Source organism: Delphinapterus leucas, chromosome 1 (assembly GCF_059928025.1).
Source record: "Delphinapterus leucas isolate spDelLeu-1000000601 "Yukka" chromosome 1, BTC_Dleu_Yukka2, whole genome shotgun sequence".
NCBI classification, from domain to species: Eukaryota; Metazoa; Chordata; class Mammalia; order Artiodactyla; family Monodontidae; genus Delphinapterus; species Delphinapterus leucas.
In genome coordinates, this window is record NC_143129.1 from 157,407,325 (window position 1) to 157,942,745 (window position 535,421).

General features: G+C 45.6%; 11 protein-coding genes, 1 long non-coding RNA gene, 1 other non-coding gene and 3 pseudogenes across 38 annotated transcripts; 5 read left to right on the forward strand and 11 right to left on the reverse strand.

Annotated features, from left to right (window-relative positions):
* The first annotated feature begins 75,753 nt into the window (after window positions 1–75,753).
* Window positions 75,754–77,688, forward strand: CITED4 (Cbp/p300 interacting transactivator with ED-rich tail 4). The gene has a single exon (XM_022574964.3). It carries the CDS (start codon window positions 76,568–76,570, stop codon window positions 77,123–77,125), a length of 558 nt encoding a protein of 185 aa, XP_022430672.1. The 5' UTR covers window positions 75,754–76,567; the 3' UTR covers window positions 77,126–77,688.
* Window positions 77,689–94,311: 16,623 nt separating this feature from the next.
* KCNQ4 (potassium voltage-gated channel subfamily Q member 4) lies at window positions 94,312–152,818 on the reverse strand. The gene is made up of 14 exons (XM_022575402.3): window positions 152,170–152,818; window positions 120,466–120,556; window positions 119,682–119,808; window positions 119,298–119,473; window positions 118,530–118,655; window positions 118,018–118,128; window positions 117,731–117,826; window positions 114,678–114,766; window positions 112,778–112,939; window positions 105,785–106,005; window positions 103,966–104,065; window positions 101,652–101,783; window positions 99,034–99,163; window positions 94,312–98,459 (listed from the first exon to the last, which is right to left on the reverse strand). Exons 1-14 carry the CDS (start codon window positions 152,481–152,483, stop codon window positions 98,247–98,249), a joined length of 2,088 nt encoding a protein of 695 aa, XP_022431110.2. The 5' UTR covers window positions 152,484–152,818; the 3' UTR covers window positions 94,312–98,246.
* Window positions 100,432–123,030, forward strand: LOC111175663 (uncharacterized). Its single transcript, XR_004022178.2, has 3 exons — window positions 100,432–101,122; window positions 115,578–115,721; window positions 118,543–123,030. It is a non-coding gene; the product is annotated as an uncharacterized LOC111175663 (long non-coding RNA).
* Window positions 152,819–165,103: 12,285 nt separating the features above from the next.
* Window positions 165,104–227,980, reverse strand: NFYC (nuclear transcription factor Y subunit gamma). 5 transcript variants are annotated; one of them, XM_022575388.3, is made up of 10 exons: window positions 227,756–227,980; window positions 194,865–194,977; window positions 187,080–187,151; window positions 185,551–185,664; window positions 181,944–182,039; window positions 176,920–177,093; window positions 173,006–173,164; window positions 169,310–169,417; window positions 166,784–166,843; window positions 165,104–165,826 (listed from the first exon to the last, which is right to left on the reverse strand). In XM_022575388.3, exons 2-10 carry the CDS (start codon window positions 194,967–194,969, stop codon window positions 165,395–165,397), a joined length of 1,320 nt encoding a protein of 439 aa, XP_022431096.1. In that variant the 5' UTR covers window positions 194,970–194,977; window positions 227,756–227,980; the 3' UTR covers window positions 165,104–165,394. The 5 variants fall into 5 exon arrangements, with proteins under 5 accessions (XP_022431096.1, XP_022431095.1, XP_022431098.1 ...); XM_022575387.3 differs by having other exon boundaries at window positions 227,795–227,979; XM_022575390.3 differs by having other exon boundaries at window positions 165,104–165,514; window positions 227,795–227,976.
* An 18,143-nt stretch (window positions 227,981–246,123) lies between these two features.
* On the forward strand, window positions 246,124–288,774 carry RIMS3 (regulating synaptic membrane exocytosis 3). Of its 3 annotated transcripts, none has more exons than XM_089895335.1 (8): window positions 246,124–246,437; window positions 260,965–266,593; window positions 266,960–267,207; window positions 272,474–272,615; window positions 275,835–275,947; window positions 278,521–278,622; window positions 278,960–279,099; window positions 279,816–288,774. In XM_089895335.1, the coding sequence occupies exons 3-8, from the start codon at window positions 266,991–266,993 to the stop codon at window positions 280,026–280,028; spliced, it is 927 nt and encodes a 308-aa protein (XP_089751461.1). In that variant the 5' UTR covers window positions 246,124–246,437; window positions 260,965–266,593; window positions 266,960–266,990; the 3' UTR covers window positions 280,029–288,774. The 3 variants fall into 3 exon arrangements, with proteins under 3 accessions (XP_089751461.1, XP_022431104.1, XP_089751472.1); XM_022575396.3 differs by having other exon boundaries at window positions 260,965–261,137; XM_089895346.1 differs by having other exon boundaries at window positions 260,965–261,137; window positions 278,960–279,906.
* Window positions 278,277–340,572, reverse strand: LOC111175659 (zinc finger protein 8-like). 10 transcript variants are annotated; one of them, XR_016387674.1, is made up of 8 exons: window positions 340,466–340,572; window positions 339,394–339,449; window positions 323,650–323,892; window positions 316,501–321,837; window positions 308,781–308,870; window positions 305,007–305,185; window positions 304,019–304,116; window positions 278,284–285,821 (listed from the first exon to the last, which is right to left on the reverse strand). XR_016387674.1 is itself a non-coding variant. In XM_089895367.1 (4 exons), exons 2-4 carry the CDS (start codon window positions 339,406–339,408, stop codon window positions 329,139–329,141), a joined length of 357 nt encoding a protein of 118 aa, XP_089751493.1. In that variant the 5' UTR covers window positions 339,409–339,449; window positions 340,466–340,572; the 3' UTR covers window positions 326,844–329,138. The 10 variants fall into 10 exon arrangements, 3 of the variants coding, with proteins under 3 accessions (XP_089751493.1, XP_089751495.1, XP_089751483.1); XR_016387682.1 differs by lacking the exon at window positions 308,781–308,870 and having other exon boundaries at window positions 278,277–285,821; window positions 316,501–316,537; window positions 323,781–323,892; window positions 340,466–340,571; XR_016387681.1 differs by lacking the exon at window positions 308,781–308,870 and having other exon boundaries at window positions 278,277–285,821; window positions 316,501–316,537; window positions 340,466–340,571.
* LOC115801825 (general transcription factor IIF subunit 2 pseudogene) lies at window positions 306,979–309,336 on the forward strand (annotated as a pseudogene).
* Window positions 340,573–349,359: 8,787 nt separating the features above from the next.
* LOC149750775 (uncharacterized) lies at window positions 349,360–358,801 on the reverse strand. Its single transcript, XM_022575391.3, has 3 exons — window positions 358,657–358,801; window positions 357,875–357,970; window positions 349,360–353,688 (listed from the first exon to the last, which is right to left on the reverse strand). The coding sequence occupies exons 1-3, from the start codon at window positions 358,799–358,801 to the stop codon at window positions 352,763–352,765; spliced, it is 1,167 nt and encodes a 388-aa protein (XP_022431099.3). The 3' UTR covers window positions 349,360–352,762.
* A 10,259-nt stretch (window positions 358,802–369,060) lies between these two features.
* LOC111175656 (uncharacterized) lies at window positions 369,061–386,131 on the reverse strand. Of its 3 annotated transcripts, XM_022575392.3 has the most exons (5): window positions 384,141–386,127; window positions 382,712–382,749; window positions 377,092–377,218; window positions 376,672–376,767; window positions 369,061–372,514 (listed from the first exon to the last, which is right to left on the reverse strand). In XM_022575392.3, exons 2-5 carry the CDS (start codon window positions 382,724–382,726, stop codon window positions 371,610–371,612), a joined length of 1,143 nt encoding a protein of 380 aa, XP_022431100.2. In that variant the 5' UTR covers window positions 382,727–382,749; window positions 384,141–386,127; the 3' UTR covers window positions 369,061–371,609. The 3 variants fall into 3 exon arrangements, with proteins under 3 accessions (XP_022431100.2, XP_089751432.1, XP_022431102.2); XM_089895306.1 differs by lacking the exon at window positions 377,092–377,218 and having other exon boundaries at window positions 384,141–386,131; XM_022575394.3 differs by lacking the exon at window positions 382,712–382,749 and having other exon boundaries at window positions 384,141–386,128.
* Window positions 386,132–390,631: 4,500 nt separating this feature from the next.
* EXO5 (exonuclease 5) lies at window positions 390,632–398,163 on the reverse strand. 3 transcript variants are annotated; one of them, XM_022575384.2, is made up of 4 exons: window positions 397,472–398,162; window positions 396,753–396,922; window positions 396,592–396,648; window positions 390,632–392,131 (listed from the first exon to the last, which is right to left on the reverse strand). In XM_022575384.2, the coding sequence occupies exon 4, from the start codon at window positions 392,120–392,122 to the stop codon at window positions 391,010–391,012; it is 1,113 nt and encodes a 370-aa protein (XP_022431092.2). In that variant the 5' UTR covers window positions 392,123–392,131; window positions 396,592–396,648; window positions 396,753–396,922; window positions 397,472–398,162; the 3' UTR covers window positions 390,632–391,009. The 3 variants fall into 3 exon arrangements, with proteins under 3 accessions (XP_022431092.2, XP_022431094.2, XP_022431093.2); XM_022575386.2 differs by lacking the exon at window positions 396,753–396,922 and having other exon boundaries at window positions 397,472–398,163; XM_022575385.2 differs by having other exon boundaries at window positions 396,592–396,922.
* A 3,224-nt stretch (window positions 398,164–401,387) lies between these two features.
* On the reverse strand, window positions 401,388–415,972 carry ZFP69 (ZFP69 zinc finger protein). 5 transcript variants are annotated; one of them, XM_089895254.1, is made up of 7 exons: window positions 415,337–415,972; window positions 413,710–414,203; window positions 412,263–412,348; window positions 408,128–408,254; window positions 407,712–407,810; window positions 405,688–405,795; window positions 401,388–404,340 (listed from the first exon to the last, which is right to left on the reverse strand). In XM_089895254.1, exons 2-7 carry the CDS (start codon window positions 413,834–413,836, stop codon window positions 403,205–403,207), a joined length of 1,683 nt encoding a protein of 560 aa, XP_089751380.1. In that variant the 5' UTR covers window positions 413,837–414,203; window positions 415,337–415,972; the 3' UTR covers window positions 401,388–403,204. The 5 variants fall into 5 exon arrangements, with proteins under 5 accessions (XP_089751380.1, XP_089751388.1, XP_030615822.1 ...); XM_089895262.1 differs by having other exon boundaries at window positions 407,712–407,807; window positions 415,337–415,971; XM_030759962.2 differs by lacking the exon at window positions 405,688–405,795 and having other exon boundaries at window positions 407,712–407,807; window positions 415,337–415,971.
* Window positions 409,085–412,251, reverse strand: LOC149750776 (cytochrome c oxidase subunit 6C pseudogene; annotated as a pseudogene).
* An 8,510-nt stretch (window positions 415,973–424,482) lies between the features above and the next one.
* Window positions 424,483–438,255, reverse strand: ZFP69B (ZFP69 zinc finger protein B). Its single transcript, XM_030759988.2, has 5 exons — window positions 435,704–438,255; window positions 433,042–433,127; window positions 430,942–431,068; window positions 430,582–430,677; window positions 424,483–426,992 (listed from the first exon to the last, which is right to left on the reverse strand). Exons 1-5 carry the CDS (start codon window positions 435,828–435,830, stop codon window positions 425,824–425,826), a joined length of 1,605 nt encoding a protein of 534 aa, XP_030615848.2. The 5' UTR covers window positions 435,831–438,255; the 3' UTR covers window positions 424,483–425,823.
* LOC115801864 (small nucleolar RNA SNORA12) lies at window positions 431,304–431,399 on the reverse strand. Its single transcript, XR_004022227.1, has one exon. It is a non-coding gene; the product is annotated as a small nucleolar RNA SNORA12 (small nucleolar RNA).
* A 15,683-nt stretch (window positions 438,256–453,938) lies between the features above and the next one.
* On the reverse strand, window positions 453,939–501,450 carry SMAP2 (small ArfGAP2). Of its 3 annotated transcripts, none has more exons than XM_022575381.3 (10): window positions 500,969–501,450; window positions 471,435–471,568; window positions 470,101–470,186; window positions 469,036–469,114; window positions 462,591–462,677; window positions 461,458–461,539; window positions 460,303–460,412; window positions 459,106–459,271; window positions 458,334–458,650; window positions 453,939–455,287 (listed from the first exon to the last, which is right to left on the reverse strand). In XM_022575381.3, the coding sequence occupies exons 1-10, from the start codon at window positions 501,069–501,071 to the stop codon at window positions 455,162–455,164; spliced, it is 1,290 nt and encodes a 429-aa protein (XP_022431089.1). In that variant the 5' UTR covers window positions 501,072–501,450; the 3' UTR covers window positions 453,939–455,161. The 3 variants fall into 3 exon arrangements, with proteins under 3 accessions (XP_022431089.1, XP_022431090.1, XP_022431091.1); XM_022575382.2 differs by lacking the exon at window positions 500,969–501,450 and adding an exon at window positions 491,449–491,612; XM_022575383.2 differs by lacking the exon at window positions 500,969–501,450 and adding an exon at window positions 480,274–480,395.
* LOC111175649 (polypeptide N-acetylgalactosaminyltransferase 1 pseudogene) lies at window positions 462,752–466,439 on the forward strand (annotated as a pseudogene).
* Window positions 501,451–535,421: the final 33,971 nt, after the last annotated feature.

A 535,421-nucleotide genomic window follows, 5' to 3' on the forward strand; every position in this document is an offset into this window, starting at 1 on the left:
CCCTCTGAACCAAGGGATGCCGACAGTGTCACTCTCCGCCTCTATTACAGGGAAGGCCAAGACGGCGGCTGGGCGCTGGCTCCTTCCTCATCTGATGGGAGTAAGAATGAGAGAAGCAGAAAGAAAAGCCGGTGTGAAAGCCTCAGTCGCCCAGCCGAGTTGGAGGCCAGTGTCGCTGCATTGGAGAGAGCCAAAAGAAGAGAAATCAATACGGCGTGGCCACACTGCGCAGAGCATTATAGACCAAGGCTTTTCTTTCCCCCTAAGGGCAGTGGAAAGCCATAGAAAGTTTTTTGAGGAGGCGGCTTGGTTTTGCTTTGAATAGTGAATATATGTTTTTTTCTCCAAACACTATACAAGTGTATACTTAAAAAGTAAGTCTCTGCATGCCAGTGTTCTGTTTTCTTCCTTAGAAGCAGTTTGTCACAAGTTCTTGTATACCATCATTGAGGGATGTAAAGGAAAGGTGTGACATGATCAGACTTGTGTTTCAGGAAAATGACTCAACCAAATGGATTCCAAGAAACCAGTTAGGAGATTTCTGCAATGGCCCCAAAGAGAGGCTTCTGGCTTCTTCTGTCTGAATCACCACTTCTCCTGCTCTGCAAGCTGCACTCAGCTCCAGACCTAAAACATGCTTCGGGTGTTTTACAGCCACACTTCTTTCAAGAAACATTTGGTGTTTATCAAAGTGCCTGGGACATGATAAACACTGAGAACATACTTGTCGAAGTAACGAAGGAGCTGTAGAAGATATAAAATTAGCCCCTCACTTAGCCACTCTACTGGGTGACCACTTTACCCTTTCCTCTCCTTCTGTAAACCTCTACTCTCAGCAGATGGTCTCGCTTCCTATTTCATTGAGAAAATAGAAGCCATCAAGAGAACTTCCTTGAGCTCCCACCACCCTATCCATCAACCTACTTTTGTCTGTGCATACAAGCTCTGCCTTGTCTTCTGTGCTGTGGACAAACTGTCCATGAGCCTCTTCTCTTTGCTTCAAGTGCCATATCCTCTCATCAATTCAAGAATGTCCCGCTAGTAGTTCTCCCCTCCTGCATCATCGATTTTCCCTCTCTCCTAGATCACTTCCACTAACATGATGCAGTTTCTCCCATCTTAAAACAAAACCCCTCCCTTGACTGTACGTAATTCTCTGGCTATCCCTCCATTTCTCTGTGCCCCTTTTCAACACAACTCCTAGAAAATGTTATTTATGCTTGCTGTCTCCAATTTCTTCCCTCTCTCTTGAACTCATTCTGTCAGGCTGTTGCTCAGGTAATTCCACTGAAACTGCTCTTGTCAAAAATTAACTTCTACCTTCCCCCACCTCGTCTCTATACCAGCCTAGACTCACAAGCCCCAGATAAAGACACCAGTGTGGCTGCGTATGCATGATGTGAGTGTGTGTGTGTGTATTTGCATATTTGGGCAGCTCCTCTCACCCACCTTGAGCTCACAGACTCCCTGTGGACTTCTGGGTGCAACCATCCTGTCCCCACATCCTGCCCCAAACTTACTACTTCGCTAACAGTATTTGTCACAGCTTGGTCACTCCTTCCTTAAAATGTGTTCTTTACTTGGTTTCTAGGAAACCACTTTCTCAGTTTTTCTCCTATTTCATAGGCCTCTCCTTCTGCATCTACTTTCCTAGATCCTTTCCGCCTCCTGACCTCTAAACATCGGTATGCCTCAAGGCTCAGAAGATCCCTTCTCCACCTATAATCATTCTCTGGATGATCTCATTCAGGCTTTAAATACCAGACTTTAAATACTAGGCTTTAAATACCATCTGTATCCTGACAACTCACAAATTTGTATTTCCAGCCTAGACCTCTCTACTTATCTCCAGTTTTGGGGCCCTTCTAAGCACGAGGTCCCAAAGTCTGCCAAATGTACAAAAGTCCACTCACCTTGTCTTCAGCTGCGACGATTCTTTGATGCTGTTCGTGCTCCAGAGCTCCCCCTGGGATCAGGCTGAGGCTAGACTCAGCTAAACCAGGGATTGCAACCTTTCTGTAAAGGGCCAGAGATAGTCAATATTTTAGACTTCGTGAGCTATACCGTCTCGGTCACAACTCCTCAACTCCATCTTCATAGCCCAAAAGCCACCATAAGTGATACGTAAACAAAGTAAGTGTGACTGTGTTCCAGTACAACTCTTTACAGAAATACAGATTTGGTCTGAAGACCAGTTTGCAAACCCCTAAGCTAAACACACCTCTTGTCCAGCTTCTTCCTGCCCTATCCTGCCTCCCTCATTCCCTTACAGGGTGCACTTGAGAGCATTCCTCAATTATTACCCGGGAACCCCATCTCAGACTTGGTTCCTAGGGAGCCCAACCTAAGGCAGCACGCCTCCTGCAGGTCCCTCCCGTAGTGCTCTCGCTTACCTTGAGACACTTCTCACAGGGTGCTCACATTGCCTACTACTTACTTGTCTGTCTCCTCCACACCAGATTGTAATCTCCCTGAGGTTACCTGACCTTTCTGTGTCTCAGTTCCTTTATCAGGTACAGTCTTGTTGGCCTTTTAATAACCAGGATCCAACATATTTAATTCCCACTACTGCCCTGTGATATACATGCCACCATTATTGCTGTATTTCATACGATGAAGCCAAGACTGAAAAGCATAAATGCCCTCCCAAGAGCACATGTAAAGTTTCACTTTGAATCCTCTTTCCATTTTGCACCCCTCATTCTACCCCTCACCAGATCTTGCTTATTGTTTTCTAGCCAAGGCTACTTTGAGTTACTTTTTTCACTTTCACATTAATATCCTAGCCTGGCATTCTGGTAGATTATCTGCTGGAGAAATGGGGCAGGAGAGAGCCTACAACTATTGACTTAAATTTGTTGTTTTTTGTTTTTTGGGTTGTTTTTTTTTTACCAGATTGGAGCTATTTATTCTAAAATTACATTTTACTTAGTTTTTAATAACTGTGTAAACAGTACAAAATTCAAAAGGTAAAAAGGACTACACAGTGAAAGCCTTCCCCCCCATACCTACGCCCAGCCACCTAGTTTTCCTCCTCGAGACAACCACTAATACCAGTTTCTTGTTTATCTTTCAAGAGACACTCTGTGCACATGTTTGTATCCTTTCTTACTGGCTATATATTGTTTTAGCATGAATGTGTTATGTTGGATTTTCCTCCCTTGAGCGCTAAGCTTTCTTTAATGATGTTATTTGGCGAATTAGATGGTTATACCCTCACTTTGTTCATGAACGGATTCAAGGCCATTTGTGTGTGTGTGTGTAAAATATGAGAGAAAAATGAAGCTAAGGAAAAATAAGGGTAGGAACTTTTTCTCTTCAGTGATACTCCATTGCCTTCAGGATAAAGTCAAAACTGCACTTTGATGTATGAGGCTGTGCAAAAACTGGCCTCAGTTTACCCCTCTAGCCACATGACCCACCCTATGCTCCAGCCACACTGGACTTTTCCAGTACCCTGAACATGCCATTTGTTCTCTTTCTCACATCTGGATCTTCACACAGACCGCCGATGGAATATCCCCTTTGTCTTACTAAAGTCACATTTCAGCCTGGCCTTCACGTCCCCGAAGTAACTCATCTGGACAGCCTCCTTCCCTTGAGTTGGGGTTCATCTTTCTCCCCCATGTTTCTGTTGTTGCCTGGATTTCCCCAAGCATAGCACCTACAGATTGTGGGGGGGGGGTTCTTTTTGTTTTAATTTATTGATTTATTTTTGGCTGCATTGTGTCTTCGTTGCTGCGCACCGGCTTCTCTCTAGTTGCGGCAAGTGGGGGCTGCTCTTCGTTGCGGTGCGCGGGCTTCCCATTGCAGTGGCTTCTCTTGTTGCAGAGCATGGGCTCTAGGTGCACGGGCTTCAGTAGTTGTGGCTTGCGGGCTCTAGAGCGCAGGCTCAGTAGTTGTGGCGCACGGGCTTAGCTGCTCTGCGGCATGTGGGATCTTCCCGGACCAGGGCTCGAACCCGTGTTCTCTGCATTGACAGGTGGATTCTTAACCGCTGTGCCACCGGGGAGTACCAAGAAATGATTTTTTAAAATACATAAATCCATGTAAAGGCGGGGAGAACAGGAGAGATGACAGGAGTAAACATTTTGTTTGTTTGTTTGTTTTTGCGGTACGTGGGCTTCTCACTGTCGTGGCCTCTCCCGTTGCGGAACACAGGCTCCGGACGCGCAGGCTCAGCGGCCATGGCTCATGGGCCCAGCTGTTCCACAGCATGTGGGATCCTCCCGGACTGGGTCACGAACCCGTGTCCCCTGCATCGGCAGGCGGACTCCCAACCACTACGCCACCAGGGAAGCTCCCAGGAGTAAACATTTTGGAAGCAAGAAATTAGATGAATGAATGAAAACTGAGCAAACTTAACAGAGACAAAACCCCAGCCAGCAGTGGGGAAACTGAGAACCAAGTTGGTTTACACTGAGGGCAGGAGGGATTATTACAGGAATGAGACCTTGCACAACGGTAGGGGGAGATGAGGAAGTGAAGGTCCAGAGTGGGGAGAAGGGGGATCAGAGAAGTCAGTAACAAATCCTCCTAGAAAATGATCAAAAGTGGACAACGTGGAGCTTACTGGGAAACAGAGAAGCAGGGCATGTCCGGCCGCTGGGAAGGGGGGCTTGTGCAGAGGCCTGTGGGGAGCTGGGGCCTCAGGTAGCTACACGTCAGTGGGCCCAAGCCTCTGTTGGTGTGCCCAGGGCCACTGTGGGCATTTGGGGAGAGGAACTGAGTGTGGCTAAGAGGACAAGTTGGACCCCACCGAGCATGTCTGCATCTGTCACCATGTCCCCCCTTCAGAAAATAATGGTGCCGCTGTGCTTCCACCCCCCAATCCTCATAGCAGTCCCTCCGTTGGACCCTCTCTCACACGGAACTCTATAGGGAAAGGGCTTCCAGGAAATATGGTTCCACTTCAACCAAGTTGAGAGTAAAAGTTGGAACACCTCGAGTGCAGGGGACAAGAATTTGGAAGGAGGCTGGACGCCGGCTCCAGGGGTACCACAGCAGGCCCGGCTTGCTCGTGCCTGGAATATGGGCTGAGAGAAGGAAATTCCATCTAGGCTGATGCTCCTGTAGCTTTGGGGCTCTCCTTCCACTGAATGCATATCCCAACTAAAACACCCTCTACTTTTCCACTTGGAACTGTCACTTTCAATTTTGAATGCCTCCAAGTCATGGCTCTGCTCTTTGCCTTTCATCCCCTGTCAGACCCTGGCTTCCCATTCTGGTTGGCAGCTCCCGTACCCATAGCCACTCAGAGTCCAAGCTAAGTCTTGTCACTGCTTGGCGGAGTGGGAGGGGGGCACGGGGTGGGGGGGCAGAGCTGCAGTGAATCCTCCCCACAGCCCTCCTAGGCCTTTCCTCCAGGCAGAAGGGAAATGCTGCTTTCATTCGTGAAGGTCCTCTTTCTTCTCCAGCGAGCCCAGCCTGCCTTTCTTACCTTCTCCAGAAAGCGCTGGCCTCAGGTCTGCATTTTGCCTCACAGCCTCCCTCTCCGGCATAACTCACTTCTCCAGTGTGAACACCTGCGTTCTTTAGAGGCCTCCTCCACAGCCAGTGTGTGAAGGGTTCTGAATGCTCACTCCACTCCCACAGGCCCAGGGTGTGCTCTCTTGCCTTAATCAAAGGCCACCTTGCCCCGGCCGACAGGAAGCTAAGCCTCCGTGACAGACACCCTAATAGCTTAGCTAAGACAAATATTTCTCTCTCACTTACATAACAGCATTCGGGTGAGTGGCCCTGGCTGACAGGCTGGTCATCCAGGGACCCAGGTTCCTTCCATCTTTTTACTCTGCCTTCCCAAGGGTGTCATCCTCGTCTGCGTGGTCAAGGCCGGGTTCCTGCCGTGTCTGTATTCATATTCCTGCAGCAGTGGGGAAAGAAAGGAAGTGAAGGGAAAACGATTTCCTTTTAAGCAAATAATGGAGAAGTTGCCCACACCTTTTCTGTCACATCCCACTGGTCAGAACAGAATCAGAGGACCACGTCTCAGCCGTAGGGGAGGCTGGGAAATGTTATCCCTAGCAGGGTGACCATCTGCCCAGGTAAACTCTTACGACTACGGAAAAAGTGGAGAATAGATTTGGGGGGAAAACAGAAGTCCACCACAGCCTGGCTTCCACCTAAGGCCTAGGGATAGTCACTGTCTTCTGCAGGCACTGCTCACTTCTGGTAATACCCCTCCCCTCCCCCTCCCCCTCCCAGACAAGATTTACAGTCTACGCAGACCTACGTTCTCTCGAAAAACATAAAAATGGCATCATCCGGTGTAGCAGATGCTGTCGTCACCCTGCCCACATCCTTAGCCCTCCAGGGCACATTACCCTGCCTTCCAGCTCTTTGTTCCTGAAAATCTTCACCTAGGACTTTCTGTGGCTGCCAGAGCCAGCTACACACACAGGGCAGGCCTGATGCACTGGAGAATTAACGTCCTTCCCCCGAGTCTAATTCAATTCAGCTCACCTCAACCAATGCTGATGCAAGCCCACCTGTTCCGGGCTCCATGCTGGGTACCAAGGATGCAGAGAAGCCCAGAGCTCCATCAGCACATGCTAGATGCCAGACGCAGTCCTGACTGCTTTACCTGCATCCCTCATTTACTTCTCAAGGCAGCCCTTTAGGGTTGATGCTCTTCTTCACTCTATTTTACAGATGAGGAGACTGGGGCTTAGGAAGCATTAACACCTGCCCAAATCCCCAGCTTGTAATCAGCAGAGATGTTTGTCTGACTCCAAGACTACTGAATCTGATGAGAGATGCTCCCTGGCCCGAAAGCAGGGCGGGTAAGGGAAGAACTAACAATCTATGTTGAACCCAACAAAGAAACATGTGAAACTAGACAGAGGATAGCTTCTTTCACCTTCTTGCTGGAGAGAATGTGTGCAGGTGAAGAGCTAAGGAACCACCACACCATCCCCGGGATGGCTTACATGTGGATTGTTACCTGGGGGCAAATACAATTCTATATTTTTAAGCCACCATTATTTTGAATTTCTTAATAACAAACTCTTTTAACTCAGTGCTTCCCAATGCCTTTCACATTGTGGAACATGTAGAAAATGACAGTATTTATATGACACATCAGGGTGTACTCAAGATTTGGGAATGTGCATATAGGACGGGGTGAAAATACTAATTACATTTTCTGGATAGTACATAATTATGAAAAGAAATAAAATACAAAGTATTTAGGAAAATAGTAACCACTGAATTAGGAGAAAACTTCCAAATAACATCTTTTCAAATTTTTGGTAAGAAATCAGCTTGCTTCCATGAACATTTTATAATAGATTCTGTATTTGAAATGGCCACAAAATTCCCGATTATGTTCTTGCAGTTATGGTCTCTTCGAGTTCATGAATATCACCATTGACAAGAAATGTTCACAAGCAGAATGGCAGTGAGATCTACCATTTTTCCCCCCACTTGTCAGAAACTCCTTTCTTGTTCTTAATAGAATTAGGATCCTTTGAATTTTACTTTAATGATGCAATCGTTCTCTAAATCTAGTGGTTCGGCTTTTTCTTTCACTGAAAAATGTAATGTTGAAATTTCTCTTAATAATATAAAGGTCTTTAGAATACAATAGTACTTTGTTCAAGTTAAGTACTTTAAAATTATGATGAAAATTTCTTCCAACTTACACGGACAATGCTCTATTAGTCTGAATCATTTTTCTTTAGGATTCAAACAATAACTCCAACTTAGTTCCCCAGTCATTTCATTTCTCCAAAAGTAAAATTTTTCTTTGATTCCATAAATGTTGTTAGCACATATCAATATTGTGTGGAAGGACCCGAGACCACCCTCAGGCTCAATGATTTGCTAGAAGGACTCACAGAACTCAGAAAAGGTGGTATATTCATGGTTATGGTTTATGACAGTGAAAGGGTCATCTTCCAGGAGCTAGCTGGTCAAGGGCTAGTCCCAAAGACCTTGGCAATGTGCAATATTGGGCCACCCATGCCTGCTGCGTTAACTCATGACTACACAAAGATACTTTCCTAGGATTCTTATAATTTTTGATCAAGTTCATTTCGACTCAAAAATGTCAATTAAGGGCTTCCCTGGTGGCACAGTGGTTGAGAGTCTGCCTGCCGATGCAGGGGACACGGGTTCGTGCCCTGGTCCAGGAAGATCCCACATACCGCAAAGCGGCTGGGCCTGTGAGCCATGGCCGCTGAGCCTGCGCGTCCAGAGCCTGTGCTCCGCAACGGGAGAGGCCACAACAGTGAGAGTCCCGTGTACCGCAAAAAAAAAAAAAAAAAAAAAAAAAAAAAGTCAATTAAGTAAGTCATATTTTGAAGCCAATTACTATCCTTCAAAAAAAAAATTGTAAAGTGAGACTGGTTCACAATTTTTACATTTCCTTTTTATTATTTTTTTAAGCTCATAAAATCTTGATAAAACTCTCTTTGGAGAGCCAACCCATTTCTGTATGAATCAGCAGAAAGTACTTTTATTGTCCTATTTCTTCCCATAAGGCTGAAAATATACATGGCTGAGAGCCTTGGGTTTTAATTCACCATTTTGATGATATCATTGATTGTGGAATTCAGGAAATCTTTACAGACGTTAACTTTCTATGAATGAAAGAATGTGCTCCTGAAATCTCAGGATTTGGGGAATGAACTTGTGAAGTAAAAACTTGACATTGTGTTGTTGCAGCCACCCCAGGAGACCACATACTCACCTGGTGTTGTCCATTCAAGGTGCTCATTTACCTCTGACTACTTCCTCCTCACTGGGTTCTGAGAATTCTGCTGCTGCTTCTAACTGACTGTGGTTACTGATGCCTGTAGATTCGTCACTCTGAAATGCAAAATTTTTGGAGCTTCTAGATTAGCTTTGGTTCTATGTCTGAGATGTTTTCAATGCATCCATAAGATTGTTTGGAAATGGCAACTTGTCTATTTGCTTCTTCAGCCCCAAACTTAGTGCTGCTGATTTTCATGTAGGCTGGTGAATTGAGTGATTCTGCAAATGGGTGAGATGTTTGACTTGGGCTATTAAGTGCAGGCTATTAACTTGCAACCGGTTTCCTGTGCTCTGCCTGAAAGTGTTGTAACAGAGCTTATAAAAGGACTTTGTTTCTTGCTTTGCAATGACAGACACTTACCGAAGAGCAAGTCTTTTCCTGCAGTTTGCAGTTAGGTATAGGCAGAGGTGTTGTCTTTCTGCTCCTCCATCCTTAGCATGAAGCTTTTATTCTCACATTTGCCTCTGTGTGTCCTCATGATCACAAGGTGGCTGCTTTAGCTCCAGCCTCAGGTTCACATTCCAGGCAGGAAGAATGGTGCAGCAAGGAGGAAGTGGCACCTCCATCAGGAAATCAATGCTTTCTCAGAAGCCTTCAGCACACCTCTACTTACTTCTCAGTGTCTAGAACTGGCCACCCTAGATGCAGATGGGAAATGTAGTTTTTTAGCTTGGTACGTTGCCTCCTTGGGCAAAATCAGATATTGGTTTCCCTAATCTGGCCTCAACTGACTCTCAGATTTCATCTCATAACTCTTCCCCTTGACTTCTGTTCTTCAACCTTATTGATTATGACAGACAATGTTATTGCTCCATCAAGAGCTCTTCAGATCCCCTTTTCCTACTGTGTGTGTGGCCCCCAGCTTTGATATGCTTTTGTTTCCAATACCCAGTACCCATAGCTCTTTTGGGTGGCAGGGCAGCCTTTAGTCTGCTGAAGCCCACTTTGCCCACATAAAGTGTCTGAGCATTTACATCTCCTTGGAGTGACCCTAAATCAGGGGTTGATAGGAATATGAAAGTCTCAGTTGCCTTCGATTGGGACAAACTCTAAGACGTAACTCATGAGCCAGAGCTCCCTTTGGGATCAGGCTGAGCCCACCCTCTGCAGGATTCTGCCTGAATTCAATCTTTTCTTGGCTTCCTTTTCTAGCCCTGCTTCCCCCGTGCCCTTCCTGGTTACTCCCCACCCCCATCCCTAAGGGAGCACTTAATAAATCACCTGCACACAAATTCTCATCTTAGCATCTGCTTCTGGATTCCTTGACTTAAAACACTGGCCTTCTCACTGTTCCTAGTATATGCTAAACCTGCTCCGACCACAGGGCCTTTGTACACCATCAGGGAAGCGTATCTCTCAGAAACATGTGCAGTCCAGAGCTTCACTTTGCTCAGGTCTTTGCTCAAGTATCACCTCATCCGTGAGAATTTCCTTAACCACACTGCGTAAAAGAGTCCCCCTCCATTAATTTCTTTTTTTCTTTTTCTTTTTTTAAAAAATAAATGTATTTATTTATTTTTGGCTGTGTTGGGCCTTTGTTGCTGTGCTCGGGCTTTCTCTAGTTGTGGTGAGCGGGGGCTACTCTTCGTTGCGGTGCGCAGGCTTCTCACTGTGGTGGCTTCTCTTGTTGCAGAGCACGGGCTCTAGGCACACGGGCTTCAGTAGTTGCGGCACACAGGCTCAGTAGTTGTGGCTCACGGGCTCTAGAGCACAGGCTCAGCAGTTGTGGCCCACGGGCTTAGTTGCTCCGCGGCATGTGGGATCTTCCCAGACCAGGGCTCAAACCCGTGGCCCCTGCATTGTCAGGTGGATTCTTAACCACTGTGCCACCAGGGAAGCCCCCCTCCATTAATTTCTATCCCTGCTTAATTTTCTTTAAATTTCATTTATCGCTGCTTTAACGAGATATAATATATTTTATTTTTGAGGTAAGAAAACAGCTCTTTAGATCCCATTAGCATTTAATGAGGCACTGAAACCGAGCAGGACCCTGTGGGGTTCCTGGGCATGGAAGACTTTCGAACAGTTGCTAGTCAGGGAAAGGAGGGGATGCAGAGACAAAGGAGGAACAGTCAAGAAACAATAGTGCAGCTTTGGGTCAGGGTCCTGGTTCCACCTCAAGGGATACACATAACAATATCTTTGAGCTCTTTTACAGAACTAAAACCCCTAACAAATGGAAGATGTTAGCATTCTTCATTCCAGGGAAGGTCACAGTTTGATAACCTCAAGAAGCTCATCAGGAGACCACCTGAGGCCACATTAAAGGAGTGCAGGCCCTGCACACACCCTGATCCTTATCAGCAACCCTGCCCTTGAACCATTGCTATAAAATTCCTCACCAAATCCTCCTATGTTGGGCCACACAGTTTTTCACATCACGAGCCTGCTGTGTTCCCCTTTGCCTGGCAAAGCAATAAAGCTTTTCTTTTCTACTTCACCAAAAAACTCTGTTTCCGAGATTCAATTCGGCACCAGTGCACAGAGGCTGAGTTTTCCACATCAACACCAAAGCCGAGTCAGGAGCCCCAAAATCGCTCATGGTCTCAAGGAGGATCCAGACTCCACAAACTTGTACTTACGTGCACTGCGAGGTCTCTGTATTGGTCTATGCACAGGGTGATACAGGCAATCACTTCTGCCTGGGAAAATCCAGGAAGGAATCCAGGAAGAGGCCATATTTGACATTAAAGAAAGAGTACGTTTCTCAGGGAGAGAAGGTAGTTTGCAGCCCTATTGGGTGGAATAGCACATGAGAAGGCATAAAATCATGGCCTGTATGTGTGTATAAAACAGAGGGCTCCCCAGAGAGGGGCAGTTTACTAAGGAGAAGGCGGGCAATGACTTTGAGTGTTTAGCTTTGTCCAGAGGGCAGTGGAGAGCCATGGGTGGGGTTTAACCTGGTGGAGGGTCAGAGCTGGGTTTTAGCACATTTCCTCTGGTGGTGACATGAACAAAGTCCAGAGGGGAAAACAGGTCCCTTCTGCCAACCGTCCACTCACAGCTCCAGGTGCAGAGCTGAGCTGTTGGCACCAGAGGGCGCCATGACCTAGGACAAGGGCCTCTAGTCTTCCCTGCCACGTTTGTGGTCACCGCGCTTCCAGCCCTCAGAGACCCGTCACACTTCCAGCTGGGTCACCGTTGCTGTCTGGTTGTCAGCACGCAAAGCCTTGGGAAGTCTTTTGTATTGCATCTTGTTATTTGATTTCTCTTTCCATGCGATAATGACTTGAGACTGAGGTGCTGCAGGCGGTGCAATGGGGAATAAACTTCATGTCTTAGAGCGCACGCTCTAAACCAGAGGTGCTCCAAGTGGGACTCCTGGGGCCAGCAACAACAGCAACTGCTGTGAACATGTAAGAAATGCAGGTTCTCAGGGCCCACTCCAGACGTACTGAATCAGACACTCTGGCCCAGCAATCTCTGTTTTCACCAGCCCTTAGTTTGATTCTGATGCAGAATCAACGTTGAGAATCATTGGTCTAAGATAGTACTGCAAATACTTTCCATACAAATGTATGGACGCCAAGGGGGAAAGTGGCGGAGGTGGGGGGTGGGGGGGGGATGAACTGGGAGATTGAGACTGACATGTATACACTGATGTGTGTGGAGTGGGTAGCTAATGAGAGCTTGCTGTATGGAAGAATGCATGAAATTCTAAAATTCGAAAAAAAAAAAGGAAGTACTGCACAGTGTAGTGGTGCCCTCGAAGGAGTGAGTCCAGTGTGATGCCGAAAGGCCCCCACTCAGATGAGCAAGAGCCATGGGAGGCTTCCTGGAGGAGGTGTCATAGGAGTCGGCAGCAAGGCAGGGGAGGGAAGAGAAAGGCATTCCAAGCAGAGAGAACAATTGTGCCAAGCCCCATAAGAGGGAGAGCTTAGTCTTTTAGTAGACCCCAGCTGGAAGGGGACTCACCCAGAGGGGCTCAATCTTTGTCCCCCCCGTGGACACTCCTGACTTTTCTTCAAGGGGTCTCATGTTTTGAAAGGTATTGTTTTACCAAAAGCTGCTCTAAATAGTTAATAATTCATCCATTTCCTGCTACTTATTAAACTGTAGCTCCAGTCAGAGTTTCTGGTTAGCATGAGATGTTCATATTCACTACCCTGAATTAATAATAATAGCAACAACCGTTTGCCGAGGCCTGGCGAGCGCTTTATGTGTGCTCGCTCATTTAATCGCGACCCTACCCCTCTGAGTGGTGGTACTGTTATCACTGAAGAGGAAACTAGCACAAGAGAGGCTGGTCACTTGGCCAAAGGCCCAACTGGATATGCTCTACCTTGGGTCAGCCCTCCTGCAGAGTGGGCTCTATCAAATAGCCTCCCTGTTTCTTGGGAGTGATGGAGTTCCAGCCCCAAAGAAAGATACCTGGCCTGTCAGCACATATACCCTTATCCTGAGCAAATGCACAGTCCCTGTTACGCATTTAGAAGTACTAAAATAGCTCATGGTACCTATTTCTATCTTGAGAGTTCCCTAGGGTTCTGGGACTCCAGGTCAGAATCACTGAACTAGTCCAACATTCTCTCTCTTCCAACTCCCACTACGTAGATAAGAATATGAAAGCCCAAGGAGGGGCAGTGAGGTGGAGGCAGCTTTCCAGGACCCCCTCAAAGCATTCCCTGATAGCCTGAAACTAAAAAAGAGCTTGCTGGTCCTTGGGTCATTATCTCTCCCCATCTGCTCCCTTCCCCTTTCTCGGCTACCCTCCCTAGCTTCCTTCCTTCTCAAGCATCTACTGACTCCCTGCTCTGTGCCAGGCCCTCGCACCAGGGATACAAACACAAATAAGTCCTACGAGCCAGCCTTCCAATTTCCTGTGGGCTGTAGTGAGTGGCTGCTACATGCTTTTATTAATTTATCTCCATCACAAAAGCCATTTCCCTGCAGTTGTCAGCAGCAGCAACACCAACTCTATCCTCACCCACTGGCTTTGTAGGATAGAATATAGTATAGCCTGTCCCACCTCCCACTCCGTCCCCCCACCTCTCCGCCTTCTGTTCCTGAGATGGGCAAGCTCCATGCCCCATTAGCCCTAACTGAGGTGTATAGGAGGTGCTGCCTTCTCCCTTTCTCGAAAGGGACCATTTGGTAAACTGACTTGCTGTATCTGCCTTCCTCCCTCCTGCCCTCCTGCCATAGATGGCCCACTGCTCATCCCTTTTCTCCCTTCCTCAGGTCAGTTTTACAGCCAGGCTTCACCATCTGCCTAGTGGGTGAGTTCTCTTGGTCTATGTTTGTGTTAATAAATAAGGTCAGGAAACATTTTCTGTGCTGGCTCCTGGGAATACAGACAGAAGTTGGATCTAGTGTCTGCCCTGGGGGAGCTCAAAATCTGGGGCGGGAAGGGAAAGTTTCTATGACCACGTTGTGAAAGGGCAACTGAACAAGGGAGCTTAATTGCTAAGGGTTCACCTGGACTGCGCTTGGCTGTATATCTTACGCCCCAGTGAGTACTGTGCAAACACAAGTGGCCTCTCTGGCTCCCTCAGGAAAGAGGGCAATCCTTGCAAACTCCACCTGCAAAGGGAAGCCAGGATACTTTGCGAGAAATCTCTGATAGCCAGGAGAGGGAAACGTGATCCAGCAAAAAAAAACCCTGTTTGTTAGCAGGCTGGGGGTCTGTCCTCAGAGACGGACTTTCAGTAACCAATTCAGTAACCAAAAATCATAAAAATGATTTTTAACATTGCTACAAAAGTGGCATGTGCTCAGAGAAAAAATGTTAAGTGATAGAGAAATAAATGTGAATTTCAACCTTTGCCTTTGGTGTGTAAATTTCCAGATACATCTAATCACATCTAATCATATATATATATATACACGTATGTGTGTTTATATACAAATATATATGGAGAGAGTGAGAGATCATTTTAAAAACATAAATAAAAATATAATGACATTTAAATATATATAAATTGTCTGTATAGTAGTATTATATAGAGAGACAATATATATATTATTCAACTCTCTCTTTTTTTCAAAATAGAGCACTAAGTTGTGGGCATCTTCCCACGTTGGCATATATAGATAGCTCTCTCTCATTCTTTATCAGCTGTGTAGTATGAACATACCATGAATTCCTCAATCCTCTGCTGATACCCATGTATTTCCAGTCTTTTGTTATTACCAACAATACTGCAAAGAACTTCCTGTATATTTATCTTTGCTCAATCTTGCCAGCGTTTCTATGAAATAAATTCTTAAAGGCGGAATTGACTGGATCAAAGGACCCATAAATATAAAGTCTTGATAGGAATTGATGAATTCCTCTCCAAAAATAACGGACCAAATGTGAGAGAGCCTGGGGAGACTCCTCCCCAACACTGGGTTCCTTTAAGTTTTTGCCTACCCGATAGATGAAAAATATTATCACATTGTTTTCACTTGGATTGGTTTTTCTGTGTCGTCAAGCATCTCTTCGTGTGTTCATTGGCTGTTTGAATGTCAGCTTCTGTAAAATGTATTTTCCCATGTTATTCACCTATTTTTCTTATTCATCTTTTTCTGTTTTACTTTTCTTTCTTTATACGTTTTTTAAAAGTTGATTTGTAAGAGCTCTTTGCATATCAGGTTCTTAGCCTTCATCTATCATATGGAAAGGAAATCGATATATTCTTCAGAGTACTGTTTGTCACTTGCTTTGTGTATTTTTTTCCCTATAGAAGTTTAAAAATATTTATGTAGTCAGATCTATCCATTTTTCCTTGATAATTTCTGGGATTTGTGTCATGTTTTAGAAAGATTTTTTTCCTACTCCATGATTAGGAAAACATTCTCTAATATTTTCTTCTAGAATTTTTATGGTTTTGTTTGTTATCTATACATAGTTACTCCGTGGGGAGTTTATTTTAGTGTATGCAATGAGTTACGGACACAGCTAGATTTTTTTCCAGGTGGCCCATCAATTGTCCTAACGTGTATTTTCCATTCACATATGTGAAATGCCACCCTTATCATATACCAAATTTCCTTTTCTCTTTTCCTAACCTTTCTGTAAGACTTTACCAGATCTTCTGGTGAGTTACCCACCTTCCCCCTGGCAGTGTAGGTCAAATTGTCTCCTCAAGGTGACTCTTCACCTCTCTGACAGCGTTTATGTATTCATTCAACAAATATTTCTGAGCACCTGCTCCATGCCAGGGACCATGGCAGGATTAGGGGGGACAGAGGGAATAACACACACATGGGCTCTGCTTCAAGGATGATTTTAGCAATTAACCCTCCAGGCCACTAGGATTTCTACGATTCTCAAGTTCCAGGGGCTCTTCACTGTCAGCCCAGGGACTCTCCTGGAAGCCACATGCAGATCTGGTTGCTTTCAGATGCCCCAAGCCATAGCTCAGCCAAGGCCAGTGGTAATGGGGCCAAAAAAAGTTCGATTTTAAATAAACCTGGCTTCCTCTCCACCATTGTTAGACAGACCCTTATCCAGTTCACTCTGTTCCCATCAGATAAGAAAAAGCCAAAGCAGACAGGGTCATTGGGAACTATGGTGTGCTGTGAGTTTTCGGAAATTTTTCTTTTTTTTTTTTTTGAAGGGAGAGGAAGAAAACAGGAGAAAGGAACTGAGAAGACTAACTTATCTAGAAATTATCTTTGAATTCTGGCAGTGGAGAAGGTAGCACAGGGTCCATCTAGCCCTGTGACCTTGAGTGTGTCATTTAACTTCTCTGGGCTCCATCTCACACTCAGGGTCAACAGACAGGCGCTGTGGCAGGATCTCTTCTCACAAGATTTCGTCTGATCCTCAGGACATCTTTGCTGGTCATCACCCCAGGTTTATACACCGACACCCAAGATTCAAAAGGGAAATTGACATACCTGAAGCCGCTCATTTAGGAAAAGCAGAGCTAGGATTCAATCTGAATTTGGTTCTGAATCCCTCACCCTTTCTACTTTACCACAGATGTCTCATTTTTATGTAAGAGATTGTCCCACTCCCTCCAGCCCCAGGTCAGGGTGCCCTGTTGCGCTACAGGACACTTCTGAGAAGGGCAGGAAGAAGGGACTTGCCCACCAGGAATCAGGACTCACTATAAAATGTGCATCCAGGGGACTTCCCTGGTTGTCCAGTGGTTAAGACTCTGCACTCCCAATGCAGGGGGCATGGGTTCGATCCCTGGTCAGGGAACTAAGATCTGGCATGCTTGAATTTGTAAACACTTCTAAATAAAATATTTTCAAAGTTTTTACTTAGAGATTTGAGCTGAATCCTATGAACATAGATTTTTAGATAAGATTTTATGGCTACACAAAATTTCTGACCAAAAATTTCAAATAATTACCTCTACAAATGACCATCACCACTTTTTTGCAATCATTTTTGCGCTTACAGTAATTGAAATTTTATTTGAAGAATCTAACAGCACTTCCTTTTCTGTCGTTGATGAAAGAAATTGCTTGAAAGAGTGTTAGAGGACTTTGAACTTTGCACAAGTATTTGTGCAACTTTGAACAAGTATTTCAAAGGACTAATAAAGCTCTTATTTGCAGAATGTTCATTGTTAGAGCAGCCACCCTGCAGCTGCCCTGGGCACCAACAAAAGAACACAGCTGCCAGGGATTGATCTAGGTTCTGTGGAAGCCTGAGGTTTATACAATTTGGGGGGAGGAGCTCTTTAAGAAAAAGATTACAAAATTACAAATGTACAAGTAGGTCTGACAGGAGATTGCATTATTGGGCCCAATTCTTCACCCTTCCTTATGTCTATTTCTTTGCTGGATGACTTTGCAATTCTGGCTCCTAAAGCAGCAGAGTATATTTCCACGGTTCTTGACTCTTTGGCCACATGACTTGCATGGCCAGTGAAGTGGGATGGCAGTGACAGCATGCCATTGCTGAAGCTGGAACTTGCCTCCTTGGACCTTTCCATCACCATGAGAAGGACATTCCCTGGTTAACAGCCAGGTCCCAGGAAAAAGATGTGATCCATGGAGCAGAGCCAACCCCCTGAGCCCAGCCCAGATCACCCGACTCCCAGCTGCAGGGCCCCAACTGATCTGCATCTATGCAGAATTGTGGTTGTAAGCCACTGAATTTTGGGCTGGGATGTTACACAGCAGAATTGTAGCAATAGCTAACAAATGCAGTTATAAAAGTGAAGGTTTGTTCATAATAAGAGAATAAATTGCAACAGATTCTTAAATTTTAGCAGCTGACAGCACAAAAGTCACAAAATCTGGAAAAGTACATAACATTTTTATGAATTTTCTGTCTGACATAGCTTTATAAACTCCGTCATTTGGGGGCTGCATTTTCTTTGGTTGCCTCTTCACACAGGACAATAATTTTGTGATTTTGTGTCTCCATAGACAGAAGAGAGAGATGATTCAGTCTTCCCTCTAGCATGGTTTATTTTCCAGCATGGAAAACAACTTTTTATTGATAATTTAGAAAAGTTTCTTCCAGTTTTACCACTTGCTAGTGGTCATGTTGTATAAATTTTTAGGATTATTATCAAACTGGGGAAAACCTTTGGCAGATTTCTCTCAGGACATTTTAGGTTTTCTTGTGGAATGACTAATCCTAATTATAAACCCTCTCAATTGATGAAACTCATCATCCAGTTTGTCGTCACTGTCCGTTTGTAGCAGCTCGTTACGCGTTTTATGTTCTCGTAGTTCAGTGATTTGTGTCAAGTGCAAAAAAAAGTACGTATTTTTTCCCAGTGTGTCCATGTGATCCAATCTTATCAAAGGATTATCAAAGATTCCAGGAGCCTCTTCATAACCTGCTTTTCAAATTTATCTCTTCGTCTTAATGAGTTACTACTTTTGGAATGACCTGAAATTTTTTTTGTTACCATTCTCTTCCATTGATTTTGTATTGGTTTCATTGTTCACTTTTATGGCTTTTATTTCAAACTCTATTAAGTTTTAAACAGTCGTGCCAATTATTTAATAATATACATTTAAAGATGACAAAATTTGAAGGTACCCTTATCTGTATTTCCAAATCAGAAATCTGTAATTTTGCAATTGTTTTATTGAAACTCAAAGGCCTCTCCTTCAGAGATGCCTTGACCACTGGACTCATGGAGCTTTCCCATCTCTTTCCAATCTTCTGTCTTCTTTCTCCTTTCTAGCAGTTGATCTGATGTTAAACTAGTACTGACGTGTTTGTTGTCTGTCTCCTCCAGGAGAAGCTAAGGAATGTTTAGATCAGTTATGTCCCCGAGCCCTAGAACATGGATAGATAGATAGATGGATAAGTAGGTAAATAAATGTTTGTTGAGTGACTGACTGAGTGAGTCTCCTAATCGGCACCAGAGCAAGGCTGCGCTGTGATTCCTGTCAAGCTGCTCCGCCCACTTCCAGGGCTGGTGAAAGCCAGGGTCTGCTGTGAGCCTGCTATGGCCTCAACCCCACCAAACTGCCCACCCACATCGCCTCTCTACTAATACCATCTCTATTTGTAAACTCTTTTTCATAAAAAAAGGAACAGACCCTCCCTTTTTTGATATAATACCCACGTTCTCTCTCAACCCAAAGTCTCTGTTCAACCTATTAATTCCTTCGCCTACTTTTGTATTCTTAATATAGTACGATCTGGCTTAAAGTGTTATTTTCATGCCCCTTAAACCGCTAATCACGTTGCAGTCTCAGGCACAGTGTGCCCAAACTGAACTCAGCTGGTCCCTGCATGGGAACAGATCGCCCTGCAGTTTCTCAGTTGCTCAGACCGTGAATCTAGAAACATCCTCACCACCTCTTTCCTTCCATCACCTCCTGTCATTTCTTTGATCTCCTCACCATTCTCTAACCTCTCTCTTTCCCCACAGCCAGCACCCTAAACTAAGCACCTGGACCAGTCTCCTGCTGGGTCCTCTGCCAGTCTCTGCAATGGTCTGTTAACACTTGCATATGATCACTGCCCTGCTCTAGACCTTTGAAGGCTCCCCAGATCTCCTGATCTCCTGGGATGACACCCCAAGGCTCTGCGCGGCCTGCCACCTGCCTCTGCGAACTCACCTTCTACCGCTGCCCCCCTGTTCTCTGCGCTTCCATCCCTCTGGCCTTCTCTGCATCCCTCCAAAATGCCAACTCCGGTCCTGACTCTGTCTCTGCACGTGCTATCCCCTCTGCATGGAACGGCCTTCAACTCGTCTGGTAACTCCTGCTCATCCTCGGTCTTAGCTTAAATGTCACCTCCTCTGAGAAGGCTTCCTTGACCCTCTAGACAAACCCAAGCCATCCATTTTATGCTTCTCTTGTGCACTGTTCTTTTCCTTCTTGAGACTTCTCAAAACAGGTAAGTAGTTATCTGTATAATTAGTTACTCAATGTCTGTCTTCCCTATTAGACATCTAGCCCTATGAGGCACAAAAAGCATTTATTATAATAATGATGGCCTACATGTGTGCAACACTTACCACGTGCTGGGTGCTGTTCTAAGCACTCTACATTTATCATCTCATTTAATCCTCATATTTGCCCCTTTAAGATAGATACTGTATCTTTCCCTGTCTTAGGAATGAGGCAACTGAGACACAGAGAGGTCAAGTCACTTGCCCAGGGATGCACAGCTAGTAAATGGTGGAATCAGGATTTGAACCTGAGCTGAACTGACTGTTCCAGGGTCCTTGCTTTTTCCTACTGCCCTTTCTGCCTTCCACGTCTGTCTGGTTTCCCATCGTATCCCCAGCACTCAGCATAGAACACATAATAGGTGTTCCATAAATATTGGTCGATGTATGAATAAACATGCATTCACTGAGTACCTATACTAAGTGTAAAACACTGGAGAAGTAAAAAATATGGATCCTTCCTTCACCAAGCTTTTGTCCTAACTCTAAAAGCCTGAGAAAAAGAGATCTTTCTTGATAGGGGTACATAGAAAGGTTCTTAGAGGAGGTGCTTTTGGATTGTCCTGCAAGAACAGAGCACAGATAGGACTTATACAGGCTCGTGGGCAGGGGCAGCAGGGAGGCAGATGCCGGGGAGGGGAGGGTGGGAGCTGGCAGCCTGCAGAGGCACCACGGGGCTGGGTGGAAGAGTGAGCCTAGGGGCCGTACACAGAGCTGAGGGAGCCCAGAGGACAGGCTCACTTGACCAGACCGAGGGGAGCTCTCTGATCTGGGCCCCCAGGGATGAGTGAACATGTGCTGAGAGGAAGGGCTTTGTGGGAAGCCAGACCAACCTACGCAGAGCTTGCAGGCAGGAAACTTGCAAAGGGTGTTCAGGAAACAGAAGCATGTTCTGTGGGATATTTATAGGGTTCCACCGTCAAACTTATTTGGAAAATTCTGGTTTGAACAAAGTTAAATAGACTTCTTTCCTGCAGGCTTTCTCAGAACCCTTAATACGTTAAAGTTCACTGAATCGGCAAGACTGGGATATGTGTGCAACATTTCCGAAAATGGTTATAGACCCGTTTATTAACTTGACAACACATCACTTATAAAGAAGTGGCAGAAAAGCTGGCAGGTAGAACAGCGTGGGGTGTCCCAGATGCCAAGCTAAGGAATTTTGTCCTTGTCTTAGAGGCCATTGGAAGAGTCAATGATTCTTAAACAGGGTGAGGGTTAGGAGGCTGCCTCCGATGCCAGTGTAGGGAATGGATGTGAGGAAGGAAGGGAACTAACATTTATGGTCCACTTGCCATGTTCCAGCCACTGTATTGGCGCTTCATGTACACACGTGCACTTAATCTTTACAACTCTGCGAAGCTCCGAGCTATTTTCCCTACTTTAAAGTTGAGGAATCTGAGGCTCAGAGATGTGGTTGAACCAGCAGCCCACACCTAGCAAAGGGCAGAACGGTTCTCGAATCCAGTTCAGCCAGGGAGCAAAGGGGTGGGCCCGAGCTGGGACGGGATGCGGTGCGCATGCGTGCTGAGACCTTCTGAGCAGCGTGGCCTTCTCCCGGCATGGACACCCTGCAGCTGTCTGCCACCAATCTGCTGGGTGACCAGGCCAGGTCAGGCCCCACTCTGGGCCTCTGTTCCCTCATGTGTCAACAGGACAATTGCCCCTGTTTCTCCCAGCTCTGAGGCCCTCTTCAGAACTCCTATCCATACTGCCCTGCGGTGCAGAATCCCAGATCTAGTCTTTGTTATGGAATCTGGGGAATTATCACGTATCTGTGAGATGAGCCTCACCTCACAGCCCTCACAACAACTCCACAAGCGTTCAGCCCGTGAGTATCTACTGTCCTGAAAGCCGCCGTCTCTGGTACGTGAGGCAGAAACTACTGTAGTCCCCACTTTTCCAATATGGACCTTTGCCCCAGGTCTCGCCCAGGTTGAGATTTGAATCAGATCTATCTAAACAACAGCCCACCTCCTGCCCACTCTGGTCTGCTGCCAGCTGTGGAAGCCCACGGCTCCGGGCTAGATCCCATGCTTCCCGAGCGGGAATGGCGAGAGGGGAAGTGGGGTGACGGTACCAAATGACTCATCAGACCTGGGTGTGATTCTTGGTCCTGCCACTTACCGACTGTGCTACACGGCACAGATCAGCTCACCACCCGGAAGCTCAGCTCTCTCATCTATGAAATAGCCCTAGTACTTATCCCAGAGTTGTTGGGAGGATGAAGGTTCCCCAAAACACCCCACCTCTTCTCATGCCCACTTCCAAAGACCTGCGATGAATGATCCTGAAACAAATGAATAAATAAATCAAGTGATTTCCTACATCCTTTGAACTCTGGTGGCAGGGGAGTGCTGTTTTGTGTGTCTTTACATGGCCTGCATGAAAATGATAAAGCCTAGCATTTACTGAGCATATAATAGGATCTAGGAACTTTTCTGAGTGTTTTACAGACTGCAGCTGTTATGGACCAGAGCCAGGATTTGAAACCAGGCCACCTGGCTCCGTGGCCCATGCTGTTAACCCTCCACTGTTTCATTCAGGAGGCTCAGTATAAACCACTGTGTATTACACTGTGAGATCCCAGGGATCGTGAACGATGTCTTCTACAGGATCCAGGAGCCAGCTCAGGCCTAGGCCTGAGTGAGTTTCAGTGAATTCATTCATTCATTCACTCACTCACTCATTTATTCAATTAGAATCTACTGAGCACCTGTGACATGTCAGGCACTGTTCTAGGAGCTGGGGATACAGCAGTGAAAAAGGCAGAGAAGACCCCTGTTTCCATGGCAACTATATTCTAGTGGGGATCCAGGTACTAATTAGGGAAACAAATGCACAAGCAAGAAAAGTATCAGCCAGTGATTCATGCAGAGTTAAAATAGGATTATATGGCAAACAGTGACTGGGTGGCTGCTTTTGATGGGTGGTCAGTGTTAGGCATTTTAGCTGAGCCCTGAATGATATGAGGGAACCAGTCATCTGAAAACTAGGGAGAAAAGCATTCAGACAGAGGGAACAGCACATGAAAAGGCCCCAAGACGGGAACAAACTGGGTGGGTTTGGGGCACAGAGAGAAGCCCAGGACAGTCAGTGAAGGGGAACAGTGACACAGGGGCCACATCCTGAAAGTTTCATGATCCAGAGAAAGGAGTTTTATTATCTTTTGTCATTTATTATTTTTTTTCAAGGTGTAATGGAAGCAGTTAGAGGGTTTTGAACAGGGAAATGACATGATCTGATTTTTTTTTCATTAATTGACTTTATTTTTAAGAGTTTCAGGTTTACAGAAAAACTGAGTTGAAAGTATAGATAATTCCCATATATCCTCTCACCCCCTAACTCACATGGGTGTGCACACACACACACACACACTTTCCCGTATTATTAGCATATTGCATTAGTGTGATACATTTGTTACAATTAATGAGCCAATGTTGATACATTATTTTTAACTGAAGCCCATCCTTTACATTCGGGTTGACTCTTTGTATTGCACAGGGGTTTTGGCAAATGTGTAATGAATGACGTGTATTCACTGTCACAGTGTCACACAGAATAGTTGCACGGCACAAAAAGTCCCCTGTGCTCTACCTATTCATCCCTCCCCCCCTGCAAAAGCCCAGCAACCACTGATCTCTTTACTGAGTTTTGCCTTCTCTGGAATGTCATGTAGTTGAAATCATACTGTATGTAGCCTTTTCAGACTGGCTTCTTTCACTTGATTTGATTTTTTTAAAAGATCATGTTGGCTGGTTTGCAGAGAACAGATTGGAAGGGAACAAAAATAACAGTAAGCAGGCCAGTCAGGAGGCGAAGCAGGGGGCGGTCCAGGGGCTCAGACAAGCGCGCGGCCAAGCTGGCGTGCAGAAGTGCATGGACTCGGATACCTGTGGAGGCTGGGCTCTTGGGAGCTGCTGATAGACTGACTGCAGAGGGAGGGTCAGGGAACAAGAGACTGAGGATTATGCCACGAGGGTTAAACCAGGTCATAGTGGTGCAGAGTTTTCATAGATATGGCTGTGGATTATTTAAATAGTCTTGATTTTCTCTTAGGACGGAAGAAACTGGTCCAGGGAGATTTCCTGGGGTGCCAATGATCACACAGCAAAGCGGAAACCAGATCTGCCTTGGATGGCGGACCTCCAGCCTCTTCACCTCAAGTTCCACCATCAGCTACCAGCTCCCTGGTCCCTCTAGTGACTTAAATATTTTCTCTGCTCAGTGGTCATTTTGTTGCATAATCAATAAACCACTAACAGACATAAATGGCTTCCAGATTTTTACACTGCTGACCCCCTGACTGGAAAACCATCCCCTTTGTCCTCCCTAAGACCCTCCTGGAGTCTCATGGCACCTGGGGGAAAATCCACCTGGAATCCACCTGAATTCAATTGAATCTCGGCAAAACTCATCCTGACCTTGAATCAGTTCAGCTTATTTTGGTGTCAAGTAGCTACCTTAAGCGCCCCCCCCCAAAAAAAGGTGGAATGGGGTTTGGTGGATTTCTTGGGAGGCTATGGAGGCACCTCACAGATGGGAAAGGACAAGGAGTTGAATAAACGATCAATAGGAAGGGTGGGTCCAGGATGCAGTGGAAGTCTGCTGCCCTCAGGGGACAGGCTGCCGTGACTCCAGATCCGGTGTCTCCACTCCATTCACGCGCCCAGAAGGTACTGGGTGCTCCCGGCTTGAGTCAGGAGTGCTGACTCACCCTTGCTCAGATCAATCAGACCTTGGCACAGGGGGACACCGTGCCATGTGGAGCAAACGGGGCAAAATCCTCATGGAAGAAGGAGCTGCTAACATCCTGCCAGGCAGTGCTGGCCATCCTGTCCCCAGTAATCCCATCACTCAATCACAGAGCTGCTCACAGTGTGTTGCCATCATTTCTTGACATGTGTTTCTCTCTCACTGACAGCGGGCTCTTCAATGACCGTGGCCTTGACTTACTTATCTTGACATCCTGCAGCAGAGGTCCCCCGGTTGCTGTCCTCCCTTCTTCTACATTAGCTAGAAGTTTTGGCTAGGCTCATGGCGTCCCAAAGTAATGACATGTCCCATCTCCCTGGCAGCTAGGGGTGACCAAGTGACAAAGTTCTGACCGATGCATAAGAATGGGGTGGTGTGAGCAACTTCCAGGCACACCTTTCCTGGGAAGGGGCATGCCCTCCCCTCCCCATCCTGGTCCTGCTGGCTGGAATGTGGACACGGTGGTGTGCCCTACTGGACCATGTGGAAAAGGGTAACTTCCTTGGAATGGCAGAGTTACCAGATAGAAAGATACAGGGTCCCTGACACCCTGAAACTGCCACATCATCTTTGAACTGCTTACCCTCAGAATATTCTGAAAGACGATAAAACCTCTTTTCTCTTTAAGCCTTCCTGCAGCCTAATGTAACCCACACTAATAACCACACTTAACATGGTGACTGACACTTAGTAAGTGCTCAGTAAATTATGGTTGAATTATTAATTCAGTTGCAAAAAGAGAAACCCTGAACTCCAGCATTTAACACATCGACTGTTTGCATATTTCCTCCCTGCTCTTCTCTACATGCAGTTGATTTTTTTTTTTTTTTTTTTTTTTTTGCGGTACGCGGGCCTCTCACTGTTGTGGCATCTCCCGTTGCGGAGCACAGGCTCCGGACGCGCAGGCTCAGCGGCCATGGCTCACGGGCCCAGCCACTCTGCAGCATGTGGGATCTTCCCAGACGGGGGCACGAACCCGTGTCCCCTGCATCGGCAGGCGGACTCTCAACCACTGCACCACCAGGGAAGCCCAATATTTTTAATAGAGGTATAATTAGAGCAGAAATAGAATTTTATATCCAGCCTTTTCCCTTTAATAGTAATTGCATAAATATTTTCCATGTTAAGTCATGTTATCATCATTTTAAATGGGTGTGTAATTTTCTACCAAAGATCAAACATAATTTACTTAACCACTCCCTGTTTGATGTATACATTTTCTACATTTCTTGTAATTACAGAGAATGTTGCAAGGAAGTTGCTTATGACTCTAATTTTTGCCCCTTAGTTTTGACAGTTCCCTTGAGAATGGGATTGTTGCCTTTTCAATATCTTTGAACACCCTCTACCTTCACTAGCCACTCTCAAGCTTTATAATTTCCAATTCAGTTCTGAACAACGATCATAATGAGAATAATGATCACAGTAGCAACAGGTGCCCATTTCCGAGTGCAGACGACATAGCTCTGCCATACTGGGCACCTGTCATAAGTACGTATCTGCACATCTATATGCACTTTATCCAGTGCTCGCTACGTGCCAGACAAGGGGAATGGTGGTGAAAAGAGCAAATTCTAGAATCAGACTGGATTCAGCAAGACTTCTTCCTAACTGTGAGATCTTGGGTGATTTACTTCACCTCTCTGTGCCTCCATTTCCTCATCTATAAAATAGGGAGAATAACACTTTCCTCATGGGGTTGCTGTGAGGATTAAATGAGATAATAGTAACAGCTGGCATTTCTCCAGTGCTTACTAGGTGCCAAGCACTGTGCTAAAGGTTTTGCATTAGTGACCCCATGTGTTCTTCGCCAGAGAGTAGGACGGAAGTGCTTCTGGCCCCATTTTGCAGACAAGGCACCTGAAGCACAGACACACTGCACGGAGCAGAGCCATTCTCACACGAGTCAGTCTTTAACCTCAAAGCCCACGTTCCTTCTGAAAGGGTTTTTCTCTTTACTGTGCTCGTCAAGCCAGAGCCAGAGCCTCAAAATCCCAACTTCTTCAGCATAACCACCCCGTTTGGGACCCCCATACCCACCCTACCCCACGCAGCCTTCTTCTCAGACCTGCTGAGCAGGTCACAGTCACGGTCACCATTGCAGCACGGAGTACCCCGCAAGCTGAGTCAGGGACCATAACCGCTTATTGTCTTCCTCTGGGCCAGGCCCTGTGCGTGGTGCTTTATGTCATTATTTCATTTAGTTGCAGTCCTCAAAACAGTCCTACGACATAAGCACCATTACCCCTGCATTCCAGGTGGGAATCCCAGGCCCAGAAGGGTAAAGTGAAATGCCCAGGATCATGAGGCTGTTGGATTCAAGAGCTGAGAGTCGCAGCTGGGAAAGGCAAGCCTAGCGTCTTGCTGTCCTCATTCACCATCTTCACCTGGGATGGTGGTTTCCAGGGGGTGGGGAGAATTGTGCTGTGATGGGCCCAGGTTGCAGCTGCCTGGCCCAGGGGGTGCCAGCACCAGGCCCACCAGAGCCACCTGGCCTCTCAAGGCCCAAGGCACAAAGGCAGAGCCAGGAGCCAAGATGAAGCTGTTGGGTGAACTTTCTGCACTACCCCTGAAATAGCCCAGCTCCCCAGCTCCCCAGCTCCTGCTCTGGGAGGCGGCAGGCAGATCCTGGAATAGTTCTTTCCCACTGCAAGGTGACCTAGTTAGCAGGTTCCTCTTGTCATGTGAGGTTGGCTGAGCAAGACATTCACCTGCCTCTGTCTGCTCAGAGAAAGCCTGATCCAGCTCTTTCCTCTCCCCGCTCCCTGGTGCTGCTCCTCATTCTCCCGCTGTCCACTCATCCTAGATGGCTGGGGAATGGGTAACTATACCCTGAGTGTGGTGCTTCACAGCCTCCAAACATGTTCACAGACCTCACACTTCCTTCTCACAGCACGTGGGGAGGACTTATTATCATCCCATTTCACAGCTGAGGAAATGAAGGCACAGAGAGGGTAAGCAATGTAAGCAAGGACACACAGCTGGGGGGAGGCAGAGCCAGGAGCTGCCTGACACCAAGACCAGTGTCTTTGCAGTGCCCTGAGCGTCCCTGGTTGCAGTGCTCCTCTCTAGGAGCCCCAGTAACTACGCCTTCCTCACCTGTCCAGTGCCTGGGATGGGGCTCCCAAAACCCGGAGTCAGACTTGGGTTGCAGAGGCTGAGATCAAGGACTTTGAGATCCACCAGACCAGGGTTGGGGCTGGGGTTTGAATTGCAGCATTTATCAGTTCTGCGACCTCAGGTGAGTTTCTTCACCTGTCTGAGACTCAGTTTCTGAGTCTGTAAAATGGGAATAGTAATCACATCTGCATCCTAGGGTTGTTACAAGGAATCAGTGAGATAATGTACACAAAATGCCGAGCAGCTTCCTCTCACTTTGCACGTCCTTGATAAAGTAGCTATTATTGTTGTTTACTATTATCACTGACATCCCAAATTTAAACAAAAAGGAAAAGTTTAAGGCTGGTTGGTGCCAGTGAAGAGTTACTGTAACAAAGGCCTTTATGGCTTTTCCCACACCATCATGCCACATGCCTGGGAGAAACAGTTGTATTTACAATAATACGACCCTAGGATGTGGCAACTTTTCCAAAGCCCTGGGCCCTGGTTCTGCTATACGACTGAGTGGTACTGGGGTGAGGGTGTTGGTTAGAGCGAGGTCTTTGCCTGACTCTCATGGCAGGAAACCATCATAGGAGGGGAGAGAGGTGTAGGGGGCAGTGCCCACCCTTCGATGCCCCTGTCCCAGGCTGTCACCTGTGGGGTGCTCATTACTCTGTGAGTGGCAAGGAATGCAGAGAAGGGCAGGGTGCCCACCCCGATGGTCCCTGGGAGGAGATGGTCTCTGGGGAAGAGAAGATGGGGAAGGAGATCAGGGGCAGGCATGGACACCCCTGATTACCATCACGAAGCACCTCAAAGGAGAAGTGGCTCTGGGCCAGTAAGAATGGATTTGGACTCAGGGAGTCAGAAGCTATCCATTCAAACCCTGCCCCCCCCCACTCCTTCAAAGTCAGGCCACAGATAAGTTGCTGAACCTCTCTGAGACTCAGTCTACCTATCTGTAAAACATGAGCATGATATGAACCTCACGGGGAGTTGGTGAGGGTTGGATGAATCATCCACATGCAGTACCTGCATGGAGCCAGGCACAGAGCCAGTGCTGAGTAGTTGTTTGAGAATCTGAACTTGAACAGTCTAGACGATTAAGCCTCAAGCCCAGAGGTACCGTCTTAGGAATTTGGAAGAAGAGATGATTGCGGGCTGGAGGAAACAAAGAAGACTTCAGAATGATGACGAGATTAGCACTGGGTCCTGAAATCCAAGTGTGACAGATAGCTGGAGAGGCTCTGGGAGGGCATGTCAGGCACAAGACCCATGGGACAAAGCCTGGGGTCAGGAATGAGCATGACACAGTAGCTTCCCATAACACTCTGCAGATGTCAGCTCTTCACTATGGCCTTTCCTCTGTGACCTCAAGTCCCACAGATTCCGTCACCGGCCCCATTTCACCTCGGTGGCAGCCCCCCTGTTACACACACACATCCCCTTAACTTGTGAGATTTTCTTCAGAGCTCTTATCACACTCTTTGATACTACATAATTTAGTCACCTAGCTCTCGTTATTGGCTGTCTACCCTAAAGAGACTGTAAGATCCCTGAGGGAGAGAACTCTGTCTGCCTCATTTCCTGGAGCATCCCCAGTTGCTAGAGCAATGGCAGCACATAGTATATGCTCAGTAAACAGGGTTAAAGCAGGAGGATGAATAAACAGCAGAGAGTCCGGGCCAGGAGAAGGAGGGGCCATGCAGGAGGCGGCTGGGTAGGTTGACTCCACACAGAGGAGGGCTGTGAAGCCCAGGCTAAGGAGTTTGGGTGACTTTTTAAGAAGAATCAACAGAACTTGTGACCAACCAGGTATTGGGTTGGTCAGGTTTCAGGCCGGGTGACTGAGACTCTGAGTTGTCTCTTCTGGACCAAGTTCTAGGTGAGGCACAGGGGTACAGATATTGACAAGCCACATTTCTTTCTCTTGACAAGCTCCCGTTCTAAGGGGGATTCACAGAGTAGCTGGTAGTCAAGCAGGGCCTGGAAAGGTGGGGAGGATTTTAACACTGAGAGATCTGGAACTGGACCTCCCCTGAGTAAGGGCAGGGTGACCAGGGTGACCAGGGTGATGGGAGAGTGTGCAGAGAGCCTGTGAAATGACAGAGAGGAGAGAGGGCAGGATGTGGAGGCCTCCCCCGGGGGCTGGGGTGGGATTCTGTCCCTTGCTTCCCTCTAGGGTCCCTGGGGTAGGAGCTGTGGCCAGGCTGCTTCCTACCTGAATGCCTCTCCTGTGGGCAAGGACACAGAGAAGAGAGGGGCACGTGCCCAACAAAGGGTCATTCTTCTAGCCATGACCCAGAATTAGTAGAGGCTTGTTTGCCTGCTGTCTGGGGAGGGGACCTGGCCAGTGGGGCGGGAACGTGGAGTCCTGAGCTTAGCCAGCCAGGAGCATTGTCCTGGCCCTGGGAGAGCCACACCCAGCATCTTAAAAAAATGGGGGAGGGGGCTTCCCTGGTGGCGCAGTGGTTGAGAGTCCGCCTGCTGACGCAGGGGACGCGGGTTCGTGCCCCGGTCCGGGAGGATCCCCCGTGCCGCAGAGCGGCTGGGCCCGTGAGCCATGGCCGCTGAGCCTGCCCGTCCGGAGCCTGTGCTCCACAACGGGAGAGGCCACAACAGTGAGAGGCCCGCGTACCACCAAAAAAAAAAAAAAAAAAAAAAAAAATGGGGGAGGGAGGTGCTCCAGAGAACATCCAGGACCATCTTCACCTGCAGGTGGGGCTCAGAGAGCAACACTTGTCCACACTCAGTGCATTTGCTGAAGGGTCTAGTTTATCCAAAGCAGCATCAGCAGCTTGGCTTCGGGAAGAGCATCGATTGGATCAGGAGCAGAAGACCTGAGCTAAGTCCCGGCTCTGTGGTCTCTCCCAGCCTCAATTTCCTTATCAGAAAGACGGGACAAATAATACCCCCCAGCACAGGAAGGAATGGTTGGGTGGATCCAAGGAGACTCTGTGTAAAAGCACTTTGGAAACTGCAGAGTGTCTGCACAGGTTAGGATGCTGGGAAGATGGTGGCCACTGGAGGACTCTGCAGAGAGGCTGAGCTTCTCAGCCAAGCAGCAGAACGGGGTCCGCACAGACCTGACCCATGCTGAGAGCCCGCTGCTTAGGGGAGAGGCAGCAAGAAGACAGCCCACCTCTCTAGTCCCATCTTCTCTCCTTGCTCCACCAGCACACATCCCATCTCTGATCAACGTTCCTTCTTTCCTACACTGGCCATTTATTTCAGACTGAAATTTCATAGGGTTGGGAAGAAACAGCCACCGCTATGACAGTGCGCCATGCCAAGCACTTGGGGAGTGTGAGCCCCCTGAATCCCTGCAGCAGCCCATGTGCTAAGCCCTGTCGCTGTCGCCATCTTACAGATGAGGAAACTGAGGTTCAGAGTCGTGAACGAACTTGACAGATGTCCAGGGAGAGTGTCTGAGCCTGGAACGAAACACACATCTTCAGACTCCAAGGTCAGCTAACGCAGCTCCTCCCCATTCCAAAATTTGTCCCTCCCTGCTCACCCCCTCGGGGCTTCCTCCCAAGGCAGCCTGTTTCACTGTCAGGGACCCAAAATCCACCCCTGGAGATGACACTTGGCTCAGACTGAGGGTGTGACACAGGATAGGGGAGGGGCAGGAGGAGGGAGAGGGTCTGCAGCCCAGGCCAGCAGGGCCCACTGAGGGTGCTGAGGGAGGCCAAGGTGATTTTACCTGGGCATCCACCTGCTGTAGGTGCACCTGCACGGGGGGCTTCCTCTTCTGCCTCCCCAGAGGATGGGGCCCTTCTGGAAAAGCCAAAAAGGAGACAGAAGGACGTGAGGCTGGACTCACCCACGCTGACCCGTCTCACTTTCATTCATGTTCGCTCACCCCAGGTGTGTCCTGGTGTGCCTGGCAATGCCTCCATGTGTCCCTAGATCAGCCACTCACCCAGCTGACTACTTCCTACTTCTACTCAAACCTCAGTCTCCTCGCCTAGTTCACTGTGAACACAAAAGCTAACAGAAGAGCCTGACCACACCAGCATATCACCCCCGCCTGCATCTCTGCTCGTAATCTTAGCCTTCCCTCCTTCTGGGATGAAACTGAGCTCCCACAAAGTCAAGCCACTCCCTGTGTTCACTTCAGACCCCACCTTCTCACCAACACAGGGTCATCCCTCAGTAATCCCCCTCTCTCTCCAGAGCATCTAATTTCCCCCCTTGACTGGGACATTCTCATAAGCATACAAACAAGCTATTGTTTCTCTCATCTTCAACAAGGCAACCAACCATTCTTTTTTTTTTTTTATTTGCGGTACGTCGGCCTCTCACTGTTGTGGGCTCTCCCGTTGCGGAGCACAGGCTCCGGACGCGCAGGCTCAGCGGCCATGGCTCACAGGCCCAGCCGCTCCGCGGCATGTGGGATCTTCCTGGACCGGGGCATGAACCCACGTCCCCTGTATCGGCAGGCAGACTCTCAACCACTGCGCCACCAGGGAAGGCCCGACCAACCATTCTTCATCCCACTTCTTTATGGAGTCCCCTTTTTGGGGCCGATCTGCCCTTTAGGTCCACAGAGTGATCTACACTGGCTATCTCTAGTTCCTCCCCTCCTGCTCTCTCGAGCCCCCTCCCAGCAGGCTTCTGCATCCATCCACTGAAATACCCTTGTCTGGCTGTCAGTGACCGCCACATGGGCAAGGCCAGTGGTCAGTTCTCAGTCCTCACCCCCTCCTGGACACACCTGCTCCCCTCAGCCTCCTGACTGGTTCTCCTGGCCAGGTTGTGGGGAAATGGCCACCAGCCGCTGGGAGACTGCCCCTCACCCTGGTGCCCACCACTGAAGAGGGACCACTCCCTTCTTTGTGAAGGACCCTGCATGGTCCACCCTGGGTCAGGGGCCCACCGCTGCACCAATCATTTATTCCGGGGACAGGAACACATGAGACGACGTGGCAAACGAAGTCATGCTGTCAGCTGTGCTGCCCAATACGGGGCAACAGCAGCCAGGAAGGCACCCTATCTGGTGTCTACTACACCACCACAGTGGACCCGTGACAGCACAGCTGGTCTCTGGACCAGAGCTTGGGTGGTGGGTGGGAAAGGGGAGGAGGAGGTGGGTTCCAGAGATATTTAGGAAGTAGACATTACATGATTCAATGAGGATTAGAAGAGGGGAATGAGGTTCAGAAAGGACCCCCGCCACTTCCGACCACATGCCTGACCAGACCGGGACAGCTGAGGTGAAGTGGGGACCCAGGAGGAGTCATCCAACAGCTCTGGGCCCATGATCAGCAATGCAAAATACAGGTACTACACTGGCCTGGGGGCAGCACCCCGGGGTCAATCATGCGGGGGTGGGAGGTTGTAAAGGAGGGGGGCCTGAGACCAATCACTCAGCTTCTGGAGGCCTCAACTTTGTCCCCCAGTACTAGGCACTGTATCACCTGCCCTCCCAGGTTTTAGGGAAGGATGGCTGGGATAAAAAATAGCGGCGGCAATTTTAACAATAGCGGCGATTGTCATTCTTCTTGACAGAGTGATGGCTTTCTCTGATGCCCAAAGGAGACCTGCCCTGGGAAGCCTGGGGCCTCTGCCTTGGCAGGAGTTCAGTGGGATCCCCTGCCCACTCCAACACACCTCCGCTATCTCCTCCTAAAGTCCCCAACTCTAGTAATCAGTGTTCTTCTATGTTCCATGAGCACAGCCCCTGAATCAGAATCACCTGTATTGCTCATATGAAAGGCAGATTTCTAGGCCTTGCAGACCCAGAATCGCAGGGCCTGGTCCTGGAATCTGCCATCTGGTGCCCACTGGAGCATGAGGACCAACTGCCATAAAGCCTCTCGCATCACACTCAGAGACCAGGGTTAAAGCCCACAGGCTCCTCAGTGGATGAATGTGCGTTGAGATTCACATTCAGGTGTAAACGGCTGACAGCTGATCCTTTACCCAGAGAGGATCTGGATAAAGGGGGAGAGGAGGGCAGATGGAAAGGAGGAGAACCTGAGCGAGGTAAAGGAAAACGACTCAGTAAGAGGAGGAGGGGAAAGTGGTAACCTCCAAAGGCTATTTACCCTCCCCACAATTTTTTTTTTTTTTTTTGCGGTACACGGGCTTCTCACCGCTGTGGCCTCTCGCATTGCAGAGCACAGGCTCCGGATGCACAGGCTCAGCGGCCATGGCTCACGGGCCCAGCCGCTCCGTGGCATGTGGGATCTTCCCGGGCCGGGGCACGAACCCGAGTCCCCTGCATCGGCAGGCGTACTCTCAACCACAGCGCCACCAGGGAAGCCCATTCCCCACAATTTTGCCAAGGCTAGTGGTATCAAGAGCTCAGGTAAGGATTTGATTTCTTTACACTTCCTTGGTGCCTTCACGTCCATTAACTTATCTGACCCTCACCACAACCTTGAGAAGTAGACAGGAAAGGGATTATTGCCCCCTTTTACACATGAGGAAACTGAGGCAGAGAAGCGGGGTGGTGTGCCCAAGAGCATTCGTCCAGCAAATAGGAGCCGGTCCTGGGACACAGCTGAATGAGGCTGAGCCTAGGTCACCAGACGGAAGCCAGGAGCCAGGCCCACCTAAGAATCCTGCTGCATGCTGGTGGAGGTCCTGTGCATGCCTGCCAGGTCCCACTAGGCAAGAGGTTCTCAATTAATTCTCCAACCTTGCCTCTTTTGCCATTTTCTTCTGCCTTCAAATTCTAGACTCTGAGTTCATGTGTGATGCTTTGGGGGGAGGAGTGACATTTGTGTTTATAATGTCTAAAAAAGGGAATAGGAAAAATCTCCTTGAAAGGGAAAAATTCTTTCTTTACATCTGCCGCAGCCCAAACCAAGAGAGCAGACTCCAAGGCTCCTAAAGAGGGTCGTCTGTTTGGAGGGAGGGGTGATGCTCATGAAGTGGGACGAGCCAGGTGGTCTCCACTTTGCTCTGCCCACAGGAGGGAGGCCAGTGGGAAGACATGGATGAGAGTGTGTTGAGTGCAGCCCGGGGCGAGGGGGCAAGAGGAGATGGGGGCCAGCAGTCAGCAAGGAAATTCTGGGGCAGGAGGAGAGGACAGAGGAATCTACTCAGCATTTTCACCGCGATTTGCTCTGTGGTGTCAGTGCAACCCTGTCTTCCACCTTCAACGAAATCTTCAGTGAAATTGACTTTACTCACTGAGGCTTTGTGATGTACTTGGATCGGCTTTTGGGGTCTTGGCTAAAGTGCGAGGCTCTCCTCAAGAGTGGATGCAAGTTGCCAATAGAGGCTGTTCTCTCAAAACAGGTTTCCATCTCCAGGTAATTTAAAAATGGCTCAGCATGAACCTGAACAGAATGATCTTTTGTCTTGAAACACAATGAATAATGAAAGTCCCATTGTGTCCCAGGAGTGATCGTCCAGTGTGATACTGCTCTTCCACAAGACTGGAGCTTTTTGGTGGCAGGTTATTTTTCCTCCTAGACCTTCTATTTTTCCTGGCTCCAGCCTCATCAGTAGAGTTACCTCTCTCTGCTAACTCTGAGGACAGTGCCAGCCCAGGCCCTTCCAACTGCCTGGGCTCCGGCTCACCACACACAAAGGGGCTTTGTGGGTTCCCGGTGAATTAAGCCCAATGGGTGATGGGGACAAGAAAAACTTGGTGACCAGGAGTGCTGAGTCTTGCCAAGTCCCCACGTGGCAGGAGGCCATTGTGATCCTTCTGTAACTGGGAAAGAACTTGTGGGGTGTTTTAAAATTTTTTATCCAAATTGAATTAAATTGTCTTGAGTATCCCCTGGCTAGATTAGCAGAGTCTAAGATCACCCTTTGTGGACAGTGCTTCCCCTCTCCCACCACCCTGACCTCTTTGAATCATTCAAAAACAGCTAGGGCTTCTAAGATCCAAGAGAAGACCTGCTTGACTTTCACTCCCAAGATGGGGACGAGAGTCTTTTTTTTTTTTTTTTTTTTTTTTTGCGGTACACGGGCCTCTCCCTTTGCGGAGCACAGGCTCCGGACGCGCAGGCTCAGCGGCCACGGCTCACGGGCCTAGCCGCTCCGCGGCATGTGGGATCTTCCCGGATCGGGGCACGAACCCGTGTCCCCTGCATCGGCAGGCGGACTCTCAACCACTGCGCCACCAGGGAAGCCCGGGACGAGAGTCTTAAAGTACAAAGGCAGTCGTGTGATGCCAGCATATTCCTGCCAGGCAGCACTGCTCCTGGATACGGTACTCACATTGCACTCCCTCTCCGTTAGTGGCTCCCAGTCCTGCTCCAAGCACTGAGAGTCTGTGGGCATCACTCCCCCTGCATCAGGCCAGCCCCATCACCTCTCCGGCTGTGCCTCTTAGTGTCCCTGGTCATCCACTGTCTGAATCAACCACTTTCATTCTCGATCCCAGACCCCAAAGATTCAGAAAACTCCTTTTGAACAATAGATCTTGAATTGCCCCAAAGCAGGGCCAGAACTTAGAACCTGAAAGCAGTTCACCTGTGGGAGTAGAGTAAGGGTGGGTCGTGGAGGAAATACCTCACATCCCACCTCACCCTTCGGAAGAGAAACAAGAAAGAATTTTTGGCACCTTTTATGCTAAAGCAGAAAAAAAAATGTTCTCAGCAGGTCACTCCTAGTTTTATTTTTTATTCAAGAGACGCCTGGTTTTTACTTTGTGCCCTTGGTTCGTTACCTTCAGACTTTTAGAAAGTTTTGTGAAATCTGAGAAAGTGGCTGACTGGGCCGTAAATCTCGAGTGGGCACCCTGAGGTTGTATTTTGGGAAGAAGCGCTGTCCGTGACTGTTTCTGAACTGTTGCACTCTACCTGCCAAGTATCATAAGACATTCAGTGTTTGTTTCTGGGTAACTGCGTGAATCTCTGTATCATTTTATCTGTCTTCCTCTTGCTATAAAGTTATCAAAATAAGTACCAAAGCCTGCTGATGTCAGAAGTGTTTCGTAAGAAGCCAGAGGTCTCTCTCTGGTCTATAGCAAGAGCTCCCTCCCTGTGGGCTGTAGATTTCTGGAAGGCTTCAGAGTTATCACAAGGGCTTAGTGGGCACCTGTGTCCCGCATGTTTATCACAGAGGTGTTGATGTCAGGCTGCCTGTGTTTGAGTCTCAGCTCCACCAACATTCTATCTGTGTGAACTTAAAATGTGTTACTTGAATTCTCTGAGCTTCAATTTCATCATCTATAAAGTGGGGATGATACTAAAGGCACCTAACTCACTGTTATTGTAGGGATTAAAATTAATTCACGTGAAGTGTTGAGTTCTGTGCCTGACATAGTAACTGGTCAATAAATGTTTATCATTATTATCAATAGTATTACCATTTATCAAATACCTATTATTTTCTAGGCACTGGACTAAAAACTTCCCCTCCATTATCTCAAATCCTTATAACACCCCTACTTTATATAAAGTGAGGTTCGGTGACTTGCCTGATGCTAGACTGTTCCAGAATTTGTATTCAATATTGGTTTTCAAAACCAGCTCTTTTGGGGTTTTGAAAGCTCTCAAGCCTGCTTTCTCTGAACTGAATTAACTATACCTGAACCAAACTGTAGACTGATTATTTAATATGTCCTGTGTATATACACAAAACTTGGGTGCTAGTCAAAGTATTTAACAACCAGCTCAGCACAGGGCTGACCTTCAGAATGCAAGCTGTCTAGCCCCAAGCAGGGAGAGAAAGGGGAGGAGAGCTGCAGTCCTGTGCCCAATATTAACACTTCAGTTGCTGGATAGTGTCAAATAAGCAAAATTGCCCCCAAACCCATTTCCAAAGCCCATGCTCCCACCTTACAGACAACCAGACAATATTCTCTTTTTCTTGCCAATCTAACAATAATTATTCCAGTCATTCTCTTTTCCCATAAAATGTCCCTTCCAGGAGTGAATCTTTGAATTGGCCTGCTAAAGACTTTTTCCCTTGCAACAAGATTATAACAAAATTTTGAATGTACTCATAACCGAAATGTCTGGAGAGTTTTGTGTTTTTTTTGTTCTTTTTTTAAAGAGACATGAGGAGACATGAGGAGAGGTTTCCAAAGACTTGAGAAGGGGTGGGACTTGGAGCAGGGTGGAGGCAATAACTATTTACCAATGAGGGCAAAAGGATTTTAAAAATTCAGAGCCAAGGTGACTGCAGTGGTGGGTCCCAGCTCTGAATCAGCCCTGAATACAATAAGGTTTAAATCCATCTAGACAATGGAGATTTTACTGTGGTTTATACAATACAAAACCTGATTTCACAATAGCTTACTGACATTATGGATTTTCTAAACAATGGACACCATGGTATTCTTTATGCTAAGAACTGTTCTTCTATAGCACACTAATACTTGTTGCGGGCAGGACCCACTGATGAATGCTAAAAGAGTGGGTAAAATTTTAAGGAGAAATAGAATATTTCCCTAGCCTCAAAGTACCTTCTTCAAAATACTAATTACCATGGTCGTTTTAACAGACGTCCACAAATTCTTTGATATTCCTCCCTCCGGGAAGCGGAGCTTAATTCTCTTCCCCTCGGACTGGACTTAGTGACTCGCTTCTAAAGGACGGAAAGTGGAGAAAGAGTCATTTTACAGTGGAGAAACCTGGCAGACGTTACCTTAACCATGTGATTAACAGCAAGGAAGGCATGTTGGTATCACATGTCTCCAGATATGGTGTGAGGAGAAGGCCATCTCACCTCTGGCGTATTCTTCCCCCAAATCCATAATCCCAGTCTAATCATGAGAAACACATGACAAAGCCTCAGGGACATTCTACACAATACCTGACAAGTGCCCTTCAAAAGTCAAGGTCATGAAAAAACAAGGAAAGACTGAGAAACTGTCACAGAATGGCGGAGACTAAAGAAACATAACTACACGTGATGCAGGATCCTATGTGGGATCCTGGAACGGAAGACGGACGTGAGTGGAAAAACTGGTGAAATCCAAATAAAGTCAGTAATTAATAGTGTTGTGCCAGTGTCAGTTTCTTAGTTTTGATGAATGTGCCCTGGTTATGAAACTGAAACTTTGTGTAACATTAAGGGAAGTGGGTGAACTCTCTGTACCACTTACAACTCTCCTGTAAATCTAAAATACTTTCCAAATAATACTATAAAAAAATAACAAGGAGAGCTTCCCTGGTGGCACAGTGGTTGAGAGTCCGCCTGCCAATGCAGGGGACGTGGGTTCGTGCCCTGGTCTGGGAAGATCCCACGTGCCGCGGAGCGGCTGGGCCCGTGAGCCATGGCCGCTGAGCCTGCGCGTCCGGAGCCTGTGCTCCGCAACGGGAGAGGCCACAACAGCGAGAGGCCCGCGTACCGCAAAAAATAATAATAATAATAACAAGGAGAAGGCTAAAATCACAAAGCCTTCAGAACTTCTCAAACAAGCAAAAGTGTTCATGCAAGGATTGGGAACTGCAGCTTACATAACACTCAAATAGCTGAAGGAAAGAAAACCACAATACTAGCTAAAAGCTATAGGCTGTGTAGATGGTTCCAACCATCCCGATGGATGCACACTGAGTGCAGTGGTGGTCCTCTTGTGGGCTGGCATTATTCACGCTCAGAGCTGTGACCTGGGGGGGGGGGTCCAGCATGTACAAGACAGAAACTGTGAGTTTTCCCAGTGGGGCTGGGTGGGAGGAGGCAGAATATCCTAGCATGAATGGATGGAGATTGTGGAAACTAAAATAATTAACACAAGTAAAGTGCTTAACCATGTGCTTGCCCGAGTAACTGGCCAATAAACATTTATTATTATCATTATTATTATTAATAGCATTACCATTGATCAAATATCTATTATTGTCCAGGTACTGTGCCAGAAACTTCCCATCCCTTATCTCAAATCCTTACAGCATCCCTACGTTATGTAAAGTAGGCTCAGGGACCTGCCCAGTGCTAGACTGTTCCAGAACTTGTATTCATTACTAGTTTGCCTCGCCCCGACTTAGCCCTCAGTTTTCCAAAAGGTGAAAGGATAGAACTGGCCCCAGAAAACGATGTAGCACAGTGGGGAAAAGCTCAGGCTTTGAAGTCACAGAGACCTTTGCACTTTGTTCACAGGGCTGTTGAGAGGACAAATGTGATGACGGCCGCTGAACTTAGCATGGCGCCAAGCACATAGTCAGTACTCAGTTCATGTTATTGGAGCAGGATAATATTTGGGGTTTCTAAACTGAGAAATGTTTCTTGCTGTTTAATGGCCTCATTGTTGAGGGGACGGTGGAGAACAGCCTCGGAGAAAGAAGTCATTGTTCAGCACTGAATATCAAACTGGACTCTTAAAAGAGTCCAAAGCAAAATTGTTTTGAAGGGCCAGGCATTCAATTGCAAGAGTCAACATGTACAAGAGAGAAAATTTTTTTTCCAGAATTCTAAAACCTTCTCTTTGAACAAACTTTAGCATAAAACTTTAAATAAAACTTGGGCAACCCAGCGAATAAAAGTTTTACTGAAGTCATAGAGCAGGCAGTGTCTCATATCAGATGAGGAACTCTTCCTAGCTGGATGGAGAAACTGAGAGAAATAAGAACAAGAGCAGGGAATTCAAGTCTTGGAACTGCCCCCTGAACCTTCTGCCCAGAGTGCACATCCAGCAGAAACAGATAACAGCGGTCCCCAACGGTTTTGGGACCAGGGACCAGTTTTGGGGAAGACAATTTTTCCACGGACTGGGGGGGTAGGGGGATGGTTCATGTAGTAATGTGAGTGATGGTTCAGGCGGTAATGCCAGTAATGGGGAGCGATGGGGAGTGGTAGATGAAGCTTCTCTCCTTAGCCTGCCGCTTGCCTCCTGCTGTGCATCCTGGTTCCTTGTTCCTGCTGTGCAGCCCGGTGTCGGTCCGCGGCCCAGGGGTTGGGGACCCCTGAGACAGACGACCCCAGAGCAAAGGGGCTGTGCCTCTCTTCCTCACAGTAGTAGAGAAGACCCCTCCTCACAGAGGGCCCTGTGGGGGAAGCCGTAATGGAGATGCAATGGCTGTGGGCTTATTTAGGGAGAGAGAATCTCACATTCCCTCTGCCCAGCTCCAGCCCACATCCCACTCCTCTCCCAGGGCCAGTCATTAAGCCCCAAACGCACCCTTCTATATTGTCTTGGGATGCTGGGGCTGGCACTGTGCCAGCTGTTTCCATGGCTCTGTCCATACGGGGCACTAGAGAGTGCAAGACTGGACCAGGAAGAAAGGACTTCATGCTTTCTGCTTGCTGTTCCTTCCTGGCAGCATCACCTCACAATAGCCATTCACTCTGGCAGAAGCAATTGGTCCCAGTAACAACTGGTTCCAATTTCCAAGTTTTTTCCACATTCCCAGAACCAGCCTCATCATGGCCCCTCAGGTATATCAGCACCAACCCCAGGCGTGCCCTCCTCAGGGCTCTGGGTCCCCATTTCCAGGTTCTAATAACCTCCAATTATTCCCTTGTCCTCCCATCCCTAAGGGTGGTATCTGTTTCCTGCAGTTACTACCTCTGATATCTCACTGTCTGCTTTACTACTTGTCAAATACGACCTAACCAATTCCTTATATTAAATTCTCTCCCTTAAAACAACCCGTGTGGGCTTCCCTGGTGGCGCAGTGGTTGAGAATCCACCTGCCGATGCAGTGGACACGGGTTCGTGCCCCGGTCCGGGAGGATCCCACGTGCCGCGGGAGCGGCTGGGCCCGTGAGCCATGGCCACTGAGCCTGCGCGCCCGGCTCCGCAACGGGAGAGGCCACAACAGTGAGAGGCCCATGTACCACACACACACACAAAAAAACCAACCCGTATGATTTCTGTCTTCCTGATGGGACAGAGTCACGCAACAACCTGATTCCCCCAAGGCCTTTGTGGGTCATGGTAAGCGTCAAAATTTTCCAGTGGAGGCAGATCCAAGCACTGATAAGGCCTGATGGTGAGAGGTTTGGGGTCAGGATGAGGAGGGCTGGAGGGCATAGGCTTGACACCCGAGGCCGTGACTGCAGAGTCATGCTCAGGCCCAAAGCCAGGCTAAACCAGTTACACCAGCAGAGAAGTGATGCAGAGGGAAGCTGATGCCAAAGACCCAAGAAGACAAGGCAGCCAGCAGGGCCATCGAGCCCAGAAGCCTAGGCCCAAGGCCATGGATGTCATGGAAGGCTCCTCTGCCACCAGATGTCATCCTGAGGGGTGGGAGGCGGGCACCACCACGAGACGGAGAAATCCTAATAGAGAATTTGGATCCTGATTTGATTATTTTTCCAAAGGAGAGTAAATTTTTTACTTTTTTTTTTTTTGGCTGCACCGTGCAACTTGAAGGATCTGAGTTCCCTGACCAGAGACTGAACCCTTTGACAACAATGCTTTGACAACATTTCAGATTTACAGAAAAGTTACAAGAATAGTGCAAAGAATTCCAAGATACCTTTCATCCAAATTCTCCAAATGTTAACATTTTACCACATTTGTTTTATTCTTCTGTGCGTTTTTTTTTTCTGAAATGCATGTGTATTTTTTCTGAAATATTTAAAAGTTGCAGACATGATGCCTCTTTACCCCTGAATACCTCAATGTGTATTTCCTAAAAACAAGGACATTCTCCTACATAACCACAGTAAAATTATTAAAATTGGGGAATTAACATCATATGGTACTATTATCTAAGCTATACACTTACTTCAGGTTTTACCAATTGCCCCCAAATGTCCTATATAACAGAAGAAAACGCAGGATCAGGCATTGCATTCAGTTGTGAAGAGAATAACTTTTCACCCAGAAATAAAAGGAGGGGGGAAAGGGAGCTGTGATCAGTTGGGTTTAGTTGCAGAAGAAATAAGTTTTATTTCTGCACATCTGAGCCATACAGTATAAATGCTGAACATGTTATGTTAACAATTAATAGTAGTGTTAATGATATCAGTAATAGAGTTCATGGCCCTCTCCATCCTGGGTCTTTCTGTCTTTGAGACATATCTGTAGTCATTCCGTATCAGCCAGTTACTCCATGAAAATGGTTTTCCTTGAGACAGTGTAGCTTAGTGGAAAAGGCAGGAGTTCTGGAGTTGTACAGCCCTGAGTTAAAAACTAGCTTTGCAAGAGTCAACTACCACAATGTTTACTGAAGCTCTATTTACAATAGCTAGGACATGGAAGCAACCTAAATGTCCATTGACAGATGAAGGGATAAAGAAGATGTGGCACATATATACAATGGAATATTACTCAGCCATAAAAAGGAATGAAATTGAGTTATTTGTAGTGAGGTGGATGGACCTAGAGTCTGTCATACAGAGTGAAGTAAGGCAGAAAGAGAAAAACAAATACCGTATGCTAACACATATATATGGAATCTAAAAAAAAAACAAAATGGTTATGAAGAACCTAGGGGCAGGACAGGAATAAAGATGAAGATGTAGAGAATGGACTTGAGGACATGGGGAGGGAGAAGGGTAAGCTGGGACAAAGTGAGAGAGTGGCATGGACATATATACACTACCAAATGTAAAATAGCTAGCTAGTGGGAAGCAGCTGCATAGCACAGGGAGATCAGCTCGGTGCTTTGTGACCACCTAGAGGGGTGGGATAGGGAGGGTGGGAGGGAGACGCAAGAGGGAGGGGATATGGGGCTATATGTATACGTATAGCTGATTCACTTTGTTATACAGCAGAAACTAACACAACATTGTAAAGCAATTATACTCCAATGAAGATGTTTTAAAAAAAAAAATCTAGCTTTGCCACTTGCTGTTGGTGTGACCTTGGGTCCAGCTTGAACCTTCCTGAGTCTCAGCTTCCTTGCCTTTACCACGGAGGGGAGGTCAGCATAACGGGACCTGGAGCCAGCCAGATCCAGGCTCACATCTCAGCTCAGTGCTACTAGTTTGGGGACCCCAGGCTAGCGCCTTCACCAGTGTGGATTTTGTCTACTTATCTGCGAAGTGGGGAAACACCAACAAGGCATTTTGCTGGGCTATTGAAAGGAGGGATCATTCTTGTATGGCATGGGCCTGGCTCGTAGCAGGTTCTCAATGAAAGCTTAATTCCTTTCCATCAGCCCTTCTGGATTTGGGCATGTGATTCTTCCTCTCGGGGCCTCAGTTTCTCCATCTGTAAAATAGAGCCAGGGGTACCATCTCTGGCTGGTGAAGAGTGAGAACTGCAGGTGGAAAGGTTTAAGGCTCTGGAAAGCCCAGTGCCCTGTGGCCTTGGCAGAGCAAGCGACTGGCTGACAAAAACAGAAAGTGCTTTGGAATCCTGGGTCCTGCCAAGAATGCGGGCAAACCTGTTCTTCCACTGCCACCCTGGGGCTCCAGACCTTCCCATCCTCTCACCCCAGCTAGGTTCCCTCCTCCCTCCCCTGGTGCATCTGATACAGGGCTTGTCCTGCCTGCCTTCTTCTAGGAAGCCAGTCTGTCCTACCTCTAAGAAGGGAGGAAGGACATCGCCCTGTCCTGGGCAAGTTGTTGGGCAAGAAAGGGCAGCTCCAGCGCTGACCCACTGCTGGGAAGAGAAGAAGGAAACTGCAGCCCTGGCAGGTTTTCCCCAGAGGAGTCCCACTGGCTCCAGCCCTGCCAGTCTCCCCCCTGCAAATACTGAGTTCAAGGTCGGATCAGGAGAGCAGAGAGGCGTGGTGGAAAGGGCTCTAGACTGGGAGGGGGGATGTTCACCCACCATAGCATTTGTAGGAACAAGAAAGGGTTGGGACAAGACCTCATGGGGCAGGAGGTCCTCAGCCAGGGAGCCCACGTCACACCAGCCAAGGGAGGTGGGAGGGAGAGGTGGGTGTGTCCCTGGTGGGGAGCTGTCCAGCTCCTCCACCTGCTGCCTGGATGGTGGGACCAAACTACGTGCCAGGCCTTGTGCCAGGCTCTTGACATTATCCTTATACTAGTTATGGAACCCTCATAAGTCCTGGGGAGCTTGGGGTTACCATCATTTTTAGATAAAGAAGAAAACCGAGGCCCAGACATTGAAGCCACCTGCTCTAGTTGCTCAGGGATCCAGTGGATCTGCTTGATTCCAGAGCCCATGTTCACTGGGTTTGCTGTGGGTCGGAGGAAGGATCTGGAGCTGGGCCCAGGGCTGCCCTTACCTTTAAGAGCCAACACCTTTCCAGTGCAGCCCTGTGCACCCACATTCCTTTCCCTGGACCGACACACTCTGGGGATTCCAGATCTGGCAGGGGCTGGCCACGTCACCAGCACTGAGCAGACGTGGCTGTCATCATGTCATAGGTGCCTTCTCCCCCACCCACTCCACAGAATGTGGGTTATTTCAGACCCTGAGTCCAATTCCTCTATCTGCCCACATGCCAAGCAAATGCCAGGAAGGTAGTAGGGGTTCAGTAGGTGTTTATTGGATGCCCAAGGTCACTTAGGCCTGTTCGACTTCCATCCAGGGTGGAGTCCCCTCTATTACTCAGTCCACAGTTTTGCCAACTGCATTTGAGGTTCAGAAGTTAAGAACCCTTCTGGTCCCTCAAGACCCTCCCCTCAGTAACGTCAGGGACAAAGCCCCAGCGGAGCTGGGCAACTGGACCCTAAGACACTCACCTTAAAAGGTAGATTCAGTTGCCCTGAGGCTAGAGTTTACTGACCTGGAAAATGAGAACAACAGTGTGGTAAATAGTTTCTCTTCCACCTAGTGACAGGCATAGTGCCCACGGAGGCTGGGCCTCTGATGATTCTCTGATTTGAAAGGCAAGGTCTGGGAAGTAATTCCAAGTCTATAAGGGAATGAAACCGAAAGATTCCACTGTTGCCCACTATCTATTCATTTATTCATTGGTCCGTTCACTCACTCACTCGCTCATCTGTCAGTACTGTGTTTCCTAAACTTCACTCATTCCCAGACTGCTTTCATCGCTTTGCCTTATCCACTACAACCTATAAGCCTGTTTACTCCATGCTTGTCTGTATTTGACTATATTACTTCAGTAGATTTAGCTTCGGCCTAAGCAATACTATAGCTCATTTAAATACAGCTACAATAACCACACGTTTGACCACGTGACCTAAAATCCTCTCCCGCGCACCCTTGGGTATCTCTCCTCTCTGCATAACAGTTTCTGCATCCAAGAGGTAGAGGGCATTGAGACGCAATGACTTTCCAGTCCTGACATTCTGGGAATCTATGATTCAAAGAGTCCCACCCAGGGAAGGAAAACACTGAGACCAGATGGGATCAGCGGGAGGGGGAGCTGGTCAAAAGCATCATGTTTATCTGTCATGTTTCCAAGGCTGAGCAGTGATTCAGGAGGCAGGACAGGAAATTCCTTGGGATTGGTCTGTAAACCACTGTTTAGGGACTAAGAAAAACAAGTAGGCAAGTCCCCAGGAACCTTAATCAGCCCCCAAAACATGAGCTCCACACTCTTCACTAGACTCTTCCAGAATTTTCTGGAATTTCCAGGGGCACTGGGATCCCAGATAGAGGAACATTACCCCTGAAGAAGTTTGACACTGAGAAATGATTGGCAGAAAAAATGACCCAGCTGGCCTCCTCTTAGTCTCCAGGGCAGGCAAGAGGAAAGTAGGTTCTTTTTTGGGGATCTTCTCAGTCAACAAACCCCTTTTTGACCCCGACCCAGGGGGTTCTTGGGTCCATCTTTGTTCTCTGCAGCCCAGCCCCTCCTTGACCAGCTGATTGGCCAAAAGTGGGCACCTGGCCAGATGGGGCCAGTCAGAGGCCTGAACCTTGGAATTAGGATGAGAAGAGCCTGGTCAGTTAAGCATGGGTCAGGCAAGATAACAGACTTGCTGAGGAGACCCGCCTGGGACCCAGGTCTGAGAGAGAGAAAGGAAACCAGGGTTCTGAGAGAAGCATGGAGGCGGGATGGGAGAAGCTGGGCACTCCCAGAGGGCCTTCCGTCCTGATGCCTCGCCAGTCCCAGGAGTGACGTCTTTGGGTCACTCGCCTGTCCTTGAGATCTGGAGATAGCCCTGACTCCTTATACTGAATTACACTTTTTGCTTAAACTAGTTGGAATGGGCTTTTGTTTCACGTAACCAAATCAATCACTATTATGGTGACGCTGGTTCTTCAGTCTCCTGAATTAGACTTTGCAAGCCAAGGTAACAATAATGATAGGAACGGCTCCCTGCACACTGCATTGGTGCTTTATGACTTTAAAAGTCCCTAACTTGTGGGTCATCACTTACAGCCTGAGGGGACTTGCCCCAGACTTACTCACGCCCAAGATTCCTCTCCCAAGAACATTGGGGGAATAGCCCAGGTTTGGAGCCAGGCAGACCTGGGTCCTGAGCCCTACTTATCCATCGCTTACAACCTGTATGACCCTGGGCAAGTTATTTAACCTCTCTGAGTCTTTTTTTTTTTTTTTTTTTTCTTGCGGTACGCGGGCCTCTCACTGTCGTGGCCTCTCCCGTTGCGGAGCACAGGCTCCGGACGCGCAGGCTCAGCGGCCATGGCTCATGGGCCCAGCCGCTCCGCGGCATGTGGGATCCTCCCGGACCGGGGCACGAACCCGTGTCCCCTGCATCGGCAGGCGGACTCTCAACCACTGCGCCACCAGGGAAGCCCGACCTCTCTGAGTCTTGCTTCCTCATTTCTACAAACTGGAAAGCAGGACAGTGTGGGCACTGGAATCAACTCCTCCTGGTTTTGCCACCTGCCGGCTGATGACCCTGGGAAAGGGACGTCACTTCTAAAAGCCTCAATATCTTCAACAGAAAGTGGGGCCAGGAAAGTCTATTTTAAGTGGTTGTTGTTAAGCTTGAATGAAGCACGCCAAATGTTTAGTTCGTGAGGCCTCACCAAACTGTGCCTGAAATCTTACAATCCCCAGACATTTGAGTTCCATGAGCCAATAAATTCCCGTAGCATAAAAAAAAGTTGATCACAATATCTGGTACTTAGTACAAGTGCTCAGTGTATGGTAGCCGTAACAGTAATTTATTATGCAAAGTACCTAGCATGAGGCTTGACACACAATTATTAACCAAAACTTATGTACTGTAAAGTGCACACCGGTCAGTACAGAGGGTTTGACTGGACCTGGCTTAGCAGGATCACTTGCAAAACAAAGGAGTTTCAGTTGTTAGCAAGCTTTATGCACCACAAAGCTAATGTAATCTTGGGCCATATTAAGAAAAGTATTGTCTCTAGAAGATGGGAGGTGTTTGTCTTATCTAGAAACGGGAAGAGGGTGGAACCTCAGAAGGGGGCATGTAACCTCTCACTTTCCAAGGATAATAAAAGATCTTCCTTGGCAAGAGTGCTTATTTAAAAATCTCTCTCTCTCTCTCTCTCTCTCTCTCCCCCCTTATCAGTCAGTTATGCTTTTGTCTTGGAGTACTTACAGTATGTTACAATATTCAAGGCAGTGATACTGGTATAAAAACAGACAAATACATCAATAGAACAGAATTGAGAGTCCAGAAATACACACATATGTACAACTGATTTAGACAAAGACGCAAAGGCACATCCGTAGAGAAAAAAGTCTTTTCAACAAATGGTGCTGGAACAATTGTTCATCTATATGTTAAAACACACACACACACACACACACACACACAAAATCTTCAATCTACTTGTATCATATATAAAAAGTAACTCAGAACAGATTCATAGACCTAAATGTAAAACCTAAACCTATAAAACTTCTAGAAGAAACATAAGAGAAAATTTCTGTGGTCGTGGGTTAAAGATTTCTTAAATATACCATGAAAAGCATGATAAATAAAAGTAAAAAATAAAAGATAAATTGGACTTCATAAAAATTTAAAATGTCTGCTCTTCGAAAGACATTGTTAAGAGAATAAAAAGACTACCTATAGACTAGGAGAAAATGTTTGCAAATGATATATCTGATAAAGGACTTGTATTCAGAATATATAAAGAACTCTCAAAACTCAATAATTAGGAAACAAGTAACTCTGGGAGTTCCCTGGCGGTCCAGTGGTTAGGACTAGATGCTTTCACCGTTCAATACCTGGTCGGCAAAATATTTGGACAGACGCTTCACTGAAGAAGATAAATGGATGGCCAATAAGCACATTAAAAGGTGCTCAACCTGATTAGTCATTAGGGAAATGCAAATTAAAGCTACAATGAGATGCTACTACATGTCTATGACGGTGGTTAAAGTCAAAAAGATTAAGCATACCAAGTGTTGGTGAGGAGGTAGAGGAACTGCAACTCTCAGATGTCGCTGGTGGGAATGGAAACTGGTACAACCCCCTTGGAAATCAGTTGGGCAATTTCTTAAAAACTTAAACATACACCTACCATATGATTTGATTGTTCCAATTCTAGGAATATACCTAAGAAGAATGAAGGCATATGTCCGTAGAATGACTTGTACATGAATGTTCACGGCAGCTTTGTTTGTAATAGCCAAAAGCTGGGAAACCAACTGTCCATCAACAGAGCAGTGGGTAAATTGCAGTATATTCATGCAAAGGATTCTATTCAGCAATAAAAACAGAAAGACACCAGTAGATGCAACAAGATGGATAAATCTCAATATAATTATGCTGAGTGAAAGAACCCAGACATAAAGAACACTTATTTATTGCATGATTCAATTTATATAAAAGTGTCAGAAATGGAAAGCAGATTGGTGGTTGCCTGGGGACAGGGAAACAGAGCTGGAGGCAGGGATTATAGAAGGAAGAGAGAAGTCTTTTGGTGGTAATGAATATGTTTGTTTATTATCTTGATTATGGTGATGGTTTCACAGGTATATACATTATCAAACATAAAATTTTGCACCTTAAAAACATGCAGTTTATTATATGTGGATGTAACACCTCAATAAAGCTGTTTTTTTAAAAAACAACACAACAACCAAGGGCTTGCCCTGTGCTGCTTCTATCCAGGGCTTGCCACAGTTTCCATACTACATCCTAATCTACCCATCTCATTGAGTGCCATTGTGTGCGCTGGGTCAAAAGCCCCACATGGCCGAGTTGCCTGAACTGCAGCCTGCTGCATCTGGAAGCTTCTCTTCCTCTGGACCCCACTCCAAGCAGAAGCCTTGTGGATAACTTAGTCAATGGGTAGAAATAACACACCCAAATATGGAACACCATGTCTCTAAATTCCATAGGCCCACCAGTGCCATGCTCCATTTTTAGTGGTAGGGATTATGGTGCAGCAACTTGCCTTTCACTTTGGAGGAGAGGCTCCAGCGTGCATGTAACTTACCAGGGAATTTAGGGTGACTGCTACTTCCTGCTCAGCAAGTCTTATCGCATGGTATCATTAAGGTGGTGGACCAGCATGGTGCCCTGTGGGGTGGTGAGAAGATCAGGCTCTCTCACACTGACTTGTGGACCAAAGTGGCACCATGTCTCCAGGGACTAGTGTTAACATCAGGGTTAAGCTATCCCAAAGATCTGGATTTTTCCCTTTCTCCCCAGGACATTCACCCTAGTTAATTGTCCCAGTTCCCTCTGGGATGGCTAGAAAGAAGATGTAGAGCAGGAGCTCGTGTTGTTGCTTCAGGGTCCCAGCTCAAGGTCACTAGGCCTCCCTTGAATTCAAGGAACTTTCAGTCTGTGACTGATCTGATTCTAGAAATTGAGTGACGGGCTTTGATTCTTATCAAGGTGACTCAGAATTACACAGCACTTGATAAACAGAATAGGCCAGAATCTGCTTAACAACCAACACCTACCTGGCACCCACCATGTTCTAAGCCCTTTAGACCCATGACAGTTCATTTGGGCCTCATGTACCTCTATGTAGGTACACTTATAATCCTTATGTTATCCTACACATGAAGAAACTGAATGAACTAGAACAGAGAGGCATAGGATGGACCAGAACAGAAGGAATTAGCAGAGGAGAAGTAGCTTGAACCACTGCACAAGTCAAGGTGCTTCAACGTCAGCCCAGGTACAGGCCTGGCCAGGCCACTGTTAGTGAGGATTACCTTGACCAGGAGTGACACAGGCAGTGTGCAGGCATCCAGCCAGTGGTAGGGAAGCTCACCACCTGCAGAGAGCCCTGGGAATGCTCAGCAAATGACCCCCACCAAACTCCCACTGGCAGGAACTACCATCTACCAAACTGGGAAAGATGGGAGAAGGGGACAAGGTAGTGGGATGAGGAAGGAGAGAGAGGAGCTGAGGTAGGGGTGGGAGAAAGGAGGCAAGAATTGCTCCCCACATTTTACCTCTGAGGGATCTGAGGGTCAGGGAGGACCCAAGACCTGCCTGGGTACCACAGCCTGGGAGAGTCAAGGTTTCCTAAATTAAAGCCCTGAGAATCCCTCCAGAATTTGGAGTCTGGGATCCAGGCTTCAGAAAAGCTGCAGTTTCCAGAGGTGAACTGTAGTGGGTGGCTGTCCCTGGAGTGCCAGGGCTGGGCACCATTGGAAACCTACCAGGAAAGCCCCCATCCACTGGAGGAATTTCCCCATAGAATATGTCCCCTGTCTTGGGTTTGCCAAGTCACTGAGCCCTTGAAAAGATTTTGTAAATTAAATCTGGTGAATTGGACTTGGGTCCTGTGTCCAGCGGGAGCCAGAGATCCAGGACAGCAAGAAGAAGATGCAAGGCTGCTCCTGACCTTGCCTCAGAAGTCATGCAGCCTCACTTCCATCACACACTGCTGGCATCAGGGAATCACACTGAAGCACATTTCCTTTTTCTGAACTGACATTTTTGAGCACTCACTAAGCGCCAGGCCCTCCAACCAGGCTCTCCAGGACTTATTAACTCTTCCAAATGGTCCTGCGATGCCCAGGAAGCAGTAAAATTTTCAGGACCGTGATGTGAAACTCAGAAGCCGCTCCATCAGGGTGGACACCCGTTTCCTTCTCTCCCTACCCTGGGACCCTTCCTTTCCTGGATCAAGGGACTTGGGAAGGGAAATCTGAGAGTTCCTTGATGATAATGGGCAATGGAATGACAGCAAAGGGAAGGATCATCTTGAGGGAAATGTCCCCCACTCTGCCTCCTTCAATTCTTGCGACAACCCATATATCAAGTAAATATCTTTAGTTACATTTTACAGGTAAGGAAAACTGAGGCTCAGAGAGGTTAAGTAACTAGCCCAAGGACACATAGTTTGTTAAACTTCACAGAGTCTGGAATCCAACTTAGTCTGATTCCAAAGTCCACCATGCTCTCCTGCCTTCCATTATAAACTGATGCTCATTGGAATTACATTTCTGAAACTTGACTAAGGGAGAAATTCTATAATTTTTACTCTTTCCTTCCCAAATGTTATTATTCGTTAAAAATCTTTTGATTTGTTACCAGCTTTAACAAAGCCAGCTAAATAAACACTCCCTCCTGTCCTACAAGAAGCCGTCTCTGATTCCCCAGCACCCTGGGCTCACCCAACACAGCACCAGCCCACAGTCTTTAATCTCCTGTTGACCTGTCTGCTCCCCTTTGTAGAACAAAATCTATGTCAGGGGCATAGTAGGTGCCAGTGAACGTTTGAGGAAGGAGGAAGAGAGAAGGGAAAATTCTAGGGAAAGAATGTTTAAAACCCATAATAAGAATGAATACCATCTATTGAATGTGTACTCTGTGTCAGACACTGGTGTTCTACCACAGGCACAATCTCCGGTAAAGCATTCTCGGAGCTTCACCTTCAATTTGCATTAGAGCAGAATAGGGTTTAGAGAGGGTGTCTCCTGCCCAGGGCTGCATAGCAAGTAAATGACTCTACAGTCTGGGTTCTTAATCACCACTTTGCAACCATGGGGTCACTTCCCTGTGCTCTCATAGGAGCAGAGGAATTAATCAACAACGTTCGGCAAGAAATTCTAGATTGTGCCATTCCAGGTCCACTTGGCTCCTTTGGGGTAAAATACTCAGACTTTCGGGATTTTTCACTCCCCTCCCTCCCTTCTCTAGGAAGAGGCAGGGTAGAGGGGAGGGCTTGGATAGCCTCACGGTGGGGGAGGGTACTTCTGGTTCCAGTGTTGCCTCTGGCCTCTACAGCTGTGGTTGATGTTTACTCCTCACCTGTCCTCTGGGCTGGTCCCCTGGCATCCACTGCCCATGACTGCTCCTGGCCATAGCTTCCACACCTTCTCCTCTGACCCCGGCTCTTCTAGCCCGCGGTCTTCCTGGACATTTCTACAATACGTCCCCATCTCCTGGAGTCCCAGAAACTCTTGGTTGCCTTCCCTTCTCCATACCTCCATCCTGGAGGAGGCGGGCTCTGTGAGGCTGCCCTGCATGGCTAGAGAAACATCTTTTCCATCAGGGCTATTCAAAGTGTGGTCACCATCACCTGGGAACTTGTTAGAAATGCAGCATCTCAGGCCCCACCCAGGAGCTACTGAATCACAAACTCTGGGGCTGGGGCCCACACAATGTGGGTCTATCTATAGTGGAACAAGCCCTCCAGGTGATTCTAATGCATAGTCAAATTCGAGAATCACTGCCCTACCTCATACCTTCCCTCCCCCGGGAACTCATAGTGAAAAGTCCATGCTCTAACTTGGCCAGATTCCAGGTCTTGACATGTAAAAGGAAGCTGGGGGCAAGGGGGCGGTTCAGAAAAACTCTTTATTGCTCCCAAGTGTGTAGGTCTTTAAACTGAAACTGTGGATTCTGAAACTGTTATGTTTGTTCTACTCTTTCAAAATAGCCATTTAGAAAGTCAAAGCTGAGGACTGTCAGCTGCTGAATCTCTCTCCCCTAGAAGCGATAGATGCCTCAGTGTCAAGCGGGAGGAAGGGCAGGTAAATTGCTGGGAATTAAAAATTCATGGAATAGCTTTTCAAAAATCTTTCTTTTACTACATATACAATGTTTTTTCTTTTTCCTTTTTAAAGAATCAGTTATTTATTTATTTATTTAGGCTGCGTTGGGTCTTCATTGCTGCGCACGGGCTTTCTCCAGTTGCGGAGAGCTGGGGCTACTCTTCGTTGCAGTGCGCTGGCTTCTCATTGCGGTGGTTTCTCTTGTTGCGGAGCACGGGCTCTAGGCACGCGGGCTTCAGTAGTTGTAGCGCGTGGGCTCAGTAGTTGTGGCTCTCTGGCTCTAGAGTGCAGGCTCAGTAGTTGTGGCGCACGGACTTAGTGGCTCCGCGGCATGTGGGATCTTCCCGGACCAGGGCTCGAACCCATGTCCCCTGCATTGGCAGGCAGATTCTTAACCGCTGCACCACCAGGGAAGTCCCTACGATGTATTTTCAATTCCAGACTGATTTAACCTTCATGTCAACCCTGAGAGGTCCCACAATATCCAGTTTACCCCCTGGTGCAGCCGTCAGCCCACGGACTCTGGAGCCAGTCACCTGAGCCCATCGGGAGGGTCCTCGTTTTCATCCATCCCTCTTCTCCATCTTCGCTGCGGTCATTGCCCATATTCTGGCCTCATCAGCCCAGACTAATCACTTACTAGGGTGCAGTCTTGGGCAAGTTACTTAACCTTTTTGTGCCTCAGTTTCCTCATCTGTAAAATGAGGATTGCACATTCGATTTCAAAAACAATTTAGTGAGCACCTACAATATTCCAGGCACTGGAGATATGACAGTGAGGCAAACAAAAATCCCTGTCCTCATGGAGCTGACATTTTAGTGTGGGGATAAGAGTGTCTGGGCAGGGGAGGAAGGAGGGTTTTTAGTTTAAATAGGATGGCTAAAGAAGGTCCCACTAACAAGGTGACATTTGAGCAGAAATTTGAAGGAGAAAACTCCCTGGATAGCTGGGGAGTCGGCATTCAGCTGGCAGGAAGGGCAAGTACCAGAATGCTGAGGCAAATGGGGATTTGGAGAGTTGGAGATTTGACAAAGAAGTCAGTGTGGCCAGAATAGAGTGAGGGAGGAGAGCATGGAAGAAGTCTGATAAGGAGCTGGGAGAGAGGGATGAGGTCATGGAGGGATATAGCTGCTCTTGTCAGGACGAGGTCATAGAGGGATATAGCTGCTCTTGTCAGGACCTTGACTTTGATGCTAGGGAACTGGGGGCAGATTTTAGCAGAGGAGGGAACTGACGTGACTTTATAAGCTAAGGTCACACTGGCTGCTGTGTGAAGAATAGACTGAAGGGACTGGAGCAAGGCCAGAGGCAGGGAGACCAGTCAGAAATGGGGCCACTGCCATAACCCAGGCAAGAAAGAGTGGGACCCAGCCCAGCAGGCAGCAGAGGGGAGGTGAGAAGCCATCAGACTGAGGAAATGTGCTGAAGTCGGAATCGACAAGATTGGCAGCTAGATTGGATGTGAGAAGTGAGAGGAAGGGTGCCGGGGTGAGAGTCGGGTTGAGGGCAGAGGTAGACGAGGATGACTCCAAAGTTTTTAGCCTGAGCAATTGCAAGGATGAAATTGTCGTTGTTTATTGAGATGCGGAAAATGCAGAGAGGAGCAGGTTTGGGAAGATCCTTTTTTGACACGTGGAGGTTAAGATTCCTATTAGACATCCGTAGAGCAGGTAATGCGCTGTTGGACATATAGGTCCAAGAGAGGGGAGGTGCGGGCCAGAGATAGACCTATGAAAGACTTTCACGTATAGGTTGTATTTCTAGAAGGTCATGAGAGCACCTGCTTTGTATGGGTGCTGTGGGGATTAAGTGAGTTAAAACTAAAGGTCAACATTGGGAACAGCACCTGGCACGTAGCAGGCACTCAGTAAAGCTTGGCTGATCGCCAGCATCATTTGGTGTCACTTGTACTCCCCAGCTAGCTTCCCAACGTGGCCTCCCTGCTTCCCACCGGGGCTACCTCCATGCCATCCTCCACACTGCTGGTCAGAGCGATCTTCCTAAAGCCCGGATCTTACCACCCCTCCCTGCCCAAGCCTGCCATGGCTCCCTATTGCCTACAAGGAAAAGTGCAACAGCCAAAGGCCCCTCCAGGCCTTTCCTTACCCAGGCACTGCCACCCTCACCAGCCCCAATTTCTGCCACCACCCCCCACCTCCCACTTTGTCTTCCATCCATAATAGGGAGCCCTTTGTTCACAGCTTGATGTCTTTGAACAAGCAGCTGCCTCTGCCATGACTTGTCCAGCAGCAGACTCCAACTGATTCTCACATCCTCTACTACGAAGCCTCCCTCCCCACCCAGGGGGATGCCTCCCTTCCTTGTGGCCCTGCCTCCTACCCTCACTGGTGTTCCTTGCCCTCAAGAAAGATTGTGTTCCTTACACACACACACACACACACACACACACACACACACGCACCTGCCCTGTTCCTTCCATCCCCATTCCTGCAGCGTTGAACTACAAGCCTGAGCTACAGAAAAGGGGCTCGAAGGAGGACAATTTTCCATGATGGGTTTTATTATTGTTACTATGTTTTAGATCAGCAAACAGAGGCCCAAAGAGGTGAAGTCACTTGTGCAGGTCACTCAGGTGGAAAACACTGTGGCCAGGAATGGCCTCCAGGCTTGTCTGATTCAAAGTCCTAGGCTCAAAAGCGTATGCACACATGTCACAGGCAACACTGAATTAACAGTCTCAGGGCACCTAGGGGGTGAGGGGGTGGGGTAGGTTCAGGGTCCCTTGGTCTGTCAACTGTTCCCTACTTGGGAAGGGATTTAGGGCTAGGGAGAGGGTTAAAGATTTAGGCTCAGAATAGGCCTTCACTTGTTTATTCAATAAATTCATTCACTCATTCATTCTCTCACTCATTCATTTACTCCCTCATTGTCTCATTCATTCATTCACTCACTCATTCATAATCAATTAATTGGTTCCACTTTCAATTTCTACTCCCAGTAGGCTCTGATCCTACCCTCTAAGAGCTCAGAGTCTGTGGAGAGCCTGGCCAGGGGACAAGATGGCACCTAAAGGGCTTGCAGTGAACCTTAAAAGGTAAGAGAAGTTTACCAGGTGGTCCTGGGAAAAGGACAACCCAGCCTGAGGCTGCAGCATGTGCAAAGGTCCAGAGGCTTGAAGTAGGTGCTGGAGAACTTCAGCAGACCTTCCAGATGTAGGGTACCTGGGGGAGGGGATTGGAGGGTTGATGGGGGTTCATTGGGAGAGAAGGTTGAAGGCATGGGCAAGGGCCAAGGTCAAGATTAATCTGGGAGTTAAGTGTAGAGGAGGGTTAAAGTATGGGTTGGGAGGAGGGCTGGGTTTAAGATTAGAGTGAGCTTGAAATTGGATTATTTCTTTTTATCTGCCTTTCCAGAATGATTCCCTGTAATTTGTATCAGTGGTAAGGATGGTTATGATTAGGGCTGCCAAGAACCTAAAAATCAAGGATGGGCTTTAGGGTTGAGACTCCAGGTGCAGTAAAATCAAAGTACTGGAGGAAGCAAAGCCAACATTTGCTGGGCATGGAGTCTTCATTTTCCTGCTCCCTGAAGCACGGATGCACTGGCTGTGTAATATTGGACACAGTCAATTAAGCCCTCTGGGCCTTCCAGTGCCCACCTATTAAACCGCTGGGCGGATTAGGGTACTATGCTACGTTCTGAGCGCCTTCTCTGGGCCAAGCACCCCCGGGGTCCAGATGTTCTCACCTGCTCCTGACAGTAGCCGGCGCTGCGCAGGAACGGAACCTCCTAGCCAACCACAGGCATCCAGTAGGTGCTCATCAAGGCTAGTCCTCTTCCCTTCCCTCCTTTCCCCAAAGAGCCGACTCCGGGAGCCCCTTCTTGGCCCGGGCGGCCCAGGAGTGCTGACAACTCTTCTGGAGGAATGAGCCTCGCCAGGGGCTGGGGCGCCCCCGGCCTCTGCCCCTCCCCGCGGCCTGGGGTTCCGAGCAGCCGCGGGTGTGGAGCCGCGCAATTACTCTAATTACAGCCCTGCCTCCGCGGCGGTGGCGAGCGCGGCTAAGCGGTCCCGAGCACGCCCCCAACCCGGACCCGAGCGTGGGAACCTCCATGCCCTTAGCCTGGGCGGCGGCGGCGGCGGCGGCGTGGGGAGCCCGCCAGCCCGGGAGGCCGCGATGGCCGATAAGCCCGCGCGCAGCTCTCCCGCCGCTAATTAATGCGCGGAGCTGGGCGAGCTCGCGGCTCCTTTCAAGTGCGATCTCCGAGGGCCCGGCACCCCGTAATGCACATCCCCACACCTGAGCGGGGAGCGGCGGCGGGACCCCGTGCCGCGATTGGCTGGGAAAGCCGAGGAGCCAAGCTCTTGGGCGGGTTCCCACGCGCCATTCATTCATTCACGCGCCCACTCCCTCCCCACTCCTTCGTTCACTTAGTCACCAAACAGACGTTAGCGGAGTACCTTCTGCTATGGCTGCCTTTTCAGTAAAACGGGAATAATAATGTGTCTCACAGGAAGGTTCTGAGGGTTAGGTTGTGCGTGGAGAAGAAAGGGACGGCTCGTTTATTAAGAATCTATTCTTCACCATCGCAAATACACACCAGCTCACTTAGTCCTCACAAACACCCAGAATGGGGTAAAACTCCGTTTTACAGACACACAGACGGAGGCACAGAGAGGCGGTGGGATTTGCGGAGGTCACACAGTAACAGGAGTGTTAGACGTCTGTCCTTCAAGGCATCTCCTAGGGCTCCACCACACAGTGGTAGTGCACAACCAGTGCCCGCGGTGCCAAATAAGAAAAATTACAGCAGCTGACGTTTCTGGAGCACTTCTCTGTGCCAGGCCCTGTGCTAAGTGCTTTCTGTTCATTATCTCATTTAATCTTCGCAACAGCCTCAGACACTGGGCATTCATATTTCATTCCCATGTTACAGATGAGGAAACTGAAGCTGAGAGAGTAAGTCACTTGCTCAAGGCCACGCAGCTGAAGTGGCTGAAGTGAGGTTTGAACCCACCAAACCCAGCAGGGACACCAAAGCTCTCCATTGTGGAGCTGAAATAGAGCAGCCCATCTTCTCCCTTGTCCTTTCTAACCTCAAGTTTAGGATGGGCAAAATCCACTGAATGCCTTCTCTGTGCCCAGCTGCCTCTCACCCCAGGGACCAGCTCAAAATACTCAGGGGACAGTTTAGAGGAGATCTGATGCTGAGGAAAAGGCATGAGATATATACAAGCAACCTGAAAGTTTACACTCTCTGGGCCTCAGTTCCTCATCTATAAAATGGGCACAGCAGTCCCCATTCTGCCCCCCTCCCAGCACTGCTGCTCATTTGTTGTTCTTGAGTCCATTGATTGTGTTCATTCACTTAGGATACTTCTTGAGTGCCAACTACTGACTTCGTGCCAGGGCTAGAGTGATCAACGGTGCTGTTTGCCCAGGACTGAGGGGTTCCCCGGGCTTCAGGACTTGGAATGCTAAACTGAGATAGTTCTGGGCAAACCAGGACAGTTGGTCACCCTGCCTGTGCTGGGTGCTGGGGATTTGAGCCACATCAGAGCCTGGTCTGGTCCCTCTGAGAACTGGTAAGGCTCCTGCCCGTGGGGAGGGATGCCCCATGAGCTGTTGGCACTGGAACAGGGTGAGGGTGAGGTGCCTTGGTGATGCGCCGTGCTCACCTTTTTCCCAGTCCCCTGGCGCCAGGTGCAGGCAGATACACCAAAGCCATCCTACCCATTGCCTGGCTGGGAAAGCCAAGGCTGAGAGCCTAGCGGTGGCTTTCCCACAGCAGCTGCCATGAGTCAGCGCCCAGGGGCAGGGGTGTCAATCTCACCTCTCTCTACCCACCCCTTCACTGTATGACCTTGGACAAGCCACTCTACCTCTCCGAGCTGCTTCCCATCCTCACCTTGGGGTGGGGCGTGGGAGTGACGGGGGTGGTGACTCTTACAGGAGACTCTTCTAAGTACCCTCTACTTCACCAGGAACTCCCAGTGAAGCAGGCCTCCTCACAGGCGGGGGTGCCTGCCAAGAACTTGGTCACTGCTGGGTTCTTGGCAGTAGCCAGGTGAGGATGTCCCAGAAAGAACCTAGAAAGACTGGCCTTTGAAACAGACAGAATGGACCTTAACCCCAGCAGGTCACTGGGCTTCTCTGAGATTCATTTTCCTCACCTAAAGGGGCAGAAATATCGCCTACCTCCCGCCATTGGTGTTGTGAATGAGATTCTGACGATGAGGTGCTCAGGACACACCAGTTCCCTTCCTGCCCCCTTTACTGGTCCCTGTACTCCCTGGCCCAAATGGTCTGGACTCAAACTAATGTCCTCTTTTATTTATTTATTTATTTATTTATTTATTTATTTATTTTGGTTGCTCCAGGTCTTAGTTGAGGCAGGCGGGCTCCTTAGTTGTGGCAGGTGAAATCTTAGTTGCGGCATGCATGTGGGATATAGTTCCCTGACCAGGGATCGAACCCAGGGCCCCCCGCGTTGGGAGTGCAGAGTCTTAACCACTGTGCCACCAGGGAAGTCCCCCTAATGTCCCCTTCTTCTGCTTCCCTCCTTCCCCTCCATCCACTGGGTACGCACCATATGCTGGTCTTCTTAGGACCTCAGGTGGGGCAGACATATAAAAAATGGAGTCTCCCTTCTTTCATGGGAAGTCATGGCAACTCCTAGGACCCCAGGTGGCGGGAGGAGAAAGAATAACAGCAGCTATTGCCCCTGGGAAAACAGGAGACCAGCTCCCTCACACCTCCCCTCTTTCCGACGTCACCCTCTGCCTGAAAGCTCTTTCCCTTCACGCCCTGCCCCCATCATCCCCACCCCCCACCGAGTTCCACTGCTCCTCTGCCCCAGGTAGAGTTAACTGCTCTTTTCCCCAGGAAGTCTGACCTTTGTTTTTGTTTAATTTATTGTATTGAAGTATAGTTGATTTACAATGTTGGATTAATTTCTGCTGTACAGCAAAGTGATTCAGTTATACATACATATATCAATATATATCCTTTTTCATATTTTTTTCCATTATGGTTTATTACAGGATATTGAATATAGTTCCCTGTGCTATACAGTGGGACCTTGTTGTTTATCCACTCTACATATAATAGTTTGCATCTGCTAACCCCAGACCATGCTTCCTCCCCCACCCCACTCCCCCTTGGCAACCACAAGCCTGTTCTCTATGTCTATGAATCTGTTTCTGTTTTGTTGATAAGTTCATTTGTGTCATATTTTAGATTCCATATATAAGTGATAACATATGGTGTTTGTCTTTCTCTTTCTGACTTACTTCACTTAGTATGATAATCTGTAAGTCCATCCTTGTTGCTGCAAGTGGCATTATTTTATTCTTTTTTATGGCTAAGTAGTATTCCATTTTGTGTGTGTACATGCACACATACACACACACACACACACACATATATATATACACATATACATACATAACGTATCGTCTTTATCATTCATCTGTCAATGGACATTTAGGTTGTTTCCATGTCTTGGCTATTGTGAATAGTACTGCTATGAACAGAGGGGTGCATGTATCTTTTTGAATTATAATTCTGTCTGGATATATGCCCAGGAGTGAGATTCCTGGATCATATGGCAACTCTATTTTTAGTTTTGTGAGGGACCTCCACACTGTTTTCCGTAGTGGTTGCACCAATTTACATTCCCATGACCTATCTTTTATCTGCAACCAAGCACAGGGTCTAACTTGTTGAAGGCAGCAATATGTGTGAAAAGAAAAGAGAAGAATCAGAAGGGAGGACGTGGGCCTGAGTTTATGTTCAGGTTTGAGGGGTCATGAAAGGAATTCCTGCCCACTCTGTGCCCAGACGTTCCCTCCAGAACGGGAGAAGGTGGCAGAGGAGAGGATGTTTTCCTCCTTCCAGGGTCTTCCCGCCTCACCTCTTGCCCCTCTTTTACACCTTGATGGAGCCTGTCAGCAAAGCATCTCCACTGGCAGGGGGCTGATGGGATAGGGGAGTTATCTGACCCTGGGACACAGACACCCAGATGTGGACTTCAGCTTTGCTAGGGGCCGTAGGTCACCTTGAGGAAAGTCATTTCCTTATTTGTGACAGGTGTGACTGGATGACCTTGAAATCCTTCCAGAGGCAATCTTAGGATACAAAAATTCTGAGACTTCCAGGTCTTCGCATCCAGAATCCATGGTGTAAAACTGCTCTGTCTGATGTGGTAGCCACTGGCCACACGAGGCTACTGAGCATTTGATGTGTGGCTCATCCAAATTGTGCTGTAAGCATAAAATACATCAGATTTCAAATATTTCATATGAAAAGTGTGAAATACCTCACTAATTTTTATACTGGTGACATGTTAACAATGTGATTTTGGATGTATTGGGTTAAATGAAATTTGCTATTAAAATTCATTTCACTTGTTTCTGTTTCCTTTTTTAAAAAAGGTGGCTACTAGAACATTTACAATTTCACACATGACTCACACTGTATTTCTATGACACAACTCTGGATAAACAGCTGGTGGTCACAGCTAAGCCAAGATTTCCTCCCTGGGCACCAATCAGCTGTGAAGTTGCTGGGGTATATTCCCAGGAGGGAAGAATCAGACCCGGCTACCTTATGAGACAGTGCTGTTTCCTCCCCAAATGGAAGGTACCTCAAGTCTCCTGTTCTCCCTTGAACAGCTGTTTTCTGGGAAAGTGAAGAGCCCAGCCCATCTTCCAATGGTGTGCTCGCTCCACAAGGAAGACAGAATTAAGACATCAGTGGGAGGGCTTCCCTGGTGGCGCAGTGGTTAAGAATCCGCCTGCCGATGCAGGGGACACGGGTTCAAGCCCTGGTTCCGGAAGATCCCACATGCCGCGGAACAACTGAGTCCGCGAGCCACAACTACTGAGCCCACGTGCACTTAGAGCCCGTGCTCCGCAACAAGAGAAGCCACTACAATGAGAAGTCCACACGCGGCAACAAAGAGTAGCCCTGCTTGCCACAACTAGAGGAAGCCTGCGCACAGCAACGAAGACCAAGCGCAGCCAAAAATAAATTAAAAAAAAAAAAGACATGACTGGGAAATTCCTTTTCAGGCTGGCTTCCAGCCCAGCAAAAGCCAGGCCGACCCACCCTGAGGAAACCCCAGCTGCCTCTTCCTGCCTGGCCCAGCTTTTTCCCCTAACTCGGAGCCAGGCTCCGGGGGGGGGGGGCGCCCTATCCCATAGTCTCCAGACAGGCTAGGGATTCAAGGGGACACATGACTCTCCCCCAGGGAATTTACACACCAGCCAAGGAGGCGGGTCACACCCACAGGGTAACTGGAGATGATCACAGCAGCCTCCATCTGCTGGAAAACAGCAGATCTTTACTGAGATATGGGCAGATATAGGCCCTGTTTCTCCAGCCCCACTCCCACCAATATTCCGCTCCACATTTTGAGAAGGAAATTTAGAACAGGACACAGTGGTTAAGAATGAAACCTTAGCACTCCTTCAGGGATAAAGCCCAATTTGGCCAGGTGCTTGCTGTGTGACTTTCAGCAACCTCCCTGGACCTCAGTTTCCTCATCTATGTAATGGGAACACTCCTAGTACATACCTTGCAGGGTTGTTGTAAGAACTGAATGAACTAATGCATGTGTGGGGCCTGACAGAGAAAAGGCTCATAAAACATTGGCTACTGTTACTATTATTAATAAAAACAGAATCCTTCCTCATTCATGGACTTCTTTTCATAAAATCAGCCAAATCAAGGCTGCCATAGGGGCTTCTCAGGGACTCTAAGAACCAGTTGTTGGAACGACACAGTTTTGACTGGAAAGGGGTTTTGCAGGGTGTCTGGTCCAGTCCTTCTTAAAGACCAGGCACACGAATCTGAGACAGTTTGAACATCCCCTCTGCTGAGCGTTGGCCGGCCAAGTCCTCAAGCAGCATAGACTGGGGTGGCAGCAGGGCGAGAAGGACCCTGGCCCTCAGGCAACCCCTTCCTGTGCTCCCCCTACCCCTACCCCCAGACAGCAGGGTCCGGCGGGGTGGAGTGACGCTGAAGGGAAAAGGGGCTGAAGAAACCCAGAAGCTATTTTTTCCTTAATTCCTCTCAGTTCACCTGCAAGATGAAATCACTGGAAGCGTATTGCTTCCATTTCCCTCAATATTCCCACTTAAAACAAGATTTTCAACAATAAGTGGAACATTTTAAGTCCCCAAACGAGTCTTTGTCTTGGCAATTCCAGATCCTCAAACAGAAAAACTCGTAACAAGAAAACAATCATATTAGCACATAATCATGTTGGACAAAGTGTTAGGCCCTAATTTTTCTGCCTACAGATTGGTTTTTAATAAGTCCTTTGTTGGTCATGTTTATGCAAATGTGTCAACTGCTCATCCTTGAAGGAAAACAATAGTTTATTCTGAGATTACGTCTGTTTGGATTTTTTGGTGTTGAAATGGCTTCCCTCTTATGAAGTGGTGAAGTAGGGGGCTGGTAGTTGCTATTGGTTTGTTTGGCTGGCTAGTTGGGCTGTTTTATGTCCTGACTTGGCGAAATAAAAAATTAGCAGCCTTTCAGCAGTTTCTGTAATTTGGAAGGGGATGGTTTACTGATCCAAAGATCTGGGAACCACTGAGCGAGTCCAGCTTCCCACCCCCAAGCGCCTTCCTCTTGTCCTGCCCAGGCTGTACCCTCCGGGGTACAGGGAAGAGAGAGGGACGGCGGGAATCCTCGAAACCATTCCCCTGACAATGGGGCTCCTCCAACTCCTGGCAACGAGGCACTCACATTTCCAGAAGCTACCGTACTACCCTCAGACACCTCTGACTCTAAAGAATTTCCTTCCACTAAACTGAAACCCACTTCCCAGTAGTCCTAGGTTCATTTTCAGAGGTCACGCAGAATGTTCCACTCTCACTACCTAGAAAACAGCCATTTCGAGACCTGAAGACAGTGTGATTAAGGCCTCCTGGAGGCTTCCCTTCTTTGGGCCAAGCCTTCCAGTTCCTTCCTTGGAGGGCCTCCACCTTGCCCACCCTTCAATCCTTTGGATCTCCTCAGGAGCTCAATCTGAGAGGCGAGCAGTGTGGTTGATAGGGGTGTGGGCTCCGGAGTCAGACAGTCTTGGTATGAATCCTGGCTACACCTCCTTCTGGCTTTGTGACCTTGGACAAGTTACTCCAGCTCTCTGTGCCTCAGTTTTCAGCTCCCTCTCCTCAAAACAGAGATATAACAGCTCAGATAGGATTGTCCTGCCCTAGAATAGTGCTTGGCCCCGCCCTGTGCTCAGTATGTGTCATCTAGGATGTGCTTTGTGATCTGGCCCTCCCCATTCCATCACTGGGCGGGGGCGGGGCTTGACCCAAGCTGAGCCAACTGGTCTTTTCCCAGGGACTTGCAGACTCAGGGAAAGGAGTCAGTTTTTCTCCATGAGCTAAAGACACAAGGTATAAAACTCAGCTATATTTTCTACACCATGAAGAAAATCACTGTGCTGTGAAAGAGAAAAAAGGTAACGTTTAGAAAAAACCAAAGACAGGAGGCAGAGAGAGAGAGGGCTGGTTCCAGTTGCTCCTAAGACCAGCTCCATCCCAGCCCTTCCTACAACTTCAGTGTCTGTCTCAGTAACTTAGTAACTTACCTAGTAATTTAACAACTACCTCAAAACTTAGGGCTTAAAACAGCAACCATTTATTAGCTCTTGATTCTATATGCTGGGCTGGGCTCTGCTGGCATCTCCTGGGCCCATTCATGCCATTGCTGTCAGCTGGTAGCTTGACCTGCTTGGTCCAGGATGGCCTGAAGGTGAGCTAGCATTTACTAAATGTCTGCCATATACCAGGCACTGTGAGAAATACCAGAGTGGAGAAAATCAATATTCACTGAGCTCCTACCTTGTGTTAGGCCCGTGATAGAATTTTAGATATATTAGCCCACTAAATCCTCCTGACCGCATGGTCACATAGTTATTATTACCACCTCCATTTCACAGATGAGGAAACTGAGGCTCGGAGAGGAGGAATAACTTGCCTAAGATTTCAATACCCAGAGGGGCAGAGATGGAATTCAAACCAAATACTCCTGACTCTGCAGAGCCCACGCTCTTGCACTGCACCATGCTGGCCCTTCCCCCATCACAGAGTAAAACTGGGCCCTACCCTCATGCTGCCTTAAGTGTCATCAAGGGCATCGAGTGGGCACAATGTCCAACAGTGTAAGATTCAATGCCATTAATACAGCAAAAGTGCCCCCATACCTTTTTTGTGCTAGGCACCATGTTAGGTACAGGGATGTGGAAATGACTCAGACACAGGATGCAGTGGCAGCAGTGTGGAGAAGGAAGTGATTAATCACACCTGCTTTGGGTTCAGCAGTGGCTCTTTATCAGCCTGATTCTTAAGGGATGGGCGATGCTGGTAAGGAAGTGACACTCAGGCCAAACTCCCCTTCCCACAGATGTGCAGGGTCTCAGGGTCCCACTTACACAGCAATCACAGGTCAAGGTCATCCTCAGGGGGAGGGTCCAGGGCTCTGTGGCCATCCTTTGATCCTGGCTACAAAGCTTGGTACAGGCCACGTGTTCACAGGATATCTGTGGATGCCAGGTCAGAAGTAACAGGTTCCAGGGTTAGGGGACACCCTTGCCACCTTCGAAGCTGCTTGGGAACTCCTGAGCCCAAGGAAGCAATTTCTGCCAGCCCAGAATTGGGATGCTCAAAGATGCAGCATCCACGTGCCCAGAGCCCTGTGCCCAGTGGGCAGGCATGAGCAGTGGAAGGAACCTGACCTAGGAATGAGCCAGACCCCGCGATGAATTCTAGCTGTGCCAGTTTCCGGCTGTGTTCTGGAAATAATAAGCTGGCGATTATAATAATAATATAAATAAATAATAATTATTATATTATAATAAATAATAATAATATAAATTAATAATAAGCTGGCGACTACCCTTCCTGAGTATGCTTCTCATTATCTGTAAAATGGGGACAAAACTCCCCATCTGACCCAACACTTTTTATGTTTCTCGAGCTAGCTTAAGCAAAATCAGGACTGTCTCAGGAGACCAGGGCACCTCCTGAAACCCCAAGGCAGAAGGGCACGTGAGCCTGACAGTCCCCCTGTAAAGCCACCAGAAATTCAGGCAAGACTCCCTCCCCATCTCGCCTCTCATTTCTCTACCCTCTGTGCTTGCTTCATTTTTCTCCCTCTGCAGATGGGTTTCCTCCATTTATCTGGTGCCTGTAGCCAAAGCTGGCTGCCCGCAGAGCTCACTCAGAGGTTTATGTGTGACGGTGCCAACCTCATTCAGTCTGGCTGCTGTCTTCAAGTCCCAATTCCAAACTACTGGGAGAAAGAATCTGGTCCAGCTGGGCCTAAGCTCCACCGCTCTGGTCTATGGCATAGGGGGCTCTGTCCAGCAAAGGTGGGTCATATAGCATAACGGGGACCCCCATGGGTAAAATGAGGAAGGGGGCACTTCTCAGAGGAGTGTCCCCCCAATGGTTATTGTGAGGATTAAATAGGACAATGGACCTCAGCCCCCAGCACCTAATAGGCATGCACTTCAAGGGAGGGTCTTAGGTCAGATCCCCTAGAAGCTGAGCTCTCAGGAGAAGAGGAGTGAGGAAAAGAAAGGGGGGTTCACAGAAAGTTGGAGTTCCAACCTGACTCACGGGGAGCGCTGGGGCCATTGCCCTACAGAGTCAGTGTCACATTGAGGCAAGGAGACTTGTCTATTGTACCCTCATCAGTCAGTCCCTAGGACTGGTGGGGGCTGGAGTGAGGGAAGAGGAGGCTTCCGTTTGACTGAGGGCAACTCTCAAGAGAAGCAGGCCGCTGTGCTTATTAGCAGCAACATCCCGGCAGCTGGCAGGCAGGTGCGCTAGCCAGGAAAGGGGATCCACGCGGGGTGCATCCATTACAGGGAGTCTCACGCAAATATACATGGGCACTAGATGACTCTTGCCGTTACTTCTCCCTTTTGTGTGTTTAAGAGTAATAGTAAATTATATTTTGAATATGTGTTTTTTCCAAAATGTATGATTATTCACACACTGTATGTTACTACATATAGTACATACAAATATACCTATTATTATAAAGATTGAACATGCAAAAATGTACATGTAATAAGTTCCACAGGGGATCCTTAAGGACTACACGTGATTTTTGCCTTACATGTTGATTTTAGAACTTAATGGCCCCGCCCCTATTAAATTTGACTCCGCTGTAAGTGGTTGAGCTCCCCCTGCTACCAATCCGCCTCTTCCACAGGGTCACAGGACTCTGGTCCTGTTGGGGCACCTCCTGGCTCCAGTAACTTCCCATCCCACTTGAAACACACCCAAGCCCTTGACTCAGCTCCTCAGCTGACCTGACCCTCGCCTACCTCTCTGATCGCTGACGCTTGGCTCACCAGCGTCCAGCCTCAGGGCCTTTGTTCAGTTCCTCAAATGCACCAGCTCTTTCCCACCTGAGCCTTTGCATGTGCTGCTTCTTTGCCCAGAACATCTTTCCTCTGTTCTTTGCAGAGTTGGCTCCTCCTCTTTATCAGGTTCAACCTAATGTCCCCCGTCCAAGAGGCAGGACCTGATCCCTCTTCCTAAAGTAGAATCACCCTGCTTGTCCTCTCCTAGTCCTTGACAGTCTGTAATCATTTTGTTTTATCACTTGGTTCTTGTCTCTCTTGTCACTAAATTGTAAGCTCTATGAGGCCAGGAAGTACCTGGCACACAGTAGGAGCTCAGTATTTGTTGAATGAAGGAATGAATGAGTGTGTTGCCGTGCCCCAGCAGTTTACCTCAAATCCATCCTGTCCATTTCCACTGGCAAGAGAGAAAGTACCAACAGGAGGATCACCGTTCCCCTGCTCAGAGCCCTTCTATGGCCCTTCCCTGCACACAGAGTTGCTGACAATCCCTTGCTTAAGCAGGCAAACACAGGACAGAAGTTAAAAGACCCAGGTTCAAGTCTCACCCTTGGCACTTGCTAGCTATGCAACAGTAGCCAAACTGATTCCCTTCTCTCTGTCTCAGTTCCTTTCTATGTGAAACACCTCCTGCCTTTTCTCTTTCTTGGGTTGTTGTGAGAAGATATAGAAACCTCTGCACAGATGACTTTCAGTATTATGAGTGCTGACTTTCAAGGTCCTTCATCATTCAGGTCTGATCTCTCCCTGTCCAGATACAAATGACCATTATTCTGGCCCCTCCCAGCCACCTGGTACTTCCTGAACTTCACTGTGTACATTCACGCTTTGGTGTTTCCATTCAAAAGCTGTGCTCTTTGTCAAGAAAGCCCGTTTCCCTGCCTTCTCCATCTGTCCAGATCCAGCCCATACGAGAAGGCTCACTCCTCCATGACATCTTCCCCCACCTCACAGGTCACTGCATCTTTGATGTTTGCTTTACAGCTGGGACCGTCTCCCTCCTGCACTCCAAGTTCCTTTCCCTGGTCCAAACTGCTAATCCCCAAATCACACTGCACTATTTTGTACAGACCAGACCCTGTACTGGGCAATGGGGCTTCAAAGTGGAGGGAGACCCCATCTCTACTGTAGAGGAGTACCACCAAGTGGGATCAGAAGGACCAAACAGCCCTTGATAACTGATTTGCAGGCTAAGAGAGCATAGACGTTAGGTTCACTTGCACTAAAGTCAGATACACCTGACTCTGAATCTCAGGATGCCTGGAACAGAACCCTAACTACAATGGCTTAACTAAATAGCGCCTTTTTTTTTCAAATAGCAAGAAGACCAAAGTAGGGCTTTCAGGACTGCTACAGAGACTCCATAGTACATGGAGGGCCCAGGCTCCTCCTAGACTCCACTCTGCCATCCTTAGCATATGCCATCATGTTTCTTCTTTGTACCAGTCTTCTCATCTGTAAAATGGGAATAACTACCTTCTGTATAGGGTTGTTGTAAAAATTAAGTGAGCTGATATACATAAAGAGCTTAGAACAGAATCTGGCACACGTTAAGTGCTCTATAAATGTTAGTTGTTGTGGTGGTTGTCATTGTTGTTATATCCTCATGCTGAAAAAATGGCTGCTGCCCCTCTAGGCATCACATCCTCATTCCTGGCAGGAAAGGAGGAAAGGCAAAGCACAAAAAGTGAGCGCTGGCTGAATCCATCTGTTTTTTCTTTTCCAATGGAGATAAAATTCATATCACACAAAATTAACCATTTAAAAGCGAACAGTTCAGTGGCATTTAATATACTCACCATGTAGTACACCACCAACTACCTAGTTCCAAGGAACCCTTGTACCCATTGAGCAGTTGCTTCCTAGCCTCTGGCGACCACCAATCTTCGTTTTGTCTCTGTGGCTTTACCTCGTCTGCATAATTCCATCTTTTTTTTTTTTTTTTTTTTGCGGTACGCGGGCCTCTCACCGCTGTGGCCTCTCCCACTGAGGAGCACAGGCTCCGGACGCGCAGGCTCAGCGGCCATGGCTCACGGGTCCAGCCGCTCCACGGCATGTGGGACCCTCCCGGACCGAGGCACGAACCCGTGTCCCCTGCATCGGCAGGCAGACTCCCAACCACTGTGCCACCAGGGAAGCCCTCCATCTATTTTTAAAGAGCTTTCCAGGAGGCCCCACCCAGCCTCTTCTGCTTATAACTCATTGGCCAGGAATGTGTCTGATTTTTGACTGGGCACATTGCTGCTCTCATCAAAATCAGCGCTCTGTCATTTCACATTCTAATACTCACTGAGCGCCTACAATCATATTTTATTGATCCTCAGACCAATGAATTCTTTTTACACCTTAATTTTTCCAAAATAAGAATCGTCTTATAATGATAATACAGTCGGCCTTCTATATCCGCTAGTTCCACATCTGCGGGTTCTGCATGTTTGGATTCAACGAACAACAGACTGAAAATAATTTTTTTTAATTAATTAATTACTTTTTATTGATTGATTGATTTTGGCTGTGTTGGGTCTTCGTTTCTGTGCGAGGGCTTTCTCTAGTTGCCGCGAGCGGGGGCCACTCTTCATCGCGGTGCGCGGGCCTCTCACTGTCGCGGCCTCTCTTGTTGCCGAGCACAGGCTCCAGACGCGCAGGCTCAGTAGTTGTGGCGCACGGGCCTAGTTGCTCCGCAGCATGTGGGATCCTCCCAGACCAAGGCTGCCTGTGTAGAGCTGACATGCTAGTGGTGAGGGGATAAACAATTAAATGTAATAAATAAGAGTATTATTTAATGTGTTAGAAGATGATAACTGCTTAGAAAAAATTAAAACTAGAGCAAAATCAGGCCCATTTGGTAGATGGACAAGGAACTGGTTGAGGTAATAATGTATTAGTTATCTATTGCCATGTAACAAATTACCCCAGAGTTTAGGAGCTTAAAGCCACAGACATGCATTACCTCAGTTTTTGTGGGTCAGGAATCCACAACTGGCTTATCTAGGTTGCAAACAAGATGTCAGCTGAGGCTGTGGACATCCAAAAGCTGACTGGGGCTGGGGGGGGTCCACTTCTGAGATAAATCACACATATGGCTGTTGGCAAAAGGCCTTAGTTCCTCACTAGCTGTTGGCAGGAAACCTCAGTTCCTTGCCATGTGGGCCTCTCCACTAGGGCTGCTTGAGTGTCTTCATGGCTTGTCAGCTAACTTTCCCAGAACAAATGATTCAAGAGTGAGAGCAAGGAGAAGCCCACAATATCTTCTATGACCTAGTCTTGAAAATGACACTGTCCCTTCTGCTATATATTCTATTTGTCAGAAGTGAGTCACTATGTCCATCCCACATTTAAGGAGAGGGGAATTTGAGGCGGTCTCTTAAATAATTTGTGGAAATTTTTGGAAACCACTACAATTAAATGGAGTAGTCAAGAGAAAGGTAATATTTGAGCAAAGACTCAAAGGAGGTGAGGGAATTAGGCATGCAGATACGGGGTGAGGGAGCAGATTGTTCTGCCAGAGGGGAGACCTGGAGCTGTTGCGGCAGGAGCTTACCTGGCATGCTGGTAAAGAAGAAAGAGAGAGTGACACTAGGAGGAAGCTAGCGGCACTGCCACACTTCTTTCCTCCATTACTAGCTGTGTGACCTTGGGCAAGTCGCTTCTCTGTGAAATGGGAATGATAGTAACTACTCACAGGTTGATTATGAGGCTTAAATAAAATGCTACATGTAGGGACTTCCCTGGCAGTGCAGTGGATAAGACTCCGCACTCCCAATACAGGGCGCCTGGCTTCCATCCCTGGTTTGGGAACTAGATCCTGCACGCATGACGCAACTAAGAAGCCCTGGAGCCGCAACAAAGGAGCCCATCTGCCACAACTAAGACCCGGCACAACCAAATAAATAAATAAATATATTTTTAAAAATACTACACGTAAGGCATCCAGCTCATGCCTGGTACATAGTAAACACTCAGTAAATATTAGCTAATACTATTCTTGTTATGACCTGGTGCAGTAGCCTCATTCTCATCACCTGAGCACCTAGTACAGTGGTGCAAGCCACCCTCTAGGGGCTCTTGGAGGACGTGGCCCTTAGGGTATCTGTAGAAATATCTCCCCTGTTCTACAGTCTTGAGGAAAAGCTGCAGAAGAGATGAACTTTGCCTGCCAGTCAAAGCCTGGAGCTCAGGTCTCAGAGCAGCCTCCGGGGTTAAATGCCAAGTCTGCCAAGCTGCTCGGCGGGGTTGAGGACCCTGCTCAGCCAGGGACTGGGGAGCCAGCTCAGAGGTTCTAGAGCGAGGTCTTCCCTAGGTACCACTCCTGAGCGCTCCAGTCTCGGGCAATCTTTGCCTCGGGTGCTGGAAATGGGGCTGTCCGCAAGAGTAAAACCCAAAAGTTCTTGCCAACCAGAACCTGGGGTCTTTGAAACAAGTTGAAGCCACTTGGGGTGGATCTTTCTATAACTCCTCAAGAAGAAGGACTGGACACAAGGAAGAAGAGGAAAGAATTGCATTCTCACTTGGTGACACAAGATGGTCCCTAGGAGCTACTAGTTCCTTCTACTGGTGACCAGTGACCAGTGCCCAAGTGGGTCAAGGATTAATGTGGCCCTGTCAACTCATGCCAGGTAGACTCAAGGGCTTTTCCCCCTGCTCCACACCATGGGCTCATGAAGACATGGCTTGGGGTGAAAGCAGCTTGGATCAGTGGGGACTGCCCTGCTCCAGGACTATAAATGTCCCTTCCAGCCCCTGTTCCACCACACACACCTTGTGACCTTGGCCAACTTCCTGAGTTATTTTCTGTGCTTCAGTTTTCTTCTTTGTCAAAAAAGATAATAATTTTCACTCTGCCTAATCTATTGATTCAATGAATTATTAAGTCCCTCCTATGTGCCAAGCACCATTTTAATGCCTTAGAAATACGGTGCAGAAAAAGAGATGCAAGGCCTCTGCTCTCAGGGAGAGGGAGAGAGTCTTTGAAATAATGCCAAGTGGTGGTAGGTGCTGAAAAGAAAAGCAGAACAGGCTGAGGAAATAGAGTGGGATAGAGGCGGTCAGGGAAGGTCCCTCTGAGGGGGGCATTTAGAAGGAGATCAGAACCAAGGGAAGGAGTGAATCATGTGGATGTCTGAGGGAACAGCATCCCAGGCAGAGGGAACAGCATGAGACCCGAGAGATGAATGTGCCTGGGCGGTCCAAGCAGAGCAAGGAAGCAATTCATGGAAATGCTAGGAAGAAACCAGGTTCAACCAGTGCAGCGCTTTCACAGCATAAATTAGATCACGTCACTCCCCTGCCAAAGTCCTTACAGGGCCTAACGGGGCCCTTTCAAGGCCTCACGTGGTCTTCTTCCCTCGGCCCTCTTTGACATCCCCCACCCCAAGCTTCCTCTGCTCCAGCCACCCTCCCTCCTGACTGTGGCTCACACCTGCCTCCAGGATTTACCCTAACTCACGGGTTCAGAATCACCTGCAGGGCAGATTAAAATGCAGGTGACTGGGCCCCAGCCATTTCTGATTCAGGTCTGGGGTGGGGCCCCAGATGTGCATTTCTAACAAGGTCCCTGGTGATGCTGATGCCTCAGTCCCTGGTACTACAGCTTTAGCCGTACACTCCAGTTGTCCCCTCTGCTGGGACCAGTTTGCCCCAGACACCGCGTGGCTACTGCCCTCTCCTCCTCCAAGTCTTTGCTCAAACCTTGTGGTCTCAGTGAGGCCCACCCTGACCATTCTGTGCAGTACTGCACACTGCCCCCCTGTACCCCCAATCTCCTCCCTAATCTGTTTTTCCTTTTTTCCATAGTGTCTACCACTTTCTAACATGTGAATAACTATTTTACTTAGTTTGATGTTAACTATATGTCCCCAAGTACCCAAGAGTGGTTCTAACCCAGACCCCATGAACCCCTAAGGACCCCCTGGATCCTCCAGGGATCAGCTAACTGCCAAATTTCTATGCAATAGTTTGTGACCACGATGTCTGTAGTGCTAACCTAAAACAATAAAACAGCCAGTCATTTTACCAGCAAAACAGGTTTATTCAGGAGCAGCAAAGAATTGTAACTTGGGACGTACAACTATGGTGAACCACACACAAGTCCAGGTAAAGCAATGGAGAGGAAACTCTTATAGAGGAGGAGGAAAGTTGGAAGTGTTGTTATAAACAAAAAATCCATTGGAGGAAACTAGGAGTTTGAAGTATAGCGACTTTTCATTGGCTGACTTGTGACAGTCTCTCATTGGCTGAGCTGTTACCAGGCGAGGAGAAAAATCTTTCTTCCTCTACTGGAAAGTAGCGTCACTTCCTGCTGGAGATGCAAGGTAGGTCTCTTCCTGTTAAGATCTGTATTGATGCCCCAGTGGCACCTTTGTGAGAGCTCCCCCTTCTGGGCTCCCAACTCCATTTCAGTGAGGTTTCCCTCTATTAATTTTCAGTCAGTAGCTTTCATTAGATTCTCAAAGACTTACTTGATCCCCAAAGCTTGAAAACCTCTTGTAGATCAATATCTGGCATAGAATACGTGCTCAGTAATACTTGTTGACTAAATTAAAGACCTTTTAAAACATTATTCACACACACACACACACACACACACACACACCACATTTTTTTGAAAAAGGGAAACTGTTCAGTGGCACATTGGCTCCCAAATGTTGGTGTCCTTAGACAACTATGTCAGAATGACAGGGTTGCTTTGTAAAAATACAAATTTATGATTCAAAATACTCTCAGAGAGTCTGAGTCAGGGGTTTGGGTGGGGCCAGAAATTCAGTATTTTTCAAAGCCTCCTGCTTCCCTCCCACCTCCACCCCTCCAGATGAGTCTGAGGTGCAGCCAGGTTTAGGAATTTCTGTGTGAAATCTTTACTGGAGAGGGACTCAGGAGACTCAGTTCCCATGTGCAGCTTTTACACTTTGCAAAAAATGTCATCACACCCATGGTCACTTGTGACCTTCTCACAAGCTCTCAGGTGACCCAGCAGGGGCTACAATCTCCCTTTCACTGAGTAGAAAGCTGAGGCCCTGGGGAACCAAGTGACATCCCCTCGTGACACCCAACGGTCATACTGCCTGTGGGTGGTAGAGATACAATTAGAACTTGGGCCCCTGGACTCTCACTCTAGGGTTCTCCCCTCTGCACAAACTGGATAAACCCAGGTTCCAGGAAATCCCAAGGACACTACCAGGGGAGGAGAGCCAGAGAAGGGAGGGGCAGAGTGGCAAACACGTGGAGGGTACAGTTCAGGAAGTTGTCTCTTGGCCACCAGGAAAGACTCCAGCTGCTCTAAGGACACAGGCATTCCCATGCTAACTCTGCTTGTGTATGACCCCAAGACACTCACTTTCCCCTTTATGTGCCTCAGTCTCCTTATCTGCAAAATGGGGCTGATACTCCATGCCCTGCCTCCAGGAAGATGCTTGTAGAATATATAGCACTCTAACACCCAAGTTATAACTATTCTTATCAAGGGAAGGTGCAACATCCCCCACTCGGAAGATCTCTAGGGACAGAAGTAAACCCAGCCTTTCATTCATTTGAGGTACATTTTTGAGCACCTACCATGCACCAGGCATTGTGCTGGACACTGTGCACGCATCACCTCATTTAACCCTCACCACAAGCCAGTGGGATTGGTGCTGTCGTTGTCCCGTTTTGCAGATGAAAAAACTGAAGCTCAGGGGAATGAGTTGCAATTCATTCCATCATCTGTTCATTCATCCAACTTTTACTGAAAACCTGCTCTGGGCCAGGCTCTGGGCTACGTGCTGAGGACATGAAGATGAACAAGTCCTTCAGGAAACAAGCCCATAAATTACTTTAATAACAACTCAGTACATGCTTCCACAGACAAGGGAGTGGGAGCCGGAGGAGGAGCAACTGGCTCTCCTGGGATTATGGGGACGGGCAGCTGATCTTCCGCGGACCCTGCACCACCAAGGTGCCTGTGCCCTGTGTAGAGGTAACAATCAAAAGGCCTGGGTTCGAGTCTCGCTTCTGTCAAGGCTTTACTGTGTATTCCCAGGAAACCCCTTCTGCCGCTGAGCCTTGCCAGTTTTCTTAATCTGGAAAATTAAGAGGTTGGGCTTGTGATCCTGCAGTTCTGGGGGCCTAAACCTCTGGCCCCCCTACTCCACCTTCTGGTCCGTGCAGGCTTGGCCCCAGTCAGCCCCAAGACTAAGCGTAGGGCAGCCAAGACCAGACCATTTGAAAAGCGCCAAACACCCCGCTCCCAGACAGAACTCAAAGCCGGAGGCGCGGCCTGAGGCCCAAAGGGCGGAGCTCTGACAGGGGCGGGGTTGAGGCCTCCTGGAGGTGCGGCGCGGCCCTCCCAGGAGCGTCTCATCCAGCCAATGAGCGCCCGGGACCGGGGCAGCCCCGCCTCTGAATATAAGAGGGCGCCGAGTCCGGGGGCACGACGCGGAGGTCTAGCAGCCCGACTGTGTAGGTGTGCAGGGTCATTTCAGCCCTGAGCTGGGGTGCACAAGAGCCCTGAGTTCGGTGTGTCCTGGGCTGCGCAGGAGCACGGGTCGGGTTCGGTTTTCCTTTGCCCGGCTGAAGTGCGGAGAAGGCAAGGGGCTCGGATCCCTCGCTGCAGAGGAACGGCTGGCCGGGACCCGGGGACGCCCGCCCTGACCATCGGCCCGCCGCCGCCGCTGCCGGCAGTCGGCCCGCCGTCATGGCCGACCACCTGATGCTCGCCGAGGGCTACAGCCTGGTGCCGAGGCCGCCGCCTGCCGCGCCCGCCCATGGCCCTCACGCGCTTCGGACGCTGCAGCCCTACTCGGGCCCGGGCCTGGACAGTGGGTTGCGGCCGCGGGGGGCTCCGCTTGGCCCGCCGCCGCCTCCACCGGGGGCCCTGGCGTACGGGGCCTTCGGGCCGCCGCCTGCCTTCCAGCCCTTTCCGGCCGTGCCACCGCCGGCCGCTGGCAGCGCGCACCTGCAGCCCGTGGCGACGCTGTACCCGGGCCGCGCCACCGCGCCCCCCGGCGCCTCGGGAGGACCTCCGGGCCCGCAGCCGGTGCCAGGCGCCCCGGCCCCGCCACTGCCGCCGCCCGCGCACGCCCTGGGAGGCATGGACGCCGAACTCATCGACGAGGAGGCGCTGACGTCGCTGGAGCTGGAGCTCGGGCTGCACCGCGTGCGCGATCTGCCCGAGCTCTTCCTGGGCCAGAGCGAGTTCGACTGCTTCTCGGACTTGGGGTCGGCGCAGCCCGCCGGCTCGGTGAGCTGCTGAGCGAGGCCGGGCGCCTGCCTGCGTGCCCGAGAGAAGGAGGCGGGCCTGCCCGCCGGACTCCGCACCCAGCGCCTGGACCCCGCACGCACCCTCCGTGAGGGTGGAGGCAAAAGTTAGTGCACCAGAGCCGACGCCGGGCTGGGACGCCTGGCCTCACTCCAGGCCCTGCCTCCTGCAGAATGACAGTTTGGGTTCATCTCTGCCCCGGAGCCTCAGCGGTAAAGTGAAGGGGACTGGACGCCCCCTTCCGGACTCCCAGTTCTTAGATTCTGTGTCCTCTCCTCTCGGACCCTCCCCCGCCCCAACCCCCAATCTGAGCCATCCCAGGCCCCTGCCTGATTCCCCCTTTCCTTGTGCAAACCACTGTGGTAACTGGGTGCCTGGAGCCGCCCACCTGCCAGGCCCCCACCCCGCTGCCTGGGCCCTGAGGTCGCTGGGCCTCCCGCCCTGGGGAGGGGCAGAATGTACAGCCCTCACCCCTGCGGAGTGGAGCAATACCCCATCTGACCTCCAGCACCACAATAAAACTGGGTCACTTTCCAGTCTGGTGTTTTCATTTCCTTATAACTCCAGCTATATTTGGCTTCTAGAGTCCTGAGGCTGTTGGAGGCCCTGGGTGGGATGGAGGACACAGCCCCTGGCAGTGGTCAGGAGAGGAAACTGACAGTTTCTTTCGAAAATATCTGTGAGTTGTGCAATTGTTATGTCATAATCTGGAAGGCAGAGGCTGCCGCCACTGCGTGGCAAGGTAACCCAAAGGCACCAAGGACGGACTTCCCGGCTCCTGGGAGGGGTGGGGGAGCTTGGGGGTGCTGCCCTCACTGCTCAGCATGGAGGCTGGAGGGGAGCGGGGTGTACTTGAGGGTTCGGGTTCTGGCTTTGAACCAGAACTCTCTCTCTTGTTCAAGACACCATCCATTGAGATTTCTGAAGCCATTTCCTCAGAGACAGATGGGCCCGGTCTTAGGTGGTTGTGAGGATCACATGCAGTGTGAGGCCTTTAGCACAGTGCAAGACACCCAGGCAGCCCTCCGTAAACGGCAACGATGATTACAATAATAATCATGCCCTCAAGGAGTCACAGTCCAAGTGGGAGTAGGGGGGACAGGCCTGGAAATCAACTCATCTTGGTACAAGAGCGGGATGAGGACTAAAAAATAGGTAGCATGACCCAGTGGGAAACCCAGAGGAGGAAGTGGTTTCAGCTGGTGCAGGGGTCAGGTCAGTTCAGGTTTCAGGGAGCCAGTGGTATTTGGTGTGGTGGGAAGAGACTTGAATGATGGGTACGTCTTTAGGACTTGGAGAAGATGGCATGCAATTGGAGAGCCCACGCAAAGGCAGGGAGGCACACAAGTTCAGGGCCTGTACGGGAAGGCATGGGGTCTCTAGAAAGGTCTATTGGCTTTACGGGGACTTTGGGAGGTAGGCACAGTCCCTGTTCTACAGACGAAGGATGTGGTGCTGGCCCAGACCTGGTAGCATGAGCTCTTGGCCACCCTCTGCTATTGCCTCTCTCTGGAAAGATCCCTAGGTGCTTCAGGGGTGTGGAAGAAAGGCAGGAAGAGAGGAATGGAAAGCATGGAGGAGAGGCTGAGGACCAGGGCAAAACCAGGCAGTGGGGCTGGAGAGGAGAGAATGAATTCCAGAGACTCTGTGGAGAGGAACATGGAGCTGTGACCTTCTGTGCCCCATGGTTGGCCTCACCCTCATGCCGAGCTTGTTGGCATGCCTTTCCTCCAAGCCTGTGAGCTCACCCAGAGCACGCTGTCAGCACCAGCTCCCGAGCCACCAGGACAGGCATGGAGTGGGCAACAGAGGTGTTTGGCCAATGAATGAAGGTCTCCCCTAGGATACTGGAGATATCCTCAAACAGGTTGGGGAGGAAGGGCAGAGAGGCTTCTGAGCAAGAACTGACCTGAGCTCTGGGCTTAGAACAGCCAGTGTTTGTTCCACTTTGCCCAAGATCCCAGGCCAGAGATAAAAACCAAAAGGTTGGATTGGGATGGGAGGGTCTAGCCCTGGTCTGGCCTCAGCTTCTCCACCAGTAAAATAGGGCTAATAACCCTGCCCTACTATCTCACAAGACAATAAGCCTCATAGTAAGTGGGGAGCAGATTCAGGGGTGGGATGATAAGCAGTAGGCAAGCTCTGAAGTGCTCTCCATATGGAAGGGGTTACAATGGAAACCCAACACCCGCCTCTTCCTAGAATTAAGAAGACTAGAAGAGTGAGTCCAGCTCCTGAGCTATTTCCCACCCACCATCCCTCCCAGAGGGGCTGCTGACTAGCTGGACAGCAAACAGATGGACAGAGGAAAAGGCAAGTCCGGGGCAGCCCACCACCTGGATCCCCAAATCCCTGACACTTTGCAGGATTCTGACCCTCCCAGCTGGAGAGGAGGGTGGAGTGTCCATTCTGCCAGGAGGCTTGTGGTCTGATAGCCTCGGGGCCCATTTCCAGAAGCAGCCCCTACTAGCTGCCTGACCTCAAGTAAGTCACTTACCTTTTGAGTCTTGTTCTCCGACCAGCTTCCTGTGGTTCCAATAGGTACTTTTTACCTCTTACTGAGGTTACCTCTTAAAATAACCCATTGATCTCCCCATCACCCCATCCTGTGGATTTTTTTTTTTTTTCCATCCTGTGGATTTCGTTCTCCTACCTGGGCTGGGTCTTTGGGGTTGGGCGTCAGGCTCCCCTCAGGGTTGGGAACTGAGTCATGGGACTGGCAAGACATTATTTCATCTTTTTTTTCGTTTTGTTTTTTCCTTTTCATATCAAAGCTGCAGTGGAGATTAAATTAGTTAATTCCCATAAAGTATTTAGAACAGTGTAGCTTGTAGTTTATCATCTCTGAGCCCTGGCTTTCTGGGGATACTTTATATTCGAGTCTTTCGAAAGGCTGTGTTGTAACCAGCTAGGAAGAGGGGTTACTCCAACAGTAACACTGTTGCTGGTTGCCTGTAGCCAACTCTGAGATGATGTTTAGCCTGCAAGAATTTTATTAGGGAAGGAAGGATCCAGAGCAGAAGCTAGCAAAGGAAGCTACGTGGCAGATCCAACAAGAGCCTTGGCCAACCCCACAGGGAGGTCTGGAGTTGGAAGGGCCTTTCAGAGTCCTCCCGACCGTTATACTCCTTTTTATTCCTGCCATCGGCAGTCATCAGATATGGCTGCCCAGGGAAGTGGGGTGACGGTGGGCAGGGCGGCTCTCCCCTGCCGGAGCCATCCCTGGGGGAGTTGTGGGCGGGTGAGGAGGGGAAGACCGTCTGCTGGCAGCACTCCCAGCAGCCCAGGGAACAATTTAAGGGAAGCAGGGACTGGACAGCACATCACAGTGTCCACCACAAGCACTGGAGTGGGAACTAGGATGAGGCGAGTGTCATAAGAGTGCCTCTTTAACTTTGTCTCTAGCAGCTTCGTTTGCCTCTTCCTAGTCCCAGACCTGACTAGCACCGTCCCTATTAGAAGCAAAAAAAAAAAAAAATCTTTTTAAGGAATATCGACCTTATAGGGTTGATGTGCCGAGAGTCCATATAATTACCTGGTACATAGTCGATTCTCAGTAGAGAGCTGCCATCATCTCATCATCACCGTCACCATCGTCATAGCCGTCATTCCAGCTCGGCTCCGTGTCCAACAGTCATCTGCTGAGTAAATTAAATGAACAGTCTGAGCCTGGTCTTTCCCCAGGAAGCTTAGATTGTTTAGCTGACTACTGTAATCCTCTTGAATTCCTTAATCCTTCCTGGCCTAACTCTTTACACCACCCCGCTGCTACAAGTGCTGGGTCAGGATTACGGCTGACTGTGGGACTAAGTCAGACTTACTGAGTGCCTACTGTGTGCAGGCATGATGGGATCTAGCAGCACACAGTAGGTGCTCTTTCTCTTCTAGCCCCTCCTTTAACTATCACCCAAGCCTGTGTATAGCACCACTAGGTGGTTTTATTCCCATTCCAGAGGTCAGAAAATGGGCTCAGACTCCTCTAAGTCACACCCCAGTAAGGGATGGGGTGAGCATGCCCACTCCCATCTATCCAGGGCTCTTTCCCTCCCCGGGCTGGGGCTGGCCAAGGACCTGAGCCTGAATGAAATAAGAGCAGAGTCCCAGACCTGGTGCTGCTACTTTGTGTCCATGCGATGCAGAAGTCACACTGAGCCTCTTTCAGCCTCAGCTTCTTGTTCTGTACAAGGGGGAGAATACGCCCACCCTCCGAGGTACGTGTGCAAGGATTCAAATGAGACTGGGTTTCTGAGAGCACATTGCAAACAGTGAAGCACTGCTTGGCTGGGGTGAGCTGGGGGTGAATAGCCATGACCTCTACCCTGCAGCTGGTGTGGAGACAGGAGACCTGCACACACTTTGGGACTTGAGATCTGGGCCAGCCTGGAGTGTGCAATGCAGAGACACATGCCGGGGCTTCTGGGTAAGTGCTGCCGAGCAACTCGGGATCTGGGAAGCCCTGAGAACTGGTGGTGATGAAAGGGTAAGGTGTGGGGCACCTTGTGGGGGTGACATCCAGGTAAAGACCCAGGCCCCACGTGTGCCCTGGCAGATGGAGGAAATAAAGGAAGCTACTCTCAGCTCAGTCTTCTCATCTGTCAGCTGGAGACACCACAGGCTCCCTGTGAGAAAGAATGAAGGTGATGTGAAGTGCCTGTCCCCATGAGTGGCTCAGATGGGAGCTGTTGCTGGGAAACATGACCACAGGGACGAGGACGAGAGAGCCTTGTCCCAGCCAGCCTCCAGCTACCTCCCCACCCTCCACTCCAGCCACCCAGGTTCTTGATACCCGATGCTCCTTATGCCTCCATACCTCGACCTATGCTGCTTCCTCAGCCAGAAATGCCCTCCCCAGGGCCTTTTCTGCCTGTGAAAGACCTATTTCATCACATAGAAGGATTGGTGGGGAGTCTTTCTCCCTAGACTGTAAGGGTCTGAGGAATCAGAACCTGATTCCCCTTCATCTCCACCTCCACCCCATGTGTGGCTCAGAGTGGGTATTAGGAAGCGCTGGAGTGAAGCCCTGAGCTGGGAGCTGGGCTGAAAGATGGCCCAGGGTTGGCATCTGAGTTAGCATTGTGAGTTCTGAGCTCTAGTCCCAGCTTAACCACGAACTTGTGACCTTGGGCATGTCATTTGAGCTCTCCAAGCTCTGTATGAAGAGGATTACATTCCTCTGCCCTCTTGCCTCGCAGGTGCTGGGAGGCGGTGAGGCTGGCCTGAGGGAGGAGGGCAAGGAAGTGCGATGCTTCCCTAGCATCGTGGTGGGGCAGCGGGCTTGAGGGGCACTCTCTCCTGCAGTCCTCACAACTCCGGGAGGTGGGTGTAGTTATTGGCTTCATTTTATTCTGCTGGGCTCATTCTAGGCAGCCGAGACTCAGAGAGGTTAAGCAACCTACTTAACAACACACAGGCAGTGCAATGGATGGACAGACACATGGTAAACCAGGCAGGGCTCTTGAGAAGACCCTCTTTTTTGTAGGATGGGAGGAGGTTGGATACCAATAAGCATGCAGTCCAGGTACCCCTCAGGGAGGAGGAATGTGGCCAGGATGGGGCAGGGAGTCCTACACAGCGGATTAGAGGGTGGTCTCCAGAGGGACTCACTCCTTCGCCTCTTCCTGGTGAGCAGCTCTGGCTTGGGGGCTCTGCCATAAAATTGGCACATCCGGCAGCAAGGCTCCCCCTGGGCACCCCAGCTTACACTGGCTGCGGAATCTCAGATTCTGAGCCAATCATTGTTTGTTTGTTTTTAAAACAAACACCTTGTCTTTATTCAACAATATGCTGGAGGCAAAATACTTTTAAACAATTTTGAAAATGTAAAGCGAAAAGTCAAAGACCTCCCCCAAGTTTCCCCCCCCCAACACACATCTAATGAGAACATTGTGTTACGTGTTACATACATAATATACATCTCTCTTTCACACGAATGGAATTATACTATTTTCTATCATTGGATATTTTTCACTTAATGTATTTTGGAAATCTTCCATGTCAGTAAATTCCTTTTAATGACTGCACCGTGCATAATCTATTTACCCAGTCCCCAACTGATGGAGATTTCCCTTGTTCCCAAATTTTCACTGTTACAGATCAGGCTACAAGGAGCATCCTTGTATATTGACCCTGGAACACTTATGGGAACATCTCTGTAGAGTGGATTCCTCGAAGGGAGATTACTGGATCAGAAGAGATGAGCAAATAAAATTGTGACAGCCGCTGCCAAGTAGTTGCCGAAGTGGCTGACCCATTCGCCTTCCTGCCAGCTCTGTGACTGTGCCTATTGGCTCATGCCCTTGACCACACTGGACATTAGCAGTGTCTTAGTTTTTACCTTTCTAAAAGCAAAAAAAAAAAAAAAAAAAGGGTATTTCATTTCTAGTTCCATGATTATCAAAGTTTGGACAAGTTTGCCTGTTCCCCCCTATATGTGATTCAAAATAAAAGAATACCAAGCTGTAAAGTTAGTGTAAGGAATTCCCAAAAGTTCTTCAGTTTTCCATAACTATTTTGAAACAGCAAAGCTTCATCTCCTCCTCCTCCTTTCCTCCTTCAAGTCAAATTCTTTCAGACTTGCAGCTAGTGCCCCTAACCGCATAAGCTGTCTGCTTGTTATGTAATCCAGTACCGCCTCATAATATCTCACCTAACTCTCTCAGGGATCTGACTTAATCTATTACTCCAGGTCACGTAGAAATGAGGAAGCCGAGGCTCACAGAGGTGAAATGACTTGCTTACACCACACAGCTAGTCATTTCTTGAGTTAAAGTATTTAACGTACTTAGGATGGTACACATAGTAAGAGATATTTAAGTGTTAGCTCAGCTTCTGTAACAAAGGGGAATTTTTTTAAGTGGCTTAAAAAGCAGAAAATATTTCATTCTAGTTCCACCCAGTCATTTAGACCCAGATTGCCTCCTTCTTGTTGCCCTGCCTTACATGACCCCAACCTCAAGAACCAAGATGGCAGCTCAAATCCAAGTTTGCTTTCATTTTTTTGTTTCTCATTTTTGGTCTTTGTCTGTGGAGTGGAAGCTGGGTCATATCCAGCTCTCAGGAGAAAGAGAGTGAGGAGATGAGTGCAACCAATATTTTAAGACCCAGATGCACACATTACTTCCACTCAGATTCTCTTGATGAGAATTTATTCACATGACCACACTTAGCTACAAGGGATGCCGGGCAATATGGCTTCTAGGTGGCAACCATGTGTTCGTCAACAACTCAGTTACTATGGAAGATGGGAAGGATGGCTTTTGGTGGGCAACCAACAGTCTCTACCATAGTGAGTGGCTCAGTTGAGATTAGAACTCAAGTCTCCTCTGCCCCAGAGCACTTGGTGGAGTGGGGAAGATGTCAGAGGCCTATGTCATATATAAAGAGAACTGACTTGGTATCAGGTCAGTCATCACTTGTGAATGTGCATCTTTGGTAACTCACTTCCCTTCTTTGAGTCTCAGTTTCCCTATCTGTAAAATGGAGATAATAATGGGACTTACCCTCAGTTTGCTGCTGAGAAAGCACTTACCAAAATTTTTAACATACTAGGTGCTCATGTGGTAGAATGGTTGGGGTAGAATTTGGATACGAGCACATGAAAGAAAGAAATTCCAGGGGAGGTGACAATGTGTGCAATGGCCAAGTGGCATGAATGAATAGGACTTGATTGGAAAAGGCAACAAGGAAATGTTAGCATGTATGGTAGATATTCAGAGAGGCAAGGGATATACCTGAAGTTGGTAAGGGTCAAAGAAGGATAATCCTTGAGTGGCAGGCTGAGGAGCTTGGACTTGATCTTTTTGGTAATGCGGAGCCCTGGATTTTATGAGCAGGATGGAAAAAGAGTAAGATTTGTGTTTTGGAAATATTCGTTTCCAATTTGTGCTGCGAGTAGAGTGGATTTTGAGAGAGGCACATTGGAAAAATGGAGAATGCTGAGAAGGCTATCATACCAATTCGGGTAGAGATAAGGGCCCTAGGACAAGTGGTGGCAAGGTGGGGTAGAAGGGAGAGATGGTAAAGACAGAAGTCATAAGCCTTAAGGGAGATTTGGTGTGAAAAAGCATGGAACACAAAATCTGGTATAAGAAGACACTCTTGCTGAAGGATCTCTATACCTGGCTTATTTAGGATTAGGTGTGTGCCTTTGAGTGACAGAATAACAGCAGTTCAAATGAAATGAACCAGGTAGGTGGTCCAGGACTGGTGTGGTTATCATATGTAAATATCCACACTTCTCTACCTTATTACTTTGTCACTCATGAGTCAGACCTCATGGTCCAAAAAGGCTGCCCTAGCCACTGTATCAACATTCCAGCCAGAAAGAAGAAGAAAAGAGAAGGAGAAGGGCACATTCTGGAAGGTGCCCACCCCCAACCATAAGAGAGCATCAGAAATGTGGTCTTTATTTTGGGTGACCCATGTGTCTAAGTAGAATTTGGAGGTTCTCCCACTAAGGAAGAAGGTGGGGATGGATATCAGGGACCACTTGCAGTCCTAATAATGGCCTGTTGAAGTGGAGGCTACAGGAAAGAGAGGAGCCAGAAATGATTCCCAGGAATGTGGGTGGAGGACAGGACAGGTCTTCCCTGAGGCGGGACCCAGGAGAAGGAACAGATTGGGGAGAGTGGGATAAGGTCAGAATGGACATATGGGGTCATCCTGGGTTGATGTTCAGGTAGAGGCAGGCCAGGTAAATGCACCAAGCGCTCAGTAGTGAGGTCTGGACTGAGAATAAACACTTTTTGTGTTATTAGCATATCCGTGCTTGCCACAGGGATGATGATGGCAAGTGATAGAAGCAAGTGGCCAAGGAGAGAACACCGACATTTAAGAGAAGGGAGGGATGGAACCTGAGAAAAAGCGGCTGGGGAGGCAGGAGGAGAATGAGCAGAGAGGTCCTGAAAGCTGAGGTCGACGTTTCCCAAAGGAGGTGTGGTTGGCAGTGTCTAACGCTGCTAAAAATTCAAGTGAAATGAAGGCTGAAAAGAGGCTGTTCAATTTATCAACCAGGAAGTGAAAACTGAGTTTGCCAGAGCAGCTTCAGGGGAGCGGAGGGCCAGAGTCAGGCCGCAGGGGGTCAGCAGGAGGTGGGAAAGAGGAAGAAGAATCAGCCAGGGTCCATGGCTTGTTTAAGTCATCTCTCCCACCTCAGTGCTTTCGTGGGTCAAGTGACCCATGTCTGCCTGGGTTTGGCCGAGACGGTTCCAGCTCGAGGTAGGGTGCAATACCCCCTTCGCTCAGGAGGTGGCAGCACCGCACCAAGCGACAGCGCCTGAACCGACACAGGGCACGTAAAATTATTTCCAGGAAAGTGAAGCTTAGTTCCCTGAACACCAAAGCTTTGTGGCAGGAAAAGGTCGTCATCTTGGATGAGAGCCTTGAGCAGAGGAAACTGAATGGAACTTTAGGTTCAAATCCTCGTTCTTGCTTACTGGCTGTGTGACCTTGAGCAAGTCCTGCTTCCTGGCTGGGAAACTGGGGATGATAATTAGCCCGAACCTACCTCTGGGGTCACTGGGAGTCTCTAAACGACTATGGTCGTGTCTGATGGTCTTGTGGGCAGCGGGGACAGGCTCAGGAACCGAGGGAGGGAATCCAGACCAGATGAGCCCGGGCGGGGGTGGGGGTGGGGGGCGGTGGAGGCAGTGGTGTGTGTGGTCCTACAAGGACTGTCCCGGCAGTGATTTTGGAGTCAGGAAAGCTGGGTTCATATTTTGCCGTTGGGGGAACCGAGGCTTATAGAGAGGGGAAATGACTTTCCCAGGGTCACGCCCTGCAAGCAGGCAAAGCAGAGGCACCACAACCAAAATTTGGAAAAGAATTTGATGTCTAATATATTTTTAAAAAGCACTGAAGTTGTATCATGGGGAAAATCAGAACTCCGGGACTTTTCTACCACCATAATGTGGTTCTGTGTTTCCCGCACTCAGAACTATTGAGTGTCTCTCTCCTCTGGTCCCTGTTTGACCCTCACATTCTGAGAGCACCCCGACGTCTGCTCCTCTCCGCCCCCCCCCCCGCCACCCGCCCGAGATGACGCGCGAGCACGTTAAGGACCTGAGAGGAGGAAGGCCACCCGAGGACAAGCCTGGAGGTCAGGAGACGTGGACTCAGTTCTGGGCTCCGCCCTGTCTTACTGGGCCTCAGTTTCCCCATCAGCAAAATGCGTCTGTTGGACCAGCCTAGCCCCTGGGAGTCTTGGCAGATCTGATTTTTTTCCGAAGGCTCTTGCTTCCACCTTTAGCTTCCCTACCTGCCCCTCTAAAAACTGCTCCCCCTCAATGTTGTCACTATCCCATTTCCTGTTAATTTTTCTTCATAGCTGTTATCGCTCTCTGAAATTATCTTGTTTTTTGTAATCTAGTGTCTACTCCATGTGAGCAGGGGCTTTGTGAGTTTGGGAGAGCCGCTTTGACCTTGGCACCTCAAACAGTCTTTGGCACGTAGTAGAGATGAACAAACGATTGTAGAATAAATGAGTGAAGGACAAAGAATGCAGCCTGACTCTCTAAGGAAAGTCCTGCAATCCCCGTTCAGCTCTGCCATCTCTCTCTCTCTCTCTCTCTGTCTCTCTCTCTCTCTGTCTCTCTGTCTCTCTCTCTCTCTCCCAGACACAGTGGCCCTAACTACTGGGCCTTCCTGGTGGGGTGCCCTGGTCCCAAAAGTCCAGCCTCCCTCCTGGCTCCAGACTGGCACTGTAACACCAAGCCAAGGTCTTTACTGATGCCTTGTGGCCATGGAGATACATAACAGGGGCTAGGAGGATTCCCACGGGAAAGATGATCAATCCCAGGTGACCCTGCTTCCCTCCCTTCCTGCCAACCAGCATTTCTTAATCACCTTGTGATGGTGATGACCGGAGATGAGAAGCAGGTGTGCTTCTTGCCCTCCAGGAGCTGAAGTGACACCTGGGGAAGGAGAGGCGGGGGAAGGGGGTCATAAGATTCAGGAGAGGAGCTTTGGGGAGTCTAGTGGGAGTGAGGGTAGGAGGTAAGTGCACACCCCACCCCTGTTCTGAGCAGGCAGGGAAGCCTGCGTCTTGGGCCTCAGGATCCTCCTCCCAGGGTATCTGTTCTCCAGCAATCTCCCCACTTTCTTCCAAGAAATCCTCCATGTCTCCTGTCCACTTTAGAGGCTGTGTAGGAAAAAGAGAAAGAGAAGAGGAGGTGTCTGGTGCCCAAAGAAGCCATTTGGGACCAAAACAAAGATGTTAGAGGAGAGTATAAAGAACATTCTGCTTTGTGATGGGCAATGTAAACCTTCCATGGCACAACTTCCTGTAAAATCCACCTCGCCAGCTGTATTAATCAGGTCTTGCTGTGATAATGCTGTGAAACAAGCAACCCCCAAATCTCAGGGGCCTACAAAATCCGCAATTAATTCACACTCCTGAGCCTTAGATCAGCTGCAGTTTAGCTGACGCTTGGTGGACCACGCTGGACTCCTGACTTTGAATCTGGCTCAGGTCTGTTCCAAGAGTCTGCATTGTGGACCCAGAATGAAGGAACAACAGCTATCTGAGTCTTTTCATGGTGGAGGAAGGAAGCACCAGAAGGTCTGGCAGATCTCACCAGGCCTCTTTTGGCCTTACCTTGGAACAAGCACACTGTCCTTTCTCCCAACATTCCACTGGCCAGAGGAAATCCCATGGCCAAGCCCAAGGTCAATGGGATGGTAGAGTGGCGGCTGTGGTGCTCAGGTCCCCCCTTCAGGGACTATGCACTCATTCCCCAGCTGCTGGGAGTTGCCACTGCTGGTTTACAACTGTCAATCCCTGGGAACTGCCTCATCTAAAGCCACGCCCCTCCCAGAGGCTCATGACCAGTGATTGGCTGATGCATGGAAACAAAGGCCTGCCTCTTTCCCTCAGTTTGGCACAACTCTGAGCCCTGGAGTTCCTGAAGATCCGCAGATGCCTCAGCTTTAATCACATTGCATTATCAGCTTCTCCCTCTGCCTGGTCCTGCCTTCCTGACATCCTTCAGCGGAATCTCCTAAGGACACTCCCTGATAAACCTTCAGCACACCACTCTCTGTCTCAGAATCTGTTTGTAGGAAAGCCACTTTAAGACAGGTAAGGAAGTATACTCCACCCAAAGGTAGCCATGGCGATGATGAGGAAGAAAGGAAGCCTTTGGGACAAATAATACCGTCTACTAAAATAGTTAAAGAATGCATCTTGGAGACGGATCTGATTTATTTTGGCTGCAACAAAATGCTGGGCACATGCTCAATGTGTGTGTGAGGGGAGAATTGGGGCCACATCTGAGAGGTCCACATTTTCTGGTTGCACTGATTTTTATCTTATATATTAGGGTCCCATATAAGGTTATGTTGTAGCAAAAGTTCTGCAGCTTAAAAAAAAAGGTTTCCTAACCACTGGGTTCCATGATGTCTAGACGTGTGTCTGGATCTGTCCAGCTGGGAAGGGGCAAGCCCCAGAGTAGATCCTCAGCTCTGTGTACCTTGAGCAGAAAGGGGGCCAGGTAGGTGGGTCAAACCCCCACTCCAGGTATTATGGACTGAATTGTGACCCCACCCCAAATTCATATGGTGAAGCCCTAATCCCCAGTACCTCAAAATGTGACTGTATTTGAAGATAGGGCTTTTTTTTTTTTTTTTCCGGTTGAGTCAGGTCTTCGTGGCTGCACGCCAGATCTTTCATTGAGCCTCGCGGGCTCTCTAGTTGCGGCACGCGGACTCAGTTGCCCCTCGACATGTGGGATCTTAGTTCCCCCACCAGGGATTGAACCGGTGTCCCCTGCATTGCAAGATGGATTCTCAACCACTGGACCACCAGAGAAGTCCCCAAGATAGGGCTTTTAAAGAGGCGATTAAGTTAACATGAGATTGTTAGGGTGGGCCTTAGTCTATTATGACTGCTTTCCTTATGAGAAGAGGAAAATAGGACACACACAGACAGAGAGAGGAAGATCAGACACACACACATGCACAGAGACAAAATCATGTGAGGAAACCGGAAAAAGAAGTTCATCTACAAGCCAAGAAGAGAGGCCTCAGAATGCAACCAACACCCTGACGCCTTTATCTTGAACTTTCAGCCTCCAGAATTGTGAGGAAATAAATTTCTGTTGTTTAAGGCTCCACCGTCTGCAGCATTTTTGATGGCAGCCCCAGCAAACTAATACAGCAGGTAGCAGCTTTCAGGACCCTCTTGCACACAAGAGGTGTGGAAGGGAAAGAGACGTCCCTCTCAGATGGAAAATAAGAAGATGTTTCAACAACTGGAACTGTCCAAAGTACATGAAATAAGTTATCCAAATTGGGAACTATGTGGCATGATTTTCTTTGATCTGCAAGAGTGTAAAAACTATAACGTATACAGAGCACCCTGGATCCTAGGTGACACCAGCAGAACTGCTCAGAATTTGAGACCAGCTCAAATTGCTGACCCACAGAATCAAGACTAAATAAAATTGTTGTTGGTTTGAGCTATTGAGGTGTAGGGTGAGTTGTTACCTAGCAATAGATGAGTGACACACCAGCTAAAATCATATCTGCTCTCAAGGCCATATTTGATGACAGTTTGGGGACTCCCATAGCCACCTGCAAACCCTCCTTGCTGAGCCAGACAAACTTAGAAGATAAAGAGCGGCGTGTGCATTGGGTAATTGTGCATCTGTTTCCTCCAGGGGCTGGATGACCTCGGGGCCATAACTTGGTCTCCTGCGTCTGATCATCCTGTGCGTTGTGCTGAGCCAGGGTCTGACATACAGCAGGTGCTTCGTACACATTTATTCAATTAGTGAAATGCCATGGGACTTGTCTAGATTACCAGCATCTCGTGCTCACATTACTACAGCAGTCTCCTAACTGGTCTCCCTGCAGCCAGGCTTACTTTCTCAAATCCATCTTTCACCCTGGGAAGAAAACTTTCTAAAATGCAAATCTATCCTGTTTGATCCCTGGTCAAAATCTTTGACTGACTCCCCATTGCCCTCCCGTTTAAGTCCTATCTCTTTGGAATAATTTGTGGATCCTATAAACCTTGACTCCTGTCTCATCCTAAAGTCTCATCTTGCACCACTCTCTCCCTTTCCCTCTGGGCCCAGCCAGGGATCTCTTTCTTCCCCACTCATGTATCACACTTATTGGTGCCGCTGGACTTTTACACGTGCTATGCCCTCTAGCTGGAACATTCACCATCCCTGTTCCCATGCCTGGCTAAATCCTACTCACCCTTCAGTACATTGGGTCACCCACTTTGCCTGGATTGAGAGATGACAAGAAGTGTGGATCTACCAGCAATCCCACTCCTGGGCAAACTATAATTCAAAAAGATACATGCACCCCTATGTTCATAACAGCACTATTCACAATAGCCAAGACATGGAAACAACCTAAATGTCCACCGACAGATGAACTGATAAAGAACATGTGGTACATATATATATATACAATGGAATACTACTCAGCCATAAAAAAGAGTGAAATAATGCCACTTGCAGCTACATGGATGGATCTACAGATTATCATACTAAGTGAAGTGAGTCAGAAAGAGGAAGACAAATACCGTATGATACCACATATATGTGGAATCTAAAATATGACAGAAATGAACTTATCTACTAAACAGACTCACAGACATAGAGAACAGGCTTGTGGTTGCCAAGGTGGGGTGGGGAGGGACGTGGGGGAGGAATGGATTGGGAGTTTGGGATTAGCAGATGAAAACTATTATATATAGAATGGATAAAAAACAGGGTCCTACTGTGTAGCACAGGGAACTATGTTCAATATCCTGAGATAAACCATAATGGAAAAGAATATTAAAAAGAATGTGTATATATATATAAAATGTATAACTGAATCACTTTGCTGTATAGCAGAAATTAACACAACATTGTAAATCAACTCTACTTCAATTTAAAAAAAAAAAGAAGTGTGGATCTACATTGGTTTCTGAGTAGTGGCTCACGGTTTGGCTGGACGGTCAAGACTCAGAAAGCACAGAATTGGTGGATTGCGGATAAGGAGGACTTGGAAAGAGGTATTTAGGTGGACATTCGGAAATGGGCGCAGGGTGTGAATATATTTCTATCCCAAGGAAAAATCTCACCAAAGGGCATCCACGGAGAGCAGGCTCTGGATATTCAGATGCTAAGACAGCACATCCTGTGGGTGTCAGTCAGCCTCTCTCCGGAGTCCCTCCAGTGCTAGCTCAACACGCTCTTGTATAATGTGGTCATGGCGGCAAGAATGAGACTACTTATGGGTTCAACGATATGGACTTACCTCACCGAGGCTGGTCTGGCTAAGGCCACAACTGTATGTCCGACCAACCATCAGCAGGGACAGGTGCTGAACACCCAAAACGTCACCGTTCTGTGGGGCTTCATGAGCCACCTGGTACCAGGTTGATCCCACTGGATCTATTCTCTCATGGAGGAGGCGGTGGTTCATCCTCACTGACATAGCCAGTATATAAGGCTCCAGGAAACAAAGGAAGGTAGGTGAGAGTGGCGTCTCTCATGATTGCACCAAGTAACCGTCAGTATTAGTTTCCTGTAGTTGCCATAGCAGATTACTATAAACTTGGTGACTTAAAACAACAGAACTTATTCTCTCACAGTTCTGGAGGCCGGGCGTTGAACATCAGCCTCACTGGGTCTACATGAAGGTGTGAGCAGGGCTGCACTCCCTCCAACACTCTAGGGAAGAACGCGTTCCTTGATTCTTCCAGCTTTTGGTGGCTGCTGGCATTCCTTTGCCGAGGCCACATTACTCCAATCTCTGCTTCTGTCTTCATATTGGCTCCTCCTCTTCTGCATATGTGAGATCTCCCTCTGCCTCTTTATTATTATTATTTTTCTAATAAAGTTATTTATTTATTTTTGGCTGCATTGGGTCTTCACTGCTGCGCGCGGGCTTTCTCTAGTTGTGGTGAGCGGGAGCTACTCTTTGTTGAGGTGCGCAGACTTCTCATTGTGGTGGTTTCTCTTGTTGCGGAGCACGGGCTCCAGGCAGGCGGGGTCAGTAGTTGTGGCACGTGGGCTCAGTAGTTGTGGCACGCAGGCTAAGTAGTTGTGGCTCGTGGGCTCTAGAGCGCAGGCTCAGTAGTTGTGGCGCACGGGCTTAGCTGCTCTGCAGCATGTGGGATCTTCCCGGACCAGGGCTCGAACCCATGTCCCCTACTTTGGCAGGTGGATTCTTAACCACTGCACCACCAGGGAAGTCCCTCTGCCTCTTTCTTAAAAGGACACTGGCAATTGGATTTAGGGCCCCTGGATAATCCAGGATAAGCTCCCCATGTCAAGATCATTAACTTAATCACATCTGCAAAAATCCTTTTTTCTTATAAGGTAACATTTTACAAATTCCAGAGATTAGGACCTAATATCTTTGGGTGGTCATTATTCAGGTTACTACAGCCGCTCGTGAAGCTTTTGCTTCGTGTCCCCACGACACTGGCCTCCGATAGTTTGGAGGTCTCAGTTATCAAGGGAAGAAGGGAAGCAACACAGTTCTCATTGAATTGGAAGCTGAAACTTCTAACTGGCTATTTTGGGCTTCTCATGCCACTCAAACAGCAGGCAAAGAAAGAGTTAACATGCTGGCTTGCCAGACTGATCCTCACTGCCAAAGGGAAATTAGGGTGCCGATATACAGCAAGGGCAAGGAAGGGACCCAGGGGATTCTTGTGGGTCCTCTTAGTACTTCCATGTACAAAAGTTAACAAAAAGCAATGGCACTTGGGGCTTCCCTGGTGGCACAGCGGTTGAGAATCTGCCTGCCAATGCAGGGGACACGGGTTCAAGCCTTGGTCTGGGAAGATCCCACATGCCGTGGAGCAACTAGGCCCGTGCGCCACAACTACTGAGCCTGCGCTCTAGAGCCCACGAGCCACAACTACTGAGCCTGCGTGCCATAACTACTGAGCCTGCGCGTCTGGAGCCTGTGCTCGGCAACAAGAGAGGCCGCGACAGTGAGAGGCCCGCGCACCGCGATGAAGAGTGGCCCCCGCTCGCCGCAACTAGAGAAAGCCCTTGCACAGAAACGAAGACCCAACACAGCCAAAAGTAACTTAATTAATTAATTAATAATAATTTTAAAAAGCTATGGCACCCAGGGCTTCCCTGGTGGCGCAGTGGTTGACAGTCTGCCTGCCGATGCAGGGGACACGGGTTCGTGTCCTGGTCCGGGAAGATCCCGCATGCCGCGGAGTGGCTGGGCCCGTGAGCCATGACCGCGGAGCCTGCGTGAATGGAGCCTGTGCTCTGCAACGGGAGAGGCCACGACAGTGAGAGGCCTGCGTACCGCAAAAAAAAAAAAAAAAAAGCTATGGCACCCAAAACTGTGCAGGACCACTGAAGCTTCAGACCCTTCAGGAATGATTATTTGGATCACTCCACCATGTAACAAACTCCAACTAGCTGAGATCCTGGCAAGGGCAAAGGGAACATAGAAGGACAGTGGAAGAAAGAAGATTATTCACTCAATTAGTGAAATATATATAATATATAAAGAGAAACATTTACTCAATTAAATGTATCTATGTATCTATCTATGCATCTAACGACTATGGCACTGTGATCAGTTACCAGAAGGAGGTCTACTGCAGCTATGTATATGTTCTTTGCTTGGTGTGTGTGTGGTGTGTGTGTGTGTGTGTGTGTGTGTGTGATATTAAGTGATTTTTTTTCCCTCTCCTCTCCTTTCCCCTTATTATTATTATTATTTTTTTTTTTGCAGTATGCGGGCCTCTCACTGTTGTGGCCTCTCCGTTGCGGAGCACAGGCTTCAGACGCGCAGGCTCAGCGGCCATGGCTCACGGGCCCAGCCGCTCTGCGGCATGTGGAATCCTCCCTGACCGGGGCATGAACCCGTGTCCCCTGCATCGGCAGGCGGACTCTCAACCACTGCGCCACCAGGGAAGCCCTTCCCTTATTAGTTTAAGATTGTAAGCAATTGCTAACTTTACTCTTCAGTTGTAGGTGCAACTGTGACTGAATTAGAGTAATTAACATCACTCTAATATGGATTCAGTGACTGACTCCTGGAGCTGGATACATCTATTGGATGCCGGGACTACTTGTTTTTCTCTTTCCGGGGAGTGAGTTAGTGTCTCTTCATTTGTATGCAGGATAGTTGTTAGATGGATGTTCAAACGTGTGGATTGACGTGTGTGGATACTGAGTGTCCAAAGGGGTGGGCGGTGCCAGTTATGAAGCTACTGTCTTTTCGTTCCAGATTCTGCCTTCTGTAATCTGCTCTGTGAAGCTGGAGCTGGGACTCTGCAAACCACATCAGCTTTGTCAGCTAGTTTTGACAACTAGGGACACTGGGGAAACACTGGAAGGCAGAAGGAGTGGAGATTTTCCTTCTTTGCTTACTAACCTCATCGGCAACAGCCTGGTAGCCACAGCCGCTCCCAGCCCTCAGCTACTTTTCTGTACTCCCAGACAAGCTTCACTGTGTCCCCTAGGAGGTACTAGCATCAGCCAGACAGCACCCCCTCTCCAGACCTCTGAGCCCTAGCACTTTAGGGTTCCCCCAATCAAGCCTGTAGGTTCTGTTAGTCCCAACCTCTTCCCTGTACTCCTGCCTTAGGAGTGGGAGCTGCTTCCTGCAGTGGTTCTGTTTGTTCTTACAGTCTACCTACATCAGCGTAACCCATTCCCTATAGTAAAGTCTTTGTGTTGAAAAACCTAGTGTAGTTTCTGTTTTTCTGACTGGACCCTGACTGATACAAACTATTAGAAAAGTGGTACTCACTTTTCACTGGGGCACTAAACCAAAAGAAAGTAAATTTGGAAGTGCCGGAGGTCATCTTGAGAGGTCAGCCTGCCTAAGAGGAGAGCTGAGACAGAAGAGAGATCCCTGACACATTTAAGCACCTAGATCTAGCTGTGCATGAAGCCAAATCTATCCCCTGGACTTTTTAGTTATCTGAGCCAATAAATTTCTCCCTCCCTCCCCTTCCTTCCTTCCTTCCACTTAAGGCATATCGTGTTTCATTTCTGTTGTTTACAACCAAAAGAGTCCTGACTAATCCAAATCTCCTCGTCCTCCTGTGCAGCGTTGGTGGTATAGTGGTGAGCATAGCTGCCTTCCAAATCTCCTCATCCCCACCCCCAGACCAGATGCCCCACTCCACAGGCACTGAACAACCAAGACCAACCACCTCCTGCTGAAAACTTTAATGAAATCAATAAGTTAATAAGTTAACAAAGTGAGGTACTTGCATATCCGAGAACCGGGTTGGTGGGGAACCTTGATCGTGGAAGCAGGAAGGGCTTCTTCCCAAGTCTCCTTTGGTCATAGGGTAATCCCATTCTCCTGCCCCTCTCCACAGCTCTGTCTCTCAGGGGGCGGAGGTGTGGCTCTCTGGGGACAGTGCAGTGCAGGTGAGGTGAGCCAGGATAGGCTCCATCCAGGGCACGACGGTCACATGCAGAGGGCACGTGGGGGCAGAGGCTGGGCACCATGGGGCTGAGCAAGATCCAACCCCAGCCCTGGCGCTGGTGCATGCAGGTCCCCAGTCATGAGATGCAGGCAGCTGGGCCTGAGCCCCTTATTCCCTGGTGCCCCACAAAGGGTCACCATTGGTCCACTACCCATCACCCTCCTGCCACCTGCACTGGCTTTGCAGAAGAGGGACAAAGGGTTAGGGATACCAAAGAGGTGCTGGGGGCCTGGAGTGGATGGAGGCTTATGCGGTATGGGGGCTGCCAACTGAAGTGAAAAGTGGAGTATGGAAGAAGGGGAAACAGTGCATGTGAGCGCCGTATGCACTTGGTTCCTGACAAATGGTACTCGCTAGATGCCTTATTATTCTCTCTGGGAGTGAGTTAGAGTAACTAGGAAGAGGGCAAGCCTAGATGGAAGTGGGCCTGATAACCACCCTGCGGAAGGGCCTTTGGTCTTTCCAGTGCTGTCCAGGCCCCAGAGGCCTAGGCCTGAGTTGTGCTGTGGGGGCGCTAAGGAGGGCCCTCGGGGGCAGGCAGAGGCAGCAGTTAGGGCTCCTGGACCTGTGAGGAGTAGATCTTCTTGAGAAAGGGGAGCTGGTAAAGTTCTGGAGACCTGGAGTCACGTCAGAGCTCCCTCTCCTGCCTGGACGTAGTTGGTAGGAGTGGACATTGCCCTGCAAGGCCAGTCCGCTGGCCTCAGCTGCAGAGGCCCAGGAAAGGCTGAGTGGCTCTGTGCTCAAGTCTCCAGGTGTGGGTGACTGTGTGTGTCAGCGCGAGTGTGAGAGACTTCCTGCATGTCTGGGGCAACTGTAGGGACATGTTTGTGTGACGGTGGGAGCATTGTCTACGGGAGGTTGGGGGGAGAACACAGAAACTTGTGCTGTCAAAGGTGTCTAGGGCCAGAGGGGAGTGAACATTGGCAGGAAGAGGGAGCCCCTGGGAGGGGACACCTGCAAATGGGAAGAAAGGCCCAGACACTGCCCTTTGGGAGGCAAGGGAGAAAGAGGCCCCATGCTGGGAGGTGAGCAGTTGATAAGCCAAAGAACAGGGATGGGGGTCATAGCCAAGCAGCCTGAGACCAGCTACTGCTGGGGGCCCATCTCCCAGTGGGGGAGGGGCAGAGGGACCCCATGGGGGTCCCCAAAGTTGCATATTTAACATAGCTTGCATATATGGTGCCCACCTGCCTTGTGGCAGGGTCCTGTGCTTGTGGGTACCTGTATGGGCACCGTGGGCCCACCCCCAAGTGGGGCGGGGACTTGGCCGGAAGGCTTCCCTGCTCTGTCCAAAGGGCAGGCCAAAGACCTCACCTTGCATAGCTGGAAGCTGAGTCAGGGCCCAGGGCCCCAGGGCCCCGCTCCCACTCCCGGAGCAGTGCCCCTGCCCGGCGGGCCGTGTCGGGCCTTGATGGAACGGGCAGGGCACTGGGGGGCCCAGAGGCCGCAGGACAGCCGCCGCTGCTGCCCTCCGTGCGGCCTGGCATCTCACGCTCCTGAGGTGGGGCGGGTCGCTGGCACCCACATCGGGTATCTCGCCCACCCAGGCAGCTCAATACTGCGTGTGGCCTCTCTCCCCACGAGGGAGCGAGTTCAAGTAAGAGAGGAGTCCGGAGGCCTCAGAGGGCGGGTCCGAGCGCCAGGCCGAGGGGCTGGCTGTGTGCTACCCCGCCCCTGAGAAGCCCCTCAGTCCATGTTGGTGCTGACCGAGCGGGAGATGCTGAGCGTCTGTGCGGAGACGGAGATGTCCTCGTGGTCCACAGGGCTGTGGTAGTCGGAGGTGATGTCGGGGTCGAAGAGCGGCACTTGCACGGTGCCCAGGCTGGCCGAGGTGCCAGAGCGCAGGCAACGCGAGTAGAAGCCCAACAGTAGGTCCAGCTTGTGCTCGATGGACTGCACCTGGGGGCGGGGCGCGGCTGGAAGCGGGGCCTGGCTGGGACTGGAGGCGGGACTTGGGGGCGGGACGCGGCTGGGAGGCGGGGCTTTCCCGGGGAGGGTCACATCTGGGAGACGCGGCTCCTCCGGGAGGGGGTGCGACAGGAAAGGCGGAGCTTGGCCGGAGGGCGGAACGAAGCTGGGAACCTGGGGTTTATTCCCCGCCCCGCCCCCCACGAACGAAATTTAGTTGTGATTGGTTGGGATAGTCCGGGTGATCGACAGAGACAAGTGAGGAGGGGGTCAAATGAAGTAGGTGGGACTTCGACGGGCTTATCTGAGACGCTAGCAACCTAGGGCGGGGCTTGGCTGGAGAGGGTGGGTTTATCGGGGTCGTTTAGCAGGAGTGGGCGGGCCTCCTGGGAGGCGGGGCTTATCTGTGGGACGGGGTCGGTCGGGCAGGGGATGCCTGCCCCGCGGGTACTCTGGGCTGCTCCGAGAAACGCACCGTCCCCTTGGGCTTGACCCGGGGGCCTTCCAGAGCTTCTCGGTCGACGACTAGCTCCACCACACCAGCGAAACTCCCTCCGACACTCACCTGCTTCTCCACCTTGACCACGCGTCCCATCATACTGATTTCATCCACCGCCTCTGTGTCGGAGGGCCCTTTGTCGCCCTTCTCCCGGGACTTCCGGTCCCCGGGGCCCCGGCCGACAATCTGGTCCACCCTGTGGGGAAAGGGAACTGTCAAAGGGCCCAGGCACTCGCCACAACTCTCTCCTACAAGAATTTGAGTTTGCCTGCTGAAAGGGGAGAGAGACATCCTGCAAGGTGGGAGCAAGCAATCTGAGGGAGGGGCCAGTTTGATCTGCCAAATGGAGGCCGAGTTAAACGGAGGTACCCGGCCGCTGCTTTGAGGGTTTTCCAAACAGGAGAGCAAAGGCACCACACGCAAGCATGACAAGTAAAACAGCTGCCTGATGGGAGGGCAGGCAGGCAACGGTGGACTGGGTAGAGGGAGAGACAAAAGTGGAAATGTGAGTTATAAGGGGGACAAGGCTGGAACTGGATGCACGTTATTTTTCTACTCCTCTATATAGCAAAATTCTTGAAAGCGTTATCTCTACCCTCTATCTTCAGTTTCTCTCCTCCCTTCCTCTCCAAAACCTCCCCAATCAGGCTTTCATTCCCACCATTTCACCAAAACTACTGTTGTCAAGTTCCCAAATGACCTCCACGTTGTTAAATTTGATTCTCATTATACTTGACCTGTTAGCGGTGCTCAGCACATCTGATCACCCCTTCTTCCTGCATGTTCTTCATCTGGACTCCCAAACATCAGCCTCGCCCAGTTCTCCTCCTACCTCACTCACCGCTCCTTCTCAGTCTCCTTTGCTGGTTCCTCCTTTATCTCCACAATCTCTAAACATTGCAGGACCCAAGGCTCATTCCTGGGGCTTCTTTATTTCTATTTACTCTCACTCACTAACTGATGTCTTCAGTTCCAGATTTTCAATTCCTCTATACACTGTTGACACCAAATCTGTATCTCCAGCCTACACCTCTCCTCCAAACTCCACACTCCTCTACCAGATCAACACTCCATTTAGATGTCTGATGGACATCACAAGCCCAACATGTCCCAACTTTCCTGATCAAAACTTGCTCCACTCGGGCTTCCCTGGTGACGCAGTAGTTGAGAGGCCACCTGCCAATGCAGGGGACATGGGTTCGTGCCCCGGTCCGGGAAGATCCCACATGCCGCGGAGCGGCTAGGCCCGTGAGCCATGGCCGCTAAGCCTGCGCGTCCGGAGCCTGTGCTCCGCAACGGGAGAGGCCCGCGTACCGCAAACAAACAAACAAACAAACAAAACTTGCTCCACTCATTGACCTCCCGCATGTCAATAAACAGCAACTTTTTTCCTCTTGCTCAAGCCAAAACCTTAGCTTTATCCTTGATTCTCTCCCTCTCTCTCTCTTTTTTTCTCTTACACTCCTTCCAAAAACCCTGTCGGCTCTACCTTCAAAATATATCGAGAATATGACCATTTCTCCCCACCTCAACTGCTGCCACCTGGTCCAAGTCCCCAGCATCTCTTGCCTGGATGTCTGAAGTAGCTCCCTCACTGGTCTCCCTGCTTCCACCCTAGCCCCTTATAGGCCATTCTCAACACAGCATCCAGGGTGATCCTTTTAAAATATACCTCAGATTTCATCAGTCCTTTGCTCAAGGCCCTCCAATGCTTGCATCTTACTCTGATGAACGCCAACATCTTTGCAGTGGCCTACAGGGCTTTATATAGTCTAAGTGCCGTTAGCTTTCTAACCTCATCTCCTGCTTCCCTCACGCCAGGACAGGCGCACTGGCCTGCTTGCTGTTCCTAAATCATCACCCCAGGCACCTGCCCATCTCAAACCCTTTGCACCTGCTGTTCCCTCTGGAAACTATTTAAACAACAACCATGGGACTGTTTGCCTCACCTTCAATTTTTTTTTTTTCTCAAATGTCACCTTCTCGCCTATTTAAAACTCACAAATCCCAACACCCTAACCCTTATTTTCCTCCTTAGCCTTTATCACCATCTGACATAGTCTAGTTTCACTTACTATCGTCTCTTCTCCTTCAGCTGGCATGAGAGCTCCATGAGGGAGGAGCCATGTGCTTTCTACCGCATCCCCACTGTCTGGTAAGTAACAAATAAATACCCAATAACTATTTCTTGAGAGAACAAATGAATGGGCAGTGAGAATGCAAGCCACAAGAGGAAAAGGGTGAGTTGTAGGTGACTGGGGTCTTGACGTGAGAATCTACCTATACGCTGGGTGGAGAGAAGAGGTGCTGGAGGATTCCAGAGGCAAGAGGTGAGCAGCGTTGAGGACAATTTGCCTATTCCCTTAGGAGATGGGAAGTCACTGATTATCTTAAGCCTGTTACTTCAGGACGAGAAAACAGTCATCTAAAGACGTTCCCGAGGCAAGCAGGTCAGTAGGGTTCGCAGGGAGGACCTGCGGCTTGGCGTTTCTTCAGGTTCAACAACAGGTGCGGGCTCTGGCTGCAGAGCGCTGCAGGCCAGAAACTCCAGCTCCCGCAGCGGCGCCTAGGGGGCGCTCGGGGCTCCGTTCGGGCGCCGGCAGAGAGGCTCCAGCGGACCTCGTGCGGGGGTCGGTGCCGCGGCCGCCCTGCCCCCCTCCCCCTTCGGAGGCCGGCTCACCCACCGGGCCTGCAGACTCTTGATCCGGCCCAGCATGTCCAGGTGCCCTGCTGAGTACTGCTCGATGACGTCCTTCACGTCGTATGGTCGTAGCGTCTCCTTGAATTTCCTTTTGGCTACCAGGAACTTCAGGATCCTGTCGGGGGAGGGGGTCTCAGAGGACAGGGATTCTTTTCCAGCCCCCTCTCCGTCCTTTGCTACCTTGTCCGGCACGAGGGCAGCTCCTGCTTGGGCCACCGCAAACAGCCACTGCTGGGTGTCCAGCCTGCCTACATACCCACCGCGCCCCTGCCCTGGCCCCCTAAGTTTGTTTGGTATTCTTTAATGTGCCTGTATCTTCAGTCAGCTGGGAGGGCAGGGACTGGGCCTGGTTTCTCTCTGCTGGGTGGGACACAAGGTAGGCATCTGTGAACACTGTTGCTGCTGACAGCTTAGGGGAAGACATTTTTGCATATGCCTGTTAGCACTGCTGTGCTGGACCCTGGGCACCCAAAAGGGCACCAGATCCAATCCCTGGCCTCAGGAACACTGGTCTGGGGTGGGAGACGGAGAGGACACAGACAATTATGGGGTGACAAGGGTCATGTCAAGGAATGGAGAAAGAAGACGGCGGACCATGAGAAGGGAGAGCTCGGGTGGGGAGGTCAGGGGACAAGTCTTCAGAGTGATACTCTGCAGTCCCAGGGCAAGAGGTGGGGAATGAAGGGAGGCTTTCTGGACACGGACAGGCAAGGAGATGTGTGAGTGAGAGTCAGTTCAGAGCAGCTGGAACAGGATGTGAAGGAAAAGGGTGAATCCATGGGAGGCAGGGGAGGTGTGTGTATGTGTGGCGGGGCTGAGGGGGGTACTCTGAAGAGCTCTGAATCCCCGGCAGCGACTGGGCCCTGGGAGGTCGGGGCAGTGGGGACGGCCGTGTGGCTTCCTCTGCTTCAGCATAACCGTCCTCTGCAGGCCTGTGTGGAGGATGCCCCGGATGGGCAGAGTCCCGGGTGGGAAGACCCACTGCAGGGGAAGAGCTGGGAGAGGGCAGTGGGGTGGAGACACAGGACAGCCCTGAGCAGTGCCGGAGAGAGGACCGAAAGGCTTCTGAGTCTGAGTCCAGCATGACTCCCATGGCTTGGGCACCGGGTGGATGGCGGTGGCACTGCCTGACATGGGGACATGGGAGGAGGAACAGGATTGGGGCATGCTGCGTGTGAGGCGTCAAGGAGAGCTGACCTTAGCCAGGGGGCAGCTCAGGCGTTGTGTTCCAGAAGCTGGGCACTTGGAGGGGAGAGACAGGATGTGTAAAAAAGCAGGTGGGGAGAGGCCTCAGACTCTCTGGGAGGAGGGTGCCCAGCTGACTCTGATTTAAAAGGGTTAGGCAGGTGCATGAGGCAGGGAGGAGAGGGGGTGAGTCTAGAAGGCCTAGGGGTGAAGCTGGAGCGGCAGGGTGGAGACAGAGACTAGACCAGAACTCCATTCCAAGGAGCTTGGGGCCAGATCCCTGGCTGGATGGCTACAGGGCTCAGGAGACTCTGGCCCCCCCTGAATTGTTGAGGGAGACAGCCAGTAAAGCCAGTAGGGCAGGGCCTTCAAACTTTTTGACCAAGACCCACCATAAGAAATACAGTTTACAGAAGCTAGTATACACACACACACGCACACACACACACACACACACACGCACACACACAACTGAAACAAGTTTCATCAACACTTTTATTCTTACTATGAGGGATGCACTCTGATACTTTCTATTCTTTTTTTTTTAATGTTGACCATGGCCCACTAAATTGATTTCACTTCAAACTGTTGTGACCTGTGGTTTGAAAAATACTGCTCTGGAGGAAGTCCTGGGGAAGACAGACAGGCAGAGGTCAAGACACCCAAGGAGAGACAGTAAGTCTGAGTCACAGAGGCAAGAGGAGGATGAGACTGAGACACAGAGGTGGAGCAAAACTGCCTGTAAGACAGAGACCCAGGGAGAAACAGGCAGATGCCGATACCAGCTAGGGAGAGAGAAATAAAGAGAAGAGAGCCTGACATAAAGTAAGAGAGAGGAAGGGGAGAGAAGCAGAGAGGACACCGCAGGTGTGAGCAGAGGGACCATGATGGGCAGCGGTGCCCACCGCCCCACCCGGCCAGCCCTCCAGACACGATGAGTCTGCGCAAACCCTGCTGGGAGCCATATGCCGCCTCTCCACCCCACCCGCCTTCCACTGAGGGTACCAGGCAGGCGGCAGCTGGCGTGCTGGATGCTAGGCCAGGCCTGGCCATGAGGGCAGGCCCCAGATGGGGAGCAGCAGTGGGTGGCCCACCTCCAGCCTCAGTCTCACCTGACAGAGCGGATGACCGTCTTCACGGCGGGCATGACATCGTCCACTGTGAGTTCACACTGGTAGCTCTTCTCCTCTGCCACTTCCTCTGAGGGGCCCTCTGAAAAGTCGGGGGCAGGGGGACAGGTGGTGGCAGCAGAAGGGGCCATTCCCAACCCCTACCACCACCCTTAGAGGTACGGAGAGGGAGACAGAGCCTCAGGAAGGGCCCAGAACCTTCCTGGGGGCACAGAGCAGACCAGGTTCCTGCCCCCCTGGCTGTCCTGCCCAGAGTGAAAACCTCAGTTTGCTGCATGCCCATCTGCCCTGTGTAAACATCTCCCTGGTGGCTGGTGCGCAGGAGCTGCTTTAGGGCACATCTGGTCTGGCCCGGGGTAAACTGCACACAGCCCTAGAGGAAGTCCCACCACGCAGGCCAGTGAGCGCCAAAGACAAGGGGCTTGAGGCTTCTGCACATAATTGCGCACACAGCCTCGTCCTTCAGCCAGGAGCGAATCAAGGGACTGGGTCCCACCCCCCAGCTCTGCTACTGACGAGGCCTCTAAACCAAGTCATTCTCCCTCCCGCCCCCATGAGAGAAACAGCTTCTCCGAGGCTGGTGCCCTGCACTGCACAGACAGGTAATGCTATCCTGGCCTCACAGGGGCAGGAGGGGCAGGAGGCCAGGCAGCTTCTTGGCAGGGAAGAGGAGGCCCCGGGCACCAGCCATGCCCAGACTTCCAGCACCTCCCAAAGACTGGTTTGTGGGGTTCTGTAACTTTCCAGGAAAGGGCTGTCTGAGTGGTCAGCCAGCAGCATGTTGGGGGCTGATACAGCACGGACAGAGGCAGCATGGCTGGGTCCCCTCCCTCCGAGGTTCCCGTCCCCAACCTCCATCCTTGTCTACCCCCCCAACTCCTTTTCCCACCCAGGGCCCTGAAGCAGGTCAAAGCTGGGAGAAGTCTTCCAGGGGACTTGGTCCAACCCTCTTGTTTTCCAGAAGAAGACACCGAGGCACAGAAAGGGGCAGTATCCTACCTAGGTCACAGTGCAAGTCAGGAGCAGAGCTCGAACTCAAAAAAGTGACCTCTCTAACCAGTTAAAAGCAACCCCACCAGGTTCACAGCCTCACATCCCCAGGCTGGGCTGGCAAAGAGGGCCAGGGTGGGGAGTGTGGGCCATGGAGCTGGACAGACGTGGCTGGGGATACCAGCTCTACCACTCACTAGCTGAGAGAGCTCAGTCTCCACATCCATAAAATGGGGATAGAGACAGACCCTACTTCCCAGGGTTGTTGAGAGAAGTAAATGAGATAATCCAGCCCCCAACAGTCAGGGCTCAGTTCAGCAAGGATGGCATCCTGCTCCTTCCAGAGCATGTTTATAATACTTCTAGCTTTTGTTGGGCACTTACTATATTCCAGAACTCTTCTGTTCACCTACTGTGGATAATCTCATTTAATCCTCACAACAAACCTATGAAGTAGATATGCTTCTTGTCCCCATTTTATAGATGTGCAAAATGAGGCCCAGGGAGATCAGGTTACCTGCCCGAGATAAGTGACAAAGCCAGGATTCAAACCCAGGCAGCCTGGCTCTAAAGTCTGTGCTCCTAACCACTACCAAATGCCACCTCTACATTCTCCTCTGATTCTCAGTCTGGAGCATCAGCAAAGCAGGTATTATGATGCCCATTTTACAGACCAGAAGACTGGTGCCCAAAGATAGTCAACCTGCTGCAAAGCTGGGGCTAGAACCGAGTTATTTCCACCCCCAGCCCAGACTCTGTGTCCGCCCTGCCACCCTCAGCAGGTCCTGGCCCCAGACCCGCAGGGGCTCACCCTCAGTGGAGGCACGGGGTTTGAGTCTCAGCGAGGCCCGGAAGCGGGTGCGGTCGTTGAAGCTCCAGCTCTTCTGCACCTTGGTGGGGCTGCTGGCCTCCCCCTCCTGCTCACTGCTCGGGGAAGTGGGCATCGGTGGAGGTGCTAGGTGCTGCTTGGAGGGGCCTGTCCGTCGCTGGGAGCTGCCCATGCGGATGCGGTCTTTGATACCCATCCGCCTGCTGGCACAGCAGGTCGGGTGGGGGAGAGAGCCAAGTTAGCCGGAGCTGGGGGCCAGTGCGAGTGGGGACACTGCTGACTTAGGGCTTGGGGGCAGCTACTGGGGCTGATTCTCCACCAAGGGGAGACTTCCTGGGATGGGACAAGGGTGTGGTGAGGGGGGCCCTGACTCCTATGAGAAGCTGATCCAGGGTCAGTCTGAACAGCTCCCCTCCCCACTCCGACCTCCCACCCCTTGTTGCCCAGACAGATAAGGGGTGCACAGGAGACAGATGTCAGAGTGGAAAGAGTGACAGAAACCCAAGAAGGGAGTCAGAGACAGACAGGGGGACTGGGGAGCTGGGCCTGGCCCAGGCAGGTGGGTGGGTGGAGGTGGTGACCCCTCTGGGGACAGACAGGCTGCTGAGGGATGGAGAAGCTCACCTGGCCACGCACACTGAGTTAGGCCCCCAGCTCCTCCCTGTACACAGGGGCGGGCTGCGTGGAGTTGAGGGCATGTGCATGTGTAGGGTGTGTGCTTGCATGCACACAGGTGCCAGTGTGTGTACCTACGTCGGCATGTGTATACACGTGTCAATTTATATTTTCCTCCTTTGCCCACCGCTGGAGCTATCTGACCCCACACTGGTCAGGTCAGGGCTTTAGGACATGGTACAGTTGTACAGGCAGTGCACTGCAAAATTCCAAAGTCTCCATCACTCAGACTTCAGTGAGAATGGTGCCCTTGGAGGTGTGCAGTGCACTGGCCTGCTGGGGCTCTTGGCCCAGCATGGGCCCACAAGTATGCCCAGGCCATGCCTGGTGCCCCTCCTCCCAGTGAAGGTCTATAACCTGTTCTTCTGTGGTCTCCCCTGCCTGAGCTCTGCCCACCCAGACTGACGTCCTGCTTATGTGACTCCCCCAGCCTCCTGAGTCTGCAGTTCAACAGCATCTACATCTCCGTGTACGTGTGAACACACGTGTGTATCTGTGTGTGTACTCAGACTTCCCTTCCCGCACCCGAACTCCTCACCCATTCCCCAAATCTTGGAGGAAGACAGGTGAGGGGAGGCCTCAGGTTCCCCGCGACAGGCCCTGCTTAACCAGTACCTGGTAGGGTAACTCTGTGTCCAAGAGGTTCAAGGACCACGTTGTCGCTGTCTGAATAGGACCTCTGCAAACATCCCCATCCCATGGCCTGTGGTATCACCACTGCCTCCCTGCTGTGGCTTGCCACTTGAAGGGCCCCCTTCAGACCCTTTGGGGCCCTTCCACCCCAGATGTCCAGGGCCCTGGCTCAGGAGAGCACCAGCCAGTCTGGGAGGAGTTCTGAGATGGGCCCGGGGCTGGGGGAGGACACTGTGTCACCTAGTCTCTGGGACTTTCAGATCCAGGGTTGAGAGGACAGACTCTGGTTTCAGGGCAGAGTGGGAGCTATGGTCCTCCATGCCCAGGGCATGGGGGACAGAGTATAGAGCCGAGGTGCTGAGGTGAGGGAGACCTCGAAACCAGGGGCACCTTCAGCAGGTGCCTTCAGGAAGGCAACTGGGATGTAGGGCCATCCTTAGGGGTAGGAACCTCTGCCCGGAGGGGAGAGGTTACAGGTCAAGGATGCGAGCCCTGAAGATATGAGGACAGGGCGGCCCCTGCAATCCAGCATGCTGTTTGCTGGCCCAGGACCCCCTCAGCACATCCCAAAGATTCCAACCAAAGTTTGAGGTTGGCTCTCCCAAACTTTCCTCCGCCGAGCTGTTACTTCAGGCTCTCTTCATGCTGGCAAGCACCCCCCAACCCCATCCGTGCAGCCCCTCCTTCTGTCCTCCACTCTTCCAAGGGGCAGAGGAAGAGAGGGGGGCGGAGAAGGCCCTGACACTCAGCCAAGGGCCCAGAACTCTGGACCTCTGTGACCGGCACATCACTCCAATGGTGTTCTGGGGGAAGGGGGTGACCTCCCTGTCACGAGAAGTGTGCAAGACTGAGTTTGCACTCAGCAGGACTGATAAAGGAAGGGGGTGGGGGCTTGCCCTAGAGGTCTTGAAAGGTCCCTCTCCAGCTCTGATTCTGTGATGGTTGAAGGAGCTTCCAGCGTGGTTTGTGGGGTTCTGTAACCTTCCAGCCAGCCAGAGACCCTGGACTCCTCTTCAAGGTAACAAGGCACTGTTTTCCCAGGGGCGGCCCTGGATTCCAGCTCCTTGGGCAGTGCCCAGAAAACGGCTCATGTCAGCCTCTTTGAAGCCTAAAAGCTCAAAGAAAATGGAAAGAAACCTGGCACACAGTGGACATCGAAAGAGCTCCTTCCCTCCCTGGCTCCTCAGAACACACAAGGTCCACTCTGACTGCCTGAGCCTTTTCAGCTCTCAGCCACTTCAGATGGCGGGCTCCAGTGTTACGACCCCTATTTTACAGATATGGAAGGGGGTGACTCGGCTTCCAGGTCATAGAGCTCCTCTGGATGGAACGAGGCCTGGAACCCAGTTTTCTGTGACTGCAGAGACTATGTTCTTTCCCTGGGGCAAGCCGCCAGGATAGGGTCTCGGGCAGTGATGCTCAGGTGGGGGCTGTTTTGCTCACCAGGGGACATTTGGCTGGAGACATTTTTGGTCGTCACTCTGGGGGGTGCTCCTAGCATCCAGGTAGAGGCCAGGAATGCAGCTAAACATGCTGAACAATGCATGTGACAGCTCCCAACAATAAAGAATTTTCTGACCCAAGACATCAATGGCGCCAGTGAGAAACTGATTGCAGCGTCTGTTGGTGTCTGGGGGACAGATGTGTGGGCTTGACTGGGGCTTCCCCGTGTGAGAGGGTAAGCTCGGGGCACTGGCTGCCCTCTGACTGCTCTGCTGGACCCAACCCCTGTGCTCACTCCCACAGGGATTTCTTTAAGGACTCCATCTGCCTGCCGAAGGCCAAGCTCGGCGGTGGAGGCGTGGCGGGAGGCAGCCTACCCCTACTGGTGCTGCATACAGCCCCTCTCTTCAGGACTGGGAAACACCACATGGCTGGCCTCTCCACCCTGGCCTCGCCCTTCCTGCCTACCACACCCACACATCCCAAGGAATCTTGCAAAGGGGCAGATCTGACCCAGAGACTCCTCGGCTTTATCCTCCAGCATGTGCCCGTGTCCTACAGCCATGGTTTCCAAGCTCATATCATAACATACCAAACTGCATGAGGCCGACATTTATATAGCACTTCCTCTGAGCCAGGCACAGTTTGAACGGAAGCAGACCCTACGATCGTCCACATTTTACATGGGAGGAAATGGAGGCACAGAGGGCTTATGCCCGAGGTCCCCTAGCCAGGCTCAGATCCAGGACCCATGTTTCTAAGAAACACTGCTTCTTGGTAGAGCAGCCAGGAGCTCCGTCACCCATCTCCTCCTCATGGGTCCCCTGATCCACAAGGCTCCTGAGGCACTTTGGGAAACCCAGGACTCTGTAAGCCCAAGCTGCCAGGCAGTGCCAACAGTGCCAACGGGGCCCTTGGCTTCTTCATGACCCAGCCTCGGCTCCCGACCTCCACGCTGGGCTGCCTGTTCTTTGCCAAAGCCGCGCTCTCTCTCACCCCCTCCCCTTGGTGCGCGTCGCTTCCTTGGCCTGGAAGGCCCTCCCTCACACCCACTCCTTTGGGGGCCTTCTCCGGGTGAAATGCCTGACCCAAGCTCCACAGGCCCCCTGCTTCTGCCTTTAGTTGTGCTCATCACACCGAAGAGCAGTTACTCTTTGCAACTCTCTAGGCACAATGTTTTATTCATCATTGTGTTCCTAGTGCAGGGCCTGGCACAGGGCAGGTACCAAGGGATGTAGTGGCTAAATGAGGCAGCTAAAGAACTGGGCTCTGGAGTTAGCGAAGGAGGTGCCAATCCCAGCTCCTTCAGGCATCTGCTAGGATCTAGGTGGTCAGCGGGGAGCCAGGAAGCTAAAGGCCCGGCAAAGGTCAGAGTGGGAAGGACCCTCAGAGAGCCTCTAGTTCAATCTGCCCATTCCATAGATGGGAAACTGAGGTCCAGAGAAGGGAAGCAATTTGGCCAAGATCACGCAGGGGGGTCAGCGGCACAGCCAGAGCTCATCCCAAGGCTCCTGTACGTGTCCCTCCTGGCAGACTGGGCACCAGACCTGGCAGACTGGGCACCAGACCTGGCAGAGGCATCCCCAGGAAGGCGAGGGGCTCATCAGGGCCCCAAGGCAGATGGCAGGCGGCAGGCACATGCACCTTGTCTCTGGCCCATCCTGTCCGCCTCTCCAGCCCCAGAACTGGGTGGGGCAAGGAGGAACGGGAACAGGAGAAGGCGAGGGGGTACCTCGGTCTCCAGCTGGCGTGGATCCGAAAGAAACTCCGTTTATTACTAAACATCTGGCTGGAAAGTTGAGAACAAGACACAGACAGAGGTTAGTGGGAAGGAGTCAGGTGGGCAGAGCATGGGGAGCTGCCAGGATGGGGCTGGCTTCCCGTGGCTGGTGGGAGAGAAGGACCCCCCAGCTCAAATCATCCTCCAGCCCACATGCCAGAATGCAGAGGTTCTCCAGCTTTGCATAAGGATCTCATGGGGAGCACGTTAAATATGCAGAACTCTGTGCCTCTTCTCCAGAAATGCTCATTCCGTGGGCTTGGGGAGAGGTCCAGTATCTCTGCATTTTGAACAAATGTCCCATGGGATGCAGACGCAGGGAGTCAGTGGACCATGCTTTGAGAACCACTGTCTTAGCACCTCATCACAAAACCCACAGAGAGAGGTGCTGGCCCTGCAATGCCACCCCTCAGGAAGTCCTGCTCCGTGTAGCCCTGGGAACGTACTCAGCCTGGATCCACCCACAAGCACCACTAAAGGTGTGGCCAACCGGGGTGTGTGTGTGTTGGGGGAGGGGGTCCTGTCTTGGGCACCCACCCCACAGGGCCCAGAGAGCCAAGATTAAGGATATGGCCATTTGGCCTGAGGCTGGTGCCTGATCTCCTAGAAATCCCAGCTCAGCCCCCTGGCATCCCTGGGAAGAAGGGACACTCCACCACCAGCACCATAAGCCCCAGCCACACAGACACTGCAGGGCAGACAGACACAGGCTGGAAGTCAGTGATGGCCGAGCTCTCGGCAGTCATCTGCTCCTAGGCCTCGGGGGGCCAGAGACCCAGAGCAGCTGTGGGGGGTGGTACCAGTACTGGAGTCCAGGATAATCTCCATTTTCAGTGTCTTCCTACTCAGGCAGAGTGAGACGAGAGCGAACTGAAGCTACAGAGAGCCCTGGCGCAGGCCGTGGGCCGCGGTGCTCAAATGCCAAAACTTCTGAGTTTCTACCTGTCAGCTGTGGTTGGGTGGGTGTGGGGATAACACTGTAGGACATTCAGATAGTGACAAAGGATACAAGTGGGGCTGCACCGTGGACCCTCTTCCAGTGAACTCCCAGCCTACCCTGGCCAATCATGCTTCCCTTCCTCCCAGAGACCTGGAGGGGCTCTCCCTCTCTACCCACTTCCTGTTCAGCCCCTGGCCAGAAGTGCCCTCACTGAGACCGGAAAAGGAATTCTGCTCCCAGCATCCTCTGCACCAGAACCCCCTCCTCCCTGTTCCCCAGGCCCTTCTAGCCCGGAAAGCCAGAGCCCCTGATCAGCCTAAAAACTGCTGATTTTCTGCCCAGAACCCAGAGGCTCAGAGTAGCTTGATGACTTTCTCAAGGACACGCAGCGCCAGGCGCGGAGGCTTTCAGGGCACCTTCACCTTCTGATCCCCGAGTGGCTCACCTCTTCTCCCCTCCCTTGTTCTGGGCCTGGGACTCAGAATCACACCTGAGGCTCAAGGACCAGATGTCCACCTGGCTGATTCAGGGATGATATGTAAAGATGAGACAAAACAAAGAGATGGGTAGGCAACGGGGTGATTGTGGTGGCAGGGGGGATTGAATCCTTGACCTCAAAACTACACCTCTACAGGAGAAGCCGCTTTCCCATATTGTGAGTTAGTGGGCCTCCCTTACCCGAATATGCCTGAAATTCCACTATTTATGAACATTTACGTGAGGGTAAGCATTGTTCTTTCTTTGTTCTTCTTTCAAGATGCAAAAGCTCCAGGAGAGGCAGGTCAAGGGGAAAGAGACTGTAGGGACAGCAAAATGTCCCTCTATAAGGAAGAAAGACATTGTGGGAGAATCCCAGGAGGACCCTCTGGGATTAGCAAAGCTGTGGACAAGGCTTGCACAAGACAAGAGCATTAGTCATTGGTTGAGTTTACATAGGCCCTACAGCAGTTCTTAGTCACAGAGCTCTCTTTCCAGGTGGCATCTCGTTCCCGAGAGGCGAGTTCAGCGTCAAGCCCCTTCTAGAGGAACATGCTGGGGGATGGGGGGGTCCCTGCCCTCACACACCAGTATGGTGTCCACGATTACCTGAGCTGTAAGCACCTGTGGCCAGCGGCCTCCTCCTCTCTCCAGCTTCCCGGGAGGGATGGGAGTGCAGGGATGGAAGAGTGAGGGGGACGTGGAAACAGAGAAAGAAAGAGGACAATGGAATGAATGGAGGAGGTGATGGGAAAGGATGGTGTGGACATCTCCCCCACTCAGACCCTTGGAACCCAAGGTGACAAAACCATGAGTCCACTCTGGCCTCTCCAGAGAGACCCTCGTTCTGTACCTGTCAGACCCTCTGATGACAACGGGTCCAGGCCTCATGACAAGGTCTGGGAGTCCCCAGCACAGGCCCAGACACCCACATAGTGGCTGGAGGCAGGTCTGAGAGAGGATGAGACAAAGAATGGAAGAGGAGGAGGAGAAGCAAGAGGAGGTGGCAGCCCCGGGGGGCCCCTACCTTTCCCCAGGGCAGAAGAAGGTGCTGCCTGGCCGGTGGCAGGTGGCAACGGGCGGGTAACGGGAGGGCGCTCCGTCGGGTACTGGCGCCCGCCGCACCTCCAGGGGCCGTAGGCCCCCGTTGCGGGCCCGTTGCACGTGCTCAAACAAGAGGGCCAGCTCTCTGCAGGACAGGGCACCGTCAGCAGCAGGCAGGGCCCTGGCACCGCCCCCTCACCCAAGGGCACTGAGCTCCTGACAGATCTTGCCAGGCCCTGCCTCTCTGGAGGTGCTCGGCAAACACCCCAGGCCCGTGTGGGCAGGGGTGGGGGTGGGAGACTAGCCTTCCTCCCTCTCTCTCTACACTCAGCTCCTGGGAAACCCTCAAGGGTGCCAAGTATGACAGTGCAGGGTGGGCGCCACTCGAGGGCACCCTCCCAAGGGGGCAGGTGGGAGCTCAAATCCACTTCAGTCTCTGCTCAGCAAGCCGAGCTCCTGGACGTGGAGCTGTGCCCACCCGGAGGCCAGCGGCAGCCCTCAAATCCTCGCCCTCCAGATCCGGCTGGATTTTAGGGGGAAACTGAGGCTGAGGAGGGAGACTTGATAGGGCAGCCCAGCTTCCTCCTCCTGCAGCATTCACTCTTGCCACTGGGCTCTTGGAGACCAGATTGAGGGCTCAGCTTCTTCTTAACTCTCAGGCTTTCTTGTTTCTATAACCCAAGAAGGATATCTCCTCTCTTTGTCCTCTTTGTCTATTGTATGGATGAGGAAACCGAGGTCCAGGGAAAAGGAGGATCAGTGGACCCAGAATTTCCAAACCAAGCTCTGTTCCTCTTTCCAGAGGACCCAAGACCACCTTCCCAAATCTTTCCTCCCCATCACACACCATATTTCTAACAAACCAGCCCCTGCCCCACTCCCCAAGGCCTGGCCTTGAGTCCTTAGGACTACTTCTAGAAAGGATGGCTCCTTTTAATCTAACCAGCATCCCTGTCTCTAAGGTGGGAGCTTGCCTCTGCCAGGTGGAGAGATGGGGGGAACCAGTGTAATTCTGGGAGCCCCTCCTTCCCAGCCCCTTCTCTCCTGCTCCTCCCCTGGAAGGCCCCTGGGGCTGAGAGGGAGCGGGGATGGGGGCAGCCAGGTGTAGGGGTGAGTGGGATCACGCAACAGCTGCTCTTGGAGAACTAATGAGGCAAAAAAGGCACCGGCAAAAACGCTGAGCACAGCAGCCTGGCCCCGCCTTGCTCACTGCCCGCCTGCCCACGGGACTGAGCCGCTCTCCAAGGTCTTCATTCCTGCCTCAGGGCCTGGCCAGGCACCTGGCCACACGAACCTTGGTGATGCTATTAATGATCCCCCTGTGTGGAGCCACCCCCGTGCAGTCTTACCCCAGCCTGGGCCAGTGGGGCGAACCCACTTCTGGGCCCTAAGGCTGCTGCCTGGGACAGTAAAATCAGTTACGCATGGGGGTGCTGGGGTGGGTGCTTGTACCCAACATGGCACACACGTTCTTGCCCACGCCACGCTGTCTCTACCCAGCTGCAATACGCCAGGCTGGCGAGCGCTAACACTGCCCCCAACTCAGACCGTGGGGAGTGAGCTGCCTGGGCCACTGCCCTGAGTGGCAACAACTCTGGGTGAGCATGTGGCCTGCTAACACCCCAGGACCCAGGGCTCAGCCAGCAGGGCAGGGTTCCACCCCATGCCCTGTGTCCAGTGTCACCGCATTCCCTGGTATAGCAGAGTGGGACAGAGGACGTTCCAGGCTCTGGGTGACATAGGATCTACAGAGCCAGCCCCAGATGCTCCCATGGGAGCTGTCACCCCTTTGCCCTCCCACCAGGGTTGAGTCCCAGCCATTTGTCCCCAAGGGGCATTACTACCAGCCACCCACCTCCCCTTCCCCCTGCAGTAGGACCTACTTGAAGGACGGGAGGATGCTGTCATAGTAGTACCAAGTGGCTGTCAGGTAGGCCCGGCTCGTGTCGGTGGAGTACAGGCGCCATGCAGCCTGGTGGTGTGGAAGAAACGGGAAGGAGGCGGTGGGGGACAAGGCATCAGAGAGGCCTCTCAGCCCCCCACCAGCCCTCTGCCCCCAAAAGAACCCAGTCCTCAGGCCAGTTGAAGGGTACTCGGAGCCAGAGGCCAGTTCCAACTCCATAGCCACCAGCAGGGCTAGAGGGAGGCCTGGAGAGAAAAGACTGCCCCAAGGTGACGCACAGTCAGCATCAGAGCCAGAGGCCTTGGAGCGTGGGAGTTAAGAGCTGCGGTTTTGTCATCAGGTAGAAGTGGGTTTCCAATCCCAGCTTTGCCACCTACTCATGTGGGCAAATTAAGTAAATGTGCAGAGCCTCAGGTTCCTCATCTGTGAAACGGACATAATACTACTTACCTAACAGAGTGTTGTGAGGACTAAATGGGCAAATGTATATTAAATGCCAAGCGCAGTGCATGGCACATAGTAGGCACTTAATACCTAGTTCCCCCCCCCCTTTTTAAAATATCTTTATTGGATTATAATTGCTTCACAATGGTGTGTTAGTTTCTGCTTTATAACAAAGTGACCAAGTTCCAGTTTCTGCTTTACAACAAAGTGACCAAGTTCCCCCTTTAAACACTCCTGTTATCCTGTTACCACAGCTGATAAATATCTATTCATTGTGTATTTGATTAATGTCTTTCTCTCTCCTTAGACTGTAAGCTGTGTCTTGGTCAGCACTGTATCCTCTGGCACCTGATGGGTGCTCTGCAAATGTTTGGGGAATGAACACTGACTGAATAAACCATTGTTACTAATAATAACCCCACCCCCTCCTTCCCAGCTGCCTGTCACTGCCCATGGGATTGACGAGGGGAGGAAACAGCATCACCTACCAACCCCTCAGCATCCATGAAGTTACAGGGTTTCCTCTGCGGCAGGAGGGATGACGATCAGACAAGAGGAAGGACAGTCCCTCTCCCCCCAGGTAAAGAGAAGAGCCAGGTAGGGACTGTGAGTGGGGTGATCAGCGAGGGCAAGAAGGCTTGGGAGGTGCTGGGCAGGAGGAAGCAGAACTGGACCCTTCTTCGGGTGCCTCTTGTCCTTAAGGGACGGCCCACTGCTGACCTCACTGGCCAGGCACCCTCCCAAGACAGGAATATTTTTACTTCCTGCTTGCCTAGGCCCCTGGCTTGGGCTGGGGAGCAGCTGCCAGAGCTGTCTCATTAATTATGGGCACCACAATACCAGCTGTCTCTCAGCCCGGCCAGTGCCAGCCGCCTGCCCCTACGATGCCCCTCGGAAGGCCAGCTCCCAGGGAACAGCAGCCATTGTGCCCCAAGGGATGCTAAGAAGGAAAGGTTGGGCTGGTGGCTGGAGATAGTAGAGATGGGAGGGGGGGTTCCACCCTGGGGAGGAAAGATAAGGGGGCCTTGAGTCAGACCTGGGCTGGGGGGTCAGAGCATGCCCAGCTGGGGAGCCGGCCGAGGCAGGCTGTGCATATGTGCCCTGAACTATTTCTCGCCGAGGTTTCTCTTGCACAAGGCTGAGTCACGGAGTCACAAAAAAATCAGAGTCTTGCCTCAGCCCGTGCCCCGTCGGAATGCCTCAGACAGTGGGGGAAACTGAGCCCACACACTCCTGCTTTTTTCCCACCCGTCTGGCTGTTCCTTCTCTGCCTCCTTGGCTGGCTCAACTCTGACCACCCAGCCACGAAGTGCTGAGGTTCCTTAAAGCCCAGCTCTGGACCATCTTCTCTTCTCCTTCTGTCCTCTCCCCACTGGGCAAGCACTTCATTACCATCTGCACACAAGGCCCAGCCCATTCCTCACCTCGGCTGCACACCACTACATCAGTGGCCTCCTCAACATCCCCCCTCGGGGGCTCAGAGGCCCCTCAGACTCTGCATGCCCCAAGTCTGGTCCCCCTCCAGTGAGGAGGGTCATCCACCATCCAGTCAGGCAAGCCAGTCACCCTGCCATCTCCCTCTCCCTCACTCCTGATGTCACCAATTTCACCTCCTAAATACGCAGCATCTGCCTATTTCCTTCCATCTCATCTGTCGCTACCCTAGTCCAAGTCACCCGCCACCCCGCCTCAGCCAGACTGTTCCCGGAGCCTCTTATCTGCTCCCTCCACACACCCAGGTCACGCTCCAATCCACTCACCACCTTTCAGAACACATATCTGATCATGTCACCCCTTCCTCCTGCTCCATACCTGTTAATGGATCCTAATTGTTCTTAAGAAAACGTTAAATTCCTCTCTCTGGCCCTCAGGTCCAGGCCTCGCCCACTTATCCAAACCCTTCCACTTGAGCTTTCTGTTCCCGTCTCAACTAGCTTCCTTCCTGTTCATCAAACACATCCTGCTCCCTTTCACCACGGGACCGTTGCACACGCTGTTCCCTTACCTCGAAGGCTTCCCCCTTCACCTCTTCACCTAGTTAACTCCTACCCATCCTCCAGCTCTCTGCTCAAGTGTCAGTTTACCACTGTAGTCATCCCTGAGTTCCCCTTTAAGGTCAGATCAGGCCAGGTCCCCTGTAAAATGCTCTTGAGAGAACCATTTCTTTCTTTCAACGTGTTTCTCTCGGTTTGTAGCTACAACATTCACTTGTGGGGTGAATTAAGGTGTTGGGAGTAGAACAGGCTTACTGATGACTGCACAGCTGATGGGTGGCAGGACTGGGTTTCCACTAGGGACCTAGGGCCTCTTGTCCAGTCTCCACTCCACTTCAGGCCATGTAGAGTTGGGGTTGCAGTGGGTCAATGGGACAGCTCTGGCTAGCCCTGAACTGGGCATGTGGTGCAGGGAGAAATTTCTGACAATCTTAGCCAGCGTCCTAGCTCTGTCCCTGACTTGGCAGGTGACCCCAGAAAAGTCACATCTCTCTGAGCTTCAAAGTGGAGTCATAGTTGTGAAGCTGGGACACGAGGGTCATCATACAGAGCTGACACACCAATTCAGTTCAGGGGCTTCCTGGGCGTCCTGTACCTGGATGAGGTTGGCTGCTGGCATCCTCCGCTTCTCAAAGTGCTTCTGCCTGTGCTGCTCCTGCACCTTCAGGGCAAAGCCGGAGCCAAGGATGCCCTAGGATGATAGGCATGGTTCGCGGAATATGGTGATGGTGGGGACAACAAAAGGCAGCAAAGGTGCCCCCACCGCTGCCCATCTGAGGTGCCCACCACCACTCATGCAAATGCTGGACGGGGCTTAAGCAGGATCTGTCCCCAGGACGCCCCCGCCCAGGGCTGGGCCATCCTAAGTGGAGGGGGACTCACGGCAGGCAAGGCAAAGAAGGAGACGCCTAGTAAGGCGAAGCCAGCAGCCAGGACCCTGCCCAGCCACGTGTGTGGTGTCTTGTCACCATAGCCAATGGTCGTCAGTGTAATCTGGGAACACAAACAGGTTACCTGCAGGGCTGGTTACGGGGGCCACCCACAGGAGCTTGTTGGGTCACAGGCAGGTGGGAGCCTGATCACAAGAGAGGGGGCCTCCATGGTTGCCCACAGGGACTGGTCACAAGGACTTGTCACGGGGGCTGGTTAGAGGCATAAGTGGATTCTCCCCCTCCCCCGTGCTGGTGGAGGAGAGGGGTACAGGTCACAAGGGCTTGATGTAGGGAGCTAGATGGGGTCACATGCTGGTCCACTGGAGGACTAACACAGAGGCTGGTCACGAAGGTCCCAGCCTTAGTCAAGAGGACAGGGACAGGCCCCTAGGTCGGGGTCACGATGATCAGGCCGGGGAGGGTCCCAGGGAGAAGGGCGGCCCTGCACAGACCCTCACGCACCGTCCCCCACCAGAGCGAGTCGGCGTAGGAGGAGAAGTCGGAGTTGGCGTCCTTCTCAGCCAGATAGACCAGGAAGGAGGCGAAGATGAGCACCAGAAACCCGAGGTACCAGGCGGTGATCAGCTCCTGTGGGGTCAGCAAGGGATGAGACCATACACCTGGCACAGGTGGGGAGGTGGACGGCTCCCAGAATGGCCTATGGGAGGCGTTCTGAAAGGGGATAAGAGTACCCACCTCTCGGAAGTCCCTGGAGGTGGCTCTGCCTGCCTTTCTTTCTCAGCAACTCCCTTCAAGGAGACCCTGCCCCGCCTTCAAGGAAGAGCGAGGCCCTCACAAAACCTCAGAGCATGCCCCGGCCCTGCACTTGACCCTCCAGGTTCCACGCTCAGACCTCCGCCCACAAGCCCATCTTGCACCGCCCCCCAAGCCCCACTTTCAGGCTTCCATCCCGCCCCACACCCTGTCCCGCCCCAGCCCCACCCTCAGACCCCGCTCCAGCTCCCCACTTCCCTGTAAGCGTAGACCCCCAAACCCGGAAGCTCCCAATTGAGACTCTCAAGCCCTGCCCTTCAGGCCCCGCCTCCTGGCCTGGTCCTGACCTCCCCTCCAGACCCCGCCCTTGCCCCGCCCCCCGAGGTAGCCCCTGTGGCCTCGACCGCGCTGGGTCCCTGGTCTCCCCTACCACGGCCCCGCCTCCGCTCGGCCCCGCCCCTCCAGCTGCCGCACCAGCTCCGCCCCGGACGCGCCCCCGGACACGCCCGGCCTCACCTTGCTGTGAGCGTAGACCACCGAGCCCAGCAGCTTCCAGGTGCCGCCGCGGCGGTCCATGCGCACCATGCGCAGGATCTGCAGGAAGCGCATGCTGCGCAACGCAGACGTGGCAAAGATGTTGCCCTGCGTGCCGGCGGCGATGACGGCCACCGAGGCCACGAACACGATGAAGTCTGCAGGAGCGAAGAGCGGGCGAGGTCATGGCCAGCGCCGGGGAGCCAACCTACCCTGTGCCTGGACCCGAGGTTGGGGGTTCCTGGGGCCGAGGGGATGATTGGGAAGGTCTGTTGAGTCTGTGTCAGCAGCCAGGGTCCTGGGGTCAGGGTGTTAACCCTGGGGCTTGGGGGTCAAGAGTCAGGCGGGGCTGGGTAGGCCCATTACCGATGACACAGAAGGGTTTTCTGGCAAAGCGGAAACGGCCCTGCCATCCTCGGTAGCGGCAGCAGCATCCCGCGGACCAGATGCGGATGATGTACTCCAGACCAAACACCACGATCATCACGAATTCCTGTGGGACCAGGGGCCTGAGTTCTGGTCCCCACTCTTCAGGACCGGGGTCTAGGTCACACGGCACCCACCCAGCCCGGAGTCCCTGGGTTAGGGGTACTAGGATTTCCTCAGACCACCTCTCCTGGAGGTTCTTACACCTGGATGGACCTGAGGAGGATTCCAGAAGGAAGTGGCTTCTTCCATGTCTTCCAAAGAGACTGAAAGCCCAAATCTATCCTCCCTTGCTGTCCCCATGAGCTGTCTGGGTTTTTCTTCTCCTCATCCCACCCTCCCCCTCCCAGCCATCCCAGCCTCTGTAACCCTGACCAGGTGACATAAGGGGTGGTTGGTTGTCTGTCACTGTGACCCTCCAAGGTGCTTCCTGTTAGGGGGAAAACCCCAATCACACCAGGGGTGGTGTTAGCAGTTTTGATCCTGAGAAGGAGTGGCTCTCCTCTGGGCCCATCATAAGCCCTGGCATAGAGGCGGGAGCTCTCCCAACACCTGCTATAAAGCAAGGGATGAAGCCCAGAGAGGGGCAGCCACCAGGTCAGAGAACACAGCACAGCAAGCCACTCTCTGAGCCATGGTATGAGAAGCCTCACTCCACCTTCACCCTCAGACCAGAGGTGCCACCCCGACACAGCCTCCCTCAGACCCAGACTCCGGCACTCACCAAGATAAGGAGACACTCGTTGGCAATTTCCTGGTGCTCCTGGATAGTGGACAGCACGGACAGCACCAGGCAGCTGAAGACCAGCAAAAATCTGCAATAGCAGCATGAAGGAGAGGGTTAGACTGCTGGATGGACAGGGCAGCCAAGGAGCCTCTGGCAGGGGGCTGCAGAGTCAGAGTCAGAGGAGGAGGAGGGAAGCTTCATTTGGGAAGAATAATCTGGAAAGCAGACTAAGAATCAGAGTTCCCTGGAGCTGTGGCTTGGTGCTGGACACCAAAGGGAGAAGCCCCCGAGCTCCAGGAGGCTGCTGAGCTCACAGACACCTTACAGCCCTCTCAGTTGCCCTTGATGCAGCTGCCGCTCACAGAGGTGGTCACTGAGCTGTGGGTGGTAGGTCTGTCTGGGCTGGCCGAGGGAGGGACCCAGGAATCCCCCCTTCCCTATGAGTTCCAAGATGGCAGAAGCATGGTTTCACCAGCAGAATGAGGACAATTGCCTCTGCCTTCGTGGGTTCTTATGGAATTAAATACTGAGACAGCTAGGGAAGGAAAGGGGATTGAGGAAGACAGATAGGGAGGGAACATGCAGAGGGGGAGAGGGTGTGGGAGGGCAATCAGGCAGCAGGGAGCCATGCCATCGAGGCCTGGAACTTCCCGGAGGGCAGTGGAAAGCTACTGAGTGGCTCAGAACCAGATGGTTAGAAATGGAAGGAACTTTAGAATCCAACTCATCTGACACTCCCCTCAACCCTAATTGCACACATGAGGAAACTGAAGCCCAGAGGAGGAAAGGGATTCACCCAAGGTCACCCAGGATGTCCAGGACAGGGGTGAGATTAGAGCCAGGGTTTCCAACTCCCCAGTGGATGGGAAGAGGGGAAAGGGCGTGAGGAGAGAAGCTGCTGGACTCAGGGAGAATGTGAATATGTGAGGGAAGACAGGATGTGGGGCACAGGCTGCAGATGCGGCAAAAGGGAACGATGCTGGCCTCCCGGAAGCACTCCTCCTTTTGATGGGGGTGTTGCTCCTGGAAGAGACTCCAGAGGGCATGGGCTTCTCCGGAAACGCACAGACCTACAGCCTCTCCAAAGTGTTCCCAGAGTGTCCCCACCTGGGACTGCTGACACTGCATTCTGCCTGAAACGACTCACCACTGGAGCCTGATGAGATGCTGTTCACGGTCCCCTCACCCCAGCGCTCCTGCTGGGATGCCCCGATCCCACTGTTCCCTCAGAACGCCCCTCCCAGTGCTCGCCTCCCAAGTCACTGTCTATGGCGCTTTATTTGTGTTCATATTTCATCACGGCAGGGGCATGGGCTCCAAGTCAGAGAGACCCGGGTTCAAATTCCGGCCCTGCTGTGTGTGTGACCCTGGAAAAGTCACCTACCTTCTCTGAGCCAGTCTCGGCATCCGTAAAGTGGGGGCTGACGGGGGGATGGGGTGGGACATGGGAAGGGCGTGGCTCCACCCTGGCCCACTTACACCTCCCTGGACAGGGCTCCCAGCCTGCGTGGAGGGCAGGTATAGGGCTGCAGCCCAGCACATGCCCCGGGGGGGGAGGATGTAGGTGGTAGATGTCAGTAAAAGGTTTTGGTTGAATGAGTGAGGAAGAGGAGGCCTCCTTTGCCAGTTCCAGGCAGGAGCTGAGTCAGCAAAGACGTAAGGCACAGGGAGAGGTTGGGGAGAACACCAGCTCCTCGTGTTCAATAATTAACCACAGCAAACGCAGCGAACCCAGTGCTGCATCCACCGGGAATGGGGGCCACCACCGACACAGGGCTCAGGGGCGGAAGGGTACTCCTGAGGTTATTCCATCCAGCCCCCTCCTCTGGGAGGCCTGCAGCCAAATTTTGATGGGCCTTCACCCCAGCCCTGGACAGAAATCCTTTAATCCCACTGCTCAGCTGACCTCAGAACCTCAGGCAAATGAGTCACGTTTGGGGCTTCCTGCTGAGTGTTTCAAGATTTTTTTTTTCTCACCACTATTCTTTCCATGTCGATAGGTACACATCTCTAAAATGTCCACTTCACAATAGGTTACGTGAAAAAAGCAGATTATGAAACCTTAAAGCAATGTGATTCCAACTTTTAAAATATAGATATTTTGTGTACACATACCAAGAGTCAGCAGGGCTGATCTCTGGGTGGCAAAATTAAGAATGATTTGGCATTTGTTTTGCTTTTTGCTTATCTTCATTTCTTAGTTTTTTGGGTTTTTTTGCGGTACGCGGGCCTCTCACTGTTGTGGCCTCTCCCGTTGCAGAGCACAGGCTCCGGACGCGCAGGCTCAGCAGCCATGGCTCACGGGCCCAGCCGCTCCACAGCATGTGGGATCTTCCCGGATCGGGGCACGAACCCATGTTCCCTGCATCGGCAGGCGGACTCCCAACCACTGCGCCACCAGGGAAGCTCATTTCTTAGTATTTTTAAAGAATAAACATGTGCTGCTTGGGTAATAACAAACTAACATCAATTTTAAAATGCATTTCCTTAAAAATACAAACGGGGGGGGAAAACCTTTAAATTCTGTCCCCACCCCTTTACCACAAGAGCCCTGGCCACTTTTTTAAAATAAATTTATTTATTTATTTTTGGCTGCGTTGGGTCTTTGTTGCTGTGCGCGGGCTTTCTCTAGTTGCGGTGAGCGGGGGCTACTCTTCATTGCGGTGCACAGGCTTCTCATTGCAGTGGCTTCTCTAGTTGCGGAGCACGGGCTCTAGGCGCATGGGCTTCAGTAGTTGTGGCACATGGGCTCAGTAGTTGTGGCGTACGGGCTTAGTTGCTCCATGGCATGTGGGATCTTCCTGGACCAGGGATCGAACCCATGTCCCCTGCATTGGCAGGCGGATTCTTAACCACTGTGCCAGCAGGGACGCCCCCAGCCTTGGCCATTTAGCAGGTGTGAGGGTGTGGCAGCCTCTCCCCGAGTCCAGTTCACCTGTCAACGGCCTGCTCAACATCTCTTCTCGGTTGTCCAGGGGGCTCTCAAACCCAACGTGTCTGAAAACAAACTCTCAATTTGCCCTAAAATCTCTCTCCTCTCTGGTTGCCCCATCTCAGGAATGGCACCACCTTCCATCCAGGGGCTCAGGCCAAGTATCTAAGAGTGACCCTTGACTCTTCCTTTCCCTCACCCTCCACATCCCGTCCTTTAGCAATTTCTATTGGCTCTAACTACAGAATGTAGCCCTGGACGGACTAACCCCCATCATCTCACCCCGACTGGTCTCCCTGCCTCCACTCTGGCCCAACAGGAACCCTCTTCAAAGCAATCAGTGTGATTTTCCTACAAAGCAAAGCTGGAAACCAGGACTCTCCACAGAACTCTCCTCTGATTTCCTTTGGCACTTAGAGAGCGGCAGTCAAATTCCTCAGCGTGTCCAGCAAGGCCCTGTGAGATCCGGTCCCACCCAGCCCTTGAACTTGATCTGCTTCTCTCCAGCCCCTCCATCATTGTGCTCCAGCCATTCTACCTTCCTGCCATTCCTGGAACACATCAAAAGTTTTTCCATCTCCAGGCTTTGCACTTGCTTTGCTGTTTCCTCTGCCTATTTATTGCTCCCGTACTCATCCAGATCTCTGTTCAAACATCACTTCCTTGGAGAGGCCTTCCCCAGCCACCCCCTCTCCAAAGTAATGGTCCCATCCCCGCTCTCTCTCCCCTGAATCTGCTTTATTTATTTTTTCATAGACCGAGCAAACGAACAGCAGAAATTCACCTTAAACAAACCTCAAAACATCATGTCACCAAAGCCCCCAGTTTGTACCCACTGCAGAGGCTCCCAAAGTTCCAAGCACATCCATCCCTGACCCGTTGGGCCCCCCAGCAGCCTTCCTGAGAAGCGAAGAGAAGGCAAGTCTCCAACCCTGACCAGCTCTATTTGGTAGACACTGTTTAAAAAACGCCTGAACTTCGCCTCCTGCAGCCTTCATACACTGGCTGGGGGTTAGATGCTCGGTACAGTTGAACAGATATACTTAGTTTGTCAGAGAACATCTTGTGTTCCAGGCAGCTGAATAATTATCCCCATCTTCCAGTTGAGGAAATGGGCCCAGGGAGGGGCAGACTTACTCCAGATCACTCAGTGCATCCATGGCAGAGCTAGGGCCCAAGCTGCCTTGGCCCTCCTGAGAGGTCCTCACACAGACACCCATTCTTGGGACAGCAGAGAGAGATCATGTCTGGAGCTTAGGGATGGAGGGGACAGGGAGAAGGAGCCCTGAGCTGGGATCTGGTCATGTCTGCCAGAACCAGTGTGTGACTTCATTCACACAACAAATAAGGATTGTCTAAGGATTGTCTCTGGCCCCTTCTGAGGCTTCAGTTTCCCCATCTACAAAGTATAGGTGGTACACAGGAGCTGGCTGGCTTGGGCCGTCTAAAATCACTCCAGGGCTTCCCTGGTGGCGCAGTGGTTGAGAGTCCGCCTGCCGATGCAGGGGACACGGGTTCGTGCCCCGGTCCGGGAAGATCCCACATGCCGTGGAGCAGCTGGGCCCGTGAGCCATGGCCGCTGGGGCTGCGAGTCCGGAGCCTGTGCTCTGCAACGGGAGAGGCCACAACAGTGAGAGGCCCGCGTACCGCAAAAAATAATAATAATAAATAAATAAAAAATAAAATCACTCCAGCAGAAAGGCCAGGCTGGCAGCCGCTTACTGGAGCATCTTTGCCCAGCATGCCTGGCTGCAACTTGGGGCCCATGTTCTCCCTTGCCCAGCCCAGCAGGCAGAGCTGGGACGGGTGGGTGATGCCTGGCTGGCTCTCCCTGGTTAGAGCTTATTATGAGACTTACTGCAAGCCTTCCTCCCCCACTCACCCATTCTGTGACTATCCCACGCATTCAGGAGGGCAGCAAGGAGATTAGGGATGAATATAGGTGAATGGTTTGCTTGGATCCATGGTTGTCAAACTACAGCGGGCATCAGAATCACCTGGCAGGCTTATTAAAATACTGATTTCTGGGCCTCACTCCTACAGCATTTGATTCAGTAAGTATGAATTGGGGCCTGAGAATATGCATTTCTACAAAGTTCCTGGTGATGCTAATGCTGCTCCCCTGGGGACCACACTTTGAGAATCACTAGGTTAGTGAATGGGAGTGGTCATGGCTGACTCAATTATTAGCCAACTCAAGGCTTTTTAAACAGTTGTAATCATTGCCTCCCCCCACCCTCACCCCGCCCCGTGGCCTTCCTCAAATTAATGCCAGGGAACCCCAACCCTAACCCTAACCCTAGCCACAGTGTACGAAGGCGGGGGTCGGGGTGGGGGAGGAAAAGCCTGCTGGGGAGGTGGGTCTCATGCCAACCTCAGCTTCACCCCAGTTCGCTGTGTGACCCCATAACTGGTCCTGCTGGCCAAGGCTTCCTGTTGGCCAGGCACTGGCGGGGCCCTCCATGTGCATATTCATAACCCCTCCTCCCAGCGCTTCCATGAGAGCAGCACCACAGTCACCATGGTCCATCAGTGAGGAAACAGGCTCCGAGAGGTGTACGATGGCTGTACAACACTGTAAGTACACTAAAAACCACTGAATTGTGTGCACTTTAGAAGGGGGGCACGTGGGGGGCTTCCCTGGTGGCGCAGTGGTTGAGAGTCCGCCTGCCGATGCAGGGGACACGGGTTCGTGCCCCGGTCCGGGAAGATCCCACATGCCGCGGAGCGGCTGGGCCCGTGAGCCATGGCCGCTGAGCCTGTGCGTCCGGAGCCTGTGCTCCGCAACGGGAGAGGCCACAACAGTGAGAGGCCCGCGTACCGCAAAAAAAAAAAAAAAAAAAGGAAAAAAGAAGATAGAAAGAAAGGTATACTAGGTTGTCCAAAGGCATAGGGCCAGGACCTGAACCCAAGTCCACCTGGACCACCAAGGCATAGTGCCTCTCTGGGCCTCAGTTTCCCTGTCTGCAATATGAGGTGGGGAGTGTCAGCCTTATGACTACCCAGCAGTGTGAGCCATTAGTTCAGCTCCACACTCTTTGGGGATGTCTGTGGTGAGACAGATGCTTGAAGGCTGGAGAGATGGGGATATGGAAGGCAAGAGGGCTGGGGTAGGGCGGGTTAGGCAGCAGAAAAGAGGTTATCGCAAAAAAAAAAAAAAAGAGGTTATCGCCTAACCTCTCTGAGCCACATTTACTTAAGAAATGTTCATTGTAGGGACTTCCCTGGTGGCGCAGTGGTTGAGAATCTGCCTGCCAATGCAGGGGTACGGGTTCGATCCCTGGTCCGGGAAGATCCCACATGCCGCGGAACAACTAAGCCCGTGTGCCACAACTACTGAGCCTGTGCTCTAGAGCCCACGAGCCACAACTACTGAGCCCACACGCCACAACTACTGAAGCCGGCATGCATAGAGCCCATGCTCCACAACAATAGAAGCCACTGCAATGAGACGCCCGCACACCACAACGAAGAGTGGCCCCCACTCACCGCAACTAGAGAAAGCCCGTGGGCAGCAATGAAGACCCAACACAGCCAAAAATAAATTAATAATAATAATAATAAAAGAAATTGTTCATTGCCATCCACACTCAGCCAGTTTTATTGTAAAGCCAGCAATTAATCATACAGGCCCCCAAGAAACTAACAAGTGTAACACAGTGGTGATATGATGGATGAAGTGATAACAGTGTACCCAGAGGCTGGGGGGAACCCCAAGATGGCTTTAGCAGAGTCAAAGTAGAGGGATCAGTGAAGAGGTGGAGGTGACGAGGACAGGGGTGGGGTGCCCCAGGCAGAGGAAGCAGGATGTGTGTGCAAGCAACAGAGATGTGGGAGCCTGGAGGCAGCACAGGGCAGCCGGTTGTTCTAGCAAGTGCGGGCCTAAAATGAAGGGGCAGAGGAGAAACCAGAGATGGCCAGATCAGGCACCCTCAGAACTTAAGGCAATGGAAAGCCACTGAAGAGTTTTAACAGAGGGAATGATATGGTCTGATTTGTGTTTCACGACCACAACTCAGGGGCAGTGGGGACCATGGATTAGAGACTGATCAGGAAAAGCAAGTAGGAAGCTCCACAATAGTTCAGATGAGAGATGACAGTGCAACACGAAAGAGAAGTGAATGGACTGGAGAAAGTGTTAGAAAGTGTTAGGAAGTAGGACTTGATGGTTAATTGGAAATGGGGACAATGAGAGAGAATAACTCATATTTCTGGTGTGGGGACTGGATGGATGAAGGTGCCATGACTGAACTGAGATGGGAGAGCCCAGTGGAGGAGCGGGTGTGGGTGTGATGAGCTCCGTTTTGGACGTGTTCAGATGGAGAGGGCTGGGCAAACACTCTGGGTATGAAGATAGAAACCTGAGCCGGCAATGTGGATCTGGGGGACATCGAGGGAGAGGTGGTGACTGAGGCCATGGGTGCGGCTGAGACAGTCCAGAGAGCATGAGGCAAATTTAGAGGAGGAACCAATGGAACCCCAGAGGTGCAGAGGGTAGAGAGACCCTCTACCCAGACTGGGAAGGAGCAGCCAGTGAGATGGGATAGAAACCAGAAGAGAGAGGTGCCAGGCCAGGAGAAGAAAGTGTTTCAAGGAGGGAGTGTGGACGACAGTGTCAAATGCTGCCAAGAGGTCAAGCAAGGCCTGAAAAATGTCCACTGGATTTGGTGACACGTTGGTCACTGGGTACCTTGGCAAGGCCAGCCACAGGGGGGGCGGGGCTGGAGCAGGTCTAGATGGGATAAGAAAGGGAGAGGGGCAGTGAGGAAGTGGAGACAGTTGAGTGGAGGTATAACTATTTAAAGAAGTTTAAAGTGTAGAGGCTGAGATCCGTAGCTGGAGAAGGATACGGAGCACAGGGAATAAGCCATTGTTCTTTTTGTGGTTGTGGTTGTTGTTTTAAGATGAGAGAGCCAGAGCGGAAGGAGCCAGGAGAGAAGGAGAGGTTGAAGATGTGAGAGAGAGACGGAGTGATCAATGGAGTGAAGTCCCCAGGGCAGCTGGGAGGCTGGGATCCAGAGCAGGGGAAGGGCTGGTGCTGAGCAGAGAGGACCCCGGCAGTTTCCATGGTGACAGGCGGGAAGAGGGAGAGACCAGGTGGGAGAGGAGATTGGGGACAGATGGGAGAAGCCTAGAGAGTCCCCATCAGGGGACTCGACTTTCTCTGGGAAGAGGAGGCCAGATCTACTTTTCAGTAGGGAGCAGAGTGGGTGGGGGTCTGAAGAGGTTTGAAACCGCAGGTGTGGAGAATGGGAATGTGAGCTGACCAGGCCCTGGAGAGGGGTCCAATGGGAACACAGGACTGTTATCCCCATAGGGGAGGATGGGAGAAAAGACCTAGAACATTGCAGGTGCTCCACACACGCATTTTTGGTTTGGCTTGGGTTGGGTTGGGCTTTTTTTGCTTTTTAAAGCATGATGATTCTGAGGGAGGAAGGAGCCTGTGTGGGATGAGGGGACCTCCCCGCTCCCCACAAGGCCAAAGTAAATGCAGTTCCAGGCCCTGCCCCTTCCTTCGCACTGGGTCTCCTTCCTTCCTTCCTTCTCTCCAGTGTCCCTCCTCCCACACTGAGCCCTGCCAGGGTCTGCCCCCGGCCTGGCCACCAGCTGGCTCTCTCATTTCTGCATCTGGCCTTGGGAGAGTGTGACTCTTTCCTTGCCTCCCAGACCAGGACCCCAAATGCAAGGTTCTATCTTCCCTTGGCTATGGAACCCTGGGGCCAGTCTGTCCCCATTCAGCCAAGGTTCCTGGAGGGCAGAGGCCATGACCCCCACCACCTTCCAGCAGAAAAGGGCTTCTTAAACCCCAAACCCGAGCTGATACTGACGAAGGAACTTCAACTAGACCTGAGAGGCACTTCCTGACAGAGGTGCAGTGTGGCCCAGAGGGTCCCAGGCTCCTCTGGGGAGAACAGGCTCGAACTTTCTCTTGCAGGGGGATAAAGGGTAGGGGCAGTCAGCCAGGCCTCAGAGTGAGGCTCTTTCCAAGAATCCTCAGGGGCTGGGACGAGAAGTTTCCCCTGATCCAGCGATTCTAAATATGGCAAAGGGAGCAAAAGCACGTGACCCAGGGCCCCGCACCAGGGCTGCTGCTGCGGCCGCCGTTTCTCTGGGCCAGAGGCCTGTGCTGGGGCTCAGGGCTAGGAGTGAGGTCTCAGTGGAGTCCCAGTTTCCCCATCTGCAACATGAAGGTAGGGGACAACTCAGCAATGGCTAAAGTCCCTTTAGCCTTACAGCTCTCCAGCCGTGGGGCAGAAGGGAAAGGGCTGGCCTTCAGCTCAGTTCCAGATTCTTTGAGGATGTCCCTGGAGGGGCAGCAGCTGCCAGTACATAGTACAAACTATGAAAAAAATGTGCCCTCCTGGAGGACCAATTAGAAAAGGCATTCCCTTTAGCATGAAAAATGATAGAAACTGACCCTTCCAAATGACCCCATTAGAACCAGGTAACCCTTGCCCTGGGCTGACCCACCCTCAAGCACAGGCTGCATTTGGCACCACTCACCCTCTCAGCCCAGCCCTTTGCATCATACAGGGCACACAGGACATGGGGCAGCCCTGGAGATGGCCCTGACAGCCAGCACAGCCCTGGAAGGGCCAACCCCTTGTGGTACCACGTGTCTCCGTGCCCCTCTCCTGGCTGCCGGGAGATGGACGCTGACCCAAGAAAGCACCCCCCCACACACACATAGGTTGGGCTGAGACAATCAGATTCTTTCTCTTAGGCATGGAATTAAGGCCCACCATAGAGGCCTACTCAATATTCTGGAACGGCCTATATAGGGAAAGACTCTAAAAAAGAGTGGATATCTGTATATGTATAACTGATTCCTTTTGCTGTATACCTGAAACTAACACAGCATTGTAAATCAACTAGATTCCACTAAAAATTTTTAGGGCTTCCCTGGGGGCGCAGTGGTTAAGAATCTGCCTGCCAGTGCAGGGGACACGGGTTCAAGCCCTGGTCTGGGAAGATCCCACAGTCCATGGAGCAACAAAGCCCGCACGGCACAACTACTGAGCCTACGCTCTGGAGCCCACGAGCCACAACTACAGAAGCCCTCACGCCTAGAGCCCGTGCTCCGCAACAAGAGAAGCCACCGCAATGAGAAGTCCCCGCACCGCAACGAAGAGTGGACCCCCGCTCGCCGCAACTAGAGAAAGCCTGCACGCAGCAACGAGGACCCAACATGGCCGAAAATAAAATTTTTTTTAAGTTTAAAAAAATTTTTTTAAAGAAATAATACATGAATGAATAAAAAAAAGAATAAAAGATTACGTATGACTTAGGAAAAAAAAAGAACCATAGAAGCACGTTGGCGGAGGTGCAGAGAGAAGTGGAGATGAGACTGTCGCTCCAGAATCTCATCTCCCCCTCTCGACTCCACAAAGCCCAGATGTGCTTCCTGCTATGAAGCCTTACAAATTCTTCCCTCTCCTTCCGGTAGGTGTTCTCCACCTCCACATGCCAATTTTTCTTGAGCCAGTGTGAATGGTCTTGGTCCCAGTATGGTATGGAAGGTGGTGTCTTCTCGACAAGGTGCTTTATGAGTCACAGCCTCGTCCTCTCCCACCTGAACCAGCTCCAAACCCTCCTACTTGTTCTTGCTGCTTCCCTGTACCATGACAGCTAGACTACCTGGTGCACCAGGTAAGTGGGCTGAACAACATGTCAAGGGTGGCAACGAGGAGGGGGCAGGGGCTATCCATCTGTCCAGGGCTGGCCAGGCAGCGCTGACTCCTCAAATAAACAGGGAGCGTGTCCTCCCAAGCAGGAAGCCAGCAAAGTGAAAGCAAACTAAGGGGTGGAATTCAGGCAGCCTGAATTTTGGAAACTTAAACAAGATGGCCAATGGAAACTTTCCCCTGGTTCTACCTGAGCAGCTTGTGTGGATTTGGGTGACTCAGTTTTACATGCTGAGCTTGGCATAAGATTTCATTTGAACAAAGAGCTTTGCTGCTTTTTTTTTGTTTGTTTAAAGTGTGAAATCCACCGACTTGCAGGCTCAGGCCCAACCACCTTAAGCATGGTTGCAAGGCAGGCCCTTACTCACCCTGCCACCTGACTCTCCACCACTCAGTGCCCCACCTGGCACACAATACTCCACTGTCACAGCTCTGTTCCCCCCAAAAAAAGCAAAGAGCTTTTTTGCTCTGTTTTTTCCTCCTCACCTTTGCTCATGCTGTATCTGCCCCTCCTCCAATACGGCTGGGTTAGGTGGGAGCCCCCACTCTATGCTCCCTTAATCCCCCATCTCCAGCTCTACACTCACCTCCATCATGGCATTTGCCTCAACACGTGAAAAGCACTGTTTGAGTACCAGTCTCCTCCCCCAGACCAAGAGCTCGTTGACGTCCTGTCCTTTTCACCTGGAATGCCCTGTTCCCAACTCAGGATGGGAGCTGGGTAAAAGTTTCCTGAAAGAGGGGACGACCCAGCACTGGCCCTCTGACTGGTACTGGTACCCAGGGTGCCCACACCCTGCTGGCCGCTCCCAGCTCCACACCTCAACCCTCCCCTCAGCAGACGGGATTATGAGGGAACTGGGGTGGGCAGCAACACCCAGGAACCCCACAGTCCAGAGCCACAGAGCATTCACTCACTCATTCAGTAAGTACATACTTACTGAGCGCTCACCGTGAGCCAGGCACAAAGACCGACAACATCCCTGCCTTCATGGAGCTTACGTTCTCATGGGGGGAGATGGATAATAAATAAATAAGACAATGTTCAAAATGTCAGACGATGATGGAGAAAAATAAAGCAGGAAAAGGGAACAAAGAACACTGGTATGGGAGTCGGGAGCTATTCTATAGAGGGTGGTCAGGGAAAGCAGCATTGAGAAAGTGACATTTGGGCAGAAGGAAATGAGGTATGAGAGAGGTGCCTGAGACCTGAGCCAGAGGGTGCCTGGTGTGTTCCAGAACCATCAAGAAAGAAGTGCTCGGGGCTTCCCTGGTGGCGCAGTGGTTGGGAGTCCGCCTGCTGATGCAGGGGACGCGGGTTCGTGCCCCAGTCCGGGAGGGTCCCACATGCCGCAGAGCGGCTGGGCCCGTGAGCCATGGCCGCTGGGCCTGTGCGTCCGAAGCCTGTGCTCCGCGGCAGGAGAGGCCACAGCAGTGAGAGGCCCACGTACCGCAAAAACAAACAAACAAAAAACAAACAAACAAAGAAAGGAGTGCTCCCAGAGCGGAGTGAGGAAGGGGGAGAGTAGTAGGCAGTGGAGGGAGGTGGGAAGCAGAGCATCTACTGGCTAGCGTGAAGATTTGGGCTTTTAGTCCAAGTGAGATGGGGAGTTTTGAGCAGAAAGTAACATGATCTGACTTACGTTTGCAGAAGATCACACAGGAGGTTGAGTGGAGAACAGACTATGGCACGGAGAGGGGATGGGGAAAGCAATGGCATTCACCCGTCTTGAGTTGACACGCTAATGGTTAATCCAAGCGACAGGTGATGGTGACTTGTACAACGGGAATAGAGGTGGCAAGAGGTGAGCAGATACTGACTATATTTTGGCACTGAAAGATCCCTTAGGGTCAATGAATCCTCTCTTTATAGTTGGGAAACTGAGTCCCAGAGAGGGGCATGACCTACCTGTGATGATACAGGAGATCAGTGGCAGAGCTGGGACTGACACCCAGATTTCCCTATTCCTAAGGTAATGTTTTTTGATTTCTCCTCTTTCTGTAGAAGGACCCAGGCACCTGTCCCTCATGCCCACCTTGAAAATTCCTTCATCCTGGTGGCAGAATGGGGCCCGCCCCTGCCCTTCTCGCTGTATGTGTCAGGGTGGCACTGGGTTCGAGGATTACCCAGGCCTCCAGCTACTTGAGCCTGGCAGGGGTCAGGGTCACCTCTTAGAAGCCTTCTGTCCTCTGAATCAGCAGAACTTGTGCAAAGGGGGAAGGGGGAAGGGAGGGAAGAGTCAAAAGAGGGGAAAGAGCTTGGTTCTCCCAGAGCAGAGAGGGCACCAAGAGCTGGCAGGGTGGAACAGGAGCTTGGGGAGGGCTGGGCCCCCTAGGGAGGACACCCTGGGAGTCCTGCAGACTCAGCCATTGAGGATCTCACCCAGGGGGAGGTTTAGGGGGATTGATAGGGGAGGAGCGTTTGGATGCATTTGCTATTAACAAGCGAAGCATCATGCAAACTTACAGGCCACACCTGGGGCAGTTGGTTACAGCTGCCCTGAGAGCATTGCTCACCATGGGAATCCCAAATCCAGGACCAGCCAGACTGAATTCAGCAAGACTGTCTCCAATGGGCCCTGACAGCTGGGAAAGGCTTGCTGAGTGACCATGGCCTGCTCCACAGCCAAGGTGGAGGGGTGGTGAGGAGGGTCTTAGGCTGGAAGCTGGAAGCACATCTGCAGACATCTCCGCCCGCAAGTTTCCTCGGCCTTTAAGGGGAGAGGTTCCGCCTGATTCAGAGTCCCTTGAAAGGCAAGGCCCTGCTTCGTGGCTCTGAGAAAGGTGTCAGGGTTGCGGGCAGCAGACGGGGAGGCACAGGATGTGGACACAGCTAGGAACCTGGATCAACAGGCTCTCTATCCTGACTCTGCCACCACTCAGGAGGGGTTGGAAAGCTGTCTCTGAGTTACAGTTTACTTCTCAGGGAGAGGAAGGGGTTGAGTAAGGGTCTCCAAGAGCCCCATGTTTTGCTGATCCATCTGGGACTGATGATTTTGACTTCCCAATGGGAAATGAAGGAGGCAGCTCCTGAAGCTGCCAGTCCTGAGGGACTTCTAGGGTCTCCCGGAGGTGGAAGGTCTTTTACATTTCATTTGCATGGCACTCCTGTGCGTGGAAAGTCTAGAGAGACCTCCTTCTACCTCCAAAACTCCCCTATAATTGAATAATCATAGCAAGGAGGAGTCAGGGTAGACCAAAGAAGGACTTCCAATAGCTCATTAACCACAGAAACAGTGCTGGAGGTCGGGGGAAGGGGACAAATTGCACCTCTGGTCCTGACGCCCCCTCCTCTTCTGAGGAAGACAGAACCCTACACGTTTGAGAAAAAGAACAGGGCTTGAATTCAGCTCCGATCCTGACCCCTGCCAGGCTCAAGAATTCAGCCTTGGCTGCATGACCTTGAGCAAGGGAACTGTCCCTCTCTGGGACTCAGTTTCTCCATCTGTCCAATGGGGCCAATGATCCCTAGTGCGGCAGCCTGGAGGCAGAGGTCTGGCCCCGATGAACCCCGAGCTGAGGGGTTGCAGAAAGGCTTGGGTTCACTTCGGGACGCAGAGGAGGTGGACACCAGGCGGGGTTCCTCGGGGAGAGGGAGACGTTCCTGGGGAGGAGGGCTCCTGGGGGACTCCTCCCCCGGCACGGCCTCTGCCCCTTTCCCTTCAGGGGCCCCTTCCCGCTCAGGGGTCCTCGGGGCTGACCCCGCCTTGTCAGCAAGGGGAGGGACATACTGGAAGGGGCGGGACGCGGTGGTGGGCGGGGCCCCGGGCTGTCCCTGGGAGGGGCGGAGCGTCGCCGACACCCGGCACCGCTCGCGGGAGGGGCGCGGGCGGCGCTGCGGCTCCAGTTACCTCCCTGCGGCCTCCCCCGCCCCGCCGGCTTCTTTTTCCGTTTCCAAATTAACAATTGAAAACGCGGCGGCCTGAAAGGCGAGCAGCGGGCCAAGCGGAAAGTGTGAAGGTGCCGCCGCGTCCCCGAGGACGGGGGCGGAGATGGGGGCGCGACACCCCGACTGCCCGCGGCTCGCCCACCCATCAACGCTGCGTGCTGGGGACTGAGCGCTCCAGGACCCAGAGGTGCCAAGGGCCCTAAATCGGGTCCTGGCCTGATCCGGCCCCTGGTACTGCCCTGGCCAGTGTTGTAGGACCCAGTGCCCAGACTCGGGGTGGTGCCAGCCCCCGAGGGAGGTGGGGGGAGGCACTAGGGCTGGGTTACTACTCTCGAGGCTGAGTGCCCAGGAGGGGCAGGTGCCAGGCAGCACCCTCATTGTACAGTCCTTAAGGGCTCCCAGAGTCAGGTAGGTTCGCATGTGAACTCAAACAAGTCATTTCACCTTACTGAGACTCAATTTCCTCACCTGGCAAATGGGGAGGGAAGATACAGCGACCACACAGAGCTGGTTGTGGGGAATAAATTAAATGAGAAGATGCATGAGGCTGGCCACAGTGAACACAATAGATAGTAGCTATTATTATCTTGGGTTGATAATGACGATGATATTGAGCCCTGGGCACACCTCCACCTCCACCCACAGCCAAAGGAGCTGTCCACCAATGGGGAATACTGGAGTTGACAGGTCTTTCTCTCCCCTCACTTCCTCTGGGCTTCCCCAAAGCCCCACTTGACAGATAAAGAAACTGAGGCCAGGAAGGTTCTTGTAAGGGGCTCAGAGTCACATGGAAATGAAAAGGGCTAGGGCCTGAGCCCAGGTCCTGCCCCCAAGCCCAGGCTCGTCTTATGGAGATGGGTGGTCCCTGGGATTGGGACCCTGAGCACTGGACCCCCTTCCTCAATGTTCTGAAGATGGGTGCTGATACCAGGGCAGCTGGGATGAACGAGTGGGTAATGGAGAGAGTCCCTGCTCCCGGGTATCCAGAGGTATGGGCCTGAGGGTGGACACCAGGGAAAGATACAGTTTCTGGGCCCCTGGCCCCCCATAATGTAAGCTCCATGAATGCAGTGACTTATCTATCTTGTTCACCACTATCCCTCCTACACCTAAAACAGGGCTTGGTGCAAGAGCAGATTATCGATAAATATTTGTTGAGTGAATGAATGAATGAGCAGGTCCTCTCTTATACAGCTTATACAGTGGCCTCACACTCCCCACCTAGTTGGGGAGGGGGGTTTGGAAGAGGAACTCCTCTACCCAGCATGGAGACCCAGGGCAGCAGAATGGTGGGAGACAGAGGCAGGAACCAAGACAGAGCGAAGGAGGACATAGCGAAGAGGCTCCAGAAGGCGAAGTTGAGATCAGCTCTTTCTTCCCAGCCCCCCACTCCTGCCCGGTCAAGCACTCGCCCCATTCCTCCTCCCTCCAGCACCTCTTCACTGACCACCACGACTCCAGCACCATCCTCATCCTCACCCGCAGCCCACTTACCTTGCAGTCTGTGCACCCCTCCCCCATTTACAATCCTACAGTGGCTTCTCACGGTTCACAACCTGAGGTCCTCAGCCCAGAGCTTGAGGCTGTGCACACACTAGGCATCGACCACACTCCACCCCTCCATACTCGTCTATTTCCACCCTGGTGACTTTTGTGCTCTCTCCTCTCCTTGGGATGTTCCCCCTTCCTCCCCAAGAATCCCTGATCTGCTTTGAGGAGAAGTGCTCCCCCAGCCCCTGGTTGGGACTCCTGGCCCCCTCTGGGCACCCCAGGACCTCTTTGTGCTGAGACAGTTCCTACCTCTGTCCACTCCCCACCCCCCACCAGCTCATTAGGATCCATCCGTCAAGGGCAAAGCCAGTTCTGACTCCTCCACTTCCCGCGGGCTGGCCAGTACATGCTCAGACAGTATCTGGGAGGCAACAAGAAGGTCCAGGTCTCCAGGGCCTTAAGCATCAATGAGTCAGGAATGTCCCACTGTCCTCTGAAGCCCAAGAGTTCTCAGCAAGGGCATCTTGGGGTTGCTACAGAGGTGGGTGGGTGGGTGGGTGGGTGGAGGGAGGGCCAATGCAAGCCTACCTGGTGGGGCTGGGAAAGAGTACAAATGGAGACGCACACACTATAAGTCTGAATATTTAAAAGCTTAAATCAAGCTAACAAGCTGTTAAATAAAATATGATCTATCCTTCCTGACACATATAGCTTCATAAGGATCTGGAAGGCTAGGCCTGAATTTAAAATCTTGGATCCCTTGGAGTCCCATGTTGGAATCTGGCAGGGAGGGGACAGCCAGCCCCTGCTACCCTCCAGTCCCTGGCCCATGGTGTGCCCTCTTCTCTTCCCACACTGGGATCATCCCTCACCAGAGGGGGCCTTGGGTACATTCCTGTGGCTGCCCCCAGCCTGCTCTCATCCACATTGGCTGCAAACAGCTGCCCTTGGACCTAGAAGCACTCACACAACAGTGAACCTTGGGATGGCAAACCATCAAAGAGGTCTGTGCAAGCCCTGGAGTGGGAAGTCCAGGGTCCCCCGGAAGGTGTTCTAGAATAAGGAGGGCCACGCACAGGCTCCAGGTTGGTGGTATGCAGGGCCATAGAGTGAGTGGGCAGAATTCTGGAACCCCACCTTTGACTCACCTAGAGCAGCCCTGCTTTAATGTATTTTATATACTGTGTCACTCCTGTGCTCCTGTGTCACGTTTCATTTAAAGAACCAGATCTACTGCTTAAAAGCTTGCAAAACAGCAGTCAGGACCCTTCCCTCCTACTGAACAATGGGGAAGCTGAGGTTACAGGGACCACAGTCATGCAGCAGTTTAGAGCAAATCCAGTGCTCGATCCCAGGGCTCCCGCTTCCTGGCCAGGCCCTGGCCTCCATGGGCACATTTCTGATCAGTAAGACCCAGTGCCTCCAATGGACATGCCATTGGGAGGTGGTGAGTGCCCAGTCCCTAGTGGGGTTTAAGCAGGCCTGCTGCTGGGGACTCCTGCCTTGACGGGGGCTGGACCCTCCACTCAGGACGCTCAGCTCAGGAGTGGATTGAGAGGCCAGACCAGGCCCAAGAAGGAGAGGGAGTCCTGGTATAAATAACCGTGGGGGACCGAGATGTTTGGGCTCGTCTCCTGGGCGACGGCTGTGTTTACCGCCCAGCGAGGGGGGGCATAGCCCACACATTTGCCTCCCTGACTTGTAGCCAAATTTCTCCAGGAAGGGGTGGCCCAGGATTAGCCCCAAACACTCCAGCTCTGTACCCCTATGAGGTCTTCCCCCTAACTCTGCCCCAACATGGGCCCAAAACCTCCCTGACATTGCCCCCATCCTTCAGCCCCAAATTCTGCATGGCACTGCATCTCCACCAGCCACAAATGCCCCAGCATTTGGCCCCATAAGTCCCAACTCTGCCTAAATCAGTGGGGGGATGGAGGGTGGCGGGAGCATGAACAGGGCAAGGGAAGGCCCCAAGCAGAGTAGCTGGGTGTGTGCCAGGGATCTGAGCTGGGGCCACTGGGCATGGGGGCAGAGACAAACCTCTCCCACGGCCCTGGCCAAGACAGAGGAGGGCTGCAGCCCCCAGATTAGGAAAGTGCAAATCCCTTTCCCCAGCCCAGTGACCACGCCATGCCTGTCATGTGCAGGGCATTAGATGGCCAGACTCCATCGTGGGAGGGGCTGGCAGGTGCCTGTTGGTCATCCAACGACCAGCTCCTCTCCCCAGCTAGCCAGGCCAAGAGAAAAAAACCTCAGTGCAGGAGGGCAAGTGGAAAGGTCCCCTTCCCCATGGGGCAGCAGCTGCAGCCTGGCCCAAGCACGGAAGCACAGGGGTTGATGTGAGCTGAGTTCCAGCCTGCAGGCCAGCCCAGCCTAAAACACACACACACACACACACACACACACACACACACACACTCTGCCCAACTGACTGATGGATCCTGCTTGGGACACCAGCTGCTTTTCACTGAGAGCTCAAAATAGGAGCTGTGTCCATCAGGGGTCCTAGACAGGTGCCCAGACACCTGGGCTCCAGTCCCATATCAGCCACTTCTCAGCTGAATGCCCTTGGGCAAGTCATTTCTCCTTCCTGAGCCTCAGTATAAAATAGTGTAATAAATATCTTCCTCCAGCATTAAGAGAATTCAATGGGATTCATTGCGTAAACATTAATTAAGCCCCACAATGGGCCAGGTATGCCTTAAAGCATCAAGTGGGAGAGGCGATGTTCTTCCCAGTATGAGGCAGCATTTTGGACCCAGAGGCTGAGGCTCAGGGATGTGAAGAGACCTACCCAAGACAACACACAGGGGACCTGAGCCCAGGCCAGCTCTGCAGAGAGGTTTTCACTGTTATTTATTGTTGTTGGGGACACTTGAGACTCTTGGGCTGAGCCTAGACTCTGCCACTGACCTAAGTTTGGTCTATGCCCTGTTCTGGGCCTCAGTTTCCCCATCAGTAGAGTGAGGGGGCCGGGTGGGATCCGTGATTTCCACACCTTATTGAGCTGGCAGACAGGGAGGGAGCAAGGAGCTTGGCAGGCTGGGCCTCCTGGGCTCTGCCCGCCCCCAGGGCACTCCCGCCATCAACTGGGCCTAACCCGGTGCTTTCATGGGGCTGCTCTAAGGTCACTGTTCTGGGGACCCCCTTAGACCCCAGACCCCCGTTGCAGGTAGCCTCAGGGCCTGCACCCACCCCCTCTGCCTCCAAGGCCTCCCTCAGCTCATTCACACACACCTTCCCCCAAGCCAGGCTTTGCAGAAGCAGCTGAACTTTCCATACAGGCAAAATCCAAGGGCTTCAGGCCAGGTCTGGCCAGGCCCTGGCAGGGTTAGTGGGCAGCTCCAGAGGAGACGCTCAGGGGGCTGGGCCGTGAGGGGAAGGCGGAGGGAAAAGAGGCCAAATGGCTGGCATCCCCAGGGCACCCTGCTAGAGCCTCCCCACAACCATCCTCCTTGCCAGACCCAGAGAGGTGTTTCTAAAATACCAATCTGCCCATGGCACTCCCGTCCTCAGTTCCTTCCTGAACTCTAGCCTCCTCCAGGAAGCCACAGCTCCTCAGCCTGGAGTTCTCAGCCTGGCCTTGCTCACATTCCAGCCCCTTCTCTGCACACCTCCTGCCCCGTCTAGGCTCCCACTCTCCTGCCATCTTTCAGTTCTTTACAAATGTCATGTTCAGACCCACCTCTGGGCTCTGCCCATGCTAGTCCCTCTGCCCGGAATGCTATTCCCTCCTCCTGTTTGCCTTGACTCCTACTCACGTTTCAGGTCTCAGCTGAAACCTCTTCCTCTGGGAAGCCTTCCCAGCCACCGCCAGTTTGGGACTGGGCCGGCCCCCACAGGACTCCACCCAGACAGCTGCCAGCCTCCTGGTGCATCTCCCCCCCCGCCCCCCACCTGGGGAGCACAGCAAGGTCTGATTCATTGCTCTGTCCCCAGCCCGTGGGATAGGCCCTGGCCCCCAGGGACTGCCAGTCAAGGCTTCCCAAATGAGAGAGGAAGAAAGAAGGAATGAATCCTCAGTGTAGAACTGGGGTGCAGATAGGACCTGAACTTTAAGGCTCAACTGGTCCTCACAGCAGCCTCCCAGCAGGCAGGCCCATCAGGGCCAGTTAGGCATAATATGGTGGAAAAGATGACAGCCTCCAGAGCTGGACTTCTGGGGTTTGAATCCTGGCCCCACTATCTACAACCAGGCAAATTACTCAACCTCTCTGTGCCTCAGCCTTCTCATCTGGAAAATGGGCACAACCGTAGTAGCTACCTCCTCTGGTTGTTGAGAGGAAAAAATGAGAGAAAAAGGGCAAGTCCTCAGAGCAGCATCTGGCGTACAGCAGGCACTCCATAAGCATCGGCTGTTATTGTCTTTATTATTTTTTTTTCTGCGGTACGCGGGCCTCTCACTGTCGTGGCCTCTCCCATCGCGGAGCACAGGCTCCGGATGCGCAGGCCCAGCGGCCATGGCTCACGGGCCCAGCCGCTCCGCGGCATGTGGGATCTTCCCGAACCGGGGCACGAACCCGTGTCCCCTGCATCGGCAGGCGGACTCTCAATCACTGCGCCACCAGGGAAGCCCTGTTATTGTCTTTATTATTATTGAGAGCCATAGCAGCGAGGGACGCTGAGCCTCCGAGAGGGAGGTGACTGCCCAAAGCCACCCAGCAGGAAGGTGTCTCTTGCTTTCCCACCCTAACCCACTCCCCCCACATACACTACAAGTGACCCCCACGCCAGCCCGCCCACGGTGGCCCGGCAAACCTGCTCCCACCCGCTCACTCCACAGAGTCTCTGCACAGTCAGGCTTCAGTTCCATCCTCCTGGACATTCACCGCTTAGTGGCTGCATGACAGGGCTTATGCTGACCATTTAAACTTCAGTGTCCTCTTCTGTACAATGGGGTAATGACAGTGCCTACCTCCTAGGGCTCTGAGAAGGATTAGATGAAGTAGCATGTGGAAAATACCCCAGATCTGGCACCATACCCTGTATAGGTTAGACTATGAAACTTATTACTATGTGAAAACCGTTAGAACCCTTGAGCTTCTGAGCCCCCAGTAATGTGGTCACAGAGCCCCGGCCGCTGCACAGGGGGCTCCTGAGGAAAGCAAATGCCAGTCTGGCCGATATGCTCTTACAGGACCTCTATACCAACCACCCTCCCCCACAATATCCCCTCCTCAGGGCTGAAACCAGTGCAGGCCAAGGCGAGATGAGGGGTCCAGGACCCAAGAGAAGAGGCAGCATGAGCCGGGGAGCAGGGAGAGTAAACGCACAACAGGCCCTCTTCTCATCAAAGCACTTTGTAGTTCATGAAGCACTTGATGCAGGCAGCGGCCCTGGGAGGTGGGCAGGTGGAGATGATAATTGTCATTCTACATGAATGGAAGCTGGAGCCTCAGAGGGGTTGAGTCGCCCGCCTGGGGTTACACAACCTTTAAGAAACAGAGGCAGGAGCCAAACCCCGGCCTGCTGACATCTGGTTCAATGTTCCTTTAACTGTGGGGTAAGCCCTGATTCTGAGTGACCTACCCCCCAACCCCTGCCCCGAGAACAATCTTGGCAAGAGCCCTGGGCTGGTCCTCACCGCACTCCAGGGCAGGCAGGCCCTGAGGCCCAGGAGGAATAGACCGGGAAGACTGATGGCTGCCCCAGCCCTCTAATCCTTTCATCCCCACCCGGACTCCTCCCAGCTCTGGCCCCAGAGCTCAGGAGGGAGAAGGCAGGATGGCGCCCAGACTCAGGGATTTCACGCACCGGTAAAATTTTCAAAAACAATTTAGGGACTGCATGAAGTTGTCAGCTTTTTATTTCGCCAAGTAAGGACATTTAAAAAAAATTCCCAGGCCCATCATTTCATAAAAGAGAGGACATAATCTCAGACTAAAAGACAGTCCTTTAAATGAAATAAATTTAGCTTTGTGGACAAGTCACCACGTTGTCCTTATTTCTCTCAGTTTTGCCTTAGGCCACTGAAGAAAGCCCGGGTCTGCTGACGCGTGTGAGAACCATTTTGCAGCTTCGGTTTGGGAGTCACACAGACATGGGTTTGAATCCTGATTCCACCACGGACAAGTTGTGTCATTTGGTGCACATTATTTCCCCTTTCTGAGCCTCAGTTTCCAATCTACAAAATGGGAACATGAATAGTGCTGCCACTCAGTGGTACCTGGAGAGCTAAGTGGTCTAGAGTTTGCAGAGCACTAGTTCTGAGACGAGATCAATCAAGCCCAGGCTCCCAGCCAGCGGCGCCTCCCTGTCCTGATGCTGCCTATGGCTCCCCGTCGTCCACAGCGTAAAGCCCACCTCTGTAGCCAGACCCTCTGGACACACCCGACTCTGCAGATCCTGGGGCAAAGAGAGTAGAACAGAGTCCTGCCTCAAAGCCTTTGCTCTAGCTGTGGCCTCCACGTGGAGCGCACTCAGGACAAAAATCACAAGGGCTTCCAGCTCACTGCCTGCACCCAGAGGACCCAGGGGTCATTTTACCACTTCTCTCTAGTCGGCAAAACCCTTCTCATCCTAACAACCAGCCTCAATGTCACCTTCATTCCCTGGCTCGGCAAACATTCACTAATCACCACCCACGCACTGTGCTCAACCCCACCATACAGAAGAGCGCAGAATACACAAGGGAGGGTGAGTAGAGATCAGCGGGCTCCAAAGGGCCCCCAGTCAAGCCAGGGGTGGGGGGCGCAGGGAGCGATTCCAAGAAGAGGTGGTGCTCAAACTGGGATCTGAAGGATAAATAGGAGTTCGCTAGATGATGGGGTGGGCGGGAGAGGGGACGGACTGTGGGGTGGAAGGAAAAGCATCTGGAGTATTAAAAGCACATCTGGGGACGTTCTAGGTTGTTTCTTAGGCGAGGAGCAAAGGATGCTCGAGAGAGGGGTTCCTGACTTGGGCACTGCCGGTGGGGGAGTCACTGTCGGGGGGAGGTGGGTACGTTTGGAGACAGATGCTGAGTTTGAGGTGCCCAGGGGATGAGCAGGCGAGGCGTCCACAGGAAGCTCAGGGATGAAACTGCAGCGGGGGAGGCTGTCGTCACAGAGGTGACCCCCCAAAGTCACAGAAGTATGTGCACACACATGGAAACTGTGCATGGAGAGGAGGGCCCAGGACAGAGTCCCCAGGAGACCCAACATTCAAGGGGAGAAGGAGGGGGCAGAGCTGCTGACAGAACCCAGGGAAGAGCCAGGGGCGGGTTGAGGAGAGTCAAGGGAAGGGTGTGTGCAAGCAAGGAAGGGCCCCTCGGGAGGCAGCCCAGCAGCATCCCAGGAGCCACAGTCTGGGTTCAAATCCTGTCTCTACAACTTATTAGCTATGTTGACTTTGGGCCTTAATTTCCCTATGTGTAACATGGGGCTAATTTACTTTTCGACAAAAAGGAAGATAAAGGGCATGGAGGGAGGCTTGGGTCACATGTTCCCCCGGCCCCCATCCTAGGTCTCTCCCACCAGACTGGCACCAGTCCCCGGAGGCCAGAAGATTAGATGAGTGAATAAAATCAGGGGCTTCCCCCCTCCCTCAGAGTAGAGGGCAGAATGGGAGGCAGCTTTCCTCAGTTCTCGGCAGCTCCAGCACCAGTCTCATCTATCGCGGAAGGGAGGTGGAGAAGGCCCCAGGTGTGCTGTGTCCTTCCTCTTGGCCTCAGTTTCCCCACATGGGAAACAAAGCCATGAATCTGCTTGAGCTCGGAGGCCCTTCCGCCTCTGATGCTCTGTGGCAGGACGAACGGAGGAAGGGTGAGGGGAGAAAGACCTAATCCAGACCTACTGGTCCTGCCCCAGGGGAGGAGGTCCCACAGGGGTCTGGGTCCCCATTGTCCCCAGGGACTGGTCCCTCCAGAAGAGGGTGGCAGCCGGACCAAGGAGGGCAGAAGCAGAGGTGCCAGGATTGTGCTGACAAAGCTGTTCCTTCTCCCCTCCTCTCTCCCTACCCCTCCCCTCCAAGAGGACAGCCGAGCCCGGCAAAAAATAAACCCAAAGGCAGTGACCTGGACGGGCCCGAGGCTCCCAGGGCGGAGTGGCAGGGAAGCAAGGATGGAGGAGATGACCACACCCCCCCCACAAAAAGCGAAAGGGTGCCTGATCTGATCCCCATTGCCCCCCCACCAACAGAGGGGCTCAAAGGGAGCAGCTCCATCCACTCTCCTTCCATCACGCTGGGAGGGTTGGGTGCCACCTGCTTGATAGGCACAATGGGCAGAGTAAATCTTGTCCAGGCCAGCTAGACATGGGTTCCCAAGTTTTGAAAAAAGTACCCCAGGGAATCTCACTCTACCTCCTGGTTTGGGGCAGTCAGTCCTTCCTCCTGTCTGACCTCTATCTCGCCTGCTTCAGTGGGCCCATTTATCTCCAGCAAGCTGCTCTCCCCCTGTCCCACCTGCCTGGCCTAGATGTCTGAGGACTCTCAGGAGAAAGCATTCCCCAGACTTCCCTGCAGGGATTGCAGAGGGCCCCTGGGCAGGAGACCCCACTCCACCCACTGTTCCCCAAATCTTTGAGAGGAAGGAATCGCTGAGCTCCCTGCTCCCTTGCCTCCCTCCCTCAGGCACTGCCCAATTAGTCTGCTGCCTGGGGCTGCCCCTCCCGGTCTCACCTCCCCAGGTGCCAACCCCCAGGGCACGCAGATCCTGCCCTAGGGACAAGTTGCCCAGAAAGCCTAGAGTCCTGGGGGGAGTGCTTTACGGATGCCCCAGAAGTGTGACCAGCACCCTCTCCCCGGCCCCTCAGAGTCCCCGCTGGGGGCAGGCAGCCTTCCCGGTGCCCTTCTAAGTGCTGCCCAGTCCTCTGAGGAGCTCAGGAAGAAGGTACTGGAGAAGAACTGCCACCACCCCGCACCCTACCCCTACCCCCACCCTATAAAACTCAAGGTGTGAGACAGCGGCTCCTCCCATGCATCCAGAGTCCCTCTGTGCCAGGCAGCCCTTAGGATCCACTTTCCTGCTCAGCCCCATTTTACAGAGGGGGATAGTGAGGCTCAGGGATTGGGGTAGAGTAGGGGTGGGCACCTTCCCACTAAGTGTCGGGACTGAGACCTCTAAGTCTCCTTTGGGATTCCCTGTCCCTATTCCCCAGAACGAAAAGCTCAAGAGAGAGTGGGGGATGGCCCTCCCCTCCCAGGAGTCCCTGGCTGTCCCCCTGGGCACCACGGCTTCACTTCCACCTGCCTGGGGCCAGACTAGCTGCAGAGTTTGATAACGAGGCCCACATCTCAGCCGTACAGCAACACCCTCACATACGCCCTCCTCCCTGTACACACACAGACACGCTCACACCTACTCCGTCTCTGCCAGTCCCTGGGAGAGGAGGCAGGAGAGCCCAGTGGTCCAGGCAGCCTCTACAGCCTCCTCACTGGGCAACCCTCCCACCCCCCGCTCCCCCTCCCCCGCCCCCGCACTCCCGGCGGGGCGCAGGTGTGGTCTGTCTCTCCCTCTGCCTCCCCAGCCCCCCGCACTCCCGGGCGGGGCACAGGCGTGGTCTGTCTCTCCCTCTGCCTCCCCAGACCTGGTACCGAGTGGATGCTCTTTAACTGTTTGTCAAGTGAAGGAAGGAACAGTCAGTGAGATCCTAGGCACCCAGGCTGACGTCCCGGTGCCACCATTACACTCGCTGTGTGACCTTGGGCAAGTGGGTGATGTCCCCTCAGCAGCCCCACTTTCCTCAAGTGTGAAATGAGGATATGTGCCACTATTATGTGCCCACCTGATGTAATGGCTGTGAGGGTTAAGTGAAAGAATGCCGGGAAGAGGCAGGGCACGGCGCATCCTAGGCGCTCCTCAGATGTCCACAGAAACGCGTCCTCAGGCTCCCTGTGCAGAGCCGCTCACCCCGTAACCCAGGCGAACGCAGCTCTTGGTCACTCCCAGGTACACCCAGACACACTCACCGTGCTGACAAGGACATCCCTCAAACCTCTCCCCAGGAAGGAGCACGATGACGATAATAACGATATAATAATAATGGTGATAAGATAATGGCTACTATTTGTGCCCAGCATGGTGTCAGGTGCTTTAACTCACTTGCCCCTGACAATTCCAGAGGCAGGTATTATTAGTCCTATTTTTCAGATGAGAAAATGGAAGCTCAGAGAGGTTAAATAACTTGCCCAAGGACACATAACTGCTAAGAGTGGAGCCAGAAATGAACCCACTTCTGTCAGACTCAGATCCCATGCTCTTAACCCCCTGCGGGGCAGCCTCTGGAGAAATGAAAAGTAGCCCCTCTTCCTCCACCTCAGCCCCACAACTCCCATACAGGGGCCTGTAACAAAGGGGCTGCCTACAGGTCAGACACTCAGAATTCCCCGCTGGGCCCCCTAGCCCACAAGAGGGTCGGCCCTGGCCAAAGACCCACATGGGTGCAGGGGAGGAAGGGGGATGAGAAAACCTCCAGCTGGCTTCTCCAAGTCTGGGGAAGTTCCCTGCACAGCCTCCTCTGGGGACACGGCCTTGGCCCGCTCTGCAGAGCCTTCCTCTCTCCTTGTTCCCCAGACAATTTCAGCTCCCCTGACTGGCTCAGAGAACCTTAAATTAATCACCCATTCAAACTGCTGCCATCAGCCCAAGAATAATCACCGCCTGAAACTCTCCTGGCTCCGGCATTCTGAGAATATAGGCTTCTGCAGCAATAGGGACTGAAGTTAGACAACCAGCAGGGCTTCATCGATGGAAGGAATGAATGCACCATGGAGCTGGGGTGGGGTAGCAGACAGTGAGAAATCCAACCTGCTCCAGTGACCCCAAAGGAGAACGTGGAAAGGAGGGAGCAAAGGGGGTGTAAGGGGTAGGGAGAGAGATAGAATAAGGGCTAGAAGCCCGGCAGGATGGTCTCTCCATTATGCCCTTCTTACAAAGACCAAACAGAAGGACCAGGACTGAAAAATAGCGGCACGAAAAATTTGGGTCACACCCCAAGACTTTCTCCATCGCAAAGCCAAGTTCTTGGAGCAGTCTCCCCTATTGGCTGGGCAAGGAAAAATACTATCTAAAGTCCTGATCTGGGAGGCAGAAGGCCTGGGTTACTGGCATAGTTCTACCACCGACTCATCGGATGTGACCTTGGACGAGTATCTGCCCCCTTTCTGTGCCTTGGTGAACCCAGCAGTGCACCGCAGGGCTGGACAGAGGACCTCGGAGGGAGCTTCAGGAGAAGCAAAGGTCAGCAAAGTCCTAGGAAGCCAGCCACACACTCCCACAAGGGTCTAGGGCTGCCCTCCAAGGCGGATGCACAAACACACACAGATCCATAAGGGCAGACCTGTAGCTGTGAACAGGTGGAGGCAGAAAACGCAAGAGATGGGGCCGACTCAGCTCCGTCCTAGAGGTCTAGGCTGGGGCGCAGGCCCAGGTGTGCATCTGTGAAGGCAGAGAAAAGGTGGGAGCAGCTGTGCATTAGATTTCTTTGCATTGGATGTACGCTGTGTGTGCGCTTGTGACACCCCTGGGCAGGTGTTTCCAAGTGGCCAGGAGTGCGTGCACGAGACAGACCGACGGGCATGTAGCAGGGATGTGTGTGTGCAAAGCCGTGCACAACAAAAGTGTGACTGCCCTGGGTGAGGCTGGGCAGTTTCCACCCGATTCCACAAAATTCTGCAGCTGCCCACTCCCCCAACAGCCTGTGTCCTGGGGGGACAGGGGGACAATGACGCAGGAGTGTGGCTCCTGAGCAGCCCAGGGTTGGGGTGCTGGCTGGAGCTGAGGTGCAAGAGGAAGACAGCACCGAGGCAGCACCAGCTCTGGGTTGAGGCTCCTCCACGCTGACTGGGGGGACCTCTCTTGAGCCTCAGTTTCCTCACCTGCAAATGAGGAGGACCCCAGCACCCGCCTTACCGGGCTGCTACAGGACACGATGAGAGTGGTTTATAAAGGGCATCAGCACGGTGCCCGGCACATGGCTGATGCTCCACGTGTGATCAGCAATTTCAGTTCAAACTCCAAGGGCCAACCCAGGCAGCCTCAGGGAGCAGCGGGGAGGCCCTGGACAGAGAATCAGGAGTCTTCGGCCTGAGCCTGCATCTGCCACTGATCCACTGTGTGATGTTAGTCTCCAGAGCCTCAGTTTTCCCATAAACAAAATGGGGCTGTCAAAATGTGTGGACCCACCTAGCAGGGGTGCCTGCCTGGGGGCTCTGGGCACCTTTTGCTGGGATTATTTCCAATGCAGGTGATGTTCTTTCTGACAGTCAGGGTGGGAGCTTGGTGGGAGGCACCGGGGTTGGGAGCCTGAGGGGCCCAGGAGCTGCTGCTACCTCCTCCCCTCCCCATTCCCACAGCTTCTGACCCCAGGGACAAGGCTGACGAAGGATGTTTACAGAGCATAAACCTTCACTTAGAGAAAGTTCGCGGGGCAGCTGGAGGCTGGGAGCTGCAAGAGTCTCACAGCAGCGGCAGGCGGCGTGGGGAAGATGAGGAGAGATGGGGCTTTGGTCTGTACCTGCCCCTTTCAGCCCTCTGACTTCAAAAGGGAGGCCAGGGTGGCCTTTGACAGGGTGCAGCAAGGAGGTGAACATCCCTTCCAAAGGCTCAGAAGCAGGATGGGCAGTGATGTGGTGTTTCTCAAAATTCAGGGAGCAGGGACTGTGAAGGGCTGAGGGCTGAAATCAGGGACTGGGGCACAGGGGGTGTAGTAGGGGCTTGGTGACAGGACCAAGGGCCTAAAGAGACGAGGGAGAGCTTGGAGAGGGGACAGCAATCCTTCCTTCTGGGTCTCAATGAGAAGAAGACAGGAGTCAGCGGTTCCCACTTCCCAGAGGCCTGCGGCTGCTGGCAAAAATGCTAGAACTGGGGCTGGTCCTCTGGGTGATGTTCCACACCTCGGGACCAGAGAAGGTGCAGGTTCTGGGTGGGGCTCAGAGGGACATGGCTGGCAGGTGTGAGGGAGGTGTCCCCTGGGGTGAATGGACCCGGCTCACCTCAATTCCCTCCTTGCTGAGTCCTTCTCTGGCAGGCTTTTCTTCTGGGGCCCCTCCCACCAGGGCCTGAGTCTCTGGGAAGGGGGTCCTAGCTACCTGTGCACACTGGACTCCCCTCGCTTGGGCTGCCTGTGAGAGTCATTGGGGCTGGGGAAGGATTTGACCAAAAGTGCAATAATCAGGCTAGAATTCCAAGAGCAGGAAGAACTTCCTGGCTCGCCCAAGACCCTGCAGTGAGTGACCGCAGAGCCCCACATCTGGAGCTCCTCACGAACAGGAGAGGCCTCCTGTGCGGCCCCTCCCTCAGGCCCAATCATAACACCAACCCCTCACACTCCCACAGGCCCTTGCGGCTCACCGAGTTCTTTCCCACCCATTACCTCGTCCAAGAGGGAGGCCCGCAAGGCTGGGGTTTCTACCCACTTGGATGGCCTAGAGATCTAAAGCTCAGAGAGGCGCAATGATCAACCCAAGATCGCACAGCATGCAAGAGGTGGGGTTCCTGACCCCTCAGCCCACTCTGACCTCTAAGATGAATGACCCGAGATCCCCAAATGTCCGGACGTTTTCACACCACATTTCCTCTCCCAGAGTTCCTGAGAGATGCCTCAGCCCTGGGATCCTGGTGACAAGTGGTCAGAACAGCCAGGTCCCTGGCCAGGGCATTCCTGGCATCCAGAAAGGGCAGGATGTGGGGCAAAGCTACTAGCGGATTTAGCTCCTGGAGAGGAAGGAGAGGCCCCTCCAGAGGAGGTGAAGACAGTGCTGGCCAGAGGACACGAGGCAAGTCCTTCACACTCAAAGGGGCTGAGAGGCCAGGCCTGGGGACCAAGGACCTCCACCTCAGAGCTCTATTGCTTCCCCAGGCCCAGCCTTGCCTCGGAAAAGTCATCTCCCAAGAGGAGCCCGCGGACGATGCAGCTGCTCCCTGCGAAGTGTCTCGGCCTCCACGGGCACCCAGGCTGCAGGGTGGGCAAGGGCGCCTCAATGCAGCGGCTCTTCATTAGCAGTCCCCTGCCCCTCATCCCCAACTCCACCGTCCCTGCTACCCCAGCAGAGAACCCGCAGCACTCCAGCAGCCCTCTCTGCAGAGAAAAAGATTCATCCAGGCCCTGCCAATGGGCATTGGGGGATGGGCTACTCCTAACCATTGACCCTGACCCTAAGTGCGACCTCACGTCCAGAGCATCTCAACTCTCTGCCCCCGCCCCCCCGCCCGGCCCGCCACAGGAGGTCTCTGCACCGAATCGTGGCTGCTACCTTCAGGAGCATACAGGCTGAAAGAGTTCCCTTCCGCTACCCTCCCTGTGGTCAGGGGGCTCCTTTGCCAGCATTCTCCTCCCCTCCGCTCTGAAATTCTGTGGGCCAGCTAGGATGGGGCAGAGGCAGGCAAGCAGACAGCAGAGGGTCAGGCAGGAAGACAGACCAAAAGACAGGTGGAAGCAGACAAGTAGAAGAGTAAGATTCAGGTGGACAGGTGGATAGACAGATGGACAGACAGGCACCCAGATAACTGGACAGGCCAACAGAGGGATGGAAACAGACAAGCAGAAAGACTGTTGGATAGCTGGAGAGACAGAGACAGGACAACTCACACACTGGCAGAAACTCACTCCGGCAGAGGGACAGCCAGACAGGCAGAAGGACTGTGGGACAGTCAGGTGGACAGGAAAGGGGACCACCCAGGAGACCCCAAGACTAGAGGGCCCTCTCTGGGGGCAGCAATAAGGGATTAATATCGGCACATTTCCCAGGGACCAGAGGTCTCTCTCCCGGGCACCTTCGAGCGTCCGAGAGCCAGGCCCAGCCCTTCAACTGATATCTGCGGGGCCTCTCATGTTCCCGGCTGGGCCAGGCCATCCCCCAAGACTGAGCTCTGAGCTGCCAAAATTCGCTCTTTACATCCAAGAAGGGTCAGTGTTTTTGAAAGTTGTAGGAGCCTGGCGAGGGGGAGGAGGGGGCCCGCAGCGTGAGTGTTTCCAAACTTACTCCTCTCCTCTTTCTTTTTCCCCAGGGTGCCCAGAGCCAGGCCTGGTGCAGCGGCCAGCAAGCTGGGCAGGCTAGCTGGCCAAGCCTGCAGGGCAGGCGGCAGGGCCCACTGCTGCCACTGGGAAGTTGAGGGTGGATGGCAAGACTGAGTGAAAACTCAAAGTCAGACAGCACACGCCAGTGTCAGAACTCTGGTGGCTCAAGGGGACCCCAAACACCTATAACTGGGGACCAGCCCTCAGCTGGGGGGGGAGATCGTCTCTGGAGAGGGACATCTCCGAGGGGAGTCGAGGTGGGAGGCCACTGTAGCTACAGAGCTGGGGAGAAGGTGACAGAAAGTGTGCGGGGGCCAAAGGGCCCTCTGTGTCTGGGACACAGGGAGACAGAAGTGAGGAAGAGGAAAAGGGAGCCGCACTTTAGTGGCTGCCGATTGGAGAGAGATGGGGGACAAGAAGCTGGACGTGGGGCGTACAGGGGACAGAGAAGCAGGGGTTGGAGATCAGGATGGAAACCAGGAGTTGAGGTGGGGGAGGTCAGAAGCCAGGTCAAGCTGGGGTCAGGACTTGGAGAGCTGGGGGTTTAGGGGCAGGCTGTGGGGGGAGGGGGATCGGAAATCGGGTTCAGGCCTGGGGGCAGAGCGATGAGGGTCGGCCGACCGGGGGGCTGGGGGGCAGGAGGCGGAGCCAAGGTGGGGCAGCCGTCCCCCGGGAGCCCAGGCTCCGGCAGGGGCCACGCAGGGCGGCAGGGGCCACGCGGGGCGGCAGCGCGAGGGCACGGTCGGGAGCTCGGGGTAGCAAACTCACATGAAGACGTGGTAGACGAAGGCCCAGCCGCGGGGTCGCTCCAGCACGTTGTAGACCCAGTTCTGCAGGCGTCGGTAGCGCTTGTACGCGGCCGAGGAGCGCTGGCCGCAGGCGGAGCCCGAGCCCGAGCCCGGCCCTGGGAGGGGCGCGCCCGGCGGCAGGGGGCTGCCCAGGAGGCCCAGGCGGCGCGGGGAGCCGCCCCCGCCCGCCTCGCCCTGCTCGCTCTGCACCGCTGTGAGCGCCACCAGCTCGGCGCGGGGGGCGTCCGCGGGCAGGGGGGCTAGGCCGAGGCGGCGCGGGGGGGCCTCGGCCATGGGCGGCGCCAGGCGGGGGGGCCGGGGCCCGGGTCCGGTCCGGGGCTGGGGCGCGCGAGGGGCGCTCAGCGGCGCATGTCTCGGACCCAGGGCCGGCGGGGCGGCCCGAGGCGGGCGCGGTCGGCGGGGGCTAGGGGCCGGGCCGGGGCCGCTCCGGGGCCGGGGGCGGGCGCTCAGAGCCGGGGGGCCGCCGGAGCCCGCGCTGACCGCCCTCTTCCCCGGCGACTGGGGCGGCTCTTTCCGACTCCAACTCTCTTATTACGCGCTCCATGCCGCTCGCCTTTCCACCTGCCGCCGGCGCGCCGCTCACATGTCAGCCTCCCCCGCCCCGCCCCTCCCCCGCCGCCCCCGCCCGCCCCGCGGCCGCCTTCCCAAATCGGGAGGGAGCGAGCGAGCCGGCGAGGCCGGGCGGAGGGAGGGGACGTGCGGAGAGGCGGCGGGAGGGCGCCCCCGCCGCGCGGGCCGCCGAGTCGGGGCGGGGACCGGACCTCGTGGCGGCGGCCTCCGGCTGGTGCGAGCGGAGCGCCGGGCTGCGCGCGGCTGCGTGGACCCGAAGGCCGGGCTGGGGGCGGGATGCCTCATGTGCGGTTGTGGCGAGTGGGGCGAGGAGTCGCGGCCGCCGTCGCGGATGGGACGCGGGTCCCGCGGAGCTTAAGTGTGAGTGGATGCAGAAGTGCCTGCTGTGTGGGCGCAGTGGGTGGCTGTGATGGTGAGATTGAGTGAGGAGGTGCGGTGTGGATGGGCGTGCAGGGTCCGGACCGCTGGCGGTGGCGGCGTCAGCGAGGTGTGCCCCGTCTGGCCGTGCCCCGTGCGCGTGGGGCGGGGTGCGCTCGTGCCTGAAAGGCCTGTGTGTGCAGCACCGTGGGCCTCAGGTGTGTCTTCTTTTCTGCCCACCCCACCCCCGCCTCTGAGCGTCCCTTCTTCAGGATGAGGGAAGAGCCTCCGCTTAGGCCACTCTACCCCAAAGAAGAGTCTCCTCTGATCAGAGGGGCCTGCTCCGCACCAGCCCAGTCTGAAGCGCGCCCTTGCCTCGCTTCCAGGGCAGGGCAAGGTTCAGGGCACACAGGTGTTGGGAGGTGAGCTCTGAACCAGCGCGGAGGCCGGACAGCCTCCTCCCCAAAGGCTCACAGAATCGCACCCAAAAGCGGCGAGACTTTCCCCCACGGCACTCCCTCTCCAGCCGGAAAGTTCCTGGTGCCTGACCTACTCTCTCTAGCTTTGGGGGAGGCCTTTTCGTTCCCTTTAGCCCTCTGGGCCCAGCCCACGGTGGTCATTTGGGTTTCCCGATCCTCCTTCCCTCGTCCCCCGACGAAAGCTTCGGCCACACCAGCCGCTCCCCCCGCAGGCCCTGCCCCAGGGTGAAGCGCTTCCGCAGCAAACTCTTCCCGGTTCCTCCGGGAGGATCTCGGGGGACGGAGCCGAGCGGGAGGGGCGGGGGACGGGGTGGGAAGGCGAGCTCGATTCTCAGCTGTCAGCAAAGGCAGCATTGATCTGCTGAGCGCCAGTGGGGGAGGGAAGGAGGCAGAGCTGCCGGCGTGCTGGGAGGGGGCTGCAGGGACCTGGGGGACCCCAAACTGGGCTTGACAGCCGTTTACACCCCTACCCCAACAGTGACCCTTTTCCCTCTGCGTAGCAGAGGCTGCCTTTGGGGTCCGACCTGAATCCCTCTGGCTGCTTCTGGCTCCAGGTGTGCCGAGGGCCAGAGCCTGGTGCCCCTGGGCAGTTTATGCCCCTTCCTCACTGGTAGCTGGGGAAGGTTTCTGGACCCCGGGGCTCAGCTATGGATGCACTGCCCTGGCTGTGTTAACCCATCGTCTCCCCATGAGCTGCAGCTAGCACTCCCTAGATAGGCAGCACTGCCCTCCCAGAGGCTATGGGACTGCCTGACTGGGCTTCCTCAGTCAGGGGTCCTGGGGGGTGGACTAAGGCCTGGGGACTTGAAATGGTGGGAAGGAAAGCAGTTGTAAGGGATCTGGGGGATGTTTCTTGGGGGTCTTTTTTTTTTTGCGCTACGCAGGCCTCTCACTGCTGTGGCCTCTCCCGTTGCGGAGCACAGGCTCCGGACACGCAGGCTCAGCGGCCATGGCTCACGCGCCCAGCAGCTCCGCAGCATGTGGGATCTTCTCAGACCGGGGCATGAACCCGTGTCCCCTTCATCGGCAGTCGGACTCTCAACCACTGCGCCACCAGGGAAGCCCTCTTGGGGGTCTTTTTGAGGCTCTTCTTATGCGCAGAAATGGCACTTGAACACAGGTTGCCCTTTATCAACACTCAGAATATCTGAAATGGGGTCTGTTCTGGGAAAGATGATCATCAGGCTCAGTGTCACCCCCGGATGCCACGCCTCTCTTCCCACTTAGGGGGCTGCGAAAGTCCCTTCCTCTCCTTGCCAGGAGCCCTCACTGCGAGGAGAGGGTCTTTCATCACCTTTCCCAACTCCAGCTCCGGATGAGCCCCTCAAAGGCAGCAAGAGGAAGAAAGAGACTGTGGCTGCAGCTAGAGGGAGGGAAGTTAGATCTCAGGAAGGAGATTCATGGGGCACAGAGGCGTGTTTCTCCTGTAGGTGTATGTGTAATGGGACAGGCCCACCACTTTTTAAAGTGGGGAGTTGTGGGAGTTCCCTGGTAGCCTAGTGGTTAGGATTCTGGGTTTTTCACTGCCGTGGCCCGGGTTCAGTCCCTGATCAGGGAACTGAGATCCCACAAGCTGCGCGGTGCGGCCACAAATAAATAAATAGATAAATGATAAAGTGGAGAGTCATGGAACTCTTCCTAAGGAGTGGGGGGATGGGGGGATGGTTCTAGGAGGATGTAAGCAAAGTTAGGTTGGTGTGTGTATGTGTGTGCATGGGAAAGTGGAGGAGGCAGAGGAGAAAGTCCAGTTCCAAGAGGACAGGTGGCCACTCTGAGGGTCACCCGGCGGCCTTCCTGTCCCGTCCGGATTCCCGGGACACGAGCGTGACCAGGAGGAAGGCCTTTCCCCACCGCAGCCTTTAGTGACTAAGACACTTTTCTGAGCGCACGACTGTCTCTGGCTCTCTCCCTGCTGGGGGGACGGGGGGTGGAGCTATGGTTTCCCACCCTCCTCCTTCCCTCTCTCCCACCTGTTCCCTTCACCCCACCCTCAGCAGCTTCCTTCCCACTCACCCCCACCAGCCGCCACACCTCTCCCAGGTAACACTGCCAAAAAAAACATCCCGCTCTGCCCTGACTCACTCACTCTGTCCCACCTGGGCAAGTCCATTCCTGGCTCTGGGCTTCAGTTTCCCCATCTGCCCATAAGGAGGGGGTGGGGCTCCAAGATCTTCTGTAATTCATCACTGTCACTTTCATCCATCAATGAAGCAAGTATTGATTGAGAGGAAGAGTGGGGAGGGAGAGAGCTCCCATTTGCTGAGCACCAACTGAGGCTCAGAGACACGTGGGGACTCATCTAAGGACACACAGCCAGTATCCAGAACTGCCTGTGACCTGTCCTCTCCCCTGGCTGGCACCTACCCACTGTGCACAGGGTACTGGCATCAGTACTGAGGGGAACCACAGATGGCCCAATCTTTGTTCTCTAGGACTTATTCCTGACAGGGGTGGAGACTCCTAGGTCTGAAAGGGTTGAGATCTAGAAGTTGTGGGGACCTTGCGGCCAGGTTCAAGCCTGTCATCGACTGACGGCCGCCAGTGTGACTTCAGGTCAACCAAGGATGCAGATTCCTTTCTTGGAGTGGGAAGGGGGTTTTACGTCAGTGGTTTTCAGACTTTATTAGCAATGGAATCCTTTCTACAGACAGAATCTTAAGGTAGCACCCCAATATGTAAAGCGCATTCAAGCAGAGGTGTTCTGGTTGAATTGAGGTGAGGATGTCAAGGTTCCACCCACCAGACCTCCTCCTCCTTTCTCTCCACACCACAGAAACTGTTTGGGTTTTCTTTCTTTCTTTTTTTTTCTTTTAAATTTATTTATTTTTGGCTGCGTTGGGTCTTCATTGCTGCACGCGGGCTTTCACTAGTTGTGGCGAGCTGGGGCTACTCTTTGCTGCGGTGCACGGGCTTCTCATTGCAGTGGATTCTCGTTGCAGAGCACAGGCTCTAGGCACGCGGGCTTCAGTAGTTGTGGCTCTCGGGCTCTAGAGCACAGGCTCAGTAGTTGTGGTGCACGGGCTTAGTGGCTCTGTGGCATGTGGGATCTTCCTGGACCAGGGGTCGAACCCATGTCCCCTGCATTGGCAGGCGGATTCCTTTTTTTATAAATTTATTTATTTATTTTTGGCTGTGTTGGGTCTTCGTTTCTGTGCGAGGGCTTTCTCTAGTTGCGGCGAGCGGAGGCCACTCTTCATCACGGTGCGTGGGCCTCTCACTGTCGTGGCCTCTCTTGTTGCGGAGCACAGGCTCCAGACACGCAGGCTCAGTAGCTGTGGCTCACGGGCCTAGTTGCTCCACGGCACATGGGATCTTCCGAGACCAGGGCTCGAACCCGTGTCCCCTGCATTGGCAGGAAGATTCTCAACCACTGCGCCACCAGGGAAGCCCGGCAGGCGGATTCTTAACCACTGCGCCACCAGGGAAGCCCCTGTTTTGGTTTTCTTATAGCTCTAAGTGTTGCTAGAAGTCAGATGAGGGAAAGTCTCCACTGGCAATGGCAGAGGAAGCCTTCTTGGGGACAGGAGTAGGGAGGACTTGGAGAGGTGCAGAGAAGTGCAACCAATAATGCCTGCAGCTACCATGAATGAGGCCCAGAGCCTTGTGTAGGGTGCTTTAACTGTATCTTCTATTTCAGCATCCCAACAGCCCTCTGAGGTAATCCTATTCACACCCCCATTTTACAGACAAGAAGGCTGAGACTCAGTGAAGAGACTTGCCTAGTGTAGCTCTTTACCCCTGTGCTATAGTGTGTGTGTGTGTGTGTGTGTGTGTGTGTGTGTGTGTGTGTGTGTAGGTGGGGTGTGGGGATAGGGAGGATGTTACAGAACATGGGGGAGGAAAAACAAGTTTGACAAGGGGGACAGAAGGGACCTTGAATGCTGTGCTGAGGGTCCAGTTCAGCCTGATGGGAAACAGGGAGACTGGCCGGGGCTGAGACTGAGCATGCCACAGAGGCTCGGGCTCTGTACAAGACAGCTCAGGGCAGGAAGATTTGGAGGTGCCAGTACCCAGGGAGGTCGGCAGTTGGGGGGCGGGGACAGAAAGATCACTGAACAACAGGTTATGTCTGGGCTTCCTGGCTCTACCTTTGGACTACTTGGTGACCTTGGTCACTCCACCTCTGCCTCAACTTCCCTGGCTATCGGGAGGACTAAATGCAATAATACATGAAAAAGTCACGACCGTGCAGGGAGCTGTACAAATGTGAACCATTGATCTTATCACCCTTCATGTGTGCGTTCGGATGGGGCTGGGAGATGCTGTGAGAATTCCCTGGTCCTAGCACCTCTTCTCCCTGGGAGAGTCTTCCTAGCAGGAGGGGATTGGAAGGGAGGATTCTCATGGGTGTCGGCATCACATGCATTATTTGCCTCCAGAGATCCACCTCCACTGAGAGCAGGAGGAATTATGAGAGAAGGATCGAACCTGCTTCATTTTCCCAATGAGCCCAGAGAGGACAAGAGACTGAGGCCACCTGGCAGGTAGAGGTGCTAGAGGGTCCCAAGGAGTTTCTCCCCCATATCTGGGTGTGCCACTGACCTGTCCCTAGCCCAGCCCCTGCTACCCTTCTGGGCCAGTCAGCTCAGAGCCACAGGAAGCGGAGCGAGCAGTGTCGCTGATCTCAGTGAAAGTGAACCCCCATTGATCTTCAGGGCTGGAGGGGGGCCCACAAGGAGGAGACACTGAGGGAGAAGGGGGTGTGGAAATGAAGGTCAAAGCCATCCCTTCTTGCAACCGCTTCTCCTCCACCTTCAGGATTCTTCCTCTATGACCCCAACTCCTGGAAGACCATGTAGAAGACAACACTACTACAACTCTATTGGCAGGCTCCACGTTCTCAGTGAGAGCCACTGGGACAGTGGAGTTCCTTGGAAAATGAGGAGGAGGGCCTTTTCTGAGTTGTTGAGAGTACAATGCGGAAAAGCTTCCCTTCTTTCTGGTCCCATGATCAGAGAAACCTGGAGGAGGATTCAGGGAGGGAGAGGACGTGAGTAGGAGGGATGGCAGATTGAGTGTCAGGGAAGGGGACTCTGAAAAGGGCTGAGACTTGGTAAGGGACATAGAGGTTCAGAAAGGAGAATGGGGGCTCAGAAGGGAGGCTAGGGGCTCAATGACAGGGATAGAAGGCCCAGAGAGCAGGACTGCCAGGTCAAACTTTTTTTTTTAATAAATTTACTTACTTACTTACTTATTTATTTATGGCTGCGTTGGGTCTTTGTTGCTGTGCGTGAGCTTTCTCTAGTTGTGGAGAGCAGGGGCTACTCTTCGTTGCAGTGCATGGCCTTCTCATTGTGGTGGCTTCTCTTGTTGCAGAGTACGGGCTCTAGGCACACATGCTTCAGTAGTTGTGGCACACAGGCTTCAGTAGTTGTGGCACACGGGCTCAGTAGTTGTGGCTCGCAGGCTCTAAAGCGCAGGATCAGTAGTTGTGGCGCATGGGCTTAGTTGCTCCGCAACTAGCGTGTGGGATCTTCCCCGACCAGGGCTCGAACCCGTGTCCCCTCCACTGGCAGGCGTATTCTTAACCACTGCGCCACCAGGGAAGCCCTGCCAGGTCAAACTTGATTGAACACCTATTAAAGTCCCTCCTCCTTAAAATAGTAGATACACAATATAAATGCTGGATAATTTAAAACATAAAAACACGTATCCAAGTTCAAAGGCAAGAATGAGAAATCTCTAAGGGCCAGAAATGAGAGGAAATTCCGGTGGTGAGCAGGAGTTGCAGCTGTACCTCTGAGGAGGGATTCAGCATTCCAGGGGGTGGGAAGTAACACTTGCAGACCCCACTAGTGGCAAGGGCTGTGGTAGGCTCCCTGCTTAAGGCTGGGCCTGGGAAAGTGCTGCATGCCCTAGACAGGACTAAAATATCTGCCTGCCAGCCGCCTGGTCCTGGCTTTGGGTAGAAAGAAAGAGTACCCATATGACCTGGCTTTGGGTAGAAAGAGTACCCATATGATTAGGACACCTTAAGCCCGTTCACATGGAATGCGGACTCAGAACCTGATATTCACGACATATAAAAATCCCAAAAGACACTTATATAAGAGCTAGTTTGGGGCTGGTGCTTATCTACAAGGCTTGGGCAGATACAGCTGAGAAATCGCCCCAAAGGGTGGCCTCCATATCCCAGGGTACAGTCAGGAAAATATGCTGAAACTATCTCAAGGATAAACTTCACAACATATAAGAAATACAATATTTTAAGAGGCACCTCTCTCAAGGAAGAATTCATATTTAAAGATCTAGAGATAATGGAGCAATCTGAAAGGAAGTTTTAGTTAAAACCTTCAAGAAGATAAAGGAAGGAATAACATCTATAGAACAAAAACAGAAAGATATCAGACAGAAACATGTAACAGATATGAAGAGAACTATCTAGAAATTTTGGAAATGAAAACTAACATCACTGACATTTAAAAAAAAAATCAGTAGATGGGTTAGTAAATACAGGTGAAGAGAGAATAAGTTAATTAGAAGCTATAACTGAGGAAATCCTCCAGAATGACGCATAGAACAATAAAACAGTTAAACATATGAAAGAAAAGAGACAAAGAAGATTGAATGAGAAACTCCAGCATACATATTATTACTTCCAGAAAAAGATACTGGAAAGACTAAGCTCTTTCCAGAAATAAGACATGAATTTCTAGATTTAAAAGGCCCACAGAGTGCCTAGTAAGATAGCTTTAAAAACAAATCAAAACTACATCTAGACACCCTGTAGCCAAAGTGTAGAAAGACAAGAATAATGAGGAAATTTAAAAGCCACCAGAAAGAAAAAATAGCTTATCTACAAAGGTCCAATAATTGAATTGACAGTAAGCATCTCATCAGCAACAACAGATGCCAAAAGACAGTGGAATAGTATCTTCAGGGTGCTGAAGGCAAATAATTGTGAACGTAGAATCCCACACATTGCCAAACTGTCATTTAAATAAAGGGCAAAATAAAGACATTTTGACACATTCAATATCTTAGAAAGCTTCTGTCCCATGGACCTTCGCTGAAAGAGAGAGGCACAAGGGCTTGGGAGCTGGAGAGGTGATGTGGCTCAGGGCTGCGGAGGGAGGCTGGGCTCTGTTTTGGACCTGTCTTCAGCACCAGCCAGCCTGAGGAGCTCAGCCCAGCCTGGCTCAGCTGGGGCCCAGCTCAGGTTCTCCCCTCCTGAGTGCCAGCCTTGCTATCCTCTTATCCCCTCATGGTAGTGGCCCAGCACCCAAGCTGGGGAGTACCACTGCCAGTCTGGCTCAGAGGCCTCCTTGAGGAGGCCAGGCCCAAGTTTCTCATGTGACCAGGTTTTGCCTGGCCCTCTGCCCTGGGGCCCTCTCCTCCTGGGAGGTCAGTGAGCAATGGGACAAAAGCTAGGTCCCTATGCAGGAGTTGGGGGGTGAGGACTTTCATTCTCTGTAGGAAAAGAATCACTTATCAGAGGGGACGAGACCAGTGGGGCTGAGCCGCCTGGGACGGGAGACTTCTTGGAGCATCTGGCTCCACTCAACCAGCTGGTGCCCTTGGGTAATTTCTTAAACTCTTTGAGCCTCAGTTTCTCACTAATGAGCAGGATACCTACCTAATGAAGATGTAAAGATGAAATGAGATAATCCATCTAGCTTTAGATGTATTTTCCTACACAGAAATTTCTTAAAAGAATAATCTCCATCGAATACTCCTGCCTAGCATATCATCAGTCAGTGCTCAGTAGAAAACTGTTCCCAACAAAAAAGTGACAGTGAGAGCCAATGAGCAGGGGTAGGATGTGTGCAGTGTTGGAGACCCCATCTTCAGGGAAGAGCTCGTGTTTGTTAACTCAGTCATCAGTTACTGTCATTCTCTTGGTGCCAGGCCCTAAGTTGGGCTCTGGAAGCATGGAGATGACCCTGAACTGGAGGACCATCGGTGAGGAAGACAGCCAAAACCAGAAAGTTCTAACAGACTGTTCAGAGCCTGACTCGTCTTGTGTTTGTTGTCTATCTTTCCCCTCCCCACTCCCACCTCTCCCCCTGCCCCCAACCCAATATAAGCTCCATGATAGCACAAACCTCATCTGGCTTGTTTTCAGCTGTCTTCACAATGTCCAAAACAATGTCTGAAACACAGAAAGTGCCAAAGAAACATTTGTTGAACGACTGTGTATATGAGCACTAATAATAGAGGCTGTAGAAGTTGCTGTGAGAGCATCAAAGAAGTCTTTGCTAACTCTGTCCTAGGAGTTAGAAGTTTCTCAGCAAGGGCCATTTAAACTGGGCCTTGATGTATGTATAGGGGATCAATAAGTGGAAAAGGAAGTAAAAGGACATCCAGGCGTTGGGGCCAGCTGAAAACATGGAGGTGAGTTCAGGGACCAGTGAGTAATTGAGTGTGACAGGAATGTAGAGTTCAGGGGGGAAGAAGAGTGGAAAGACACAAAGCTGGGGAGATAAGAAGGGCTGTCAAAAAGTCTCCTTATTAAAATCTAACCACCTACCCTAATGTAATACTCTGGAGAGGATAGTGTTTCCAGCCCTCGCTATTGCCCCAGGAAGGCCCCTCTCTTCAAAAGTTAAGGGTCTTATCAGGAAAGGGGTTAAAGATCTAGTACCAAAGATCTAGTACCCACTGAGAAAGGGGACAGTCATACCCCATAGTTCCTAGAGTTGTCTGAAGTTGGGATAAGGGTGGGACAGGGCACCTCCCAGATTTCGGCGAGTGCTACATGCTGCCCCCTTGTGGCCTCAGCAGAATTAAGCAGTAAGGAGGCTGGCCAGGTGGTCTGTTCATAATCCCAGGGGCCTCCAGCCCCCAGCATCGCCTTCTGGGAAAGTTATCCCAACCACCAGCTGTCTACAGACCAGACCTAACTGCTCTATTTATTCCACGTATACTCAAGGCTGGGCCAGTGGGTCTGGGGAGGCAGAGCGAAAGGAGACAGTTCATATTTATAAAGCCCTGTCTCTCTCTCTCTCTCACACACACACACACACCACCTTTGGCCAGAAAGCAACTATGTATGCACAGGGGGTCAGGAGACCAATGTTTTGGTTTCAGCTCTACCCCTATTCATGGAGTGACCTTGGGCAAGTCACTGCACTTCACTGGGCCTCCTATGTCTCCATCTGTAGCACAGGGATCACCATCCCTCTTCCTGTCTCCCCTTGCAGGGTCACTGTGAAGATCATTGGGAGGACAGATGCTGCAAGTGCTAGGAAAAATGTTTAAGAGTGCTCCGGATGTAAGGGGATCGTGCTGGGTATTAGATAGGGGCTCTCTTGGGCAGCACCAAAGTGTTTGTTTACACCCGCATGGGCCCTGCTGGCGGGGAAATTTAAAGGGAACGTGCTCAGTAAGGCAACTGATCGAAACATTTCCAAAATAAGAATGGAAGTCTGCAGGAAAATGGGGACCCACTGACCGGTCTGAAATTTCAGTTATGCTTGGGTTTTCGTGAATGGGAGGAAGAGCAGCAAGGTGGGACTGTGCAGCGACCTCAAAATGAGAGGTTAGCCAGGAAACGAAAAGAGCTGAGCTTCTGCCTTTTCTGAGCCCAGCCTCCCTTCTGGGTGCTTCTCATTCACAAGCGCTCTCTTGAATCCTCTCCACGTGGGGCTGGGCACGTGCTGTCAGTGAATTACCTGCATGTCTCACTGAGACGTGTTTGGGTACAGGACAGTGGGAAAGGCCAGATGATCCCCTTCAGAGAAAGTCCAGGGCTAGAATGAAGGGGGCAGACCTGACTTCTCATGGTGACAGTATCACCTGCTTCATCTACCTTGATGACACTGGAGGGGTACCATGTATCCAAAACCTTACAGCTAGGAAAATCTTTGCTTTTGCTAAAGAATGTTATCTTTCTTTGCTTTAGATGTGAATCTCTTACCTGGTCCCATCTCTCTTTTTGCCCTGGTGGTCAGGAAGCTCGGGATCGAACGTGAAACCTAATTTTAAGAACTCTGTAGGTCTTTGCAGCCAGAATATTTGTTCTTGTTTTCGATGATCCTGATTTCCTACTCAACAATATTCTTCCTAATTCTCATCTGTCACATTGTTTCACTGTGTATGTTTTCAGTGCAAGCCGTCTTATTTTTTCTTGTGGAGTAAGGTAAGGTACACTTAGGTAAGTAACTGAAAATGAAACAGATGAGACATGTCCAAGTGCTTACCATGGTTAACAGTGGGGGATATTCGGTGAGGGAATTATTAGAGCATCAGGGTCAGACTTGAAATAATCGAATATTAAAGCCCCTTCCCTAACCCTGCCTCACACTGTAAGAGAGTCCCCAAAAGAATGGAGTTGCCTAAGGTTTTATGACATATTACCGACTGAGAAGACATCAGTACTTTTCCTGGCAGCCAGTTCTCTGCTCTTCCCATGACAACAGGCCTCATTCTAGCTGTAAATGGCATGGTGAGGGGAAGACGGCTCACCACTGGCCTCTACGGCCAACAGAGGCCGTGAAGAAGTGGAATGCTCCTTCTGTTCTCCATACTTTCAAGCCCTGGCTGTAGAACCCTTCTGACCTGCTGGCTGACAAGGGGCTTGGGCTACCCTCCATGGCAGATGCCATCCATGCCTTTGGTAATGGGCATGGCCACAGCAGGCAGCTCAGAGTGCCAGCCTGTGCCGAGACAGGAGTGGAGGGACGTACTCGAGTCCTTGCTTAAGGACAGAGAAAGCTTTCTCCATGAGAGATGCTCTCTTCACCCTCAGCCAAGAAGGACACAGGCTGAATCTGGCCCACGTGTCATACGTAGTCCAGGAAATAAGGCAGGCAGGCAACTCTGAGCAGCAAACGTTCTGATGAACGTTTAAAAAATGAACGTCATTTTTTAAATCAGCTGAAGATCTCAATTTGAATCAGACATGCAGCTCAAGTTCCCTTTGCTTTGGACATCCTCCCTCCTCACGAGGGACGTGTCCCCCTCCTTCACAGACACCCAACCTGAGGGCAGACGAACCTTTCCAAGCCTTTCCCAAGCAAAGTGGTCCCATGAATGTCCCCAGACACAGAAACCCAGACTCCAAATTATCTAAAATGAGATTTATTGCATTTCATGCAGTTTGAAGTCCATGCAGCAAAGGAGACTAGCATAATTTTTAATGCATTTAAAAATAAAATTAAAACTGGGGGATGGGGGGCAAATACACAAAGTCCTAGTCTCCTTGAGTCCCTGGAAGAGAAGGGTTTGGGAATGAAACCATCCAATCCCCATGGCAAATGAGTCTCTTAAATGCATGGAATGTTTCCATGGCCTCTGATGCAAATCCACAGAGCTCTGGGGCAAGAGCAGGGACGCGGGGAGAGGAGCACTAGTGAAAAAGAAGCTACACACGGTCACCTAATTTCACCTGAGGGCAGAACAAGGTGGTAAATCCTGGGTCAGCAGCTGTTCTAAGAGTCAGGAGATTACATACACCCCTGAGATTTGCTCCTAAAAGAAGTGGCAGTAAGAACCAAAAAAAGAGAAACAAAAGAAATATTTCTTCAACCACACTCTTCAAGAAAATGCCATAAATATGTTATTTATTATTTTCATTTCATAGCATTGGACACACAGCTCAACATATTGAAATACTGATTCCGTGGAGACAAAAAAAGGGAAAAAGGAAATAAAAAATACTGCATCTTCCTGTTGGAGAACCTCCACCCCCGGGCGTCGGGCGTAGCGCACCAGTGTCCTAGCCTGCGGGAGGCGCTGAGGTCGGCAGGGTCCTCTGGGGAGGGAGGCTGTGCCCATTGCCCGGGGCTGTATGGCAAAAATTGTGTTGGGTGTCCTTGGCCTTGCCAGCTCAGGCCCTCAGTCGCCGGTCACCTGGGGGGCCTGCCCGTCGGAGGGCTGGTTGGCTGACTGGATGAACATGGGTTGGGCGAGGTCCTGGCCGGCAGGCATGGTGACTTGCTGGATCTGGTAGAGCTGCTGCGAGGGGTGGAGAGGAGAGAGTGAGGTCACCCCTGGGAGAGGGGCATGCAGCTCCCTATGGGCCTCGAGTTGGTTGGGGGCCCCAGATACCTCAACCACCACCCATTGCAAGGCATCAGAGGGAGGAGGGGAAGTGGAGTTCTGCTGTGGTTGGGAGCAGCAGACACAGGAGGCACCAGCCCGGTGAGAGGGGGTATGTGTGGTGGGCGGGGAAGAGGTGCAGGGAGTTGCATTTCCTGTGGCTTTCACTTCTCTGGGCTCTGCCTCTCCCGTTAGCTCAGAGCCTCGAGCTTGCTGCACGCTGTTCCTCTGTGACAAACACAAGCAATTCGAACCACTGTACCAGCAGCTTGGAAGTCAGCATTTCCCCAACTCAGTAATCCTCACTGGCAGGAGCAGTAGGGATTACCCCTTCTCCTCTTTTCCTCAGAATATCTGGCTCAGGCTGAGGCTACGCTGAATCTCCATCTCCTGCATGGGCCCTGACGGGGAGGCAGGTCACCTGGGATTAAATGCTTACTACAGAGAAGACCCGCGAAGATGCTCGCGTAGCCACTACGGAAGGTTAGGGCCAACTGGACATGATTTCTCAGGTGTTTCCAAAAGAAACCAAAAGCTAAGACCCCCTGCCACAGCAGCCCTGGCATGTGAGCCTGGCATCTGGTGCTGGCAGAAGCCAGAGTTGGGTCCTGATGCCAGTTCCTCTCCTCTCTCGGCAGCAGAGAGCATGGGCTTAGGCATGTCATCCTATCACGTCCTCAGGGGTCTCTGGCAAGATAGTGCGAAGGGAAAGGGGGCCGGCAAAGGGAAGATCCCTTCCTCACGAGTTTAGAATTACTGAATTCCAGGCACCTAGAGAGCTTGAGAGGTCACATGTTCTCTGCGTTTCAACTAATCCATGAGATTAAAAGGAGCGTGGCTTAGAGAAAAACTATTCTTAAAGAAAGGAAACAGGAGACCTTCATGCTAGTCCTGGTTCTGCAATGAACAGCTAAGCAAGCACAGACAAGGCACTTCCCACCTCCAGGGCTCAGTTCACTCATCTGTAAAACGGGGACTGGGGCTACATGATGTCTAGGATTATTGTCAACTCCCACCAAGTCTATAAATCTAGAGGGTGGGCAAGACTGTTGTTTCGACAATTTCTGTCCACTCACTGTCAACAGATGATGGGACAGTTGCCCTAGCCATCCAAACCCACAGATATCACCTGCTACCCTGTCACAACTCCTCACCCTCTGCTCCTGCCTAGGCTGGGTGTCCTACCTGTCCATCCGTGAACTGGCTGAACTGCTGCTGTCCTTGCTGGACCTCTGTCTGTGTGATCTGTAGGAATCAAGACGGCAAAGTAGGCAGATCAGCTGCAGGGTCTGGTCCACTAGTCCACCAGCCCACCAGCCAGGAGAGGGTCGTGAAGATCAAAAGGACAATGCACATAAAGTGCCCAGAATGAGGCCTGGCACAGAACAGGGGCTTGATGAGTAGCAGGAAAACAAGGGTCCCTCCCCACCCCGTAGCACAGACAGCTACTCAGAGTTGGCACCACATAGAGGACCCTGGAGCATGCAATATTCAACTTCTGCAACCATCTCTCTTAATGTCCACCTAACTACCCCCCGCCCCACCGAAACCAGTCCCTTGCTAAAAAAGTCTTTCTGGGGCCTGAGGCTCAAGTCAAACAAAAACACCTAGCTCCTAGGTACTGACAGGACAGGGCGTAACATTTATGGTTTAGGCAGAAACCCTAAGAGTCTGTCTTTCAACCAGTGAAGGCAGATTGCAAAACACTGGGCAAAGTGGTGAGTGGTCCCTTTCATGCTTGGAAGGTGGGCTCCAAACCAAACCCGTATCACCCAGATTATCTGACTGGAATATGAAACACCCTGGCGAGCAGGTGGCCTTGGCCCTGGAAGCCCTTGTGGCAAACCTATGAAGTACTTTTTCCGAGAGAGGCCACGTGCAACCCTCTGGGCCAAGGCGGGGGGGCGGGGGGGCGGTAAGGAAAACATTTATCACATGTGCTTAAAATCTTATGTGGGCATTTTAAATACATTTTAAAGGAAGTTTACAGACATGGAGAACTGCATCGTATAATGCCAGTTGCTGCAGACAACTTGGTAGACCAGAAAAAAGACTGAAGAATGTTTGTGTGCGTATATGTTATCTATGGAACATTTGACTAGCTAATGTTTTCTGTGTACCTTCTCCTGGAATCATCACAGCCACCCTGCAAGGTAAGGACTGTCTTCTCGAGTGTCCTCACAATGGGCCAAAAACAACCCATCGGGTCTACCCATGAAGCTATGAGGAAAACAAGGGGACAGGTATGAAAGGGCTTCATGAGGGTTTCTTACTAGTGTTCTTTGTTTTGGGTCTTTCTCCTCCCACCTGCTTGAGGGCAGGAGCTAAGTTTTGTCTATCTCTCAGTGCAAAGTAAATTGATATTGAAGAAATATCTGCAGAATAAATGAATGATCCTGAGACAAATGGAAAATATTCGTCATAGAGGAGAAGGTTTTAACTGTGCCCTGTGGCCAGCAGGATTGCCCTTCACATCAGTTGAGAAGAGTTTCATTCACCTTTAAATTCCATTTACACGTTAACATTCATTCAACAAACGTTTACTGAGCACCTACGAAGTGCCACGTTGTTATAATTACAATCTGTTGTTACATAGACTCTGTCCTCAGGCACCCTCTTCTTGCTTCACTCCTTCCTCTCTATACACCCAACTTTCCCCACTTTCTGGCTTTAGTTCCTGGTCTCAAAACTGACCTCTGGGGAACCAAGAACTCTTCCTTCTCATTTCCTCCCACCCTGTGCCATAGAAAGTTTCTGGATCCCAGGCTAGAATCTTACAAGTTTTTTTTAAAAAAAAAAAAAAAAAGAGGGGTACACTAAAGGGTGGGACCAATCTTGAGATCTGATTCCACGTCAATGAGCCCCAGGAAATTAGGGAAAAGCCCATATTCTTATGCAAGCCAAGAAATGGGTTTAGAGTGGGCCTTTAAAGATCCCAGAGACTATACGGAGCTCAGAAGCCCGGCTTTTGGCTCATTCCTCATATTTTCCCAAATGAGATCTTTGGAGACCTGCTCTACAAACTCAGCTCTGTCACCACTGTCAATAGATACATCACCAAAATGCAACTGGGCCAGACGAGTCCAGCTTTTTAACGATCGCTTCTTTTTTTGGGTCTGAGGCAAAAGAATTGATTAACAATGCCTCCCCTTGTCCAGCACCCCCCATCCCCTGCAAATAATACCCACATCCCCCAATCCCCAAGCCCAGGGAGGCAGCCCCCTCGGCACCTGTGGCTCAGCCTTCAATATCTCGGGGCATGAGAGGAGATGAGGAGGGCAGTCTCTGGTTAGGGGTGCATGAGAAGGTAGAAGTAAAAACCTAAGTAGCTTTCCAAGGGGCACAGGAGGTGCCAGATCACAACAGTCATCAGGTTTAAAGATGGAAACTCAGCCTGACGATGAGGCAGTCTGTCAGAAGGCTTCCTCCAGTCAGACCTGCGCACACACACACTGGGCTTTCTTCAAGTATCCTTGAGGCTTCCCCTGCCTTGAGTTTCCTTGTCGCTCAAGAGCACGATGGTAAGAGACACACTTTGAATCCAATCCTCCGATAAACCCCATCTGTCCCTTGGGGTGCAGAACAGACGTGCGGGGGGTGGAGGCGGCTCTTGCTGAAGGATGAGGTGGCGAGAGTTGTGTGCTGAGCACTTTGTCAGAAGCCAGCTCCAGCTGGTTCCCAACTCAAGCCCTGAATCTCTGCAGCACATACCTGTTGAGCATTGGTGGCAAGCGTCTGGATCTGTCCCTGCACAACCTGGGTGCCTGATACAGGCTGGGCTAAGCGAATATACTGCAGCTGGCCGGCATTCAGCTGCACCTAGGCAGGGGCAGAGACAAACAAACCACCGGAGACTGAATGCAACCTCAAACAAGCAAACTTTCCATGACAAGAAATGGTGACTGTCCCCTACCCGTCCCCACCCCGACCCCTCCAAAAAGGCCGACCCTGAAAAGTTCCTTTTTAACAGAAACCCAAACAAGCAAAACCATAATATCCCTACCCCGTAAGTCACACAACACAAAAGAGAATATGTTCCTTGAATGGACTTGGGGAAAAATTCCCAGAGGATCTTGTCATGTATGTGAGGACAGCACGGCTGGACCCTCAACATTCACTGGCTCTTAGCTATTTGCTCACAGTTTACGTTAAGATTTGATGCCAAAGACTGTCTGACATTATCGGAACGCTTATACCGTAAGTGTGGGGCCTTTCTCCCCTCCGTCTCCACCCTTCCCCACCCCTGTCCCCGGGACGGCTGATCTAATACTGAGAAGAGCCCCGGAGTCTGCCAGGAGTAACCAAAGCCGACGGCCATCACTCCGCACCACAGCCCTAGAACTGCCCAGCCCCATGCTGCACATCTTGGAAGAGAAAGCTGGCCCACTTTACTATCTCTGTCCCCAAGAGCCAGGACCAATAGGGGTCTGTGGGACTTTTAGGATCCTTGGTGTTCAGCACTAGCTTCTGGCCGAATACCTCCCAAAGGGAAGCTGAATCAATAAACCTTTCACATAAAACCCCATCATCGGAAACCAAAGCTACAAAAATGCCCTTAAAGTCCCTCATGCTTAAGATTAAGTCTCAGATAATACAATAATACCACATGCTGCATTTAATTGTGTGCTAAAAGCCTTAACTCAGGCTCTTAATGCTACAGCGTAGCACAAAAGCATTAGTGAGCGCTTCGAGCATGGGGATGAGGAGAGGACCAGTCAGCAGAGAAAAGAGTCAGCAAAGGAGGACTACGGACAGCCACACTCAGGATGCGGGGGGATGAAGGCGGCTCCAGGAGGACCAGCAGATTTGGTCTCTCTCTACCTGGAGGCCCAGACACCACCCTCCCTAGCTGCCTAGCCTGCTTTGCTTGTAAGCGTGAGCTTCTTGAGGGTGAGCTTTTGCTCCCACGTCCTGGAGCAAAATTTCCCCTTGCCTTCAAGAGCTAACTTCATTGCAGGGGCTTTTACTTCCGTGAGGAAAATGCTGACAGGAGGAAGCTTCTGCATGCAGTGTTAAATCAAACTGCTTCCCTGAAACTTCAGACTCAATGAGGATTTGAACCACCAAGAAAAGACTAACACTTAAGTTCCTGGTAGAACGTTCCAGAATTGTCCGCTTAAGGCAAGATGGAGGGACACAAAATCTAAACCCATTAATAATCTGGTTCAAAGGAGACAGGGCAAGGTATTGTGACCTGTAGTCATTTCTCTCCTGAGAACATGCCAAGAGGAGCTGCTGGGAAGTTGTGATGCCAAGCCTAAACTCCCCACTACATCCCACAGTGTGGCTTCCAGGCAACATTAAGTTGCTTATGGGGAGGAAGACAGCTGGGTGGAGGCTTGGGAAACCTCATCTGCCAAGGCTGATGGTGGCTGGTACCAGGAGTCACCAGAACTCCTGCTGAGGAACATGGGATGAAAGACCGAAGCCTTGTCCCAGGAGTGGGGGAAGGTATACTGCTGGCCATAGGGATTTTACATTTCCCAGCTGAGAAGAGCTCTTTTGCAGAAACTCAAATGTGACTGAAAAGCTGTGAGCCAAACAGTTCCAAGCAGTTCTTAGAAGCAAGCTCTTCTTTCAGGCTTGTGTTTAGGTACTGGTGATGCTCTGCCCTTCAGTCCTCTACCACAAGGGTAGGCCTGAGGACGCTCACACCTTTTTAAAATTACAGAGCAAAGAAGCCTACCCCCTGGGCTTTCAAAAGAGGAGCAAAGCTTCCTTCCTAAAGGTCATCACTAATACGAGCACTCTGGTGAGTTTAGAAATGCAGACTCCTGCAGAAGGTATACAGTGAAGACCAGGTCCTAAATTCTGCAACAAGTCTTCTGTGCCCCAGAGGCTTTAAAAGACTCAAGTTAAAGTTACTACAGGGCTTCCCTGGTGGCGCAGTGGTTGGGAGTCTGCCTGCCAATGCAGGGGACACGGGTTCCAGCCCTGGTCCGGGAAGATCCCACATGCCGCGGAGCAACTAAGCCCGTGCGCCACAACTACTGAGCCCGCGCTCTAGAGCCCGCGAGCCACAACTACTGAGCCCACGTGCCACAACTACTGAAGCCCACGTGCCTAGAGCCCGTGCTCCACAACGGGAGAAGCCACCGCAATGAGAAGCCCGTGCATTGCAACGAAGAGTAGCCCCCGCTCTCCACAATCAGAGAAAAGCCCGTGCGCAGCAACGAAGACCCAATGCAGCCAAAAACAATAAATAAATAAAATAAATTTATTTAAAAAAAAAAAGTTACTACGAAGTGTGAACTCTTCTCTGGCTTAGCTGAACTTGTTTTGGTGCCCCCACATGCAAAAATGAGAACCATTTGTGAGAGAAGTCATGGGCTGGTGGCTGCAAGGAATCTGGAATTGATGTGTGTGTGTGTGTGTGTGTGTGTGTGTGTGTGTGTGTGTGTGTGTGTGTGTGTGTGTGTGTGTGTGTGTGTGTGTGTGTGTGTGTGTGTGTGTGTGTGTGTGTGTGTGGCGTCACCACCCCCAGCCCCACGCCGTGGGGGAAGGAAAGGGAGGGGGGAAAGGGAGATGGAGCGGGGGATGGGAGGGGAGAGAGAGAGAGAGAGAGATGAAAAGGGAAGAGGTAAACAGAGGGATGCACACACCCCCCTTTCCTAAGCTTTCTCCTGGCCTATTACTCTGTTAAGAAGAACAGTCCCCAAAACAGAGTTGAGCATACTTTCTTCAAAAAGGAAATGGTTAACCAAGTCCAAGTGAGTTTCTGTATGTGCCTACATTTCATTTACAATAGGAAGGGCAAGGGGCAGGAACAGGCCTGCTCCATGTCACTCATTTTCCACATTTTTTTGTGGCAAACTGACCAATGAATAGATGGCAAGTGTTAAGACAAGGACCTTTTTTTTTTTTCCACCAAAGAACAAGTACAAGTGAAAAAGCCAACAAATCCAAGAAATGAAATCCCTCAAGGCACACAGGAAGTAGCAGTCCACAGTGAAGGAATGGATAAGTTAAATGAAAGCCAAAATTACACCTTGCTGCAGGCTCCACTGGGAACTGACTCATGAATACGCAACACGTGTATTTACGGCCTTCTCTATACACCTCCCTCTTAATCTCTGCAAATCAAAAGACAGGACTAGGACTGCCTCACAGGGCCTTTGGGCCTCGGCACAGAAGAGTGGTTACAATGACTTCTCTGCGTAGGCCGAGTGAGGGGAAATGGAGAGGAGCTGCCCCATCGTGGTGAGCCCGAACCTGGATTAAAGGAAAGCAGGGCGTATACAGTGAAGCAAGTTGTGGTTTGGGGTAATGGGAATATAGGTTTATAACGAAGTGTGTGTACGTGTGTGTGTGTGTGTGTGTGTGCGCGCGTGTGTAAAATCTTTAACTATTTCCTGTTATACTGCTGAGCAAAGTGCCACGCAGACCTTAAGGCGGGGCAGGACTTACCGGGATCTGCTGGATCTCTCCTGTGTTCGTAATGATCTGCTGCATCACCTGCATGGTCTGGCCAGTGCCGCTCTGGGCCTGCTGGGCTTGACCCTGCGGCTGGGCCTGGACAATCTGCACCTGCTGACCTTCTCCAACCTGCATGGTCACGGGGGTGGTCTGGAAGGAAGAGTCATGAGAAAGCTGACTGAGCTCCAGCCCAGAGCCATTAGGCCTACCAAGGGGTTAATAACGAGCAGTTCACCGGGAGCAAACCCCCTCCATGAATGCCTGACCTCATCGCAACACTAACAATGCTCAACCTACAGAGTCCTTTGGGCTCAGAGCACTGTTCAAGTCACTCTCCAAAATAAAAGACAGGAAGGCCAAACGGATTCTAGACTCAGAGTACAGAATATTTGCCTCGGCCCCGAATACCTCTATGCTTCAAACGTTTCAACTCTTCACAGCCCCTTCAATGACAGAAAGGCACATACGGTACAAGAGAATCAAAAGCAACCACGGTAATTTGCCTGAGACATGGCTGAAGTCAAGTCTGGAGCAGGTGAGTTTAGAGGGCAAACTAAATGGGAAGTGGGATCAGTATGGGTTAACTAAGCTCAGGACCCTGGGCTCCTTCTCAGGCATGCAGGACACTGGAAGAAACATAAAGGGCACACTGGCTTTCACCCCCATTCAAGCAGCAGAGCGGCTCCAGCCCACTCTGGCCAGCCAGCTGCTCTGGATCACAGCACTGCTTTCCACGGGCGAGGCAAACACCCTTAAGACCCGGACACCGTTAAGACCTGGACCTTAACTGAGGCTACCCGTAAGTAACGGAATTTGATAAAGCCAGACTTCTAACTTTCTAGAAACAGGAATCACAGATTTAAGGAATTTCTGTCTAATGTATATGAAGATTCTGTGTTTCACACACACTTAGAGGACTGCCCAATGAAACTTGCTCCTTTGAGAGACAGTAGATTCAAACTGTCAAAAGGATCAGTCATTTCTTTTAATCTCAAAACTTTAGCCCTAGATGTGACCATTACAGATCCCAGCCTTGTTCATCTGGCGGTGGTGCTAGTGGAGCCTTTTAACCACACCTGCACCCCAACCCCTCACTTTGGATATGATTTCTCCCCACTCTGAATTAAGAATCACCTCTTAAGACAACTCTGAGAGTCTTAATGAATCCTGGGCTTCAATCAATGCTGTTATTCTGAGGCTCTCACTTTCTGACTGCACAGGTCTACACTGCATCTAAAGTTACAAGGGAAGGGGATATGTTCTGAGAACTGTAGATGGGGCTCAAGGGATTATTAGGTAAGGAGAAATTACTACAAGCTGCAAGAGGGTAGGGAAGAAAGATGACAGAGGGCAATACATGCAGTGGGTTAGGTCAACAGGAAACACCTCCTATACTCACACCATGATTTCCAACTCAGCCTGTTCCCCAAACCTCCAGTAATAAATGTTTCCAATTTTATGACAGAAAACACAGGATTCACTTTAACAAATTATGCTTTTCTTCCAACTTTAATAGGTATTGGTCCTGCAACGGTATCTGAACTCAATTTGAAACAACGATTCCTGTAGGTCCGGGGAGGTGTGACACAGTACAAGGCCACCCTGAACCAGCCAGACAGCGAAACAACAGGAGATGCTGGGAGGAACCAACTTCACTGCCCTCACAAGCCTTATCAGCTCCAAGCTGAGCAAGTCTGGGGTGGCAAAGAAGAGGTAGGTGAAATTCTCGCTGACTAAAAAAAATGCATACTGCCAACTCATCACTGTACTACCGACTCAATTTTCCCAAGAGGATTTCCAAGGTATTTCTAAGTCGTTTCAGGAAAACGAGGGCTCGTGCTAGCATGGCAGATGTCAAATCACACATGGCATGCCCTGCTGTCGGGGCACAACAGCCATGAGCTTCTTAGAACGGTCAGCCAATCAGAGCCAGCTCTTGGCAGACTCCCTTGAAGTTTGCTTTGTACAGGGATAAGCCTTTGGCAGGTAAAGCTCTCACCACTGCAGAGGCACAAACATTAGCCAAAGAAAGTCCCTCAGGCATCATGGTGCAGCGGATGCCTTGAGGCAGGGACTGGGCTGTGATCATCTTTAAACCCCGTCTGCCTAACACTGTGTCTTGCAAAGAGCAAGCACTCAATAAATTTCTGTTACATGGATAAGAAAATGGGCAGGGAATAAATCCTAAAATCACAGTAATATTTAAATCTACCCCTGTTCCAACCTTTTTTTCTTTAGGCAAACCCAGCTCCTTACTAGAATACACATGGCTGTTTGGGATGTGTCCTCTGCCTATCTTTTCAACTTGCCTAGACGTTCCGCTATGCTGACTGTACCCTCCCCTCCTACCATTTTCCCCGTGCTGTTTCTCGCCTCCAAGCCTTTGCTCGTGCTGTGCCCTCTCCTGGGAAAGCCCTCCTTCCCTCTTTATTTGATTCATTTCCATTGTTCCCTCTAAGACTCATATTATTCCCTTCAGGGAAATTTCTCTGACATCTCCTTCCACCTCCTTCACATCTTTGTTAGGTACCCACTTTGAAGTGCTCCCATAACACCCTCTACACAATCCTAAGAATATCTTATACTTCCCACGTGGCAAGTGGTGTAACCTTCAAGTATTTGTAGCCCCAACTAGATTCTTGAATTCTTTAAAATAGGGACTGTTTTATTCATGCTTGTGTCCCCAACACATAGCACTGGACTTTATCTAAGAGGACGTCCAATGTTTGATGAATAAATAAATTAATGATTGGCAGGGAATCTGGAGTCAGAGCTCAGAAAACATAGTTCTCCCTAGGGGCAGGACAGGGATAAAGATGCAGACGTACAGAATGGACCTGAGGACACGGGGGTGGCGGGGAAGCTGGGACGAAGTGAGAGTAGCATTGACATATATACACTACCAAATATAGATAGCTAGTGGGAAGCAGCCGCATAGCACAGGGAGATCAGCTCAGTGCTTTGTGACCACCTAGAGGGGTGGGAAAGGGAGAGTGGGAGGGAGGCTCAAGAGGGAGGGGATATGGGGACATATGTATACGTACAGCTGACTCACTTTGTTGTACAGCAGAAACTAACACCACACGGTAAAGCAATTATACTCCAATAAAGACGTGCAAAAACAAAAACATAGTTCTCTTCAGCCTCTCGTGATCCCCAAGCATGTGGATGTTAACTGCTTTCAGACGAGAAGGAACCTTCTGATTACTATTGTAAAAACAAAGTCACCTGACACAAATTTGGTGGGACACAGAAATGATGGGGAAAAGGAGAGGAGAGGTATGCAAGCTGGCAATGATGCCTGATCTCCCCCTTGAGGGTACAAATTCCAATTCTGGTGGGAGACACAGACAGCAGGCACGGAGTCCACTTAAAAGATGTCACTAGGCTTCCCTAGTGGCGCAGTGGTTGAGAGTCCGCCTGCCGATGCAGGGGACACGGGTTCGTGCCCCGGTCCGGGACGATCCCACATGCCACGGAGTGGCTGGGCCCGTGAGCCATGGCCGCTGAGCCTGCGCGTCCGGAGCCTGTGCTCCGCAACGGGAGAGGCCACAACAGTGAGAGGCCCACGTACCGCCAAAAAAAAAAATATATATATGTCACTATTCTTCATGGGGGCAATATAAAGATTTTTTTTCCTCCTAAAACTTTTTAGGGATCCTGGAGAATGTCTTGCTCACTGCACTTTCCTCATATGACCCACAAGGAAACCAGGGTCCAGAGAGATCAGGTGACACATCACCTCAGTGGCTGAATCTGGGGAAAAGCCCAGGTCTCCAGAATTCAAATCCAGTCCTCTACAGGACCGGGTGATCTGACCGCCCCTCTGCCCCAGTCACACTTTGCCCATCCCAAACCTAAGAGGTGCTGTCTGGCTGGGCCGGCACCCTCCGCGGTTCACAGACCTGGCCCTGCTGAGGCTGTGCAATGATGATCTGCCCGGGCTGGATGGTGGTTGTGGAGCTGGTGGTCTGCTGGCCTTGCTGCTGTCCCTGGACCTGGACGGCAGTGGGCTGCTGAGCCAGCGTGAAGTAGTACTGGACGGGCTCGGCAGGAGTCACAGATTGGCGCACCTCCTCCTGTGGGGCAGAAGGAGGGGCAGGTAAGAGGAAAAGAACCGGCTCAGCAGCTGCCACAGTGAACGTCCGCTCTTCCCCCAAATGGGCTCTGTGCAGTTGCCTGCTGAACGCTGAGCTCGCCACATCTGCAGCCAAGAGAAAGGGGATTCGAAGAGACCAGTTGCGCTAAATCACACTAAAAATAACAGATTCCATAGGCTTCACAAAACATACAGCCAATTTTCTGGAGTACAGAGTAATCACCCACTGCGTGATGAGTTGCAAATGGGCAAATAATTACTGTAACTAAAAACCACGCACTAGCAGTGCCTGATAGTAAATGCCGTCAAGGCCTATGACCTGAGAAGAGTGCTAACGGCAAGCACCCCAAATACCATGCTCTCAGGCTGGATCCCAATCTCCCAAATAGGCAGCACTCTCTGTATTTCGTTCCCACCACCTCAGGAGGGAACGAGCAGGGGAAAGGGAAACAGGGCTTTTTCTGGATTGGAATTTCAGAATCAAATGTCAGGATCAAGAACACTGGTAGGCAAGAGCCCAGCTTTTCAGAGCATGTCGAGAGCTCTGTGGTCACTGAGGCCATGTCTATCCAGCATCACATCTGGTTTGGTGGTACTTAGCCACAGAAGCACAACCCAGGGGGCCTGAGGGACAGCCCTCCAGTGGGGTGGCCTCTGGCCGATCTGCTGGGTGAAGAGACCGTTCCTTCTTCAGCTGACGTTTTCCATGGCAGAAGGAGTAAACAACCCTCTCCCAGCCACCTCGAGCTCACAGCTGAGAGTGTAGGATGTTTACACACACTACGGCATGGTTACAGCCTGAGGGTCCAGGGTTGGCCGGCCCCTGACCACTGACACAGATCGGCGTCTGCTCCGGAGGGCCCTGCGACACATGGTGCCCTGCCTGGGACAACAAAAACAACAGAAACATACAACCACTTGGGCTTGTTGAGCAAAATATCAGCTAAATTTACTCACTTCCATGTTTTGGACTAAGTTTGCCAGGTTCAAGGAAAGAGGAAAAGAAGACACTATAGAGACCCTGTGGACCAAAGCTCTCCAGAGTGACATTTACAAAGTTGGTACTGACCCCATCCCCAATCTGTGCTTCCACAGTCCGTTTCTCATTACACTTTTTTTGTACTTGCTTGGAAAATTCTACTACTTTCCCTGCTAGAATGAAAGCCCTATGAAGGCAAAGCCTCACTCTCTCTTGCTCCCTCCCCACTGTCGCTACCACCTGTCTCCTTGCAGGCACTCAATAAGCAGTTGCTGAATGATGAATGGATTCATAGAGCCGGGCAGACAACCGGAGGTAGGAAAGTACTTTTTTTAACCCAAGTTGGGAGTATGAAAAATTCTCTTGAACCCAACAGTTGTTAGCAATAGAAAAGAATCCCTAATTTCTTGCTACCTCTAGGATTCTGTGGCCGTAGTGCAGGAGACACGCCTGTCCGCTAAAGAACGGGGCTGGGTATTCTTTTGCTTGCCCGGTAACTGGGGGCCCAGGATACTAAAACTGGGACTCCTGATATCTAGCCTCTGAGGAACTTGGATCTCTGCATGACAAGGTTCCCTAATGGCCATTCACCCAGTCTAGGCAGACACTTGTAACATTCTGGGTTTCTAAGCTAGTCCTCAAACATGAACCAACTTTCTAAGTTAATGTATTCTGTGCTTCAGGCCCAAACAGTTTGAACCCTGGACATGATCATGCTGAGGCAGAAGAAAAAGGAGGTCCCCTTTTATTTTCATCTAGGTCTCAGTTTCCAGAACAACTTAACTGTGACAACATCACCTCCACTTCAACTCCAACTTCTCACCATTATAAATAAAGGTCAGCCAGTCAACTTGATCTTGGCTGTGACAGGGATAATACTGACACCCTCCTTAGCGAAGAAACAAAGGCCAACTGCTCTTTTCAAGGCTCCTGAAATAGGTTCAATGAATTTATTTTCCACTCAGAACTCCCTTCCCATTCTATAAGAAACATCAACCACTGAAATCCAAACTAACTTGGAAAAGCTCTTGGGTGATGAGAGGGTACAGAGGACTAAGACCCCTAGAACTAACTTGTAGGAAGTCTTAGGGAGTAGGGAGCCACTGGCATTTACCAGCCCTGACCTGTCATTGTTCTGTCTCCAGTTATCCTTGACTGTAGCTAATCTGCAAGTGAATATGGTCTTTTTGCCAGACAAATAGCAAACCCTTTAAGTACCACTTTCAGAAGCTAAAATATCCCTTGCCAAAAGCTGTGAGAACATGTAAAGAGCTTCTCCTATGATGCCTACTGTATGCTCTTAAACTGTTTATGAACTAGGCAGTGTCTAGGACACTTCTGTGAGTATCAAATAGAGGCACCAAGGTTTGTGTTGTGAGGACAGGCATGACAGCTCTCAAATCACTGGAATGGAAGGAGGCATATCTAAGCTTCTTCTGCATTATGAATACTCATTCCGCCAATGGAGGTCAAGCTAGCAAGGGAGTGATTATGATTGGTTTAAAGAAATGGGTGAAGAGGAAATGACATTTCAATGAGCGGGAACTTTCAACTCACAGTTTTAGTGGGGCAGGAGTCAGGCCTCAACTGTCTTCTGCTTGAGTGGTCTTGCTTCCCCAAAGAACAAGAAGACATCCCCACGCACCTCAGGGAAGTCAAGGGCCTTAGATGCACAACTCAGCATTTCTGGCTCGTTTCTTTCCCGAGCAGTGGGAAATCACCCCCTGTGCTAGAACAATCTCTGAATGACTGGATCAATCCAGAATGGGGCGCTTGCCCAGCTTTAGCAGTGGCCTCCCCAACCAGAGTGCCTGCTCTTAGAATCTCTTCAGAAGTAGAGTCTGATAGACAACGCCAGAGAACAAGCAGCCTCACATCCTAGAGCCATCACCACAGTGCTGTGCAGCCAGCCCCAGACTGGAAAAAAGCACATTTGCTTCAGTAGCAAGAATGAACTGCTCCCTCCTTCAGAAAGGGTGAGTTCTGGAGAGGAGGCGCTTTTAAAGGACTTAAGGAAGGTGCCAGCCAATTTGGAGCTTGGGAAAACATCATGTCTACAGAGGATTAAAAGTGCTATCTTAGAATTTCAGGCCAGCTTTCAGCAATCTCAACCTTTCAAAGGCCAGGCAGTAGCTCTCCCGAATAGGATGCCGATCAATGGCCTGAACACCTGCAAAGAACTGAACCTGTTCAGTTCAGAAACTGAGCTGTTTCAGCTAGACACACTTTAAAGGAGATGGATCATAGCATTCTGAGTCAGGCTAGGATGTAACAAGGAGCTCTCTGACACCCTAAGAGAGTCAAGCACTGAGGACGCTGGAGGAAGGGAGAGGACATGACCATTCTCTCTAGCCAGCTGGCTCGGCAGGCAGCCCCAGGGAACAAGCAGGAGTTGGTGCAAGGAGCCCGAGCAAGGCCTGATTTTGTCACAGAGCTCACCACCTTGGTCTAAAGGGGGCTTCTGAAACAAATTCCAACAAGGAGAATGGGTGAATGCTATCAACTGTTCTGAAGGAAGCGAAGTGGTCTGAGTTCTTGTTGTGGTGACTTCTCAGAGAGGAGGGAAGCACTAACAGGAGGAACTGAGCCGTGGGCACAAACCTGCAATGTTTCAAAGGCGATGCACAGCGGGACGACCGTGGCAGCCTGCCGCTGTAAACATCCGACTGAAAGCTCCCTGGAGCGCCTTACAGCTTCCAGTCAAGGATGTTTACAGCAGCAAAGACTGCCCAGGAAGAACGAAGACGCAGTGGGGCACCCCGCTCTAGGAAGGAGGTGCAGAGGGCTTGCTAACCCAAAGACCCTCAGGCAGGGTCGGAATTACAAAGGGTGTTTAAGATGCCCACTTCTCCTACACTCTCCTACTCGCTATTAACGTGAGACGGCACAGGAGAATGGTCGTCACTGAATGACTCCTGTTTCTAAGGACAATACACTATGAAATAATTCATTAAAAACGCTTAAAATTTTATTAACAAAACAGAGAAAGCAGATCAAGGCTCAGCTTTGCTCCTGCCAGACTCTGCCACTATTCCCCAAGCATCTCTACTACATCTAGTGAGTCATGCAATCTGCATGCCTAAAATGATGAGCTATACAGGAGAGGGGTCTATCACAACTGCAATTAAGAGCTTTATGCACCCAAAGTGCTGAAAAACAATGGTGTGACCTCTGGAGAGGAGCAGACAGAAGACCAGGAAAGGCAGACACTCACATTCTTTCTCATGACTGCTTAGAAAGGTTGCTTAAGTGGTGGTTCTCAAATATGGTTACACATTAAAAGCATCCGGAGAGCTTTAAAAAGCACTAATGCCTGGGCCTCCCCCCCTCGCAGATTCTGATTCAGCTGGTGTAGGGGGCGGGGCCTAGGGACTGGTAGTTTTTAAACCCTAACAGGTGATTCTAATGTGCAGCCAGCGCACTGTGCAGAGAACCACAATCTAGACTAAGAGAAAACCCAGTCCACTCACTCCAGACACCACTATGCACACACAGAAGCTGTTTCTTGGAAATCTAAAATCTGTAACTTGCTCTCCCATCCCAGATTAAGAACTCTGACGGACTTCCTAGGATACCTCGAAATGAGCTTCACTTTACTGTTGTAACTAAAGTCTTTCATTTTCATTTTGTCTGTTTTCACTGAAATTCCACCTCAGAGGCACTGACTTAAAAGCATCCCTAAATGAGTAACAGGAGGAGATGTTAAGGATGGATCTTGTCTACAGAAAGAAAAGCAAAAGAAGAGCAAATGACTTGTGCTGCGAGAGGAAAAGGAGCGTATCTGACACCAGGATGCAAGGCACTCTCTAGTCAGCAGCAGCAGCAGCAGGAGCAATGCCTTCCCAGCTCACCTGACGCTTTGGTGGTTTCAGCTCATCTCTTGGAACAATATCGATGAGAAAGTCAAACTGATCAAATTTTGTAATTGCCATGGCGATATCATTCCTCTGTAACAAAGAAAAGCAGAGTGAAAAATTAGCCTGGGGAGAAACTAGTTCACCTGGCTTTCTACTCTCCAAGTTACAAGTAAGGTAAGATGATGACTTCTAAGCCAAATTAAATACCCATGGCCAAGCCTACAGGCCAAAAGTAGTACAACCAAACTCTTATAAACTTCAAATGATCAGACCTGATGGACAAACACTGACAAAAAAGAGATAAATGTAGCTCATGCTCTACAAACTGTATATTTGAGGCTCCAACTATTACCACTTCCGCTGGATCCTAAATTATCATCCTCCAGATACATCTGTACAAATCTAGCAATCTTAACTGACACGTTTCTGGTCATTCTGTGGTTAGCAAGGTTAGACTATCATTCAACCTTATAACTTTTTAAGCCCCTAAATAATATTTTGGCTCTTTGGTTCACAAGTAGTTATAATCTATTTTGAATCTCTTTGCTGAAATCCTAATTCAATAACTTTTTGCAATATTTTCTAGTCATTGGATCTATATATGTTAGTTCCTACAAGGCTACAATTTTTATTTTGAAATTCAAAATCACAATGTCAAATCCACAGTTTAAATCTTGTTCCACATGACATGAACACTGGAAGCCTGAAGTCACTAGAACAGAGGCAGGGTGGGTAGAGACCAAGTCAGCTGACTAACGCTACTGAAACCACGGTCTGCTCTGATGGCGTTCTTTCTAAGAGTGACATTCCCTTTCTTTAAATAATAAAATTAAAAGATTTTTAATTAAAAACCAACACACTATGTATACTTAAGATCTGTGTACTTCACTGTATGACAATTTTAAAGCAAAGGAAAAAACAGAAAAAAACAGTGAACTATGGTGAGTGAGACATATGTTGAAGTGTTCAGGGGAATGTAAACTTTTAAATGCATATAAAAATACATGACTTGGGGACTTCCCTGATGGCGCAGTAGTTAAGAATCCGCCTGTCAATGCAGGGGACGCGGGTTAAAGCCCTGGTCCGGGAAGATCCCACATGCCACGGAACAACTAAGCCTGTGTGCCACAACTACTGAAGCCCGCAAACATAGAGCCCATGCTCTGCAACAAGCCACCGCAATGAGAAGCCCACGCATTGCAACGAAGAGTAGCCCCCACTTGCCCACGCACAGCAATGAAGACACAGTGCAGCCAAAAATAAATTAAAAATAAAAACAAATAAATAAACTGACTTTGGAGCAGCAATGGTGGCTGTGCATCTTCAAAAAAAAATAGATGACTTGATAGATAGAGAGAAAGACAGACATGGGAACAAAACAAGTAAAATGTTAACGGTAGGATCTAGGCGGTCAGTATACAGGTGTTCACTGTAAACTCTGCTTATGTTCAAATTTTTTTGTGCGTTAGCATGTTGACTTTTCCAACATAATAAAATGTTGGAGGGAAAAGTCAACATGCTAACAGAAATCCTTAGCAAGCCCTATATATCACATCTTAAAAGAAGGTGACTCATCAGACAAAATAGGAGGGGATGGAAATTTTCCTTCCCTTGTCTTTGTGATGGCCCCAAGCCATTGAAATGCAAAACTCCAGTCCACCCTTCTTGCCAGCCACCAGCTTGATAATAAACCCTCCCAACCGAAGCAGGGCACATCTTAAGGCTGCCAGGTCTCATTTAAGATTAGTACGATGTAGTATCATGTTCTTGATGATGTCACCTACTCAAGCTACCCAAATGGCTCATCAATGGATAGAATGAGGGGGAGAAAAAAAAAATCACCTCCAAACATACACCAAAGTGTTCTACAGAATTTTGGAAACAGATATACTTAAATGGGTCTTTTTAACATTTTTATTTTGGCTTTTTTAATGCTAGTATTTTACTGATTATCGTATTTAGTAAAAAAAATACAGAAATCTTAAGTACACAGCTTGATGAATTTGAATAAATATATGCACCCAGGTAGCTATCACCCAGATAAGAACAGACAAAGTTTCCTTCTATCCCTTTCCAGTCAACTTCCTTCCCCTACCAATCTGAGGCAACAACAACTCTGATTTCTGTCATCACAGATGGTGACAGTATATGGTGTACGTGCTACGTAATTTTTTCCTCTGGTTTCTTTTGCTTAATATTATTGAGATTCATCCATGTTGTTGTAGGAATAAACAGTTTGCTTCTTTTATTGTTGAGTAGTAATCCATTTTATGAATATATCAATTTGTTAATATATTTACATCTTGATGGATATTTGAGTTGTTTCCAGTTTTGGGCTATTATAAACAAGGTTGTTATGAACATTCCAATACAACAATGTCCACACTTGGGTGTACACGTAGGAGTGGTATGGCTGGGTCTTAGGATAAGGAACATGTTTAACTTTATTAGAAAGTGCCAAATAGTTTTCCAAGGTGATCGCACCTTACATTCTGACCAGCAATAAACGTTTCGGTCACTTCACTTCCTTGTCAACACTTGGTATTGTCAGTCTTTTTTATTTTAGCCATTGTAGTGGGTGTAAACCAGTATCTCATTGTGGTTTTAATCTGTATTTCCCAGATGACAAATGATGTTGTATACCTTTTCATATGCTTATTGGTCATCTGGGTATCTTCTGTTTTGAAGGGCCTGTTCAAGTGCTTTGCCCATTTTATTTTTTAATCTGAATTGATCTCGAAGGTAGCTTTAATTGGATCTCTCTAAATTCACAGACTTCCTTCAAGACAGCATAAAATAAGTTTTCAATGTCTGGCTGCACTAGAATATAGACTCCCCAAGGGTAGGAGTTTTTGTCTGTTTTGTGTATTAGTCCCCAGGGCCTAGAACAGTGCTTGGCACATTGTGGGTATTCATTTAATATCTGTAAGATAAATGAATAAAAGCATGAATTTTCAATTTTGGAGATAAAGGGAAACAGAAAGCATAATTTACTTCCTTGGCTTTGTTGTTAAAATACTGTCACTCTTGTATCTGTCACACCCTTCCTCTTATGTCTGGGAAACCTTTCCTCTAACAACTAGGGCCTGGATGTTGAGCGGAGGGCCTCTAGAGCCAATGACCAAGGGGTCCTCATACAACATGAATGCTGAATTGCTGGATTAAAATAAAAAAGGAAACATGAAAGAAGAAGAAAAGGATTCCCAGGAAAGTAGGGAAGGAACAAAAAGGCTAATGAGGTTAGTGAGACTATTCTTCCTGGGACTGTTCTTTTCTGGAGTCTCTCAAGGCTTCCAACCAGAAGTTGTTTAGATCTGGAAATAGATAAATACCACTTTAGCCTCTGTTTATAGTGAGAGCTCACCAAGTACAAAGTTCAGTCACTGAGCTGTGAAAAACAGGAGAGTTGGAAATTAAGATTCTTGGTGGGGAAATAAAGACTATCTTGGCTATATGGTCTGCCTGCCTCCTAGCAGTAGAGGAAGATGCCAGTTAAACATATCAGCTTGACAGAGTCCTAAGGAAAAACAAAAACTTTGGTCCAAAGCCATGCAACAGAAGAAGGCAAAGGCAGCTCTTGCCTAATTTTCTACAATATTACCTGAAGAGTCCGGCGCTTGTTATCCTCTGTGTGGATCCAGGCTCGAAGAGTCAACTCAGTGATAAAAATCTGGGCCGCCTTGGCAAACAGCACAGGGGCTTCTGCACTGATCATCTGTAACAGACGTAGGCCCTCCCTGTCAATCACCAGCAAGTCATTCAAACCAGTCAGTTCGTCCCTTACCTCATGTCCTACCTTGGGCTATGGGGCAAGGGCTAGAAAACAAGAAGTTGGTAGCCTTATAAGATTCCAAGGTAAAATAAATCCACGAGTAGGGACAAAGCAGGTAGCAGACAGAAGAAGGGAAGAGGGAAAAAGGATATTTATCTAGCACCTGCCATGCACTTTCTTTCTCTCATAATAGCCTTTCAGAGAAACAGGGTTTAGGAGAGATGAAGTGATTTGCCTATGTCCATAGAGCCAGTAAGTGGTAGGATTTAGGTTCTAATCCAAAGGGAGACAATGTGGGGAAAGATAATGAGTATGAGAGCCAACGGATTTAGGGAAAATCTCTGGCTTCCCATTCTTTTGGGCTTTATTTTTCACATAGTGAAAAAGAGGATAACAACCTTCCAGGGTTGCTGTGGGAATCAAATGAGATAATATATATAAAAGCACCCAGCACAAGGCCTGGCACACAGTAAGTGCTCAAGTAATGCAAGCTGCCTTGCCAAGTCTGAATTCAAAGTTCAAACTCTTGGTCAAACAAAGCTCTGAACCCTTGGTGAGGTGGTCTATGCAGGATATAGCCACGGGAAGAGCTCTGGAGTTAAGGAAGTAGGAGGTGAGAATTGGGATCTCGGTTCTTCTATGCTGGGTGAGACACTTTTAACCTCTTTGTGTCTATTTCCATATCTATAGAATGGTGAAACTAACAATTCTTATCCTATCAAATCTCTCAGGGTTACCATGAGGAAGAAGTTAGCTAATAAAAGGGAAAACTGTGGTAAACTGTTAGCTTTCCTCACAAATACAAGAGACTATCAATTTTGAGTGGAAAGAGAGACAGTTGCTCTTTTCCTGTGAGAACTGCAACAGGCTGTGGACTCCTAGGAATACAGAAAAGGCCACCCCAAGTAAATCTTCTCACAAGTATAAATCCTGTGAAACAACTTACAGATTGAAAAGTTAGAACAAGTGCAATATCATTATCAAACATTTCTTAGAGCTCAGATCAACAAACTAGAGATTGCAATAAGATGCTAGGAAGACGTCACTGTCCTGTTGATGAGATGATACACGTTCACATTACACAGTGGAAAGAATCGGGCGATTCAAAAAGCAAATACTCAGCATCTTTTCAACATCTGGAAAACAGGATATCCCCAATTTTCAGAGAAGACCATACAACAATTAAAACTGTTCAATTTTAGCTCACATAACAATTTTAGAGAGAATCCAAATAAAAAAGCAACAGACAATATTATTTTCATTTTTGTTTAATTAGACTTTGAGCTCTAGAGAAATGAGCAATAATTTTCCCATCGTTTTACTTTCAATATGAATAATGAAAATGAATGTGAATTCACCTTCACATCTTCATCCAGTTTCATAATCTTCTTAATACGAGCCAGTGGGAGTTCCTGTACTCGGAAATCTTTCTGAAATGAGTAACAACAGGTACATAAATGGTAGGAATAATCAACAGGGTATGACAGGCAGCATGAAACACTCTGATTGGTTTAGTCCCTCCTTTCAGAAAATATGGCAGGAGAGGAAGTACAAATGAAATTAACAAAATACAAGCTCTAGAGGCAAAATACTTCTTAACCAAGGCAGAGCTTCAAACAAAGGGTTTCAGGATAAACTTATGATGGCTTCTAACAGTGCCCTCATGAAAAGTGGTCCCAAACAATACCAGATTCTTTGCCAGCACAATACAGAGATGTATTATACGTGTCTTCCCCTCACCCAAGAAAGTTTACCAGCTTGCATGCAGGTTAAAATGAGATTTTTGTCTTAGGGATTTTCCTCCAGTTCTTCCTTCTAATCAAGGACTGCAAGGGCAAGTGCCAGCAGCACCTGACCACAGTGACTGATCTCATCAGCCAACGTGGCACTGCCTATTGCCTTTTTTTTTTTTTTTGCGGTACACGGGCCTCTCACTGTTGTGGCCTCTCCCGCTGTGGAGCACAGGCTCCGGACGCGCAGGCTCAGCGGCCATGGCTCACGGGGCCCAGCCGCTCCGCGGCATGTGGGATCCTCCCGGACTGGGGCACGAACCCGTGTCCCCTGCATCGGCAGGCGGACTCTCAACCACTGCGCCACCAGGGAAGCCCGGCACTGCCTATTTCTGACCTTTGCACTAATGTGACACCAGAAATTGCGGAGGAGCTCCTTTCCCATCACAGCAGCAAAGGCCTTGTCTCCAAAATCTGCTTGGGGATGGGGGTGGGAGTAGAAGAGTATGGAAAAAGGGTGAGAGTGAATATATCAGCTGTCATTTAGGAATAGCCCTGTCAATTTTTTCTTAACAAACAAGACTAAGCTGGGGAGAAACCATTTAACTTTACTGTGGATAGGATTTAGGAAAGGGATTTTCGATTAGCACTACTCAATTACTTGCAGTTTAAGCGCTTTTTCATTTTATTTTGATACTACTGGTATTTAAACACATGGCCAATGATGGATGCAATTCTAGAAATAAAAATCAATTTTGGGTTTCAGAGCTGCAATGAAGAGGAAGGTGCAAAGGCAGAGATTAGCTAAAATCAGCAAAATCCCTACTGGGACTAGGTGTCAAATGATTGATTCTATAAGTGGTCTGAAATGTGACTCAATATGCTCACCTGGGAATTTACATCATCACATTACGGAGGAAGTAGCTCTTATTTGAGATTTGGTATAATTAACATGCATTAGTGAACTTTCTTTTCCAAGACCAACAGAAAACCTCAACTATACATCAAAGAAGGCAGTGGGGCATTTTGGAAAAACATCACCAGCCTTTCCAGACTCTATTTTATGAATACAGAAGAGCAATTATTAGGATAAAATGTACACCGAGACATCTTACTTACTTACTTACTTAATTTATTTATTTGGCCATGCCGGGCGGCATGCAGGATCTTAGTTCCCCGACCAGGGATTGAACCCATGCCCCCTGCAGTGGAAGCATGGAGTCCTAACCACTGCACCGCCAGGGAAGTCCCAAGACGTCTAATTACTCCACCCTAACCCAACAAGCTGCTTGGCTACCACTCACCTCTACAAATTTCCAACACTAATTTTTCATCTTTTCCTTTTCCAAATTAGGTATCAGCATTTTCCATAAGCCTCTAAAAACCTAACCCTGGAGTGGTAGAGGCTTAGAAGTCCAGTTTATTAAAGTTTCACCAAAAGGAGACAGCAGGACACATACTATTCTTATTTTTTCTCCTCCTCTTTCATTTATTACTTCATGCAACTCAACTAACAGCAAATGTATGATACCTACTACTATGCGGAAGATGCAAATATATTCTTACCTTTGAATAGCCAAATAGTTTAATTGTTAGAGACTATCACATAAGAACATTATAATCCCCTTTCCTATACTAGAATGGGGGTGTAAAATCCCACACGGAAAAGAAAGAAATGACCAGCTGGCAATGGGAGGTGTGGGGCGCTGGAGTGAGCGAGAGGAACTGGCAAATGTTCCACAGAGGGGCTGAATCTCAATTATATCTAGGGATACTGCAAATCTGCCTGCTGGAAAAGTATGTTATTCAGACAGAAGAAACAGCACGCACAGAAGCACAGAGACAAAAAACCTGGCCTATTTAAGTTTTCGATGTATGACCTTAGTACAGAGGGGAACAGGAGGAAAGGGAATGCTGGATTGGGGCCAGATTCTAAAGGGATTTTTAAAAAAAACATTTAACTACAGAAATCAATCACTGGTCTTCTTTCTTGTGTGGCATATCACACAAAATGATGATGTCAAACAGAAATGCCAAAGAGAATACTAGGGATGATAATTCCTTTGGAAGGCCTCCCAGGATGATACACAAAGAACAAGATTATGACCACAAGATTTAGGTCTCTTGCAAGTGTGCTCTCATTTGGCTTGGTTATTTAATATAATTCCCACAAGACTGTTCTAAGATTACTTAACTAAAGCCCAAAGCTAATAAAAAGACCTCCTTCCCTAACTTGAAAGAATAAAATATTACTTTTAGAATTTCTATGAGACTATTCTTTAATTAAAAGAAAAAACAAGAAAAGGTCAAGGATATCATCCCCACCTTGATGATGTGTAAAATGAGGCAGAAATTTACAAAAAGCTCTGCTCTAAGCCCCACCAACCTTTTCTTTTGTGAGAAACTTTCTCATGATCCCCAAACCTTGAGATCTTAAAGGATCTTCAGATGTGTGTGTGTGGCTCATTATCGCTGACAACAGCCCAGTTTTCTATAATCTCGGCCTAGCTTTCCAGTCACATGTAAGGGTTTACAACAAGCTTATTGGAGAGGGGAGCCCCTTCACTATCAGTAAATTGGCTTTCAAGTCAATGCTCCCCTTGTCATTGGAAACCATGCAACTGACATGAGTAACATTAAACTTCTTCTCCCGATGCTAATCCAAGTGGAAGAACAACTAACACATTTTACTCTTGGAAGTGACATCAGCATGGTAGAAGAGCAGATTCTCTCAGAACATTCTCGTGCTCTTGACCACAACCAAAGAGCTACACTTAAAAATGCTGCCAACGGGGCTTCCCTGGTGGCGCAGTGGTTGAGAGTCCGCCTGCCGATGCAGGGGATGCGGGTTCGTGCCCCGGTCTGGGAAGATCCCACATGCCGCGGAGCGGCTGGGCCCGTGAGCCATGGCCGCTGAGCCTGCGCATCCGGAGCCTGTGCTCCGCAACGGGAGAGGCCACAACAGTGAGAGGCCCGCGTACCGCAAAAAAAAAAACAAAAAACGCTGCCAACTCAAATTGCCGAATTTCAAGAAGTCTGAATTCATTCAATGAGAGCTGAAAGCCAAAGAAAAGTCAATGGGTCTCAGGCTGCACTAAAGAACATCCACAGTCTCAAACAATGATGAGAAATCTTTTGCAGGCCTACCTAGTCAGGCACTCACTCTGGCAAAGTCAAGATTCTATCCTCTCGAAAGCAGTGATTCTCAACCTTGGCAACATGTTAGAATCACCTGGGGGAGCTTTTGAAAAACAAGATGTCTGCGCTTTACCCCAGACTAAGTGAATCAGGAACTCTAGGGAGTGGAGTCCTGGCATCACATTTTTTGAAAACTACCCTGGTGACTGTAATCCACAGTGAGGGTTAAGGACCACTGCTTTAAAGCCTTGTTGCTCCACGTGAGGTCCCTAGACCAGCAATGGCATCATCTGGGAACTCAAAAGAAATGCAGAATCTCAGGCTCCAATCCAAACCTCCTAAATCAAAATCTGTATTTCAACATGACCCTTATGTTGTTCACATATAGACAATAAATTCTGAGAAGCACTGCTCTACAGGAAGAGCTCAAACAGCACAGGACCTATTTTTTAACAGTCCACCAACCTTTACCTCCAAGTTCTTATTTAAATGGTTATCTGATTTGATTGTAAGGGTGGAAATGTCATCTTACAATCTGGAGGCATTGAAGAATGAAAAGATATAACTGGCGATTAAAAGAAAGTGACCTAAGCATTAAATTACAGCTAACTGAAGGCTAAATGGGATGTACGGAAGGAGCTTAAAGGAGGATCAGGTTTTTCTTTAAGATTCAGCATTACTGCCTCCCCATCTGCCCCCCAAAAGACAAAAGTGAGCTTCTTCTTCCCCCCTTTCGAAGAGGTCTAGAAGGGTAAAATTCAATGCCAAGAAGTCTATTAATTATTGTTCCCAGAGTTCTGCTAAGCAGGAATACAGTATTTTACACAATCATCCTGGTGTACGATCATTTTGGTATGATTTTTAACCAACTTCAATTCCAGCTGAACACCATCTGGGTTTATGGACAATGCAGAGCTTTCAAGAATGAGGAGAGCCTGATGGCCAAGCTGAGATGAAAGACAAACTGCTTTTGCAGAACACAGACCAAAACGACTGGGGCCAATGTCTCCAATACATCACGAATTATATCATCTAGCAAACTTCAATTACTTGTTTTTGGAACATCTTTGTCCCAGTCATAGAGAGACCACAACACCTTATGAGTATTCTCATAAGTTTTATTTACATTTGGATGGTTTGAACATATGGATTTTTTAAAAAATCTGGTAGACACTTTGAGATGTCAACCTAAGAGGCTCTGATATATCTGAGGAAGTCTGGTTGTAAGTGCTGTTGAGTTCTGGAAAGGCACAGACTAAACACTAAAACGTCAGCCACGTTACACAGGCAGAAGTGCAGTCAGAGAAGCAGATGCCTTCTTCGTGTGCCATAGGCAGAGGGAAAATAAAAGTTTTACAAAGAGACTTTATTGGATTGCATTCTCACTCAAACTTGGCACTATGTTGCTTCACACTAACTCTGAAGCGGAGGAATCTGATTCATTCAAATATTTAACGTGCACCTATTTTTATGCCGAACATCATTCTAAGCATCTGATGTAGGAGATACGATGGCAGCAGTCTAGGAGTCTTTTCTCAGGGGTACACAGGAGGAAATTTTTAGTTAGCCATCAATAGGAGAAAGATTAAAGAAGACTTTCCTCCTTGAGCTTCTTTCTCCTTACTCATAAAACTTGAACTACAAGTGAATCCCTCAAAGTAACCCACTTTTTAAAAAAATAAATTTATTTATTTATTTTTGGCTGCATTGGGTCTTCATTGCTGTACGCGGGCTTTCTCTAGTTGTGGCGAGTGGTGGAGGAGCTACTCTTCATTGTGGTGCATGGGCTTTTCATTGCGGTTGGCTTCACTTGTTGCAGAGCATGGGCTCTAAGTGCACAGGCTTCAGTAGCTGTGGCTTGCGGGCTCTAGAGCGCAGGCTCTAGTTGTGGCGCACAGGCTTAGCTGCTCCGCGGCATGTGGGATCTTCCCGGACCAGGGATCGAACCCATGTCCCCTGCATTGGCAGGTGGATTCTTAACCACTGCGCCACCAGGGAAGTCCCAAATCCATTTTTAACCTCTGAAGGACTAGATGTCTAGTGACAAAAAGTTGGTCAACACCACGATCTGCTCTGATGTCAAACTTGAAAATTAAACCAAGTAGGATAAAAATCAAAGCCCACATTCCTGTTCACTGCAGCATTATTCACTATAGGCAAGAAATGAAAGCAACCCAAATGCCCACTGACAGATGAATGGATAAACAAAGTGTGGTATGTACACATACACAGGAAATATTATTCAGCCTGAATAAGGAAAGAAATCCTGTCACATGCTACAACATGGATGAACCTTGAAAACATTATGCTAAGTGAAATAAGCCAGGCACAAAAAGACAAATACTGTATGGGTCCACTTATGTGAGGTACTTAGAGTGCTCATAGAAACAGAAAGTAGAATGGTGATTACCAAGGGCTGGGGAGAGGGAAAAGCGGGTGGTGGTGGTGGTTTTATGGGTATAAAGTTTCAGTTCTGCAAGATTAAAAAGTCCTGGATATCTGTTTCACAACAATGTAAATACACTACTGAACTGTACATTTTTAAATGGTTAAGATGGTAAATTTCATTGTGTCCTTTTACCACAATTAAAAAAAAAATCAAAGTCCAACAAAATACAGAAAAGCTAGGTGCTAAATTTGAACTTCCACAGTTTATGTGACCCCTCGCCTGATCCTGGATTTTTTCGGCGTTCAAGCTGGAGGACAGACTTGCTGCACTGGCCTAGTCCCACCACACCCCAGGAGGGCACTAGTTTTACACCAGGCTGATCCCAGCACTAAAACCTGATAAGCTTAACCATGAGATTATCCCCTCAAAACATGCACAAAATAACCCACTTTTGACTTTATAATTTCATTTTTTTCCTTCCTTCTGTTTTATATCTAAGATAGTACAGATAACTACTACCTTTAGACTGCAGAAGAGAAAGAATGATTTTTCAGTGGAAATCCACCTGTGAACACAGGCCACTCCGAGAAAGCTCAAGCCAAGTTCAACTGCTGAAAATCCCCCATACAAACAAACGTGACCCACAGGTACATTCAGAATATAAATTAGTTTCTCTACCCCTGAAGTCAAGTGGGCATTTATCACAGTAAGTTATTTTGTTTATTTTATTCATTCATTACCTGTTTATAGTCTGTCTCTCCCACCAGAATACATGTTCTGTGAGTGCAATGATTCCGTCTGTCCGGTTCACAATTGGATCCACAGTAACTAGCATAGCCATAGTAGGTGCATAAGTATTCGTCAAGTGAACAAATAAACTGACTACGTTATGTTAGAGGTTAAGGACCAAAGCTCTAAGAAATTGCAACATGAGTTCTACATCAAGAAGGAATCCAGTGTTTGCTCTGCCAGGATGCTAATATTGATACCTTCAGGGCAGGAATGACACATCTAACACAGAGAGCTCCTTCAGCATTTGCTGAAATGACACCAAATGGAACATTCTTCATTAAGGATATGACACCATACTCTGACTTTTATTGCTTCAGATTCATCACTGTGCCTGACTCAGTAACTGTTTAATAAATACTGATCAAATAAATGACTCTGGTTGTAATTACTACATTGTAAGCCCCTCAAGAGCCAGGGTTTTATTTGATTCTTCTCTGTCAGAGGTTCTCAACAGGGGATGATTTCGGCCCCCAGGGAATATTTGCCAATGTCTAGCAAAATTTTTGGTTGTTACAACTGGAAGGGGAGTGCTACTGGCTGGCATCTACTGATTAAAGGCCAGAGATGCTGCTAAACACCGTACAATGCACTGAAGAGCCCCTCAAAACAAAGAATTATCTGGCCCAAAATGTCAGTAAGGCTGTTACGTAACCCCAATCTAAGTGTATCTTTTGACACCTGGAAAGAGTGCCTGCTTACAATAGATTTGTTGTTGAATAAACTGCCCAATAGTTTTCACCAGGTCCTAGAAATTTGGCAGGGCCACTAAATCAGGCTTAAGAAATGACCTACAGCTACTGGAGGAAAGTAAGCTCTGCTTTTCTGCATTCTCTAAAAGATCTGCCTCACATTAAAGTATCTCCAAGTCAAAGCATCCACTATACAACCACATGCCTAAAGAGAGCCACTAAGATATAAAAAAACCCTTGTAGTTACCTCACCTAAGGTAAATTATATTTTCATTTTCCTATCCAAAGGTCAGAAATGAACTATATTTTTAGAAATGTGCTTGAGATTAAAAACACTTTAGTCTAAGTTTTGGTTATTCATCTCAAAGCTTTTACACTCTTTAAAAGTTTCTCATTCTTCCTTACCACTGTTAAATTCCGGATTTCTTCCATGACACGAGGCCAGAAGGACTGCAGGCTTTGCTGGGCATCACTGCTGCTAGCACCACCAAATCCTCCTTCTGTGGACATTTTGACAACTAAAAACAAACACATACATGAGATACATTAGAAATAATAAAGTCAGACTTCCTGTCCAGGTTATTTATAGCTTTCCTTGTGGATGTTTTCACTAATTCATTCAATTTCTCAGCCTGAGAAAGTATACAAAATTGTGCTGAAGGGGTTTTTCACACCAGCTTAAGTCTTAGCCAAAAATAAGGAGGAAAGTTTTCCCTTCTATCCAGCTCATATCGCAGAGACTAACAAGGAGCTCCAAGCAGAAAATCTAAAATTGCTAGAAATCCAAACTCAAATCCTAATGTGAATCAAGGACTTTTAATGTCTTATTTTGCGGAGGGGAAAGAAAAAAAGGCACTTCGTTGTCCTAGTCTGGTCCATAATTTTCAATGCCATTCTCTCCAATGTTTTTCAAGTTCTATGTGGCTTCTCACACTCCATGCCACAGCCTGCAGCACATACATTAAGGGTCCCCAGTGATTAATACTGTACAGAAATGTAAACCCAAAGTCTTAAAAAATAAGAGCCAAGTTTATTCTTTTGTTTTACACACTGTGGTCCCACTTCTTTGGGGCTACTGATGATTATTATTCTTTCTAATCTCAAAGCTAATCTGCCTCAAAGGACACAAAAACACTAAAGTCTAGGCCAGTAATTGAGTGGACGGCACAAAGTCTCCGAACTGAAATCACTTCCCAGTTCTTTCCTTACCTGAACCATGCTGTCAGGCACAAAGCCAAACAAAGCACACCACCAACTGGAAGCTTTAAAGATGGTTGAAAAACATTGAAGAATTAAATTTAGGACAGAGAAAAGAGAGTAAGAACTTGCAGTCAATTGCTTTGTGATGGGGGAGGGAAGATGAATAAGGATCTCCACATCAGCTATAAATATAGATAACATTGTAATGTCTTAAAAGATTTACGGGGGGGAAGCAAAAAACTCCAGATGGCTTAAATGCTTATCTGACAAATACTTACACCCAAGAAACAGTTTAATTGAACACAAAGAGCAAGAAACTTAGTGATGTCCTAAGAATTTCTATTCTGGGAAACTATCTGAAAAGGTTTGACAGGCCAGTGACAGGATGCTGGTGGACAGCTATGTAAGTCATTAAGAACTAATTCTGAAGAGCTGAAAGAAACGCACCAAAGCCAGGGGTCACATGACCAAACTGCTACTTTCCAGGCTTCACGTGGATGCATGCTGGGCACATCATTCTCCATCAGCAGAATGGAATGAAGGCTGATAAATCTAGGTTTAGACTGTGAGGATGTTTGATTCACTCTTAAATGTTTGCCTGGGACTGTCCTAAAGGTCTCTAATTTTTTTTTTCCCCTTTTTCTTCTAAAGGAAATGATGAGAGGAAAGAAATGAAAGGAAAACAAGAGTACAATCTTCAAAGCAGATTTCACTCTGGTGTAATGACATTAGTGGCTGATGATGTAATGGGAAAAGGTTTGGAGCCAATTTCTGGTGCTGGAGGCCTACAAGCAGCTCCATACATCAACAGGAACTCTAAGTGTTAGGAAGCAATATGATCTTGGAGTTTCTGGAGGGAATTAAAGTGAAGAATGTTGAATCACGGTTGGAAATGACTAGATAAAATCTTGAGTCCTAAATAACCAAGTAAGATCCTCTCAGCTCAGCTCCCATGACATTTTCGCTTATCACCGTATGCACATGGCCTATACACTATTCTCTTAGATGTACTGAGAACAAAGAAACCAAGGTAATCTACAGAAATTTATTTACTTTTATTAATAGATTCTTACGAGGTACTCATGACAATGATGAGAGTGAGACTCTAACCTTTTTAAATGGGGCAAATAAAATCTTTCTAGAAATGAAAATAATTATCAAAAAAACTTTAAAAAGAATCTAACCTTTCATTGTAGGGATCCCTGTACATGCCTGATCTTAGCAGAATCTGCCATGAAAACTGCTATGGTCAAAGGAGGAAGACGCACAATTGCCAGTGTATCTCTGTATAACCTGCTAATGACGAGTAGGTTTAGTTTGAGTGCAAAGGCCCGTGAGATTTAGAAAGTTGGTAACCAGTTTTGATTGTCCTCTGATCTCTTCCCACAAACATTACCAAGGTACACAATTCAAGAAGCATTTTTAAAACCATCTGTGCACAGTCTGCTTTTAAATCTTGAATTGCCCCAACTAAGGATGTGCTGGCGCAATCAGTTCCCAAACATCTGTGCAGTCAATAGATTATGAATGAATCTGTGGCTGGCTCAGAGCCACACTGCCAGAGTGGGGGTTGGCTACAGAACAGAAGTTAACAAATTATCTGGAACTGATAAACGTATTAAAGGTTAAGTGTTTAACTTGAGAGACCTGTCTGAATTAGAAAATCATAAATGGATAATGGCAAAAAAAATTCAAGTCAGTAATAATGTCCTTTACATTTTACTGCATCACAGAAGTTTAAAACTGGGGGGGAAAAGGCATTAAGAACCACCCCGGCCACCTCCTCTAAAAGATGCTTACAGCCCTACTTCAAGCTCTGCCCAGCTCCCTCACTCCCACCCTAAGGAGTCATTTAGCTTAAACATGAGCTCCTCCCGCTATACTTCTAAGAAACTGGCTCACTGGTAAGGCATTCTTTTCCATCCATCCATCCAGCTCTCACTGTTCTTTACACTAAGTTGAATTTACGAACAAAGGATCATTTCAGCTTTCGATTTAGAGTTACAACTTTTACGCTTTTTCCATTGAGAAACTTCTTTTCATAAATTCCTGACTCCAAAAAAACAAAGGTACTATACTTTCATCAGGGACAGAAGATCCTCTCATGAGGAAAAAGAGAAAATGGTTTGGAGCATGTTTTCTAGCATCTCTGCACAGAGATGATTTGTAGCTAATTATCTTAATATCTCTTGGGGGACTTCCCTGGTGGTCCAGTGATAAAGAATCCGCCTTACAACGCAGAGGATGCAGGTTCAATCCCTGGTCAGGGAACTAAGATCCCACATGCTGCGGGGCAACTAAGCCCGTGCGCCACAAATACTGAGCTCACGCACCTCAACTAGAGCCTGCGTGCAGCAAACTACAGAGCCCACACACCCTGGAGCCTGCGCGCCACAACTCGAGAAGACAAAATCCGCACGCCACAGTTAGAGAGAAGCCTGGGCACCAAGACGAAAGATACCGCATGCTTCAACAAAGATCCTGCGTGCTGCAACTAAGACCCGACACAGCCAAAAATAAAATAAAAATAAATAAATAATAAATAAATCTTAAAAATCTCTTGGAAGAACATAAATTGTTACTATAAATTCCTAGAAAGTGAGTATTTTTATTCAAAAGGCTTTCCCCAAAGCAGATCCAGTCTTCACATGGGGCTTTAAAAATTAGATCAAATCTCACGCAACAGATCTTATGAAAACAAGTTGGTGTTCTCAATATTTTCTGACTGTGGCAAAACTTAACATTAAAATAATAAAACCTAATCATAAACAAATTTTGCTCACCAAACACCCAACCAGTTAAAAAATATAAAGTAACCTTAGTTAATTTTATCACTTATTTTAATAATTAATACATAAATTGCAACTGAATTGATTTTGCTACAGAAGTAGCTTACTTACAACATCTACAACCCATGGCAAATATGCCAGGTTCATCTTCTAGAGTGATAAGAAAGGTATGTATTTAAAAGTAAGAAAGAGATTTATATTCCAGGATCCTTTTTATTCCATGTTAAATTGCTATCGCTATCATGAGATAAAGCTATTTATATATAGTAAGACCAAGCCACATTAGCTTAGATGACTCTTATGAAAAATGCATAATAGAATTTCCCAGATTTAGTTCATAATTAATATTAGATTTATTACTCATGTTCATTAATTAGATTATACACACTTGAATAAGACTGCCTGTTTAACTATTTAATAAAGACTTAAGGACCAGATGAAATATTGAATGTTTGTTGCTATAAGAAATCTCAACTCCCATTATCTCTTAATTTATCTGGTTTTAAAAACAGTTTGCTTTCCAAAACTAAAATGGGAAGAATCAAAGTCCACCAAGAAAAGGCCACTTCTGCAATGCTCAAATCAACTGCCGTCTCTCCACAAGTGTTCTCTAAATAACCCCAAGTGATCACTCCTTCCTGTAAACCTTCAGAGCCCTTAATCTGTACTTCTTCCTGCCCTCACCACATTACCTTGTATGATCATTATTTATGTATTTCTTACCATATTTCCCCTTCTGATTTATAAGCTTGTGGGTGGGATCTGAGTATGATTTATCTCTGGATTCCCTCACAGCACCTAGCTCAAAGCCTGATAAATAATTACTTCTGAATGAAGGAGCAAGAGAGTTGTTGCATATGGCCTTTCTGAGAAAAAAGAGGCCTCTTGGAAAGCCTGGCCCTGAAATAAGATTTATTGGGACTGCAAACTATCCTAGGAGTTTCAAAATAAATGAGGTTCTCTCTGGGCCTTGAAAGTATAAGTAGGACTACAATCAGAAATCCACATGACTTGCCGAAGTGAATTTAAGATAAAAGGGCATGGGACTTCCCTGGTGGTCCAGTGGTTAAGTCTCTGCGCTCCCCATGCAGGGGGCCTGGATTTGATCCCTGGTCAGGGAACTAGATTCCGCATGCCACAACTAAGACCCGGCTCAGCCAAATAAATATATATATATTTTTTAAAAAGATAAAAAGGCATGATAGGAAGGGGACACACACACACACACCACACACACACGCACACACACACACGTCCTGGAAGTTGCAAGGCAGACTGCAAGGCTAGAAACGTGGGTGCATACCATTCCCAAGCGTAAACCTTTTGAAAGTCAGAATCTTCTCAGAAAGGTGACCAGGACAGATTAGCAAAGTTTGAAAAATTAATGACAATAGGTAAGTAGGAGAAGAAGGGGCAGGGGGGAGACCTGTGTTTGGCCACTGCCAGGAGGATAAGGAGAAAATCATGGAGGAAATGGGATGATTCAATCAAATTGGGATGATTCAATCATATCACTCAGGGGTAGACAATCTGTCATTCTAATATCTGGTTACTCTTTATCATTCTTGAAGAAAGAGACCTAAGGAGTTTTCAAAATATCCCAGAAGCAGAGTGCTCCTCCTTTAAGATTCCCTTGGAAGTCTTTTAAGCTCTTTCTTTCGACCAGTTACCATTCTCACCAAATCCTCCCTTAGTAATATGCTAGACATGGAAGAGGATGTATCAAAATGACCAACCTCATAAAATACAAAGAAACATAAGGTTTTACTACAATATTCCCTAGTTTCTAAAACTCTGCACCTTTAGGTTTTGGCTCTCTATTTCTTGGCATGTACCTCACTCTTTCTACAAAAATCCTTTACATTATAATATGCCTAAACCCACAACACAGCTCTCTGAAACAACTAAAACCAAATAGATATTGTTGGGAGATAATACCTAAATCCCTATCATCACAACAACTATTCAAGGAAAAAGGACCACAGAAATTTCCCCTAAAATGAAGTCCAATCCTTGCCCATTGCTGCTTCCTATTAAAACACTAGAGCTGCCCCATCCCAGGCAGTCAAATTTTACCTAAAAATAATGCTCTCATTGTCAAATGCAAGCAAATATCTCTTGGCCCAGTTGTGACTGAAAAACAAATCTAAACACTGGTACCATCTTTCACCTTAATGCACCACCACCCCAATCCAACTTGCAGCCTTTAGGCCTTTCAGGCTGAGAATGTCCCCAGTCATTCCTATGTGTCTCCAACTTAACATATATCAAGCACCTCCCTATGTTCAAAGCAAATCAACTTCTTCACTTGCCTTTTTGACTTGCATTTTGATCATGTTTTCCTGTCATTAGATGACATGCTTTTTATTTTGCCCAATTAGCAGCACTATCACCTGCATTTTATGTTCCAGTACTGCTCAGGTATTTATTAACGTTAGTTCCAGGCTTCCTTATTTGAATTGGCTAAAACTGTTGGGATGTTATATTTCAAATGGGGAATGAAAGAAAAAGAAAGAATATTAATATGAATGAATAAGAAGAAAGGGGGTAAGATTTAAGCTAACTTGTGCTTGTTATTTTAGATATTCTTCCAAACTACAAAGAAAAGTGAAAACTAAATTTGAGAACTAAAATTTCTGAAACAATTCCTCCGGACTTCCCTGGTGGCTCAGTGGTTAAGAATCCACCTGACAATGCAGGGGACACGGGTTTGATCCCTAGTCCAGGAAGATCCCACATGCTGCGGAGCAACTAAGCCCGTGCGCCACAACTACTGAGCCTGCGCTCTAGAGCCCACGTGCCACAACTACTGAAGCCCACACGCCTAGAGCCCGTGCTCCACAACGAGAAGCCCACGCACCGCAAAGAAGCGCAGCCCCCGCTCCATGCAACTAGAGAAAGCCCGCGCGCAGCAACAATGACCCAACGCAGCCAAAAATAAATAAATAAATTTAAATAAATAAATTTAAAACAAAACAATTCCACCAACATCAAGCAGGTTCTCAAGTTTATATAGATGGACATAAGGACCATTATCAATCACAATGGCTAAAAAGCATTTCAAGCCTTAAGGAGGCATATGTTCTCCACAATAAAACCAACCTTACATTGACAATTTCAGGAGAAAAATAACAATGTTCTGGAAATAAAAAGACCTACGTTTGTGAACTGGCCTGCTGCCTACAAGCTGGTGGCCTTGGGCCAGTCACTTCACTAAGCCATTCCAGAAGCAATGTGTACTGAACACATACTCCAAAGGCCGAAGGGGTGGTCTGGTATGGAAAGCCTACATTTCACTGCTTGAAGATGTAATAAATGAATGAATACAAGGGAAGGCAGGGTGACTAGAGAGAAAAGAGGGTTCAACAGTCCTTTCTTTTCTTTTTTTAAACTTTTTGGCCGTGCCACACGGCATGCGGGATCTTAGTTCCTCAACCAGAGATTGAACCTGTGCCCCCTGCAGTGGAAGCACTTGAGTCTCAACTGCTGGACTGCCAGGGAAGTCCCTCAACAGTCTTTATTTAAGCTCATCTAAGGTTTCTACTGAAGCAAGAAAGCACTAAGCCTAGTGCCAGAAACCTTACTACTTAAATTCTAAACATAACTGGGTTCCAGATGGTCATACTTACTGGCAGGTTATTACACAGTATCCCACTACTCTAAGAATGAATAATGTAGATCCCTTTCCCCAATCCCAAACAATGCCAAGTTCAGTGTTTGAGGGTGTGTCTGTCTTGAGCTCCAAAAGGTTAAGTATGAAGCCCCTTTTCAAACTGCCTACAGGAGAAATCATGCTTTCCAAAAGACTATGGGTTGGAAGTGGCTGCATACTACTCTCCCTAAAGATCTGCTCACAAAGATACATTTTCAAATTGGCAGCAGAGATACTCTTCCTTCAAAAACAAAACATGTTTCTCCTTGCCGTCTACTACAACATAATCTTTCAAACAAGGGCTAGATCATAATATAGTGTATCTGGGAAAAAAAGGAAGGCAGAGCAACTGGTATAAGCAATGAAACTTAACAGGAAGGCGTGACCAGAACATTTAAAAACCTGTTCCTGTGGAATAGAAATGGTATGTGAACATCTTACTTCACATAGTTTCTTCCTCATGCCTTTACTGACATTCAGCTTACATGACATGTATGTCTATACACTGGCATATATGACAGCAACAAAACACTATCAGTATTTTGTATGATGGAGAAAAAAGACCAAATATTTTAGTGAAGTATTCTAAAGCAAGGGTCCACAAACTACAGCCCACAGGCCAAATCAGGCCTGCAGCCTGTTTTTGTAAATTCAGTTTTCCTGGAAGACTGCAGCCCCCATTCACTTACATTGTCTATGGCTGTTTCCACGCTACAACAGTAGAGTTGAAGTGCTAGAACAGAAACTGTATGACCCACAAGCTGAAAATATTATCTGGCCCTTTAGAAAAAAAAAAAAAAGGATCTGATAATATAATGATGGAGAAACTGAGTGTCAGAGGTTTGAAAAGCTTGCCCTAGATCACACAGCTGTTACATTGCTTCCTCACCTGTTCAACCTCCATTAGGAGTAAACTAGGCCAGCCCTCTCTACCCCACAGAAATATTTGTTAATCTCTCTGACACTCCAACCTAATGAAAGTAAATAAATTCTTGAAGGAAGAATGACAAGTACGTAACTGGGTTTTCAGACCCTGAGCCTCAAAGAGAATTCTAACATGAGCTGGAGAAAGAATAGTGCCTGTAAGTCTGAGCTAAAACGTAATCTAAAACAAAGAGCCATTTTGCTTACTGGATCCCCTCTGAGACTCAGAAACTCTAAGAACAATCTTTTGCCCAGCTTCTAGCAGGATCCTGTGTTAATGTATGCCCAGGAGAGGTGAAAAGTGTGATTCTGAAGAATGTTTCAAAGGTGCCAACTTAAAAGCTTTAGAGTTTTACCCTCAATTGATCTTCACTCAGCTCAGTGCCAAAGATATCAGTATCATTCCAATTTTACAGATAAGAAAGCCGAGGATTGGGTATCTTACGTCACCTGCTCAAGGTCACAATATAGTAAATAGTGCAGCTGGAAATACAAAAGCTCTAAAATTCTGTTCTTGATTTAGTACAGATCGTTCATTCTCACTTTTTGTTGTTTTAAGGTATGTGTATATTCAAACTGTCCAGGGAGATGAGCGGTCTCGGCTTGGATCACTGACTCAAATCCTTAACCCAGAAGATCATTTTTATCCACTTGCTCACAAAATCTCTGTGGCAATCACAGAAGATGCTAATGGCACTGCTATCTCCTATCATATAAACATCCTTCTCTTATTTCTCTGTTGTCTCTCTCCTTGCTCCATCACTCTCTTTTCTGTTTTATCCTCCCTCTTGCTTGTCTCTAGGACAGTCAGTAGCACCTATGAATACTCAGCAGCAAACAGTGGGGGGCAGTAAAGTACAGGGTAAATACATAAATAAAATGTATCGGACCTGGAGGTTCTTGCTCTCTGGCTACTAACTTGTCACTTAACTTCTTGAGGCCTCTTTCACCTCACAGGGCAGCTGCAGCACACAAATGGGAAAGACACGTTAGAAGGCCTTGAAAAATACCAAGCATCATATAAATGCCAGATGGCATATCAAAATCACTGCTCAGAGCTAAACAAGACATCTACTCCTGGCCTGAACAGAACACAGTACCAAGCCCAAACACAAATCTCCCTCACGTATTGTAACAAGTAACCCAATTTGCTTCTTTCTCTCTCTAATTCAGACTACTTAATTATTATTATTATTTTTGTGTGTGTGATACGCGGGCCTCTCACTGTTGTGGCCTCTCCCGTTGCGGAGCACAGGCTCCGGACGCGCAGGCTCAGCGGCCATGGCTCACGGGGCCCAGCCGCTCCGCGGCATGTGGGATCTTCCCAGACTGGGGCACGAACCCACGTCCCCTGCATCGGCAGGCGGACTCTCAACCACTGCGCCACCAGGGAAGCCCCTTACTTTATTTTTAACAAGTGTCCTAAGAGTCCTGCATCAGATGCATGGAAACAGATGCAGTAAGAAATCTTCTTCCATCTCTTTTATAAGCATAATTTTTAAAGCCCTTTAAACTATTAAATTTAGAATGAATGTACTAGTTCCAAATAAAGAATTCAAGATGGAAATGACTAGGAATGCTCTTAACTTAAATCCTTGGGAATGTCAATGATCAGTAGCCATGCAGGCTCTCCCTCTAGACAAATCCAAAAATATAAAAATTCTTAGAACGTGTCTCCTTGTACACCTCAGACTTCTGTAAGCTAGAAGTATGTGGCTGTTTTGTCTTGCAGAAGGAAGGCAGAGGAGACCTGAAGTCTAGGTAGCATCCTACCCCATCTGGTCCCACCAACCAAGAAAAAGATTCAACAGAACACTGAGCTCTGAAGAGAGCTCTGGCTGCTTCTATCTCCATCCAAGATCTTGGAGTAAAGGGAATATGTTCTGAAAGCAGTAATTTTTGAGACTATCTCATGGACTGAAACCAACTTTTTAAAGATTTTTGGGACTAGCACTGATAAGAAGCTTGCTCTCACAGTATGTACAACTATAAGAAATAAACATACCCAGTGACCACTAAACTTTTTTCTCCCCAAGAAACCATTCCTGGCACCCAATAAAATCTATTTCTACAATCATCATATTCACTTTCTAATATATTGAATATTATTATTATTAGGCACATTATTTTTTAAGCCTAAAATTTCCATGCTCCTATTTTCTCCCTAGTTCTTATGTAACTATCTTTGTTTCTGACACATCCTCAAGGGAAACATGCCTTGCACTAGTGGAGACAGTCAGTAGCACCTATGAAGACACATCTACTGAATAAACAAACACAAGCTCCTCAAGAACTACTTCAAGACCCCAAGTATCTTTGACTTTACTCTGGGTTCTTTTCTTTGAAATGTGCATACGGGGAAATCCCTTCGCAAGTACCTGAGCTCAGCTGTGCAATAACCTTTGGTCGTAATACAATGGAAAAGTCAAAAAAGAGTAGGGATGGGGAGAAACCTGTTCTACTTTAGAAAATGTAGCAGAAGTGTACATAATTATCTAATCATAGACTCCACTGGAAAATCGAATATTGTGCAGGTGAGTTAATCCATCTAAATACTGGAGAATTCTCAATTAAAAACCTGGAGGGTGTTATAAGAGTGTCAGTAAGAGCCTGGCTGTATCGATTTGGCTATATGGGTTCTGCTGATTCACAGACACACAGAATTCTGCCCTCTGCTTAGTGTCTTTTAGCATTGATTTGAAAGTTAAAAGAAAGCAAGCAAGAAAGGGCACGAGAATAAACAAATCCTCCAAGTCAACCAAACTCTAAATCTCCCACCTCCGTGTATACAGCTGTCAGGAACAGAGAATGTAAAGATCACTTCAAAGAATGCAAACCAACTGAGATGGTTATGCTAATCCCTTGCGTTTGTACATGCTTTTACACTTTGGAAAGTAGCTTTCTTTACATTATCTCATTTGTTTTTCACAGCAAACACAACACAGGTACTAAATATTCCCATCTGACAGATAAAGATACTTTATCCAGGTAGACTGAGGGACTTGCCTTAGGTTACAGGGCAAGTATATGCCACAGCCAGAACCACAACCCATAAGCCCTTATTCTCAATTTTGTGCTCTTTCACGGCATGTTCTCTCCTCTCTTTTAGAACTGATAACTCAGTAGAGGACTAAGAATTTAAGAACCTGTGGATCTTCTCAGCCTGGAACATAAATCCATAAAGCCTTTTATCTTTAGTTTTCCTGATCATTCTCCTGGACAAAAGTACTCCAGGGACTTCCCTGGTGGCACAGTGGTTAAGCATCTGCCTGCCAATGCAGGGGACACGGGTTTGATCCCTAGTCCGGCAAGATCCCACATGCCGCGGAGCAACTAAGCCCGTGCACCACAACCACAGAGCCTGTGCTCTAGAGCCTGCGAGCCACAACTGCTGAGCCCGCGTGCCACAGCTACTGAAGCCCATGTGCCTAGAGCCTAGAAGCCACCACAGTGAGAAGCCCGTGCACCGCAAGGAAGAGCAGCCCCCGCTCACCACAACTAGAGAAAGCCAGAATGCAGCAACAAAGACCCAATGCAGCCATAGATAGATAAATAAATAAAGTACTCCAAAATGCCAAGATGTCAGATTCTTACACATTTCGAAGTGGAAAGCTTAAGTTTTTCAAGCTTGTTAAAGCTGCAGTTGCCCACAAGGACTGAGACTTGGGGATATCTGGTCACCAACCAAGAGTAGAGATAAAAAGGTCCAGTAGATCAAGTTCACTCTCTGGGGGCCTGGTGATGAGAAGTCACTCTATCTTTTCACTATAGTTCAGAGGAATAGCCTTAGCCTAGCCCCCCTTACTGGAGCTGTTTTCATAGCTGCACACTTATAGGAGGAATCATCTGGTTAAATTCTATGCAGTGTTTCAAAATTACAGCCTTTGCAACACTGTGAACATGGTGACAATGTTATTCTAATTATGCAGCCATTACTCTCAGAATCAAAATCCCTGTTCCAACTACCTTACTAGGGATAAAACTAAGATTATAAATCACAGCTAAGAAACACAAAGCAACTGATTATTTAAGAATACCATGACTCATCTAAAAACATCAATCTCTGTGGTTCAAGATAAGAACTCAAATATAAGAGGTGCCCAATATATACCACAAAGTATAGATTTGCACAGCTAAAGAACACTACAGGCTTCCCTGGTGGCGCAGTGGTTAAGAATCCGCCTGCCAATGCAGGGGACACGGGTTCGAGCCCTGGTCCGGGAAGATCCCACATGCCATGGAGCAACTAAGCCTGTGTGCCACAACTACTGAGCCTACGCTCTAGAGCCCGCGAGCCACAACTACTGAGACCACGTGCCACAACCACTGAAGCCTGCACACCTAGAGCCCGCGCTCCGCAACAAGAGAAGCCACCGCAATGAGAAGCCCGCGCACCGTAACGAAGAGTAGCCCCCACTCACTGCAACTAGAGAAAGCCCGCACACAGCTTTCCCAACGAAGAAAGAAAGGAGGAAGGAAGAAGAGAACACTATAGAACACCTAACACAGTTCTAACCTCATATCTATTTGGAAATCCTTCAACTAGTTATCTGACCTTAGTGAATTTAGGATTAACACAAGACAATTTCCCAACATACTGGTAGTACTCATACTAGTATATAATCTATTTGCACTATGTTTCGTTCTGAAAAGAGGGTTGTGTTCACCTATCTTGTTTGACAAAAACTTTAAAAATCATTCCATTAACTGCAAGGTACTATGTTTCATACAAACACATCACATTGCTTAACAACCTTCAAGGGTAGTTTCATGGGCATTTGGCCAATTAATTACCAGTAGAGAAATAATCATGGAGTTCAAGATATAAATAACCAAGTAAGATGGCTGGAAATTTACCACTATTTCTCTAGTGAAAAGTTTCTTATTGCCTTTATTTTAGACTGAGGATAATTACAACATACCTAGCCTAGAAATCTGCTAAATCCTACAGATGAGGCTATCCTATTCCTGGTAATTTATTGTGTGTGCTGCTCTTCAGTGTTATCATGACCATGTGGATATAAATTACTTGCTAAGTAAATGTTGCCAAATTCCTACTTGCGTATTTATGGTTGGCTTCATGCAGAATGCTGTCATTTAAGACTTTACAAAGCTAACACCAGCAAGATTAAGCCTGATGCAACTCAGGAAAAAAAAAGTCTTTGCATTGGATGGAGATGTGGGTGTATACTTAGAGCTTAAACAAGAAAGCTTGAGGTTATGCATGCACACACACAGACATAAACATATACATAACTAATCTCAAGGAGCTAATGCATAACATTTCAAGGAAATATTTGTACTTCTTCAGAAAAAGTGAAGGCCAGATCGTAGGGCAGTATTTCTAATCTTTTTCAGATCAAGGCACACACAGAAAATGTGTTAGTATTAGCTTTCTGAATATTTAACCTATGGCCTGATACTGATATCCTCGCTCAGTTTAACTTGTGACAAGATCGTGTATCACGCACGGTACTCTAAGTATTCAGAGGAAAATGTGGGGCTAGTAGCGATACCTTCACTTTGTTGTGTTTCCCTAGATAAGGGAAGATATAGATATTCTCTAGTTTTAACTAAATTAACATTCCAAAAAAGAACAAGTGACTTTTTAGAGTGAAGAATACTAACTCGTATATGACAGCTGTACACTCAGATAACAGGGGTGCACAATCAAAAGAGCTTAGAGAACACTGACCTAGAGGACTCTGCCACGCTCATTTCTAGATGTCTCAACTGCAGGGGCCAAACTTTTTTGCGTTTCCATCATTAACAAGAAGCTTTATTCTTCTGGTCCTCTGCCCACGCTCTCCCTTGATTCTCCCATCCATTCTCCAGGTTCAGCTACGATCTTTATGAGCTTTAATTCCAAACATATGTTACCAATTCTGGTACTTCTCCAAACTTCCAGTCCTGCTTGCTGAACATCTCCAACTGGAAAGCCACCCAGAACTCAAACTCCTTTTGTCTAAAATTGCATCTATCTTCTTCTTTCCCCAAACCTGCTCCTTCTAACTTTTCTGTTTCTATCCTCCAGTTTCTCAGGCTTGAAATCTGAGTCATCCTAGACTCCGTTCAATTCTAATCAACTGCTAAACTTTGTAATAACAGTGTCCATCTCCTGACCTTTCTTCACATTGCCACTATCTCTGTTCAGGTTCTCATCACTTCCATGTAATAATAAAGATGACGGTAATAGCTAATGCTATTCATTTAGGAGTGTGTGCCAAGTATGGTTCTAAGCCTTTTACACTGCTATCTCTTTTAACCCTCATAATAATCCTAAGGATTGTGAACCTAGTATGTGAACTCAATGCATAATGTTCACTGTTTCTACTGTCCTCTACTCATTTCTACATAATGATGCTTAATAAATCTTATAAAAGCACAGCTCTGATAATGCCACATCAACCTATTACCCAAAATCTCCAATGGTTTCCCATTATCAAGCAGAGACAGTTCAAATTTCTTAGCCTGGCAGTCAAGGCCCTCCAATATCTGACCCCAACTTACTTCTTCAGACTTCTTTCTTTTGCCACTCCTTCCTGTCCCTAACTCATCTCCTTATGTTCTAAGCAGACTCGACCATTTACTGCTCTCTTTAGCCCACACTACACTTTCTGAATCATGACCTTCCTCCTTCTGTTCCCCATGCCTGAAGTGCCCATGTGCCTACCTCCCTGAGTCCAACACCCAGTTAACTAACTGCCTTCCTTCATTCCTAAGCCAGAAGAAAAGGTCTCCCCTCCTCTGAATTCTGTGTCCTTTGCTTGTACTTTCCATAGCAGTTTCATATACTTGATATACATCACCTGTCTCCCCTATCAGATTGTTAGATCCTGTAGTAAAATTTTATTTGTATACATTTTTTAGATCTCCACATAAATGAGACATGCATGCAGGTGAATTAGTGAAAGAACTATAAAGCGTCCAACTTTAGTATTTTCTCAATGGTAAGAACTATATAGCTTAGGTAGATAAAGGAAAAATTCATTGTGTCTGGATATTTCCAGTCAAGAGGGTCTTCTCTTTAGTTTTCTATGTAATTGAAACTATAGAGACAGACCAAAATGACAGTACCTCCAAGAAAAAAAGGATAACCAAGTGAATCAGCACTGCTGTTTGCTGTGGTTATTTTAGTCTCCTTTCTTCCTCTGAACTAAGGAACACAAGGTCACAAGCTATGTTATGCCACTTTAAAGTTAAACATTTACAAGGTTTTTTTTCCCTTTATTTCTGTCTTTACACTGGAATTTACTTTCATTTCTTATCCTTCAACTGCCCTTTTTCACTGCAGGGTGTAAAACTGTAATTTAATTTATAGTAAATACTCTTAGAGAAAAACTTTTGGTCAATTACTGAACAGTGGAGTCTGGCTTTGGGATGCCGAGGGGAGTGACAGGAAGATAAGGGTGATAATGCAAGTAGAATCTAAGTTCTAAAGAGCCAGGCCCAACAGCGGCAGCAGAAAGAACAGAGTAAAAAGAAAACTAAGCTTCTGGAAAATGCAGGCATGAGGTGGGTACCATCCAGCTGTGTCTACTATAATTTTCGTCACAGTATACCTCAGGACTTAAATATAACATAAGTTACATAATTCAAGCTCTTGTTGTTTCAATAAGCTGTACTTTTTGTTCAAATATATGAAAATGGTAAAAAGAGAAAAAATTTTAAATTTCAAGTAGATTATGCTCTACCAGAGAATATGCAAAATAAGAACAAAAATCAAACCTACAAGTACCCAGACACACACACGTGCAGATACATAATACTACTTTGCTGGTAGTAAAGATTAAAGTTAGCATAGTTAAAATATTATTTTGGGAGTATACAGACAATGATTTCTATTTCAGTCTTGTCAAATCCTTAAAATGATCCTGGGATCTTTGTTTATTAAATACAGGTTGGCTATAAGGACACACTCGAAGAAGCAGGCCCAAACCTGTTTGGGAATTAGCTTGTTCTTGAGGTGTGTTAACAACAACAACAAGACTAACTGGCATGCAGGTGTTGTATTTGTGTACCTTAGTTTACTTCCTTGTAATGCATATAAGTGACCCAGCTCTCTGGGACAGCTTAGCCAGGTGGGTACAATTAGCTTCCTAGCTTATTCTCAGCTTTCTGAATAAGCAACTGGCTGAGGCAAGAGATCTTCAGATCCCAAAAGGGACAGTAAGTCTGCTGCCACAGAAGACTTTCTAACCACCAGACTCCACATGAAGACTTCTGAACCTCTTCCATGGCCCACTTTCTCTCTGTTCCTTCTGTGTTCAAAGAGCAAACCTGTACAGATGTACCAAAAAGGAAGACAAATATGAAAAATAAGAAGTAAACACAGCCTAGAGGAATAAAAGAAACATAGAATGAACTAAGCAGGAGTTGAATCTCTGACCAGCCACTAAAAAGGCCAGTCATTAAAAAGCTGAAAGACTGAGACAACTAACCTCTCTGGGCCTCAACTTCCCCACTTTACAACAAGGGAACAGGCTAGATCCCTAAATAATTTCCGTTAGGCTAACTTAAGACTATATAAACTCTGTTTGCATATTTTATTGGGAATAGGGATAGGCAAAAATAACTTCTTTCACTAAGACGACCGTGTATAAATGACTAGCTTTAAAAATGCTTTTTGGGTTACTGGAACCTCCACAAAAGTATATAGCTTCTTTAAAAGGAGACCCCCATCTTATTTTAGGAACAAAAAGTTCCCAGTGACCATGATTGCTGTTTTCAAACATACACATCCCTGAACTAGAATTTTACTTGCAGAGGTCAATGCCAATTTTGCCAAACCTTATTCCATCTTCTTATGATTCTTTCAGTGCACAGAAAGGAGGCAGACATCAATGCTGACTGAACATGCCTGAGAGGAAATTACTTAATAGGACAGGAAATCTAATAGATCACAAAATATCCACTACCACCACCCCCAGTGGGGGTGGGGAACCCTAAAAATAGATGACACCAGGCATGTAAAATGGGTGAGAAAGAAACCTCCATGGGTTCCCACCATTTACCCTGGAAATGTATCTCACAATAGGTATCAACTGCGAGAAATGCATTCCCGCATTTGTATTTTGACGAGACCAAGTATTTTTTTTTTAAGTCTTCATCCCAACATTTATTAGCTTACTACTACTTTGCAAGCTAAAACTACCTCCCAAGTTTGAAAACTGACAGAAAAGAGATCATATGACCACAAAGCAAACAAAAAGTGGCTCCCATTTACTTTATAAATATTTGGTGCACAAACTAAAAATGTTAACCCCTGCTTGGTAAACATCTGAAAATATCACAACCTACCTGCATTATATTGCAAATCTTAGTATCCAATGAGAACAGGTTCCCAGTTTTTATTCTGGGAGGTTCCTAAATCTAACAAGGGTTTTAAAAATATCAGTGTTCTCATTTCATCTTGTTCTAAGAGGCCCTCAATTTTTGACAGAAGGGTTAAAATTCTTCCATAGGAATCTTGGTAAAGGAATGTTTGATGGTCTCAATGTCTGCATTACATAGGGTCCTGTCAGCACAAACAGGTATATGCAGGTGAAAAGTATGTGAAACCAGATTAAAAAGAGATGTACCAGGTTTAAACAAACTCTTTCGTAAACATATTAAAAGAATGGCATTTTCTCTTTGATGTCACAGCTAACTCCATGAGCATTTAACCCCTAGTTTAGACTAGTAACAGCTAATGTTAATGCAGCACTTCACAACTTGCAAAGCACTTTGACATACATGATCTCATTTGAGACTCACCACTAAATAGAAAGGTGCTATTTTTAGGTTCCATTTTTACATGTGAGGAAGCTGACACTAAATGGCTGACTTGCCCAAGCTCACAAAGCTGGTGATAGCTGAACACAGGTCTCCTGCTTTTGCTACTGCACAATGCTGCCTCAAACAATGTAATCAGAGTAAATAAACGCCCAAATCTCAGACCCCATCTAAGTCTCCCCGGCCAACACACGCACCCACCCTCCAGCCTAAGTTATAGTTAGCTGTAGGTCTTTGCTCCTTATGGAAGTAGAGTTTTCTTCATTTCTCTGGGAAACATTTATTTGGCTAAAGTGTTAAATGAGGAGATCATATTAACACCATTCAACATATACTGGAAAATATCTTAGTCACCAGGGGCTCTGCATAGGCATGCCTAGGTGCACTTTCCCAGGCAGTAGGGCAGATTCTCAGAGTCCATGACCCTAAGAAGGTAAAGAACCCAGGCTAGAGGCAGTAGCTACATATCTTTCCAAGAAGCTAAATCCACAAAGTTCTTAATTTAAAGAGTTTTATCTAGGCCTCATTCTGTGAGCCATTTACCTTCTGCCTCCCCCGCTCCAGGCCTTCTCCCAGGGCCAATAGGCTCATTCAGTATCTACAACTGTTTTTTAAATCCCATTATTAAAAACTGGAGTAACTGGTAACATATAGATCAATGACTTGTAAACAATAAATTTAAAATAATTAACTGTTAAAACGTAATCTTTAACACATATGCCTTTCTCTTAGGACTTAACTTCCCAGAATGACCGTTGCCTTTTTTTTTTTTTTCAGAATGACTGTTTTCTTACCATAAGCATTCCAATTTCTCAAAAGAAGTTTCACAAACATAACTACCTTGAACTCCTGAAATACCATTCTTCACTAAGAACCCTCTAAATTACATAGAAGACAAGGTAGCATGCAAGGAATTCTGAATCTGTTAGGCAGTTCACTCAACTATCATACCAAAAAGGATTTAAATTTTTTTTGCTGGGGGGAGGGAATGAAGAAGAGTGGGAGAGAATGAATACAACCCCATTGTCTTATTGCTTGAAAACTCCTAATTTGAATCTATAACATATTCCTACTAACCACTGGACTTGAACATCAGAAGTACAGCTTCTTTTCATCTTAAATAGAGCTTTTCAGTCCAGATCTGCATAAACAAACTTTGTCCTTCAATCTTTCAACTCCTCGGCAGTTTTTCAAGGTCACTTTTGCGAGCAACGACAGAGGCCTGCATCTAGCAACTTTGACTGCTACACCACTGCAATTCCAAGAGCCCAAAATCTAAACCCCTATCGATCCTCTCAGGTAAATCCTTTACTCAAGGGGAAGGCAAACCAACACCCTCCAAACTTCTCCTCTAAAAGGGCCTGCTCCTCTTCCCCACCCAAAGGCTGAGTGCTGCCAGTTCACTGCTCCATACTGAGTCTGCTGCAGAAATGTTCCAATGACCTTCATTCCATATTTGCAAATAAAAAGAAAACAAAGAACTGCTTTTTCAAATCAAGTGTATTATAGATCTTAGTACACAGCATGGAAGATTTCACTATTCACAAGAATAGGCTGGTTACCAATTAGCCAGCAACCTACATTAGTTTCATATCCCTAGAGAGGGGAAAAAAAAATACCAAGGGCAAAAGACAGGGTGCCTGTACTCTTAACTTTCCTATTCACAAACTGCAGGTAAATTAGGATTTTAAAGATTTCATATAGAAAATGAAAAGCATTTTTCTCATATCATTTAAAGGAACCAAATCAACACCTGACAAAATGTGTGAAACTGGCAGAAAAAGATCTGCTCTTGTCACTGCCAATGTAGTGGAGATGTTTCTAACCAGCATTGTAAGCTAAAATGTGCATTTTAAAACAAAGATTTTTAATTAATCGGTACTTATTAGAATCTAGAAGCAGACAGGTAAATCAAAAAAGTTATGGGAGAATTTCATACTGGCATGTGGGCCTTTACCATTAGAACCTGCATCAGTGCAAATCATATTTTCACACGAATTTAGAACAGCAATGGTGTTGCTTCCACCTCTGAAAACACAAATGTCAACAAAGTGCATGGAAACAGAAAAAGTCTTACAACAACTCAGCTTATTCTGTAGGACAGCTTCAGTGCACTTGAACAAAGGAAAATTATTTGGAAAACAGATAAGTTTACCGAATGCAAAGAGAAAGTGCTTTGCTTCTGTGTGCCCCTGAAAAATGATTAGCCTTTCTTCATGTACCTGCTCTACTCAATACTCAACTAGGAAAAGAAATCCTAGTTGAAGGGCATGCAAAATCTAAACAGAGCAAGGTATTCTAGGTGCACCAAAAGGTATGCATGGAATGTAAAGTGGCCATTTTCTGAAACAGTGCAACTTGTCTACACTCTCTGAAGCTAAACAGTTTCTACCATTTTAACACAAAACAAAGAATTAAACTTACCGGGAACTGCATTAATTTTACATGTAGTTATTTATATCTCCTCGGACAGGGAGAATTTAAGTCACTCCTATCCCTCCCCCCCAAAAAAGGACGGAGGAAACAAAAGGCAGCAGGAGATGCAGAAACCTGAGTCTGGAATGTCCACTCCAGTGAAAACCCGAACAGCTGTCCCCCCACCCCCCAGCAAACTATTCGCCATTTTTCTTTGTCTTTCAGCTGACCCCTGCCTCAGTGAAAAACTCCGAGGCTCCAATGAAGCCCTGCAGCCTCCTTCCACTTTAACAGTCAAAGGCATTCAATCTAGCATGCTATTTGACACCAAACCTTGCCTCCAGAGTGGTCCCATTGGCTGAGCTGCTTTATCAGCTAAGAATACAAAACCATGATTGGCTGATCACGTCATCAGTTACCTCCTTTGTACACTTCCTGTTTTAAAGTTACCTTGAGAAGCAGAACAGGGGTCAGATCCAGACTGCAAACTACGAGGAACTTAAGGCTTCAAAATGCCTGGCAAATGCACACAGCAGATGCACTAGGGCCACATGTGCTTCCAAAACAGAAGATACTGAAAATTTAGAATTGTTCTTAAAATCATGCGAAAGGGTTGTTACAGTTCCCACCCAAAGGATTTCTTATTGGCTGTCAGAGTTCCATTTAAAAAATTTAAGGTAATTTAACTGCTGCTGATTGGCCATCAAAGATGTCTGTAAGATACTGCTACAGTATCCTATGGCAGTAAACCAGAGAAGCAATGTGCACAAGGTCGGAAAGTTGTGACTTAACTATCTTCAGTTTTCTGTTAAGCATTAACAGAAGAAGAAAAAGAAAACTGGGTGAGCTAAATCCAATGTCACCAAAGAAAATACAGATTCTTTAAAGTAACAAAGAGTGATATCAATGGTCATACAATGGTTTGCAAGATTTCTGAAAAGGCATCTATCTTTATGTCCATGGTAATTTTAAAAGCACACATTAGTACCACGACAAATCACTTTATTTTGAAATACAAACTAATCTAAATAGGAAAATTCTGGGATAATGTATGAAGTTAGTGACAGGGACAGTGGCATTTTGAAAAAGTCTACCAGGAACCCAAGATGGAAATATAATGATAAAGGGGGAAAAAAATTGGCAAAGATAAGTGAACATCAGTGAATATATTGTTTAAAACACAATATAGTTTGATAGATTAATTTATTTAGGGTGGTTATAAAATGTTGCTGATTAGCTTTTAATATAAGAGTTTTGATATCATAGAAGGTAAACTTTTCTACCACATTTTCAAGAACAAGCAGCAGGGGTGATCTCAAGAGAGATTATAAGTATCGTGGTTACTGAAGACATTCTGGGGTGCTGAAGTTTAACCAGTGGCAGTCAAAGACTTGTTTATGGATTGTGGGCCCAACTGTTTAGGTTTTAAGAGAAGCCTCCTAATATGGTGAAAATCAGTTAATATATATTCTTTTAATATTCAAATAGAAACATCTCACTATTACCTGAGGCCTTTAACAATCTCCTTATATATCTGCTTCCTCTCATCAAAGCAAAGTATCCCAGGACTAAACAACACAACTGTTTTGCCAGGCAGATGAGCTCTTTTCTAGAAAAACCTTGGTTGATCTTACATGAGAGGTCATTATAGGCATATGCAGAGATCCAGCAGGTCACTGAAATAGAGGCAAGGCAGATTGTCCAATCACTTTGCCATATTAACTTCTCTTCGAGAAAGAGTGAGGTGCAGAGAAGTTAAGCAACTGGCCCCTAGCCATTCATCTAGGAGTCAAACTCAGGTCCCATTTAGGGTGGTACTCTTCCCATGGCACTACACTGCTTACCAAGACATGGAGCACCTCAGGGCACATCCAAGGAAATTCTTAGGTGTCACATACAGTCCTTCATTGGTATCTATGGGGAACTGGTTCCAGGACCCCTGCATTTACCAAAATCTAAGGATGATCAAGTCCCTTATATTAAATGGTATAATACTGTTGGCCCTCTGTATCTGAGTTCAGCATTCACAGATAGAAGCTGACTGTATGTATAGGTAGCAAAAATCATTACACCCAACTTCACTAATTTAAAAATTACAAATTTGACTAATGTTTAATTTGATATGTTGGTTAGAGATCTAGCTAAGTATCTGACAAACAGCACTCTATAAGTTGATACAAATTTTATTACTAAACTACTAGAAACATTTAACCAGTAGCAAATCACTTGTATAATTTATAAGGACTTGAAACAACTAAATTATTAAAAACACTATACATTAAAATATTAAGGAACTGCATGGCAATTTCACTATGGCATCTAAATAAGAGCTTAGTTATGCTAACAGGGTGCACTGTTGGATGATTCCTGAAGCTACAAAGAGCTACAGGTATTGCAGCTCTTTTCTGAAAAGTTTAGATCACAGCTTCTGAATAGCTACCAGACTCGGAAGAGAAGGCAGAAAGCCAACAGGCCAGTTGTGTGCCTTATTCACACTAGAGCCTCTCTTAACCTCATAACACTGGGGGTCAAATCAGCTGCAAGGAAGCAAGGAAGTTCCTTTGAAGGGTGGGAGGCACAGGAATATGGAAAACATGTTCACATCACTGATCATTAATTAGTGTCACTACGGCAAAACAATAAACACTTGGAAATCAGGCAGAGCTAGTTTCAAATTCTGATTCCTCTACTTATTAACTGTATGACACTGGGCTAACCCTGAGCCTCAGTTTCCTCATCTTAGTATATGAATATCACCATCTATATCACAGAGCCACTGTAAGGATTAAATGAGCCAGCATATATAAAGTATACTGTACTGTGTCTGAATAAGCATTGAAAAAAAAAGTAAAGTACTAAAGGTCACCCAATCCAAATTCCTTGTTTTACGCAGCGGTTAAGATTCAGAAAGGCTTAGCTCCTTAGGGCCCCAAAGCTACCACAACGCAATGTCTCTCTTCTATCTCCAGCATACCCTGCAACCCTGCAGAAAGAAACTCCTGAGCCATAAAGGGGGCAGTACAGGAGGACTTCCCAGCTGCTACTAAAACTCTTCCCCAGTTTTTATGCTGGAAGTCCGTGCCTTTCACCACCAATCCTGGCTGAAGTCTGATTATTGTTCCAAAAGCCTACCCTTTGATTCTGCTTTTGATGTACCAGATTAAACCAAACATGTCTCTTGATACTTTGTGAAGGTCTTTGGCATACTTTTTATTAGTTCTTGGCAGTTTGCAAGAAAAACACTTCAACCCCTATTTCTCATCAACAGTCACCTTAGTAGAATTCAAGCCACTAGTGGGAAGATAACTCAAATTATCCTAGAATTTCCACCTGGCACTCTCACTTAGGATAGCTTTCTGTAGCTTGTCATTATGGTGGACTAAGAGCCTCATTGGATCTCTGCGGTTCTAACTCATATTCTTCCCCGGTCCTGCAACTCAACAGCCCTCTACACCAGACAATTGCATCATCTTGCCCTAATAAACACCCTGAGACAAAACGAGTGCATGTGGTTACATGGGTCAAGCTTTAATGCTCCCAAAGAAGGCAGGGTGGGAATTGATGCGCTTAGTCAGAAAATTGATTTTGAATCACAATTACCTGCTTACTAGCTGTATGACCTAGGCTAAGTTACTTAACCATCTCTGAGCTCACTTCATGTGTAAAATGAAACAAGTAACATTTCACTTTCTTCATGTAAAATGAAAAAATAACACCAACTCACAGAAGTGTTGAGGCTTTAGTGAGTTAAAGCACTCAGCATTAATACCTAGCATGTGGTAGGTATTCAATTAATATTTAAATATACACTTGACTATAGCACCTACCATATAATTACATTTTACCATGTCTCTATTACCAGAGGAAGGCTTCTTGAAGGCAGCAACTGTGTCTTATTTATATCTACATATATCCTCAGTGCTCAGTACAGAGATATAAATCACACCTGACCTTAGCCATAGTGTCAATGAAATAACAGGGAGTAGTGGGGACTGATGAAAACTGGAGAGTGCATGTCTCATCTGAAGGGGCAGCTAGCTATTGGGGAATTCCCCGGCGGTCCAGTAGTTAGGACTCAGCACTTTAACTGCCAGGGCCCTGGGTTCGATCCCTGGTCAAGGATCCCACAAGCCATGCGGCGCAGCCAATGGTGGGGGTGGTAGGGGGCAGCTAGTACTGAGCTCCAACTGATGAGGGCTATGGAAGAATGCTGGTCCACTGCGGTAAGAGCTTCAGATTCAATAAAAGAAGCAAAAGCCAGATCCTGGACACAAAAAGTTGATGCTAGCATAACCCCTGATATAGCATCCTGAAGAATGACTAAAGAACCAGAGTTATGGCAGAAGTTGGCCTCAACCACCATGGCAATTCCTGCCAAGGACAGGGTCTTGCTCAGTACCCCAGATTACCTGATCTTGAAGGTTACACTGTATTGCAGCAGAAGCAAATAGAGCAGCAAAGAAACTGGGCTCTTCAGCGGCCTGAACATTTTATTGATGGTGTCCTTAACTGACCCTTTTGGACTAGTAAGCAAACCTGTGGGTCCCAGGAAATATCATAGAAGAGAATCTCTAGAGAAAAATGAACTTCTCATATGTTGAGATGGGGAAACGAAGCCATATTCATTTGACTATTAAATTTGTTGTGTGCCTTATTATATACTAAGCTGATGAGATGGATGTATATAGCAGTTTGTTTTGCACTTATGTTGTTATAAGTTAGTGGGATTGGGGTATTTTTTTTAAGAACACCTTTAATCCAAGCAGCCAGAATCAAGCAGCATTAGTATTTTGGGTTATACTTTTAGAAGTTTTTCTCATGTAAATGAGATGTGAGGTTGAGTTAGTCCCCCCAATATTAGATAATACCATACAAATACTATACAAACTGTTTTGTAATCTTGTCTCACTTAAATAATGTGAATAATTTTCCCTATCAAATACAGACCTGTATCATTTATAATAACTGAATGATATTCCACTGAATAGATATAATTTTTAATCAGTTCCATATTACTGAATAATTTCAATGTCTTCAATTTTAAAATATTGTAAATAGCATTACAGAGAACATCCATTATGCCCATTCCTTGTGCCACTACCCTCATTATGTCTTCCAGAACCCTTGCAATGGCTTCATAAATAGTATCATTTTGTCTGGTTTTAAAAAAAAAAAAAAAAAAGAAAAAGGAAATCAGATTGTTTAATGTTAAATCTTTCCATTTTCAATTTTGTTTCAATTTTTTTAAAAACGTATAAGCAGATCAAAGAAAACTGAGGGCTGCCGGATTGTAACTTCTGACCCGTATCTTTCACCTGACTTGGTTCTGAACAACTATTAGCTATTTAGCAAATCAAAATCACCTTCAAGGTTTAAAAAAAGGTATGTCGACACATATCTTAAAGTATCTGACAGATGTTCTGAAGATAATCCCCAAAGAAGTCCCAGAAACATTTTGAGCAACGATAACATCGTTAGAATAAGGAACATGATGCTGCTGCTCAGTAAATGGCTGCTCAATAAATAAACGAATAAAGTAAACTAATATATGAGACCATAAGTGGATTATAAATTCTGAATTATTTGTTTTTTAAAAATAAATTATATTCTCCAAAGCATAAATGAAGACCAATGGATGGTAAACTACTCTAGAGAGACCAGTAGTTAATGATGCGTGTAGAAGGACAACACAGTGGCTGATGAACAGCAAATGCTCCAAAATATGGAGGCTGCTACTAGTATTACTGTTATTGGCAATGGGCCTAGATGGCCTCTGAAATCACATTCATCCCTAAGAGTCTATGTTAGTTTGGAAACATATATGTTCCCAGGAAAGTCCCTTCCCCCTATTGGCCAAACTATGAATCCTATACAAAAGGAGTCATTTTTTTATTCATAAACTCTCTACACCAGAATTACTCAACTGGGCTCCACTCCACACCGGTCATAACATGAAATGCTTATTAGGTGTTCTCACAAACAGGGTTCCATGGCCAAATAAGTTCGAGAAACACTGCATAATGTATCCTTTCTCTTGAAGGGTTGTTAAGGTATACGAGCACAAACGTTCTCAATACTAACTCTGCAGAAAAGAAATGCATTTCACATTGCCCATTACTTTGTCAAGGATCCTTTTTTCATCCCCAGAGGACACTTACTAGCATTGTATAAGAACTAATGTTCAATGGAACAGCTTGGGAAATGCTGCTCTAAGCCACTTACAAATTTTAGTGGAATGAAAGGAAGACCACAGGCAAGTCTATTCTGGTCAGAATAGTCAGTTTATTCTTCAAAAATGGTTGGAGTTTTACACACATTATGGCATTTCCCTTTTTAATGAAAATGACATTAAATATCACCATAAATAGCAATCCTCTGCCTCTCAAGTAACTGCCAACCGAGTATGCTTTGCTTCTTAAAAAGGCCCCAACTTTGTCATTTGATAATGAGCAAAGTCTAAGCTACTTACCTTCAGGGTACAATAATAGTTTTTGACAGTTAAAAATGACAAAAATGTTCAACTGTACAGATTGCATGTACTTTCTTTTTTCTCTTTTAAATGGACAGATCATGCCACTGGTGAGGGGATATGTTTTCTTAACACTGGGCAAAGAATCTCACTTCATATAGATAATGGAAAACTTGCAGCTCCTGAGGACAGAGTTAACAGTAATTAGGGGATTTTGAAAACCTTCAGTAACTCTAACAAATTTAAGCCAATGATAAGATATAAAATATTCTATGCTCCAATATCATTTCCTATGAGTCACTGAAGCATTTACTGAAGCACTGCTCAAGATCACTATTTTAGCTCATATTCATGAATGCGTTTAAGAATAATTCTTGAATCTGATTTATAACAATACACTGTTGATTTTAAATGAGGGTGTTCATTTAAATAGGACACCTTATATACCTTGAACATGAAGATTTGAACCTTTAATTTAAACCTATTCTACTGGAAACATTCAAATGCAAAGGTTAGACTAGTCCCTCTCTCTAAAAACTGCACCTTAAGTTTATCCATCAGAAAGCTCTCACTGTATAAAAGAAAGTATAATGGATTTAAACGCTACCTGCAGACAAGTAAGAACTTAAAACAAAATGGAAAGTATAACTCCCATGCTGAAAATGAGTAAAGAGGTTACCTCATTGCTATCAGGTACATCACTGCTAAAACATGGAGAGGTGTGGGAAGGATGCAGCAAATTTTGCAACCTGGCAAAAATTTCTGCAGGCAGGGAGATTTTTTTCCTGAACCATTCCACAATGTTGTCTTTCTGCTTACTTCAAAGAAAATGTTATCCAGGTGACTACAAATCAAACTTACAGTCCTACTTCAACTTACTATTTCTACAACTAGAAAAAATTTCAAATGACTATACTGCAAGTCCCTTCCCGGACAAAATGATAAAACCGGTTGTTCTGATTTCAATTATCATTGCTCAATGAATAATCATTGCAAATATGAAGACTTTTTCTTCTCATCAGAATCACTACCATTCAGCACCTGGGGATTAACAGAGGGGATCAGGAAACAACCTAACCCTGAAACAAATGATCCTACGACTTTGCGGATTCATAAGTAATACTGACCTCACAGCGGTCCACTAGAAATCAGCTCCTAAACCACAACAGTACAACTAAATTAGACTACTTCTTTCATGTCAAGTGGCTCCCCACCCACCCCCGCCATGTAGAAATCTTACTGTACATAACAGAGCAGATAATTACAAAGCCTCCTCATCAAGGAAGCTCTAATTGGCTGTCAGGCAGATTTTATGCTATTCTCAAAAGAAAGTGATGTGTTCTCTCACTTATTAAGGTCCATTCAGTGACAGGCACCTACCATATGCTACTGTATTCATTTTTCAGTAAGTACTCTATAAGATAGGTATTATTAACCATTACTTTACAAAGGAAGAAACTAAGGCTCACACAGGTTAAGAATCTGACCCCCCCGCCCCCCCCACGGAGGGTAAACACCTTACAGAGACAGAATTCTTTCCCAGGTCGGACTCCAAGGTCAGCAGCTACACTAGCCCCTCCCAAAGGCACTTTTTGGCCAAAGTATTTCAAATCCATTTCCTCCTACAATTAATCTACTAATATTATGTTAGGTGCTTTGAGTCTCTGTGGGAAAATACTAAAATGACCTTGTAGCCCTCCTAACTAGTCACAGTGCATGCATGCAAAACTGAATAAACAAAATGAAAAGAGAGACTGTAAGACATCAGATAACTCACAATCAGTTTGCTGTGAGCACAAGGAATAGAATGGAAAAGAACAACTTGCTGGCTAAGGAATGTTCTTCTTAGGTTGTATGCCTGAGGCTGGAATGAACCTCAAGGAGGTCATTTGTGACCTTAATAATGTCCTCTGCTATTCTCCCTCCAGTGAATGAGGCAAACTTGTCAAAATACAAAAGGTGCCTTAGAGTCATCTCTGCCGTCAAGTCAATGCTTCCAACAGGAGAGGAAATGCTGTCCAGTGGAATGAGCACTAGCCTGGGAATCCAGTAATCTGGCATACACTTGGCTGTGCTCTTACATAGAAATGACCTTATCAAGGTCATCACACTCTTCAGGGCCTCAGTACAAAGGGTATGCCTGAAAGAACCAAAGGTCACTTCCCGAGCTAAGATGTAAGAGTTTTTCTTTTTCTCATCATATTCTATGGTGTTAAGAGAACACTGTTTAAGGGACTTCCCTGTGGTCCAGTGGTTAAGAATCCGCCTTCTTCTTCTAGGGATGCAGGTTTGATCCCTAGTCAGGGAACTAAGATCCCGCATGCTGCGGGGCAGCTAAGCCCACAGCCTCTAGAGCCCACAACTAGAGAGCCCTCGCAACCGCAATGAAAGATCCTGTATGCCCCAATGAATATCCTGTGTGCCGCAACTAAGACCCAATGCAGCCAAATAAATAAATAAAAATTTTTTTTAAAAAAAGAGAAAACACTGTTTAAGAGTAAGGGCTTCACAAATTGTGTAAGAATTAAGAGTTACAGACTTATGTTTGAATCTGGGCTCTGCCACTGACTGGCTATGTGACCTTGAGCAAATTACTCAACTCCTCAGTTTCCTTATATGTAAAAATGAGGGTGGTAATAGTACCTATCTCATACTGTGTGAGGATAATATATATATTTATACCCTTGCTGGTTCAATGTAAGCACTCAATAAAAGGCAGTAACTATGACATTCCTGAATTTTATTCATATATCTTTAGTGGCTCAGTACCTCTGAACTAAGAAGTTAGAGAGGGGAATTTCAAAACTGCCTCAAAAAGACACCTACCATGGCCCCACATTTCACTCTGCCTTCTCTGTAAGTGGAGATAAGGAACATTGAATCTTTTCTAGTGCCATGAATCAGTTTTGCCCAAATGGAAAATGTGTAAGCAAATGAAGTAACAATTATTTGTTATAAGGATTAAATAAGATGACATAGACACAGTCTGTAAAGTACAAAGCATTAGTATGATTTCTGCTTAGAAGACAAAGCTGATGTTCACAAGGTTTTAGTATAAACTCAGATCTACTCAGACCTCCTGAGAGTTCAAGATTTCTAGGGTGGTCAGTTCCAAATTATATCAATAACAAGGCCCAGCAATTGGCCCTGGGTTAATGCAGAATGTACATGGGCTAACGTAGAATGAAAGTGTCACTGGTGCTGAAGAACTACCACCAAGAAATGCTTGCTGAATAAAAAAGATATTTATATGTATACACTTGTTTTTATAACCTCGACCAGATTTGCTAAAACAGAAACTAAGTTATGGATGCCATAACAGTCTTCATATTTGATTAACTTAATGACTAAGCCAAATGAAGCTGAGATGACCAATGTACAAAATGTACAGCAAGCCCTGTTTTCCCTCATACTTTTGACTCTATCTTCCACACTGCAATGTAATTGCAAACATGAGGGAGGAGACCCTCACCTAATCATATCAAGACACAAAGGAGTTAAGACTTCCAATTCACTGGTCTCCCCTTGAAACCTGAATTGTTTAAAAGTTTCCATGCAAAACTGGAATTGCAAATATTTTGTTGTAACCAGTTTTAATTTTACACATCATTGAGGATAAGCATATCCTAGGATCACCCCCACAGTTTGAAGAAGGTACTAGGTTTTTAGATAGGTCCCAGTATTTGGGGACAAACATCCTAAAGAACTGGTGATGTTTGAAAAAGCTCCCCAGTGAGCTCTTTACACTATGCACTTGGTAGTTCCTCACTGCTTGGCATTAATCATTTCCATATATAGAAAGACTATGTCAGCAACATTCTGAAGCCTGGTTTTAAAGGATGCAGATTCTTAAGCTTTCTGTACATATTTTCCCCATTATCTACCTGGGTTCAGAAAAACTCCAGCAGTTTACTTTGTAAATCCCTCCCTTCACAATAGAAACCAAGGGATACAATTTAAATACCTAGTTGAAAAAATTATAATCTATATGGTTACCATTCTGTGGTTTGAACAGTACAAAAATTCTTTTTGTAATTATTCAAATAAATACAAATTCTTACTCAAATTCCCCACTCAATACACTCCTAACACCCAGAAGTCAAAGAAAGATGATCCACTGTGAAATATAAAACTGCCTGGGAGTTTGACAAGTCAGGCTTATGTTGAGTAGTATGACATAGTAGATAAAACTACAAGCTTTGACATCAGGCAACTTGGATTTGAATCCCAGCTCAACCACTGAGTGACACTGGACAAGCTACTTAACCTCTCTGATCTTCAATTTTCTCATCTGCAACATGGGGATGATAATGCCTACCTAACAGGAAATGTGTTAAATGTGCTCCAAAATGTCAATTCCCTTCCTCTACCACTTTCCCCTTTTCTCTTGAAAATTCAGTTGCATTCACATAAAACTGAGAAATGTGAAAATCACAGGAGTTTCTTGAAAATGGTATAAAAACTGAAGTGTAACATCTATCTAAAGCTGAAAGAACCACCTAAGACAGACAAGGAAAAACAAATTAGGAAAACACAGAGGTTTAACAAATGTTTTTCCATGATCCCCAAACCTTGGGAGGAGCAAATGTAGAACAATCCAAGTTACCACAATTCAATGGAAAAGTAAGGTACCCCCAATAAGCTGACTCTAACAACTCTCAATTAGAACAAAAGCTTTGTGAAATATGAACCACAGAGAGTTGACAAGTCCTCTAACTTAAGACAAGATGCAAGAAGCTATGCACGAGCTTATTTTTGTTCCCAGCTGCTTATTTAAAAAAAAAAAAAAGGTGTGTATGAAGGTGGGTGTATTTTTTAGTCATATATAAAAGGAAATAAATGAGCCAAGATCCAGGATCTCTGTCAAGCGCTCTTCCACTGAAGAGGAACCTAACAATATCCTTTCAAACAAATAATTGCCAAGTATCTGATATGTGCTAAAAAGAGCAGCTTTGGAAACTTGGAAACTCAGCCCTGAACTGTATCTTTCCTAGAACAGTAAAACTTCATGTAGAACATCTCAAAACTAGCAGCATGGTCCTGAGACCCGATAATCTATAACTACTCTCTTAATATAATCCCCAAATCATAAAATTCCAAAAATGCTTCTGCTTTTTCACTACTATAGATCCGTCACTACTTAATGCTGTGCCTCCTAAGCTCGGCATTCAGTTATTAAGACCATGCACACCTATCCCATAGAAACCCTCTCTCAGTCTGGGTCTGTTTATTTGTTCCTCACACCACTGCCCAGATCTGGTAACTACGAACTCCAGGGCTCCACCAAAACCTCAGTGTTTCAAAACTGGGACTCCCTAGCAAAATTCCGGATTTGATCCTATTGTTCGTCGGGTATGTCTCTAGGGCCCTGATGCCCTCTCCTCCTATACCATGCCCTCAGACCTGGCACCCGTGGACATCAGGGTCATTCCCTGTGTTACACTCCAAGTCTAGCACCCCTGGATCTCGAAGATCCTCTCAACCTGAAACTCGGGTTTCAGTGTTTCCAAACCTGGCACCCTTGGCGCTTGCACGCCCCTATCCCGGGCCATGCACGTCCATGGAGGGTACCTCTGGAATTTGGAGTGCCTCCCACTCCCGGCCATGCACAGGCTACCCGCGAAGTACTGGCCAGACCATCTCCCACTCCTCCCCTTTAAGGTCTCTAGGCTCGCCCCCAACCTCCACCCCACGCCTGCGCCGTAGGGGGTCATCACCCTGCAGCCAGAGAGCCCCAGACGCGCGCATCCCTACAGCCTCCGATTCCTTCATCACCCCCTAGGCCAGAGCCAGCGCGACCAATAACGTGCCAGGTCCTCGGCCTCCCCGCCACCGACCAATCACGAGCGAGCCCCCCCGCCGTCGCCTTCCGCCAATGGGAGAAAGCCCGCGGGTCGGGCCGACAAGGCGTACGGACCCCACGAGCGCAGCGGCGGCGACAGCGGCGGGCACGGCGAGAACACAACATGGCGGCGGGCAGGCCGCACCGAACTACAGCAGCAGTCGCGCGAGGGAAGTGAGGTCTCCGCCGAAGGCGGGAAGCGCCGCCCCTCCCCCTGCCGCCGCCGCTCACCTCTCCCCCTTCCTCCCGCGGACGCTCCCGCACACTCACACGCCTCTGCTTAGAAGTCCAAGGAAGAGCAGGAGCCGCCCCCGCGCTCCTGCGGAGTCGGGCAGTGCAGAGACCTGGGCACGGCGGAGGGGAGGGGGAAGCGTGCGCCAGGGAGAACGGAGCGCGCGCGAAGCGGGGGTACAAACAAGATGGCGGCCACGCCGTTTGCACCGTTTCCCCCCTCCCCCTCACCTCCCCCTCCCTCTTCCCCTCGGCGCTTCGACTCCCAGTGTTGTTATTGCGCAGAAGCTTAGTTGCCTGAAGTCTCGCGAGATTTGAGAAGGGGCGATGACTTGGTGAGGCGGAATGAGAGGCGAGAACCTTCTGACCCCGCCCCCTTCGGAGGATCCGGAGGCGTTTAGTAGTGACCTCCGTGGAGCGTTCCGTGTTTGTGGGTCTCTGCTTTGGTGCGTAAGCTTTTGAATTTTAGGGGAATAAAGTTTTTGTGAGTTTTTTTTTTTTATTTGGGAGGAAGCAGAGCTGGGGGCTGGAGGGCGACGTGGGAATGCCAAATTAAGTGCGCCTTTAATGATAGCTACCAGTACCGTAAAAGAAGGGATGTAACACCAAAACTAAAATGATACACTCCAAAATAAAGAGCAGCACTTCCCAATAGTGGTCACTTGTTACCTTACGTCGACATGGACACTGCTTTTCTCACTTGAATGCAGTTTAAAACTTTTTAAAAAACAATTGGAAACTAAACTACAATGAACATTATATCTTTTTCATACTTTGCTGCTTTAATCTCCACAACTACTTGGTCGAAGGCATCAGCATTATTTTTATTTCACTGGTGATAAAACTGAAGCGCAAAAAAGGTTAAATTGATCAAGGCTCCGCAGCTAGTAAGTGTTGAAACTCAGTTTAAATAGCCCCCAAACCTGTAGATAAATGCATCAAATATGTATTGAGTAGAATTAGCTACAGTGAGACAGTTTGCATTAGGTTGCAGGCACAAAGAGAAGTGAGACTGCTCCTGCTGGTGGTTACCTTGAATTTTACAAATGACCTTACAGCCTTTCTGAGACTTGGGTTGCAGGGGTCCTCAACAATAAAATCAATAACACTATTATTATTTCCTTCCTTTGAGTTTATGACCCTGGTGATAAAGTAGTTGAGAATAGTGGAATAAACCCTTGACTTGAACTCAGGAAAATTGTTTTCAACTCCAACTTTAATAAATCTCACTTCAGGCATTCAATGAATATTTGATGAATGAATGAACAAAACCTAACTAGTTATAAGACACCTGACTTCACTGAGTCTCGATTTCTTCATCTGTAAAATGATCTAATTCCTACCTCCTGGGAGTGTTGGGGAGATTGAATGAAATAGTATAAGGGAGAGTGCTTTGTAAATTGCAAAAGTGTTATAAAGAAGTTAGTGATAATGATTTTTCAGACCTGAGAAATGGCGTAAAAAATTAAAAACAGACTCAAGAAATAGTATGTTGAGATAGATAAGCTTAGCTAATGGGAAAAAGCTAGCTAAGTCTTTCTACAAATGTTTATTGAGCAATTATTGCATATACTATGCTTGTGAAAGAGAAGAAAACTGTGCAGGAAGCAGCACAAATTAGTATTATTAGTTATCATTCTTATAATTAAGTATTGACAGTATATAGGGGCTGCAGTCAGTTTCCCTCTGGGAGCGTGGAAATCAGGTTGCCCTCAGAATTAAACTAATAAAAATTTACATAGTAGACGAAATTAGCTAATGGTGGTAGTAAACATATTTTAACAACTGGTACTGCTCAAGCACTGATCTACCAGATGTGAATTCCAGGAAGGGTCCAAGAGATATCCCTCTGTACTAGGTGTTAACCCTTCAGTTGCTAGTTTTTAAAGAGTAGGTCCCAGGGGAGGGGAGTTGTCAGGAGAGTTGGAACAGCAGCTAGTACCAAAGTATTTCAGTATTTTAGTAGTCGGTATTATAACCGGTATCAGTCACACTAGTACATACAGGCTGAATATTAGTCCTTGCTGTAGACTGTGGTTGTCAATATTCTCTGCCCTTCCTTTTCTAAAACCCTCCCCATCTGGCCTGTCCCTAGGAGGTTATACTTCTCACCCTAATGCCATCAAGCTAGGCTTTGTTTTGGTCAGTGAAATGTGAGTAGAAATAGCTTGATCCAGTTCTGAGCAGAAATGTATGGGCCATCTCATGGTTCCACCATATTTTTCCTCAGCCCTGAGAGGATCATGTTCCAAATAGAGCTGCTTTTCTAGCTTTGGTCCCAGAATGAAGATGTGCAGAGCCACAGCTGACGCACAAGACATGTAATGTGAGTAAGAAATAAACCTTTGCTATAAACCACCGAGATTGTTTTAGTTGTTTGTTACTGCAACATAACTTAGCTGGCCTAAACTGGCAAATACAGTTCTGAAATCAGCTATCTGTAGGGGTAAGCCAATAGCTTAGCTACAAGCATGATCAAAAAACAAACCAGACTCTGATCCAGTTCATATGAAAGGAATCTCAAGGCAGATGTGATTGTAATTTAATAAACAGAAGCCTAATCAATCTTGTCAACCAATCATTCTGTGTCCTATTTGGAGAGAGATTCTGTGAACCGACGGGCTTAATCAGCCATGACAACTCAAAAACAACCCAGTCACAGAGGCAAGCATTAGCATTGTCCCTCTGAGCCCTGTCTCAGGCCAACCTGGGCATTAACATTTCCTTGTCTGTGTCATCCCTATAGTGGGTGAGAATATCTCAGGCTGCTTCAGCTAAGAAATGCTTCTTAAGATCAATGTTTTTCCCTGGTGTGATTCTACGCTCACCCAGCAAATGTATTTCCTGTAGGGACAGAATTTAGCGATCTGTCACCTAGAGGATCCAAGTTCTTTTGATAATTGCATTTTTCATTGTAAATTAATCTATTGGATTCTGGTTTATGTAACTATCAGTTTTTGTGGACTTAGAGAATACAAGAGTCCCCCTGGGAGATGGTTCCATTCTGTGCTTACTATTAAAATCAGGCTTCTGAGTTTGCAAGGCTGAAGACCAGTTCTGGGATGATGGTAAATTCCTTAAAGTTTTGGAACTGTAGAGGGACCTGTCTAGACAACCAGCTGGACTACCTTAAGCTACACCCCTCTATCTCATTGTGTGCCTTCTTTGATCTCAAAGAAGAGCGGTAAGTGCTAAAGAAAGATATAATTCACATGCTGTGGGAGTTCAAAAAGGGATAAATTTCTTCCATTTAGTATGAAATAGTGGGAAGAGTTCAGGAAAGATTTGTGAGGATGTGACATTTAAAAAATGAGTAGAATTAGGGGAAGAGCATGCCATGTGTAGGTGACCACTAGAGCAAATATAGGAAGCAGGGAATTGATGGAGGAAATATAGAATAAGAGGATAAGGAAGAAAAATCATCTGGAAAAATACATTGTGGTCAGATTAAGGCTCTTGGGTTTTATTTTCTGGTAAGGAGAGTTAGTGGTGGAAGTTTGTTTTTATTTTGTTTTACCTTTTTTTTTTTTTTTGCGGTACACGGGCCTCTCACTGTTGTGGCCTCTCCCGTTGTGGAGCACAGGCTCCGGATGCGCAGGCTCAGCGGCCATGGCTCATGGGCCCAGCCGCTCCACGGCATGTGGGATCTTCCCGGACCAGGGCACGAACCCGTGTCCCCTGCATCGGCAGGCGGACTCTCAACCACTGCGCCACTAGGGAAGCCCTGTTTTACCATTTTAATCACTTTTAAGAGTACAGTTCATAGGCATTAAGTACTTTCACATCGTTGTGCAACCATCACCACTATTTGTCTCTAGAATATTTTCGTCATCCGATACTGAAACGCTGTGCCCATTAAACAATAACTCCCCATCCTCCCCTCCCCCAGCTCCTTGGAACCACTGTTCTACTTTCTCCCTTTGAATTTGACTATTCTAAGTATATCATATAAGTGGAATTATACAATATTGGTCCTTTTATATCTGGTATATTTCACTTAGCATAATGTGTTCAAGGTTCATCCATGTCATAGCACGTACCAAACTTTCATTTGTATTTATGGCTGAATATAGTATTCCTTTGTGCGTATATAGCACATTTTGCTTATACATTCATCCATCAATGGACATTTGGGTTGTTTCCATCTTTTGACTATTGTGAATAATGTTGCTATGAACATTGGTGTACAAATATCTGTTTGAGTTCCTGCTTTCAATTCTTTGGGATACATACCCCAAAGTGAAATTGCTGGATCGTATGGTAATTCTATGTTTAATTTTTGAGGAGCCACTATACTGTTTTCCACAGCAGCTGTACTGTTTTACATTCCCAGTGATAGAAGTGTTTACAGAGGGGAGTGACATGGTCAAAACTGTGTTTAAAGACTATCTGGCAGAGATAACAGGATGGAATAGGGTTGCAGAATGACCAGTTAGAGACTTCCACAACATACCAGACAAGATGTAACAAGAGCCTGAGCACATATGTAGCAGTGAGAATGGAGGGAGGAAAACACAAATGCAGCGGTGATATTGCCAGCGTAGGACTGGAAGGACTGGACTGTTGGTCAGCTGCTGTCGGGGTGGGGATCAAGAGAAATGAAGGCGTGTGGTATGACCCCCAGGTTTCCCACATGGGAGGATGGTAGTGTCCAGATGAAGACTTCTGGACTTCTCCAGAGCATGTCGAGTGGGACATTGTAAGGTCTAGGATGGACACTTGTTGTCTTGCCTGCTCAACACCCTTGCCCTTTCCAATGGTAATGGCACTCTACTTGCAGCCCAGCTGCTGAGCTCTGAAGTCCATTGCCCTTCACCCCCAGGCCTCACTTCCCACAAGCTATTCCTGGCCGATGACTGAGCACAGCAGAGAATTTTGGACAGACTTCTTCCTGGGGTAAGTGACACTCTTCTGATGGACAGCTTTGGCTCAAGGACTCCTCAGTGACCTCACAACCTTTCCTTGGAGCTGCACGGCAGTCTAAGGTGCTTCCACCTAGAACTCTCGCCTTCTTTCTTCTTCACTTAGGGTCAGACCTGTCTCACTGTCAGATGGTCCTCTCCTGGTCTCTTTTAGGTCTTGCCCCCATTTTCCCTCACGGGTGTTTTCCATGATACATTTCTTGCATTTAACCCTGTCTAGGTGTCTGTTTTCTGAGGATCTGAACTGACATGAGGGGAAGGAGGATGAGATCGTAATACCTCCTCTCCACCCCATCAGCCATAGGGGTAAGCCTATGACCCAGTCTGACCAATCATAATGATCCCCACATCTTGGCCCAGTGCCTCCTCAGAGTCTCTCTGCCTCATTTGGCTCCCAGACCATCAGCTGCTTGTTCCACCTCAGCCACAGACGTGGCTGACCAGCTCTGAGTGAGGCCTCTCAGTTCCACTTCCTGAGGCCGACTAGTTGCGAATATGGATTCTCTGGCTTCTCCTGCAGTTTCCAGACCCTGAGGACACACCACCTCACAAAGCATGAGATCTGGCTTCCTAAGGAGCTGCTGAAGGGGTCAATGAAGCAACCTAGAAGCACAGGAGATTTAACTGCCCATGGGGTCAACTATGATTAATGGGGGAACAATCCACTCTCCCTTCCTTCCTCTGATGCACTGTTTCACGGTATAGTTTCTCTATACAACCCGTCTGTAGGCATTCTGTATGGCCAAGTGGGTAGACCTGTCCAGAGACTAGATGTGTCTCTTCACAGCTCATCGTAAAGAAATAGCAGCAAACATTTCCTTGCATTGCTTGCCACCTTTTCCTGCTTCCCCTATCCCCTTATCCTCACTGCCCTAGGACTGTGCATCCCATATAAAGCTTTAGCACTTAACCCCTTTTTCAGGCTTTGTTTTCCAGGAGCCCTTGCTTAGACAGATCACGGTTTCTGAACAGATGGGCACATGACCTAAACTAAGCTAAGCAAGGCCTTCCTAAAGATGTGAAATATAGGAGAGACAGGACTTTTCTTCTGTAGGTCTTGAGCCATAAAGATCTGTGGGTGGCTATCATTTCTGCTTTATGGACAGAGCCTGCCTGAGCATGAAGGCATCACAGAGGAAGGCAGAGCTCAGAGAAAGAGAAGGACACAGTGCCCAGACGTCCTTTGGGCTCTGAGATCCAGCTCTCTCCAATATGTGTAACTGTTTTTGTCATTTCTTTACCTCCCTAAAGACCAGTTTTCCCAATCCAAATCAAAGAAAATGTGGTCATCCCTAGATCCCACGTTGCCTACATTAAAGAGATCAGTCAGGTGATTAGATTTTGGGGCTCAATTTCAAATTCCTGGGAGAGAGAGCTGTTCCTTGGATTAACTTTAGCCGGAAGTTTGCCCCTGAACCAATCAACTTCATTATGAGGTACAGGATCATGTATACACATGGCTGTAGCCACTGTGAGCCTGTGAATGAAGGTGTGGCAGCGCATAGGGATAGAAAAGTGGGAGCAGGGAGTTGGGTAGACCAACCTCTGAGAATAAGTAAGGGGGGAAAGGGGAAAGGGAAGGGGTCTGAGGACAGAACACTATCTAACCCAATGCTCTCCTACACTTCATCTAAACCAACACTATCCAACAGAACTTCCTGCAATAATGGAGTTGTCTTATATTTGTGCTGTTAAATATAGTAATCACCAGCCACATGTGGTTTTTTAGCACTTGAAGACAGCTAATACAACTGAGCAACTGAATTTTTTTCCTCATTTGATTTTAATTTAAAATTGAATAACTATATGTAGTTAATGACTACATATTGGACAATACAGACCACACTGTTGATCTGCTTGGGAAGACAGTGTGGAATATTGGCTATTGCGTCTGCTTTGGAGTCAGCCCGACCTAGGTTCAAGTCTCAACTCTACTTCTTATAAATTGAACAGATTACTTGACCCCTCTGAGCTGTAGAGTTAAAAGACGTAAGGAACAGTAAACAACATAGGATACCAAAAAGAGAGAAAGGGGCAAAAGATTCTGCAAAGGGACAAAAAGTCAGTTGGATTTAGCAATTAGGAGACTGAGTGAATTAAGACAGAGAAGTGTTCAAAGTGTGTTGGGGTAAGAGCCAGACCAGCAATCTACCTGTCTTTTGGACATCTGTTAAGTATCTTTCCTCTGGAGGGGGATCCCAGGCACGGAGAGACAGGGAACACAAAAATTTTCTCTTAATCCTGATGGCCACATGGGGAGCTAAAAACCCAAAGGCATGTCCTGAAGTTAGGGCTCCAAGGTCAAGCCAGAAAAACAGAGTCATAAACAGTCAGCCATGGGGTCTGGAGCCAAAGATGGGGTTGCCTAGACCAGGAAGCTAGAAGAAAAGAACACCTCATAAAATACCCTCATTACATAGCACTTACTGTGTGACTAGATTGTGAGCCCTTCAGGGTTCAGGGCCATGTTCTTCTTGGTATCCCCATCATCTAGTAAGTTCCAGACACCATAGTAGGTGTTAAATTAACATCTGTAGAATGAATGAATGAAAGTAAGCCAGTCCACTCCCTGGTGCATAGTAGACACTCTAAAAATGTTAAGTTATCAGAAGGAGAAAACTCTGCAGTGAGAAGGTGCCAGGGTATCCTTCTTGGCTTGGAAACCCTGTTTGTAAGGTCCCCAGCATATTGCCTGGCACAGAGGGATTGCTCAACGAGTGGTCACAAGGGTAATGATTATTAGTGGGGGAGAAAGCTTTTGCATAATGATTGGGGAAAGCCTTGATAATAATAAGAGCTAACCTATGTTGATCTCATTTAATTCTTAGCCCACTCAACGAGATAGATTTTATTAGACTGATTTTACAGATGAGGAAACTTAAAGAAGAGATGTAATTTATCCAAAGTTAGCCAGTTCAGAAACCTCAGGGCTGGAGTTGAACCTGAGCTTCCATGACTCCAGAGTCTAGGCTCCAGCAGCAAAGATTTGGGAGGCAGGAGGATTGCCAAAAGAGGAGTTTAAGGAAGAAAGTTCTGGGGTCGAAATTCACTTCTGATTTCTATACATTTACACAAATCATGATGCCTTCTTCTCCCTTGAATGCCCACTTCTTGACTTCTTGGCAAGGTCCTCACCCCTTCTACTGAGTTCATCTCTAGGCCACCCTTCTGTTTCCTGTCCCATTCAACCATATATACTCTCCTTCAACTTAAGGAAATAGGAATTGAAATGGGGTCAAGGGGAGCTTTTTATTTGTTGGTTTGTTTTAGTTTTAAGAAGGAAAACTCTAGAGCAATTTTGTAAACTAGGTATTCCAGTAGACGGGCAGAAATTGACAATGCAAAAGAGAGAAAAGATCTGCAGAAGTAAGTTTTTGGGGTCCTTGGCACAGATTGGGTAGCGTTTGACCTCTGATAGGAGCTGGGACCCTGAGACTTTTATTCAGAGCAAAAGAAGACAGAGAATATGGATACGGAAGCAGGAGAGTTCATAAAGGTTAAGAAGCTTAAAAGAGCAAAAGAAGACAGAGACTATGGATACGGAAGCAGGAGAGTTCATAAAGGTTAAGAAGCTTAAAATCAAGAGTTAAATTTTGCGGCAATTGATGATGGAGTGGGCCTAGGACAGTGTTTTTCAAATTGCGGGTCCTCGCTTATTAGTAGACCATGAAATCACTTAGAAGTGTGCAACCAGCTTTATTTTAAAGAATGGAATAGAATTGAAAATTTGAACTAACTACACATAGCAAGGGTAAATACTGTGAAAACTACTGGGCAACTTCTGTTTCAGTTATGTATCCAACTACACGTATACTGTAAAGTTTATTTCTTATTGAGGGTACAATAAAACATATTTTAAAGCCACTGTTCCAGGATGAGACCATGAGAAGAGTGGCTGATTCCTAGAACTTTCTTTCTCTTCTATGATGTTTGTAAATTGGCCTTGCTTTGTGACCAATAGTAGGCACCCTAAGGGACATGAGCCTGATGAAGTATGCCAGAGCTTCCTAAGCAGTGGCTACAGCATGTGCATTCCATATGGGCCTAAACATTAGTCTTCGGGCTACTCTTTCCTCCTGAGAAGAAAATCCTGAGATTCACTATGATTGGACAGGCTGAGTTCATACCACCACCCTGAACCAATCATTCTGGCCAGTGAGATTGACCAGCTGACCCCTCCTCTTCCCTGATGGAGTCAGCTTCCTGGAAACACATGGATCGTAGAAAGGAAATCAGGGGCTGTCACAAAGGGGGAAATGGAAAAATGAGGTAATCAACTAATGTTCAATACACATGGCATTTGAGGTGCCAAAATTAGTTGCAAGTTTCAATAACATTTGTGCTGGTCATTTGCCTGTTTGCTCTGAGCTCTAATCTAGCCTTTCCATGCTCTGCTTTGTACTGAAGAGTGCCAGGCCCTGAAAGGCCCTGAAAAGTACACTTCCCAGACTCCCCTTGCTAGCTGGCTTCCTGTCAGATTCAGCCAATGGGAAGTACAGGTGGGAAATTGTTTGTCTGGAGATGGGATGGCTGGAGGAGAGGCAAAGCCATTTTCTCTCTGCATCCGCTAGAGACTCTGGCAGCAGCTGGTGGTTATGAGCTCAGACCTTCAGTGTTTCCAAAAGTGTCAGTGGTACTGGAGGGATAGCTCTAGGCTCCAGTGACCTCTGGCAGTTCTGCCAGCAGCACCATTTCAAAAGCAATATTCCAGTAGCATCAACAGCAAGTGCACTTCTGGATCTAGTAAACACCCTTCCATTTGATCCTCCAGGTCTAGGGGTGGTAGAAGCTTCCTGCAGCTACTAATCTCTAGTCTTCCTCACCTTACCCTTTTGCTTCCTCAAGCCAACCAGTTCTCTGAAATAAGTTACCTCTGTTTGAAATTCCAAGCGTGTTTTCTGTTTTCTTGTCTTCACCCTGACTGACATGGCACTGCCCTGGCCATTAGCTGTCTGCCATGATTAATTTCCCAGGTGTGCTGTTTGCAGGTGTTGAGCTGGGTGATGCCACAGAGCAGAACATTAAGCTCTCTGCTGGGGCATTGGGACAGGAGCAAGGGAGACCCTGGAGAAAGCACAGAGAAAGCCTCCTACTCCTTTTGCTTCCTCATCTTTCCCTAACTATTAGAACTGTGTGATGGAGAACTTAACTGCCTGCCTCCCAAGATAACTTGACTCCACGTTGTGACTGAAAGGGATGGGCTGTGGAATGATGGGGTGGGAATACAGCAAGGAGCACAGTTGGCAAGGGGGCCCAAAATGGACGAGCCGGGATAGGGTGCCCCTGCTGCAGAGTAGAGTTTAGGGAGGGAGGAGGGGCAGGGACTGTGACCTCTGCATCCTCTTTTTCAGAGGAGCTGATGGAGGGATAGACCTGTGGTTCTCAACGTTTCCTGTCTTACCGCCCCCCAAGTGCTCTGCAATCAAAATAAGAAAACTGACTCTTTTAATGACATTTATCCTGGCTGATACCAGAGGAACCGTTACTGAATCCTTATGTCTAACCTGGCTCACTTCTGTGAGCTCCTGTTGCTACCCAGGCCACTGGGGGTAGTCAAGTCTCTTGAGGGCCTGGAGAGGTAAGACTGTGGATAACTCCTGGAGTCCTCAAAGGGGCAGCCATGCCAAAAACACCACTTCTCTCAGAGACCCCTTGCCACGGCCAGTAGCGTCTTGCACGATGGTATTAAGTCAGTCCCACTTAAGTATGATCCATGATTGGAAACCTAGATCCAGTCAGCCATTAACTCGCTCTGTGATCTTGGGCAGATCACTTAATCAAGCTCAATCTCAACATTTCCATCTGTTTGAAAAAGAGCAGAGGGATAATTTTTCTAAATTCTTTTAAAATAAATCATTTTAAGGGGATGGATGGGATGGGAAAAATGATAGGTGTTACCATCTACCCCTCCTTCTTGCCCATCCTCCCTGGGTTTCTGTGAGTATCAAATAAGACAGCAAGCATGAAAATGTCCTGAAAAGTACAAAGCCCCATACAAAAGTAAGAAAGTGTTATTATCAACATAGTTGTTAGCTTAGAGGGATGAAGGCAGGGCACAGGCTGAGAGCCAAACAGCTGGAAGGCAAGAAACCTTAACACCAAAAAAGGAAACTTTCTTTGTTCAACTTCTTCCTGGAGTGGCACTTTCTTTGGAGCAGACCTGGCACTGGAATCCTCTGAAATGCTGACATGGGTCCAGGAAAGTGTTCAGGGGGCAGGTAGGGCATCCAACAGCCAAAAGATGCTGGAGAAACACCAGGCCTTGTTCCTCAGTTCCTCTGTGATCCAACAAAGGATGCAATGGAAGAGGGAGGTTGAGGTTCAAAGCTGGTGTGTGCTGGATCCTCCTCCAGGCTCTTTAACCAGCCACCAAGCTATCTGGGGACCCAGGATGTCATGGGCATGCTGTAACTAATACTGAACTCAGCTGCCCACAGTCTAAACACCATCCTATGTCATGTTCAAAGAGAACATTGATCTGGGGAGGACCTTAGAGACGGTCTAGTCCAACCGAGGCCCAGTGAGGGGCAAAGACTTTCCAAGATAACAAGTAGTCAGGCTCATGGGGCTGCAAGGAACAGAAACCAACTCCTGCAACTCCCATGTAAGGACTGACATTGAAACACCAGCAGGAACGAGGCAGCTCTAGGACTCGCTGCTCTGTCCATGCTCCCTCTGCTGACACCCTCCCCATCTCTGCACTGCACGCCTCCTCCCTCCACCTTCTCCCACCCTCCTCCTCCCTCCCTCCCTCCCTCCCTCCTCCTCCTCCCTCCCTCCTCCTCCTCCCTCCCTCCCTCTTTCCCTCCTCCTCCTCCTCCCTCCCTCCCTCTTTTCCTGCTCCTCCTCCTCCCCCCTCTTTTCCTCCTCCTCCTCCCTCCCTCCCTCCCTCCCTCCTCCTCCTCCTCCCTCCCTCCCTCCCTCCCTCCCTCCCTCCCTCCCTCCTCCTCCTCCTCCCTCCCTCCCTCCTCCTCCTCCTCCCTCCCTCCTCCCTCCTCCTCCCTCCCTCCCTCCTCCTCCTCCCTCCCTCCCTCCCCCTCCTCCTCCCTCCCTCCCTCTTTCCCTCCCTCCCTCCTCCTCCTCCCTCCCTCCCTCTTTTCCTCCTCCTCCTCCCTCCCTCCTCCCTCCCTCCCTCCCTCCTCCTCCCTCCCTCCCTCCTCCTCCCTCCCTCCCTCCTCCTCCTCCCTCCTCCTCCCTCCCTCCCTCCTCCTCCTCCTCCTCCTCCTCCCTCCCTCCCTCCCCCCTCCTTCCCCCCTGCCAGGCTGCTGCTCACTCCTGGTGCCTGCTCCTTCTTATCTCCACTCGCTGGCATGTGGCTTCATTGGCTCAGGCGCGCTTGTCCCTGACCTCCCTACCTCACCTCCCTCTGCCGCCTGACAATTTCTTTCTGTTCCTTGGTTCAAGAGAGCCTCTAATTGCCCTGTCTCGGATTGTTGTGCCGCGCCATTAGTTAAAGGTCACCAGCTAATATATGAGACGGCAACCCATTGGCTCTGTGCTGGCCCCCATCTGCTACGTCTAGAAGCTGGAGGGGCCAAGTAGTCTAAAGCACGGCCCCAACTGTGTTTGTGGTCTGGGGAGCTTTTCTTCAAAGTGGATTTGAGTCTGGCAGGCACGGTGCCGTCCCTGGGACCACGTGACTGGAGCCCAAAGCTCCAGATTTCCTGCCCAGAACTTTCCCCAGAGGATTTGTCATTTCTTTCCTTGAGTTATGTAGCAGACAAGCCTGTTAAATGTCATCCGTGAAGGTCTTCTTCCTCCTCCTTCCTCTCCTTCTCCTCCCTGCCCCAAGGAACTTATGATATAGTGAAGACAGGGGCAGGAAAATAACTAGATTACATCTTTAAGTGTATGAGTGCTTTAGAAGTATAAACAAAGTCCTAATAGCTGCCACTTACTCAGTACCCTGTACCAATCACTGCTGATCACTTTACATACATTTTTCTCATCTAATCTTTACAGCTCCCCTGTGGAGTTGGCACCACGTTTGACACATGTGAAAACAGGCTCAGAGAGCAGCCCACAGATAATAAACAGCACAGAAGGGCTCTGATGCCAAAGCCTATGCTGTTTGAGCACAGAGGCCCACCTTGGCCTAGGGAGGAGCAGGGATGCCTGGGGAGAGCAGCAGCCATCCAGGAGGAGGTGATAGCCGAGCCTTGGATCAGGACAGGGGTGGGTGGAGGGTCACCGTAAACAGAGGGAGCCACATGTGTGAACAGTACCAGTGTGAGCAGGGTGCAGGGCCAGGAGCTGTGCCCCTGAGAGTGAGTGCCTCCCTAAATTTGTGCCCTAGGTGTCTCTCTTGCCCCACCCTCATCCAAGCCCTGACAGGAAGGGTAGAGTTGAGACAGGAAGAGTTTTGAGGAGAAGGAACCAGGAGAGGACAGCAAATTCAACACAGCCTAAGAGATGCAAGTACTATTGTCTGGTTCCCAGCACCTGCAATAGACTCTCAGGGCACATGACTAGGGTCCAAAGTGGAAAATCCAAGAGGAATGAGAATCTTTAAAATAACCACATGAACAATCCTCTCTGCCCAGATTCCCTACACAGCTTTCTTCTGCTGACCGTCTGCTCTTGTCTTGGATGTCATGTCCTCCAGGACGCATCCCTAGGTCTCCCAGGCTTGCCTTAGGGCACTTGGGTTCCTATTTTGGTATTGTCCTTTGCCTGCCAGACTGTGGAGTCCCTGAAGACAGGGGTTGGATCTTCTGACCCTTCCATCTCCAGCAGAGCATGTGGCTCATAGTAGCTGCTCAGTAAAAGAAAGTCAGATGAAAGAATAACAGACAGCCTCCAAGGAGCATGTGTCAAGTTTGTCAGGCCACGTGGATTTTTCCTCTTTGTCTCTGGGGTCCTACCAACCTCAACACTTGGAATCCTACACATGTTCTTCTACCAGGAGAAACCTTAAAAATCATCTAGCTATCTCCTTCCTCCTACCTTTTCTAGACGGGTTGATTGTTGTCCCATTTTCATGTATTTGCCAACAATTTCTTTCTTTTTTTAAAAATAAATTTACTTATTTATTTTAATTTATTTTTGGCTGAGTTGGGTCTTCGTTGCTGCACGTGTGCTTTCTCTGTTTGCAGCGAGCGGGGGCTACTCTTCGTTGCAGCGTGCGGCCTTCTCATTGCAGTGGCTTCTCTTGTTGCGGAGCACAGCCTCAAGGCGTGCGGGCTCAGTAGTTGTGGCACGCGGGCTCTAGAGCGCAGGCTCAGTACTTGTGGCACACGGGCTTAGTTGCTCCGCGGCATGTGGGATCTTCCCAGACCAGGGCTTGAACCTGTGTTCCCTGCATTGGCAGGCTGATTTCTAACCACTGCGCCGCCAGGGAAGTCCTGACAATTTTAATCTTATGTCTCCAGCCACAATTTCTCCTCTGAACTCCAGACCTAATCAGCTCCTTCTGCAGCCCCTCATCCGGATGCCCCACCGTACCTGAATCTGAACATGTCCAGCATCTCCCCCACCTGGTCCTCCTCTGGGCTCCCCTGATCTGGTGAAGAACATCACCCATGCTTCCTGCTATGGGGATTAACTGAGTTACTATGTATAAAGTCCTTAGAACAGGTCCTAGGACATAATACATTTTCCATAAGTGTTAATTATAATAACAATAATAGTAATAGTTACAGGATACTGAATACAGCTCCGTATGCTATATAGTAGGACCTTGTTGTTAATCCATTCTATATATAAAAGTGAAAGGGTTTTCAGTAGGCGAGGGAATGTGGTCAGAATTGCTTTATAAGGATTTCTCTTATGTGAAAGTTTGGAGGTGATGAGACCTAGTCACTGCCAGCAGCTGGATTCAGGAGTGAGGAAGGCCATCTGGAGGGGGGGAGTGGCCACAGGGATGGAGAGCAGACAGTGAACCTGGAGAGTATTTAAGAGGTAGATTGGGCAGGCCCTGATAATTAACTGGATGGAGGTGAGGATAACGGAGGAGTTAAGAGTGACTCCCAGGTTTCTGGGTTAGGCAACTGGTACCTTGACCCCAGGTGGGGAGCATCTGGGAGGAACGAGGCAGGCTGGGTTGGCAGAGCAGGTGGTCCCTAGACCAAGTCAACAGAAACATGGAAAAGTTCTCCAAATCCTTGTGCCCTAACTCCTCTGAACCCAAACTCTAGCTTGGTCCTGTGTACTTGTCCAGCCTCATCCCCAGCTACCCCAGACTCAGGGCACATAAATCACTGCTCCTCCCCAAAGCTCCACTCTTCCTTCTTGCAGTGGGCTTGTAAGTTCTGCCCCACTCCTTCCCCCTCCCTCAAACTCCACAGCTTCAAGGACACCTCTGGGATCCCTGCCCTCTCCCCCCACCCCTGCCAGGATTAACATGTTCTCTGCTGTTTCCGGGATTCACTGAATCAGAACTATTTCTCTGCCTGTCTCTCCTAATGGCTGTTTTTCTCAATTCTGAATTGCCAGCACCTGGGATGAGGCCTGATCAAGGTTAACTTCAAAAAAACTTTGTTTTATTGAATTCGCCAAGAACCTGGCTTTCTTGCATTAAAAGTGGGGCGAGGAGTTGGACCTTGAATCCCTACGCCACCACTTAGAGACTGGGCAAGTTACTTCTGTCAAATCCTGTTTCCTCATCTGTCAAATGATAATACAGTGGACCCGCCTAGGAGAGTTGTTTTAAGGGTCAATGGAAATATTCTATTTTATGTGTTTAGCACAATGCCTAGAACATTGTTATCTTCCTCAAAAATTTAACTCTTATTTATATTAAGAAAAATATTCCCGCCTTAACTCTGGGAAGCTGCATGAACTGAACCGAGGATTGCAGTTCCCAGTATGGCCACAGGAGCGAAGTGGTGAGCAGCCTCGGCGCGGACTCTGGCTCCGTTTTGCTAAAGCACCTGCTGTGGACCCAGATGGCCCGGCTGGGATTTCCGGGGCTTCCCGGCCCCTGAACAGGTGGGCGCTGGCCAGGGTGTCGTGGGAGGAGCCTCTGCGATGTACTCGGCCTTGACTGTCACAGCCACGGCCGTCCCTTCCGCTCATGCCCTTCGCGGCTTGGGGGAGGGGCTGGCGGGCCAGAAAAAGCAAAAGTAGAGGGCAACTGGGATGTATCCCTTCCAGTTTGTCATTCAAGTCTTTCAAACTTGAGTATGATCACTTCTCTGTAGAAGTTTTTATAGTTTTTATAGTCAAATTTATGATTTCCCTTTGGCGTCCAGGTTTCATCAGGCTTAGAAAGTCTTTTCCATCCCCCAGATTGTGAAAACATTCCTCAATGTTTTCTTCTTGTACATTATGGTGTTATAATTTAAATATGAGCTCCACCTGGAATTTATTCCCATGCAGGGTAAGGACACAGCTTTCTCTTATTTTACCAAATAACTTGCCTGATATTCCACCCATTTGTTGTAAGTCCTATATTTCCCCTCATTTACCTGAAGTGCTATCTTTATCCTACACGGAATTCCCTTGCGTGGTTGTCCATTTCTGTACTCCATTTTGTTTCACTGATTCCTCTAGGTCTGCCTCAATACCATACTGCTTTAAATACATTGGCTTTATAATACGTTTTAATATCAGGTAAGGCGCAGGAATTCCCTGGTTGTCCAGTGGTTAGGACTCAGCACCTTCACTGCCAGGCCTGGCTTCAAACACTGTTTGGGGAAGTAAGATCCCACAAGCCATGAGATGCAGCCAAAAAAAAAAAAAAAAAAAATATATATATATATATATATATATATATATATATATATATACATATATATGAATCAACCTCTACTCCTACCCCTAACCCCCCGACCAATCCTTCTGGAAGCTGTTATGGAGCTTTGGAACCCCTGAAATTATACGTGAAGTGTCGTCTGCACATTTCTCCAGAGGGCAAGTCCAAGTTTTCATCAGATGTGCAAGCGGAACCTGATTCCCAAGGCAGCCACTGGTTTACATGTCTTTGTGATGGGGTGCATGGGAGGAGCACAGAGCAATCTTGATTCCTCCCTTCTCTTCCAAATCTTCACAGGCTCTGCTCTCCTCATCCTTCACCTCCACCATTGTTCCAGCTACTTCCCTGCCCTCCATCTTGTCCCCCTTCCCCAAATCTAATCCTCCTTGCTGCTCCAGAGCAACCGTTCTATATCACAGGCCTTAGTTGTAGGCCTGATGTAGTTTAGATGATAACAGAAGTTTAGTTAATAAGTGAATAAAACTGTGAGTCCCAGCTCCACCACTGGTCAGCTGTTGGGACCCAGCTTCAGGCTCACCACATTGTTGGGTCACAGTTTACCCTTCTCACAGACCAGGTGAGAAGGGATGAGATAGGGTGAGATAGGGTGAGGGGTATGTAGAAGGTACAGCTAGTTATCCCCAGGAGGGTCGCTTTTATTAAATAATCTCAATTATTTTCCTTTTCCCCCACACCTTTCCACTCCCCATTCACATTTTAATCTATGCCCTCAGCAGGGAGACTACTTGTTTTGCTTGCCTTCAGCCAACAATTAGGAAGGCAAACAGTAATAATATTGTCCCCTCTGTAAATGAGTGAATTAAGAACACTGGAGCCCCAAAGTGGAATTGACCAGCTGAGCAAGGTTAAGTACAGAAAGATGGGGGCAGGCATAACTCTAGGAGAGACTTTATACAGCATCCTCCTCAAGTCCCAGTGCTCAAGGAGCCCACTTGGAAGCTCCATTTAGGCACATGCTAGGTCCTAGAGCAGGGCTTCTCAGCCTTGGCATTAGCAACATTTGGGGGTGTCCTGTGCATTGAGGGATGTCTAGCAGCACCCTTCATCTCTTCTCACTAGATGCCAGTAGCAACCCCTAGTTGTGAAAACCTAAGATGTCTCCAGACACTCTCAAATGTTGGGCCCGGGTGGGGGGTGGTGAATCACCCCAAGTTGAAAACCACTGTTCTAGGAGAAGAAGGGTGGTGAGGGGAGGGAGGTTAACATGGGTCTTAGGGCAAGACACTCTCTACTCCTGTACCCTCTGTCTGAAAGGGACACCGTAAAGTCTTTTTCTTCATAGCAGTCACTTGGGCAAGTCTTTTCTCCTCTCTGGGCTTCAGGTTTTCCATCTGTAAATGGATTTGATGTTTGTATGTCATTTCCCCCTTCTCTCACCATCTGACATTCCTGGATCTGGTCCAGGGTGTGACAGGGGTACGGCGGTACCAGTGAGGTCCTGGGAGGTCCCCCAGAGCGAAGGAAGATGAGAAAGAACAGATAGATGTAGCGGTGGAGAGGGGGGCAAGCATGAGCAGGAGCGTTCTGGAGACCTGGAGAGGCTTCGGGCATCCTCTCCACCCCGCCCCTTCGAGGCCTTATTACCATAGGCCGCCCCCAACCAGGCAAACCCAGACTCTCCAGATTCCCTTAGGCCCCGCCCACCACCACAGGCCCTGCCCCACCGACCCCGCCCCTTCCAATGGCCCCTCCCCCGACCGAGACCCCGCCCCCATCAGGCCCCGCCTCCTTCTTCGCCTCCCGCCAGCCGGGGCTTGGGCTTTGCACCCGGCGGTGGCTGAGAACCGTGGCGGCTGCGGAGCAGGCAGCGCAGGCGGGCGGAGCAGAGCTGCCCGGCCCGGTTGCGGGCGATGCCCCCGTAAGCCTCTCTCGCCGCCCCTCCCCGCCCCGCGCCCCTGCCCCTCGGAGGCCGCAGCGCGCCTGGGACCGGGCCGCGCCTTCCGCCGGGTCCGCGGGGCGGGGTCCCGGAGCACCTGCCCCGCCTTGCGGAGCCGCCTCGGCCAGCGGAGACCCCTCCGTGTCTGGACCCTGGCCCCACCTTCGGGTAAGTCAGTAGGCCTTGGTCGCCTGGGAGTGGACGTGGGGAGGGGGTTGCGGAGGTCTGGGGGACCACGGGGCGGGGGAGGGGTCTCTGGTCGTGAGGCGCCACGTAGGGATCTTAAGTGTGCAGGGTCTGGGGCGGCGGTTGCGGGGGCCCGGGGGCGGAGCACAGTGCGTGTGATGACTCTGGGGGGCTAAGGTATGAGAAGGGAACATGAGGTGTTTGGGGAAGCCCGGAAAATGGAGTAGAAGGCCCCAGAGTCTTGAGTTCTTTGCTGATGCTCAGAGCACCTGGGGCCCTGATCTTCAACAGCATTGTCTCCCATGGCATTTTTGGAAAGTGCTTAAAATCTCTCCTGGAAAGGGAGCTGGAAGGCAGCCTCCCTTTCTCTCTCCTGCCTGTGCCCTGGTTGAGAAGCTGGCCACTCTTTCCTCCCAGTGAGACACCATTGTGGTGCCCAGAGGACCCCTACCCCCCACCCTATGAAAGAAAAGGGGTGATGCCCATTCCAGCCCTAGGGTGGGGAGAGGGGACTTCTGGGAAGCTGGGAAAGGTAGTTGGTCAATCAACGGTGGGAAATCCAGGGTTCAGGGAGGTTTGGCAAGACCCTTGGGGGGCAACTTGGGCACCCTCTCATGCAAGGGGAGGGTGTTTTCACCTGCTGGCCCCCAGGCTGCCTGGACCCATGTCCACATCACCTTTTCTGGATAACCCATCCCTGAGGAGTGGGTTTCTTCCCAGTACCCTGGAAGGCCAGGGAAGGCCCATAGCTCTTGTGGTCCTGGATGGGGTGGTCAATGCCATACCAAGGCCAGAGAACAGAGGCACTGGCTGCACTGCCACCTGGGGGCTGTTTGGATGTGGCCCTTCGTGGGTGGGGAGCCTGGGTGAATATATCAGTGTCTAGCCCCAGCCCCAGGGGTGTTGTCTGGATGTAGAGAAGAAGGCTGCTGCCTCTTTGGTCCTGTCTTCTGCCTGTGATGACTTCTTCTGTCTGGGCTCCTTGAGTTTGGGGCCTGAAGTGGTGAGGAGAGGGCCTTTTTGGGCTAGGCCTGGTCACCAAGGGGTTAACTAGCCAGCCCCACAGTTCCTGCCAGCCACCAATTAGTCTGTAATCAGACAGCTGCCAACTGTCCCTAGGGGCATGTGGGCAGCCTAATGGGGCATTCTCTGGTGGAGGTGAGGGGGTGGGGGAAGGGGTCTGTGAAACCTGTGCTCAGTCCAAGCTTCGTGCCCTTCAGAGCTTGTTTAGGGCCCACAGACCCCTTCTCCGCCCTCTGTGCCAGCTGCTTGGCTTAGGGACCTCCAGCCACGGGGTTAGATACCTACCCAACCTTCTGCAGGTATGAAGTGCAGAGTCAGGCAAACTTGGCTTCAAACCCAGGCTCTGCCACTTTCTGGCTATGCACTATTGAGGAAATCGCTTCCCCTTTCTGAGCCTCCTTCGTAAAACAGACCCACCTTCTAGGTCAGCTGAGAGGAGTAAATGAAATGGTGGATTTGAGCTGCGTAGCACAGAGGCTGGCACTCAGGAGACCTCAGTAGGTAACTGCTGAACTCCTGAGCAACCCCTGTGCCAAGGACCTGACGGATGGGCAGGCAGGAGCCAGGGGCTGAGGATCCAGCAGGGACCAAGGTCCCATCCCTCGGGGCATGCGGTCTCAGCGGGCCAGGCCTGAACTCTTCTCTCTCCCTTCCTTCTTGCTCACAGACACATCTGGTCTCTGGACATAATTGGGTTTTACTCTGCTGAGCCCAGGGCTGAGCTGCTACTTTCTGGGCTCACCCTGTTCCTAACCAGGTGATAAGCTCTGTGGGGTCTGTCAGGGGTCTGGGTGATGTCTGCAGCTGCAGCAGCAGCTGGCCCTTTAAGGAGGGAAGAAAACAATTATCCAGCCTGGGCATTGCATCAGCTGGAGCCTGGAGGGTCCCTGGGGAGGAGGGGGCAGGCTGGTGGTTGATTTCATTAGTGCCATGTGAGAACTCTCACCCAGGTCTGCCCCACTCCCAGGCTGCAGCCTTCTCCCCAGGGCGGCAGCCCAGCCCCATTGCCTCCCCTACCCCACCCCGGGAGCATCACCTTGGAGGACTCTGTGCACGCCCATGACACGTAGAGGGGGCTGTAGGGAAGTGTTTGTCACACTGGCCTTCTGCTGACTTGGGGTTGCAGGATATGCCTCCTGTACTGGCATTTTGCTGACCATGGGGCTGTCTCCGCCACTCGTATTTGTCTGACCTGGGAACTGTTTCTCCCCCACTGGCATTTTGTTGACCCAGGGGAGGGATGACTTCTACGTTGGCCTCTTACTGACAGTGGAGCTGTTTCCTGCACTGGTGTTTTGCTGACCCAACAAAGGAGCTGTGCTGCCTGGGCTGTGTGTGAACGGAGGCCACGGGTTAGAAACAGTTGTTCTCTGGTTGGAGGTGAGCTGCCTGGGAACAGTGAGTCACAGCGGCAGAGAGGGCTCCAGGTTCTTGGGCACCAGAGAGACCTGGGTTCAAGTCCCGCATCCTCCACCTCCACACTCTGTTATACTTCAGGTCTCAGACACCTCTGGAAAAATAGGAGTAATTTACACCCATACTGCCCCACCCCCATCTGGAAGGTGCTTGGCGGATTAAATGTCATAACTGGATGTACAGCACCCAGCCCAGGACTGGCAGGTGGAGGGTGCAGGCTGCGTGATGATTCTCTTCCCTTTGCAAGTTTGGGCTCCTCACACCTTGAGTTCAAGATGCCTGGACAAGAAAAGGAGGGTTGGGGAGGAGTGGAGAGAAGGGGAGAAAGAGTGCAAGGCCCTCCCGCCTCTGTTGCAGGATGATGTGCTCAGACACCTGATGTACTAAGCGCTGTGTGTCAGGCAGCTCCTGCCTCCATGGAGCGGGCATTCTAGCTGGGAGATGGCCCAGAGCATGTGACATGTGTTGAAAGGAGAGATGCAGCGACGGTAGCGTGACAAGGCGTTGAGGAGGCAGAGAAGGAGGGAACCGGGTGTGCTAAGGCCTTGGTGATGGCAGGAACAGGCCTGGTATGGTGGCGAGGGCAGGAGTCGGGGAGAGAGGGAAGAGAGGGGGCAGGAGTCAGCACAGCCAGGCCAGATCTCCTGGTCTATCTAGCAGGATACTTTCAACTTGGGAATTATCCTGAAGCCGATGGCAGCCTGTAAAGGATTTGAAGCAGAAGAAGCAGGGGCTGATTTCCAGAGAGCGTGGGCTGGGGTCTGTGGCCCTCAAGCAGATCCTTCTCAGGAGTGACCTTTTGCCCTCTCGTCCCCCCTTCCCTGTGCCCAGGTTGTTTATGTGACTCACCCCAGGAGGGAGGAGGCCAGTCCCAGTCCCTCCAGCTCCCTCTCTCTGGGTCTCGTTGATGAAATTTATCTCTTGGGCCCAGGTTCTCCCAATCTCTCTGGGGAGCCAGAGGACAAGAGGCAGGGCTTTGGCACCAGCCAGGCCTATATTCACATCCCAGCTCTGCGGTTCTGAGGTGGGTAACCTCTGGCAAGGCACACCTGTCTCTGAACTTCAGTATCCTCAACTATAAAAGGGGGTTGATGTTATCTGTCCATGGGAAGGATAAAATGAAATTCCAGATAGAAATCACAAAACCCTATTGCAATGTCAGTTGGTATTTTAACTCTCTTGCAGGGGGGTTGACACCAACTTTGGGCCAGGCCCAGGCCTAGGGCTGACTGGGGGTGGAGGCAGGGCGAGATTCACCAGTCTGTGGTTGCACAGGGCAACCTGTGCTTAGAAGGACCCCACGCTTAATGTTTGACTGTCACCATCTTGAAATTCTTAATAATTTTGAACAAGGGATACTGCTTTTTCATTTAGCCCTGGGCCCTGCATATTATATGGCCCCACAAATTGGGTTGGAATAGGAAGAGGCAGGGAGCGACACAGACCTGCACATAGTCCCCAGATGGAGGAGGGGTAAGACGGAGGGCATGACTAACTGTCCCAAGGTGGGTGGGATGTTAATAATAGTAACATTTATTTAGTGCTTACTGTGTGCTAGGTTCTCTGCTAAGCACTTGACATATTCGTCTTCAAACAGCCTTATGAGGTAGGTACGATTACTATTTCCTATTATTCATCTATATTATCGTATAGATGAAGAAAGTGAGATTCAGGTTCTCAGCCAGAGTCACACAGCCATCAAGTGGCATCAAACCCAGGTTGTCAGATGGGAGAGCACGTGCCTGGACGAGGCATGTCCAGTCCTGGACATACCTGGACTTCATTAGGATGAGGCACCTCCTAAGCTGGGTGGGTCTGAAGGATAACTTGGAGTTTGCCAAGGAGGAAAGAGGTGTGTGGGGAAGGGAGGGCTGTCTCATCCCGGAAGTTCCTGTGCTCAGGAGTGATACTCGGCCAGGAGAGGTGGAGCCAAAGCCAGATGCTTCCCAGGGCTGAGAGAGGAAGACTTTGGATTTCACGGTTCTGATATTCCAAGCTCAGAGCTTCCGGTCACTCTGTGCCCGGGCCCTGCTGCAACCATGATCCCTCAGAGCTGCCCTGTATTGCCCACTCTTCCCCCACTCCCAGGTAATCTCATTTACCTGACTTTAATGCCCTCTTCTGGGCTCAAGACCTGCAAATCTCACTACTTCTTGGACCACATTTAGATGTCTCATGATCAGTCTCAGGTCCAAACTCAGGTCCCAGCTCTGTCTGCTGGCACCTGCTCTGCCTCGTGTCCCTAGCTCATCTCTGCCACCACCATCCACCCACTTGCTCAAGCTGGAAAGCTGGAAGTCCTCCTGGACACCTCCCTCTCCTTCACCCCCACATTCCACATCCAGTCCTCAGCAAGTCCTGTTGGCTCTCCTGAATATCTCTCCCCAGTCCGTCATCTCTCTCCTTGCCCACTGCCCCACTCCGGACCAGCATCAGCTCTCACCCGGACCACTGTGACAGCCTCCTAACTGGTCTCCTTACATTTCTGTTTTTGCCCGGCTTCATTTCAGGTTTCATACTGTAGTCAGAGTGATCTTCTAAAGATAAACGTTTGATTGTGTCATTTCCTTGCTTAAGACCCTTCCAAGATTTCTTGGAATAAAAGCCAGACTGACGTAGCCTGCAAGGCCCTGTGGGATCTGGTCCTTGCCTACCTTTTTGGATCGTCTGTACCAATTGCCCTCTCCCTGAGCTGCAGGACTTTCATACATGTTGTTCCCTTATCCTGGAATGCCCTTCCCCTGCTTATCTATCTCCTTCAGATAGATACCAGCTTGAACATCATTTCTGCAGAGAAGCCTAAACTGGAAACTAAACATCAGCCCCTTCCATAGGACCTTGTGCTTCTTCACGACACTCATCACACTTGACTGGCTTTTCCTCATCTCTCTTTCTTGCTAGACTGTGGACTCTGTGGGGTCAGGAATCCAGTTTTGCCTGGCCCCAGCACGTAGTAGGTAGACAATGAATTGTTCTGTGGGTGAAAGGAATAGATGAATCATTGCTGCAGCATCCTAACTAGGCTCCCTGCCTCCAGGCCTGCCTTTTCCAGTCCTTTCCCTGTATAGCCCCAGAGTTCTAAAACACAGAACTGACCCTGCTACTTAAAATACTTCAATAGCTCCCCGTTGAGGGCAAGAAGGGCCTCAGCTTCTTAGCATGGGATTCAAAGCACGTTATGATCTGCACCCGAGAGCCCCTCCAGCCTCATCTCCCCTGCTTACCCCCTCCCCACACTTTGAACTCCTGTTCTTCTAACACATCAGGCTGTTGTTTTGTGCCTCTGTGCCTCTGCCCTCGTGGTTCCCTCTGCCTATAATGCCTCCGCACCCCTGCTTAGTCTCCCTGGAGAACATCCTTCATTCTTCAAAACCAGCTCAGCTGCCACCTTTGCTGGGAAGCCTCTGAGGAGCCCTCCCGGCCCTCCCTGGGCAGAGTTGGCGCCCCCCGCCACCTCAGCCACATCCACACAGAGTCTACATCTTTTCCTCCTTGTGTCCCACGAAACTGAGCTCTTCCGGTGCAGGCACAGAGATTGTTAATCTTTGTGCCTCCAGCTCCCAGCTTCTCCCCTGTCCTTAATTAGGTCTTTGCTTGTATACAGAAACCCACTCAAGCCAGCCTCAGTAATAAAGAAGGGTTTATTACGAGAACACAGGGGGTTTGGGGGAACTGAGGAGTAGGAAAATCGTTACGCTCTGGAAGGTGAGACCTGTAGGCCAGGAGAAATTGAAGCAGCTGCTCTCTGTACCTTGTTGGCTGCCTTCACCTTTCTGTCTCCACACACTGGGTTTTCTCAGCTTCTCCAGATAATGGACCGCTTATAGTTCCTGTATTTCATCCCTCAGTTCCAACTACATTCAGAGATAGAACCCAGGGCTTGGCAGATCCAAGTCCAAACTCCCAGGAGAGGATCTGATTGGCTCTGAGGGGGTCAGGTACCCACCCTGGTCCAATCGACTGCAGCCTGCAGGGAAGGAAAACAAAGTCAGACATGCAGACATGGCTCTTGTTTGTTTGTAATCTGGGCAAGTATTACACTTCAAAAGACATCTGCTATAATTCTTACAGTGCCAGGTGGGCCTGGCCCCAGCCTTCCATCTGGACGGCACCTGGTGAAAACAGACCTAGCACTGTGACTTCAAGAGGAGTCTTTTCTGGGGGCAGCAGCACCCAGGGCAGGCTCCAAAGAGCCTGTCAAATGTCATTCAGAGGCCTGAGCAGAGAGTTAGGGAGATGAGACCCTGATTTTCTCACCTCTCTTTGGAGTAGGGGAGAGAGGGATGAGGAGGGCGTGAGCTGTCAGGACAGTTCTCTCTGCCAAAATCATATTCATCTCCTAAGACTCAGCTCATTTCCTTTTCTCAGTGAAGAACCATGCATGGTAGTTCCTGCCGTGAGACTCCTATTAGATGGTAGGTGAAAGGACAATTTGTAAATAGGAGAGAACTGAGCAATTTCTAAGGATTGTTATTAGGGGAATGGAATGTGGCAACAGGGTGCCAGCTTGCCACCAGTGCCATCCAAGCTCCTACAGGAGGCAGGCAAGCCTAGAACTCCCTTCCCAACGTGAGCATGATCCCTTCAGTGAGACCTGAGATGACTTTCAGTGGCTCGTGCACATGCCACTGCATGGCATTGGCTCACATACTGAGAAAGTTGGTTCCCTTTCAACTCTATCAAGTCCAAGTTTGTCCCAGGAAGAAAGTTGTCAGTGCCATGCTGGTGTGTCTTTAACAACTTTCCAACACTTGCTGCCCTTCTTTTTTTTTTAATTTAAAATTTTTATTTATTTATTTATTTATTTATTTATTCTATTTTTGGCTGTGTTGGGTCTTTGTTGCTGCACACGGGCTTTCTCTAGTTGCGGCTAGCGGGGGCTTCTCTGTTGCGGTGCGTGGGCTTCTCATTGCAGTGGCTCTTCTTGTTGTGGAGCACAGGCTCTAGGCACGTGAGCTTCAGTAGTTGCAGCCCGAGGGCTCAGTAGTTGTGGCTCATGGGCTCTAGGCGTATGGGCTTAGTTGCTCCGCGGCATGTGAGATCTTCCTGGACCAGGGATCGAACCTGTGTCTCCTGCACTGGCAGGCGGATTCTTAACCACTGTCCCACCAGAGAAGTCCCTGCCCTTGCTTTTAAACAGAGATCTTGGGGAATACCCTGGTGGGCCAGTGGTTAGGACTCGGCGTTTTCAATGCCGGGGCCTGGGTTTGATCCCTGGTCGGGGAACTAAGATCCCGCAAGCTGTGCAGTGTAGCCAAAAAAAAAAAAAAAAAACCCGGAAAACCACAGAGATCGTGACTGGCAGCTCTGTGTAGCTAAACTTTAATAATATAGCTTTGTTTTCACTGTACTTATTTTACTGTCATTTTCTATTTATTAAAATTGGTATTGGCTCTCCATTTATAGTAGTAACACAAAATTTCTATTTCAAATAAATGCATTTAACTTAAAAGTGCCAATTTTAAGAAAATAATTAATGAGCCTTGCAGGCCTATGGAGATTTGGCATAAACCACTGAGGGACACACAATGTTGTGTGGATAATGCAAAACTGGGAAGTTGTACAGGGACATCAGGGATGTGGACCTAGATAATCTTTAAGATCCCCTCCACCTACCTGGAGAATTTGGGGGTCTCTTATGCTGTGCCAGCCTACTCCGTTCTCCTCACCTTGTGCCCTGGCTTGGGTTACTTTCAGAGAATCATGCTGTGATTGTCCTGTAGATAGGAGAACGTGGGCTGCTTGCTTGAGAGGGGGGCTTTTGGAGTTGGGGTGTCTGGATGGGGGTAGGATGCCTCTCGCCTCTGAGGCAGGACTTGGGCACTCCTGGGTGGGGGCTTTGCGGAGGGGCGCAGGAGCTGCAGACTTCACAGTCCTCTAGGTACCCATGCACAACATGGGCCTTAGGGCCTCCCAGAGGGCAGGAGTCCCAGGGTGTGCAGAGGCTATGGGGGCCATGGGTGAGGGTGAGGCTGTCGCCAGGGCTTGGAGCCCAGGGACGGCAAAGCCAGGAGGCTTTGGGGTCTCAAAGGTCCTGTTCTCCTTGCTCTCCCCTTTCCCACCTCTTTGTGCCACTCACTACCTGCCCCTGGAGATGGGGCAGCAGCCCCAGGGGGCCTCAGAGGACACAGAGGATTTATCCATAGGGCCCAAGACCAGGGCCAGGTGGGCAGGAGGAAAGTCCTGCCTGCCCCTCCCCACTCCCATGTCCACAGCGGGAGGGCAGGCCTTGTCTCCACGGGGGGTGGGGGGCCTGGGTAGTGTGGGGCGTGTGCTTGTGTATCCATGGTGAACGTCTGGGGGTCTCTGTGGAGGCATATTGTGTGTGTGTGTGCATGTGTGTAAGATAGAGAGTTTGTACGTACGTGCGTGTCCATGGTGAAAGGACCTCTGAGTGATATGTCTGAGGGTCTTTGTGGGGAGGCTCTGTGCGTTGTGTGAGTTTGGGCGTGTGTGGCAGGGTGTCTTGTGTGTGATGTGCATGTGGGTCTGTGGTGAATGTGTCTCTGTGTAATGTGTGTCTGTGAGGCATCTGGTGTGTGTATGTGTGTGTGTTGTGAGTCTTGGTGGCTTGCACGCTGGGTGTGGTGTGTGCCTGTTGTTTTGTTTGTGTCGTCGTCTTTGTAGAGCGTGTCTGGCTCTGTGGTGTGTCCGAGTGGCAGTGTGCAAGTGTGTGGCGTGCACCTGGGGCTTTGGGCTCCAGAGAGGGTGCGGGGGCCAGGGGCGTGCCCGGGGAAGGCAGAGTGCGTTGAGGGCAGTGTCTGTCTGGGCTGGGGCCGAGGGTATGCTGGCTTCCCGGGAGTGTCCCCAGGGTGGGCGGCGGGCGAGGGCGGTGCCTTCCTGCTCAGCGCGGGGCTGGTAACCGGAGCCCCTTCCCCCATGAAATATTGATCCCGCCTAGCGGCGGCCCTGGCCAAATAAGGCCAGACCCGCAGGGAGCAGGGAGAGCGGGGGGCCGGCCGCTGTCCGTGGTGCTGCCGCTTCCCCCTCGGCGGGGGCGTTGGCGCTCAGGCTGGGGCGGGACTGGGAGGGGGTGAGATTTCCCCATCTACCAACACCCTCAGCGGGGCCCCTCCCTCTGAGGATGAGCTAGCCTGTCCCTCTCACCTATCTGTCAGTTCTACCACCCTTTCTAGGAAGGGGAAACAGGGACCAAGTGAGTATTTGGCGGGGGAGGGGATCCAGTATCCCTCAGGGCTAGGGCTTGCCTGGGACAGTCCTAACTTACAAGTCCTAACTTAGTGTCTCTGTTCACTCTTTGAAAGAGTCCTAATTGCATGATAAATTATGTGCTCCCCAGCAACGAGGCTTTGCCCCAAAGACTTCTTCCCCTGCTTCTCTGCTCTGCCCCTGGGGGTTCTGTAGTCAGTGGGTGTGCAAAGCGCCGTGTGTGTGTTTGTGAGTGGGGATACTGTCTTTCCTGTGCTTGGGCTGAGCTGGAATAAGGGCTTGGGAGCCCCAGGCCCCTTGGGATCCTGAGGCAACCCAGACCCTCCCCAGGGAATCCAGCTCCCTTCTCTACCAGTCCAAATTCTGCTTTCCATTCAGGCTGTGCTTTTGTTCAGGCCTGGGCTTCCTTTGCCCTCCTGCGTCCTGGGCTGGGCAGGCCTCTCCTTGGTCTCGATGTCAGGGTGCGTAGGGCCTCCAGGTTGGCCATCTGTGTACTCACGACATCTTCTCTGAGTTCTCCTACTTTGACTTGCTGATTCATCCCTCCTTCGGTGGATTCCATTTTCCTCCTAGCCCTAACTGTAGGTATTACCTCTCACCCTTTCCTCACTCTGTACCCTCCTCCGGGCATTCTCCTTCCTTTCCACACCTCACTTTTCCCTCTTGGGAACACACCCAAATCCTGCCCACTCACACTGCTCTCCTGAACTCCAGGGAATCTGCTTACCTGTCCAACACCTCCATATGGGAGTTGCAAAATTATCTCAGGCTCATCATATCTAAAATAGGGACTCATGTTTCCCTCAAGCCAACTTTTCCCTCCAGGACCTCACGCTGTGGGGATGGCACCTGCTCACCCTTCCTGTAAATCATGTTGGATTCTGGTTTCTGCCCTTCCCCTAACCTTGTCCCATCGCTAACTCCAGGCAATCCCCCAAGCCCTCCCACGACTCTTGCACCCCTTTCCTCTTTCCACCAGCAGTGTCTGAAGCAGTGCAGCCCCTCTTACCCGCCTCCTGACTGCTCTTCCTGCTGTCAGGCTTTGCTCTGATTCTGCACCGTGTTGGATTGGTCTCTGCAAAATGTTACATCTAAACCATGTCAGATTTCACTCCCTTCAGGATTAAAGCCAAACTTCTTAGCCCTACATTCAGAGCCCTTCTTTGGCTGTTCCCAGCCTACGTTCCCAGCCCTCTCTTCCACAGCTGCACATACGTCCTGCTCCAACTGCACTGCTCTGTTCACCAGCCTCTGAACATACCATTCTTTCTCTGGACCTTCCCAGCTAGCTTCCACCTCTTTCCTGCCACCTGTACCTCTCTAAATCCCACCCACCTTTCGAGGTGCTCTGCAGAGAATTTCTCCGTGATACCTGCTCTGGTCTCCCCATCCTGAAGTGTTCACTCTTTCTGCAGAGCAGCCAGGGTGTTTTATCTTTACCTCTCAGTGCTTTGGGTGGTCCTCCGACCAGCAGCGTGGGTATCACCTGGGAGCTTGTTTGAAATGCAGACACTCAGGCTCCACCTTCCTGTGACCCATGGAATGAGAATCTGCACTTCAGGAAGATCCCCAGGTGATTTCTGTGCACATTTCAGTTTGAGAAGCACCGGATGGTGCATCCACCGAGGGCGGCATCTTGCTTCTGTTCGGGAGTGGCTTCAGCCCCAGGGTGTTTTCTAGTGGCATTCTCAAGTGCCAAGTCTAGCAGCCCCTGTCAGGCAACAGCTGCCACATCTGTCCACAAGGTATGAGAGGGGGTGGGTGATGGAGATGGTCAGGAAGCATGTGCACTCTTCCTGGATGCTTCCACCTGGAATCTATGCCCCACAAGGCTCTGGAGCTCAAGCTCTGTAAAGCCACTAGAGTGACAGGAGTAGGAATCAGTTAACAATAAAAAGACAGTTATCAAGCAGAGAGCAGAACTTTTCCCTCTTCACAACTACACATTGGTGGAAATGTCTGTTATTTTAATGTATTCCAAATAAGGTCACATCCTGAGGTACCAAGGGTTAGGACTTCAACATATCTTTTTTTTTGCAGGGGGGCGGTGCACAGTTCAACACACAACAGGCAAGGATGGTATAGGGTCTGGGGGAGCATGACGGGGACTAGCCTTGTCTGCAAAGACTCTCCTAGGACATGCCATCCAGCCTGGGACTGAGCGCTGAGTAGGGATTAGCCCGCAAAGGTGGTGCGACACAGACCAGGTCCGCAGGACATGAGGGTGGGGACGGACTGGAGAAGAGCTTTCCAGGCTAGCAGGAGACAAAGTGGCACTTTTGAGGAATGAAAAAAATGCAAGTGTGACTGGAATACGGAGGAGGGGCAGGAGTGCGAGATGAGCTGGGTCACTTCACTTGTGGGCCTTGTGAGGGGTTTTTACTTTCTCCTGAAGGAAACGGGGAGCTACGGGAGGCTGTCCCACAGGAGGGATTCATTCTGCCTTGTGAGCCATCTCCTCACAAGACTGAGCTGTCTGAAGGCCGAGTCGTTCCTCTGTGAACCCAGTTCTGAGGGAAGACTTGTGGCCATGTCCTCAGGAGGCCCCTGGCTGAGAGAAGGCACACGGCAGCCCCGTCTGAGGAAGGAAGGCCTGGCCATGCCCCAGCAGCCCTCAGTCCAAGTGGGGAAGACGAACCTTGCCCTCAGGAGCCTTGTTCTGAACAGGAGACAGGGCTCACCCAGCTCTGGGTCTGCCTCACCCTTGGGTGTCCCGAGTCCTTGGAGTCTGGAGGACACAGGTTGGGCCCAACCACCCAAGACCCTGCCTTGCTGTGAGGACTATGTCTGAGAATGTGTCCAGGGCAAGTGCGTGACCCGTATGGGCCCCTGAGGCCAGAGGCCCTGAGGCTGGGGGAGACCTGAGCACCCTGCTCTCCTCGGGAGATGTCTGGTTCTTGCCTTTGTATCGGGACCCAGTCTATCTGCTCAACCCATCCCTACCACACACTCAGAGGGCCGCCCCTTTACTGTGTGTGATGGGAGAGGCCCCCGCTGCCCAAAGCTGCCTGTCCCTTCTTGCCTGGGCTGAGTGGGCCAGGCTGGGTGGAGGAGAAGTGGGTCAGCTCAGTAGCCATGGCGACCGCAGCTGCTCCCAGCCAGCCTTCTCATCTCCTCGCCACCGACCTCACGATGACATCCTTTGTTCGGCCTGTGGGGATGGGGGCCAGAGGGGTGAGATTGGGGGCCAGAGTGTGTATGAGTGTGTGTGTGTGTGTGCAAGCTCACACAAGCGCCTGCTAAGAGCTGGGCAGGGGCCAGGAGCCAGGGTGTGTGTGTGTGTGTGTGTGTGTGTGTCTGTCTGTCTGTCTGTCTGTGTCTGCCTGCCTGTGGCTGTCAGTGTGGCTACTTCTGTGTGGATGAGTATCTTAGTGTTGTGTGTGCATGTCTGTGTACGCATGTGATTGTGTCTTTAAGTGTGTATCATTTGTGTGGGTCTGCATGGTGTGTAATCACACATTTGAAATTCTGTGCCCTGTGCCTCTCCCGGTTATGCGTAGTGTGTGTGCGAGCCTGGTTTGGAGGAGATAAAAGTCACATAACTAGGAGAGGAGCTGGCAGAGTGCTCCCTACTCAGGCTGGGTGTGCTCCCTGGGTCCAGCTTACCCTCCCCCACCACGCACCAGCTCTGTCACCCACCTGTCTCTCCCTGAGGGGGAAAGTGAAGGCTAGAAACAAGGGATACCCCCACCTTCTGTAGATGCAGGTAAAAAAAAATCAGTATTACCTCATGAGCTGGTTCTCATTAGTTGGTGAGGCAGCACTGTGTTAAGAGGGATTCTGAGGTTAAGTCTGGCCTCTGACATGGGCACAGATTGGCATGAACAACGTGGTGGGCAGCCCTAGTGCTAGATAAGGGTTGGGGCAGGGGTCTCCAATGCCAGACGCTGCATCTGCTGAGGGACCAGGAGCTGAGATGCTGGCAGGGAAAAGCACAGCTTCACATGTCAGCTCCCACCTCAACTGAGAGGTGCAGGAACCCAGATCCCACACTTATCCTGCACCCTGGGCTGGAGTGGGAGGTGATCCTATTCATCTCTGAGCCTTCCCATGAAGTGGTTGCACCTGGTTGCAATCCAGACTCACAAGCACCAACACCTGTGAAGTCCTTTACCATTTACAAAGGCACATTATGAATAGTAATAATATAATTGCCCAGCTGAGCATTTAGCATGTACCAATCCTTATTTTTGTAATATTTCATCTAAGAATCCTAAGGTGGGCATTATTATCCCAACTTGAGAGATGAGGAGCTATAGGCTCGGGGGGTTGTTAAGGAAATTGCCCTGGGTTATGTGGCTTGTAAGTGACAGGTCTAGGTTTTGAACTAAGTCTGTCTGCCTCCAAAGCCTGTGCTTTTAATTACTGTGCTTTCCTGCTCCTCATTAACCCATCTGACCCCCAGTCCAGCCCGGAGAGTCAGGCTGGGTCCAGATGGCCAGTAGACTCATTTTATAGAAGAGGAGATGAGGGCTCAGAGAAGCTGAATGACCTGCTCAGGGTCACACACTGCGGGTGGAGCCAGGAGTTGGCCCCCTGATACACCCCCAATACACACACTCCTGACTGATGGTCGTGTCACAGAGTGTCTGGGGAGGGACACAGACCCCATCGGTCAGGGGGAGGACAGAGGAAGTATAGGGTCTGAGCTCCTTAGCAGTTGGACCTGGATGAGTCCCTTGGCATTAGCACCAGCAATTTAACATTAAAGTGCCTAAAGGCAGATTAGGGGACCCAGGAGTTTGGACAAGGAGGAAACAGCATCAGAGAGTTTGAATGATTTGCTGAAGGTCACACAACTATCTCCAAAGTCTGTCTCTTTACTCCACAAGCTACTAGAATCCCTGGAGGACACATGTCCTCTCTAGCCCTTCCTCTAAGCTCCCCTTTTTCCTTCCAGACTCTTATCACATCACCTCCTCCTGGAAGCTACCCTGATTGTCTTCACCTCCTTTCTTGAAATCTGGTGTCTCAGAAGTTAACAGAAGGCTTGTGTAAATGCCCTAGGTGTGTGCTGTTGGGAGGGGCACAGCCCCCTGTGATGGGAACACCACATTCAGATTCATCAGTTTGGTGAGTTTGGGTTGTCTTCGAGGTGAGAGGTGGGGAGGAAGCACCTGACAGGTGATGTAGGACCTGGGAGTTAGGAGTCTTGGTTTGTAGCTCTGGTTTTGTCAACAGCTTTCTGTGTGACCCTGGGTGTGTCTCTTTCCCATTCTTTTTTTTTTTTTAAGATGTTAAAATTATAATGTCATATCATCACAATAATCTTTTTTTCCCCATGATTAGCTTTCTGGTTTTGTTTTCACACACACACACTGTATTTTATTTTTACAAGAGATAAATAAACTGACACCAAGCATTGTAAATGCATGACCACAACAAAAGCAACAATGATTGCAATTACCAAACACGAAACACTCTCATACTATGTCATAATATTGACATTCAGTCCAGGAATCCTCCACTGCAACAGCTCCTTTACTTTGCAGTGAAAATTGATTTGTATATTTTTTGCCTCTGAGTCCTTGTGGGATTTTTTTTTTTATTCAAACAGAAAGTCACAAAAATTATAATCATCCACATCAGTTCACTCAGTCCCGTGTCATTAATTTTTTTTTCATCTTGATCTTTTGTTAGCACTTTTATGAGCTCATCAGTTTTCCATTACTCTTTCCCATTCTGAGCCTTGATTTCCTCCTCTGCAAAATGAAAGGCTCAGGTTGGAATAGGGAGGCAAGTCAGTTTGACCTTATGAGCTGGTTCTCATCGGTTGGTGATGCAGCGCTGTGTTAAGAGGGATTCTAAGGTTAAATCTGGCCCTGATGAGAAAGAGAGAAGGATTAGTGATGTCTGCTGTGTGCAGAGGATAGGCGGAGGTGGTAAGAGCCTTAGGAATTTGCCATCCCTTACAGCCTAACAGTCCATCACTCTGTAACACATTCCTTGGTCTTTTCTGTTGAAAGGGTGGGTAGCTAGTTTCATCTTGGGCTTTTGGATAGCCTTACTGATGCTCAAAAAAGGTTTATTAACTTGGTTAGACACACGGTCAAAAGGACCAAGGGGCCCAGGGTGGCCAGGCAGAGCCTGGAGTCCTGCCATTGTCAAGAATCAGGAGAGGTTTTGGGAGCTTTTTGGGTACTGAGACCCCAGGGTAGAGGTCAAACGTTGAAGGCCAGAAAGAAAACGCTAGGCTCCTTCCTTGGGGAACTTGGAAGGTATCTGCTGGCATGGAGCTTGGCAGGAGTCGGGGGCAGTAGGAAGGGATAACTGGAGGGGACGTCCAAGCTGTGGCCATAGATGCTGCTATAGCAATAGATGGGAGTCAGCAGGGAGAACTTCAGAGTAAGATTTCTGTGACCCAGCAAGATCATGGGAGGGTTTCCTTCCATCAGGAGCCATGACCTGGATTGGGAAAGGGACAGTCCTGCTCAGAGGCAGGGAATTGTTGAAGTGACTTTTGTAGAAATTCATTCAGCAATCTTTTAGAACCACCAGGATGTGAAGTGCTGTGTTCTGTGTCCTGCCGGCCCCTCACCACTCTGTCACCATATCCAGCTGCTGGCCCTTTCCCATCCCTGTGGTCTGATGGCTGGGGGCGCTGCTGTGAGTACCACTGCCTTCCTCACAGGGGCCAGGTGGTTGGCTCTGACTGGCTCTCTGTCTTGCCCATCTTGAGCCAGGCTGGCTGCCAGAGAATCAACTAGAGCCCTAATTCTGAGCCTGCTGCTGCCATGCGTGTCAAAAGGACTCTAGAGAGCACATCCTCTGACCCCTTCAGTTTACACACAGATGAGGAACTCAGGCCCAGAGAAGGTCACACAAAGAATCTAATCTATACAGTATACATTCGAATCCCACCTCCTGATTCTGAACTCTCCCAGGCTGCCCTACCCTGGACTTGGGACCGGGGGGCAGGCCCTAAGGTCCTGGGTCCAGCGCTTTGGGTCAGTCTCAGCTCCTCCTGTCCCCTTGGGGGTAGCCCCTGCCTGCTGGGCCCTCCTAAACATTCGTCAGCTCTCCGGGCCCCCTGGGTGATCCCCGGGTGGTTAAAGATGAGAATGTGGCTGCGGATGGTGCAGAGTCCTGGACGTCAAACCGTCTGCTTGTCGGGTTCCATTCATTATTCATGAGGAAACATGAGCCCCTGGCTTGGCAGGGTCAAGAATTTTGTCCCTTCCCGTCCTTCCTTCTCTTCCCCTGGGAGCAGTGTTCTTGAGCTTCCTGTCAGCAACACCAAGGAAGCAGTTGCTTCTCCAGCTGTGGTCTGAGTGGCATCTCTGCTGCCCCTCAGATGCTCACGCCAGCCGTGGGAACCTGGGCCAGAGTGGGTTTTCTCATCACAGATACTTTGCTTACAATTTTCTCAAAGAACCTGGAGACCCGGGGCAAAGCCTGAACAGGAGGGCTGGGCCCCCCTCTTTGGGTGAGCTCTGGGGTGAAGGAGTAGGGTTTGCTGAGCATGTCTGTCTCTTCGTGGAAACAGGAGACCCGGAAACAGGAGTCCAGGCCTGGCCACTTCTTAGCTGAGTTGGATGGGCAAGGCCTTAACTTCTCTGAGACTGGGTTTTCTCATCTGTGACGTGGAGATAACTACACATGTAACAGAAATACTTTAAGGAGTAAATTAGGCTTTTGCTCTAGCTGGTTCAAAGTATCAGATAAGCCCTCTCCCACCGTCCACCAAAAGACCATGCACATACCCAAAAAAACACACAAACTGGCACTAGAATTGGAAACTAAAGAGATCATCATAGGCCCAAGTCCAGGGGGACTTTCCATTAGCTGCAAGGTTGATGGGGGATGGATGGAGAAATACAATCCGAGACTCTGCATACATCACGGCCAGCGAGAACAGTCTAGACAGCCACAAAGACGTCAAAACATGGCTTCAGCTCCTCCCTACTGTCAGCCCCCCTTCACCAGGCTGGTGGGAGCCGTGCTGATCAGGAGCCCAGGTGGCCATTCTCGGCTGTCTGGGGACTGTCTTCCTCTTCAGCTGGAGTGGTGCCTTCCCTTCCCACCCCCATCTCCCCTCTCCTTTCTATGTCCTTTTGAAAAGTCGGATTCCTCAGGGTGATGGGGCCCTGAGCCCTGGGATGGGAGCTGCCCTGGGGAAAGCGCTGGGGGCTACAGCAGAGCTGGGAAGGGCTGGGGGCGGAGCCTGCCTGCAGCTGTCTCTCCTGTACTCTGTCCGAGCCTAGGACTTTCAGCCAAGTTGTAGAGGGCGACAGCGGGAGATCCCACCTCTGCACTAAACAGAGCCACGGGTGCCTGCTGCCCTGCTCCCCGGAGTGACTTCCAGCGCCCTCTGTCCTCTTTCCTAGCACTCGTCGGAACCGCCATTAAATATTTAATTGCATAGCTAGTTATTCACTGTCTCTCCTGGACTGGAGGCTCTGGGAGGGCAGGACGAAGTTGGCCTGGCTCACTACTGTATCAATGGCACTCAGCAGAGGCCTTGGAATTTTAGGGGTTTAAATTTTTTTTAACATTTTTTTCCTCAATTTTATACTCAGAGAAAAAATATTTTTCTTTTTTTTTTTTTGGCCGCACCATGCAGCTTGCAAGATCTTAGTTCCCCAACCAGGGATCAAACCCGTGCCCCCTGCAGTGGAAGCGCGGAGTCCTAACCACTGGACCGCCAGTAAATTCCCCCAAAAATATCTTTCTAAAGTATATTATTAAGTAAAATGATGACCTTTAGCATAAATATAATACTTAAAACTTGGGATCACTTGTGGTTATCATTTTGTAATGTATAGAACTATCAAATCACTATCTTGTGTACCTGGATCTAATAGTGTTGTAGGTCAATTATACTTCAATTTTTAAAAATGAATAGATAAAAATTTTTAAATTGCCTTGATTATTTTAGGACATCCACTTGCCAGTTTCTACAAGAAAGCCAGTTAGAATATTGATTGGGACTGTGCTGAATCTATAGATTAATTTAGGAATAACTGACATTTTATTTTTGGAATAGTTTTTTTAATTGGAGTATACTTGATGTACAGTATTATATAGGTGTACAGTATAGTAATTCACAATTTTTTAAGGTAATATCCATTTATAGTTACTATAAAATATTGGCTATATTCCCTTTAGGTATTTGTTGAATGCAGCATTAGAGAGAAAATTTGTCTGCTTTGGAAAGGAATTTGGCAATATATTCCAAGAATCAGAAAAATGTTTATGCTCTCAGTATTAGGTAAGATGCTTTTGGATGTAACAGAGAACCCTGAGTCAAACTGGCTTAGGCAATGGAAAACACATTGTCTCACGTAGCAGGAAGACCAGAGAAGGCAGGCTCCAGGTTGGCCTGAGGTCCTTTCTGTCTCTGTGCCGTGCCACCCTCAGCAGCACTGGCTTCATCCTAGGGTGGGCTCTCTCTCAGGAGAGAGGTCTTAAGGGAGGAAGGGAAAAGACAGACAGACAGAGGGAGAAGCACCCACCTCTCTTGTAAGCCTGGAATCCAAATCTTGCCCTTAAGTCAGATTGGGCCAACTTAGTCACATGCCCACCCTTGGACCAGTAAGAGTTACCAAGGTGAATGCCACTCACTGATTGTTTTAAACAAATCAGGATCTGCCTCTAAAACAAGGGATGAGGTGGACAAAACCAGAGCTCCGTCAGGAAGCAGGTAGTGAAAAGCTACCCGTGGCGTTCACACTCGATAGCCCAGTCACCTCATTTCCAGGAGTTGATCCTAAGGAAATAAGCAGATAAAAATCAGTGGACAGGGCTTCCCTGGTGGCGCAGTGGTTGAGGGTCCGCCTGCCGATGCAGGGGACGCGGGTTCGTGCCCCGGTCCGGAAGGATCCCACGTGCCGCGGAGCGGCTGGGCCCGTGAGCCATGGCCGCTGAGCCTGCGCATCTGGAGCCTGTGCTCCGCAACGGGAGGGGCCACAGCAGTGAGAGGCCCGCGTACCGCAAAAAAAAAAAAAAATCAGTGTACAAAGATCTTTATTGCAGTGTTGTTTAAAAGACAGGAGAGAAAGGGAGAGACAGAGAGAGAGAGAGAGAGAGAGAGAGAGAGGGAGGAGAAAGTTGGACTTGATCTAAGCAGTAACTGTATTGAAATATTTAAGTCAGTTATAGTGCCTCCATACAATGGAACATACTGGTGGCATTTAAACATTTCTACAAAGTGTTAATAACATTGGAAAGTCTTCTGATATAACATTAAATGAAAAATAGCAGGATATAAAATTGTATTGGCAGTATGAGTTCAGTTATTTTTTGAAATGTGTGAAAAAGAGACCGGGAGGAAATCGGCTAAGATGCCTGTAGTGGCTGCCTCCCAGTAAGGGTGATTTTCCCTGCTTCTTTACACTTTTCTGTCCCACCCGCTTCAAGCAGGAGGACCCCTTCCACAGTCTGCCCAGGCTGGAGCCAGTTTTGTCCTGCCTGTTCTCATTTTTGGCTGTGAAAACAACAGTCACGCTTACTGAATATTTACTCCGTGCCTGATACCGTTCCAGGCACTTTCACCTGCGCTAATTTAATCCTTACAACAGTCCTACGAGGTAAGTGCTTTCATTTCTCATTTTGCTGAGGTGTTCACTGAAACCCCAAGATGTTCGGTCGTGAGGTCACACAGCTAGTGGGTAGAGGCCTTTGGAATTCAAGAGTGGGTCACATAACTGCACAGCCTCCGCCTTCACCGCCAAACCAGGTCACTTGTCAGGGCAGCCACATGCTAATGAGAATAGTCCCGTTCATCGAGCCAGATTCTGGGCACACCCTTTACATTGACTTGTTCATTTAATCCCCACAACCTCAGAGAGGCTGAGCGCCTTGCCCGAGGTCACACAGCTAGGAAGGGGTGGGGCGGCGGTAGAGGGGCCCAGGGTCTGACGTGGGATCCCTTTGTCTCTCCCGCTGCCCCACAGGGTTGCCTGAGGCCCTGCCGCCCCGTGGATCATGTTTAACGGGGAGCCAGTTCCAGCCTCAGCTGCGGCCTCCAGGAACGTGGTGCGGAGCTCCAGCATCAGCGGCGAAATCTGCGGACCCCAGCAGGCTGGGGACGGGACCGGGACCACCACGGCCAAGAAGCGGCGCAGCAGCCTCGGGGCCAAGATGGTGGCCATCGTGGGCCTGACCCAGTGGAGCAGGGGCACACTCCAGCTCCCCCAGGCTGGTGAGGGGTGTGGGCCCCTCACAGTGACCGGGCGCCCAGGGGCAGTTCTCGCGGGTGGGCACTCCTACCCCCACAAATCCTTATGTCACACTTACCATGTACCAGGTGCTGCTCTGGGTCTAGTACGTGTCCTACTCACTGACTCCTTCTGCAACTCTATGTGGAAGGTACTGGAGCACAGAGAAGGGAAGTAAGATGCCCCAAACTGTACAGCTAGTAGGTGGTAGAGTCTGGGTTCAAACCCCAGCATTGGGCTCCCGAGTTCGTGCTCCTAACCTTGGTACTCTGCCGCCTCTGCACAGACTTACACACTTACCAGCAGTTATCCATTAAGCAGCCATCATGCTCCTGGCACTGTGCTGAGTGATACCACAGCTTCACAGAAACATCCACGAGATCCAGCCTCACCTATAATCTTCGAGCTTCCTAAGTACAAGCAGCCGCAGACATATGTTACAAAGCCACGAGAGAGACACACACGTACAAGGACACATGCCTTGCACAATCACATAAATAGCACGCTCAGTTGCTCAGGAAACCTACCCTTACGCGCATGCACACTCAGTGGCCCGTGGTCATAGAAACACGTCACGTGTGTGTATGCATATACCTCACAAAGCCACATTCACACACCACCTTCACAGCTACCTCCTGATGAATACAACAGACTTTCTCAGACACCTGGTTATAGAATCCTACTTATGCTCAGCCTGGCGGGTGACCCACCTTGTCGCACACAGTCACACCTGGAGCTCACGTCACAGGGGAGCCAGCTGCCCCCACCAAGACCTCCTCACTGTGTGGCATCAGCCCAGACACCAGCTGGTTTTGTTTTAAAACCTCTTCCTGCTTATTCTGCTCAGAGTAACAACTTCCCTAAGAAACCTTCAAATAGGCAGCTTTGTGGGGGTGGTGAGGTGTGGGGCACTGGAGGATCCGGGGAGAATGCCCATCAAGGCTCCCAGCTGGGGCTGGGGCTGGGGGACTTCTCCAGGTCTTAAAATAGATTTTTACAAAGCCCTCCACAGGAGCATGTGGGATGGTCTTTTCCAGCAATCAAGCTGCGATATGGTTTCTGGCTCAGAGAAGTGCTAGATGGGGAGGGGGCTTGAGATTATGAGTGCCCCAGGATGAGCATGGCCCCTGTGAATATGCTTGACACTAGGGAGTCAGGAAGATGGGGATCTAGGAATCCAGGAGTTGGGCTGGGACAGGACCAACGGGGTGGCATTAAGGTTGGGGGACTAGGATTGGGAGGGCCCCCAGGAGTCTGGCTTCAGGAAACCAAGCCCTGCTGATTCAGCTTCAGACCCAAAGGTCTCTTCATGCCCAAATGATTTGGAGGGACGGTCTTCCAAGGCCAGGACAGGTGCCTGAGTCACTGTGAGAATATCAGTGATCTGCCTGGGACTGTCCACCTACCTAGGCTCCACAGTCAGCAGGCGGGGATTGGAGCAGACACCAGGATGACCTCCAGCCTTGAGGGGAAATGAACGATGATGGGGCTTCCAGATAACTTGTCTCTGCGGTATGCAAGGGCATGGCTGAATGCCTGGGGAGCCAGGGGAATTGCCCACTGCCCTTCTAACCAAAGGTCTCTCTGAATCATCCAGTTGCCAAATGTCAGAGCAGGAAGGGGCCCTGAGGATCTGGAGATCTTCTGGTCTGATGTACTCATTTTATTGATGAGGCATCTGAGCCTGGAGACTAGAAGGTACTTTTTTGGAGAAGGACTTCAAATTGGCCTTCAGAGATACACCCTGTCATTTACTAGCTGGGCAACTTGGGCAAGTTACTTCACCTCTCTGAGCCCGCTTCCTCATTTGTAGAATAAGGACAATAATACATGCCTTGCTGCGTGGTCCAGGGGATTGAATGAGATAGGATGTGTAAAGGTATCCAGCCTCTTGCCTGGCACGTATTAGACACTTGGTAAATTGTTGGTGTTATTATTACCCATGGTCACACAGTAGGGCCAAAAAGAAGTGACTTCTCTGGCCTCCACAGCTCTGCCCCTTGCTTGTAGAATACTCCTCTCCTCTTCATAATTACTTGTCCCCATTTTGTTCTCCCAGGCCTTGAGGTTGCCAGTGTCCCAGCTTAAAGCGCCATCCTGGGTCTGACCTCAGAGGGAGGTATGGGGCCGATCACTGAGGGCATTGGCCCCGGAAACTCTGTTCTGGAATAAGATCCTAGCAGGGTGACCCTGCTGCCCCTGGTGGGATGGCTCAGTTCCCTGCAGGGCGGGGCTGTGTGGAGTGGGGAGGAACTCCTCTCCAGGACCCAGTCTCCTGGGCTATGAGTCTGCCCTTGCCAGGTCCTCCATACTGCTCATTGGCTTGAGCCTCACCCATCCTATCCTCTTTGTTTCAAAGCCTGTTCTTTTGCGCCAGCCTCCCCTCTAGTTCCCCTGCCTTCTGCCTGCCCCTTCCATTTTATTCCTTATGTTGCCCTAGAATGGCCTTCCAAAAACTCACCCTGAAACTTTAGAGGACTAGTCCTGGCTCTAACTCCTCATGGGACCTTGGCAGAGTCACTTTCCCACTGGGCCTCAGTTTCCTCTTCTGTAAAATGGAGCTTCCTTCTAGATTTAACATTCTTTAAGTTGTGGGAGCAGAGAGGAAGATGGGGTCAGATCTTTGGACTCCCAGGACACAGGTGGGTTCTGGCCTGGCCTTAGGCTGGGTCTACACAGGGCCATCCTGGGCTGTCCTTGCCTTTGCCCAAATGGAGCTTCTCTTTTCAGTACCAAGGACAGTGGCTCTCCCCTTCTAGTCTCTGGGCCCTGGACCGGGGTGGGGCGAGGGCTCAGGATCATTGCAGGAGGTCCCATGGGGAGTGCTGCTGGAGGCTGTGTTTTCCTCTCCCTTGTTCATGGTGGGACAGATGGGATGGTCCCTGGAGTCTTTTGGTCTCCAAGGACCACAGAATTATTGCAAGCAACTTCGTCCAGTTCTCTAGGGAGAGAGGCTACATGAAGTTACTCCCCAGATCGACAGAGTTCAGAGACTGGACAGGTATGAAACCAGTAGAGGAATTTTCTCTGAGTTTGCAAGACCTTCCTCCTTACCCAGAGACATGGAACTTAATCTCTGCTGAATCACATCTCAAAACAATGTGGAGTTGGTGGAGGGGAGTGAAAAGTAGCATATCAGTGAACTGGGAGTCAGTGGGCCTAGGGTCTAGCCCCAGCTCTATGGGTGCTTGGACTTTAGGTTCCCCATCTGGGAAATGGCACTTCAGCATTCTGTAACTTCCCTACCCAGGGGCTCACAGTAGGTTGGGCAGATCAAAGAAGGTAAATTTTCTCCCAAATGGCTCAAAGCTTTCCTAAGCTCTAGAAGACGGGGGATTGGGGTCACGAGGTGGTGAGGCTCTGACTTCAGCTCAGGGTGTATGTTGGGGGGGTTTGAGGAGAAGGAGGGTGAAGTGTGGCCCCCACAGGCCCTTCTGTCTTCTAATCAGATTAGAGGGCATGTGGCAGTTAGGAGCAAGGGACAGGGCAAGTCCACCCTACCCACAATTATTGCCCAGCCCTCTGTGTGTGGTGGGTCACACACCATTTGTGGGTTTGCATCTATGTGTGTGATTGAGCGGATGGGTTCAGCTCCTGGTATTATTATGGTGTGGAGGTCACATGTGTGTGGCAGGCTGTGTCATGTGTACGTATGACTAAGACTTGGTAAGACCATTTGTGGCTGTGTGACTGTTATATGAACATACACACGACCTTGTATGTGAGATAACTGTATAAACATATGTGATTGTTGGCACTCGTGTGTCTGCTTACGCCTGTGCGAAAGAAATATGCATGAGCTAATAAGACTCTGTGTGGGGGAGACGGTGTGTGTAAGAGAGACAGACACGTTGATGGTCTCACTGATTGCTGGTTAGTAGCTGTTCCAGTATCCCAGAAGCTGGGGTGGTTCCAGAGGAGACATTCCTCCTTACAGCACCCCACTCCCAGTCCCCCCATCCTGTCCTCTCAGCCTTTCCTCTCCCGGTGGGGCTTCCTGAAAGATAAGTAGGGCAAAGCAGGAGGAATAAAGGCCCCCTTCTCCCAGGCTGGGGTCTCGAACATCCCCTCCCGACTCACCGTTGGGTGTTAGTGGGAGAGCGAATTTCCAAGGTAACCAGCTCCCCCTTCCCCGCTGCTTTCAGGGGCTGTGCTGCCTGCCTCACCCTGGCCTCTCCCCATCCCTGTAAGCAACTCCACTCTTAATTTGCCTGGGCCTCTAACCAGTGACAGCAAAAGGCTCCTTTGGTATAGTCCCTATCTGAGCGTCACTTCCCTCCCCGTCAAACTCCTCAGGCAGCCAAGCTTCAGGAGGGGAAGTCCCTGAAAACCCACAACCTGTCTTCTGTCCGCCCCCCCCGCCAGGCAGAGAGAGTGTCTAAAGGGACCACACTGCAATGCTGAGGAGGTTGCCATGGAAACCCAGGCAGGATGGTGCCGCTGCTAGGAGAGGCAAAGTGCCCTATGTTCCATGCAAGGCTGAAGAGGGGACCTAGGGGTAGAGGGCCCCCCGAACAGGAGCTACAGAGACACTGGGGGTGAGCTGTCACCACACAGCTTCTGAGGTTCTTCTGCAGACCTCTCCCTCAAAGCCAAAGTCAGTTCAGGTCAGCCTAGGAGTCTCTCTCTCAGTCTTATTTTTCTAGTGGCTTCTCCGCCTCTCCACACACATCCCCCTCCACATTCAGACCCACCTTGAGAATGGGTGTTAGTTTGCCAGTGGTCAGGATTCACATAGGTTTGTTTGTCTTTTATAGGGCCTGTGAAGGTATCACAGAGGTGGGTTGTGATGTCTGGGAGTGACAGGGTTCAGGAGAGTACCTGGAAGAGGAAAAGCAAATCTGGAAATTCCAGAGAAGGCAAACTTTCCAGAAGAAGAAACTTAACCCTTTGGGGCAAGGGCTGAAATTGAGTGGCAAGGTGTGGGTCAGGGGAGCCTGGCAGGAAGGAGACCGAGGGTGGAGGGCTGTAGGGCTGAGCGCTGCCTGCTGACTCCCCACCCGTAGCCCCACCATCTCCACTCTGCCTCCAGCCATCCTTCTAGTCTGCTTTGTCTGTGTCACTGCCCTGAGCAGGGCCAGGGGTCAGACTGCAGACCGGCTCTAGAGGTCATCTCAGCAGTGGCCCTGCCTCCAGTCAGAGCCCTGCCTATCCTGCCCCCTCCCAAGAGGATGACTTTAGCAGTGATCTCGGAGAAGCCTCCTCAGTGATCTGACCTGTTCCTTCTCTGTGCTTCTGGGGGTGTCACAGAAGGGGCCACCAAGAAACTGCGCAGCAACATCCGGCGGAGCACGGAGACGGGTGTTGCCGTGGAGATGCGGAGTCGGGTCCCTCGCCAGGGCAGCCGGGAGTCCACGGACGGGAGCACCAACAGCAATAGCTCCGATGGCACGTGCGTTCAGCCCACCCCCACCATGTACCCACCCTCCACCGGGGTCCTCTGGTCACAGGCATAGGGCTGGAAAATCTGCTTGGGTTTCCAGCCCAGTTATCTGAGTTCCTCTGTATCCCCGCCTCCCTCTGTCCCCCTCCCCTGGACACCCGCTGTCTGGGCCCCAGTCTTCCTATTGCTCTGGGCCTCTGCCTCCCATCAGAATACCCCAGTGGCCCAGGAGCAGTTCATCCCATCGGTATGTTTCATGCCTCCCACCTCCCAAGACCTCCATACCATCCTGCTCCAGAGGAAAGTGTTGGAAAGGAAAATGGGATCCTAAAATCTTTTAAATCTGAAACAGTTGTTACAGCTCAGCTGAATGGAGTTCTCACAGGTGGACTTGCTTGGAGCTTAGGGCAGGAGTTTGGACTAGATCACTTTTTCAAACTGGATGATGACTTACAGGCAGGAAGTAAAATCTGTTGAGTGGGTCAAAAGCAGCATTAGAAAAGGAAATAGGAAATTCAAATGTATCCCATGGAGGAAGGAAAAATTACCTTGTGAACTTTTCAATAGATAGATAGATAGATAGATGCATGTAGGTCTATGACGTTAAATGTATTTCTTACATATGCATATGTGTTGCAGTCGAAAATTGGAAAGTCTCTGGGTTAGATATCCCCTTGGATCTCTTCTAAATCTATGAAATGATGGTTATATGATTAAGATTTTCTGAATCAGCTTCATCAAGGCCCAATGATTTCAGGATTCTGTGGCTCTGTTATTTAAATTCTATGATCACGTGTCTTGCTACTGTGCCTGCTTCTATGAATGTGAGTAGCTGCTAGGATTTACCGTATGCAGAATGGCACTTCAAATCAGTGCCTCTTACTCTGGGATCTACCAGCCACTATCAGGCCAAAATCAGTGTCTCATTTAATACAACAACCCTGAGGGATGTTGGTACTACCATTATTTCCATTTTACAAGTGGAGAAACTGAGGCACAGGAAGAGGGTATGGTACCTTTCCAAGGTCACAGCTATTAAGTGGTGGTGGAGTTAGGATTTGATTTAAGGACATTTGACCCTAAAACCTTTTTTCATAATCTCCACGCTGTCTATACTAAGCTCCTGAAATTCTGTGACCTCAAGAGTCTACGTTTCTTTTTGTTATAGTTGTTATCCTTTCTCTCTCTCTCTTTTTAATTGAAGTATAGTTGATTTACAATATTATGTTAGTTTCAGGTGTACAGGAAAGTGATTCGGTTATACGTATATATGTGTGTGTATATATATTTTTTTGATTCTTTTCTATTAGAGTTTATTACAGGATATTGAATGTAGTTCCCTGTGCTATACAGTAGGTCCTTGTTGTTTATTTTTTAATATAGTAATATGTATCTATTAATCCCATATTCCCAATTTATCCCTCCTTTCCTCTCCTTTGGTAACCATAAGTTTGTTTTCTATGTCTGTGAGTCTGTTTCTGTTTTGTAAATAAGTTTATTTGTACTATTTTTTAGATTCCACATATAAGCGATATCACGTGATATTCATCTTTCTCTGTCTGACTTACTTCACTTAGTATGATAATCTCTAGGTCCATCCATGTTGCTGCAAATGGCATTATTTCATTCTTTTTTATGGCTGAGTAATATTCCATCATATTCATTCATATATATGTATATATATAATGTCACACCTATATATATATGATATATATCACATCTTCTTTATCCATTCATCTGTTGATAGACACTTAGTTTGCTTCCATATCTTGGCTATTCATTTAACCTTTTCAGATCCCATTATCCTAAAAATGTGATATTAGGCTATTGCAGACTGTGGCCAATAAAAATGGATGGGCCTTGAAGCCCCTTCCTGGGGTGTGAAGGCTGAGCCTGGTAGAGGAGAGACACATGTCCTTTCCAATAAGTGTATGTAGCTTGTCTCCCCTTCCTGCCTGTCTCTGGCCAAGGGGGACTCAGGCCAAATTGTCCAACAGGGGATTGGTTCTGGGATAACATTTTCTCTCTCTAGGCAGGAGCCTGGGCTATTCTAGGAGATCTTAGAACTTTCTTTGGTCCATTGTAGCCTCTCGGCAGTTCTGGGCCAGCCCTCCCTCACCTGTCCTTTCTCTGCTGGCCTCCCCAGAACATCTAGGCTTGAGGACATGCAAAAGTAGCACATTTCCCGTGATGATCACACCAACAGCCGCAGTAACTACCGCTGATTGTTTCCTGTTTGTCTGGAACTGCTCCTGCACCATCTGCCCGAATCCTCACCATCACCCTGTATGAGTTGGGTTTCATCTCTGTTTTTGTTTTTTTTTTTTTTTTGGCGGTACGTGGGCCTCTCACTGTTGTGGCTTCTCCCATTGCGGAGCACAGGCTCCGGATGCGCAGGCTCAGCGGCCATGGCTCACGGGCCCAGCCGCTCCGCGGCATGTGGGATCTTCCCGGACCGGGGCACGAACCCGTGTCCCCTGCATCTGCAGGCGGACCCCCAACCACTGCGCCACCAGGGAAGCCCCCTCATCTCTGTTTTGTAGGCAAGGCAAGCCTCTTACCGTTTGGAGCCTCTGTTGTCTCATCTGTAAAACTGGATAATAGCTCCTGCCACCCACAGTGGTGGTAAGGGTTAAATGATACAGTGGAGCATTTAGTGTGCTGTTGGCATCTGGCCAAATTTCAATCACTGTCAGTTTTTTCTGTTACTGTTTCCAGGCTCCCCACAGCCATGGGCCACCCACCATCGCTTGTCATTAATCTCAAACCTGTAATTGTGTTATTTTGGTCTCAGTTGCTGTTTGGGATACCACCTCACATTGTTGACTTGGATTTCAAACTTATAGTCAACTAAAACTCAGTTCTTAGAACTTGTTCCAGGCATTGAAATTTCTGGCCTTTGTCTCTGGTTCTTGGCATTAACACCCCCTGGTGAGGACGCAAGTGTCCAGCAAGCCCTGCCTTTTCAGGGTCGCCTTAGAAATTCTGGCGCTTGAGGATTAAATACCATGATCATGTATGTTTATTAGCCTCTTTTCTCGAGCGGCATCAGAGCATTTTTCTTTAATGTACAGAGATGAACAGCTCTGTTTGACCCCAGCCATAGTAGTGCACTCGCACGTTGTAGAGGGGAGGTTGAGGCACAGAGGGAGTGCCCAGTGCCCCAGGGCAGAACCACTGCGTCCCGCCATCCAGATGCCCTCAAGCATCTCATGCCTCCTTCTCCAGGTTCATATTCCCCACCACCCGGCTTGGAGGTGAAAGCCAGTTCAGCGATTTCCTGGATGGCCTGGGACCAGCCCAGATTGTTGGGCGACAGACGCTGGCAACGCCACCAATGGGTGAGTCTTCTCAAGGGCAGGGTGAGTGGGGCGACGGCAGCCACACAGCAGGAAGGGTGAGCTCAGCGGGGGCCCTGCGTGATGCGATGCAAGCAGCAGAAAGGAGTCCTCTCTCAGGCTTTTGTGCCAGTTGAGGAGGAGTCAGTATGCACACTCCTCAATCCCTCCCGCAGCAGAGAGGAAAGGGTTCCAGCCTTTCTCCGCCAGCCACCCTGCAGCAGCTTTTCCAGCACATTCCCTCCCTCGCATCACCACACACTCACCCACTCTCTCACCGCCTACTGTGTGCCCAGCTGTGCTAAGTGCCAGGCATAAAATGGTGAACAAAAATCATCATGGCATTGACATCCATGGAGTCTGCTCCATCACTGATTATCTGTGGGACCTTGGCCAAGTCACATCCCTTCTATGAGCCTCAGTTTCCTCATCTGTAAGATGGGAATAATAAGGCCTGCCATAGTTCTGCGATCTAAAGACAATGTATTGAGTCCCTATTTGATGCATGAAATATTTCATTTACGCCTTAGGAACTGTGTCTGATTTGACTTGTTACTTCTAACAGTGCCTGACACCTAAAAGACTTTTAGTAATTTTCTCATCCTTCTTCTCTGCAGCTAGGAAGTACTCCCTACAGTCTATTCTTGGTCCTTTTAGCTGCAGTTCTGGCTCCCTCCCTCTCTCTCTCCCTTAGATCCTGGCTGTGTTGGCTTCAAGCAGCAACTCCCAGGCTAGCTTCCCCAGAGATGCCTCCTCACCTCCACCCTTCCTTCCCCATCAGTCTGACCTGAGCAGTGTCTGACCCAGACATCTACACTCAGCCCTTACATAGACAGTGTCTAACCTTTGACCTCACAGCAAATGAGGAAGTTGAGTGCAGACAGTGCCCTGCTGTGAACCATTCAGTGGAGCTAGCATTCCATTCCAAGCCAGGACTCCTCCCACTGTACTGCCCTGTCTTCCTCTAAACTGCTCACACAGGAGCCTTTGTCTGCTGGAAGAGGGGTCCACAGGGACCCTCAGAGGGTGAATGTCAGCTCCCACTGGGCTCTTGGGTGGGGATTTGGCTAATCCCCAGCCCTTGCTTTCAGACCTTTTTTTTTTTTTTAATTAATTAATTAATTTATTTATTTATTTTTGGCTGGGTCTTCGTTGCTGTGAAGGGGCTTTCTTCACTGTGGTGCGCAGGCTCCTCGTTGTGGTGGCTTCTCTTGTTACAGAGCACAGGCTCTAGGCACACGGGCTTCAGTAGTTGCAGCACGCAGGCTCAGTAGTTGTGTCTCATGAGTTCTAGAGCGCAAGCTCCGTAGTTGTGGCACACGGGCTTTGTTGCTCCACGGCATGTGGGATCTTCCCGGACCAGGGCTCGAACCCGTGTCCCCTGCACTGGCAGGCGGATTCTTAACCACTGCGCCACCAGGGAAGTTCGCTCTCAGGCTTTCAAGGGCTTGGATAGTCTGCTTTGGGCCAAGGGCTGGGAGGCAGTGAGAGGAACCAGCCGCTTCCACAAGGCTAATATGCCGTCACAACCTAGAACACTTGTGTGTGGTGCCCCCTGGTGTCCTAAACTGGGAAGGACAGGTTTGCCTTGGCTCACCTTGTTAGGGATGTTACAGTGAGACGTGGAGATTAATTTCTGAGACCTCCCCCTCCCTATTCCCCATGGGGAGGTCAGGAGTAGCTAGAGGGAGAGGGATGAATTCCAGGATGTCTCCTGAAAGTCATAAATCTCCATCTTCCAAAGTGTGCAAATACAAACAGTTGCTGTTGCATGACGGCTCAGAGAATCTAAAACGGGTGGCTAAACCCAAAGTCTGGCCCATTTTAGTTCTTCTGCATCGGGCTTATGATTCTGCACCCCTTTGAAGGACGTCCCAAGTGACTAGCGCAGAATTGCAAATTCTGCTAACCTGTGTCAAACAAAGCCAAGAGTTCTAGAAGCCAGACGACTGATATGACTCCACACACAGAACTTGCCCCAGCTGGATAATCCATTTTGTGGGGCACAGAGAGTCCTCAGTCTGTGCTCCTGGGACGTCTGCTGCCTTCCCCCCATCCTTTATCAAGGGTACGAGCGGGCCCTCATTTCCAGGACGTGCCTCATGTCCTGGGCAGGCTTGTATCTCAGCGTCTCTCCAAACTGATATCCTTTAAATATTTGTTTGATGTTTATTTAGGGGAGTGGCTGATGACCACTGTGTAGAAGGTGAAGAAGAGCTACTGAGCCCACAGCCTCCCCTCTGTCTTCCTGATACAGGAAGCTCTGTCCCCAAACTTGCTATTCTGCTCAGTGAAGCAGAGCACCCCTCCACCGCCCATAACCAGGCTTACATTTGTTGTTCCCCAAACAGGCCCCTTGAGGGTCATGCCCCCATCCCACCGTAAGGGCCCTATCAAAGCATTTCTCAGCTGCTTTAAAGTGGTCTCCCGAGAGCAGCTCCGGCGCATACAGTTTTGTCCATCTTGTGCCCTTTCCAGTGCTGGAACGTCCTCTGCAGACTGGCATGCTGCATGGTGGCTGGCCGGCCTGCCCCTTGGTCTGGCTCTGCCTGAACTGTCCCTCTTCTCCCTTGCAGGGGATGTGCACATTGCCATCATGGACCGGAGCAGCCAGCTGGAGGTGGAAGTGATTGAGGCTCGGGGCCTGACCCCCAAACCAGGCTCCAAATCCCTCCCAGGTGAAGCAGATCAGCTGGGAGAGGGATTTTGGAAATGAGGTCCTGCCAGGGAGGGATATACAGCTGAGTTCTGGGTCTAGAGAGTCCCAGCTCCCCACTGGCCTAGTCAGTATTCTCAACACTGGAGTCACGGATTGCCTGGAAGGCCAGTGGGTGGGGGGAGGGGGAGGGGAGGATGGAGGAGTCGGTGTTGAGCCCATCTCTCCACCTGCTGTCCGCTGGTCAGCTCATCCAGCTCACCCTGCTCCCCTCCAGGATCACATGGAGGTTAGGGGATGGGCAGGCCACAGCAGTCTCCCCTGGACACCTCCCCATCATGCTCTCTTCCATCCCTCAGCCACCTATATCAAGGTTTACCTACTTGAGAACGGGGCCTGCTTGGCCAAGAAGAAGACAAAGGTGGCCAAGAAGACCTGTGATCCCCTGTACCAGCAGGCTCTGCTCTTTGACGAGGGGCCCCAGGGCAAGGTGCTGCAGGTGAGGGTCATGGGGCCAGTGGGGCGGGGCAACTCTCAAAGACTGTAATTTAAAATTTGTCTTATTTATGATTTATCTTGTGCCAGACGCATTAAATATGCTTTACCCATTTTTTGTTACAACCCGGTGAAGGTGTTTTTCTCCCTGTTGATTCATAAGGACACCAAGGTTCGAGGGAATAACTCGATTGCCCCCAGGTTGCACAGCTGGTAGGTAGAAGCAGGGTTTGACCACCATCTTCTTCCACCTAGTGCTAATGTTGATTGTCCCACTGTGATCCAGCAGCAGAGCGGGAGCTGTGACCCAGGTCCTGGACTCTCAGTCTGCTCCCCACTCAGGAAGGTTGTCATCTGGGATGCTGAGAAGCTCTGGAAGTCAGACCCAGGTTCTAATCCCAGCTATGCCACCAATTACTGTGTATCTTTGGGTTAGTTAATTAACCTCTCTGAGATACATTTCCTTTTTTGTAGAAATAATAATACATAGCACCTCTACCTAGATGGTTGTAACAATTGAGATAACGTATGTAAAGCCTGTAGGGTCGAGCCTGGCACATCTTAAGTGCTCAGTAAGTTGCTGCCCAAAGTCAGTGTGAGTTCTGCCTCTCTCTGTCCCATCTGTGCCCTGGCAAAACTTCTACATGGTTCCTGGACCCACTGCCCAGCCCTGGAGTTGGAGATGTGGCTCAGCTCCTCTCTCTTCCTCCCCACTGGCAGGTGATTGTCTGGGGAGACTATGGCCGCATGGACCACAAGTGCTTCATGGGCATGGCCCAGATCATGCTGGACGAGCTGGACCTGAGTGCTGCGGTCACCGGCTGGTACAAACTCTTCCCCACGTCCTCAGTGGCAGACTCTACGCTCGGCTCCCTCACCAGGCGCCTGTCCCAGTCCTCCCTGGAGAGTGCCACGAGCCCCTCAGGCTCCTAAGGGCCTCAGGAAGAGGCCTGGATGCAGTGTGGGAAGGGGTGCTGCCACCCCCCGTCTCCTCCCCTGTACATAGTCTTCACGTCTTTCTGGACCCCTTGCCTTGCTGCATGCCTATTGGCTACTGGGCCTGTCCCAGCTGGCAGTGGAGACTCTAGTATGTGTGCGTGTGTGTTTGTGTGTGTGTCTGTGTGTGACCATGTTAGATCTGTTCATTTGTCTGGGTGTATTTGGTCTTAGTGACTATATGGGCTGAAATCCACGTCTCTCTGTGTCTCGTTGTAAAGAAACCCAAAGGAGAGTTGCGTGGACGGGACTCCACTTGAGTCCAGGGGTGGAAGTGGGAGACGCAGCCATTGGTCCATCCCACCTGGTCCTAGGCTCAGGGCAGAGCCTGCGTGTCCCCGCCTGTGCCTGTTCTTGGTGGTCCCTGCTTAGTTTTCTGTCTTGTTCTTTGTTCCACCTCTGCCTCTCCCAGCACCTCTGCTCTTTTTTGAGGAATGTAGCGTCCACTGCAGCTGGCCACAGCGAGGCCCCTCTGGGAACCCTGACACCCCTCCTCTTCACTGGGCACTCCGGCTGCTCTTCCCACCGAATGCATCCACAGCATGTAGCATCTCACCTAGCGCCCTGGCCAGGGCTCCGGGAGGCAGACGATGCCGGGGAGCTGAGGGCTTAAAGACCGCTTTCTCCCTCGGGCTGGCGCCACCTCCTTCCTACAAGTGAGATTGAAGGAGGTGTCAGTTCCCAGGGTTGCAGGCCAGGTACCTTGGAGGAAAGTGCTGGTACCTCCCTTAGAATTGTTCACCTCCTGTTTCCCTCCAAGCCTCCTCACTTGCGACATGCCAAAGGAGCTCTCCCAGCGGACCCCAGGTGGTGTGGAGTGGACGGTCTTGACATGCAAGAGGTTGGCCTCATAGGGATGTTACCTGCCAAAGTGGGCAGCCCCTGGCGGCACCTGTGTCCATCCCAGGTCCTGAGAGTGGCCCTGTGCCCCTCTGGGCTCGTCCTGGAGGGGCCTGGCTTGTTGAGGATGTGCCCAGGGCAGGGCTGCTGGCAGGAATGAGGAGGGCTGGGGCTGACTTGCTCTGAGAAGCCTGTCCGACCTTTGGGGATTAGCTGCATGAAGTTGATTATTGGGGGCTCTATTTTTTTTTTTTTTTTCTCTTTTCCAGACCAGGGTCCATGTCTGGGAGCTCAGATTCACTGAGGCTTCAGCCTCCTGGCTCCACGGACAGCTTGGCTGTAGACTCTAGACCATCACGGTCACCAGCTCTGTATAAGCAATACTCACCCCTCTCGGCCTCCCTGCCCCCTGCCCTCTGCCGCTGCCCTCTGGAGGGTGGCCTGGTCTGCTCTAGACACCGTGCCTGCCTCTGCTTTCTTTCCACCCTTGTCTGGTTGGAGCTTCCCAAAGCCACTCAAACCCTGACCTGATTGGACAGCTGGGCCCTGGGGGTGGGCACCAGGGCCTGGACTGGACCTTGTGAGATGTCTGCTGGGAATCCTGAAGTCTGGCTCGGGAGTGCCCAAATCTGTCCCTCTTCTTCCTCAGGTCTAGCATGAAAGGCAAGAGGTTGCCCAGGAGGTGGATACAGCAGCCCTTGGGTTCATGTCTGGTGGGGTGGAAAGAGGCAGCAGGAGGGGTCAAGGCCTGGGACAGGCTCGCGCTCTGCCTCTTCCCCAGATATCAGCCCTGAGAGCTGCACTGACTGTAACCCGCATACGCGGGGATCCGTGGAGAGGTGCTTGGACTCCATCCATAAGCGAAGCCAGATGGGCCTGGAGGTGGATTCCGGGGCAGGCAGGTGGAGACAGAGGCTGAGACAGAGCCATCCCCACCGAGGGGTCCTTTCTGGCAGGAACCACATTAGGCTGAAGCCAGGGCCTGGCCACCTCCCTCCTGTGAAAACCAGGGGGAGAAGCCAGGTCCCCACTGGTCCTGCCCACAGACAAAAAGTGGGTGAGGGCAGTAAGGACAAGATAAGCTCCTGGGCTCCTGACTCCTGCTGGAGACTCCATTCCTGTATTATCATGGCGGGAACGCTCATGTGTGTGGAGAGAGAGACAGCTAGGCTGAGTTTTCTCTTTCTGCAGAGATTCTCTCCTAGGGTCAGACTGGGTAACGCATGCATTTCTCATGTTTCTAAAATAAGGCAAAGGGCTCTGTGCTCTTAGATCCTAGGGTGGGGAGTGGGGGTGGGAACTCGCTTGCAAAAGCGTATTTCTGTGTCCTGTGGGTGATGCAGAGCAGCCACCCTCAGAATGGTTGAAAATCCTTGACGCCTTTGGGGTGGTGGGATGATTAGAGACCCACAGGATGGCGTAGACATTTGCTGACGTGGCACCGAGCGGTGATACGCAGACCGTGCGGTTACCCCCAGGGAATGGGGGTATCAGTGAGGGGTGTCACCCTCATTCCTCTAGAGGCGCAGGAAGACAGAAGGAGCTACCAGCAGAGGCTGCTGCTGGGGAGCTGAAGGCTGCTGGCCCCTTGCCTCTGAGGAAGGTTGGCTGGCACAGGGAAAGTTCTAGCCAGAGGTGGGGCCTGACATGTCGGTGACTTGGGCTGACCTGCCTACGACCCCCAGCTGCCAAGACTGCCCAAGAGTTGGGCCACTCCACTGTTCCACCTCGATAATGGGAGGTCATTCCCCACACAAGTTGATGTTGGGGAATTATTTTTAACCCTTTGTACCAAATTAAGTTACTAATCCCCACCTGGATTTTTCTCCCATGAGGGTAAAGTCAAGTGAGACTCCGTGTTAAACTCCTGGGTTTAAGGGTCTGTCTCTCAGCCTCCTGGATGCAGGGGCTTGTGTGAAAAGCTGTTCTGGAGCTAGCCTGTCCCAGGAGAGGAGGGAGCACACGTGTGACTGCTGCCCTTCCCTGGAGGGGGCAGCATCTGTCCCTTGAAGAAGGCATGGCGGGGAGGGAAGGAACATGATCCCCCCAGACACTGTTAGATGCAGTGTCCTGACTCCACATGCCCTCTCCTTACCCCAGGGGACCCTGGGGCTGATGACAGGGTGGGCTCTTTGTCATTCCATCTCCCTCTGCTCAGGCAGGATTCGTGGAAGATGTGGCAGAGACAGCAGTGGTCCTGCAGCGATGCTGGGCTGAGGGCAGGAACCATGACAGATGATTCAGAACATCTGTCTTCACGTTTCTGCTCTGTTCAATCTGTCCCACTTCCTTCATAGACTCCTTCCCTAAAGGGAAGTCTGTGATGGGTCTTTGGTATGAATCAGGCTCCAGCAAATGGGGCCAAGTCTTGGTTCTTCCCTGAAGAATCATATCCCCTTTGTCAAGCCATCTCCTAAACTACTCCCCACCCAGTCTCTCCCCCCACCCAGCACTCCTAGGAAAGGAGCCCTCAGGAGGCTCTCAGTATGCAGCAAGCCCAGGCACTGCCAGCATTTCAGGGGGCCGAGAGAGAGGGTGTCCCTCTAGCTCACCACTCGTGGGATCACTGGTTCTCCCAGGGGCCTGACCCCGACCAGGGCAAGCATGCCTGAGCTCTTCTTTACTGCCAGCCTTGAGGAGAGCAGAAGCCTCACACCCCTTTCAAAGACGCTAGAGCCCTCCAAGGGTACTCTTTTGGAAATGAAATGTAGCACAATCTTAGACTGCATTACCAGGAGCCCTGGCACGCAACCAGGGTTCTTGCTCCACACCCTGCTGTCCAGGAGATGCCGTGCTCCTCCCCCGCCAGGGCTCCAGAGCTCCTGATACCTCCGGCTCCCCATCTTCAGCCCAGAAAGCATCAGGGCTTCAGGAAAGCTGCTCTTCCGCTTCTTTGATTACTTCCTGCACTGTGCGGAGCCCGTGCGAGCAACTGCTGCCTTTGCTTGGTGGCGGAGACAGGTGGCGTGTTCTTCAGGGCCAGGCGGTGGTCCCGCAGGGTTTCCGCACTGGCTGCAAGGAGGGGGAAAAGAAGAGGCCTGCTGCCCTGCCGACTGCTCCCTTTCTCTTCCTCTCCCCGGAGTTTTCTTCTCCAATATCCTGACACAGAAAGAGGTTCTCTAAAATGCTGCTTCCTATACTGGATTACCGTTCACTGAATGATCAGGAAGGAGATAGGAATGTAGACTCATCCCTTGCCTTCTCCTTCAAGTCTGCTTTTCACTCAGGTCAGAAGAAATTGGGTCAAAACAAAACAATCATGACTGAAGGGCAGGGGAACCCCGCCCGATCCAGTGAGGCCTGATGGGGGCTGGATAAGCCTAGTCTGGCTGGGAAAGGGTTATTTTGAAAGAGTGCCTGAGCATCTCAGAGCGACGTCAGTGATGCCAAAGAGAGCAACTTGGCCTCCTCGGGCACCAGCTCTGCCAGCTGAGCCGCACACATGCAGCTCAGGTGTCAGCATGCCCGATGGTGGGACCTTGTTCTCTGACAAAGGGCTTAATCTTTCCATGTAGCAAAGCAACTTCCCCTCCCCCAAACCCTGAGCTCAGGCTTTTGTGGGCCCAGCAAGGCTGTGCCTGTGAAGGAAACTGGCATTCCCGCAGAGGCCCAGACTGGCTTGGGGAGGATGCTCGTCAAAAAGCATGAGTGTTACTGCTCTGGGAAAACCTTCCCAGGCTCTGATTGGAAACTTGGCCAGTAAGGACAGGAGCCTTCGCCCTCCCTGGGAGCTCACACTGATGCCAGTAAGGGTCCTTGGGACTGGGTTCCGGAGAGCTTGGCAAAGAGAAATGGGCCCTGGGAATTCCAAAGGCAACAGAGCATCCGCCCCAATGGTCAGTGGCCTGGACAGCTGGCTACGGAGAATCAAAGGCTATTATATACAGGCAAGACTTGTGCAAGACTCCTCACTTTTCTGGGCCTCAGCTTCCTCATGTGCAAAACCAGAGCATTTGCTAGTTACTCCACGGTTCCCTCCAGGTTTTAAGTCTAATCTGGAGGTGATGAGGGTCATGAGCCTGGTGCACCCGGCACCTGGCTCCACAGGCTGGTTCCTTCCAGACCCGGGTGCCCAAGCTGGGTGCAGGTCCTCACCCTTCCATGCCCAGATGCTGCTTCTGACAAGAACTCTGGGAATCCTAACAAACTCTTCTTCTTCCACCTCTTCCGGGTTTGTTGTTGTTTTCTTACGTAAGGAGATAATTAAGGGTTGTCTACAATGGACTTTTTCCAAGGTGCTGATGTGATGTCACAACCTCAGATGCATCCTGCGTAGGTCAGTATCCCCAGCAGCAGATGAAGCTGGGTTAGTCCTCATTTCTGCTTCTAGAATGAGACAATGGGAGAATTTTAAAGGGAGATGCTCTCTGATGGGAGGAGAGAGGGAACTTATTTCCCTTCAAAGTGTTTTGCTTCTTGAAACAAAAAATGACTCTTCTCCAGAATGTCTTTTACCAGACACCATCTCAGCAGGCAGAGTGGCTGCTGCTTTCTTAGGAAAAGTTGGCCTGATTATTCCATCCACTCCTTTAGAATGTAAATTCATAGGAGGCAAGAACCCCTTTTTTAGAATTTCTAAATGCATCCTGCAAAGAGAGAACAGATAGGGACTGAGAAGCACACTGTTTAGATAAGAAGCAATTAGCCTTTTATATCTGTGCTCTATACATTTTCTATGTGCAGCATCTTTCCAAACTCGTTGTGGCTCCCAGGTGGCAGGTGGATGGATGGGAAGGACTGCCGGCTGTTTCTTACAACACTCTTGCCAATTCCCTTGAGGAGAAAATTCTTCACATGGCTTCTGCATGTACAGTATTTGGGCAGCAAAAAATGATTAAAGTCCGTTCGAAAATGGTTTCATGTGTTGCTTTCTGAAGACGGTTCTTAATTCTAGGAGAGAGAAAACAGGGTTCCAGGTGACTAAACAAGGAGGAAGAAGATGCCTTGTCTGAGAGGCAGAGAGAAGTACATTTCAGAAAAAGGCTGACCTGGGCTTCTGACTTCTGTTTGGGAAATCTGTTGCCACAATGATGTCATTGGGCCATGGAATCTGACTGTTCCAGGCAGCTTCCTGGCTCTGTCTCCCAGGATCCCTGCTTACAAGCCCTCAAAGCCCTCTATTCCCACAGATTCCACAGAGGATGCCCAGAGCCAAATAGAGGGAAAGATAAGATGGAGCTAAGGCCACTGCTTTTGACCCACTGCTGCTTTCTGAGCTCTTGGGTCCAGTAGCTCTTCTCAGGCATGTGGCTGGGGCACTCTTGCTTATTTCAGCCACACCTGATACAAGCAGTAAACATAGCTGTTGACCTCCAGTGCTGTGACACCTGGAACGCCCCTTCCTCTCCCTCGAGGAGGGACACAGCCACTTCTGGGCAGTGCCATTGTCCTCATAGGACTGGGTCTGGGAGTACAGAAGATGGACAAAGTATAGTAATGTCATAGCACATGCTTGCCGGGGGAAAGGCTGACATCTGCCATCCCAAGAGCCCTTCAGAGTGACCTCCACTGCTTTGGCTCTGGCCCTTGGCCTTGCAGTTCCAGTGGGCCCCACCTCTAGATGTAAGGCCCATGAGACCTATATATAAGCTCTGGTGCTCCCCAGGGTTCTGTCTTTACTTTTTTCCCACTTCTGCTCTCAGAGACATCTCATGCACTGTCATGAATTTAAGAACTTCTGTGCTTCTAGCCAGTAAAATTTTCAAAAAAAGAAAAAAAAGACAAGAGGGACAGACAACAAAAACTGAGATCCAGAGAAATTCTTCAGACAGAAGGAATATTGTACATACCGCATAGGGTTTTGGGGGGATTCAAGTGAGGTAATATGTTTAAAGTGCTCAGAACCTGCCTGGCACATAGCATTTATTATGTTTGCTATTATAAAGGAAATGATGGAAAGGCTGAGATGTAAGAAAGAAATGTGAGCAAAGAAATAAGATTAGTAAATATTAATATATACATTATAAAACTATAATAATACTTTTTAAAATTAAATATACTAAAATATTGGAGAATAGTAGCACATAAATTGGTCCTTGGAACGTTCTTGGAGGCTAAACACATTGAATAACTTCAATCTTCCTTAAGTATCCATTCTAAAATCTAGAGTAAATACTAAGAAAATAGAAATAGAACCAAGTAGATTCAAAAATCCTAAATACAAACTATGAAGTCCAATAGTGTACTAAAAAATGATACATCATGACCAACTGGTGTTAATCCCAGAAAACAGGGGTGGTTCATTAGAAAAATTCACTGTAATTCACCACATCAATAGACTAAAGGAGAAAAATAATTATCCTAATGCAGAAAAAGCATTTTATAAGGTTTAATCCTATTTGTAATAAAACTACTGGCAAATAGAAGGTAACTTTCTTGATTCTATAAGAGACATATACCAAAAAACCTATAGTAAATATTATGCTAATGAAAACACTTAACATATTCTAAGACCAATGCAAGGAGAATCAATGATGTTTCTTGGACCTGTCAGAACTGATGTTGCAAGGCAAGCTGCTACCTTGAAATCTGGAAAGACAAGCACATACAGAGTATGTGCTTACCAGGAGAACCCACTGGAGCCAAAAACTGATGGAACGCTTAAATGTTAATATTAACTAATTGCTGGAGGTTGAGTGTGGACTAGTTTGAGAATGACAAACAACTGGAGGCTGGGAAGGGTGCATATTTTTATGGACTTTTTCTCTAGGCACCTACAGTAAAGACCTGAGAAAGATTTAGTGGTTTTATCAGGGGGAGGGGAAAAGAAAAGTTCTGAAAAACATTCAGAGCCTCCTCCATGACAAAAGCCTCCTCTCCAGGGAAAACACTTAACCAGAGCCCACCCTACCGTGGAGAAGGGCATTTCCCCCATTCTAGGGCCCTCTAGATTTCCTGTCTCATCTAAGGGGAGAAGAAAAGCTAAGAAACACTTGTGAAAAAAATCACAACACAGGGAAATAGACCCATTAAAAGAGTGAGGTGCGGGCTTCCCTGGTGGCGCAGTGGTTGAGAGTCCACCTGCTGATGCAGGGGACACGGGTTCGTGCCCCGGTCCGGGAAGATCCCACATGCAGCGGAGCGGCTGGGCCCGTGAGCCATGGCCGCTGAGCCTGCGCGTCCCGAGCCTGTGCTCCGCAACGGGAGAGGCCACAACAGTGAGAGGCCCGCCTACCGCAAAAAAAAAAAAAAAAAAAATGAGGTGCAATCATATTATAGAATGCTTCCTCTGCCGCACAACTTATCCCCATATGAACAGCGACCTAGTGGCTTACAGTTGAAATAGCTGTAAGACACAGCCTCTGAGAGAAGCCCCAGACACAGCCTCCTAGGGAAGCCCCAAATCAAGAGGTGGAAATAAAGGGGCTTCCCTGGTGGCACAGTGGTTAAGAATCTGCCTATCAATGCCGGGGACACGGGTTCGAGCCCTCATCTGGGAAGATCCTGCACGCCGCGGAGCAACTAATCCCGTGTGCCACAACTACTGAGCCTGCGCTCTAGAGCCCTTGAGCCACAACTACTGAAGCCCGAGTGCCTAGAGCCCCTGCTCCGCAACAAGAGAAGCCACCGCAATGAGAAGCCCACGCATCGCAACAAAGAGTAGCCCCTGCTTGCCTCAACTAGAGAAAACCCCCGTGTGGCAACAAAGAACCAACGCAGCCAAAAATAAATAAAATAAAAATAAAAAAATTTATTTTAAAAAAAGAGGGGAGATAAAAATAAGGTCACCAGAGGAATTTGAAATCTATGACACATATAGTTACACTAAATACAGCCCAGCTCCTAGCCAGACTAACATAAAATCACACATTGAGGCCTATTTACTTTGGTTCCTGTTACCAATATCCTGTTACCCAATACATGATGTCCAGCTTTCAACAAAATATTAGACATACTAAAGGCAAGGAAAAAACCCAGCCTGAAAAGAAAAAGCTGCAGAACCAGAGTCAAATATTATACACAATGGGGAGTTGTCAGGCAGGGAATTTAAAATAGCTACGGTTAATAGCTATTGTTAATATATTAAGGGATCTAATGAAAAAGACAACATGCAAGAACAGGTGAGTAATGCAAGCATAGAGAGGAAACCTCTAGAAACAAAAGACATGGTAAAAATAAAAATAAACTAGCAGAAATGAAGAACTCCCTTGATAGTCTCATCATTAAATGGGATGTGGTCAAGGAAAGAACTAGTGAGCTTGAAGATAAGGCAATAGAAACTTCCCATACTGGGAAAAAAAAAAAAAGTGAAAATAACAGACTGGAACATCCAAGAACTATTGGGGATTTCTAAAAAGGTGTACCACGTACATATTGGGAATACCAGAAGGAGAAAAAGTGGAGCAGAAATATTTGAAATTTGTAATGGCCAAGAATTTTCCAAAATTAGTGACACCAAACCATAGATCTAGGAAGCTCAGAGAACATCAGTTAGGATAAATACCAATAAGCTTATACCTAGGCATATTCATATTTAGGGGAAAAAAAAGATCAATACAAGGAGGCCCATTATCATTATTACCATTTAAAATAGTTCTAGGAATCCTGTACAAAGCCACAAAGACAAAAAAAGAGGCAAAGGATTGAAAAAGGGATAAAGCTATCATGTACAGATAATTTGATTACTACCTAATTAAGAAAAAAATTTTAGAACTAATGAGAGCATTCAGCAAAGTTGCTGGATACAAGATCACTCTACAAAAATAAGTTGCATTTTTCTGTAACATCTATAACCAGCAAATATGAGATATTATCCACAAAAGCAATTTAAATTATTAAGTAATGATTACTTAAGAGTATGTAAGACCTCTATGGAGAGAATTTTCAAACTCTAAATAAGAGTTGATTATCTGAATAAATGAAGAGACATTCCCTATTCTTGGATAAGGTAGTTTAATATAAAGATATTAACTCTCCAAGTTAAACTGTAAGTTCAACATAATCTAAAAATTTCAGCTGATATGTTAACTAAACTTACTCTACAACTTATGTGCAATAATATAAGTCTATGAATGGTTAGATCAACTTCTGTTCAAAGAAGAGAAAACTCCGAGATTGGCATGTGTATACCTGGGAAATTAACATATGACAAGAGGGGCCCATTTTCCCCCTTAAAACAATGGGGAAAAGTGGATTGTTTAAAATATGTATTAGGAAAACTGGTTCACTATCTGGCCAAAAAAAATCCCTACTGTTGGGCTGCACCCCACAGACTTTCAAGCCTTGTAGTTGCCTAGCCTTCAGAGGGAAGAAGAGCCTGGAGACAGTGCCAGAGTCATCAACAGTTTATTGGACAGGGGATCTTACATGTCCAAAGCAAAAGATCCTGGAGTGACACCCCACTGTATATGACAGGCAGGACATGGCAGCAATCTTTGCTACTTGGGAGGGGACGGAGGCTACCATTTACGGAGGAATTGATATCAGGTTGCCTCATCAGTTACCAGGGAAACCAGTGGCTGGGGCAGGAGGCAAGCACGTGGGCAGTTACTAACTAAGCCCTATAATTAAGAGGATTGGATAGTTATGTGAGTGAAGCAGGCCCTGGTTGAGCAGGGGATGTACAGAGAGCAAGAGAACAGCCATGGGTGGCCTGACTATTCACTCCACCCCTATACACCCTGCACGACCCTTACAATCTTGGTCCACCCCTCTTCCATGATATCCTTGGGTATGTAGAGGCCAGGTAGGTAGAGGTGCACTGCAACCAGATACCACAAATGCAATACAGCAGCAGCTAGAGAGTATCAGGTGTAAGATACCTACTACACCAAAAACAGGGATTTGCAGGACTTCCCTGGTGGTCCAGTGGTTAAGACTCTGTGCTTCCACTGCAGAGGGACACAGGTTCAATCCCTGGTCGGCGAGCTAAGATCTCGCATGCCATGTGGTGCTTCATGTGGCCATAAAATAAAAGGGATTTGCCAAGAGGTGGGCGATTCTGGAGCCAGGCACTTGGCATGCAAGACAGGAGGAAGGTGAGAGTCTTCAGTTGCCCCTACGTGGGTTGTCACCCAGTCCGTGAACTGATTCCCTCCACTCAGGCTAGGACGAAATGTGAGATGTTTAACAGGCACCATGGGAGATCATGACCATCATGCAAAATCAAAGCAGTAACAGCATTCTGAGATAATACCACCCCTGCCTGTGGTTTTTGTCCTGGCCTGCCATATCACCTGTCCACCCTCTGTCCCCATAGCCAGTGCCGAATACTGGAGAGGTGGTATAACAACGAACCACAGCGTTAGTATAATGATGTCTTTCTCTAGTACGGGGCCTGGGTTAATTACCTTAGTAGTCTTAGGTGGGGCTGGGTAGAAGACAGGTGAAATCTGTAAGTCCCTTTCTAACCCTGTTCCCCACGGGGCAGCAAACCCAAACCACCAGGGGCTTACCTGCCAGTCCCAGGGCCATTTTATAACATATTCCCCCACTATGGGTAGATCCTGTGATAAGGGCAAAAGTGATTGGGTCAGTTATTGTCCTGACCAACAGTTGGCAATGGTCCTTCAGTGGTCAACAGTTGAACTCAGATGGTGTTGACTAGTTCCCTCTGGGTTAACGTGGCTTGGGCACTAGAATGATTGCTCCTGGGTTGTTAAGTTCGTAGGACTTGAGTTAGCCTCCTGGTCCACATGTTGAGAGCAGGGATCCCGTCTCAATTGTTGTTTTAAGTAGTCAATTAGCCTGGCAGCTGTGGGCTTGTAAGGTAGGTGGAAATGCTAGTGTATGTCATTTTTATTGGCCCATTCCTGAACTTCATGGCCAGAAAAATGGGATCTTTGGTTGCTATCGATGTCCATGGGGATCCCATATGTCACACACAGCTGTTTTAGACCCGGAACAGGTTTTTTTTTGCATCGTTCAAAGACTTGGGTAGGCTTTTTATAATGTCCTCCACCTGTTGTAACATGCTATAGACTGAACATAGCTGTTGTCTCATCACAATATATGGTTGCTCTGCACCCTTCCACAGCTGGGACCAGCAGTCCAAGGGTACTCTCATTATTTTGCCGTTGCCACAGGCCTTTACCAAACCCTTCTGAGTAACTGGCCATGTCCAATTCACAAACCTGTCCCTGAGTTAATATCCCTAAAGCCTGTGTCTGTAGTTGTTTAGGGGTGGTGGGTCAGGGTTATGCTTGTATTTTGTAGATAATCCAGGTCCTTGTGTTTTGTCTGTATTTACCAGCCATCCCTGTGAAGTCAGATGAGTCACAAGCACGGGGCTGCTACTTTTAAACTGGAAAGAGACTCTGAGGTTAACAGAGTATCATCAACATAACGGAAGAAAAAGACATCTCTCATGGTAGTCATCTGCCACAGGGCCCCACATGCTAGTGGACTGCCACCAGGATCACCCCCACAATGTTCCATTCCCCATCCTTATTTCCTGACATCCTGGCAACTCACGGGTTTCATCAGCTTCCTGACTGGTTCACCAATTGTTGGGCTACGCCCCGCAGGCCTGTAAGCCTTGTAATTGTTTAGCCTTGAGATGAAAGAAGAGCCTGGGGACAGCGACAGAGACATCAATAGCTTATTGGAGGGGAATCTTACACGTCGGAAGCAAAAAGTCCTGGAGCAACACCCCACTATGGCAGGCACGCAGGCAGGCCATGGCAGCAACCTTCGCTACTCAGGGAAGAGGGAGGCTACCATTCGTAGGGGGAATTGATGTCAGGTTGGCTCATCAGTTACCAGGGAAACCAGCGGCTGGAGCAAGGGACAAGCAGGTAGGCAGTTACTGATTAAGCCCTACTATTAAGTGGATTGGATAGTCACGTGAGTGAACAGGGACTGGTCAGCAGGGGATTTACAGAAAGCAAGAGAACAGCCATCTTGAGGGATTTCCCTGGCGGTCCAGTGGTTAGGACTCTGCGCTTTCACTGCCAAGGGCGCAGTTTCAATCCCTGGTAGGGGAACTAAAATCCCCCAAGCCGTGCAGTGCGGCCAAAAAAAAAAAGAGAGAGAGAACAGCCATCTTGAGTGGCCTGATCATACACTCTCCTACACCAAGATGCAAAGATAAGCCCTAGATAGTTTATCTTAGACCCAAGATTGAAAGGTAAATGTAAAGTTTTTTTTTAAGGGATAAGGCATAGAAGTTTTTTGTGTGTTTTTTAATATTTATTTATTTGGTTGCACGGGGTCTTAGTTGCAGCAGGCAGGCTCCTTAGTTGCGGCTCATGGGGTCCTTGGTGGCGGCTTGTGGCTCCTTAGTTGCGGCATGTGGGCTCCCCATTTGTGGCATGTGAACTCTTAGTTGCGGCATGCATGTGGAATCTAGTTCCCTGACCAGGGATTGAACCTGGGCCCCCTGCCTTGGAGCACAGAGTCTTATCCACTGCACCACCAGTGAAGTCCCTAAAATGTAAAGTTAATAAGAGAAAAATGTAGGGACTTCCCTGGCGGTCCAGTGGTTAAGACTCCAAGCTCCCAATGCAGGGGGTATGGGTTCAATACCTGGTCAGGGAACTAAGATCCTGCATGCTGAGCGGTGCAGCCATAAATAAATAAAAGAAAAATTTTAAAGAAATAGTTTTGTGAACTAAGAACAAGGAAGAACTTTTAATATTTCAAAAGCACAAATCATACATTACAAACTGTGTAATGTGATTACATTAAAAGTAAGGATTTCTATTTAATGAATGGCATTATGGACAGAAGTGAATAACCAGATTACAGAATAGTGATTTACAATGTCAAAAATGGCAAGGAGGGCTTCCCTGGTGGCGCAGTGGTTGAGAGTCCGCCTGCCGATGCAGGGGACACGGGTTCGTGCCCTGGTCCGGGAGGATCCCACATGCCGCGGAGCGGCTGGGCCCGTGAGCCATGGCCGCTGAGCCTGCACGTCCGGAGCCTGTGCTCCGCGGCGGGAGAGGCCACGACAGTGAGAGGCCCGCGTACCACAAAAAAAAAAAAAAAAGGACATGTACAAGGGATATTCATCATAGCATTATTTGCGGTGAAGTGTGGCAGGCAGAATAACGAAGCCCCTGAAGATGCCCACACCCTAATGCCCAGAACATGTGAATATGTTAATACATGGCAAAAGAGACTTTGCAGATATGACTAAATTAAGGGCTTTGAGATAGGGAGATTATCCTGCATTATGTGAGTGGGCCCAATCTAATGATCTGGGTCTTTAAAAGTGGAAAACTTCCCAGCCGTGGTCAAAGGGCGATGTAATTGCAGAAGGATGGGCAGAGAGATGCAGTGTGACAGAAATTAAGGACTTGAACATATGGAGAGTTAATCATACCCTGTTCATGGATTGGAGGACACAGTCTTGTTAAGATGTCAGTTCTTTCCAAATTTACCTTTAGACTCAATGCATTTTCAGTAAAAATCCCAGCAGGCTTCTTGAAGAAATTGGCATGCTGATACTAAAATTTATTTGGAAATGCAAAGGACATTGAATAGCTAAAGCAATGTTGAAAAGGAAGAACCAAGTTGAAAGACTTATATTACCTGATTGCAAGACTGACTATAAAGTAACAATGGTATTGGCATAAGGATAGATCAGTGGAACAGAACACTGCAGAAATAATTAATTTTTGACAAAGGTGCCAGAGTCATTCAATAATCTTTTCCACAAGTGGTGCTGCAACAACTGGATATTTCAGTGGAAAAATATGAACCGCGACCCTTACTTCACATAATACAAAAAAATTAACTCAAAATGGATCATAGGCCTAAATATAAAAGTTAAAATTTAAAAACTTCTACACGAAAATATAGGAAAAAAATCTTCACAACATTATGGTAGGCAGTGATTTCTTAGAACATAAAAATCACTAGCCCAGGGCTTCCCTGGTGGCGCAGTGGTTGAGAGTCCGCCTGCCGATGCAGGGGACACGGGTTTGTGCCCCGGTCCGGGAGGATCCCACATGTCGCGGAATGGCTGGGTCTGTGAGCCATGGCCGCTGAGCCTGCGCGTCCAGAGCCTGTGCTCCGCAACGGGAGAGGCCCCAACAGTGAGAGGCCCGCGTATCGCAAAAAAAAAAAAAAAAAAAAAAAAAGCACTAGCCCAAAAATAAAAAGATAAATTGGATTTCATCAAAGTTAAAATTTCTCCTCTCTGAAAGATACCATTATGACTCATAATAAGATGACAACTTAATAGGACAAAGTAAAAATGGGCAAAAGACTTAAACAGATGTGTCACAAAAGAAGATATACAATTGCCAATTTGATGGAAATGTAAAATAGTCTAATCACCTTGGAAAACTGTTTGGCAACTTCTTAAAAATGTCTCAGACACTTACCCCAAGACCCAGCAACTCCACTTCTAGCTGTTTATCAGGAAAAATGAAGGCCTATGTCCACCCAAAGACAAAAATGCTCATGGCAGCTTTATTCATAATAGCCCCAAATTGGAAACAATACAAATGCCTAATGCATCTGTCAGGGGTCGATCAAAATATAGAAACCACACAGTAATTTGAACAAGGAAATTTTTTTTTTACAATGGTGTGTTAGTTTCTGCTTTATAACAAAGTGAATCAGCTATACATATACATATATCCCCATATCTCCTCCCTCTTGCGTCTGCCTCCCTCCCACCCTCCCTATCCACCCTTCTAGGTGGTCACAAAGCACCGAACTGATCTCCCTGTGCTATGCGGCTGCTTCCCACTAGCTATCTATTTTACATTTGGTAGTGTATATATGTCCATGTCACTTTCTCACTTTGTCCTAGCTTACCCTTCCCACTCCCTGTGTCCTCAGGTCCATTCTCTACGTCTGCATCTTTATTCCTGTCCTGCCCCTACGTTCTTCAAAACCATCTTTTTTTTTAGATTCCTTATATATGTGTTAGCATATGGTATTTGTTTTTCTCTTTCTGACTTACTTCACTCTGTATGACAGTCTCTAGGTCCATCCACCTCACTACAAATAACTCAATTTCGTTTCTTTTTATGGCTAATATTCCATTTTATATATATACCACATCTTCTTTATCCATTCATCTGTCGATGGACACTTAGGTTACTTCCATGTCCTGGCTAAATAGAGCTGCAATGAACATTGTGGTACATGACTCTTTTTGAATTATGGTTTTCTCAGGGCATATGCCCAGTAGTGGGATTGCTGGGTCGTATGGTAGTTCTATGTTTAGTTTTTTAAGGAACCTCCATACTGTTCTCCATAGTGGCTGTATCAATTTACATCCCCACCAACAGTGCAAGAGGGTTCCCTTTTCTCCACATGCTCTCCAGCATTTATTGTTTCTAGATTTTTTGGTGATGGCCATTCTGACTGGTGTGAGGTGATACCTCACTGTAGTTTTGATTTGCATTTCTCTAATGATTAGTGATGTGGAGCATCCTTTCACGTGTTTGTTGGCAATCTGTATATCTTCTTTGGAGAAATGTCTGTTTAGGTCTTCTGCCCATTTTTGGATTGGGTTTTTTGTTTTTTTGATATGGAGCTGCATGAGCTGCTTGTAAATTTTAGAGATTAATCCTTTGTCAGTTGCTTCATTTGCAAATATTTTCTCCCATTCTGAGGGCTGTCTTTTGGTCTTGTTTATGGTCTCCTTTGCTGTGCAAAAGCTTTGCAGTTTCATTAGGTCCCATTTGTTTATTTTTGTTTTTATTTCCATTTCTCTAGGAGGTGGGTCAGAAAGCATCTTGCTGTGATTTATGTCATAGAGTGTTCTGCCTATGTTTTCCTCTAAGAGTTTGATAGTTTCTGGCCTTACATTTAGGTCTTTGATCCATTCTGAGCTTATTTTTGTGTATGGTGTTAGGGAGTGTTCTAATTTCATTCTTTTACATGTAGCTGTCCAGTGAACAAGGAAATTTTAATGTTAAAAATTATCAACTCTATCACTGTAGAAGGTTTAAAGAGAAACCTACAGAATATTCTAAAGCTGAGGGAGTGTCCAAGGAAAGAACAGATTGGAAGGGGCCCTCTCCTTCAATCAGGAATTCAAACCTTGTTGAAAAATTTGTAATGCGATGTGAGGTATGCCGGGAGCCCAAGCCAGGCCTGGTCCATAGCCTCCAGGCAATTAGGAAACAAGCCTCTGTGGTACTGGCTGGCAGGGAGCACCTTGGGAGAGTCTGAGTCAGGAACCTACTTGCAGGCTGAGTGATGAAGTCCTAGGATGTGTGTGCCCATGTCTGGAGGGTCACTGGAAACAGCCTTCCAGGGAGCTGGTGGTGGAGGCTGGCAGGTTGGTGCATAGGGAAATCAGAGGTCTGCTCACCAGCAGGACGGTGCCTGAGGTGCACAGAGTCCACCATGGGAAGCTCCAGCGAGGTGGACACGGGGCTAGGCCTGGGGCTGTGAGCTCACAGGCATGTTCTGGACACACAGCTGGGACATAACATTAATGGGTGCTCCCATGGACATGCCTCTGGCAGCAGTGCAGGTGGAGGTACAGAAGCAAACAGAAGCACACTCGATCCAGGAAAAGTTTCTTCTTCCTGCAGTGTCCCTCCACAGCGCCATCTACTGACACGGCTTAATATTGTGCTCACTGCAAAGGAGAAACGCGAAAAGGGGGATATCCAACTATCCCAGAGCAGGTATTGACGGGTAGGTTTGGAGTTGACAGGCAACAAATTGATAACTGTTGCAACAGGTGCAATGGAAAAGTAATTTGTGGAAGATTAGTGTAGTGGTATACCACTCAGCACTAAATAGAAAGAACTACTGATATAGGCAACAGCACAGATGTATGGCAAAAATGGCACGTTGAACGAAAGAAACCAGACACGAGTAAATACTGTCATATGAAATTCTAGACCACATGAGACTCATTTATAGGGAAAAATGTCAATCAGTGTTGCCTGAGGATTTGGGGTGGATGGTATTGACTGCAAAGGATCACAGAGGAATTTGGGGGAGATGATAGAAACATTCTAAATACATCTGGATTGTGGTAGTGGTTACATAGGTGTATGTGTTTATCAAAATGCATCCAACTGTACCCTTAAAATGGATGCTTTTTTTTGATTACCACAGTAAGCTTAATGAACATTCATCATCTCATATAGATACAAAAATAAAAGAAGAAGAAAAAAATATTTTTTCCCTGTGATGAGAACTCAGGATTTGCTCTTGTAACAACTTTTATATGTAACATACACCAGTGTTGATTATATTAATTATGTTGAGGATGCATTTTATTTTATGAAAATTATACCTCAGTAGTGTCTATTTTTAAAATATCATCTATAAATCTATAAATCTGTGCTTGTGTAGGATGTAGAATACCATTGCCTTCCAAACCCTGCTACCTTGCAAATTCCAGGATAAAGGCCAAGACATGGAAACAACCTAAATGTCCATAGACAGATGAATGGATAAAGAAGATGGGGTACATATATACAATGGAATATTACTCAGCCATAAAAAAGAATGAAATAATGCCACTTGTAGCAACATGGATGGACCTAAAGATTATCATATTAAGTGAAGTAAGAAAGACAAATATCATATGATATCACTTATATGTGGAAGTTAAAATATGACACAAATGAACTTATCTATGAAACAGAAACAGACTCACAGACATAGAGAACAGACATGTGGTTGCCAAGGGGGAGGAGAGGTGGGGGAAGGATGGAGTGGGGGTTGGGGGTTAGCAGATGCAAACTAGTATATATAGAATGGATAAATAACAAGGTCCTACTGTGTAGCACAGGGAACTATATTCAATATCCTGAGATAAACCATAATGGAAAAGAACATAAAAAAGAATGTATATATATGTATAACTGAATCACTTTGCTGTACAGCGGAAATTAACACTACATTGTAAATCAACTATACTTCAATAAAAAAAGAAAGAAAAAAGTGAGCATGTGTAAGGATGGTCGTTTTGGAATTGTCCACCATGGTGGAGAGTTAGAGGTAATCTAGGTAGCTATCTGTCTGGGGAAGTGGATGAGTATAACATGGAGGAGACACTCAGCGGGATGCAGTGCAGAAGTTAGAAGCACAGATGACATACACACACACAGATAGATCTTAAAAATAGAGTGCTGGGTGAAAAGGCAGTAAACAGACTAAAGTCTAGCATATAATACCATGTATGAAAATTAAAAGTACAGCTCACAGGGACTTCCCTGGCAGTCCAGTGGTTAAGACTTCGTCTTCCAATGCAGGGGGTATGGTTTCGATCCCTGGTTGGGGAGCTAAGATCCCACATGCCTCCGGCCAAATACTCAAGACAAAACAGAAGCAATATTGTAACAAATTCAATAAAGACTTTAAAAAATGGTCTGCATCAAAAAAATCTTTAAAAACATGTACAGCTCACAAAATAATACCACATATTTTGCAAGAATACACACACATACACGTCAAAATATTTTGCGAGTATTTTTTTTTTAATAAGGGGGGTAGAAGTGAGAAATGGGCATAAAAGGGAGTATCTAAATGAACAAGAAAGGGACCTTGCCCAGGTCAATGATAAAAGCATGTTATGAACTGTGGCCAAATGGACCTCAACTGATCGACATGTTATAGAAGCAAACCGAGAGCTCCAAACCAAGAGTTTTGGACTGTATAAAAGGGCCGGGAGAACAGAATATCTCAGGAGAATTCCACTCACACCATCCTCAGGCCAAAGCTGCCTCGTGCTACCGAGCTGATCTCCGTACAGGGTTATGGCGACTGGGAACTGTTAGCGCAGGACAGCGTGTGTCTGCGTGTGTATCAGTGTCCATGACATCGGTGTTGAGATGCACATGGGTTAGAATTCAGAGTCCACTTGCAGTTTTCCCTAAGCTTTACTCCCTGTGGAGTCTCTTATACAAAAATAATACGATCTCTATTTACATTTGATGTAAGGAATGGGAATGGACACATGCACTAAACTCAGGCAGCAAGATAACCAAGACATGGGAGTAGCTGAGAACCCCATCTTGAGAAAGAGACCCTTACCTGAGGGAGGTGCCCCTCCAGGTTGTATGCCTGCTGGTCACCATCCAGTACCCCCCATGTCCACCAGGTCACCAGGCTGCTGCATACCACATTCTCAGGAGTTCTGGGATGGGTCAGGTGCCCCACTGGTAGGGACACAAGGCCCCATGATGGAGGGTGGGAATCATCAGGCCTGGTGAGGACTGGTTGGGGCAGATGTCCTAGCAGGAGCAGGGGCGGCTTATCTGGGCCCAAGGCCCGTGCAGGTTGGGGAAGAAGCAGGGTGAGGAGGAGGGGCAGGGGGACAGGCCAGGGTAGAGGTGACCCAGGCAGGGAGGTGGGAAGGGGCAAAACTGGTAAGAGGAGGGAGACAGTCTGGGCATGTGGTAGGAAGAGGACCAGTTTGGTTTGAGTAGCTGGTGACTGAGGCAGGCACAGGGTGAACAGACAGGGAAGTCATAGGGACAAGAGGCAGGACAGGAGGAAGAAAGTGAACTGAAAGCTGAGCTGGGGCAAGGGAAGAAGTATGATGAAGAGGAGGTTGGACAGGAATGAGACAGGGCAGCTTCTTCTTCATGGCTCTCCGTTGAGAAGTGATGGCCTCAGTGTTCTGCATTCTTTCTTTGCTTGATGCCATTATGACTCAGATTCCATCAACAGAGAGTCCAAAATTCTCTGACATTTTGACTTGGAAGATACCTTTGAGATCCATGAGTACAGCTTTCTCCATCTTATAAATTAAGAAACAAAGGCCCAGAGGGTTGTCCAAAGTCACCCAACGGTTAATTAGGGGCATAGTTTGGGTAGAATCCAATCCAGAGCTCATAAAAACAATCCCAGTCTGACCAGAGAGTGGGTCAAAGTACAGGGCTCTCCAGCATGTGGAGGGGGCTCCTCTGCTCATTAGGGCCCACCCTGGATAGAGGCAATGGAGATGCCCACTCTCCATCCTTGAAAGGCACCTTCTATCCCTGTCTAGCCGTCGTCAGAACCTGCAAGAAGCCTCTTATCTTCCCACCATTGAAAAGCCCACTGCATATGCACAGAAAAGGGACTGAACATGAAGGAAACACTAATGCTGACCGGTTCACCAAGCAATAACTGAGCTCAAATGGCCCTGGGGTATGGGCACTGGGGGAAGAAGGACCTGGAGCAGGGGGATGGGGATGGGTCAAGGAGAATTTAGAGCCTCCCTCTAGTCATTGCATTAGATGCTCCCACACGTTTCTCAATGTCTCATTAGACATTCACCAGACAGGGATGTTACCTCCATTTTAAGGAAGAAGAAACTATGCCCAGAGAGGCAAAGACACTTGCCCAGGGCACACAGCCTTGAGTAACAATACCAAGACCAGAATCCTGGCACCTGGTTCTGCGCTCTTTCCATTAAATGATGACACTGGGAAGTGGGATGGGAACACAAGGGGACAAGCCCCCGCACCAGAATGAGAATTTGGTTGAGTTTAGAATTTTAGGTTATTTTCTCTCAGAAATTTGAAGCTATTGTTTCACTGTATTTTTAGAATGAGTATTGTAAATTTTCATCTGAACTCTGAAGACAACATGATGCATACTCCATTGATAGGGAATCCGTTTTCTTTGTGCTTTTAAGATTTTTTCTTAATCCTTGATTTCTGAAATTTCATTACAATATCGCTTTTTCAGTTTATTCTGCCAAGTCCTTGGTGAGATCTTTCCATTTGAGGGTTTCATCAGTTCTGGGAAATCCCTGTGAGAACTGCTTGAGAGGTCTCTCTTCTCCAGTATCTTCTCTTCTTCTGGAACTCTTATTTGATGGATGTTGAAACTTCTGGACCTGTCTCTTAACTTTCCTTTAAAACATTTTCTATCTTTGTGTTTGGGGGATATCTTTTGAAAGAATTCCTCAGCTTAATCTTCCAGCTCACTGATCTCACCTTCACCGGCATCCATGCTGCTATAGGGCCTCTTCCAGTGAATATTTTATTTCAGATTAAGTTTTTGATCTCCAAGCTCTTTAGCTGATTAATGTCTATGATGCTGTAACCTCTTTCATCTCTGAGAATAGTAATTTTTCTAAAGTCCTATTCTGCTTGCTCTGTTTCCTTGGGCTCTTCTGTCTCTGTGGTCTCTCACTCTCTTCTATGATTTTAGAATTCATCAAATGTTTAGGATCCTTGTGCACTCATTTTTGTCACTGACATGTCCTGTTAACTAACCTAGTTATGGTTTTCAGGGATTCCAAACAGTTTCTGGTCCACTGGAAGAAACGCTTGTTGGTTACTAGCATTGTAAAAATTTATTAAAATATTTTTTCTTTCTTTCCTATGATTCAGGGCAGAAGAGGGAAGCTATAGAATTATTAAGCCTCCCACCTGGGGCCAGAACTTCTGCTTTATCAGTGTATTCTGTGCTATTACCTTATGTATGTATGTATATGTGTGTGCATACTCCTTTCCCTGAACTCTTAATAGGCTGTATTAGTTAGCATTCTCCAGAGAAACAGAACCAATAGGAGATATAGATAGATATAGATTATATAAATTTATGTTAATTATATTATAATAATATATTAGTGATAATATATTATTATAGTATATGTATAGTCAATATATTATATATTTAGATAACATTTATAACATGTTTAATTACAATAATATATTAATGTGATACTTACTATATAGGAATTTATTATAAGGAGTTGGTTCATACAATTATGGACGCTGGCAAACCCAAAAACTTCAGTGTGGGCCCACAGGCTGGAGAACCAGGCAAGCTGATGCTCTAGTTTGAGTCTGGAGGCCATTTGCTGGAGAATTCTCTCTTGCCTGGAGGAGGCCAGTCTTCTGTTCCATTCAGACCTTCAACTGATAAGTCGAGGCCCACTCACACTATGGAGGGCAATCTGCTTTAACAAAAGTCCACCTATTTAAATGCTAACCCCACCCCAAAACACACTCACAGAATAATGTTCTTGTTGATTGTTAGGACCTTTATATATAATCCAGTTATTAATCCTTTGTTGGTTTTAGATGTTGCACCTATTTCTTTACCGTCTGTCATTTGCCTTTTAGTTTATGGAATCTTCTGTAAAGACATTTTCACTTTTGTGTAGTTAGGCTTGCCTAAGTCTTCATGATTTCTGTTTATCTCAGGAAAACCTGACAACCACTAGGTTACAACGAAAACGTTCTCCTCTGGTTCCCCTAAAATGTTTACATTTAGCTCTTTAAGGCAGTAGGAGTATAGGTTAGGAACCTGGATGCCGAAAGAGACTGCTTGGGTTGGAATCATGGCTCCCATTATGAGTATGCTGAAATAAAATTAATTTCATATGGATTTTGCCTATTTAGTCAACAAATATCTTTTTTTTTTTTTTGCGGTACACTGGCCTCTCACTGTTGTGGCCTCTCCCGTTGCGCAGCACGTGCTCCGGACACGCAGGCTCAACGGCCATGGCTCACGCGCCCAGCTGCTCCGCGGCACGTGGGATCTTCCCAGACCGGGGCACGAACCCGTGTCCCCTGCATCGGCAGGCGGACTCTCAACCACTGCACCACCAGGGAAGCCCAACAAATATCTTTTCAGCACGTATTTGATGCCAGACACTGTTTATATAATACAGCAGTAAACAAAACAAAACCCCTTACCATTTTGGAACTGACAGTCTAGTGGATAACAAGCTAACATTTACTGAGCCCTCACTATGTCACTCACTTTACTAAATCATTTAATCCTCGTAACAACCTTATAAGGTAGGTACTATACTATTATTCCCATTTTTCCGATGAGGAAGCGGAGGCATGGAGAGGTTAAGTGACGCCTCCCCACCCCCACCCCAAGGCCACACAACCAGTAAGTGGCAGGGTCAGGGCTTGAACTTGGGCGTCCCATCTGCAGAGCATGCGCTTCAAGCCCTCACTACACTATACTCTCTTCTTCCGTTGTCCAGAGGCGACGTCTGTGAGGGTTAGGCTCTAGTTTCATACGGCCAAATAGTTTTCCGAAAAGGCAGTGCCAGTTTAGGGTTCCATCAATCCTTCACTCATGCTACCAAGTTTTATTTAGCAACTCCTATGCTGGCATTCATGAGGGACAAGACAGACACGATCTGTTGTCACAAAGTGATTACCATATAATGGGGACACAAATAAACAAAAGGTCCTTAGGAAACATGTGCCCAGTGCTGACAGAGGAGACACTGTCAAGCACTAGGAGCGTACCTGTGTCAGACTTGGTGGTTCAGGAAAGAGAGAGCAAACTTCTCAGGTGACCTTCTAAGAAGAATGGCATCGCGCGGGTCACGTGGCTGGGGAGGAGCCTGTGCGGGAGTAGGGGTTGGGAAGAAGAATTAGCTGAGCCAGTGGGGTGGGGTTACTACGGCAGCAATGTCGGTGAAAGGAAAGAATAACGAACACCTGGTGGCGAGAGAGAGCAATGGGGGTTTAATTGAGTTTACAAGCTCCTTACAAGCGGAGTTTTAGGGAGTTTCTGCAAGAGATTAAACTGAGCAGCAGTCCCTTCTTGAAAGGCTTGGTAAGCCACCTGAAAGAGAATGGACTTCATTCTATGAAAGGTGGGGAGGCTCCGAAGGCTATTAAGAAAGGGAAAGACATTTTTTAAAAAATTTATTATTTTTGGCTGTGTTGGGTCTTTGTTGCTGTGCGCAGGCTCTCTAATTGCGGCGAGCGGGGGCTGCTCTTCGTTGCGGAGTGCGGGCTTCTCATTGCAGTGGCTTCTCTTGTTGCGGAGCACGGGCTCTAGGCATGCGGGCTTCAGTAGTTGTGGCACACAGGCTCAGTTGCTCCGCGGCATGTGGGATCTCCCGGACTAGGGCTTGAACCAGTGTCCCCTGCCTTGGCAGGCGGCTTCTTAAGCACTGCACCACCAGGGAGGGCAGAGAAAGACATATTTAGAATCACGTTTTAGGGACTTCCCTGGCAGTCCAGTGGTTAAGAATCTGCCTTCCAATGCAGGGGATGTGGGTTCGATCCCTGGTCAGGGAACTAAGATCCCACATGCCACAGGGCAACTAAGCCCACGCGCTGCAACTACTGAGCCTGCACGCTCTAGAGCCCACACGCCACAACTAGAGAGAAGCCTGCACGCTGCAACGAAAGATCCCTCATGCCGCAACAAAGATCCTGTGTGCCTCAACTAAGATCCGATGCAGCCAAAATAAAATTTAAAAAAAAAAAGGGGGGGGCTTACCTGATGGCGCAGTGGTTGAGAGTCCGCCTGCCGACGCAGGGGACACGGGTTCTGCCCCGGTCCGGGAAGATCCCACATGCCACGGAGCGGCTAGGCCCGTGAGCCATGGCTGCTGAGCTTGCGCGTCCGGAGCCTGTGTTCCGCAACAGGAGAGGCCACAACAGTGAGAGGCCCGCGTACTGCAAAAAACAAAAAAACAGAATCATGTTTTAGAAACACTACTCTGACTCCAGTGTGTGCTATATAGCGACCAAGGAAGCAAATTCAGTGAAGAAGCTATTGCACTGAATCAGGAGAGAAAAGTAGAGTGGCCTCAACTGGGCCAGGGATAGTGGGAGCAATTTGAGATGAATTAAGGAGGCAGAATGGGCAGAATTTGCTGGCTCATTGGAACGAGATATGGGGAGAAGTAAGCTTAACACTCAAGTTTCTGGTTTAGGAAACAGGGTGGATGGGGAATACTGGAAGAGCAGGTCTGTTTGGGGGGAGAAGGCATGAGAAGGTGATGGGTCCTGGTTTTGACCTACTAGGAATTGTGCGCATTGCAGGACATCAGTTGGCATTTGGGTGGTCTGCCAGAAGCTCAGGAGAGAGATCTGAACTATGGTTGCCCTTTTGAGAGGATTCTGCAGAAATATAATCTTCAAAAGGTGTGTAGAGTGAGGAGGGACAGCACCTGGGACCAAGGAACAACAGTTATGGCCCAAGACACACTGAGGTGCCCACAAAGGAGACTGGAAATGGCAGTTCGAGAGGCAGGAGGAAACCCAGGAGCAGGGGGCATCATGGAACCCACGGGAAGAGAACATTTTAAGATGAAGGGAGCAATCAGGAGGGGAAAAGAGGACTTTCTGCATTTAACCAGAAGATGGTGAGAGCAATTCTAATTCAGAGTCAAAGTGGCTGGTCAGGGACTAGGAATAGCTCCTCAGAGTACCTGCCTTTCTAAAGACGCTGAAGCAAGCTGCCTTCCCTCGAACCCACCCTACACTGGAGAATTAAGGAAAATGGGTTCAGTGGAGGAAATAATCCGTTAAGCTATCCACCCTCAGGGGTATGCTTTAGGGGATTTGGGGAAAAACCCATAACTGAATCAAGGTGATTGGCTTTCCAGGGTGGTTGTAACCCAATCCCATCAAGGAACTCCCTAAAGGTGGCAATAAATAGAGCTGTGTAGAGGGAGTGTGTCCTTCCTTCCAGGGAGAGGCAGCCTGGGGCCTGAGTGAGCCCTTGCTCATCAGGGAGCACCCTTCCTTGTAAGCCTTGCTCAGCACAGCTTTCTGCCTGCTCTGGTGAGTCTCAGCCTGGTAGAAGGGGCTTCCTTCCTGGCTTCCTTTTGTAAAATTATGCTCACTTTTTGCTCTCTATGCCTTAGGCATGAGGGCACCCAGAGAGGTTATCTTAAGAAATACAGCCTCTTGGCTCCTTCTGGTTTAAATGGATTTGGATTTGAATTGGAAGTTTTCCCCACTTAGGTCAGAGAGAATATGGCAGAGCAGAGGTTGTTGAAGCCACAGTGGTGGTGGCTGATCCACGGTGGGCTTTAGGAGCTGTGAGGCAGGATTGCTCTGCCTGCAAGTCAGTTGCAGACGCCTGTGCTCTGGACCTCAAAATACAGGCCTGGGGAAAAAAAAGAAGAAAAGAAGAAGAAGAAACAAAATATAGGCCTGGAACCTGCTAACCTCTGTGGCCTCAATGTCTCTGCCAACAGCTGGTGTCAGGGTCTCTCCCTGTGCTCAGGCCAGGTTGGCAGGGAGGACGTGCCCCCAAGCCAAGGCCCTCCGTGCCTCTTATTTTGTGTGGAGGCAGGAGGGCAAAGCAGGATATCTGAATTCTGGGTGGTGGGACCTGGGCGGGGCGCAGGGCGTGGTGTCCACCTCCACTCCGTTTTTTCACAACAAACAAACCAATCAAATAAGACCTTTCATTCCTTCAAAAAAATAAAATAAAATTATTAAATGCCTACAGCACTGAAAGCCACAAACTCTACCCTCATGGTGCTTACAGTCTAGTGGGGAAGAGATATGATAATATAATAAATATATAAAATATAAATTATCTAGGATATTTCACGTTGACTGGTGCTCTGGAGAAAAATAAAGCAGGGGAGAGGGACAGGGAGAAACAGGGTGGTAGGGAAGGCGCTTAGGAGATGCCTGTGTCTTAGAAAACTCTTCACATCAGTAGATAGGAGCTCCTGTAATTTTAATTGCTGAAGTACTTCGTTTTCAGGATGTGCCACACTTGTTTATCAAACTCCCCACTTTTATGATGGTTTCCCATCTTCCCTTATTCTGAATCATTTGACAGTTGCTGTATAGCACTCGTTAGATTCTAAAAAGGATAACATTTCTGAAGTCAGCATGTGTTTTATATTTCCTTGCTAGGTTCCTGGACTCCAGCAGCTGGTTCTGGTGTCCTGCTTCCCTCTTCATCCCTAGCTGGCCCACCCTCTGCACCCTCAGCTCAGGTGCACATGGCCTCCAGAGGCAACAGACCCAAGCCCCAGAGCATTCCACTCAGCTTGGAGGGAATCCAACAGAACCAGCGGATGTGGTTGGTGAAGCTTCCTAAATACCTGTCACAGCAGTGGTCTGAAGCTTCTGGAAGCGGTGAAGTAGGGAAGCTGCAGATTGCCAAAAATCGAGGAAAGTCTGAAATCTCATTTATTTTGAATAAGGAACTTACAGACATTCGGGGTACAGATGGACAACCTGCCCCGGTCATTGCTCCCAGGGAGCATCAGCTTGTCTTGCAGGGGGTCAGAGGGCAGGTCCTCACAGTGCTGACTGAGCGTGCACCGGATCAGCTGTCCCTGGAAGGAACGGTGGTACATCGGGGAGAATGCAGACCTGCTCTGAGTGAAAACTACATGAGGCTGAAGAGAAAGCAAATAGAGGAGTCTTCCAAACCTGCCAGAACCGTACAGAAACTAGAGAAGGTAGTCACGACCAATTATAAACCTGTTGCCAATCATCAGTACAATATTGAATATGAGAAGAAAAAGAAAGAAAATGGAAAGAGAGTGAAGGCTGATAAAGACCGAGTTTTAGCCTTGCTATTCGCTGCCTTTGAGAAACACCAGTATTATAACATAAAGGACTTGGTTGGCATCACTATGCAACCTGTGGCGTACCTGAAGGAAATCTTGAATGAAATCGGTGTTCAGAATGTAAAAGGGCCCCACAAAAACACGTGGGAGCTAAAAGCAGAGTACCGGTATTATCCGGCAGCAGCTAAGAGTGAGTGAGACAGCCCTTTGTCAAGAAGCGTCGATATGAGCGTGACAATCTTCCGATGCTAAAAGTGATGTGAGGCTGTGCTATTATTGCTAAGAGATAGGGCGGTTAAATATCTTTTTAAGTATTCACATTTAGATTGTGAAACAGGGAATAAAAAAAGATGTAAACGGAGAAAATGTTGTCTGAGGACTGCCCGTCTTTGCTGCATCCCCAAAGAGCTCAGCTCCTCTCAGTCTAAAGAGAAGTGTCATCAGAAACTGGACAGGGGTGGGACCGGGGATGGGCCTGGAGTGGAGGGCAGGGTTGGCTGGGGTAGGCGTGGAGGCCAGCAAATTCTACATTCTAAAACTACCGAAGAACACAGTTGTTTTTGAAATGTTTAAAACGTATGGTCCTTTCATATGCAGAAACATCAATGAAAAACTATTTAGAGTAAGAGAGTGAGATAATTAAAACAGGCAGTTGCAGGTAGGGGAGGATGGACTCCAACTGATGGAGTGGAAACAGGCTGCATTAGAGATCCTTTCCTTACTTCAAGGGAGTTGTGAGTTGTATCTTAAATTTGGATCCCTGATCGTTGCCTGAAACATCTTTTCAAGAGATTCCACTCTGGCAGCAAGCACTGAAATGAAAATTGACAAGGATAATGGCAACAATGACAGTAATAATGGCTAACATTTATGCACTTGGTGTAAGCTAGGTGCTGTGCTCAGGACTTGATGTCATTTATTTATTTATTTTTATTTTTATTTTTTTTGCGGTACGCGGGCCTCTCACTGTTGTGGCCTCTCCCGTTGTGAAGCACAGGCTCCGGAAGCGCAGGCTCAGCGGCCATGGCTCACGGGCCCAGCCGCTCCGCGGCATGTGGGATCTTCCCGGACCGGGGCACGAACCCGTGTCCCCTGCATCGGCAGGCGGACTCTCAACCACTACGCCACCAGGGAAGCCCTTGATGTCATTTATTAATTTTTTTCTTTCAGCAGCTCCACGAGGGAGATGTGGAGTCTCCTGCTCTCCCACCCCATCCTTCAAAGGCTGCTGAGGGACGTGGGGTTGAGGAAGGGTTTTTTTATTTTTATTTATTTTGGCTGCGCCGGGTCTTAGTTAGACGTGGAAGTCTGGAGGCCAGAGGAGGTCTGTTTCACTGCGTTGTTCAGGGTGTTCTGCTGCACGGGGACCGGTCTCATTCTTGGAATGTGCCGTGACAAGGGGTACAAATGTTTCCTCTGGGCCAGAAGCTAGAGAGGGAGTTGGCGTGCTGTTATCCAGGGTCCAACGGGGCTGTCTGGAGGGGTGGAGAGACCTTGGTCGATGTAGGCTGAGAAGTGGCATCCTTCCGCCAGGGCTGCGGAAGGAATCATAAGCAGACACGTAGAGCAGAGGTGCCTTCCTCTGCGTCAGGCTTACTGAAGGAGAGACGTGTCAGTGATGGGAAACCTCCCAATAACCAGCTCAGCACCTGTGAGAGCACTGGCCTTCTTCATCTACCAGAGCCAACCAGAGCTGGCTTACGCCAGAGGGCTTGAAATCAGATCTCAGGAGTACCAGTTCACATACTACTTTCCTTTCTCCTCCATCCTTACACGTTGGCGGGCCCCAAACAGTGGTTAATGAATAGGGGAGGAGACAGCAGGAAGCGAGGAGGGAGCAGAGTGATGAAACTGTTCCCACGTGGGGAAGGTGAGAGGGCTCAACACTGAGCCATGTCTGGGCGTTCTTATCACTGTATCAAGACCGTTTGGGACCTAAAGTGACTGTAGGGCTATTTATTTCCTAGAGAAGAAAAGGGCGGGTTTGCCAGAGTCTCTTCCAGGGAAGGAGGTTACTCCATAAATGAATATTAAAGAGATGGTAAGAGGCAAAAAGAAAATTAGTTTGATTAAGTCTTGAATATTGCTTATTCAACTGGTGGGGGGAGTAACTCTAGTCAGGGGAGTAAGGTGAAGGCAGCCAATGTTGTGTGACTTTATTCCAGAAACAATCAGCTACCGAGTACAGGCCCGGAATCAGAGTTGGGGTTATCAAGGGTTGGAGGTTTTCTAGGTTAGTACGATGGGTGGAGAGAGGGGAGAGAGTTGAAGCTGTTTACAGAGATTTATAATGATGGAAAGGTGGAAAGTGGAGACAGGAGGGGACAGACGGATAGTGGAAAGTAAACAGCATCAAGTCCTGGGAGACCCCAGTGGGGTTGAAGAATTACTGGAGTGTAGGTGCCAGAGAACCTGAACAGGAAAGACGGGAGGTGGTGGTCAGGGATGTTAAGTAACTTCTGTGAAGTCATAAAGCCACCAAGGGGGGAAATGGTGGCCTTCCATCAGTTAGACTGGTAGTCCCCAACTCATGCTCATTGTTTCTGTTCTATTACAAACGCTTGGAATAAATCTGACCTTTCCATCTTCATAATATTCCCTCCTGGAAACCATGGTGTCAGCTTGAATGAATACTATATTTTCTACCACCAATTTTCTCCTTGTTTTCTATAGTTTTTCTAGGAAATAGCTCTTAGGTCCTCCCATATTCTCCCTTCCCATTTATGCTGAGTTAGGTCTCCATCTGTCACATACTTTCTTTTTTTTTTTGTGGTACGCGGGCCTCTGACTGTTGTGGCCTCTCCCGTTGCGGAGCACAGGCTCCGGACGCACAGGCTCAGCGGCCATGGCTCACGGGCCCAGCCGCTCCGCGGCATGTGGGATCTTCCCGAACCGGGGCACGAACCCATGTCCCCTGCATCGGCAGGCGGACCCTCAACCACTGTGCCACCAGGGAAGCCCTGTCACATTCTTTCTAAATAATGTCTCTGCCTGAAACAACCAGTTTTGTTTATTCCACACTTGGTATAAAACCTTAAGTGATTCCTTATTCACTGCTTCAAGTCATAGATGTCTACCTAATTTTCTAGGCCATCCACACTTTCTCCTGCTATTACTGAGAGCCTTCTATGAAATCTGAGTTCCAGTTACTCATAGAAGATGAATAAAGAGAATTATGCTCAATGTGATCTCATTGATGTCCTCAAAAGTAACAATTCTTGGGCCTTCCTTGGTGGCGCAGTGGTTGAGAGTCCACCTGCCGATGCAGGGGACACGGGTTCGTGCCCCAGTCCGGGAAGATCCCACATGCCGCGGAGCGGCTGGGCCCGTGAACCATGGCCGCTGAGCCTGCGTGTCCGGAGCCTGTGCTCCGCAACGGGAGAGGCCACAACAGTGAGAGGCCCGCGTACGGCAAAAAAAAAAAAAAAAAAAAGTAACAATTCTTATTGAAGTTCCAGAATGCTCTGAGTGACGCATGTAGTGCTGGCCAACCTGGGCTAGCTCCCAGAGAGGACACGCTTTTTCAGTCCAACACAGAGGAGCACATGGAGGAGGAATGAGCAGACCAGCCTTTCCCATCAGATCGCGTGGCACAGGACTTGCACTCAATGCATTCTCCTTAAATGAGTGAATGGCTTTCAGTGCATGAACATTTACTAAATCTATCCATCCAACTAGACTGCAAAGGACAATTCATGGTTGAATTTAAGTCAATTTGAATAGGTAAGTGAAGCTCTGGAAATTTTATAAGCAAGTGAGGAAAGTGGCTTCAAGGACTTTATGGCTATAGAAGGTTAACAGTATTTGGAATGAAATGAGTATCAAGATCATACAAATTCATTTTGAGGATTGCAATTCATTTAACTAGAACAATATGACTAAATTAAGCAAAGCATGGCTCTGTATCCCAGATGTAGAGAGGCGCTAACAATTATATTCAGAACTGGTAGAGAAGCAATTATACTCCAATAAAGATGTTAAAAAAAAAAAGAAAGAAAGAACTGGTAGTGAGGGAGATTGAGAGACAGGGAGAGAGTGCCAGCTACCTGGTACTACCAAAGCTACCTGCTTTGTCCTAAATTCCTCTACTTATACCATTAAAAAAAGAACTTATTTTATATATAAAATAGATAAACAACAAGGACCTACTGTGTAGTGCAGGGTAATAACCTAAAATGGAAAAGAATCTGAAAATGAATATATATATTATATAATCATACAAGTATTATATATATAATCAGTTTGCTGTACATCTGAAACTAACAAAACATTGTAAATTAACTATACTTCAATTTAAGAAAAGAACTTATTCAATGCTTATTGATTTTTGTCTCCACTGAGAGTCTTTTAAATAAGTCATAGTCATACTTTTTTTTATTGAGGTATAATTGACATATATCATTATATTAATTTTAGGTATACAACATAATGATTCAATATTTGTGTATACTGTAATATGATTATCACGATAAGTCTAGTTAACATCTGTCACCATACATAGTTACAAAAATAGTTTTTTCTTGTGATGAGAACTTTTAAGATTTACTGTCTTAGAAACTTTCAAATGTGCAATAGAGTATCATTAACTGTAGTTACCATGCTGTACGTTATATCTCCATGACTTATTCACTTTATGACTGGAAGCTGTGCCTTTTGATTCCCTTCACCCATTTCGCCCCCTACCCCTCTGGCAATTACCAATCTGTTCTCTATGGTATGAACCTGTTGTTGTTGTTTTTTTAAAAATATCCCACACATAAGTGAGACCATAATGTATCTTTCTCTGTCTGACTTATTTCAGTTAGCAAAATGCCCTCAAGGTCCATCCATATTGTCACAAACAACAAGATTTCCTTCTCTTATGGCTGAATAATATTCCCTTGTGTGTGTGTGTGCATGTGTGGGCATGCATGCATCACATTTTCTTTATCCATTTATCTATGGATGGACATTTAGGTTGTTTCCATATCTCGGCTATTGTAAATAATGCTGCAATAAACATGGGGGTGCAGACATCTTTTTGAATTAGTGTTTTCCTTTTCCTCAGATAAATACCTAAAAGTGGAATTGCTGGATCATATGATAGTTCTATTTTTAATTTTTTGAGGAAACTCCATACTGTTTTCCACTGTGGCTGTACCAGTTAAGCCATGGTCGTCCTTGATGTCTGAGTGAAAGAACTTGCAATCAGAATTCTGGGTGGGGAAGGGACTACACACAAGAAGCCCATCAAGGATTACCAAGAACTACACTCTTTAGAGATTATTTAGCAGCAGGATATCCCTGGCCTAAGAGATGTTACTCCTTTCCAATTCTGAAGCTCAGCATGAAGGCAAAGGGCAGATGAGAAATAGATCAAAAGTAAAGATGACAATCGTAGTCACTTGAGGGTAACATTGCCAAGATTTGGGGAATTGGGACAATGGGAGACGAGAAAAGTAACTCCCTAAGTGAAACCTGATAGCCATTCCAGGACTTAGGCATTAATTTAACAAAGCTTAACACAAACCAAAACTTTAACGAAAATTACTATTTCCCATTTAAGAGGAAATTTTAAGTTGGGAGAAAGGCTTGATAAAGAAGTTGATTTAGCTGCTTATGGGTGAATTTGCCAAGGATGCTTTGGTGTTCCAGATAGCCCAGGTTAGCTGGAGGAATCAGAGGAGGTAATGGGAACGGTTTGTCTTTATCCTCCATAATGTACCCATGTGGACTGATCATATTAGTTGCTTAATAGATTATTAAAATAAAGGCTTAAGCTGCAAGGCTATATTGTACAGCACATGGAATATAGCCAATATTTTATAATAACTTTAAATAGAGTATAATCTATAAAAATATCGAATCACTATTTTGTACACCTGAAACTAACATAATATTGTAAATCAACTACACTTCAATTAAAAAAAAAATAAAGCTAAATAACTCTCCTAAAGGGACTTCCCTGGTGGTCCTGTGGTAAAGAATCCACCTTCCAATGCAGGGAACGTGGGTTCCATCCCTGGTTGGGGAACTAAGATCCCACATGCCATGGGGCAACTAAGCCCGCGCACCACAACTACTGAGCTCACGCGCCTCAACTAGAGAGCCCATGTGCCGCGAACTACAGAGCCCACGCTCTCTGGAGCCTGCACGCCACAACTAGAAAGAAGCCCGCACACCACAACAAAGAGCCCCCTCGCTGCAGCGAAAGATCCCACATGCCACAAGGAAGATCCCGTGTGTCACAACCAAGACCCGACATAGCCAAAAAACAAAACAAAACAAAAAACAAAAAAACCCCAAAACTCTCCTAAAAATACATTTTAAAAAATAAAATAAAGGCTTATTTGTTAGGGTGCAGTGAACCCTCCAAAACATTGATTCCCCTCTATCTCTGCCCCCAAATTTCTCACCTTTAGTCCCAGGTGAGTGTGCTGGCAAAGCACTTGGTGAGGAGGCTTCTCCTGACCATGGCTTGTCTCCTGAAGGGACTTCATCCTTAGCTGTTTGTTGATTTCAGGGAAGCCAAGGTGTTAAATGTCTTAAAATTTCATCAAAATAGGATGGACAGGGACTTCCCTGGTGGTGCAGTGGTTAAGAATCTGCCTGCCAATGCCGGGGACATGGGTTTGAGCCCTGGTCTGGGAAGATCCCACATGCCACAGAGCGACTAAGCCCATGCGTCACAACTACTGAGCCTGTGCTCTAGAGCCCAAGAGCCACAACTACTGAGTCATCATGCCACAATTACTGAAGACCACGCACCTAGAGCCCATGCTCCGCAACAAGAGAAGCCACCACAATGAGAAGCCCGTGCACTGCAACGAAGAGTGGCCCCAGCTCTCCACAACTAGAGAAAGTCTGCACATAGCAATGAAGACCCAATGCAGCCAAAAATAAATAAATAAAATATATAAATTAAAAATAAAAACAGGATGGACAGCACAGTAGCCCTGCCCTGACAACTGCTCAATCTTTTTTTATCTCTTTGCCCTTCCTCAGCCTGCTTTCAGAAGTAGATACCTGCTCCTTATTTAATGCTATGGAATGTCTCTGAAAAAGTATCGGGGCCCCATCTTAAGGTTTCTGTAGAGAACCTGGGAGTGGGTGCTTGGAGCTTATTGGTTCACTCACTCGTATGTACCATGTCAAAAAAGGGGGCTTATTTATTATAGGACTAACAGCTTCTTACTTACAGAGCAAAGTGTTCCAGTACCAGAAACATTTTTCAGTGAGGAATTGCTGATAAGCGCAAAATTATTTTTATACTCTTAAAACAGTACTTGAGGAACATATTCATTGGCCCTAAGGGTGATCAGAGATTGCTTTGACAACTCGAATTGTGAAGCCCTCTTCCTGTGTGGTTCCTTTACTTCCCTTGATCATGACCCCAGTAAACTCTGTCAGCATCAGTACTTTAACAGGATGTTCCAGATCCCATCTTAGTTGCCACGACCAAGATTCTGAATTAGCCATCCTCTAGGAAGCCCATATTCCGTTTAGAAAAGGAGTATAAAGCAGCAGTTCCAAAACCTGGAACTTAGATGCTTAGTCAAGCCATCTCACAGAAATGCTGAATCTCAGCCTCCTGGGGTGGACCCCAAGATAACTATATTTTTACCAAGCTGCAGTTGGTTCTGATGCTCAGGCACATTTGGGAACCACTGATACAGATTCAGATTAGGCTATAAATCGCATATTTATGCCACTCCATATGACTAATTACAGTAAATAGGCCGATGCCAGAGACAGCACAAATTATTTCAGTGACAGACTGACTTTATGCTGATGTGTCTAATTTAATAATCATTGTGCTAAAGGTAATTTAACCGTTATCCTACTTGACTATAGGAATTTCTCAATCTGTTTATTTTTTTTATATATAATAGACTCATACCAGATTCCCCTTATCAAGTTGTATGTTCCCACAGCAAACCATGTTTAACGCTGTTTGAGGCTTTAGAAATAACATCATTTAAAAGCCGAGTTGTGGCTGCTTGTCCCCATAAGTTTTCATTTATGGTCATCACCCATCTCATCATGGGTGGTGTCAGAGAACCCTTTGTTAATATTTCCTTGGGCAGCCAATGTGCATTTTCAAGTCTCCTGAATTTTACCTCCTACTTTGATCAATTTATTGGTAGAAATTTCTGTATTCAGTAGGTTTAGCACACTAGTAAAATGCCACCTAAGATTTTGTTTCTTTTTTTAACTTTATGCAAACATCCCATAGAGCAGTAATTCTCCAACTTTGGTATACGTAATAATCACCTATAAGGGAAGGAGGAGCCTTTACAAATGCAAATCCTTGGTCCCCACACCTGTAGACTGATTAAGAAGACGTGGGTGAGGCCCAGGAATCTGCATTTTAACAAGTGCCCCCCCCCCCGCAAGATAATTATGTACACTGAAGTTTTTGTGCACTAAATACTAAGGTATTATTTACACTGTAGTACTCACCTTGAGTAATTCTGATATAGGTGATCTGCAAACCACACTGTGAGAAAAAAGGATACTCACATAAGAAATGGGAAAGTGGAAAGTTTCACCTACCTCAAGACAAGATTTTAGACAATGCATAGGACATCATCACCCAGGAAAAGCAGCATTGTGGACCTACTTCCATGATTACTTACATTCTTGGCAGAATCTTGTACCACTGGACAAGTCATGGTATGAACCCAACTCTTCGTGAGGTTTTTTTCAGTCTCATTATGGGTCCAGGATGTTCCATAGATATAATTCTTTTCAACATTTTTTTATTGCTTCTTCATAAACAGAACCTTAAGGTGATTGCTTGTATATCTTGTAACATTAAAACACTTGACAGATAATATTTTCACTTAAGTTTCACTTAGGCTATTGGTATGGTTTATTTCTTATGTGTAACGTCATTATGAGTTTTAAAGTTCTAGGTGAACTTTCTTACCCCCACGATTGTCATATTTGTAATAGGTGTCTCTGCTGCATGTCTGTAACTTACAGTTTTGACCGTCCTTATTATCACATCGATTATAGAGGATTTCTCTTCCACGTAGATTCTACTAAAGGTGAATATTTCCTTTCTGACTGAAGTCCATATCACACTTGTTCATATCAATTTTTCTCTTGTGTGGATTCTCAGATGAATGTGAAGTGTTGAAGCCTGAGAGGAGCCTTACCACACTCATCACATTTATAGGGTCTCTCTCCCCGTGCGCTCTCTTACGAATGCCAAGTTTCACACTCAGAAAAATTCTTACCACATGTACAACACTGATATATTCCTCTCCCGAATGGGAATGGGATGTATAATGGAGAGGAGTGGAGCACTTGGTGAAGCCCTTACTGTGCTCTTCATGTGGATCTGGTTTCTCTCCCATGTGGACTCTGATGACCTCTAAGATCAGCAGCTCTGTAATAACTCTCACCACCATTACCTCCTTTATAGGGTTTCTCTCCTGCATAGATGCTTCCATGATTGCAAATGTTTTTGTACTGGCTGATACCCTCAACCCACTTAGCACATTTGCAAGGCCCTTCTACTGTGTGAACTCCAAGATTGTTAGAAGTTTTTATTTTAGCTCATCTAAAAAGGGTGTGTGCTGGACTTCCCTGGTGGCACAGTGGTTGAGAACCCGCCTGCCAATGCAGGCGACACGGGTTTGAGCCCTGGTCTGGGAAGATCCCACATGCTGCGGAGCAACTAACCCCGTGCGCCACAACTATTGAGCCCACGCACCACAACTACTGAAGCCCCTGCGCCTAGAGCCTGTGCTCCACAAGAGAGGCCACCACAATGAGAAGCCCGCGCACCACAACGTAGAGTAGCCCCCGTTTACTGCAACTAGAGAGAAGCCCATGTGCAGCAATGAAGACCCAATGCAGCCAAAAATAAATAAACAAATATGAATCTCATGCAAATAAATAAATAAAAAGGGTGTGTGGTAGGAAGCTTCTGATATGGCTCCCATGATATTCATGCCTCCAGGTAATCACAGCCTTGGATAATTCCTTCCTCTTGAGTTCAGGCTGGACTTAACAACTTGCTTCTAACAAATAGAATAAGAAAAACTAACAATATTAATCTCCCTTTCATTTTCTTAAACTGAAATGATATGGTAATGGTGATGGGGATGCTACTTCTGTGATCAGGTTACAAATGATTGTGACTCTGTCTTGCTGGTCATCTCTTTCTGGCTCTTCTTGCATGTTTGCCTGATGGAGAGAGCTACCTGGCAAGGGACTAAGGGCAGTTTGCAGCCAACAGCCAGTAAGGAACTGAGGCACAAAATCCAACAGCCTCAAGTAACTGAGTCCTGCTAATAACCATGCTTGGAAGTGGATCCTTCCCCTGTTGAACCTTCACTTGGGACTGCTGCCCCAGCCAACACCTTGACTGAAGCCTTGTGAGAGACTGAAACAGATGACCCAGTGTAGCTCTGCCTGGACCCCTGACCCAGAGAAACTGAGATAATAAATCTATGCTGTCTTAAGCCACTAAGTTTTGGGGTAATTTGTTACAGAGCAATAGATAAATAATACAGCGTGTAGTGATATCTCATTGTGGGTTTTATTTATTTATTTATTTTTGGCTGTGTCAGGTCTTAGTTGCAGCACACGGGATCTTTCGTTGCAGTGCGTGGGCTTCTCTCTAGTTGTGCTGCTTGGGCTCCAGAGCTTGCAGGCTCAGTAGTTGTGGCGCATGGGCTTAGTTGCCCTGCCGTATGTGGGATCTTAGTTCCCCAACCAGGGATTGAACCAGCGTCCCCTGCACTGGAAGGCGGATTCTTAACCACTGGACCACCAGGGAAGTCCCTCTCAGTTTGGCTTTAATTTGCATTTCCTTAATGACTAATAATGTCGAGCATCTCTTCAGGTGCTTATTTACCATCTGTGTACCTTCTCTGGTGGACTATCCATTCATATCTTTTTTTAAATCGGGTTGTTTGCTTTCTTATTGTTGAATTTTGAGAGATTTTTAAAAGATATATTCTGGCATACTCCTTTGTCATACAAGTGTTTTCTCCTAGTCTGTGGTTTGTCTTTTTATTCCCTTAACAGTGTCCTTCACAGAGCAAAAGTTTTAAATTCCAATGAAATCAATTTTTTTCTTTCATGGATTGTGCTTTTGCTATCTTATCTAAGAACTCTGCTTAACTAGAAGTCATGAACATTTTCTCTTATGTTTTCTTCTAAGAGTTTTATAATCTTATGTTTTACATTTAGATCTCTGATCCATTTTTTTGAAAAACAGCTTTATTAAGGTATAATTCACATACCATACAATTCACCCATTTAATGTGTAAATTAAATGTTTTTTAGTATATTCAGAGTTGTGCAACCATCACCACACCTAATTTTAGGACATTTTTATCCACACCCCCCCCCAAAAAAAAACCCCACACCCATTAGCAATAAATCCCCTTTTCCACTTTCTACCTTTAGCCCTGAGCAACCATTAATTTACATTCCGTCTCTTCAATCTTGCTTATTTTAAGCATTTTATATAACTTGAATCATACAATATGTAATATTTTGTGACTCCTTTCACTCAGCATATTTTCAAGGTCCATCCATGTTGTAACATGCATCAGTACTTCTTTCTTATTATAGCTGAAAAATAGTCCACTATATGAATATACTGTATTTTATTTACCCATTCACCAGTTGATGGACATTTAACTGTTTCAGCTTTTTAGTTATTATGAACACTGTTGCTATGAACATTTGTGCACACATTTTTGTGTGGACAAATGTTTTCATTTCTCTTGGGTGTACCCAGGAGTAGAACTGCTGGGTCTTTTGGCAACTCTATGTTTAACATTTTGGGGAACTGCCGAATTGTTTTCAAAAGTGGTTGCACCATTTTACAATTCCATCAGTAATATATGACAGTTCCAACCATCCCTGCTTGTTACTGTCTTTTTGATTAGTGACATGCTAGTGAATGCGAAGTGGTATCTCACTGTGGTCTAGCTATGATCCATTTTGAGTTAATTATTAACAGTGTAAATTGTAAATCAAGGTTCATATTTCTGCATATAGACGTCCAGTTCTAGCACCATTCATTGAAGACTTTCCTTTCTCTACTGAATTGCTATTGCACCTTGGTCAAAAATCAGTTCATCATATTTGTGAGTCTATTTCTGGGATTTCTATTCTGTCTCATTATCCTATGTTATCCTTTTGCCCAGGTTACACTGCCTTGACTGCTGTAGATTTATAGTATGTCTTAAAATCAGGTATGAGTCCTCCAGACTTTGTTCTTCTTTTTCAAAATTGTCTTGGCTAGTCTAGTTCCTTTACCTTTCTATATAAATTTTTGTTTGGGATTGCATTAAATCTATAGGTCAATTTGGGCAGAACTGCCATCTTAACTATATTGAGTCTTCTAACCCATATGCATATGTCTCTTCACTTTAGTTCTTTTTTCACCTCTTTCCTTAGCACATAAAACCTCACATAATTTGTTATATTTATACTTAAGCATTTCTTTCTCCTTTGGAACTAATACAAATGGTACTGTTTTTTAAATTTGTGTTTCTAGTTGTTCATTGCTAATATATAGAAATACAACGGATTTTTGTACATTGATCTTGTATCCTGCAACCTTGCTAAACTTTTTAGTTCTAAGAGCTTTTTAATAGATTCTTTGGGATATTTTACATAGACAATCATATCATCTGTGAATAGTTTTATTTCTTCCTTTTCAACTAGAATGCCTTTAGTTTTCTCCAGACTTATTGCATTTGCTAAGACTTCCACAGCAATATTCAATAGGAGTAATGACAGTAGACATTCTTGCATTAATTTCCAGTCTTAGGAGGAGAACATTCCATCTTTCACCATTAAGTATGATGTTAGCTGTAGTTTTATTGCAGATGACCTTTACCAGACTGAAGAATTTCCCTTCTATTCCTAGTTTGCTGAATTTTAATTATGAATGAATGTTAATATTTTTAAACTGCTTTTTCTGGACCTATTTATATGATCATGTAGTTTTTCTTAAATCTGTTAATGTGGAGAATTACATTGATTTTCAAGTGTTGAATCAGTCTTGTATTCCTGGAATGAACACCATTTGGTTATCTTTTTTATATATTGCTGAATTTCACTTGCTAATATTTTGTTGAGGAATTTTTGCTTCTATATACGGAGGGCAGGGATATTGGTTTGTAGTTTTCTTGGATCTTTGTCTTGTTTCGATATGAGTTACTGCTGGCTTTATTAAAATGAGCTAGGAAGTATTACCTCTTTATCTTCTGGAAGAGATTGTGAAAAATTGTTGTTGTTTCTTCCTTAAATGTTTAGTAGAATTCACCAGTGAAATCCAGAGGACCTAGAATTTTCTTTTTTGGAAGCCATGAATTAGATTTCTTTAATAGGTATAGGACTATCCACTTTATTTCTCCTTGAATGGGTTTTGGTAATTTGTGCCTTTCAAGAAATTGGTCCATTTCATTTAAGTTGCTGCATATATGTGCACAGAGTTGTTCATGGTATTTCCTTATTATACTTTTAATATTTGTAGGGAGACTAGTGATGTCCCCTCTTTCATTCTTTATGTCAGGACTTTGTGTCTTCCCTCTTTTTATCTTGGTCAGTCTGGCTAGGTATTTATCAACTTTACTGATTTTTTTTTTTTTTAAGAATCAGCTTTTGGTTTCATTGATTTTCTCTATTTTTGATTTTATTAATTTCTGCTCTTATCTTTATTATCCCATTCTGCTTGCTTTGAGCTTATTTTGCTCTTCTTTCTCTAGGTTATTTAGTGAATTACCCACTTTGGAGACTCCAGAACCATAGTAACAAATCCTGATTAAAATAGGCCAAAAAAAAAAAAAAAAAGGAAATCAGACAAATCTATAGATGCAAAAATTACATAGAAAACATTTTATTACGATAATTAATCATAAAATAATTAATAGAGAAACCAATATTATGATATCAATAAATGCCAAAACGACATTGGATCTCATTCAGCATTATTTTAAACATAGGTAGAATGTTCAAATCAAAACTACATTAAGGGGCTTCCCTGGTTGTGCAGTGATTAAGAATCCACCTGTCAATGCAGGGAACATGGGTTCAAGCCCTGGTCTGAGAAGATCCCACATGCCGCGGAACAACTAAGCACATGTCCACAACTACTGAGCCCGCGTGCCCCAGCTACTGAAGCCTGCGCACCTAGAGCCCGGCTCTGCAACAAGAGAAGCCACCACAATAAGAAGCCTGTGCACCGCAATGAAGAGTAGCCTCCACTCGTTGCAACTAGAGAAAGCCCACATGCAGCAACGAAGACCCAATGCAGCCAAAAATAAATAAATAAATAAATAAATTTTTTAAAAAACTACATTAATACAAAAAGAAAAAAAGTACACAAAATCCTCACCCTCACTCCTGTCCCCCTAATTATTTTATTAGCCCCTTGTTTATCCTTCCAGTGTGACATTATGCAAATATAAGCAAATATGGATATATATTCTCATTCTCCTCCTTACATAAAATTCATTATATATTTCTATAAAATATATATTTATATACACATACACACATTGTTATTCACCTTGCATTTTTCATTTAATAATATATCTTGGAGGTATTTCCATTTCAACAAGGAAATTTTCCTTATTTTTTATTACAGCTGCATACCATTCCACTGTGTGGATATAGTTTATTAAACCAGTTCTCTGTTGGTGGACATTTGTGTTGTTTTCTATTTTTTACTATTGGAAACGATGCCAGATATTTGCAAAGCACATGTACAAGTGTATCTGTGGGACAGAGTCTCAGAACTAGAATATCTGGATCAAAAGGCAAATGTATCTACAGTGTCGGTAGATATTGTCAAATTCTTCTCCATAGGAGTTGTTCTATTTTGCAAGCCCCACGGCAATGTATGAAAATGCCTACTTCTGTATGCCTCATTAACAAGTTTTTTTTTTTTAATTTTCAATTTTTTGCTAATCCCATAGGTGAGAAATGGTATCTCAGCATGGTTTTGATATGCATTTCTCATATTATGAGAAAAGTCTGTCATCCTTCCATACATTTAAGGGTCACTTGTATTATGTCTGAACAGTCTCTTCACATTTTTTTGTGTGCTTTTTCTTCTTAATTAATTTATTTTTGGCTGCATTGGGTCTTTGTTGCTGCGTGCGGGCTTTCTCTAGTTGTGGCGAATGGGGACTACTCTTCGTTGCGGTGTGCGGGCTTCTCATTGTGGTGGCTTCTCTTGTGGCGGAGCACAGGCTCTAGGTACATGGGCTTCAGTAGTTGTGGCCTGCAGGCTCTAGAGCGCAGGATCAGTAGTTGTGGCGCACGGGCTTAGTTGCTCCGCGGCATGTGGGATCTTCCTGGACCAGGGCTCAAACCCGTGTCCCCTGCATTGGCAGGCGGATTCTTAACCACTGCACCACCAGGGAAGTCCCTGTGCTTTTTCTTCTTGATTTCTAAGAGCTCTTGATAAATAGGCAGATGAATCTCTTTGTCTGTGATATGGATTGGAAATATTTTCACCATTTGTAATCTTTTATACAGTTTGTATTCTTCCTCAGGGAACTGGTGAGGAAAAGCCTTCCTTTCCTAAAGCCCTCCCTCAGTGTCTCTTTCCCACTCAGTACTCACTCATTCATTCATTCATTCATGGGGATTCAACAGAATGGATGAAGGCAGAGCCTGGGGGGAAAAAAGAACCATTTCATGATCTTATATACCCCACTGAGTTGACACTCCATGATTAAACCAGTTACACTTACTTTTGTTTCATAATGTTTTCATATTTTACAATAGGCATGTATCATTTTGTTATTAGAAGAGTTAATGCTGTTGTCAACAGGGATTGGGAAGTATTAGACTGCTTGCAAAATCCTGAAAAACATAAAATAGAAAATAAAAATCATCCATTGACACTATTAATATATTAGCATACTTCTTTCCGGTTTTTTCCTCTATGTATGTGTCTTTATATCTGCTATATTATGCAAATTTTCCTAAGTCATTAAAAATGATTCAAAAACATCACTTTTTTTGTTGGAGAATACTGCATCATAGAGATATACTATGATACAGTATGACATCCTCTGGATTGTGAAGTAATCCTTTCCTTCTTTTAAAAAATGTAGGGCTTCCCTGGTGGCGCAGTGGTTGAGAGTCCGCCTGCTGATGCAGGGGACATAGGTTTGTGCCCCGGTCCGGGAAGATCCCACATGTCGCGGAGCGGCTGGGCCCGTGAGCCATGGCCACTGAGCCTGCGCGTCCGGAGCCTGTGCTCCACAATGGGAGAGGCCACAACAGTGAGAGGCCCGTGTACCACAAAAAAAAAAAAAAAAAAAATGTAGAAATAACACATGGTAATGTATACTTTTTACACATAATTTATTTGATTATTCCCTTAACATAGATTCTTAGATGTAAAATTTCTCAGTCAATTGGCATAAACATTTTAAAGCCTTTTGATACATACTGCCAAATTGCATACTGCAAGGGATGCTGCCAAAGTATTCAAGGGAAATTTAATTTCTAATAAATGCACTGAAATGCATTTATTAGAAAACAAGAAAGGCTAAAAATAAACTCTAACCATATAACTCAAGATGCTAGAAAAAAAAAAAGATACACCCAATAGAAGTAGAAGGATATAATAAAGAATGAAAAATTAGCAAAAGAGAAAATAGCATGTAAAAGCTATTTTACATGCTACTGTCTTGATTAGGGAAAATACAAGTAAACCCACTCCTATATACATTTAGTAAAATGGCAGAACATGCTTCTGCTTTTCAGGATTTTGCAAATCCTAATTTTAAAACTAACCAGAGAGAAAAGTCAGGCTGTCTCAAAAGAGACAATAATTAGACTAATAACAGACTTTTAATAGCAGCACTAGAGGTTAAGGAATTACTGAGAAAAATTAAATTCCAATTTAGAATTCTATATCCAGCTATGCTATAATTCACAAGTAAGGGAGAAATAAAGAATTTACTACTCTCAGACATACTTGCTGAAAAACTACTGAAGGACTCATTTATTTTATTTACAAAAGAAATACTTTTACAAGACTTAGTATGTGCCTGGCACTGTTTTAATCATTCTACAAATACTAATTCATTTGATCCTAATAACAACCCCATGAAGTAAATAATACTATCATCTCTCTTTTACAGATGGAGAAATTGAAGCACGAAGAAATTAAGTACTCTGCCCAGGGTCACACAGCTAGAGATCTACAGAGCCAGATATCAAACCCAGGCAGGCTGACTGCAGAGCTGGTGCTTTTAACCACGAAACAAGCTGCAACTGCTCTGGGAGGCTGAGGAAATGGAACTCAGAAGGAAGGAGGAAATGCAAGAACCAGTGGTAAGAAACTGGTAAATGTTCCGGTTAATCGAAACTTGTGTTGGCTATTTACAACATATAATAATAGTGATAAATCTGGGGTGTGTTAAAAACATGATGAGGGCTTCCCTGGTGGCGCAGTGGTTGAGAGTCCGCCTGCCAATGCAGGGGACACGGGTTCGTACCCCGGTCCGGGAAGATCCCACATGCCGCAGAGCGGCTGGGCCCGTGAGCCATGGCCGCTGAGCCTGTGCGTCCGGAGCCTGTGCTCCACAACAGGAGAGGCCACAACAGTGAGAGGCCTGCATACCGCAAAAAAAAAAACCAACAAAAAGAACCATGATGAAGTTAAAACCATGTATTGATACAAAAATAACATGTAACATGAGAGGAGTAGAGTTAGTGTTCTGTTCTATCTTGTTAAGGAGGGGCTTAATTTAACAGTTATGCAAGTTAACATAAAACAAAAGGAGATAAAATGTAAATACTAATCTTGTAGAGGTAAATAAAGGGAGAAGAAAGAAAACATAATCCAATGGAAAGAACAAAATGAGAGAAAATGAAACAAAACTCCCAAAATCCTAATCCAACAGATTTTTTCAAAAATTTTAGCAAGCTGATCCTACAATTTATATGAAAAAATAAAGGGTTTTAAATAGCTAAGACAATTACTATAAAGCTATATTACTCAAAAATGTGTTACTGGCACAGGGATATACAAATAATCTATTGAAAAGAATACCTGTCTGATAGCTTAGAACATAATAGAAGTTAAAATCCATGACTTTGCTCTAAAACATTAGCATAAAAAAATATCAGGGCTTCCCCGGTGGCGCAGTGGTTGAGAGTCCGCCTGCCGATGCAGGGGATGGGGGTTCGTGCCCCAGTCCGGGAGGATTCCACATGCCGCAGAGCGGCTGGGCCCGTGAGCCATGGCCGCTGCTGAGCCTGCATGTCCAGAGCCTGTGCTCCGCAACAGCAGAGGCCACAACAATGAGAGGCGCGTGTACCACAAAAAAAAAAAAAAAAAAAAATCAAAACTGTAATGTTTGGTGAATCAAGCAAATTGCAAAAAGATAATATAAAAGATGATGATATCTATGTAAAAATTTAAGATACCATGGACATACAGGTAATAAAAAAAACAAAAACATACAGAGGAACAACACATAGTAACTAAAGCATAATGGTTACCTCTGAGCAGAGTTGAGAGAATAGAGCATGAGGCTTTAGTTGTATCTGTTGCTTTTTTTTTTTCCATACCAAAAAAAAAAAAAAAAACCTGAAGCTCTTATGGCAAAACATTTAACATCTACTTAATGTCAGTTGAGAAAATAGCTGTTACATTTTCTGAACTTTTCTGTATATCTGAAATATTTTGTACTTAAAATATTTTTTAAATCTAAAAACAGAGAGAACGAAAATAAAAGGGAAGAGACAGAGAGGAAAAAGAAAGAGGAAGAAGGAAAAGACACTAATATAAAACCTCCGTGTTGTGAGAATTTTATTAATATAACCTTCATTCAGTGGTATTTGGGTGCCATCACAGTCCTCAGGGATACCATCCCCTTTCCCAACTTAGGCCAGTGGTCCCTGGACAGCTCAACTGGCAGTCCTCCTAAAGAGCCCCAAAGCCTTTCTAACCCCCAAATGGCTGTTTAGTGGGGATGCAGAAAAATACATTGCTCTTAGGTGAAGGACTCAGTGGAAATGTTGACCAACTTTCTCTGTTCCCTACCCAGATTTAGAGATGACACTGGGTCACTGACCTTTTCATAACCTCCACTGGTCCAGGTCTTCCCTTTTCATTGCCAGACCCCCAGGCTGTTCTCTAGTTAATTTATGCCTCCTGAAGGGGGTCAAGCTTATTATTGCCTGCATATATGATTCTTCCTTCTATTGGAGGGATAATGGTCCCGCCTGACTTGGGCCACGTGGGGAAATGATGGGGCATAGAGTTGCCTTCCAAGGGCCCTCACAGCAGCTCTTCCACCTCTGGCCCCAACTGGCCCTGATGCCACTGGGGTCCATCTCTACCCACTACAGACCACACTCTGGTTAGCATAGATCTCCAAGGAGAGCCCTGTACTGGAGGTTGAGACACTTGCTGGAGACTTAGGAGAAGCCTTGGGGCTTCCCACCCCTATGACCCCTCCCAACTACCTCCCAGGCACTGTTCTTTTCCTTTTTCTTCTAAGCATGCCCTACCATTTCAGACTTGCTTTCCTCTCCTCTAACTCCCCTCTGTAAACCCTGACCCAGCCCCCTTTTTTTTTAGCTATCTCTTCTATAGACATTTACCCTGAACATGCCTCACCTGGGAATTTCTACAATCCATGGTGCAAAGCTCCCAGCAGCCTGATGACATGATGGGCAGGCAGACACTCAATCAGGGCCAGGAGGCTTCCAGCCTAGAAGGGCACTTTGCCAGGTAAGGGGCATCTCTCCCAAAAGGAAGACCTTGTTAATCCTTGGCCCTGGATAACTCATTGGTTATGTCTAACATAAACCTCTTTGAGAAGAAATATAAAACAAAAGAAGAGCTACTGCTACCAGATTCTGGTGGAGTCCACCTTATGCGGAGGTGGTCAGTCCAGAGCCTGACACATAACTTCATTAGGGTATACACAGGATTTTTTTTCCCGAATAGATACACATTTTAATGTATGAGTTTTGACTAAAGTATTTTCACAGCTGATACAGTTTTGGAGGTGTGGATTCTTATGCTGAAGACATGTATTTTTAAATTTACTACACCGATTTAATAATTTGATCATTTATCTCTAAGTCCATTAGTATATTCATCAGGTTCACAGGACTTCTCTCCTGCAGGGACTAACTCAGGACAAAACCCATGATCTGACTGCGAACACACTTTCTAAAAAGGCTTCAACATGTTGACCTTGAAGTCCTTACCCCACTATCACACAAACAGGGGTTCTCTCCCACATGCATTCTCATTCAACAAATATTTACTAGGTGGCTACTCCTGCCAGGCACTGTGCCAGGAGCTGGGGACACAATGGCGAGCAAAGCACACGCAGCTGCCCTCTCTTGGAGCTGCCAGAATCGTGGTAGAAACAGGCTCTCTGGGGAAGGGGGAGATATGCACACACCTACACCTGCATGGTTTTCTCCCATGTGGAGTCAGATGGATGTGAAGGCCTGACTCGCTTCTCACGCACACAGGGTCTCTACCACGCATGGGCTCTGATGTGCATGAAGGTTTGTGCTGTAACGGAAGCCCCAACCACAGACACTGAAATCAATGGTTTCTCCCCTGCGTAGACGCTCTGCAGAGAAGCTCTGTGTTCTTAAGAAACCCTTTACCACACTTGCACATTTGTAACATTGCTCTCCTGTGGGGACTTATGGAACTCAAGGTTAGTGCTCTTTCCAAAGCCCTTACTACACTTAGCACATATAAATGGGTTTTCTCCTGTATTAATTCTTAGATAAACTCGAAGATCTAAGCTCTAACTGAAGAAACCCTTATCACACACCCATCACATCTGCAGTTTCATTCTCTGGAGAACGTGAAGATTCACTGTGATCGAAATCCTTCCCACACTCCTCACACCTACAGGTTTCTCTCCTGTGTGGACTTTCTGATGAGCACGGAAGCTTGTACTTTAAGGGTTTCACACTGAAATGGTTTCTCTTGTGTGGACCCTCTGATGCTCTTGGAGGTCTAGGTTCTGTCTGAAGCTCTCACAACACTCCTCACATTTGTACGGTTTTGCTCCAGTGTGGACTCTCCAGTGGATGCGAGGGTTGGGGCTCTAATGGAAGCCCTTGCCACACTCCTCGCACTTAAAAGGTTTCTCTCCTGTGTGGACCCTCTGATGCACGTGAAGATTCCTGTTATAACTGAAGGCTTTGCCACATGTATCGCACACGAAAGGTTTCTTTCTCGTGTGGACTCTCTGGTGGATGCGAAGGTCTGTGCTCTGACTGAAGCTCTTGCCACACTTGGCACAGTTATAAAGTTTCTTACCTGTGTGGGAAAGGGGATGCTTTAAGAATGAGAAAATGTTTACAATGATGAAAAAATATGACCATCAAGTTAGAAGACCTCAATGGAGGTTGTAAGCAATAGAATATCAGACTGGAGAATGTAAGAAACTATGTTAGTGGATTAAAAGATCAACTTGAAGATGGGACTTCCTGGTGGCGCACTGGTTAAGAATCCGCCTGCCAATGCAGGGGACACGGGTTTGAGCCCTGGTCTGGGAAGATCCCACATGCTGCAGAGCAACTAAGCCGGTACACCACAACTACTGATCCTGCGCTCTAGAGCCCGCAAGCCACAACTACTGAGCCCACGCTGCACAACTACTGAGCCCGCATGCTGCAACTACTGAAACCCGCAAATCTAGAGTCCATGCTCTGCAACAAGAGAAGCCACTGCAATGAGAAGCCTACACTGCAAGAAAGAGTAGCCCTTGCTCGCCACAACTAGAGAATGTCTGTGCGCAGCAACGAAGATCCAACGCAGCCAAAACTAAATAAAATTTTAATAAATAAATAAATAAAAGTTCTTTAAAAAGAAAAAGATCAACTTGAAGAGTTCTACTAGGACTCAGAGGAAAGGATTTTAAAAGTGGAATTATGATCTTGAAGCTCCTATATATTATATGTATAAGAGATTCAGAAGGAGAGAAGAAAGAATATGAAATAATAATAATAATAAATAATGAGAATGTACTTAGTCTGAAAGAGAACTTGATTCTCTTAGATTGAAACTATTTTCCCAGGACCAATTAGGAGTGCTAAAAAAAAAAAAAAGACAAACTAACATATACACCTACCAGGATGAAATTTATGAACTTCAAGGATCAAGAAAACATAAGCATACAAAACATTAAAAAAGCAAAACAGGGCTTCCCTGGTGGCGCAGTGGTTGAGAGTCCGCCTGCTGCTGCAGGGGACATGGGTTCGTGCCCCGGTCTGGGAGGATCCCACATGCCACGGAGCGGCTGGGCCCGTGAGCCATGGCCGCTGAGCCTGTGCGTCCGGAGCCTGTGCTCTGCAACGGGAGAGGCCACAACAGTGAGAGGCCCGCGTACCACAAAAAAAAAAAAAAAAAAGCAAAACAAGTTACTCCCTTGAAAAGAGACTAAGACTGACCAAAGACAATAGTACAATATTTTCAGAGTCTTGAGGGAAAAAAGACTATCAGCAAGCAAGCTAAACCTAAACCAATGATTCCAAGGACAAAAGGAAGGAAAAACAAGGGGGGACAAAGATGTCCAAAATTTGTCAAAATAAAAACTCATGGGGCTTCCCGGGTGGCGCAGTGGTTGGGAGTCTGCCTGCCGATGCAGGGGACACGGGTTCGAACCCTGGTCTGGGAGGATCCCACATGCCGCGGAGCAACTGGGCCCGTGAGCCACAACTACTGAGCCTGCGTGTCTGGAGCCTGTGCCCCGCAACAAGAGAAACCGCGACAGTGAAAGGCCCGCGCACCGCGATGAAGAGTGGCCCCCGCTTGCCGCAACTAGAGAAAGCCCTCGCACAGAAACGAAGACCCAACACAGCCAAAAATAAAAATAAATAAATAAAAATTAAGAAAAAAACAAACTCGTGAAAAGGGAGGACATGGAATATAAAAAGTAGAAATGAATAAATTAAAGCTTTTCCTCTTTTTCCCTCAACAAAATCTCATGAAATATCAAGGGAAAACTCCCCATGAGCTGAAGGCTTCAGAGATGAATGGGCTCAATGACAGGCAAATATAATTACGGGGTGGGGGGGTGGTGGGGAGGACTGCCTAGCTAGGCACATCCTGGTAAAATTCCTAAATTCCAAAGAAGGGAGGGACAAGAAAAACAGGTTAAACAAACAAAAATAAGATAAAATAAGACAGAGAAAATTACTAAACGAATGAATCAGATCAGAATCAGCAGTATCCGAGGCTTAAAAACAAAGATACAATGGCTAGAACATTCTCAGGGAAAATGATTTTGAATCTAAAGGTCTCTACTCAGTGAAACTACTATGCAAGGGACTTCCCTGGTGGTGTAGTGGTTAAGAATTCGCCTGCCAAGGCAGGGGACACAGCCTCAAGCCCTGGTCCGGGAAGATCCCAAATGCCGCGGAGCAACTAAGCCCGTGCGCCACAACTACTGAGCCTGCGCTCTAGAGCCCGTGAGCCACAAATACTGAGCCCGCATGCCACAACTACTGAAGCCCGCATGCCTAGAGCCTGTGCTCTGCAACAAGAGAAGCCACGACAATGAGAAGGCCGTGCACTGCAACAAAGAGTAGCCCCCGCTCACTACAGAAAGCCCACATGTAGCAACAAAGACCCAACTCAGCCAAAAATAAATAAATTTAAAAAAATTAATTTCAGTATATCAATACATCATACAATGGAATATGATATAGCCAGTTAAAAGACTGAGCTAGGTCTAAATATTTTGACATGTAAAGATATCTAACATATGTTACTAACTAAAAGGAAAGTTGCAGAACTAATTTTTATAACATAAACAGATAAATACACAAATATGTATCTGTGAGCTTATATATTTTCTGTCTGCTTATACGTAATATAAATAGAAAATAGTCTGAAAGATACTTTTTACTTTATATGCAGTATATTTTGTTTTAATACCTTTCTAATTAAATAAGTAATTACAGGGAGGGGCGCATGGGGAGTGACTGCTTAATGGGTATGGGGTTTTCTTTTAGGGTGATGAAAATGTTCTGGAACTTGATAGAGGAGTTAGTTACACAACATTGTGATGTACTAAATGCCACTGAATTGTACACTTTCAAATGGTTAATTTTATGTGAACTTCACCTCAAAAAAAAAAAAGAAATATAAATGGCGGAGGGGGAACTCAAGTTTTTACTTAGTAGCAATATTTTTCTTTCTTCAATAGTGATTTGGACACTCTGATATTTGAATCTCAAGCCCTCACCTAGTTAAACACTTTAAGAGCTCACAGCTTTAAACAACCAAGGGAACAAAAATTCTCCAAAGAGCAGTTGTCCTCACCCACTAAGACCAGGTTGCCATAGATCTCCAGCATCACCTCTTTGTACAGGGCCCTCTGTGCGGGGTCCAGCTGCCCCCACTCCTCCTCGGTGAAGTCCACGGCCACATCCTTGAACGTAACATGTTCCTAAGACACCAATGAACAGTAATTCCTCTTCAGTGAGCAAACATCTACACCAGCTTCCGTGGTACAAAGGGTACAAACTTGGCAACACTGAGAAAGGTAGACAGTATAAAGGGGACTTCAGAATTTTGTCCTAAGCTGTAAGAATAATTTAAAGAACAATAAAAAATTTTTAAAGATATGTATATCTTTTGCAGAGGCTCACCAACCCTAATAATATGAGGAGCTCTTAAAAATCAATTAAAAAAAATAAAATGCTCCCGGTAAAAATGGACAAATGGTAAATAATCTGAGTAATTTCAAGAAGAAAAGAAAATTACCAATAAACACATGAAAAGACATGCTGCCTCACAAATTATCAAAGAAATGGATATTCAGATAACGAGGCATTATTTTCCCCTATCCTTGGGGCAAAGATTAAGACTTATAATACCCACTACCAGTGACAGTATGAGAACTCACATACCCCCATATACTGTTGGAAGGAGTATAAATTGGTATAAACTTTTTTGGAGAACAATTTGGCAGTATTTATCAAACATATGTTTTGATCCAGCATTTCCAATTCTAGAAATTCATCCTCATAAGATAACTAATGACTTCCCTGCTGATAAACCCAATGGAAAGTTTTCAATCCTTTTTATGCTTGACTCCTTGGCATTATTTGGCCCTGTTGACCACATGGTGTTCCTCAAAACTCCTCCGAGAGTCTGGATATCATAGTATCCTAACTCTCCTAACACTCTGGTCAATCTTTCTCAATCTCCTTCTCTCCTGGTCAATGTGCGGGTTTCCTGGGTTGGATCCTAGGCCTTCTTCTCACTCTCCCTATGTGATCTCATATATTCTGATAGCTTGAAACGCCAACTGAATGCTGACAACTCTCAAATGTACTTTGGCAGCCAAGACCTCAAGCTATACCTAGAGTTCCAGACCCAAATATCTCCCTGGTGAACATCCAGTGTGAAGCATAGTGCCTGATCTACAGTAGGTAATCAATCAGTTTCTACCAAGTGAAAGAAATATCTATTTGGATGTCTCAAAGACATCTAAATCAACATGCTCAGTTCTGACTTTATCTTCCTTTCCAAAACTGCTTCTCTCCCAGTGCTCTCTAACTCAGGAAACCCCACCTCCAACCACCCAGATGTTTAGGTCAGAAAAAAAGAGGTCATCCTTGACTTCCTCTCTCCCATCCCTCACATGATCCGTCACTAAATCTTTTAAAATCTCTCTTTTACCTCCACTGCCCCCACTTTATTCTGAGCCACCATGACCTCACCTCTGCCTCCTAATTGGTCTATACCATCCTGCCTTCCTGCAACATAATCTCTACTCTGGCTCCTCTTTTTGTGCCCATTCCTTAAATATTAATATTTGTGTTCCTCAAGATTCTTCTCTGGTTATCTTCGTTTTCTTCTCTTCTCACGTATCAGCTGGATGACCTCAACCAAGCCCATGACTTTAATGACCATATACATGGTGACAACTCATAAATTTGTATCTTTCACCTGGGTCTGTCTCAGACCTTGATATCTATCTACCTTCTAGACTTCTTTAATTGGATGTCCGACAGGTGCTTCAAACTGTCTTCTAACTCCCCTCTGCACACAAAAACACACACAGAAACACAGAGGCTCCATCTCCTCTGTTCCTTATCTCAGTGAAGACTATCACCTTTCACCCAGTTGCCCAAAACTTGTATTTCAGCCTTAACTACTCCCATTCCCTCACTCTCCACCAACATATACAGACCCACAGTGTTAAATATGTTTTAGATACATACTTGGAAATGTCCATATTCTTTATATACTTATTTATCTACAAAGCCAAGTTCTATTCCATTTCATTTCAAAGTTATATTTCAACATAAAGTTCATGTGACACTGGCTAATTAGCCAGGCTAACTGATACCTTTATTATTAAACAAATCCAAGGATTCTTTGATCTATCATTCTTTTTGGAAGCCCAGCACCTTTAAACATTTAATTAGGAAGATATCATTTCTATTTTCAAGCAAGCTTGTAGATTCTTAGACTATCTTAAAGATTAACCACCAAGTGTAAATATAGCTGCATCCACACCTGAACAGAGTGGCTAGGTATTAAAATGCCCTTGATAAGAATTGGCAGTTTTGGGAATAGACAGGAAGGTGTCCTATGAACTGAAAATGATTTTATGAGATTACTTAAAAGCTAGTGCTTTCCTTTCCAATCACTGCACTGTAAAGAAGTCTAATATGGGTACAGCCACTGTGGAAAACAGTGGTTCCTCAAAAAACTAAAAATAAAACTACCATATGATCCAGCAATCCCACTCCTGGGTATATATCCAAAGAAAAGGAAAACACTAATTTGAAAAGATACATGCTCCCCAATGTTTATAGTAGCACTATTTACAATAGCCAAGATATGGAAGCAACCCAAGTGTCCATCAACAGATGAATGGCTAAAGAAGATGTCACACACACACACACACACACACACACACACACACACACACAATGGAATACTACTTGGCCATAAAAAAGAATGAAATTTTGCCATTTGCAACAACATGGATGGACCTAGAGGGTATTATGCTTAGTGAAATAGTCAAACAGAGAAAGACAAGTACTGTATGTTATCACTTATATGTGGAATCTGAAAAAAAAAACGACAAACAAAAGCAAATGAATGAATATAACAAAACAGAAACAGACTCACAGATATAGAGAATCAACTAGTAGTTACCAGCAGGGAAAGGGAAGGGGGTAGGAGCAAAATAGGGGTAGGGGAGTAAGAGGCGCAAACTACTATGAATAAAATAAATAAGCTACAAGGATATATTGTACAGCACAGGAATATACCCGATATTTTATAACTTTAAATGGAATATAATCTATAAAAATTTTGAATCACTATGTTGTACACCTAAAACTAATACAATATTGTAATTCAACTATACCTCAACTTAAAAAAAAGTCTAATATGAATGAGGATGTGATAGATCTTTTAGTGTGGTTATTTGTATTTATTATGGTTCTAAGAAGAAAGATTAAGTTGTATCGTGGGAAAACTCTAAGAATGAAATTCAATGTCTTTTATAAAGCTTTGAAATAGTTTACTAGTGATCTGTCAGTCTTGAAATTCAAACATCAACATCATTAATGCTTAGTCTACAATAACTGTAACTTATTTTCTAAGACTATATATTATGTGACTCAAAGGCACACTTAAGACTTATGTTCTGGATATCTATCCACTGTCTTAATTCTGTTTCTCAATCATCACAAACTTATTTCCTATAGAGAGCATTCACTGCAATGCAGTCAAGTAACAGAAAATTTCTAAGTCTAGAAATATAGCAACTTCAGAAACAAAGTTGATGAAAATAAATTCCCAGTAATTAGGCATGTTCACACTGTAGTACTAATTTTCAATTCTTAATTATGAGAAGCTTTTAGGAACTGGCTGTAAAGGTGAAATATTCAAGTTGGTCTTGAATAAAGAGACACTGCTAATGTTTTGTTTATTTGACCCTAAGAATTTAGCCTGATAACAGCTGGCATTAGAAAATCTATTAACATACATAATCATAACAAGTAAAAAAGGAAAATCCACATGACCATCTCACAGGATGGCAAAATAGCATTTAATGAAATAAATCAAATTCTAATTTAAAAACACTTTTTTTTTTTGGCTGCACCATGCAGCATGCGGGATCTCAGTTCCCCAGCCAGGGATTGAACCCGCGCCCCCTGAACTGGAAGCATGGGTTCTTAATCACTGGACCACCACGGAAGTCCCTAAAAACACTTTTAAAGGACATTGGGGGCTTCCCTGGTGGCGCAGTGGCTGAGAGTCCGCCTGCCGATGCAGGGGACACGGGTTCGTGCCCCGGTCCGGGAAGATCCCACGTGCCGCGGAGCGGCTGGTCCCGTGAGCCATGGCCGCTGAGCCTGCGCGTCCGGAGCCTGTTCTCCGCAACGGGAGAGGCCACAGCAGTGAGAGGCCCGCGTACCGCAAAAAAAAAAAAAAAAACAATAAAGGACATTGGTCTAGGTAGTGAAATAAACAGACAAAACATAAACCCAGATGAGAATAACAGATTATCAATATGCAATGATAATATTTTGACTTGGTCTTAAATATTGGGAGATTGAAAATATTTGTAAAGGAGTCTGTTTTACAAATTTAACCAGATATGAATAATGAATGATCACATCAATTAAATTTTGTCATTTTCTAAAATTTATTCTTAAATATAGTAGAAATGTGTCATTATAAATGCCTAAAACCACAGTTTTTAATGCCCAACCCTAGGTTTTATTTCAGCTATTGAAGAAGCAACATCAAGTGTATTTAAGGCTGTATCACTACAGATTGTGCTGAAAAATCACTTGCAGTGTTGCAACGTCTCACATCTATAATGATCCTACACACAGTGAGTAAGTAGTACAGGCACACATAAATTAGCTGCTGATATAAATGAAACCTCTAAGCCTATGATCTATTTGATCTCATGTAAAGAAATACATTTTTTGGTTCTTCTTCATATTCCTTGTTTGTAAAATGTCTGAATATGGCTGTACTATTTATTCACTTGGCTGAGGATTTTTTCTAAACAGTGCATATTCTTTTTATATAATATAAAAAATGCAGTGGCAACTTTGAGTCTCTAATCTAGCCCACTAGTTTGACGAAGTGCTGGCTTGTATGTCTAGGCTAGACACAAATTATAACTTTTTCCTAGGGTATGTACTGACATAATTAACATTCATCTATGGAAAGAAAACTTGATAAAACAACACACATTTCAAATAACCCCCTCCCTCCCACTCTCGCAATGAGAATCACATTTCATTTGCTATTTTTTTCTGATAACAAAAGTGCTATTATGGAAGATAAGAGAAAACTACAAAAAAATATATAAAATATATAATCATATTGCCCCCAAATAACTACTATTTACATTTTGGCATATATATGTAAGTTTTAAAACTTGGGGATATTCTTTACAACTTTTAAAAACATTTTTCAATTAAAATATCATGAACATTTTCCCCTATTAGTAAATATTCTTCTATACCTTGTTAATGGCTATATAGTGGCTCTTCTCATGGTTATATCATAATTTAACAATCTCCCAGGACTTCCCTGGTGGCCCAGTGGTAAAGAATCTGCCTTCCAATGCAGGGGATGCGGGTTCGAGATCCCTAGTCAAAGAAGCAACTAAGCCCACGTGTCACAACTACTGAGCTCGTGGGCCTCAACTAGAGAGCCACAACTAAAGAGAAAACCCGCATGCCACAACTAGAGAGGAGCCCGCACGTCACAGCAAAGAGCCCACGCATTGCAACGAAAGATCCCGTGTGCCGCAACTAAGATCCAACACAGCCAAATAAATATTAAAAACAAAACAACAGGGGCTTCCCTGGTGGCGCAGTGGTTGAGAGTCCGCCTGCCGATGCAGGGGACACGGGTTCGTGCCCTGGTCCGGGAAGATCCCACATGCCGTGGAGCGGCTGGGCCCGTGAGCCATGGCCGCTGAGCCTGCGCATCCGAAGCCTGTGCTCCGCAACGGGAGAGGACACAACAGTGAGAGGCCCGCGTACCGCAAAAAAAAAAAAAAAAAAAAAAAAAAAAAGTTGGTACCTACCCACTTACCTTTAGAGAATATACATTCTACTCAAGCACACATGAAACACTGTAAAAATTGATCATAAACTAGGCCATAAGGCAATTATAAACAACAAAAAACAGTAAAGACTTGAAAGAGGTATGGAAGTTCATATACAGGTATCCTTGCTATCTGCCACTTGGTTTTCATGAAAGACCTACATTAAGACCTACATTAGCACCTGTTTTCGCTAACAGAAAGAAATCTGAAAAGCATTTTCACTTTCATGAAGAAAAACAAAAATCAAAAAAACCATTCAGCACTTGTTTTGCAAAGAGTCATTACAGAGGCAGCACATACCCAGGGCTGCTAGAGTGGCACTGCCAAACTTCTTCCCCAGGAACTTCACTAAGCATGAAGCTTCCATAACTTTGAACTGTGTCTGTGAGCATCTGTGCTTTATCTCGATTTATTTTGTGCATCCATTAGCAAGATGTGTCCTAAAGTAATTGCTTCTTTCCACCATACGGCTTTGGAAAGGTTTCATAGGAACACCCTACTTTCAGATAGCGGAGGAAACCTGTAGTACTCAAATTTTCTCTAGCTCACCTCCTTCAGTCTTCCTCAATCACCCCAGTGCACACTGATTTTTTCCCCTCCTCTAGCACTGTTATCACTGAGTGCAGTCTTCAAAGTGACACTTAAGAGTGGCTTCTTTTCATATTACTCATTGTATATGTGAGTAATAATCACTATTTTATACATGTACATATTAATCTCCCCCAAAGAAACCACACACTTTGAAGTAAGAATTGTATCTAAGTCAGTTTGTTTTGCTCTTACAAATAAATGAGCACAGAGCAGCCATGACGAAGTAGATAAATGAATGAGCAACATGTTAGGGAGAGAAGAGACCTAACCTAAAGAAGGGCACCAGGCAAGAAAGTGCGTTCCTTTCAGAGTCCTTCATTTCATAGATTAGGCCCAGCCCTCAAGGTGTGCACAATTCAGGCTCAGTCCCTGGATGAGAAGACTTGTCCACTGACATGTACAGCATAGGCAATGGGCCTAAAGACAAATCTGGCTCCACCATTTCATAGCTTGGTGAACCTGACAGGTCTCTAAACCTCACAGAGCCAGCTGCTACATCTGCAAAATGGAAATAATGTCCACTTCTCACAACTGTTGTGAGTATCAAAAGAAAAAGTCAATGTTGAGTATATCCAGCACATCCATAAATGTGTTTCCTTCTCCTTTTCTTCAAGAGTATGTATACCGGGACCAAGAAAGGAAATATGCATCTCACCTGGGAACTGGTCATCTCTTGTTCCTCAGCAAGGTAAAGGAGTTAAGGAGGCAAAGCTGGAAAAGAAAGGAGCCATGAGACAAGCCTGCCTTGCAGCCCCCAGAGTGGCCAGCCTCACCCGAACCATTCCCTCAACCAGCCTGCCCTACGTTGCCTTCTCCTCTCCACACTACAGACTGTTCACCACCTCAGGTAAGAGATGGGGAACAGTCTATTCTAAGTCCACGGTCTCTCCCTGTTCTCTGAAGGTGTCACCTGACCCAAGCCTTGCTGAGGAACGTCCACAGCCCCAGCAGCTCCAGAACCACTTCCTCCTCCAGACCCTGGTCTTGGCTAGTAGTTTTGGCAGGAAGCCTCATGTCACAGGTTTATCCTCTCAAGATGGGGTCCAGCTGCCTGAGGAGTTGCAGTCTTCTTTCCTACCAGCATGACTTGTTCCTGTGGGCTCAAGAACAGCAAGAGTGCCACAGTCGGAAATCCAGCCGGGCTCAAAGTTACACTAAGCGTCTCCCAGGATACATACGGAGGAACTCCGGCTAGGGACCTCTGGACACCGGGACTGCAAAGCCGGCGGCCAAACACTTGAAGGAGAAACCCGAGACATCAGAGGGCGGAAGCGCCCGCACACACTGCTCTGGGGGAGATACGCGGATGACCCGCCCCGCCGATATGCTGCGACCGCAGCCCCGACCTGGGGGCGCCCACAGCCGGGAGCAACGGGGCACAGGGGGCTAAGCCAAGGCTGGAGTCTGAAGGAGGAGGGGATCCTGGAGCCACGGGGCGGGGGGGAGGGGGGGGTTCCACGAACGCTCCTGTCTGCGGTGAGCAGAGCCGGTGACTGTGCCTGCTTTAGAGAACCTGGTAGGATCTGACCCTCCACAGCCAAATCGCGGGTGACACACTCTTTCGGGGACCATCGCTCCCGGGGCCCCAGACTTGGGGCTTCAAGTCCCTCAATCCCACCCCTACTCTGGCCCTCTGATATCCATCTTCCCTTTAAACCTGAGTGCCCCTCTGAACCCCAGTCTTGCCGGAAGTAGCTCCTGCCGCTGCCAAGAGCCGCCAGACTCACCTGGCTCAAGCCGGGTCCCGGGTCTCTGGTCTCCCGGCCCGGGGCCAAGCCCGCTGGGGCTGTACTGCGCCTGCGCGGAGAGAGCCCGGCGTCTCCCACAAGACCCCGCGGCGCGCCGCCTCGGTCGCTCCCGCCGCTGTCTCCATCGCATGTGCCCGTGGCTGTGGCGTGTGGAGGGTTCTCCTTCAGCCTTGCCAAGGGCTAGAAACGCCACTTTTTAGTTTCAGTTCCTGGGATCCTACAGTGACAGTGCCATGTAGAAGCTTGCGACCTACTACGGAGGTTTGAGTGGGGAGGGGAGGGTGTGCAGGCTGGGTGAGACTGCGCGCTGGGACTTCTCCCCCTCACGCTTGGGAGCCTGGCTTTGTTGTCAAAACCAAGTTCATGTGCCCAATCAATGCCCAGTGAGACCAGGGTTTGGAGCCAAGGGTTTGGAGACCAGGGTTTGGAGCCAAGAAAACAGGGCTGAGCAAGGAGAACAGGGCAACAGGGTGGCTCATGATCAAAAGACCTGCGATCCCTGATGACTTGGAGGAAGAGTGTTTATATGGAAACTTTCGGGGTGGGGGGGGATGTTTGCAGAGTGTGTGACCTTCCTCTGATTGGTTGGTGGGAGGTGTTCCAGGAATCTCAGTCATCAGCCTTCTGGTTCCAACCAGTTTGGGGTCTATGTGCTTATGCTTGGCATAAAGTTACCATCCTCTACCTGGGTGGAGACCTTAGTTCCTGTAGAACTAAGAGATACAAGCTGCATTATTGTTTCTGTATTCCCTCACTCCCCTTATTAGTAACTGTTTGAATCTGCCCTTTGGAACTCAGGGAAGGTCTAAGAGGCTGCAACCTTTTTCCTACAAACAAAAAATGGGGGACACAGAAAGGCTTTCGTGCTTGGGAGGGCCCCACGGGTCCTGCTCAGTTTCAGTCCCCCCTTTTCTTTGCTACTCCTCAATCATGAGGGGACCCGGGTGTTGGACAAAAAAGGGAATAACATTTTGGATAGAGAGATTAATCATAAACTCAGCAGAGGAACGTGGTTTTAGGGGGACTCAGTTTCAGTTTCTTGGGGTTGGGGGCTGAGAAGGGGAAAGAGAATGGCATCTCTCATTTGGCCAGTGGTCCTTTCCAGAATGTCACCTCATATGCACCTCTGGGCAGGCAGGTGTTCTAAGGCAGGGTGGCGAGGGACCTCTCAGTGCAGCCCGCCCTCCTGCACTGTTCTCGGATGGGGAGGCCTGGCCCAGTGTGACATCTTCCTATCCTCTGCGTCCATCCCCTGCCCCCGGCTAATGTACTCAATATGGTGTCCTCTTGGCGGCCCCTCTGCCCTGCTGTTTCTATACAGGCTTCACTCCTTGCAAGCAGCCCTAATCTACATGGGGGAATCTCTTAGTACCGACTCGTGTCCTTGGGCTCTTTAATTAATAGAAATGGATAAGAGGCCAGATGAGAAAATCAGGCAAGGCTTTATTGAGACTGGTGCTGCAGCATGAGGGAGGGAAAACAAGTGAAAGATTCCCTTGCTCGCTACCGGAGGAAGGGGGTGAGGCTGGGGACAGATGGGGGGCTCGGCAGGAGGGGTGGTGGAGGTAATCTGCCCACCCCCTGGTGGTGCTGAGCGCAGGGGGGATGCGCAGTGCCCTGCTTTTGCTCCCGGCACCTCAGGAGTGGCAGTTGATTTTTGGCCTTTTTGTATCTTACTGTTCATAATTTGCCCCAACTGCGCATGCATGCAGTTATTTTTAGTACCTTACAGTTTCTTTGTACTTTGTTGCTCAAGGAGACGTTTGTCCAGGTGCAAGCACTCCAGTAAAGTGTCCTGGGTCCCAGGTCCCAGGTCCCAGGTCCCAGCCTATCTCGCTCGCTTGATTTTTTTTTTTGCGGTACGCGGGCCTCTCACTGTTGTGGCCTCTCCCGTTGCGGAGCACAGGCTCCGGACGCACAGGCTCAGCGGCCATGGCTCATGGGCCCAGCCACCCCGCGGCATGTGGGATCTTCCCAGACCGGGGTACGAACCCTTGTCCCCTGCATCGGCAGGCGGACTCTCAACTGCGCCACCAGGGAAGCCCTCACTTGATTTTTGTAGAGAAATGCCAGGGCAGTCTCTGTCAGGGCTGACTCATGACTCTGCTGACTCCCATCCCCACCCTCTGACCAATCTTCTTGTTACATGAGGTTGTAGTGGTTATGGTGCAGGTCTGAGAAGATGGTTGAGGATGGAAAAGTCGGTTTGGTCACCCTTTAACAAGTCCTGGAAGCAGAGAAGTTGTCTGACCCCCAATTATTTGTGCCTGTTTTTACAATGTGGGGTACTTGATGCCTCACCTGTAAATCCTAGTTTCTATCCTAGGCTAAAGGGCAAATCCCACTTAACATGTTAGAGTTACATAACATCCTGCACATGGTTGTATCAAAAATTTAAACTAGGGCTTCCCTCGTGGCGCGGTGGTTGGGAGTCTGCCTGCCGATGCAGGGGACACGGGTTCGTGCCCAGGTCCGGGAGGATCCCACATGCCGCGGAGCGGCTGGGCCCGTGAGCCATGGCCGCTGAGCCTGCGCATCTGGAGCCTGTGCAACGGGAGAGGCCACAACAGTGAGAGGCCCGCGTACCGCAAAAAAAAAGAAAAAAAAAAATTTAAACTATTCTCCCATTGTTGAACCTGTAGCTATGGTAGTCAAGCCCTATTCACAAATATTCTGGGTTCCCTCTTCTTTCCAGTACATGGTAGGATTGCAATTTCCCATCCCTTGGAAGTTAGTGGTGACAATGTAACTTGTTTGGCTGCAAAATACGAGTAGAAGTAATGTGTGCCACCTCCAAAAGGAATCTCTTAAGAGCCAGCGCACAAATTGTCATGTTTCTTTTCCCTCTGCCCCAGAAATTGTAACGTTCACTGTGGCAAGCAGCCTCTAAAATGGCCCCCAATGATCCCCTTCTCCTGGTATTCGAGCCCTCGTAATCCCCTCTCCTTGAATGTGCACTGAACCTGGTGACTTGCTTCTAATGAATAGAATATGACAAAAGTGATGGGATATCACTTCCAAGATTAGGTTACAAAAAGACTCTGGCTTCCATCACGCTTGGCCTCTTTACCCTCCACTGCTCCCTTAATCACTTTAAGAGCAGCCAGCTGCTTTGCTGTGAGATGTCCATGTGGTGCCTGGAGATGGCTGTGTGGTAAAGAGCTGATGTATCCTGCCTGGTAGGACCTGAGGCCTGCCAGCAGCCACATGAGTTAAGTTTGGAAATGGATTTTCTGAGGCCTGCCAATCATCACATAAGTGAACTTGGAAGCACGTCCTTCCCCTGTTGAGGCTTGAGATGACTGTAGCCCCAGCAGACACCTTGACTGCAGTCTTTTTTTGTGTGTTTAATGAAGTTTATTTATTTATCTAGGCCATGCAGCATGGCTTACAGGATTTTAGTTCCCCAATCAGAGATTGAACCCGAGCCCTCGGCGGTGAAAGCGTAGAGTCCTAACCACTGGACTGCCAGGGAATTCCCGATTGCAGTCTTAAAGGCCAGAGGATCCAATAAAGCTACGCCCAGTTTCCTGACCCACAGAAATTGCGACAAAATAAATGTTTCTTGTTTTAAGCCACTAAGTTCTGGAGTAATTTGCTATGCAGCAGCGGACAACAAATACATTCAAAATGGCTCCAGAGTGGGGCAACATGGAGCTGAGGCCCCAGCCTATCCAGCCTGGGCAGGTATTATGGCTGAGAAACAAATCTTTGTACTTACAAGCCACTAAGTAGATTGGGGGGTTGGTTTAGTACTACACTAACCTTTGCAAGTGTAAATAACACAGTGATAAACATCTTTGTACTGAAGTCATTTACTAAATTTCTAATCATTTGCTTAGGACAGATTCAGGAATTGCTCATTTAAATGGTATGACAGGGACTTCCCTGGTGGCGCAGTGGTTAAGAATCTGCCTGCCAATGCAGGGGACACGGGTTCGGTCCCTGGTCCAGGAAGATCTCACATGCCGAGGAGCAACGAAGCCCGTGCGCCACGACTACTGAGCCTGTGCTCTAGAGCCCGCGAGCCACAACTACTGAGCCTGCATGCCACAACTACTGAAGCCTGCACACCTAGAGCCCATGCTCCGCAACAAGAGAAGCCACCACAATGAGAAGCCCGTGCACCACAACGAAGAGTAGCTCCCGCTCACCACAACTAGAGAAAGCCCGCGCGCAGCAACGAAGACCCAAGGCAGCCAAAAATAATAAATAAATAAATTTATTAAGTAAATGAAAAAATAAGTAAATGGTATGACATTTTAAGACTTTTAATGTACATTACCAACTAATGGTCCAAAAAGTTATGTTGATTTACATTTCCACCACTGAGGGGTAGTTTGATTCACCAAACCCTGACCAGTTTATTTACCTTTCAGTCATAACTTATGTGTCAATGAAAAAAACCTGTTCATTACCTCCGCCAAATTATCTTTTAAATATAATAGTTTCTAGCTCCCGGTACCACAGTCTTGGTTCAGGCCTTCATCATTCCTTATGTGGCCTACTGCAGTATTCTACTCAATGGCCTTGCTTTCTGCAATCAATGTGCCTCTCAGCTTGCCTAAGTTATCCTTCAAAAAATAGTAACCTGGTCATTAGTCTCCTTAAACTACTTCAATGCCAGCCCGTGTATTAGTTATCATAGACTAAACCGCTGTAACAAATAGATCTTACAATGCACTGGCTCAGGAAAATAGAAGTCTATCTCTTCCTCATTTCACAGTCTGGGTAGCTGGTCCATGTTGGTGGGTAGCTCTTTTCTGTGTGGTCAGTCAGCGACTGTCTTAGTCCATTCTGGCTGCTATAAAAAAATACCACAGACTAGGAGGCTTATAAACAAGAGAAATTTATTTCTCACAGTTCTGGGGGCTGGAAGTCTGAGATCAGGATGCCAGCATGGTCGGGTGAGGGCCCTCTTCAGGGTGGCAGACTCCTCCTTACATGGTGGAAGGGGCTAGTAAGCTCTGTGGGGCCTCCTTTTCTTTTTAAGGAAACATAAATAAGTGCACTGACATACCATATTCACAATGGAAAGTACCAATATTATAAAGATGGCAGGTGTGCCCACGTTAACTCCTAAATTCAGTTCCAATCAATAACTGAACAATGAAAACATTCTTCATCGCAGACATTTTCAAACTTCACAAAAAAGAATAGTGTAATGAACTCCATGTACCCATCAACCAGCTTTGACAGTTACCAACATTTTGGCAATCTCGTTATAATTACAGGGATTTAAGAGGAAATGTGTGTTATTTTCCTGGAGAATTTTAAATCAGGACCAGAAATCATCATGTCATTTTGCCTGTAATTACTATAGTTTGCATCACTAAGTACTTATTTTTTAAAGCCATAACTACTATTATCATACCTACACAAATGAATACTTGTTCCTTAATATCATCTAACTTTCCATCCACATTCAGATTTCTCAGGTTGTATCCAAAGATGGCTTTTTACAGTTGGTGTATTTGAATCAGGTTGTGAACAGTCCTTACATTGCATTTGTTTTTGTCCTTTAAGCCTCTTTAGCTGTGTAACAGCTTCCCTTCTTTTTATTTCCTGCAGTCTGTTTGTTGTGTGTGCATGTGAAGGAAGGGATGTGGGTGGGTGCGTGTTCCAGTGGTATGTGTGTGGGGCCTCTTTTATAAAGGCATTAATCCCAGTCATGAGGGCTTTGCCCTTATGACCTAATCCATTCCCAAAGGCCATACCTCCTACTACTATCACCTTGGTTATTAGGTTTTCAACATATGAATTTGGGGGCGGTGGGACACAAACGTTCAGACCATAGCAGTGACCCAGACTGACAGTGGCTCTGCCCTTTACAACACATTGCTTCCAAAGTTGACACATTCCAGCCCCTAGAAGAGCACCTCCACTACTAAAACACCATTCTCTGTGGTCTGGACTCCAAGGCAATTGCCTCTTAACTGGTCTCCCTATTTGCCCTCTTGCCATCTCTACTATCCATTTCCCACACACAGTCAGAACTTTCCAAAAATAAACCAGACTATACCACTCTTCTGCTAAAAATGTTCAAAATCTTCCCATCACATTCAGAAGGAAATCTCACATACTCTGGCACCTGTCTAATGCACAAAACTCACCTTCACTGCTCTGCTCCAGCCACACTGGACTTCTTGCTGATTCTCCACAGGCCAGGCTCACTCTTGCCTCCGGACCCATGCACAATCTTTCAAGGCTCCCTCCTTTGCTGCATTCAGGTCTCTATTTAAAAGTCTCCTCTTCTCAGAGGACTTCCTTGGCCACTCCACCTTAGTTTCCTATGAATTCAATCACCTGACAGGTGTTTTATTTTTTTTTTTAATGTTTTACTTATCAATACCTGGGGTTATTATATATGTGTTTGATTATTATTTTTTGAGTTGAGTGCTGGCATCATGCCTTTTTTTGCTCACTGCTATATAATCAGTATACAGTCAGAACAGGGGTCAGCTCTGGTTTGCTGCCTGTTTTTTTCTTTTTTTTTGGCCGCACTGCACAGCATGAGGAATCTTATTTCCCCAATCAGGGATGGAACCCGTGCCCCTTGCAGTGGAAGCATGGAGTCTTGACCACTGGACCGCCAGGGAAGTCCCCTGCTCACTGTTTTTGTAAATAGTTTTATTAGAACACAACCACACTCGTTCGTTTACGTGTCTATGGCTGCTTTCATGCTATAGCAAAGTAGTTGTAACAGAGACTGTATTGCCCACAAAAGCCTAAAATATTTAATATCTAGCCCTTTACAGAAAAAGTTTGCCAACTCCTGATCTATAGCAATTAATAAGGATGTATCAGCTTTCTATTATTTGCTCAGTGGATCTTGTTCCATTCCTTTATTTTCCATCCTTTCTGTATGATTTTGCTTCAGTCTTCTTGTATGCAGTTTATACCTGGATTTTAAAAAACAATCTGGTGGTCTCTGAAAAAGTATGGAGTTTTAAGCGCTTTCTGGTTAAAAGAAGGAGGAATAAAGAGTATTTCTTTTACCATCTTGATTAAAATATAATGAAGACAGAGAACCCTGATGCAAGAGAAACAGCTGCTCTGATCTTAAAGATACTTTCTCCTGCTGCTGTGCTCTATGAAACGTCTTGCTCAAAAATCAGACTAAATCCCATCTCTGTCCAAAACAAAGCAGTAACTGTTATACTAATTAAACACATTTACTACCTTCCTAGCTAATTTCTAGACTTGAAAAAATTATTTGAAGAAATTTTTTTTTTTTTTTTTATGGTACGCTGGCCTCTCACCGCTGTGGCCTCTCCCATTGCGGAGCACAGGCTGCGGACATGCAGGCTCAGCGGCCATGGCTCACAGCCCCAGCCGCTCCGCCGCATGTGGGATCTTCCCAGACCGGGGCACGAACCCGTGTCCCCCGCATCGGCAGGTGGACTCTCAACCACTGCGCCACCAGGGAAGCCCCATGAAGAAGACATTTTTTATAAGAGATAGTATTAGTTCATGACAATATCACCAATTTATCTTCTTTCTTCCTTCCTTTCTCCAGAAAGGCACCAGCTCTTTTGATTTGGGGTTAGGGAGAGCACCTGATTATCTGCCTTTTGCAATGTAAGTTATAAGGTGCTTCTGACATATTTATAAAAAAAAAAAAATAGAACGTTATTATTCCTTAGGAAAGGTGATTTAATCTATTTGCATTTATTGTGATTAGTGATATACTTTGACACATTCCTGCTGTTTTATTTTTGCTTTCTATTTACCATGCCTTTCCTTCATTGCTTTGGTTTTTCTTTCCTGTTTTCTATTGGAATTACAGCTCTCTTTTTCTCTCTAGTGATTTGTGGCCTAGTCTATTTCTTTCAGTGGTTAACCTTCAATTTTTAACATGCATATTCAACAAGGTATAAAGTTAGTATCTCTATCCTTTCCCAGATCAAGGATTTTATAACACTTTAGCCCTGATTCCTCCCACTTTTCCAACTTTATTCTCTAGAATATTCATTTTACCTTATTTCTAGCCCTCTCCCAAAGCAGTCATCATTTAAATTACTTACACCCAACATAAACTCAGCTTTACCAACTTGTTTACAACTTGTTCGTTCATCGATATTTCTTGCATCCTACTCTTCTCGGGTGGCTGATGTTAATGATGGTTTCTCAGGAAAATGAGATTTCAGGTGATATTTTCGTTGAGAGTTTTTTGGCCTTATATATATATATGTATATTTTAATAAGCAGGTATTATAAAAGCATTAAAAAATAAACCTATCGGGCTTCCCTGGTGGCGCAGTGGTTGAGAGTCCGCCTGCCGATGCGGGGGACACGGGTTCGTGCCCCGGTCCGGGAAGATCCCACATGCTGCGGAGCGGCTGGGCCCGTGAGCCATGGCTGCTGAGCCTGCGCGTCCGGAGCCTGTGCTCCGCAACGGGAGAGGCCACAGCAGTGAGAGGCCTGTGTACCACAAAAATAAAATAAAATAAAATAAACCTATCTTCAAACTGGAAAAAATCAACCTAATGTCCATGTATAAACACTTAAACAGAGAAAAAATAGCATATTTCAGTGTTCCTGTTAAAAGGAAAAAAGTTAAAGTAAAAATATCTCAAAGTGTAACATTCTTGAAGGAAGGTGGGTGTGAAAAAGGATAATCTGCTTACATTATGCATGACTATTTTCAAACATTTCGGACTAGACAAAGGCACAGACTTCCAATGAAGAAAAATGGGCTTCTGGGGATTTAAGATCATATTTGACCTGAGTGTAAATAACATTTTGGTTTTCTTCCTGCCAAAATCATGTTCTGGGGTTGAGGTCATACAGGAAAAGAATGAAGTCAGTGGTAGAAAGCTCCCCACATAGCAATTTTTATGTGTCCAGTACCAGAGTCCAGGTGTCAAAGAAGTCTGGAAATGTGAGAAAATAACTTTTTATTGTTCTTTTTTCAGATAAATGGTCATATCTCTAGCTTTAAATATAGAAGTACTTTGTCCACAAACGTGTCTGAGGTTGAAAGAAAACATGTTAAACATACTAGTTATTTTTTGAAATGTTTTCTTGCAGCATTATTTATGATAGCCAAGACATGGAAGTAACCTAAGTGTCAATTGATGGATGAATGGATAAAGGAAATGTGGTATATACACAATGGAATATTACTCAGCCATAAAAAAGAAGGAAATCCTGCCATTTGCAACTACATGGATAGACCTGGAGGGCATTTTGCTAAGTTCAATAAGTCAGACAGAGAAAGACAAATACCATATAATCTCACTTATATGTAAAATAAACAAAACAAAACCCAAACCCACAGATTACAGAGAACAAATTGGTGGCTGCCAAGGGCTGGGAGTGGGGGCTGGGCAAAGTGGGAGAAGGGGGTCAAAAGGTACAAACTTTAAACTTTCAGTTATAAAATAAGTAATAGGGATGTAATGCACAGCATGGTTAATAATTAATAATACTGTGTTGCATATTTGAAAGTTGCTGAGAGAGTAGATCTTAAAAGTTCTCATCACAAGAAAAAAATTTTAGTAACTGTGTGTGGTGATGGATTTTAACTAGACTTGTGCAGAACATTTTGCAATGTATACAAATATTGACTCATGTTGTACACCTGAGGCAAACATGATGTTACATGTCAGTTATATCTCAACTTTTTAAAAAAGATAGGGAATTCCCTGGTGGTCCAGTGGTTAGGACTCTGCACTTTCACTTCTGAGGGCATGTGTTCGATCCCTGGTCGGGGAACTAAGATCCCACAAGCCACACACACACACCCCACAAAAAAAAAAAAAAAAAAGAAAAGAAAGATAAATTGAGCAATATATTAAATATGTTCAAGACAGTAAAACACTACAATAACTTGTGATCACAACAATCACCAACAACAGGGTCTTGGCAGATATAAGAGTCTTCCAATTATATGTAAATGTCTAGTACCCCTTATCCTATTTTATTCAATAAAAATATATATGTTTCATTAAAAGAACTTCAAATTCACTTGACTTTACATAAAAATAATTTGTATATTTGATTATTATTAGACATGATTTTCTGCACATCTCACAAATGTGAGCTCTAGACCCATGAAATGCATTAGAATTAGTGAGATTCATGATTTTGTTTTATTGCCTGACAATGACTTGGTTTAAATAGAAGAAAAATTTTTTTTCTTTGTTTCAACTTTTTAAACACCTATTTAATTTTGTTTCATTATGGTTCATACTTAGCTAATTATTTTACTCTATTAATTAAGAAAGGGAACAAATAGTTTAATTCAGAGCTCAGATCATAATACCAAATACTCATTCTAGCAGCAATGAGACAGTTCCCACCCTTCAAGGGTGTCTGTCTTCTTGCTGTCTTAAACTTTACATTTGCTCAGATACTAATATTACTGCTAAAGTCAGGAGCTGAGAAAGAGCTAGGAGGGGAAGAGAAAATGTTAAATAAGGCAAAGTGATGGCTTTAAAGGGAAGTGAGAGAAAAGGCAGTCAAATTTGAAAAAAGATCCCTGAGTTTACAATTAATTTACATATATACTTCTGTGGTTTGCCAAGTGATTTGGTGTGACTACCTAAGTTTAATTAGCATACAGTCTCAGAATGAAAACTCTGTAAGACAAGGCTTCACTTAGATTTGATGGATATTCAGAAAATCAGTCTCATTCACATCTTTGTCATCATCACCCTGCAAAAATGTTAATGAGGGAAAACAATTCCAAGTTCACACATATAATCCCAAAACTTATGCTTACAAGAGAAAACCTGATTTTGTGAATATAGGTTCAAGCTCAATGCAGTACCTAAGCTTCAACCAAGTCTGAAGAAAGGGCTTAAAGACTCATATTAGCAAGCAACACTTAAAGCGAAATACAGACTTTTCACTTAAATCATTGTGAGTTCATGTGTCTTTAAAGGGAATACACAGAATTTATGTAATGTCAAATTATAAAAGAACTGCTAAGAAGTTCAAGGAAGCAGAAACACTTTTCAATATAGCTTGATATGATACCTATGGTAGTCACCTGGAAATTTCCAAACAAGCCTGAGATATCTCTGAATCGATTTCCTAAACAAAAAGGTAATAATTGATTTTAATAATAATATAGACAATTTAATTTTATTTTAATCAATAATATTGATTTTAATAATTTCCTTCCAGAAGTCTCACAAAGTATCATGACACCTAATTTTTCTAAACTAAGTACCCCAGTTATATACTGCTTTAGGTTCACTCCTACTTATGTAGCCACTCCAGTAAAATAGGATGGATTTTATTTATGACTATTTATCTGGAGAAATGCCTCTTTCCCTGTACTAAGTGCTTAGAGTAATACAGAACACAGCTGTTTTCTTTCTTCAGTGTCCGGTTAATCAGGATTAAATACACACACGCACATACACACACATGCACACACACACGTTTTGCACAGAGAAGAAAACATATTACACAATGTCCTCAGCTGAGCAGAGCAGAAGACTTCATAACTGTCCCTGACTATTATTTAAGAGGAGGCTCAAGAAGGCTCAGTAACAACTGCCGTAACTATTCATAAGTGCCACGAAATGGTTAGAGATCAAGTTCATAGCACTGACCTTCATCCTACATAATAAACCGTATTATTTCATTTATATTTGGCAAATCTGGATACGGTGATTTTAGGCTTTGAAGAGACAATGATGGTGTTTCCCAGAGATCTTAATAGATATAATTTTAGAAGGGGTTCAAGTTTTATTTATACATTTTTTATTGTATCAAAATATACAGAACATAAAATGTACTATCTAAACCATTTTTAAGTGTACAATTCATTGGCATTAAGTACGTTCACAATGTTATGCAACCATCGTTACAACAGATAAAATTTTGTATAATGTGCATAGCATATATTTCAAACCCATGGTTATACAAATTTCTTAAGCAATGCAGACATTTGTATAAATTGTGTAAAAATCATAAATCGGGGCAGTGTACACATGCAATTATAGTCAGTCTGATGCCTTAATTATTCAATTTTTTTCACAACTTCCTCAGTTTTACTGTAAAGTTGTCTGTAGCTCAAAATTTTCTGCAATCTTTTCAATAAAATTAGTAATATCACTTACAGAACATGAATTTCAGAACATGCTTTTCCACATTTATTCAACTGATAGGGTTTTTCTCATGATGAATTCTTTGCTGCTTCAGTAAAAGGCTAATTTTAAGTTTTCCCACATTTACAAAGCTCCCTTGTTTTTATGACTTCTTTGATGGAGAATAAGATGTGTCTTCTAGTTAAAAGATTTCGCACATGTGTTGCATTTATTTTGTTGCTCTGCTGTGAGTTGAGTAATGTTTAAGGAGATGTGATCTCTTGATGAAGGCTTTGCCACATTCAGTGCACCCGTGGGGTTTCTCGCCTGTATGAATTCTCTGATGCATGACCAACACTGATGAGTCTGCAAAGGCTTTGCCACATTCTCTGCATCGGTATGGTTTCTCGCCTGTATGGATTCTGGAGTGTTTATAAAGGGATGAACTGTACTTGAAGCTTTTCCCACACTCCTTACATTCAAATGAGTTCTCGGGTGTGTGCGATTTCACATGCTGAGTAAAGGAAGAGTTCCAGGTGAATGATTTCCCACATTGACCACATTCATAAGGCTTCTCTCCAGTGTGGAGTCTCTGATGGACCACGAGTTGTGCTTTATGCGTAAAAGCTTTCCCACAATCACTGCACACAAAGGGTCTCTCTCCACTATGAATTTTTTGATGAGCTGCAAGGTGTCCCTTACTGTTAAAGGCTTTCCCACAGTCACTGCATTCAAAGGTTATTTTTTTCCTTGTATGCTTTTTTTCATGTCTAATGAGATGAGACTTCTTTTGGAAGGCTTTCCCACATTCACTGCACCCAAAAGTTTTTTTCCTTCTGTGCTTTTTTTCATGTCTAATAAGACACAACTTGTTTTTGAAGGCTTTTCCACATTCCTTGTATTCATAAGAGTTTTCTATGATATAACTTTTATTATAACTAAGAAAGTATAAGTTAGGTTGCAAACACTTTCCATTTGATTCACATTTATGCTGTTTTTCTCTTGAAGAAATAAAATTTATATTCAGATTACAATTTTGGACTGTCTCATTGGTCAGTGTTTTCTTGAAGGTGAACATACCTTGGTTCAAAAAACTGTCTTTGCTTCCTTCTCCTTCCTGTCCCTCTAGCTCATCATCAAGTAAGCAGATAACTTCTAAAAAGGAGTAAAATGAAACATTCTCAGTTACTCCTTCCAATATCATGTAATAGAAAGAAATTTTTAAAGTCTATGTTTTAGGGCAAGGATGCCTATTCTGACCACTTCTAGTCAATATAGTACTAAAGTCCTAGCTAGAACAATTAGGTAAGAAAAAGAAACAAAAAACATCCAAATGGGGAAGGAAGAAGTAAAAGAATCTCTGTTCATTGATGACATGATCTTGTATTCAGAAAACCCTAAAGATTCCATGAAAAAACTGTTAGAACTAATAAATTCACCAAAGTTGTAGGATACAAAATCAACATACAAAAATCAGTTGTCTTTCTATACCCTAAAAGCAAACAATCTGAAAAGGAAATTAAGAAAACAATCCATTTACAATAGCATCAAAAAGAATAAAATAAACTTAACCAAGGAGATGAAAGACCTGTACACTGACAACTACAAAACATTTCTGAAAGACATTAAAGAAAACACAAATAAATGGAAAGACATTTTCCATTTTCTGTGTTCATGGACTATTGTTAAAATTTCCCAAATGTACCCAAATGTATCTACAGATTCAGTGCAAGCCCAGTGGAATTTTTTGCAGAATTTGAAAAAGCAATTCTAGGGGCCTTCCCTGGTGGTGCAATGGTTAAGAATCATCCTGCCAGGACTTCCCTGGTGGCACAATGGTTAAGAATCCGCCTGCCAACGCAAGGGACATGGGTTCAAACCCTGGTCTGGGAAGATCCCACATGCCGAGGAGCAACTAAGCCTGTGTGCCACAGTTACTGAGCCTGCACTCTGGAGCCTGCGAACCACAACTACTGAGCCCATGTGCCACAACTACTGAAGCCCACGTGCCTAGAGCCCATGCTCTGCAACAAGAGGAGACACCCCAATAAGAAGCCCACGCACTGCAACGAAGAGTAGCCCCCGCTCGCCACAACTAGAGAAAGCCCGTGCACAGCAATGAAGACCCAATGCAGCCAAAAATCAATAAATAAAATAAAAAAATTTATATATATATAAAAAAGAAGAATTCACCTGCCAATGCAGGGGACAAGGGTTCGAGCCCTTGTCTGGGCTCGCACAGCAACAAAGACCCAATGCAGCCAAAAATAAATTTAAAAATAAATTAGTTAACTAAAAAAAAAAAAAAAGAAAGAAAAAGCAATTCTAAAATTCACATGGAACCATGAAGGACTCCCAAGAGCCAAAAGAATCTTGAGAAAGAACAATGCAGCAGGCCTCACATTTCCTGTCTTGAAACCACATCACAAAGTTACAGTAATCAAAACTGTACTTTATGGTACTGGCATAAAGACAGACATATAGACCAAGAGAAAAGAATAGAGATCCCAGAAGTAAGCCCACGCATATATGTTCTTCAAGAAGTGTGCCAAGACAACACAATGGGGAAAGAATAGTTTCTTCAACAAATAGTGCTGGGAAAACCAGATACCCAAATGTAAAAGAGTGAAATTGGACCCCAATCTCACACGACAAACAAAAATCAACTCAAAATGTATTAAAGACTTAAACATAAGATCTGAAACTATAAAACTCCTAGAAGAAAAGATAGGGGAAAACTTCAGAATATTGCTGCTCACAATGATTTCTTGGATAGGGAACCAAAAGCACTGACAACAAGAGCAAAAATAGACAAGTGGTACTACAGCAAACTAAAAAGTTTCCATCAAGAAAAGGAAACAATTAATAGAGTGAAAAGGCAACCTACAGAATGGGAAAAAATATTTTAAAAACATATATTGGATAAGTCGTTAATATCCAAAATATATAAGGAACCCTTACAACTCAATAGCAAAAAACGGGCAAAGAACTTTAATGGACATTTCTCCAAAGGAGACATACAAATGGTCAACAGGTATATGAAAAGATGCTCAACATCACTAATCATCAGGGAATTGCAATTCAAAACCACAATAAGATATCACCTCACACCTGTTAGGATGTCCATTATTAAAAAAATAATAATAACAAGTGTTGGCAAGAATGTGGAGAAATTAGAACTCTGGTACACTGTCGTTGTGCATGTAAAATGGTACAGCCACTATGGAAAATGGTATGGAGTTTCCTCAAAATATCAAAAATTGAACCACCATATGATCCAGCAATCCCACTTCTGGGTATTTATCAAAAAAATTGAAAACAGGATTTCCTAGAAATATTAGCACTCCTGTGCTCACTGCAGCATTATTCGCAATAGCCAAGAGTTGGAAACAATCTAAATGTCCACTGACAGATGAATGGATAAAGGAAATATGGTATATAATACTTTAAAAAAGAAGGAAATCCTTCACATGCTACAACATGGATGAACCTCAAGGACATTAGGCTAAGTGAAATCAGCTAGTCACAGAAGGACAAAAACTGCATGATAGCACTTACATAAGGTATTTAAAATAGTCAAACCTATATAAGCAGAAAGTAGAGTAGTGGTTGCCAGGGGCAGGGAGGAGTGGGAAATGGCGAGTTGTTCAATGGGTTTAGAATTTCAGTCCTGCAAGATGAGGAAGTTCTAGAGATCCCCTGTACACCAATGTGCATACAGTTAACCATATTGTACTATACACTTAAAAGTTTGCCAATGAGGGTAAGTTTCATATTATGCATTTTTTTCTACCACACACATGCAAAAAGTCTCTGGTTTCAGGCCTAGTCTCCCATTCTGGACTACAAAACAAAAAAGAAATCTGTATTTGTCCTGCCCTGGGCATTAAGAAGAAACTGCTGAAATGGAGGCTTCCAGAAAACAATAATGAGAACAAGTACCTTTTTCTATTTATAAATATGACTTTCCATTCTGTGAAAGATGGTAAAACAGGCACAAAGTAATGTTATAACAATGACAAAGAAAGTTAAAAAGGGCTCTTAACAAGGATGCAGAGTAGCTCTGAGAATGGGGAGAGCCATTTCAGAGGAATGAATGAGGAGGGTAACCAGGGGAACAAGGAGATAAAGGCATTCTGAGAAATGAGAAGAGCTAGACTGGGTTGGGGAAATTTGACCAGAGTCAAAATCTACAACATCTAAGAATTAAGTTATCCTGTTAGGATGCTCCCGAGTCTCCTTCACACACTTCTCCTTCTCCTTCCTCATCCTGCACACAACCACCAAAGAACTGTCAAGCCATTAACTCCCTTTTACCTATAGGCACTTTCCTATATCCTCTCTAGCCACCCAAGCCACAGTTGAGGACTATTTGTAGAAAGTTCTCCAATTCCACTTCTAGCTAGGATTCATTCTCCAATGCCTACACATACCCAGGAACACAGAGGCTCAGCAGAACGTTGAAAAGAGACCAGATGTCAATTCTTTTGCTTCTATCATCAGCCATTTCTACTACTTGATAAGAATTTTTCCTGATAAATAATCCTATTTTTTTATAACCTCTTTCAACCTTCCAGATGTACTAGCCTCCAAAACTCTGCTTTGCCCCTGACACCACACTCTTTAACTCAAATTTCACATTTTGGTTTCCACACATACAGATTCCATTATTTCTGGGGATCTGAACCATAGGACTGCTAGGCTTTACCAACTTTTGCCTTTATATACTGTGTGGTTAAGAAAGTTAACTCTGACTACTGTTACTATGGTGCCACACCGTGTCCAAAACAACATAATCACTGCTCAAAACCCTACAAATGCTAAGTCCACTGATATAATAATGTTAGGGAAAATGGAGAAGGGAATTCTTCACTGTTTCTGAGATTGCCTTCCATCAAGGGAGAACCTTATTAGTGTAACAATTTGGACTCTTACCTCATTCCTTATTTCTCAAATGAACACAATCTGATTACATTATTAGAAACAGATGTATGGAAAGATCTGCCATCATGGTGAGGAAGAAAGAAGAATGAGGATTCTAGGAACTGAGAGAACCAACAAGCACTTCGATGTAACAGGCAGCGCGAGGAGCCAGAGCGGAGAGGAAGGACATCCTCCCACACAAGAGCTGAGAAACAGAAAGAGCAGCCACGTGGAAGAGTGGAAGTGAAGGTGTCACCTGGGGATCTGAGGATGTTGTGTCAGGTGTACCCAGTCACTTTCAAACGTGTGTGGTTTTAAGAGGTGCTTCCTGAAAAGTATTTCAGAGGTGCCTGTCCCTCACTCACCAACTGGGATCTCAGTTCCAGAGACTCCCATCTACCTGCTTTCTCTGACTCACCTGGAGAGCGCCAATGTGGGTTCTCTCCCTCCACCATCCATGGCTCTTGTCCTTGCTCCACCTTGAAGATCACTTTTGTTTTGGTGACTGGACACCCTGTTCATGGGAAACAACACAGAACTGGGGACAAAGTGCTAGGAACAAACGACTACCTTACAATTTGGGTTTGCCTCCTGGAGTCTTAGGGCCTGTGAAGATAACATGCTTTAGAACAGAAAAGACCCTTCTTCATTTGGGAGGCAGAAGCATTAAACATACTACCTGATCCCCAAAGGGGATTATGAATCTTTGACCGGACTAAGCTGGTGGTACAGTGGTTAAGAATCCGCCTGCCAATGCAGGGGACAAGGGTTCGAGCCCCGGTCCGGGAAGATCCCACGTGCCGAGGAGCAACGAGGCCCATGCACCACAACTACCAAGCCTGCTCTCTAGAGCTTGCAGCCGTAACTACTGAGCCCATGTGCCACAACTACTGAAGCCCACACGCCTAGAGCCCGTGCTCCACAACAAGAGAAGCCACCACAATGAGAAGCCCACGCACCGCAACGAAGAGAAGCCCCTGCTCGCCACACTAGAGAAATGGAAAGCCCGCACGCAGCAAAGAAGACCCAACACGGCCATAAATAAACAAACAGAAATGGCAAAAACAAAGAAAAAGATTCTTTGACCACTAAAATTCAGGGTCAAACTTACTAATGCTTCAGAATGCTCACAGGTTTCTCAAGTCTTAAAGGAAGGGTGCTATTAGTATATCCTGAGTTACACAGGGAAGTTGTCCTTACCCACTGAGATGAGGTTTCTAAAGTTCTCCAGCATCACATCCCAATACAGCTTCCTCTGAGAATATCCCAGCAGCTGCCACTCCTCCAGGGTGAAGTCCACAGCCACATCCTGGAATGTCACTGATCCCTGTAATAGTACATTCATCTTCGACCTGAAGTGAGCACCACTGGGGCACGTGGAGGGGATTCTGACCAATTCCTCTAATTATGTTCATATGTTCAGAGTTTGCAGTAAGTTACCTAGAATAACTAAAAACTATGTACTTGATTTAGAATTAAAATTTGTGATAGAAGAAAATCATATTAAAACTGTCCCACTGGTCTTCCCTGGTGGCGCAGTGGTTGAGAGTCCACCTGCCGATGCAGGGGACACGGGTTCGTGCCCCGGTCTGGGAAGATCCCGCGTGCCGCAGAGCGGCTGGGCCCGTGAGCCATGGCCGCTGAGCCTGCGCGTCCGGAGCCTGTGCTCCGCAACGGGAGAGGCCACAACAGTGAGAGGCCCGCGTACCGCAAAAAAAAAAAAACAAAACTGTCCCACTGTATACATATACACACATACGTATATATACATACGTATACATACATATATATGGAGAGAGGGAGAGGAAGAGAAGGAATAAGATAATACTAAGTTCACTGAGCATTGTTTTGGCCTCATGTATTCTGCTTACACAAAGGGACACTGAAAAACAGTCATATGAAAACGGCTACTCATTTATGACAAATCATCAAATTTTTTTCTTTCACGATAAGTTCCAGGAAAATCTTTATCTATGGAATTGTTATACCTTATTCTCTAGGTCATGGCCAATAACTTCACTGATTGGGTATCCTGTTTTTATGACTGCCAAGATTAAGCATAACTTTGCATCTCAACATTACAAAGTATGTGCAGACCCTACGGCCTCTATATCAATTTTCTAATTTTTCTTCAATTTAAATTTCAATCTATATTTTTCCCATTTATATTCTTACCTATTAATACTTTTTCACTTTAATATATGGAGCCTTACAAGTCACTTCAAATTCACCAGAAAGCAAATTGGAATTTGAATGAATAAATGGATGGACAGACATATGGATGGATGGATATCTTGCCTGGAAGTTGGTCGCTTTCTGTGGCTCATGAGAAAGGACACCGATCTACGAAAACAAGACAGGGGGAGTCCCCTGCCTTTCCAGCCTAGAAATAAGTACCTATGTGCCAGCTACAAAAAAGGCTACTGGGGGAAGAATGACCTGTCAAATAAGCAGGGAAGTCCATGTTATATAGAAAGACCAACTTGTCCATTTTCAATCCTGATATGATCACAGGAAACTTGGATAAGGATGGTCTCTCTTGGGTAGATGTATACATTTCTGCCCATTGATCTATTACAATTTATTGTTAATTTCTGATCTAGTGATTTCTTTTCTCCCAGAAACATATCCCAAAGAAATAAAAATTGATGGATATGAAGATTAAAAGCCTGAGTTCTAGAGCCAGGCAACCTAGTTCAAATTCAGCTACTCCACTTACTAGCAGCAATGACCCTCAGAAAGTCACTTAACTACTCTATACCTCAGTTTTCTTATCTGCAAAACGCTGATGATAATAGTACACACATCATACGATTTTTATGAGGATTAAATAAGTGAATACATGGAAACCACTCAGAACAATATGTGGTAAGCACTCAATAAGACTGTGACTATTTTTAAAAATAAAAAAGGGGAGAAAGGGAGAGATGAAAAATGTTTTTATATCATTGCTTATAATATGAAAACACAGACAATAGCTTAAATGTCCAGTAACAGTGTTGATTAAAAACAAAAGATGCTGTAGAAAGATATTGCTTTGGAAAGAGGTGCCATTTATATTTGTAGGTGAAAAAAGTACGTTAAAATATATAACATGGGGGCTTCCCTGGTGGCGCAGTGGTTGAGAGTCTGCCTGCTGATGCAGGGGACACGGGTTCGTGCCCCGGTCCGGGAAGATCCCACATGCCGTAGAGCGGCTGGGCCCGTGAGCCATGGCCGCTGAGCCTGCGTGTCTGGAGCCTGTGCTCCGCAACGGGAGATGCCACAATAGTGAGAGGCCCGCGTTATCGCTAAATAAATAAATAAATAAATAAATATCTATATATATCATGATCCTCCCCTCCCCTTTTAAAAGAATATGTATGCAGATACAGAGACACACAAGCTTGGTGGTCTCTGCAAATAAATAATAGCTATTTACCAAAATGTAAATAATTGTTATTTAGGGTTGTAAAGACAGCAGAATCATACGTAACTTCTATTTTATTTGTTTACATATTTGTACTTTCTAAGTGCTTATACTGTATTATTTTTTCAAATACATACATATACACATACATGTAAATATATACAGTTTAAAGATATACATGTAAAATTTAAACAAAGGTCTATAATGCCCTACAACACCTTGGTTCCACCTCTTCTAACCTCGTCTGCTTCAATCCTTCAAGCACCCTCCTATTGTCACTGATCAGACATTCAGCTTTCTTGCTCTTCCTCCAAAATACCAAGGATGATTACTCAGGATCTCTGCACATCTCTTCTGCCTGGGCTGTTCTCCCACAGGGAAAAATTGAGATGCTGCACAGCTCACTCTCTAAATTCCTTCAGGTCTCTGCTTACAGGTTACTTACCAGTGAGGCTTTTCTTGACAACCTCAGATAAAAGAGCTTCCTCCCTCTCGGTCACCACCACTCTGTACACCCTTACTCTGTCTTTTTCTCCATTGCACCTACTATCAAATAACAGATTGTGTATCTGTTTGATTTTTGTTTCTCTACCTCCATGAAAAACATAGATTCTGTTTTACTCACTGTGGTGCACCAAGTACCAGAATGGTGTTTGGTCCACAACAGACACTCAGCAAATATTTGCTGAATGACTCAAACTCCTTGTTACATGTTTTCAAAAGAAACTTATTAAGCAACTTTGGCCCAACTGAACTGTGATGCAGAGGACTTCCCTGGCAGGCGAGTGGTTAAGACTCCACGTTTCCACTTCACAGGTCACCCGTTCAATCCCTGGGCAGGGAACTAAGATCCTGCATGCCGCTGCGGTGCAGCAAAACTTTTTTAAATTTTTATTATTTTTATTTTTGGCTGCACTAGGTCTTCGTTGCTGCCCGTGGGCTTTCTCTAGTTGTGGCGAGTGGGGGCTACTCTTCATTGCAGTGCAGGGGCTTCTCATTGCGGTGGCTTCTCTTGTTGCAGAGCACGGGCTCTAGGCACACAGGCTTCAGTAGTTGTGGCACAGGCACTCAGTAGTTGTGGCGCACGGGTTTAGTTGCTCCGCGGCATGTGGGATCTTCCCGGACCAGGGCTCGAACCCATGTACCCTGTATCGGCAGGCGGATTCTTAACCACTGCACCACCAGGTAAGACCCGTGGCAAAACTTCTGAACTGTGATGCAGGAAAAAGAACAGTCTGGGAATTGAAGACTGGATTTCAGGCCTGACTCAGCCACTAACAAGCTGTGGGACTCTAGCACTCAACTGCCATCTCCTTAAAATGAAGAAGCAGAACCAGAAGACTCCGAAAAGTCCTTCTAGCATCTTGAGGCTGTGATTACTCTGTAAACTAGCTCTGCATTTAGGTAAGGGGAGAAAGGGAATCAGCATAACCCCAAAGGGCAAATATGACAACTAAAATAGTTAAGGAGCCAGCTTAATTGTGAAGGAAGCAATGAGGAAGGGAACGCACTGGTGTGAATGTGTGTTTGTGAGAGCCTGAGAGAGAGAGAGAGAGGGGGACTGAATAAATGTGTTTAGGAAAGCAGCAGAATTTCTTCTGTAGTAGCTCTTGATTCTTCTTTCCCTTGACCATACCCTCATTCTCCTCCTGTGAGTTTCATTTTCCTGTGGAGCCTGACCACATAAACCCATACTTCATTTTCTGTAATTCTCACCTCTCTCCTCAAACATTTGGGACACCACCTCCATAAACACAGTCCTTGATGGTACTTACATGTAATGCCATGAGTCAAGCCCTACTCTCACTAGATAGTAGAGACAGAAGTTGATTCTTGTCTCAACTGAAATGGGGTAAAAACGTCACAGGTCAGGAGAGCCTCTTCCCGGGGTTAATCTGATGGAGAAGCAACACTCCTTCAACAGGAACCTTCACGTTGGGCCACGATTCTTTAAACTCACCATCCTGTGGCCCTAGGTTGGCTTTTTGTAGATTTTAACCAGGGCCGCTGGAAACTAAAACAGGCAGGAATACGCAAGAGGGACCCTCAGGTTCAATTACACAGTCTTCCTGCAGAGACACCAAGAGTTCTCTCAATAACAATGATCACAAGTTGAAGTTCGTTTAGCATTCACTCCTCAAGAAGAATACAAACTAACTCTTTGTTTCAGGCAAAGTACTATGTTGCAAAATTAATGAAATTTGGGTAAAATGGCACTGAGTTTGAATACCCGCTCCTCCACTAACTAGCTGTGTGAGTTGAAGCAGCTTCATACCTCCCTGTAAAACGATGAGTACACTTACAAAGTCATCGTGATAAACAAATGCCAATACTTTAAAATAATGTGCTTAACAGTGTCTGGCACTGGCTGTATTGATTCTCTTCCCCGCCGCTTTGAAGGGGTTTACTGCCTTCGGCGAGTCAGAAATCTTGTGGAATGAGATGAGTTACGGTTCAACGCACAGGCGGGGGCTCCCTACGCGGGCCACACTACCTACAGCACAGCAACGCAGACTGGCCCGCCACGCCCCTGCCAGACCTGGCCAGAAAGGAGCCCGGCCCTTACTCGGCTTCCTCTGAGCCAAATGCCCCCGCGCATAGGAGTTACCTACAATTATGCTTTCTTCACATGAACTGAGAAGCCGGTCTCTGCTCTCCACCTGTCTCTCAAGCCCTTCTAGCTCACCCACCGCTCAGTACTGAAACACGTGGAGGAACGCAAACACTTCCTGAGGTCCCCACTGCGCGTGTGCGGAAGTAGCGACTCACCCAGACCCTCCCCCCAGGGTTCGCTGAGGAAATCCACCAGAGACTACATTTCCCATAAGGCTCCTGGAGTTTATGTCCGTAAGGCCTCAGGGACTTCCTCTTCATCTACGGAGATTTCTAGTTTGATGTAGTTTGGGCTTCATGGAGAATCATATTGAAAGGAAACGTGTACGTAATTTTTACTGATTAATATAAACGTGACATATAGAAAACATATGCCATATAGACGTGGTAAATAGAAAACAGTAATTTATTTAAAGGAAGAGTTTCTTCTTTCATTTTATTTTTAAAAAGAATTAAACTTAGTAACACTGTAATAACATATCATCTGTAAATAGTTTTAAAATCTAAACTATGTAAATTAATATATTAGATCCCTGTTGAAAAGGTTTTTAGTTTCAGACAGCTTAGTTATGAGTATATTTCAAAGCTTTATTACAGTCTAGCTGTAAGGGAACAGCAAGAGGGCAATTTCAGGTTTCACTCAGGGAAAAGAGTTTATATAGGAAAAGAGAAGGGTTACATAATCGTTGGCGAGCTATAAAAATGAGAGTGTATCTAACAGGCATCAGGTTGGGTGGATAACTAGTTTCTATGACAAGTCTTAATTCCATTAAAGTCATTTAGAAATTGCTTATCAGGAATGATCATTTTTTCCCAGAAGGAAGTCATGAATTATAGTATGCAAAAAAAAAACCCCTTTCCCCAGACAAGGTTTGGGACAATTTCTCTTCTATAGGTTTCTTCAGACCTCTCTCCTCCACCCCTCAGCTCTCTCTCTCTCTCTCTCTCTTTTTAAAAAAATTATTTATTAATTTATTTATGGCTGCATAGGGTCTTAGTTGCAGCACATGCAATCTTTCGTTGCGGCATTCGGGCTTCTCTCTAGTTGTGGCCCACAGGCTCAGTAGTTGTGGCACATGGGCTTAGTGGCCCTGTGGCATGTGGGATCTTAGTTCCCTGACCAGGGATCGAACTCACATCCCCTGCATTGGAAGGCAGATTTTTAACCACTGGACCACCAGAGAAGTCCCCTTTTTTTTTTTTTTAATGTGTGTATACTGTCAGGCCTTATCGTAAGCATATATCTAATATTCATTCAACAAAAACATGTTGCCTGAGTTCCTGTTATATACCAGACATTGATTTGGGTATGGAGTAGTGAGCAAAACAGACAACAATGCCTGCCTTGTGGACCTAATGTTCTATTTTATTAGATATTGATAAATGCTATGGAGAAAAATAGTGCAATGAAAGGGGATAGGCAGTAGTGGAGGGCTGCAGTTTTAAACAGAGTAGTCCAGGAAGGCCCCTCTTAGGAGATATTTGAGCAAAGACCTGAAGGAAATGAAGTTGCAAACTCATGCCAGATGAAAAAGGGTTTTAGGTAGAGGAAACAGCAAGAGCAAAGACCTGAAGCAGAAAGTGCCAAACACATTTAAAGAACAGCAAGGAGGGCCATGTACCTGGAGAAGGGAGAATAATAGAGAGGTAAGGAGGGGTGAGGGCCCAGACTGTGGAGGGACTTGTAATCAATGTAAGGACTTTAGCTTTTCCTCTGAGTGAAAATAGAGGCTTCTGGAGAATTTTGAGCAGAGGAGTGGCATGGTCTGACTCAAGTTTTAATATGATCACTCTGACTGCTGTGTGGAGAATAAACTGGAGGAAAGCCAGGGTACAACCAGTTAGGAGGTCATTAGAATAATCAAGAAGTGAGATGATGGTGGCTCAGACCAAGTAGTAGCAGAAGAGCTAGTGAGAAGTAGTTGCATTCAAGGTCTAGTTTGAAGGCAGACTCAATATTGATTTACTGTAGATCATATATAAGTTATGAGAGAAAAAGGAAACTCAAGGATGATTCCCATGTTCCAGGTGTGAGCAAGTGAAAGGACGGAATTGCCATCAGATGAGATGGAGAAGGCTGCAAGAGGAGCACATCTAGGGAGAAGGAGAGAGAGCAGGACCTGTTTTGAACGTGTTTAGTTTGAGATGCCGATTAGAGAAAACCAGGTGGTGAAGTTGGACAAATATGCTTGAATTCAGGAGAGATGTCTACAAGAAATACATTTGGGAGATATCATTATATAGATAGACTTTGAAACCATCAGACAAATGGGGTTACCAATGAAGAGCATATAGAGAGAGAAGAGAAGAGGTCTGAGGATAGAGCCCTGGGATATTCCCAAGTTGAGAGTTTGTAGAGATGAGAAGGACTCAGCAGGGAGACTGAGAAGGAAAAATCAGTGAAGCAGGAGGAGAACCAGGAGAATGTGGCTGCTGTAAGCAACGTGGAAATAAATGTTTCACAGAGAACCGAGAGCTACATCGCGTCCTAAGCTGTTAATAATTAAGGCCGACGACTTGGTCATTGGATACAGCAAGTAGAATTTTATCGGTGACCTTTACCAGAACAGTTTCAGCAGAGTGGTGTAGGGGAAAGCCTATTTGGAATGAGTTTAAGAGAACATGACCTGAAAAGTCTAGATTGGGGGAATTTCTGTGAGACAAAGAGATGGTTTCTGTGGAAAAAAAAAAATTCAAGAAGGAAAAGCAAAAGACGGAAGGGGAATGTGTAGATTAACAGAGTGCTAAAACTAGCACTTTGGTGAAAGTTTGATGAGGAACAGGATATTATTTCCCCTGAAAATTACTTAATTACCATTTTTCCCTTTGTAATTAAGTAATTAATTAAGGGAAAAATGGTAATTTTACAATGTAGAAATGTGGTGGATGCCACCCTAACCAAGTAATTAAAGTTAAAGTGACCAGTAATGGGAATTCCCTGGTGGCGCAGTGTTAAGAATCTGCCTGCCAATGCAGGGGACACGGGTTTGAGCCCTGGTCCGGGAAGATCCCACATGCCACGAAGCAACTAAGCCTGTGGACCACAACTACTGAGCCTGCGCTCTAGAGCCCGTGAGCCACAACCACTGAGCCCGCATGCCACAACTACTGAAGCCTGCACACCTAGAGCCTGTGCTCCTCAACAAGAGGAGCCACCACGATGAGAGGCCTGCGCACCGCAATGAAGAGTAGCCCCTGTTCGCCACAACTAGAGAAAGCCCGCGTGCAACAGTGAAGACCCACCTCAGCCAAATAAGTAAGTAAATAAATAAATAAAATTTTAAAATAAAATTTTAAAAAAGTAAGATCACCAGTAATAAGTTTGACATTGTGCCTCCTGACATGAAATACTAAGAATATCACTTACATGATATACTTGCCCAAATGCATAACTTGAATCTAATCATGAGGAATCATCAGACCAACCACAACTGAGGGGCACTCTACAAAATAACTGGCCTGTACTCTCCAAAAATATCAACGTCATGAAAGACGTTGAAAGGCTGAGGAATTGTTCCAGATTAAAGGAGTCTGAAGAAATATGACAAGTAAATACAATGGTTAATCCTGGTTTGGATCCTGGACCAGAAAAAAAAAATTAAGAAAAACATTATTGGTTTAAATGCAATGTGGTATCTTGGATTGGATCCTAGATCAGAAAAAGGACACTTATTGAAAAACTAGTGAAATATGAATAAAATCTGGAATTTAGTTAATTGTGATAAACTGGTGTTGGCTTCTTAGTTGTGCTCTGGTAATAAAACTTGTTAACTTTAGGGGCAATAGGTGAAGGATATATGGGAACTCTCGGTACTAGCTTTGAAACTTTTCTGTAAACCTAAAATTATTCCAAAATTAAAAATTTCTTTAAAAAAGAACAGTATTGAGACAATTGGGGAATTTTATGGATGATAGATTATAGTATTATACCAGTGGTAAATTTTTTTTAATTTTGATCATTGAACTGTGGTCATATAACAGAATGTCCATGTTCAAAGGGGTGAAATGTTATTGGACATCTTCTCAGCCTCACTTCTTCCTTTTTTTTTTTTCTGCCCACAGCATGCAGCTTGCAGGATCTCAGTTCCCCAACCAGGGATTGAACCCAGGCCACTGCAGTGAAAGCCCAGAATCCTAACCACTAGGCACCAGGGAACTTCCTCTTCTTCCTTCTTTTGGTAACAGACCCTATTTTTCTTTTGGGGGACTACTCTGCTCCTATTACATGAGATCTTGGTGGCAATGTAAATCAAGGTTTTCTGTGGTATCAGTCTGTCTTTTCAGTGGTATGCACTAGCTCACTGGAAATAATACGCTTTTAGTTTTGCAAAGGAAATTACTAAAAGACTAAAGTGCTTCTAAAAAAATAAGAGACCATTGTTTCTTCCTCATCATAGGTGAGTTTAACACATTTGCAATTAATATTATTATTGATATGCTTTTATTTATTTCTACTTTTTTTTTTTGCTTTCTATTTATTATGTCGTTTTCTGCAACTTTCACCTTTCCTGCTCTGTTGGATTTATGAAGTTTTCATTATTGCCCTCTTCAGATCTTTAAGTTACACATTATATTTCTATGCTTTTCTAGTTACCCTTACTTTTTCTACACCTTTATAAAGCCTAAACTCTCTTTTTCCAGAACTCAAGGACTCCTAAACTTAGATCTGCCTTTCCCACTTTTTCTGTTTTCTTTTCATTATACTTTTTGTATTTCATTCTTAAAAATTAGCATATATGATATAATCAGAAAAAAATGAAGTTTCATTGGGGAGAAAACGCCCTGTGTGCCATCTGCCATCTGTGTATAAATAAAAGAGAAAGAAGGTATTTTTCAGTGATCTTTTTATAAAGTAAAAAAGGAAAGAAAATCTCAAGGTATGACAGACTCTTAGAGGTGGGAAAAATCGAGGGAGTTCTCATTTAGATTGTGTATGGCTGTTTCAGCCACAGAATACAAATAGACTAGGGAGTTCTGGGAATCTGAGATGTTTGGATAGAACTAAGCATAGTTTTGGTTTTCTTCTTGCCAAAATCTCATATGGCCTAAGCCAATGAGCTCAGTGACAAAAACTCTCAAGGTGGCAGTTTATATTTGTCCAGTAAGGAAGTATATATATATATTTTTTATTTTATTTTATTTTTTTAAATTTTTGGCTGTATTGGGTCTTTGTTCCTGAGCGTGGGCTTTCTCTAGTTGCAGCAAGCGGAGGTTATTCTTCGTTGTGAACGGGCTTCTCTTGCTGCAGAGCACAGGCTCTAGGCGCGTGGGCTTCAGTAGTTGTGGCACATGGGCTCAGTAGTTGTGGCTCGCGGGCTCTAGAGCGCAGGTTCGGCAGTTATGGCGCATGGGCTTAGTTGCTACGCGGCATGTGGGATCTTCCTGGACCAGGGCTTGAACCCGTGTCCCCTGCATTGGCAGGTAGATTCTTAACCACTGCGCCACTAGGGAAGCCCAAGGAAGTATATTTTAACTTGCTCTACTGTATTCCTTCTTCCACTTAAGGAAGTGAATTAATTTATGGAAACTAGATAACATACTTCCTGACATATTACAATTAAAATTCCCTTGTTTTATTCGCAGACCATCGCACACCTCTTGCCACCTCGACCTACACAGCTGCTCTTCCAAGGGGACCTCACATCATGCCGACAACAGTAGAGCTCCCTACTGCCTCCTAATATGTGTCCTCTTCCTGTAGCCTTACATAGTTTTGAGTTTCTCAGATGAGAAGCATGGGCATGGGAAGGGGAGATAGGATGGGAATGGAAAGCACTGAGTAGGGTAAAACAAGGATTTCATGTAGGAAATGAGAGAAAACTGTTGGGCTGCAAAAAAAAAAGGCAAGTCCCGTGACTATACATACCTAAAGAATTCCCTGTGTGGCTGACAAATGGATTCTGAAGACAATTCCAAAAGAAAGAAGGTAACAGAAATTTTTGAAACTGCAAGAGTGTAACTAGTATGCCACCTCCTAAAACAACTGGGAAAGTGTTAAAGAAAAAAGGTATTCAGTGACATTTGTTAAAGATGACAAATGACAAGACAGACTTTACTCAGGACCAGTGTGATAGGTATAGGGACCACTGCCATGGGATTTTAGTTGGGGAGAGATTGGGCTCAACTCTGAATACACCATACACAAGTAGGAATTTATAGCTAAGGAGTAGGGTAGGGGGTCAGTGGGTGGAAAATTACTAAGAGAAAACGGGTAAGGAGGGTTCTGGCTGAATCTGCCTAACAGGATTCCTGCTGAAGACAGGCCAGGGTGATCAGACATCACCTGAAGGATGATGGAGGATGAGAAACCTGATCAGATATTGAGGGTGGAGGGTTCTGGTTAAAATGACTTAGCAGGGTTCTTGCTAAAACTAGATTTTACAAGTAAGTGTGCAAGTGGGCCTCGGAAAGGTTCAGGAGCCTGACTAAAGTTTGGTCAAGCAAAATTTAGATCCTTAAGTGCTAGTATGCTTGTTCAAAAAAAAAGCACTGTCATTAATTTATAATCATTACTCAGCATTACTCTTCAAAAAATGGCCAATGAGGGCTTCCCTGGTGGCACAATGGTTGGGAGTCCGCCTGCTGATGCAGGGGACGTGGTTTCGTGCCCCAGTCCGGGAGGATCCCACATGCCGCGGAGCGGCTGGGCCCGTGAGCCATGGCTGCTGAGCCTGCGCATCCAGAGCCTGTGCTCCGCAAGAGGAGAGGCCGCAGCGGTGAGAGGCCGGCGTACCGCAAAAAAAAAAAAAAGGCCAATGAGAGAAAAACAATGTAATATAGTTGTAACTGAGCTTAAACTTGAAAAGGCTTGATTTCTGAATTTAGGTTCAAGCTGTTTTGTCACAACTCAAGAAAAGGCATAAAAGTCTTTTGACATTATCAAAGAATATTGTGAACAGCAGTAAAAACTGTAGCTTAAATAATGGTTGGGGCTTCCCTAGTGGCACAGTGGTTGAGAGTCCGCCTGCCGATGCAGGGGACACGGATTCGTGCCCCGGTCCGGGAGGATCCCACATGCCGCGGAGCGGCTGGGCCCGTGAGCCATGACCGCTGAGTGTGCGCGTCTGGAGCCTGTGCAATGGGAGAGGCCACAACAGTGAGAGGCCAGCGTACCACAAAAAAAAAAAAAAGGTTGCTTCATCCTTTTAAGGGAATATGTGGAACTTACAAAATGTCACGTTCCAAAGTGAAGTTGCTGAGCAAAAAAAAAGTGCTCTTTTCAACTCGATTAATGCTGCCTGTGCTGTCAGATGGTAAATTCCAGGCACCCCTAGGAGCAAAACCTGTATCAATTTCTTACAAGAAAACAAAAAATAGACCCCAAAGCTCACTCCCTGAAAGTTGCAAAGTACCATGACACTCTAGTTTATTAAAATGAAATGTAGATGATACCCTAGTTAACTACTACTTGAGCTATACTTACACCTTAGGTAAATACATCAATGAAAAAGAACAGGAAGGGTAAATGTTTTATTTACACACTTATTTAAATACTTCTTTTCCTCAACTGAGTACTTACTGTAATACAGAATACAACTGCTTTCCCCCTCTCAATTGGTATCTTGTTAAATTATACATATGTGTAATTCTATACATCTTTATAACAAGTTTGAGAATGAGATTCAGTAACACTGCCATACCCCTCAAAAGTGCCAGCAAATGGGTGCAAATATTACTGAAATTCATACTACATATTAAACCACATGTTTTCACTTGCATGTTACTGTTAGGATTGGAAGAAAAAAATGGTGAAATTTACTGCAGAAACTCTTAATAGATATAATTTAATATAATATATAATATAAACATACTTTTTACTCACACTTGCATAATTGTATAATTTGTTATAAGAATTAAAAATCAGAGATGGTAAATGTAGTTTTCACTGATTCCTTGATTGTTTAATTTATGCTTACTTTCCAAGCTCTATGTGCATTTATAAATTAACTTTTTCTGTGATCTTTTCTCTAAAAACTTTATTATCACTTGCAGAACATGATTGGCATTGGTTTTTTTAATGGGAATTTATTCTTCCAATTCATTCAGATTGGTGGATTTCTCCTCACCATAAATTCTCTACTTAATAAGGTTTATCAAATATTTAAAGTTTTCTCAGATTCATAAGTGAATATTACATATGAATTTTCTGATGTAAAATAAGATTTGACTTCTGGGAAAATGCTTTCCTACATTTGCTACATTCATAGGGCTTTTCTCCTGTATGAATTATCTGATGTCTGAGGAGATGACACTTCTTGATGAAGGCTTTGCCACATTCAATACATCCATAAGGTTTCTCTCCTGTGTGAATTCTTTGATGAGTAACAAGCACAGAAGTGTTGCCAAAGGCTTTGCCACACACGATGCATCGATAGGGTTTCTCTCCTGTATGAAATCTAGAGTGTTTATAAAGGGATGAACTATACCTGAAGGTTTTCCCACATTCCTTACATTCAAATGAGTTCTCAAGTGTATGTGATTTCACGTGTTGAGTAAAGGAGGAGTTCCAGGTGAATGATTTTCCACATTGACCGCATTCATAAGGTTTCTCTCCAGTGTGGAGTCTCTGATGGACCATGAGTTGTGCTTTATGTGTAAATGCTTTCCCACAATCACTGCACACAAAGGGTCTCTCTCCATTATGTATTTTCTGATGAGTTGCAAGGTGAGCCTTCCTGCTATAGGCTCTCCCACAGTCGTTGCATTCAAAGGGTTTTTTTCTTGTATGATTTTTTTCATGTCTAATAAAATGAAACTTCGTTTTGAAGGCTTTCCCACATTCACTGCATTCATAAGAGTTTTCTCCAGTATAACATCTATTACAATTAAGTAAGTCTGAAGTAGGTTGCAAACTCTTCCTATATGACTTACATTTATATGATATTTTTCTTGTAGGATTAAGACTTGTGCTCATATTATAACCATGAAGTCTCTTCACAGTCAGAATTTTATTGAACATGAACAAAACTGAATTCAAAAAATTGTCTTTGCTTTCCTGGTGCTTGTCTGATTCATCAATAAGTGGGCAGTCAGCTTCTAAAAAGGAGTACAGTGAAACATTCCTAGTTAATCTTTGCCATCAACAGTTATAGAAACATATATGATTCCAAATCTAGTCTCTCATTCTGAAACAAATCTGTATTTGCCTTGATCCTGAGCTTTAAGAATAAAACTGCTAAAGAGGAAATGGGAGCACAGAATGACAATGAGAACAGATGGCTTAACTTGTGACCTGAGGAAAGATAGTAAAATAGCACAAGGTACAGTAAGGAGGGTACAAAGGAAATCAAAAAGTTGCTCATTTGCTCAACAAGGGCATATGGTTAGCTCACAGAATGATGACAGCCCACTGTGGAGATGTGATCAATGGACCGGGTAGCCAGGGGAACAAGAGACAAGGGAGTTAAGGGAAAATATCAGAGGGAAAACTAGATTTGGAGAAGGGAGATCAGAATCAGGGTCCTTACTACCTAATTCCTAGATTACCCAGGTAGAATAGCTCCTTATTTCCCTCATTCATATCTCTTTTTCCTCTTGATCATCTGGCACAATGTCATTTCCCTTCAGGAACATTTTTCTATCTCCAACCCTCTAACCTCATCCAAACCACGGCTGAGACATATCTGTAGACAGGGCTCCAACACTACTACAGCTGGGATTCATTCTTACACGTACTTGTAAGCCCAGGAACACAAAGGTCTAGCAGGTCATTCGAGGGTGTGCTATTCTTAGCCCAAGCACAGATTCTATCTGCTTGTTACCATTTTTATTCAGGCTAAGTTTTGATATATGACAAGTACTGCTTTTACATCCTCTTTCAATCTGCCTAACAAACTAGTCCCCAGAAAGCCTCTTTGCCCCTGAAGTCACATTTTTAACTCCTAATCTCAACACCCTATAAATCCCCAATACACTGTTCCATTAAAAACAAAAAAAAATTAGGGAGGGGGTTATAATTCCCCACTCGTGAATTTCCTTCCATGTGGAGTTACTACAATACCCCTAGCCTTTTGCTTCATGCCTTATCCTCTGTGGAGCTGGCTGAGTAGTGGGCTATAGCCATTAATACACATTTCTTTATTGAGTGGTTCTAAATGTGGGGACTGGGTTCCTGTCTTCTTTCCTCTCTACTTCAACCAATGAGAAGCAGCATCCTGTGTTACCTTGGCCAACAATAACCAACTGAAAAATCCAGGGTAATCAGCCTGGTGAACAAAAATATGCAATACAATGAATTCACTCATGGTATCTAAGCATGCACTACTCTAGCCCTCAACAAATACCTACTTCTGTTCCAAGGATTCTAGATTCTAAATAGCTACAATCATTTGCTCATGTTCCTTCCCCACCTTAACTTGCCCTCCTTCATCCTCTCTCATCCTATCTAGTATTTAGATATCCTTTAGGGAGGAGCCATTGTTCCATGATCTTAAAAAAAAGGCTCCTCCAGTCTTTGCCTACTTTAAACTTTAGGCTCCATTTTCTCTGAACTTCTAAGACAGTCATCACTGCTGCCTAAACCATTTATTTTGACAACTAGCTAGATTAAAACCACAATGTTACTGTGCATTGAACAAATGTTCCACATTCATCAAATTTTAAAATATATGGCTATGTTTTGCCTTTTCAACTACAATTTACAAACCTGGAAAAACAATTTTTTTTTCTTTATTTGAATCCTTCTCAGGAAACATTAAAAAGCCTTGTTTAATGCAAGGATAAGAAACATCCCCACAATCCCTGACTTTACAAAAATGAATTAATTAAATATTCATTGAATGTCCATGATGTGCTCAGCTATGGTGTGAAGAAAAAAAATGATACTGGACTTTCTCTTCAGGGAGTAATCATGAGAAAACATGCCTTAAAGCCACAGGTTTTTGTTTTTTTTTTTTAAAGTCTTAAAAGCCACAGGATTAAAAAAAAAATCTAAGATAGTATATGTCAAGTTTTCGTTGACAGAGCCATAGTAGAGTTGGGATGGGAATTCAAAGAAGGCAGAGATCAATGTAGGCTAAAGTTACCATGAAAGAGGAGAAAACTGAATTTAGACTTCATAGCATGCTGGTTTTGAAACCGAGTGGAGCCTTGAGGGGCTCCCAGGCACTGAAACCATGAGGCCTGAGCGCTGAGGCCTCCTTTTGTCCACCATTTCTTCCAGGCAAGACTCCAGCCTCCATGACCATCCCTGAGTTCCAAAGGGTGGATTTGAACAGTTGCTAATCAAGGGAGGAGCAGCTAAGAAACAACCTGAGGCAGGATTAAAGGGACCAGAGAAGCTCAACAAGATTAAGAGAAGATCACCTGAGACTGAGGGAGTGCAAGCCCTGTTCACACCCTAATCTTGTCAGGACCCCACCTTTGAACCCCTGTTATAAAGCCCTTAATCAAATCCTCTGGGAGAGAGATACATAGTTTTTCAAGGCTGAAGCCCAGTGTGTCTCCCTTTGCCTGGCAAAGCAATAAAGCTATCCTCTTCTACTTCACCCAAAACTCTGTGATTTGATTCAGCATTGCTGTACAGAGAGGCCGAGCTTTCGGTAACGGTTTTAGTTAGATGGAGCACATCAGAATCAAAAGGACTAATGCGGAAAAGAAAACTGTGTACAGAGGATGCTAAAGAGTCTAATTGCATGGAATAGGGAAAAGATGGACAATTCTGGATAAACATGGGATCACATACAGAGGGATAAGCCATTTAAATACCATAATACAGGTGATACAGGAATAACATGTTTGTCAGAAGAGTGACAAGCAAAATGAAATAATTCAGATAAATCTTGCAAGAACATCTAAGATAAACCAGAAAGTAGGCTGGAATTGGCAATATAAGTATTTACATAAACAGCCAAGATACCATATCAGGAGTTAAAATTCATTTGTTTTATGCCAGTAGTAATTGGGGTTCCAGGGAATCTAAAACACATTTAATTGGTATCTTAATCATTTGAAACATACTTCTTTTATGGACTCTGTGCAAAGGGAAGATTTTATTTTGAGTCAGTCTTGGATAAACTAATAGTTGAAATTAAAGGTAATAAGTCACAATAGTATTTAAGGAGAAATTCTTAAGAGAAAAAGCCAAATTCCTTACCACAGTGATTTTGTGACTACAGACCAGGAGACCAGTCACTACCTTTTATTGTAAGGATAAAGGTAAAGGGTTGAAGAATATTAAAAATTGGTTACTATGATAAAACAGACAATAAGGCCAGGTAGGGTAAAATTAAGGGAATGGAAAGCTGGTGAGGCAAAGATGCTGGAGATGGCACAAAATAAATAACTGTAGTCTTTAGAGTGATGAAGTTTCTGAGGGAGTTACTGTGGACAGACTTTCAGAAGATGGAAGAGAAGTCAAACAGCAAAGGGTGAATAAGCTGTGAGAAAGGGTGAGGGCAGATTAGTGAGGAACTAATTCAAATAAAGTTGGAGGACAATTTCCAAAAGATATCAATATTATCAAGTGAAACAGAAAGATGCACTAGAAGGTAGATACCCCAAGTTAGCTGTAAGACTAAAGATGAGCAAGGTAGGGTACACAGGGGGAGTATATGCTGCAAGAAAAGGAACGAGTTTTTTTAAAAAAGGAAAAAAATTAGGAAGAACATGTTATAAAAGTTTTGAAATAAAAACAACTAACATATGCTGAACACTTACTGTCTGCCACTATATGAAGGGTTTTGCTTGTATTAACTCATATAATCTTTACAAAAACCTGAGGTAAAGTCATATTATCCCTATTTTATAAATAAAGTTGTGCTACAAAATAATTAGGTTAGACAGAGGTTGGTGGAATAAGACTTCAAATCCACATAATCTGACTACATTATTAGAAACAGATGTATGGAAAGATCTGCCATCATGTTGAGGACGGAAGAAGCATGAGGATTCTAGGGACTGAGAGAACCAACAAGCACTTCGATGTAACAGGCAGCGCGAGGAGCCAGAGCGGAGAGGAAGGACATCCTCCCACACAAGAGCTGAGAAACAGAAAGAGCAGCCACGTGGAAGAGTGGAAGTGAAGGTGTCACCTGGGGATCTGAGGATGTTGTGTCAGGTGTACCCAGTCACTTTCAAACGTGTGTGGTTTTAAGAGGTGCTTCCTGAAAAGTATTTCAAAGGTGCCTGTCCCTCACTCACCAACTGGGATCTCAGTTCCAGAGACTCCCATCTACCTGCTTTCTCTGACTCACCTGGAGAGCGCCAACGTGGGTTCTCTCCCTCCACCATCCATGGCTCTTGTCCTTGCTCCACCTTGAAGATCACTATTGTTTTGGTGACTGGACACCCTGTTCATGGGAAACAACACAGAACTGGGGACAAAGTGCTAGGAACAAACGACTACCTCACAATTCGGGTTTGCCTCCTGGAGTCTTAGGGCCTGTGAAGATGACAGACAAGCTTTAGACAGAAAAGACCCTTCTTCATTTGGGAGGCAGAAGCATTAAACAAATTATCTGATCCCCAAAGGGGATTAAGAATCTTTGACCACTAAAATTCAGGGACAAACTTACTAATGCTTCAGAATGTTCACAGCTTTCGCAGGTCTTAAAGGAAGGGCACTATTAAAACATAATGAGTTACACTGAAAAGTTACCACCCACTGTCCTTACCCATTGAGATGAGGTTTCTAAAGTTCTCCAACATCACATCCCAATACAAGGTTCTCTGATCACAGTCAAGCAGCTGCCACTCCTCTGGGGTGAATTCCACAGCCACATCCTGGAGTGTCACTGATCCCTGTAATAGTACATGGATCTTCAAACTAAAGTGTGCATCATTTGGGGACTTATAAGAGAATCATGGCAGCCTCTTAGGATCATATCATGTTCATTGCTGAGGTTTCAGAAAGTAATGTATGATAACTACTGTACACCTGATTCAGAAATATACTTTGTGATAGAAACAAAAATTATATTAAAAATATTCAACTAGTGCCAGGATAATTCAATGGGGGAAAGAATGGTCTTTTAAACAAATGGTGTTGGAACAACTGGATCTCCACATGCAAAAAAATGAAGTTGGACTCCCCTCAACACACACACCTCACATCATATATAAAAACGAACTAAAGGGCTTCCCTGGTGGCGCAGTGGTTGAGAGTCCGCCTGCCGATGCAGGGGACATGGGTTCGTGCCCCGGTCCGGGAAGATCCCACATGCTGTGGAGCGGCTGGGCCCGTGAGCCATGGCCGCTGAGCCTGCGCGTCTGGAGCCTGTGCTCCACAACGGGAGAGGCCAAAACAGTGAGAGGCCTGCGTACCGCAAAAAAAACAAAACAAAACAAAAAAACAACGAACTAAAAATGGATCAGAGACCTATGTGTAAGAGTTAAAACTAGAGGTGACCCTTGAACAACCTCTCCACAGTTAAAAATCCACATAACTTTACAGCCCTCCATATCCGTGGTTCCACAACCACGAATTCAACGAACCACAGGTCATGTAGTACTGTAGTATGTATGTATTGAAAAAAATCTACATATAAGTGGACCCACACGGTTCAAGCCTGTGTTGCTCAAGGGTCAACTGTACATAATTCTTAGATGAAAACAAGGGAGTAAATCTTTATGACCTGGGATTAGGCAATGGTTTCTTACACATGACAGAAAAAGTGTAAGTGACAAAAGAAAAAAAATAGATAAATTGGAATTCACCAAAATTAAACATTTTTAAGCTCCAAAGGATACCATGAAGAAAGTGAAAAAGACAATTCACAAAATAGGAGGAAATATTTGTAAATCATATATCTAAAAAGAAATTTGCATCTAAATTATAAAAAGAATTCTTACAACACAACAATAAAAAGAAAACCCAATTTAAAAATGGGCAAAGGATTTGAACAGACATTTTTCCAAAAACAGATATGGTCCATAAGCACATGAAAAGATGTTCAACATCATTAGTAAATACAAATTAAAACCACAATGAGGTATCACTTTATACCCACTAGGATGGCTAAAATCAAAGGCAGACAATGATAAGTGTTAATAAGGATAGGGAGAAACTGGAACTCTCATACATTGATGGTAGAACTGTAAAATGGTGCAGCAACTATGGAAAACAGTTCAGGAGTCCCTCAAAATGTCAAACATAGAGTCACCATATGACCCAGCAATTTTTCCTAGGTATATACGCAAAAGAATTGAAATCATACATCCCCCCGCCAAAGAAAAAACCATACACAAATGCCCGTAGCAGAATTATTCATAATAGGCAAAAGTGGCAACAATATGGGTATCCATCAACTAATAAATAGATAAACAAAATGAGGTATAGCCATATGATCCAATATTATTCAGCAATAAAAAGGACTCTACAACATAGATGATCCTTGAAAATTTTGTGCTGGGTGAGAGAAGCCAGTCACAAGAAATCACATATTGTATGGTTCCATTTGTATGAAATGCTCAGAATAGGCAAATACATATAAACATAAAGTAATTCAGGGCTGGGGGAAGGCAGGAATGGGGAGTGACTGCTAATGGATATGGGGTTTCTTTTGAGAGTAATGAAAATGTTCTGAGATTAGTGGTGATGGTTTCACAATTATGACAATATACTAAAAAAAACCCCCCTAAATTGTATACATTTTAAAGGGGTCAATTTGTAATATGTGAATTATGTCTAAAAATTATCTTAAAATATTACTTATATGTTCTTCATTCATTCACTCATACAATATTCAATGAGGACATACCAAGTACAGTACTAGAGATAACAAAAAATAAAATTATTACTGCCCTCAGAGATCTTACAATCTATTAGACACTGCAAAACAAACATGTAAAGGTAATAAGATGTTAGAGGGGCTATAAGGTTAATACGCCAGACTCACATAAGCATAAATAAAATAGAAAAATACAGATTTTTTTTTTCCTGCGGTACGCGGGCCTCTCACTGTTGTGGCCTCTCCTGTTGCAGAGCACAGGCTCCAGATGCGCAGGCTCAGCGGCCATGGCTCACGGGCCTAGCCGCTCTGCGGCATGTGGGATCTTCCCGGACCGCGGCATGAACCCGTGTCCCCTGCATCAGCAGGCGGACTCTCAACCACCGCACCACCAGGGAAGCCCCCAGATTTTTTAATATGATAAAATACATCCTCTCAACCATAAAGTCAAAATCATGTTTAACTTAAACTGAAATTAAAAAGGCATGTGGTAACATGCCTACTGCAAAGAGATAGTTAAGACCATATAAAGCAGGTGTCAGCAAACTACAACCCACAGGTTGACCGCCTGTGTTTGTAAATAAAATGTAACTGGAACACAGTTATGTCCATTTGTTTACTTCAACTACAAGAGCAGAGTTGAGTAGTTGCCACAGAGATTATACGGCTTTCAAGCCTAAAATATTTACTATCTGTCCCTTTAAAAAGTTAAGAGAGGGGCTTCCCTGGTGGTCCAGTGGTTAAGACTCCTCGCTCCCTAAGCAGGGGGCCTGGGTTCAGTCCCTGGTCACGGAACTAGATTCACATGCTGCAACTAAAAAAGCCTGCATGCCACAACTAAAGATCCCGCACACGGCAACGAAGATACCACATGCCACAACTAAGACCTGGTGCAGCCAAATAAATAAATAAATATTAAAGAAAAAAAAAAGTTAAGAGACTAGGCAGGGTTTACCCCAGGAATGCACAGATAGTTCAATATTGGGAAATGTATTAGAAATTCTTTAAACTGTTATATTAAAGAAAAAATATATTATTTTATTGACGGGTATAAAAAAAATGATATGAGAAAAAAAGTTCCCAATTTATGAAAACAATCTTAACAAGCTAAAAATCCTTAACTTGATTTAAAAAACAAAACAAAACAAAAAAACAACTATCAACCAGATTACAAGAGGAAACAGTAAGACACTGGAAGCATTCCCACTAAAACTGGAACAAAAAAGATTTTGGCTAGAAATTACATTCAAAATTATAGTTATTAGAAGTCCTGTCCATTGACATAACACAAGGAAAAAATATGGAGCCTACATATTAGGCAATAAGGGACAAAACTCCATTTGAAGAGTATATGATGGTCTATCTAGAAAATCTAAGAATCAACTAAAAAACTCTTGGACTTAGTAAGAGTTCTGTAAGTTGACATAAAGTCAAATAGATAAATCCATACTTTCCTCTACACCAGAATAGCCAATTAGAAAATATAATGAAAAAAGATCCATTCCATTCTCAATAGCAACTTAAACCATATGTAAGAATAAACATCATAAGAAATGTAAAAGAATTACCATAATAAACCTATAAAACTGTAATGAAGGACCAAAAAACAATGAATAAAATGAAGAACTCACAAATAACAAATGCTGGAGAGGGTGTGGAGAAAAGGGAACCCTCCTACACTGTTGGTGGGAATGTAAGTTGGTACAGCCACTATGGAGAACAGTATAGAGGTCCCTCAGAAAACTAAAAATAGAATTACCATATGATCCAGCAATCCCACTCCTGGGAATGTACCCGGGCAAAACTATAATTCAAAAAGATACATGCACCCCTATGTTCACAGCAGCACTATTCACAATAGCCAAAACATGGAAACAACCTAAATGTCCATCGACAGATGAATGGATAAAGAAGATGTGGTACATATATACAATGGAATATTACTCAGCCATAAAAAAGAATGAAATAATGCCATTGGCAGCAACATGGATGCAACTAGAGATTATCATACTAAGTGAAGTAAGTCAGAAAGAGAAAGACTAATACTATACGATATCACTTATATGTGGAATCTAAAATATGGCACAAATGAACCTATCTACAAATCAGAAACTGACTCACAGACATAGAGAACAGACATGTGGTTGCCAACAGGGAGGAGGGGAGGGAGAGGGATGGACTGGTAGTTTGTGGTTGATAGATGCAAACTATTACATTTAGAATGGATACACAACAAGGTCCTAACGTATAGCACAGGGAACTATATTCAATATCCTGTGATAAACCAAAATGGAAAAGAGTATGAAAAAAGCATGTCTCTATGTGTGTAACTGAGTCACCGTGCTGTACAGCAGACAGTGGCACAACATGGTAAATCAACTATGCTTCAGTTTAAAAAAATGGAGAACTCACTATTGAAAAGTTATGAATTCTCTCCAAATTAATCTAAAAGTGTAATGCAATCACAATAAAAATACCTAACATACCCCCTTATGGACCTTGACAAGCTGATTTTTAAATTCACATGGAAGAGAAAATGCTCAAGAATTGCTGAAGACTCTGGAAAAGGAGCAAGGTTTACTTATGGATCCAGGTGAATATTAAAAAGGATATGTACCTGGACTTACCAGTTGAGTTCATATAGCACTTCTTGGCACTCTGTTCTCTGCTTATTCTAGGGAACACTCTAAGAAAGTCACAGGAGGGACTTCCCTGGTGGCACACTGGTTAGGACTCCACGCTCCCAGTGCAGGGAGCCTGGATTCAATCCCCAGTCAGGGAACTAGATCCCAAATGCATGCCTCAACTAAGAGTTTGCATGCCACAACTAAGGAGCAGGCAAGCCACAACTAAGGAGCCCGCCTGCTGCAACTAAGACCTGGTGCAACCAAATAAATAAATAAATAAATAAAAATTTATAAAAAGAAAGTCATAGGAAAACTGATGTTATATTCATCACAGGATTGTTACTGTCAATATTGTTTCCAACACTATCTCTATGAAAACCCATTGTGGGAATCCCCTGGTGGGCCGGTGGTTAGGACTCGGCACTCTCACTGCTGGGTCGTGGGTTCAATCCCTGGTTGGGGAAGTAAGATTCCACAAGCCTCGGGGTGCGGCAAAAAAAAAAAAAGGAAAACCCATTGTAAGATATTTTCTTTGGAGAATTGTGCCAAGAAAAAATTTACTTATCCGGGGAATTGTTCTGCTTTATTCTCAAGGACAAAGCCAGTACTTTAAAAGGTTGGCTATCCATTTTCTATGATCACCAGAAAGACTGGGTATACATATGCAGCTCCAGCTAAGTGCAGACCCTATAATCTGGATATCAACTTAGCACTTTTGGACCTGATCTATTCAATTTACGTTTTCCCTGACTACATTTCCTTTTTATTATGTGGATTTTTTTTTTTTTGGCTGCGCCGTACGGCATGCAGGATCTTAGTTCCTCGATGGAACCCGTGCCCCCTGCAGTGGAAGCACAGAGTCTTAACCACTGGACCGCCAGGGAAGTCCTTATATGGATTTTTTAAGAGATTTAAATAGCAATAAATGGATGCCTTACCTCTAAGTTGACCATTTTTGCAGCTCTTACACAGAGATCTATGAAAGTAGAAATGGGGAAGAGAGTAAAGACATGAGAAACATCAGGACTGCAGTGTAGAACCCTGCTCTGTGAAAACAGAAGCACACACACTGCAGTCTCAGAAAATGCCACCCAGTGGGAGAACGACATTTCTAGCAAGTCAGAAAAGTCTATATTTTATAAGCAATGATCTCTGTGTTATTAATATATGGAGCTTAGATAAGTATCTTGTACATTTCTGTCCTACAGACCTAACAGCAAGTCGTTAACCTTTAAACCAGTGACTTTTTTTTTTTCTCCCAGAAATGTATCCTAAGTAAATACAAATACTTGTATCCTAAGTAAATAATGAATGAGTTAAAAGGATAACTAAAAGCCTGACCTCCGAAGCTCAGTATCTTTAGAAGTCATTCCTTCCTGTGATTCTCTGGTCTCTGTTCTGTAGCTGGAGTAAGAGATCTCAAATAGGTTTCTTGAGAAGGCCGGATCCAGGGACCCGGCGGGGGGGGGGGGAGGTGAGGATTTTTTTTAAGCTGGAGTCTTCAGTTTAGACTCTAAATCTGTTTCTCCCTCTCCCTCCTCCTCCCCCTCGGAATTCACCATCTCCTATGAGCCCAGTCTAGGCTTTTTGAAATTCCAACCAGCACTGCTAGGGCCCTAGAAAGGCTAAAATGTGCAAGATGGACCCCCAGCTTTATTTCGTCTTCACTGGAAAATCTGAAGATTCACCAAGAGATCCTTAAAAAAAAAAAAAAAAAAAAGACACACCGAATTTTACTCAGCATACATTACTCAAATATTTCAAAAGGAAAATATGTCCAACGCTTTGTTTTGCAGGTTGTTTTCATCTTGCGAAAAAAATGAAATTTGAAGAAAACTCATCTGGATTTGAATCTCAGATCTTCTATTATACTAAACTGTTTGAGTCTAGGCAAGTTAACTTCACCTCTCTCAGCTTCAGTTAATTCATATGCAAAATTCGGATGATTGTTGTGATAATACCCTAAGAATGCATCGAAGTTTCTCTAGAATCACTTTATTCCTAGATCCCTTAACATGGTTTAATTTTAAACCATTGTAAATGGTTTTAAATGGTTCTGGTAGGACCAACTGTGCTGGGAAGGTGTAGTTTGATGCACAGACTTCTACATAGTGTCCTTTACTTGCAAGGGCAGGAATGCAAACTGAGCTTGCTCTAGCCCCACCCGGGATCTAGGAACCCTCTGAGTGGCGGTCGGGCCCTTCTCTTGCTTTCTCTGAACTACTCCAGAATTGGACAGGACCCACACACCCAAACACGAAGTCACCGCACGTGAGAGTTTTAAGGTTTTTCAGTTCAGTAAGCCAATAAACCGGTCCCTTTCTTCCCGCCCTTCCCTTATGTCCCCCAAGTTCTGCAGAGTCATACCTGCCAGTCTTTCACTGCCACACTCCCAGCTCCGACTCTAAGCTGGAGATCAGGTTACGGAGATCTCCCAGATCTGGGCGAAACCCCGAATCTCACTTCATACAGGGCTGGTTGGAAAATTACAGACTACAGGCTACTGCCCCACTGCGCGTGTGCGGAAGTAACTGCCCACCCAGAGATTCCCAAGTTCCCCCGCGGTGCAGGCTATTCACCGGGCACTACATTTCCCATAAGGCCCATGGAGCTTGTTTCCGGAATGCGTCACATGCTCCTGCCTCTTTAGGGGGAGATTCCTGGGTTAGTATCTCTGGGGCCGTTTGGAGAGACAGGGTCATTTATAAAACGGAGATGTATATATCCTTTTTGTTTAAAATGAAAGACATCAGCTTTTTTTTTGGAAATTTTATTTTTTTATACAGTAGGTTATTACTTATCTATTTTATACATATTAGTGTGTATATTTCAATCCCAATCTCCCAATTCATCCCACCACCACTCCCCACCTTCCGCTTTCCCCCCTTGGTGTCCATACGCTTGTTCTCTACATCTCTGTCTCTATTTCTGCCATGCAAACCGGTTAATCTGTACCATTTTTCTAGGTTCCACATATACGTGTTAATACATGATATTTGTTCTTCGCTTTCTGACTTACTTCACTCTGTATGACAGTCTCTAGATCCATCCACGTCTCTACAAATGACCCAATTTCATTCCTTTTTTATGGCTGAGTAATATTCCATTGTATATATGTACCACATCTTCTTTATCCATTCATCTGTTGATGGGCATTTAGGCTGCTTCCATGACCTGGCTATTGTAAACAGAGCTGCAATGAACATTGGGGTGCATGTGTCTTTTTGAATTATGGTTTTCTCAGGGTATATGCCCAGTAGTGGGATTGCTGGGTCATATGGTAATTCTATTTTTAGTTTTTTAAGGAACCTCTACACTGTTCTCCATAGTGGCTGTATCAATTTACATTCCCACCAACAGTGCAAGAGGGTTCCCTTTTCTCCACACCCTCTCCAGCATTTGTTGTTTGTAGATTTTCTGATGATGCCCATTCTAACTGGTGTGAGGTGATACCTCATTGTAGTTTTCATTTGCATTTCTCTAATAATTAGTGATGTTGAGCAGCTTTTCATGTACCTCTTGGCCATCTGTATAGACACCAGAATTTTTAAATACTGGAAAATCTAAATCAGCAGTATGCTAAAGAGAATAATTTACCCTTAGTTCAGTTTCTTCTAGCCATACACTAGCTTAGGTCAGGGAGATGAAAAGAACCCAACAAAGTAGACTGAGATGGAATAATCCGTGAGGCAGGTGGAAAAGAAGGAGGGTTTGAATCTGCAAAATCAAGGGAAGAAAATGTTCCAAGAAGGAAGGAGTGATCCACTGCATTAAATGCTGCTGATAGGTCAGGTAGGATGTGAACTAATAATTGGCTAGTGGATTGAGCAGTGTGGGAGTTGTTGAAACATGCCCTTTTGGTGTAGTGATGGAAGTTTGATAAAGTCTGATAAGAGTTAGGTAAGGGTGGGATGAAACAATGGGAGAAAGCAAGTTCATATAGACAACTCTTCAGTTTTGCTTTTTTAAGATGAATAGAAAAATAAAGCTGTCCTCTGCATATGGAATTGGGGTCCAGAATTTTTTTTTTATGATGGAAGAAATTAGTGTTTGTATCCTAATTAAAATGATACAGTGGAGAGGGGGAAATGGACAATACAGGAAAGACGACAGTTGCAGGAGGAAAGTCCTCGAGGAAAGAAGGGATGTAATCCAGTACATAATCGGGGGGAATCAGTTCTAAGCAAGAATATGGACAATTTATTCATTGAAATAAAAGGGGAGGCATACAGGGAGGAGGAAGGGTAAGCTGGGACAAAGTGAGAGAGTGGCATGGACATATATACACTACCAAATGTAAAACAGATAGCTAGTGGGAAGCAGCTGCATAGCACAGGGAGATCAGCTTGATGCTCTGTGACCACCTAGAGGGGTGGGATAGGGAGGGTGGGAGGGAGATGCAAGAGGGAGGAGATATGGGGATATATGTATACATATAGCTGATTCACTTTGTTATACAGCAGAAACTAACACAGCATTGTAAAGCAATTATACTCCAATAAAGATGTTTAAAAAAGGGGGGGAGAGGCAGAGTCGATAGGTACAGATGCAGACAGGTGGACAGATCTGGTGGTGGGAGAATGAGGATGTCCTCACCTGAATGCTTCTATTTTCTCAGTGAAATAGGAAGCTCAAAGTGAAGATAGGGAGAAGGTATTAAAGGTTTGAGGAAAGAAAATACTGTATTACATCGATTCTAATACTTTTTCATATTTCAACATCTGTGAAATTGCTGTCTTACAAATGATGGCATGCCATAGTTTAATTGACAGCATTTTTTTTCTTTCTTAGTAATATGTAAAATAATGATGTATCTTATAATCAATGGCATCTGAGATCCTAATGTTATTTAGGAATGGTGAGAGTGAATGGATTACAGAAATGTAGTACTATTGCCTGGCATCATTAAGAGCCCGCTTGATATTAGTAGCCCTTAACTTTACTGGCATTTTCAATGTCATAAAGACATATTTTTATATCTAATCTTTAAAAAGTCCTTTCTTGACATGTAGCTCACTTGAGCAATTGCTCTATTTCCTAGCTTTCTTTCATAGAATAATTTTCTCTAAAGAGTTGTTTCTTGTTGCTGTCTAAATTTTCTCACTTCCAACTGTCTCCTCAGTCCATTCTAATTGGCTTCTTGACCATAACTACACTCCTAAAACTGCTCTTGTCAAGTTACCAATGAAATTTCAGTTGAAAAATTAAATGGACTTTCTTAGTCCTCATCATATTTGACCTCAACGGCATTTAAGAAAATTGAAATACTTCCTTATTTTGGCTTCTAGAACATCTCACAAAAGATCATTTCTCCCACCTCACTAACACTACTTCTTTATTTTCTTTACTGAATACTCTCCCTCTGTCCTGCCTCCAAATGTTGGAATATTCAAGGGTTTGGCCTTGGGCCTTTTCTTTCTGAAGTTTTCCTCAAATGGTCTCATTCAGTCTCATGGCTTTAAATACCATTTATTTGACGTTGACTGAGAAATCTATATCTCCAGCCCTCATCTCTCCCCTGAATTTCTGACCCCTAATTCCTTATGCCTACCTGAAATCTCCCCTTCGAGAGGCTTAAAAGCCACCTCCAACTTCACATGTTCAAATCAAATATTTAGGAGCCATCCTTGATTTCTCTTCTTCCTTTTTCCTGTCTTTCTCTCATAGTATATATGTTCTATGAGGGCATATATTTTATTCGTTTTTGTGATATTGTGATTTATAATAAGAAATATGTATTTGGCCTTCATCCCCAATTCTGGCTCAGAGCTCCTAAAACTCTTGGAATTCCCTAAGTGATGAGAATGAGCATGGTGTCTTTTGTTATGTTAATGAGGTGACTTTTGGACTGCACCTAAGGATGGGGGCTGATTGCCAGGAAAACCAAATCATGTGATTAGAGGGTTGGAACTTTCAGTCCCATGCCTCCTAACCTCTGGGTAGGCGAGAGAGGCTGGAGGTTGAATCAATAGCCAATGGCCAATGATTTAATCAATCACGGCTATGCAATGAATGATTTAATCAATCATGGCTATGTAATAAACCCCCAAAAAGATGGGGTTCAGAGAGCTTCTGGCTTGGTGAACATGTGGAGGTGTGGGGAGAGTGATGTGCCCAGAGAGGGCACAGAAGATCTGTGCCCTTTTTCCATACTTTGACTTATGCATCTCTTCCATATAGCTGTCCTTGAGTTATATCCTTTAATAATAAACTGGTAGTCTAGTAAGTAAAATGTTTCTATGAGTTCTGTGAGCCACTCTAGTAAACTAATCAAACCCAAGGAGGGGGTTGTTGGAACCTCCAGTCTATAGGTGGTAGGTCAGAAGCACAGGTAGACAACCAGGACTTGCAATTGGCATCTGAAGTGGGGCCAGACAGGCAGTCTGAGTGGACTGAACCCTTAACGTGTGAGACCTGACATTATTGCCAGGTAGATAGTGGCAGAATTGAGTTGAACTATATGACACTCAGCTGATGTCTGAGAATTGCTTGGTGATGGGGAAAAAAAAATACACGTTGGAATTGGTGTGAGTAGAATTTTAGTTTTGTCTATGATTATATCTCCAGAGGCTGACACATAATAGGTGCTATATAAAGATTTTTGAATACTGAATAAATGTGAAACTGTCTATAGTTTCATGTCCATAAGTGCAACCTGTCTGGTTAGGGTCTTGAATCTATAGATCAATTTGGGGAAAATTGACATCTTAACAATATTGAGTTTTCCAATCCATGAGCATGGTATATCTCATCATTTATTTAAGTTTACTTTAATTTCTCTCAGCGGTGTTTTCTAGTTTTCAGTGTACAACTCTTGCATATTTTTGGTCAGATTTATCCCTAAATATTTCATAATTCTGATATTATAAATTGTATTTTTGAATTTCCATTACCAATTGTTTGTTGTGACTATGTAGAAATACAATTTATTTGTGAATGTCGATCTGTTAGCTTTTCAAAGTTTCCATGGGATTTCTTACATAGATAATCATGTTATCTGCAAATAAAAAGTTTTATTTCTTCCTCCTCAATCTGGATGCCTTTTATCAATTTTCCTTAACTTATTGCATTGGAAATAAGATATCCACCACTACAATGATGACTAGAAATGGTGACAGATGACATAACTGCCTTTTTTCTGAACTAAGGGGAAAAACATTGTCTTTCACCATTAAGTATAATGTTAACTGTAGGTTTCTTGTAGATGCCCTTCATGAGATTGAGGAAGTTCTCTTTTAGTTTTAGGTTTCCAAGAGTTTTTCTGAAGAACAGATGCTGTATTTTCTCAAAAAAATTTTTGTGTCTATTGAGATTATCATTTTTTTTCATTTTTAGTATATTAATATGGTGAATTACACTGATACTTTTAATGTTAAACCAATCTTGCATTCCTGGCATAAACCTCATTTGGTCATGTCCTTTTTCTGTATTGTTGAATTCTGTTTGCTAAAATTTTGTTTAAAATCTTTGCACTTATGTTCATAGGGTATACTGGTCTACCAGTAATATGTGGTCTGGGTATCAGAGTAATGCTGGCATCATTGAATGAGTAGGGAAGTTTCCCTCCTCTTCCATTTTCTGGAAGTTTGTGTAGACTTTAGTATTATTTCTTCTTTAAATATTGGGTAGAATTCAGCAGTAAAGTCATCTGGACCTGGAGTTTTCTTTCTGGGAAGCTTTTAAACTACAAAGTCAATCTCTTTATTAGATATAGGGCTATTCGGGTTACAGATTTTCTTCTTGAGAGAGCTTTGGTAGTTTGTATCTTTCAAGGAATTTTTCTGTATCATCTAAGCTGTCAAATATATTGGCATAAAGTTGTTCATTATATTCTCTTATTATTCTTTTATTTTATTTATTTATTTATTTATTTTTTTGCGGTACGCGGGCCTCTCACTGTTGTGGCCTCTCCCATTGCGGAGCACAGGCTCCGGATGCGCAGGCTCAGCGGCCATGGCTCACGGGCCCAGCCACTCCGCGGCATGTGGGATCTTCCCGGACCGGGGCACGAACCCGTGTTCCCTGCATCAGCAGGTGGACTCTCAACCACTGCGCCACCAGGGAAGCCCTACAGTCTCAATTTTGACCTATAGTAAATATCATTGATAAAACCAATATAAACAATATGTCTTTGGTATCGTCAATAATTTTTAAGCATGCAAAGGATCTGAGACCAAAATATTTGAGAATGTTGCTCAATGGAAAAAGAGATGAATGAAACAAAGGGCTAGAAACAACTTACACTATCATCAACATTATCTTCATTATTATCAGCAGCAGCAGCAGTAGCAGCAGCGCCATCCATATACTGAATCATCGAATGATTCTGCTGTGCTGAGTACTGTCCTAAGCTCTTTGCATGCATCATCTCATTTAATCCTCATAATAACTCTATGAGGTGAGTATAATTACCATCACTCCATTTTTCATATTGGAAAACTGAGGCTCAGAAAAGGCTTAGAAACTTTCCCAAGGTCCCAAGCTAGTAAAGAATAGAGTCCAGGTCTGTCTAATTCCAGGGCATCACTTATGCTCTGGCCTTAGAGTAGGAGATGATGATGGGTACCTGTGGGGTTGAAGATAATACAAGCTTCCACTCACATATTCATTCTTTTGTAAATATTAATATCATATTTACTATTTTCATTTTTTATGACTTCCTGTTCCTGCTTCATTTTTCCTTATTTCTTTGAGCATATGTATTAGGTTTCTTTTAAATTCCTGCTCTGCTCATTCCACTACTTCAGAAATATGTTTATGTACGTACTTAAAGGATTGGAATAACATGCACACACAGCTATTCTGGTGGTCCTCTTTGAAGGGTTGAGATTATGAAAAAATCCAGTTCAACCAACCTGGACAGTGTTTCATTTTATTTCATTATATAAAATGTAGAAACCCTGATTGAGAAAAAATAGGGAAGAGACTTACAAGAAACTGAAGAATCTTCTTAGGAAAGCAATGATTGCTGAAGGATACCTTGCTCCAGCCATGATAAGCATCTGTCTTCTTGGCAATCTACGGCAAAGCTCCAGGGACAGTATAATCCCAGATCTCTCCCACTCACCCCCTGAGCCTTGGTCCTGGATTTGTGTGGTAAGAGGCTGAGGAAATATGAAAAGAACCAAAATAAGAACACTCTCCATGAAAGTCAAGCTCAGAGACTGGTCCTCTTTCACTCTGCTGAGTACATTAGGAGCAGGAAAGATCAAAGTTCCTGAAAGTCTATCTTCCGTTCATTTGGCTTTTTCGGCTTGCGGCTCTAGCATGGAGTTGGGCAACCCACCGCTCTTCCTCCACTCACAGATATCTGCATAGGTGCATGTCCGGCATTTCCAAGCCTCCTCCACATCAACACCTTGAGGCTCTCGGTGTCCCATCCAGTAGGCCATATAGTGCTGCACTTTGTTTCTCACCTCCGTCTCTTCAAAGGCCACTATCTCTGTACCCAGCACAGTGGCAGTCTCTTGGTGGATATACTCAATCTTCAGCATATCAATAACTGGGAGGTCAGACAGTGTTAGAGACAGGAAGACCAGCTCCATGAGGTCACCCAAGGACTTCACAGAGAAGCCTCCCTGCCGGGCATGTCTCAGCACTGAAGGTCCCAATGGCTTTTCTGGACACAATTTTGTGTGGTGGATTAGGCTAGCAGTGGTCACTTTCCCTTGTACCATGGCATCAAAGATATATTTGTACAGGCTGACTTGAAAACAGTCTTTTTTTCTCTGAGCGTCTGGAGGGAGCACAGGGTGCCTGCGTGTCTTGAGTTCAGCCAGTTCCAGTTCCCCCCTGGCTGTATAGTGCAGCTCATCAATCACTCCAACAAGGAGCACACCCTCCACTTCTCCAAACACTGGAAACTCTCTGATGCGCCCTTCTGACTGCAGGGTAGGAATCATTGATAATATGTTCAGAAACTTAATTGCCCAAGCATCTTCTTTAGAGGTGATGGGGACAGTCACAAGGTCATGAACTTCTAGTTCTCTAGCTAGGTGGATGCTGGCACCAGAGTCCAAAACAGATGACTTCTCAGGTGTCAAGAAACCAGGAAGCTCCTTCCCATATACCATTTGCTGTTCACACCAGTTCTGAGTAGACAGGTCAGTGACATACAAATATTTAAGATGGAATTGTTCCATAGGTGACAAGATATCCAATCCTCTTTTCCACTTTGGTAAGCTTATGAGCTTGCCATCCTTCCCAGGGAGTTCAGAAGAAGGGCCAGGCTTGTTATGTGAAGTACTTGACTCTTGTGTATCCTCCAGGTCCAGAAACTCTGAGTCACTCAAGTCTGAGAACCCTGAGGCCTCTGCTGACACCGTCTCCTCTTCCCTAGTCTCTGCCATGGCACAGCTCTGGATTGGGCAAAGGCCGTGCATATCATGTTAAAGAAATGCATTACCCAAATGAAAAATTTCTCAAAAGCACTTTCAAATTCCAATGAGGTAAAAAAGAATCACGACTAATTATTTATATACAGTCTTTAAAGATGCTTATTTATTTATGACCAATTAGTAATGCTATAGAGTTGTACTACGGGTACAATTTACAACAATAAGACTCATTGTATCATCCATATATGAATACTTGGCAAAAATTTTTAAGGGCAAAATAAAACTTAAGTTTTATTACTGAATCTGGTACTAACATACCATATGTGACTTTAAGCAAATCACCTACTTTGTCCTCAGTTTCTTCTTTTAAAAGGAAATTTGAGGTTTGCCTTTTTTCCTTCAAAATTCTACTGACTTGGGACATTATTTCATTTTTTAAGTGAATGTAGATCATTGTAAATGTTGGAGCAATGTTTGCCAGTTCACCATGGACCACTTCTACAATTCTTTTGATACAAAGTCCTTGACTAGGAAAATAAATCTCAATAACAAACTGTTCCTTGAGAAAAATCAGCTCTACAATGACTGCTTTTAAATGTAGTTCTCAGAAACGTAGTGTGGCGAAATTCAAAGACTAACTACAGATAAATACAAATAGATCTACTCATGAAGTAATAGCATGAAGTAATGAGAGAGGATATTCACAGCAACATGTGGAAATCAGTTGTTTTTTGTGTTTGAGATATATTAAGAAAATGACAAGAAGAAAAAGCTCTTGGTGGGTTTTACTTTACCTTTACTGACTGTGTAAATTCCTCCTAACACTATAGAAATTGGTGTTTCCCACTAAGTTTATTTTCTCCCTCCACAAGAAATTAGCTTATGATGGAAAATATGTAAGTGAAAACTCTTAAAATATTACTGTATTTTGCTATAAATAATAGTGAATATTTATTGCACAGTTATTGCATGCTAGACACTGAGCCAAGTGCTTCACACCCAATATCTCAGTACTCTACTGAGGGACAAATACTCTCCCTTTTTGCAGCAAACAATTTCACAAGCACAGGAGACAGAATAGAACAATGAACACAATCTAGATAAATAACTGTTGACGTGTTGCTGTGTTTGCTTCTTTCAGGTGTTTTTTTTTAGCCTAACTATTTTAAAATAAATTACAGAAATCATCATGCTTCAAATACAAATGCTTCACATACATTTCCAAAGAAGCCTCCTACATTAACTACAATATTATCATATCTAGCAAAATTAATAATTCCCTAATACTCCAGTCCATATTCAAATTTCCTCAGCTGCCCTAAAAAACATTTGGATAGCTTTTCGTTAAACCAGGAAACAAAGACCATACATTATGTTTGATTGTTTTGTCTCTCAAGTATTTTTAATCTTAAGAAACTAGGGAAGTTCCCTGGTGGCCAAGCGGTTAGGACTCCGGGCTTTCACTACCATGGGCCAGCTTCAATCCCTGGTCAGAAAAAAAGAAACTAGTAGTGGGGAGGGATAAATCAGGAGCTTGGGGTGAGCACATGTACACTACTATATATAAGATATTTAGATAACCAACAAGGACCTACTGTATAGCACAGGGAACTCTACCCAATATTCTGTGATAACCTATATGAAAAAAGAATCGAAAAAAGAATGAATATATGTATATGTATATGAATTACTTTACCGTACAACTGAAACTAACATAACATTGTAAATCAGCTATACTCCAATAAAGGGACTTCCCTGATGGTGCAGTGGTTAAGACTCCGTGCTCCCAATGTAGGGGGCCCGGGTTCAATTTCTGGTCAGGAAACTAGATCCCATATGCATGCTGCAACTAAGATTTTGTATGCCACAACTAAAGAGCGGGTGAGCCACAACTAAGGAGCCCACCTGCTGCAACTAAGACCTAGCGCAACCAAATAAATAAATGTAAAATAAAAAACTATACTCCAATAAAATTAAAATATGAAGAAAAAAAGAAACTAGGCAAATTATCTTGTGAAGATACTCTTTTTAAGCCTTCCTTCTTACTTCACATATCTAACCCTGCATACAAAAAACCCCCAAAAAACAAAACAAGGTATGAGCAGCCCACTAGTATTTTGACTTTGGGTGACAAGAAAATAACTTGACACAGAATGTAAGCTGATTGAGGTAAAAACTGTGAGCGAAGCTTCCTCCTTGCTACTCTAAGGAGCAATGAAAGAGCAGTATGTACCAACTCCCATGTTAAAAACTTAACAACTGATACCTTGAAAATGGTATTAGTATTAGTTATCATTGTACTTAACTAATTTTTAAATAGTCTAAATGTCCCTAATGAAGGAAAACACAGATAGCTGGAAAACAAGTTATTTGCAATGAACCAAAGTAATATAATGCTAAGACTTCTGGGTATATCCTATAAAGTTATTGCTTTATAGGATATTTCAACAGTAATAAAACACAGAAGCTGCACGTTTACACAAGTGTCTTAAACTATAAATGTGCCTTAGATAATGATAGTTTGAAAATTAGTAATGTTGGACTTCCCTGGTGGCACAGTGGTTAAGAATCCGCCTGCCAATTCAGGGGACACGGGTTCGAGCCCTGGTCCGGGAAGATCCCACATGCTGTGGAGCAACTAAGCCCGTAGGCCACAACTACTGAGCCTGCTCTCTAGAGCCCGCGAGCCACAACTACTGAGCCCACGCGCCACAACTACTGAAGCCCGCGCATCTAGAGCCCGTGCTCTGCAACAAGAGAAGCCACTGCAATGAGAAGCCCGTGCACCACAACAAAGAGTAGCCCCCGCTCGCCACAACTAGAGAAAGCCCGTGTGCAGCAACGAAGACCCAAGACAGCCAAAAATAAATAAATAAATATATTTATACAAAATGAGTAATGCTATTTGGACTATGAAGTCCCTGAAACTGGGAGAGAATCTTTACGCTCCACCAAGAAACAAAAGTTAAATGGCAATTAACACGTATACTTCGGGTTGCCCCCTACCCCCACCCCGCTGCAGGGGAGGGCACTAAATCCAAATCAACTGACCTTGAAAATAGTTTACTTCAAATATCCAGTCCTGGGCTATCCAATATGTAGCCACCAGTCACATGCAGCTATTTAAATTTAATTAAAATTAAATAAAATTAGACACATTTCAAGTGCTCAGTAGCTACATGTGGTTGGTGGGTACCACATTATAAGGCACAGATATAGAACACTTCCCTGTCACACAAAGTTCCATTGGACAGTACTGGTTTCAATTATTTCGTATGTATCTATTAACTCTCCAAAGAGAGCGTAAGCTCCTGAAATGCATGGACTTCCTACTTGTTTTACATACGACACTCAAAACAGGGTAGCTCTTAACAGGTAAGTGAAATGTTTGTAAAGAAGACACAAGGGACTTCCCTGGTGGTGCAGTGATGAAGAATCCCCCTGCCAATGCAAGGGACACGGGTTCGAGCCCTGGTCCAGGAAGATCCCACAGGCCGCGGAGCAACTAAGCCCGTGCGCCACAACTACTGAGCCTGCGCTCTAGAGCCCGCCAGCCACAACTACTGAGCTCACAGGCTGCATCTACTGAAGCCCGCGCACCTAGAGCCTGTGCTCTGCAACAACAGAAGCCACTGCAATGAGAAGCCCACACACCGCAGCGAAGAGTAGACCCGCTCACCGCAATTAAAGCCTGCGCGCAGCAACAAGACCCAACACAGCCAAAAATAAATAAATAAATAAATTTAAATTAAAAAAAAAAAGAAGAAGACACAAAAGGAGTGCATTCTTTATGGAATTATTTACCTAAAAGGAAAAAACAATACACTGGGGATGGACAATTTAGACTCAATGTGTTGCTTGGACTTTCCTATGCAGAAAAAATCCAGGCAAGGGCATGATGGCAGTGTGCACTTTGTCCCCAAATTCAGTTTGTATCTTTTTGACAGGAGATGATTTTACATGGTACATGGATCAACATCTTAGAATAAATATAAAGCTTAGAGTGTTCTTCAAAGGCATAATTTCATATGTAGTGTTTCTAAGCACAAGTTTGATTTTTTAAATAAATGTAAATAAAAAATTAAAAATATGAGGCTAACAATACATGTTGTACATAGGTATGGTAGAAATAGGTGGTAAGTGAATGAGCTATTTGGGAAACACCAGCATGCTGCCAAGAGTCTGGGGGTCCTAGAGATCTGGATTCTGAACCTGAGTAGGTCAATAGTATTTAGTATGCTACTTGCCTTATGAGTATTCTTGGGCAAGTTTGCAGTTTTCCTGAGGCTACTGACACATCTTTAAAATTAGAGTACTCCTTCCAACCATACTCAGCTACCCAAACAACTGAGTGATGGCAAAGTACACACATTGGCACTCAACAAATGTGGATCTCCTTCTTCATCTCAAGGGAGAGATGAGATAGTACACCTATTCCCTCTGACAAATTAAATTTTAGGAGAGAAGAAACTTCTACTCACCTGGGACTTGGCCGATCTTCCTCCTCACAGGAGAGGTAAAATGCTGAAATGACAAGGCTGGGGGAGGAGGAAAGAGCTCTGAAAGACCAGGTCTGCAATCGGAGAATCCAGATTAGCAACTCTGGGCCTTGCTAGAACAGAGACTTTTGGTCCTTTCTCACCTGACCAGTCCCTCACATTGCGGCGTTTCCTCCTTTCTGATTCACACTGCACAGACTGTTGCTCACCCCAGATCCTACGTAAAGCTTGCCTGGCTCCGAAGGCAAATTCTCCGTGACTTGTTCGTTTTGCCCATACCCTGGATGCCGTTACTTGATCCAATCCCCGCTCCCTGCAAGTAAAAGGGTCAGCAATAACTAAGGTCCCCCAGGAGCTCCGAGAGCAGTTTCCTCTTCCAGCCCCAACTTCGGCCCAGAAGCTCGGGCAGAGACCTCAGATCAGATGTTTTTCCCCTCTGATGGGTTCCTGCTGCCTGCGGAACTGCCTCTGCCTTCACGCTCAACATCCTGACTTGCTCGGTGCAGCCCGGCCTTGTGGGCTCCAAGAAAGCCTTCAGCGGAGACCTTCCCACCGGCCCCAAAACCACTGTCTCCCCGGGAATTCCATGCATGTCCTAAAGTTTACTGAGCACCTCCCTACAGTGTACTGGAGGAGCGAGCAAAGGATTGCTGGACTTGGAAAGGGGTCCCAGCCGACAGCAGGGTCTTCCAAGTTCGAAAGGTCCTGAACCCACAGGAGCAGACGCGATAAGCCGCTGCCCCGGAGCCGTTCCCACCCAGAAAGGGGGTTGGGGGGACGCGGCACCCGCGGAGACAGATCCCCTGAGTTCCAAAACGCAGCCCCTCAGCCCGCCACCGGCATTCGCCGGCCTTCCCCTAACCTGGGATATGCCTCGGAACCCCGGACTCCACCGGCTCCGCCGCGGCCTCGGAACGGCTCCCGGACCCTTTCCCCGGACACGCAAGTGCAAGACAGGCAGAAGACCTCCGGTTTCGCGCTTCGCACAGAAGCCTCCTGGACACCAGGCCCAGAATGCCCAGCGGCTGCCCAAGGTCCGCCCCCTCCCGGAGGCCTCAGCTGCGCCGCTTAGTCTTCGTGTGTCTGCGGCTCAGACGCGAACCACGCTAACTGCGGGGCGGAGGAGGGTCCTGATGCTGTTCCGCCTCTGCGGAGGTCGTCCTTGTGGGTCGCTGGCTGTGCGTGTGGGTTCATTCGGGACGGAACTGAGCCGTCACCTGACCAAGAAGCTCCCACCCTGGCGGCTCCCGGCTACTGCCAAGCCAGTGTAGAGGAAAGGTCTAGGGCATGTCCCTTTCCGCGGTGCACTTGGCCTCTGCCCGTTAGCGCTGCGTCTGCGCTTTGCCACCTTGTACGCCTTTCTTTGCACCTCGCACCAACTTTCCCAGCTGAGAGAACAGCCACGAACTCACTTTTCGAAGATGCTGACGCTCGTCTCATCAATGTATTTCTTTTTTCTATTTGCTTTCTTTTTAATTAACCCTTTTATTGGGAAATATAACACAATTATATTCTGAAATAGAAAGTATAATAATTATTGAACAGACATATCATGTAGAGCAAAAATAGTGTCGTGCCATTCCCAAATACACTCTCATGCCTCCTTCCTGAGAAAACCACTTGTCTGACTTTTATGACAATCATCGCTTTTTTTTTTTTAACAGTCATCACATATTTGGAAACGATTTGTGACAAAGGTGGCATCGCATAGCAATGGAGAAAAAAGATGACCTTTTCAATGAAGGTTCTGAGACAATAGGGTATCCTTATGAAAAAAAATATAAAATGAGACCCCTTGTCTCACTTCATCACAAATATCAATTCCAGGAGGATTAAAAACCTAAATACATTTTGGACTTCAGAATAGGGAAAGATTTTTTAAAATCTATTTATTTATCTATTTACTTACTTATTTTTGGGTCCCGCAGCTTGCGGATCTTAGTTCCCGCACTAGGGATTGAACCCCAGCACCAGCAGTGAAAGCAAGTCCTAACTACCGGACTGCCAGGGAATCCCCCGATTTCTTTTTAAAAAATACAAAAATGTTGGGAGTTCCCTGGTGGTCCAGTGCTTTCACTGCCCTCGCCTGGGTTCAATCCCTGGTCAGGGAACAAAGATTCCACAAGCAGCACAGCACGGCCAAAAAAAAAAAAGTTAAATAAAAAAGAAAATTACAAAGGAGATTTTGGGTCAGTTGGGGGAATTTAAATGTGACATATATTAGATAATAGTATCAATCAATTATCAATATCCTGAGTGTGAAAATGATTTTGTGGTTGTGTAGGAAAACGTCCTTGTTCTTGGAAATATGAAAGTTGAGGGGAATCTTACCCATCAAGTGAAATATGGGTGGGCATTGCTGTATTGAGGCTGGAGGTTTCTACCTCCTCCCAAGTATAACTTTCCTTCACCAGGACGCAATTCCCAATGTACAAAAGCCTCTCCTCAACCCTCTCACACATGGACCTGTTATCTTCAAACGGAGTTTGAGGGGGCAATGCTGATTGGTGGAGTGAAGCAGAAGCGATTCAGAAATGATCATGCTGTGGGGAAAAGAAATTTCCAAGATAGCAGGACGATGTTCCCCAAAGCTTTCATTCTCAAATTTCAGAAAATGTTACCCTTTCCCCAAAAGGCTATCATAAGAAGTCGGGGCATTTAAGGTCCATCTGTATACAAAAGCCTTTGATTTAGTTCCTCCACCTCCAGGGATATCTGTAATATGGGAAATACTGTTAGACACAAATTGTCTGTTTTCCTCTTTCCATCTTCCTTTCCTTACTCTTTCAGAGGGTAGAATTTGTACCTCTAAATCACACTGATTACAGTCTTCCATTGAAGTGTTTATATGATAAAAGTAAGTGTTTATCTATATGAATGCTCTCGAGAGCTTCACTGTCCAACACAGTAGCCACTAGGTACGTGTGGCTCTTAAGCATTTGAAATGTGGCTAGTCCAAAATGACATCTGCTGTAACTATAAAATATTGTATTTTGAAGATTTAGTAAAAAAAAAAAAAGTTAACTCACTAATAACTTTTATATTGATTACATGTTGAAATAGTAATATTTGGATATATTGTATCAAATGGAATAGATTTTAAAAATTAATTTTACTTACTGCTTTTTATTGCATTAATGTGGCTGGTAGACATTTTTAAATTCATTATGGTTCGCATTTGAGTTGTGGCTCACATTATATTTCTCTTGGACAGTGCTGCTCTTGAGCATCAGACCTAAGGGCAGGGAATTTATCTTGCTCAAGTTTGTGTTCCTTACAGGTGCTAGTACAATTATTGACATAATTTTTATATGCTTAAGAGAAACCCACTGACAATATTCTGTATTTGAGAATCTTCTCTTCCCAGTATTAAGGTCAGCCTCTCTTTAGCCAAACACCAGTTTCTGGTAATTGAAAAGGGCATTGCTTAGTTGGAGAAAGCCAGAAAAGGTAGCCCTAAGCTAGGAAGTTGGGGGAGCTGGAAATGAGTTAAGGATGTAAGACTGGGCCATGCTTCTGCTAAAACAGGCAGCCTCAGATGTAGGACATTTGAACTCTTGAATCAATTAGGGTTTATTCATTTATCAGTTTGAAAACCCAGGAGCTCTAGCTTCAGGTGAGGCTTGATCCAGATGTCAAACAGTGAGACCAGAACTGAGTTTTCTCTCTCCATTTCTTGGATCTATTTCCTCTGTGTTTTTGCATTTATAGGCAGTCTTTCTCCTCTTCCACTGCCTGTAGCTTCCAGGGCCACAGTCTTCCAGATTTGTGTCCAGTGGAAAAAAAGGAAGTCCATTCCCTAATACCTCAAAGATAAGTCCAGAAATTGTCCAATTGGCCCTGATTACTCAAACTGGGGCTGTGTTCAGCTATGTTCAGCCATTAAGGGCAAGTGTTTGGAAAGCCAGGCTAACAAACTTAGAGGAAAAAATGCTCAAAAATATGACTTAGGTGAAAAGATGTGAGTAATTAAAGAAGGGGAGTCTCCATTTCTTCATCTATAAAGAGAGAAGTTTCAATTAAGTGAGTTCCTAGATCCTTTCCAGTTCTAAAGTTCTGATCTGATGAGCCAGCATTGAAGAGTGAGTAGGATATGGAATGCTATGAACAGTAACTCTTTCTTCTGCTCTCCTGCCCCTCCAGCACCTCCCCTCCCCCTTCCCCGGCCCCTTTCACCACCACATCATCCACATGGTTCCCACAGAAGCTGAGATCTCTGCCTACAGTTGACTTGTTTAGTGGTGGGCACCTGACCTAGCTGGGCCAGTAAGAGAGCTTCCCCATGATTTTGAGATAAGAAGTGAGAAAGAGAAGACAGTTTTTCTCTGAGTGATGGAAACCGAATATATGTAAAATCTAAAGCTGATGGTAACCGTGATTTGCAATGAGGTGTTGAAAACAAAAAAGAAAAGCCAGAATGAAGAAAACACAACGGAGATGGAGAGAAAACTGCCTGGGTTTTCCAAAGCGTTTCAGATCCTGGTCTCAGTCCACTGTTATAATGTATCGCTGCCCTGAATTCCATGAGATACCCCAATATCCCTCTATTAACACCTCTCTTTGAGACTTAACTAACCTCAGTTGATTTCTGTTACGTGTAACTTAAAGATTCAATAATATATTTGAGTGTAGTCAGAGCCCATAGGGGAAGGAGATAAGTAAATGGAAGAGGAAGCTGTAAGGTACAACTAGATGTAATGAAGGATCTTAAGTGCCAGGTTTTGGTTTATAACTGAGTAGTGGCTGTGGGGATGAAGATGAGGGGAAATCCATCAACATTTCACAGAATCACTAAAACTTTAATAAAACTTTACCAGAATGAAAAATGAACATATACAAAATTACTGTGGTCCTGACCTTGGCAGTCAGCTTTCACACATAATAAGCAATGTCAACTAATTAATTAATGCTCTCTTCATTAATTAATGTTTATTAATTAGAAAGTCGTGTCCTACCTCGTTTCTGTCTCCTTCCACATGTGAACTGTAACTCGCTAACACAGCCATCCTGTAAAATGCTACATATGGTCAGTTAATCAGCTGTGGTATATCCTGCTATATTAAGTACCCTGACTCCATTGTCAGTTTTCCTCCATTCCAAAGGGGTTGCAGCCAAGATTATACTTGCTAAGGCAGGTGGATCAGTCTCTTTAAAGGAACTCTAATTCATCAGACAGTTCCAGACTCAGAAGTCAGGGGCTGTAACAGTTGGTGGAGAGATGTCTTCTCCTTCTCCAGCTGAGACTTTGGTTGGTCTGACTATTTGATAACATGCAGATTTCTCTCCGGCTCCAGGGATGGCACGTGCCGCTCTTTATGGGGATGCAGCTCGGCTGGTACTTCTAGGCTATGTTATTGAGAGAAGCTGATACTTCTTTAATGGATGATGGGGCTGTTGGCTCAGGAGATGCTTCAGCACCAGATATGGTTCCCACAGTTCTGTATCTTGCTGGTGGGAAAATAAATTGATCCAACCTCTATGAAGGTCAGTTTGGCAGTATCCATCATACAAATGTGCATACCCTTTAGCACAGAAATTCCTGTTCTAGGAATTTACCCTATGCATGTACTTACATTGCGAGAAATAAAAATGCATGACTATTCATTGCAATATCATATAAATAAAAGATTGGAAATTCAAAAATCCATCTATAGTGAAGTGGCTAAAGTACATTCAAACCATGGAATACTATCAGCTATAAAAAAAGAATGAGGGGCTTCCCTAGTGGCACAGTGGTTGGGAGTCCGCCTGCTGATGCAGGGGACACAGGTTCGTGCCCCGGTCCGGGAGGATCCCACATGCCGTGGAGCAGCTGGGCCCGTGAGCCATGGCTGCTGAGCCTGCGCATCCGGAGCCTGTGCTCCACAACGGGAGAGGCCACAACAGTGAGAGGCCTGCGTACCACAAAGAAAAAAAAAAAAAAAGAATGAGGAGGCACTTTGTTTACTGATATGGAATGAACTCCATGATATACAGTGAAGTAATAAAAGTAATATGTGTTTGTATGGGGGGCTGCCATTTATACTTAAAAAGTAAAAAATGTATATATGTGTTCTCTTGGATTTAAACAGAAAGATCTCTGGAAGGGTGTACAGAAAACTTAGTTATAAAAAATGGTTGCCTCTGGTAGTATTTTGTGATGGGGGATGGAGGAAGAAGTCTTTTCACTTATACAACTGACTGTACCTTTTGAAGTTTATACCATGTGAAAGTTTTCCCCATTAAAAAAATTTTTTTTAATTAAAAAAATATAGGGGTGGTGATGTTTTAAACAGTAGTTCCCAAATGCTGGTCTGTAAATCAGCGAATGCCCATGATGAATAATTTATTAATCTACCATGAAATCATAAAAGTAATAATGTGTGAATTTTCTATATTGTTGAATTTAACTTGAAGGGCCATCTTTTATTCTTGATTAAGTACTTTGTGTGGAGATATTAGTAGACAGTAGTTATCAATGTAATGTTTATTTACACAATGGGCAAAATTAGAAGTTGGCATCATTATGTCAATTCCTCCAATTTAGAGTCCTGAAATTCGAAGCACAGAATCACTGATTTAGACCTGGCTTTTGTTCATGTTGAATAATCTGTTTTTAGGCATTATTCTGGAAGGCATTTCTCCTGTGTATTTCATGGTGTCGAGTAAGTGATGAATTATAGCTGAAGGCTTTTCCACATTCATTACATTCATAAGGTTTTTCTCCTGTGTGATGCCTCTGATGTTTCTTAAAGGATGAATCATGCCTGTAGGCTTTTCCACAGCGGTTGCATTCATACGCTTTCACTCCTGTATGAACAGTTTTATGGTTGCTAAGGTGTATCCTTTGCCTAAAGGCTTTCCCACATTCCTTACATTTGTAGGGTCTCTCCCCAGTATGGATTCTCTGGTGATGCGTTAGATAAGCTCTATGACTAAAGGTTTTACAACATGTGGTGCATGCATAGGGCTTCTCCCCAGTATGAATTCTTATATGTTCACTAAGGTGTCTAATCTGTCTAAAGGTTTTCCCACATTCATTGCATGTAAAGGGTTTCTCTCCAGAATGAGTTCTTAAATGTTGGATCAAGCTAATGTTCTGGCTGAAAGCTTTCTGACATTTATCACATACATAGGGTTTCTCACCAGTGTGAGTTCTATGATGTTGATTAAGAGATGAGCGATGTCTGAAGGCTTTACCACATTCTTCACATTCAAAGGGTTTCTCACCAGTATGGATTCTTTGGTGTGTGGTAAGGGATGCACTTTGACTAAAGGCCCTTCCGCATTCCTTACATCTGAAAGGTTTCTCACCAGTATGAATTCTCATATGTTCGGTAAGGTGAATGGGTTGTTTGAAGACTTTTTCACATATATTACATTCGTAAGTTTTTGTTCTTATGTAACTTGTTGGATGATTAATCAAATCTGATTTGTATTTGTTTCTCTTTCTAGATGTGTCATATTTATGGTGCCTTTGTTCTATAACAACATTTGAACTCACAATATTTTTGCCAAATTTGTAAGTTTCTTGGCCTCTCTTCTTATGGGTCAAGATGGTTTGTCTCACGTCTCTTCCATGGCTATCCTGGTGGCTTTCTAACTCATGATCATATTTTGAGGCTTTTCTCAATGTGGAAAAAATGACATCATCCCTCATGAACCTTTCCATCATCATGCCATGATAGAACTGTTCCTGTAAAATGTCATTCTTTGCAGTTGATGCAGCTGTTTCTGTTTTACTCTTCAAGTCTGAAAGAAATGGAAAAAATGCAAATAACTCATATTCATTATGCTTCAAAAAATCAATTATTATACTGGGTATGGACTAGAGATTTAGAACAATACATATAAAGTACATGAAGTTCTGAGTATATTTAAATATGGTTAGGCACTCTGGAGAGGTAATGGGACATTAAGAAACAATGAACCAGGTAAAAGTGTGATTTTATATATAGGGTAAAAATTTGAATATTTTAGTCCTCTTCTTTCTATTAATACTAAATAATGAAATTTCAGGGCTATGTCTTAACAGTGTCTTTTTAATTGATAACTACTTTTGGAAAACATTCTCAGAAAGATAAAAAGATTTCCCTCTTCCCACTCCAGCTAGTTCAAAAATAAGGTTTGAGGGAATTCCCTGGTGGTCCAGTGGTTAGGACTCTGCGCTTTTACTGCCGAGGGCTCGGGTTCAATACCTGGTCAGGGAGCTAAGATCCCACAAGCTGCACGGTGTGGCCAAAAAAAAAAACAAACAAAAAAATTTGAACTAAGGACATTCACAAGAATGTCAAGCTGTCTTTTACTGAAGCTTATATTAATATTTACATATTGTTCTGCTTCCTGTAGTTATTAACCTGTCCCGGGAAGTGTTAATTATACAAAGGAGACTTGTAAGAAACCCAGACTGCTATGTTGCTACTATTGCTATGTTCTATGAAAATATCCTTTCTTTAAAGGATATTTAAAATTCTGTTTTTTAAAATAATTTATTGCACCATTACTAATACTTCAACTGACAGTTCCATATTCCTGAAAAGTATAACTTCTTGTAGGAGATTTGGTTAACACAGAAGGATCATTGGTACTTCCAAATTCCAAATTCTAAATGAATAGATGCAAAAATAAAGTCTATGTTCTGCAGGCCCCTGATTCTGGTCCTGGATTAGGGAGAAGGAAGACGAGAAGAAGAAGATAGGGGAAGAGAGAACAGGCCATCTATGACCCCTTCCCAATTCGGTATCCAAGCTGAAGCAGGCCCAAGCTAGGGGAGGAGAGAAGATATAACTTTGAAGTTGGGAGTTTTTATTATTATACTGAATTACACATTTCACTAAGAGACAGACTGTTATTATTTAAAGGGACAGGACCACCTATGGGACCTCTCTGAGATTTCATCCAGAGGCAGGGAAAGAACATTCATGGTAGCTATTATTATTATTTTCCTTATTATAAGTTGAAAAAGAGAAAACCCAGGAGAATGTACAAATTATTGGAATTAATAACAGAGTGAAACAAGGTAGCTGGCTAGAAGATCAAAACCGGTTATGTTATTACACACTAGCAAAAAAGAGAAAACATAATTGAAAAAAGTTATACCATTTAAAATAGCAGGGAATTCCCTGGCGGTCCAGTGGTTAGGACTCCATGCTCTCACTGCCAAGGGCCCGGGTTCAATCCCTAGTTGGGGAACTAAGATCCCACCAGCTGTGCAGGGTGGCCAAAAAAATAAAATGAAATAGCAATAAAATATAAGTTCTTCAGGACAAATCTGACAAAAGATGTTCAATGTGTACAAGACTTTTATGGGGGAAAATCCTTTATTTAAAAAAATTAGGAAATATCAGTAAGTGGAGCAATATACCACACTCCTGGACAGTAGGACTCAATATCATAATATCAATTCCCTCCCAAATTGATCTATAAATTCAATTCTATTCCAATCAAAATACCACCAGAGTATTTGTGTGTGTGTGTGTGTGTGTGTGTGTAATTGATGCACTCATTATATAATTCATATGGAAAAGCAAGGGGCTAACAATAGCCAGGACAATTTTGAAGAACAAGATATTAAGTCTCACTATTAAATATAGTAATTAAGACAGCCTGGCATTAGAAACTTGGCAGGTGACAGAGTGGCATTAACTATTCAATAATTGGTTCTTGGACTGATTATCCACATGTAATAAGTTAAACTAGAGCTTCACCTCATACTACATATAAAATAAATTCAGATTTAAGCTAAGTATGAAAATCAAAATCTTAAAGATATAAAATAATATATTTTTTCTATAAATCAATAAGGAAAAAAGATAATACAAAAATTCACAAAGGATATAAACAAGTAATTTACAGAAAAGGAATCCTGGATAGATGACCAATAAACATGAAAAATATGCTCCCTCTTATTAGTAATCAGGAAAATGAAAAAAACCAACAAGATATTCACCCACTGAATTTATAAAAATGTGAAACTTTGACAATGCCAAGTGTTGACAAAGATGCTGAGTTCTGGAACCTCTCAAAACCTGCTGATAGGAGTACTAATTGGTGCAACTAATTTGAAGAACAATTCTGTAAAACCTAGCAAAATGAAGGTGACCCAACAAGTCTGCTTCTATCAAATATCTCAGAGAAACACGAGAAGTTTTACACAAAGTTTTACTCCAGTATCTTTGTAATCCCCAAATTTAGAAACAGTACAAATGTCTATCAACAGGAAAATGGATAAATTGTGCTTTATTAATTCAACAGAAATGAATGAACCAGAACAATATGGATAAATATCAACGGTGTTGAATGAGAAAAGCAAGTGGAAAAGTATATATACCATTTATTTAAAGAATAAGAACATGCAAAACAGCATTATATATTGCTTGGGGGATATACACATGCAATACAAGTATGAAGATACATATACAAATGAAAATATTTAAACTCAGAAGAGTTGGTTGTTTCAAAAGGTAGGAGGGGAATAGCGGGGCTTAAACTCTGTTTTATTTCTTAATCTAGGTGGAAGTTACATAGAAATTTATTATGATGTTCTCTATGCCTTTCTGAATATCTAAAATATTTCATAATACAAGCAAAGTTTAAGGAGATTGTTAAAAACCATTGGATTTGATGAGAAGGAATCCTGTGGTAATTTCTCTTGCAGGACTTTCCATAAACTAGTTATTACAATAAATAAAGAAACTTGAGTTAAAGGGAGAGTGAGAATCAAAGCTAGGATTGTAAGCCGAAAAATTGGTGAAAAGTAGAAATAGAATTCAAGAGAGAAGATTAAAGATTTGTAGAATGCAGTGAGAGTCCTGAAAAGAGATCTGTTTTCTCTGAGGAGAGACCACGTACATCTGACTGCTTAGGGAAGGGAGCTTTCGATCGGCAGACTTCAGGATACTGAAGAAAGAAGGAAAATCAAGTTTAACCTTAATGAAGAGAAGACTTCTTTTCCCTCCAACTTCAGAGACTTTTGCAAGGTTAGGTGAAGGAAAGGGGTGCAAAGGGAGGGGTAAAATCGGGTTCAGTGCATGCCTGTCCATCCTCTCAGCCTTCCCGCAGCCTGGGAAGATGCTGGGCACTCTGGCCTACATATTGAAAGGCACCATCTGCCTTGGTCTCACCTGAACTGGGATCTCCTGGGCCTTCTTTCTCTGTCATCCATGGCGCTTCTCCTTTCTCCAACTGGGAAATCACACTAGGTTTGGAAAGTTGACATCCTACTTATGGAGTGAAAAAAAGGGTATGAATGTTTATGCTGAGGTCTAAGAACCATCCCTGTCCTCTGGTATTTAGGGTCTCTGAAAACAGGAAGGGGCACCACAGCATTTTTTTCTGTTCTCACTCTACAAGGTAAAACCGTTCCCCCAAGGGAGGAGATTCAGGTATGTTCTGGCTTGATTTTCAAAGGAATGAGACGTCTATCTCCAACACAGAACCCAAGGCCAGGCTCCAGGGAATCTACAGCATTTAATAATTTAGGAATAGTAACTGTCCTGTAATGGGTAGGTTTCTGGACGTATGTGTAACCCATGCTTACCCACTGAGACCAGGTTCCCATAGTTCTCCAGCATCACCTCCCGGTACAGATTCTGGTGAGCAGGGGCCAGCTGCCCCCACTCCTCCTGGGTGAAGTCCACAGATACGTCCTTGAAGGTCAACAGTTCCTAGAATATCAAATATATTCCTTTTCAGTCTGAGACCACCTCCATCAAGATCCAAGATGTTCTTACAGTATTCTAAATTCTGAGAGATTCTAAACTAGTTTTACTGGGAGCCTCCTCTGGATCTGTTTGGTGATTCTCGGAGACTACCATAAGTAATTAAACATACAGAAGGACAGATGGTCATGTATGTCTTAGAAAAAAATTAAGCAGGATAAGGGGAACAGGGAGAGCCACAGTATGGATGGGGAGGATCTTTCACGTAGGGTGGCTGGGGAAGGCCTTCCTAAAAGGGTGATATTTGAACAGAGACATGAGCTCAGTGAGGAAAAGCCACGTGGAAATCTGAGGGGAGAGCCTTCCAGATGGGGACAAAGGACCTGAGGTGAGAGTGTCCTTGGCTTGTCTGAGGAACAGAAGAGTAGCCAGCATTGCTGGAGGTGGGCTAGTGAAGGGGAATGCAAGGAGATGAGATCAGAGGGGCTGGGGGAGGGAAGAGAGGCTTTTAGCACTTATTGTCACAAAGACCAGTGCATCCCTGCTGAGTTGAAAATTCTAGGGCCCTGCTGGAGTTTAATGCAAGATGAACAAAACTGTCTGGAACTGTGGTCTAACCCCTCCCTAGCTCAAATACTGAAGAGGTAAAAAGGATCAGCCCCTCAGCAGTGGTGGCATGGGGCACTGGTAGTTGGGTTAATCAGAAGTGAACTCAATCGAATTAAAGTGTATCTCAGCCAGAGCTCAGCCACAGCTCTAGGAAAAATATGAATAATCAGTCCCTCACCTTAACCACCAGTCAGAGGAAAAGGCTTAGAGTCTTCTGTAAATAAATGGAACAAACAAAAGAAATAAACAGACTATATCTATGTATCTATCTATCCATATATACCTTTATTTGTTAATTGTTTATTTAACAAGAGAAATTATTCCTTAGACCAGATATTCATGTTTCATAGTTCAGGAACACAGGTCAGTGACAAACTTCATGCAACTCAACCCAAAGAAATTCTTTACATTCTAAAATCACTTTGCACTCTGAAAGATACCAGCCTTCCTCATTGCCTCAAAATTTTTCATGGAACCACAATTTCTGTAGAAATCTGCATATGCCTTCTTTCTTGGTTCAGCCAAAGCAATCCTGTAGAAAGCTGCAACCCCCAGGGACACAATGAATGCTCTAACAGCATGAAATAGCAGATGCTTGGCCAGGAGGCCATGCATCTGAGGTTTCGTCAAAGAACTGGAAACCATGGTAGTTATTCACCTCAACACCAACGTCCTTCCAGGCTGATGGAGAAATGGACCTATCTATGCATATTTCATCCTCCACCATTCTTTTATACACAATATCTGAACTACAATAAAAAATTATTAGACATACAAAGAAGGAGGAATATCTGACCTATAATCAAGAAAATAAAAACATAAGAAGCAAACACCCAGGTAACCAAGTCATTAGAATTAGCAGAAAAGAAGTTTAAATAAATTATTAAAATATATGTTGAAGAGGGCTTCCCTGGTGGCACAGTGGTTAAGAACCTGCCTGCCAATTCAGGGGACACGTGTTCGAGCCCTAGTCCAGGAAGATCCCACATGCTGCAGAGCAACTAAGCCCGTGCACCATAACTACTGAAGCCTGCGCGCCCTAGAGCCCGTGCTCCACAACAAGAGAAGTCACCACAACGAGAAGCCTGCACACCGCAAGGAAGAGTAGCCTCCACTCCCCGCAACTAGAGAAAGCCTGCACACAGCAATGAAGACCCAACGCAGCCAAAAATAAATAAATAAATTTATTTTAAAAATAAAATATATGTTGAAGAATTTACAATAAAATATGGATAGAATAGGTGAAAATGTGGGGTTAATTGAGGAGAGAGAAATGCTAAAAAAGAACTAAAAGACAATTCTACAAGTGAAAAATACAATATCTGAAAAATCCACTGGATGGGCTTAATAACAGATGGACCCTGATGAAGACAAAATCAGTGAAACTTAACACAGGTCAACAGATAGTATTCAAATGGAAGCACCAAGAGAGAAAAAGAAAAACAAAAAACCAAAAAAAACCTGGGATAAAATCAAGTAGTCTAATATACATGTAATTAGAATCTAAGAAGGAGAAGAGAGTATGAGCAGAAAAAAATATTTGAAGAAATAAAGGCTGAAAAATTTCCAAATTTGAGTAAAAATTCAACCCACAAATCCAAAAGCCAGCAAACCCTCCATGGCGGGGAAAAAAATTCACAGAATATCACGTCTATGCACATCATTAAAACTGCTGAAGAGCAAAGATAAAAGGGAAGAACATAAAAGTAGTGAAAAAAAGGTAGGAAAGGAGGAACAAAAAAAAAAAGAAAAGTTGGTATAAAACAAAGGAACAAACAGAAAGACATGTCACATCTGGGGAAAGAATAAGAATAATAGCTGACTTCTCATGTGAAACAATACAAGCCACAAAATCATGGAACATCTTTAAAGTGCTTAAAAGAAAAAACAGTCACCCTAGAATTCTATATTCAGTAAAAGATTCTCGAATAGGAAGACCATATAAAGACATTTTTAGATCACCAAAGCTGTGAGAATTCATCATCAGAACACCCCCACTACAGGAAATGCTAAATGACATTCTTTAGGCTGAAAGGAGATAATGTCAGTTAGAAACTTGGAACTTGGTGGTGGGATGAATTGGGAGATACTGATTGACATATATACACTGATATGTATAAAATAGACAACTAATAAGAACCTGCTGTATAAAAAATAAATAAAATAAAATTCAAAAGTTAAAAAAAAACCTTGGAACTAAAGGAAGGAATGAAAAGTGCTTGAATTGGTAAATGTGTGCAAAGATGAAAGGCTCGTTTTTTTTTCCTTTTCTTAATTTCTTATAAGACAATTTACTGGTAAAAGCAAAAATAAGAACAATGTATTACGGGGTGCATAAGATGTAAAGTGAAAAGCATGATGACAATACACAAAGAATGGGAAGAGTAAATGGGAAAATAAGGCTTTCAAATTATATGTGCAACAGTATAGTAATAATTCAACTGTGACATGTGAAAAATGCATATTGTAATAGCTAGAGCAACCACTAAAAACAAATGAAACAGCTAAAAAAGTCATTAGAGGACATAAAATAGAATACTAAATAAACTGCACAATCCAAAAGAAGGCAGGAGAGGAACAAATAAACAAAAGAATAGATTTGACAAACAGCAAAGAACAAGAATATACACTTAAATTCCACCACATCAATGATTATGTAACTGTAAATGTTACTAAGCAAGCACAACCCAGCTATATTTAAGAAGGTCACACTTTAAATATAAAGGCACAAATAAGTTAAAAGTAAAAGAATGAGGGACTTCCCTGGTGGCACAGTGGTTAAGAATCCGCCTGCCAATGCAGGGGACACAGGTTTGATTCCCTGGTCCAGGAAGATCCCACATGCCACGGAGCAACTAAGCCCGTGTGCCACAACTACTGAGCCTGCACTCTAGAGCCCACGAACTACAACTACTGAGCCCGCATGCCACAACTACTGAAGCCCGCGCACCCTAGAGCCCGTGCTCCGCAACAAGAGAAGCCACCGCAATGAGAAGCCCGCACACTGCAACGAAGAGTAGCCCCCGCTCGCCCCAACTAGAGAAAGCCCAGGCGCAGCAACAAAGACCCAATGCAGCCAAAAATAAATAAATAAATTATTTTTCAAAAATTGAGGTTTATCTTAGGTCCCAAGTTTTTACGGGCTAGAATTTATATCACTCATTTTGCTTTCTCTACAAAAATTCGCACAACGTTAGATCTAGATGTTGGTTAGAAACAAACGTTTTCTATGAGTAGGGAAACTGCTACCACTGCGGCCCAGTTTTCTGTAAAAGACTAACTTGCACTGAGTTCCCTGGGTGAAATTCGTTAGCCTCAATATACCCCAACTCCCCAGAAAAGGGCAAGTTATAATCTTAAAAACCAAAAAGCATGTCAAGAAAGTGACAGGAAACTTCAACCCACCTGGGAGTCTGTTGTCCGGGCCCCGGGAGTCACTTCATCCTTTAAACTTTCTCCCTGGGTCTCATCAGCATCCTGAGACAGCAGAGCTGAGGAAGGAAAAGAGCCAGAAAGTTTGCATCTCCCCAAACCCCCCAAATAGAAAAACTGCCTGTAGATCTGCTGAATATGGCCCCCCTCTCAAAACATTCACAGAGGGACATTCAGAGCAACTCAAGAGCAGACTGGAGCCTCCTTAATGAGGAGGATCTGCAGGGCATTGCTTTGGGCATTAACGCTTCCCAATGGCCAGTGCTGGTACAAAAGCACAGACCTACCAGGCCACTCCTTTGTTCAAAGGTTCCCGACAAGAAAGAAAAATACAAACACCTCCCATGGACTTCAAGGCACTCTATAATCTGCCTGAAGCACATTTTCCCAGCATTAGTTTCCTCTAGCCACCATCCTTTACCTGTGGGACACATACACTGACCACATTCTTAACCCTTAGTTAGACTAGAACAGTCTCCATTCTCTGAACCACTCTTCAAGGTACCCACTTTTGTATCTTTTCCTCAATTCTTCCGTAAAAAAAACTTAGACATCTTTTAAGGCCCAATTCAATGCTACCTGCTTTGTGAAATTTTCTCTGATAAGTACAATCAGAAGAATGTTTCCTGTCTCTTGTCTTCCAAAAGAATTTTACCATAGAATGTATTTAGGCTACTTTCTATTCTTTTGATCTGAGTATGTGTCTATCTCCATCAATTAATAATTAGCATTAGAGATCATTATTCATTTTTCCATCCATCAAGATGCTTAGCAAAGTCCCCTGCCTGACAGAGTTAGAATATAACAAATACAAGCTGGATTTGAAGTGTTATAGGTATGAACTAAGAGACCACATGAGACATACAAATTCCTCTGTCCACCCATCTATTCTGACCCAACCACCAAATACTGTGTAATCTTGGTTATGTTTCCCACTGAACTCATATATTTCAAGGTAAAATGAGAGTAACTAAGCATGTCATTCCTTCTTCCTGGCAGGAGATGAAAAGAAAGAAAAAAATATTGGTTTGGGGTTAAAATGACTGAAACTTGTGAAGGAAAACCACTGGAGGGCTTAAGAAAGTAGAAACTTTTGACCCCAATGTCTGTGAGTCACACTTACACACTTGGGAGCCGCTGGTGGGGAACACCCTGAATTCTGTCTTCCTGTCCTGTTTATTCGAGGACACGAGATGGGAGCAGCATGGCACACGTGTCGCAAAGATCCAGTGCCCAGAGCCCAACATTTTCTCTCACAGCTATCCCTTTCCCCAAAGCCATAAGCATGAGCCCCAAGGACCTCCTTTCCTCCAATTTTCTCCCCTAGAGACACCTCAATGATGTGTGTATCTATCTTTCTGCAAGCAAACTGAGACCCCTTCCTCTACCTCCATCCCCTCCCTCCATCAGCCTCTCTCACCTTCTCCTTCAAACATCTTGGTCACGTCCTCCCACAGGGGCGCCCCTTCCTTGGCCTTCTGTGGATGGTGCAGCTTCACCCAGGTGCTGGCCTCAGTGGGCAGGGTAATCAGGAGTTGCTGTAGCATGATGATGCCACCCGACTGGCCTTGTCCACTTCTGGGGAGGACACTGCCAGAGCTTCTGCTGAGACGCCTCACAGTTGTATGGTCCTCCTCTGATCACAATCTCCTGCCCTCCGGACTTTGGCCTGAGGACTTTGGTCCCTGCGGCACCAGAACCTGGGGGCTCCTAGAGGCTAATGTGGCTTTAACAGCCCTGAAAAAGTGACTCCTTTCTGAAATTAAGTACTGCCTGCTTGGGAGGCGGCCGGTTGAGTAGGTCTGAGTACATGCCTCTTCATATTCTTCTAGAGGAGCAAAAGGTAGGAGAGGAGGGACCCAGAAAACTGATCATACAGCTAGAACTCCAGAACTTGCGGAAATATATTTAAAACTGCAAAAGATCCAAAAACAAAGATGTGGCATCAGTGTGGAAGTAAGTATAATTGGTGCTTTGGATGCGGCTTTAATTTCCAGTTCTATACACACTTTCATAAACGGCCAGTGACACACAAACACCAAGGATACACAAACATACACAGTCCCTGCCTTGACTTCCTTCCTTGTAAGCTGCATGCATCTTCTGCCTGGATACAGACGTGGGAGTTAAGAGGGCAAGTTTAGAAACCAGACAGCCTGGGTTAGAATCCTGACACTTGCACTTCAAAGCTCTAAGACACTTCAATTCTCTGAGCTTCAGTCTCATCATCTAGAAAATGCAGATAACAAATGTACTTCATAGGGCTGTAACAATGTTGGGAATACAGTGCCTTCATAGACATTATTAGAAACCTTTTGCTTTAATGCTGCAATCATAGCATTACCTTTTAAAATTATTTTTTAAAAACAATTACAGATCTGAATTTAAACTTCAAGTATCTCAACTGATGGAATAATCACATAGCTGTGTTTTCACACGGGCAAGTAGTGACAGACACATCACCACCCACGTGGATGCCCAGAAGCTGGCAAGTCCTTTTAACCTCTGGGTTAAGATACAACCTGCTTTCAGAAATGTTCAACTGGGGGAGAGGGGTATGTCTTCAAACGGAGGAAATATAGTACTTTGAATATAATGAGGACTCTTGCATAACTGTTCGTAGCAGGAAAATTTGGAAACAGCCCAAATTCATCATCTCATCGAAACCCCTGGCATCTGGGCACGTGCCTCCACAGCGACCAGGTCCAGTGTATCCCGGCCCCAAGAACAGTCCTAGTCCTAGCTCCCTGGAAAGGGAGCTGGCCTAACTTCTTGGAGTTTGTGGGGAGGCTTCTTCTTGTTTTCAGCTGTGACTGATGCAGAGAAAGGAGCAGCATCCTATGGATAGGAGCATGTGGAAAATATCCTAACCCTGATTAAATAGAAAGTAAAATGGCTTGTTACCAAAGTGAGGAAACTTTCGAATCTTATGAAATGGTTAAAAACAGAGAAGCTTCATTTCGAGATGCCCCTTCTCACTGCTCCCAGACGTGCCTCCCTCGGACTTAAGAGACTTGCAGACACAGGCAGCTTAGCTTCCTACTCACCAGACCGGCCTTGGACGCTGGCAGGACGAGAGATGGGGGCGTGAGAGAGCCCGTTCTTGAGGCTTTCAGCTCCAGAGGGTGTCTCTTTAGAGAAGGGCCGTGGGTGATGGATTTTGTTCTTTCCCGGCCTTTTATAGACAGACCACATCCCCACCCAACACAATGATTCTTTTAAAAACGCCCAACGTTCACGCAGGCTTCCTTCGGAAGCTCAGAGGACTATCGGCCTCCGGACGGGACCAGGGAATCTTTTCCAAATTCCCAAGAGGCGGCCTAGGGCGGGTGCTGCGGCACCAGATGAACCCACCGCCCCTCCAAAGTATCCTTTCCAGACCGCACCCCCGGGAGCAGGGCTTTGGGGGACACAATGCGAGGGGTGCCCAGAACCGGCTTCCCGCAGACCCGGGCGAGGATACAGCTCGCCGGCCGCTGCTTTGATGCCGGCGCGGTGGCAGCAGCCAGGCCCACCGGCGCCCAGCCTCCTGGGCCGCAGCCCGGGTGTCCCGGCGCCTCCACCCTCCCGGCGCGCCGTGGCCTTTGCCCGTGTCCCGGTCGCTCTCGCCCGGGCCCTAGCGGGTTCGGGGTGCGGCCCCAGATGCTGCGGCGCAGCCACAAACCCTGGCGCCCGCCCTTCTTCCGGCGTGCCGCCCGCTCCGCCCAAGGGGAGCCGCGAGGGCCCCGCCCTCTCCAGGGAGGCAGGCGCTCCGGAAAACCCGGAACCCGGACTATGCCGGACTCCCCCACGGCACGCGTGCCCCCGGGGCTGCCAGACTCTGGTCAGCGGCCACCCAGGCGGACCGCCTGCGTTTCCTGACTGTGGTCCCAAGAGACTAGGTGGCCCGCCCAGCTCTTCTGGTGGGGAAGCCCTTTCTCTGTCGTTCATTCATTCATTTATTCAACTATCTTCTGAGTGCCTAGATCTGCCACACATTGTTACAGGCTCTGGGGAGATACCAGTTATCAAAACGCAGTCCCTGCTTTCTTGGATCTTAATTCTGGCAAAATTAAATAGGTAATAATAATGTAGAAAGGGAATATTGCCTGCTGTTCCGGTAAACAACAAATTGCCTGCCATCAAGCCATCAGCCACTGCAGCCCTCCACTGAGGGGAATTCAGGATGGAGACAAACAGGAAACACTCTGCACTCTGGATACTGGCCCTAGATAGTTAAGATGCGTATCTAAGGAATAATTTCAATGAGCCCAGACTCTTGCATCTTCCCATAGATAGGAAAGCACTAAAATCATTAAGATTTTTTGAGATGTCCGTAGATTAACAGTAATCTTTTTATGTTTGACTACATGTCTTTCTTCAGCAAAAAATCCTATGTATCTTGGCTCCTCCCTTACCTCTTCAAAGCAGTTCCTCAGAGCTATCTGAGAGGCTGTCTCCCAGGCTATAGTCCTCAACAAGTTCCCCAAATGAAACTTAACATGCAACTTTTAGGTTGTGCACTTTTCTTCAGCCCACGATAAATAGAAAAATAAAGAGATAATCCCCCAAGTGATGGTAAGGGCTATGAAGAAAAAGGAGGCAGCGTGTGGAGAGGGGGATAGGCGATGACTGGAGTTCCTCTTTCTGGTAACAGTGGGCTAGCATCTTTATATCAACCCACCTCAGGAAACGACAAATTAAAAAATAAAACTCTGGAATACATGCAGAGTATGTGAAGTTCTTAAAGGAATGTATTAATTTGCTAGGGCTGCTACAACAAAATACCACAGACTAGGTGGCTTAAATAACAGAAATTTATTTTCTCACAGTTTTGAAGGCTAAAAGCCCAGGATCCAGGTCTCAGCAGGACTGGTTTCTCCTGAGGCCATTCTGCTTGGCTTACAAATGGCTCCCTTCTCCCTATGACCTCACATGGTCTTTCCTCTGTGTGCTTTCATGCCCCTAGTGTCTCTCTATGTGTCCAATTTTCTTCTTCTTTTTATAAGGACACTTCTTAAAATCTCCTCATATGAAGATTGGATTGGATTAGAGTATACCCCAATGTCTCATTCTAAATTAATCACCTCTTTAAAGTGACCAAGCTTAATCACTTGAATATGTGATTAAATACAGTCACATTCTGAAGTACTGGGGGTTAGGATTCCAACATCTGAATTTTAGGGGGATGCTATTCAGCCCATAGCAAGCTGTCTAAGAGATGGCATGATATTAGGGAATTGCCAGACCAAAAGCTGGAAAGCCAGGATCCAGGGACATGATATGACTTGGAAGATGCCTTTGCTGAGGGTATTTACCTAACTGGAAAATTATAATTTTTCACTTCAGAGAAGAAAAAATAAATAAAATACATTGTGTGGAGAGTGAAACAGAAGACCCTCTGTATAATAACTGGGACCCCAAAGGGCTATACACTCAGGAGAAGAATGAATTGGAAGTGGAACAGCTTCAGGGGAATTTACAGGCTAGGGTCAAATTGCCTGTCCAAGTATTGATTTTGGTTTAAGGTGGGCTCTGACTGAGATGCTATCAGATGCCTGGCAAAAACAAATACAAATCCTCTCTGGAGGAAAGCATTATAATTATAGGCCTTAGATTGTTCCTACATGTAAGTTTTTGTAGAAATGGTGAGTACAGAGTTAAAGATAAGCTGGTACACAGGGAAACTAGACTCCTAGTGAGTATTTCAGCAGAAACACAAACAACAGAAATAGACCTACAAAGACAACTGCTTTTGGAATTACCAGATGCAAAGTATAAAACAATTTATGTTTTCTTTGTATAAAGAAATAAAAGATAACTCAGACAGTTTTGGCAGATACCTGGAAACTATAAAAAGTGATATAACATATTTTTTAAAAACTAAATAGAAACTCTATGACAAAGAAATACAGTAACAAAATTAAGAATTCATTGAATGCATATAATGGCAGATTAGACATAGATGAATAGAGAATAAATGAAATGGAAGGTAGGTCAGAAGAGATTATCTAGAATGAAGCATTAAGAAACAAAAGGATGAAATATATAGAAGAGAGAATAAGAGACATAGATGTTACAGTGAAAAGATCTAGCATAAGTTTAAGAGGAGAGACAGAGACAGTATTTGAAGAGATAATGGCTAAATATTTTTTAATACCTGTGAAAGCAAACAGATCACAGATTTAAGAAGCCAAATAACTCTCTAATGAGTTAAATAAAGAGAAATCTACACCTAGACACATCATAGTGAAACTGAAAAAAACTAAAGACAAAGAGAAAATCTTAAAAGTGTCTGTGGTAGTTTTAAAATATGCCCATTCCTTCCTCCCTCTTCCCTTGAATGTGAGTCAGACTAACTTCTAAAGAATAAAATGTGGGATTCCCTGGCAGTCCAGTGATTAAGACTCCATGCTTCCACTGGAGGGGGCGTGGGTTAGATCCCTGGTCTTGGAACTAAGATCCCACATGCCATGCAGAGTGGCAAAAAAAAAAAAAAAAGAGTGGAATGTGGTGGAAGTGACAGTATGTGATTTCAGAAGTTAAGTCACAAAAGATTGCCACTTCTGCTTTGCACACTCTTTGACTTCTTGCTCTGAGGAACTTGCCAGCCATTTGAGTTAGCTATCTTGGAAGTGTATCCTTTAGCCCCAACCAAGCCTTCGGATGACTCCAATCTCAGCTGACATCTTACTGCAACTTCATATTGACTGAATTCTGAGCCAGAACCTCCCAACTAAGCAGCCTCTGAATTACTGACTCATTAAAAAATGTGAGATTAAAAAATGTTTATTTTTTTAAGCCATTAAGTTTTGGAGTTACTTATTATGCAGATATTCCTAATTAATACAGTGGCAAATTTTGATAACTAGCACAAGCAGCATTGTGACAGCTAACTTATCATCTGTGATAATGGAAGCCAGAAGACAGTGGGATGAAATCTTCAGTGTGTTGTGAGGAAATAATTGACAACACAGAATTCAATGCAGAACTTTAAAAAAATCTTTCAAGAATAAAGGAGAAATAAAGACATTTTCAGACCAAAAAAATGAGAGAGTTTGCCACCAACAGACTACATTAAAGAAAAATTTTCAAGGCTGAACTTTAGGCAGAAAGAAAATGATTCCAGACAAAAGAACAAAAATGTAAAAAGGAAGAAAGAAAAAAAAATATGTGACTATAAAGGAGCATTAATGATGTAGAGTAAAAATCTTAATAATTTGTGAGGTTAAAAAAATAGATTTGGAGATACAGGGATATATGTATATGTATAGCTGATTCACTTTGTTATAAAGCAGAAACTAACACACCATTGTAAAGCAATTATACTCCAGTAAAGATGTTTAAAGAAAAAGATTTAATATCCAAAAACAACAGCATAGAGATTGGGAAGAGGGTGAATTGAGTTAAAGTATTCTAAGTTAAAGTGTTATAGTTAAAGTGCTCTAAGGACTACTGTAGACAAGAGTAGAGGTATTCATTAACATACATTCTAATAAGTAGAAAATGTATATTGTTAGCCAGTAGACTTATATTACTGAATGTGAAAACCTATTATAAAGTTATAGTATCAGTAATTAAGACAATGAGGTAGGTATTGTGCAAGAATAGATAAACTGACAAAGGAACAAGAGTCCAAATTCAGACCTACATATAGACCATCACCTGATTTAGAAAAAGGGTGGAGGAAAAGAAGGTCTTTTAAATAAGTTGCTGATGGGCCAGTTGGACCTTTATATTGACCTCTACTTTACAACATAAACAAAAATCATTCCTAATGGATTTCAAATCTAATGTGATAGATAAAACAAAATTTTTTAGAAGAAAGTAGGAGAGTATTTTTACAACCTTGAAATGGGCATAGATTTATTACATGGAATAAAAAGTGCTAAACATAAAGGACAAAATTAATAAGTTAACCCAGATTAAAATCAAGGACCAGAGATTTCAGGTATTTTTGGTGAGGGTATAAATTGGTACAACTATTTCAGAAAAGCATTTGGTAGTAGCATTTACTGAAGCTGAACATTATGATCCAGCAATCCTATCCTTTGTTATATAACCAACAGAAATGGATACATGTATTTACCAAAAGACATATACTAGAATGTTCATAGAACATTCTTTATATTAATCCCAAACTGGAAACCACCCAATGCCCATCAGCAGTGGACTGAGCAAATAAATATTGCTATATCATACAATAGAGTACACACAGCAATGAAAATAAAGACTAGAACTACACACAATATTGATGAATCTCACAAATATAGTATTGAGCAAAAGAAGCCAGATACAAAAGAATACATGTAATTCTATTTAAATAAAGTACAAAAACAGGTGAAATTAACCTATGGTGTTAGAAGTTACCTTTTAGAGGATAGTGACTGGAAGAGAGCACTGCTTCTGGACGGCTATAATTTGTTCTTAACCTATGAGCTGGTTACACAGATGTGTTTAACATTTTGAAAACTCATTAAGATATTTATCTCTATATATGCACTTTTCTGTATGAGTATCATAATTTAATAAAGTTTCTAAAAAATGCATGTTGCAAAGCAGAAATAGACACACAGACGTAAAGAACAAATGTATGGATACCAAGGGGGAAAGGGGTGGGGTGGGAGGAATTGGGAGATTGGGATTGACACATATACACTATTGACACTATGTATAAAATAGACAACTGAGGGGAACCTACTGTATAGCACAGGGAACTCTACTTAATGCACTGTGGTGTCCTAAATGGGAGGGAAATCCAAAAGGGAAGGGATATATGTATATGAATGGCTGATTCATTTTGCTGTGCAGTAGAAGCTAACACAACATTGTAACGCAACTATGCTCCAATAAAACTTAGTTTAAAAATTAAAAAAAAAAGCATGTTGTAACATTCAGTGTAACCACTAAAAGAACAGAAGTAGAATATCTAACTTCAAACCTAGTAAAGAGGGGGAAAGAAGTGATAATGTATAATCAACCCAAAAGAGAACAGCTATAAGTGGGGAGCTATTTTATACAGGGTAACTCAGGAAGATTCCTCTGATGAGATGCTATTTGACCAGAGACCTGAAAGAAGTCAGGAAATGAACCACATTTATATCTGGAGAAAGAGCATCTTAGAGAAGGCGAAGGCCCTGAGGTGGGAGCAGGGATGGGCATATGTATGGACCAGCAAGAAATGCTGTATTGCTTGAGGCAAATCATAGTAAGAACATAAGTCATATGGGTACTATCTGGAGAATAAACTGTAGGGGATGCAAGTGTGCAATAACCCATTGTGAAAGAAAATAGTGAACTAAATTAAGTGGCAGCAGTGGAGGTGATGAGAAAAGATATATTTTGAAGATAGAGCCAACAGAATTTTCTGAGGGATTGAGGAGTCAAGATGATTCTGATTGGGCAATTGGATGCTCCCATTTACTGAGACAGGAAATACTGGAAACAGAGCAGGTTCAGAAACGGACTTGTTAAATTTGAGATGCCTAATACACATCCAAGAGTCAATTATGCACTTGGAAGTAAGAGTCTGAAGTGCTGTTTGGGGTCAGAAACATGAATTTGGGTGTGCAGTGATCTGAATGTGTCCCCTCCAAATTCATATATTGAAATCCAAAATACCCAATTGACAGTAGTTAAGAGGTGGGGCATTGGGAGGCACTTAGGTCAGGGGGGTGGAACCCTCATGAATGAGATTAGTGACCTTAAAAAAGAGCCCACTGGGCTCCCTAGCTCCTTCCACCATGTGAGAACACAGGGAGAAGTCGGTAGTCTGCAACCCAGAAGAGGGCTTTCACCAGAACCTGACCATGCTGCTATCCTGATCTTGGACTTTCAGCCTCCAAAATTGTGAGCAATAAATTTGTGCTATTTATAAGCCACCCAGTCTATGATATTTTTCTTACAGCAACCGGAACAGACTAAGGGTCTGTTAGTAACAGACCGTTAGTAACGGCGGGAGAGGGAAAGGGAGTTTGTTCTCTGGCGTCTCTTCTTTTAAGGGCACTAATTCCATCATGAAGGTCACTCTCATGACCTCATCTAACCCTAAGTACCTTCCAAAAGCTCTTCTCCAGATACAATCACATTGGGTGCTAGGGCTTCAACATACATATTTTGAAAAGAAACTTTTAGAAAAATAAAGGTAAATAGAGGAAACTTACCTGTGTTTTGAAATCAACTACATATATTTTCATTAAAATGTCTCATCAGAGAAATTAAAAGACACGTGAATGTCACACACAGCCCAGCTCCTGTCCCAGCAGTTTAACCCATCCAGCATTTCAACTGCTTAGCTGTGCAACCTTGGGCATATCATTTATCCCCTCAGATCTTCAGTGTCTTCATTTATAAAATGGGGGATAATAATAGTATCCATTTCATAGGAATGATGCCATTTAAATAAGGTCATCTCTGTAGATGTACAGAGTGTGTTTGGCACAATCAGTTGAAAGAGGATGACAAACAATGAGGGGTATTTGGATAATTGACTAGAAATTTGGAAAGCAGAAGCATTTAGATCCTCAGTTGCATCAGATGTAAAAACACAAACTCAAAATATAGGAAATAACCTTTTCAGTGATACCAAGACTAACAATAGTCATACAAATAAATTATATATGAAGGGATGAGTTAAACTGGAGTGGGGGGCTGTTGAAGGGGTGGAGCCTGCCTTCCCCCGGGAGAGGGGCTGCGCATGCCACCATTCAGTCTCCATTTCAGCCCTGTTTCTTACCCCTGTCTCTTCTGTGTCTGGTGTCTCTGATTCCAGAGCAAATTGTCCTTCTCCAGAGAATAAACTCTAGTCTCCTTTGGGATGAAGGAAGGTGGTAATGTAAACTCTTTTACAAAAACAAAGATAAAGTCATGTAGTTAATCAGCCCTACTTAACTGCATTTTAAACAAATTAACTTAAAAATACCCTTCTATCTTAAAAGTATGTCAGTTATGATTCACCATTCTTAGAGGCTTATAAATTCTGATCCATTTGCAAAGAAAAAAAAGGAAACGGAAAGGTTTCCTCACCTATAAAATCTAGGTGAGACAGTATAGGAACTGCCTTTCTCTACTGTCATCATAGATATGTAATTCAATTCAGTTCAAATCAAAGCAATTCAACAAATATTTCTTGAGTCCCTACTGTGTGCCAGGCACTATTCTAGGCACTTATGATACACTGGCAAACAAAACAGATCCTGCTCTCATGGAACTTACATATTAGTAAGGGGAGACAATAGTAAATAATAAGCATAGTAAATATGTAAATTATCTAGTATGTTAGGTGATATGTGATATGGACAAAGAAAGAACAGAACAAATTAAGGGGGGGTTGGAAATATTGAAGTTAGGGGGTAAGGGACAGGTTGCAGTATTAAGTAGCATGGTCAGAACAGGCTTTAGTGAAAAGGCAACATTGAGCAAAGATGAGAAGTGAAGGGTAGGATGTCTGAAGGAACAGCTAGTGCAAAGGCTCAATGGCAGGAAGAGGATGGAGTTCAGAAGAAAGGTCTAAGCTGGGGACGTGAATTTGGCAATTAAACAGAGATAGTATTTTAAGCTATAAGACATTATATGAGATCACTGAGGCAGGGACTCACTGAGGCAGAGAAAAGTGATGGTCATGCCTTTCACTAAAAGAAGCAATCAGAGAAACCCAAATTCTTGGGAAATCTAAGACCATGGAAACATGGACAAACATATATAAGGAACAGTGAGCATCCTCACTCTGTCCTCTGCCCCTCAAAGTCATACAGGACCTAAGAGTTAGAAGCCAGTTGTTTTTTGTTTTTCTAAAGTAAATATACTAATAGAAAATATCTAGAGATAATGGTATATATTCTGGATTAACAGCTTTACTTTTGATAGTTCACACAATGCTCAGGCAGTTGAATTGTTTGTTCTTCCATTTAAGAGTAAGAAGTTGAACTTGACCAATCTTCAATTATGTTTGGAAGGATGCAGTATTTGTAAATACAGTGAAGTACTATGAATCAACTCCTCCACTTCTTCTCTCATACTTTCCTGCCTCAGTTTGGCCCATGGTCACTTTCTCCCTGGTCCTCTTTGGTGGGTCTCTAGATGTGTTTTTCTGGGGCTATCTCAAAGACCCTCCCACTCAGCAGAAAGCACATTTTTGAATCTAATACTGTACATTTGGCAAATGGAAAGTCAAAAACAATTAAAATGGCAGCCACCAATCTTAATATGTCTATCTTCAAAAAAACATCAATATGTATTAAGGAATTATGGCTTAATTTTCTTACCTGTAATAATGGCATTGCAGTTAAGTCTTAACAGAGTGGTGGTTACCTTTTAGAGATACATCTCAAAGCACTTGTGGATGAACAAGAAAGCATCATTATGAACTAAAGTCTGCATAAATATCTCCATAAATAATTCCTAGGTTTCCACAATAGCATCATAATTGTGATTTAAAAAAATTTTTTTTGCAACAAAATACCAAAGGAATTGGTAAGGAAATAAGATTTTTGGCATAGATATAAACAAACATATAAATTTGACATTAAATGACAGTCCATTGTCAGTATTAATCATTTTACATACTCTATAGCAGGAGTGGCAAACTACAACCCTCGAGCTAAATGCAACTCAAATTTGTCTTTTAAATAAAGTTTATTGGAACACAGCTACACCCATTCATTTGTCAGTGGTTCTCAAGTAGGAACTACCTTGCCCTCCAGGGGACATCTAGCAATGTCTGGGGAAAGTTTTGGTCATCACAATGGATGAGGGGACTACTGGCATCCAGTGGCCAGGGATGCTGCTAAACACCCTACGATGCACAGGATGGCTGCCCATAACAAAGTATCTGGCCCCAAAATATCAGCAGCACCAAGATTGAGATACCCTGATTTATATATTGCCTCTGGATGCTTTTGCACTAAAATGGTAGAGTTGAGTAGTTCTGACAGAGGCCATATGGCCTACAACACCTAACATATTTACTATCTGGCCCTTTATAGAAAAAGTTTGCCAATTCCTCTTTATAGAAAACCATAAAATATAAGTATCTCATGTATAGCACATTATCTATCAAGTCTAGAAAAATCCCTTTAACATTATTTCTTCTAGAAATGAGACAACTGACATTTTTATTTATACCTCTTCTAGCCATATAAAGAGCTATAGTAAAGATTATATTTTATTCTGATTCATTAAAGGGATATTTAAAACAGTGACTCTCAAAGCCAATCACAGATCACTGGCCTGTTGTGATGATTTCACTGGCCCACAGTGAAATGAGAAAAATAAAGACAAATTTGGGAGATTTTCATAAAGCTAAGTTAATTCAAATGTAAAGGGCTGTTCTCTATGAATATATCCTTCCTGTATTTTTAAATATTAAAATGCCCTTTCTTTTCTGAAACAATGCAGATAATAGGTAGTGCTTTTTTTAATATGGCAAAATTAATAGTTGTAACATTGGGTCAAACCATTAAAAAATAATTATTGGTTCTTGAAATCCAAAAGTCAGAAAACCATAGATTTAGAGGTTTTTGCTCCGATTTGGGGATTCTTTGATGTTGAACATATTTCACATATCATTGCTGAAGGTATTTCTTAAATGTGTTTTGCAATGTCGAATGAGTGATGAACTACAGCTGAAGGCTTTTCCACATTCATTACAATCATATGGTTTTTCTCCAGTATGAATTCTCTGATGTTTAGCAAAGGATGAATCATGCCTGAAGGCTTTCCCACAATGACTGCATTTATAAGGTTTCACTCCAGTATGGACTCTTTGATGGATAGAAAGATGTATTCTCTGGCTAAAGGCTTTCCCACATTCCTTACATTTATATGGTCTTTCCCCAGTATGAGTTCTCTGGTGTTGAGTTAGGTATGTGCTGTGGCTGAAGGTTTTACTGCATACATTACAAACATAGGGTTTCACACCAGTATGAATAATCTCATGTTGCCTGAGGTGTCTAATCTGGAAAAATGCTTTTCCACAGTCTTTGCATGTAAAAGGTTTCTCTCTGACATGAGTTCTCAGATGCTGGATCAGCCCAATGCTCTGGCTGAATGCTTTCTCACATACACCACATTCATAGGGTTTCTCCCCAGTATGAATTCTAACATGTTGAGTAAGAGATGATGGATGTCTGAAGGTTTTCCCACATTCTTTACACTCATAGGGTTTCTCACCAGTATGGATTCTCTGATGTGGAATAAGGGATGAACTTTGGCTAAAGGCTTTTCCACATTCTTTACACCTGAAAGGTTTCTCTCCAGTATGAATTCTCATGTGTTCTGTAAGATGAATGAGCTGTTTGAAGATTTTTTCACAAATATTACATTCAAAGGTTTTCATTCTTGTATAATTCCTTGAGTGATTAATCAAACCTAAATTGTATCTACTTTTCCTTCTAGATATGTCATATTTATGGTGTCTTTTTCTTGGAGGATCTATTGGTCCTGGAATAACTTTTGAGTACACATTAATACTTTTCACACATCTGTTAGATTCTTGGCCTCTCTCCTGTGTGAGTGTTTTCTTGTGGATCAAGGGGATTTGCCCTGCACCCATTCCTTGGTTCTCCTCGTGGTTTTCTAACTTATGACATTTGGAGTCCCTTCCAAATGTGGAAACCAAGGTGCTTCCTCTTGTGGACCTTTCCATCATCAGGTCATGGTGTAATTCTTCCCATGAGATGTCATTCTTTAAGATTGACTCTTTGGTTTCTGTTTCATCCTCCAAGTCTGAAAGAAATCCAAAAATATAAATAACTCATATTCACTGAACTTTAAAAAATAAATGGCCACAGTGAGAACAGGAGGGAAAAAAATATATATATACTAGGTACAGGAGGGTTGGACTGTCTTCAAATAGGATCCTGCCACCTAGAGAGCTGATGTGAAAGTAACAAGGTGGTCAACACAAAGAAGCTGTTAAAAGTATGTAAGGTGACTTTAAAAATTGGGAGGAGTTCATCCATGAGAATTGCAAGAGGAAATGGACTAAGATGAAAGCATCACTGGAAGGGCAAATATCAGAGATAAGACAAGGAGATAAGAATTCTAACATAATATCATCTCGAGCTTATATTTCTATGACAAAATTTTATTTACTTAGAAAAATTTAAGTATCTCATACTCTGTGCATGTTAAAATGAAACATCAAATAATATAGAAATGCATTCACTGAAAAAGGATAGCCTCTCTCAATCTCATCCCCATTTCCTTTAATCTCTTAGGATTTTGGAATGCATCTGTTCAGACATTTCTCAATAATATACACATGTGAATGTGTGCATTTGTGTATATATGGTCATAAATATACATTTCTACCCAAAAAAGGGGACCATAGAATACATATAGTTCAGCATCTGGGTTTTTTTTAAGCTCAATTATATGTCTGTACATTTAGATTTATCTCATTCTTATTAACAATTGTACTATATTCTACTTACAAACATATTTGTTTGACTTTACTAAAAAATATTTAGGTTGTCTCTGATTTTTCACTTTGTCATTATATGTAAGTTTGTGTACACTCCTGTCAATGTTTCATAGGATTTACTAAAAAGAAAGTATTGGGTATGAGTATGTGGGCTATCACTGAATATGGGTGCCCCTCCCTGCAAACTCACTGGATTTTTATCAATCTTCATGATTTCTGCCTACATAAGAGGTGAAAAATGATTTCTTAATTTGTGACAAAACATTAATTACACTGTAAACTCTTAAAAGATAGAGAATATGTATTTTATCCATAGTATATATGACACAGCATTTTTGGATGAGGGAGTTTCCTGGATTTTTACTCTCTATTCCTATCCAACCATTCTGGACCCTGTCATCCTAAAGCACCAACATTTCCAGTTCATGGCAAAATCTTAGTCCCCAGAATGTCTAACCTCATTTTAGTAATAGCACATACAAATTACTTGGTAATAGCTGAATAAATTTTGGAGTGGACTCAAAAAGCAAGTAGAGATGTTTGGATTACTTACTACAGGGAATAAGAAGGCACTTAACTTTTCTTTTTAGGGTAAAAAAAAGATAAATGTGATATTTCAAGTGGTCAAATCTGGCAGTAACATTCAAAATGATTCAGAAAGAAAAGGAAGACATCAACAAATGCAACTAGAAATTATAGTAATTGGCATGGGATGATGGGAACCTGGCTTAGCAAGGTCAACAGAGATGAAGAGTAGAAGTGGACCTAGCAGGTAATATCAAAGAAAAAACCACGGAGAATGAGGGAAAAACAGAGTAGAAAGCATGATACATTCTTGCTGATACCATGATTTCTAGTCTCAGAGGCTAAAAGAACAGGATGAGTCAGGATAAGAACTTTGTTTGAGAGAGAAGATAGCTTCTGTTTTTGGATATGCTGGGCTTGAAGTAACAACAGCATGTCTATATAGAGATGTCCCAAACACCAGGGATATGTGAGAATAGAGTTCATATGAACATATATGACAAAGATGAAAATATGGGGACTATAGATGTCAAAGGGATAGTTGAGACCATCATAATGCATTTGTGGGAGTTTGTGCAGAAACAGAACAGCAGTGTAAAAGACAGAGGCTCCTCAGGGATTGTGGCAGAGACTGTTGGCCATTCTGAAATCTCTTCTCCCTACTTCTGGACACACAACTATACTATATTTCTCAATCTTCCTTGAATTTGATTGAGTGAAGTGACAAAGGTCTCCCCCATTAAGTGAATGAGAGTGAAAAGCGATGTTAGCCATTCCAGTCTGGCCCGTAGAAACCACCCAAATGAACCCCTCTGTGCTCTTCTGCTACTGCTGGCCACACTTAGTTGACGACGAGGCCCTCGAGGATGATGGAACCACCATGTGGAAGGAATCTCTGTCCCTGAATTGTCAGGGGGAAAAGAACTGTCCACTGAACTAAACAGATCAATACACGAGCAAGAAAGTCCTATTCTGTGTGAGCCAGACTTTAGAGTCTATATACTATAGTAGTTTAGCTTAGCCTAAAAAAGGTGTCAATTATATATCTGCATTAAAAAAGGAGACTGATGAGAAGCATTGAAGAAGCAATAAGAGAGATAGAGGAGACAAAAATTATTGAATTAGCTGGTGGAAGAAAAGATACCAAGAAGGTGGTGTGGTCTATATAACCTAATGCTGCCCTGCAGGATAGCACCATAAGAACACAAACTGTGGCAGCTTCCCTGGTGGCGCAGTGGTTAAGAATCCGCCTGACAATGTGGGGGACATGGGTTCAAGCCCTGGTCCAGGAAGATCCCACATGCCACGAAGCAACTAAGCCCGTGTGCCACAACTACTGAGCCTGAGCTCTAGAGCCCACGAGCCACAACTACTGAAGCCCCCATGTCACAACTACTAAAGCCCATGCACCTAGAGCCTGTGCTCCACAAGAGAAGCCACCGCAATGAGAAGCCCGTGCACCACAACGAAGAGTAGCCCCCGCTCGCTGCAACTAGAGAAAGCCCGTGCGCAGCAACAAAGACCCAATGCAGCCAAAAATAAAATAAATAAATAAAAAATTTTAAAATAATTTAAAAATAAAAATGGGTTGTAATTAAAAAAAAAAGAACACAAACTGTGGAGTCAGAATGATTAGACAAATACTGATTCCACCAAGTAGTAGCTAAACAATCATGTACAGATTTCTTAACCTAAGAGACTTCTTTTCCTCATTTGTAAGGTGGGGTTAAAGTAGGCACAGGACTCGCAGAAGCCAGATTGGAAAACAGTGTCATTATTACTGTTACATTATTACTGAAGTTGAAGAAGACTATTAAAAGCCATTGGATTTGGTAAGAAGGAATTCTGTAGTGACTTCTCAAAGAGTCATAAATTATCTGAAATAAAAGTTAAATTACACAAGTTAAAAAGAGAGTCAGAATTGAAGATATGGTCATAGAATAAGATTTAGGAAAAAATTTTAAATGGAATCATCAGAGAAAGTGAAAGTCAGGATACAATAACATAAGGATCTGGTGAAGGGTACTGTCTTTATGAGGCGAGATCCATGGATAACTGAATGTACAGGAGAAAGAAACTATGATCAGGGTAAGGTTTAGAATGCTGGAGAAAGCAAGAAAACCACAAATGTCAGGTCAGGAGAAATGGTGAAGGCTGCTAACCCTGATGAGAAAGGCATCTCTTTTCCTCTGACTCCAAAGAAACTAATGAGAAGAGGCAAGTGCAGGAAAGGGGGGACAGAGTGGTAATCAGGTTTCTTGTGGGTCTCACCCAGGTGGCTGCAACCTCCCCAGTGGCCTGAAGAAGCCTTTAAGCCGAACTCTCTGGCAAGCATGACAAAGGCTCCATCTGCCTTGCTCTTACCTGGAGTTGGACCTCCTGAAATCTCTCTCTCCATCAGCCATGGTTCTTCTCCCTTCTCCAACTGGGAAATCACACCAGGTTTGGAAAGCTGATACCCTGCTTGTGAAGAAGAAGAAAACTACATGTGCTGAGGTCAAAGAGGCATCCCAAGAATTTAAAGATAGTTCTTTGTTATTCAGGCCTTCTGAAGGGTAGAGTAGAAAGACCAGAGCAGAAGACCACAGCAATCCTGACTTGATGTTCAGAAGGAATTAGAAATCTCTAACACAGAACCCAAAGACCAAGCATACCACTTAACTTAGAAATAAAGATTGTTATTCCAATAGACAGGTTCTAGTTACAAAGGGAACCCATCCTTACCCACTGAGACCAGGTTCCCATAGTTCTCCAGCATCACCTCCCGGTACAGATTCCGGTGAGCAGGGGCCAGCTGCCCCCACTCCTCCTGGGTGAAGTCCACAGATATGTCTTTGAAGGTTAACAGTTCCTAGAACATCAAATATGTTCCTTTTCAGCCAGAGTTAGGAAGTTGTTCTAACCTTGTCTAGATGCTAAGAGATTTTAGCCAAGTTTTCCTGGATACCCTCTTTTTTTTTTTTTTTTTAAATAAAAGCAAATCCATCATAGGGTTGGAGAAACTCAGCAGAGATTCTCCTCAGGCTAGACAGGTCTAGTCTATGTCAGTCTGTATGTAAGGACTTAAATTTATGAGGTAGCCTGCCACATGTGGGAGCCCATCTCTGATGCAGGAAAGGCTAGAAAGAGATCTCTTTGTCATCAAGCCTCTGCCAGTTCCTACGGACACCCTCTTGAAAACTGGCTGATTCTCTGCTGGAGGTTACAAAACAATGCAGGGAGTGTGTAAGCTGTCTTTTCCAACTCACAATTTGGTTGAAGGCAAAATACTCATGAACTGTATTAAAGAAGGTCACAGAACAGTATATAGTAATTTAGGTTAAGGACAATAAAAATCAGGAATATTTGAGAAAGGAAAGGGTTCAAAAGGGGCTAAGGCCACAAGAGAAAACAGGGACCCTGGTTGGGCTGAAAGAATTGGTTAAAATGAGAACATTTCGGGACTTCCCTGATGGTCCAGTGGTTAAGAATCTGCCTTCCAATGCAGGGGAAGCAGGCTTGATCCCTGGTCAGGGAACTAAGATCCCACGTGCTGCAGGGCAACTAAGCCTGCGCGCTCTACAGCCTGCGTGCCACAACGAAGAGCCCGCTTGCTGCAAGGAAAGATCCTGCGTGCCACAACTAAGACCCGACGCAGCCAAATAAATAAATTTTTTTTAAAAAATGAGAACATTTCAGCATGGATAAGACCCTTAGCTGGGTATTTCTGTTAGTAAAAAAAGTATGTGAGAACAGCACATTTTTAGAGGGAGCACGAATTCTGCCTAGTAAGGAAGATTCCTTGACCAAAGCAGACACTGCATTGTGAGGTACAAGAGCCTGTTATGAATGATCTACACAAATTAAATAACCATTTGGGTTATTTTTTAAAAATATTACCAAATGCAAAGAGAACCCAGAAGCCGGAAGGCTGAGATAATAACAAATTCCTTAAGTATGGAATTAAGACTATTTTAATGCTTTTTATGTATTGTAAATAATTCTGGAATGCATTTTAGGCCTACTAGACACTAGCCTCCATATTTAACTGATGAATTTGTGGAAGGTTAAAGACATGGGACTAAACCCTGTACCACGTGATTTTGGAAGTTATGATCACTCCACTTTAAAACTCTTCTGTTCTCTAATAATATCTCCTTCTATAGTGGTTTTCTCTGATTACTCTCTAATTCTCTTGAGTTTCTCTATGCTTCCAGGGTTTGGCTGTGCAGAGCTTTGCCTGCTAGTGTCACTGGTTTTCTGATGAGCTCATGTATGATACACAGACACTATTAAACTGCTCTTGGAAGTTCTCCTTCCTTTTCTTCTTAGCCTGTTTAGTTTGTGTCCTTTAGGACCTGTCAGTAGCTTCTCTACTCATTTCTCTATCATCTGTAATTCTGCTCCAGGACATGACCAAAAATCCTTTCTTAAAGGTCATTAATGAAGTGTATACATCTCCAAGAATATCAGAACCTCTCTGTTCATTTTAAAGTGTTGCTTTAAATATTTTACAATGTTTGTCTTTCCCCTGGATGACATCTTGAGATGCTTAAGGGCAAGAATTATATAATATACTTTTTCTCTCTCTTACACACACACACACACTCACACACATGATTTTTAAATTTGTTGTATAAATGGCTAGAGGCTTGCTAGAAACAAGAGGGTTTCTGAGGAAGGTTATTACAGGTGGGGAAAATGCCTGTGAAATCAATCCATGCAGCCTGGTTTCCAACAGGCTAAGAAAATCCAATCCAGGAAGTCGAGTCAAAGAAAATTGAAGCCAGGGCTCTTAAAATCTGAGAAACAATTTCAAGAAAGTGACAGGAAACTCCAACCTACCTGGGATTCTGCTGTCAGGGACCCAGATGCCACTTCATCCTCAAAACTTTCTCCCCGGGTCTCATCAGCATCCTGAGATAGCAGAACTGGGAAAGGAAAAGAGCTATGAGGTTTGCATCTTCCCAGATCCCCCAAATAGAAAAACTGTCTGCAGACCTGCTGAATCTGGCCCCTCTCTCAATACATTCAATACAATGAGGGACATTCAGAGCAACTCAAGAGCAGGCTGGCGCCTCCTTAATGAGGAGGATCTGCAGTGCGTTGATTGGGGGATTAATGTTTCCCAATGGCCAACGCTGGTCCAAAAGCACAGACCTACCAGGCCATTCCTTTGTACAAAAATCCTGAAAGGTTCCCCACTTTCAAGAAAGAAAAATCCAAACACTTTACCATAGACTTCAAGATCCTCCACAACCAGTCCAAAACTGCTTCTTCAAGTATTACCTGCCTCTAAACACCATCCTTCATCCTCTGGACACACCCACCACATAATCCTATTCACCATTCTTTGAACATACCTGGATAGCACCCACCTCAGTACTTTCCCCCAAGTCCTACTCGGTGAAAAACTGAGGTATCCTTCTAGACCAGTTTGAGTGAAGTTTTCTCAGAGCCCCTTAATGAGAGGAAAGCTTCCTCTCCCCTGAATTCCTCCAAAGCTTTTTAAAAAATTAATTTATTTAATTTTGGCTGCATTGGGTCCCCATTGCTGCGCGCGGGCTTTCTCTAGTTGCGGCGAGTGGGGGCTACTCTTCGTTGCGGTGCGTGGGCTTCTCATTGCAGTGGCTTCTCTTGTTGCAGAGCACGGGCTCTAGGCACGCGGGCTTCAGTAGTGGTGGCTCGTGGGCTCTAGAGCACAGGCTCAGTAGTTGCGGCACACTGGCTTAGTTGCTCCGCGGCATGTGGGATCTTCCCTGACCAGGGCTCGAACCTGTGTCCCCTGCATTAGCAGGTGGATTCTTAACCACTGCGCCACCACGGAAGCCCCAAAGCTTGGTTTTTATCTCTACTCTGGTATCTATCTCAGGCTGTCTCCTATTATATTTATTTTTATACTTACCACTGTCAATTGAGTATTAGTATGAGTATATGCATAGAAACTGTATCTGGTTCATTTTTTCCCATCTGCTACTTAAACACAACTAAATTACGCCAGGCTGCTAGAATTCAAGAAATACTGGCTGAAATTTGACGTATTAAAAATATGAACTAGCAATTAAGGCACATGAATTATTGTCCTTGTATTTTCCCCTTAACTTTTTATCATGAATATTGAACACCCATATATCTAACACATTAAATGGTCGTTAACATTTGCCATATTTGTTTCATCTATCTATATTTTTTTCTGAACCATTTCAAAGTTGCAGAAATCATGATACTTCCTCCCTAAATACTTCAAAGAGTCTTCTCCTGCATAACCATGATACCAATTATCACACTTCAGAGAATTAACAATAATTCCATAGGATCATCTAAATATTCAGTCCATATTCAGATTTCCTCAATTGTTCCCAAACTGTCTTTTATCCTAGAGTTTTTCCAATTAAGGCTCACACATTTTAAGTGGTTATTATTCAAAGACTCTCTTACTCTAGACAGTACTTGCCTTTCCGTCATGTCACTGGCATCGACTTACTGTATCCTCATGGTGGGGTTTCTCTTATTTCTCCATCCCCTGTATTTTCTTTAAACCAGAAGTTCCACCTTTAAGATTAATTTGGATCAGGTTAAACATTTTAGGCAGGGATTCTTCATGGGTGATACAATGTGCTTTATATTACATCACCCAGAAGGCACAAAATGTCAGGTTATCCCATCACTGGGACACTTGGTTAAGATAGTGATCACTAGGACCTCCCTGGTGGCGCAGTGGTTAAGAATCCATCTGCCAATGCAGGGGACACGGGTTCGAGCCCTGGTCCGGGAATATCCCACATGGCTGCAGAGCAACTAAGCCCATGCGCCACAACTACTGAGCCTGTGCTCTAGAGCCCGCAAGCCACAACTACTGAAGCCCGTGCTCCGCAACAAGAGAAGCCACTGCAATGAGAAGCCTGCGCACCACAACGAAGAGTAGCCCCGCTCGCCACAACTAGAGAAAGCCCACACGCAGCAACGAAGACCCAACGCGGCCAAATATAAAATAAATAAAATAATAAATAAATAAATAAATAAAAGGTCCTTTAAAAAAAAATCTGGACCTTAAACTGTCCCCAATTTGAACCGGGCTTCTGCATCCTTCTGGTAGACGTCCATTGGTCTTTGAGCTCTTCCTTGCTATTCTAGCACAAGATACTCCGGTCTCACCTGGTACTTTCCCTACTGCCTTCTACTTCTGACCTACCCACCCAATACCTGGACAGGTCATTCATTTGATTCACATTTCCTCACTGTAAAATAAGGAAAATCAGGCAAGTCCTCCCAGCCCCACGCACCCATGGGGAAGATAAAAAGAAATAACATACACAGTCATGACACTGAAATATTAGTTTTAGTCTGAACTAACCACTACTACTTGGGAAAACCCCAAGCCAGGAGCAATAATCAAGAACTCCAGAGACCTTTTACCTAAGCAGATGCTTCTTCCCAGCTGCCCACTTTCCTCCCCACCCTAGACGATGCTGCTTTGCCTCCCTCCCACCCAGCAGTCTGTTCTCACCTTCTCCTTCAAACATCTTAGTCACGTCCTCCCACAGGGGCGCCCCCTCCGTGGCCTTCTTTGGATGGTGCAACTTCACCCAGGTGCTGGCCTCGACGGGCAGGGTGATTAGGAGTCTCTGAAGCATGATAACTTTGGCGCTCCTTTCTGGCGAACTGTAGCTCAGCTCACAGGGCAGAGAGTCCTGACTGGGCTTGTCCACTTTTGATGAGGAAACTGCCGGAAACTGACAGGAGGCTTCACAGTTGCACAGGTGTCCTCCACTCTCAGGAACCCGGCGAACATACAGCACCAAAATCCGGAGTCTGGACCTTTTTACTCCCTAGGCTCTCAGAAACACCTCCCATCCTTGCGCTCCATCTGTCTCCTCAGCAGGCAGCGGGAGGCTCCAGACGTTTATTCTAAATCGCCAAGTCTACAGGCCCCTAGCCATGCTGGTTAGAAAACATCAGTCAGCAAAAGGATCCGGAAAGTTCAATCACATGGTCAGAATTCTAGAACTTGCACCAATCACTGAACATTGTTTACAAAAGATACATGGAGACCGTGGATATATACAGTCCATATGGTCCAAAACACCGTGCTGGGGTCATGAAACATAACGGGATAAATAAAACCCAATTCTTTGTTTTAGGCAGCACTAGGTTTAGAGTAGTCTGAGATTTGGAATCAAAAAGGATCTGGCTTTGAATCCCAGCTCCTTCCCTTGCCGGCTGCGGCAAATCCCGTAACCCCGCTAATCCAGTTTCCTCCTCCCGAAATGGAGAGGATAAACCTTTTCTCCAGGGCTGAACCGCCCGGCCCTGCCCTCGCAGCCTTTGTCTGAGCCGACTCTGGGGCGCGGGGCACACTGCGCGCCACGGGTGACAGCGGGCGGGGCCGAGGCGGCGCTACCCGGCTTGTCCCCTCCCCAGACCCAGGGGAGCCCTGGCTCACCCCTCTCACCAGCTCGGGCCGCACGCCCTAGCCCTCCCGCCGCGACGGACCGGTCTCCGCGCAGTGCCAAGATGCCCCACGTAGCGCAGCCCGGCCGGTGCGCCTGCGCGGCAGCAGCCTCCGCGCGCGGTTCCCGGCGTCCTGCGGGGCAGCCTGCCAGCTCGCCGGCGCCTCCCGGGATGCGCCCCGGGATACTGTCCCATCATTCTCCGTTTGCACGCAGCTCGGGACCCGAACCCAGGGAGAAGCAGCCTGCTCCTGCGGAAGGAAACAAAGCCTGTGTTCCCGTCCCCGCCGAGACTACTGAATAGAACCGGCTCCCCTCTGCCAGGCATAGATGTGTGTATGTTTCCGCCGGGAGATTTGAAACACTTGACAAAGGGAAACATCTGTATCTCTTTTTTGTCGAAACAACATTGGTGTAAAAGGATCCATACCACTTTCACTTAATATGTAAGTGGAAAAGACTGAAAGTGGAATGGAATCCAGTGTTTCATTAAAAGAATACCACGGTCAGGTAGTTGTTTGTCCTAGTATTCAATAAGTTCTTAAGTTAATTGCTTTCCTTATATTTCTAAAATGCCACAAAATAACTGTTACCTGTAATCTCACCAAGCAGAGTAACCATTGCTAACATTTGGTGCACAGACACCTACACACACACAATTTTTAAAATGCATTTTTATGTATTTTCTGCAAAAACGATTATACTGTAATGCTTTTATTTTCTACATCAATAGCCTACAAAAATAACAATTCAGAAAATAGAATAAAACTATGTGATTGCTGAACTTCCCTGGTGGTCCAGTGGTTACGACTCTGCACTTGGACTGCAGGGGGCGCGAGTTCCGTCCCTGGTCAGGGAAGTTCCGCTAGCCGCGCGGTGCGTCCAAAGACAAAAATCCACAACAATACAAAAAAACTATGTGATTGCTAGCTATTATGAACTGAATGTCTGTGTTTCCTCACCCAGCTCTCCAAATTCATATGTTGAAGCTCTAATCCCCAGTGTAGCTATATTTGGAGTAAGAAAGTACAGATCTTGGACTTCCCTGGTGTCACAGTGGTTAAGAATCCACCTGCCAATGCAGGGGACATGGGTTGGAGCCCTGGTCCGGGAGTATCCCACGTGCCGCGGAGCAACAAAGCCCTTGCGGCTGGGAGCCACAACTACTGAAGCCCACGTGCCTAGAGTCCCTGCTCTGCAACAAGAGAAGCCACCACAATGAGAAGCCTGCACTGCAACAAAGAGTAGCCCCCACTCTCTGCAACTAGAGAAAGCCCCTGAGCAGCAACGAAGACCCAATGCAGCCAAAAATAAATTAATTAATAAAATAAATTAAAAAAAAAAGTACAGACCTTCCTGGGCTTATGATGGGGTTACATCCAGATAAGCCCATGATAAATTGAAAATACAGTAAGTCAGAAATGCATTTAATACAACTAACCTACCAAACATCATAGCTTAGCCTAGCCTACCTTAAACGTGCTCAGAACCCTTACATTACCCTACAGTTGGGCAATATCATCTAACGCAAAGCCTATTTTATAATAAAGTATTGAGTATCTCATGTAATTTACTGAATACTGTACTGAAAGTGAGCAAAATGGCTGTGTGGGTGCAGACTGGTTGTAAGTACATTGGTTGTTTATCCTTATGACTGTGACTGACTGGGAGCTGAGGCTCACTGCCACTGCCCAGTATCAAGAGAGGGTATTATACCAAATATTGCTAGCCCAGGAAAAGATTAAAATTCAAATTATGGTTTCTACTGAATACATATCACTTTCACACAACCGTAAAGTTGAAAGATTATAAGTTGGGACTGTCTGTAATTAAGATTAAATGAGGTCATAAGGGTGGGGCCCTGATCCTATAGGATTAGTGTCTTTTTAAGAAGAGGCATCAAAGGGCTTAATCTCTCTCTGAAGGCAGACCCTGAGGAAAGGTAATCTGAGGATTTAGCAAGAAGTCACCATATACAGACAGTAAGAGAGCCCTCATCAGAAACAGCTCCTGCCAAATCTTGATCTGGGACTTCTAGCTTTCAGAACTGTGAAAAAATAAATTTCCATTGTTTAAGCCACCCAGTCTACGATATTTTGTTATAGTAGCCCAAGCAGACTAACACACCAGCATATAGTATTTACAGAGTATGAAGCTTTGTTCTAAGTGCATTACATATTTTTTAAATTAATTAATTATTTTTTTTGGCTGTGTTGGGTCTAAGATGCTGCATGTGGCTTTCTCTGGTTGCAGCAAGCGGGGCCTACTCTTTGTTGTGGTGCCCAGGCTTCTCACTGCAGTGACTTCTCTGTTGTGGAGCATGGGCTCTAGGCACATGGGCTCAGTAGTTGTGGCTCGCAGGCTCTAGAGCACAGGCTCAGTAGTTGTGATGCACGGGCTTAGTTGCTCTGTGGTATGTGGGATCTTCCCAGACCAGGGCTTGAACCCGTGTTCCCTGTGTTGGCAGGCGGATTCTTAACCACTGAACCACCAGGGAAGTCCCGCATTACATATTTTAACCAATGTAGTCCTCATAACAACCCCTTGAGGTAAATGCTATTATTATTCCCACTTTGCAGATAAGAAAACTGAGGTTTGGAGAAGTTAAGTAACTTGCCCTGCATCATACAGCTTGCAAGTGGTGAATCCAGACAGTCTGTGCTTCTGTCTACTACTCAACAAAAAAACAGCATAAATATAGTAAAAAGTTAATGGTAGAGTCTAGGTAGTGGTACATGGATGCTCACTGTAAAACTCTTTCAACTTTCCTGTATGTTTGAATATTTTCATAATAAAATATTGGAAAAATATTGCTAAGAACGAACAACAAGAGTTATGCAGGACATTACAAATAAAACCACAAAAGTTACTGATTTAAATGGCGAGAATGATGATGTACACCATGTTCATGGATTGGAATAGAACATTCTAAATATGTCACTTTCCCTCCTTTAATGCTCCAAAATCAAAATCTCAACTATTCCTCTTATTAAATTAAATGATTCTAAAGTTTACCTGGAATGGTAAGTATTCCAGAATGGCCTGTAAAATTTTCCAACAATAATGATGTCAGACTTGACCTACCAATATAATTGGTATAAATTGTTTTACCAATATAATATAAGGCACAATAATCAAAATAAGATAAAACTAGTGCCAAAATATACTCATAAATTAATGAAATGAAATTGGGACCCCTGAAATAGACTTGGTAATTTACTTAAATTTAAAATATTATAAAAGTGGCATTACAAATTAGTGGAGTGATGAATTATTCAGTAAGTGTCATTAGGACAACTAGTTAGCCACTTAGGGAACTGTATTAGTCTGCTTGGGCTGCTACAACTAAATACCATAGACTGGATAGCTTAAACAGTGGAATTTTTTTTTTTTTTTTACAGTTCTGGAGGCTGGGGAGTCCAAGATCAAGGTGCTGGCAAGGTAGATTACATTCTGAGGACTCTTCTCTTGACTTGTAGGTAGCTGCCATCTTGCTGTGTGTGAGACCTCATGTGAGGTCTCACATGACCTCTTCTTGTAGGCATATACGAAGAGAGAGTGAGCTCTTTGGTGTTTTTTCTTATAAAGACACAAATCCTTTACTTAAGACCTCATTTAACCTAAGATCTTATCTCCAAGTACAGTCATATTGGGGCTTCAAACTGAATTTGAATTGGGCAGGGACACAAACATTCAGTCCCCAACAGGAACAAATCAAGTTGGGTTTCTACTGTACATGTTACACATCATATAATTTCTGGAAAGTTAAGTTTTGTTTTAAAGTAAACTACTAAAATGTTCAAAGAAAGGTGATTCTATGCATAGTTTTGTGATTAAGTCTCTTTTATTTGCAAGGAACAAGTTCACCAGAATTGCTTTTTCTAAGTTAAAAGTAGGATGATGATGGTGATGATTACTGAAAGGATTCTGAAGTGTCTTTGGGTCATCATAGCCATATAATTATGATACTGGTGTGAGAAATGAAAAATAAACCAATGGAACAGACTAGGGAATCGAAAAATAGATTCTAGTGTATATGAGAATTTATTAAATGACAAAGATGGTATAGCTCAATTCAGAAGGAAATGGGTGAATTGTTTAATAAGTGAAGCCTATGGAATTTTATTCCTTATCAATCTGGAAGAAAATAAAAACGGATCCCTATCTTAAACCATATTCAGAAATATTCCAGTTGTATTAAACTCTTACATGTAATAACAGAACAAAAATCTTGCAAGAAAATCCAAAAGAGTACATATACAAATAGAACAGTAGTTACCAGGGGCTGGGGAGAGAAGAAAATGGGAGTTGTTCAATTGCTATAAGGTTTCAGTTCTGCAAGATAAGTTCTAAAGATCCACTGTACAATATTGTGCCTATAGTTAACGATACTGTATCGCACACTTAGAAATTTGTTGAGAGTAGATCTCATGTTATGTGTTCTCATCGCACATACAAACATGAAAAGGACTCAAGGGAACTTTTGGAGGTGAAAACAGATTCTATATAGATTCTGCTTTCTTAATTGTGGTGATGGTTTCATGGGTCCATGCACATGTCCAAACTCATCAAATGTAGTCATTAAATACTTGCAGTTTTCTTGTATATCAATTATACCCAATAAAAATGTTGGAAAAAAGTACGTATACAATTATTAGCGGGAGAAACGTTTTTAACAAAAAGTCTGAAAACTTGATCAACATACTCGACTAGATAAAAATTAAAAACTCTTGTAGGCAAAAGATCACTTAAACAAAGTCAATATACAGATGACATCTGAAAAAAATATTTGCGATGCAGATAGACAAAAATATGTATTTGACTCTAAAATATCATTTATTTTAAATACACCATTATTTACATACTACTAATAAAGAAAAATGTTGCAATTAAATTAATACAGTTTTTTACAGTGTAGAATTTTATTTTATACTTAATGAAGGAGCTCTTTCAGCCAGACTATTTCTAGGCATGGATTTTTGTTACACATAATGCTACTCTGTTTCTGTGCCTTTTTATGTACATCATAATTTTTTTCATTGTAATGCCAAATCACTCTGTAACTTTTACGACATTTAGCATAGTAATTAAACTCAACAGTTCCAGTACCAACAATGCACATAACTTAACCAATGCTTGGGCACTGACAGTCAATAACAACAATACCTCAACTACTGATTTCAAGTCAACTTCATCCCTGTAAAAAAAGTGGAGGTGGGGGGGAGAAAAAAATAATCCAGTGAGAAAATGGGCAAAGAACATGATGATTAGACAATTCACAGAAGAGAAATCCAAATAGTCAACAAGCATATGAAAAGATAGCCAAACATGCAAATTAAAAGTAATAATGAGACATCACTTTACACCCAAACTGGGCAAAAATAAGAACTATAACAGCTATTGCAAGTGGGAATGCAGGGAGAGATTACTCCCATGCGTTGATTATAGAAGTGGACACCTGTCTTTCTGGAAAGTAATCTGGAAATATCTCTTAAAATAAAAAATACATACTCTGTTTACAAATCATTCCTACTTTGAGAATCTATCCCTTGGAAAAAATAGCGTTGTTACAAAGGACAACTGTACAAGAATGGTTATTGCAGAACTGGTTTTACTGGCAGAAAATAGGAAAGTAAATGCCCACCAGTATGGAAACTGCTGAATAAATGATGATTGGCCCACACCAAGAACGTTAAAAGGGCCTTATAAACGAATCAATTGGAGCTATACCATCACTTGGTGGGATTTCCATGAGATATTTTTAAGTGAGAAAGTATTAAATTAAATCATGTGAATTTCTTAATATTTGATCAGTTTTGACATACAAAAAGGCAATATATGATTCAGACTAATAATTATCCCCCAAATATGTATATTTGTGTGTATATATACAGGTATATGTGTGTATGTAAATATACTACTTATTATATGCATACTTACATTGGTGCAGAGTATCTGAATGTAGAGAAAAATACATGCTACACTGTTAACATGCACAAATTAAACAAAAGGAACATAACGTGATCCTAAAGCAGATCATTGTAACTCTGTGCTTGAACTGGGGATTTATGCCAAATGATGCTGGCTGCATTATATTGAAGCTCTCAACTCCCTTTATTTCAATAAATGTGTTGAAAAAGAGAACAAATTTTTCTACTGTAAATAGGAAAGCATTACATGCCACAAAATAAATAAAAATACTGAATCCAAGAAATTAAAAATTTAAATAAAACAATGAAAAGAAGAAATAATAACAGTCAATTTACAAAAGTACATAACTGAAAATAAGTTTCTCAATGCAAAGAATGGAATTGTTTATCAATTTAAAAGTAGGGAGAGATATTTGGATTGATGTCACTTACCAAAAAAGAAAAAAAGATGGGCTTCTACATTAATGTTTCCATTTTTCAGATTTGATATGAGCCAGCACTGGAAATCCTAATTCACTTGCATGCATGGTATATAAGTACAAGATAACTGCATTTCTGATGGCGTTAGAAACTAACCAAAATTATGAGAAATTTTTGTTTAATAATTATTTCAATAGGACATCTAATACAATACCTAGAATTTGATCTTCAAAATGTGTCAAGTTGTTTGATTAAAGGTCGGAGATACTGGAGAGAGGGCTCCTTATCTATTCATCTCTGCCACCAGATTCAGAAAATCCCTACGAAGACATTTTAGCAAGTCTTTCAAGTGTCTCTTCATAATCTTCAAAATATAGTACCAGAGAGTAGTTCAGATGAGTTAATCAGCATATCATCCAAACAAAAGGAACCCAACTCACCATTTTATTTTATTTTTATAGATAAAAGAACTTTTTTTTAATTTAAAAAATTATTTATTTATTTTTGGCCACGCTGCACGGCTTGTGGGATATTAATTCCCCCACCAGGGATTGAGCCCAGGTCCATGGCAGTGAAAGTGCTGAGTCCGAACCACTGGACCACCAGGGAAATCCCCCAACTCACCATTTTAAAGAGGTCCACCCCATGGCTCCAGTTACACAACATTGTTATTCAATGATTTTGATCTTTCAAGTGGAAAACTGGTTTAAACCTTGCCTTGCAGGACTGCATTTAGATTGTTCAAAGGATAAATCTATCTGGAGCCAGTGCCAGTTAGGAACATGCTCTTACAAATGTGATCCAGAAAGATGAAGTCATTTTAGCATCTTGAAGAGATGCTGCTCTTCAGTGGTTTCATTCAGAACCAAAGAGCTTCTGAATGAAACAGAACGTGTTTGAAATCATTGCCCATCTCTTCATGGATCTGAGAAAGTGGGAGAATTCAGTGACCCTCTCTTATAGGACTGATAATCTTAACTTTGTTAGGTATTTATCTTAAACCTTCACGCCCAGGTTCTCCCTGTGCATAATTGGTAAATTTTTTTTTTTTTATAATTGGTAAATTTTATTCAAATCACCACTACTGTTCACATTTCTATGACAATTTTCAGCCTTATCCTTTAGAAGTACCATTTTCACCACTGATTCATGATAGGGTCAAAAGGAAATTAACATTATGATTAGTGACAGAGTGAGGCCCAATTCAATTTACAATTATATAAACTTCTACATATTTTCCATCACAAATGATTGTCAACTTCCAGCAGAAGGAACTGTGCTAGCACTCAGAATCATCTATACTATACTATCTATACTATCCATGCTTATGATGGTAAGTTTAGTTACAGTAGCCGACGCTGTCTTTGTCCTGTGCACACCCTTCAGACTTCCCAGTGTGCTTCAGCGATGCCAGCTGCCAGTATCTGCATCTCTGCGGCTGGGCAAGGAATTAACACTGATAACCCTCCCACTACACCCACCACCGGGGCTCAACCGATGACTCTTGCCGGTTGGTTTGACAATACCCAGTCTGCTCACCACTAGGTGGAATGATTCTGAGATTTGTAACTCAGTTTCCCAGAGTTTCAGTGTGATTAAGCTCCAGTCTCCTACAGAGGTAACTAGCTTAATAGTGTATCCTTTACTGGCTATCTTCTTTTCCCTGTCTCATTTCCCCCACCCCCTATTGGTATTTCCCAAATAAACTACTTGTGCCCAACCCTTTGTCAGGATGTGTTTCCGAGAGAACCCAAATCAGTCACTGAATGTGTGAACGATGATCCTACAAGTCATGCAGTCCTTGTAAGGTGAGTGCCTTACCAGCCTACACTACCCTGATCCCAAGCAATAATATCCTTGAAATTCCATGTTTAATGTACCAATTATATTTCTTCTAATACACATTAAAAATAAATACATAGAAAATTCATCAAGCTATACATGTATAGTTTGTATACTTTCCTATATGTAAGATATACTTCAATTAAACAGTTAAAAAGATAAATACGTAGCAATTCAAATTGTCTTTCACATAGAGAACAGACTTGTGGTTGCCAAGGGGGAGGGCGGTGGGGGAGGGGTGGACTGGGAGTTTGGGATTAGTAGATGCAAACTATAACATATAGAATTGAGGAACAACAAGGTCTTACTGTATAGCACAGGGAACTATATTCAATGTCCTGAGATAAACCATAATGGAAAAGAATATAAAAAGGAATGTATATATTTGTATAACTGGGTCACTTCTCTGTGCAGCAAAAATGAACACAGCAGTTTAAATCAACTGTACTTCAATTAAAAATAAAAATAAAAAATAAAATTGTCTGAAAGTCACCCCTGGTTCTGAGCTTCTGCTTCCAGTGAATTCATTCAGTTTATAAATCATCTTGCCACTCCACTTAAAAAATCCAGAATTTTGCTGGAGTCGTTTCTCCTCAAAGGAACAACCTTCACTAACACATGAGAATTAACAGATGGCTACTCTTTCTTCTCTTGTCCTCTCTGGAACAATCCTCCGGGGTCCATTGGTTTCACTAGGGGGTGGGCACTCAAAGCTAATGCCCCTTCTCCATCCTGGGAGACAATGGGAGAGATTAAAGCCACCTTCTTCTTGCTTTCCTTAAACTCCCACAATATTGATAAACCAGACTGAACAGTCTTATGAAAACTTTTATGGGAGAGTCAGGGAAATTCAGAATTACAATCATAATGAACTTGAACTCTCTTAGAAAGAAAGTACTTGACACTTTGGACTTCACAAGGACTGTAGTCACAACCCTCATCCCACAGGTGCTGTTTTCCTTGAGGCTCTCAGTCCATAACTCTCTTCCCAGGGAAAACTGTACCCCTTTCCAAAAGAAGAGTCCCATCCTCTGGCCTTTCCGCCTTCTTAGCCCTTGTTTTGTGGTCTTAAGTTCTAGTTAAAGGGAGCAGATGGAACACATGTATCTAGCTCCACTCCGTCACAAAATCCCATCATAACTGCAGAAAAAAGGGATTTAAAACCAAAAGCATAAATCCAGAAGACAAGAAATGGATGAACGGGCTTCCCAGGTGGCGCAGTGGTTGAGAGTCTGCCTGCCAATGCAGGGGACATGGGTTCGTGCCCCAGTCCGGGAAGATCCCACATGCTGCGGAGCGGCTGGGCCTGTGAGCCATGGCCGCTGAACCTGCGCGTCCGGAGCCTGTGCTCTGCGACAGGAGAGGCCACAACAGTGAGAGGCCCACGTACCGCGAAAAAAAAAAAAAAAAAAAAAAAGAAATGGATGAATGATGATAGCTTTATGAGTTCTTACAAGGCTGAATCCTAAGTGAGCAGTGGGGAAAGCCAAGAAGCAACCTGATTTACATTACAGAATCCCCAAAAGCAAACAAACTGGTTGCCTGGGGTACTTCTGGAAATGGGGAGTGAAAGCAATGTTAAACATAGAATATTGGTTGCAAATCTGTTAGAAGCAGTTAGATTTCCAGCATCTCTACAGTACTCCACAGTCAGGTGACTGTCCTTTATCTCTCTGTGGGAGACTGGAGGAGTAGTTTAAGGAGGAGATAAAACAGAGGGGTCTCTGAACTGAAGAACACCAGGCACAGTTGAGGGCAGGGTACTATGCTGGAAATGGAGGAGGGAATGGGGCAAGGATACATGAAAATTTGCACACTGAACCTGAGACTCCCAATCTTCTTCCCAGAATGCTTCCACACAGGTCTATACTCCCTGGGTAGCAAATTTGAAAACACTTCTCCAGTGACTCCAATCGGCCGAAGAGAAAAAGATCTAAAGATACTGACATGGAAGGTTCTCCAAAGATATGGCCCAGGCAGACCACTACCCAGTTCATTATGGGCAGCTCTGGTCCCATGGCACCTAGGGTCTCATGATCTGGGATTCAATCCCTACCAAGGCCAGGTGGGGAAATAGTTACTTGCCAAAGAGGGCATAGCTTCGAAAACCATAATTGCCTTCTTGGTGATTCTTTAATTGGGGCTTATAAGAGTGTCCAAACAGTATCCTGATTTGCTACTGATCTACTGAATCATGCGGACTGAGGGGAGAAGTACCTGTAGCCTGAACAAGAGGAACATTTGTCACTCTGGACTCCACTTGAAGTAGGCAGTTTTTCAGGTCACCTCCAAAATCCGTTGTGTCAACACACCCAACTATGGTATATTTGCTTTACAAATCCAAAGGGACTCATCAAGTGCAGTACTTCTTTTTTAATACAGAGGGTAGCAAGTTCAGCATCGTGTTCTTTCCTTTAAAAGGGTCAGCCAGGGGACTTCACTGGTGGTCCAGTGGTTAAGACTCCACGCTCCCAATGCAGGGGCCACGAGTTTGATCACTGGTCACGGTGTGGCCAAAAAATAAAAAAAAATAAAAGAATCAGCCCAACATGCCTCAAATAATTCATTGATGTGGCAGGACTACTTGTAGATTAGATTACGTGATAGATTGCCTATTACTTCCTGCTTAAAACAATAATAATCCTTTATTATCTCTCACAGTTCCCATAAGTCAGAAATACAGACAGGGCACAGTGCAGACAGCTTGTCTTTTTACCATTATGTTGGGAGCCTAACTGAAAGACTCAAAGGCAAAGAGCTGGTTGGTGCTTTGTGACCACCTATAGGGGTGGGATAGGGAGGGTGGGAGGGAGGGAGACGCAAGAGGGAAGAGATATGGGAACATATGTATATGTATAACTGATGCACTTTGTTATAAAGCAGAAACTAACACACCATTGTAAAGCAATTATACTCCAACAAAGATGTTAAAAAAAAAAAAAAGGCAAAGAGCTGGAATCATCTGAAGGTTATTTACTGCCACGTAGGCCTGGCCAGGGCTGTTGGCCAGAAACCCACATATGACTTCTCTATGTGGCCTGGGCTTTCTCAAAATCTGTTGCCTTTGTATGAAGGGCAAGAGTCCCAAGACAGAGAGAGAAAGCCAGGAAGAAGCCATATGTATTGCCCTTTTATAACCTAGCCTGAGAAGTCACACAGTGTCATATCTGCTGCATTCTATTGGTTGAGGCAGTTATAAAGGACTACTCATGTTCAAAGGGAGAGAAAATAGATCCCACCTTTCAATGGAAGAATGCCAGTGTGGGATGGGGAATATGTTGGTGGGAGCCATCTTGGAAAATACAATCTACTGTGGTGAGAGAGCCAAAGCCTCTACAGATGGAACTATTGCATAGATCTAAGAGGTGTCATATTCCTCAGATGGGGTGGTAAACTCACACTGCTGTTCTACCAAGGGAAAGCAAATTCCTTCTGATATTTTTGTTTATCAGGATAAATTCCCTCTCCAAAATTATAATGTTAATAGACATATATCATGTGTCAAACACTATCCTGATTAGATTCAATAGAGAAATAACTTCTGGAAAAGCACCTGTAATGAGTATCACCCAGTTTGGAGGTATTAACCTGAAGAAGTTAATGGTAATTTACTGTCTTTCTCCCAAACCCATCCATCTTTTGCACCAGCTAGACTGAAGTTAAATGGACATGTGGTTCTTAAATTCTCCCAGAGATGTAATACTGCTACTGATTTATTATTTTGATAGGGAAGAGCTCCAGGAGCTTCCTCTTCTCCACTCTTTTCTCAACAGTCCTTACTTCACCGGTCAGCAAGCCAGTGTGAGAATTCTTTCAGTTGCTAAGGGCATCTTTTCCAACTAGACACTCAGAAATGGGGAAACTACTACAGGAGGGGTTTAAGGTTCCATCGGGCCTATGGTGAGACTGAATTACTTCAAAACGCCATCATTACCTGATCTCTATATGCTTCCACTCTGACAAGTGGCCAACATTATGGGTACTCAGGACATAGTGATAGCTAACAGTTAGTGTCCAACTGTTGCCATAGTGTTTGTGTAGTTTCCCTAGTGTATTGACCCAGGTAAAATGGTAATGGGTCCCTTTGGGGAAAGCCAGAAGTAAGATACACATTGTACACTTATGGGGCTTTTATAAGCCCCTCCTCAAGGACACCTGGCCTCTCCATTTTTCCATAGGCTCTAGGTCTTTGAACTAGCTCAGGTCTAGCAATAGAATACAGGGCTACATTTTTATCTTGATGACATCTGTCTCCAAACCTGGAGAAATTTTGGCTATGCAGATCAAGCAGGGCTTTAGTGAGCTGCTACTTATCTGGGTTCCTATCCTCAATTAATCACCTCCAAAGATCTTGGTATCCATTCTGATTACCATAAATTGCAGGTGGGCCACTGTTAAAGGCTACTATTGGAAACGTCCCAACTCCACTGAAGATAGGGAGTACACTTTAGCATTCTTGGCCTCTAGAGAACACCTGCTAAGTCATGTTTTAAGGATTCTAGAACTTCTATAAGAAAGTATGTCTCAAGCCATTGGGTAAAGGGAATGCCTTCAGGGTTCTGCCAGGGACAGGTTGGGAAAAGGGATGACATATTTGGTAATTCATTCCAGAATTCCTTGAGTTTTGGAATCTTTTCTCTACATTATACAAAGGAATTTCTGTCTTCCCAGCTTTTAGGATTGGCCAATATAATGTTTATCTATTTTAAATATGCCCAGATGCTGCATCCAGGACATTAAATCTAAGATCTGTGGTACGTGCATGCATGCCAATACATACCACCTGACCCTAAATTACATCTTGGTCTTCTTGATCGAACACTCAGTATTTTCATATGGATTCCTCATATTTTTGCCAATGACTGTGTAAGTCCCTTCTTCCAGGTATTATTTGCTCCCTGATGTGATATGATGTACTCCAGATAAACTATGAGATATTCTTGTCAAAATATTTAATGTGAATCTAGACCTACTTTCTAGTTTCCAGGTAGATGAAAATTGTAGAACTTTCTACGAATTGGCTTCAAAAAGTCAATGTCATGGGGAAAAAAGGTAGAGACATTGTTCCAAATGAAAAGAAATTGAATAGACATAATAACCAAATGCAATGCATAAACCTAAATTGGATCTGGGTTTAAAAAAAAAAAGGAACAGAAGACATTCTTGGGATAACTGGCAAAAATTAAAAATGGACAGAATTTTAGGTGGTATTGAATTATTGTTAATCTTCATTGGTATGAAAATGGTATGGTGGTTATATAGAAGAATATATCACTCTTAGAAGGTGCATGCTCAAATATTTAATGGTGAAGTATCACTATGTCTGCAACATACTTTCAAATGACACAGTGAAAAATGTTTTCAACATTAAGTTTGTGAGATTTCTCTATGTGGTTGTATATAACTCTGGTTTGGCAATTTCCATTGCTGTTTAGTATTCTATTACATAAATATACTACAATTTCTTTACCTATTTTTCTGCTGATGGACATCTGGATTGTCTCTGGTTTGGCGATATCATGAATAATGATGAACATTCTTATGCTCACGTACATGCATTTCTATTTGGTGTATACCTAGGAGCAGAATTACTGAATTATAGGTATATCTATGTAGCAACATTAGTAGATAATACTAAACCATTTTCCAAAGTAGTTGTATCAATTTACGCTCCTACCAGTTGTGTGTTCCCATTGCTCCACATATTTGTCAACACTTGGATTATCTTTTTTCATTTTAGCCATGCTGGTAGGTGTTTAGTGATGTCTCATTGTGGTTTTTATCTGTATTTCCCCAATTACTAATGAGATTGGGCATCTCTTCATATGTTTGGTAGTCATTTGGGTAGCCTCTTGAAGTGCCTAGTCAGGTCCACATTGTCTGTTTTTCCATTAGCTTGCCTGTCTTTTTCTCGTTTTGCAGTTCTTCATATATTCTGAATACAAGCCCTTTATCATGTGTTCCAAATATTTTCCCTTACTCTGTGGTAAGCCTTTCTACTCTGTTAATGGAATCTTTTGATAAACAGTTCTTAAATTTAATCTAATCAAAGTATACAGATGGCAAACAAACATTTGAAAAGATATTCAGCACTACATATTAGGTAACTGCAAATTAAAACAGCAGTGAGGTACTACTACACACCTATTAGAATGGCCTAAATCCAAAAACACTGACAACACCAAATGCTAGCAAGGATGTGGAGCAACAGGAACTCTCATTCATCACTGGTAGGAATGCAAAATGGTTCAGCCACTTTGGAAGACACTTGGCAATTTCTTACAAAACTAAATATACTCTTATCATATGATCATGCTCCTTGGTAATAACTCAAACGGATTGGAAATTTATGTCTACACAAAAACCTGCACACAGATATTTATAGCAACTTTATTTATAATTGCCAAAACTTGGAAGCAACCAAGATGTCCTTCAGTAAGTGAATAGATAAAATAAACTGTGGCACATTCAGGCTCTGAAATACTATTCAGCACTAAAAAGAAATGAGCTAACAAGCCATGAAAAGACAAAAATGCATATTACTAAGTAAAAGAAGTCAATCTGAAAAGGTTACAAACTGTATGATTCCAGCTCTATGACATTCTGGAAAAGGCAAAACTATGGAGACAGTAAAAAAAAAAAAAAATCATTAGTTTCCAGGAGTTATGTGAGAGCAAGGGATGGATATACAGAGCACAGAGGGTTTTCAAGACGGTGAAACTATTCTGTATTATACTATAATGGTGAATACATGTCATTGTACTTTTGTCAAAACCCATAGAATATACAACACCAAAATGAACCATAATGTAAATTATGATAATGATCTGTTGGTGTAGGTTCATTGTTTGTAATAAATGTACAGCTCTGGTGCAGGATGTCAAAAGCGGAGGAGGCTAGGTGGGGGACAGGGGTATATGGGAACTCTCTGTACTTTCTGCTCAATTTCGTTGTGAACCTAAAACCACTCTAAAAAATATAGTCTATTAATTGTTTTAAATAGTTTTACCACAGGACTTTTTGGAGCCATTACTACTTGTTTTTGTTTTGGTTTGATTTGGTGCGCGCTGCACAGCTTGCAGGATCTTAGTTCCCCGACCACGGATAGACCCAGGACAACCAGGTGCAGTGAAAGCACCGAGTCCTAACCATTGGGCTGCCAGAGAATTCCTTTTGTTTTTTTTTTGGATATTATATTCTAGATCTGTCAGTACAAGAAGTGATACAACATGCAGTCTTTTCCAAACTTATTTTAGCATTTTTGTGTTACACCTTTTAGCACCCCATGTGCCTCATAAGCTGTTTGTGAAATGCTCCTCCAAGCAGCTCCAGTCTCCCCACCTCCACTACCAAGGCTCTCATTCAGCTCTTGCCCTGCTCTGGTTCCCTAGACCTGGTCTTGTTCTCTCAAACACACTGTTGTCAGCAATCCAAGAGTGAGCCGCCTGATACTCAGATCTGACCATGTCACTCCACTGCTTACAATGCTTTAGGCTAAACTCCTTCCTAGGGTGAAGGAAGCCCCCCGTGATCTGGCCCAAACCCACTTGAGTCTCACCTCTCACCACACCTTGACACACATCAGATCTGAGAAACAGAACTGCTTGTGCTTCCTGGAATGTTCTGTGCTCTTGCAGGTTTCTGTCTCTTCCTTCACATGGTACTGTCTGGATGACTCTTCTCCTCACCCCCACCTCACCCAATGGTTAACTCCTCCCTGGCCCCCAGGACTCAGCTCAAATGCCTCTGACCTTAGGAAGGCTTCCCTGACCTTCCTAGCTCCCATAAAACATGTAAAAGAGATTCTAAGTCTGTTGCCCCATGATTCTGTAAGCTTCTTGAGAGCAGGGACTACGTCAGATTCATTTTTTTCTTATCTCTTCTTCCCAAATTCTAAAAGCTGATGGCCCCCAAGGCTCAGTCCTCTTCTCTTTATGCTCTCTCCTTAGGCGATTTCATCTGGTCTCATGGCTTTACATACCATCCACACCCTGATGACTCCCAAACCAATACCTCCACCGAACGATTTCCAACGCAGACGCCTACCTTTGCTCTCATTTTTTTCCAGATCTCCACACGACTGGCTCCTTATTCAGGTCTCAGTTCCAATGTAACCTCCTTCTGACTGTTCCATCCAAACGGTCCCATACCCACCCTCTAAACTTGTCTTACCTTGTATTATTACTAACTGAAATTAAATAATTTATTTACTTGTTTATTGTCCATCTCTCCTACCACTCTACCCCATGAGATCAGGGAGTTTTGATTCAGTGCTTCATTCCAGAGCCTAAGACAGTGCTTGGCACATTGTAAGCACTTGTTAAATATTTGTTGAATGAATTAATACCTAACACATAATGGCACATAATATTTGCCAACATTTGAGTGCAAAGTGCCCTGTGTGCTAAATGCACCACAGGAATTGCTTCATTTTACTTTAAGTATTACCATGAGTCCCATTTTACACTGAGACCCAGGGGCTGAGTAGCTTGCCCAGGTCACAGAGTAAGAAGGGATATGAACACTGGCAGTCTGATCCAGAGCTGACTTTCTTAGCCACTGTGCTATCCTATCACGTACACCTGGAAGTATTCAAAAGGTGTACTCCAAGGAAGGGTGGGTGTGGGCTCAGCTTTTTATTGGCTGGGGGGTTGGGGGGGAGTGCTTCTAGTTCTGACGTTCTGGGACTCCAGCAGGTACAGAAATCCAGAGTTCCCTCCCTCACAACTCTAGACACCCCTGGAGAAAGGCCCCCTTTCTGACTGCCTGGGCCTGGGCCTGGCCCCTGGGTATGTTCTGTACGAAGTTTTTTGTTTTTTAATGGAAACACAGTTGACTTACAATGTTGTGCTAATCTCTGCTGTATAGCAAAGTGACTCAGTTATATACATATATACATTCTTTTTTTATATTCTTTTCCATTATGGTTTATCCCAGGAGATCGGATATAGTTCCCTGTGCAGTAGGACCTTGTTGCTTATCCATCCTAAATGGAATAGTTTCTAAAACTACGGAAAGTGAGGCAACTGCCCCTGGAAAGCAGAAAACCTGCGTGGAACTCACCCTCCTCCAAGAGGGACACAGTGAGAGCAAGCGAGCGGTCCTTCCCTGCAATATTTATTAAGGAATTTACACATACACAGGAGAAAGGCAACCAGGAGTTGTGGTTCCCAAAGATGAAATCTTTTAAGCAAAGTTTTCTTGTTTTAATTTTCAAGTGGGGTGAACGATGACTAAGAGGAAAGCTGCCCAGGCAGTCTGCCTCATACACCTGGACAGGTGGGGACACAGAGCAGCCTGGACACACCGGCAGGAGAGAGAGACTGGCAGGGCGGAGAGGGGAAAGGAGGACGGGAGCTACCAATGAGATTGTACCTTTTTTTAACTAAAGAAAAACTGGCAACAGTTTTAGGCTGTTGATACATTAACTCCTCTCTGTTGCAAACCTAAAACTAAAAAAACAAAACCAAAAATACCCAGAGCAGATGGGGAGGGAGTGGGAGGCGGAACACACACACACACACACACACACACACACACACACACACACACACACACAAGCAGTACACATGTTAAGCTCTGCATTCCCACGGGAGGGGTTGGTCCTCCAGCCACAAACTCAGATCCTACTGAAGGCAGTATGGAGGCAGGGAAATGGGTGTGTGTTTTTGTGGGGAACCTTCGTAGAGTCTTTGGTGTTAATAAAGCCTGGCCGAAGCAGCAAGTCCTGAAGCCTCAGATCCAGAAAGCAATTCAGGGCAAGGTAGAGTCATATTTTTGCTCGTCCTTGTAGGAGGGCGTTTGCCTCATGCCAGGGCTAGGGCCAACCTTCTCTAAGACCCAAGGAATATTTAATTTGATTTCATTACTTTCTGCATTCCCATAAGTCAGGGGAGCATGATGCCTCTGTTTTCACCCCAAATTTAAACATATGGAAATAGCTTATCAGACCTTTCTGAGTCTGATAGGAGGTTTCACCTGGTGGGAAAGGTGCTCAAAGGTGTGCACATTGATCCTGCAGTCTAAGTGCCTTCTGCCAACAGTTGCTAAGGTGCTGGTGCCAGGAGAGGACCAGGGCTGAGGCTGGGGAGGGAGTCAGGAGAGCTAGGGGACAGGCACGACAGAAAACAACAGAGAGGTCCGCGTGTTTGGGACGTGGCTGGGCTGGGCAGAATGCCAAGTCCCAAGTGATGGATTGAGCAGTTTCTAAACCAAACAGAGAGAGGTAGGAAAGGGGATGGGGGTGGGGGAGCAGCTGGGGAAAGAGGAAACACGGGGAGAGAGGCGGCTGAGGGGAGTGGTAGTCATCCAGGTGCGCTGTGTTTATTTCCACATCTGAGGGCTGAGAGTCTGATTTGCTGCCTGTCCGTTCCCGCCGTGCATGGACTGTCCATAGCTCAGCATGCCGTTGGCGCCACAGAAGTTCATCCCAGCCATCTGCTGGGTCATCTGAAAGGGAGAGAGGAGACTCTCAGACCAGGCTGTGGGCCTGTGGCCAATTAGAGCAACAGGCAGGGAAGGAGTCCTTCCGCCGGCGGGGAGGGGAGAGTGAGACAAAGGGGAGCTCTGTCGTGGTACATAACTGCCCTGAACCCTCTCGGATCATTCCGAGGATACCAGACCACGAAGATGAAGGACTTTCCAGAAGGGAGATGTTGTCTGAGACTAGTGCTCAGTAAGGGGAAGGGGGAATCCTGGAGCGAGTCAACATAAAAGCGGCATGGGAGGTTAGTCTCTGTTTCTTTTCCAATCTCTCATCCTGAAAAGAAGGGGCCTGTTGTGAACTGGCCGTGGCCAACCCTGAGAGTATAAAGAGAAGCCTCCACGCTGGTGCTCCTGTCTTATCTCCAGCAGAGTCATTACTGACAGTGTCAGGGAAAGAGCTCCAGCAGAGAGAAGAAGAAGAAGAAAAGGAAACTGGACGATTCAGAATGAACAAAGGAAGGCAAAAAAAAAAAAAAAAAAAAAGACCAACATGTCTTCAGGACTTCAGTGTATGAGAAGGGAAATTGCTGGGAGAAAAGAGTCGGTGGCATCAGGCCTGGGTGGGGTTGGGGCCTCTTTATGAATTCAATTGAAAGCCTGGGCTCTGGCAGTGAACAGAAGAAGCTATTTCTCAAAGAAAAATGCCTTAAATTTCCCAAGACTGGTCCATTTTCTGTTTAAGTTCTTTTCCTTTAGGAGAAGGTATAACTATTTTTCTTCCGCCAGCTTTTAAAGAAAATTTCAAATTTACAGAAAGGTTGAAAGAATAGTACAATGAAACCCATATATCGCTCCTTAAATTCACCAATTGTTAACATTTTTGCCTTATTCTCTCTCTGATATATACATATGTGTCAGCTTTTTAAAATTTTTGATGGGCACTGAAAATTGCACATATCGTGACATTTCACCCCTTAATAAGTCAGGAGTCATAAGAAAGAAGACTTTCCTAGAACCACATTACAACTAATATGTCCAAGATGTTTAATATTAACACTATATTCTAATATACATTACGTTTCAATTTTACATCTCTTTAGTCTCCTTTAATCTAGAAGAGTTCCCCCGCCATTTTTCCCTGACACTGTTTTAAGAGTCCAGCTTGGTTATTTTACAGAAAATACTTCAATTTAGATTTATCTCATGTTTTCTTATGATTGGATCCAAGTTAAATATTTTGGGCAAAACTTCTATGTAAGTGATAATGTGTCCTTCTTAGTATAAGATACCAGGAAGCACATGAAATTAATGTGCCCCACTGTTGATAATTCTATGTTTGATCACTTATCTAAGGTTGTATCCATCATATGTTCTTTCACTGTATTTAATAAGTAATCTGAAGGGTATTTCTTTGAGAATGTGTGAATACCCTGTTCTTTCTACAATTATTAGTTGTCATTCTTCAGCAAAGAAGGCTTTCCCTCCTTCTATCCCACACCCACTTTTAAAAAATATCACTATGGACTCATGGATTTTTTTTTCTTGTCTACAGAGTCTAAAAGTTTACTGGGATATGTTAGAGTTGACCATTCTGAGTCAATTTTTCCAGATACACAGTGGGTTCTTTCAATATTATATTCAAGTCTTTTATTTCTAAGAAATGGTTTTGTATTATAGTTTTAAATATATTAATTCTGTTCCACTATTTTGTCTTTTTCTTTGGGAGTCTCCAAATATATTTATGTTAGGTCTTCTTTGCCTAACTTCTGCATTACTTTCTCTCTGATTCTTATTACAGCTCTCTACATTTAGTTCTCTTCTCTGAGCTGTTTCATGCCTTTCCTCAATGCCAAATATATTTTCAGTTGAATCTATTCTCCTTTGACTAACTTGTAATTCAGTCTATTTCTAAGATAATTGTGTCATTTTTCAATTTGTTTCCTGTGTTCAGTAAACTTTCACTTCACAACTTCCAGTTTTTTGTCCATTTTGCTTGTAAGTTTTTAAATTTCTGATTCAGGCTGTTTTGTCTTATCTGCAAGTGTTTGTTATAGGACACTTAATTCAGATTGGTGGATTGTGTAACAGTTTTCTTCTACTTCGTGACTGCTTTTGGGGAAGAATTTCCACTTCCTGAAATGTTTTGATTTTTCATTTTCTATTTTCTTCTCATAGTAGTTTTGTACGAATGTCATCTGCCACTTTCTGTTTAGTTTGTAGTGCTCTATTTTTCTGAATCAGCAATAATACGACAGGTGAGAGGGTCTGGGGAGACTACTAGATTTGTTAGTACAAGAGCGCCCTCTTCTGTTAGTATAGTGAAATGATTATTTGGTGGGAAGGAGAATGGTGGACCTTCTGATTTTGTGATTCTCTTTTCCACTTCTCATTTCTTACTTCCCCTTCGCCACCAGGTCTCCAAAGAGCACCTCCTCCTTCTAGGTCATCCCCATCTCTCCTAGACACAATGCTTTTCCAAAGCTACCACCCATAAACCTATATATTTCAAGTCCCTTGTTTTTGATTCTCCAAGTAACCAGAGTTCTACTCCACCACGTCTCAGACCTCTTCTCAGCATGTCTCTAATCACGACAGGGCCTTCTCTTTCTAGGGGGTGATTTTATCTATGCTCTGTCACCTCTAGCCCCCTGCTCCCTCTCCTCTTTTCACATGGTCTCTCTGTGATGCTGGCTCCGCTGGATTTCGGTGTTTATGTGCCTACTGTCATGTAATTTGAAGTTTGTAGTATTCTATTAGATGCGGTAGTCGTGAGTTATGGGTGCTTTTATCTGCACTCATTGTTTCTCTGTATAGGTTGTTTTGATGAATGTGTGGAGAGTTTTAGAATTAGGCAGTTACCCTTATTCTACAGGAACCCAAAATGCCTTAGAAAGTCTGAGGTTAGACAGATTTTCTGTTAAAAAAATAAATAAATGAAGCAAACCCGAGAATGTCTCTGGCAATATCTCATTTACACTGTAAGGATTCAAAGGGTAAGGGAGAGACACTAAGTGAGACAGACTTGAGGGAGGCTCAGAACTCTTGTCCTGAGTGAAATGGAGCAGCTTACCTGAGTAAGGTTCCACTGCAGCTGCTGAGCTGGCTGAACCCCATACATAGTCTGGGGCATAGCTGCCATGCCTGCCATGTAGCCGGCCTGCTGGGTGGTCATCATTCCGTTTGGCACACCCATCATGGATGCCTGCATGCCACCCATATAGCCTGCAGGCATGGCCATGGGGGCAACCATACCAGAAGCTCCTGGCTGAGCTACCATGCCTACTGGTGGGGGCATCATGCTCCCCATTAGGCTGTTAGGAGGTGTAACCCCAGGGAAGCTGGGGTAGGCTGTGGGATATGCCATCTGAGCAGGAGCCATGAACATTGCTGCCAAGAAAACATACATACAGATCTGTTAAAGAGGAATGCGTACAAGGTGAGTCCAAACTCTCACTGGCTGCTCCTTTCCAGCTAGAATTCCTCAGGATTACTCAACTCAGAATGCTCTTTTACACAGCAAAACGGTTAGACAGAGCCCCTACAAGACTTGCTATGGCTTCCAGCGGGCTGCTGACCCAGCCACTTCCCCTTTAGGGTCCAGATCCGGACCCTGAGTCAGACTTCACAGAGCTGTGATGCCAGACCCCACAGAAGTATGGCTCCGAGTTACATTAATCTCTATCTCCTGATACTTGGTAGCTTCACAAGGAATGTCATGTTCAGGTTTGTTTGGAGTGTGATGTCCTGGCCCCCAAAGCAACTGCCCGTCACAACAAATGATTCCTGCATGTAAGGCCTCACGTCTCTGTCCGGCACATTGCCATGACCCCCATGAACTCTACCTTGGGCAGGCATCTGAGGCGTCTGGGATCCATACAGTGAAAGGATGGAGTCTTTAGAGAGCTGCTTCTTGCCTGTTTCTTCTGATTTGCTCCCTGGCTCTGGAAACAGGTTTAGGTTTTCGGGAACAGAGCCGGCACTCCCCGCGGTTGGCATGGAACCTACAACCTTAGGGCAAAGAGGGAGGGGGGTGGGGATTGGAATGGTCCTCATGGGGGGGTCTCTGTAAGGACCTCCTGCATCTCTCTGCCGCTTCTAACATTTGCAAAAGAATTCGTGGCTCGAGTTAATAGCTTCCTGACACTTTTACCATACAAATATCTGGAAACACCTGGTAGTTAAGCTCTGGTATAATTCTTTGTTCTTTAGCAAAACAATGTGATTTGGTGGAAAACTAACACATAAACAAATAAAAATGACCTACAACCGATGCATCCCGAATTAAGATCCCAGTGCCACCACTTACTAGTTGTGCAACGAGAAGCTAGTCACATTAACTTTTCTGAACTAACATTTCCTCATCTATAAAAGATCCATTTTGCAGGGTTGTGGTGAGTATTTTAGTCTTTTTTTTTTTTTTTTTTTTTGCGGTATGCAGGTCTCTCACTGCTGTGGCCTCTCCCGTTGCGGAGCACAGGCTGCGGACACGCAGGCTCAGCGGCCATGGCTCACGGGCCCAGCCGCTCCGCGGCATGTGGGATCTTCCCGGACCGGGGCACGAACCCATGTCCCCTGCATCGGCAGGCGGATTCTCAACCACTGCGCCACCGGGGAAGCCCTGTGGTGAGTATTTTAAATCATAAATGAAATATACAAAATGAGATACAAAATCACCTAGCACTGTGCCTGTTGTACACAGCAGGTATTCCACAAACGGTAGCCATTAAAGGTTTCAAGTCTTTCCTACTTACAAACTCTCTGGCAATAACTCAGGCTGAGGAGCTGACCTATAGGATCAGCCTTTACAATCTGACACACCTTCAACAGAAGTCCACTCAAAGGGCCCACTCTTTTTGGGCAGGAGACAACATGAAATGAATAGTAACCTTAGGCTGTAACAGAGATGATAGCGTTAAGGGAAGAATCAAGAAAACCAAAGTCCAATTCCACCAAGGAAGCATGACTTGGTTCCGTGATTAAGTTATCAAAATCACCCTTTCCAGAATGCTCTCTAATCCTGAGGCACCCACAAGACTCACCTTTCTGGAAACTGAAGAAGAGGGAGATGGAACAGAGGCCAAAAGATCTAAATCCTTCTCTAGGGTATTACTGGTCTTACTATTTGCAATGGAGCAGGACACAGGAGCATCTGGAAAGACAGATCAAAGTTAAAACGTAGCACTGCTCATTAAGCCCATTCCTTCCTTCTATTCTAGACACAAAGCAGCGAAGGCCCACATGCTCCATCATGGACCCAGAAATCTATGCTCTGGAACCACCCAGCTTGGATGGGGCATCTCACAAGAGGCCTCACCCCACATTCCCCAGAACAGTCTGGAGAAGCCTGTAGCCCAGCTTTCAGGCAAAGGACAGCAGAAACCCAGGCTTGAAGGCTACGTTAGCACCACCACAAGGGGGCTGGCTGGCTCCTTTCGGGCTATTTGAGGAGCAAAGCTGTGCAGGACTCATTTTCAGAGAGAAATGAAAAGTACAGACATTAGAAGCCGAAGTAGCCAATAACCTAAATAAGCAGGAATGGACTGAAACAAAGTATAGCCATCAGTACTGTGAAAGGTAAGAATAGGCTCTTATTTCTGAAAGGGGTAGAACCACTAGCTCAGGGTTTCAAAAGTTTGGAGGAAAATCATGATCACAAGGTAATGGGCCATCTCAGAAACAGGATGCACCTGGAAAATGAGAGGGATGGGGGCAGGGCTCACAGGTGCTGGTTTAGTGAAACTTGCTAACGTTTAATGAATGCTTAGTTTGCGCTGGGCAAGGAGCTAAGAGTTTTAGAGGCATTATCTCATTTAACCCTTCCAACATCATCTTTGAAGTAGACTCATATCATCCTCACTACATAGGTTAGGAAAGTAATGTTTAGAGGTTGAGTAAGCTACCCAAGGTCACATAGATAGTAAGTGGCAGAGTTGGGACTTTGGCTTCAAAGGCCATGCTCCACCACTACTGTACTTAATCACTACTCTATCACTGTGCATTTTTCACGGTACAGTGAAAAATGAAACACCTCTTAGAACAACTGCTCAGATGTAAAACAACAGGAAGAACACGAGGGAACAATCTTAGTGATGAAGCCACCAACTGAAGAGTCCCATCTCTACCTATCTTCCCAGGATCACAGAGAATTCATCAAAATTTGTATGATTATGGGAGTGGAAAAGTCTAACTCTTACCAAGGCCCAACAAATCCATGACAGGTGCTGTGGATTTCGGGGAACATTTCCGAGGTAGCTGTAGATCTTCTTTTTTCTGTGGCTAAGGTGAAAATACGTTACAGAAAAAAATAAGCAGGTGTTTTTGAACCTTCTATTCTCCTCTCTACTGTAAAGCCACAGGGATTCTTGTGGCATGGTTGCTGTTATTCAAAGAGAGTTACCAAAGAAACACAACTCAGGAAGTATCGTGTGAAAAAATCAAGTCAGGAGGCACAGTGCAGAAATCAAAGCTAAAGTGAAAAACAAAGCTGTCATCTGTGCTTATTTGGCTTTCTGAAGAGACAGATCTTTCTGAAACCAAGACAACCACAGATCAGGGTATCCAACAGATCAGGGTATCCAGCAGTTTCTGGTCCCAGGAAAAGCCAAGAATAAAGGCAGGTGTCCGATGGTACAAGAGCCAGCACATCTCCCAGTGATTAGAAAACCTTTAATACTGAAAAGGAGCTCAGTTAAAGGTTACCTAATTCGCTCTGCCAGTATCACTAAGGAATGTGTTCTGCAGACAGTGCAATTCAGGATGATGATAAAAGACTCTTCCTTAAGCAAATAGGAAAAAGTCCTCTTTCCCAAGAATCTAAACTCCTATAGTGGAGCATCTACTACCACTGCCACAATATGTCCTGTGGGAAAAGAAAGGTGTCTACTTCCATATGACAGAGAAAGAATCCAAGAAGGGATGGTTTAAAATGGATGAGGATAGCCTGGCTTCTGGACTGTCCTTAACCACAACAGGAAAACGAGGTAAAGAAGGTCTAAGGAGAGAAGGACTAATGTAGCCTCTGCTCAGAAGGTGTCACAGAGCCTTGGCATTCTGCCATGAAACGTGCCTCTTGCTCAGATGGGACAGATGCATTTCCTAAGCTCCCATCTGGACCCCAAAAGAAGTGTTACAGAGCAGATCAGGCAGCAACAAGGCAATGAGAAAGCAGCAGAAGTGTCAGGGGGTGATCTAACCCAAACGTGGCCCCCTTTTAGCCCCAGGTGCAACGGTGCGATATGCTATCAACACCACCCCACCTGTCCCCTCCACATGTGAACACGCCATGTGAACAAGGCCGTCCACACAGTGCACATACTTCCCCACTTACCATTTTAACTTTCTCAAAAACAACAGGTTCCATTTTTTTCTCCGGAGCTGGTTCGCTCCCTCTTTTCCACTTGTCATCTTTTTCTTTCTATGATGATTTAACAAAACAAGACAAAGAACAGGCCCCATGGTGACTAACAGTTCAACAAATTATAACCTCAAATGGCCCAAAAGGACACAAATATCCCTACTGAATCTGATGTAGGAGTCTGACAAACTCGGGGGTTTCTTGGTGTGGGGCATGAGCGTTGGCCTCTTCCACCCTGGCCTCAAGACTGCAAGAGGCATCTTTCAAATTTCTTAAGCACCTCCCTCCTTGTTCTAACACACTTATGACCGCTAGTGTGCAGATGGGGTTATCTACAGGGGTTAAACCATTTCACCGGTTTTGCTGCCCCTTTTTGACCCTAGTTTAACTTGCTCAACTTGGCACAGGGGTGAAAACTGTTCATCTTACTCGGCATACAGCCTTTGTGATTTTCTAACTTCCATCAAAAGTTCTCTCCCTCTTCATCTCCTTTTTTAAAAATAAGAAAATAAACCAAGCTTAAAGATTAGAAAAACAAAAACCAAGAAAATAAGGCAAAAATGAGTAAAAGGATTCAAGTATCCCTTTTAGGGTGTCCTGAATGCATCATCTGTATAAAACCAAAAAGCACATCAAAACCAGAATATTAGAAAGTCTTTCTCAGTTTTTGTTACTTTCAGAGGCAGTTTCATAATACTTTCACAGATTATACCGTTACTGGTCACATTTTTATCATCAAATCTCAATGCATAACAGAGCCACAAAGTAAACAAGAACACAGGCATATAAAAGGAAGTAGAGGCGGCGGAGGCGGGGCTCGCGTCGGGCGAGCCGCAGGCAGTGGTCGAGGAGGCGAAGCGGCGGACGGCAGCCCGACAAATAGCGCCCGCGCTGCGGCCCACGGGACCGCGCCGCGACCTCCCGAGCCGGCGCCGAGGAGCGCCCGCCGCCGCCGCCACCGCCGCGCGCGCGGACCAAGGTTATGAACGTGATTGCTGATGAAACTGGATTGGAATAATTTTCATGATCTTTGTATATTTATATATATTTTAAAATTTTGCATTTGACTTAAAGTGCCGTGAGAAAATCTGCGTATTGCAAGGTGGTCCTAGCCACCTCCTTGATTTCGGTACTCTTGGATATGTTCCTGCTGTTTCACTTCAGTGAATGCAACAACTGTGATGAAAAAATAGAGAGAGGACTTCCTGCTGGGGATGTTCTAGAGCCAGTACAAAAGCCTCATGAAAGTCCTGGAGAAATGGGGAAACCAGTCGTCATTCCTACTAAAGAGGATCAAGAAAAGATGAAAGACATGTTTAAAATCAATCAGCAAGTGAGATGACTGCACTCAACAGATCTTTACCAGACGTTAGGTTAGAAGGGTGTAAAACAAAGGTGTATCCAGATAATATTCCTGGATACAAGGAATATTATCACAACAAGTGTGGTGATTGTTTCCCACAATGAGGCTTGGAGCACACTTCTGCGAACTGTCCATAGTGTCATTAATCACTCACCAAGACACATGCGAGAAGAAATTGTTCTAGTAGATGAGGCCAGTGAAAGAGACTTTTTGAAAAGACCTCTAGAGAGTTATGTGAAAAAATTAAATTACCAGTTCATGTCATTCGAATGAAGCAATGCTCTGGATTGATCAGAGCTAGGTTAAAAGGAGCTGCAGTGTCTAAAGGCCAAGTGTCTAAAGGCCAAGTGATCACCTTTTAAGATGCTCACTGTGAGTGTACAGTGGGTGGCTGGAGCCTCTCTTAGCCAGGATCAAACATGACAGGAAGACAGTGGACTATCCTATCATTGATGTGATCAGTGATGATAATTTTGAGTACAAGGCAGGTTCTGACATGACCTATGGTGGATTCAACTGGAAGCTTAATTTTCGCTGGTATCCTGTTCCCCAAAGAGAGATGGACAGAAGGAAAGGTGATGGAATTCTTCCTGTGAGAACACCTACAATGGCAGGAGGCCTTTTTTCAATAGACAGAGATTACTTTCAGGAAATTGGAACATATGATGCTGGAATGGATATTTGGGGAGGAGAAAACCTAGAAATTTCCTTTAGGATTTGGCAGTGTGGAGGAACTTTGGAGATTGTTACTTGCTCACATGTTGGACATGTGTTTCAGAAAGCTACACCCTACACGTTTCCAGGAGGCACAGGGCAGATTATCAATAAAAATAACAGATGACTTGCAGAAGTGTGTATGGATGAATTCAAGCATTTCTTCTATATAATTTATCCCGGTGTTACAAAGGTAGATTATGGAGATATATCACCAAGACTTGGTCTAAGACGCAAACTCCAATGCAGACCTTTCTTTTGGTACCTAGAGAATATTTATGCAGATTCTCAGATTCCACATCACTATTTCTCTTTGGGAGAGATACGAAATGTGGAAACAAATCAGTGTCTGTATAACATGGCTAGAAAAGAGAATGAAAAGTTGGAATTTTTAACTGTCATGGTATGGGAGGTAATCAGGTTTTCTCTTACACTGCCAACAAAGAAATTAGATCCGATGACCTTTGTCTGCAAACTTAATGGCCCAGTCACAATGCTCAAATGCTACCACCTAAAAGGCAACCAACTTTGGGAGTATGACCCGGTGAAATTAACCCTGCAGCGTGTGAACAGTAATCAGTGCCTAGATAAAGCCACAGAAGAGGACAGCCAGGCGCCCTGCATTAGAGACTGCAGTGGAAGCCAGTCCTAGCAGTGGCTTCTTAGAAATGTCTCCCTTCCAGAATTCTGAGACCAAATTTACAAAGAAAGAAAAAAATAAGGATTGACGGGGCTACCTCAGCATCCATTTCTGCCACATTCTTAAGTAGCAAAAAAGGAAAAGTGCTTTCCTCCTGTAGGATGTAGGGTTTATCAGCCATTAAAACTTAGACTCTTCTCGCTTTCACTAGCTGTGAACCGGCCCTCTTGTCCAAGGATATGAAACTACGTAGCAGCAAGACTGTGCACACTGATGTTTACAAGATTGGAAGAGTCTTCCATCAAGAATCATTGTAAAGAATATTCAGACTGAAACAATCTACGAAATGTGATTTCCAGAGAGCTGTACCTTTTATGGTTTGCTTGCACATCAGTAATTTCTGCTGAATATGCTGTTATAATGAAGAGACGTCCAAGATTTTTTTTCTGATTAGAACTGGTAGCCAGTGTATTAAATATTGATATAAAAAAATGAAAAAGAACTGGAACCAGATTCAGAATCATGAAAACATTTTTATAATAATTTAAAAAACTATATTAAACAGGGTCTAAAGGACATTAAAATAGAACTATGAGAAGTACAATTTGTTACAGTATAGTATCAAATTTCTATATAGATTTTATACCTCAGTGGGGAAAAATAACTGATTCTGATGACATTCATTCTGTTTTCATCTGTGATAGTCATGGATGCTTTTCTTTCCCCTTGGGGGTGCTGAAATTGAGCTGAAAAAGTGGCTCTTTGAACATGGTTTTAATGCTTTCTACAGTGTTTTTAATTTAGTTTGTGGGCTGTTGGAATTGTAATTTTTAATTGCCTTCAAAATATGGAGATTTAAAATAATGTCTGGTCTCACTGAACAAGTTTGATATCTCAGTTGCTCTTGGGTCAGCTGGCTTATAGACTTTCTCTCATACACACAAATTTCTTATTAGATTTTCAACTTCCTAACTTGATTCAACTGATTATGCTTAATACCCAAGCTTCATACTACTGTACTACAGATTTGTTTTCGTAGCAATAAATCTTCTGTTCTTTGTTTATGATTCCACTCAACAAAAGGCCTGTAGAAGTGACTTATTATTTGGGTATTTGGAGATGATACATTTGATGGTTTTTTGGAAAACTTTTTTCACTCCATACTCAGATGTGCTTCATTGTCAAGTGCATATTTACATTAGGTTCTTGAATTGTAATGTTGATCTGCTGCTTTTTTAAAAAATAAAATTTGACTAAAAACAAAAGGAAGTATAGCATACACATGAAAAATGGTCAGCCCTGCTAATGATCGAAAAGTGAAATTTAAAATTCATTTTGGGGGGAATTCCCTGGAGGTCCAGTGGTTAGAACTCTGTGCTTACATTGCTGAGGGCCCATGTTCAATCCCTGGTTGGGGAGCTAAGATCCCTCAAGCTGCAAGGCATAGCCAAAAAAAAAAAAAAGCACTTTTTGAGGGAGAAAAATCTTAATAATAATATCTAATATTGGTAGGGATTGAGTAAAACTACCACTCTTACCCAATGCTGAGAAGACAATATAAAATAGCACAACTTCTAGAAAGTATATTGGCAAAAGTACAAAGAGACAAATGCTGAAACCCTTTACCCTAGATAATACGATATTTTGTAATGTATCTTAAGAAAATAATCCAAAACATGGAAAAGGTTATATACACCAAGAACTTCATCCCAGAATTTTATATGCTGAAGAAAAACTTAACCTTTATGCCACAGGGGAGAATAGTAAAATAAACTGTGATCTAGTTACTCACTGAATAAGATTCAACAATTACAAGTTGTGAAAACTAACAAGTAACGTTACAAAAAAAATGATCTGTTAAGTCGAGTGAAAGCAGGAGACATTCTACATAACTGTACTATAATTACGCCTCCAAAAAGTAGGAGAAAATGGGGGAACACACCAAAATGATAATCATTAGTAAAGATAAGAGTAGGCATGGATTTTCCACTTTAACTTTCATATTATCTATAAAGTGGTATTATAATCATGAAGAACACATGCAGCTATGTCTGTTTCATGCATAGTGTAATGCTTTAATACAGAACACTTTATTTCTTGAAGTTAAAAATGTCTTATCTGTCCATTTAAAAAGAATACTCTTTAATTAACAAAGCCAGTTTCTTTTAGATTTGATAATAAATGCCTTCACTTAGCAAATATTAATTCTTGGCATATAAATCTTTGCAAGAGTATTTTTTAAAAATCTAAGTACATCAAATAAAAAAGTTTGAAATAGCTCTTTGGCACATAGGAAATATTTCCTTCCTAAATGAAAACATTCAGTGAGTAAAACAGGCTGCTTTCATGGGTACGGTACACCAGCAACCTAATTACGAATGAACACTATCTATCTCCATATAGCTACTCTTTCCTCTTCTCCCACCTTCTGAATTATCTCAGATACCTTTTTCTGACCTTGTCTGATTTCATATGGTCTGGTACAATGAATAGAGCTAAGGAAAGAGACCATAGTTTTCTACAAGTGAAAGGAAACGTTTGTGCTTTGGTTTCAAACCCTTTTTGATGATGCCATCCAAGCCGTAGCTGTGCACTGGGTTAATTCTTTCTTGGGACAGTTACAATAACTTCCAGGTCCCTTTTCTGGATGACTGTGAGGTAAGAGTCCTTCATACTAAGTTGAGAAGGAATTATCTTTACCTAACTACACGTATTGCCCTGCACTTGCCTACATTGAAATTCACCTCCCAGTTAGTGTCCCTTTTCACACAAGCTCAAAAGATCAGTCTGGAGCTGATTCCAATTAGCTTGACTTTAAATTACCTGGAAGGGCTTAGAGCCCTGTGTAAACTTAATGATTTCACTGGCTAGTACATCTTCCATTAAAATAAATAACAGACAGAAGATAGAGGATAGCTAGATAGGTCCTTGGCTAGAACTGGAGAATCCCATATTCTCCATACTTCCTTGGTTAGAGAAACAGTTAATTATTCCAAGGCAAATTTACTATAGAGTCTTGTCAAAGGCTTTTTGAAGGTCTAAATAGTCATATTGATTGGTTCCACTCTAGTTGTCATTAGTCAGGCATATTTTCTTCTTCCAGAAACCGTGTTGTACTTCCTCCCGTATGTTATACTTGTCCAGTTATCATACACTGTATTTCAGATTCTAACTACACGCCTAGGATGAAAAGTGTACTTGGCGACTGGGAGTCTCCTAAAACCCCCTCTCAAGAACAAGGGTCCCATTGGCAGTCTGTCGACACACTGGCAATAATATGCTGGTCAAACTGAAGGAAACTCTGGTGCTTTAATTACACCTAATTTTGTTGACTGCATTTACAGCAAAAAAATGCACACGCGCACACACACACACACACACACACACACACACGTGTATATACATACGCACACATATTATTCTGTTTGATCTAGCATGCCCAACATGTCCATTTGAAGAATTTGGAACTGGGAATCACTAACACCTAAATCCAAATCACGGTAAAGAATTCACTGATGGTTGGTCCATCCCTGCGGCAAAAGTTTGCTCCATGATACTTCATGGTCTTGATTCTATAGCTGGCTTTTTTTTTTCCTTTATGGACTTAGAGTATTTTGGTAGCTGTTCTTCAAATTCCCACCTGGGCTGATTAATAAGCAAATTACTTATTATGAACAAAACTTGAAAGATTTACAACCAACCCTAAAGGCATTGATGTCCAGACTTCGGTCCATGTATTTCTTCTTCTCATATTTATCTCGAATAAATCCCTCGACAGCTCTGCAAAAAGCTTATTAAGGATAAATCAAACAAATCTTTCTCATGGAATGACTATAAAAGGTCAATTTGTATCTCATGGAACATTGTTCTCCTCTCTCCCTCCTGCCTGGTTTCCCCATATGGCTCCCGTCTCTTCACGTGGGGTTTCCCTGACCAAAACCTTTAAATGCCTCCTTTGTGGTTACTGCAGGGAATCACCATTTCCTAGGATTTTCCTTCAGAGTAATGATAGCAGAAAATGGGATCAATCTTCATTTTGACATCAGTGGAGCCTGTGGCTGTTCTAGAATACAGGTAAAGCAGTCATTTATCTATTTTAAAGCCCTTAAGTCAACAAGTCTTAAACAAAGGCACCCGAGTGCCCCTTATAACCTCTTGTGCCCCACTGCCAGATTCTGATCAGTGGATCCTCTGCAGGGCCCCAAATCTGCATTTAACAGGTTCCACCTGCACCCACCAAAAGCAAACTCTAACAAGATGGTCTACAAACCACATTTTGAGAAGCACTGCGTTCAGGGGGTTTGGTTTTGTGAGCTGGGTGCTATCTCCTTTTGAGGGGATGGGGGAAGAAAGTCATGGATTAACTGGTCAACAACAGTTAATTCTTTGAGCTAGGACATAAAAAGGTGTTAAAAATGAATGGTAGTTTTGCTAACTCAACATAGCACAATAAATATTCTTTTTATCAAACAATGGTTTCAGAGATCCAAAAATTATTGGAGATGTCACTTTATGGAAGAATTCACAGTGAACCACTGCAGTCTTAATTCCTGAACAAGTCTTCCCCATGTGACACCACCATTCTGACATTAGAAAGTATATGTGGACTTCCTGTGTGTCTTGGTTGCTGGAGAGAGGAAAAGCCAGACTTCGACTAATCCACATATAAATATGGCCCAGTCAGATCATGGGTTCTGAGTCTTGTGTGACTCTCCCAAAACACCAAAAAAACCACTCAGCCTTCTGAGTTGCTCCAGAAAAGATACGGGTCTATCTGAGGTCGCCGAAAGGTCTCAGGCAGGTAGGCTTCATAAAGTCGGTTTGCCTTTCCATTCCCCATCTCTTGCATGCACTGCAATAAAAAAGATGTGGAAACAAGGAATGTCACATCAGGAAAGAACTGAAAAACTTCTCACCCAATTGTACCATTTTACAATTGAAGAACCAACCTAGGGAGTGGGAGAACTGAGATTTAAACCTGTCTTCTGGTTTCCAATCCATGATTCTCTCTGCTCTACTCCCAACCATTTACTTTCACAGCTGTCTTTCCTGCCACCCCTCCTCCTTTTATTGAAAGATTTGTCTGACAGGATACATTTAATTCAATAATAATTCAAGATCCCATTTGAAAGTCCAAGACATAGCTGCCAATCAAAATGTCTACTTGGCAGGCAATAATCAGTGCCTAATCAGGCAGGCAATAATCAGGAACAACTACAGTTCTGAGTTTATAGCAGTAATTAACCTATTCCACTGTAGTACCAATAAATGTGCTTCTCATTAGGCTTTTGAAAGACTCCTTAACACTTGTGAGAGAGAAATTCCAAGATTTTAAAAAATTTTCAAATTCCCAAATACCTCCATGGCATGTAATTTCCTTCATAAGATACAGTAAAGTGTAACTGGAAAATATAACTAACCTTTTAGTCCTTTAGTGAATCCATAAAAATAATCTAAAGTAACTTCTAAAGCCAGTTTCTGTTAGGAATAACCTCTTATTTCTAACACCAACTTTAGCAACTCGTTTTGTTTGGAGCTTCTTTCCCCCCAAACAAAGGAAAAAAAAATTTTTTTTTAAATTACTTTAACAAGTTTCAGTGCAGGAAGAGAATATAGAACAATGAAGCCACATCGAGGTGCAGCTCTTGGGCCAGGCTGGACTCACTAACTTAAGTATCCCATGCCCAGCCCACCAACCTGACAGCAAGCAAGATTCATATATGCATTTCTGCAATAAAACACTATTATAAGTCTATGTGTTGGAGGGTTTTCTTCTTTTAAGTGAGTATCTAAAACTATAAATGTTAGATCTGCAAATGCCAAGGCCCTTAGAAAATAATCCAAAGATCCCCCTTTATACCTTCACGGATCCATGGGGTCCTAGTCCATAGACTATTAGTGCTTTGAAGGAAGCAAAATATAAGTAGAATAACTTGTGTCTTAAATACAAAGATTAAAAATGTTAAATGTGACATAAGTGTTTAACAACTAAACTTTCCTTTACCTTCACCTTTATGCCCAGTTTGACTGAAATTCATCCGGAACTACTTTTACATGGAAATATGGAAGCAGTTGACTCACTCGTGGGCTGTGTAAATACCTGGATCTGTTCCTGAGTCCACTGGTCGAGGTTAACCGATTTTACCCTGGATATGTGCACCCCGAGATTCCTGTGGATTCCAGCACATCGAATGCAAATGAACACACCAATGTTCCAGGAGGCCCATCGTGGTCCTGTGAAGGTCAGGAACAGGGCAATAAAGTACCAATTAAAACAACATTCAAGACCCAAAGTGGAATATTTAGGTTATCAGACAACATTTCTGCTAGAACATAAGTGAGAGAACTGTTACCACAATCATCTTTAAAAAACTTTTTTTTAGATTGTATTTTTATTTTTTTGGCTGTGCTGTGCAGCTTGCAGGATCTTAGTTCCCCAACCAGGGATTGAACCTAGGCCCTGGCAGTGAAAGTGCCGAGTCCTAACCACTGGACTGCCAGGGAATTCCCATAATCACCTTTCTTTAAAAAATTGGTTTTGTTCATTCCTCCAAGAATCAGCTTTCTTTAAGTTTAAAATTTTTTTAAGTGTACAACACAGTGGTTTTTAGTATTCTCAGGCAGTTGTACACCATCACCACCATCTAATTCTGGTGATGGTGTACACCCCAAAAAGAAATCTCAACCCCATTAGCAAGCAGTCCCCATTTCCTCCCAACTTCCCCCCACCCCAGCCCCAGGCAACCACAAATCTACTTTCTGTCTCTGTAGATTTGCCAATTCTGGACATTTTATATAAATGGGATTATATAATGTGTGGGCATTTGAATATGGAGCAGCTTTTTACAGTATCTGATAATATAAGTGTTGAAATGCAAATATTATAATACTGTTACTCATGGTTTTTAAAAATCCCAGGAGAACAATGGGAAGTCATGTCACATTCTATTTAGTATCTTACACGAACAGCCCTCCCTCAAGAAACATTTCAATGGTAGTGAGACCTGGATTCAGTTTTCCTACCAGGAAAAAAGATACAGACATGCCATGCCAGCTCAAGGCTCAGCCTGAAATTTAAAACTTTGTTTATCTTCCCCTCCCAACCAGGCCTATAAAATATGCATCCAGATTCACTTAATAGGATCCTTTCCCCTCGGGCTGATGTCCCTACTTTACCCAACTACAGAATTATTTAGATTCCCGATTGTCAAATAATAAAGATACTTATAGCAATAAAAAAGAAATCTCAGATACGTATTTCAGTAAAATTCTGTTACATAATCTCCCATCCCCTGCCAACTTTGCTCACCCTAATAATCACTCTGGGAAATTTTCAAACTCTTCTTCATAACTTTTATACAGGATAAAACTGACTTACTTTTATATGACACCTGCCAAACACCTGCTGAAAAATCACTAATATCTCCTCTGCCATCATTCCACTAAGCAGAAATTTACCACATAAAACAAGCATGATGTCAGAGTTAGAGGTTTTGATAAAGAGGTGAAAAGACACTAATTGATTTTCTACAGAGATAAAGAGGACCTGCATTTGGAGCAACAAAGGACATGAGGTTTCAATTCTGCTGGACACAGGTAATAGTCTGGTTGGTCTAAGGGTTTTTGGCAGCAGTTTTAATAAGGGAATGCTAAAATCATATGGCAGAAAATTATTCTTAGAAATTTGAATCTGCAATTATTATAAGTAAGAATGTAATTTTTGGACAAAGATATTACTGATACTATGGCAAAAACTACAAGTACAGAAGGCTCAGGTCCTCCTTATAACCACCAGGTGGTGTTCTGCCTCAAATGTTACCCCAATACCCTCTTACTGCTCTACTCTTGCTAGGCTCAGATTTATCTTCTAAAAAGACCTTCAGTCCCTTCAAATCCCCAGATTTGCACAGTAGATCTGCTATGTAGCCAATAAACACACAAATGATCCACACACTTCTTTCAGTGGGAGTTAACATAAACACAAAACAGAAAACCTAAATAGATGTGAATGAGGTTCCTTAGCGTGCTGTATGTCTATTTTGGGTTACAGTTTTCATAAAGGAACTCAGATAAAATCTAAATTATACAGGATTTAAAATGGGACCAAAAGTTAATATTTCATGTTTCTTTACCATTTTCTCTTTGCTCGAGATCCTAGAACTCATAAGATAGTTACATTATATTTGTTTGCTAACAAAATCAGAAGCCAAAAACACTAATTAAAAGGTAGCTGTGGGGCTTCCCTGGTGGTGCAGTGGTTAAGAATCTGCCTGCCAATGCAGGTGACATGGGTTCGATCCCTGGTCCGGGAAGCAACTAAGCCTGTGCGCCACAACTACTGAGCCTGCGCTCTAGAGCCCACGAGCCACAACTACTGAAGGCCACACGCCTAGAGCCCATGCTCCACAACAAGAGAAGCCACTGCAGTGAGAAGCCCGCGCACCGCAATGAAGAGTAGCCCCTGTTCACTGCAACTACAGAAAGCCCGTGCTCAGCAACAAAGACCCAACGCAGCCAAAAGTAGAATTAAAAATTAAAAAAGTAAAAAGTTACCTGTGGAATGTTATGCTATTTGCTTCCTGACCCTAAGTCTGGAGAAGGTGATTCCCAAACATCTAAGCTACTGTCACAACTGTGGAATTTCTCCAGATCCCGTTCCAGAGTATTTAACGTCTCTTTGCCTTGGAGGAATACAAGACTAAATCCTGATATTCTGGAGCCACTAACAAGGCCTCAGTATAGAAACACAGGCAATAAAATTTTCATGAAAGGTCAGAGGAAGCCTTCTCTGCTCCCCCTCCCATATCCCTCCTACAACCTTTTCCCAGTGAAATACAGACAGTTCTATCTCAGACACTCAGCCTCCTTCAGTTTTAAGCCACTAGATTTATTAATCAATAACTGCATGCTCCATAAAGGATTCTGAAATTGGAGAAAAGGAAAACACAGGAGAGATACTTATATGGCTGAAAATATGGGAAAATGGTGTTGTTATTAAAAGCATAATCTTTGCAGCAAGAAAAAACTTACATTTCGAAGGTCAGCTTCATCAATGATTAGCTGTGTGACCTTCAGAGAGATACTTAAGCTTCCTAAACCCCAGTTTCCTCATCTACAAAATGTGTACAATAATATTCACCTCACAGTGCTGAGAATATAGAGGGGTAATAATAAAAGAGAGCTACATATAAGAACACAGCATAGAAGGAGATTTCTGGAACCCATTTCCCATTCATCTCCTTCATGATAAGAGCATGTTTTGTTTTGTTTTTTAATTAATTTATTTATTTTTGGCTGTGTTGGGTCTTCGTAGCTGCGCCTGGGCTTTCTCTAGCTGCGGCGAGTGGGGGCTACTTTTCGTTGCGCTGCGTGGGCTTCTCATTGCGGTGGCTTCTCTTTGTTGCAGAGCACAGGCTCTAGGCATGCGGGCTTCAGTAGTTGTGGCACGTGGGCTCAGTAGTTGTGGCTCGCGGGCTCTAGAGCGCAGGCTCAGTAGTTGTGGTGCACGGGATTAGTTGCCCCGTGGCATGTAGGATCTTCCCCGACCAGGTCTCGAACCCGTGTCCCCTGCATTGGCAGGTGGATTCTTAACCACTGTGCCACCAGGGAAGTCCGATAAGGGCATGTTAACGAATTCATATGTATAAGCCAACACTATGCAACACCACAGAATGCTGCTTGTTAGACAGGAATGTGAGTTCTAGTCCTAAAACGTCAGAATCAAAATCAACGGACTGAAGAGCAGAAAGAAACTTACCCTTGATACAATTTCAAAGTCTTCTAGAAAACATGAAATTTTAAGCAGCTTCTTTTATCTCCCTCAAAATATTCCTTGAGAATATACTACTTAAACCCCTAGCTGTTCCCCTTTTCTGTTATACGCCCCCGCCCTGCCCTGGTGTCCATACACGCCTCCACTGCACACACAGAGGAAGGTGGGAAGCTGACAGCCATCTGATGTGCCTGGATTCCACAGTACCTGGTACTGTTGCTACAAGGCCAGCCTACTTAAACATGGGATACATGCAAAGATAATCCAACTGTTCCATACACATTGGCCATGGCAACCAGGGAGAAAATATAAAAGATACCATTTTGAAGTTGAAAATGGAAAGAGACTCTGAGAGGCAATATTTCAAACCATTTTGAAAGCAAAGAGGATGATAGACAGTGATATAAACTGGTAGTGATTAGCACAACATAAGAGCAAGGTCATGGCTAAGTGAACATATTCATCAGGGGCCTACAAGCAGGCTCAGGAAGCATTAAGCAATATTAAAATTAATAAATAATCACTCTGCAATGAGGGATCAGTAAAAATGAAGAAAGTATATGGATTTGGCTAATCTGTCAAGAAATCAGCTCTAGTAAGTACCAGCCCAGTATCAGGGAAATCTGGGCTTACACTGACTAGTTACACGCCTTTTGACAAGATTCTCCAGGGCTTATTTCTCCATTTGTAAAATGGAAAGCATATAAATAAATCCAATTTACATTCAACTACTGGATGGCTTCTACATAACCGAGTTAACTACTGATGCCCAGCTGCAAATTTTTCTTGCTGCTGAAACTTCCCCCATCACCAGAGCTACTAGGCCTAGGAGGGTTCTGGGCTTGAGAAATCAGCAGAGAGAAGAGAACTAGAGTTACAGATAGCTTGAAGCTACTATTATAATAATTACAACTTGTTGATCTCTAACCTATGGAGTTCCAAAAAATAAACGTTATGGGGGGAAAAAACATTGCTAAATCAATGGATACCCGTAAGTTAGATCTGCCAGCATCTTGGAGCTGTTGAAAAGCTCTTCAGCAGGAAGGGTCAAGGAAGGGAGAGAAATTCTCTTCCATCGTCCATCCAAGCCCTGTTGAATCTACCTTGGAAACTTGCCCAGAATCTATCCATTTCTACCTAGACCTTCTCATATCTCACCTATAAGCATTCATTTTTTTAAAATGGGCATAAGATTTTTTTGTTAGCTCTTCTTTAAAAATTTTTATTGAAATACAGTTAATTTACAATGTTGTATTAAGCATTCATTCTTTTAATATTATTTATTGAGTACCTACTATGTGCCAAGCACTCTGCCTGCTAGGTACCAGGAATACAAAGGCAGAGACAATGAAGATGAGATTCCCTATTTCAAAGAGCTCACAGAGTAACAACTAAACAGACTCCCACCAGAATAATCTCTCCAAAACACAAATCTGTACAGATCAGGCCCCCAAATGTAAACTTTTCATGTAGTCTCAAATATAGAGGTGAAAATGTAAATCGGTGCTAATTTTCTGAATGGCATATTCCAAACTGAACTCTCAATCTCTTGCCACAAAACCTGTTCTTCCTCCATTCTTCTCCATCTTAATCAATTACACCTCCATCCGTTCAAACGCGCAGCAGTCAGAAATTTATACATCATTTTCTTTTTTTTTTTTTGTGGTACGCGGGCCTCTCACTGTTGTGGCCTCTCCTGTTGCGGAGCACAGGCTCCAAACGCGCAGGCTCAGCGGCCATGGCTCATGGACCCAGCCGCTCCACGGCATGTGGGATCTTCCCGGACCGGGGCACGAACCCATGTCCCCTGCATCGGCTCTTCTTCAACTGCCATATCTATACCATCTATACCACTCTCTTCTTCAACTGCCATATCTATACCATCACCAAGACCAAATATCTCTCAAATCAGTATCTCCTCTCTCCATCTACAACACTATTTCTCTAATCCAAACTCACCAGATCTCTTGGACTAGTGCAATAACCTCCTAATTAATGTCTCTCTCCGCTTTTACATTCCCTTCTCCTCCAACACCAAACCAAAACCATTCTCTGCAAAACAGTCCGCTTGAGCTCTTAAAGAAGCAAAAGTGACCTTGTCACTCAGCTGCTTAAAACCTTTCTAGGGAAGCCTGCCTTCTGTCACTGTTGGATTAAAGAACAAAATCCTTAACGTGGTCTCCAAGGTCTTATATGATCTGGCCCATGGCTACTTCCCCAGCTTCTCAACTCCAATCATGCCAGCCTTCTTTCATTTCCTCAAAACACCAACATGTTCTTTACTTAGGGCTTCTGGCCTTTGTACACGCTGCTCTCACTGCCTAAAGAGCTCCTTCCCCAACCACTATCCACCCCTTGTAGCCTGGTCAACTCCTATATATCATGAAGGTCTCAGCTGAAAAGCTTCTTCCTCAAAGGAGCCTTTCCTTGGTCCCCCAATCTAAACCAGATTATATTCTCTCTTCCATCTTTTCTTCTGGTTTTTACATTTCGTTATGGAAAATTTCAAACACACAAAAGCCGAGCATAATTAACCAGCAGCTTCAGCAATTATCAACCTCTGGCCAATCTTACTTCAGCTATACTCCCACACACTCAACTCCCAACCTTGGAATATTTTGAAGCAAATCCCAAATATCATACCATGCAATCTGTATATACTTTGGTATACACCTCTAAAAATAAGGACTTTTCAAAGGTTATAGACTTTCACTTATTTTACCCTTTACTTTTTCTAAGTTGTACCATATTTTATCATATATTTATTTGTGTGATTGCTGAACATGTCTTTTCCACTAAACTATAAGTGCCACAAGAGCAGGCAGATCTGTGATGTTCACTGTTACATTCCCAGGACACAGCACAGTTCCTCGCACACAGCAGGGAGGCAAAATTTGTTTAAAAATTAATTGAGGGCTTCCCTGGTGGCGCAGTGGTTGAGAGTCCGCCTGCCGATGCAGGGGACACGGGTTCGTGCCCCGGTCCGGGAAGATCCCACATGCCGCGGAGCGGCTGGGCCCGTGAGCCATGGTCGCTGAGCCTGTGCGTCCGGAGCCTGTGCTCCGCAGCGCGAGAGGCCACAACAGTGAGAGGCCCGCGTACCGAAAAAAAAAAATAAAAAAAAATAATTGAAAGTAAGTAAATCCTTTGAACACCACCCACCCCTGCTGTAAGAATTCATCAGGGAAACAACAGGTCAAGTACACAAAGAAATATATTAAGAATGTTCAGTAATATATTAATGTTCCAACAAAAAACATCAACAGATTCCATAAAAGAACTATGATATCACTACTCAGTTAGGGAAAAGAAAATTGTAGCTCTTTATTTAATATAGAAACATGTCCATGTTATATTAATTATAAAATACAATTTTAAACAGTATAAACAGAACAAATCAAACCATTTTTGTTTAAGAATGTGAATAAATGTATATGTATGCACAGAAAAAAATGTCTAGAAGAATATATGTAAAATATTAAAAGCTATTATTTCTGGGTAGTGGGATTGTGAAATATTTTCCTATTTTTTAACATACTCTCTGAATTGTTTGCAATGAACTTGCATTACTTCTGTAATGAGAAAAAACAGTACAGGTATTTTAAAAACAAAACAACAGAGCCATCCATGGCTCCTTACTGGCTGAAAGATAAGTTGAAACTCCTTAGCATGATAATAAAGCCCTTTAAGAGCCCGTGCTTTACACAGGATGAGCAAGTCATCATTTTGAAAAATGTCATGACTCACGCCTCTTTGCCTACACCTTCTTCCTACCTGAAATGGCTTTCTCCTCTATCCCCTGCTCAAAAACTTCAAAATCTAGTCCAATGTCACCTCTTTCTGTGAGGCCATCAAGGGAATAAATCTTGACCTTTGCTATGACTAAGAGTCCATTGCATGCTTTGCTCTTCCAATACTTAATATCTTATTACAATTAGTTGCTTACGAAACTTTCTTGCCCTAAATAGACTACCAGCTCTGGAAGGCAAGGACCTTGTCCCTTCATCATTTATCCCAAACATTTACCACCATACTTGCAAGTAGTACATACAAAATAAGTATTTGTTAAATGAAGTCATCAATTAACAAGATAAAAAGCATACAATTTTTTTTCTGTTTTGCAAAATGAAGGGAGAAGAACTTTTCAAACACTTTCAAGGCAAAGATATTACCCAGAAAAGGGATTAGGTTACTTTGGTGAGGCTCCAAAGGCATAACTAGCACCAGTGAGTAGAAGTTGATTTGGGCACACTCTGGGGAAGAATTTCCTAACTCATAATTAAGGTTGCGTGAAAACAAATGCAGCATATCCAGAAACAGTGGAATCCCAGTAAGTGCAAGTGTTCAAGAAGAGGCTGGATGATCAACTCTCAGGGATGGTGGAGAAATGATCCCTGCACAGTGGGTGGGGTAAACCATGAGCTGTAAAGTCCCTTCTAGTACCATTGTTCTACTGGCTGATGTGTGGGAAATTTTCATGTCCCTTCCTGCTTGAAATTCAGTGGTTATGAAGGTACAACGTGAAATAATCTATGAAGATGTTAGGTCTTTTTTTTTTTTTTTTTGGCCGCATCATGAGGCATAAAGGACCTTAGTTCCCTGACCAGGGATCAAACCTGTGCCCCCTGCAGGGGAAGCTCGGAGCCCTAACTATTGGACCTCCAGGGAATTCCCTGAAGATGTTAGATTTTGATGAGTCTAAAAATATGAAATCAAATTCAGTTCATGGAGCCTATGATTGGCACTGAAAGCTGGTTTAAACGTGATAGACACGTAAGGAAGAACCTCCATCAACACATTCTGATTTGAAAATAGAAGCAAATTTCTCCTGAACTTGGCCTGTCATTAACTCCAGCATGAAATTCGAGAATCAAAGCAAAGAAGCAGCAGTATTTGTTTTAAGAACAATTCTAACGCTAGGTACCTCAGTTCCACTCATTATATCCCTTCAAACCTTGATTCACTACAAAGAAGAATACACATAAACACCAGTGGCATCTTGGAGAAATTAAGTAGGGCTACTAAGAGGTATGTTTATCAGCCTATTTCCATCTACACAAAAGAGAATTCACCTAGTTCCCTATTCCAAAATAACAATAAACAGTAACTTTGAACCTCTGTAAGTACAAACATTTTAAGGAACCATGAGGCCAAAATAAAAGCTTACTCAATCAACCTCTGCTCTGAGTACGCTCTGCAAGAGAAGTAAGTCCCTCTCCATCCGGTACATCTTGTAAGAATGTTGTTTCCTTTTGTCAAAAAGAGACACTGTCCACGTTCATATATCTGAAAAAGCAGAAGTTAATCTTTTTTTTTTTTTTTTTTTTTGCGGTACGCGGGCTTCTCACTGTCGTGGCCTCTCCCATTGCGGAGCACAGGCTCTGGACGCGCAGGCTCAGCGGCCATGGCTCACGGGCCCAGCCACTCCGCGGCATGTGGGATCTTCCCGGACCGGGGCACGAACCCGTGTCCCCTGCATCGGCAGGCGGACTCTCAATCACTGCGCCACCAGGGAAGCCCTAAAAGTTATCTTCTTAAATGTTTGAGACAAAACAAATTGAAAGATTTCTGAGATTGATTAGAGAATAAAGGTAAATACTATACCAAGGAATTTAAAATTGGAAAATCAGAGGTGGAAAGAACATTAGAAGTCGGTGAGTCTAACCTTCTCATTAGTCATTGAGATCCTTTTATCTGATTCCTCCCTAAACAGCTCTGGTACTAAGTCAGTTATGTACCATTTCAAAAGGAAGGCCATTCTACTGTTGGATGGCATTGAATACTAGAGATGACTTCTTTACACTGAGTCCCATTAATCTGCCTTCTTACCATTTTTACCTCCTGGTGCTACTTCTATACTACTCCCATATTTATATAAAATAACAAAAAATGCAAGATACAGATAGAGGTTTGGAGATTCTAGAAGAAGAGAGCAGCTATTCTACACTCAACTAAAATACAAGCCAGTTGAGCCAACTTAATCCAGGAGGTCAATGACAGAACAGATGTAGCAAACAAACTGCTATGATATCCATGGAGACAAAGCAAAGCAACATTATCCTCCTACCAGGTAACCAGAAAAAGGTGGTTAGTGAAGTAGAACACTGCTGAGCACTCACTGATGAAATAATTAGTTAGTCTACATCTAAACCCATTTCAGCAGATAACTTAAAATGGTCTTTGGGGCTTCCCTGGTGGCGCAGTGCTTAAGAATCTGCCTGCCAGTGCAGGGGACAGGGGTTCGAGCTCTGGTCTGGGAAGATCCCACATGCCATGGAGCAACTAAGCCTGTGCACCACAACTACTGAGCCTGCGCTCTAGAGTCCGCGTGCCACAACTACTGAGCCCCAGTGCCACAGCTACTGAAGCCTGTGCGCCTAGAGCGTGTGCTCCGCAACAACAGAAGCCACTGCAAGGAGAAGCCCCTGCACCGCAATGAAGAGTAGCCCCCGCTCGCCGCAACTAGAGAAAGCCCGCGCGCAGCAACGAAGACCCAACTCAGCCAATAAATAAATAAATTCTTTTTAAAATAAAATAAAATGGTCTTTCTCTAAAGACATTAAAGCTTTAACACTAGGAAATCAACAGGGAAGTGGAATGGGGGCTAGTGGGAAAAAAAGAGGAGACATTGTTAATCTTTCTCTTGCCGTTAGCAGTGCTTACAGACAATGGATTGGCCTTGACCTTGCTCTGCTCTGGAGCGGGGGTGGTGGTGGAGAAAATTAAATACAATTTTTAAAAAGCCTACAGAAAGTAATAAAACTAAAACAATAAAACAGCCAAAGGGCCAGCGCTAGAACAAGGCACATGTCTACTGCTGGGTGCAGCAGCTTTCTCAGCTTCTCTATACACTGGCTATGCATTTCCTTTAAATCCTAGGAAAACCGGTACTTGCTCTGAATTAGTCCAGTAACATGCTTGTACATGTCTCATGGTATTTACCTGACCCCTGCTAGCCACAAAGCTATGGGCTAAAAGATAATAACTGTATCTCTAAAATTAATTAACTACTCTGAAAAGACTGAAGGAAGGGCAATTAACTTTTAGTAAATTTAGCTCCACATCAATCTTATTTGCCTTATTTATTATTGGAAGGTAAAGGTTTATTGCAGGTTAGGCTCTAACTCTACCTTTCTGGCTATCCCAGCAGTGGACGGTAACTAATGTATACTTAGGTGATGTTTCTGGTAATAAAGACTACCAAATCAAACACCCTGTATCTTTATTACTCAACTCTATTTCCCAGAATACTTCAGAAGGGAAAGGACCAGGTCCTAGTTTGAACTTTTTTTTTTTTGTGCCTCTGAGAAGGCCATTCTGCCAAGGTATGCGCCATTGCCCCATTGGAAGACGCGTAATTCAGGCCCCCACTGTCAACTGAACTCCAAACTAAGCGTGGCTTAAATTCTCCCATGATCTGGGCCTTCCTAGAATCAATTCTTGTTATTCCCCTTCTTACTTCTATATACCAACAAAGACGTCACTTCCTCTAAAATGATGTGTGTAGCTGCCAGCTGCTAGGTTCCAGCCACACAGAGAAATCTGAGAGGCTGACTCTCACCCACAGACACCCAGAGGCCTTTCTCTGATTTGGGGACAAGAGGCAGACTGAGGGACCCCCGGACAAGGTGAGTCCCTGATTCTACACAGAGGGCCTCCGACTGCCACAGAGGTGTCTTTCCAGCCAGTCCTGGAGCAGCAGCTGTGCAGTACTGCTGGCGGTGCTCTCTAAAAGCCTGAGGCCCAAGTCTCTTGGGGTTTCCCTGGGAGGTTCTGGTATGTGATGCTACGATTGTTTTCATAGTAGAGAGCTGATATATTTTAAAGAGGGGGAAAGGGCTAGCCGAAACATCTTCTGCCCGGCTTGAAGAATCTCATAAAGTCAGTGAGAAGATTAGACTGACAAGCTGATGCCTGCAGCATCAGAGGCCAGTCCTCTGACGCTACAAACCTTGAGTATGGCAAAACGTAATAATCTAAACATGTCCACCTCTTTACTTGAGAACACAGTAGATTTTCTTGAAAAATAACTAGAAGTGAGCCCCTAAACTTTCATTTCATGGAGGGATGGTGGCTTGCCTTCAAGGACATACATGGTTACTCAAAGATATGTCAAACTCTCTCCAACCCTTAGTGACTGGTGCCAAAACACCCTAAAAGCGCCTCAGAAGAATGCAGAACAACTTCAGAGGGAAAAAATGGATGGTATGGTTGAAAACACTCATTTTCAGGAAAGTCTAGGATTCCTTTCCCGAGAAGCTGCAGGATGGGGGCAAAGAGTGTGGGAAGTGAAGAAAAAAAAGCTTGAAAACTCAACTACACGGGTGAAATAGGTTGTAAATCATAAAAAGAGCCAGCTAAAAAGATCTATGACAAAAACTGTGCTGGAGAGGACAAATTTACCTGCTCTCTTTAGAGATTATGTGGATCATGGCAATTTGGGATTAGACAAAAAGAATGGATCAGAAAATGGAGACCACCTAGACTATGAGTCAGAAGTGGATTCAAAGAAACTCATCCATGCTGTTACTTAAATGTTTCCTTAAGAAGGCTCGAAGGAGAAAAACAAGGAACATTTTAAAAATTATGTGAAGATGGGCTTCCCTGGTGGTACAGTGGTTAAAAATCCGCCTGCCAACACAGGGAACACGGGTTCGCACCCTGGTCCAGGAAGATCCCACGTGCCGCGGAGCAACTAAGCCCGTGTGCCACAACTACTGAGCCTGCGCTCTAGAGCCCGTGAGCCACAACTACTGAAGCCCGCATGCCACAACTACTGCAGCCGAGCACCGAGAGCCCGTGCTCCACAAGAGAAGCCACCGCAATGAGAAGCCCGCACACCACAACGAAGAGCAGCCCCCGCTCACTGCAACTAGAGAAAGCCCAGGCGCAGCAATGAAGACCCAACGCAGCCAAAAATAAATTAATTTAAAAAAATTATTGAAGACAATCAAATGAAAAGGAGCTTACAAGTCAAATGAGAAATTTCCAAACTGAGCAACCCTCTTTGCAATTTGAATATTCACAGCTTGAAAGTGAAATTCAAGCTTCAGCTGAAACTTCAAATAGTGACTGAACTACATCAAGAACATATAATGAAACTTCGCACAAAGTTAATCAAGGAGGGAATTTACTGCTTAGAAGTAAAGAAGAAACTTCCCAAAGTGTACGAAAATATCAGCAGTGTACTCCCCAAGTGCAACTCCTACAGAAAGCTGGCCAAAGACCTAGAGAGAGAATTGGAAAGAAACATTTCCTTCTATCAAAGACGGATCATGTCCCATGAGAAAAAACCCTCAACAAAGTTGGCTGGCATCTCTGTTGACTGAGAGAAAGCTCAACAAGCTAAGAAAAGAAATGGTCACAGGAGACAAAATTGGCCAAAGCAGGGTTTAAATTCCAGCTTTCCCCCAGGGGCTCCTCTGCCCTGCTATTCAGCAAGCAGAGGCCCGAGAGGGTCAGGGAATCCCTCTCCTTCATCAGGTTCCCAGGGAAGGAGGAGGTCAAACCGTGAGGGCTGAGGGACCCAGGGTCATGGCCAGGTTTAATTCCAGAGCAGCCACCTCCTAAATATCCACAAGCATAGTAGGACATCTGCCTAATGTTTTCTGTCTTTAAACGTCCTCTTGATTTCTCTCTTTGGTTAATGGCTGTTATTCAATTGATGCTACATTTGCTTTTACTATAATTCCTAAGATAGGGTTTAATATAATGCTTAAGAATATATTATTTCCACTTCATTGGACTCTCTAGAATTAGAGAGCATACCTGCTATACTTTGGCTGCAATAAAAGATCCTCTATTACTTAAAGCATCAACTGAGGTTTGATGTGACCAGGTGGAGGCATTTGAAACAATACAGGAAATGCAACAAGCTGTTATTAAAAATCTACAAATGTAACAATATTTATCCCTACAAATTTTGATTGGTTTTTAAAACAATGTAAAAATAAACAAAAACTAAATAACAACATCCCCAGCTAATCTCAGTACTATTTTTATTGGTTTAGTCCTAAATGCATAGATTAGGGGAATTGACATTTTGCAACTTTTTGTTTCTTGTTTTTAAATTTCTCTTTAACCTCTGTTATTTTGTTTAGCAAATGCTTTGCTGTTTAAATGTTTTAAATTTTTATGAAGTCAAAATAAAAGTTATCCCTTCTAAAAAAAACCAGTATGTTCATAGCTCTTGTCAAATAAATGCTCCCATGAGAGACCAGTATGAAAGTTGCGGTACACAGTGCTGGGCCTCCAAGTGCGAAGCCCCTCTCTTTCTGGAGAATCTTGAGTTCAGCCTCGAGGATGAGGTCTCTGATTATGCCAGTAACCTTAGGAAGAGGCCTGGATGCCTATCCACTGAGAAATGAGTAAAAGAGCTCTAAGTGTGCAGCAGCACAAGAAGGCTAGTTTGGCTTTATCCTCTGGGTCAAGTTCTCTAGAGAGAAAATTGCTGGTGGTGGGTCGACAGTACCTTTCACATGGAGGAGGACCTGGTGCTGAAAAAAAAAAAAAATCAAGCAAGGTAACTAAGAATCTACACTGGTCCTGTGAAGCTAAGGCACGTGACCTCAGGATTCTGAAACAGAACAGGGACTGGGAACAAGCCAAGCGAGGTAGGATCAGAAGTTAAACCTTCAAAGAAAAGGGTGGCTGTTTTTTAGTTTCATATATTTTGTGATAAGTTCCCTTTTTTGTTCCCTCTTTGTACTCAAAGTTCTGAATGGTGTTAACAAGGCTAAGGGAAAAGAATCAAAGGAAGTGATTTGTGTCTATATATGAGCCAGAGCTTTAGAGCAGAGGCAGCAATATAATGAAAGCAATCGATAATCCAGAAGAAGCACCCAAAGAGGGAAAGAGAAGCAGGACACACTGGGGCCACCTGGGCAACTTTCTGTCTCTACCTGTGGATTCTCTTTCCTGAATTCATGTTTTGGAGGTTCACAGGTTTGACAAATAAGGAAAACTGGACTACTTATACTTTCTGGATCAACTTAATATTGCTCACAAATAGCTCTACGTGGGCTATTACTTCCATTTGCAAAACCTCATTTTGTGAAAATCTTGCTGTCTCCATCAAGCCTTTTTTCCTTCCTCTTCTGACTCTCACAGCACTGTGTCATTCTCCGGTGGCACTCAGCTATGCTTGTTCTGTCGCTGGGTTTTATATTTGTTTTTATTTTGTGAGCTCCTTTAGGTAACAACTGCCTAAGTTAGCATACTTTTTAAAAACCTAGAATGAGTATTTTTCTTATGTGGACTTGAGGTATTCTTGAATCCCTTATTACTCAGAAAACCACACAAAGGTGATTTAAATGTCCTACATAGAAAATTAGGAGGAAGGGTGTCCTTAATGTTCCTTGTATCCTGGTTAGCTCGGATATTTTGGCTCTAGCTAATTTCCTCTGCACAAAGACCCTGCTTAAAGCATTCATGAATAAGCGAGAAGAGTGGTAGCTGAGGCATGGCTTCTCTGAAAAGGGGAGGGAGGAAATAAAAAATAGCTGCTTTCACTGGGGGCAGGAAGGAGATTATTTCATTAGGAGCCAAACAGTGAGACTATCTCAGTACAAACAATTGTTTGGCTTGAAGGCTCCATGTGGCCAATTACTCCGGCAAAGGCTCAGCTGGAATAGAACACGGAGCCTGCCAGGACTGAGGGATAGAGACTGACACAGGCTCAAGTGTCTCAGTCATGGCTCTGGGATCCCAGAGCATCCCAGCAAGGATGCTCATAGAACACACTCTACCCCAATCAGCAAAGAGCATCATTCTGCACCCAACCCAGTCCAGAATGTGGATTGAAAAGAGATGAGAAAAAGATGACAAAAAAAAAAGAAAAAAAAAAAAGAAAAAGATGACACTGGGGACAATGTAAAGTAATTCAACCTAAAAAGAACATTTTGGGGGTGGGGGAGAGATAAATTAGGACTCTGGGATTAACATATACACACTACTATATATAAGATAGATAAACAACAAGGACCTACTGTATAGCACAGGGAACTATATTCAATATCTTTTAATAACCTATAATGGAAAAGAATCTGAAAAAGAATATATATATACATATATATATATATATATATAACTGAATCAGTTTGCTGTACGCCTGAAACTAACACAATGTTGTAAACTAACTATACTTCAAAAAAATGGTTAAAAATTTTTTTAAATAAAATAAAACCAACATTTTGTAGCAAAAGCATAAGGATAAAACCCAGATCTTATAAGAGAGCTAGAACATTTCAATCACTACCTCAATGGCTTTCATCAGGCTGGGGGTTGGAGGTGTGTAGAGATGGATTGCTGAGCTAACAGCTGGGCAATTATTTCAAAGTCGGCCAGGTGGACCTGATATTGCAAAACTTGACATTATAATTAAACTAATTTCCTATCACTCATGACCTCACTTCAGGAAACAGATGTTTAACTCGATTCGCTAGAAGTTATTGTCTTCACTCCCTGGGGACATTTAGTTCTTTATGTTTTTTAAGTTACTTCCCGTTAAAGCCTTAGCTTCCTCTTTGCAACAACCAATAGCTTCTCATATTCTGAAAAAAATACTGAAGATGCAAAGAAAGCCTGCCCACTGAGGGGAGGCATATCTTTAGAAGAAGCTACCAAAGAAAGATGATAGAGCTCTTGACCAATGAGATTGCTCTTCATCCTCCAACCCCAGGACAAGTAATAAGCAGCAGAGAACCAATATGAAAATAGATATTAAAAATAGCCACATTCAAACAGTACCACTCTTCTTTCTTTAGAGCTGTGCTTCTCAACTGAAGGAATTTTCCCCCCAAGTGGCAATGTCAATGTCTGTAGACATTTTTAGTTGTCACAACTGGCAGAAAGTTGGGGTGCTACTGGCATCTAGTAGGTGAGGCCAAGGATGCTGCTTTACCTCCTATACAGGACAACCTCTCAACAAAGAAGTATCCGAAACATCAATAGTGCTGAGAAACCATCTTGAAGCCACTTAGTTTGAAGCATGTGAGATATAAGAATATGCCAATCCTGTGGAAAAGCTGTTTCTCTTGTTCTGTAACAGAGAGATAAACATTTTGATACAGAATTCCAAAACTGGAAAGAACCTTAAGGATTATCTATTCCAAGCACAGCTGGAGAATCTAAGGCCCGGGGAGGTCAAGTCATTTACCCAAGTTCATAGAAGAAATCATCAGCTGGACTGGAATGAGAATCATCTTTCTACACCCCAAATGTGTGTTATACATAGTAGATGCTCAATAATAGTCCCTAAATTGATATCCTATTCTTCAGGGGTTCTTTTCTCTTCTCTCACACACATTCTCTGCTGCTGGAAAGCCCAAGGCCTGAGCTTGTGTGTGAAGGCTCATCCACACCCCTTCCCAGCCACGTTCCTCTTCCTCAGAGGAAGCCCAGGAGTGGAGGAGAGCGAAGAACAAGAAGCCAGGCAGAACTCATTTTTCACTTGTTTGAAGGGGAGCTCGTGCTTTTCACACAGGCAGAGAGAGGCTTTACACAAAACCTTCCGAGTCAGCAAATGAACTCTTGTACAAGACCACAGACATGTGAACTTCTTCCTTCCACGACGGTGTGCCGCTTTCCCAACACATCAGGGGAGCCCCAACCAATGGCAAACAGATGGAAAACCAGTGAGAGTTTAACTGAATCACAACCGTATCCAAAAGCTAGAGAACTTTCATCTCTACAGAAACAGCAGAATAGAAATGAATTCTGGGACCAAAATACAGATGGTTAGTCCAGGGACACGCAGAATGTTAATCATCAAAACAGCCCTGGCTTAAGGGAGCAGAGCAAAAAGTGGAGATTTGCCCTTTCAAAAGAAGATATTCACTATGTTTCAAAAGCCAGGTGTTTCAGAATTGGGTATAATGAGGTACGGGTCGGAAGGTATGGTGCAAGTGGGCGGCGCAAAGATGCCAGCCGTGTGGATAGAAAGTTCCTGCAAAGGGGACATTACGCAGAGGAACTCAGAGCAGGTCTCTTGGGGAAAAAAATCGCGGCTTCGAAAGAGCCAAAGCAAGGTTCTTCAAATTAGACAAACCTGTTCCAGCAGGAACAAGGGGAGCTTCTAAAAGTGTTGCAAGGTTATGATTAATCTCTACAGCAGCTGAGGACAGTGTCTAAATATTTACTCCCAGCCCACAAAAAGGCTAAAGGACTGCTATTTCAGCCTCCCGTTTTACACTCCCTGCTCCATTTCCCCTAAAATGGTGTGTCTCACTGAGACCTCCTGCGGAAAGGGCAGAATACCAGCTCTGTGACTGGCTCCAGCTTTCAAGGTGGTACAGATGCCAGAGCACACAAAAGAGATGGTGCACAGAAGCAACTGCCACAGAGCAACCTTGAGATTCACCTGCTCGGCTTCCTGCAACGTCACAGAGCTTCAAATATCTGAGTTAAGAGTACGAGGGTGACTTTCAAAAAACTAAACAAGATTATGATCTGAACACGCATAACTAGAATAGCGTTCACGACGGAGACACAGACACTATGTACCCGATGCTGTGCTTTAGCTAACAGGAAAACATGGGACTCAGTCCCTCTCCTCATGGAATTCACAGTCTAAGGAAAGCTTTGTAAAACAAAAACAAAACACAGTAGCTGTTATTCCCCTTTCCACCAATGTGGGGCTTCTAATCCTCCTTCTCAGTGGACTGAGTTTAAGTGAAGGAGGCCTGTACGAACAACATAAGATGCTGATCAACGGCCCAACAGTATTTCCACATATCAAGTATATAACGTGGAAATTGCATGTGCGATATAAGAATATATCTTGGCCCATCTTGCTGTGATCACGTCCCATAAATCTGTTCCTTACGGTCAAGCCTGGATTCTCCCCAGCTCTCTGTGCTCCTTGTCTCAAATGTCCACTGCCATGAGGCAGTTCAAAATGAACTGCCCCCACGGCAAGGCCATCCCTACATGGGCTCAACCCAGAGGACTCCCTGACAACTCCTTAAAATTAGAGGGCCCACATAACTACTCAACTCTGAACACATAAATAACCCATTAGTCTCACAGCAACACAAAAATTCACAATGTCTCATTATCTTATAACACTGAAAAATTAAGACCCAAGGGTCCAACAATTGGGCAAGAGTTAAGTAATGATATATTCAAACAGTGGAATACAATAAAGGCATTTAAATGTTTTTAATGTCATGAAAAATGCTTATGATAAATGTTAAGCAAAACAATGATACAAAATTATAATAGTATAAGCTGAAATAAAAAATGGGTGATAAGGATTATATGAAATACCTTCTGCATCATACTTTTTCATACTTTCCAATGATTTTCATCACAAATATGAATAACTTTCATAATGAGAAAAAATAAAGTTTTTGTTCTTTAAAGAAAAGCATTTAATGATGTTTAGCTAATAAGCACAACTGGTCTGGGAGTCTGTTCCTATGGTAACAAATTTTTTTTTTTTCTTTTTTCCTTTTGGTCATCCAGCATGTGGGATCTTAGTTCCACGACTGGGGATCAACCCCCCGCCCCCTGCAGTGGAAGCGAGGAGTCTTAACCACTGGACCGCCAAGGAAGTCCCTTTTTTCCCCTTATATGCATAAGAAGTCTAATGAAACTGAGCCTTATTTTTACTCTGCCCTTGATTTGAGTCACTTGTGCCTGGTGCCTATTCACAGACTAGGCTCAAAACCAAGTCAGAATGCTCAGAGGAGGTGATTTGGAATCTTCCTGATTCCAATGTTGTATTTAATGATGCTTCCTTTCTCTCACATAAAAGCTAGTAACGTTAATAATAGCACTCACACTCTACAAAAGACCTTTGCTCAAAATTCTCCTCGGTCTGAAACAGTTCCTCCAACCCAACCCCTCACATCTACCTTCAGAGAGACAAAGTCCCCAGTCCTTACAGCTATTATTTCAATAAAAATGCTTTCAGCACAGCAGAAGAGCCTGAATCTTTTCTTTCTTTCTTTTTCAAATCAGCCGTCACACAAACTGGTTTCCAATAGGTCCGTTGTTGCCAGCTATTTTGAACACAAGCACCATGATAAGAACAGGGAGTTTCCTTCCTATTTCTCATCAGAGGGCTTGGGTCAGTTATAACCCAAGTGGTAAAGTATCAACAAGAAAAGACACCAATGCCCCTTCCCTCACCAGCATATGATATTACCAGTTCACATGGAAAATTCTGTACGAAATTATTTTTCGAAGGCATTAGAACAAAAACTGTCTAAACAATATTAAGACAAAGTTTTTAACTCAAGGCTTGAAACACTAGAGATCTCATTTCTAAATACACACACACACACACACAGAGGGGACTTACACTAAGACAAGAAAAGAGGAAGAAGTTAAAACTTACTCCGTGTGCACTTCAGGAAGTAACATTGTAGGATTAACATGTAAACTCACATCTAAAGGTATAAGCTCTGAGATAGAGGCATGGGGATTTATGGTCTTCCCATCACTAGCAACTGCTGTGAAAGGCAGTATGGCTATTTGCAATAGAGGAAAAGAAAAGGTGCTCTATTTTCTCACACCTCTGTGCTGGGACAGGCTTATCAGCTACAGCTGACAGTAGGTCAGCTCTCTTCCTCCTGTATTTGCTCTACTATTTTCAACACATGATAAAATGAGGAAGTTACACATTTGTTTTTTGGGTGAGGAGAAATGACATGAAGCCTGAGGGATCCAGTTCTCATTGTTTCCGATTAAGACATTTCTTTTTGAAAGTTTTGACTTGAAATTAAATAAGGATCAACAGAGCATTTTCCAAGTGGGCTTATGAAGTCCAGTACTTTCTAAATAAACCATATCCTACAGGTATGTAAAAATCAAACCAGAATACCCATAGGAAATATACAAATGGGGAAAAGAGGGCTACAGTCAACAAAAATGGTCAGAAAGCTACTTAACGTTACTTGAAAATGAAAACGAGCAGCAATAATAAAATCCCAGCAATATGTTACAAAGGTGGGATTCCAGGGCGTTTCAGCCACACAGGAGGGAGCATGGGGGTCAAGGGGAGTGGTGGACAAACTGAAGACAACCTCCAGGGCAACCTTACACTGATGGATGGCCACAGATGAAGGCAGATTTGGCTCATCTCTGGGGTTTTTCACTGGGAAGGGACCTGCAGTTCAGCCATCAATGGACCAGCATCCACAAAGCCTGTGGGGAAATATAGGATCCAGAAGAGTGGGGTAGGGAAGGAGAAAGTTTGGAAAATGGAAAAGTCAAATACAGTAGTGAAATATTGTAATTATTAAACATGAGGCTTCAAAAACGCATAGATGTACCTCTTAAGGTAAAATGGACTGCATGGGAACAACTGGTACTCTGGGAAGCAGGCTGATACGCTTTTTACAATACCAAATTACATTTCAATCACATCTGCGAATTATAGGAGTACCTGCTAAGAGGAAATTAATTTTTGGAGAAAACAGAAAAACAATGAAACCTATGCAATTTTTTTTTTTTTTTTACCGTTGGTAACTTTACTCAATGAAGGTTCCTTATCCATAGCTTCTGTGGAAAATAACAGCCTAAAGCAAACATACTCACACTCCACTGAAAACCCTTGTTGGCATAGTTCCACCAATTCCATTAACGTGGCAGGCGCCCAAAGGCAGGTGACCTGATTGACAAAAAAAGCACTTCTAGAAAGTGCTAAACTTGTATCACGTAACTCATTAAACACTTTATAATCAAGGAGAAAACTAGTAGCCATAACTTGAGAAGCTCTGTCTTTAAATGGAGCAGCAGCAACCTTCCAAATAAGACAAAATATTTTTTATTTTTCAGGTTCAGTATAGAAGATAGTATGTTCAGTGATCTTACCTCTCTCACCCAGTGGTAACCGGACTGAATCAGGGGGCGGGCAGAACGGGCAAACAGATCAAACTATTTAAAAAAATACGTGGCACAAGGAAAACTTCCTTAACTATCAAGGAAAGTCTAATCTGTACCAGGTTTTAAGGCTGCAATCCTCAAAACTCTCTTTGTACATCTTAAGTGTTACTTTGTTACTCAAAGCTTTTAGTTGTAGATGGGACAAGCTCAGTGCATACACATCATGCTTAGCTTCCCAGAATTAACAGGGTGGGAACTTATTTTCTGAGTAACCAAACGATAAATTGTCCTGGTGGAGACCAAAAGTCAAATACAGATTCCACAGAATCCGCACATCCTAATTATATAGGCAATGCCTATATAAAACTTACATTACTTGTTACATGACTATACAAAGTTACATTACTTCCCAGGACTAATTACTGTTCTGGCAACAGTTAAGATCCTAGATCCTTTTGAAGCACAAGAGGTTATCTGCCTGAAAACCCTTCTTATTGCTTGTCCAAAATAACTGTTTACTTACAAGGAGAAAGAATTACATCTTGGAGATTTAAGTGCCTTTGTGCCTTTGCCTGTCTCAGCTTGGATCCTCCCCTTGCTCTACACTATCACAGGGAACTACATCCCCCAGGCTCCCTTGCCAACTGATTTATGAGTAAGTTCCACCAATGGGAGGCACTGATGAGGAAAGGCAGGAGAAGGAGGGAAGCCAGGGTAATGCTCTCTATCTTACTTGGTCCGAGTTCCAGCTGCCACCAGACAGCTCTTCTTTCCAGGCTTCTAGCTCATAGCAGATGGCTCAGGCTTCTAGCCTTTGGTGACACCAGCACCTTCTAATTTCCTTAGGGGCCTGGGAGCTCCCAGGTGTTGCCAATCTCTGGGTTGTCTCACCACCCCATTGACCTTCTTGGCTCTTGTATCACCTATGGAAACTATTCCATATTAAATTCCCTCTGCTTGTACTACCTACAGTGCTTTCTGTTTCTCCGAAGGGTCCCTACCTTTAAAATATATTTTAAAACTTAGATTTCCTAAGAATTACACAAACATTCAGATAACTTATAAAGGATTTCTTCTAATAAGAAACAAAGGATTTATACTGTTCAAACAAATACTTACTGAGAGCCTGACCTGTGCCAACCATTGTTCTAGGTGCCAGGAATACTATAGTGAACAAAACAGGCACAAAACCCCTGCCCTCATGGAGCTTACATTCTAGTGGATGTGTTAACTGTAGCAAGTTACAATTTTAAGAAGTTAACTAGCAGAGGAATATTTCTTTAACAATAGAGGAATTTGGTAAAAGTGAATTAACTTTAAGGGGTTCTACTCTACATAGACTTGGTTCCTACCTTTTCAATGTGGTATGCTGAACTGTCACACTCCAGGGGCCAACTCAGAACTTCTTCAAAGTTAGTATCTACTTAAACTGGCCACTTGCTCAAACAGAAGTATAACTGTGATAAGGATTTAAGCAGACACAATGACAAAAGTTAGGCACTGTATGCTTAGAATGTAAAACACATTTGTGTTTTATGCAGATTCTTGTTGGACATCTTTTTCACAGGGGATATCATTTGGAGGAATTGAGTCTGAGTCCACTTAATAAGTCACTTTATCTCTTCCTTATGGCACAGGTAGCTTTCAACATAACATACAAAGCCAGCTGCAATGTTCATAATGAGTAACGTGTTGTGGTCTCCAGCTGCATGACATTATTTCCAAGATGGAATTTTCAGGCAGAACAGAAACCGACAATGACTCATGTGGTGAACAGTAATATAGACAACTGTGCCCAAGAAAGCTGCCACCTACATACCATAATGACATCAGATGAAAAATGCAGAAAGAAGGAAATTTTCTGATTTATTTAAAAGCAATAGATTTGTTGAAAGGTATACTGAGAGATGTGGCTGCAACTGCCTGTTTAGACATCCTAAGCACTGAACAACCAAGGGCACACTCAAATATTCAACACTCTTAGCCTGCTTGAGTATGAGAGCATGCTCAGCCTCAAAATTCAACGTCATCAACTCCAGAAATGGCATGACATCTACTGCTGACATTTCACTAGGCTTCTCTAAGATAGTTTAATGTACTCATGAGGGTGCACTTCCATGGAGATCTAGTGGGCACAATACTCAGACCTTCCTTACTACTCAGCAGTTAGAGAACATTTCATGTTTGCAATACTTATAATTCCATTTGAGTAGCAGGTGGGCTTCCAATACTAGGGGCTTCTTACACAACAGGGAGTCTAAAGCATATTCAAAATCTCAATGCCATACAGCAAGTCAACTACAGAGCTAGGATTTTAACCTTATGGGTCTCTGCCTACCTTATCCCTTGCCAATCCCCAACATGTAGTGAGAATATACTAAAGAATCTCACACACACACACACGGTACAGCACATCTTGGCTACTGCACATTCTGCTTCCTCTGCCTGGAATGCCCTAAATTCACCTGACAAAGTCATGCTTATCATTCAAGACATAGCCTACTTGTCTCTCTGAGCCATGACTTCCTAGGCAGACTTTCTTGCTCTCTTCAATGCTTTCATTTCTCCCTGTACACAATCCTACAATGATAATTACTACATTGCATCATGTATCTGCTTACACATCTGCTTGCCCATTAGACTATAAAATCCTTGAAACCAAAGGCCCTATCTTTTAATCTACATGTCTTGGTACAGTGTCTGGCACAAAGCAGGTGCTTAAGAACTATTTTCTGAATGAATATATATAGTGTGGGATTGTACTCTCAGGCTTGCAAAGAGTTCTTAAAAGATAAGGCATTTTGTACTATCTATCCCACTGCCACTGGATAATGGCAAGGAGAACGAATAGGAAAGTATCTCCCAGGGAACATGTTTAACAAGTTAATATTAAAAGACAACCTAGTATGTACATAATAATTAAATGTTGAAATTTATGAACTACTTTTATGAATTTAGATAATTTTTAAATAGTTTGTTTGAACTAAATATAATTTGTTGAACTAAAGAGTAATGTAAATAAAATAATTCATGTTTCAAATGGAAAAAAAAAAAGACAACCTAATGGGGACTTTTATAAATTACTTTCAGTAAAACTGTGTCAACCTGACTACAACCGTCAGAGTTAAGGTAAAAAGCCAGAAAGTTATTTGATTTTGGCTGAAGAAGGGTATTTAACAACCAGAGATGGAAGGAAAATTCCTTCTGTTGTCCAGATCTGATGCAATTTAAAAAAATCTCTTAAGAGGTGCCACAGATACAGCTAAAATAATTAAAAATTGATAGGAATGTTCATTTCTAAGGAATGATATTTAACAAGCAATGATTTAGCTATTGACAGAAAACAAAAGTAAAGCAAAGCTAGAGATTAATTTACCAGAGTTAAAATTTGGGACTAATATTAAAAAAAATGTCTACAGAAAGATTCCCTGGTCTAACCTTTCATACCGCTTTGAAGAGTCAGGAAACTTCCAGAGACCATCCTCAAGGGTACCATAAAGTCCTATAGGAAATGGTTTTGGCTTAAAAACTAGGTGGTTTTTTATTTGGTGAGTTATTCAGTGAGTCATTCTAACTGTGGCTTCCAGTAACTAGAGTATTTAAGGGAATAAAGTCTGAAAGTGAAATGAATAAAATCAAGATAAAATAAACAAGTTCAGCAATGGTAATAATAAATAATGCCTACATTTGTGTAACACTTTAGTTTACGACGCATTTTTATTTTTCAAATGAGGAAAATTAAACTGAGAAAGGTAGTGTGCTGAAGGTCACAAAGCTAAAATAATCAGAGTAATGGAGTTTAACTGTATGTTCCAACATCAAAAGTCTACAGCTCTGATTCTTTGCCACCTGAAAGGTGAGCCTACCTGTGCTATGGATGGGCCTAGGACACTTTCTAAGATGACTTCAATGAGAGTAGCTGTTTCCAAATCACTTACGCATATCTTTCAACGAAATACCCTGAAAGAATGGGGACGCTCTTTAATGTGCATGGAGAGGGAACCTCCATGCCCTCCACGTTATACTGTGGACTGAAAAATGCCAGGTGCCATGAACTGTGGGTAACATGCTACTATTTGCATAAAAACACTGAAAAGAAATATATTTAAATGTAGTTTTTTTGTCCATGCATATACTATCTCTTAAAAGTCACATAAGAAATTACTAACAGTGGTAACTTGCAGAAGCACTGGAAAATGATGGCTAAGGGATCAGGGACAGGAATACAACTTTTCACTGTACATATTCCCTTTTGAACTTTTTGAATTTTGAACCACATGAAAGTGGTTTTGCAAAGAGTGAATTGAAATTTAAGAATACATAATGGGAGTTGGAACAAAGGCAATGGTTAGGTGATTCAAAGTGAAACATTTCAGAAATGGGATGTAGCAGAAGAACAGAGAAGTAAAAAGGTATTACAAAGTTTTTGTCAGACTCCAGAATTCCATGTGGTATTTCACAGTTAGAAGTAAGTATTCCTCAAGACCATCAAACTTCTTCCATTCTAATTCTTTGCTCATTAAACAGCTCTCAATTTTTCACTAATCTTGATACTGAGAAAGGAGTGTCCCAACAGTGTATATAAGTATTCAGGTCATCAGAAAGGTAGATCCTTTCATCGTAAATAAGATAGTGTACAGTTTAAACAAGTCTTTTGTTGTTCCGCGGCATGTGGGATCTTCCTGGACCAGGGCTCAAGCCTGTGTCCCCTGCATTGGAAGGCAGATTCTTAACCACTGTGCCACCAGGGAAGTCCTAAACCAGTCTTTGACGAGGTTGATTAGGGGTTATTCCAGGCACACTGATAAAATATGCAACTGCAGAGCTAAAGACTAAACCTTAGACCAGTATAACCCCACCAAGGGTCTATCCAAAAACGGGACCTGGCCTCAACTAGATGGAATTAACCATTAACATATCTGAAATTTCCAGTATGTTTGTCCTCTGTTCTTCCACAGCTTAAGTCAGTCCAAAATTTTACCCTAAAGGTCACAATAACTTAAGGGTTTTGGGTGATGAAACCACATCTTTCAGCCTAAAGCAAGTCACAGCATTTTTTTAAAGGCAATACCAAAGCAGCCTCCGTTCCCACACAGAAATTATTTCAGTGCCTTAGAGGTACCGGAAACTGGTGAGTCTTACGCTCAAGAGAGTTAAAAAACCCCAGGACCGACAAAACTTGTACTATACAAAGAGAACACATGTTTATTCTCTATTCTGATGTTCAAATTACATATCTAAAGATAATATCATTCTTAAATCAGTTTAAGATTTTTTAAAAAAAGATTTATTGCCAGAGTTATTTTGGAACATTACAAAAATACCTGCTCAAAGGTCTGCAGTTCAGGGCTACATCATCTGATTTTATATTAATGGATTAGCAAGCAGTCACTCACCAGGTCCTATACAATTAAGCTCTCAGTTTTCTAAGGAAGAAAGGACATGAGACCTACAGATAAATACTCAAGTACAAACCTCATTTTAGCTTACAGCTTTAAAATTCCTCCTCCCACTAAGTGTATTATTATTATTTATTTTTACCAGAGCTTAACAGCTAACTTAATCTACAGATGCAAGTGTCTCTTCCTTCCATGGTCTGACATTTGTCCACATGATGATTACAACAACTAAAATCAGGAAAAAGGAGAGGGAAAATGAGTAAAAGGAGTTGAAAGAGTGGAAGGGGCTAGTTAATTCACAAACTGGATAAACTGAGGCCACAACAAATGTCTTAACTGAAAGATGACTGACTGACACATCGTCATCTCCTTTTTAATACAATGGCCGAGTCACTGAAGCCACCAAGCCAAAATGTAAAGCTAATTTGTGAAAAGAAATTGTTTCAGAAACCAGAATTCTACTATCAAGAGCAGTTAATAAAGTTTACAAACCAGCAGTTACTAGCTCTCATTAAGAATGAATTGACTAATGTTTTATTACCTGATCCCCAGTAATTCTGTTGATAAAGAGCAACGGAAAATTTGGAGGAAGAAGTGATGAATCAACCTCTCTTCCATATGTTATATTTTATAGGAATATGAGTAAGTATAAGAGTGGTATGCAAAATAGGGGATGGGGGTGGTACTAATTATCAGAATGGCATCTGACTCCCCAAATGTAGCCATGCTCACTCCAGTGGGTTGCTTCACTGTGACTCAAGATCTGTCAACTGAGGACACAAGGGAATTTGAGTAAAACCAAGAGATATACTCTTAAATTTTAAACCGAATCTTCCAATAGATCTAGCACAAGATCTCACAAGAGTCAACTATAAGAAATTAACTTACTCAACGTAAATTGATTCTAAAGTACTTTTTAAAATGTATTATTGCCAATGCAAAAATTCAGGAGAGAAGTCTGGGGACCTGCTTTCCTAATGGCACATGCCATTTATCCATTGGTAAAGGGTACTAAAATATAATACGAGGTGTCCAAATTAAAGTATCTGTCTCCTGTTCTCCTTAAATAACCTTACTTCTCGGACTTCCCTGGTGGCGCAGTGGTTAAGAATCCGCCTGCCAATGCAGGGGACACGGGTTCGAGCCCTGGTCTGGGAAGATCCCACATGCCATGGAGCAACTAAGCCTGTGCACCACAACTACTGAGGCTGCGCTCTAGAGCCCGCGAGCCACAACTGCTGAGCCCGTGTGCCACAACTACTGAAGCTCACGTGCCTAGAGAACGTGCTCCCAGCAAGAGAAGCCACCACAATGAGTAAGCCCGCGCACCGCAACGAAGAGTAGCCCCAGCTTGCCGCAACCGGAGAAAAGCCCGTGTGCAGCAACGAAGACCCAACGCAGCCAAAAATAAAAACAAAAAAAAACAAAAACAAAACCTTACTTCTCTAAAATAAAAGGTAATTAAGTGAAAGCGTCAATTAAGCATATACTTCCTTTCTTAATATTGATAAATACAAATACATTTGAACCTTTGTTGTGTACTATACGCCCAACATGCTATATGGCAAACAATCCAGGCAAATTCACTGCATTATGAACAAAAGTAAATTAACAATAGCTCCCAAAATATATCCCTTTCTACCCAAACCAAAAAGAATTTTCCCAACTTCTCCAATTTATATTCCAAAGAATTCAGAAAGAAAATAAGGAAACAAAATATTTATAATCTATCAATTTCGAGTGCAAATATTTCACTAATAACCAAGCTTTCGTAGCATACTGATTTGTAATTGTATCAAATCATGAATCTTTGAGGGCACAGAAAACAAAGACTAAATGGCTCTGCCAATCTACAATGGTCATATTTCACCTTTAGAAGGGTGATGGCCATGAAAGCAACAAATTCGATGTATCCCTTGCTTCCTCCTCCGCACTGATTAAACCAATCCTGCACTACAGACACAGTCTGCTAGTGTCTGCCACCACACACACATCAGGCCTCCAACACACTCCACAAGCCAGGGCTAGGCTGTCTAGAAGTCCGCACTGTGTCACTGCATAAGGCAGTTCCCCCCTCCACACATCCAGAAAGAGGAAAGCCACCTAAGCGCTCTGTCATATCTCAGCAAGGCTGTAAAATGACAGATGCAACTGCTAACCAAATAGCAGACAGCGACGCTCACCACCTTTAAAAATCATTTAAGCAGTTTTCCTCCCCGTCATCTCGCTTCTCCCCGCCCCCACCCCCACCCTCGCGCGCACCACCGCAGTTCGCCCCCAGCTTTGCAAGCGGAAGGCTGCGAGCTCTGGGCTGTCTCTGGACTGACAGTCTGCCCAGAACTCATTCAGAGCCCTGAAATACAGACATTCTCACCTGCACACACCACGCCACTTCCACCCACACCACCACCGCCCCACCCCCCAACCACACACACTCGCCCTCCCAATCTCTCCCCACACCAATCCCGGCGCCGCAGAACACCTAGCAGCCTCATCAGCAACGGTAGCACGCGTTACCATTTAGATGATCCGGGCCACCTAAGCTCCAGAGACCGCCCCCTCACCACACAGGCCGCCTCCCCCGCGCCGTCCGGAGGCTGGACCCCTCGCCCGCCAGGAGGGATGCGCTACCTTTAGACTGGCAGTCCGCACAAAACTTGTTATCCTCCTCCAGCAGCAGGTTGGCTAGGACCGCCTGGTACCGATCCACGTCCTTCACCGATTTGCCCGTCATGGCCAGGGTGCCGGCGGGGGCAGAGGGCGACGCGCCCTCCTCGCCCCCAGAAACCCCTGCCTCAGTCCAGAGGTGAGGACTCCTGGTCCCCCGCCCAGGGGCACCTCCTGAGCGGGGAAGAGCCCTCTCCCACCGCCCGGCCCGGCACCCCTTCTCGGGTCAGCCGCGCCCGCCCCCCACTCTGCAGCCCCTCAGCGCGGCGCCCCCTGGCGGGCTTAGGGAAAGACCCGGGTCCCGACGAGGCTGCCGGACCAGGCAGGGACCCTCAGGCCAGGCAAAGGGGGCGCTCAGGCCTCCTGCGTGCCGGGCGCAGAGACGACTCCCAGGCCTGCCTGTCTGTGAGCCGCGCGTCCCGCGCCTCGGTTTCCCTGGCAGCTGCTGCCAGCCCTGCCACCACCTCTGCCGCCTACTTCCGGCAGCTCTTCCTCTCCTCCTCCACCCCTCCCAGCCCGCGCATGCGCCCCGCCCCCACCGCTTCGGACTGGGCTCTTCCCTCCGCTCCGCCTCTCAGGAACCAATCGGGGCAGAAGTGAGGGGCGGAGCTTGGGTGGGGCGGAGGGGAAGTGGGCCCGCCCCCTGCATGTCCTTGGAAAAGAATGAATGGAGCCGGAGGAAAGCGAGTGGAGAGAGTAGAGGCAAGCGAAGGGAAACAACAATTAACATTAGCTGAGCTCTTACTATGTGCCAGGCGCTGTGCTAAGCGCCTTATATGCATTATCCCAATATAATCCCAAAACCTCTCTACGAGTTAAATATTTACCATCCTTATGTAACGTGGTGGTTGTGAATACTCCAAAGTCCTCCAGCTTATTCTTTCCTTCAACAGCCAAATAGAAGGGCCCAACCTCCTAACCCAGGATAAGAGGACATCACAACCTCCCCAGCTTTTCAGAGGATTCTGGTTACCTCTCACTTGGAATGCATGCTCCTGCTGAATTCCTGGTCCCCCTGTTCATTAGGTCTCCTCTTGTGATTACTGACATCTTTGGGCATTGTTTTGCCTGGTGCCTAGACACTTTCTTGTTTCATTCCTCAGTCCTCCCCAAATAGTGCAGTTTCGTGCAGCAGACCTTTACTGAAGGTTATTTGGGGAGGTGGGGTGGAGAGGAGGGGTAATTACAGTAAAAGAAGAGGTAACTACTTTAAAATGATTATTAAACACCATTGTCCAAAGCCACCCTCACTACAGAGTGTAGTAAGTACAGAATTTCTCAATGGCTGTCCTTTTCTTTAGGGACCCACCTGCCATCTGGCAAATGTTTTTGTTCACTCATTCCATTCATTCATTCGTTTAGCAGATTGTTACTGAGAAACTTCTAAGTATCAGGCACTGTCCTGCGGGGAAGGGGAACAACATGATTCAATTAGTGGTTTTAAAAGGTCACTGCTGCTATGGGAAGAATGGATCAGGGAAGCTGGTAAGACCAGATGCTCAGAGTTATCTTATCTCTAGGCAAACTCTCCTCCATCTCTTTACTTTCCCCAAAACATCAGGATGCCCTGAAAACTTTCATCAGAGAAAAACTAAAATTTTCTATTACTTTATCAATCAAAACAATTTGATTCTCTGTCTAAAGCTCTTTCCTTCTAAGCCATGCCTGAGGAGATTTGACTTTCATAAACAAAAAAGTTCATTAAGGTATTTTTCCTAAACAAACTCTCAGTTCTTTCTCTAGAAGGAATTCTGCCTTCCTCCTAAGCTAATTTTCTCAACCTATATCCCATTTGTAATAATTTTTCTTACTTTAACTTACTTAAATTTTCTTATTTTAACACATATTTTACAAAGGAGCAAACTGAGAGTTAGAAAAATAAACTCCTTCATCTAGGGAGTAGTAGAGCTGGGATTTTTAACCTAGATCGCTATGATTCAAGAGCCTTAGTACTATCAGAGTTTTTGCTTATGTTATATATTATAATCCTCAGAAAACCCCATCAGGATAAGTATTAACATAATCATTTTTCAAAAAATGATGAAACAGAGTCTCAAGTTGATGAAAGAAAGGCTCAAGATTACCCAGTTAATTGTGATCATTGTGCCTTTGTTCAAATTCTCCTCATCTTCATCTCTGCACTATGCAAATAGCCTTCTTGCCTTATAGTCTAACCTTAGTTAATTTGATCCTTCACCCCACTCTTCGGAGAGAGCTTTCTAAATGGCAAATCTGGTTGACTAGCTCTCCTGATTAAAAACCCTTTAGTGGCTCTCCATGATCTATGACAATCCTTCTCAAAATTTCCCATCTAGAGAGAGATTGCCTAGTCTGGTGGTTAAGCACACAGACTATGGGACCAGAATGACTGGATTTAAATCTTTTAAAGCTTTAAAAGAGCTTTACCACTTACTATCTGTATGACTTTTATCATGTAACTTAACCTCTCTGTGTAAAATGTGTATGATAATTATATTAAATCCACCTATTTCATAGGATTTTTGTGAAGCTGAACTGAGGTAATGCCTGTAATATATTTAGAATAGCTCTTGGCACTCAGTGAGCGATAGACAATTAATGCTCTTCACTAAGTATCTCTGGCTTTCTGCCTTCTGGGTGCATGGTAGGGTTTTATTTCATGGCCCTCTTAAGGTTGAATGTGGCCAATGAGTTTGAGCAGAAAGGATATGTGTCACTTCATGCCTGAAGCATTTATTTACTGCTTTGAGACTTCTCAGATTCTTTTTCCCTCTGGCATGGAAACCATCAACGTTCAAGATGGTGGTTGTCTTAGTACCATAACAGAATACCATAGACTGGGTGGCTTATAAACAGAAATTTATTTCTCACAGTTCTGGAGACTGGGAAGTACAAGATCAAGGTACCAAAAGATTCTGTGAGAGCCCGCTTCCTGGTTCACAGCAGGGGACTTAGCACTGTGTCTTCACGTGGTGGAAGGGGCTATAGAGCTCTCTGGGGTCCCTTCATAAAGGCACTAATCCCATTCATGAGGACTCCACCCTTATGACCTAATCAATTTCCAAAGGCAGAACTTCCTAATACAATCACGTTAGGGGGCAGGATCTCAACATATGAATTTGGGGAATTATGGACTTAAACATTCAGTCCATAACAGTGGTTGCTCTATTATCCTAAATTCCTGAGTAGCTAATAAGTGAGAGCCCGCTGCCAACCCATAAAGGATATGTAGCATGAGCAAGAAATTAGCTTTCTTTGTGTTAAGCCACTGAATTTTGTTTACCCCCAGGCATAACGGAGCCTATCCCAACTGATACATCAAGTATTAGCTGCTATTATTATTATTGTTATTATTATTATTAATAATAACAGAGGAGAGAATTCCCTGGCGGTCCAGTGGTTAGGACTCCATGCTTCCATTGCAGGGTGCATGGGTTCGATCCCTGATCGGGGAACTAAGATCCTAGGTGGCGTGGCAAAAAAAAAAAAGCAGAGGAAAGTGAATGCATATCCCAGGGTCTGAGAATATGGCCAAAGCAAACTTCTCCTATCCCCAAGGACATATATTTGTTTTTGAAGTCTTGAATTTTTCCTTGACAATTCTTGCAAAAATGTTCCCTCTATTCCATAATCTGACTGTGTTATCTTGTCATAAAACTATTTCACATTAGCTACTGCCAGAGAGAAGAGTTCCCTCTCTGTCTCAGTGGCTACTGGATACAGTTTGGTTGCATTATACCTATGGAATTCAGAAAATTGGGATGAATTGAAGAGATCTGACACCACATATACTCAACTGCCAGGTGATTTCTCTTCTTGATCTTTGTATCAGAATATTTTGAAACCCCAACTCACATAAATAAAAGTACAAAATAGAAACTTGTTTTTAAACTGTTATATTAGAATAGTCACTGTGGTAAAATGCCCAGAATACTACCAAAAAAATGGTATGGTGAATATTTTGGGACTGTTGCTATGGGAGAATATCATTAGTATATCTTCTTGCTAAGAGATCACATCTTCTGAGTCACATATTGAAATAAAGCAGTTTCTAATCCACTGGTCAGACACTTTACCAATTCAGGGTAATACTCAATAAAATGACCTTCATCAAGAAAGCTGAGGTAACCAAAAGGACCTACAGTACAGCACAGGGAACTCTACTCAATACTTTATAATAACCTATATGGGAAAAGAATCTGAAAAAAAATAGATATATGTATATGTAAAATGAAATCACTTTTCTGTACACCTGAAACTAACACAACATTGTAAATCAACTATACTCCAATGTAAAATAAAAATTGAAAATAAAAGCTGGATAATTAGGTTCTCCATTTTATTGCTAGCTCTGTACTATTTGTCACATGTAAATGAACTAAGGGTCTCAAGTGAACTCAGAGTCTATTCAATAACTCTCTTCGGCCAACTCTCAATTTTTTTTCTCAGTGTAGAGAATTTGTGATTATTTAAAAGTTTCCCCTGCCTTGCAGTGGATTGCAGATCCACTGCCTTGCAAATGTATATCTGCTCCAGAAGCCAACTCTTTGAGCTCTGAGGCTGAGCTACATGCCCCTCCTCTCCTGCTCCACTTCCCATTTGTCTATTTCCACAACCTGAGACTCTAGGAAGAGCCTCGATTTTCCATTGCTGATGGAGCGCACTGTGAGAAAGCTGTGTCTCTGTCAACAGCACTATTTCTTGCTGTCCATAGCATTTCTCAGGACTCCAGGTGATCAGTGGTGGTTCCTTGCAAGGACAGAGAGGATGGCCTCTCCCCAGCTCTGTCACACATTGTCATCTGGGCCCCATATGACTGGTGTGCAGTCTCACAAAGTCTTTCTTTTCTTTTTTTAAAATTTATTTATGTTTGGCTGCGTTGGGTCTTCGTTGCTGCATGCGGGCTTTCTCTGGTTGCAGCGAGCTGGGGCTACTCTTCGTTGCGGTGCACAGGCTTCTCACTGCGGTGGCTTCTCTTGTTGCAGAGCACGGGCTCTAGGCTCGCGGGCTTCAGTAGTTGCAGCATGCAGGCTCAGTAGTTGTGGATTGTGGGCTCTAGAGTGCGGGATCAGTAGTTGTGGCACACGGGCTTAGTTGCTCTGCAGCATGTGGGATCTTCCTGGACCAGGGCTTGAACCCATGTCCCCTGCATTGGCAGGCGGATTCTTAACCACCAGGGAAGTCCTCACAAAGTCTTTCTTAAAGGCAGCTTAGCTGGGTTTGAACCTCTCCCTCTAACCTAAGGACTCAGGCCCATTGCCCAGGGACCTGAAGAGTCTGAGGGGAACAGACTTCAATGCCATATAAACTCACCATTTTCCTCAAGACAACTTGAGCTCCCTACCGCTACTAAACATCTCTGTTCTCCCTTCTCTCTCTTAGTTTCACAATAAAACCTCCCATGACTATCAACCAGTACGAATCTGGGAGGGGAGGCAGAGTTGTCTGTACTAGCAGTGTCTGAATCCCAGCCTAACTCACCATCACTACAATCATGCTATGTTGCCTGCAGGTGCATAACAGTGACCAGACATCACATGTGAGCAGTTGCATTGCAACTATGTAATGATGCAGGGGAGTGGGCACAGATATTCATATTTCTTGCATTTTCAAGGCCTAGGAGGGATCCAGCAAGTATACCTGGCCTGGCCTACTCTGTGGACCCTGTTGTATAATAACAGAAACTTACCCCTCACCAAATAGCAGAACACTGGGGCAAAGAGAAGATCATAAGTTTCCAGAAAGGAAAAACAAGTCACATAAAAAGGATCAAGAATCAGGATGGCACAGAGTTCTCAACAGCAACTCTGACAGGGAACAATGGAAATTGCCTCCAAAATCCCAAGGAAAAGGAGTTGCCAGCCCAGATCCACCAGAGGGCAGACAGCAGAAGCAAGAAGAACTACAATTCTGCAGCCTGTGGAAGGAAAACCACACTCACAAAGAGATAGACAAAGTGAAAAGGAGAGGACTTTGTACCAGATGAAGGAACAGGATAAAACCCCAGAAAAACAACTAAAGATGATACAGGACCTCAGAAAAAGAATGGAGGCAAAGATCAAGAAGGTGCCAGAAATATTTAACAAAGACCTAGAAGAATTAAAGAACAAACACCTAGAAGTATTAAAGAACAAACAAACAGAGATGAACAATACAATAACTGACATGAAAAATACACTAGAAGGAATCAATAGCAGAATAACTGAGGCAGAAGAACGGATAAGTGACCTGGAAGACAGAAGGGTGGAATTCAGTGCTGTGGATCAGAATAAAGAAAAAAGAATGAAGACAGCCTAAGAGACCTCTGGGACAACTAAATGCAACAACATTCGCATTATAGGGGTCCCAGAAAGAGAAGAGAGAGAGAAAGGACCCGAGAAAATATTTGAAGGGATTATAGTCGAAAACTTCCCTAACATGGGAAAGGAAATAGCCACCCAAGTCCAGGAAGTTCAGAGAGTCCCAGGCAGGATAAACTCAAGGAGAAACATGCAGAGACACGTGGTAATCAAACTGACAAAAATTAAAGACAAAGAAAAATTATTGAAAGCAACAAGGGAAAAACAACAAATAACATACAAGGGAATTTCCATAAGGGTAACAGCTGATTTCTCAGCAGAAATCCTACAAGCCAGAAGGGAGTGGCACGATATACCTAAAGTGATGAAAAGGAAGAACCTACAACCAAGATTACTCTACCCGGGAAGGATCTCATTCAGATTCGATGGAGAAATCAAAAGCTTTACAGACAAGCAAAAGCTAAGAGAATTCAGCACCACCAAACCAGCTCTACAACAAATGCTAAAGGAACTTCTCTAAGTGGGAAACACAAGAGAAGAAAAAGACCTACAAAAACAAACCCATAAAAATTAAGAAAATGATAATAGGAACATACATATTGATAATTACCTTAAACATGAATAGATTAAATGCTCCAACCAAAAGACACAGGCTCGCTGAATGGATACAAAAACAAGACCCATATATATGCTGTCTACAAGAGACCCACTTCAGACCTAGGGACACATACAGACTGAAATTGAGGGGATGGAAAAAGATACTCCATGCAAATGGAAATCTAAGAAAGCTGGAGTAGCAATACTCATATCAGATAAAATAGACTTTAAAATACTGTTACAAGAGGCAAGGAAGGACACTAGATAATGATCAAGGGATCAATCCAAGAAGAAGATATAACAATTATAAATATATACACACCCAGCATAGGAGCACCTCAGTACATAAGGCATCTGCTAACAGCTATAAAACAGGAAATTGGGCTTCCCTGGTGGCGCAGTGGTTGAAAGTCTGCCTGCCGATGCAGGGGACACGCGTTCGTGCCCTGGTCCGGGAAGATACCACATGCCACGGAGCGGCTGGGCCTGTGAGCCGTGGCCTCTAAGCCTGCGTGTCTGGAGCCTGTGCTCCGCAACGGGAGAGGCCACAACAGTGAGAGGCCCACGTACCGCAAAAAAAAAAAACAGGAAATCGACAGTAACACAATAATAATGGAGGACTTCAACACCTCACTTATACCAATGGACAAATCATTCAGACAGAAAATTAATAAGGAAACACAAGCTTTAAATGACACGATAGACCAGATAGATTTAATTGATATTTGTAAGACATTCCATCCAAAAACAGCAGATTACACTTTCTTCTCAAGTGCACATGGAACATTCTCCAGGATAGATCACATCTTGGGTCACAAATCAAGCCTTGGTAAATTTAAGAAAATTGAAATCATATCAAGCATTTTTTCCAACCACAATGCTATGAGATTAGAAATCAATTACAGGAAAAAACAGCAAAAAGCACAAACACATGGACACTAAACAATACATTACTAAATAACCAAGAGATCACTGAAGAAATCAAAGAGGAAATAAAAAAATACCTAGAGACAAATTACAATGAAAACACAACGATCCGAAACTTATGGGATGCAGCAAAAGCAGTTCTGAGAGGGAAGTTTTTGGCAATACAAGCCTACCTCAAGAAACAAGAAAAATGTCAAATAAACAATCTAGCCTTACACCAAAAGGAACTAGAGAAAGAAGAACAAACAAAACCCAAAGTTAGTAGAAGGAAAAAAATCATAAAGGTCAGAGCAGAAAGAAATGAAATTAGAAACAAAATAAACAATAGCAAAGATGAATAGAACTAAAAGCTGGTTCTTTGAGAAGGTAAACAAAATTGATAAACCTTTAGCCAGACTCATCAAGAAAAAGAGGGAGAGGACTCAAATCAGTAAAATTAGAAATGAAAAAGGAGAAGTTACAACAGACACCGCAGAAATACAAAGCACCATAAGAGACTACTACAAGCAACTCTATGCCAATAAAATGGACAACCTGGAAGAAATGGACAAATTCTTAGAAAGGTATAACCTTCCAAGACTGAACCAGGAAGAGATAGAAAATATGAACAGACCAATCACAAGCACTGAAATTGAAACTGTGATTAAAAATCTTCCAACAAACAAAAGTCCAGGACCAGATGGCTTCACAGGTGAATTCTATCAAACATTTAGAGAAGAGCTAACACCCATCCTTCTCAACTCTTCCAAAAAATTGCAGAGGAAGGAACACTCCCAAACTCATTTTATGAGGCCACCATCACCCTGATACCAAAACCAGACAAAGATACTACAAAAAAAGAAAATTATAGAGCAATATCACTGATGAATATAGATGCAAAAATCCTCAACAAAATACTATCAAACAGAATCCAACAGCACATTAAAAGGATCATACACCATGGTCAAGTGGGATTTATCCCAGAGATGCAAGGATTCTTCAATATACGCAAATCAATCAATGTGATACACCATATTAACAAATTGAAGAATAAAAACCATATGATCATCTCAATAGATGCAAAAAAAGCTTTTGACAAAATTCAACACCCATTTAGATAAAAACTCTCCAGAAAGTGGGCGTAAAGGGAGCTTACCTCAATATAATAAAGGCCATATACAACAAACCCATAGCAAACATCATTCTCAATGGTGAAAAACTGAAAGCATTTCCTCTAAGATCAGGAATGAGACAAGGATGTCCACTCTTACCACTATTATTCAACATAGTTTTGGAAGTCCTAGTCATGGCAATCAGAGAAGAAAAAGAAATAAAAGGAATACAAATAGGAAAAGAAGAAGTAAAACTGTCACTGTTTGCAGATGACATGATACTATATAGAGAGAATCCTAAAGATGCTGCCAGAAAGCTACTAGAGATAATCAATGACTTCGGTAAAGTTGCAGGATACAAAATTAATGCACAGAAATCTCTTGCATTCCTATACACTAACAATGAAATATCAGAAAGAGAAATTAAGGAAACAGTCCCATTCACCACTGCAACAAAAAGAATAAAATACCTAGGAATAAACCTACCTAAGGAGATAAAAGACCTGTACTCAGAAAACTATAAGACACTGATGAAAGAAATCAAAGATGACACAAACAGAGGGAGAGATATACCATGTTGTTGGATTGGAAGAATCAGTACTGTGAAAACCTATGACAAAGGAGGCAAGGATATACAATGGAGAAAAGACAGTCTCTTCAATAAGTGGTGCTGGGAAAACTGGACAGCTACATATAAAAGAATGAAATTAGAACACTCCCTAACACCATGTACAAAAATAAACTCAAAATGGATTAGAGGGGCTTGTCTGGTGGCACAGTGGTTAAGAATCCGCCTGCCAATGCAGGGAACATGGGTTCGAGCCCTGGCCCGGGAAGATCCCACATGCTGCGGAGCAACTAAGCCCGTGTGCCACAACTACTGAGCCTGTGCTCTAGAGCTCATGTGCCACGCTACTGAGCCCACACGCCTAGAGCCTGTGCTCCACAACAAGAGAAGCCACTGCAATGAGAAGCCCGCGCACCACAACGAAGAGTGGCCCCTGCTCACCGCAACCAGAGAAAGCCCACACACAGCAACAAAGACCCAATGCAGCCAAAAATAAAAATAAATAATAAATAAATTTAAAAAAATGGATTAGAGACCTAAATGTAAGACCGGACACTGTAAAACTCTTAGAGGAAAACATAGGAAGGACACTCTTTGACATAAATCACAGCAAGATTCTTTTTGATCCACCTCCTAGAGTAATGGAAGTAAAAACAAAAATAAACAAATGGGACCTAATGAAACTTAAAAGCTTTTGCAAAGCAAAGGAAACTACAAACAAGACGAAAAGATAACCCTCAGAATGGGAGAAAATATTTGCAAACGAATCAATGGACAAAGGATTAATCTCCAAAGTATATAAACAGCTCATGCAGCTCAATATTAAAAAAACAAACAACCCAATCCAAAAATGGGCAGAAGACCTAAATAGACATTTCTCCAAAGAAGACACACAGATGGCCAAGAAGCACATGAAAAGCTGCTCAACGTTACTAATTATTAGAGAAATGCAAATCAAAACTACAATGAGGGGGCTTCCCTGGTGGTGCAGTGGTTGGGAGCCCGCCTGCCAATGCAGGGGACACGGGTTCGTGCCCCGGTCCGGGAGGATCCCACATGCCGCGGAGCGGCTGGGCCCGTGAGCCATGGCTGCTGGGCCGGCGCGTCTGGAGCTTGTGCTCCGCAACGGGAGAGGCCACAACAGTGGGAGGCCTGCGTACCGCAAAAAAAAAAAAAAAACTACAATGAGGTATCATCTCACACAAGTTAGAATGGGGATCATCAGAAAATCTACAAACAACAAATGCTGGAGAGGGTGTGGAGGAAAGGGAACCCTCTTGCACTGTTGGTGGGAATGTAAATTGATACAGCCAGTATGGAGAACAGTATGGAGGTTCCTTAAAAAACTAAAAATAGAACTACCATAAGACCCAGCAATCCCACTACTGGGCATATACCCTGAGAAAACCATAATTCAAAAAGACACATGTACCCCAATATCATTGCAGCTCTATTTACAATAGCCGGGTCATGGAAACAACCTAAATGCCCATCGACAGATGAATGGATAAAGAAGTTGTGGTACATATATACAATGGAATATTACTCAGCCATAAAAAGGAATGAAATTGGGTCATTTGTAGAGACGTGGATGGATCTAGAGACTGTCATACAGAGTGAAGTAAGTCAGAAAGAGAAAAACAAATATCGTATATTAATGCATATATGTGGAACCTAGAAAAATGGTACAGATGAACCAGTTTGCAGGGCAGAAATAGACACACAGATGTAGAGAACAAACGTATGGGCACCAAGGGGGGAAAGTGGCGGGGGTGGTGGTGGTGGGATGAATTGGGAGATTGAAATTGACATATATACACTAATATGTATAAAATAGGTAACTAATAAGAACCTGCTGTATAAAAAATAGATAAAATTCAAAAAGAAAAAAAAGATGTGGTACTTATATACAATGTAATTTTACTCAGCCATAAAAAGGGATGCAATAATGCCATATGCAGCAACATGTATGGACCTAGAGATTGTCATACTGAGTGAAGTAAGTCAGACACAGAAAAATATGATATTGCTTGTATGTGGAATCTAAAACAATGGTACAAGAGAATTTATTCACAAAACAGAAATAGAGTCACAGATGTAAAAAACAAACTTATGGTTACCAAGGGGGAAAGGTGGGGGAGGGATAAATTGGGAGATTGGGAATGACATATACACACTACTGTATATAAAATGGATAACTATTAAGGACCTACTGTATAACACAGGGAACTCTACTCAATACTCTGTAATGGCCTATATGGGGATAGAATCTAAAAAAGAGTGGACATACGTATATGTATAGCTGATTCACTTTGCTGTATAGCAGAAACTAACACAACATTGGAAATCAACTATACTCCAATAAGAATGTTTTCAAAAAGCAAAAAAAAAAAAAAAAGAGTTGCCAGCCCAGAATTCTGTACCAGCAGAACTGTTGCTCTAGAGGCAGCACTGAGTAAAGACACTTTCAGATACACTAGATTTCAAAATTTTACCTCCTATGCTGGCTGTGCTCCACTGCACCCACTCCCCATATCCACTCTCCACCCTTCACCCTGCTCTGTGCCCGAAGAGGCAACCTCTGTGTAGGGTATCAGCTCAGCTCCCCTGCACACTGGCTTCTGGTTGAATTCAGCCAGTTGGAGGCATGAGTGGGATATCAGAGGGCAGGAGTGAATAGAAGTTGAATTATTTATTTTCCCTGCTTTCTCCCTGCTGGCAGAACCACCACATTCCTAAGTGACAGCCAGAGTGCCTATGGGGTGGCCCTCTCCTGTGGCTGTGGCTCTCACCAAGTTCTGGGAACACCAGCTCCTTTTGCCCCTTTCAGCTTTGAGGGTAGCAGCTTCCGGCTGTTGCTAGCCCTGAGGTACATCATGCCCCTTGAATTTTTTTAACCCTGCCCACATTTTGTAAAATGGTCCATTCTTTAAACTCTTTTCAATTGCTCTCTTTGTGTTGGCCATATGCTTCCTGTTGGAACCTAACTGATTCACCTCCCATGCATACTTTGTCCAAAATGACAGAGTAAATCAAGGAAAAGGGAAACACCAAATCCAAAAAAGAGAGAATTCAACAGGAAAAAGATAGAGGTTATTCCCAGTGTGATGGAGAAGGGAAATTCCAGGGTGACAGTTATACAGCAGAGTAGCTACCCCAGATTGGAGCAGTAGAATGGCCAGTGCCAAGAAAAATGAAATTTATAGATTAGGTGATGTGTTGGAACCAAGAGGAAATTCTCTTCTGTCAGAGGATAAGGGGTATGAATTAATCATAGATTCACAGAGAATTAAGCAAATAAAAAATGGAGCAATTATTGACTCCAGAGGAAAAAGAAGTTTAGCCAGAAAAAATGTAATCAGTGAATACAAGGCTCAGCAGTCAATAATATTTAGTCATAATATGAGAGACGTTGAGTATTAATTGAGCAAAATATTGTTATTTAACTATATTGGGAAGATGTGGGACAGGAAGTAGGTGGTGTGTGTGGGAGGGAAGGATATAGAAAAAGAAATCTAAATGCTCATCTTCCATAGCAGGACATGAATAAACAAAGCCAAAAAGATATAAAATGGTAGTATAAGCATGTCATTTACATAAATTTGTAAATTCCAGAAGAAACAAGAGGCATTGTAAACGATTGCCAGGGACTTCCCTGGTGGTGCAGTGGTTAAGAATCCGCTTGCCAATGCAGGGGACACGGGTTCAAGCCCTCGTCTGGGAAGATCCCACATGCCACGGAGCAACTAAGCCCGTGTGCCTCAACTACTGAGCCTGTGCTCTAGAGCCCACGAGCCACAACTACTGAAGCCCGCACGCCTAGAGCCCGTGCTCCACAACAAGAGAAGCCACTGCAATGAGAAGCCCACGCACCGCAATGAAGAGTAGCCCCCGCTCACGGCAACTAGAGAAAGCCCATGCGCAGCAATGAAGACCCAACGCAGCCAAAAATAAATAAATTTATTTAAAAACAAAACGATTGCCAAAAAGATAAAAAAAAAAACAAAAAAACCCCCTGAAAACAGTTGCCTCAGAGGAGTAGGAGCAGGGTGGGTAGGGGTAGGGCAGGTCATTATCATTTGTCATTATAAGCCTTGCATAATTAGACTTTTAATATATTGTAACATTTTAGTTTGATAAAAAAAATTTTTAGTTAACCTAACATTTTTAAAAAACCACAATTTTACTATAATCATACCCATGGACTCTGAGAAATGTTTCAAAATATTTCCTGTTGAGGCAGTTTTTACTCCATGCTAAGTTAGCCTCAAATAAGCATCCTTCTGGATTTTTCTCTCCATCTGCCCTCCCCACAGAGTCCAGCTCTCTGTAAGTTCTGAATGCTTTTGAATGTGAGTCATAAGAAAGCCAAATAACCATGGCTTAAACAAACAGTGGTTTATTTTCTCACGGAACAAGAAATCCACAGGCGGGGCAGTTATTTACATTGATTAAGCTACCTGACAAGGCCATCATCATCCAGACTCTATCATTCTGCTTTGCCCTCATTAGGCTATTGGATTCCCACTCTCACATTCAGTGGGTCTCAAAGAGCGGTCCCCAGCCCAGCAACATCAGCATCACATGAAAATTTGTTAGCAATGCAAATTCCCAGGCCCACTTCAGACCTAGGAATCAGAAACTCTGGAATAGGTCCCAGCAGTCTGTGTTTTAAGAAGCCCTCTGCATGATTCTGCTGCACACTCAAGTTTGAGAACCACTGCTCATGCTAACCACCTCATGGTCACAAAATAGTTGCCACAGCTCCAAATATCACATCATCTTTGAAGACAGAAAGAGGAAGAAAGAATGTCTTCAATCCATTTTATCAAGAAAGCAAAGTTTTCCCCAGAACCTCCCAGCAGACTTTCCTTTAAGGCTCCTTAGCCAGAACCAGGCTGCATGACTCAACCCCTAACTACAAAGGTGGTGGGGAAAGTGTGTGACTGGTTTTCCAGGCCCTATACTGGAAAGCAACAGTAGAGAAGGGGGCTGGGAATGGCTATGGACAGCCAGCAGACAGCATCTGCCACAGGGTTTATGATGGTCAGAGTCATAGATAACATCATTCCTGACCCCATCCTGGAAAAGCAGCAGAAGATTTTGTCACTCTTCTGCAAAAGTAGCCTTAGAACTTGCGAATTCTTCAGATGGGAGAATCTACAAGACATAGAAATCGAATTCTTATTAATATTATCTGCCTCTCATGGAATGGTGGTTCTGATCATAATTCATTATGCTGAAAGAATCCCTTTCCATTAGAAATAAGCAGGGGAAGGAATAGAGGAAAGAGGGGACAGAAAATCCTCTCCAGTCACACTGGCTGAAAGAAACACTGTTTTTACATGTTAACATGGAGATTTGACATAGTGACTGTTTGATACCATTGATCAAACAGCCCATCAAAATGCCCTGTTTTGGTACCCATAACACACAAAAAGAAGTGCTTAACTCTGTCTTAGTAGAGTTAGTTTCCAGGCAATCAAGCAGGAGGACATTCCAGGCAGAGATATACGTATTCATGAAAAGGCAGAAGTGGAAAAGGAGAACTGTGAATTGTTAGAAAGGGTACATGTGATGAGTGTTAGGAAAAGCTGGAGAAGGAGCAAAGGGCCATATTATAAAGGACCTTGTCTGCTGTGCTGAGGAGGTTAAACTTCACAATGTTCCTAATATCATTAAAGCTTGGAGGGTATCTTAACCTGGGTCCACAGATGGACTTTAGTGCCTTGTCAACCCTCTGAAATTATAAGACAAATTTCATGGGTGTGTGGGTGTGTTCACTCTTCTGAGGAGTGGGTCCTAGATTTGAAAAATATGCATAACCCAAACAAGGTTAAGAATCACTTCTTTGAGGAACCAAAGAATTAGTCATTAAATTTTGTATGTATCACCAGAATAAATGCAGACTCCAACCAGATTCTAGCTCCAGGTTAACTAGAGAAGGACAGGGCTCAGACTAGAACCAGGGTTCTGTTTTCCTGTCCAGGGCCCTTTCCTGTGAAATCTCTGAAATGGGCAATCTCCAACAAATGCCAAGAGAGAGATGGGTACTGCTCCAGTGTGTGAGAAACACTTGCGAGGTCATAGAGTTCCTCCTTTCTCCATAAACCTCTCAGTCCTGCCCTCTATCACCTCTTCCAAATGATGGGAAGGGAGGAGATGGGACATCTATGATGCAAGAACCACTGCTCTCCACCAAAGCTGGGACACTCCAGAATGGCACTCCCTGCACCAAGAAGTCACCAGAAAAATGGAACAGGGGTGGATATTTCCAAGGAGAGTGGGACAAGTGCAAAGGAACTTCTCATCTATGACTTGTCCCTGTGATTCCTGGTAAAGAGTAGGATCAGTTGGATCTGTTCCCTACTTTGTGTCTTCAGAAGTCTCTCAACTCTGGAGGCTTGCAACCATTATTTGTAATGAATGAACAAGCATAGTAGGACAGAATATTATTGCTTCTTTTTCTTAAAGAGAAATTACTTTATAAAAAAATGTTTTAGAAGATGATACAGAAATGTTCTTCACGTGACTAAACCTGTTCGACGATGGTGTTCTTTTGGTTCTTTCCAATCAGTTCCTGAGTTTAAGAAGGCTTTTAGGTTCTCAGCTCTTTAAGAACCATATACTTGAAATATTCGTCCAGGTAGACTCAACAGACCTCCAAATAACTTTGTCAGTACCCTCGAGTAAGGTGGTACTTACCTTGATCCAGCAACGTGGGGCCCTATTACCCAAATATATTATACAACTAGTGCCTGAACAGGAAGTGGCCCAGATTTGCAAATTGCCACACAAATTCAGTTTTTCACCAATAATACAGTCTTTCTCTTGGTTTTGTCTCTTACCAGGAAACAGGTGTATCACCCATTCTTGAAGCCCACTTTCCTCTGTTCTTGAAGTCCTCATTGATTCCTGGACCTCTTCTGGTCATGCTCTTATGGTGTCATGGAGTAGGGACCTCAGGTTTGTACACTGTCTTCTGTGCCTTTTGCTAATCTCCTAAACGGTGTGATGGGTCTGATCTGATCCCTACATATCTGGTGCTAATGTACCCTGAGGTACGGCTGGTTCTGTTTGGGTACCCTGCTGAAGGTCATGGCTGGGGAAACTCGTGACTTCTCCCCTGGCTCCTCTGGCCTGGTCTCTGGTACTGAACCCAGCTGGGCAGCCACTCCATGGCTTCTTGAGACAGAGATCCCATGGCTTCTTGAGACAGAGATCCCATGGCCACACACCTGCTCCTCGTTACTGGTGGGGGATTTACCTCCACAGCCTCTGAGGGGGCTGGAGAGTACTGTCCACTCCACCAACCTTTGCCCTCTGAAAAGGCTGGAGACAGTTCTTGCTGTCTATCTGATTCACCAGCCCTCTGCTGTTTCCAAAAACCACCTACAAGATACCATATTGGACAAGGGGCTCCTGTGAGTGACCTTAGAAAGAATGGAAAATGGGTGCTTGGAATGCAGAGAAAATAACACCACACAAGTTGTCATGAGGATTAGAAATAATAAAGAGCTCTCCACTTGCTCTCTACGTGACCTCAACCTACGTAACCTTCATGTGCCTCGGTGTTCTTGTCTCTAACATGGGATTAAAATGGTGGTTATGAACATTTGAAATAATATATGAGAAGTACCTAAGAAGTATCTGGGATATTGTAGGTATTTAACAAAGGGGGGGCCTATCCTTTTTTTAAAAAAATAAAATTTATATATTTTATTTGTTTATTTTTGGCTGCGTTGGGTCTTCGTTGCTGCATGCAGACTATTCTCTAGTTGCGGCGAATGGGGGCGGGGGCTACTTTTGGTTGCGGTGTGCAGGCTTCTCATTGCGGTGGCTTCCCTGTAGTATAGCACGGGCTCTAGGCACATGGGCTTCAGTAGTTGTGGTGCACAGGCTCAGTAGTTGTGGTTCGCGGGCTCTAGAGCGCAGGCTCAGTAGTTGTGGTGCAGGGGCTTAGTTGCTCCGTGGCATGTGGGATCTTCCTGGATCAGGGCTTGAACCCGTTTCCCCTGCATTGGCAGGCGGATTCTTATCCACTGCGCTGCCAGGGAAGTCCCAACAAAGGGGGCCTATCTTTATTATTAACTATGAGCAGCAGGCCTATTTTTTGACCCCACTTTATAACTGAAGTCACAAAACTTCATGCATTAAATAACATAGCACCAACAAGAGGCAAAAATAGTAATCTAAGAAAAATTCAGAGAAATGCAATTGTGGGAGCATTTAATACATTAAATGTCCCAATAGAAAAATAAGGTAAGTAATATGTGCAGGCACTTTCACTAAAAAACAAAATGATCAATAAACATATGAAAAAAAATTTGCTCTCACTAGAAATAAATACAAATTAATAGAATAATAAAATTGGTTTCACCTGTTATATTGGCAAAGATTTTAAAATTATGATACCCTCATTTGGTCTAGGAGGTAGAAAACCAGTAATCTTGTATACTGCTGTGGGGAGGGGTACAGATTTGTTAACACAATTCTGGGGAACAATTCAGGAATATATGTTAAATGTCTTAGCATATCGCATGTTCAGTCATAATAATTCCACTTTAATGAATTTATTCAAAAGGAATAATTATAGTTGAGTGCAAGGATATCTTTAAGCACAATTTATAAAACATTAAATCAGTTTTATTTATTTATTTTAAAATTTATTTATTTAATTTATTTATTTTTGGCTGTGTTGGGTCTTTGTTGTGGTGCACGGGCTTCTCATTGTGGTGGCTTCTCTCGTTGTGGAACATGGGCTCTAGGCACACAGGCTCAGTAATTGTGGCTCGCAGGCTCTAGATCACAGGCTCAGCAGTTGTGGCGCACAGGCATAGTTGCTCCACAGCATGTGGGATCTTCCTGGACCAGGGCTCAAACCCGTGTCCCTTCCCATTGGCAGGCGGATTCTCAACCACTGCACCACCAGGGAAGCCCTCAAAATGAGTTTTGTAAAGGTGACTATTTAGAGGCTGTTTCCATGGAATTAGCTAAGTATGAAAACCATAGAAGATTTCACATGTACAAAAAATGTAAATCTATGTGCTATAAAAATCATAGATTATATATAAAAGCAAGCAACAAGCTGGAAAAATATGTATTACAAAACTGACAAAATGATAATATCCTAATACTACACTATAAATCAATAAAATGCCCTCCAATAGAAAAATGAACAAAGAATCATTCAAAGACAATTCACAGAAAATGTACAAATGGTTAATAAACATAAGAAAAATATTTAGCCTTATTAGTAATGAAAGAAATGCATATGTAAACGAGGTTTTTAAAAACTTACCAGGTTAGCAAAAGAAGTTTAATTATAATACCCAGCATTGTTAAAGATATAAGGAACTATGCATTTTCATTTACTATTGTTAGAAATTTAAATTGGTTTAATTTTTTTTTCCGGAAAACCACCAGCAGTATATTAAATACTTTAAAAAATCAGACTTTTATTTTGGCCGAGCTGTGCTGCTTGCAGGATCTTAGTCACCATGCAGCTTGTGTGATCTTACTTCCCTGACCAGGGACTGAACCCTCGGCAGTGAAAGCTCGGAGTTCTAATCACTGGACCACCAGGGAATTCCCTAAAAAATCAGACCTTGAGCTCCCATTCTAGCACTGTACAAAGGAGACAATCCAGTAAATCCACAATTAATTATGTATTGTAACTTTCTTCCCAGCATTACTATTTTTGCAAACATAGAGACTGGTTAAGTAACATATTTCTGTAGGGGCGGAGGGTGAGAGTAAGGGGACCATTGGCATTGATCTCATCATCTAGCTCCTTGATGCATATTCTAGAAGACACCACAAATATAACAGATATAAATGATTTGATATAAAAATGATATAACAAATACAAAAATATACTGAGAGATATAAAAATGAGTTGAAAAGTATGACATGTGATAGAAATAACAGATTTGAAGATATTTTTCTAATATAATATGTAGAAGAGAAGGAAAAAACTCTGATGTCAGACTTTCCCCCACTCCTTTCCCCTCCAGCCTGACATAAGTTCGGTCCTTCTAGGTCAGGATTCTTTTCCCCTCTGGATCTCCATTGGCTGGTCCCACTGCCTGGAAGACCATGCCTTACTCCACACCCCTCATCCCCACTCCATCCCTCCTCTTCACTTGGCTAGCTCCCACACAGATCCAGACCCAAAATCATAAGAGGAAACCCTGGAAACATAAAGACTGGTTATATTAAAAAACAAAACAAAACAAACTCCTTTCAAGAATAATGTGTACTACTGTTGGGTGGGATGGAGGGTTTGAAACCTACAAGCGTGTGTTCCAGCAACTGCCTTTAGAGAGGATGGGTGGATTTGGTTAAAAGTAGGGCTTTTGTTTTGCAAGTTTGGGCTAGAGTTGAATTGCTTAGGATAATGGAGGAGTAAAAGAATACTTCCCTCAACAGGTCTCCCTCTCCAACCTTCCCTTATATAGTATTCTGCTCTCAGTTGAATACATTTTGAATGAATAGTTAAAGACTATTGGCTTAAGTGGGTGACAAATTAGTGTTCTGCCCAAAACACTCAAGGGATCATCTAGCGTGTTTCTGCTCATCTGCAGGTTGTTGCCTAAACATCACTTTCACTGTTGTAGTCTCAGTTCTGAGTACTCAAAAAAAATGATAGAATGAATAGATTATGTGATGGAGTAGAATAGTGACATGACTGGTTCTTTCAGAGAAGCTTAAACTCGGAACCAGAGAAAGAAAACTGTGAAATAAGCCCATGTTTGTAACCTGGGGTTTTCTGTTTTCATGCAGCTGCTTCCTGCCATGGTGAGTGGGCATGAGCTAGAGGAAATAGTGTGGAACTGGGATTCAAGAGAGCTGACTTTCTTTCTTTTTTTTAAATTGAAGCATAGTTGATTTACAATGTTGTGTTAGTTTCTGGTGTACAGCAAAGTGATTCAGTTATACATACATATATATATTCTTTTTCATATTCTTTTCCATTATGGCTTATTTAAGGAAATTGAATACAGTTCCCTGTGCTATACCGTATGACCTTGTTATTTATCTATTTTATATATAGTATAAACAGTATATCTGTTAATCCCATACTCTTAATTTATCCCTCCCCCATCCCCTTTCCCCTTTGGTAACCATACGTTTGTTTTCTATGTCTGTGAGTGTGTTTCTGTTTTGTAAATAAGTTCATTTGTATCATATTTTAGATTTCACATATAACTGATATCATTTGATATTTGTCTTTCTCTGTCTAACTTACTTCACTTAGTATGATAATCTCTAGGTCCATCCATGTTGCTGCAAATGGCATTATTTCATTCTTTCTTATGGCTGAGTAGTATTCCATTGTATGTACGTACCACATCTTCTTTATCCATTCACCTGTCAGTGGACATTTAGGTTGCTTCCATGTCTTGGCTATTGGAAATAGTGCTGCTACGAACATTGGGGATCATGTATCTTTTCGAATTAGAGTTTAAGAGAGCTGATTTCTGAACCTAGTTCTGCCACTTGTGGTATACCTTTGGGTAACTCATTGGAACAGTAGAGGTGTTGAAAGTATTAGGTCTGCAAAACACAGGGTACAATTCTGATTAAAACATTTATATTCATAAACATAGAGTGAAAATGTCAACCAGATCAAAATGGTGTCATCAAAATGTCTGGCACAACCTCCCTACTAATAAAAAGAAAAGGAATTACTTGGCTAGCACATGTTTTTCCTATCATGATCGCAAACACATGAAATATAGATAAGGTCTGGTATTAGTGAGGGTGTAGAAAAATGGCAGGCTCACAAACCATGGTGCGAGCATAAAAGAGGTTACAAACTTCTCAGAAAGTGGTTTGATACATAGTTGGAGTGGTATTTAAATGCACATACTACTGAACAAAGGACTCCTCTTCTGGGGATGGATCCTGCAGAAATAATAGCAAAAGCACCTTAAGATGCGTATTCAGTGGCATCCACTGTTTATGTAATCCTAACACATCCAAGGCAGTCTAGTCTCCACATGGAGTCACATTAAAAGATGTTCAGCAACCATGGATGGACCTAGAGATCATCATACTAAGTGAAGTAAGCCAGACAGAGAAAGACAAATATTATATGATATCACTTATATGTGGAATCTAAAATATGACACAAATGAATCTATACACAAAACAGAAACAGACTCACAGACATAGAAAACAAACTTATCGTTACCAAAGCGGAAGGGGAGTGGGAGAGATAAATTAGGAGTATGAGATTAACAGATGCACGCTACTGTATATAAAATGGATAAACAACAGGGATTTACTGCATAGCACAAGGAACTATATCCAGTATCTTGTAATAAACTATAATGGAAAAGGGCTTCTCTGGTGGTGCAGTGGTTAAGAATCGGCCTGCCAACTCAGGGGACATGGGTTCAAGCCCTGGTCTGGCAAGATCCCACATGCCGCGGAGCAACTAAGTCTGTGTGCCGCAACTACTGAGCCTGCGCTCTAGAGCCCGCGAGCCACAACTACGGAAGCTCGCTCGCCTAGAGCCCATGCTCTACAACAAGAGAAGCAAGTGCAATGAGAAGCCCGCACACTGCAACGAAGAGTAGCCTCCGCTCACTGCAACTAGAGAAAGCCCACGTGCAGCAGTGAAGACCCAAAGCAGCCAAAATAAATGAATGAATGAATGAATGAATAAATAAATAAAATTATTTAAAAAAATGGAGTCTTTATGTACTGATCAAAGAAATCCATGATACGTTGATATGTTAAAGAAAAGCAGATTGGGTGTATGGTGGTGGGGAGAGAGAGAGAGCTTGAGAGAGAAAGCATTTTTAAGAGGTGGGAGTCTGGATGCTACTTACTATTTTGTTTTTCACAAAAAACAATAAAAAATAAAAGCAAACATGAACCTTTAGAGCTGAGGAGTCTCCTTTCCATCAACAGAAGGGAAACTCCTTGACTACCCTGGGGTGTGACAGTTGGGTCTAGAAGTGTTGCCTTCTGAGCTGGGAATCAGCAGAAACTATTAGCGAGGCAACGGTCTGGCCGCTCAAGGCTCTCACTTCTGCCTCTGTCATTCACAGCTCAGCATCACTCCCACGAGCATGATGATTGCCTTGGACACCTCTGCCAAAATCCTCCAGCGCATCCTGCAGTGAGAGTTCACAGAACAGAATGTGTGAGCTGGAAGGAATCGTGTCCATTACTTCTCAAAGCAAACTCATGAAGAGCCTATTTCATAGTGGACCCTTGAGGGGCACACATCGAGGACACAGCAATGGGGCAGACACAGTCCCTGCCCTCATGGAGTTTATAATCTAGTGGGGGAGACTGAAAAGTCCACAGGTCATTCCAATGCCATAGGACACACCCTGCCTTGAGAAACGTGCTGGAAGATGTTGGAGGGAAACACCTAACACAGGGAAGGCTTTCAAGAGAGGATGATGCTCAACTAAACTCGATACTGAACTCAATGAACAATGACCTTGGTGGCAGCATGGGAACTAAGTGGCTGCATGAGGCTGTATTGCAGGGTGCTTGAGGCAGGACTGCAGGGGAAGGTGATAGAGTGTCCAGTGGGTAAGGACAGCCAGATCACAAAAGTTGCTTTATAACAGCTACAATAGGAATTTGGTCTGTATCCTGAAGTCCATGGGGAGCCATTCAAGATTCATTTTAGGTTTGTTTTTTCAGTTTTTTAATTGAGGTATAATTGACATATAACATTATATTAATTTCAGGTGTACAACACGATATGTTTTCCCCCAAGAAAAAACTCATTTAAGAATTTTAAGCAGTGGACTTCCCAAGTGGCGCAGTGGTTAAGAATCCGCCTGCCAATGGAGGGGACACGGTTTCGATCCCTGGTCTGGGAATATCCTACATGCCACGGAGGAACTAAGCCCGTGCGCCACCACTACTGAGCCTGCGTGCTGCAACTACTGAAGCCTGTGCGCCTCGAGCCCATGCTCCGCAATAGGAGAAGCCACTGCAATGAGAAGCCCGCGCACCACAACGAAGACCCAATGCAGCCAAAAAATAAATAATTATTTTTTTAATTAAAAAATTTTTTTTTAATTAAAAAAATAAGAATCTTGGGGCTTCCCTGGTGGTGCAGTGGTTGAGAGTCCCCCTGCCGATTCAGGGGACACAGATTCATGCCCAGGTCCGGGAAGATCCCACATGCCGCGGAGCAGCTAGGCCCGTGAGCCATGGCCATTGAGCCTGTGCATCCGGAGTCTAAAAAGAATCTTAAGCAGGGAACTAACATGACTGAATTTGTTTGGAGAGACCACACTGGCTAAAATTCGCAGGGGCGTGGTAGGCAGAATAATGGCTTCCCAAAGATTTCCACATCCTAACCTCTGGAACCTGTGAATATGTTACATTACGTGGCCAAAGGGATTTTGCAGGCATGGTTAAATTAATGCTCTTGAGATGAGGAGATTATCCTAGATTAGCCAATGGGCTCTATGGAAGTGGGGGGAGGGCAGGAGGGAGAGGCAGAGGAGATTTGCTATGGAAGAATGACAAGAAAGATGTATCATGGCTGGCTGTGAAAAATGGAAAAGGAGGGCCATGAGCCAAGGAATATAGGAAGCCTTTATTTATTTATTTATTTATTTTTAAAATAATGAATCGGGTCCTATTTATTTATTTAGCTACTCTTTAGTGGGGTGCAGAGGACTTATTGTGGTGGCTTCTCTTGCTACAGAGCACAGGCTATAGGCATGCGGGCTTCAGTAGTTGTGGCACGCAGACTCAGTAGTTGTGGCTCACGGGTTCTAGAGTGGAGGCTCAGTAGTTGTGGCGCACGGGCTTAGTTGCTCCGCAGCATGTGGGATATTCCCAGACCAGGGATCGAACCTGTGTCCCCTCCATTGGCAGGCGGATTCTTAACCACTGCGCCACCAGGGAAGTCCTAGGAAGCCTTTAGAAGGTAGAAAAGTAAAGGAAATAGACTCTCCTCTAGAGTCTCTGGAAAGGAAGACGGCCATGCTCACATCTTGATTTTAGCCCAGTGTTGGACTTCTGACCCACAGAACTTTGAGATCACAGACTTGTGTGGTTTTAGGCCACTACGTTTGAGGTAATTTGTTACAACAGCAATAAGAACTAATAATACAGATTTGGGGCTGCTGTAACAGATACCTGAATAAGTGGAAGTGACTTTGGAATTGGACTGTGGGAAGAGGCGGGAAAAACTCTGAGGGGTATGAACGAAAAAAACCGAGATCACCTTGAACAGACCTTAGTAGAAATATGGAGACTAATGACTCTGCCAGTGAGGACTCAGAAAGAAGCATGACGGAGAAAACATAAATCGACTTGCAGGATACCTAAATCAGCATGAACAGACTTGGTAGCAATATGAATGCTAGAGGTGCTGCCTGTGAGGCCTCAGGCTCAGAAGGAGATGAGGAACATGTCATTGGAAACTGGAGGAAAGGGTGATACCCAGTGGCCAAAAAAAAAACAAACAAAAAACCCCCAAACCTTAGGACTGTGTGCCCTGCAGTTCTGTGGAAAGCAGAACTTATCAACAATGAACTTGGGTATTTAGCTGAGGAGATTTCCAAGCAAAGAGTTGAAGGGTATGGCCTGGTTTCTTGCCACTTATGGTAAAATGAGAGGGGAAACATAAATTGAAAGAAGAACTGACCAACAAAAAAGAACCAGGACTTGATGATTTGGGGAATTCTCAGCCTATCTGAATTACACATGATATTAAAATGAAGAGATTCACAGCCAGGAAAGCTGCTTGAGGGGAAAAGCTGAGGATGTGCTGGACAATCTTTTGTTAATTTCTCTGAAAGATCCAAAGATTTGTGCATTCAGCCGTATAAACGCTTTTTGGAGAGATTAAGTGTGTGACCCACAGATTCCCCTCAGCTATCTCAACAGAAGCCAAAAATAGAAATGAAACGATCTAGGGAAGATCTGTGGAGGAGCCTCTTGTCTAATGGAGTGAATTCTTGGGACTTACATGAGAGACCTACAAGGTTCTTGAGAATTTTATACCAGGAGAAACAGTGGAACTTGGACTGAAAGGGACAGAGAGGATGAAATGAAAGAAGATTACATGACTCCCAAAATTCTACAGGCAAGAAACAGGCTGATAAAACTAGCCTTGAAACAGCTGCTATCTTTCAAGAAAAAAGAAAAATGACTCAGGAGGCAGATCTGTGGGCCCGGAGAGCTGACCCTTGAGCTACAGAGTATTATTCCTAGGCCTTGAAACTTACTGGAGTTTGTCCAACTTAATTTTGAAATTACTTGGGACTGGTGATTCCTTTATCTCTTCTTTTTCTCTCTTTTTGTACACGAATATCTATAACTGTTACCTTATGCCAGTAGCACCATTCTATTTGGGGAGCAGAGAGCTTACAGGTCCACAGATGGAGAGAAACTTCACTAGATTATACTGAGTGTCATCCAATACCTAACAAACACAGACAATTTCAGTGGTGAGACTTGAGACTTTTGAGCTGATGAGATTTTGGACTTTGAGTAGATACTTTAATGGGCTGAGACTTTGGGAGAACTTTTTGGAATGAGGTGAATGTATTTTTCATGTAAGACAGACATATTTGGAGGGCAGAGAGGTGACTATGGTGGGTAAAATAAGAGCTCTCATGTCCACATCCTAATCCCCAGAATCTGTGAATTTGTTACACTACATGGCAGGAGGATCTTTGTAGATATAATGAAGTTAAGGATCTTGAGATGGAGAGATTACCCTAGATTATATGTGGGTCCAAATGCAATCACAAGGAAATGTGATTTTTTTTTTAATTAGAGGAAAACAGAAGAGAGAAGCATAGAGAAATTTGACTCTGAACGAATGGCCAGAGAGATGTAATTTTTCTGACTCTGAACGAATGGTCAGAGAGATGTAATTTTTCTGGCTTTGAAGATGGAGGATGGGGATCATGAACCAAGGAATGTGGGAAGCCTCTAGAATGTGGAAAAGGCTAGGAAATGGACTCTCCCATAGAGCCTCCAGAAGGGAACACAACAAACAAACAAGGGGCAAAACTGAGGCAAAGAGTCAAATTCAGAGGTGGTTGTAATCCAAGCAAAAGAGGCTGGAGTCCAGAGTTGCAGTGGGGATGGATTGATAAACATATATGAGGTATTGTGACTGGAACATGGTGATAATACTTCTGGGGGAGAAGAGAGGGAAGAGTCCAGGCTGGCACCCAGATTTTTGGCTTAAGCAACAGGGCAAAGGAACCATTGGCTGTGTGGGCCACACAGGAAGAAGAGCAAGCTTGGGGGCAAGCAGATCATTTCATTTTGGACATATCAAGTTGGTGGTACCTGGGGAACATCCAAGAAGCAGTTGGATAAGTGCTCTGAGGCTCTGGGGAAAACTTAAGTGATAGCTAAAGTCAGTGGAGTGGGTTAGGTGGCCTAAGAAGAACATACGCATTAAGAAGAAAAGGACAAGACAGGACCCGTTGGAGTGGTAAATAAGGGTGTGCAGAGAAAAGAAACTCACAACAGAGCTTGAGAAGGGACACCTATAGAAAAGCAGGAGGAAAACAAGGAGAATATAGCTCATGGAAGCCAGCACTGGGGTTTACCAATGTTGTACCAGAACTGGGAAAGAATCAGATGCAAGAAATAGGGGGGAATATGGAACCAAGACCAGGATTGGGCAGTTCACAGGAGTCTGGAGGAGCTCTGCTCTGGCTTGAGAAGGAAGTATGGGGGTTGGCATTTTCTGCTAGGCATATGACAGCAGCCAGAGTCCAGGGGAGCAAACCTACTTAAGGCTGGGGCTCTGCTTAGAATGGGCAGCTGGTTCCAAGAAGGGCTTTTGGCTCCTCTCACTGTGCTGTGGCTAAGAGACCCGTGCTCCGCTACCCCCACCCCATTCCAGCAGGGAGGAGGGATCATGTTATCTACCCTGTGCTCTGAACTTTCATCCTGTTCCCTGTCTTTACTTACAAAGTTCCTTCTACCTAAAATAAATATCCAAAGCTTGCAGGGCACCGTGCTAAGCACTTCATGGACATCAAGAGGCATTAGTGTTGCCTCTGTTTTACAAACGAGGAAACTGAGTTTCAAAGAGGTGAAGTGACTTGCCCAAGGTCACACAATTAGTTTGTGGTAGAGTCAGGACCCAAGTTTAGCTGAATACAACTTCTAAGCTGTAATTCCCCAGAAGCTGTGATCTCTCCCTCAGTGACTTCCCACCGTGTTTTATCTTCTCTCTCCATTCCATCTCCCTAGGAACTTTTCTACCTGAGAAAAAGGCTTTTATTCACCTTGTGAAGTTTTCAGCATGGTGTTATGCGTCAGAGAACCACTAGGTGACACCAGAGGACCAGAACCCTGATTTTCTGCAGGCCAGGAGTTGGACTCTCCCAGAGAGGGAGGAATGGGTGGGGAAGGGGGCGTGACCTTTTATTCGTGACCCAAGTCCACATCCCCTTCGCGTCAGAATTGCAGAGAAAGGATCAGGGATTGGAAGATTAGAGATTAGAGATCCGAGTATTGTAAACTGGAGTGGCACAGGCCTCAAGTCTAAGAATTCACTAAGAGGAATTTCCCTGGTGGCTCAGTGGTTAAGAATCCACCTGCCGATGCAGGGGACACGGGTTCGAGCCCTGGTCCAGGAAGATCCTACATGCCGCGGAGAAACTAAGCCCGTGCGCCACAACAACTGAGCCTGCGCTCTAGAGCCCGTGAGCCACAACTACTGAAGCCCGAGTGCCACAAATACTGGAGCCCGCACGCCTAGAGCCGGTGCTCCCAACGACAGAAGCCACCGCAATGAGAAGCCCGCGCACCGCAACGAAGAGTAGCCCCTGCTCTCTGCAACTAGAGAAAGCCCTCGCTTAGCAACGAAGACCCAACGCAGCCAAAAATAAATACACAAATTAATTAATTAATTAATTTAAAAAAAGAAGGGCTAGGAGCAGCAAAATAAAAGCGATGGCAGGCTTGTGGCGGGGCTGGATTTCATTCCACTCCCTGCTCTGTCATCCACTTTTGTGCAGAGCTCAAATTGCACAGCCATACACGGTGATCTTAGTGGAAAAGGAAGGAAATGCATATTACTGGTACCTACCATAACCAGAAACAGGGGAAACCCAGCTGAGCATCCTTGGGGAAATCACTTCATTCCTCTAAGCCTGTCTTCTTTTCATAAAATGGGAATAATCAAGGGACCCACCTCATCGAGGGGTTGTGAGGACTTAACAACCAAATGCACATAACACACTAGTAAAATATTTGTCATCTAGCAAGTGCTCAATATGTATTATTATAAATATATAATTATATTATAATAATACAAATATATAAATGATAAATGTTCCTAATAAATAGTAGTTTTTAGCTATGCTTTTTATGATTTTGTCACTTAATTCCTCACACTATAGGCCTGACACATAGTAAGTAGGTCCGTGGGAAATAATAGTGGAAAAAAGTTTTTTAAATGAATTTCAGTCATGTGCTCTTGGCTAATCCAGGTTGTAGAGGCTGGGAAGACTTTCTGGAGGGGGTAGTCTTTAAGGATCAGCTAAGGATAACCACACCCTCTGTAGTACACAGAACAGTGCCCGGGTATAGAAAAAAATGTGCAGTGAATATTTTAGAAAGAAGGAATGGAAAGAAGATGAGTGGAGGGAAGGAAATGAGGGAGGAAGAGCAAAAAGAAAGAAAAGATCTAGGAAATTTTTTGGTTGAGCTAAGCATATCTGAGAAGGAACTACAAATAAGATCCCTAGCAAAATCCTTGTTAGAGAGTTGACATCAATATACCCTTGGCCCCCATAGTCCTCCAAGTTTCCTATAACACAGGCTACAGCATGCTTCTTTTTTATCTGAACCCCCCACCCCCAAGTGTGAACTCTGTGAAGCGTCTACCTTGTTCAAAGTTATACCTACCCAGTATAAAGCAGGTGTTCACTAAATGGTTGTTAAATGCCTAAATTTGGCTGAGTTCCAGTTCTGGTAACAGTGGAGGAAGTTGTCAAAATATTCAACAAAAAAACTGAATTATGGAACAGGAAAGTGACCAAAAGCAGGCATAAACTGAAGGAGGATTCAGCATTTAAAATAAGGGAGCCACGCTAGATGTGGATTTTCTGCCAAAGGTATTTCTCAATTTTCACAGCACGGGGAAACTAAAATTCAAATAGAAATCCAGAATCCTATCGGTTTGATGAATCAGAGGACAGAGTTCAGAGCTGCCACAGTGACTAAAAATTTAGGGGAAAACCCCAGAAACAAAAGAGCCAAAAGGAGGGATGGCCAAAAATTTGTACATAAACTGCCTTCTAATCCTTGGCTAACTTCTGAATTGCACATGCACAGACAAGACTCCAAGTACCCCACGGAGAAATCCATAATGAAGGATGAGAGAACTAAGCAAAGATTTTAGCTGCTGTCCAGTGCAAGAAAGACAGTTTGGAGTTTAAATTATGCTAGGTTAGAAATGCTTGGCAAATACCCAGGATTCTATTAAAATCCCAGAAAGACCACAGCTTAGGAAAAACCTCTATATCCTATAACTAAGAGATAGAGCCTAGATCTAGGAGCAGAACCAAAAGTAGACTTACCCCAACAAAAAGCTAACATCCGTAGGTTCAGGATGATCCACCAGTAAGTTAACTGTTGGCTGAAAAATATTTTGACACTCTGACACTCTTCAGAGGAATATTACAAAATTCAGAGTCTCTATAGCACATCATTCATGTCCAGTATATATATATATATATATATATATATATATATATATACATATACATATATATATATATATATACCAAGAAAATGTGATTCATAGTCAAATAGAAAAATAAGTCAATAGAAACAGAGCCATACAGAAATAGAGACACAGATGTACAGAACAAACATATGGACACCAAGGGGGGAAAGTGGCAGGGGTGGGTGGTGGGATGAACTGGGAGATTAGGATTGACACATATACACTAATATGTATAAAATAGAAAACTAAGAAGAAGCTGCTCTATAAAAAATAAATAAAATTCAAAAAGAAAGAGAAAGAAACAGAGCTATAGACAATCCAGATATTGGAATTGGCACCCAAGGACTTTAAAATAACCATGAAAATATACGTTTAATAGTCTACAAGATGGATTTTATATTAGGTAAAAAAATGAGGAAGTTCAGGAGAGACTTGGAAACAGTAGAAAAGAACCAAATGGAAAGCCTAGAAATGAAAAATACAATATCTGAAATTTTAAAATGCATTGGATGTATTAATAGCAGATTTGACACAACTAAAGAAATAATCCATACATGTAAGACAAGATAATAGGAATCAAGCAGCCTGAATCATAGAGAAAAATAAAAGATTGGGAAAAAATAATCACAAATTTCATGACCTATGGGACACTATTGAAGGGTCCAATATATGTATAATTAGAGTTCCAGAAAGATTAGAGAGAGATTATGAGAAATAAGAAATTTTTGAGGAAATATTGCTAGCAAATTTCTAAATTTAATTTAAAAAAAAAGTAGCAATCTATATATACAGGAAGCTCAGAAACACAAAGTATGATAAGTACAAATCAAACCACATCAGAATACATAATAGTCAAACTATTGAAAACTTAAAAATAAAGAAATAACTTAAAAGTGGCCAGAGATTTTCAAAAAACATATCACATACAGGGAAACAACTATAAAAATGACAACTGAGTAGTCACTAGAAATAGTGGATCCCAGATGACACTGGAACAATCTTTAAAGTGCTAAAACAAAACAAACAAAAAGACCCCTGCAAATCTAGAATTCAAGGTCCAATGAAAATATATTTCAAAAATGAAGACAAAAATGAAGAAATTTCAGTTAGATTGAAGTTGAATTTGTCACCAAAGACCCAAATGTGTGAAATGATGTAGAAGGGACTTCAGCTTGAATGGAAATTATACAAAATGTCACTTTGGATTTACACAAAAGAAGGAAGAGCACTGGAAATGGTAAATATGTTGATAAACATGAAGTATATTATTTTTTACTTTCTAAATTCTTTAAAAGTCAGCGGGGGCTTCCTTGGTGGCACAGTGGTTAAGAATCTGCCTGCCAATGCAGGGGACATGGGTTTGAGCCCTGGTCTGGGAAGATCCCACATGCTGCGGAGCAACAAAGCCCGTGAGCTACAACTACTGAGCCCACATGCCGCAACTACTGAAACCTGTGCGCCTAGAGTCCATGCGCTGCAACAAGAGAAGCCACCATGGTGAGAAGCCCACACACCGCAACAACGAGTAGCCCCTGCTCGCTGCAACTAGAGAAAAGCCCACATGCAGCAAGGAAGAACCAATACAGCCAATAAATAAATAAATAAATTTATTTTTTAAAAAAAGTCAGTGGACTTTTGGAGAGTGATGTCAGCAAGATGGTGCAATAGGAAGTCCAGACCTTGCTTCCCAACAAAGATAGAGACTTAACAACAATATACAGTTCAGAATGCCTTTATGAGAACTCAAGAAACCAGTTAAGAAGTCACAGTACCCCAGGCAAATGCAAAGCCAAGAACAGCCATGTTGAAACAGTAATAGAAGATAGTACCTAAACTATTTGTGGAATTTAATTCTAAAAATACAAACGTTATAGGTTCTTATGAAGATAAAATATTTTTATTTCTCTTGGAAAAAAGGTCAATGGACTTCTTAAAGCAAAAAATAATAACAACATATTGTGGGGTTTATAACATATGTAGAAGTAAAATATACAACAAAAACAGTACAATGAACAGGACGGGTGGCAATGAAATTATACTGCCATAAGGTTCTTACATTATACATGAGGTGGTATAATATTACTTCTAAGTAGACTGTGATAAGATAGAGGAGCATATTGTAAATCCCCACAGCAATCACTAATAAAAGAATACAAAGAGATATCATTAAGATGCCAGTAGAGGGGTTTCCCTGGTGGCTCAGTGGTTAAGAATCCGCCTGCCAATGCAGGGGACATGGGTTCGAGCCCTGGTCTGGGAGGATCCCACATGCCGCGGAGCAACTAAGTAGTTGTGCCCGTGCGCCACAACTACTGAACCTGCGCTCTAGAGCCTGTGAGCCACAGCTACTGAGCCGGTGCGCCTAGAGCCCGTGCTCCACAACAAGAGAAGCCACCACAATGAGAAGCCCACGCACCACAATGAAGAGTAGCCCCCGCTCACGGCAAACCCACACGCAACAACAAAGACCCAACACAACCAAAAATAAAAAATAAATAAAAATTTAAAAAAAATAAATAAAATGCCAGTAGAGGAGATAAAATAAAATGCTAAAATATACTCAATTATACCAAAAGAAGACAGGAAAGAAGGGACCAAGAAACAAGAGAGAAGATAAAAGAAAATAACAAGTTGATAAAATTAAACCCAATCATGTCTATAATTACTTTAAATGTAGGTGGGCCACTCTAATTAAAAGGCAAAGATTATCAGGCTGGAAAACAAATTAAGACCCAACTATATACTGTTTACAAGAGGTGAAATGTAAATATAAAGACACAAAAGGTTTAAAGTAAAATGATGAAATAAGATGTCATGCAGGGGCTTCCCTGGTGGTGAAGTGGTTAAGAATCTGCCTGCCGATGCAGGGGACATAGGTTCGATCCCTGGTCCGGGAAGATCCCACATACCGCGGGGTAACTAAGCCCATGTGCCACAACCACTGAGCCTGTGCTCCAGAGCCCACAAGCCACAACTACTGAGCCCACGTGCCGCAACTACTGAAGCCCACGTGCCTACAGCCTGTGCTTCACGACAAGAGAAGCCACCACAATGAGAAGCCTGTGCACCGCAATGAAGAGTAGCTCCCACTTGCTGCAACTAGAGAAAGCCCACACGCAGCAATGAAGACCCAAAGCAGCCCAAAAAAAAAAAAAAAAAAATGGTGTCATGCAAACTCTAAACACATGAAAGCTGGAGTGACTATATTAATATCACACAAAATAGCCTTCAAGATGAGGAGTATTACCAAAGATAAAGTGGGTAATTTTATAATGATAAACAGATTAATTAATCAAGAATACATAACAATCCTAAATATCAACACACTTAATAGCAGAACTACAAAATACACAAAACAAAAATTGACAAAATGAAATTGAAAATTAGACAAATCCGCAATTGTAGCAGGAGATTTTAACACCTCTTTTAAAATAATTGATAGAATTTATAGACCAACAAAAATGAGGAAGGATATAGAAAATTTGAACAACACTACCAGTCAACTTTGCCTAACTGGCACTTATAAAATCTTGAAAGCAGCAGTTGAAAAAACACTTACATTACCTCAAGGGAGGAAAAAGCAACGTGAATGCTGATTTCTCACCAGAAACCATGAAGTCCAGAAGGAAGTGGCACACTTTTCAAGTGCTGAAAGAAAAGACTATCAACCCAAAATCAGTGAAAATAAACTTCAATAATGAAGGATAGGGCTTCCCTGGTGGCGCAGTGGTTGGGAGTCCGCCTGCCGATGCAGGGGACATGGGTTCGTGCCCCGGTCCGGGAAGATCCCACATGCCGCGGAGCGGCTGGGCCCGTGAGCCATGGCCGCTAAGCCTGTGCGTCTGGAGACTGTGCTCCGCAGCGCGAGAGGCCACAGCAGTGAGAGGCCCGCGTACCGCAAAAAAAAAAAAAAAATCAGGTAATGAAATGTTAGCAAGGATGAGGAGAAATTGGAACCCTCATACACTGCTAATAGGAATGTAAAATGGTACTGCTGATTTGGAAACAGCCTGGCAGTTCCTTGAACTGGGAAGCCCCAGAATTTCTTTTTTTTTTTTGCGTTACGTGGGCCTCTCACTGTTGTGGCCTCTCCCGTTGCGGGGCACAGGCTCCGGACACGTAGGCTCAGCGGCCATGGCTCACGGGCCCAGCCGCTCTGCGGCATGTGGGATCTTCCTGGACCGGGGCACGAACCTGCATTCCCTGCATCGGCAGGCGGACTCTCAACCACTGCGCCACCAGGGAAGAC

What these genes read in the sequence shown, in the direction of transcription:
- CITED4 (XM_022574964.3), top strand. Translation starts at nt 76,568, where the DNA reads ATGGCCGACCACCTGATGCTCGCCGAGGGCTACAGCCTGGTGCCGAGG.
- KCNQ4 (XM_022575402.3), bottom strand. Translation starts at nt 152,483, where the DNA reads ATGGCCGAGGCCCCCCCGCGCCGCCTCGGCCTAGCCCCCCTGCCCGCG. An exon ending in ACGAGTGTCTCCTTATCTTG is followed by an intron (nt 119,809 to 120,465) that starts GTGAGTGCCGGA and finishes CTGGTCCCACAG; the next exon opens with GAATTCGTGATGATCGTGGT. An exon ending in ATCAAGAGTCTGCAGGCCCG is followed by an intron (nt 99,164 to 101,651) that starts GTGGGTGAGCCG and finishes CTTTCCCCACAG; the next exon opens with GGTGGACCAGATTGTCGGCC.
- NFYC (XM_022575388.3), bottom strand. Translation starts at nt 194,969, where the DNA reads ATGTCCACAGAAGGAGGATTTGGTGGTGCTAGCAGCAGTGATGCCCAG. An exon ending in TGAAACCACCAAAGCGTCAG is followed by an intron (nt 177,094 to 181,943) that starts GTGAGCTGGGAA and finishes TCTGCCCCACAG; the next exon opens with GAGGAGGTGCGCCAATCTGT. An exon ending in GCCAGTTCACGGATGGACAG is followed by an intron (nt 165,827 to 166,783) that starts GTAGGACACCCA and finishes TGTTTGTCACAG; the next exon opens with AGGAACAGCGTGCAGCAAGC.
- RIMS3 (XM_089895335.1), top strand. Translation starts at nt 266,991, where the DNA reads ATGTTTAACGGGGAGCCAGTTCCAGCCTCAGCTGCGGCCTCCAGGAAC. An exon ending in GCTGGCAACGCCACCAATGG is followed by an intron (nt 275,948 to 278,520) that starts GTGAGTCTTCTC and finishes TCTCCCTTGCAG; the next exon opens with GGGATGTGCACATTGCCATC. An exon ending in CCCAGGGCAAGGTGCTGCAG is followed by an intron (nt 279,100 to 279,815) that starts GTGAGGGTCATG and finishes CCCCACTGGCAG; the next exon opens with GTGATTGTCTGGGGAGACTA.
- LOC111175659 (XM_089895367.1), bottom strand. An exon ending in TGGCAACCTGGTCTTAGTGG is followed by an intron (nt 329,354 to 332,362) that starts GTGAGGACAACT and finishes TTTCCCACACAG; the next exon opens with GTAAGAAACTTTATAACTGT.
- LOC149750775 (XM_022575391.3), bottom strand. Translation starts at nt 358,801, where the DNA reads ATGAATGTACTATTACAGGGATCAGTGACATTCCAGGATGTGGCTGTG. An exon ending in TAGAAACCTCATCTCAGTGG is followed by an intron (nt 357,971 to 358,656) that starts GTAAGGACAACT and finishes TCCCATGAACAG; the next exon opens with GGTGTCCAGTCACCAAAACA. An exon ending in CCCACATTGGCGCTCTCCAG is followed by an intron (nt 353,689 to 357,874) that starts GTGAGTCAGAGA and finishes ACTCCTTTTTAG; the next exon opens with AAGTTATCTGCTTACTTGAT.
- LOC111175656 (XM_022575392.3), bottom strand. An exon ending in TAGAAACCTCATCTCAATGG is followed by an intron (nt 376,768 to 377,091) that starts GTAAGGACAGTG and finishes TCCCATGAACAG; the next exon opens with GGTGTCCAGTCACCAAAACA. An exon ending in CCCACGTTGGCGCTCTCCAG is followed by an intron (nt 372,515 to 376,671) that starts GTGAGTCAGAGA and finishes ACTCCTTTTTAG; the next exon opens with AAGCTGACTGCCCACTTATT.
- EXO5 (XM_022575386.2), bottom strand. Translation starts at nt 392,122, where the DNA reads ATGGCAGAGACTAGGGAAGAGGAGACGGTGTCAGCAGAGGCCTCAGGG.
- ZFP69 (XM_089895254.1), bottom strand. Translation starts at nt 413,836, where the DNA reads ATGCTACAGCAACTCCTGATTACCCTGCCCACTGAGGCCAGCACCTGG. An exon ending in CAAGATGTTTGAAGGAGAAG is followed by an intron (nt 412,349 to 413,709) that starts GTGAGAGAGGCT and finishes TTCCTTCCTCAG; the next exon opens with CTCTGCTGTCTCAGGATGCT. An exon ending in CCCAGGAGATCCCAGTTCAG is followed by an intron (nt 405,796 to 407,711) that starts GTGAGACCAAGG and finishes CACCCTGCACAG; the next exon opens with CTGGTGGGATCTTAGTTCCC.
- ZFP69B (XM_030759988.2), bottom strand. Translation starts at nt 435,830, where the DNA reads ATGCTTCAGAGACTCCTAATCACCCTGCCCGTCGAGGCCAGCACCTGG. An exon ending in TAAGATGTTTGAAGGAGAAG is followed by an intron (nt 433,128 to 435,703) that starts GTGAGAACAGAC and finishes TTCCTTTCCCAG; the next exon opens with TTCTGCTATCTCAGGATGCT. An exon ending in TTCAGGAGGTCCAACTCCAG is followed by an intron (nt 426,993 to 430,581) that starts GTAAGAGCAAGG and finishes GATTTCTTTCAG; the next exon opens with ACTTGGAGGATGAAACAGAA.
- SMAP2 (XM_022575381.3), bottom strand. Translation starts at nt 501,071, where the DNA reads ATGACGGGCAAATCGGTGAAGGACGTGGATCGGTACCAGGCGGTCCTA. An exon ending in CTTCTTCAGTTTCCAGAAAG is followed by an intron (nt 459,272 to 460,302) that starts GTGAGTCTTGTG and finishes CTTTGCCCTAAG; the next exon opens with GTTGTAGGTTCCATGCCAAC. An exon ending in GCCTCAGATGCCTGCCCAAG is followed by an intron (nt 458,651 to 459,105) that starts GTAGAGTTCATG and finishes TTTTCTTGGCAG; the next exon opens with CAATGTTCATGGCTCCTGCT.